This window comes from Buteo buteo, chromosome 10 (genome assembly GCF_964188355.1).
Source record: "Buteo buteo chromosome 10, bButBut1.hap1.1, whole genome shotgun sequence".
NCBI lineage: Eukaryota > Metazoa > Chordata > Aves > Accipitriformes > Accipitridae > Buteo > Buteo buteo.
Window position 1 is genome coordinate 441,014 of NC_134180.1, and position 541,776 is coordinate 982,789.

At 57.1% G+C, this 541,776-nt stretch overlaps 30 protein-coding genes, 1 long non-coding RNA gene and 2 other non-coding genes across 66 annotated transcripts; 19 read left to right on the forward strand and 14 right to left on the reverse strand.

The window, feature by feature from the left end:
• Positions 1 to 424: 424 nt before the first annotated feature.
• On the forward strand, positions 425 to 15,761 carry HCN2 (hyperpolarization activated cyclic nucleotide gated potassium and sodium channel 2). Its single transcript, XM_075037708.1, has 8 exons — positions 425 to 935; positions 7,418 to 7,841; positions 10,948 to 11,109; positions 12,109 to 12,327; positions 12,584 to 12,730; positions 13,028 to 13,268; positions 13,448 to 13,612; positions 13,755 to 15,761. Exons 1-8 carry the CDS (start codon positions 472 to 474, stop codon positions 14,684 to 14,686), a joined length of 2,754 nt encoding a protein of 917 aa, XP_074893809.1. The 5' UTR covers positions 425 to 471; the 3' UTR covers positions 14,687 to 15,761.
• A 720-nt stretch (positions 15,762 to 16,481) lies between these two features.
• POLRMT (RNA polymerase mitochondrial) lies at positions 16,482 to 35,237 on the reverse strand. Of its 2 annotated transcripts, none has more exons than XM_075037710.1 (21): positions 35,145 to 35,237; positions 34,329 to 34,424; positions 32,989 to 33,647; positions 32,507 to 32,637; positions 29,459 to 29,645; positions 28,878 to 29,027; positions 28,546 to 28,713; positions 28,079 to 28,198; positions 27,050 to 27,289; positions 26,023 to 26,802; positions 25,370 to 25,492; positions 23,249 to 23,371; positions 22,094 to 22,273; positions 21,222 to 21,308; positions 20,821 to 20,934; positions 20,071 to 20,120; positions 19,709 to 19,807; positions 19,307 to 19,379; positions 18,721 to 18,803; positions 18,068 to 18,138; positions 16,482 to 17,209 (listed from the first exon to the last, which is right to left on the reverse strand). In XM_075037710.1, exons 1-21 carry the CDS (start codon positions 35,200 to 35,202, stop codon positions 17,160 to 17,162), a joined length of 3,642 nt encoding a protein of 1,213 aa, XP_074893811.1. In that variant the 5' UTR covers positions 35,203 to 35,237; the 3' UTR covers positions 16,482 to 17,159. The 2 variants fall into 2 exon arrangements, with proteins under 2 accessions (XP_074893811.1, XP_074893810.1); XM_075037709.1 differs by having other exon boundaries at positions 28,028 to 28,198.
• Positions 35,238 to 35,783: 546 nt separating this feature from the next.
• FGF22 (fibroblast growth factor 22) lies at positions 35,784 to 40,986 on the forward strand. Of its 4 annotated transcripts, none has more exons than XM_075037438.1 (3): positions 35,784 to 36,155; positions 39,877 to 39,976; positions 40,284 to 40,986. In XM_075037438.1, the coding sequence occupies exons 1-3, from the start codon at positions 35,888 to 35,890 to the stop codon at positions 40,504 to 40,506; spliced, it is 591 nt and encodes a 196-aa protein (XP_074893539.1). In that variant the 5' UTR covers positions 35,784 to 35,887; the 3' UTR covers positions 40,507 to 40,986. The 4 variants fall into 4 exon arrangements, with proteins under 4 accessions (XP_074893539.1, XP_074893538.1, XP_074893541.1 ...); XM_075037437.1 differs by having other exon boundaries at positions 40,281 to 40,985; XM_075037440.1 differs by having other exon boundaries at positions 39,877 to 39,980; positions 40,284 to 40,984.
• A 2,497-nt stretch (positions 40,987 to 43,483) lies between these two features.
• Positions 43,484 to 53,178, reverse strand: RNF126 (ring finger protein 126). Its single transcript, XM_075037711.1, has 9 exons — positions 53,044 to 53,178; positions 49,705 to 49,763; positions 48,108 to 48,171; positions 47,331 to 47,572; positions 46,658 to 46,726; positions 46,503 to 46,572; positions 46,179 to 46,272; positions 45,033 to 45,148; positions 43,484 to 44,799 (listed from the first exon to the last, which is right to left on the reverse strand). Exons 1-9 carry the CDS (start codon positions 53,116 to 53,118, stop codon positions 44,650 to 44,652), a joined length of 939 nt encoding a protein of 312 aa, XP_074893812.1. The 5' UTR covers positions 53,119 to 53,178; the 3' UTR covers positions 43,484 to 44,649.
• Positions 53,179 to 59,953: 6,775 nt separating this feature from the next.
• LOC142035369 (uncharacterized) lies at positions 59,954 to 64,896 on the reverse strand. Its single transcript, XR_012651873.1, has 3 exons — positions 64,870 to 64,896; positions 60,939 to 61,095; positions 59,954 to 60,558 (listed from the first exon to the last, which is right to left on the reverse strand). It is a non-coding gene; the product is annotated as an uncharacterized LOC142035369 (long non-coding RNA).
• Positions 64,897 to 65,511: 615 nt separating this feature from the next.
• On the forward strand, positions 65,512 to 75,276 carry FSTL3 (follistatin like 3). The gene is made up of 5 exons (XM_075037712.1): positions 65,512 to 65,641; positions 68,552 to 68,737; positions 71,697 to 71,912; positions 73,616 to 73,843; positions 73,958 to 75,276. The coding sequence occupies exons 1-5, from the start codon at positions 65,584 to 65,586 to the stop codon at positions 74,008 to 74,010; spliced, it is 741 nt and encodes a 246-aa protein (XP_074893813.1). The 5' UTR covers positions 65,512 to 65,583; the 3' UTR covers positions 74,011 to 75,276.
• A 3,335-nt stretch (positions 75,277 to 78,611) lies between these two features.
• Positions 78,612 to 80,519, reverse strand: PRSS57 (serine protease 57). Its single transcript, XM_075037718.1, has 5 exons — positions 80,392 to 80,519; positions 79,963 to 80,116; positions 79,597 to 79,741; positions 78,877 to 79,137; positions 78,612 to 78,792 (listed from the first exon to the last, which is right to left on the reverse strand). Exons 1-5 carry the CDS (start codon positions 80,459 to 80,461, stop codon positions 78,613 to 78,615), a joined length of 810 nt encoding a protein of 269 aa, XP_074893819.1. The 5' UTR covers positions 80,462 to 80,519; the 3' UTR covers position 78,612.
• A 1,188-nt stretch (positions 80,520 to 81,707) lies between these two features.
• Positions 81,708 to 101,984, forward strand: PALM (paralemmin). Of its 4 annotated transcripts, none has more exons than XM_075037715.1 (9): positions 81,708 to 81,895; positions 91,809 to 91,857; positions 93,055 to 93,135; positions 93,239 to 93,369; positions 94,880 to 95,003; positions 95,447 to 95,468; positions 95,760 to 95,822; positions 96,885 to 97,016; positions 98,584 to 101,984. In XM_075037715.1, the coding sequence occupies exons 1-9, from the start codon at positions 81,891 to 81,893 to the stop codon at positions 99,168 to 99,170; spliced, it is 1,194 nt and encodes a 397-aa protein (XP_074893816.1). In that variant the 5' UTR covers positions 81,708 to 81,890; the 3' UTR covers positions 99,171 to 101,984. The 4 variants fall into 4 exon arrangements, with proteins under 4 accessions (XP_074893816.1, XP_074893818.1, XP_074893815.1 ...); XM_075037714.1 differs by lacking the exon at positions 81,708 to 81,895 and adding an exon at positions 86,288 to 86,997; XM_075037716.1 differs by lacking the exon at positions 81,708 to 81,895 and adding an exon at positions 86,883 to 87,297.
• A 2,501-nt stretch (positions 101,985 to 104,485) lies between these two features.
• Positions 104,486 to 111,636, forward strand: MISP (mitotic spindle positioning). 2 transcript variants are annotated; one of them, XM_075037719.1, is made up of 5 exons: positions 104,486 to 104,600; positions 106,925 to 109,099; positions 109,998 to 110,209; positions 110,652 to 110,690; positions 110,973 to 111,636. In XM_075037719.1, the coding sequence occupies exons 2-5, from the start codon at positions 107,050 to 107,052 to the stop codon at positions 111,060 to 111,062; spliced, it is 2,391 nt and encodes a 796-aa protein (XP_074893820.1). In that variant the 5' UTR covers positions 104,486 to 104,600; positions 106,925 to 107,049; the 3' UTR covers positions 111,063 to 111,636. The 2 variants fall into 2 exon arrangements, with proteins under 2 accessions (XP_074893820.1, XP_074893821.1); XM_075037720.1 differs by lacking the exon at positions 110,652 to 110,690.
• A 436-nt stretch (positions 111,637 to 112,072) lies between these two features.
• On the reverse strand, positions 112,073 to 140,088 carry LOC142035566 (uncharacterized protein KIAA1958-like). 7 transcript variants are annotated; one of them, XM_075037724.1, is made up of 5 exons: positions 139,879 to 140,088; positions 129,159 to 129,268; positions 121,575 to 121,663; positions 119,570 to 120,770; positions 112,073 to 116,326 (listed from the first exon to the last, which is right to left on the reverse strand). In XM_075037724.1, the coding sequence occupies exons 3-5, from the start codon at positions 121,575 to 121,577 to the stop codon at positions 115,479 to 115,481; spliced, it is 2,052 nt and encodes a 683-aa protein (XP_074893825.1). In that variant the 5' UTR covers positions 121,578 to 121,663; positions 129,159 to 129,268; positions 139,879 to 140,088; the 3' UTR covers positions 112,073 to 115,478. The 7 variants fall into 7 exon arrangements, with proteins under 7 accessions (XP_074893825.1, XP_074893827.1, XP_074893829.1 ...); XM_075037726.1 differs by lacking the exon at positions 139,879 to 140,088 and adding an exon at positions 132,433 to 132,464; XM_075037728.1 differs by lacking the exon at positions 121,575 to 121,663.
• Positions 140,089 to 140,473: 385 nt separating this feature from the next.
• On the forward strand, positions 140,474 to 172,176 carry PTBP1 (polypyrimidine tract binding protein 1). Of its 5 annotated transcripts, none has more exons than XM_075037730.1 (15): positions 140,474 to 140,613; positions 144,968 to 144,998; positions 156,905 to 156,980; positions 157,958 to 158,130; positions 159,178 to 159,324; positions 160,590 to 160,760; positions 161,553 to 161,663; positions 162,049 to 162,223; positions 162,836 to 162,913; positions 164,223 to 164,371; positions 167,084 to 167,117; positions 167,619 to 167,711; positions 168,073 to 168,289; positions 168,542 to 168,619; positions 169,019 to 172,176. In XM_075037730.1, exons 1-15 carry the CDS (start codon positions 140,606 to 140,608, stop codon positions 169,149 to 169,151), a joined length of 1,674 nt encoding a protein of 557 aa, XP_074893831.1. In that variant the 5' UTR covers positions 140,474 to 140,605; the 3' UTR covers positions 169,152 to 172,176. The 5 variants fall into 5 exon arrangements, with proteins under 5 accessions (XP_074893831.1, XP_074893832.1, XP_074893835.1 ...); XM_075037734.1 differs by lacking the exon at positions 140,474 to 140,613 and adding an exon at positions 143,479 to 143,495; XM_075037731.1 differs by lacking the exon at positions 144,968 to 144,998 and having other exon boundaries at positions 140,476 to 140,613.
• Positions 172,177 to 178,587: 6,411 nt separating this feature from the next.
• PLPPR3 (phospholipid phosphatase related 3) lies at positions 178,588 to 189,001 on the reverse strand. Its single transcript, XM_075037737.1, has 9 exons — positions 188,896 to 189,001; positions 186,185 to 186,402; positions 181,770 to 181,892; positions 181,417 to 181,602; positions 181,058 to 181,187; positions 180,659 to 180,854; positions 180,521 to 180,578; positions 179,995 to 180,168; positions 178,588 to 179,880 (listed from the first exon to the last, which is right to left on the reverse strand). Exons 2-9 carry the CDS (start codon positions 186,254 to 186,256, stop codon positions 178,618 to 178,620), a joined length of 2,202 nt encoding a protein of 733 aa, XP_074893838.1. The 5' UTR covers positions 186,257 to 186,402; positions 188,896 to 189,001; the 3' UTR covers positions 178,588 to 178,617.
• On the forward strand, positions 184,989 to 187,771 carry LOC142035570 (complement factor D-like). The gene is made up of 5 exons (XM_075037739.1): positions 184,989 to 185,138; positions 185,379 to 185,532; positions 185,826 to 185,970; positions 186,403 to 186,660; positions 187,250 to 187,771. The coding sequence occupies exons 1-5, from the start codon at positions 185,075 to 185,077 to the stop codon at positions 187,421 to 187,423; spliced, it is 795 nt and encodes a 264-aa protein (XP_074893840.1). The 5' UTR covers positions 184,989 to 185,074; the 3' UTR covers positions 187,424 to 187,771.
• Positions 189,002 to 189,192: 191 nt separating the features above from the next.
• Positions 189,193 to 200,391, reverse strand: MED16 (mediator complex subunit 16). Of its 2 annotated transcripts, XM_075037735.1 has the most exons (15): positions 200,352 to 200,391; positions 199,708 to 199,900; positions 199,183 to 199,290; positions 198,808 to 198,977; positions 197,470 to 197,901; positions 196,454 to 196,559; positions 195,629 to 195,784; positions 195,053 to 195,264; positions 194,582 to 194,788; positions 193,928 to 194,138; positions 193,592 to 193,725; positions 192,999 to 193,191; positions 192,532 to 192,748; positions 192,045 to 192,128; positions 189,193 to 190,923 (listed from the first exon to the last, which is right to left on the reverse strand). In XM_075037735.1, exons 2-15 carry the CDS (start codon positions 199,841 to 199,843, stop codon positions 190,797 to 190,799), a joined length of 2,493 nt encoding a protein of 830 aa, XP_074893836.1. In that variant the 5' UTR covers positions 199,844 to 199,900; positions 200,352 to 200,391; the 3' UTR covers positions 189,193 to 190,796. The 2 variants fall into 2 exon arrangements, with proteins under 2 accessions (XP_074893836.1, XP_074893837.1); XM_075037736.1 differs by lacking the exon at positions 200,352 to 200,391 and having other exon boundaries at positions 199,650 to 199,737.
• A 349-nt stretch (positions 200,392 to 200,740) lies between these two features.
• LOC142036164 (U6 spliceosomal RNA) lies at positions 200,741 to 200,847 on the forward strand. The gene has a single exon (XR_012652095.1). It is a non-coding gene; the product is annotated as a U6 spliceosomal RNA (small nuclear RNA).
• A 612-nt stretch (positions 200,848 to 201,459) lies between these two features.
• Positions 201,460 to 210,927, reverse strand: R3HDM4 (R3H domain containing 4). The gene is made up of 8 exons (XM_075037740.1): positions 210,780 to 210,927; positions 207,173 to 207,327; positions 206,877 to 206,995; positions 205,712 to 205,835; positions 205,121 to 205,206; positions 203,724 to 203,809; positions 203,222 to 203,277; positions 201,460 to 202,447 (listed from the first exon to the last, which is right to left on the reverse strand). The coding sequence occupies exons 1-8, from the start codon at positions 210,821 to 210,823 to the stop codon at positions 202,344 to 202,346; spliced, it is 774 nt and encodes a 257-aa protein (XP_074893841.1). The 5' UTR covers positions 210,824 to 210,927; the 3' UTR covers positions 201,460 to 202,343.
• Positions 210,928 to 211,314: 387 nt separating this feature from the next.
• ARID3A (AT-rich interaction domain 3A) lies at positions 211,315 to 236,682 on the forward strand. The gene is made up of 9 exons (XM_075037741.1): positions 211,315 to 211,438; positions 214,342 to 215,338; positions 216,162 to 216,483; positions 231,218 to 231,290; positions 232,349 to 232,532; positions 232,733 to 232,980; positions 233,313 to 233,609; positions 233,698 to 233,787; positions 233,997 to 236,682. Exons 2-9 carry the CDS (start codon positions 214,914 to 214,916, stop codon positions 234,221 to 234,223), a joined length of 1,866 nt encoding a protein of 621 aa, XP_074893842.1. The 5' UTR covers positions 211,315 to 211,438; positions 214,342 to 214,913; the 3' UTR covers positions 234,224 to 236,682.
• A 949-nt stretch (positions 236,683 to 237,631) lies between these two features.
• On the forward strand, positions 237,632 to 250,207 carry WDR18 (WD repeat domain 18). The gene is made up of 10 exons (XM_075037441.1): positions 237,632 to 237,865; positions 239,333 to 239,443; positions 241,050 to 241,183; positions 241,748 to 241,889; positions 243,593 to 243,736; positions 243,959 to 244,023; positions 244,137 to 244,261; positions 247,757 to 247,923; positions 249,280 to 249,348; positions 249,638 to 250,207. Exons 1-10 carry the CDS (start codon positions 237,656 to 237,658, stop codon positions 249,767 to 249,769), a joined length of 1,299 nt encoding a protein of 432 aa, XP_074893542.1. The 5' UTR covers positions 237,632 to 237,655; the 3' UTR covers positions 249,770 to 250,207.
• A 2,439-nt stretch (positions 250,208 to 252,646) lies between these two features.
• Positions 252,647 to 260,036, forward strand: GRIN3B (glutamate ionotropic receptor NMDA type subunit 3B). The gene is made up of 10 exons (XM_075037442.1): positions 252,647 to 253,108; positions 254,584 to 255,182; positions 255,657 to 256,707; positions 257,116 to 257,261; positions 257,465 to 257,580; positions 257,802 to 257,953; positions 258,052 to 258,216; positions 258,387 to 258,454; positions 258,573 to 258,896; positions 259,454 to 260,036. Exons 1-10 carry the CDS (start codon positions 252,647 to 252,649, stop codon positions 259,503 to 259,505), a joined length of 3,135 nt encoding a protein of 1,044 aa, XP_074893543.1. The 3' UTR covers positions 259,506 to 260,036.
• A 656-nt stretch (positions 260,037 to 260,692) lies between these two features.
• On the reverse strand, positions 260,693 to 274,297 carry TMEM259 (transmembrane protein 259). Of its 2 annotated transcripts, none has more exons than XM_075037744.1 (11): positions 273,594 to 274,297; positions 271,067 to 271,333; positions 270,634 to 270,748; positions 268,253 to 268,363; positions 266,783 to 266,905; positions 266,329 to 266,429; positions 265,386 to 265,443; positions 264,994 to 265,077; positions 264,299 to 264,431; positions 263,786 to 263,885; positions 260,693 to 262,901 (listed from the first exon to the last, which is right to left on the reverse strand). In XM_075037744.1, exons 1-11 carry the CDS (start codon positions 273,825 to 273,827, stop codon positions 262,053 to 262,055), a joined length of 2,175 nt encoding a protein of 724 aa, XP_074893845.1. In that variant the 5' UTR covers positions 273,828 to 274,297; the 3' UTR covers positions 260,693 to 262,052. The 2 variants fall into 2 exon arrangements, with proteins under 2 accessions (XP_074893845.1, XP_074893844.1); XM_075037743.1 differs by having other exon boundaries at positions 270,580 to 270,748.
• A 328-nt stretch (positions 274,298 to 274,625) lies between these two features.
• LOC142036163 (U6 spliceosomal RNA) lies at positions 274,626 to 274,732 on the forward strand. Its single transcript, XR_012652094.1, has one exon. It is a non-coding gene; the product is annotated as a U6 spliceosomal RNA (small nuclear RNA).
• An 831-nt stretch (positions 274,733 to 275,563) lies between these two features.
• Positions 275,564 to 291,420, reverse strand: ABCA7 (ATP binding cassette subfamily A member 7). Its single transcript, XM_075037444.1, has 50 exons — positions 291,354 to 291,420; positions 289,438 to 289,549; positions 289,223 to 289,316; positions 288,848 to 288,989; positions 288,637 to 288,764; positions 288,450 to 288,571; positions 288,179 to 288,373; positions 287,980 to 288,069; positions 287,618 to 287,852; positions 287,350 to 287,489; positions 287,161 to 287,277; positions 286,839 to 287,018; positions 286,557 to 286,765; positions 286,283 to 286,459; positions 285,859 to 286,081; positions 285,534 to 285,755; positions 285,201 to 285,405; positions 284,999 to 285,115; positions 284,625 to 284,796; positions 284,291 to 284,422; positions 284,064 to 284,203; positions 283,841 to 283,978; positions 283,465 to 283,676; positions 283,253 to 283,325; positions 282,770 to 282,972; positions 282,562 to 282,610; positions 282,265 to 282,327; positions 281,416 to 281,570; positions 281,187 to 281,311; positions 281,019 to 281,117; positions 280,589 to 280,784; positions 280,377 to 280,471; positions 280,103 to 280,135; positions 279,755 to 279,860; positions 279,579 to 279,653; positions 279,180 to 279,349; positions 278,931 to 279,108; positions 278,727 to 278,842; positions 278,376 to 278,520; positions 278,165 to 278,288; positions 277,930 to 278,059; positions 277,728 to 277,848; positions 277,540 to 277,602; positions 277,356 to 277,462; positions 276,903 to 277,044; positions 276,694 to 276,828; positions 276,511 to 276,614; positions 276,331 to 276,423; positions 275,986 to 276,223; positions 275,564 to 275,907 (listed from the first exon to the last, which is right to left on the reverse strand). Exons 2-50 carry the CDS (start codon positions 289,501 to 289,503, stop codon positions 275,758 to 275,760), a joined length of 6,744 nt encoding a protein of 2,247 aa, XP_074893545.1. The 5' UTR covers positions 289,504 to 289,549; positions 291,354 to 291,420; the 3' UTR covers positions 275,564 to 275,757.
• A 1,158-nt stretch (positions 291,421 to 292,578) lies between these two features.
• Positions 292,579 to 298,661, reverse strand: CNN2 (calponin 2). Its single transcript, XM_075037745.1, has 7 exons — positions 298,504 to 298,661; positions 295,360 to 295,481; positions 294,916 to 294,982; positions 294,676 to 294,813; positions 294,392 to 294,508; positions 293,928 to 294,074; positions 292,579 to 293,847 (listed from the first exon to the last, which is right to left on the reverse strand). Exons 1-7 carry the CDS (start codon positions 298,564 to 298,566, stop codon positions 293,581 to 293,583), a joined length of 921 nt encoding a protein of 306 aa, XP_074893846.1. The 5' UTR covers positions 298,567 to 298,661; the 3' UTR covers positions 292,579 to 293,580.
• A 580-nt stretch (positions 298,662 to 299,241) lies between these two features.
• Positions 299,242 to 319,792, forward strand: ARHGAP45 (Rho GTPase activating protein 45). 3 transcript variants are annotated; one of them, XM_075037748.1, is made up of 24 exons: positions 299,242 to 299,401; positions 299,948 to 300,202; positions 302,441 to 302,771; positions 304,500 to 304,643; positions 305,788 to 305,872; positions 306,359 to 306,431; positions 306,943 to 307,021; positions 307,418 to 307,555; positions 307,791 to 307,855; positions 308,400 to 308,510; positions 309,157 to 309,237; positions 309,490 to 309,669; positions 309,904 to 310,041; positions 310,341 to 310,531; positions 310,853 to 311,013; positions 311,460 to 311,537; positions 311,946 to 312,047; positions 312,428 to 312,591; positions 313,118 to 313,306; positions 313,686 to 313,823; positions 315,447 to 315,685; positions 316,009 to 316,270; positions 316,756 to 316,846; positions 317,038 to 319,792. In XM_075037748.1, exons 2-24 carry the CDS (start codon positions 300,113 to 300,115, stop codon positions 317,439 to 317,441), a joined length of 3,534 nt encoding a protein of 1,177 aa, XP_074893849.1. In that variant the 5' UTR covers positions 299,242 to 299,401; positions 299,948 to 300,112; the 3' UTR covers positions 317,442 to 319,792. The 3 variants fall into 3 exon arrangements, with proteins under 3 accessions (XP_074893849.1, XP_074893848.1, XP_074893847.1); XM_075037747.1 differs by lacking the exons at positions 299,242 to 299,401; positions 299,948 to 300,202 and adding an exon at positions 300,886 to 301,054 and having other exon boundaries at positions 310,341 to 310,495; XM_075037746.1 differs by lacking the exons at positions 299,242 to 299,401; positions 299,948 to 300,202 and adding an exon at positions 300,887 to 301,054.
• A 523-nt stretch (positions 319,793 to 320,315) lies between these two features.
• On the reverse strand, positions 320,316 to 323,428 carry POLR2E (RNA polymerase II, I and III subunit E). Of its 2 annotated transcripts, none has more exons than XM_075037750.1 (8): positions 323,151 to 323,428; positions 322,754 to 322,928; positions 322,513 to 322,628; positions 322,004 to 322,084; positions 321,721 to 321,779; positions 321,463 to 321,541; positions 320,935 to 321,014; positions 320,316 to 320,472 (listed from the first exon to the last, which is right to left on the reverse strand). In XM_075037750.1, the coding sequence occupies exons 1-7, from the start codon at positions 323,205 to 323,207 to the stop codon at positions 320,949 to 320,951; spliced, it is 633 nt and encodes a 210-aa protein (XP_074893851.1). In that variant the 5' UTR covers positions 323,208 to 323,428; the 3' UTR covers positions 320,316 to 320,472; positions 320,935 to 320,948. The 2 variants fall into 2 exon arrangements, with proteins under 2 accessions (XP_074893851.1, XP_074893850.1); XM_075037749.1 differs by having other exon boundaries at positions 320,316 to 320,629.
• Positions 323,429 to 323,702: 274 nt separating this feature from the next.
• GPX4 (glutathione peroxidase 4) lies at positions 323,703 to 326,259 on the forward strand. The gene is made up of 7 exons (XM_075037755.1): positions 323,703 to 323,829; positions 324,169 to 324,263; positions 324,564 to 324,708; positions 324,829 to 324,980; positions 325,122 to 325,146; positions 325,550 to 325,609; positions 325,977 to 326,259. The coding sequence occupies exons 1-7, from the start codon at positions 323,749 to 323,751 to the stop codon at positions 326,007 to 326,009; spliced, it is 591 nt and encodes a 196-aa protein (XP_074893856.1). The 5' UTR covers positions 323,703 to 323,748; the 3' UTR covers positions 326,010 to 326,259.
• Positions 326,260 to 327,720: 1,461 nt separating this feature from the next.
• On the reverse strand, positions 327,721 to 395,020 carry SBNO2 (strawberry notch homolog 2). 3 transcript variants are annotated; one of them, XM_075037753.1, is made up of 33 exons: positions 394,891 to 395,007; positions 391,986 to 392,047; positions 381,594 to 381,817; positions 380,402 to 380,481; positions 373,304 to 373,427; positions 354,398 to 354,562; positions 348,445 to 348,537; positions 347,756 to 347,852; positions 347,187 to 347,347; positions 346,597 to 346,730; positions 345,980 to 346,070; positions 344,477 to 344,620; positions 343,845 to 343,962; positions 343,307 to 343,412; positions 342,960 to 343,113; positions 342,386 to 342,562; positions 341,628 to 341,725; positions 339,067 to 339,149; positions 337,841 to 338,041; positions 337,073 to 337,248; positions 336,750 to 336,881; positions 336,327 to 336,462; positions 335,543 to 335,655; positions 334,954 to 335,025; positions 334,340 to 334,448; positions 333,957 to 334,031; positions 333,457 to 333,600; positions 333,156 to 333,250; positions 332,707 to 332,799; positions 332,358 to 332,489; positions 332,046 to 332,122; positions 331,675 to 331,865; positions 327,721 to 331,222 (listed from the first exon to the last, which is right to left on the reverse strand). In XM_075037753.1, the coding sequence occupies exons 3-33, from the start codon at positions 381,717 to 381,719 to the stop codon at positions 330,642 to 330,644; spliced, it is 4,278 nt and encodes a 1,425-aa protein (XP_074893854.1). In that variant the 5' UTR covers positions 381,720 to 381,817; positions 391,986 to 392,047; positions 394,891 to 395,007; the 3' UTR covers positions 327,721 to 330,641. The 3 variants fall into 3 exon arrangements, with proteins under 3 accessions (XP_074893854.1, XP_074893853.1, XP_074893855.1); XM_075037752.1 differs by lacking the exon at positions 391,986 to 392,047 and having other exon boundaries at positions 394,891 to 395,020; XM_075037754.1 differs by lacking the exons at positions 373,304 to 373,427; positions 380,402 to 380,481; positions 381,594 to 381,817; positions 391,986 to 392,047; positions 394,891 to 395,007 and adding an exon at positions 361,024 to 361,282.
• A 9,345-nt stretch (positions 395,021 to 404,365) lies between these two features.
• Positions 404,366 to 450,430, forward strand: STK11 (serine/threonine kinase 11). Its single transcript, XM_075037757.1, has 10 exons — positions 404,366 to 405,908; positions 416,022 to 416,105; positions 419,961 to 420,050; positions 421,288 to 421,420; positions 421,904 to 422,040; positions 422,562 to 422,689; positions 430,541 to 430,598; positions 439,192 to 439,385; positions 447,869 to 448,103; positions 449,666 to 450,430. Exons 1-9 carry the CDS (start codon positions 405,619 to 405,621, stop codon positions 448,075 to 448,077), a joined length of 1,323 nt encoding a protein of 440 aa, XP_074893858.1. The 5' UTR covers positions 404,366 to 405,618; the 3' UTR covers positions 448,078 to 448,103; positions 449,666 to 450,430.
• A 170-nt stretch (positions 450,431 to 450,600) lies between these two features.
• Positions 450,601 to 458,827, reverse strand: CBARP (CACN subunit beta associated regulatory protein). Its single transcript, XM_075037756.1, has 10 exons — positions 458,720 to 458,827; positions 456,396 to 456,467; positions 455,598 to 455,743; positions 455,424 to 455,485; positions 454,895 to 455,060; positions 454,648 to 454,822; positions 454,278 to 454,430; positions 453,705 to 453,912; positions 453,411 to 453,594; positions 450,601 to 453,116 (listed from the first exon to the last, which is right to left on the reverse strand). The coding sequence occupies exons 2-10, from the start codon at positions 456,441 to 456,443 to the stop codon at positions 451,928 to 451,930; spliced, it is 2,331 nt and encodes a 776-aa protein (XP_074893857.1). The 5' UTR covers positions 456,444 to 456,467; positions 458,720 to 458,827; the 3' UTR covers positions 450,601 to 451,927.
• A 635-nt stretch (positions 458,828 to 459,462) lies between these two features.
• Positions 459,463 to 462,679, forward strand: ATP5F1D (ATP synthase F1 subunit delta). Its single transcript, XM_075037445.1, has 5 exons — positions 459,463 to 459,642; positions 460,335 to 460,488; positions 460,969 to 461,057; positions 461,508 to 461,635; positions 462,550 to 462,679. Exons 1-4 carry the CDS (start codon positions 459,511 to 459,513, stop codon positions 461,628 to 461,630), a joined length of 498 nt encoding a protein of 165 aa, XP_074893546.1. The 5' UTR covers positions 459,463 to 459,510; the 3' UTR covers positions 461,631 to 461,635; positions 462,550 to 462,679.
• Positions 462,680 to 478,685: 16,006 nt separating this feature from the next.
• On the forward strand, positions 478,686 to 494,094 carry MIDN (midnolin). Of its 3 annotated transcripts, none has more exons than XM_075037758.1 (8): positions 478,686 to 478,889; positions 481,067 to 481,292; positions 482,451 to 482,538; positions 482,844 to 482,906; positions 488,778 to 489,164; positions 489,732 to 489,864; positions 489,988 to 490,284; positions 492,815 to 494,094. In XM_075037758.1, exons 2-8 carry the CDS (start codon positions 481,075 to 481,077, stop codon positions 493,075 to 493,077), a joined length of 1,449 nt encoding a protein of 482 aa, XP_074893859.1. In that variant the 5' UTR covers positions 478,686 to 478,889; positions 481,067 to 481,074; the 3' UTR covers positions 493,078 to 494,094. The 3 variants fall into 3 exon arrangements, with proteins under 3 accessions (XP_074893859.1, XP_074893862.1, XP_074893860.1); XM_075037761.1 differs by having other exon boundaries at positions 478,690 to 478,889; positions 481,064 to 481,292; XM_075037759.1 differs by lacking the exon at positions 478,686 to 478,889 and adding an exon at positions 480,072 to 480,942.
• A 29,378-nt stretch (positions 494,095 to 523,472) lies between these two features.
• CIRBP (cold inducible RNA binding protein) lies at positions 523,473 to 528,951 on the forward strand. 6 transcript variants are annotated; one of them, XM_075037767.1, is made up of 8 exons: positions 523,473 to 523,617; positions 524,475 to 524,583; positions 524,676 to 524,782; positions 525,175 to 525,313; positions 525,406 to 525,490; positions 525,620 to 525,684; positions 528,044 to 528,148; positions 528,327 to 528,951. In XM_075037767.1, the coding sequence occupies exons 2-7, from the start codon at positions 524,481 to 524,483 to the stop codon at positions 528,046 to 528,048; spliced, it is 504 nt and encodes a 167-aa protein (XP_074893868.1). In that variant the 5' UTR covers positions 523,473 to 523,617; positions 524,475 to 524,480; the 3' UTR covers positions 528,049 to 528,148; positions 528,327 to 528,951. The 6 variants fall into 6 exon arrangements, with proteins under 6 accessions (XP_074893868.1, XP_074893867.1, XP_074893866.1 ...); XM_075037766.1 differs by having other exon boundaries at positions 525,617 to 525,684; positions 528,327 to 528,946; XM_075037765.1 differs by lacking the exons at positions 528,044 to 528,148; positions 528,327 to 528,951 and adding an exon at positions 526,109 to 526,851.
• A 3,417-nt stretch (positions 528,952 to 532,368) lies between these two features.
• FAM174C (family with sequence similarity 174 member C) lies at positions 532,369 to 537,882 on the forward strand. 2 transcript variants are annotated; one of them, XM_075037768.1, is made up of 3 exons: positions 532,369 to 532,696; positions 533,060 to 533,221; positions 533,816 to 537,882. In XM_075037768.1, exons 1-3 carry the CDS (start codon positions 532,416 to 532,418, stop codon positions 533,817 to 533,819), a joined length of 447 nt encoding a protein of 148 aa, XP_074893869.1. In that variant the 5' UTR covers positions 532,369 to 532,415; the 3' UTR covers positions 533,820 to 537,882. The 2 variants fall into 2 exon arrangements, with proteins under 2 accessions (XP_074893869.1, XP_074893870.1); XM_075037769.1 differs by having other exon boundaries at positions 533,105 to 533,221.
• The last annotated feature ends 3,894 nt before the right edge of the window (positions 537,883 to 541,776 follow it).

Genomic DNA, 541,776 nt, shown 5'->3' on the forward strand with positions numbered 1-541,776 from the left:
GCGAGGCGGGCGGCGGGTCCCCGGGGCTGCGGGAGGGCGAAGCCCCCCGTGCCTGGCGGGGGCTGCGGGGTCCGGCCCCGGCCCCGGGGGCGGGCTCGGGCCGCCTGAGCCGCGCCGGCAGCGGGGCCCGGGGCGGGGACGCGAATGGGCTGTCGACGGGGCAGCGCCCGAAGCGCTCCCTCCCCGGCGGGGCGGACGGGCCGTCGGGCCCCGGAGCCCCGCGGAGGGGAGCGCCCGGCCCCGCACCGGGGGCCGCGCCGCCGAGGGCCGGGGGCCGTCGGGCGGAGCGGAGCGGGGCGGCCCCGGTCGCCGGTCCCGCCGGCGAGGGCTGTGCCGGCGGGGGGAGCTGCGGAGCCGCCCGGCCCCCGGCCCGGCCCCGCCGCCCGCCCCCGGCCCGCCCCGGTCCGCCCCCGCCGCGGCGGCGGGCGCCACTCGGCCGCCGGTGGCCTCGGCGGCGGCGGCAGCGGCAGGATGCGGGCGGGCCGCGGCGCGGCGGGCGGGGAGGCGGCGGCCGAGGAGGAGGCGGCCGAGGCGGCCAAGCGCGGCGGGGCGGGGGCGGCGGCGGCGGCGGCGGCGGGGCGGGCGCGGGGCCGCGGCGGGAAGGGGTCCCCGAACGGCGAGTGCCGGCGCGGGGATCCGCCGCGCAGCCCCGGCCCGGAGCCGCCCCGAGAGCCCAAGGTCTCCTTCTCCTGCGGCGGCGGCGGCGCGTCCCCCGGCGGGGCCAAGGCGGCCGAGGAGGGCGCGGGCGAGGATGCGGGCGAGGAGGCCCGCGGGAGCCAGGCCAGCTTCATGCAGCGGCAGTTCGGGGCGATGCTCCAGCCCGGCGTCAACAAGTTCTCGCTGCGGATGTTCGGCTCCCAGAAGGCGGTGGAGCGGGAGCAGGAGCGCGTCAAGTCGGCGGGGGCCTGGATCATCCATCCCTACAGCGACTTCAGGTGCGCCCCCGGCCGGGCGGGGGGGGCGAAGGGGCGAGCGGGGCCCGGGGGCGGCCCCGCCGGCGGGGGAAGGGGAGGCCGGGCCGAGCCCTGGGAGAGGGCACCTTGAGCTGCGCCGGGGGTGGCAGCGCGGACGCAGCCGGTGTGCAGGGAGGGGCTGGCGGCCGGGCATCCCCCTCCCCAGCGGAGCGGCGGTCGGCCCGGGGACGCCGAGAGCCCCCGGCTTTGGCGGGGGGGTGGGGGGTGGCGGGGCGGTCCGGGCAAGGGCATCCCCGCGTCCTTCCCGGGGCCTCGGACGGCGCGGCCCGGCGCGGACCCTCTGGAGCCCCACCGGGCTTCGGCTCTGCCCCCGAACCACCCCGGGGGAAGGTGTCACCCTCCCCTTGCGGGGCCGGGGGTCTGGGCTGGGGGACACGGGGCTAGTTCCGCTGCCAAGCAGAGCTTTGTGAAGGTTCCCCCTCCCCCAAGGAGGCCTGATCCTGTCCTGAGGTTCAGGGAGTTTGAGGAGGGATTCCTCTCGCTCCCAAGAGGACCCCAAGATCCAGCCTGTGCGGCTTCCAGCCGAGGAATGGCAAACCAGGGGAAAAAGACTCTGCAGCTCCATCTCCTTTCCGCCCCCCGAGCCCTGGGGGAGCTCAGAAGTGGCAAATGCTTCCCGGGTCGTGTGAAAGCTGCCGGGAGGGATGCGTGGCTCCACCGGCTGGGGCAGGCGGCACGGCATCTTGCGGGGATGAGTGGCTGAGACCCCGCTGGCATCGCTGGTGAGCCAGCCGTGGCCGGCCCTGGTCCAGCGACCTCGAAGGGACTGGGGGGCCTTTGGCCAGAGGCTGGGGGAGCAGGGGGGCCTGGCTCCGAGTCGTTCTGCTGCTGTTCTGGCATGCGGTTTGGGGAGGCTCGAGGGAGGGTTTGCTGGGTGCCAGTGTGGGGGTCGCCGCTGAGCCAGACCCCAGGATCTGGTCACCGCTGGCGCTGATGGGTCGCCACCAGCATGGGGGTCCCCACTGGCACGGGGGTCCTCAGGGCAGGTGGAGGTGGCCATGGGTGGTGCGGTCTGCGCTGGCCGGGCGGGCTCAGAGCAGGGACCAGCGCCTGCAGCTCCTGCTCCTGCCCTCGTGCGCTGTTCCTGGGCTGATCTGGCATCTTCCAGAGGAGCAGCCGGAGGCCCTCAGCCTTCTCTCGGGGCTGACCTCCCACACAGGGGTCTTGCGCCCTTGTGGCAGATGTTCCCATTGGGAACCCGCCGTGGGTATCCGTTGGAGCCCCCTCTTTGGCTCGCCGGCTGGGGACGAGCTTCTGCTGGAGAGCCAGGGTGAGGGGCAGCTGCACCATGTGGCCATCACCAGTCCCGTAGCGGAGGGAGCTCTGTGCCGTCCCTGCCGTGACTGGGCAGATGTGCCGGTACCAGATGGATCGCCGGCATCCGGGGGCTGGTGAGCCAGGGGACTGTGCCTCTCTGCGCCGTCCGTGCTCCACTTCTCCCTCAGCAGCTGTGGGCTGTTGGAGGAGGCTGGGAGAGGGGTGATGGCCTGGCCCCACCATCCCGCCCACAACTGCACTGGGGCCAGAGCCTGCCCTGCTTCTCTGAGCCGGCAGAGCCGCGGTCCCGGTGGCAGAGCCCACGGTGCTGCTGAGAGCAGGGTATCCCTGCGGTGAGCCTGTGATGGGAGCGAGGCCTCGGAGGCTTCCCTGGAGCAGAGCAGCGTTGCTCCCTGGACTGGTGCTTGCGGTGGGCGGGCAGGCACTCGTCCGCGCTGGGGTGACCTTGGGGAGTCACCCTGGCCGGCGTGCCCCATGCTGGCTCCATCCATCCCGGAATCGCTGTCAAGACTTGAAACCCATTGGGGAAGAGGCGCTGCCTGTGTTTTGATGCTGCAAGTGGCGTAGGAGAGTTCCCTGCCCAGCGGGGAGGAGCTGCAGGCAGAGCCACAGCATCGTCTGGGTCTACAAACGTGCACATAAACAGGATGGGCTCAACGTGGGGCTGAAAGCCCAGGCGTGGGGAGCCCCCTCTGCTTGTGCATGTTGAGGACATGTCTATCTATTCCACGTTGGTCCTGCCTTAAAAAGAAGTATTATGTTTATCTAGTAATGATAATGGAGCACGAACCCAGCCGTGTTTGCCCGGCAAAACTCATTTTCCCGTCTTAAGATAAAATCATTACCCATCTGCATATGTGACATCATTTCATAATCGGAGTCATTTAGAGATCCTGTCCCCTCATGGACACGGCGCTGCAATTATTCATGCAAAATTCAGGGGCAGACTTGCTCTGGGAACGAAAGTTGCTCTTTACATAAATATTGAATTATTAGGAAGCAGCCTGGGTGGCTGGTTGAGATCCCGAGCTGCAAATCTGATAAAAGAGACCTTGTAAATTGTGCACTGAAGTAGAGTGTCGAGCAGAGCCACATCCTTGCCCATGCTGTGCTCAGTTGTCTTCTCAGTCTTCGCCGCTTCTGGTCTTTATCAATGAAAGGGAAAAACCCAGCTAGCATCGACTTTTTCGTTATTTCTGTTGGTGTTTCTGCACCTGCAGTATCGCTCTTGGATTGGGAATGGGAGCTGAGGGCTGCGTGCAGCCCTTGTTTCGCAGTGACCTGGGGCACATTGCTGGTCTGTCTCCCATCTTTACACCCCGTACGCACCTGGGACCCAGGCAGGGGCATGTGCGGGGCCGGGGTGCTGCGAGGCCTCGGGGGCAGAGATGTGCGCGGGGCCAGGGCCGAGGAGGAGGCCGGTGGCATTCCCAGGAGGAGCGGGTGCTTCCCGGGGGTGCAGGAGCCCAGGCACGGGGGAGCGGGTTCTCCTGCTCCATGGTCGATCCCTTCCCCTGCTCGCACGGTGAGAGACTTGCATAAGCCCAGGAGGAGGATTCAGCCCAGGCGCCTTGCTGGATGCATCAGTAATGCGGAGAGCTGCGCGCAGCCGGTGATTCAGTGGTGGCGGTGCCTGTCTCCCCGTGACCACCACGGGGCTGCCTGATACGGCTACGCTGGCATCCCCTCCCGCCAGCCCGGCACTCGCAGCCTTCCAGGAGGCACGGGGCTGGGGCTGAGCTGTGGGTTTTCGCTGCTTGTGGATTTCTGTTGCGAGAGCCGGTCCCGCACCTGCCTCGGGGGTAAAGCCGCATCCAGCGCATGTGTCCCTGGTGCTGCTTGGCCGGAGCCTTCCTCTTCTGGGCTTAAAATGGTTTCTGGGGCTTTGCTGCTGCCTGGATGGTGCCACAGACCTGTTGGTGCCACCGTTGGGGGTCCTGAGCGGAGGGACCGGGCTCGGCAGCTGCTGCCGCTCCCGATGTGATTGCCAGCGCTGCTGCTGGTCCCGGCGTTACCGTTCCCTCTGGTGAGGGTGCTGGGAGCTGCTCTCTGCCTCTGTAGCATCAGTGTGGGGCAGTTGGACCTGGCGGGTGCTGAAAGCCACCGCTCGGTCATCAGGGAAGAAAGGCTGTGACTGACTGGGGCGATTGTGAAGGTTTGGGTCCTCGAGCAGTTTGCAAAGCCCTTTATCCCCTCTCCTCTCCCCAGGGACCCCCTGCGGTAAAAGGCTTTTCCAGGGGAGAGCAGCACCAGTTGTTCGTCACAACTGGCCATACTGGGACACGGGGGGTACGGATGCCGCCTTGGGCACCACACCTCGCTGCTTGCTCGGCTCAGGCAAACTTCTGCCGTTGGCTTCTTAACCCACTTCTAAGAGCGACCTCGTTTTTAGAATATAAGTATTTAGTGCAAGTTGACGAAGCACTGATCCCGCACTGATCCCGCACTGATCCCCCTGGCCATTTGCAGCTGGGGCCCTGGTCCGAGCCGAGGGGCTCAGCCCTTGGGGGCACCTTCTGCAGAGCGAGGTCTCAGGGGGCTTCGTCTGCCCGGGCAGGCTGGTGAGTGGGCAGCTCAGTGCCCGGTCGATAGGATCACCATAGAGGGGAGCGATGCGTCGCACCGAGCATGCAGAGGCAGCTGGATCATCCCCAGCAGCCCCCTGGAACTCTGTGTGCTGGCGGTGGAGCTGAGCGGGTATGACCCCGGTGTCTTGCGGCCGTGCCCCCCTGGACAGTGCAGGGGTTTCTCCTGGACCCCTCCCAGGCAGTAACAGCAGGCAGACAGGGAGGCTTTGCTGGTGCGGCATCAGGATTGCCCCACGCCTCTCTGGCCTCGGGGTCTCCGTCGCAGTTTTGGAGGTGCTGGAGAGGTGGCAGCTTTGCGGAGGGATGTGGTCCAGGATCTCACGGGCAGGAGCGTGGCGGGGCCCCTGGAACTTGGTGGTGGGGCTTGGCCCTGACTCGGCTCCTGCCCAGGACCTGTGGGGCAGCACAGCTGTGCCAGGCTTTGGGCAGGCGGTGGAGCAGGAACGCAGCAGCCCCCGCTCGCAGAGGCTTTTGGCATCTTCTGTCGTCATCGCTGTCGTTCAATTGGGTCAGAAGCAAGGGAGGGGGTGCCAAGGATCCTAATTAATTTGTTTTCAGATATTTTTAGTAGCCTGGATTGGATCTTTTTTTCTATGCCCACACTGCCCTCCAAGGAAGAAAGCGTTGGCATTGCACCCAGGTCCCCGAAGAGATCGCACAGAGGCAGTCGTGTGCGTTGGGGGCGATCAGGAGCAGTTTATCTTTCTCAGCAGACCAAATTCCGCCCTGGCTCCGCCAGATTGCAAAGGGATTTGAGCCAGTGGCGAGTTTTGCCCAGCTGGCGTGGTTATTTAATCTTTGTTCTTCACAGCTTTGCATGGCTAATGCCCCCATGGGACTCGCTTTGTGCAGCAGGGTCAGTCTGCAGCGAGAGCTGCCAGGGGGTTTGCGGGACAGATCCAGCCCGGTGCTGCTGGCGTGGGCTGCCCCAGCCCCAGCAGTGCCGATCCCAGCATCTTCTGGGGGTCGTGCTGTGTGGCTGGAACCCTGGGGCTCCGGCAGAGCCCACCACGGCTGCGGCCTCGCTGCCTGCGGGGGGTCACAGGGCACTGGAGCCGCTCGGTGCCGGTGGCCAGAGCTCGCCTGTGGGGGAGCGGGGGGGAGCACAACCTGCTCCTTCTGGCTGGCAGCTGGTGAGGGTACCCTGGAGACAGCCCTGGGTGTGAAGTCATCGTTGTGCAGCAGTGACATCACTCACAGTTGCCACGGCAACGTCTCACATGGGGAAGGTGTCATTGGAGAAAGGTCAGAAGCTGGGATGCTCAGCTCCTTCTGGTCCTGCGCTAATCTGCACAGGGGGAGGTGGGGAGCGGGATGGATCTGGCCCATCTCCCATTCCTGTGTGCAGGAGGTCTCCCCCTCCTCCCCCCGTCCCCCCGGCACCATGGCCAGGGCACCCCCTGCCCGGCAGCTCCTGCCTCGGGCGGGCAGCGTGGCAGGGTGGGCTGAGCGGAGGAGCGTGGGTAAGGGTCCTGCGTGTCTGTGCGCGTGGCACCGAGGAGCATCCTCCCCTCCTGTCCCCCCGAGACCAGTGCCGGGGCGTGGGGCAGGCAGGGAGCCGGGGGCTGGGGTCCCCTCTGCACGGTCCTGCCAGGATGGGGCTGCCGTGACCTTGCAGATGCTCGGAAAGGTCATCGGTGGCCTGGAAGACGGGGACAAGGAGAAAGGAGAGAAGGACGGGGGTGAGGCAGGAGAGGATGGAGGAGCCGTGCAGCCCAGGCAGAGGCGAAGGCAAAGGCGGCTGCCCGCCCTCCCCGCCATCTGACCGGGGCTGCGGGCGATGCCGGCTCCAGCTGCAGCCGTACGTGATCTGCTGCACCGGGAGCCGCGGCAGCTCCTTCCACCACGGCAGCTCCTTCCACCGCGGCCGCGCTGCTGGGTCCAACATGCAGCTGCCGCCCTGTGCACCCCCGAAACTGGGACCGCAGCCTGGTCCAGGGAGGTGCCGGGGTGGGGTGGCCCTGGCTGTCCCTGGGGACTCCGTGAGCAGGGTGGGGGGAGCGGGGGGGTGCTCCCAGGGGAGCGGTGGGGGAGGCCGGGCTCTCCTGTCCTGCCTCCACCCACGACCTTAAGCGCCGCTTGCGGAGAGCGCGATGGCCCCGCCGCAGTGGGCAGTTTGGGGATGAGGGTGGTCCCCAGCCCACGGGCTGCTCCAGGCGGGCTCGGCAGGGGGGTCTCCCCCACCAGTGCCTGGTGGCATCTTTCTCCCCTCGTTCTGGGATCTGCCTGGGTTTGGGTGCTCAGGGCAGACCTCTGGTGAAACCGGCACAGCAGGAAGAGCCCCCGGCAGCAGAGAGCCCCGTGCCTCATCCTGCACACCCCTCTGCACTTGCACAGTCCTACCTCAACCAGGGACTGTGCTGGCCTGCAGGATCAGGCCTGGGGGCAGTTTGGAGAGGGGGGAGCAGGATGTGGTCCCTGGGGAGAGGAGGGGGTGCCTGGGGCCGAGGTGGCATCAGAGTGACAGCACCTGGTAACACAGGTCCCCTAGGGCAGGGCGCAGTGGCCAGGTCCCTTCCACACAGGGGGCGGCTGCAGGGCACTGGTGACACCTTCCTCCATCTTCACGCTCCCCAGGTTTTACTGGGACTTCACAATGCTGCTCTTTATGGTGGGCAACCTGATCATCATTCCCGTGGGCATCACCTTCTTCAAGGAGGAGACCACGGCGCCCTGGATCGTGTTCAACGTGGTCTCCGACACCTTCTTCCTGATGGACCTGGTGCTGAACTTCCGGACGGGGATTGTCATTGAGGACAATACAGAAATCATCCTGGACCCCGAGAGGATCAAGAAGAAGTACCTCAAGACCTGGTTTGTGGTGGACTTTGTCTCCTCCATCCCTGTGGACTACGTCTTCCTCATTGTGGAGAAGGGCATAGACTCGGAGGTGTACAAGACGGCCCGTGCCCTCCGCATCGTCCGCTTCACCAAGATCCTCAGCCTCCTGCGGCTCCTCCGCCTCTCCCGGCTCATCCGCTACATCCACCAGTGGGAGGAGGTAAGGGTCACACAGGACACAGCCCGGCCGTGGGTCCCTCCTCTGGCAGCGGCGGGACAGGCTAGAGAGAGCGGGATCCAGGAGGGGTCCCTGTGAGGGCAGCGGGGCTCGGGGCTGCCCAAGGAGCTGGTGGGTTGGATGGGGTCTGCAGGGCTGTGGGTAGGGCCGGTGTGGAGGCAGTTTCTGGGCATCCCCCACCTTCTCTCTGCTCTGTCCCCAGTGGGACAGATGTGGCATGAGAGCACTCCTGGTCTGCTTCAGCGCAAAGGCAGTCCCTCTGGCTCCTCAGGGCCCGCTGAGCTGCAGCCAAGCTGTGCCCTGTCTATGCGTGCGTGTGTGTGCACGCGTGTGTGCATGCACACGTGTGCCTGGGTGCTGGGGTTTGCACAGCTGGTCCCAGTGCCGTGGTACAGCACTACCCACGGGTGATAGCATGGCCGGCACAAGCAGGCGTGCCGTACCGTGTTCCGCCGGCAGCTCAGCCGCATCCCCCTGCTCAGGTTGATGCTCCTTGCCTCCGGTCCCCTCTGGCTCCCTGCACCACCGGGACCTCAGGGAGCACCGGCGGGGGGGCTGCGGGAGCCCCAGCCCCTCGGGGACAGCGGGACCCCTGGGTCCCCAGGGCAGGAGGCAGGGTGCTGCCTGGGCTTGGCGCGCCCGGGGCCGCGTGGGCTGCGAGGGGACGTGCCTTTGTGTCGAGATGTGGCGTGCTCGGCTTTGCTGCGTGGCTCTGGCGCGTGGGCAGGTGCCTCACGGCAGCTCCGCTGGTTGGGGCTGTGCAGGTTCTCGCTGCAGCACACAGCCGGATGCGCACCCGCGGGCTGGAGGGGCGGCGAGTGCCTTCGCTCCCTCCTCCTCCTCCTCCTCTGCCACCGCGTGTCCCCAGGCCTGGCAAGGGCAGGTGTGACTCTTGGCCAGGCATCCCCCCGTGCAGGCTCCGGCAGGCGAGAGCCGCCCGGTAGCGCGGCAGGGACCCGCAGTGCAGCCCGGGCACGGTGACATCGGCTCCAGGGACGGCACGGGACCCTCCCGCGCCTCCGCCTTGCAAAGCCATGGGGCTGCTCTGCGAGCTGGGGTGGGCGCTGGGGGCTTGTGCCTGGCAGCCCTGCCAGGAGGGAGCAGCCCCGCCATGGCCCGGCCCCATTGTGTCAGGGGTCTGACTCTGTCCTGGCCTGACCCTGCGATGGGAAATCCTCCAGCCCCTGGCACGCTGCTCTTCCCGCAGCTCCATGGGGGTTCGGCCTTCCCGCACACGCGGGGCCGAGCTCGGCTGTCCTGGCCGGTGCCCGGCAGAGCCCTTGAGCCTCGCAGTGCTGCTGGGGGCTGCCCCCGGTTCCTGGGGCAGAGGAGAGAGGGGAACGGCTGCAGCTCCAGTCAGTCTGCCCGCATCTCCCTGCCTGCATCCCACTCTGCCCTTGCGCCCTTCTCCAGCTCCTTCCCCTGGGGCTGGGCTCTGCTGTGGGAGCATCCCAGACCTCCTGCAAACTCCCCATCCCAAAGCGTGTCTGTCCCTCCCCGCCAGGGCTCTGGCTCTGCGCCCTTTTTGCTTTCAGGTGGGACATAGCAGGGAGAGCCCCGGGGATGAGTTAAACCTGTGTGTGGCTGCGCAGAGGATCCCGGTAATCACATACGCTTACAGGGGACAGGAGGGGAGCGTGGCCCCAGTCCCCACCGGGGCCTCCCCTGCTCTCGGAGGTGCTGTGGTCAGGGCTGGTGGTCGCAGCAGGAGTGTCTCGGAGGGGCCGCATGTGCCTGGTTTTGCCCCCAGCAGCCTCGGCGGCAGCTGGGAGAGGGACAGCGAGGGGCTGCCCCAGGGGGGCAATCGCCAGAGTGGGGAAGGGATGTGCCTGAGGCTGGCAGAGATGGGGCTGGGGCTGCTCCTGCCTGTCCTCGCCCCAGGCTGCCCCTTCCCCAGCCCCTCGCACTCCACCTTGTTCCCTCCCCAGCACATCGCACCAGCTCTGGCTCATCCTGCCCACACCGCGTGCCCTGCCTGGTCAGGCAGCCTCAGAGCCCGGGGCTGGGCACAGAGGAAGGGGAGGCCATGCCCGTGCCCATGCCCTTGCCCGTGCCTGTGCCTGTGCCCTTGCCCTTGCCCTGCCTTCACCGTGCCCTTGCTGTGCAGTTGCTCCATGCGACACTGCAGGGCTCCAGCCTTGGATCTGCAGCGGTGGGAGAGACGGAGGATTTCACTGCCAGGGGGTTAATTTCTTATTGTCTCTTTTTTCCTCCTTGACTTCACCTTTTCTGGACCCTAAAAATATTAAGGAAAAGGAACAAGTCCTCAGCCTGTGGCTCAGTTTGCAACCAGGAGGACATGTCTCTACCCCCTGGGTTTGCCTGTGTGGGTGCCGTGGGGCAATGGGAGCTAAGGGCAGGCTGGGACCAAGGATGGGGCTGGGGGGAAGCCTTGCTCTCACAGGAGCTGCAGGCTGATGCTGGGAGCGAGGGGTGTGCTTGGAGCACAGAGCAGCTGCTCCTGAAGGCATGCTCCTGCCCACATGCCCCTCTGTGGCCAGGGCTCTGGTCCCAGACCCACCGTGGCAGGTCCTGGCAGCCGTGGGACCCAGCCAGGGGCTCTCCCGGGGTGTTGTTGATGGGTCTCCGCATTTGATGCTCTTGTAGCCACCAGCTCTGGGGCCGACGCAGCCCCATCCCTGTCAGGGTGGGATCTCTGGCAGAGCAGACTGTGCGGAGCAGCCCTGGCCACTTTCCCCAGATCGGGGTCTCTCTTCCGCCCCACCCTGACGTAGGTACCTTGGACCCTCTTTACCAAAAGCCGTCCCATGCCTGCTGCCTCGGGGGCTCCCTGCTCCCTCCCCGGTGCCTGGAGCATTTGGCTCTCCCTGAGTATCTGCCAGCACTGGCTTATCCTCATCAAAGCTCGCAGCCATTAGCGCTTTCCGGGGCGGCAGCGTGGCGGCATCCCGCTGGCTATAAATAGGCAGGCGGAATGGAGCCACTGTGGGGAGGGCTGGGGCCAGGCCAGCCGCGAGTGCCTCTTTTGGCCGAGGCCACGTGGGTCAGTGCCCGGAGTGGGGCAGGGTGGGGGGGACAGTCCCTGCGCTCACCCTCTGACATCCCACCCCGGCCCTTCCATCCGCAGATCTTCCACATGACCTACGACCTGGCCAGTGCGGTGATGAGGATCATCAACCTCATCGGCATGATGCTGCTGCTCTGCCACTGGGACGGCTGCCTCCAGTTCCTCGTGCCCATGCTGCAGGATTTCCCCCAGAACTGCTGGGTCTCCATCAACGGGATGGTGGTGAGTGCTGGCCCCAACCCCGCTCCCTGCCTGCTCCCTCGGGCCCCCGTCCATCCCCATGTTGTCTGGCCTCTCTCCACCGACCCGAGGAGATGCCATCCCTGCGCCGGCCGGTGCTGTGGTGCCCCGATGGTGCGAGCGCGGAAGGTGCGCAGGGCACCCCGCGCCTGCTGCGGATGGTCTCCCTGGTGAGGTCTCCCAGGACCTGGGGCAGCAGATCACTCTGGGTGGGAGGAGGATGCTGATACAGTGCTCTGCCCCGTCCCCTGCAGCCTCCTCCTGCTCATTAGCAGCAAAGCTGCTATTAATAAGTAATGGACCATGTTTCTAATTGCTCCCTCTCAGCCCTGCAGCCTGCTACAAATGGCTCTTCTCCCTCCATCCGTCTCGTCCCGTTCTGCCAGTGTTTCCATCTCTGCTGCGTTCCCCCGCCTGGCTTCCTCCCCTTCTTCTCCTTCCCCAGCTGCTTCGCTCCTGGGGGGAGCCTGGGGCTTCACAGGAGCCCGTCCCTGCCTGCAGCTGCCTGCTGTCCCAGCCACAGCCCCAGGCTCCCGAGCGCAAGTGCTGCAATAACAACTCAGTGGCTTCCACAAACTCAGAGCTTGTTCCTGTCGCAGCATTTCACAGGCGCTCACTGCACTTTCATATATCAGCTTAAAAAAAGATAAAATGACTGACTACCTAAAGCGAAGCCAGGCGTGAGGTGCAGAAACCTGCTGGGAAGGAGCAGAGCACTGCGGGATCCCTGCAGCACCAGCCGTGCCTGGCGCTTGGGTTTGTTTGGCTCTCACCTGTGTGGTGAGACACTCACAAACAAATCCTATTGCCAAGTGCTGTTGGGGGATGCAGGCAGAGAACCTGGCTTGTCCGCCAGGCCTGAGTCAGGGCGTCGTACCCATGGGTGCCTGTGCACACGCATACACACACGCATGCACACGTGCATGCGAGCAGCCGTGCACCAGCCAGGGCTGAGCACTGCCACCATCCCTGTCGCTGCAGAACGACTCCTGGAGCGAGCTGTACTCCTTTGCCCTCTTCAAGTCGATGAGCCACATGCTCTGCATCGGCTATGGGAAGCAGGCACCCGAGAGCATGACGGACATCTGGCTGACGATGCTGAGCATGATCGTGGGGGCCACCTGCTACGCCATGTTCATCGGCCACGCCACTGCCCTCATCCAGTCGCTGGACTCTTCCCGGCGCCAGTACCAGGAGAAGGTAGGACCGGGCTGGACAGGGACCATAGTTCCAGCTGTCGCATTCCCTCCTGGAGCCGCACTGGCGCCTGTGGGTGCAGCCAGGCAGGGCAAGACCTCCGTATCGATGCCATTGGTGGGGCAGGGACGTGGCAGTGGAGTGGGACCCGCCAGCCAGGAGGGGCCTGGGACCCACCCCAGGGAGCGGGGATGTGGGTGGGGGGTCCCGGCCTTGTAGCCCCAGCCCGGCTGGGTGCTGATGCTGCCTCTCCCCGCAGTACAAGCAAGTGGAGCAGTACATGTCCTTCCACAAGCTGCCCGCTGACTTCCGCCAGAAGATTCACGACTACTACGAGCACCGCTACCAGGGCAAGATGTTCGATGAGGACAGCATCCTGGGGGAGCTCAATGAGCCCCTGCGCGAGGTAAGGACGCTGGGGGCTGCAGAGCCGGGCGTGGGATGCTGCAGAGAGGATGGGGAATGCCCCCCTCCCGCAGTGAGGGTCCCCCCCGCTCCCTGCCGTGGTGGGAGGCTGTGGGTCCCACCAGCTCCTGCAGTGCATGTACTTGGGGTCGAACACCTCTTGCTCCAGCTTTGCGGCTCCGAGTGCGAGCGTGTCCATGCACAAATCTGTGCGCTGGGTTGTCTGTGTGTGTGCTGACACCTCTGTGCTCGTGAGCCTGCCCTGGGGAAGCCATGTCCCTGCCTCCTTCCCCTGCAGGAAATTGTGAACTTCAATTGCCGCAAGCTGGTGGCCTCAATGCCGCTGTTCGCCAACGCGGACCCCAACTTTGTCACGGCGATGCTCACCAAGTTGAAGTTTGAAGTGTTTCAACCGGGCGACTACATCATCCGCGAGGGCACCATTGGCAAGAAGATGTACTTCATCCAGCATGGGGTTGTCAGCATCCTCACCAAGGGCAACAAGGAGATGAAACTCTCTGATGGCTCCTACTTCGGAGGTGAGCACTGCTGGGGCTGAGCCACGTCCCCCTCCCAGGCTCTGTGAGAGGCACAGGGACCCCCACGCTGTCCTGGGGCACACACCCCTCAGTGGTTCTCGCCCCTTGCTCCTGGCCTGTCCCCGTTTCCAGTTCTTGCTGGTGGTGTTTTGACTTTGGCACCGGCGTATCCTCCGCAGAAATCTGCCTGCTGACCCGCGGCCGGCGCACGGCGAGCGTCCGGGCGGACACCTACTGCCGCCTCTACTCGCTCTCAGTGGACAACTTCAACGAGGTGCTGGAGGAGTACCCCATGATGAGACGGGCCTTTGAGACCGTGGCCATCGACCGCCTCGACCGCATCGGTAGGGCACAGGGACCACTGGGGAGGGTTGGGGGGGGGGCGCGAGGGGGCTGTCCAGCCCAGCTGTGGCTGGGGTGGGGGGGCCCAGCATAGCCCCAGCGCAGGGTCTCACGGCACTCCCCATCCCGGCACCCTCCCTGCAGGGAAGAAGAACTCGATCCTGCTCCACAAAGTGCAGCACGACCTCAACTCGGGCGTCTTCAACAACCAGGAGAACGAGATCATCCAGGAGATCGTCAAGTACGACCGGGAGATGGTGCAGCAGGCGGAGCTGCAGCAGCACACGGCCATGTACAGCCCCGTCCAGCCCCAGGTCACCTCTGCCATCGCCACCCTCCAGCAAGCCGTCGCCATGAGCTTCTGCCCGCAGATGGCCAGCCCGCTGGTGGGCTCCATGGCCCTGGGCTCACCCCGCGTGATGCGCCGCTTGCAGTACGCCCAGGCCGTGCCCAGCCCCTTCGCCGTCTCCCCCGTCTTGCTGCCGCAGAGCCCCCCGCAGCAGCCGCAGCCCCCCGCGCCCCACGCCAACCCTTCGCCCTCGCAGGACCAGGCCCGGCCCGCGGCCCTGCCCGCCTCCACCAGCGCCTTCGCCGCCGCCGCGGCCAGCCCGCCGTCCCAAAGCCCCCTGGCCAGCCGGACGTTCGCCTACGGAGGTGCCCCGGGGCAGCTGGGCTCCCAGCTCTCCCTCAGCCAGCAGCAGGCGCCCGGGTCGCCCCAGCGCCTGGCCGCCCACAAAAGCACACAGGCGCTGCACACCAGCAGCCTCAGCCAGGATTCGCGGCCCTTGTCAGCCTCGCAGCCCTCCCTGCCCCACGGGCTGGCAGCCGGCGGCACCCAGAGCCCCCCGGCCTCGGCCCGCGAGTCCTGCGCCTCCATCGGCGGGGGCCCCGGCCCCTCGGCCGGGTTGCGGGGCCAGGCGTCCTCGCGGGGGACCCCGGCTCACCCGGCGTCCACGGGCTCGGCGCACGTGGGGCCACCCGCCCTGCCGCAGGACTCGGCGGCGGCCCGCAAGGATTCGGCGGCCGGCACGCCCGACACGGACCCGGCCAAGTCCAGGCTGTCTTCCAACTTGTGACCTCCGGGCCGGGCGCGGGGGCGAGCGCGCCGGAGGGGGCCGCGGCAGCGCGTCCCGCCTCGTCCCGTGCCCGTCCCGCGCCGCCGTGTCGAGGAGCGTCGGGCGAGGGCCACGGCCGCCCCGCCGGCTGCCTCCCCCCGCCGCGGGGCCAGCCCCGCTCCCCGGCTTCCTCCCTCCACACGCTGCAGAGCGGGGCGACAGTGGGGGCGGGGAGTGGATACGGGGCCTCTGCGGCCCCCCCACCCACCATGGGGGCACGGTGGGGAGCCGGGCTGAGCCCCCGGCTGCGTCGCCGCCGACCAAAGTCTGGGCCCATCTCCCGCTCCCCGTGGCAAAGCCCTGCTGCCCCCAGCCTCCCCGGCTGCCCCATAGAAGCCACAGCTGCATCATACCCCCGTGATCAACTCTGTATATGATATATATGACCTGAATACGTACCTGTATGTGTGCATCCGCAGGACACCTCCCCGGGGCTTTAGGCACGCCCGCGCGTGTCCCAGCCTCCCCTCTCACAGGCCCAAGGCGAGGGGCGACGGTCCAGGACTGGAGGTAAGTTGGGGGGGGTCTGAGGGACAGTCACCCTGAGGCTTGTGAGCGCCCCACACACATGCTGTCCCCCAACCTGACCCCCCCCCCCCCCGAAGTGTGGGGGGGGTGGTAAATGCAGCCCAACCTCCCCCTAGTCAGTGTTAGGACGGAGATAAGACGCTGGAGCCTGGGGACCTGAGCCCTGGGGCTGCCCCACAGGCATGCGCTGCCCCACGGGCAGTCCCAGCTTTAAGGCTGGGGAAGGCACACAGTGTGTGTACCAGCGTGCTTGTGTGTGTGCACTGACGGACGCGTGTGCGTACAGGTGTGTGGGTGCAGGGGTGCGTGTGTGCGTGCGCACATATGCCCCTCTGCCTAGCGCTCCGCAGCCTTCCACGTTGAATGTATGCAGTGACTGCGAGCGAGGGGCCACACGCCAGCCCGGCGCCCTGTAGCCACGCATCCGGCGGGACAGGGCCCCGCTCCAAGCGTCCACCTTTCCATCCAGCCCATGCTGTGCAATAAACGTCAGCAGCTGACAGAGCTACGCACGACTCCGTCTCTGCTTCTTCGCCACCGTTCCTCCCTGCCGCGGCTCCGGCTGCTCCTGATCCCCTTGCTCAGCCCTGGGAGCCCTGCCACTGGGCACAGCCCCAGGCTGGGCTGCAGGAGGCAGCTTTGTCCTTTGAAGAGCTGCTTCCCTGCCAGAAAAATGACAAGGTGAAAAGCCTCCTCCCAGAACCTTTTCCCTTGCTGGCAGTGCCATGTCCCTGCTCCAGCATCAGCAAGAAAGGAACTAGGAGCAGGCTGCAACCTGGAGCCAGTGGGTACAAGGCTCTGCCAAGAGCTGGGCCAAACACAGCTCCAGCTGCAAGATCACCAGACATCAGCTGCTGCAGGAGCAGCACACAAACACGCAGCTCTGAGGAGAGGAGGGCTGGAAGGCCACAGTCTTGGTGAGACAGGAGGCTCCTGGCTAGAAATGCAAGAGCTGGGTAGCTGCAGTTAGCCCCTGCGAGAACCCTGCTCTCACTGCAGCTGCAGCAGCCAGGCTGCACTGCATGGAGGTTTTGTCTCCATTTCTGTTACGAAAGCATTTCTAGAGTGTGACACCTCTGTGAATAACTGAAGCCCAACCAGTCAGCAAAACACAGTCTGGGGAGGCATCAGTCCCACCTCCCAAGCAGCCCCAGGAAGATGAGGCAAGAGCCCAAGCACCCTGCAAACTTCAGGCAAAGGTGCCAAGAAGGACAGAGTTCCCATCTAGTATTTCAAAAAAACCATTTTATTTACAGTATCATACACCTTCACCCCCGTGTTAGTGGTTTTCCCTGCCTGAGACCCAGTGAGCAGAAGTGAAACTGATCCCTGGAAATGAAAATCAGGAGCCACAGAGGCTGCACTACGGGAGAGCGGTGATAGTGCCCAGCAGCCAGAGCAGGGCATGGAGAGCAGCACCCACCCCACGGCCAAGAGTGGGGCAGGAGGCTCCTGCTGGAGCCACGGCCCGCTGCCAGCCCCTCCAGGCAGGGGCCTAACACTCCAGGAGGTCTGACTCCGCTGGCGGAGAGGGATGGCACCCCAGGACAGGTGCTAGCCAGGCAAGCTCTGGAGCTCACAGCAGGGGCAGGCACAGTGTACAGTACCATTACCCCTTTGACCCCACACCAGAGAGATGCAGACCTCCCCCCTTGCCTGGGATGCAGGCGGTAACAGCAAACAGTGCGGACACCCTGTCCCCCACCGGCCCCTCGTGGCTGCTCCTGTGCTCCTTACATGGTTGCAGTTTGCCCCAGCATCTATGTTGGGCAGGTATCTTTTGCTGGGCTGGTAGCCATTCCCCATGAGACGCAGGACAGAGGAGCTTCGTGGGCCAGTGCCTACTGCAGCCTCCGAGGCAGCTGGCAGTCCAGAGGTAGTCAGGGGCCCTGCTGGCTGCTAGGGCTCAGCTGAAGAAATAGGTGGAATCCATTACCTTCTTCAGGTTGAATTTGCCTGGCGGAAGTGAGGGAGAGGAGAGGTCAGAGGAGAGCAGGGTCAGGGCAGGGTAGAGATGGGACAACTGGGAAAGAAGCTGCTCCAAGCCCTGCTTCAGCTTCCTGCAGAAAACTACTTCAGCTCAGGCCATGATGCAGGATGGGTCAAGACAGCAGGGATCTTAGAGCTCCTCCAGGAACTGATGTCCCTCCAAATTTATCTGGGACAGCGGTAGGAAGAGTAAGACAGAAGAGCATAACAGCAGCAAGGCAGGGGAGGAAGAGAGGAGCACACAGCCTCAGGGTATGAAGCACCCCTACCACTGGATTGTGCTGCCTCTGGGGCTGACCACAGCGGCTGCTCAGCAGCAGCGGAGCACTGGCCTGTTCAGCTTTGCAGAACAAAGGTTTGCCAGATGGTCTGGCAGAGGCAGGGCCGAGAGATTAGGAGGAGTTAAACTAATTGCCTTAATCCCATTGCATGTATATCATCTAGATCCTGGCAATTACCATGCTGAGTGCCTCACTCCCATCTCCAGGCAAATGCCTCGTGGTTGGAAACAGATGGGAGAGGAACAACAAGATTGGAGACAGGATGAGCTGGGTCAACCTGGGGAAAATCCCAGGGGCTCAGCTCTGGGGAAGGCAGGGACTGCTTGCAGGGGAATGTCTTAAGGCACTGCCCCATAGGTCTACAGTCCAGCACAGGCAGGAAAACCTGATCTTAGGGGATAGCTTTAGCACAGCTGGCCAGACCCTCACTATGTCCAACTTCAGACACCACATGAGCTTGGTGATTTTGGGGGCCACTCCCCATCTCACTCCCCTTGTCTCCAAACTGCTCCTTAGCTTTGCAGTTCCTGTCCTGTGCTCCTACCTGTCTTGGGGACATTTGACAGCTGCTCCATCAGTTTCTTCTGCCAGGGGGCTCTAGTCTCTCTGCCGGACCTGGATGAACAAGAAGGAAAGCAAATCAGCATGGGAGCTCTGGAAGAAGGTGCACCCTCCTCTGCTCGCCAGTGCAAGCCCCTGACAACAGGATTCAGCTCTTCCAAAACAGACTGCACACCCTGCAGCAGGAGCAGGAGCTCAGCCCTTACCCACAGCAGCCCTAGGCAGGTGCTGAGGCATCTACAGACCCTGCCCACGATTGGGTTGGTCTGTGCTGTCTGGCTCTGCGGTGGTAACTGAGGGCCACTCACTGGGCCAACCCAACACATGTCTTCACTGCTCCTGACTGTGAGGAGCCCAAGGCACAGACATTACGACCCACCCCAGGCCCACCGAACAATTCAAGCACCAAATCCTACTCCAGTTCTTCAGTAGCAAAAGGATGCAGACACCTTGTTTTTCACACCGAGATCTAAGGCAATTTGGGCATCAGTCAAGAAGGAAGCAGAACTTCCCTCCAGAGCAACCCCCAGGCAGATGACACAACCTGTGAGCATCTGGGCACAACCACCCCCGGGAGAGGGAATCAGTGCAGGTAGGAAGGAGCATGGTGGGGGTTTGCCAACAGGTGAGGAATACCTGCAGTACTTCTCCAGCATGAAGTTGGACAGATCCTGCAGGATCTTCTCGCTGTGCAGAGCCACAAATTGCTGCCGACAGATCTGATCCAGAGAGCAATGGTGAGTTGCAGCTTAACAGGTGTTTTCCCCCCCTTCCCCTCAGTGCTTTCTCAACCAAGACAGGTCAGAGTGAGGGAGAGGAAAAGCAGCAGGCAAGAGTGGGAAGGGGGGGCTGCCAGACAAGGGTGAAGGGAATCAGCCTGGGGAGGTGGGAAGCAGAGGCTCCATTTATCAATCCACTGTACAACAGCCCTTGCAGCACTCCAGGGGAAAGAGCCCAGGGGCACCGACTCTGCTAGGCACTGTGTTTAGTGCTGCTTTACAGGCACAGACTCTCACAGACACACTCTGTGAAGGGTGGAAGGAGATGGGGCTATGGCACCAGGAAATCAGCTGCAACCACCAGCAAGCACCCCAGGTTCACCTTGCCTAGGTGAATAAATCAGCCTGTGGAGCAAAGCCCAGGGGAGGCAAGGGCTGGCAAGTGCCCAGAGGACAGATCAGCAAGATCCCTGCTCACATGGGACCCAGGAGGACATTTTTACCTGGTTCATAATGTCCACGGTGAGCGCGTGAGTCCAGTAGCAATCGTGGACTGAGACGAAGGTCATACCTTGCCTGGGAGGCAGCAGAAGGTGCCATGAGAGAGTGCCGAGAGTCCCCTCTGCGACATTCCCTACCCCATGTTGACCCTCTTGCTGGGACATAAGCAGGGACCATGCAAGGAAGGGGACTCCCTGCAGATCTTCAGAGAGACGTGGTTAACCTCATGATCTCCCTTGTCCCTGCCCTGCTGCCTCCTCTCCATCCCTTCTCTGCCAGAAGGCCCCAACACCCACGCACCAGGGAAACCTCTTTCCCACATTGCATGCTTTGCTCTGGTGACACTTTCCCAGCAGAGACTGAGTCCCGGAGCCAGGGAAGAGCCCTGGCTGCCCGCTCCTTACCTGAGGCAGTGCAGAGCTGTGAGCATCATGTGTGTGGAGTCCAGGGAGTGGATGAAGTTGGGTGGGAAGGCATTCTTCTGCTTCACTGTATCAGGCTTCCTGCAGCACAGAGTGGGAGACAGGAGGAGGTGGGGCACTTCCAGGGCCAAAGATGAGAAAGCCAGCATAGAGCCAGTGCCAGCTGAGACCTGGGGTTGACAGGGGCAGCCCTGGAAGGGCTCCTCCAGCTGGCTTTCTGCAGCTCAGGGAAATACCAGGAGCTTTAGCACTCATTGGCAGGTTCCACTGATGGGAAGGCTTTGTCCCCAAAGCACAGGCTGGGGACAGCAGGGGCTCAGTAAAGACCATGGTTTTATACTTACTGGTTGCTGTTGGAGCTTTTCACACTCAAGTGCTGCATGCTGCAATTCAGCTGCAGGGAGAGAGAAAGGGGATCAGCTGTCACCCTGCACTGCCCAGCCAGCACAAGGCGCTCAGCACTGGCCTATAATTCTGGAGAGGTGATTGCGCTGACCAAGAGCTACTCTGCTCTGCAGGAAACGTCCCCGGTTGCAACAAGGAGCCTGGGCAGGGACCTTTCCAGGGCATCCCAGTCACCATGGCAGCTGCAGCTTCTCAGTGACACCTTGCCTGCTTCCCCTCCCAAGGATGCTGGCAGGCATCCTTCACCCCTTCCCAGTGACATGCTGATTCACCCCTGTAAGGGCTAAGAGAAGGGCTCCTGGAGGTGAGTGGCTGTGAGGACGAGACAGGCTGGGGAGATGTGAGTCAGTGCAGCAGCACGTAGGAGGCGAGAGCAGCGAGACTGAATCACGCGAGCCCTGAGGAAGGCTCCTCGGTGCAGGGAATGGGCCCGTGCCCCAGCTGCCTGTGTGGGATGGGAGCAGCAGAGCTTCCTCACCAGCCCACCCACACGCTCCAGTCTCTGCAGGGAGCAACGAGGCTGGAGAATGTGCCTGTATGCACAAATCCTACCTGCTCTGCAGGCTCCCCTGCAGGTGATGCCAACCTGCCAGGCTTTTAGCTTGCTGCCTCAAAGCCTGGTTGTCCTTTCCCTGCTTCCCACCATGGCGGAGGGAAGGGTAGATGAGTCCTGCACACCAGATACTTACCACAGTGGACTTGGACCGATAGTAGGGCTGCACGATGGGGAGACCCAGCGGTGTGACCCACTCCACCGTCTGTCCTGACTGGGCAATGAGCTTGGCGCTTTCTGTCAACCAGTTCTTTAGCAGAGGGAAGCAGGGAAGAAAGTGGCTGGAGTTAGTATGGGCAGCTGGGAGACCCCATCCCCTCCCAGCACAGGCGACCCTGACTCCTGCCGCTGACTGTGACAGTCCAGCACTTAAGGGGAGTTTGGCCCTCTACCAGGCACACTCCCACACCTCTGGGCTGGGACAGGAGGATCTTCTCTGGGTCAGGACCCAGAAGAACCATTTCTCCCCATGTCTATATATGGGTGGGCCAGCAAGAAGAAAAGGCAGAGAGAGATAAAAGGCAACAGACACCTTACCTGGATATCTCGAGTCGCTGAGAACATCTCCTTGATGCCATTGAACACCTGCTTTACGAGGTAGTGAGATGCTTCCCACAAGTATTCCTGCACAGAACAGAGGCAGAGCAAGAGGTCAGGCAAAGGGGCAGCAAAAGATATGGAGCAAAGTGATGGGACCTACGGTAAGCTAGAAGACCATCTCCCTGCTCCCTGGCCTCAAAATTGCCTCCATCACAGACTGTGTTAAGTCTTGTGCTGTTGCAGACAGCTGGCTGTGAGTTGTGATGGAGAGAGGCTGAGATCAGCACTTCAGATGGCTCCTTGTCCAAGAACAGGCTGATCTCCGTGCAATGTCCCTGGGCGAACAGGAGGCTCTCGCTGCCTCATCTGCCCCAGGAACATAACACACAGCAGAAACGCTCCCCACACCACCTGCTGTGGCAAATCATCCACTCAGCAAGAAGTGTCTTACAGTGGGGTCACAGAACAAGAAACGGGCATCAGGAGGAACAAGCCTCCAAGAACTCTGCTAGAGACAAGGGTCACTTCCAGAGGGAAGAGCACAGCCACAAGCCTTGTTTTGCATCTGAAACACCAGCTGAGGCTGTCATGCCACCAAACTGGGTCCAGGAAGGATGAGGAGAGCTCCACCCGAAGAATCCCTTCCCACCCACAAGTGCTGGCGGACAGCTCTTCTGCAGGCTGGACAAGCCTGGCACAGGCATGGGGGGCTCAGTTCTGCACATCCCTCTGCTAGCTGAGATTTGGGGGGTTAAGGAGAGAGCAAGGCAGGAAGGAAACCCACAGGAAGTGCAGTGCAAGTACTTCTCCCAGGAGGGACTGAGAGCTGAGGAAAACACTGCTGGGGGAGACTGGGGCAGGCACGCTACCTCAGGGAACTCATCAATCTCCTTGAGACGCTTCTCCATCTGCAGCCGCCCGCCGTAGCGTGTGACACCGTACACCACTGTCATCACCGTCTGTTTCACCACCTTGCGGCTGATGAAGCCTTGCAGCACCTGGGCAATCTTCACCCCCTGTTCAGCATCCTTCTTCCGAAACTCCTCAACCTGAGGAGGAGAGCACCCCAGGAGGTCAGCTTCACTGTGAGCAATGCTGGCCCAAGCCCCTTCCATGGCTGGGGGAGAGTCAGGGGGGTCACATGAGACCCTCCCAGCTGTGCACTGCCTGGCCTGAACTCCCATCAGAAACCCTGCAGCGCACCTTCACCAGCCTGGTTAACAGAGATCATCTCCTGAAGGAACCAAGAGGCATCCGCATCTCACAGATAACCATGCCTGCAGAGCCTTCCACTGCTGCCTCAGCAGAGCAGTGTCACTTGGCAGCTGGGCGGTGCCAGACATCACAAGGACACGGCACTAGGACTGTGGCTCAGGACTCAGGTTCTCCTGCCTCTGCCATCCCCAATGATAACTCTGAGCAAACCACACGCCTTCTGTGTGCTCCTCCCACCCTCTGGCGTGGTGCTGCCTGGACAAAACATGCTGAGACCTACAAGGCAAAAAGCCAGGGGTTCAATGCCAGTTGAGTGAGCCTGGTAGATCTCAGCACACTTCACAGTAGGCTCATTTCACATCATGTCTTGCCAAGAAAACCGAGGACTTGGCAGCAGGGTCAAAGGCTGAATCTGCCCCCCACTCTCCTACCCTGCTCAAATGAAGAAAATCCCATAACCTGCAGGCCAGCCAGCTGTGACCAAGAGATGAGGAACACTCTCTGCTCTCTTCCACCTCTCTACCTTACTTCTCCCAGACTTCATTCAGAAGTGAGGACAGCAGAAATCCCAGTGGATTTTGCATAGCTACCTCTGTCAGGACAGATCTCCACTGCAGCTGCTGCAGTGGTTTCCATTTGGGGAGGGAGAGACTCTCTGCCTCTAACCAGCTCATGCTTTCCCAGCCCTCTGTACACTGGTCTTATCTCGACCTTTCTCCTTGGGAGCTGAAGTGACCCTGTGCAACACAGTGGCAAGAGGTGGAGGTAGGTCCAAGAGGACACCTCCCTGTGTCTCTGCTGTGCCTTACCTGCTGGGCCACTGCACTGTAGACATCCTGGGGGACATCGCAAGGCATCAGATTGACGGAGATGGCGCCAATAAGGTCCCGGCCAAGAGCCGCGTAGTGCTGCAGACCATTGCAAGAGCCATCCTGCGTGTGGGAAGACAGCAGGGTGGAAACAAGGTGTTAGTGTGTGGATGGAGCCCTGCTCATCCGCCCCCACTCAACACCACAGATACACTTGGCTCAGAAGGTTATTGACATTTTTCCCCCCTCTCTTAAGACAGGTTTGCAGTTGATATTCCAGCAGTGGCCAGGGCCACACTGGTTTCCATTTTCTTTCTGGACAGTTTTCCTATCTGGGTCTCATCATTAACTACTGCTGCCTATGAGGTTTAAAAAAAGAAAGCCTCACATCACACTGCCCCCTCCATGAATTTTCAAAGACATCAGAGCTCTGTGGAAACACTGAGAACCAGAAAATTTGGAAAACAACAAATCTGTTTAGGATGCTAAAAGAAGCCCCAAGAGCCGGCAGTCAAAACAACCTCAGAAAACCCAGGAGCGGGATCAGAGGCAGGAAGAGGCAGGCCAAGCTGAAGATCACTCAGCAAGCCACAGCTGACTCCAAGGCTCCAGCTAGCTGTGCTGCCTCTGCTCTGTGGCTGATGAAAACATCCTTCTGACAGAAACCAGCTCCGACCCAGCCTTTCCCAAAGCTGCAGTTACAGACGCACACTGACCGATCTGTCACAACAGCTGCCCTGACAGCCCTCCTGGGACCAAGATCAGCTTGGATGAGACAGGCAGGACCTGAATGATGGTGTGGGAAGGTCCTGCTGTTCCCCAAACAGCACCAGCGGAAACGCTTCTCACAGAAGATGCGCTGCTGCTTTGGACCATCCCTGTGCTTGGGCTCTGCCTGGTCAAAGGGAGCCTGCAGCTGCCGGCAGGATCAAGACACCTCTCTTCTCCCCCTCTTCTCCACACCCTGCAGTGCAGCAAGTTGCAGAGCCGAAAACTGACAGCGCTCTGGCAGCCCTGCCACGGCAGAAGAGTTGCCTCTATTAACCAAACACTGATGACTCAGGTGGAAAGAGACTCGGGTGCCCTCCAGAAGATGTCCTTGCTTGAATTTCATTAATGGCACCCTCCACACACCCCCAACAGCTCTCTTGATCCTTTGTTGTCATAACAATATCAGTTTAGACTGTCTCATACATATTCCAGACCAGAATACACTCCTGTTCTCCCCTCTCCCCCCGACTTCGTTATGGCCATCTGATCTTCTAATGAGATAAATGAGCAAACCCCTCTCACCAGGAAAACAATTAATCATTGTCTTCTATGCAGCAAGGGTATTTATCAGTGCAGACAGATAGTTGGCTGGGCAGCGGCTGCAGAGAGAGCTGCAGATCTGCTGGGACGCAGCAGGGAGAAAGGGCTGAGCACTAGCTAACAGGAGCAGCTGCCTGCCTCATCTCTCTGGCCGGGAAGGACAGATGCCTTCAGAGAGCTGAGCAGCATGTGAGCAACTGCACTTGTCCCATTCAGAGTGTGGGCATGTTTGGGACCAAGCAGGGACAGGGTACATGGTGACAGCCACATCACTGAGCGCAGGGGACAGATCAGCTCTGTCCCCCTGCCCTTCTTCAGAGGTCCAGACCTCCCATCTTTTGCTCCTGCAGAGCTCCTTGGCTTCAGCCTCAGAATGGGAGTGGAGCAAAGGCCCCCAAAGCCTCAGCACAGCCCTGAGCACTTGAGACAGGCACGTGCTGTCGTGCACCACACCGCATCCCAGCCAGTCGGGGTCAGGCTGACTTCCAGTCCTGATCCCACAGCTGGAGAAGGCAAGACTGGCCCAGCTCTTACCGTGCAGGCAGCTGACAGCGCTCTCCCAGACAGGCTCTGCTCCAGCCAAAGGAAGCAAAGCAGCACTTGACTGTACTGGCTTATTAATGCCTGCATGCAGCAGCAAATTACTGTAGTTCTCAAGCCAAGATGCCTGTAGTCTGCACTCCCATTCTTAAGAAAGCCTAGCCACATGGTGTGGTAAATGAAGTGTTGGAGACCTGGATGCTTCTGCCCTGCCTGTTTTCCGCCCTGCCACTCAGCTACATGGGCCACGCGGATCTGTTGGGCTCCTACCTGGTGAACTGGGAAATGAGAGATGTAGGCTGCTGGATCCGGGGACCTTGAGGCTTTGGCGATTTCCATACAGCATGCCAAGGCTTGCCAGGGCTCATCAGTGTTCATCCACCACTTCCTGCCCTGGGAACAGGAAAGCACATGCTGGTAGGAGCAGGCAGTGCTCTTATGGCACCCCAAAACAAAGGCAGGAGCCCCTGCTCTCCTAGGGTATACTGGGCAAGGCACCTCCTCCCACCGTGCCTCCACTTCCCTAATATTTATTGTGTTTTCAGATAGAAATGTGTTATTTAGGAAACTCTGCAATGCTTTGTTTCCCTTTTTCCTCTCAAAGTGTTTTCCTTCAAAATTGATCTGATTTTCTTTTTATTTTACCTTCTAGAAGCTATGGTAAATGAGAGGAATGGTTAAGTGTCCTCTGAAATTAAAGATGGCACTGATCCCTTTTTTCCTTAGCATGTTTGAACAATTCCTGCTTGGATGCCCACACAGGTGAACTTCACCGCTTTCCAGTTTGGTCATTGAAGGGGAACCTCCCAACTTGCCTGGGGCTAGCTGCAGGCTCCCGGAGCCCACGCTATTCCCCTGTCGTTCAGGGTCCCACCACTTCATCCCAAGAGTGAGCGGAGCCCTGCCAGCTCTTCACCACATACCGTGAGTGGGTGGTCAGCTGAGTCCAGGATCTCCTCCATGATTTCATTGGCGTACTCCAGCCGCTCCTGCAAGGCGTTTCTCTTCTTCAGCCCCGTAAGGTTAATGAGGTGGATCTTCAGCCAGTCAAGGCCCTTGGGCCCCAGTGGCTTTCCCTCTGCGAAAAGCAGGATGGCCCGGGTGACATCATTACCGAGGTGGTTGAAATAAGGTGGGCAAGGGTAAGTCCTGCCTCGGAAGTCCATGTTGTGAGGAAACCAGAACACCTTGTCCCTGACATAGTTGGCGATGGAGAGCTTATAGAGTGCATCCATGCGCAAGCTGTGCATTTCAGCTGTCTTCTTCTTGTACAGCAACAACTCATGCTTCTGGGACTTGTTCATGGTAGAGTAATTGCTGGGAATGGCAGGAGGCCTGGGGGCCTCGGAGATGGGCGGTGGGATGTCCAGCTTCTCATTGCCTTTGTCATTGAAGATTGAGATGATGATATCCAGCACTGGCTGGTTGATCTTCCAGGCACAGTTGCCCAGCTGGTTCAGGGCATCCAGCACGGGGTGAAGGTTCACCGGAGGACACTGGTCCAGGAGCAGCTGGTGCTGGATGGCCCCATCCACAAAGCGCATCAACTTGGTGTCATTCAGAACAAAGGCACCAAAGTGGGGGGAGGTCCATGGTACTGGGGGGCACAGCATAGGCATGGCAGAGGAGTTAAAGGTCAGCAAGGTCTCTGCAGCGTCTGACACAATCTGGGAGAAGATGGGATGGGGCTTTATCAGCCCAATCTGGAGAGGAGAATCAGAGAGGTGAAGGTCAGCAGTAGATTAGGGCTGGAGTCTGGAAGAGCATGTGGTCAGTCAGCCATTACATAACGGTCATGCCAAGTAAGGACACTGTCTGCACAGAATCAGATGCTCCTCAAAGTGTCCCTGAGCAGGAAAGGCAGCAGGGAGGGGAAAAGGGCCTTGCAAAGGCCCAGTTCCAATGAAGAGGTGACCTGCACAGTCCCAGAGCCCCAAGGACAAGGCTCACCTGCCAGCTGCTGCGGAAGGAGTAGACGTGGTAGAGGACGGGGATAAGCTTGTGCTCCAGGTGAGGATTGAGGGCATTCCTGGGCACCTTGACAGCATGCACCAGGAGTTCCAGCATATGCATGCCCAGGCGCATGATGAGCATGTATGGCCAGCTGCAGTCCTTCAAGTTCAGGGAAGGCCCAAAGCCTGCTTCTGCCACCAGCTTCTCCCAATATTCCCGTGGCAAATACTCGTCAGGCTGGGAGGTGGAAGGAGAAAATCGGGTCAGCTGGAGGGGCCACCCATGCTGCTCCCAGGGGTTTTGCTGGAGGGGATCTATGTACCTGGAACATGGCTCTCAGAAGGACCCTCCTGTATCTGTGTCTCTGTGAGGTCCTCCCTGACAGGGGTATTTCAGGAAGGACTGCTGACGTGGCTGGGGCAAGCCCACAGCAAAAACCTGCTTCTGCTGCAGGCCAGGACAGTAGTGCCGCAAAGCCCTTCCTCTCGCCACATCCCTGTGCTGACACCCTGTCCACACACCACCCCGACCCTCCTTCCCAGACTGCCGATCTGCCTCCCCCACCATGCCATGTGCACACAGCTGTGGGAACGACCTGCTCATCCAGCCCTCAAGCTGCCCAGTTCGGTGGCCTTGGCTCCTTCCTCCCCTCCCATCCTGCCCTGCAGAGCACACCCTCTCAAGCCCCAGAGCTCTCCTGCATGGGATGTCTGGCTCCCAAGGATCAACTCTGCCAATTTAAAACCTTCTAGCTCAGAAATACCCATGGCTATGCCAGAATTGACCTGCCTGTTGCCATGGGGCAGGGGGCTCGCCAAGGGGCCTTACTGGTTCTGATGGCCTCTGCAGCAGCAGGTTTCCAGAACCCAGACCTTGTGCTTGCGAGGTGGACAAACTGCCTTGCCCCATCTCCAGCAGCTCTGCTGCTCTGTAACCTTCAGGCCCCAGGACCCCCCCTCTCCCAGGCATATCTACCTGGCTGTCCTTTGCCAGCAGGTGGATGTAGTCCTCATAGACCTCCTGTACCTTCTCCAGCTGGCGGCTGCGCAGCTTTCTCTGGGTGATGTATCTGTTGTAGACTTTCGAGCCCAGCTCCCTGGCCAACACAGCCAGGGATTCTCCTTGTGGAGAGAGGGTGTTGAGGATCTGAGAAAGGAAAAGGCAAAGTGGGTCTTAAGGAGGGAGGAACAGAAAGACGGAGCAGAGAGACAAAGTGGGACTTAAAGCCCCTGTGCGGGGAGCATAAAAAGATGCCGATTCCCATGATGCTGAGCAGATGATGAGGATGGAAACATGGCCAGGACAGAAAAGGGGCTTCTCTGGCTGCTCAGCACAGGAAGCAGACAGAGCCTGCACCTAACAACCTGGGCCAACTTTGAGGCTCATGTTCTGATTCGGCTGGCCCAAGTGAGACATCAGTGCCTTGTGGCAGCCCTATGGCCGTCCAGGAGGCCCTGTTCCTGTAGCTCTGCAAAGGCAGGGCAGGGTCCTACCTGCAGCATGATGCCCACATACTCCTCATCCGGCAGCAGGCACAGATAGGGGTAGAGAATGTTGTACCCCGACACTGTCTTGAGCTTGGACATGCTGTGCTTTGACTTCTGAAGGGCCTGGAGGATGGAGTCATGCCACCGGGAACGAAGGGTGGTCAGCAGTTTGCGCTACACAGAAATGGAAGCAAGACAGTAATGCTGTGGTGAGACTGTGTCACCAGGGAGCTGCCCTCCTTTTTAGGCCCCCGATCCCTGCCTCTCTCCCACTGGTCCTGAGAGTTGAACTGCCCGCCTTCCCTCCAGACATGCAGCCCCCAGACTCCAAGCTTTACCGCTTTAATGGCTTGCGGGGTCAGAGGTTTGGTTGACTCCACTGACTCAATGGTTATGGTGTTGTTCAGCTCCATCTCCAGCTGCTGCTGAAAGCGCTCCTGCAACTCCTGCACAGAGAAATCCAGCTTGGGGTATGACACCATCTTCTCCTGCAACAAGAGTGAGGCAATAAGTGCCAAAAGCCAGAGGAAGAGAAGACATGCTTGTTCTCCCAGCTTCCCTGCAAGAAGCATGTGTATGAGTCTCTGGCTGGCAAACCCCAAGGAGTCTGGAGTAAGAGGCCTCTCCAGAGGCTGCTCTGTTCCTGTATCATGGTCAAGCATCCCCCCAAGCACCTCCTCCAGTGCATGAAGGTCATCTCCAGCCCCCCTGCCAGCCCTCAACTTCTCTGTTCCTCTGTAAGGCTGCTGGTAAGGCTATTCATTTGATTTATTTGCATGGGCTACTGAGCAGATATAGGGCTAAAGAGTTCTTCCCATATTACAGTCCTGGGCTGGACCTGAGGACACCTGTGAACACAATTTGGCCGGCTCCAACACCTCCCCAAGCTGCAGAGACATCCCTGAGCTCTGGAGCTTACTTTGGAGTAGAAGTCCTGGAGCAGATAAGACTTGCAGGTCTGTGGGCTAGGTGGAGGGGGCAGCTGGTAGTTGGGCTGGACAATCCTGATGGCCCTCAGCACCTTCTCCTTCTCATCTTCCTCAAACAAGCACTTTTGGAAGAGCTCATCCACATGGAAGCCATCATTCTTCAGCTGCTGCATACATCTGAAGAGGGGTAGATAAGACAGGCTTAACCTTTCACAGGGGACTATGTAAGTTGTACAGAAATCAGCACATAATGAGACACGGAACAAAGTTTTTAAACAGAAGACTAAGCACGGAGGAGACAGATGAGGGTGCCCCCTTTTGAGGATCCAAGAGCCTTGACTGTATCAGGCTTTTCCTTCCTCACTTGTGCCCTCAACAGCATCACCCGGACCCACATGAGACACACCACAGGACAAAGAGCCATCCCTCCCCATTTCCTGGCATCCACAAGAGCAAAACTCTCTCCCAAAGCAGGTCTTGGGGGCTGGCACCCACCAAGAATTAGCTCTGAGCACAGAGCAGGAGACTCATACATGGCTCCAGGCCATTCCAGGAGGACTGGTAGGGCTTCCCCATGCCTGGTGGTTCCCAGCAGCTTTCCTCTGTACCACACTTCATGCCAGGACAGCTGCAGGCAGGTGCAACCTCTCATGCTTGTTGGAAAGGCTCTGACAGGCCTGGGGAGAGGGATGCGCCCCATGCACTTGCTCTGGGATGCCTCTTCCCTTCTCCTGCATGCTCCTCAAAGCATGCTCCATGCAGCAACTGCTGAAAGCCTTGCAGCAACTTGTGCCTGACAGAGCTGATGTCTGCCCAGCCCCAGATGGCAGAAGAACGGCGCAGAAATGGGCATAACTGGGAAACCCACAGAAGGCAGGCAGATGCCTCAGTCCACCAAAAGCATGACTGTCAGGCAGCCTGGCAGCAAGACACTGTCCTGCGGGAACAAGGGAGCTCCCCCTGCCCTCTGCATACAGCCAGGAGCCAGCTTGGGGCTGCAGGAGCTGCTGGGGTGGGAGTTGCCTCCAGATCACAGCCTGTCCTGACAAGGTCATCCGCCTCAGGTTACAGCGATCAATTATCCACCCTCCAGCCCACACCTCTGCTGAGCAGGCGACTTTCACCTTCACACCCGGGTGGGGAGACTGAGCTCCGCTGCCATTGTGAGACTGAGCAAAAAGACGCAGGTTCCTTCACCCACAAATAACCCTGCTTTCCCCTCCAGCCCGAGCCAGCAGAAAGGAACCCATGGGACTGGTCACAGCTTGGGCAAAGGGGCAGGGGACTGCAGTTCATGCACCAAGCCTGGGGGCAGCTGCAGGAGAAACAGCCTGAGCAGCAGGAGTAGCCACAGTGCCTGGGAGGCAGCTCTCTTCCCTGCAGCTCCCATCACTGCCAGAGACCTGAATCCCCTGCACACAGCACCATCTCCCACTCCTCAGCCCCACAGAGGATGCTGCGGGACTCCATCCTCCTGGCTCTGCTGGGTTGGAGCCAGGATCCGGTGCACAGTGGAGCCCGGAGCCCAGAGCCCCCCCTGCCAACTGGCCTGGCCTGCACCAGGTGACACTGGAGGGAGGACAAGCAGACCCGGGTGACAGCAGCACCAGCCAGGCCCTAGCCCAGGCCCCCATCAGCCACAGAAAGCTTAACAGGCAGGAGGGAGCCCCTCGCAGCTTTGGGAAAGCATCAAGAGCCCACGAGGTGACAAACAATGCCCTGAGCCACAATGGCAACACACCGTGAATCCTGCTGCTGCGTGCACCCCAGCTGCATTTTGGTACATCGGGAAGCAGGCAGGAGCTTCGGCGAGGAACAGCTCTACATCTCTGCAGAGCCACGCTCCCCAAAAACCACCCCACAGCAGCCCAGTTAAAACATGCAACTCCCACCTTACGCCCCCAAAGCAACCCCACAGTCTGTGAGCAGAGCGAAAAACAACCTCCATCTCGCATGCTCCCAGCACAGGCTCAGCACTGCTGTGTCCAACTGGGAGAGCACGTTTAGGAGCAGAAGGGAAATGAGAGCTTGTACCCACACATACAGCACCAGCAAACAGGAACAGTTGTGGGGAAACACACACACCCTGGCGAGGCTTGGGGGTGACAAATCTGTGCAGGTGTGCTATGAACATCTGACTATAGACAGCCCTACAGGTGTACTGCTGTAATGATGCAACACCCACACACCCAGGCAGGAAAGTCAATGCCAGTCACTTCTGAATCAGCTGACTGGAAGACGTTCACTCAGAGGCATCTAGAACTTGTTAACCCACCAAGAGACACAGGAGGCCAGTGATAAAACGCTGAACCACCCAAGGGTGTTTGTGCAGCATTAACAGATCACCAGAAAGCTCTCTCCATCATCTGGCAAGGCAGCAGGTTGTGCTACCAACCCAAACACTGCCCTAGACCCAGCCTGCCGGGATCTCACAGGGCTTCTTCAGCTCCTCGCTTTGGGTCTGACACTTATTCTGCCCATTATGCTCCATGAAATCCACCTGAATCTCCTGTCCACACTCCTCCAGAGCTGGCACCCTGTAAAAAACAGCTGTTTGGCTGAGGCTACCAGGAAGGGCAAACGCCATGGAGGTGTTATAAAAACAAATGGAGGAGCCATTCCTACTGGGCAGTGATGGAGGGGCCAGCGGGAGAGAGATGCCCAGGATAGGTGCAGAACCAAGAGGCTGCTCCTAGCCCAGGGAGCTGCTCTGTGGGAAGCAGACGCAGCTCTGTCCAGAAGCAAGGTTGTTCTCACCTCCTACATCTCCTTTCCCTGCAAGATCTTGGACAAACTCCCTAGCAGCTGGGGGTGGCAAGGAGGGACCACTGTGGGAGCACTGCCTGCCCCTAAATCTGACCACGAGAAGTGGGTCAGAGCATCTAGATGTGCACGCAGCAGCGACAGGTCTTCCCAAACCCGGGCGAGCACATCTCTTCCCCAGAGAGAGCTCCCAATTCTCCCAGCACAGCAAATCGGCAGGCTGCGGAGATGCTGGCCGGGGTCAGCGGCACCCTGTGGACAGCAAAGTGCGTTACCTCTGGATGGCTTTGGTGCACGACTGGTTCCGGCCCATACACTCCAGCACTGCCGCATAGGAGTCCAGGCTGGGCTGGAGGCCGACGGACTCCATCATGGAAAACAGCCGGTTGACGCGCTGCAAGCAGCCCTGCGGATGAGAAGGGAAGGGGGCTGCGGACACAGACATGAGCAGCCCCAAATTACAGCTTCACACCCCTCTGCTCCCGTTCAGCTTTAGCCACATCTATCCTGCCCCATCCCTTTCTTCCCCTCAAAGCCACCTCACAGGGATCAGTGGCCTCATATCAGCTCCATCCCTCTCAGCAGAAGCCAAGCCCTCCTTGAACACTTGCTGAAGGCAGATGTGACAAACACAGATAAAACAGCGACCACTGCTTCTACAAGCATGAGGATCTTCCTCCTGAGCCAGCCCCCCTCTCCCCCTCGGCCACCAGAAAACCTGATAGCCAGAGCAGGGCAGCAGCCCACAGCTTGGTACCTTTCTTGCCCAGATACGCATCACGATGTTGTACGCATTGGCATTCAAGAGCCTTCTCTTCACAGGGGACCTGTGGTACAAGAGAAGGAACCTCTCGGCCTCCTCTGGCTGCTGCAAGAACAAGAAGCATTCAAGGTTGGACTGGATGGTCTGCTGCAGGACCTTGTGCTGGCTGCTGTCCTTGTTCTTCAGCACCCCCTGAGGCCTCTGTGCCTTTGCAGCCTCCTTCACTGCTACCACCTTGGGCTTGCTGTGGGCATAGACGTTGTGGGAGCCAGCGTGGCTCTGGGCAGCAGCTACTTTAGCCTCTGGCTTCTTCAGTCTCTTCTTGGCTTTAGCTTTGGCCTTCGCCTTATCCTTTCGTTTGGCCTTGGCCTGGCCCTCCAGAGCCAGCCGGGAGGCAGCAATGGATAATTTCCGCTCCACCTTCAGCTGCCGAATGTACATCTCCTCCTTCGACTTCTCAACCCAGTTTCTGGGCCTGGCTGGGCTCTCACCCCTTCCCCTGGGAGTGAGCTGCTCCTCTGCAGGGCCAGGAGCCACCACTTTCTCCAGCAGGTCCTGGTACTTGTCATTCCCCAGCGGGGCCAGATCCACTTTGTTGACCATCATCTCTGGGACATTACTGGCTTGGAGCTGCTTCACCCGAGCTTTCAGCACTGCCAGGAAACACACAGCCAGGGAGAGGTGAAGGGATGTAAGGCACAGCAGAAGGTTGTATCCTACCCCAGGGTCTCACCTCTGGGAGTGCCCGGGAACACACTCAGGAAAAGAGGGTCCGCACAAGGACTTCTTCCCTCCTTGGCCAGCCTTCCTCGGCCAGCCCTCCCCCCAGCAATCAGCTGTTTTGACCGCTGTCTTTCTGGGATCCACCCTGTCATCCCAAGGAACCCAACAATGTCACTGCAATGGAAAAAGCACCAGCTCACGCTTGTCTAACCTGCTGCCTGGTCACTTCACTGGGCCTCTCTCCAAGGACCTCACGCCCCCAGCTCACCTGGGCAGAAAGCCCAAAGCCAGAGCATGTTCCAGGTCAGTCCGCAGGGCCCTCGCATGCCCTGGAGGGACTCCTCTACAGTCCCTGAGGACCACCCTGTGTTTTACAGCAACTCAACGCTCCCTGTGGGTAGGGTGGGCCTCCAGGTCGTTAAAACAGGACAGAACTTGCTCAGGGAGGCCAGCAAGTCCATGGGAAGCCCCACATCCTTCCCCAGTCTACAGGTATTTCCAATCCCAAATAACTTCTTTATGGCTACATAGAATGGGAAGACTCCTAGAAAAACTCCCAGGATACCAAACAAGGGAAACCCCTGCAGCTCTCCCAGTCCTCCCCGACTCACCTTCCAGCAGCTCCGTCCTCTCGCAGATGGCATTTCTCCTCGCCTTCTCCTTGGCGCTGGCAGAGGAGTAGGTCCGGAGAACACTCCATGGGATCCCTGCAGCAGACAGACACAAAGACTGGAAGGTGAGAGGAAGCTTCACCCCTTACGCTGCTCACTGCTGCACAGCCCTGCCCCAGGCCACAGCTGGGCCCCAGTTCGGCAGAGGCGAGGGATCGAGCGGCTTTCTCAGCTCAGCTTGCAGGTCCCAGCAGCCTCAGCAGCAGTGCCACAGGAGGACTGGGGGGGGGGGGCGGGCAGCTCTGGGACAGGGACACCCCCCCACACCCCTTGGCTCTAATCTCTTGGAGGGAACACGACCCCAGGGATGCCACAAACCCCAGCGCTGTTGCACGGGATGACGGGACCCCCACAACCCCCAGAGCAGGCAGAGTCTACCCCATAGCAGGGACAGGGCCACAGAGACCCCCATTTCTACCCTCACAGAATGCCAATGCCCCAGGACACCCACAGTCCCCATCTCTATCCCTGGGCAGGGCTCATGACCCAAAACGACCCTCCTAGCCCCCAGCTCTGCCCCAGCGAAGGGTTCAGGACACCAGGAACCCCCACGGTCCCCAGCTCCAGTCCTGGGGGGGGGGGGATGCTCGGGACCACAGGAACCCCACAGCCCCAGCTCCCTCCCCACGATCGCCGTCAGGCCTCCGGGACCCCACAGCCCCAGCTCCGGCCCGGCGGCTGAAAGGCAGGGCCCTCCCCGCTCCGGCTCCGGCCCCCTCCCCGGCCCCGGTCCCGGCCCCGGTCCCGGTCCCTCACCGGCGCCCCGCAGCCGGGCCGGGCCCAGCAGCGCCGCCCGCAGCCGCAGCAGCGACATGCCCCCCGCGTTACGCCGCCATGCCGCGCCGCGCTCCCCCCCATCCAGGGCGCATGCGCGGCGCGGTGCACGCCGGGAGCGGTAGTTCCGCCGCGCCGGACTACAACTCCCATGGTACAGCGCGGGCGCGCCCTGCGCGCCGCCTGGCGGCCGCGCCGGCCCCGACGGGACGGGAGGGGACGGGACGGGAGCGGAGCGGGCGAGCACGGTGGGGAGCACGGCGCTGCCCCGCGCCCCTCCCGAGCCCGGCACGCCTTGGGCCAGACCGCAGACGGACACCACCCCCGGGCCCGGGGACCACGGCAGTCCCGCACCCCCCCAAGCCTCTCCCCCCCTACCCTGCCCTGCCCTGCCCGAGGGCCCCGGTCCGGTCCGTGCCCCTGACCGCCCGCCCGACGCGGGAGCCGGTGGGGACCGGAGCGTGCGGCCCCCCCCAACCGGGCGCCCTGCCAACGACGAGGGCCGGGAATCCGGGGCAGCCGTCGGGGCGCCGATTTATGAATGGGAGGCCCCGCCCCGCCCCGCCCATTGGCCGCCGCGGCCCCCGCCCCGCCCCGCCCCTCCCGCCGGCTCGCCCCGCGCTCGGGCCGCCCGCGCCGTCGGGGCCGGTCGCCGCCGCCGCCGCGGCCATGGCCCGTCGCCCGCCGCCCCGCCGCGCCCCGCCGCCCGCCCGCCGCCCGCCGCCATGAGGCGCGGGGGCCCCGCCGCCCTCGCCGCCTGCCTCGCCGGGGCGCTCGCCGTGCTGGCGGGGACGGGGCCGGGACCGGGACCGGGACCGGGACAGGGGGCGGGGGCGGGCAGCACCGCCTGGGGCGGCCGGCGGCCCCCCCGCAGCTACGGCCACCTGGAAGGCGACGTGCGCTGGCGGCGGCTCTTCTCCGCCACCCGCTTCTTCCTCCGCATCGACGGCGGCGGCGGCGTGGAGGGGACGCGCTGGAGGGAGCGGCCGGGCAGTGAGTGGGGCCGGGGCCGGGGCCGGGGCCGGGGAGAGCCGGGGCCCGGAGCCGCTCCCCGCGGCCGCGCGGTGTCCCGCCGCCCTCCCACCCACGGGGGGCGAGAGCCCGATCCCGCCGGGGCTGCGGCGGAGGCGGGCGCTGCCGGGGCCGGGCACGGGGAAGAGGGCAGGGCGGGGGGCGGGGGGGGCCGAAGGCTGGACGGAGGCGCCCCGGGAGGGCGGCGGGACCCCCGGGACCCCGCTGTGCCCGGTCCGGGGAGCGCCCGCAGCTCCTCCCGCCCAGCAAAAATCTCTGCCAAAGCCTTTCCTCCGGCCGTGCGGGACCGCAGGTCCCCGCTGTCCCCTCTTGTCCCCGCTGCCCTGCTGCCCCCGCTGCCCTGCTGCCCCTGCTGTCCCCTCTGTCCCCACTGTCCCGCAGACGGCTGGCCGGTGCACGCAGCTCACTCGAGCACGAACGGTTCCTGCTGCCCTTGCCCCCGGGAGCCCCTTTCCCGAGGTTTGTCTGCCCACCGCACTGAGGAAGCGATGAGAGGTGTGCAGACACTAGTGTGCTCTGTCTAGGGACCCCGTGTCACTTTGCCAGCTCTGCCCAGTGCCTGGGGTGACCTGGGGGGGTCCCTCATCCCATTTCGTCCTGCCAGTGCAGACAGGGGGGCTGCCTCCCCTGCCCTGGGTTTTGGGTTATCTTCATTCAGCACTGGAGGGGATCTGATCGTTCCCTTTAAACATGCTGGGGAGGATAAAGGCTGAGGAGGAGGAGGAGGAGGGATGGAGGGACTGAGGAAGCTTTGGGATGATGCTGGTCTCAGAACCGAGCATCGGTGAGGCTGGCACAGGAGACCGGAGCAGCCCTGTCGGAGGGGACCGCAGAGCATCCACTGCCTGCAGAGCAGGTTGGGGCTCAGCACAGTCTGAGGGCACGTGTGGACTGCAGGGACACCCGTTGCGCGGGGACCTGGGTGGGCACAGCTGGCAGCCCCTGCCACAGCATGCAGAGGGGGGGACTCCTTGCAGCCTCCCCACGGGCTGCTCCTGCAGAGGGGCCCGGGGGGCTCACGGGACCGGGCAGCGCATCCTGGGGGGGGGGGGGAACAGAGAGGGCGAACGCTGCAGGATGTTGGTGCTGCCCAGGCTGTGCTGTGATCTGGAGCTTGGGAACAAGGAGGCAGGATTAGGCCTTCCCCTGGGGCTGGGGCTGCGTCTGCTCCACCCTGCAGCCCTCAGGAGCGGCCGCGTGCGGTGGTGGGAAGAGGCAGCTGCGGAGGCCAGCACCAGGGTCCCCGCGCCAGCGGAGAGGCTGCTCCTGGCACCGGGATCCTGCCTCGGCTCCAGGGCCGCCTGCTCCCACCCAGGCCCCCTCCAGGTGATGGTGCCGTGAGTCCTGAGGGGACACGGCACCCACAGTACAGCTGCAGGAAGGGTCAGGGCTGCGAGCCCAGCCCCGGCACCTGTGGTATCGGCCCATTTCAAGTGCTGGGTCCCTGCACCCTGGGAGTGGGAGGGGGGCACCAGGCTGGCAGGACAGTGGCTGGACAGGGCGGGGATGCTGGGGGCCTTGGGAAGGGGGAATGCCTGAACATCCCTGGGGGGCCCTGGCAGGGCACTGGGGCTTGGGATGGGAAGGATGCTGCGGACGGGAGCAGCATCCCCCAGCCCGTGTCCTGGTGGCAGCGGGGGCTGTCCTGTCTCCTGGCCAGCGCAGGAGGATGTCACCCAGCCAGCCACAGGACAAAGGAGCCCAGCCCAGCCCAGGGAACCCTCTTGCGGTGTCGGAGGCTGTCAGGAGTCCTGACCGGGCACGCTGCCAGTGCCAAGCACCCCAACACGCGTTCCCTCGGCCGTGGGGCCTGGCAGGTGGAGTGGCTCCAGGCTGTCGCACGGGGCTCGCTCTGGTTATCGGTGCGGCAGATAACCTGCGCTTGGGCTGGGCTCGGGCTCTGCTCCTCAGCCTTCACAGCAGCTGCCGGACCAGCCCTGCCAGCGGCTGCGGGGTGGCAGGGGCTGTCCCAGGGCTTCCCCTGCCTCGAGCCCTGCACCTGCCCCAGCCTCCCTGGGACCCCGCTGGGGCAGAGGGTGTGAGACTGGGAGCACTGGGAGCTGCCTCCTGGCTGCTGCACGGCCCTGGGCTGCTGCCCCACGCCTGCAGGGACCCATCCCCCTGCAGAGCCAGGCACTGGCCGGGCACCTGTGAGCAAAGCAGGGCAGAGCCGGCCGGGGCGCCGGGAACAGCAACAGGGGGGTTATTTTTAGAAAAGCAGAAGTTTTATGTTATAAATAGCAGCAGCTCCAGACGGTGATCAAGTGGGATGGATTCGCAGGCATTTGCTCAGCCCTTCCCCATGGCTGCCGCTTGTCAACGGCTTCGCTGGGCCGGGCCCTGGGTGCCGCGGCCGGGTGCTGGCGGTAGCACAGAGGCAATTGGGCTGAAAATCCCCTCTTACACATGGCCCCCAAGGAGCCGAATGCTCGGGAGCCCTCACGCTGCCCCGGTGCCGTATCCACCCTGTCCGCTTCTGGCAAAGGCACGAGTGCCCCCATGCAGGTGACGCCCAGGGAATGCCGGCTCAGCCGGGGTGTGGATGCCTGGTGAAAGCCCCTGCCCAGGGGCTGCAGCCCCCCGCACCATGTGTGCTGCTGCCAGCCAAAGCCTCCGCACATCCTCCTACCCCGGCTGGCCAGGGCAGCTCCTGCTGTGGCTCACACCCTGCCCGCTGCCCTGCCTGCATCTCTGCCCATTGGAGATTCCTTCTCCCCTTCCCCCAGCACCATGTGTGCGCCCGGCGGGCAGCAGGGCTGGCCTCGGCACTCCGGGCTGGCCGGGCATTGGCAGGTGCGAGGCAGTGCAGGAATCCAGAGGCCCTGATGATGCTCTGGGTGTTTCCCCTGTCAGAGCTGCTGGTCTGACCGCATGCCTTTCCCATTAGCGGCTGTGCTGGGAGCTCGGTGGCCGGGCACACGCACGTCAGCCCAGCCATGGCCGGGCCCCGCTGCGGCTTCCCAGCCCGGCTGCAGCCGCCTCCTGGGCTCGTCCCCACGTCCTGCAGTGCTGCCGCATCCCTCCTGCCCACGGTGCCCGGCACAGAGCTGCGCGTCCGTGCTCCTGCCAGCTGGGCTATTGATACCAATGTCTGTCGGCAGTACCGTCCATACCGTGTTGCTGCCCCTGCAGCCCTCTGCCCAGGTGCCTCCATCCACCGTAACGCAGCTGTGCGCTGTCACTGCCGCCCCCCCCGCGCACACTCTGCCCCTCCAAGGGCCACGCCGGCCTCGGTGCCCCGAGCGCGCAGGGGGCCGGGTGCTGCGAGAGGCAGGTCGGGTCGCCAGGGCGCCACCGCAGGTGCGTTCGGGACAGATGCACGGGCAGAGCTGCCCATGAGGGGAGGATAAACCCGGTCAGCACCGGGCAGAGATTTGTTCCAGGCAAATGGATGTTGTGCTTGGCATCGCTCCCACGCAGCCCGGCTTCTGGGAAGCAGCTGGGGACTGGGGAGGAGAGGAGTAAAGATCAAATCCTCCCCTGATTCCCCCCTCCCGCTCCCGGGTCAGGCTGCAGCCCTCGTTCCCGCCGTCCCTCCCGCTGCTTCGGCGCCGGGCGAGGGTCAGCGGCGCTGTCCCTGCGGGGCGGCACTTTGTGGCCACAGACCCGTCGTCAGGGCAGGACCCCTTGGGGAGGTCACCCGTCCCTCCCCGGCTCACCGCCGCGCTTCCCTGTCCCGTAGGCATCGTCGAGATCCGATCGGTGCGTGTCGGCGTCGTGGCCATCCGGGCGGTGCACACCGGCTTCTACCTGGCCATGAACAAGCAGGGGAGGCTCTACGGGTCGGTAGGTCGGACGCTGCCTCCCGGGAGGGACCGGACCGGGGTCAGAGGCACAGGGCAGAGCTGGAACGGGGGGTCCCAAACCTGCCGGGACCGGTGCCCAGGAGCGGGCTCCTGGTTTCCCGTGCCCTGACCGGCTCCCCAGCGGGGGACGGCACCCACAGAGCCCCTCTGCCCTCCAGGGACCGGGGAGGAGCTGGGGTCCTGGCCTGCCCCGCTCTCGGGCTCCGACCCCACCGGAGCAGGGCGACGATGGGCCCCGGCCGAGCGCAGCCGCCCCTCACCCCCTTCCCTCTCCTGCCAGAAGGAGTTCAGCCCCAACTGCAAGTTCACGGAGCGCATCGAGGAGAACGGCTACAACACCTACGCATCGCTGCGCTGGCGGCACCGGGGCCGCCCCATGTTCCTCTCGCTCAATAGCAAGGGCAGGCCGCAGCGAGGGGGCAAGACGCGCCGGCAGCACCTCTCTACCCACTTCCTCCCCATGCTCGTCAGCTGAGCCCCGCGGGCGGCTCTGGACCATCCTGTAGGAAAAAATGGAGAAGAGGGTTATTTTATTTATGTACATACCTTTTTTTTTTGCTATTTATTGTTTTATTTTTAAATGTATGGCGCACGATGGATGTGGAAGGCAGATACTCCAGACACAGCCTGCAGCCGTGCAGGGACGTGGCTCTCCCCACCGTCCTGCCGAGGCAGAGCCGGCCCGGTGCAGCCTGGGGAGCGCAGCCGCCACGTGCTGCCGGCGTCGTGCCCCTGCCTGCGTAGCCCGAACCAGGTGGCCATCGCTCTGCTAATGGCATCTCTGCAGGGGCTAGGGCTGGGACGGAGGCTGCAGGGCTGGGACGTACCGGCAGGCTGTGTTTGTCTTGTGTCCAAGCACTCGTGGCAATTAAAGCTGTGTTCACGGTACGGAAAGGGGAGTGAGTCTTGGAGCTTTGATGGTGGGCTTGGCTCGGGCCAGGTGGGGTTGGCTCTCCCGGGGTCGTGGCTGCAGCCACCAGCATCGTCCCTGCTGCTGCCGGTGGGGAGCCTGGCTGGTCCCCGCCACGTCCAGCTCCTCATTGACCCACACCCTCACCCGAGTGTGCGGGCAGAGACACATCCAGCCCAAAACCTCACCCACAGGAAAACAGAGCAACGGCTGTTCAGCGGCACAAAGGAGGGAGCAGGAAAAAGCAGCTGCCGGCGGCGGAGAGCCTGGACCCTGCGCTAGCACCACAGGAAAGCGCTCGCACGCGTGACCCACAGCCAGAGCAGCGCAGCTGCTCTGAGGGGGAGCATCCCCCGGGAGGTGCCAGGCTCTGTGCAAGGGGATGTGGCCCTGGAGTCCCAAAGGGACAAGGCAGAGGGGGATGAGGGCTCGAGAGGGTCCCTGGTGCCAGAGCAAGAGCCCGGTCACAGCCGAGTGTCCTGCTGCAGCATTGCAGTGGGCTCTGCAGGACGAGGAGGTGGGCAGCACCGCAGGAGCCAGCCCGGACCCTCAGGCAGATGCAGCCCTGGGGCTGCCCCTGGCTGGGAGGAGCTGGGACACTGTTCCCCACTCATGTGCAGACCCTGAGCCAGGACATCATGAGCAGAAAGAACCAGACCCGCTCTGGGGACCCATCCCCAGCGGTAGTACTTGGGCCACAGATGCCCACTCAAGTGGCTGGTGCCTGATCCCTGCCCTGGATCAAGACCTGAAGCATGGTGGGGCATCCATCCCCCAGCCTCCCCAGGCTGCAGCCAGTGCCCCCAGCCTGGTGCTGCCCCCCCCCAAGCCCAGCTCCACTCCATCCTCCCCAGCAGAGATGGAGCCAGGAAGGAACCAGCTGGGAGGACCAGTCCCTTGCCTGGAGGGGAGCACGGCCAGAAATAGCATCCGCGCCTTGGCCTCCCAGCCAGGGCACGTTCCTGCGCCGCCCTCCGCACCCGCTGCAGCGAGGCATCGCAGCCTGGTCACTTTGTCACGTCAGACATGAGCGATGGCCCCAGTGAAAACCACCAAACTTGTTCCATTTCTTACCCAACCAGCTCCAAACGAGTCTGTGAGAGGGAACAGCCACCGTATTAACTGTGTGGTGGCTGCGGTGGGCATGGGCACGGGCACCAGCACGGGCCGGGAGCAGCCACGTACCCACCACAGGCTTTGCTTCGCCCACTCAAAACCCACCCCGAGCACTGCTCACATGTGAGAAATCACCCCCCAAGCTCTGGAGGAGCTGGGAACCTCGTGCCGCAGCCAGCAGCTGAAACGCAGCAGGAGAAGGAAGGTTTTTCCAGGTCTCCCGGGCTGCGTTTCAGTGACTAAACAGCAAAGCCTTCCCTCCGTGCCAGCCCAGCTGATGGGCACATGCAGGCTCAGCCGGGGACCTTCCTGCTGCCACCCACCTCCTAAGCCCAGGATCCTGGTGGCAGAAGCTTCTGGCTCAACCTCTGGCGGAGGATGAGCTATTAACCCTGATATACCAGTCCTGAGATAAACCCTCGTCCCGCAGGCATCCACCCGCCGAGATGAAAGGCGCCGCTGGGCTGCCCTGGCTGTGCTGGCAAAGCCAAGGAGGAAAAACATTCCAGGAGAGTTGCTCAGCGCTGGCCGCGTGGCCTCGACAGGCTTGGCAAAGGCTGTTGCCATCCACGCTGGGGATGTTTTCTCCAACAAACATTCTCTTCTTATATTCCAAAATGGCTCAAGAATAGCCAAACAAGGCGCCTGCTTTCCTCCTCCATGGGAGGCACGTCCCTTCCCAGAAAGGTCTCGGGAGGAAGGGCCAGGTCCTCAGGTGAGGCTGCTTTGAAAGACACCAAAAGTCTACTGGTACCAGGACCTTGAGTGCCCAGGGAGGAAGGCCAGCACCTTCCTCAGCCACTCCCAGCCCCCTCGCAGAGCCCCAAAAGCCAGAGAAGACACAGGGAGACTCCCAAGCTGCTGAACCCTCCGTCCATCCCCCCCCCCGGGCAGCCCCCACGGGGGCAGGCTCCCCACCTACTGCTCTGGCATCTGCCACAGCAAGGTCCCGGCCCACAGCCTCTGGAGCGCACAGTGCCATCACTGACACCCGGTCAGCGGGTCCGGGAGATGCCCTGACTGCCCAAAGTCCCTGCAACAGAAAGGGGCATCAGTTGACATCTGTCCCGAGCCACCAGGGCCAGCCATTCAGAGCCACGTGCCACCACCTTGCTCTGCCTGCCGGCTCTGCACCAGGCTGTGTCCCAAAAGCCCAAGCAGAGCAGAAACCTCACCCACTGCTGCCCACGCACACTCCTCCAAGGACATCTCCTACCCCAGCGCGCAGCCCTGCCCTGTGCTCCTGTCCCAGGCTCCTCTTGGAGCTGGCAGGGCTGTGCCAGAGATTCAGCATCACAAGACCAAAACCAAAGGCCCTCGTCGAGAACACCAAGCAAAGCCAGGTTTTTGTTCCTCTCGCGCCTCCCAGCCCAGGTGAGCGCAGACACAGGCAGCAGGTCAGTTATTGCCTGCTCCAGTCACATTCTTTTCACTTCCCAAGCTCCAGCTCTGTCGCAGAAACTGAGTCACAAACACACCTGGATATTTGTCTCTCTCTTCTTTTTTAATCAGCTGTATTTTAAGTAGCTTTGAAATACATTTTTCTCCAAACTGTATTTCCTGTATATTATTTGATCACAATGATATCTGGCTGGTCCTTGCTCTGATGCACACCCAGTCCTGATGTCAACACAGTGGAAAAGTCCGCTCAGGCTGAGAAAAGGGCAGGACTGCAACAGGGAGGTGTAAAAAATACAAAAGACCAGGCAAGGATGCTTTCAGTTGCAATCCTGTAGCCAACCACTCAACGACCTGCAGGCTGGCAACACATGTACAGGTGCTGGTCATGTCGGAGTCTGGTACCCAGGGCTCACAGCATGCCTGTGCTCAGCATGCAGGAGGGCTCGGACAAGCCCAGCCTGCCCTGGGGTGAAATGGGATGGCTCAGCACAGCAGTCTCCGGAGAGCTTACCCTGTAGTTTTTCCTCAAATCATGCATAACATCTCATTGAGCTGAAACGTCCATTTATTTAACAGCAGTAATAATTTAAAATTATAAAAACCCCTTTCAGTGTTGAGTATCAGAAGGGTGAGGTTACAAAGAAAAATAAATGGGACTTGAGATGGAGAAGGGAAGGATAATGGGGTCTATTTCAAGAGTTCATGTTTTCAGTGACAACTATTGGCCCTCTCCAGCTGGAGATCCTGGGAGGGAGGCAGTATCATTACGCTTTCATTTTAAAGACTTCAATCTCCAAAGCAGAAGAGATAGTATCCAAGGGGAGGAGGAGGAGCAAAAGAAATAAAGAAAGGAATCTCAAATTCAAAACCATACAAACAACCTTTCCGTTCAGAATTGCAACCGCTAGCTCAGCACCTTGGGTTTCCCATCTGTGGAGCGCAGCAGCCTTTCACTGCAATGGTTAAAAGTCCACGCGGCAAAGGGATGTTTTTATTAATAGACAGAGCTCTTTCCCCCCCATCACAGAACTTGAGGCTTCTCATCTCTGAAGGACCCAGAGTCTCCGTGTCTTCAGAACGCAAAAGGGAATTCTGGGGGCACTGCTTCCCCCTTGCTACCCTCCCCTCGCTCTGCTCTGGAAGCCCCTTTTGTTGTTACCTTGGCTGGGGAGGGAGGGAGGACAATGGACAGGGCCCCAGGGACAGAGGGTTGGATTAAGATTCATGAGTTGTTCGATGAGTTTTCGTTACTTGGTGAGCTGGAGGAAGAGGAGGAGGAGGATGATGAGAAGTTCATCCCCGTGAGTCCTGGGGGGTTTGTGGCAGTGTTTTGTCCACTTAAGCTTTTCCGGCACACAGGACACGTGTCATGCTTTGGAGAGCAGACAAAAACAAAATAAGAAATATGGGAAACAGGATTAGAAACACGATACAGGAGCTGCACTCAAGGAAAAGGCTAGGATGACACTCCTTCCTCTGATCAAAGGCTGCTCGTGCTTAGGCCTCATCATGGAGGTATGAAAATATTTACAGAGGACAATAGTACCACCAGAAAACACACCCAAGTGCAACAAAACCCAAGTCACCCACTCAGACAGCACTAACCTGTTCCAGCCAAGGGACTATACAGCTGTTGTGGAATAGGTGATTGCAAGGTAACTGTCGGACATTTTCACCGACTGTATAGTCTTCTTTACACACAGGACACTCTAACCCAGAATCTGTACCATAAAGGGAAAGCAAAACACAGCTAAACAATTGTCCTGGTTTTGGCTGGGACAGAGTTCATTTTCTTTCTAGTAGCTGGTATAGTGTTATGTTTTGGATTTAGTATGAGAATAATGTTGGTAACACACTGATGTTTTCAGCTGTTGCCAAGTGATGTTTATATGAACTCAAGGATTTTCCAGCTTCTCTTGCCCAGCCAGCAAGAAGGCTGGAGGGGCACAAGAAGTTGGGAGGGGACACAGCCAGGACAGCTGACCCAAACTGGCCAAAGGAATATTCTGTACCATCGTGCCTAGTATATAAACTGGGGGCAGGGGGCAGATCACTGCTAGGGAACTAACTGGGCATCAGTCGGTGAGTGGTGAGCAATTGCACTGTGCATCACTTGTTTTGTATATTCCAATTCTTTTATTATTATTATTGTAATTTTATTATTGTTATTATCATTATTATTTTCTTCCTTTCTGTTCTATTAAACTGTTCTTATCTCAACCCACGAGTTTTACTTTTTTTCCCTTATTCTCTCCCCCATCCCACTGGGTCAGGGGAAGGGAGCAAGTGGCTGCATGGTGCTTCATTGCTGGCTGGGGTTAAACCAAGACAGCAATAAAGGAGAGAAGGACGCTCAAAGCACCCGACTTGGGATCCCATCACCTTTTCCCCTTGCCCCCATGGCTGCTTCATCCCTGCAGAGAGGAAAGCTTGTGACTCTGCAGTTCCTACCACCATCACTCCACCTCTCATTGCCCTGGGTTTGCTTCATTGTTCCCTTCCGCTTTTTCATCTATATCCACACTGAACTTTTCAGAACAGTTTGCCTCCCCAGGGCAAATCCATCCAGTCTACACTGCTCTTTTTTTTTGTGTGTGCAAGTATAACAGAGCAGTACTTCAGCTTTCTCCCCTCTTTGAAACGTCTTAGGCCTTGAAGGTACCAGCAGACAAAATTAAAATCCCAAGAAAACGTTAAACAGAACTTTCACAGAGCTCTTTGTGATTGATTCCCTGGAGGATATATACATACCTACGTGTTCCTGTGCGATTTGTATAGTGGGGAGGGCCTGGATCTTTTCTTTGTCTGCTGGCGGCGGTCCAGTGTTTTCAAACTGATTTAGTAACTGAAAAAACAATAGGCCACAGAAGGCAGAAGGAAGATGTGAGCTCAGCAGCACACAGAATCTGTTCATTTATTGAACCAGGGCACTTGAACCCTGCACCACCTGCACTGCGGACCTTGTCTCCCATTTCTGCACCTTCAGTGGTTTGCCCCCCCACATCACAACAGGTCCTGGCAATTTTGCAGCACTGCACACAAGGACAGGAGACCCCATTGTAACACCAATTTTACCTGTGTAATAATTGCATCCAAGCCGTTGGCACCCCATGCGTAGTCCATTGGATTTGAATGCAAGACTCCCCTTTAAGAACAAGGACAACAATTAAATTTGGCTGGGAGTACTAACACCACCACTGTCAGAAGGAACAGTACATCTTCCAACTCACCAAGGACCTAGTCCTAGGTTTGGTATTGTTGTAGGTGCAATAATTCCGTTGACCAGCTGCTGAATAATTCTGAAAGACAAGAAAACCAGGATTATGTAAGAATTAGTGTCTGCTAGCTCCCAGTCCAGAAACCTGACATAGAATGAGCGGCTAAATACTGTCACATCATCAGGGGGAAAAGAAAAAATATCCTGTAGCAATTGCATCTTATGAACTGATTATTCATTGATAAAGAGAAGTTTCAATATTTTATTTGTAAGGGGATAATTTCCGAGATGATGGCAAGTGGTTCTCCAGGGTGCAGCTAAAGAGACATTAGTCATGCTGTCCAGTGTTTTCTCTCATTTCCCCTCACACCAAGTACAACATTTTGGCAATAGCTGGTAACAACCAGGGAATGCGTTCTCATTGCAGGTTTAACAGTCAAAACTCCCAGCTGCAGCTTGCCAACAGCTGCAGGCCCAGCTGAAGCCTGAGCATCCAGCAGTGTGAGTTCTCAGGGGCAAAGCCAGGCACCTACGGAAGAGTCACACTGGAGAGCTGTGCTCAGGAGCGGTCTTTAAGAGACTGCTCCTCAAACTGACGAGAACAAGGGACAGGCTGATTTTCAGCTAACTCTCATCAGTGAAAAATAACAGGACTTCCTCCACAAGAACCTGGCAGTTGTTCTCACCCTTCTAGTGTGGGAACTCCCTCGTGCCTGCCAGCGGCACGGCGTGTGGCGAGACGGGCTCGGGGCTGCCTTGCACCGTATCGATGCCGAGACTGATGCTCTCGCTCCCTCCGGTTCTCAGAGTCCCTGTTGTCTTCTGACTGCACATTGGGCCCGAACGGAAACTCAAAGCTGTCATCAAAGATCCCAAAGGCAAATTGGCCATAGCCCTGTGGCAAGGTGAATAAGTGCTGATCCACATTCTGCGAGGGAGAGAATTCAGAGAACAGATTGTAATGAGGAGAGAAACAGCTCTTAGCTTTCACGCCTGGTATTTCACCAGCCTTCCAACAAAGACTAGTCTTTTCAGATTCCCAGCAACTTGGCCAACACAGGTGGATCAGTGCACTCTCAGAAGCAGCTTAGTGAGGAACAGACACAGACTGAAACTATATATGAAAGTAAGAAATAACTACAGCTTTCCCTGGTTTCTTTAGCTGCTGCATGGAACTGCTGCCTTTTAAGCTAAGGCTACTGCATAGCAACACACCCAGACAGCTCACTAAATCCCAGCTTAGCCCCCTCACAACAAGAATAAGCTACAAGTGATGGTCCTATTAAAAACAAGCAGTAAAAATACAACATGCAGAGATTTCAGGAGCAGCATGCAGATGATATTAATACCTCCTTTCGCAAATTTTATCATAATCCAGGGAACATTTAAACAACGTACTAATGGAAAAATACTTTAATTCAATGTCAAAGCAGAAATTGTTGGGAAAGAGAGAGAGGACTTACCTCAAAAGGATGCCTGCTCTGATCGCTGGCTGATATAGAGGAGCTGGTCTCATTGTCAGCATTCCTGTGAAGAATGAAGAGCACTGGTAAGCCTCGGAAGCGTGCTACAAAAAGATTTTCCCAGCTGAGGGGAGCAAGGGACGTAAGTCTAACAGGAAAAGTAGACACCACAGCTGCTTGGTAACAGCACAGAGAAAGCGACCGATTCATTTTTGTGCAGAGGTAGAGGTCGAAGGGATCTCGGAGGTCTGCTCACCTTCCCTTCCCTTCTGCCCCAGGGTAGGGTCAGCTCCCTAGAGCAACTAGTATGCCCTCAGCTGCTGAGTTTCTAATTGTCCTTATCAATTTTCATTTTTCCCTCCCTGCAACCTTCATTTTCTCACATCTTCACCCATCTCTCCCTACCCTTTTAGATTCTGATTTCATGAAGCTACACAGAAGTGACTGAACCATGATGTCAAGCAAGGATTCCCTACACAATTCACCTCAAACAAAGCAGCTAATCCTCTGGAGCACCAGGAAGAGAAGACTTAAGGTACAAACCCTGGTCACTATGACCCAAACATGCTTAAGTCTAATCTTGAATCAAAGGAACTTCTCTATTGCAGAGGCATGTGACCAAACAGGACAGATTATTAGGAAAACTCTTAATGCTGTTAGGCTTCTGCTTTTAGAGAGCTGCAGGAACATTTTCTGCTCACTATCCAGGTCTACGCTGTGACATTCACAGTACCAAAAAACTGAGGTTCAGCGATTACACGACTGTCCCAAGGTCACAGCAAATCACCAATACAGTTAGGATTAGTCAGGATTGATTTTCAGCCTCTAAGGTTGGTGTAGTCAGACCAAACGTCACCTTGTCAGTATACAAAGCTCAGTCTGTAAAGACCACCTCTCTCAGTGGGCAGCAACACACATCTGGCACACCCCCTGCGCAGCTCAGTGTGCCCTTGCACTGAACGCCTGCCAACCTGCCTGCACACTGCCTGTCCCAAAGCCAGTCACAGCCAAGGTCCAGCAAGTGTATCTGAAACATTTTAAGACATTTCTCCTACTCTTGCTTGTTCTGAGACTGCCAGAGAGCAGTCCCACTACTGAGTCAGCAGTAAAGCACGTGAATGCAGATCTCAGCTGCTCCAGTGCAGAGTCCAAAGTCTCAGTCAAAATGTTTCATTGTTCGTACTCTAAACTAAGTTATTAAATTATACACTGAAGCATACGTACGCTCTCCATTCTGCAGATTCCTCTCTCAGAGGGTTATCTCTACCCTGATGACTCAAACCAGTTCAGAGCTACCACATCCCATATGGAAAGACTCTCTACCACGTTTTTTCGTTTGTTTTAAATCAACCCATTCCTCCCCCGCCCTTTACCAGCAACATATGACACTCAGCATTCCCATGGCTGATTTACCTGTAGATGCAAACTATGCAAATTAAGCACTCTCTACCCATAGTGAGGAAAGATGAGCCAAATACTGGGCAGAAGTAGTAAAAATTGTATATTCGGTATCCAGTCTTGCCTTTTAACTAGAAAAAGGAAAAGAGCAAAGCAGACTGCGTTCATTCCAGCAACAGCCTTTGGGGCAGCACATTACCTTGGCTCTTCAGGAAGTTCTTCAATAAAACCAGATTCACACCGTGGGCAAATATAGTCCTATGGGAGAAGAAATACTGAATGAGAATATAAGTGGTACATAAAAGCTGCAAAGAGTGCCTTCAGTGTGATGGGGTGGAAGAGTCCTGCAGCCCATCGTCCCAAACGCATGCCACGATGATAGAGTCAAAAAGACCCCAAACCACCGATAACTGCCTTCGCCAGACTAGTGAGGCAAATTGTTAAGCTTGAGTCTGTTTGGAACTTGGCTTTAGAAAAGATTTGGATAACACTAACTAATCCCCAGTAGAGACAAAGCATTAGATAACATCTGATGTAGTTCTGGGTGAAGTGAAAGCAAAACCACTGGCCTTCCCAGAAGAGCAGCACTCAAACACTAGTTTTTAAATAGCTGTGTGTTTTGGAGGCCTTCCCCTGCCCCCTCAACGGACCAAACTGTCCTAATGAAAGAAACAAGGAGGGAATTGCAGCACAGGCTAATCACAGTGTCACTGTCACTTAGGAAGGACCGAATGGAAAGCTGTTACTAATGTAGTCTGGGGTTCACACCACACAGAGGTCAAGGAGACACAAGAGGGTCATTCTACAACACACAATACCAGAATTTTACACTCCCACGCTCAACACTCATTACAGAAAGCTACTGCCACCCTAGTAGCCTTTAACACTGAAGACTGAATATGCTGGAACAAACAGCCTGTGCATGAAGAAGCAGGACTCCTCAGGAGTTTGCGACGGTCACTTTTCCTCACAATTCCTGGTGTTAGCGAAGAATTTATACTCCACAACCATACAGTTGTAGTGAGCAGCAGCCCAGCACGCTTAAGATCCTGAAAGGAAATTACTTCACTCTTCAGCACTCGAGAAGAAGCAGTGCCACGCAGCACCGCCAAGTCAGAAGAGGAAGTGACAGACCCCATACCTAACCCCAACCACGGCCGAGGCGGAACAGCCACTGTGGGCAAACACAACTGCTCAAAACCCCGCGCTGGCAAAGCCATGCTCACCATGGAAGAAATTTAAGAGTTTCTAAAAATAATGCTGCTTCCCTTTACTACTGCTACATTTGAATTGGCACAGGCCCTTACACAAAGTCAAGGGACTCCCCAAAAAAGAGGATGCCAGCCACGTGGGTTTGCTCTGATAAGACATCTGGGATCGCTCCTCCAGCCACCGCAGAAAAACCCGATAAGGTCCAAGCACAAGGCAGCAACGCCAGCGATCCACTCAACGCTGCCCCTGCCTGCCCAGCAAGATAAGGAAGCAGCAAACACCAAGACCTAGAAACAGACTCAAGAGAAGTTGCTGCTCCCTCTTCTGTGCAGGACTCTTTAGATTTGAGATTGTGAAACAACTAGGTCTACGCAATTTACACAATGTTTGATTTCAAGAACATTTCTACACCATCCAAATTCTTCTCAAAGTTGGTTACCAGCACACGGGCACTCCCATGTCCATCATGGAAAATCAGATCAATTGCCTCTGCCTTTGAAATACCCCCTCCCTGTTTTACTTTCCATCAATATGGCAGTGGGGTAAATTATCACGGTAGCCACACTCAAGAGCAGTGAGCAACTTACTCCTCGCAACTCTCCTTATTTCAGGGAGGCTTTTTTGCGTGTGTGCTTACAGACAACTTTGAACACAGGAATCAGCAAATTCCTCTGCAGCTGGAACAGCACAAACATCAAAGTTAGTTGTTTCTCAGGCTGTTTGAATCGCTCCTTTTGCAGCATATGCTACGGTATCTCCAGTAGCTCGGTCTGCAAACAGTAAGTGAAACCAAATGAACTTGGACCCCCCAAACAAGTTCATTAACTAGCAATTAACTAGACCTGAATCAACAAAAGCCGTTGTCCACTCCCTACCACAGTTCAGTGCGTTCACTGCCAGATGTGCTCTGCTGGCACATGCCCAACATGGGGTGTTTAAACAAAAAATAAACAACTGATATTTCTAGGTTACAACCTTCAGCTCCTGAGCCACTTTCTCCAGCCTGTCTACATATTTACCAGGAGCATTATCAAGAGTTTTGTCCTCACACTTAAATACAACCTGGGAGCTTTACCGACAGGGCCAACGGAGAGGGCAAAAGGACAAACAGCGCGCCACAAAACCAAACTGACAGCTAAGTCTAATCAACCATGGCAGAGAGACACCAATGCTCATAATCGGGTGACTTTTAAAATGCAATAAACGCTAACAAAAAGCAATGCGTTATTCTGACAAGATGCTGTGAAAAGTTTCAGGACAAAGAGAGACTGGCAGGATCCCCCAAATCGAATTTAACGTCTTGCAACATTTGGCAGGTGACCAACAGAAAATCTAGCTGTGACCCACCACAATGTTTTAGCCAATTCCTTTCCAACAGCCAACACTCCTTTTCTACCCACACCAGGAAAATATGACTCCTCACAAGCAGGGGTTTTACTCGACGACTAAAGCACGTCTGCTCCTGCGCTGCACCTAGTCTACAAAGCACTTCTGCGTTAGTGAGTGGAAACGATGCGTGCGTATCGTTCCTGTGCTTGCCTACGCCTTAGATATTATAACCCGTGAAGCTTTTCTCATTTAAATCCTACTGAAAAAGAAAAAAAACCCAACAACACAAGAGCCCCCCCCACCCCCGTTACCCCAGGGAGCTTCTGTTCTCTCGGGACAAAGCAGCGGGGGGGTATCGCTGCCCCAGCCCAGGGGTGTCTCACTCCTTCAGCCGGCTGGAGACGGGGAGTCGGCGAGGAGACCCCGGGAAGGGCTGCTGCAGGCCGGGACCACCGCCCCCACCCCCGCCCGGAGGCAGGGCCGCTCGGGGGGCTCCCTCCTCTCCTCCCTACCCGACTGGAGCACCCCAAGGGCCGCGGCCCCGCAGACAGCCGCGCTGGGACCCCCCCCCCCGCCCGCGCAGACAGCCCCCCTCCCGCCGCGCCGCCCCCACCACACCCGGCGCTGGCTCCGCCGGCTGCTTCCCCTCGACCCGGGGTCGCACCGTTTCGCCCCCCACCCACGAGCCCCCATTCCCTCGCACCGGAGCCCCCCCAGCCCCTCCTAACGCCCACCCCAAGCCCCAACGGCCACAGGCAGGACCGTCCGCCCGCCCGAACGCCCCCCCGCCGCATCCCGCTCCCCACCCCGACCCCTCCCTCGACTCTCCCCGCCCTGACGGCCCGACCCCCCCCTCATTCCCCAACCCGCCCCCGGGCCCCCCCAGGCCTCACCCCCACGTGCCCGACCCGCCGGGGACTCCCCCACCCGCCCTGGCCCACGCCCCCGACTCCCCCACCCCGCACCGGACAGCGGCCGGACCCCCACCCCCGCTCACGGGCAGGCGCGGGGCGATCTCGGCCGAGCAGCAGTGGCAGAAGAACCGTCCCGGCTGCGGTGAAGCCTCCGCCATCTTCCCACCATCCTTTCCCCCCCGCCCCTTCCCTACCCCGCCTCACCCCGCCCCGCCCAGCGACGCGCGGCGGAGGACGACGGCGGCCAAATGCGGACAAAAAAAACAAAAACGCGGGTGAGGCGGTAAGGGGTGGGGAGAAAACGCTCCGGGAGGCGGGGCAGGGGGCGGGGCTTGGGGAGGGGGCGGGGCCGCCGTTGAGTCTCGGGGGGACGGGGGTGAAGGACGGGGGACCCGGGGCCCCGAAATCGGGGGCCGTCCCCCTTCTATTCCCTTAGGGCTGTGGGGCTGGGGACATGGGGAGGGAGCAGCACTGCGGGAGGAGGAAGAGGAGGAGGAGGGAGTTCCTGGTGAGGAAGAGCTGCAGCTGAGACCTGCCTAGTCTGTCCCTGCATTTGTTCCCATTCCCGTGCCTTTTTTTTTTTTTTCCCCCTTCTTATTTTTTAATAAAGTCGTGGGAAGAGGGCTTTAAAATTTCAGCGCAAAAGTTGAATGTTTTATTTTCTTTTTTTTAAAGGGGGGGGGCGAAGAGATGGGGAGAGATTGAGCCCCCTCCAAAATGAAGAAAAAGTGGTTTTACAGTCAAAATCCCCAGATTTGCTTAAAGTTGCAACAGCCACAAAGGAACGTGAGTGTTCCATTTTAGCAAAAACCTCTCAAGCGGGGGGTTTCCCCTCAGTTCTCCCCGTGGATGTTGACAGGTGCCAGAGAGATTTTGGGGCCGGGGGGGGATATGAAGTCTTTATTTCTCAAGGTTGTTCCTTCCCTGGCTGAGTCCCTTGGGGCAACTCAGAAATGAGCCGGGGGCCCAGGCTTGGAAGTGTGCTGAAAATCCCATGCAGGGCTCGGTTCAAGCCTGGCCTGTTCCCCAGGCTGCGGCTTTTGGGGGAGCAGGGGGTCCCCCTGGTCCTCGCAGGGTCCCTGGCACCGGGGGCCAACGCTGCGACACTGCAGAGCTGGGCTTTTGGGGTTGCAAGGCTGCGGGGTTTTGGGGTTTCAGGGTGGCAGGGCTGTAGGGTGGTGGGGTTTGAGGGTTGTGGGGCTGCAGGGGTTTGGGGTCTCTGCATGGTGAGGTTGTGGGGTTTGGGGGTTTCTGGGTGATGAGGCGGAGAGGTTTGGGGGTGGTGGGGTTGTGGGGCTGTGGGGTTTTGGGGTCTCTGCATGGTGAGGTTGTGGGGTTTGGGGGTTTCTGGGTGGTGGGACTGCAGGGTTTGGGGGTTTGAAGGTGGTGGGGCTGCAGGGTTGTGAGGCTGCAGGGTTTTGGGGTCTCTGCACAGTGAGGTTGTGGGGTTTGGGGGTTTGAGGGTTTCTGGGTGGTGGGGCGGTGAGGTTGCGGGGTTTGGGGGTGGCGGGGCTGCAGGGTGCCCACCGGGCCGTGGCACCAGCCCCGCTTCCAGCAGGTGGCATCTCTGGGCCGGGTTTTGCTGCTCCGGCTGTTTCTGGCAATGGATCCGGCTGGGGAGAGGTTTGTGAAGCAGCTGAGGAGCCCTGGAAAGCCAAGGTCAGGGATGCTCCCTCGAGGGTCTCCGCTCCCTCGAGGGTCTTCCCTCCCCGTGCCTGCTGGTGGACGGAGCGTGGGGACAGGGGACGGGGGACAGGGGACGGGGCTGAGATGCCGTAAACCAAGCGCCGGTGGGAAACGGTCGGGTAACGGCTCGGTAACTGGTCTGCAGCTTCTGGAAGGGCTTGGTCATAGTGTGGAAATTGCAACTGTGGGACAAATTTGCAGTCGTTTAGTCGCTGATTGATGATCCCAGATGTTGATAAGACATGTTAGCAATTATTTACAACCGGTGAGGAAAGTGCTACTGAGTCCTGCAACTCCTTTCTTCAGGAGGTGGGTCTAGACAACCTGGCGTGGGCCAGCCCCGGAGCCAGACAGAGCCCAGCTGCCTGCAGAGCAGAGCCTGCGGCTCTGGATGGGGCATTTCACACCCCGGGGGGAAGTTCCCTTCCACGCTGAGGACGTGGATGCGTTTCTCCTTGCCCTGTTTCATGGTCGGAGAACAAGTTGCCACTTGATCAAGTGGGTGCCGGGTGCCTGTGGGATGGGGAGGGATGGATTCGGCTCCACTGACTTTGTCCCTCTGGAATTCCCTGACGCAGGAACTGCGGAAGCTGAACGTGGCAACACTCGTCGGGATGCAAATGGCAACGGATATTAATGCACGTGGAGATAAGGGCGGGCAGGGCGGCCCGCGGCCTGCCGCCCCAACACCTCCAGCGCACAGCAGTCAAGAAGAGCCCCCCCACCCCGCCCTCCCAAGCCCCTCGGCTGATTGGGATGTGTTTGTGTAGGGAGAGGTGGCCCAGAGTGAGGACCCTCCATTGCAGGACCACCTTGCCCCTGGGCTCGGGGAGCACGGGCAGGTAGAAAGCTCCTTGTTAGAGCTGCGGCTCTTCCAGCACTCAGTCCATGCCCCACAACCTGTAGCCTCTGGGCTCACGCAGTCCCCTGCCCAGACCTCGACCCTCTGCATCACTGATGCTGAGCATGGAGAGGGGATTCCACGTGAGAGCCCTTCTCCAGGGCTTGAGGTTCCCGCTGCCCCCAGGCAGCCCCGTGCCCTGCCTTTGGTCCCGGCCACAATCCCTCCCCGCAGGGGACATGAGGGTGCCTGGGCAGACGCACCCCGTCTTTGCCGTCGCTCTGGCAGGGGCTGTGGACCCCGGGAATTGGGTTTCTGGACTTGGCTGTCCCCTGCCTGCCTGCTGCCTCCGAGGGAGCTGGGTCTGGTCAGGAGCAAATTTGAGTCACCCTGGGAAGCCAGCGGCTGGGAGGATTTTCCCACGGTGCTGCAGAAAGAAGCAAACTGCACCCTCTTCCGAGAGGACTGACGAAGAGGTGACACCTCCCGAATGAGTATCGATTCATCGTTAGACAGAGCCTGTTCCCCAAGCAGCCAGGCGGGCAAAGCAGCCATCCCCACTCAGGGAAAGCGGAAGAGAAAGAGGGAGGGGTTTGGCCAAGGGCAGCGGAAAATATCCTGGGCCTGTCATTGTTTGAGGGGACGGGATGGGCTGGGAGGCTCCTCCGGCAGCTCTGAGTCGTGATCCCACCTGGGCTGTGCTGTGGATGGGGGGACATGCCCCTCTGCAATCCTTGACCGGGGCTCACACCAACCTAGCCTCTGTCACAAAATCAGCGGGTGTTTGGGAGCAGAGGCGGCGCGGAGCTGGTGGTCCCTGCTGGCAGCTGGGGCTTCACAGGAAAGGCGAAAAAACCCCGGTGCTGCTCTGCACCATGCCGGTGTCAGGAGGAGGGGAGCAGCGGGTGCCACGTGGGAGCCATCCGAGGCCGCGGTGCCCCGTGCTGTGGTGCCCGCTGGCCCCGGAGCAGGGAGCATTCCTGGCAGCCCGTGTGGATGCGGCTGATGTTAGTCAAGGCCCGCTCCCGCGGCACCCGGTGCTGCCACTCGCATCGCCCGGGCCATGGGTGTTGGCGATGAGCTCACGTCCCGAGACATTACTTAATTCAGACAGTGCCACCGTGCCAGGTGCTGGTGGGGGGCGGCCGCAGGCCGCGGCGGTGCAGCCGCCGGCGGGCTCCGGCACGGGCGTGTGCGTGTGCGTGCACGCGCCCTGAGCGCGCGGTCTCGGCGGGTGCCAACGTGCCATACGGCCAGACTCGCCCCGTGGCACCAGCCGGGTGTGCGGGCACTGCGCCAGCTGCGCAGGGTCCGGTTCCCATCGCGCTCCCGTGGTCAGCACCGGGCAGAGGAGCCCATTGCCGGGGCCAGCCCCACGCCGGCGTGTCCTGCAGGGAGCACTGAGGGCTCCAGGTAAATCCTGCCGGTTTGCTGGCACCAGATCTGCAGCGTGCAGATAAACCCCAGACATGCAGGTGTTGCTGCCCGCAGCCGTGGCACTGCACGGGCGTGTTGCCGATGGCGCTCCCCCTCCGTCGGCACCGTGCTCATCGTGCTCTGCCGAAGCCTAGGGTCTCTGGCTTGTCGTGTTTCCTTTTGATGAGCGCGGAGGGATGGACGGCGACACTTAAAAAAGGACCTGGCTTGCCCCTCTAGCCCCACATGTTCCTGCCTCCCCGGGGCTGGGGGCAGCCAGGGCTTTTGGCAGATGCTGGCGACATCGGGTGCAGCTTCCATCTCTGCTGCCAACTCCCTGGTGACTCGGGCAAGTCATTTTCTAAAAGGTCTTAGCCTCCGGGCCCTGTGCTCTCAAATAAAGCGGTTGCTGTAGCTAAAGCCCACTCACTGCCTCCTCTCCAGCCCTGGCCGTGCCAGGCGGGGGATCCGGGGGCAGCTCTGAGCCCGGACTCCGTCCCAGGCTCTGCCTCAAGCCCTTGAAAGCACAAGCACCTCCTGGAGCCGGAGCAGCTTTCCAGCACGGTTCCTGCCAAGTGAGAATAACTGGTGCAGCTGGTCTCCCCGCTCCCCTCCACCCCACATTATATATAATTGCCTATTTTAATTAATAAATTGGAGGCCACTCAAAGGAAAGCGGCAAGATTTGTTACAAACACTGCAGGGATTGTCTGCCAGCCCCGAGCCAGTCATGTCACGGCGGATTTGAATCGGTCTCCCTTTGAATTCACTCACAGACAGATCAGGAGATTTACACCCCCCACCTCGTCTCCCTGAGCCTTGCACCTCCAGGCTGCAGGTCCGGATCCCGCCCCAGCAGTTATCCGGCAGCTCCTGATAACCTGCGAGCAGCGGGCGCGGGCTGAGCCCCGTCCTCGCCACCGCCATGCCAACCGGCTGCGAGGTCTAAGGGATGCTGGCAGCGTGCGGTGTGCGGCTCTGATCTCCTGGATCCGGGATTTCACCAGCAGGCAGGGGCTGGCAGCTGCTGAGGCAGGGCAGCGGTGTGGCGGCGTAGTGCCCGTATCTCGTAGCACGAGCTGTCCCCGCTGTGCCGTCCCGGCGGGGAGCCCACCTGCCTCCAGCAGCAGCGATGGCACGGAGGCTCGGGGGAAGTTCAGAGTCTCAGGGGACTGTTTTCGGGCTCCACCAAAAATTTCCCTTTTCTTTTGCTTTTTTCTTTTTGGATTCTTTGCTTTTCTTACGCTTGATTTAAACCATTGTTTTTCAAGGGAAATTTTAATGTGAAAAACATGTTTTATTTTTTTACTAACTGCAAGCCTGGGCTATGTAAGCAGTCAAGCTCCTCATCTGACGGGGGCTGGGGGGTGGACGGGGGCTCCGCGGGGGGACGTGCCCTGCGGCGGCTCTGCCCTTCACTGGCTGAACCTCCGGCTGCTGAGAGCCAGGGACCGGGGTCCCGCAGGGCTGCCAGGCTGGCGGGGCCGGGATGCCCCAGCCCAGCTCAGCTCAGCCTCGGCCACAGCGGCTGTCGTCATCGCAGCTCGTAGCAGAAACCTCCTCCTCTCAGCGAGGGCTGGTGCTGTGAGGTCAGACTGCGGGAACGGCGTCAGCCCGCTGGCATCCGTGGACCTGTGCAGGATCAGCCCCCCCAGTGGCTCTGTTGGATCGCTTCTCCCGCGACTCAGAGGGGCCAGGCTGGGCCCTCGGCGGGAGGGTTACCATCAGCCCTTGCTTACCCCACAGCCTGCGCCCCGCTGTGCAGGATAGCTGCTTGCCTTTGCTTTCCCAAACACGCTGCCCTCATCCTGGGCAGTGCTGCCCCAGCCGCCGGTGGGAGCCCCGGGCCCGTGGTGCTCTGGAGTCCTGCACCTGCATCGTCGTCCGACGGACTGACGGCAGGATGCGGCTGCAGGTGCTGCGTCTGGTGATGCAGTCAATGGGCAGAACGAGGCCGGCGTGTCCCACCCCTTCCCGAGCCGAGCTCTGTCCATGATGAGTGCTGGGTTATGGTGGCATGCTGCTCCAGGAGCACTCTGGAGAAGACCCCCTGAGCAAGAAGGTGGAAGAAATATGCTTAGGTGCCATGGGACTCTGCATCCTCTGTCTGGCCGGTATCAGAGGAGGGCGGCCAGCAGCCTGGCTGTCCCGTCCGGCTAACCAGCACGTTGCTCCCGGACCAAAGATCAGCAGAGCAGACGCTGCCCTTCCCGGTGCCGCTCTGCCTCCTCCAGCAGCACCTCTCCGCAGCCTCTCCGAGGAGCCAGAGAGGCTTTAATGACCCAGGAGGTTTTACCGACTCTCAGCTCCTCTGGACCCAGTTCAGCCCCACACGATTTCATTACATTTTACGGCGCTGCCAGCTCTTCCCTCAAGGCTCGGTTTGGCCCTTCCTTCCACCGTGGCAGAGGAAGCATTTACACTGGGGAAACCGCACGGCCGGCACAGCCGCTGACTCACGGCTTGTTTACACGGTGTGCCCGTGAAAGTTACTCAGAGAAGTGTCACGCGTGGCAGAGCCCAGCCACGCGAGCCCGGAGACACGGCAGCCGCCACAGCTCCTGCGGGGACAGTCACAGAAAGCACGGCTGAGCCGGTGCTCCCAAGGAGGTCCTGGGCACAGAGGCGATTCCTGCTGCTGTAGCTTCCCCACGGATGCTTGGAGCATCCTCCTCCTCTGCCCCTGTGGGATGAAGGACCTGATTTGCTCACGGCATTGTCCTCACACCTGCCCCAGCACCTTCCTGGGGGATGGATGTGCACCACTGCTGTTCCCTCTGCATGCACGTACACTGGTGGTTTTCCTGCATCATCTTCCTCGTGAAAGTGTTCCCTGCTTGGAGTAGGAGGTGGAAGCACTTGGTGCTGTGGGGAGCAACCCTGGCAGCAGCGTGGGGCTGTGTGGGGCTGCGCGGCAGTGGGGAGCCCCACTCTCCTTCCTCCCCGGCCAGAGCCGTGTCCTGGGCACAGCCGGTGCCTTCCCACTCTGCTTGTGGTGCGCCCGGGTCGGCCTGGACCCTGGCAGGTGACCCGTGGCTTGTGCAGGCATTCGGGGCTGCCCAGATGCAGCCTTGCTGGCCATGGTGGAGCCCTGCCGCCCCCTCACCCCTGCTCCCCCCCTGCGCCCACCCCCTGCGAGGCTCAGCCAGCCATGTGGGCAACAAGATCGTTTTGTAAGGAACTCATTAAGGCGGCTATAAATCTGTGTGTGCACAGACAGGAGAGATGGAAACCAGAGCCAACTGCAGGCCATAGAAAAGAGACATCTGTTCTTTCACTGAGAGGGGAAACACGCTTCGTCAGACACGGCTCCTTCTCCTGGGCTGGGCAGCAGGGTCCTGTGGGACAGGATGGGATGGGATGGGATGGGATGGGATGGGATGGGATGGGATGGGATGGGATGGGATGGGATGGGACAGGACATCCCTGCTGCCTCCTGGCTCTGGCCGCTGCCTTCCTGCGTCCCAGCCTTCCCGATTCCCACTCCACACTGCTTGCACCTCCTGGCTCCACGCTCCGGCATTTTCCTGGCAAGGGCAGAACCCAGAGCGCCTTCCATCCAACACGGGGCAGAGCTGGGGATGCCAGAACCAAAGATGCTTGGAAGAGAAGAGGTGTTGGGCGAGTGCGGCTCTTGCTGAGGGCAGCCAAAGCCCTGGAGAGCGGGAGGATGGCACTGAGGAGGGGAGACGGAGCAAACCCACCCTGGGATGATGCTTCCTGCCGCTCTGGGCCCTGCAGAGCACAGGGCGATGCCAGGTGCCAGCAGCAGGATGGGGGTCTGGGTCTCCCCCCCAGGTCCCCCCCAAAGGCCCAGCTGGGACCGACCACCCCAAGGGAGAGATGTGGAGAGGGAGAGGGCCCCGAGCAGCAGCAGCAGCAGCAAGGTCAGGGAGCAGCTCACACTCAGCTGAAACCAGAGAGCTGAGCGCCATCCTGATGGACTCACTGGCTGGGCGTGTGGAGGGGGTGCGGGCAGCAGAACAGATCCGGGCTTTAATTAAGCCTTTGACACAGTGCCTGGCGAAATCTTACCCGAGTAATGAAATCCAATTGCCTGAGATATGAGCACTTTTACAATACACTGAAAACTGGCAGGGAGATCATCAGCAAATGGCAGGGAGTCAGGCTGGGGGGGCTGCAGGAAGGGGCAGTGGGCGCCGCATCATTTAACCTCTTTCCTGCTGGCAGCCTGGAAGACAAGGTAAAGGTTAAGGTAAAGGTGCATTAATTAACTGCCCGGTTGATGCTGCATTAGGAGTCAGAGCCACGAGCCCAGCGGGGAGGGGAAAGACATGCTGCAAGAAGCTGTCTCGCGAGTCCGGGCGTTTGCAGGGTGCAGTCGGGGTGGCAGAAAGGCATTAGCAGGAGGGATCTGAGTTTGATCAGGAGTAAAACAGGCCGGGTGATCAGATTTGGAGGGGCAGGTCTTGGGAAGATATGCAAGCCACCCGCCCCCCTGCCCTCCCCACACGCAAACTCTCCCGCCCTGCCCTCCTTCATCTGCAGAAGTGGAAGTGTCCCAGGAACATGAAACGATTACTCGGCGAGGAGAATCCAGCTCAGCACTTCTTGGCATTTGTTCACGGCTTTTCATCTTCAAAGCTCCTTGCAAACATTAGCTAACTAATCCCTGCAACCCTCCTGTGAGATAGTGCAGGATCAAGCAGAGGAGCATTATCTCGCCACAGCAGATGGGGAAACTGAGGCACGGAGCGGTGACGCTGCTGCCCCGGGGCGCGGGGCGAAGCTACGTGTCAGCGCTGGGGGTGGAGTGTGGCCAGCCAGGCCATCGAGGTGCGGATCGCACCGCTCCGCCACTCTCTCCCCAACGCCGGTGATGCAGCCGTGAGCCATAAGCATCTCTCCGATTTACCCGGCTGGAGCCGTACGGACACGGTGGAGAAAATCCAGCCCCAGGGTCAGAGCTGCTGGCAGCAGCCCCGCACCTTGAAGGGCAGCTCCCCACCACTGCAGAGGGGCCCTGTGCTGAGGGGCTGCAGAGCCACTGCCATCCACAGCACCGGGGCCGTGCCTTCAGCTCACGTCTCGCACCAGCAACTCGCCACGTGCTCCGAGGGATGCTCGTGCAGGGGGAGACCGAGGCTCGGGTCGAGCTTTGCCTGGTTCCCGCTTGCTGGGTTCACTCTGTGCTCTAGTGCTGACCCTCGGCAGATCTCGAGCTGGCCCTGCCGCACCGAGCGCAGGTCCCGTCCCCGGGGGTTTCTGGGATCCTGCAGCCCCACAGCTACGCCTGAGCTCGGGGAGCGCCTCGGGCTGCGGAGCCCCCGGCCAGCAGCCCTGCTCCTCCCCACGGGTGCTGCTGGGGTGTTTGGCAGCATGTCTGCTTGCATGGGAGTAACTCGTGCATCCCGCTGCGACGGGGAGCGTACCGGGGCCGGGATTGCTTCGCTCCGAGGGGGAAGCGGCGACCAAAAGACATCCAAGGACCCGCCCAACGTCTGCCAGCGGATCCAGGCCATCAGTATGAAATCTCTGCTCTTTTGCCTGTGCCCTGACCCTGGGCTCTGTGAGAAACACTTCTCAGTTGAATGTCTTGTTGCAAATTGCAGCTCTAATTGGTTTAGCAGAGTTTAATTAGCCTGAACTGATGAGAGAGGCGAGATTCCCTCCTTAAAGGAGCCCAGCAGCTCAGGAGGAGAATGAAGTAGCCAGGGTTTTGGGCGGGAGGATGGTTGGCTCTTGAACCTCAGCCTGAAATCTTGCTGCAGCCCGAACCCTAGCGGGACGCTGCCTGACCCAGCACAATGCCAGCACCCAGACGGAAAGGTCAGATGTGAGGCTGCCATTCACCACGGCTGCAAAGAGCTCCTTTGTCCCCGCTCCAGCTCCTCCCGCCGCCCCCAGCCCCCTGCCCATGGGCTCCTTTGATTCTCCTCGGGTGCCGCTGCTGCGGCAGGGCTGGTTTCCCCGTGGTTCCCGGCCTGGCTCCTCTCCCCCCTCGCTGCGCGGGTGCTGCTGGGGCTCAGTTCCCGCCCGGGCCGTTCGTGGGAGCGGGGAAGCAGCATCACCCCACGTGCGGCAGACTGGTTGGTGGAGTTTTGCTCCCAGCTTTGCTTGAGAACCAGCCTTGGCCCCTGCCTCAGGCGTGACCGTGGGCACGTCGCTTCCCCGCCCCGCAGCAGGACGGCGCTTCCCAGGGCTGCCGGAGCCCCGGCCCGGGCAGGGGGCGAGCGGACCCCCCGGCACAGCTTTGCAGGGCGGCCTCGGCAGGGCTCCGAGCCCCCGGGCACCAGCAGGCCTTTGCGAGGCAGCGCCGAGTTACGCCGGCTCGGGGGAAGGAGCCCGACCCGCTTCCCTCCCGGCCTCCAGGCTCCTCCTGCCCCACGTCAGGCGGAGCGGGAGCCCGGCTGCTCCCTTCCAGATGCTGCTCCAGAGCGAGGTCCGACTCCTTCCCTGCCAGAGCCGGCCGGTTGTGCAACCCTGCTCGCAGCCAGGGAAAATCCCTTCCTGGCCTCCGCAAGCTCCTCTTGCATCCTGGAGCATGTGAGTGAGTGCATCACCACCCGCTCGCTCATTGAAATCCAGCTCGGGGATTTGGCTCCCCAGCCCTCTGCCCTTACATGGGCAATGGCTCCGAGACCGGCAGTGCGAGCCAGGGGTCACGCTGGCCCCGAACAGGGACGGGGGCAGAAGCAGCACTGGCCAGCACAGGGCCAGCACCACGCCAGGAGCCTACACAGCCGGGGGCTGCCGGCTCTGTCCTTCCCCCCGGCAGAGCAGAGCCTTCACCGTCCCTGGTGGCAGGGCTTCCCGCTCCGCACGCAACGCTGTCCAGAGGTGTCGTGGCACTGCAGGGCCCGAGGGCTGCTCCACTGAACCCCTGCGGTTTACACCAATGCCACCTGGAGTAAACCCAGCCCTCCCCATTCCCGTCCCTTCCCTGGGGGTGCAGGGGGCTGTGTGCGGAGAAGGGGAGGAAGATCCACCTTGGTGGACGGCCAGCCCGTTGCTCTTCCCTGGGACCCATCCTTAGGACAGAGGGAGGGATGGGGACGTGGTGGTGCCAGCGGACGCAACCGCTCTGCCTGCACTGGCTGCTGGCATCACGCCCTGCTCCCCCCCAGCCGTGGGACCGGGGCTGCTCCGTGTCTCACTGGACCAAAGCTGCATCCAGCCCCATCCCGCGCCAAAGCGAGCTGCTCATGCTGTGCTGGCACCAGCTTGAAGCGAGTAGGCTGCTGTCGGGCCGGAGGGGTGGTGTAAGGTCCCTGGCCGGGGCCGGGGCCCCTCTCCTGAAAGAGCCCGGCTCAGTTCTGCTGAAAACATGACCTCAGCTGAGGCCAGTGCAAAGGGTAAAATGTTCCTCAGCTGCACGGCTGGGAGATGGACACAGTTCACGGGGCTGGAGAAGGCCCCTGGGCGGCAGCAGGAGGAGTGGGCACAGGCAGAGCCAGTGTCCCCAGTGGTCTGCCCGGGGAGGGGGGTGACAGATGGGGGGCCCTGACTGCACCCCGACCCTCCTTGCAGACAGTGGGTGATCTCTTTGCAGTGGCATCAAGCAGGGAGCGAGGCCAAGCAAAGTCATGGAGCCTGACCTGCCTTGCCCTGGCCTCCCTGCAGCCCCGCTGCCTACCCCAGTCCTGCCGGGAACCCCCCAAAGCCTTGCAGCGCTGGCAGAGCCGTGGTTCCCCAGCCCAGGCCTGGCTGTGCGGGGTCCAGCACATGTTCGGGAGCCAGGACAGAGCAGCCCTCGCGGCGATGGGGACGTGCGGGAGGGCGGTGACGGTGTATGCTGCGGGGGGTACGTCCCCCCAGCTCTTCTCCTTCCCCTCCTCACCTCGCACGGCTCGCCCAGGCAAGGGCTCGCGTGGCTCGAGGCAGCGGGACCCAGCGATGCCTCAGTTTCCCTGCTGGTGCAGCGTGGGTGATGCCGGGCTGCCGGCGGTGCTGCGCTGGTGTGTAGGGGGCAAAGATGAAAGGGGCCGCATGACACAGACCTTACCGTAACTCTGCTGCCAGACGGGGCTGCTGCGGGGAGGAGGAGGAGGGTGGCGGGAGGAAGCAGACAGAGGGTTCACGCGAGGATGGGTGGGTAGGGAAGGAGCCGCGTGCGGGAGGGGCAGGATCGGGCAGGGGGGCTGCTCTGGGCAGCACCCAGGCCCCAGCGGTCCCCCACGCCTCGGGGTCTGCCGGGACACATCCCTGCTCTCTCTACCCCGGCCCCCGCTCCGCTGCTGGGCTCTGCCGCCTCTGCGCCCCGAGCACGGGGGGGCACCCCTAAACCTTCCCCTCCCCACCTCCATCCCAGTGCGGTCCAGCTGCGGGGTGCCGGCCCCTGCCCGCCCCGGGGGAACGCACGGACACATCCCCACCGCGACCCCCCCCCACCCTCGCCCACGCGGCACCCGCAGGCGGTGACGAGCAGACCCTCGCCGCCCCCCCCCGCTCTCACCGACGCCCCCGCACCCCCCGCTTGCCCCCCAACTCACAGCCCCCCCATCCCCTCGCCCCCCCCCCACTTTGCCCCCCAACTTCCACCCCCGCCCCGCTGCCCCCGCCCCCGGCCGCGGCCCCCCCCCGCCGCCGCCGCCCCGCCCGGTGATTCACGCCGCCCCGCCGCTTTATAGCGCCGCCGGCCCCGCCGCCGCCTCACAGGCAACAGGTCGCCGGAGCGTCCCGGCCCCGTCCCGGCCCGTCCCGCCGCCCCGGCCCGGCCATGCCGCTGCGGCTGGCGCTCTGCCTGCTCGCCCTCTGCAGCCCCGCCGCCGCGCACGGTAAGTGCCGCCCGGGGCGGTGGGGGGGGTGTCCCGGCGGCGTGGGGTTTTGGGGGGGGGGGGCCGCACCGGGGCAGCCGCTCCCGCCGGGGCCGCTCCGCCCGCCGCCCCGGGCCGTCGGTGCCGCCGCTCCCCGCCGCGCCCGGCCCGGCCCCGCCGGCAGGTGCTTGGGGCGGCCCGGCCCGGGGTCCCGGCGCCGTTACCGCGCTCCGCCCCCCCCCACCGGACACCGCTGACCCCCCCTCCCCGTCCCTCCCGGCAGCCGCCGCCCCGGCCGGGGGTGGGGGGGTGTGCGCGTGTGTGTGTGTGTGTCCGCGGGGCCGGGCTGTCGGTGGCAGAAACCCGTTTTACCGGGAGGCGCGCGGGTGCCGGGCGCTGGCGGAGCAGCGGCTGCTGCCCGGTGCCCCGGTGCCCGGCAGTGCCGCTCGGGTGGCCCCCGGTGCCCGGCTGTCCCTCCAGCAGGCTCGGTCCCGGGGCCGCCGCGGCGGGAGCCAGCGCCCGGGGTCCCGCACGGCCCCGCTGCCACGTCCCGTATCGTGGCAGTGCCGGTGCCCGACCCCCGCACCCCGGCGTGCCCTGGGGTGGGGGCGACCGGCGCAACAGCCCGGCCGGCCCCGCCAGCCCCCCGCAGAGCTGCCGGGACGGCTGCCCGGGAGGTGACGGGGGGGGGGTCCCTCTTTCTCCCCGGGCTGCGAGGGGGGAGCGGGAGAGCCGCGCCGGGGAGCTTTGCGAGCCGGGTGGGAAGAGCTGGGAACGGCGGCCGGTTCGTGATCTGGGTGTGGAGTTTGCAGCTTGAACCCCTCCCGGTTCAGCTGACCGTGCTGGCAGCTCTTGCGGGCGCTTGGGAGGCATCCGGGCTTTTTGGTAGCTGTTCCCTCGCAGGGGAGCCGTCCTGGCACCCAGGCTGTCCGGGACCCCGGTCCGGGGCTCCAGCAGCCCTTCCCAGCGCTGCCGAGCCGTGGCTCCCGGTGTCGGTTCTCCCGCAGCAGTGCTGGCGTTTCCGTCTTCCCCATCACGCGATGCCCTGTGTCCCCATCGCTCTCCGCCAAGCGTGGGCAGGAGCCGTCCGTGCTCCCTGGGTAGCAGCAGGTCAGGATGCCCCGAAGCCGGGGGAGGCTCCCACGAGGCCCCTCGTGCTGCTGTGGACACCAGGATTGTGTTTGGCATCGCCCCAGCCTGCGGGATTTCTGCTTGCTGCTTCGCAGGGTCGAGTACAAGTGCTGCAAGGCCCCGGGCAGGGACATGCCGTGTCCCCCTGGCCAGAGTCCGGGTCCTCCGGCTGCGCTGAGCGTGGGAGCGCCGCACCCTTGTGGCTGAAGCACCAGGGAAACCCTGAGGATGGGGCACCCCAAGAACCCCACGCTGGCCCCTGTGGCCCACAACCACCTTGCTCCACTTGCAGGGTGGGTGGGCTCCGTCCCCCTGCCCAGGGTGTGTTGCTTGTCAGCATTCCTGCACCCCAGCATGGCTTGGGAGGTGGTGGGTGCCCCGCTGCTGCCGGCCAGGGGTGCACCCCAGAGACCAGACGTGTGGACAGGTTGTGCGTGGATCTGTCCCACTGCAGGTGGGATCACCCTGCACGTGGCTGTACCCACGGGCAACAGTTGTGGGGCAAGCACGGTACAAAGCCAGGACACAGCTCCCAGGGAGCTTGGTACTGTGGAGGAATTGGGGCCACGGGGTGTTGTAAAGGAAAAATGGGCTTGAAAAAGCAATTGGACAAATCCATGGAGTATAAACCCACCGTTGGCAGAGGTGTATTGGCCTGGCTGATGCTTCCAGAGGAGTCCAGGCCCCTGGTTCCTGCAGCCTGAAGGTTTGCTCCATCCATGGCTGCCCTGCAGAGCTGCTGCTGGCTGCAGCTGGGCTGGGAGCCCCACATGCTTTTGGCTGAACCAAAATCGGGTGCATGGGAGGGAGTGGGAGGACACCTGGGGTCCGAGGCAGGTGCTGACTCTGCTTTGGGGCAGGGTGAATCTCTACTTTGGAGGGGAGCCACTCCAGCCTGGTACCAGCAGGATCCGTCCCTTCCCCCATCCCTCCCTCACATCTTTAGCCGTTTAACAAACCTCAAACGCAGCTAATGAGAGCATAAACCCAAATAAGCGTCAGAAGAGGCTGGTTTGCAGAGGCGGAAATTGCAAAGGAATCACTCACAAAAAAAAAATAACTGATTCGCTCGTGGGGTTAAGGAACAAACAGGCTTTTGACTCAGAAAGATCCGATGCCGCTGGGCTGGCCCCATCCCAAGGGCTGTGTCAAGTGCCCTGTTCTCCAGCCGGTGGCTCAGATGCTCCTCGCAGAGGCCGTGGGTGTCAGGCCCTGACGCCACGGGGATGGTCCCTGTCCATCTGTGGGGCTGCTGGTGCACACAGGAGGATCCAGCCCTCGCAGCGTGGGCGCCCACCGGCCCCACCCTGCCCGTCCTCCCTGGGCTGAAGCCTCCCCTCTGTGGGGTCAGGCGGAAATTAGGCAGGGAGAGCAGGGCAAGGGGGTAAGCTGCAAGCCCAGACCCTGCCCTGACGCCTGGGCATCTTCCAGAGCATCGCTTGTGAGTGCTGAGATAACTGGTACGTCCCTGTGGTCCCAGTGCTGGGTTTGGAGCCTGTCGGCCAGGGAGCTGGGCTGCCAGCAGCCCAGGGCGTTGGGGCAGCAGCGTGGGCACAGAGCTGCTGCGCTGTGTCAGGAACTCATGGGGACGCCCGCTCTGGGACAGTGCTTGTGCCACGGGAGAGGTGGGAGCCGGCACAGAGCATCTTTAGGTTCCCCAACTCACCCCATGCTGGCCCTTCCCGGGCACCGGTGCAGTCCCCGTGCCTCTGCCCCGTGGGTAGCCCAGCCGGGGTTTCGCTGCCCTTCGCGCGGTGGCCCAGTGCAGTGGGGAACCCTCACCCTCTGCCCTCTCTGCAGGTGGGATCTGCTGGCTGCAGCAGGGGAAGGAGGCCAAGTGCACCATGATCCTGAAGACGGGAGTGACGTGGGAGGAATGCTGTGCCAATGGCAACGTGGACGTGGCCTGGTCTAATTACACCTACCCGGGCAACAAGATCAGCCTGCTGGGCTTCCTGGGGCTGGTGACCTGCCACCCCTGCAAAGGTAAGCGTGGCTGTGGGGCAAGTGGGCAGCTGTGGGGCTGAGCTCTGCTCGGGGAGGGTGCTCGGAGCCCGCAGCTCCAGGTGAAGCAGCAGCGATGGGGCTGGGCTGCCCCTCACCAGGCAGGGCTCTCCAGTGCCCTCCTGGGCTGTCCCAGACAGCCCAGGGACCCCAGAGACCGCTGACCCCATGCTCCTGCTGCTGCGGCTCCAGGATGGATGCTGCCATGGGGCCAGGGCTTGCGGGACACCTTCCATCCCCCGGCAGCTCGTGTTTTGTGTGTATTTTTGTTCCCCCTGTGGAGTGGGGTGTGTGACCTGGGTCTTGGCTGGGCAGCCCAAGTGCAAGGAGCCGAGCTGGGGCTCCCTGTTTCCAGGTTAACTCTGCTGTGGCTGGGGCCTCCTGCCCCTGCCCTCGCCAGGTCTGCTCAGAGGAAAACTTCTTAAGTTTGGTTTTGTTTTTTTTTTTTTTTTTAAGGAAAAAAGATCTATTTCTTTCCCTCTGCTCCCCCTTCCTCCTCCCAGCCTGTGTGTGAAATGGCTTTATGTAACGGGCAGTTCCAGAAGTGGAAACTCTCCAGCTGTGAGTTCCAGCCCCACCAGATGTTTTGGCGTGCGCCAGAGGCGCGGATCCCCCAGTCGCACTTGCGTGGCTGTGTGAGAACATGCTCGAGGACCTGCTGACCGCAGTAGGCAGGAGCAGGTCTTTGAAAGGTCATGTCGTTATTTGCTTAAAGGGGGAAAAAATGGTTCTTAACAAGACAGCTTCTTCCAGCCCCTCTGCACCCCCTGGCACTGCCACCCTGGTTGCTCCTCAGCCCTGTCCTGGCATGGCTGGGGGTTGCACCCTCTGCCAGCTGAAACCTGAGTGAGGTTCTGGCCCTGACTTTCTGCCCCATCTCTCACCATGGGCCCAGCCCTGCGGTGGCTGGGCAGGCTGGCCCCACTCAGCGGGTGCCAGTAGCGCCGGGACCCTCTCCAGGGGCTGGCTGGGGGGCGCAGCTCCCCCGTGGCTCATCCCAGGGGTCTGCCCTCTCCTCTGCGGGGAGACTGGTGGACATGGGGGGCTGTCGGTGGCCACAGACTGCAGTGGAGGCTGTGGCTTCTGGAGATCGTTGGGGTCTGGGAGCAGGACCTTTACTGAAACCACTGGAGAGCCCGGCCGGCACGTAGACCACAACTCCCCACCCTTCAGAAAGCCCCTGCCTGTCCCATCCAGATGGAGCTGGTGCTGCTCCCCACCGGGCTCCAGTGAGCCGGAGGCCTTGGAAAAGGGAGGATGAGACGAGCTGCGCTCCCGCTCCCTGGGCTCGCGGGGCTGGGAGAGGTTACTCCAGGATAAAGTGGGCTGCAGCCACCAGCCCTGCGCCAGCAGCCGGGGCGGCCGAGCCCCGCGGGAAGGTGCTGGCCAGACCCCGGGGGCTCTGCAATGGGTCTCCAGTGAGGAGGCGAAATTCCTGGCTCCAGCTGCTGGGGACACGGTGTCCCCCCCAGGGACCCAGTGCAGGGCGGGAGAGCCAGGCTGCAGGGTCGGGGTCACGGGCAGATGGTCCAACTACCTCCCTCCCTTGCTGAGACAGTCTGGACATGGCTGGACCCTGCTGTGCCGGCGGCAGCATCCCAGAGTGGAGGGTGACGAGGGTCGCACTTGCTCCGGCAGCCCTGGGTCACGGGGCCATGCCCCTCTGTCCTGGGGTCTCGTTCCTGTGGCTCTCTGCAAAGATGCTGCTGGAGCTCAGCCTGCCGCTCTCCCCTTCCCTTGGACAGGCCCCAGCTATGGAAATCACGGAGCAAACTGGGAAACTATCTCCCACCAGGGAATTTCCCCTGGGGAGAACCGGGCCAAGCAGACAGGGAATTTCCCCCTCCTCCTCCTCCTCACCCCCGCTGTCTCCCAAAGTGACCCGTCTCCCGCAGGGAAATCCCCATCTGTACTTCCCAAGAGCTCCCAGCACACACCCTGTCTGCGGGGATCCCTCCTGCCTGGGGGTGAATCCCTGTCTTGGGATGTTTCTCAGTCCTGCCCACCCTTCCTCCCTGCAGGTGCTGAGGGGTCCCTGCATCCACAGGCAGCCCCGCACCCCCCAACTCCCAGCATCGCCCGCATCCCAGGGGGTGAAGGGTCCCTTTGGGTTGAGGGCTATGTGCGTGCTTTGTGGGGGCAAGGGGCTTCCCACCGCCCCAGCCAGAGCCCCCATCCCTGCCTTGGGCTAGGTGCTGACCCTTTTGCCTCTCCCCGCGGAGGCAGCAGCGTCCGGGACAGGCCCCTTCTCGGAGCCGGCGGCCCCTCTCTGTCCCCGCCGGCACGGGCACAGCCCCGGAGCAGCTCCGGGCACTGGCGGGACCCTCTGAACCCAGCCCCTGTGCTGGCCGGGAGGCGACCCGGGGGACAAAGCAGGCAGCTGTCTGGGGATCTGCGCTCGCTGCTGCGTCCCGCTCTTGTGTTCAAGTCACGGAGGCCCGGAGCAAAACAGGGCTGGGTATTGTCTGGTGGAAGCGGCGTTCTTGATTGCCCAGACAACTCGCGAAGCCCAGTTCCTTCTGGAGGAGCTGGGGCCTTGCAGAGATAGATTTTCCATTGCACAAGAAAAAGAAATGTCTCCTTCCCAAAAAAAAAAAAAACAAAAAAAACCATAGAAATGAGTTAGCTGGTGCTGAGTGGAGGGCCGGGGCTCTGGCTGGGGCGAGTGCTGGATGATCGTGCTGAGCTCCAGCCAAGGACCTGCTCCTTGGCGGAGCTGAGCAGATCCAGATGCTGCTCAGGGCAGCTCGGCATCGAGCGTGCGTGTTGTGACTCCGGGAGGGATTCTGGACCCCGAGGGCTGATGCTGGCCCCGTCCTGGTCGGTGTCACCCTGCGTGGCCGTGGGGCCAGGGTGCCAGCCAGGCTGGGCAGGATGGATCCTTCCCTCGTGGTGGGCAGCCGGTGCCGCATCCTCACGTGCCGCTCCCCTCTGTCCCCAGAGAGCTGCGAGGGGGTGGTGTGCGGCCCCGACAAGGTCTGCAAGATGAAGCATGGGCGTCCCCAGTGCGCCTGTGCCCCCGACTGCTCCAGCCTGCCCCGCAAGCTGCAGGTCTGCGGCTCCGACGGCTACACCTACCGAGACGAGTGCGACCTGCTGACGGCCAAGTGCAGAGACCACCCCGACCTCGAAGTGATGTACCAGGGCAAATGCAAAAGTAGGTCTGGTCGTGCCCCCCCACCCCTTTTCGTCCCGTCCCCTGTGGCTCTCGTGTTCCCAGCTCCGCGTGGGACCGGTCCAAGCTGCGCCCGTGTGGAAAGAGGTGAACGGCAGCGCGGCTGCCCGGACCGAGGTGCTCTCCAGCTCTCATGGCGCACCGCAAGCCGCTCTGGTGCGGAGAAGGGTCACCCTGCTGTGTTGTACTAGTGTGTCCGGGCGCATCCTCCCCTCTCCTTCCCGGGAAGCCGGATCTCCCCCATTCTCCCTGCCACAGGCAGCGTGTCCCAGGGAGGAGCCGTCCACGCAGCCGGCTGCACCAGCACGGCGTGGAGGGTTTGTAACCGGTGCCTGGCCCTGGCTGTGCCCAGGGAGGGAAGGTCTGTCCCAGCTCAGGGCTTCGCCTGCGGCACGCGGGGCTCCGTGCACGGTGAGGGGGCATTGCTCCTCAGCCAGCCTGGTGCTGATGGGTGCCAGCGGCCCCTGGCCTGTGGGGGAGTCGCATCCCCTCAGCATTGCCCTCACTGCGCTCCGAGCTGGCACCCACCCGGCTGGCAGCCCAGGGCCCTGGCCTGGCCACCCCGGCGGGGATGCAGCGGCGAAGCCGCCTGTGATGCCGACACAGCCTGTCAGTGCAATGGGGGTTTAGCCTCGCCGCGGGCTGAGGAATAGCAGTCCGTAAAATGTCAGTTACAAACATCAAGCCCCGTTTTTTGTTTTGTTAAAGAGAGCAGCAATCCTCCTTGCCCTGCCAAGAACTGTCAGAATTATTATGATTATTTTTGCCAGCCCTCCTCTCTGAAATGCTTTGCCTGTCAAGCTCTGGACTGCACAGGGAAATGTGGGGCAAGAAATGTGAGTTGCGAGCTGGGAGTTGCAGATGCCAAATCTCCTTCCAATCCGGCAGGGAAAGAGAGGAAGGCGGAGGGACGGCGTTGCAAAGTGTTTACGGCGTCCGGGGAGTGCCGCGGGTCCTGCCGTGCCCCCGCTGCTGCTGCGGGGTTATGCTGGGACGGGGCGGGGGGGGTGCTACGGGGCCGGCAGGCTATGCAGACCCTGGGGTTTTGCTGGCAGATGGGGGGTGCCCAAGCCCCCCCTGCTCTGCGCCAGCCCGGCAGAGCTCTGCGCAGGGCCTGATCCCATCCCCGCAGGCTCCCGCCGCCCCCGTGCACCCTCGCTCGCAGGGCTGGGCCGGGTCCAGGGTGACCCTGCCCTTCCCCTCTTGCCGGGGCGTGCGCGGCGTGGCGGCTGCCAGCCTGGCCAGAGTGGACGCCGCTCCCCCTGCCAAGGCACCTGCGTGGGGCCGCTCACAGCGGCCAGGTCCCACCGCGCCAAGCCGGGCTCAGCCCCACGCGCTCGGGCTCTCCAGCTGGACGTCAGCTTCCCCCCCCGTGCGGCGAGGCTCCGGCCGGGGCCGTGCCCAAGGGCTGCGGGGCCACGCGGTCCCTCGCACCCGGGACGTTGGCCCCTGCCGGCTCCCGTCCTCGGGAGCGGTGGTGATGGGGGAGCTTGGGACCCTCCAGCCCCCAGCTCCACTCCGACCCCCGGTAGCTGAAGGTGGGAGGGGGCCTGAGCTGCCTGGGTTTCTCTGGGAGGGGACGCCCGCTGCCCGCCTGGGTCGGAGGAGCCACGGGAGGAGGACGGGCATCCCTGGCTCACCCTGGCCGGGGAGGCTCAGCCGTGGCTGCGTGTGCTTCCCCGCAGAGTCCTGCTCCAGCGTGGTGTGCCCTGGCACCCACACCTGCGTGGTGGACCAGACGGGCAGCGCCCACTGCGTGATGTGCCGGACGGCTCCCTGCCCCGAGCCCACCAGCCTGGACCATGCCCTCTGCGGCAACAACAACGTCACCTACCCCTCGGCGTGCCACCTCCGGCGGGCCACCTGCCACCGCGGCCGCTCCATCGGCGTGCGTCACTACGGGAGCTGCTCGGGTGAGCGGGGCGATCCGGGCGCGGGCGGTGGGGGGAGCGGGCTCGGACCCCCAGCGCCTGGCCCTCCCTCGCACCCCCCTCACCGCTTCTCCCCCTGTCCCGCTCCGTTTCCAGCTGTGGCCAAATTCTCCCCGGAGACGGACAACGCGGAAGAGAACTACGTGTGAATCCTCCCTCGCCGCGAGGCCGGACCCAGGAGACAGGGGCATTATGTGTATATTGTACAAACCATATACCTGATATTTATTAAGATAAAAAGATCCTTATTTATACCTGTGTATGTTATGCAGTCGCAGGGGGCCCGATTCTCGGTCCTGCCAGCCGGGAAGCAGGGGAGGGGGCTCCCAGCCCGCGCGGTGGAGTGATGCTGAGCCGTGCCGGGGATGCTCCGGTGCACGCCCGGTGTCCGGCAGAGCTCTGCGCTGGCCAGCGCCCGCTCCCGGTGCTCGTACAGCCCTTCCTCGCGGCCGGCGCAGCGCTGAGGGGGTGTCCGTGCTGCAGCGCGTTGGGCCCCCCCACGTGTCCTTGGCCAGCAGCCCTGGGCCTATTTATTTTTGGATTGAATTCTCGGTACTCTGCTGACGTTTCTGGCCGGGACCTTGAGGTCTAGAGGGAATCTGCGCTTTCGCTTTCCCCGGAGGGGCTCAGCCCCAGCTGCCAGCGGCAGGAAAGGCAGCACGGCGCTGCATCAGATTGGAGATAGATAGATATATATTTTTATATATATATAAAAAATATATATATGTATGTTATTTTCTCCTAAAGTTTTAGCATGTGTATGTTAAAACGGATTTTAGTTTAGGTTTTCCTGGGCCCGTTCAGACCAGGCTGCCGCCCATCTTTGGAGGCAACGCCGGTGCCCAGAGGGCTGGTGCGATGGCGGCCAGGCAGCGCTGCCCACCATGGGCCATGGCAGCCCTGACCGGGGGGCACGACCGACCCCCCCAGGCCCACCCAGCCCACCGCTGCTGTAGGTGCCCCTGCCCGGGGGCCAGCCTGCCCAGAGCCCTCTTCATCCCTCCCTGCCAAAACCGCTTTGAAAGCAGCCGTGACTGCCGGGGGATCTGGGGGGCCGTGGCTCCCGGAGGCATTTCCAGGGCTGGTGCTGGGTGAAGCGGCCACGCGGTGCCCCGGGACGGTGCTTGGCTCCCGATCCCACTGCAGAGCTGCCGTGGGGGTGTGGGGCTGGGGTGGCCGTAGGGAGCACAGCTTGGCGGAGGGGGACAGGAGAGAGGCGATGGTCCTGCCTGCCCCACCCCGGGGACCCCCAGCCCAGCTCCCCCTCTGCTGCGCAGCCCTGGCCCCCGCCTGCCCCCGCCCCCTGCTCTGTTGACACCGTCTGTATTTATTTTTACTTCTCTCATTTTGTGTGTTGTCACCTGTGTAAATACCATCTCATCTCTGACACCAAGAAGCTATTGCCTTTATATAAATATCATATATATATATATAAAAATACCCTATTTTCTATTTTTGTATGATTGCATTCTGATTCCTGAGGCAGATGCTATGGGAACATATACATTTCCTATTCGGTATTGTTAGGGACATTTTATGGCTGTGTTACAATTTGGATTATTATTAAAAAAAAATAAACAGTGCTGCGGGTCCAACTTTGTTCAGGAGGTTCTGGGGCCACAGGAGGCGGCTGTGTCCCCTGGGGCTGTTTCACACGGGGCTGTGCTACCCGCAGCATTGCTGCTTGCCCCCTCACAGGGGGTCTGGGGGTCAAGGCAGGCGTGGGCAAAGGGATGTGGGGGCACCTGGGGTGGGAGAGCCCCTGGAAGCAGGTAAGAAGCTTGGCCCTGGTCCTGGGCTGCGTCTGCTTCAGCTTTGGCACTGGGGTTTTTCCAGCCCAGCTGAGGCCGCTCTCTGCAGCGGGAGGAAAGGGGAGAGCGAGGAAGAGCAAACAGCAACCAGCAACGCAGATAAATCTGTTCCCAATATCAGGCTGTGCCATGAGGGTTTGGTATTTCACAAAACAATTCCTGCCATTAATTGGGTCCTGATGTGCGATGCTTCCCTGGCGGTGGGAGCCCGGGCGGCAGCCTGCGGCTTGGCGCTCTGAGCTCAACAGGAGCCGCTGCCGGTTCCCCCTCGGCCGTGTCCCCTGTGCCAGGGTCCGGCATGGCACAGCCCCCAGACCCTGCTGAGCCTCGTGTGGGTCAAGTGCTTCCCAGCCTGGGCCTGGCTCAGGACCTGCCCCGTGGACGGGCTCCGGCACAGCCCCGACAGCAGCGGGGGGCTCCTGGGACCAGGAGACCCCCCCGGACCTGGGTGGGGGGTTTCCACAGGGGAAACTGAGGCACCGTGAAGCGAGGAGGGGGAAACGAGACCTTTGCTCCTGGCCGGTACCCAGCACCCTCAGCCCTCCCTGTGGTCCGGAAGGGAGCTGAGCATCGTGTGGGATCTGGCCCAGGCTGCAGACTGGTTTGAGCCTGGGCGTCTCGTGCACCCCGGAGTTGCGCTGAGCCCGGCCGGGCACCGCTGCCAGGCAGTGGCATCTCAACCCAGGGTGGGCACGGCGGGCGCTCTCCTGCAGCCCCTCTCTCCCCGCCCAGCTCAGCGATGCACCCCCCCTTTTGGGGATGGGTGTAAAGAAGTTGCCAAAACACTGCCCAGGACTTTCCCTGGTGCCAGCGTTTGCCGCATGTGGTGGTGTGTGGCCTGGGTTTCTCCACAGCCCGCCCGCAGCACCTTCCTCCCCGAGGCAGCTCGCCATCCTGCGCCTGCCCCAGCCAGAGGGTTTGGCCCCCGAAGCGCCTGGCGCGCTGCTCCGTGCCAAGTCCACGGGCACAGGCTGCGGCAGCGACGTCAGCTCCTGCCGATGAGCGGGAGATTTCGGCTTCCAAAACACGGCTGTGAGTCAGGCGCCTCCTTCCCGCCGGTTTTTGGGTGGTCTGGGACAAGCCGGGACAGGCGCCGGCTCTCCAGGCTTCCCAGCAGCACGCAGAAGCCCCAGGGCTGGCAGCCCTGCCCCAGCATCCTGGGGGGGTCTGCCCCACGCTGCCACTGCAGGGAGCCCATGGGGATTTGGGGCTTCCTTGGAGGCTGGCAGCCTGGCAGGGGTCTGTTCTCTGCTGGGTGTCCCCCGGTGTCCCCAAGGCCACCAATGCCCACGGCTGTGTCCCCCTCACCCCACGCAAAGCCCCGCAGCAGGGAGCTGGGATTGCGACAGGAGGGGATGGGGCAGCGCGCTGCAGCGGGGCGCAGCCAAAGCCCCTGGGCTCCCCAGCACGGGGACCACGGGGACCGCAGAGGTGAGGGTGCTTTCCGGGGACCTCTCGGCACACTGACCTAGCCCTGGCCTTCATCCTCTCCGGCCGAGCCCCCAAGGGCGCTGAGATGGCCTGTGCCAGACGCTGCGGTCGGCTGCAGCCTCCTGCGGAATCCCCCGGGCGCTGTGGCAGCGGCGTGCCAGCAATTTGCAGATAAAACAAACAACCAGGAGCAGGGAATGTCTGGGTCTGGCCCCGGAGACGGCCGCGATGCTGGGCAAAGCCGCATGCTGTGTTGCATGTCTCAGCTGAGACCCAGCAGCACGTGTCCCCCCGGCCGGCGTGGGCAGCTCCCGACCCCTGCGCCCGCAGCCACCCAGCTCCCTCTGGGACGAGCATCCATCTGCGCGCCCGAGCGTGCCGGGGAGGCGGGTGAGGCTCTCGACAGGATCCCCGCGGGCTCTGCCAGCGCAGCCGGGCGGCTGGGAGCCCATCTGCCCCCGGGAGGTGTCTGTGGTTCCCCTGTTTGGGGGGTCCCGTAGCATGGTGGGGAGGGTGCGGTGTGGGACGGGATGGGACAAGACGAGACGGAATGGGATGAGACAGGGTGGGATGGGATGGGATGGGATGCGATGGGATGGGATGCGATGGGATGGGGAGCCCCACCCCAGTGGGAAGACAGCTCCAGCGCTGCTGGGATGCTCCGTGGGATGGCAGCACCTGGGTGAGGGTCCTGGCTCCTCTGGGGCAGGGCCTAGTCATGAGCAGGGGCTGGTGCTTCCCTCCTTCCTCCTGCAACCCCTGCTCCATCCACCCCAGCCCAGGACAAGCCCGGGGGGTCTGGCTGAGGACCGGAGTGCAATGGGGAGCAGTGACAGAGCCAGAGAGGGCATCCTGGTGGGGCAGGGGAAGGAGAGGGGAAAGCTGGGGAAAACCACCCCCCGTTGAGATGGGCAGCAGCCGCCTGGGCAGTGCGGGGTTAAGGATCAGTCAGCCCTCCTGGACTCAGCTGCCCACCGGGACATTAAAGGGGGCTAAAAGACTGGCCCAGGCTCTGCTGGCTCCCAGGGCAGGTGGGTCTCGATCTCGGTCTCGGTCTCCCCATCATGTCCCTGGGGCCGGATCGGGGTGGGCCGGGGCTGATGGGGGGCAAGGGTCCCTGGAGCTCCTGCCTGCCCCAGAGCCAGGGCTGTGGCCCCTCTGTAAGGTGGGGGGCAGTAGGGTGGGTGGAGGGAAGGTGAATGGATGGAGGGCTGGGACCAGGTTTTATTGAGGAAGGCAAATGTTGCTGCTTGCAAGAGGCAGAGCGAGGTGCTGGGGCTTCTTGTACAGCTTGGGGGGATGAGTCTCCCCTCGCCAATAGGCAGAGTCAGTCTCCTGCCCTGCCCTGGGTTGAGGAGCCCTGAGCATCAGCTCCCAAACCCCCTCCGAGCTGGGAGGACCTGGGACTCCTGGCCCTCTTCGCCCCTCCTGGGAGCTGCCAGACAGCCAAGACACCTCAGACCCTCTCCCCGCAGCCCGTCTGCCCCCGAGACCCCCTTCCAGGCCTGGCTAGGGCTTCGGCTGCCCCTTCTGATGGTGTTGCCTTTGCACGATGCGATGCACCCAGTCGATGTAGTTGGAGATCTTGGTGTAGATATCAGGGTACCGGCGGTCCCCACATCTCTTCCCAGAGAAGGAGACGATGCCATAAACCTTTTTGTTGAAGATCAGGGGTCCCCCAGAGTCACCCTGCAAAGCAAGGGGGTGGGAGGGAGACTAGCGGATCTCCTGGAGGGGGATGGCTGGGGGGCACGGGGCCGGGAGTGCACTCACCGAGCAGACGCCCTGCAGCGTGGTGTTGCGGCTGGCCGCGCACAGCATGTTGGTCGAGACCCTGCCCCTCCACAGCGTTCGGCAGAGGCTCCGCTTGGCGATAGTGGTGCTGGTCTCCATCAGCTCAGTGGGCTGGCTGCCGGAGCTGGAGATGTCCCCCCAGCCCGCCACGTAGCAGACGGTGCCGGGATTCAGGTCGACGTGCGGTGAGGGCAGGTGGGCCAACTTCACGTACTCGTTCAGCGTGGCCGGCCTGTTCAGCTGGGCGGCGAGCCAGGGGCGCAGGTGGCTTCGCTGCTGGGGCAGAGCCCCCCAGCTGCTCCTGCCTGGGGACCCCGACCCCCCCTGCACCCCACCACACGCCCGCCCCCACCCTGCCCTTCCCTCTTCAGGGGCTGAGCCCCCCGCACCGGTCCCAGCCCGCTCTAGAGACTGGCTGCCCGGGAGCGGAGGGGGCTGCCGTCCCAGCCGGGGTCGGTGTGCCCCCGGCCACCTCCATCGCACCCCGCGGCGCGGTCCCGCTTCTCCGGAGAAGCACTGACACCTAGTGTCGGCTCGGGCCCGCGTGGGCCTCTCCCTCCCGCGCCTCGCGGGGCGTGGGGCACCCCATCTCCCTCCTGCGCCCCACGGGGCACGGGCCACCTCACCTCCCGGCCGGCGGGAGCCCCCGAGCCCCCGGTGGGCAGGTCCGCGGCGGCCAGCGACGCGTGCGGGACTCACCTTGAGCAGGCGGATGTCGTTGTCCCCCGAGTAGGGGTCGTAGTACAGGTGGGCGATGGACTCGTCGACGCCGAAGATCTGCTGGGACGCCTCGGGCTCTTCCAGCCTGTGGGCGCCCAGCACCACGCGCACCGAGGGGCTGTGCCTGCGACAGAGGGGCCCTGAGCGGGCGCTGCCGCGGCTGGGGGCGATCGGGAACGGGGAGAAGGGGGCTGGCAAGGTGGGCTCCCCGGGAGCACAGGCGGGCGGGAGGGGGGTTGCTCCAGGACTGCGTAACCCCCGGGATGGGAATATCTGTTTGAAGGGGGCCGCGCCGTGTCCCGGGGTGGACGGGAGGTGCGTGCGCTGCGTGGGAGCGTGGCTTACCTGGGAACGAGGCAGTGGGCTGCTGTCAACACCCACATGGGCCACACCAGGAAGCCCCCACAGACGTGCTCCCCATTTATCTGGATGGAGGCAATGAAGGGCCAGGAGTGGGGTGCCGCCACCTTTCCCCCGATGATCCGGCTCCCCTGGGTGCCTGGTGGGTCGGTGGGTGCAAGCGGTCACCGGCTGCCAGGGAGTCCCGGCACGGCTCTCGCCCGTGTCTGTCCTGCTCCTGGCTGTGTGTCCCAAGCACCCGAGCACTACCCGCAGGTACCAGGGAGCGGCCAAGCATCAGCTCTGGCCGAGGAGGGCTGAGTGTGGCAGGGCAAAGGCTCCCCTGCACCATGGTGCTCCAGCTCGGGGTCTCCATCTCCCACCCTGGCTGTGGGACCAGCCCTGCAGCCCTCTCAGCTCCAGCTCTCCCATTACCTGCTGAGGCCAGTGCTGGGAGCAGGACGGTGCCTCCCAGGCTGAGGATGAACATTCCAGCCGTGACCATGCTGGTGCAGAGCGGACCACTGCCACCTCCTCTGGGGCCACTCAGGGGTGGGGGTGCTTGAATAACTCTGGAGGCTGAGCCTCCGCCTGGGTGCCGGCAGATATCTCCCTCCTGCTTCCTCCTCTCTGGGTGCTGCTGCCTTGTGCAATTGCTGTGGGGTGGGGGGCACTGGCAGCGCAATGCTGTGTCGGGGGTAGATGCAGCGTTGCAGCTTCCCCCAGAGCGATGGCTTGCTGGGAGAAGAGCAGATTGGGGCAGGAAGAGAGAAAGCAGAGCGGCTTCCCAACCCTGTCCTGACTCCTCCTGTGCCTTGAGCTAATTAGGAGGAAACCCCTCTCCTCTTGGCAGAGAGGTGGGAGCAGCAGGGCCCCACCACATCCCAGGACACCTCCCAGGATGTGGCAGTGTCCCCGGGGCTGGCTGGCAGCCTGGCTGCTGTGGGTCGCACAGGGACTGTGCTGTGCTCCGACCCGACGCATCTTTCGGCCCCTCCAGAGACTGCCTGGCTCTGGGATGGTGCTGCGGGCAGAGGGGCAGTTTGCCCCCCACCTTGGTCTGCATCCCCTCTGGGGTGCAAGAAAGGCTGCGCGCAGGGTGTTCCGGGGTGGGGGTGTAGCGCGGTGGGGGGACGGGGGCCCCACTGCCAGGGCGACCCTCGCTGCAGAGCCAGGCTTGCCCCAGGCCCGATCGCGGAGCTCTCGCCCCAGCAGCGGGCAGATTTTGTAACGGCGCCGCGGTCAGAGGTTGGCTCTGGGCTTCCTGTGTCAGCTTGCCACCGTTTGCCCAACGCCAACCGTTGCGTCGGGAAACGGAGGACCGGCGAGGGGGGACTCGCAGCCCGGGCTGCCCCCTTCTCCGTCCTCTCCCCCGCCGCCCTTTGCACCGTCAGGGGCGCGTGCCGGGCACGCGGAGGCCCTGGCGCGGCGGGAGCGACGAGCGTGGCCTTCGTCCGGGGCATCGCCCGGCCTGGGGACCCTCCTGGGGCGGCACGAGTTTGGGGACGACGACGGCTCGTCCCGCCCGCGCTACCCGCGGCAAGGAGCCGGCGGCGCCCGCAGCCCCCTCCAGCCCGCCCCGCTCCGGGCCGCGTCCCCCCCCGCGCCCCAGCGGCAGCCGCAGCCCCGGGGACGCCGGCAGCGGCGGGCGGGGAGCGCCGCGCCCCGAGGCCGGGTGAGGGGCGGCGGCAGTGGCGGGCCGCGCCCGGCAGACGGAGCTGTGCGGGCGGCGCGGGAGGCGGGAGCACCGGCGCGGCCCCGACATCCCTGCGCATCCCGCAGCCCCGCCGGGGATGCCGCCGCCCGCCGGGCCCTGAGCGCCGGGACGCCGGCGGCCGCCGGCCCCGCTCCGCCGCGCCTCGACCGGCCCGACCCCGCCGGAGCCGCCGCCGCCGCCGCCGCCTCCTCCGCCGGCCGCCCGGCCCGCCTGGAAAATGGAGTGAGTACCGGATCCGGCCGCGCCGCCGCCGCCGTGGGGCGCGGGACCCCGGCACCGGGCCGCGGCCCCCCCCCCGCCGTGCCGCCGGTTGAACGCCGCAGTACCGGGGGGGTGGTGGTCCTCCGGGCACCGAGGCGCGGGACCCCCGCGCCGGCGCTGCGGGAGCCCCACACCGCGGCCTCACGGAGCCCGTACCGGGGGGCTCATATCCTCTCCCCGCCCCGGTGCCGGGGCTTGGGACCCCAAAACCCGGGGCTCGCATCCCCCTGATCCCGGGGACTCAGGACCCCAGTACCGGGGGCTCGCATCCCCCCGATGCCGAGGCTTGGGACCCCAAAACCGGGGACTCGCATCCCCCGGATGCCAGAACTCGTGACCCCAAAACAGGGGGCTCACATCCCCCCCAGATGCTGGGGCTCAGGACCCCCATACCGGGGGCTTGCATCCCCCCAATGCTGGGGCTCGGGGCCCCGATACCGGGGCCTCCCGTCCCCCCGATGCTGCTCAGCAGGTGCTGCCCCTCCCCGGGTCCCTGCCCTGCTGTGGGGTGCCGAGGCGCCAGCTCGGGGTGCAGCGGCGGAGGCCCGGGAGCGGGCACGGGGGCTGCGGGGGGCGAGTCTCCGCTGTCAGCGGTGCGGGAAGAGGGGGGGTGGGAAGGGCGTTTATTTTTGTGTTTTGAACCTGTTGTTGCTGCTGCGTGTGGCTGGGGTGAGTGGGTGGCTGTGAGCCGTGGACCCCTCCCTGCGCACGCACCCCCAGCTCTCTGCTGAGGGACCCGGCTGTGACGGGGGGATCCTCGTGTGCCGGGTCCCGCTGGAGGGACGTGCTCCGGCCCCGGCCTTATCCTTTGTGTGCTGCGGTGGGGCCCTGCCCGGTCCGTCGGTGCCTGCAGGCGGGCTCAGAGCCGGGCATGGGGCTTTGCGGGAGGATGGGGGAAGGAGGGAGCGGGTGGAGGCCGGTAGCTGGGGACCATCACACTGGTTTTACCCCTTGGTGACACCGGCAGCTCCCACCTACAGCGTGCTGGTGCTGGGAGGACGTGAGGCTGGTCGGCTGCTCGATGTGCCAGGTACCAGTGACAGCAGCCGCCCCGGCTGGCCCTGTCTCACCCAGCCCTTTCCTTCCCTCCTGTGGCTCTGGTCCCCACCATGGCAAACAAGGGTCCCCCCCAGCATCTCCAAGGTTTAGCACTGGGGGCTTCCCGGGGCCATCCAGCCAAGCCCGGGGTCAGCTCTGCTACCCTCCGCTCCTCACGGGCGCCTCGCCTTGCACCGACTGACTGGCCGTCTGCTAGCGAGATGCTGGGTGCTCAACAGGTCCCGCTCGCTGCTGTCTGCCTCCCACCTGCGGACCCCCGTGGAGCTGTGGGGCGCTGGCGAGGAACAGGGTGGTGGTTTCCTGGGGTCGGGGTGGGCTCTGGCTGGCTCAGGGCTGAGAGCAGCATGGGAGGCCTGGGGACGTTTCGGAGGCTGGGGCGCAGCGTCTGTGGGGTGGGGGAAGCAGAGCGGCTCCCCTTGTTGCTGGGGGGGCCGGAGGCTTTGTGGTGCGAGAGCTTGCCAAGGCAGGTCTGCGGCTTTGGGCAGCTCCTTGGTGCGTCGGTCCCTTCAGAAAAGTGCCTCTTTGGGGAGGACAACATGTGCGTGGTTTGCCAAAAGGCAGTGAGGGAAAGGGCAGAACCGAGAGGCACGATGTGCCCTGGGGAGCGGGATGAGGAGCTGCAGGGACCAGGCGTGGGGTCTCCCGGGGCAGAGGCATCAAGGGCTGGGGTTGAACCAGGGGTGTCAGGCAGGATGGCGGCTCCTGCCCCCGGGCTCCGCACGCTGACTTTCACCCCACTCTGCTCTCCCTCGAGCTCCTCCAGCAGCTGAGGCTTTGGACAGACCCTCCCAGCAAGGGCCGAGGAGCCCGTGGAGGGGTGCGGGGGCTTCCCTCCCACCAGCTCTGTATGCTGGACCTGCCGATGGCTCCTCCTTTTGAGTGAAGCCCTACAAGTGACCTGCGACAGGGGCTCACCCCACTGGCGCTGTGGGAGCAGCATCTTCCCTGCAGTCCTGTCTGCGGGTGCGGGGTGCAGCCAAAAAGCAAAACAGGGGCACGCATGGCTTCTGCATGGGCAGCCCCTCTGGCCACTCAGCTGGCTACAGCTCTTTGGGTGGAGGCTCCTGAGCTTTTGGGCTGGAATAAATGTGCAAAAGCCGGTGGTTAAAATGCCCAGTCGTGCTCTGCTGGGTGGGTCCAGGTTTACAGGGGGATCTGCAGCTCTGGTGCCCCTGCCCCGGGTCTCACCGGGTCAGTCCTGCTCCTTCAAATCCAGAGCCTGGTCGTGGGGCTGGAGGTTTAGGAGAGTCCCAGGGTGGGTGGGCACAGAGCAAGGTGCTCCCTTTACGTCGGCCTGGCTCTGCGGCAGATAATGGGTGCTGGGGAGCATGCTGCTGGCCTTGGTTTGGCTCCTGCTCTGCCTTGGCACTGGCAGCGGCTGGAGGAGGGTCCTGGCTGCCGTGAGCCACTGGTGCCCAGGGAGGTTTGGCTGAAAGCTTCCAGCTCTTGTAAAGGCTGTGCTGGTCCCGTCAGGGCTGCTCATCGGTCCTCTGCTCCCACTGCCGTTGATGCTCTTGAGCAGCTGGAGATTTTGCGTGTCCACATCTGGCTGCTCCAGTAGTTTGTCTCAGCAGGTCGCTGCTCTCCCCTCTGGGTCTGGGGTCTCCTCGGAGCAGGGGCTCTCCTGGTCCTGCCCTCCCGACCCTGCCCATCCCTGATCCAAAGCCGACAGTCGCACCCAGGGGAAAGAGGGAGATTTCTGCCTGAGGAATAACCTGGGAGCCCTTTGGGAAGGGACTTCGGACCCTGCTCTCCGCCTGCCTCTGGGGCGAAGCAAAACCCAGCTGATGCCCCCCAGGCTGGACCCTCGCTGCCTCCCGGCCAGCTGCAGGGAGCCAGAGGGAGTTGGGTCTGTCCCTGTCCCTGTGTGCAGCCAAGGGGACGGCACCGTCACCCTTCCCAGCTCTCCCGAAGGAGGCCATAAAGCTCCGCCGCAGATGGCCGCACAATGGCACCCCAGCCCTGCTCAGGGCTGGCGGATCTCAGGGTTCAGAGTTTGGCCACCGCCGTGGGACGGGGCCTCTTGGCTGGACCTGTGTGGCTGGGTAGGAACCGAGCGGGTTTCCTGGGAAGCTGTCCGTGTTGGTGTTCCCACTTCCTGGCCAGAAACAGCCCCTTTCCCCATGCAGGGTTGGTGGTTTGTGCGGTCTGCTCCGTGCCGGGGCTCGGCCGGGCTGTGGCGTGGGCTCGTCTCCAGCGGTGGAGGTGACGGCGTCAAGGAAGGGCCGGGAGGAAAGCTGGAGAGGCGACGTGCACTGGGGCCGGGTTGGGTGGAGGCACGGAGCTCGGGGCTGGAGGCAGAGGCGTGCGCAGGAGCCCTGTTTCCGAGTCTGTCTTTACTCCATCCAGAGGCGAGCGAGCCCCTGGGGCCCCAGACAGAAGCTGCTCTCGGGGTTGAGGATGAGCCCTGCAGCAGCCTGGGAGGAGAGAGAGGAGCCAGGGCGGATCCTGCCCCAGCCAGGTGTTTCCTGGTGGAGCATGGCTGGACGTGGGCTGAGCCCAGCCCCTCGGCTCGGCGCCGAGGACCGAGCTCCCCACGGGTGCCTGGGGCTCACGGGGTGCCCCTGCCAGGAGTCCGGTCGGGAGCCATGTTCCTGCCGGCTCCTTGGAGCTTCATGTGTGCCTGTGTTCATGGGGTTGGTGTGGGAAAGCCGCGCTGCCTCGTGTGAATGGGAACCCGGGGACCAAGTGACGTGGCCGGGGCCACCCTGAGGCGGTGGGGAGTCAGGCGCCGTGTCCCGGACTGGCGCTGGGCCTGCCTGTCCCAACCGGTCAGTGCTCCCAGGCATGGGGAAAGGCCAGCTCCACTCTCATTCATAAATCGTGGGGGAGTTTCCTGGTGGAAACCTTGCTCCTCCAACTGGAAGGGAGCTGGAAACCCAAGTGTTTGGAGGGCACTTGAACCATTGTTTGAAAGATCTGTAATTTTCCAATCAAACTCCCTCCCCAAGCCTCTGTTCATCAAATATTCATGGGATCCATTTTCTCCTGGCACTCCCAGCCCACGTCTCAGCCCGAAGAATCAATCAGGCAGCTCTGCTTGCTCTAATGCATCCTGCGTTTTCGGGAGCCTGAGGCTGCCATCTCCTCCTCCCGCCTCCCCCCATCTCCCCCCCGTCCCTGTCTCCTCCCAGGGCAGCAGCGTTGGATGGGGCTGCGCAGGCAGCGTGGGGAAGGCATGGCTCACGGAGAGGGAAGGAGCGGGACTGAGCACTGGGGCGATGTAGCCGGCTGCGGGGTGGAGGCAGCCAGCTCCGTGGGGCAGGGCAGGAGTAGCTCCTGTGTCACCAGGACCTGAGCAGGCGGGTCGGACCCTGTGCCGAGCCGCCCCGGCACTCGGCTCCTCGGCAGCACAGCTTTCTGGCCATCCTCGTCCGAGCCACTGGCCGCCGATTTATTTGCCGTTGCGGTCGATGAGTGCTGGCCCCCGGGCTGCTGTGGCCCCCTCCCCTCCACTCCCGCTGCCAACGAGGGCGTTCGATAGCGGCCCCGCTGCTAATGGCTTCGTGATGGAGGCTTTGCAGAATCCCCGCAGGCGTTGCTCCCCATGGCAGCCTCACTCCGGACCCGGCCGAGGGGCCCAGCTCTTGGCATGGGAATGGTGGTGTAAATCAGTGCCGGGCCCTCAGTTGCCACCGGTGCTGCCGTTTACACAGGCTCTGAACCCCGCAACCCCCCCCATCTCCCCCGGGTTGTGGCCGGCCAGCGTCGGTACGGGGGCCTGGGCGACGGTGTTCCTGTGCAGGGCTCTCTCCCTGCCTTCCCCCGGGCTTGGAGCTGAGCGAGTGGAAAGGGAGCGGAGGTCAGGGGAGCGGAGGAGCAGCTTGAAACGGCTCTTCGCACATTTGGATGAGCTAATGGGAAAAAACAGAGGAAGGCAAATAAACATTATTGTTTCATGTCAGGCGGGGAGGAGACAAAAGGTCACGGGCTTCCCTTGTGATGGTAGGAAACGGCAGCATCAGCAGGGCTGGAAAGAGCTGGAGAGCCAAGGGAGAGCGCGGGTACGTGCACGGGGCGCGTGCGTGCTCCCACGTGTGCGTGGATCCGTCCGTGGGTCCCGGGACCGCTGCCTTCGCAGGTGGGAGTTCCCGAGGCACCATCCCCAGGCGCCGCCCGCGTCCCCGCTCCTTTCGACCTCGTCTCCTGCACCACGGCCCGTGGCTCTCCCTGCCACGCGGCGCATCCGGAAACGGCTCGAGGAGCGGCCCCGGCACGGGCTGAGCTGGGACACGCGCGCAGCGGACACCGGGCGGCAAAGCATGAGCCTGTTCACCGGCGCTCGTGAGACCGGGTGAAATGAGGTGCGGAGGAAGGGCTCACCCCGGGTTTCCTTGCCGGGCTGGCGGTGCCTGAGGGCCTCGGTGGCCGGGGGCTCGGTGGCCCCGGGCTCGCCTCGCCGCCCCTCCCCGGCACCCAGGACGGACCCGGAGCTCTGGCTGGCGCGGCCGAAACCCGCGGCGAGGCTCTGGCGACGCCGAGGCCTCGGCCCGCCGGGGCTGCCGGCCCCGGGGAGCTGCCGCAGACCGCGGAGCGGCGCTCCGAGCCCCGGGGGCCGCCCGGGCCCGGGGGGGGCCCCTCGGTTCCCCGTCCGCCGCCCCCCCCCGCGCCCGCTCCGCGCATCCCCCCCTCCCGGCGGCTCGCCCCGTTGCCATGGCGCCGTTGCCATGGCGCCGTCGCCAGCGAACCGCCTCCCGGCGCGGCGGAGCCGTCGGTCACCGGGGCCGGAGGCTGCGGGGCCCCATCGGTACCGGCCCGGGGCTGCCGGCCTCGCCCCCGCGGGGAACGGCGGCGGAGGAGGAGGGCGGCGGCGGGGAGCGGCTGCTCTGGGTTGCGCCGCGGCGTGGGGAGGGGCTGGGGCCTCCCCCCCCCCCCGCGGATCCGGATCCGGCCCCGGGGCGCTGATTCCCTGGTCCCCGTCGAGCCTGCCGACCCCCAGGGACAGGGCACGGCGGGAGCCGGGAGGGGCTGGCTGGGGGGCTGGGACCCCTCCACAGGCCTTCCATCTCGGCGCCCTGTCCCAGCGGGCAGGGAGCGGGGGGGACCAGGGTGGTCCCCGCTCTGCCCCCCCCGCCTCTCGCCAGGGTCTGGAGGCCGTGGGGGTGTGGGTGTGGGTGTGGGTGTGGGTGTGTCCCAGGGCTGTAGCTCGGGTCGGGCCCCACAGTGGGGCTGGGGTGCGCAGGCTGCTGGGGCGGGGGGGGGCAAAGCTGGGGCCGGGAGGGTGCAGCGAGGGGCATCCAGCCTGTGTTGCGTCTCTCCCTGGGCCAGGAAGATTCCTGGCGTCCAACCCGGGAATGCGGAGACTGTAGCAAATAATGGAAAATAAAGAGGATGGAGGAGGGAGGAAAAGCAGAACAGAACGTTTCAGGAATGCTGTAAAAGTTTGGATCCATCGAACGGGGCAAGATCCAGGGGAGAAACAGGCCCTGGCCCAAAGCCTTCCGAGCTTGGGGTGCCGAGAGCTGGACTCGGGGGGACCCCTGGCCCCAGAGCAGGGAGGTGCCCATGGCGAAGGGCAGCCCCGGCACCGTGGGGCTGGTGCCAGCCTGGCCCCGCCGCCGCTCGGGCAGCCCTGGCTCGGGGCAGGGCGCGGGGGCGGCGGGCGGCCGGTTCTTCCCTTCAACTTTTGCACATAATCTGTCTCTGCAGAGAGCCGTCCCAGCTGCCCCAAATTCCAGGGGGTTCCTCGCTGGTTTGGAGAGGGAAGGGGAGGTTTCACCCCTTGGGCTGGAGCCCGGGGCAGGGCGTAGGGCCGTGATGTGGATGCTGCTCCCGACGCCGGCTCCGTGCTCCCCCCATCAGGGCCCTGCGTCCCCACAGCCCCCGCACTCGTGTGCCGGGGGTGTCTCGTGGGGGCCTGCCAGGTCCATCGCCGCCTTTGTCACAGCTCCACCTCCGAGTTGTGCAACTGCTTTCAGTCTGTCTTTCCTGAGAAAAAAAGTTCCCCCGTGTCCAGGGCCGAGGCGAGAGCCTGGGCACGGGGCTGGGGAAAGGGCAGACCCCACTCGCAGCCCCGGCAGGTTGGCAGAGGAGGTTTCCCTCGGGAAACCCACTGTCCCCAGCCACTCTCCCTGCGAGGGAACGGCTCCCGCTGTGGGGGGGTTGTGGGGTGCAGCTGGTGTTTGGGACAGCCGGGGAGGGAGTGGGGTTGTCCCCTCGCCCCCCCCAATTGTCCCTGTGCCGGGTGCTGCTGCTCTCAGACCCCGCACAGCCGGACAGGGAGCGGCAGCAGAGAGAGCAGGGACAGCAAAGGGACTCGCAGACTCTCTGACTCCTTTGGGTTTGTAATTATTTAATTCCCGTTCGGGGCGCGGCATCGGGCTGCCAGGCGTGACACACGGGAGGCCGCGAGCGGCGGGTGTGCGCCTGCGCGTGCAAAACAGTCACAGCGTCGCCACAAACAGCACAAAAATAACCGCTACAAAAGCGACACCTTCCCTGCTTTGTTTTTCTGGCCTGGATTTCACGCGCTGCGGGGATCCCGGGGTGCGGGGAGGACGGGCGGCTCTGAGCAGCTTTTGGTTAATCGCCGTCTTCGAGGAGGCGGCAGGCGGAGGCGGGGGGTCCTTTCGCCCCGGCAGAGCCCATGCGATTTCCTGCAAAGCCCGGCTCTTGCACAGGCGTGTGCTGTCCCCGCCGGTGGGGGACTCGTGCGAGGGCACACACATGTGCAAGGGCACACGTGCTGGCACGTGTGGCCAGGGACGTACTGTGTGTGGGGCGCAGCAGCCTGTGCCCACCCTGTGTGTAAAACCATCTTTGGAAAAAGCCCTTAATGGGAGCATGGGGAAGATCTCCCACCCACGCCGCCCCCAGCCCTGGGCCATCTGCAGAGCCCAGCCTGCATCCCCAGGGGAGCAGACGATGCAGCGGCGGGGGGAGAGGAGGGATGGGGCGAAACCTGGGGAGGGGGGGTCGGTGCCCCCCACCCCGGCATGCTGGGTAGCACCATAGAGTGCGTGTTGTCTTCCAAAATGGGCACCCCGAGCTGGGCTGGGGCTGCCCTCCCTGGGCCTCGGCTCGCCTCCTGTGGTGGTTGGTGCTGTAGGAAGCCAGGGATGGCTTCAGCCTGTGTCAGCAGGTCTGTGGCCCCCCAGATGCTGGGTGCCCCCCGAGCACGCAGCCGCGGTGAGAGCAGGGTGGGTCCGGGCTTCTGGCGCTCGCTCCTTGCTAATGGCTTTTCCCGCTGTGCTGGGGACACGGCGCTGCCCGCTCCTCCCTGTCCCCCCCTCGCCCCGAGCCACCCCGCATGGGCTGGGACTGCCAGTGGCCCTGCGGCCGCTCCTCTCCCTCCCTCCTGCCCGCTGGGAAGGGACTGTCTGCGTCTCGTTTTAATTGCACTTGCAAAGCCCCCGGGCCCAGCCGGGCGTGCAGGGATGGACCCGGAGAGAGGCAGGTGCAGGGGCATCCCACTGGCCCCCCGCGCATCAGCCATCCCGGTTCCATGCGCTCAGCCAGGGCAGGAGCTCCTGGGAGCTGCAGAAATGGATGTGCACTTAACTACCTGCATAAATTAAGTCCAAGACCTCTCCCCCTCCGCTGCCTCGACCCCGGCATCTACCAGCTGCAGGAACAGCCACGGGCAGGGGCCAGAGCCGGACCCCACTCCGGGCTGGGGCGTACAGACCCCCCGCCCGGGTTTCCTCCCTCCTGCTCGCCCAGGGCAGCAGCACGGATGGCCCCGGGTGCCAGGGAGCGGGGACCGGAGCCTGGACCAGTGTCTCCATGCTGGTGTCTCCTCCAGAGCGGCTGCCTGCGCAGCTGCCCCCTCGCAGGCTCTCCTGTCCCATGCTCTGGGAAGCAAGTGGCAATGATCCATCGCCTGATGATACCTCCGTTCCTCCCACCCTAATTACTGTCACAGCTAAGCACTTCGTTAGCATCATCTGGCAAGCAGCCAGCCGGCTCCCTGCGGCACTGGAGCATCCCCCGTCACAGCTGGGCCCCGGGCAGCCGCCCTCAGCTCCGCTCTGCGACTCCCGGCTGCTGAACCTGCACCTGATGCTTTGCGGCGTGGGGGCTCTCGCCGGGCCCCGTGGGGCTGCGCTGCCGGTCGGGCTGGTCCAGGGCACTCATGCTGCCTCGACGTGGAAGGTGGGTGCATGAGCACATGGCTGCGGGGGGGGGGCCAAGGCACCTCTGCCTCGCAGCACCCCGGGGCCCGGCTGCACCCAGGAGAGCCGCGTTGGGGCCAGTGAGGTGGCCGCCGCCGGCAGCATCCCCGGGCACGGCCACGGCAGTTTGCGTTGTGGAGCTGGGTGCTGGGCCCGGGAGCATGAACCCCAGCTGGAGCGGAGCCTGTTGCAATGTGTGCGTCTGTGCGCGTCCGTGTGTGCACGTGCGTCTGTGTGCGTCCGTGTGTCTGTGCACGTACGTGTGCGTGTGCCTGTGCGCGCAGCCACGAAAGGTCACTGTCCAGGAAAGGTGTCAGCAGCCAAGAAATGGGCTTGGAATGGAAAGTGTGAGCCAGGTTGAACCGCAGGGGTGGCCAGAAACGTCCCACTCCAGCCCCTCCGTGGTCACCATTTCCATCTGTGCCGTGGCCACGGGAGGAGCGGGTCCGGCCACACCAGGTCACCCCCAGGTGCCTCTCGCGGGGGATTTGGGCAGGGCAGGGGGGCCACGGGGTGCCTGGAGGAGCTGTGTGGGCGAGGGGTGCTTGGCTCCGGGGGGGGCAAGGGGAAGGGGAGACAGCAGCCGGCGGAAGGGAAGAGTTCAGCCTTTGTCCATGCGCTGTGTCCGGTTCGCCGGTGGCACAATGTCCCCATTCACCCGCCGCCCGCACTCTTCACTGCTTCTCTCTGCTCTCTTGCAGGGTTGTGGAGGCCAGCACCCTTCAGCAGGAGAGGCTGCAGGCCATTGCGGTGAGTCCCTTGTGCGCCGCGAGCGCACGACGAGCGCGCTGGACCTTGAGCTGGCATCCCCACCTCCCCGCGCCATCGCTTGCAGCACGTGGGGCAGATGCTAGCGGGGAGGAGAGCGCCGGCGCTGGGGCTGTGCCGGCGCTGGGGCTGTGCAGCCACTTTCCCAGCTGCTGCCTCTGGCCTGGAAAGCTGCTCCGGGGCTGCAGGCAGGGGCAAGAGCCAGAGAGCCTGCGTGGGTGCCCCCCGGGCAGGGGGTCTCTAGCAGCCAAACACAGACCCGCGGGAGCCCGTGCCAGGGCATCCTGCCCTGCGGCGGCTCTTCCCAGGGACAGGCCACAGTCGGGGTGCAGGATCCGGCAGGGCTTGGCTGCGTTGCTGAAACAAGGACAGAGCGAGCAATGGGCAGCCGGGAGGTTTAATTAATGAAGCAGCGCCTTGATGAGCCCCGAGTGAGAGGGAAATGAGTGATGATTCCCCCCTCGTCCTTTCCCAGGGAAGGGCTGAGGATGGTGCACGATCCAGCCCTGCCTGCTATGGGCCCTAGTAATTATAATAATTAGCGAGCGGTCAGGGGCCGCGCTGGGCAGCCCCTCCCCGGCACAGAGCAGGGCAGTAGGTTGATTTTAAACCCCATCGCTGCCCCACAGCAGCTCCCCTGCCCGCCGTGGGCTGCCAGCGTCCCCGGCCCGGCCCGCTGCTGGCCGATCTCCGCTACACAAAGGGCAAATTGTTCTGGGCCAGAGGAAAAAGAAAGCGGGTGACGCTTCCCGGGCTGGGACTGACTCTGCTGAAACGATCTGGACCGGCCCCAGGATGTGCAGCGAGGGGGGGGCGGGGGAGAGGCCGTGGGGGCTGGTTCCCCCCCCCGCGCTGGCAGCTCGCTCAGTGGGGCCGGGCGAGGGGAAGGTGACGTTCTGAGACGGTGAACAGGCTCCAGGCTCTGCCCTGATTTCTCTGCACCCTCCGTGCCTCAGTTTCCCCCGGTGAGGGCAGGGACATGACGCAGGGCGGGGGAGTTCCCGGTGGGCTGTCCCCAAGGCCGGTCTTGCAGCCCCAGGCATGGCTTGTGTCCCCATGTCAGACCCCCCGGGAGCCCCTCGCCCGCTGCTCCTCCCTGTTCTGGGGATGCTGCCCCGGCCGGGGGGGAGGTGCCCCCTCCCCACGCCGACCCCGGCTCTGCCGCTCTCGTCCCTCCAGGAGAAGCGGAAACGTCAGACGGAGATCGAGAACAAAAGGCGGCAGCTCGAGGACGACAGGCGGCAGCTGCAGCATCTCAAGGTGAGGATCCCGCGGGACCCCCCGGCTGCCTCTGTGCCGGGGATGTGCCGGGACCCCCCCCGCTGTGGGGGTGGCAGGACCGTGACCCCCCTCTGCTCCCCAGTCCAAGGCTCTGCGGGAGAGATGGCTGCTGGAGGGGGCCCCGGCTTCAGCCTCCGAGGAGGACGAGGCCATGAAGAAGCAGATGCAGGAGGATGAGGTGAAGACCAAGGAGCTGGAGGAAGCCATCCAGAGGTAACGGGGATGGCGTGGGGCCGGGGTGTGCTTGCAGGGTGCCCGAGTCTCTCCAGAGACCCCCCCGAGCAGACGGGAGGCCGAGATGCCGCTCAGTCCCACGTGCTGGGAACGAGGCACGTGGCACGAGACACGCTGCCGTGTGGCCGCGCTCGCTCGAGTTCAGCCGGGGCCCCGCTCGGAGGAGAGCATCCGCTCCGGAGCTCGGAGCTGCCGGGAGTGGAGGTGCCTCCGTGGCGCTGCCAGGGCTCAGCCGTTCTTGCCGGCATTTGTCCACGGGCTGCAGCTGGTCCCAGCGCCCATCCAGCCCCACGGCCCCTCTGAGCATGGACGCCCCCAGCTCTGCTCTGCCCGGGGCTGCGGCAGCCACAAGCTGTGTAGGGCATCGGTGGGAGCCACGGGGCTAGGGACCAGGGCTGGGCTGGGGGCTGGACCCCCCCTGGGGGGGCTGTTCAGTGCCCAGCACCCCTGATTGCAGGGGCAGGGAAACACGGGGCTGGTTCCCCGTGGGTGTCCGTCCCCATTGCGGTGGCTCGGCCCCTGGGAAAGGGGCAGGGTGGGAGGTGAGGGAGGAGAAGCCTCGGCCCCTGCCCAACCCCCTCCTGCCTGGGCTGCCAAAGGCGGGGCGGGGGGGCCGGGACCCCCGGCACGGAGGTGTCCCAGCAGCCCAGCTGGCCTTCAAGAATGCAATCAGTCATGGCTGTGCCGTTAATTACCAAGCATCGGTGCAGAGAGGGGTCAGGCACGAAGGGGCCTTTGTGTCCGTCTAATGGCGCGGTGCATTCCTCCACCGGCGCCTCGTGGGGAGACGGGAGTTAAGGGGGGGCTGTGCCGGGGGGTGCTGCCACCGCACTGACAGAGGGGCCCTAATTTACACGGAGATGAATCCGTGGGGACTCCCCAAACCTCCTCCGTGTCCCGGTGGGGCCCTGCTGCCGGCACAGCTCTTGGCCAGGCTCGCTGGCTGGGAGCGGGCGGTTATCCTTGTGGGAAGCTCAAACAGGCTTTGGGCGACACACGTGGGAGCAGAACGGTGATGGATCGACGTTGCTCCGTGCCACCAAAGCGAGGGCACTGGCAAGTGCGTGGTGGGCTCAGTTGTCACTGCATGGGGACAGTGAACAACCCTGTGGGGTCAGTCCCCCTGCTCGGTGCCCACAGGGGGGGTTTCTTCCATCCACTTGCGCCAAGCCCATCAGCCGAGCGGCCGCCCCAGTCGCTCAGTGGCTGCGGAGCTGCAAGTGTCCTGAGCATCGGTCGCCCCGTGGAGACGGGTGGAGGTGTGCGGCCGACGGGTGCCTGGGTTAAGGACGAGGGCAGCACCCGCTGGTGAAGCCCCTGGGTTTGTTCCAGCAAACACACGCTTTTCCCCTGCAAAGAGCTGGTGACAGCCGTGCCGGAGGTCGGTCGGTCTGTCCCTGTGCCACGTTGCTGGCCCGCATTCGCAGGTCTGCTGCGGCTGCCTGCACCACGGCTCCCCATGGCCTCTCAGCCCTGACTCTCTCCGCAGGCTGGAGAAGGAGCTGGAGACGCTGGAGAACGGCAGCTCGGCGGCTTCCACCAAGGAGAACCTGGCGGCAGTGGCGTCGCCAGCCAAGGAGGAGAAGGCAGAGGCCGTCCCCAACATGCAGAAGGTGGGCACAGCCGCTCTCTGCAGGCAGGGCTGCCCGCTGCGGGAGGGGCGGATGGGGAGAGGGGTTGCCTGGGGGTTCGGCGCTTGCTCAGCCCCCACCAGACCAGAGCTGGTTCTTGCTGCCAGCGCGGAGCAGGGAGCTGCCGGGGTGATGGCACGGCGGCGGGCAGGTTGCACTGGCGGAGGGGCCGAGCGCGGGGAACCGCTGCCGATCGGCTGCAGGGTTGCACTGGCGTGCTGGCGCGGCTGCGGTGGGCCCGGTCCCAGCCAAGCTGGGTGGATTGGCCACCCCACGTGTCCCTGTCACCCTTGGAGCCCCTGCCCTGCTGATCCTGTGCCAGCAGGGACGGGGGTCCCTTGCCCCAGTGGGGATGGGTGCGTGGGTGGTGGGTGTGCGGGCAGCGGGTGTGCAGCAGCTCCTAACCTCTCCCTTCTGTTTTGCAGAGTCCCCTGGGCACAGTCAAGGGTAGGTGATCCCTGTCTCGGCCGTGGTTCCTGCTCTCGGGAGGCAGCACCTGCTGCCCCCTCGTGCTGCCCCGGCACTGGGTCCGGATGGGTGGGGGGAGCTGGGGCAGCCCCATCCCCATGTCCCATGTCCCTGTCCCCTCCCGGGCAGCGGTGCCCTGCGGCAGCAGAGCCCAAACCAGGTGCCAGCCATGGGAAGACACGTCGCCCTCCCTGGGGCCCATCCCACGGGCGCCTGGACGACCGGGCGACTATTTTGGCTCAGGTGGTCGCCTCTCCTCTCTGTCCCCAGCCGAGAAGAAGGTCTCCAGCAGCCCCATGAAGGCGGTGGAAGGCACTGACATGATGAAGGCAGGTAGGTGCCCGCTTCCCCGGGAGGAGCGCTCCTTCCCGGTCGCTTCCCCCTCCCCTTCCACGCCGCCCCTCGGCTCGCTGCCCACCTCGCAGCCCTGCCACCGCTGCTCCCCACCGCTCGATGGCTTTCCAAGCCCAAGGCAGAGAACATCAGTTATTTGCAATCGGAGGGTTTGTTTTCGCTTCCACCCCGCGGCTGGTTTGTGGGTCAGGGCCCCCCCCTCCCGCCCCGTTCCATGTCTCTGCTCTGGTTTCATCCTTCGCCTCCCGCTCTGTTTGTGGCTTCTCAGAGCGCGGGCAAGGGAGAGGAACGTCGGCTGCCGGCATGGCTGACCCCGCACCAGTGCTCACGGCACCGTGGCTGGCTGCCGGTGGGGAGCTTGCAGGGGTGCGCCGGGCTGAGCTGCCCGCACTGGGGGGGCTGTGGCCAGCTCTGCTGCTGGAGGGGTTTGCTCTGATTCGGGGGGATGGCTCAGACCGGGCTGCAGCACCGGTGCTGGGCAGACCCCGTCTTGGGGTCCTCAGAGCAAAGTGTCGCCGGGCCGAGGCAACGCCGGTGCCGGCAGGGACTGGCCGGCAGCCGAAGGAGAGGTGCCAAGGATCGCCCGTCCCACGGGAGCGGAGGGGCTGTCCCAGGGCCAGCACCCTCAACGGGGGGTGCCACCTCCCGCAAGCATGAGCCTGGCTCCCAGCCCATGCCCCGTGGCTGGCACCGCTCACCGGCCGGACAGACGGACGCGGCACCGCCTGCCCCGGTGCCTCCAGCGCCTGGCTGGGCCCCAACCCCGGGGGACTCAGAAGCCGTGGAGGTAAGGCGACGCCGGCAGCGCCAGGACGGCGACGGCCCCGCGGGTCCCGGTAGGAGGGCTGTGCCCAGGATGTCGCGCCCGCCTCTGCTGTTCACTCCTCCTCGCTGCCGCCTGCTGCCTTGCTAACGCCGCTGAGCACCGCGCCGCACCGCACCGCACCGCTGCCGCCATGCGCCTGCCCGCTGCTGGCCGCTGAGCAGGGGCTAGGGAGGGCCGGGGCCACCGTAATGTGCGCTGTCCTCTTTGTGTCCCAGCCATGTACTCAGTGGAGATCACGGTGGAGAAGGACAGAGTGACTGGGGAGACCAAGGTCCTGTCCAGCACCACCATGCTCCCCCAGAACCACTGTCTGCAGGGGGTCAAAGTGTACGAGGATGAGCTGAAAGGTACGGCCCGTCCCACACCGCTCAGAGGCATCAGGAGCAAAGGGCAGGGGACGAGGGAGCAGACACCCGAGCATCCCGCAGGGCGCCGGGGCTAGGAAGGGCTGGGGCCGCTCCCGGCCATCCTCGCCAGCTCTGTAGGGGAGATGGCTCTGGGCAACCCCTCGCCGGCCCCAATCCTGCGCCCTGGCCAGCCCAGCGTGGGATCTGTCCCGGCAGCATGGTGTAGACAGTCCTGATGGGCCAGCCCTGGTTTGCACATCATGGTGACCCTGCGCTGCTGCAGAGCAGAGAAGAGGATGTGCCGCGTCCAAGACTCGGGAACCCGTCCCGCAGGCAAGGAACATGGCACCAGCACCACGTCGGCCCGACGTGCCCAGGCTGGCAGAGGAGAGACTGGCCCCTGGGTGCAGAGAAGGCACAGCAATATGGACCGGTCCCTGCCTGTGGCCCCTGCTTTTGGGAACCTCCGGCAACCTGCTTCGAAGGGCCTGGTGACACCCGAGGGGTGGTTGTCGGTGGCACGAACCAGCCACAGAGCTGGGGCACGTTACTGGGGACTGTGGTGGCCAAGTGGACCGACCGCCTCTCCAAAGAAGCTGCGCTGCACCGGCAGTCGGTCCCGTTCAACACCCTCCCTGTGGCCGTGGCCGTGCTGGGCCACGCTGCCCTTCACCTCCACCAGCCACCTGGCTCAGCCCCCCGGCTGCTCTGGGACCCTCAGCTCCAGGGATGGGCCGAGGAGCCGCCTCGGCAGCGGTCGGCCGGGGGCAGCCGTGCGTTGGTCCCGGCTGAGCCGGCCCTGCCTGGGCCAGTTGTCGTCCGTCGCTCCATCAACTGGCTGCTGAGGCTGTTGCACTGATCGTCGCATGATGCCCCAGGTCAAGTGGAAAATGCGATGAGCCGGAGGCTGCTCTCGCCGTGACGCACGTCTGTTGCCTCCAGCGCCGCAAGCAGCCGTGCAAAGTGCGCCGGTGGCAGAGGAGCCCCGTCGCCTCCCGGGCACCGGGTGCCACAGGCAGCGGAACGCGGCGGGACGCGTCAGGACGTGGTGGGACGTGGTGGGGCGGCACCTGCCGAGCCCTCGCTGGGGTCTTACAGGTGGCAGCGGCGACCTGCCGCAGAGCATCGTGTCGGCCCCGGCCGAGCCAGGCGCCAGCCGGATGCCATCCCGCCACGGCACGCTTGGCAGGCTGTCGGCGACCTGGCAGACGGCCGTGGCTCCTGCGGGGCTCGCCGCGTCTGAGGTTTCTGAGGTGCCAAGGGCCAGGAATGGCTCCTTGCGTCGTGCTTTTGTTTCGGCCTCCCCGTCTGGTGTTGGGCAGGGGCCAGGCAATGCTGGGGGGGGGTCTGGCAGCAGCTCCGGCCAAAGGGGGGTGTCGGGGTGCTGCCGGGGGGTCCTGGCCTTGGTGCCAGGGCCTTTGGGGAGGGGAAGGTGCCGCTCCCCAGCCACATGGGAGCCGGGTCCGAGCGGGTTGTGCCAGCAGGAGCTTTTCCAGGTCGGCTCGTGCCCCCGGCCCGAGCCCCCCGGCCTGAGCCCCCCTCACCCTCCCTCCTCTTGTCCCCGCAGTGGTGCACGCAGTGAGCGCCGAGGACGGAGCCCTGCAGAACGGGGCTCACCCCCTCAGCTCCTCCGAGGTTGACGAGCTCCTGCACAAGGCGGACGAGGCCACCCTGAGCGAAGCCGCCGGGCGGGAGGCACCGGCCAAGGTGGGCAAGGAGGCCGGCAGCGCCCCGGCCAGCCAGAAGCCAACGCCGCGGCGGGAGATCACGGGGCTGCAGGCCAAGCCGCGGGAAAGCACCGTGGTGCTGCCGCCGGGCGAGGGGATGGAGCCGAGCCGGGAGCAGCCCGTCACCATGATCTTCATGGGCTACCAGAACGTGGAGGACGAGGACGAGACCAAGAAGGTGCTGGGGCTGGAGGGCACCATCAAGGCCGAGCTGGTGGTGATCGAGGACGCCGAGAGCAAGCCGGAGCCGGCGCGCAAGGACCACGCGCCGCCCAACGGCACCGCGCTGGAGCCCGTGGCCGCCCAGCCGCTGGGAGAGGAGGGTGCGGGCGGGCAGAAGCCGGGCGCCAACGCCACAGACGCCAAGGAGGCCGAGCAGGAGACGGACGCGAAGAAGCAGCGCTGCAAGTGCTGCACGGTGATGTGAGCCGCGCCGCCGCCGGAGCAGGCTGCCCCCGCCGAGCCCCCTCCACCCCGGCCCCCGCTAGCCAGGCCCGCCGCCCCGGCCCGCCGGGCTCCCTCCCCCACCGGACACAGACCCTCTTTCTGCAGAACCGGGGAGATCCAACACGGCGCCTGCAAAGCCGCAGCAGGCAGCGGCGAACCGCGGCCGCGGCACCGCTCGCCCCGTCTGCCTGACATCCGCCCCGCGCCGCCCCCCACCAGCGCTGCCTGTGATATTTATTAGAGACCCCCTCGTCCCACGGCACGCCCGCCCCCACCCACGGCCCGGCCTCACCCTGCGCCGGAGCCCTCCCGCTGACGACGCCGGAGCCTTTCCCTCCTCTCACCGGCAACTTCCCACCTGCTGTCGGAGGATGGAGCTGGCCGGGCTGGGGGATCGGAGGACGCCGCTGCGTCTGTAGATGACTCCCGGGGAGCCGGTGGCCAGTGGGACCCACGCTTGGCCCAGCCCGTGGCGGGCACGGAGCCAGCCCCGTGCCAGCCCCTCTCTCCGCACCTCCGTCGTCCCCTTCTCCTGCAGGGAAAGGCCCTGGGCTGTCCCCCCCCAGCTGCCCACGGATGTCCCTGCTCCATCCTGCGTCCTCGTCCCCACGCCCCTGGGCTCCCCCAGCCGTGAGCCCCTCCGGGATGGAGCGTGTCCAGGCGAGGGAAGGGCGTTGAGGGCAGCGTCCCCTCCGCAATGCTCGACTGCGGTCGGGAGCTCGCAGTGGGCTCCTCACCCTGGTGCTCGCGGTGACTGCTGCCACTGTCCAGGTACCAATGCTGCAGGCTGCCACAGGGCCGTTCCCCATTTCGGCTGCCGTGCTGGTGTCGCTGGGCTCTACTGGTGGAGAAGTGCTGTGGCCGGCTGCCTGTGTCCTCTTGGGGCGACGTGGGTAGCGATGGCAGCGAGGGAAGGGGAGCTGGGGGGCCCCAGTCCCGTGGGGATGAGGATGGGGTGGGAGCTCCCATGCCCCCTTGCAGCAGTGGGAGGATGGCCCTGCACCGCGTCCCCCTCCTGCCTCTGCTGCCCGGCGGCAGCAGCTTTGCAGAGCTGCTTTCTGGGGCCCCAGGCTGCAGTGGGGCAGCCCAGTTCACCCCAGGCACCGGGACTGGGAGCTGCCAGGGGTCTGGTGTCCCGCGGAGGGTGTTCCTGGGACACCGTGTCCGTGCCGGGACTGCGAGCAGCCTTCCCCGCTCCCCCCACCCTGCGCCCCAGCCCTTCAGCGGGGATTTCACCACCAGCACCAGCGTTTCCTCCCCACTGAGACCCGCTGGGGCAGGCAGGGAGGGCGGGGAGGGTGGGGGGGGGGCGCCCACGACGGCACCCGTGGGTGCTGAGCCCTGCCCAAACCCTGGGTTCTTCTGCCGCAGCAGCTGACACATCTCACGGGTGTCGGGCACGTGGCTCCAGCTGCGCCCACCTCACCACCTTGCGGGTCCAGCATCCTGGGGGCACGGTCCTGCCCTGCCCCACCCCAGCACGGGGGCTGCCATCGGGGGGGGGGTGCCATCTCCCACCAGCCCTGTCCCAAACATGCTGGGGCTCGGACCCCCATGTGCCAGCCCTGGGCCGGGGTTGCTTTCGGTGCCCGGTGCCCCACGTCGGCTGCCCCTGAGCTGGCTGCAGCCGGGCTGGCAGTGCCCGGTCCCCACGCCCCGGGGACACGGGAGCTTTGGGCAGGGCGCAGCTGGACGGAGCGTGGCCCAGCTGCCAGCCAGCCAGCACAGTGGGTCCTCGTCCGAGCGGGTCCCTGCTGCCGAGCGCGGCCAGGCAAGTCCCCAGGGATCCCCGAGCCCCTGGCGAAGCGTGTGCAGAGCAGCCCTTGCGCTGCCCAGCCCACCGGGACGCGGGTGGTAGAGCAGCCACGGATGGGGCTCGGCCCCCCAACGCCTTCCCTCCCCCCCCCCACCTTCCCTCCCCCTCCCCCTTCTTGTGTGAGCAGTGGTCCCCCCCATGACATCCCAGTTGCCCCCCAGTTACCACTCAGGCTGCAGTTTTCCCCCCAACGGAGTCACTGCAGGGATAGGGGAGGGGGCAGGGGCCGAGGTCAGGGGCTGTTGGGGGCTGCGGGGGGCTGGCGGTGCTGCCATGCCAGTCCTCCCCCGGGGAGCCCAGCCCCGAGCCCTGGCCGGGCGCTGAAAGCCTCTGGGAGAGGCAGAGCTGGGCAAGGGAGGAGAGGGGGTCGGGGCTGGCACCCCCGGGGGGGAGAAGGGGGAGCCTCTCCCACCTCTCCCACAGACCGGCATCACTGGAGCCCCCTCGCTGCAGAGCGGGGGGCTGGGGCTGGATGCTGCGGGGCATCTGCCCCATTGATCCTGGGGGGCTGGGTTAGGGCTAGGTCCCCAACGGGGACGCACGTCACCTCCCGCCACCCCCTCGCTGGGGGCCAGCACCGCTCGTCCCATCCCGCCCCAGGTCCTTTAACACCCCCCACCCGACCCCAAGCCAGGGCCCCCTCCCACCCTCAGCACCCGCTGCCCCTCGGTTGGCTTCGGACCCATCGCTGGCCCCTGGCCCCATCCGGCCCCTGCAGCGGCAGCGAGCGGGATCAGGGCCCCGCGGGGCCGGGGCCGGCTGGGGCTGAGCATCAGCAGGCGGAGGAGCCCGGCCGCGCACCCCAGCCCTGTCCCGGCCAGCCCCCGCCACCCCCTGCCTGGCTCCGCTGAAGTGCACTTCCCGCGCTCCCGTGCTTTTCACTTGTGCCGAAGCCGTTTGAAGTTTTTCCCCCTCCCCGGCCCTCCCCGTTGTTTGTAAGACACCCGAACCGAGCAAATAAACTGTGTGAACAACCAGCCTGGCGCCTCTGCCCTCTGCATGGGGACCGGGGCCGGCACCCCGACGCTTGGCACCTGCGCTCGACACCCCGACGGGTGGGAAGGGGCCGGGATGGGGATGCTGGGGACGGGGATGCTGGGGATGGGCCCCATTGCCCCCTCACTGCCTGGGCTGTGGCTCCTCTCATCCCTGCCCAGAGGTTTCCCGCACCCTCTCGCCTCCGGCTGTTTCATGGGTGCAAGAGCCACGTCTGGGGGCATTCATGCTGTCGCTGGCAGTGACAGAGCCCTCCCTCTGCTCGGCCGCCCTCCTGTGCTGCCCTGGCTGTCTGGTGCTCCGGCCTCAGATCCATCACCTATCAGCCCCGGCAAAGCCGATGCTGGCACGGCAGGCAGCAACATGGGGGATCCCCGCCTCCTCCCCACGCTGCCCACACTCACCCACTGCTGCCGGCATGGAGCACCCCATTCTGCCCCCCCCAGCAGCACCAGAGCCAACCGGCATGGGGCAGAGGCAGGAGCTGCCTGGCTGGCTGTGATCCAGCCCGGACAGGTCTCTGCCAGAATAAATCCCCTTGGTTCCTCCCTCCTGTGGCTAGTGGGTCCTGGCTACGGTGACAGCCAGCCGAGCAGGGGCATGGCGCTTTCACACGCCTGCCACCGATGCTGCCCCAGAGGTGTCTGTCCCCAGACCGACAGTGACACCAGGCAAGGGAGATGTTCAGGTGCACTCCGCCGTGGCAGGTCCTCTGTGCCACCCTGGAGCCCAGGGCACAGGTAAGGGCGGCGTGCTTGGAATGCCATCCCAGCACTGCCACATTGCCAGCCCTGGCGCTGGGGTGATGGACACGTGGCCACGCCAGAAGAGTAGGGAGGAAGAGGTGGGTGGGAACTGGGATGCTGGGAGGAAAGGGATGCAGGTGTGATGCTGGCTGGCGTGCCCAGGTGAAGGGGACGTGGCAACCTGATTTCCTGCTTGTCCCAAGGGGCAGCGCTGGGGTCAGGGCCCCCCAGGTCCCGTCACCACGCGGCTGCGGGTCTCTGCCCACCCCCAGGCTGGTGCGGGTCCTGCTTCTGCCCAGGGCCGGGATGCCAGGTCTCGTTCCTGGGACAGTGGGGCCCCGGCTGTGCCCGGTGCCAGCCCAGGGAGCCGAGCACACACCCTGCTGCAGGCGTGGTGTGCTCCCTGGCTCCCCAGCCATCGCCTGTGGACTTTGTCTCAACCCCGTGGTAAAACAGGCTCCACTCTCCCGCCTGGAAACGCAGAGCCGCCTGGCAGCCGCACAGAAGCCACCGTCCCTGGGCCAGCCAGTGCCAGAGCCAGCAGCCCAGAGAGCAGGGCCAGGGGCACCAAGGGGCCGGGCAGGGGGTAAGTGGGACCCTCCGGGCACCCCGCAGCCGGGCAGAGGCAGCTGGGGTGAGCCGGGGTCTGACACCATCCCCGTGCTCCGGCCATCGCAGGCAGCGGCGAGACTGGGAGGGGTTTTCAGGCACGGGTGGGCTCCGGTGGGATGCAGAGCTGTCGTGGTGGGGCAGAGAAGACGAGGACAGGGACCTCCTGCCCCAGACACAGGCGCAGCGAAGGGCTGAGCATCCCGGCACAGCATCGCCCGCTCGGCTGCGACACCCTGTGCCAGGAGGGAGGGTGGCTCCGAGCGCTGTGTGCTGGCGATGCCGCCCGCTCTGCCGGGGTCCAGCAGCTGTGGTCATGAGCATCACAGCCACTGTGCCATGGTCCCGCCCTTGGCCTGGCAGGTACAGGGCGCCCGAGGTTTCCGGATCAGGCGCGGGGGCTTGTCCCTCCTGCGAGGGGCCGGCAGGGACCGGGGGGCCGGGGAGGGCAGCACCAGGTGGGTGCCCATGGCTGCCGGGGTGGTGAGGTTGGCAAAGCCAGGGCTGCCAAGGCAGCGAGGGCACCCACCCCAGCCATGCCTGCGCAAACACGGGGTTATCAGGCGGACAGGCCGGGGGAGGCCCCGCGGTGTAAACAGGAGAGTGCAGGCTCCCACCACGGCTGCTGCCGGCGCGGCTGCCGCCGCCGCGTTCGCTCAGGCCCACGGGCTCCTCCGCACGCTCCCCAGCAGAAACCGCTGCGTCCCCCGGGGCTGGGGACCCTGCCCTGCCCTGGGCTGCCCAGCGTGGACTCGGGGGGGGGCCTGCAAGGTTGGCAGACTTGGCTGTGCACCCCCGGGCTGCCTCCCTGCCCCGACGCTGCCTGTCCCGGGGCGGCAGCTCGAGCTCTTCCCAGGGCTGGCCGAGCCCACGCTGGTGCACGCTGGTGCACACTCGTGCGTTAGCACATTGGCGCGTCGGTGCGTGCCGCAGGCTGGGGGCCAAGGGCAGCCCTCCGGGCGTGGGAGTCAGCTGCAGCCGGGGTGACGGTGGCGCGGGGCGTGGGGGGGTGTTGGGAAAAGGGTCATTGAACCGCAGCCAGAACTGAGCCCAGCACGGTTCTTGGAATTCCCCACGGGCTCCGGCTGAGCTTATCAGGGCCCCGCAGCCCTGCCAGCCCCGTGGCCCCCACGCCCCACTGCCGCCCACCCCAGACACTCCCTGGCAAGACACGGCTCAGCTGGGCGTCCCGTGCGGCTTCCCCGGGGCATGGGGACCCCCGCCCCGACGGCTCCCCCGGACAGTAAGTGCAGTGTGGTCGGGGCGGGGGCGAGGGCAGCGCCGGGGTGCTCGGGGTGGCCGTTCCACCCCCCCGGCCTCAGAGGGTCGGTTCCCCATGCAGGGTCTGGCCACAGCGAGGGCGTGCGTATGCACGCTGGCTCTATCTGCGGTGGGCAGGCGGAGGGGCTGCTCGGCACACTCGCGCACGTCTCGCCCGTCGGCAGGTCTGGGAGTGCATGCGGCTGGTTGCACGGGGGGGTGGGCGCGCTGCAGGTCTGCAGCCCATTGCAGGACCCCCAGGGTGGGGGGACCCTGGAAAACTCCCTAGATGTCACTTTATGGTGGGGGGGGCCCAAGCCAGGCTGGCAGGTGCTGCAATGCCACCTGCTCTGCCCAGCAGCTCCCCGTGGTGCTTGGCTGGGCTGAGGGCAGGCTGGCACAGGGGGGGACGAGCCCGGGACCCCCACAACCCCATGCTCTTGCAGCACCGGGCAGCTGGGGGCCAAGCTGAGGCAGTCGGATAGTTGTGGGTGCTGCTTTGGGAGGGGCTGTGCCAGCCAGGAGCCCTGATTAACAGCCCTGCTGGTTTCCCCCTCCTCGCTCCCCTCCTGTGCTGGCCACCAGCGCTCCCCGGAGAGGAGTCCCCTCCCAGCAGGGACCTCTGACCCCTCCAAACATGATAAGAGATGTGGGCAGATAGTTTTCACTATCCAGGTCATCAGGGGCCATAAAAGAGCAATAGTGAATTCCAGGTAGGAACATGAAGAGGTTACGGAAATTCAGCTGGGCACGGCGCATCGGGACCGGCGGTTGCAGCAGCTCCCAGCCCTGGTTCCTGCTGCAGGCGGCAACGCTGAACCCCCCGGGCTGGGCACGGAGCTGGGCTGCAGCACCATGGTGATGGGCATCACCCTGGGGCTGGCCCAGTTTGCCCCAGCTGCCCCTGACGAGACCCAGGTGCTCCTGCGCCAGGAAAGGCTTAAATGGTTCCTCAGCCACAGGGCCAGCCCTGTTTGGCCCCCCCCCGGGAGGAAGGGTGCAGCCCGGGCAAGCTGGGAGGTGAGCAGAGGGAGCAATGTCGCTAGTGCTGCTGCAGGGAAGGAGGCACATCCAGGGCACAGTGCATCTCCCCTGGGGATGAGCCGGGCTGCTCCGGGTGCAGGGACCCGTGGTTGCCTGTCTCCATCCAGGGGAGCCTGACTCCGAGCTGTGCTCACCAGTACCGCAGCACCCGGGCTCTGGGCTGCCGTCATCAACGCAGCCTTGCTCTCGGCTTCGCCGTGTGCTCCCAGGAGGCTGCGAGCAGCTGGGGAGTGGTGCCCGGCACTGATGTACCCCTGACCTGCCGGGGCTCACGCGATCCCAGCCAGGAGCAGCAACAGCAGGGTTGCGGCTATGCCTGGGCAAACAGGGAGAGGATGCGCTGCTTGCCAGCGGGCACACCCGGCTCGCCCCGGGGTTACATGTGTCTTGCTGGCACAGGGACTGGGATGGGGATGGCGCTTGCAATGTGGCGAGAGCTGCTGTCTCGCAGGACCCACCTGCGCCGCTCCTCCCTTCCCCGGCACCCGCTGTCCCATCCAGCTCTGGCCCCGTTAGCACAGGAGGATCAACACAAAGGTCAGGGCAGTTTACTCTCGCTTTGCGTGATACGGGGGTTAAAGTCCTCTCCTTTTTATGAGCCATGAAATCATTTTTATGATCCCCGTTGTTTCAATAGCTTGGCTATTTGGAGCCTCCTTCCTGTAAATGCGCAAGGGGAAAGTCCAGGCAGAGGTGGACCTGGCACAGCCGACACCTCTCCCTGTCGCAAGCTGATGCTCCCGGTGCCGCCGGTGGCTGGTGGTCCCTCCCCGCCCGGTGTGCGCGGTAAGGCACCACGGCAGCCGTGCTGGAGCGGGCAAGAGCTGCCCGGGGCGGTGGTGGAGGCTGGCGCAGCCACGGTCTCGCAGCACCGCTGCCCTCTTGGTGGTGCGGGCGACGCTGGCTGCCCGCAGAAGGTTTGGCTTTGCTCGCTTGCGGCTGTGGTGCGGCTCGTCTCAGGATGCGGCCAGACTGGGGGACAGAGGCAGGAGGGGGACGTCAGCTTCGGGGCAGTTCCCGTCAGGAATGGTGCTTTGTGCTCTGGCTGCTTCTGTCCAAGACCTGGTGTTTCTGGGTAAATGGAGCGAATGACTGCTGGGATATGGCTGGTTTGTGTTAGCGGTGTCTGCCCGCTGGGTGCAGGTATCTCTTTGACGCTGCCCAAGCAAGGACAGCAGTACCAGGCTGGGAGAGGGAGCTGCACGCTCCCAACCTCTGTTCCTTCTGCTGCTCTTAACGGCTGCTCTCCCCTCCTGCTTGCAGGGCCAGCCAGGTCCTGCCCCTCGTCCTCAGGTGAGCCGGGAGCCCGAGGGCGACCTTGAAGCTGAGCAGCATCCCCGGTCCAGGGTGAGGTTGGCAGAGGGTTGAATGCTGACTCTTCCCAAGAGATGGACAGAGTCACCAGGCATCTGGTCTTCCAGCTCCCGCAGACCTCACACAAGCATGACCATAATGATGCTCACCAAGCTGGCTCGTTTGCGGAGCAGAGGGCCAACAGCGATGACGACGTGTTTGATTCCGTTCAACACAGCAGCCAGAGGGTGGAAAACGGCTATGGCTGGAAAACGAGGTCAAAGTCATCCTTGTATTTCCTGGAAGGTGGAAAGGATGTCTGGACCCCATCCCCGGACAGGGAGTCCAAGCTGGAGGTGGTGAGGTCGGGAAGCCTGTACGACGTCAGGGCTTACAAAGGCGAGAGGAAACCCTCGAAGCTTTATGATGAGGATGAGCAGGAGCAGTACAGGGTCCCTCCACCAAGCGTCTCACCCGAGAAAGCCAGGGAGCTTGAGGATGAGAGGAGGGAGGTCATCCGGGGCCAGGTGGTGAGGAAGAGCTCCACCGTGGCCGAGAGGTGGAGTTCCATGGATGAGCTGAGCTCCATAAACACTGGCACGGGCAGCCAGGGTGAAGGCAGGCACAGGGACAACTTCACCACCAGCTTTGCCATTTGCTTTGACAAGCCTTCCTCGAGGAGGGCAGCGACGCCTGTTGACCCTGAAAATATCGACACGGAGCAGATCAACTTCTCTGCTGCTCGGCAGCAGTTCCTGTTGCTGGAGCAGACCAACCCAGGCTCTTTTTTCAGCCCAGGGCAACAGGCCATGTCTCCAAAGCCAGAGTCAATGACAAAAGTCTCTACACAAGAGTGGCACAGTCCTGAGATGGCCACAAAGGCTGCGAGAGGTTACGGTAATGCCAGTGCGTCCAGCCAGAGCAGGACGGACAAGACTGTTTATCAGGTTTATAATTTGTCCTACAAGACACCTGTGAAGGAGGAGGTTCATGCTCCCAGAAGGGCTGAAACTGAAAGGTCATATCCCACCAGGAAAACGTCCAGCTTGACTAAAGAATCTTCCAGAGAGGACCTGGACTCTGGCTTGGGTGAGATGTATAATGAAGCCAACACAGGCTATGCCAGCGACGGAAGCGCATCCAACGAGACCTTCAATGGCCCTGTGGATCTGAGAGCCAGCAGCAATGGTCTGGACAAGGAGACAAAGATCAGCAACGAGACGCCCATCGAGCGGGAGATCCGCATGGCGATGGAGAGGGAGGAGAACCTCTGGAAGGAGAGGGGGATCCAGCGGCTGACCACCAGCAGCGAGCTGGTGGAGATCCAGACCAAGCCTCTCCTCTCCATGCATGCCTCTCCCGGCCCAGGCAGGAAAGGGAAGGACAAAGGCCGTGCTTCCCTTTACGTCCAGAGGGAAATCGAGCAGGAAACCAAGCGCGAGGAAGATCTGAAGAAGCAAGGGAGGCTGCTGGGGATGTATGACAGGGGGACGCAGCAGGAGCTGGATGAGCGCAGGAGGGTGTTCGAGCAGGAGGAAGCCCCCCCGCAGAAGCCCACCCCCATGAAGAAGGCAGATGAGTGGAGGACCTCGATTAATGAGTTTGCGGCAGAGCAGCCCACAAGCCATGGCCCCTGCCCCACAGAAGCCACCAGGGGTGGGAGAAGACTTCCCAGCTACGCAGCGAGCATCACGCACTTCCAGGCGTCCCAGCCGCGCTTTGCTGCCAGGGAGAAGAGCCAGGACCAGCCCTTGGTGTCCCAGCACGTTTCCGCCAGCGCCAGCAAATGGGGGAGCGAGGATTCCTGGGGAGGAAGGCTTCCCGGCTCCACCCTGAGCCCCGCCGGCACAGCTGTCCTGCCCAGAGAGTACTTCTCCTTCTCCTTCTGGAAGCCCAAGGTCTCCTTTGTGGACGACATGGGGACGCAGAACCCGCTAAGGAGGGATGATGGCCGGGAGGAGCAGTACAAGCTGCGGACCTGGAAGCCCCAGACGTCAGCGCTGATCGAGAAGGAGATTCGGAGTGACTTGCAGAGGGAAGAGGAGCTGCAGGAGCAGCGGCGGCAGCGGCAGCTGATAGACGGCTACTCCCTGGTCAGCGGCGACGGCGTTCCCCAGGAGGGCTCCCGCTCACGGCACAGCTCCGGTAAGGGGAGGAGAGGAACGGTGGGCCGGGATGGGACAGGGCTCAGTCCCAGGGGCAGGGCTACCACGGGCATCGCTCCTGCCCTCCGGTTCCTTGTGGCTCTGAGTTTCAGCAGGAGCCATCAGAGGGGGCAGGAGTGGCACCGTGGAGTGCTCTTCCCAAGGGACCTTCCCGTGCAGACAGGCAGGTGCCTCTCGCAGGCACGGGAAGCCTTTACGGCCGGTGTCCACGCTCTGCGTGAGATGTCTCTCGTGGCCGGCAGCCAGAGGTGACCTGGGCTCTCCATGAGAGCAAGAGTGGCCACAGCAGGGACCGAGGGGGACAGAGTTACGGGTGGAAAGCATCAAGTCCCCGCCTGGGAGAGTCTGGCTGCAGGTGGGGGGTCCAAGTTCCTCCCTGCAATGATTTGCTGAGATGCCCATAAGGACTCCTGTGTGTTGGTAGCAAGTTGTCTGGGGAGAAATAATTCTCCTTGGACAGGGATTCTGTGGTCAGCAAGCAGAAGTGCTTGATGTGAAGTCTCTGGAGCCAGCTCGACCAGCCCAGCCTGCCGGGGGGAGCAGATGTGGGGGAACTGCTGATGTAGATAAGGGATAGGCTCCGCCAGAGCAGCACGGTTTTTGATTCCAGAGCTGCTCAGGTTTTGATGACTTTGTGTCATGCTACCGCAGAAAACAGTGCTGGAAGGGCCCAGAAGTGCCCAGCTCATGCATTTCTCCTCCCTTGCTCCTGACAATCCCTGGCTGGCACCCGGACACAGGGTCCTGGCCATGACCGAACCTGCTGGACCTGCCGAGGAGGCCGGTCTGGGGCAGGAGCCTTGCTCTCCTGCGAGTGCCCCGGCCCCCAGGAGCAGTCCTGGTGTCCTTCACCCTCCTGATGGCCCTTTCTTTTGAAGCTGCCTCAGGTGTCAGCGGCACCTACTCAGTGTCCGGGTCTCCCACCTCCACTCCTGCCTCGCACCAGGCGGGGGTCCTGGGGCTGGTGTCGTCCTTCACCCCACTGAGAGTGGCCGGTCCCTCCCAGGGCAGCACGGAGACCCTCACCCCCGACTCGGCTCATTCCAGCCCCTTCGAGGAGCGGAGGAGGAGGGTGAAGGAGGATGGAAAGGTAAATGCGCCCACCCTGCCTGTGCCGGGCAGCACGCGGTCGGGGGGCTGGAGCCTGGGAGAAGGCTGGTGGCTCTGGGGCCGGAGACGGCTGTGCCTGGCTCCCACCCGGAGCTGGAGGGCCAGCTACTTGGCTTGATGGGAGATCTGGTGGTGGTGGGACTGGCGAGGGGCTGTGCCGAGCCCCCAGGGCAGTGCCCCGCTGCTCAGGGGTGCCAGCGCTGGGTGGGACTGGAGAGGAGCAGGAGCTTCCTCCGGGGGGGGTGTCCTGGCCCGAACTGTCCCCCTGCTCTGGGGAGGGCACAACTGCACGTGCTGTCTCACCTCCCCTCTCCCATGCCCAGCACCTGACACCCCCACCCCCCCCTGTGGGCCGTATCCAGCTGCCTCTGGATATTTCCCTGCTAGGTTGCTGTTATCTGAACGTTTTTTCCCCTCTTCAGTATGCAGGCATTGAACCCGTTGACAAGATCAACACAGAGGTAAAGTCCTTTACACACTCAAGGGCTCTGCGTGTGCTGCCCAGACTCCTCTCCCCGCTGGGCTCCCCTTGCTCCCCACTCCTGGAGGCTGACGGGATGGTCGGGGGTCTCGGCTCCCGCATGGCCACGGGCACCGCTCGGGTGGGCGTTGTGTTGGGCAGGAGGTGTCGTGGCCGCTGTCAGGCATATTCAACCCAAAGGTGGGGGGGCTTCTGGCTGGGAGGGCAAGCCATGCAAAAAAGATTGTTTATAAAAAGATACTGTGCCTTCTGGTTTCTTTAGGTTGTGGAAAGCACCAGAGTGATTCGTCACAAGAGTGCCATGGCCCAGCGCTGGGAGGCCGGGCAGTACGTCAGGGACAACGACGACTGAGGGAGCCCTCGGGGCCAGGGCTACCGGACTTTGCCGCGTACTTGCCCTGTTTGGGATCAACTGACGCACGATCGAAATACCTGATCAGTTCAGCTCCAGGTTATCACAAGAATCAGAGACTTGTACACTGCAAATCACATCCGTTTTTAATATCACAGATGATCCTTCCAATGCATTAGATCTGCTCATTTGTTTCCCCTTCCCTTTGAGGTGAGGTAATTTTTTTTTTTCTTAAGAGGGGAAAAATTGGATGACTTTCTTTTAATCAGTTCTGCAAGGAGACAGCCAGATGAAATCATACGGTAATTTAACTTGTTTCTCATTAGAAGCTGTGTCTCTGGCTTGCAAAAAAGCTGTTTTATTTCTCAGTGGTTTTAGGTTTTTAAGCACCCCACCATCAGGCCTCACGTAGGAGGGTACCTAGGCTGATGGGTACCTTCGGATCAATACCGGCGCTGAACCGGGACATCAACGTTTCTGCTTAACTCGTGATCGGCTGAGATGCAGTAATAGGACATGCGTATTTCCATATCAATGCTGTTTACTTCGCTAACTTATTAAAGAGTCCTCGCTCGCCCGCGTCCTGCCTGCCCCGCGTGGTTCGGCTGCCTCCGCAGGAGCCCCGCGCTCGGGCAGCCGGGGCCGTGCCCTTCTGCGGGGGGACGCGGCTCCTGGGGGGGTCCCCACGGCTTTGGGGGGGGAACGCCGGGGTCCTGCCCGGGGGCAGCGATTCCCCCCCCGCCGCTGCCCGCCCCCCCCGCTGTCGCTAGGGGGCTCCCGGCGAGCGCGCAGGCAGCGCGAGCCCCCAGTGCCCACGGGCGAGCGTGGGGCCGGGCAGCGCCGGGTCTGATGGCGCCCGGCCAGGGAAGGCTGGGTTCTGGGGGGCACAGGCTGGGTTCTGGGGGTCACAGGCTGGCCCTGGGGGTCACAGGCTGGGTTCTGGGGGGTACAGGCTGGGTTCTGGGGGGGTCACAGGCTGGGTTCTGGGGAGCACAGGCTGGGTTCTGGGGAGCACAGGCTGGCCCTGGGGGGTACAGGCTGGGCTGGGGGGGTCACAGGCTGGGTTCTGGGGAGCACAGGCTGGTGCTGGGGGTCACAGGCTGGCTCTGGGGGGCGGGGGGAGCTGTCGCCCCTCTGCCCTGCCCATGGCGGTGCCCCTCAGCTCTGCCCACAGCAGAGGTCCCGGCATTACCACCAGGCACAGCGGGTTCCCTTCTGCTGCTTCCTCTCTGGGTGGAGGAGGCTTCAAAACCCTCCGTGCAAAAAGAGGAAAAGAAACTGGTTTTGCGGAAGGCTCCGGGCATTCCCTTCTCTCGCCCAGCACAGAGTAGCTGGTCCCACTCCGCCGACGGGTACTGGGGTGCAAACCCCGCACGGGGCTCGCTCCATCGCTGAGCAGCTCCCGCAGCGCAGCTGGAAGAGTCCTGGTTCCCCATCGGGGTGGGAGTTGGGCAACAGCCACGGCCCTTCTCCACCGAACCACTGGGCCACGCAGCCACCGCAGCACTGCTCCCTGCCCGGGGAGCGGGCTGGGAAGGAGGAGACGGGCCTGGAGTCTCTGCCCTTCATCTCGTCCACGACCTTGAGCAAATTACTTCGTGTCGTATCTTGGTGTCCACCCTAATTAATCATTTTTTCTCGTGATGCAAAGATGAAAATCATGTGTGTAACCCTCAGATGGTCCCCAGCATTTCTCCCTTCCCCTTGAGCCCTGCAATGAAGCGCAGGGACGGGTGAAGAGCAAGGGCTGGAGCAGGAACACGACAGCCCCTGTCCCCCCCTGCTGCGGGGGGGCTCTCTGGCCACCCAGGCTGCCCAGGCGCAGGAGGACGCTGTCCTGGCCGGCAGTTCTGCTGGCCCCAAGGGCTGAAGGGCATCCCGCCGGCCAGCTGAGAGCATTCGGTCTCACTTCTCACAGAAAAAGATGTTCCTAGAAATCCTTTTCCACCAAATACATAGACAAATGCATTCAATTAAAAAAGAAACTTTTACAAGTATTTTCATCCTGACTTCAGTCATAAACGTTCAACTCTTAGATCACTCATGCAGTCGTTTCCATAGGAGGTTAACAAGGCATCTTCTAGCTGGTAAACTAAGTTTTAATTGGACATCGTTAACACGCAACAGAAATGGAGGCTGGGATACCGTTTTCCTCGTGGCCCTTTTTCAAAGTAAAAGCGTACTCAAAGTCCTTCAACTCCAATCTTTGAAAAGCCTTTTTTGCCGCAGACGTTGCTCCTAGCAGCAGCCTGCTATGGGTAATTTCCTAATTATTGGAAATGAGGTTTACAGTTTGAGCTGCTAAGACACGCCGTGGGACAGTTACTCAGAATTTCTGATAATACCACGTCCTTGTTTTTACGAAATGAAACAGTTCTCTGGCTGATTTTCTCTTTCGTAAGTGGCAGTTAAACCGTCAATGAGGTCTGCTTTAGCATATTGCCCAGGATGCTACTCATTTGTATGAAGTGCAATTAGCTCGAAATCTAGCTTAAAACCACTGTAGGACACAACCAAATGGGACCCACAGATATCCTATGCGTAAAGAGGCAAGTTGCTTTCCCTGACCAGCAGCGTGTGGCCGTAGGGATCGCAGGGTTTATTAGTGGCGGGAGGGCTGCTCTCCCTCCTCAGGCTCTTCAGGGCAGGACCGCTCCACGCACACCTTCAGCACACACAGCGCTCCTGAATTCTGTTCTTTTTTACCGTGCTCACTTGGCAAAGCCTCTGAGCCTGTCTGTAATCCCAGCCCAAGGTCTGGGGCTGGGGAAGGATGCAGGTGTGCGGGCACGCCGGCTGGCAGCGATGAACCTGGTGTCACTGGATGATCCATTATTTCTGGGAGTTTTGCTTTCTATTGCCCGTCACGGCGCATTGGGGGCAGCCGTTTGCCTATCCCCCCTGTTCACTCTGTTCTCTCTTGCAGCCGCCTGGAGAACCAGGAGGTGCCCATGTGCTTGTGACAGGATTAAGTGAATGCTGTCAGCTAATTGTGCCACCTGATTTTTAAGGCAGCAGTCTTTCATTAATGAGCTTTGGGGTGTGGACTAAATAGATCAGCAGAGAGGAGAGAAAAAGCCTGATCTGGCCCTCACCCTTAGGTAGGGTGAGTAAAGCCCAGCCCCGTAGGAAAGGATTTGCTCTGGCTCTCAGCTGTCAGGCACGGAGCTGCACGTGTGGCTGGGCTTGACCTGGGCACTGACGGGTCCTTCAGCGATGGCTGCGGCTGTCCTAATGCCATCTGCGCTCAACAGCATGAGGAAAGCTGGAAGACATCCTCTGAGCACGTGATTAAGTGAGTTTGTCTTTTTTATGGCACTTTAAACTTCTGTAAGTTATTTGGTGATATTAAACGTTGCTTGAACAAGACCAATTCTGGCAAAGGGTTTGGCCACAAAGACCTTGTTAAGAAACCACAAACATGGGCTCTGTGGGATTTCAAATGGTCCAAATCCTCCTTGGGGTCAGCTCCGCAATGCTGAATAGTGACAGGCTCAGAGCAGGAGAAACCCAAGCGTAAGAAGTGAATATGCTGGCGTTTCAGAAAACCGTTACCTGCTAGTCTGGGGTTACTGGCTTCATCTCTGCAGAACAGACAAACAGACCAGACAAACAGGATTGAGTAATTCTTCTTTTATTAGGTTATGTCAACAATGCAACCCAATAACTTGACTGGACCATAAGACAACATATTGACTGAATAGTACTTGAACAGCTGAAAAAAGTTGACTACATCTACCAAAGTGTATTTATGTAGCTATATTTAGTACTCTGGGGAAAACACTTACCATAAAACCTTTCAACGCTGTCAGCCATTTTACATAACTTTTTAAAACCCAATCACAACTTCTTAAATCTACAAATCTTTCACTAAGAAAAACGACATAAACCTTGTTGAAAGTATTCCCATGAGATATGGATTAGCAGTTGGCAAACACAGCATTTCACCATTCTCCTTCCATCCCAGAACTAACTTGTGTTACTTTTTTCAATAGGCTTATACTATAGACTAAACACTGTGTGCGTGTCAGCTCCCCTAAACATGAGTGCAGCTTAAACTCCTAGACAAGCTATTCAGCTACCGAGCCCTCTCTGTGTCAACACTGGCTATTTTATCATGTCATTAATAATACAGTAGAATATTAACTTGTTTTACAAATGTGAAACCTAAGATTCTCATATTTATTTAACTTACTGAACTATCAATTCCATTAATACAAAGAATAATAGAAGTTTTTCACTTAACCTGAACACTAAGGTGATGCAAATTTGTGGATTACTTATGTTCTAAGGTGAAACCAAAGAGAAGGATGTTCTCCTCAACCTATACTAAATATTGCCACTTAAACCTTTCAAAGACTACTTTGAAACGTGCTCCTACCAAAAAGTGGCACAGCAGAAACTAAATGGATACCTTTATTTCTTGGACTTCTTTACAGGTCCTTTGACTTGCTGGATAATAACTTTCAAGATCTTTTCCATTTTGGCTTTTGTCAGTGACTTTCTACAGTACCATGTTTGGTCCCATATGGAGCACAGAGGCTTGGGCGTCAGATAAAGTGGATCGTAGTCATGAAGCATATCCAGCGGCCTCCTCTTAGCATACTCCTTATAATCTGCGACTGGACAGTTATCTGGATTGTCAGGCTTGGCAAAGAGACGTGGACCCGATTCCCTTGTATTTACCTCTGTGTTCAGATCATCCTTCCACTCCAAGTACTCCAGCTCTCCCTCGTTCTTTTTGAGCACGAGCTGTCCCCAGTACAGATTATGGCTCTGACTGTGTGTACTTGCCCCAAACCCCCTAATGATATTTGTGAACATGAGGTGCAAAAAGCCCTGAGGGTGCATCTTACTTAAAAGTCCCTTCTTACAAAGACTTTCCACATCTTCATCTGTCAGATTCTCCAAAATACTCCACTCTCCTTCTCTCTCTTTTTGAGACAGGTGCTGATGCTTTAGTTTCAAGGCTTCCTGAGATGCTCTGAATTCCAACCCTTTAACTATGCTGTACTTGTAGTTGTGATCCTTGAGGTACCTCTCTATGCTGCTCTGAAAGAAGTGCAAAGAACTGGCAGAAAAATCTGTGCCATTCTGTTTCTTTGCAGAAGAGTAGAATGAGGCCAGGTAATTATTGAGGTCTTCCGGTGGCAGCTCATAGATCTCGCGTGTTTCGGAAGGGCAATGTAAAAGCAGCCAGTCTCTGAAGACTTTTGTATCACCAGTATTACGGTTTTTCTTCTTCTCCCACTTCTTCAACGCACCTAAAAGATAAGGAACAGCTTTGTGGACAGCAAGAACTTACAAGGAGATCAGTGAAATATAAGGAGATGCAGAATAACGTTCACCTTCCTTCTAAAAGTAATTCAGAGGTTGTGGGACTTTTACAAACCCCTTCCTTTAAAGCTTTGGTTTAGGTCTGTGCTCTCAACAAGCCAGCCACCACCACCTGACAGCACCACCCTAGATAGGGAAAGGCCTGTCCCCTTTCTTGCTCATTCTCGCTTGGCTGGTGAATCTGCCTACTACCATGTAGGTAAATCTAAGATATTCTTTCTTTTTTAATTATGTTTAAATGGGAGAGAATGCATTCCTAATGAGATTTAATCACTGAATGTCACTGTGGGGTGCACATGTGGAAAGCATTGGTGCAAGTTCTGTGGGCCTTCTCAGACAGCAGTACGGGACTGGAGACAGGGCCTGTCACTGGTGGTTTGGTTTGACATTGAATTTCCCCCTGGCCGATTTTGGAGATGACTCTGAGCATGCTTGTAGGACCAGACTTGGGGACGGCCATGTAACCAGTGGCTGCAGTCCTGAGCCTGCAGTGCTGGCTATGAAGCCCAAGCAACCCTGAATGGACTTGATATACTTTCACCAACTTGCAGCTACTCTGGCGTGTATTTTATGGTGACTGCAGAGGCCAGACTCTGCTCCGTTAAAATAGATGGGAGCTGGCCTGTACATGGATCTTGTGATCTGCCTCAGGACTAAGTAGCTTCCACTTCGTATGTTCAAAGTGTTGCACAAGGCATTATGCAAAATGCATTTCAAAGTGTTTGTCTTTACAAAAATCTCTTCAGAGCAAAAGAGCTCTCACTATGGAATAAAAACATTAACCAAAAGTTAGGGGTGGATAGTAAGGAAGAACAAAAAAAATGAGTAAAAGTGGTTGGATTTTTTGTTTTGTTTTGGGGTGGGGTTTTTTGTTTGGTTGGGTTTTGTTTTTTTTATAAAAACGATTGCCAGGATTCCAGTTGGGTTCTCTCTCAAGTTGCTATGGCAATACCACATCTACCTAGTTCGATGTAGCATGAGAAATTAATTCTTTGGATTGCTGAAAAGCTCCATCTGCTCGCCTGTGACTTTTCCAGGACTGAAGAGGGGTAGACTGAAAAGGGTTCTAGAGCCAACATCTAGAGATTCCCCTTCTTGCACCAAGTTATTTTGTACACGCTTAGTTATCATCTTAAAATGCTATGGCTGCGCTGAGGCGGAGTCTACTGATTCCTGTGCCACTGGTTTTGGTTTTTTGCTTGCTTTGTTACTGACTGCTCTATGTGAAGAGCTGAATGGCTTGTAAATCAATACACGCAGAGGCCTCGCTTGAGCCATAAGCCATTTATCTTGGCAGAAACGGCTACTACACAGACATTCCCAGTTGAATTCCCAGTCCCTTCTGATGATATATGTTGTCAGTTACAAAAATAGTCAAATAATGTTCACAAAAACCAACTGTGCCAGTTTGACCAGTTGTGGCTACATAAGGAATACAAATGTCTGTAACCCCAAGTCTATTCGGGAATACTAGTAGTGCTTTAAGCATACACCCTTGAGTTACAGACAAACCCCAGAATACTGTTTCAGTAACCTCTTTTCTTCTGAAGGACACTGTCCAGTGCCTTGCACTGCAGAAACCTGCAGTAGGCTGCTGCTCTTTAATGCTACAGCTAGTTGAGATGGGTCATTATTTCAGCAGAGAAACAGGTATAAGCATCTGGTGCAGTGGGACAGGTATTGGGGGTGGGATGGGAAGCAGGGTAGTTACAGCCCTGTCCTGCAGCTCAGGAGGAGTTCTGGAGATGCGGTCAGTCGGGAAGCATCCTGCATGGCCGCAGGGCAGTGTCACAGCAGCTCTGCCAGGCTGGATGCCTGGCCTGCCATGGACAAGGCCATGGGGCTGGACTGGGACAGGTTTTGGGGAACATGCAATGGGATCCTCGTACTAGGTGTGCAGAAGTGAAACACATGCTGTTGGGGGCTGCTTCTCAGTTAGATGGAGCCAAGGCATTAAGCCACTGGATGGAAAAGAATTAAATTTTTAAAATTTGCCTCGATGTTTACACCTAGATACTAGCAGACAAAAACATAGAACTGACTAGACAGCAGCTTACTTGGAATTAATGTGAAAAAGCACCTGCAGGCACTCAAATCATTATAGATGCAAATTTTGTGGCTTTAGTATAACATCTTTGAAAACCTGGCCATTTACATTTTATTTGAGGTGTTTAATCATTGGATTAAATAATATATATGTACCTAGCATTAAGGCTCCAGAGTATTACACACATCTATCCTAAAATATGATCATTTATTAAATTAATTAAATCTATTTCATTGATTGCTTCCCCACTACTTGTAGAAGACTAGCATAATTTTGATGATATCCACACACTGTATGTTAGCTGTTGTTCTTGTGCAGATGGTGTCTGTTTTACAGTAGGAGTAAGACAGCTGCAAGCTAGGCTTCTAAAATCTTTGTCAAACAGCATATTCTTGCGATATGGAATAATTTAAAATTGCCATGCTTTGCGTGTGGTTTAACCTTGGTATTGAAAGTTCCCTAGTAAGCAGTGTATCTTGCAAGTTAATGTTTGAGCAATTATAACTCTCCCTACTCCAGTAGGATTCTAAGGACATTGTGTATGAAAATGTTAAAATTCTTAAAAGTACTAAAGCAATTTGTTTAGCTCATGTAATTTAATATGTAGGATTGAAACTTTGCTCCCATTGCAATCTCTGGGATTTTTGCCATTGACTTTGGTGCGGCCAGAGTTTCAGCCACAATTTCTCTGTTTCACTGCTTTAAAAGTTACTTCCTCTTGTTTTCTTCTCTTGAGACCTGAGTTCCCATCTCTGGCTCCAGTTTCTCACAGGCACTCTCTCTTAAGTACAGCCAACATACTACGTGGTGATACTAAGTAAAATGAAAGACCAAAGTATTCAAACTGGGTAGTTAAGGTAGTTGGGCCATAGCCAAGTACACGGTTGGGTACCTCAGTGAACAGCATTATCTATTGAAGTGCTGATTGCTAAGGTAAGAACCTTTTTAGTCCCTTTTAGCAGAAACAAGAGTGCCCCAAATCAGAGGCACTTACTTAGATGTTACAGTACCGATTTTGGCAGCTATATGAACTCACCCCCCTTTAATATTTTGGGAAAGTGATTAATAGAATGCACCCACACACCCACAAACCCCTCCAGAATAAAACTGCAGACTCTCTTACTTTTGCTTGAAGATGCGGGTGGATGGTCTGCATTCTTGCTCTCTGGACTCAATGAGGCTGAAAGATGAGGTGCATGCCCAGATCCTGATGGTTCACTCCCCTCAACAGAGTTTTCAGTAATGTTCCCACTTAAGTGTATTTCTCGTGTGCCATGCTCAGGAGGGCTCAGCTGGAGTTGCTGCTGGACATCTACAGTGGCTTCAAACTCAAAGAATGTCACAGAGGCAGGTGACTCAAGTTGGGCCTTTGCCTCAATGTTGGAGACAGGAACAGATTTTAAATATTCTTTTGGTATTGCTGACCCAGAGGAGTTTCTTGCTCTAGAAGTTTCAGTTGTGGACCCTGCAGGATTAAGAGGACCTAACCTCAAGAAACTGCTGTCTAGGCTCTCTTGATTGCTGACGGGGGATTTTAGAATGCAGGCAAGAGTTAAGGGTGGCTCTCCTGTGGGGGCAAAGCCAGATGTTTGGGCAGCCCTCAGCCTGTTAAATGCCATCTTTTGATCATGATACATTTGCAAATCTACCTCAGCAGTTACACCTTTATTTGGTGATTCTGACAGAATATTCTGGTTGATTCTGTCTCCTTGGTTGTCTTCATTTGATATACACTGTTCTTCATCAGAGATGATCTGTAGATCTTCATTGCTTTCTAGCTTCACCTTATGTCTGTCAGTTTTGACTTCACCACCAGATATTGACAAATGCTGCTCTGCTGCAAAGCCTGATTTTATGGATTTGCTATTTTTTCGATTTTCTCTGGGTGATGGTTCATTATGTATTATGTAGACTGTGTTGTCTTTCTGCTGAGTGACCCCTGGAGATCTGCTACAAGACCCTGTGCTAACAGCATCTCCTTTAACCCTCTCAAAAGATGGGGTCGTCCTGAGCCTCTTTTCATCTAAACTAGCTTCCCTTGATGAAGCCTCAAAAGATACTAGCCTCTTTCTCTTTTCTCCAGCTTCATTCTCTTCTGTGCTTCTGATGTATAATTTTCCACACTGCCAGTGATACGCATGTCCAAGTCCACATATCCACAGAACAGAATTGTCCTTGCTAGGATGACCCATGTTCTGCACAATTTCCAAGGCTGGGATTGAACTGCATATGGTCCCATGAGTGTGTGCCCAGGTCACAAGATTGGAGAGATCCATGCGAAGTGAAATGGCATCACTGCACCTTCCATCACCGATGCTCTCATTCTGTAAAAACATGTTGGAGATAACTTAAGTGAAAGAGGATGTGCACAAAATAGCAGTTCTGGGGACTGTTTCTAGCCCCATCTCAATGGAGCAATAATTTATTTAATTTTTTTTTAAGAATCATGAGAGGAATCACTGTTCTACAATTTGTTCATTCTTTAAAATAAATGAATTTGTCCACTTTGAAGACCTAGAAGGTAGTTTGTGGGCATGGTCCGAGAATGATGAACTTATTCTAGATATAATTCATGCATACCTATGAGCTCTGAGTCCTGATCAAGTAGCTCAGCTTAAGAATTTATCGTACTTCAGCTGAGCCACAGCAGCTGCTCACGTGAGTGTTCTAAATCCACAGCATAACTGAGATTAACACTCTCACTGAACCACCCAAGCAGCAATCACAGCTCTGCTATGGGAAGAGTAACTTGCTGAAGTGTAGTGCTCTGTTTACAAGTTGGAGTCCTGTGATCTCAGCACGCTTGTACCCATGGACAATTCTGTACTCACATATGGAAAATAACAAGGGAAAGTGTTGGGAATCAGCTTCTCAGTCTCCCACTTCCCCATGGCCAACAGCGCTCATACTTCTTTCATCTGTCAAAATGGCAGCACTACTTGCCTCAAAGGGAAATTGGATATATGAAGAAGTTGTTTGTGGGATGCTTTTCAGAAACTAAAAAACAGACCTTGCATCCACATATCTAAAACTTGTTTTTTAAAAAAATTTACAATTTCTAATGCTATAATTGATTATGTTAGAAACAATTGTCTACGGTATCATTTAAGCTATTAAAGAATACTCACCATGCTGCTGTTTTCTGTCTCACTGAGCCTTCTCTCATGTGGAGATCGGTAAGTGACTGTTTGAGTATTCTTTCCTTCTCTCTCAGAACCTAAAATAATCATCATATGTCTGTGTGTCTATATCTCTGTGTGTGTGTGTGTGTATATTTTTTTTAATATATCTGGCTAGCAGATGAAACTAAATTTTTCAATGCTCAGTCGAAAATAAATGCTCCTGCAGAACATGTGCCTTCATTAAGGTAAGCTCCCATTGAGCTTGAATGACCTATATATATATAGAAAGCTTGACTTGTGTAAATATTTGCAGGATTAGCCTCTACAGTGTACCAAAGTTGAAACACAATATAAATATTGAAAACAGAATTTTAAAAACCAGACTCTGCAAGATGTTTCCTTTAGCACTGGCCCTTCGAACACAGGCTGTGGTTAGCAGTCGTTACTTCTCCAAATGGAGTGAACTGCAGAAACAGAAGTACCAGAAATAAGTGAAGCTAGTTCAGATTCTGACATTATCTGACTTTTCAAATAGTAAAAAGAAGAGGTAGTTTCCTAACTAAAGAATTATCTGCATATGTAACTTATATTTACTGGAGACTAAATCTGAAATTCTCCCATCTGTTCTGAAATGTTCCATGTAGTAGTCTAGAAAGTCATCATCATTTCTGTGTAACAAGTTAGAGAACAATTGGTCACATAATTTACCATCAACATACATATTGCAAGAGAGCCAAGAAGCCTTATGATGCTATGTGACTGATACCGCATGCATTTACAGTTCAGAATGGCAGTCTTTGCTCCAGGCATCTTAGTCTATTATTAATTAAAAGCTCTGCATTTAGTGGTGGTAAAAGATGCCAGACTGAACACACTGGATGCAGGAATCTTGTCTAAACTGGTTCTTTGAGTAGCTCTGGCCTAAATGTGACGCAGCTTCCCAGTGAGAACAAGCCCTTGTTGGCTTTGAAGGTGAGCACACACGTGTGGACAGCCCAGCACACCGCGAGCACACGTCCTCGCTGGGTGCGTGAGCTCAAGCCTCCAGGTCTCCTGCTCCACACGCTCCTATTCTCCGTGCAAGCTGCAGAAGACAAGAGAAGCCCATCCTGGCTGACAGATGTAGGGCTGCTCTGTAATCTGTGAATGCGGCATTTGTCTGCAGGGATTTATTTCATGAGTATGCTAGTTAAACTGAGGGAAAGCCTGACAGTGCACAGCCAGGAAACTGCCGTACTGCAGAAGCCCTGTTGTGCACCAACATCTGAGGCAGAGGCTATGCCTGGTGCCTTTAGTGCCCTACCTCCACCGGCCGTGCTTACCGGCTCTGTGCGATGCAGCAGGGCGATGAGGGACCCTGGTGAGGCTGAGGAGCCCTGCCTGGAGGAAGAGCAGTGAGAGTGTGACTGGCTAGGCTGCCCAGGGGTGGCTGCCAGCCCCATGTGCAGGGTGAAGTGTGGTGGCTGCCGCAGGGCTTGGCCAGTGTCTCTGACATGAGGTGGGGATGTGGAAATGGTGCGGTGGAAGGCCCTTACCCTCTCCCACCTGGCGCCAGGACAGGGTCACCTGGGGTTCCCTGAGGCCGCCTGCCCTAACCCAAACCCCCTCGCTGCCAGCAGAGCCAGCCTGAGGCCTACGGGCACCCAAAGGAACCTGGCTGGCTGTGGGTGGGGACTGCTGCCTTCCCCTTCCTGTACCCCCCCCATCCTCACCATCCAGCAGCAGGGACCCCCAGAGCAGGGTTGAGACCAACCAAACCCAAACAAAAGCCAGTGATCATGAAATGCCTCTTGGCCAAGCTCCTGCACTGAGGAGGAGCCCTCTGGAAGTGTGTTTACAGGTGCCCTGCTCTGTCAATTCCAAACTTGCGGACACTGAGGGCTGGCAGTCGCAGGCGGCCGAGCTCTGAGGCTGCAGCTGGCTGGGTGCTTACCCACCTGCTTAATTTTAAGTGAATGCTTTGATCCGCTGATGCTAAAGCTAAACATGGTTTGCTGGATGCAAAGCCTAAACGAGTAAGCATGCAAAATCTTCAGGCAAAAGTTTAGCTGTTCCAAGCAGGAAGGGGTGGGGTGGGGAGGAGCCATGGAAGTGGTGTGGGCTTCCACACTGGCCAGCACAAGGGAGCCTGTCCACTGCCTGAGCGAGGCAGGGGCAATGACTACAATGCAAACACCAGTAGAACAATGACCAAGTGTTTGGTAGTTAGGCAAAGCACAACCCAAAGAGGAAAGGAAACAAACAAAAGTGAAGCATACAAGAAGAGCCCTCTCTAACTTCAGGACATAGGTCAGGGAACTAAATGTCCTTTTCAAAGAGAAAAGCACAGGTCAGATCTATCGCAGTGTGTCAGTTGTGCTTCCCAATGGTGAATAAACAGTAGGCATCGGAACCGTTCCTGTTTGGGGGTGAAACTGCTGCACGGCAGTACAGCTCTGATATGCTAGTATTAATCCATATGTTCCTTATGGCTTTCTAATGATAGTAAGGATAATTTTAGCCTAGAATGCTTTGCTGTTTGTGTATGCTAGCTTGTGAAACATGCAAAGCTAGGATTTTCAAAGAGTTTTTTACTGAAATCCACTGCTTGCTTTAAACAAAAAACAGACCCAAACCCCCTGTTTTAAAGCAGCAAATGCACTTTGAGCTCTTGACCTCTGTTAATCTAGGCATTTCATAGGATCTACTGTCACTGTGATCTCACTCCTAATGAATCATAGAAAACAGGGTTGGAAGTCACCTCAAATGGCCATTTCAGCTGTCCTGATTCCTCACAGAAAAATGAGCTCTTCCCAAACTTCTCCTGAGAGGTGTTTGTCTAACCTGTCTTCAAACCTTCCAAGGACAGGGAATTCGCAGCCTATTCTAGGGCTCCGCTGTGCCTCAGAAAGCTGATTGTAAACTTATGGGAGAACCGTTTTTCCCTTCTGAAGTCAGAGAGTTTTATGTTCAGCCTGTGTAATTCCTCCCTAAAGGGCTGAGCTGCTTGGACAAGCCAAAAGGAACTTTCATGCCAATAATTTGGTGCTTACAGTTAGTGTGGGAAAAGGTAACAGAAACGGAAGCTCTGCATGGTCATAAGGCCATGAAATTACTGACTTGGCAGATGAACATCTTGATTTCTATCACTGGTGACTTTAAATGGAGTGCTTTTATCTTTCCTTATCTCCAAGCACATGTCTTCCTTTTCCTGATCTCTTTGGGGAAAAAAAAAAAAAAAAAAAAAAAAAGGTGCCTTTTTTCTCTTGATATTTAGTTCCAAATAAAGGCTCTGGTAATCAACTAAGGATCCTTCTTCAGCCCACTCCTGCTCTCATATTTACATCAGTTGAGAGTACCTCCAAAGAAACTGTCAAGTGGAATGAGTCTGAATTTACAGTTACAACTGATGGGAAAAAAAATGAAATATGTATTTACCCACAAAGGCTGAACTGACAGGCTTCTCATCTCTTCAATTAATAAAAAACCATCTTGATCATTGCCACAATTTTTATGTTTCCAGCAAAACCAGGATCCCTACAAGGGAGGGTTCTGGGGTTAGAGTTTGGGGGTTGAGTTTTGTTTTGAAACCTTGTGTCTGGTTCAGCATCTGCATGGCTGTGAGTGATACAGTGTTTTAATTATCTTTCCAGGAGAGGCTCCCATCTGATAATGGACACTGTGTATGCAGGACCCACACCTTTGTGCAGAAAAACAGGACATTCCACAGCTGTATGGTAAATGTTTTCTTTTAATTTTTTTAACCCATAGGGAATTTAGTGCACTAATATAACTATAGTTAAGTGAATTCATGCTCACTAGAGGAAAAAAGTTTAAAAAAAAAAAATCTACAAGATTTTGCTTTCTCATGTGCCTGGTCTACATAGTAAGCTTTCAAGACATCAGCACTGTATATGCTTATTTTACCTCTGTATTCAAGAAAATGTGGCCAAGTAATTTCAAAGAAGTCTACAGCATTTCAGTGGAGCTCTTAAAACTCAAGGCTGACTAAAAGCATGGAAATGCTTATTCTGAGACTTTCGCATGTCTAGTTCGAGCCCTTGGGGGGATAAAACCATACTCAGCACTTTCTGAAAATTATTCTCTTGTAAGGTCTGTCAAACACAGGTACCTGGAATCACCTGAGAATGTAAACATCTGAATCCTACTCTCTTTACATTTCAGTGGACTCTGTGCAGCATTTATGGTATGCTGATGGTTCTCTGATGTTCTCTGTGACATATGCAGGCTTGTGCAAGCAGGATAACTAAATAAAGAAACTAATTGTATAGGCATTGAAAGCCCTTTAACCACTTTGTTCCTGTCCCTCCACCCTGTAATAGTCCTAGCTATGTTTCTCTTAAGTCTTATAACGCCTATTTCGCAGATTAGAAACCTGAGGCACACACAAAGCAAGTAAATATGAGAGGTTTGGCTTTTCGGCTCCAGATAAGACAGTGCAGGAAACTGGAACAATCCCGGTAGGAAAACAACAGGATACAGAACAGCAGTTCTTAAACTTGACTCCCACTCCCCTCCCCCAGCACGGGTTGTGTGCTCCCGCTCACTTGAGAAACACTTACTGGGGGTGGAGGGACACGGAACAGCCGTAAAATACACATATAGGAGGGGGTGTATTGTCAGAGAGCTGCCAGGAATGGAGTGAAGGACACTGGTGGGGGGATGTGGTGTCTGGCACAGAAGTGGGATGAAATTGTACTTAAACACATCTGGTTGCAAGACGGGAGTTGAGAGCGGAGCAGAAGGAGCTCATGGCTGCCAAAAATCATTGAGCTTGTCCCACCACTTCTTAGCAAAGGCCTTTGGGGTGGATTAATCATTTCCCAGCACATCGTTCTTCCTGTTCTCCACAATGTTTGTTTCTCTCATCCCCCACCCCTGTACAAGAGCCTTCTCAGCACCTCTTCGGCTCTTTTTCTGCTTCACCATGTCCTTCCACCAGTACCTCCTGCCCTACTTGCAGAAATACAATCCCCAAGATACATTCTGTACTTGCTACAGGGTGGCATTCCTCCATTTTGAGAGATGCTCCCAGAAAATAATATCCAGTATATCTGATGGAGGGCAGGGTCTAATTGCATGCACCAGCTCTGAGCAAGAGAAGAGAGACTGCTGTTAAATATTAGCCTACAGCACCACATTCCTTAAACAAGGGCGTTTTTGTTCAAAGAATCGGACGCAATTTTTTTCATGAGTCCTAATTATCTCTTTTCTTGAGGGTCTGCATTACAGAGCTGCTGTCCTTGTAACGTAACTGTGAGCTCTAAATCAAGTCTTCTTAAAAGACCTAATAAAAGCCGCAGCCAGCTGGCAAAGAATTGCCTAGTCCAACAAACAGTAATCAACCACTGAAAACAGCTGTAGTAAAGGAAAAAATTAATTTAAACCCATGAACTTCTATAAATAGGACCTAATATTGTATTTCCCCAGGAAGAAGTGGGAAAGCTGAAATTAGTGAAGGGCAAATCTGTTACTTGGGCAGAAAATGCTACATCGTCAATAATAATTGTGTTAGTTACCCTGTTAACACTGCCATTTGTGAGCAGCTTCACACTTAGGATTAGTGCCGCCAGGGGAGAGCAGCCCACTATTTTCCCTAATAATTCTATATGCAGGCTGTTTTACTTTTCCTGGGATTTTTTATTTTCAGTCCCACGCTATGGATGAGTATGTATTGTATTGGCATGGAATTGACTGTGGGAACTTACTTTGCTCCCCAGCAGCCATTTGTATTAAAATGATCTTCTTTCACTTAATTAATGGAAGAAGATGTCTGTTGGCAAGCGGGCACTTGCAGGAGCGTTTGCTACTCTTTAATTGCTTCTCTCGCCGTTTGCGGTATTTCTCATAAAGCACAAGCTTCGCCAGTCATGGGACAGCATCATCATCTCCTCCGATAAAAACCCCTTTTAGCCCTCGCAGTTTCGTGGGGTTTGACTGCAACAGGCTCAAAAATAAACCGGGAACGACGCAAAACCTGGGTTCTGTTCCCGTTTCTCTTTCCTACGGCTGTCGCCGCCCGCTCCCCGGCAGAGGGTGCTCGGCCGCCAGCCACGCGTGCCCGCCCCGCCCCGGGCCCCGCCCCACCCCTGGGCCCCGCCCTGGGCCCCGCCCCGGCCCCGCCCCGCCGCGGGGGCTCGCCCTTCCCACCCCGGCGTTCCTTGGCGGGGCCGTAAGAATTAGTGCTGGTGCAGGGGTCGAGGTCCTTTAAGTTGGCGCGGAGGGTGAAGGCAGCATCCCCACGCAACCCCTTATTCCTGCCACAGAACTTCGCACCTGGAGCTCCAGCGAAAAAGAACAGCAAAATTTAGCACAAAGCTGCCGAAGTAGACGTACTGACCTCTCAATGTGCCAACTCTAGGGGAAACTTGCTATCTTACTGCTAAAAATACAACCTAAAAATGCTGACCGGTAATGTCGCCTCAGCCAAGTACAGAAACTTCTCCATTTGCAGTCCTCACAGCGGGGATAAGGGCGTTCCTGTGTCTTTGGTTCTTTCGATTTCTGTTCTGTCGATGGAATTCTTTGTATATCAAATAGCAAAAATTAATGTCCCATTTGGGAGTTTGCTAAGGGGAAGCTGCAAATCTCACTTGTTTAAGTTTATTGTCAAAGTGTTTATTGCAGTTTTATGTATTTCTGAGCAGCCTTTTAAAGTTTAACTAAAATCATAATGTGACACGCACCATTTTTTCCACCATTGGCTAAACTAAACTAAAATAACCAGTGCTGTAAGCTGGAGGACACATCATCCAAAGTTTCAACCACTGAACTGTGAGTCGGGGCCTAGCATCCATTCCTCTTTGTTTGATCTGAGCCAAAACACTCTTTCCTTCTGTTCTGCATCACGCGTTACCTATCCACAAACCAGAGGTAATGTGTTAACTTCATAACACGCTCTGGATGAAGTGTGGTAGAAATTTGTTATTAAATAGTATTTGTGGTGAATCTGTGACTTGTAATTAGCTGTAATTGTTCACAATGAGATGTAGTAACCTACTTTTTTACAATACAGAACAATTTTAACAACTGACACCTCAACTCATTCCCAGGCTTGAGGATTTCACCTTTTTAGAGGCACTTTAAATCTGTGGTGACTCAGTCTGGGGGTGTATGTAGAAGTCAGTCGCGCTAGCAACAGGCAAAGAGCTAGCTCACATTTTTACATCTCAAGTGTTTATGAAGGTTTGCTGAGAATGATGGGAAATGGCTCCTGGAGGTAGAAGAAATAACTTCGCTGGTAAACAAGGAACTTCCAGAGAAGGGCAAGTTCCCTCTCTGTGGGATTACTTTTTACAGTCTCTGCTGGGATCACTCAGGCCAATGCAGATGTCCACAGCTGGCACGGGGAGAGCGCAGGAAAACCCAGGGTGCGGTGCCCATGTAAAGGAAAGGTGCTTCTCCCTCACAAAACAACTCTTACCAAGCAGCACCCAAGGTTTTTGGCCACAGAAAAACTCATTAGCTCATGATATCTGGCGATGCTGACAGGACATTTGGGAGCCTTGCAGGCTTCCCACCTTTGGAGCCTTTGCTCCTATGTAATTTTCTACTATTGTCCCTGTTTTGAAGTGCCACTCTCTTCCTTACCTCCTCCAAGGTCACACAAGATACTTTGGGAAGCCGCCCACGGAGCACAGCAGTCTGCAGAAGGACAAGAATCTCACTGAATCTCACTAGCACCTAAAGGATAGGGAAGCCTAGGAAAGAAGGGAAAGAGAAGGTATTAGTTATTTAGAAAAGTTAGAAAAGTGATCTTAAAGCAACCTGAAGATCCCTTGCGTGGGATGGAAGCAATAAGCAAAAGTTCTCTGCCCTGAGAGCTGAGTCTGCACTCAATTTTTATAAGTTCTGAAGGGCATGCTTGAGGCAGTAGCTGGGATCGGCAGTGTCTGCAGAGGCACCAGTAAGAGGCAGTGGCTCCCAGTTTCTGTCGCCCACTTCTTGAGTGCTGCATTCAGCAGGAGCTGAGAGCCTCACAGATGAAAAATAGCACAGATGGATGGCATCTTGCCTCGTGGAGAGGCAGCAAAGCCCAGCATTGGCACACCTATCTGCTAATTTGGAAAAGAAAAATACACTCTGGCATAGTATCTGTAAGAGGTTGCCAACCCTCGTCCTACAGCAGTGATAACACACTTTCCGAAGTGTGAGCAAGAGCAAACAATTAAGCCCACTCTAGATTCAAGCAAAACTTGAGCCAATGGGTGGGTTTGGATCTGGAGTTCTCAGCTGAAATTGCCCCACGTGCACAAAAAGCACTTCTGAAAATACACTTTGGAAACTTTCTCCAAGCCTGCACTGCAAACCCAGCTGCCTCTTACTGGATCTTCCAGCAGATGCTCTCAGATGAATGAGGCATCAGTGAATGCTTTAGAAAATCACCTAGGCTGCTGGCTCCCTGAAGCCTAAACGGGTACCTCAAAATAGCTAGCTGTGCATGGCCAAGCTTTTTGGAACGCAGGCCTGGCTATTAGAGGACTGGGTCACAGCCACAGCCCTGCTGCTCTGTTTACATAAAATCCTTTTTGTTCCTTTGGTGACCACATGTGTACTTAAGTCCTCATGACAAAGCTGAAGACGGAAGAATCTTGCTAGCGGACTTCTAGTTGTTGCAGAAGTAACTGGTCAACTCGCAGTATGAAATGAAGTATCTTGTCAATAAATGAAGTATCAGTTACATATTTTTGTTAAGCCCTGACCTTAAAGAAAGAAAATTTAGCTAAAGATGCCCCTCTGAATTAAACTTAGCTCTGTAAGAAGACTCTTTCGGTTCCTGAAAATCATCCTGTTGGCTGTCAGTGCTTGCAGAACATGAATAGCAGGGAGTCAGTCAGCAGCAGATCTTCAGTGTTTAAGATGTGCCTGCCACTGGTTCTTCCCTTTCCAACTAGCCCAATCATTAGGAGTTTCTTTTGTACGATGTTGATGCTGTGTTCTTAACAAGAACACATATGAATTAAATGGTATTTAGCAAATGCATGGTGTGTGTGCAGACCAGGTAGCTGTGCATAAAACTGGCAGTTCTGCAAACAAGGAGCCTTTTGTGCCTGTGTGTTTTGGTGCACCCATTAAGGCCCCATGGCTGACATAAAGCACCCCTCGCACAGTGCTCTCTGTCATCGCCCTCTGCATTTGCTGCCCTAGTATCTGAGCATCTTACCAATTAAATATTAAACATTCTAAAGGATATGGTGTTTCTTTTGTTCCTTTGGCAACTGAGACCTCAAGTGCTCTCAATTCACCCTGACTTCAAATTTTGCAGGTTCATGTCTTAATGTTCTTTTAATGCTTAATTTAATACTCTGGAGTTCTTAATACACACTCATGTCTGTTACACAGAAAATTTGGTGTATAGTCTACTAGACAAGGAGATAGCTATTTAATGAGCAGACATTTCTCATCAGCATCCAGACCCTAACCTACAGATATGAGAAGTGCTGTGGGGAAGAGGTGGATGCAGCAGTGGCTGGCTGGACAGGAAGCCACGTTTATTCTTAGCACCAAGGGTCACACCAAACCCTGCTACCGATCACACTGACAGCTCCTTATGTTAGCCGAGGGGTGCACTCACTTTCAGAGGCCAGCTGTAACTATATAAATAATATTTAAAAGTGGCCAGTCTCAGTATTAAAACACCAGTTCTAGCATACTGGATGTAGGCCACTGTTTCTTCTCATACACTGCCATCTAGTTTGATAAAAAAAGAGCAACTCCGGTTTTAAGTCTGAAATCAGAACGTGAGATTTCTTAACGTTTTCACCATCTGAAACATAAGCAAGTCTTCATACGACAAAAGCAAAAGCCCCTTAACTTTGGGAGCAAGGCTTCCCTGCACTGTTTCCATTGCATAACATCCTTCAGGAACATATGGGCCAGCAAACAGAAGACGTCCGCTGCATAATTATGGCACTGACAAACCAATTGAACCTCAGCAGCTGCCGCTGGGGAGATTTCATTCATTCCCAGTATTGCCTTTTAAACTTAAGTGGCACTGGAACAAACACATCTTTGATCCAAGTAGGAAATCATTTGGAGCTTTGTGTTTAATAGAGCTGAAGCCCTGGGAAAATGATGTCTTTATTAGCCTGTATGACAATGCGCGCCTCATGGCAGGCACACAGTGGTTTGGTGTGTCAGTCCTCTTACTTTTTCAGATGTATTTGGACATATTTGTTCTTGAATCAATGCGGAAACAAGGACTTTAATTCAGCTGCGCTGCTGAAGTGCCTATAAGCTGCATGCATAACATCAAACAGAAGTATTCTGGAAGGGGGAGAGGGAGCACAATTTTGCCAGTTCCAAAATAGAGCTGGTACGCCTCTGTGTTTCTGTCCTTGTGCTACTTCATGCCATTTTGGGGTCACTTGTTTCTCCCATATCGCCAGAGGAATTAGTGCACTAATCAGGGTGTTGCATACTCAAATACAGAGGAATATACATGGCCAATATTGTGCTATATACACATATGTACTTATATATGTCTCCGTGTGTGCATATATACCTTTAGAACATAGGACACCTCTTAAAATGTTGCTGAAATTTCTACCAGTACACTTGCTGATATAATTTAATGAAAAATACTTTCAAAAAAGACATGTGAAGAATCCATTAAGCATACATTTTGGTGTGCTCCAGGCATGCATACTTTAACCTGTGAGATTAGAATAAATCCTGCTCTGAATGGAAGCCTAGTGAGGAGGAGGTAGTGGTATGTTGCCAGCTGCGTGCTCAATATGAGGTTTTTCTCTCCTGCTGTATATTAGTTGTAATGATACTGTACGAGCTAATCAGCACAAGGCCTAATTGTAATTATGCTCCTCTTCCAGAACATGGCAATATCTATTTAGACCCGAGTACATACCTGGGCATGTTACGGGGATATTCTTAAAGGATATCAGCCCTTCATCGTGCATCACAGTAAAGAAGAAAAAGATTGACACCTTATACTGAGGCAAAAGTAAATATATCTTTGCAAACTTTGCAACAGTAAGCTTACTAAGAAAGCAGTAAGATCCATAAAATACTCAGTAATGATTCATGGAAAGTAGTCCATAGAAATTCCTAATTCATTAATTTGCAGTAGTTCATTGAGTTTGGTTTGGCAATATAGCTAAAGAAGCTGTTTGTGTTTTCTTCCTAAAAAGATAGCGTTGGGACTATATTTTAAACACCATCTTGCTGTGATTTTTTAAAAAAGCATTGCCCTGGATCCTTCAGAAACTACTTAAATGCTTCGATTCTTAGAAGGTTGCTTTAGAAATGCAAGTAAGAGTGTTTAGAACAAACCCACTTTATCTTATTTGCTGGTGGAGGCAATTGTAAATGTTACCAATCTAAATATTACTCTTAGCTACAAACAATTATATCAACTGAGAAATGGAAACTGGCTCGCACACAGCAAAATCGGACGTGCTTACAGTAAGAGAGCAAGCAGCATGCAGACATACACATCTAATGGAGCTCTCTAGATGCCCTGCATGTGTATCTCTATCTCTTTTAGGGCCCCTTTTTTCATTTAAATGAACTGTGCTCAGACTATGAAATTCCCCTGTCTGGAGTCATCTAGCATCTGTGCAATATCCATTTAGATGGCAGATGCAATGGGAGACAACCTGAGGACAGAGGACATAGGTGATGAGCTAGCATTTCAGTGAACAATACCTCAGCCTGACAGGTGAGTGATGGAGAAGCTTTAGAAATAATGCATGAACTTCAAGGCTCCCCATCCACATTAGTCTGCTACAGTGCTGCTCACCTGGTAGCTGCTGTTTCATTTACCATTGATCTCTCTTACAATGTCAGCTGCGGGGCTCAAAGAATTAGTATAACACAGCAGACTGATAACGGACTTGGGAAAACCAGGTTACTGGTGTGCTTTTGAGGGAAACGGGCATCAGGGTTTCTGTGAGTTATGCACAGCCCTCGAGGTTCTAGTGTGAGTGAGACCTCTTTGAAAACCTGCTGCTGAGCCATCAAGACCCCCTAAGTGGTTTATCAGGAAACTGGCACCATTATTAGAGGGTAATAAAATAAAATCATTGTAAGGAAATGAAAGAGCATTCCAGTCCATTTCTGAGCAGATTTGTAGCACAGGAAAGCGACTGAACTGCACTAATCTTTCATTGCAAAAAATGCTCCTGAATAAAGAAAAAAGAAATGTAGAACTGCAGCTACAGAAGAGAACAGAAATTATGTTTATTTCCCTGCCCTAGGATAGCACCAGGAGATGTGCTTGTAAGGATGGTTGTTTGTATAAATAACTGTTCATTCTTGGCAGTGGAATGCAAACTATGCTGAAGGGCTGGAAACAGACCACTTTGTAAAGCTGAGGCCAGAGTAAGGGAAAGATGAAGAGAGGCTGCGGGAAGGAAATTCACATTCATTTTTAGCAACTTGGAGAGTTTCTCAAGCATGTTTGACATTTTTAATTATGCTGATGTAGAGCCTATTCCAAGGACAAAAGAAGTCAGGATTACAGGATAAACAATTAGGAAATTTCATACCAGCCAGCTAGGGGTAGTGTTGCCTGTGGGTCTGGAGACTTTGCTGAAACACAGAATCATCTTTCATACTTTCTAGACAGATGGAATTTGAATGTCTTGCAAAATCTTTACCTAGGTCAGGAGACTCAGGTCGTGGTCTTACAAACCTTTACCAAAGGTGTATTTTTTGATAACCCACATTAGACAGGAAAGAGATTAGTCTGAACTGCTGCTATTTGTCCAGGCTTTCCTGCAAGGTTTCCTGACAGGGTAGGAAACAATCTTGCTATGTTTGTATGTCTTAGAATCTGTAACTTTTCAATGGAAAATAAAACTGAAATTTCTTGTGGAGAATAAGATCAGCTCTACGGTATCAAATCACGGAGTCATGGCCTGTTTGTCTGTTTTCCATGTTCAGAACATCCTGCACCGTGACCGCAGCATCTCACTTTACGTGTCTACCAGTGGAAAAGAGCTTAATGTACTTGCTCGCCCACCTTCCTTTCTCAAGAATTTGCAAAAGAAAAAAGAACTACATTTTAGTTTCTGTGTCAAGGGTGATATATATGGCATTGGAATGGCAAGTTTCCCATTTGTTGTTGTGCAGAAATGTTTCAGAAACATCATACAGGAGGGGTTTCTAATGCACACCTGCTCTATTTGCCTCAGACAGCCTGCTTCGTGTGCCAATACAGGGGCTGCTACTGGCACTCCTAAGATGAGTATAGTTGAATAGGAACTTGCATTCTCTTTGAGATAATGGAAAGTCACAGAGGAGGTATCCAGCTTTTGGGCATGAATAAATCATTAAGGATATGAATTATTCAGTGATCATCCCTACAACATGTGCTACATTCAGACTCAAGAAGCAGTATCCCTATTGTGTGGGTTTTCTTCCCAAACATTACAGATGTATGACAGGGTAATGAAAATCTAAATATTCTAATGAAGTGATGGGAAATAAATTAAAAGAATAATTTTTAAAAAAGCAGTGAAAAGCTGCTCAAAAGAGTTGTGATACCTCAGGCTGGCATTACAATGGCCAGACAACCTTTTAACTTCGTGGCATTGTTGAAGCAAGCTGTCCACAACAGTTAGAATCATCATGTGAAGTATGAATAAATAGTAGCTCAGGAAACTGGAAATGTAGTTGGAGGAAAAAGCTGGAATTATGGGCACAGAATCAATACAGAAACTGGCCCAGTCTTCTAGTAACCTGTGTCTAACACAAAAAAACCAACGTGGGTATTACCTGGATTTCTCAAATGCCAATATGCAATCTTGGTAGTACTTATTAGTTAATTCAAAATATCTGGGCTTAGATATATGTTGTAAGATCAGTATCTTTGCCCTATGGTGCTTTTTTAACATTCTCTTTATTATGAGCTGAAATGGGTTGAATTAAGAGAAGAACTAGGCTGCAGTGACTGGAAGGATGGCACTGTTAAATTTGTTTTGCTGTAATTATTTTAATTCCACAGCCCAAAATCACAGAGCCTATGGCCCAGGTAAGCAGGGGCAAGCCACAATCCCTAAGCAACACATGCTGACATTTTTATTATCTTAGAAGGCTGCAGTGAAGAGTTGCAGTTCTGGTGTAAGTTGCAGGGGGTATAATCAAACCATAGATTAATCCACATCACTCCAACACAGACTGGAAGAGAAAAAAAAAAGTCCTGTGTTGAATAGCCAGGAAATGACTGGTTCATCCTTCACAGGAAATGAGTCACCCAAAAGCATCCCGGAGGAGCAGCGAAGACAGGGAAGTTCTGAGATAACATGGACTGATAACAGAACAAGGCATACAGATATATCTCTCATTTTGACACAGATTAGAAAGAAGGAAAGAAATATAAAATATGAGCTGTTGTGATTACACTTAAAATTTTAAGTTGATATAACTGCTTGCACCACGAAAAATAGCTGTAGATACAGTTTGGCAGTCCTGTTAAAAGGTGAAATCAGAATGTGCAATGGCAACACTAATAAAAGTTCCAAGTGCAGATACATTTGCCTGCAAAGTGTTTTTCATCTTGTCCCTGGAAGGGGAGGCCTCAAATTGCTGTGGTGGCACAGCTGTCATAAAAATCCAGCTTAGGGAATTTGTAAATTGGCTTGAAGCATTTACTGCTATTTAATACTAAAGGTATATTAAGCTTGATTCCAAACTAATTTATTTATCAATTACCAATTGGTGTACTTTTTGATAATATTTTATGCGGCCAAACTCTTATGGACTGGTGGAAAAAATACTCCCCTTGCTAACGATGTATACTGCTTGTAAAACCATACACCTGCAGTTAAGAAATGAACATAGCCAGCTCTCCAGCAATCCTCCATGTACCCACACCTCTTCCTCCAGTAACCCCAGCTGTGTAGCTTGTGACTTCTACCTGTGACACTTCTGCTCCCTCTCCTTTCGCGTTCCCTTAGGTATGAGCTGAGTGAGAAGGTATCTGTGCTCTCAGAGTCATGTGTGAACTGAGTGGCTGATCAGAAGCCATATGTGTCTTTTTGTTGGACTGATAAATGCAGCAGTGGATTTGCTCCTTCTCTGCTAGCTCTAGACTAACCATTTCCAGAGCTGTGATGTGGCATCATGAATGATGCACAAAAGAATGTTCTGGCATCCTAAGATGTTGCTAAAGCTGCAAATACTCTTTTAAACAAAACAGCCATGTTAATTGAAAGGGGTTTAAAATAAATAAAAGCAACAAAAAGAAGGAAAAGTATTTGAAACACCCCCTGCCCCCAAAGTTTCTTTGGGACTATACTGGTAGCAAAGTTTTATATGAAAGAGTTTCCTGGTTTAGGACCTTGCAGGGTACTGTGAATAACGGGGGAGGAGGGGGAACTTGCAGGAAAACATTTGTCATTGAAAACCTTATCTAGGATATATCCTTATGCACAGTAGTTTGGGTTCCTGAACACAGACCATATCGCAGGAGGGTTCTTGTTTTCAAGTCACTGGTAGAAACGATGGGTGGAAGAGGAAAGAGAAGGGGAAAAAAACTTTGCTAGTTTGCAAAGGAACATAGTTATATAGAGAAGTGTCCTGTGAATGTAGTACAGGCTTCAGAGCTATTTTAAAAATACAAAGGAAAAAAGGCAGGAAAAGGGTCTTTTTTTTGTTTCAGAGGGTTTTTCTTCCCTGCACGGTAATTTAAATTCACAGAGATAACATAGGCAGGAAGGGCTTAAAAAGAGAAAAACCTGGGTGTGCCCCAACAAGGCCTTTCTAGCAAGTGAGTAACCAGAGCCCAGGGGAGGGTGGGACCATTTTGCTGGGTTGTACAAAAGAAGCTGATTCATATTTTTTTCCCCTTCTCCATCCTCTTTTTTTTCACATGACCATTTTCATGTGGGTTTCTTTTTCAAAACAAACAAAAAGATATACAGAGGCAGGTCCTGCTCCAGCTGTTTTTTTTTATAAAGTATTATTTTGTTCTTAAATGCATTTTCCTGTTTGGTCCAGAGAAAGACTGTGTATTACCCAACAGTATCGCTAGTCAGTTTGCTACCATATTATCTGAAAAGATGCTGTCTAACAAATTCTGTTAATATTACAGGAAAAGGTCTGATAAAATGTTGCATAATCAGCATTTCTGGTGGAACTATGGAAAATGTGAGCGAGCTTGCACGAACCCTAAGAGTCTTTCAAGTTAGACCACAATTGCACAGGAGAGGTCTTTGAAAAGTAATAATTCTTTGATGGCATCCACCTGTGTTTGTTTTTCCAAAGATATCTGAAAAGCAGATGGGATATCTGCACATGCAATAAACTAATGTCAATAGCCACTAGAAAATCAGATATTGTTCTTACTAGTGATCAGTATCTAGCATTAATGATTTTTTTCGAAGTCTCTGCATCATGTTCAGGGTATGTTTCTTTAGGGTACACGTCTTTACAAGTCAAGTGGAATATCCAATATTAAAAAAAAAAAAAAAAAAAAGGAGTGATTCTGTCTCCATACCATCCTCTAATATGAAGGGATTTCTTACTTAGAGTATAGAAACCAGATTATTCTGAAGGGAAAATGAAGTGAAACACCTCCATGGGAAACAGAGCTTAAAACAGGCATAGTTCAAGAAAATGCATTGTGGCGTGTGAGATGGGAGTTAAATTCCTGCTCTGCTTTGATCAAATCACTTTATCTCTCTGGCTCTCAGCTCAGCAACTCTAAAGTGGATCGCATAATCCCATCATTTTCCCATTCTTTGCCTCATCTAAGTTGTAAATCTCTTATCTATGGCAAAAGCTGAGCCTTTCATATGCAGTACCTAGTAAAATAACTTTGATTTCAGATGGGGCCTTTAGTCGCCTGTAGCAATAGGTAAGTACATACTTCTTCTCCATTTTAAACCTCACTGCTGGAACAAGAGCCAAAGCCGGTGAGCCCAATAAATCAAAGATACGGACATTAGAGCTACCAGCTCTTGGTGAGATCCAAGGTCAATGAAAGCTCCTGCATTTCACAAATGGTGACAAGAGTGAGGCAGTAAGTTGATGTCTGGTCCTGGCCACCAAAATACCTGAGCATTGCCCCATGCTCTGAGAAAATAAAGCATCTGGCCATAGGAACTCACCCAGTAATACATGTGTAGGAGAAAATAATAGACGGTTTCACTTTTAACTTTTTTTTTCCATATTCATGTGTCTAGTGCATGCTTCAGAAAGAAATGAGAAATGCATGTCTGTACATGTCAAAGCTACCTGACATTAAGCAGAAACACTGCCCAAGGATATGACTCTGAATTTCATTTGCACAGTATTTTAAAAATCTTTCTCTAAACCTTCACATACGTACCCCTGACACGGCTGTGTTACAGCTCAGGTGCTTCCATCGGTGGCACTTACCTATATTAGTGTTTTACTGTTTATCACTGACAATAGAGACGGATTGACAGAATTGTACAAATGTTTTCACAAAATCTCAAAAGTGGGTGGGCTGGTGTGGTACGAAGGATCCTTTCCACTGTAAGACCAGTATTATGTTGCCTAGAAACTCTCAAAACAGGGTTGCAGCTAATGAAGCCAAGATCAATGTGGACTGGACATTTGATATTTGATTTAATGCTACACAAGGGACTTGTAGCGAGGTCTGGGACAATTAATTCTTGTGCTGCAGTCAACGGATAGGGTTATGACAAGTGAGGCAAAGAAAATGACTAATTGCTAGTAGAATTCCCAGTGAGCAAATATTGTCTATATTTAAACAGAGACACACAGTATTTCATCTATGGAAGCAAACTGCTTTGTAGAGTGATGTTAGTGGAGAGGAACCAGCAATGTCCTGGTAGACAGGAGGATGACTGAAAGATCTGCTTGGCCTCCACCAGGATCCTGGTCCTCATGTGCCTGTTCCTGCACAGGAACAAACTAAATGCACTGGCACCATTTGCAGCAGGAACCAGACAGACGCACACTTCTCCCTTATATTTTTTTAGGGGCCTTCATCTTGTGGCTCACGAACAAGCTTGAAAATCATTTTGAAGGGAGCCACAGAAAGTATGTAACACAATTAAGTCCACTGCAGTAGGTTTAAATTTACTAAATTAGATGGCCCAGCACCTGAAAAGAGAATCTTCTAGAGGTTTGAAAATCCCCAAAGATAGAAAATCTGTGGGTTTTACCTGTATCTCTGCAGAAGTTAGACCTACAGGCAATGACACACATTAAAAGTGAAATAAGCTTATCTAATTAACCACTGAGGTCCACCTGACTGGAAGAAGAGCTGTTTTGGCCAGCAAACGGTGTCAGGACTGTAACTTAGGAAAAATATTATCCTGATGCCTGAGCAGAGCAGGTAGGTGTTATGCCTTACCTCACAAGTTCTCTCTTTCTCTCTCTCTCACCCACTGGGTAATCTTTATCCTTAAGACATTAACTGCAACTAAACAGACTTTATCCTGTATCTTAAATAAAACTTTTAAGTGCTGTCTAGCGCCATTAAAAGTCCCCAGACTGGCAGTGCTAAATCATTAACCTAATTTCGGCGAGGCGCCCGCTCTCCCTTACTCGAGATGGCAACGGAAAGGAGTGCGCGGCTTCCCTGCCCTTAGCCAACATGGCGGCGTCGGCTGGGCCGCTCCCGCAGGCCCCGGCCCGCGCTGCGGGTGACAACACAATGTGCACGCTGGGGCCCTTGCCCATATTAAAGATGGCGCCCGGCACGGTCCTCCCATGCCCTGCCCCCAATCAAGATGGTGGATCCGTGTGGCATTTCGGCATCCTTCCCGCTCTCAAGATGGCTCCTCCCAGCCCTCTCCCTTCGCCTACCGAATCGCGCCGCGCACCGCCGCTTTGCACCGCCCCTCACCTGCCTACAGCCAATAGGCTTCGCGAGGGGCGCCAGGGCGCCAACCCTCGGAGGCGGGCGATCCCCGCCCCTGCTATCAAGATGACATCTCCGATAGCCAATGGGGCGTTGGCGCGGGTGAGGCGGGCCGGGCGGCGCCGCCATTTTGTGAGTCTATAACACGGAGCGGTTGGGTTCGTTCCTGCTATTCCGGCGCCTCCACTCCGTTCCCGACGGGTCTCCTCCGTGTGCAATGGACGGGTGAGTCCCCGCCGGCCCGGGCCTCGGCACGGGCGGCGTCGTGCCGGGGGCCGGGGCGCAGCGTTCCCGGACCCTTCCCGGGGTGCGGAGAAGGGGGAGAAGGCGGCCGAGGTCCGGGACCCGCGCCGGGGGCTGGGGCGTTACCTGAGGGGGGGCGCCGAGGGGGCGGCCGGGCCGCTCGGCGGAGGCGAGGCGGGAAGGGGGGGGGGCGGCGGTCGCCGGCGGTGCGGCAGCGGGGGGGAGGGGGGGTGTCTGCTGTGTGGGCCGCGCTCCCGGAGCCCCTCGCCGCGGCGGGGGGGGGGGGGGGGGGGAAGTGGGGGTGGCCCCTGCTCCGCGGCCGCCGCCCCGACGCGGCGCCTCGTGCGGACCGTCCCCCGCGCGCGCTCCCGCCGCCCCCGCCTCGTGCTCGCGCTCCCCCCCGGGGGGAGCCGCCGCCTGCCGGGGGTGTGTGTGTGGGGGTGTCCGCCTCGTCCCCGCGGGGTTTGGGCGCGGGGGGCGGAACGTCCCTCGCGGGGGGCCCGGTCGGCTGCGAGCGCCGCGTGGGCGTGCGGCTGGGGCGGGGGGGTGGGGGGGGAAGAGGACGACGCGCCTCCGTGGCGGCCCAGCCCTGCGCGGGAGTGGGGAAACGGCGTACCGGGAGCGGGCGCACCTGGCGGGGGGGGGCGCAGCCGGGTCTGGCAGCTGATTCACGCCGGGGCCTTGCTCCTATTGTCTGGCGCTTTCGCAAGCGGGGTTGGGGGGGTGGGGTGCGGGGGTGGGGGGGGGGTGTGTGTTTCTGGCTGGATTTTCTTTTGTGAGCAGTTTTTCGGTCAGCGCAAGTTTTGCCTCAGTTTCCAAGGAGCTGTAACGCTCCCGGGCACGGCGGGAGGCTCGCTCGAAGGCCGGTTTCCATTGCAGTGTTACCTGAGAGGCATAGGTAAAGCTGCAGCGGCGGAGCAGAGCTGTTCTCGTGCTCCCTCCTCTTTCTTTTGTCCACTTCTGAACTCCTTCGAGATAAAACTTCCCTCCGCGGCTGTTTGACTCGTCTCGTTTTTCTGGAGCGTGACTCTTTTATCTTGGGCAGCACTGATTTCTCTTTGATCGCCACCTTGTCTTGTGTCTCGCTTCAGAAGTGTTTGCCTTAAAACTGATGTTTTATCAAGGCAGCTCTGTCAGAAGTGAGGTCTTCATAATTCTCTTGTCTTGTGTGGCCTATTTTTTTTAGTGATCTGATTTTTGTTTCATCTAGAGCGCAGTTGTTAAAATATTTCTAAAGGCCTCCGAGTAAGCAGTTTGTTTTCCCAGAGCCTTAAGTACGGGAAGCCCAAATTAGTGCCTCCTCGCTTCTTGCCTCGGAACACTAGTCTGGTGAGAATTAGGCGTAGTCACATGTCTGGTTTTTTTTACACACTGAAGAAGTGGCGTCTCAGTGTTGTTTTCATCTAAAACCCCCATAAAAATCGTGTATCTTACAATTAATTTTTACAGTCCAGGATGCAGTTCAGATTGCTCTGCTTCTTTTAACAAGTTGCTCATCATGCTGAGTGATATTTTAAAAAAATAATCTTCAGCATATAAGATCATACATTCTAATGGCAAAAATCAGTTTATCAGCTGTCTTCACCATAGTTCCTAGGAAAGCTGATTTACTGTGTATATTAAAATAGTTACTTGAATGTAGGAATTTTAGTATAACATGAGTCTTAGTTATCCATTATCTTTTGAAGATCTTGGTGCATGGTCTGTTTATCCTGTGAAAGCTGTCTCCTGTTGAAACTTGGAAAGCTGCTTCTGAAAATGGTTTTACGTTTTTGCCTAGCTGGCAGTGAGTGGCCTCTGGCTACAGGCTGCTTCTGTCTGCTTCTACCTAAAATGATATGTAGCTGTGCTTTTCAAATGATCCCGTTTGAATAAGTTGCTTTGTTAAAGCATGTGAGGAGTTCATATGGGAAATGCTGCTTTGGAAAATGACCTAGAGGTTTACTGGTGCTTCTTAATTTTTCCCCTTATTGAGTAGGAATTATCCCATTCCATGTAAAAAGTAATTTTTATGAAAGGCTTTATTGCCTGCTCTTTCAGAAATGAGGAAAGTTTTAATCTCGTACTTAAGATTGACAGAGGAGAAGAGAAGGAAGCTTAAGAGACGATAATTTGTTGAGGGTGTGTGTGAAGTATATTGCACATTTCTTGAATAAAAATTCTTAAATACTGTTGGTGCTTGTTTCATGTGCCATTTGTTATCAAATGGGTTACAACAATATTCCAGGAATCAATAATTCTTGGCAAATAAGAAAGCTCCTCCTGTTGGATAATTTTAAATACTATCCGCTGTTAAGGCTACTTTATGTAAAACATTTCCTGTGTGTGAGGCCCACAAGAGGAACAGGAAGTAAGAGAAATTGCTCTGGGGTAAGTTCAAGAATTTTGGAAACATGGGAGATTCCCTGTTCTTATGCTTTGCTGACAATAATTTTAAGGTTATGAAAATCACTGGGTTTATGTATGAAATTTAACTGGAGAAATGTGTAGAAATGCATACTCATAGAATATTTAGTAATTCTAATAGGATGATTATGATTCTTTAGACTGATATGTGCAGATGGGTTTCATTAGTTCATTACTGCTGGCCTTCAAAGTGCAGCAAAACCCATCTGTCTTCATTGGTGACCAGACACCAGGGGATCGCGAAGCCCGGCATTCTCATACAGAGTGTTCTTGAAGTAGTTCACTTGAAAAAAAGAAACTATCGCGTGGCTTCCTGGCAGCAGCCATTGGATCAGACTGTAACTCCAGCTGTAAAGTGCTGGGTTATGATGACATGGCAGGTTGGTTTTGAAGAGGAAGTATGAGGAGCTGAGCTGGCTCATACTTGTGTTATGGCTTATTTGTGGAGCTGGTGAAATGTGAGTGACTTAGTAAGGTTGAACAGTATTTAATACCCTGAAAACTTAGGAGTTGTTGCAGGATCATAGGGAAGGAACAACTACTAATGCGAGTTCTCTAGCATTAAATCTCTTTGTAGAATTGTTCTTGAGTACTTCAGATTTCATGTTACTGTTCTAAGAATGACTGCCCTGCCTTCTGCTTCTCTGCCATGTTTCCTTGAAGTTGCTGCAGGTCTGTTAGCCAGCCACTTTTGGATCCTTTACTCGAATTATGGTCATCTATTTGAAAGATAGGAGTTGAAAAAGGCAGTGCTGCATATATGTCAATCTAAAATGATCATTTCTGCTCTCAGTTTTATGTTGCTGCTTTACAGTGGTTTGGAGTTACAAAAAGAAGATATAATCTTCAATGCAAGGGTGTAACTGAAATCCTTAGACTGTCTTGAGCACTCCCACAAAAGAGAGTAACGTATAGGTACTGTACTACTATGGAAGATTGCCCAGGTACAACATGCCAAGCTGTAGAGAAGTCATTCTGATTCCGTCAGTTAAAGAAGTTGCTCTAAGTAGATGTGTGTCGTGGTATATGATGCTTGCTGCTTACGAGAGCTAGCACAAGTTGCTTGAGGTACAGCTAACGCTATTTTTCATGCTAGTTAATCAGGAAGTCTCATTTTAGGACGTTTAAGCATATATGGTAGAGTTTAATAACTGCTTTTTCCTTCAGGTCTGTGTTAGGGAAAAATACTATTTGTTTTCCTAAGTAGAAGAGAATTAATAGAGGAATCTTGTGTACAGGCATACCCCAATCTGGGAGCTGCCTGGACCTCTTCCCTGCTCTTTCTAATTGTGCTCTGTTAGTCTGGCACTGGTCTGGCTCCAGTGGTGTTAGCGTGGCTGGAGGGCTGCTGTAAGCCTGGCACAGACTCTTAGCTTGGCTGAGAAAACAGCCCAAACTCGGCATGGTGTGTGCTGTCTGTCTGTGGTACCACTGGAACTGTAGCATTAGTAATCTTCAGTATTGACTCGATAATTTTGCTAGAGATAGCCTCTTTGCAGCCTAGCAGAGGTTACTCCTTTGAGTATAAGGTTGTTAAGAATTGCAGAAGTGAATATTGGTGATGGAGTGGAGTCTTGACACTTTTGCTCTTGGTTTAGTCTGAGGTGGTGGTTGACTCGCATCACATTTCTGTGAAGAATGCTAGGCTGTGTTAACTGTGGGTTTCTTGGTCTTAGCCCCCCGTGGTACCCTTGCAAAAAGAGCAAGCTCCACTATAGGAAGTGGAAGAGCTGCAGTTTTCTAGCACTGCTGGGTCTTGGGTCTCCACCATCACCATCTAATAATTTTTCTTTGTATAAACTGTCCTTGGCTCACTTGCAAAGACAACTGTGCACTTTGACTTGCTTTTTTTCTTACTACTGTAAACTATGCTGGATATTTGTGGCAAACCTATCTAACTTTATAATCCTTTTCTTTCTTTTTTCTACAGCATTGTCCAAGATATAACAGTTGGTACAAAGGTAGGCACTTCTCACTTTTTCTCTCTTTTTACACTGCTCAGCATCTGACCTAGTTTTAGCCTCACCAAATGTAGATCTTCAGCTTTAAAGGTTTTTTTTTTCTGGTACCATGTAAATTGGTTTTAACCAGAAGGTAATTTAGTTTCATGTGCATTTAAAACTTGTATTATGGCTCAGCATTTAGCTCTTGGCGTTTGGACATTGATTATCAACTCTCAGAAAAGAACTTTACTGCATTTAGAAACAGCCCTTTCCCCTACTAAAATGTCAAGCCATGCTTGTTATTTTTGTGCTAGACAATGCTTCTCAATGGAGAAATTGGTCTTTTTTCTTTTGAGAACTCTATTCCCTTTGTTTATGTGAATTCCTATTCAGTTATATGTCAAAAATCCTTCTGCCACGAAAAATTGAGTGTTTAGCTGTTGATTTTTATCTCTTGAGTACAGTAAATATGACCTTTACCCTTCTAGTCTCAGGTTTTGAAAGTGCAGACTTAGCCCTGAAACTCAAAGTGCTGACAGGAGCCTCCTTATCTGCTGTGCGTGGTAATAGGCTGTTGTGTTCACAGGATAAAAGCTCATTCCTGTGAAATGTTAAACTGGAATGTGCAGGATAGACTGGCACTCCTTCATGTATTAAAGGTTTTTCATTTCACTTTGTGAACATTGTAGCTAATGCTCTGGGATCAGGATTACAGTAAGTTCAGCCCTGTGAGTTCTTTTTATTAGATAGTATGTGTGTGAATGTTGGCCCTCAAAGTAGTAATCTGCCAGCTTTTTTTAATGGCCCAAATTGTGTGTTGTTAGCATCTTCATTATTGACTGAGAGAGTTGCATGTGGCAACTTGAATAGACTGGTGAAGTGATGCAGTGTGTGATAGAACTCATTTGAGGTAGAGCTGAGCTTGTATAGTGTGAGCTCTGTCAGGTCTACATAAGTGAAGTAGAAGCATTAGAGAGAATTTGCTCCTAGACAGCAAATAGTTTTTTGTATTGGAAGTACAAAATTAGATGTGACTGCTGTTAAGCATAGGCATGTTTGTTAGTGCTTTAGGGTTTGAGAAGTGTTAAATGCATGAAGGGGCTCTATTTAATAGCAGTAGGGGAAAGGTTATTCCAACTTTATCTCATGAGAATCTGAAATTTGAATTAACTGTAGTGCCATGATAGTGTCTGGTTCTGGTTGAGAATGCTGTCTGCTACAAGGAGTTCAGTTTGCCATCAGAGGAGGAGGAAGGGCTTGAGCCTGGACAATAAGGTTGGCTAATAGTTCATAGCCATTATAAAAGGTGGATTATGTCATCTTGACTGCTGTAGAGCAGTTTGATATAACATCTTCTAGTAAACTCATTAATCTAGGTAAAAGTCCCCTTGGTTTTAACAATGTGTAATTTGCAGCTTTAGGTTTCTGCAGCTTTAAGAAGTGGTTTTACATAACTAAACTTGACCAGGAAGCTTCTAAAACTGTAATTGTAGTACTCTCAGTGAATCCTGAAAAGCTTCAGGATGTGGTATTGTGTGCCTCATCACTCCCATCTGTGGGGTGATTTCAGTCCCTAGTGCAGTACAGTCAGATGTCTAAGATGAGGACTGGGAGAAATCCCATCCAAGTGCTTTCATTCCTAGCACAGGACAGGACCATGATTGTGCCAGTTGTACAGTGGGGTGGGGAGTGGTGAGACAAAGCATCCATCAAAAATGAGGTTTCTTGTCAAGTCAGACAAGGCAGGTTTTGAGAAAGTTGAATCAAAATTTAAAGAGTGGCAGAAGCAAAAAGGGAAGTTGAATCATCTTGATAAAGGTAAGTTTTAAAATTATTTTTGGCATAGCCGTGTTACCTGATTTTGTTTAAATAAGTCATTGAATATGCTAGTGCAGATCATGTAGTAGAAGTACATTCTTTAATGTTATGGTGTAACATGTTACTCATGTCATGGATTTGCTTAGGTGAGTTAGGATCCTGTTTGCGCACAGCCAGTAACAAAGCGAAGGCTTCTCTTACGCCTGCGTCCTCTACGTGGCTGTGTGCAGGTCAGCTATGTCCAGACAGTTTCCCCATACTCTGCTTGTTCTGTAGTACTAAAGATCCTCTGACTGCAGGACTCTTGCATGGAGAGAGGTACAGGCATCTCTGTTTGAAAAAGCTGTGTAATCAAATCATGTATCAGTTGCTTCTTAAAATAGTTATCTCTGTGGTAAGTGTAAAACCTCATTGGCTACAGGTCTTCTGAAATTTTGCTGTTGCTTTTGTGTTGCTTTCACTTCAATCTACCCTCCTTTGGTTTGCCAGTAAGTAGTTTGAAGAGACTGCAGAAGAAGGTTTCTGTAATATCATAGAAGCATTTCAGTGTTGCCTTTGCTGAAATAACTACAGTGATAGAGCTCTGTTCATCCATCAGCATTTGTTTGATCCCTGGGGCATCACTGAAATCACTTCAAGGACTAACTGATGCCCCCCCTTCAGAAGCAGATGTTCTTTATAATTGCTTGATAACTTAAAATAATGCTGTGGAAGTGTAGTTTTGTCATCTGCTGACTTTATAAAACTTATACATAGAAATGACATTCAGGTGGAGATAGGACTACTTTGCTAGTGTCTATTCGGAAAGCTGTGCTCACAAGAGCTTGCTGGCTGAGCTTCTAAATTAGACATGAAAATTTGAGCTGGAAAACTGTTTCTAATCTGCGCTGTAAACTTATTCATTCTTGCCATGTACGTACAACGAAGGTAGGAATGGTATGCCATCGAGTTTAAGGTATTGGAAACAGTCCCCAAAAGCTGTCAGCTATTGTCATACTTGAGGTGATATGTTACTGAGACACCAGTAGACCTTTTTGATGTTCTGTTCTTGTGACTGGAATGATGCAAAGTTGGAGAATTTTCAGACAAGTAGGAAAAGTGCCTGTGATTTAAAACATGGCTGAGCAAATTGTCAAAGATAACTTACAGTGGCCTCTTGGTTGTCTTCCTGCTGTTAAGTGTTCCCAGTTGTTAAGTTGAACTTCCAAATTGAGGACTTTCTGAAAGTATGTATCAGTTTGCTCTACTTTATTGTTTTAAAAGGGAGGGTGCTGGCACCTTTTTTTAGGATTTTCTCACATACTTAATTTACATATTAAGGGTACTCACATGTACTTCTATTAATCATTCTGAGGTCTTCGTTGTATTTAGGTTCTGTAACTTAAGTAGTCCCCAGATGTTCTTATGGCTTACTACTTGAGCACTGTACTGCCTGATGGTCTTGTTTTTAATCAGGATGGTAATAGTAGTAGGCATTCCTGGGCTTCACATCTAGCCTAGTCCACAGGCTCTTCAGTTTAAAGTGTGTGAATTTGTTTAGGAAGCTCATTACAATTCTGGTTGGGGCTCTTGATTCACAGCCTTCTGGAATGTCCTGCAGATTAGAAACATATGATTTAAGACTTAGTTCTTCCATAATTTCATTGCTGTCTGAAAAGGAAGTGTATGGCCTTAAGATGGAGGCACTGTATTTGAACTCTAAGGTACTGGGTCTGACCCCTGCAGTTGCCTCTTCCAAGTAATTTGATCAAGATCACTCTATCTCCTTTCCCTTCCTTTTAATTTGCCTAGATATCACTATCTCTTTAAGCTGCAACGGTCTCTGAGCAGGACTGACTTACTAGAAAGAGTATGAACTATGATGCCATTATTCTTTAAGTGAAATTGTGTTTCAGTGATTGGAAAAAGTCTCAGAATAGTTTAGGTGCTGAATAATCTCGTAGTTTCTTGGTTAAGTTGAACTCTTTTTGAAAGATTATGCTTCCAGAAACAAAAAGTACACTTCTGTGGCATTTGAGAAGTTAATTTTTAAAACAGGGTTTGCTACAGTGTGATACAGGCTGACTGCATAGAAGTGATTTGTGATCAAGCCAGGATCTTTGCCATGGGAACAGTAATTATGGCTTCAGGCAGCAGGCCAAGAATGTTGTGAGGAAATTCCAGTCCCCTCCTATGGCTTTAGTTAGAGGCTGCAACAAGCTGGCTCTTGTGGCCTCTCCAACAGGCATGATCACACATGTAAGCCACATGTTGGTAGCAAGGTACATGGATGGTAGTGTCTTTTGCCAAGCATGGTGTCAGATGGATTTGGTAAATAGCTTGGTCTAATCTGTGTTAGTGTTGCATGCAGTTTTTATGCACCTGCGTCTTCAATTTATAGATAACTGTCTTTTGCAGGGCAATTGGTAAACCCTCTGGTTGGGTTATGAAAACTGTTTAAATCTGTATTAACAGGAGTTTAAGCTATTGGTTGAAGCACAGGTGCTAAGCAAGATTGCTACCACAGGCTTATCAGCTATCAGATCTGTTTAAAGCTGTTTCTCTATCACATCTAAACCATTTTTTTGTGTGGAAGCTAGCTCAACTTATTTGCACTTGGAATGGCAACCAGCTGTGACTCCTGTTGTAGATGAAAATGAAATTGTGTGAGACTTTCTAGAAAATGATCAGTTAATAAAATGGTTGTAGAAAATATTCTATTTTAACCTCAGGCCTACTTTGTCCTCAACCTGTGATTTAAAAAAAACAGCAAAATATTTAACACACATTAATTTATTGAACTTCTATCTTTTTAATCACACAAGTGTAGGGATAGACTTTGGTCTCTGAGTCACATCTGTTTCAAGTATTGTCCAACTAGAAAATGTAGATGTGCTGGTGCCATGTTTGTTGTCATCTCACACTAGCAAGAACAGTAACCATTATTTAATTTCGAGTTCTATGTGGTTCTGGTATAGCTGTCTTCCAAGCTTCATATGAAAACTTGTTGAATACTGTGCTTAGTTCAGCAAGTGTGTTTTGGTAATCCCAATGTAATGATTGCTCAGTGTTTGCCAAAGCAGATTGTAATTATTACACAACCGCAATTTAGATGAGATTGAATTAGTGTGGAGTTCCTTCTAAACCTGCATGTTCAATTTGCCCTTTACAGATTTGGGCACAAAATGTTCTTTCATAGGTTCCAATTTCCCAAAGTGACTCATCCAGCAGTACTTCTTTCTGATAGTATTTGTATTAAGCTTTACCAAGGACCTGTCTGTTCCACTGCAATGATTTAAAAAGCTCAAGATTGACTACTAGTTAAGTTTCAACTTGGGAACAGTATATCATAAAGCCTGGGTGTGTGCTACCCTACAAAGCCAGAATGACTGCATTACTGCAGTACTTGAAGTTTAGGAATTTTGGGCTATTTAAAATGGCCACACCTTTTATTTGCTCAAAGGGCAGGTTTGTTTCACAGAGTGTCTCCATAGTAGCAAAGACTGAGAAAGTCAGGGAGGGGCTGATGTGATGAGTGGGTTGAGGATCCGGCTTCCTGCTAAATGGTGTGTGCTTGAGCTCATAATGCATCTTATTGCAAAATCTTGTGTCGGGTTGTATGAGCAATTGCTTTAGTGTAATACTTAAGTTTCCAGTGTCTTTTAGGAACTCAAAAAATCTGTGTACTATAGAAATGGTAGCAGCTATTGTGGCAGTACATATGGTAGGAAAATTTTCCTAAGGACTAAATTCTTTGCAATGCTTTGACCAACTAACCTAGTTTCAAAGATACTGAAAATGTGTGCGTACCCAGTATGCTATTGTGAATCTTAGTGGGAAGTTTACTGTGCTGGCTCTTTTGTGAAGGTATTAGACTAAATCTTGTCCAGACAAGAGTGAGGTTATAACAATTTAAAAAGCCTTAAGTGGTAGGTGACAGGTGTTTGCTGGCCCCAGCTGAACAGAGCATGGTTTAAAAAATGCACTCTGAGCCTGCCAGGTAGGCTAATGCCTCCACCACAGATTCACTGTATCAATGTAATATGCTGACTAGAGGGTTGGATTTAATTTGATAAATGATACAGGGGTGCAATGAGCGATTTAGTGAACTAAATTGATTTTTGCTCCCCCATATCTCGCTTTTGGTTCCAGTCAGATGATAAACTGTGTGTCAGAGGGGCAGTGGAGGGATGAGTGACACACTGAGCTTGTTAACTGCTGCTTACAGACTGGTGGGACAGCAGTATCACACTTCACTTAGCAGTCTTCAGGATCTTGTAAGTTATTTTGTGTTGATCTTAACTTTCCAACTTTACTAGGACTGAAGGAGGATGCATTTGTATGGTGTGTTCTGCAGAGGTGCTTTCACAAAAAAGTTGACTCATGCTTTCTGTCACCCAAATTGGACTGTTTCTTTTCACACTGCTCTACCTTTAAATGACTAAAGAGTGCTTGAGGTGGGGGGCAGGAGGAGGGGCACATGGGGGTAACATAAGCGAACCTCACTGGAATTGAGTCTTCTATGGAAGACAAGGAAAACTGGCATCCTTCTCCCGAGTGGTTTAAATTTAGGTCCATTCCTAGCTCTTGAATCTCTTGGCAAAAAATGTAGGAATGTAACATGAGTGAGTGATGATGTCATCAGGCTGGATTGCTCGTATTAGTTTCTTTGCAAAGTGATTTGAGCTTTCCATTCCTCTGGGATTGACCTCATACAGAGCCCTTGAAGCATACTTCAGAGGCCCTTCATTCTTTCTGTGCTCAAAGAAATTTTTTTGCTGCTTTGATCAGAGCAAAGGGTTTCCGTGAGCTTCTCAATGATTTGTGTGTCATTTTCTGTGTAAAATACTGTGGTCGTCTCTTACTGGGTCCAAAATCTTTTTACAAACATAGGGAAAGTGAAGTAGAAGAACAATGCTTGCATGCTCTGGTTGGGAAGAGTTGCAAAACTTCTGTCAGAGGGTTTTTTTATCTGAAGTTAAGAAAAGCAGACCAAGGACTTCTAACAGTACAGATTTTTGTTAGTTTTTGTTTTCTGAGGTGGGGGAGTTCCAGGTGCAGCTTTGTTGCCTGCTTTGCTTTTTGTAAGTGCATGTTAGCTGATGGCCTGTATGCCTCCTAAATCTATCCTGTCCCTCACAAGAATACTACTGATACTGGTATCCTTAGTCTGTTAAAAAATTGTTAGAGCAATGTAAGGTGTTTCATATCCAAAGGCAGAGAATGCTGCTGCAATGAAGGATTACCTCAGTGAGCCAGGGAAAGAAGTAGTTTTTTCATAGATCTTAAGCTTGGCTAGCCTGTAGGTTGCTGGCTGCTCTAGTCATTGTCCTCTTCCTTCCCATATGCCCTGTCTTCTTGCTGTTGCTTTAATTTTGCTTTCTGCCTGTAACTTGTAGCTTTCTGAAAGTTGATTAATATCACCTGTTTGTCTTGAAATTACTGTTTTTATGGTTGTTTAATTTGTATTTGTTTCTAGCCTTTTGCACAGGCAGAATGCAGTTGATCTATTGTAATCCAATTAAAATAAGTGACTGGATCTTAAGTAGATAAAGGATTATATAGGGCAGCTGAATTTCTGTAGTGCTTCTAGGTGTGCTGGTAGAAGCTGAGACAATCTCTGGCTTCACTCCAAACTGGTAAAGTTCAGGTAAAATCTTAGTGACAGTGAGACAATTTGTAGTTTTCACATGAATTAGCAGTTGCTTTTTAAGCTGTGAAAGCCTAGACAAATTAAAAATTCTTAGAAGTTAATTGTTAACACTTTAAAGCAAAAAAAAAAAGCTTACAGGCTTGGGGGGTGGTCAGAAAAGATAACTTGGAAAAATATGAAATAGCAGAATTCTACCTTGCAGCAGACTGTCCTTCTCCAATTCAGAAAAGGGAACTAAAGAAGAATTGATAGCAAGACTACACGGAGCATGGGTGTTTTATTAAATTAATGCAGCTTGAGCAATAGACCTTTTGTAGCTGCTAGTGTTGCAGACAAAAGGAGGCTGCTGTCATAGAAACGCTCCCAGGCAGTGTTTTACCTGGTAGTAGTATGCGTGCTGACTGGTGATTTTGGTGGTAGAAACAGCCTTGCCCTGGTCTAGGTAAGGTCTGGCAGTGTAATTTCAGAAGTGGTATTTGCTTCCTATGAACAGGAAGAGGAGATTTGTTAGTTCAAATGAAGAATTTTATGTAAAGCAGTGTTACTGCTAGCACACTGTTGCTTCTGTTAATCTTGTCATAAAAATACCAGCTGCAAAAGAATTAGCTAAATGGAAATGTCAACATAAATTAATGCCTCTTGTGAGCAGGGATACGAACTTCAGAATCTGAAGAACTGTGTCTTGAATGAAGCACTGCACAGCTGGGCCTCACCATGGTAGTCAGAGAATAAAAAAAAGGTAGAAAAGTAGTGTTGTGGGTTGATGCTGGTGAGCAGCTGAGCACCCATACAGCTGTTTGGGTTTGCATAGTTTTAGACTTAAAGTAATACTTAAGGATCAATAGCTTTTCCAATATAATTCAAAACACCTAGTGGATATGTTGTTGGTGAGAAACTCTTCTAAACCTTTTAAAACAACCCGGCTTCCTTTGGTTCCTCTGGCTCTACTCAATTAGGATACTTGGTATGGAGCATTTGAATTTATAACATGGTTTTAAAGCTTATTCATAGCTCCTGACAGGTACAGGAAAAAAAAAAAGATATTAGAGTCTGGAAAGAGATTATGGCAGTCACTGCAAGTGTAAAGACAACTGATACAGGTTCCTGCTGAAGTTCCTGAGTGCAGATTAACAGAGTGCTTGGTTTTTATTTGCCTCAGGTTGGGTCATTAAAAAAAAAAGTGTCAATAGAGATTTCTTGTGGTTATCTGAGATCAGCTCCAACAGTGATGGAGGAAGAACAAATGCTGATGAAAAGTCATAGTTGGTGCAACTTCCTTCTGCTGTGGGAAGCTTGGCAGCATGGGTCTGTACCCTTGTGGGGATGGCAGCACTGTGTAACCAGTGTAACTTCTTCGTGCACTTTGCACTTTAAAAGCCATTCTTTTAAAGGGAGTCTCTGTGGAATAATTTTTGTATAACTGCACAATACAATGTATTTACTGCCTGTGTTTCCTCGTGTAGAAAAAAAGACCTTGGAATAATTGTAGTTTTCCAACTGCTGCAGTGTTCCCTCTTCGTTTGCATGTACTTCCAGCTGGGAAGCTTACAAATTGACTGCTGCTTCTTTTGATGTCGAACAATCATCCCCCTCTGCCTCCTGGCTCTGGTCACAGCGGGCAGTGTAGACTGTCTCCAAGATAAGAGGGGAGTGGATTTGAAATTGCTCTTTCATTAAAGAAACATTGACATGTGGAAACCAGCAGCAATAAGCATTCCTTGTCAAAGTGCCCTGCAAGTAAATTTTCAAATATGTGAGAAAATGTTTATTTTAAACAAGCCATTAGGAAAGTTAAATTTGGGGAATTTAAATTCTTTCCATAATAGTATAAATGTTTGTTTTTCCAGTTTATAGTTTCCTAGTGTTGCCTCCACGAGAGCCAAATATGTGGCTCGTTCTCCTGGTGTTTCCATGATGGATTGCAAGGGCTGCCCGAGTATGCTTGCACAGATGGATTGATTCATACTGGGACTGCTGGAGTTCTGTATGTTCAGAAATTTACGAGTTATTTAAGAACATTTTTTTTAAGAAGTTCAAGGTCCATTAGGGCTGATGCAAGGGGTTTCCTGAGGCCAGTAAACACTTGTCTGTGTTGGTAGGGCTTTTGTTTGCTGGTGGGTAGTTCTTGTAAATAGCTGCCAGTTGTATCCTGGGCCACAGAAAGTAAAGCTGTACCTGTAGTGTTTGCAGCAGTTAAGGCACAAGAGTGTTTTTACAGTAAACTGGTGGATTTTTTTTAGCCTTGGAATTATGCATTAGAATCATCAAAAGAATGGAATCACAGTCTAATAGCCTCCCAGACTAGCTTGCCTCTTGCTGTACCCAGGAATCCAAGTGCTAATTAGAACAGCTGTTAAAAGACCTATTCCTAATTACTATACCATGTTAGAAGAAGATGACCTTGCTGGGTGCCCATAGCCTTTGTGGAAGTTGGTCAGTGCTTGCAGGTGACCAGCAGCAGCACATGAACCGTGGTTTTGGAACCTGGCCTAATTTCTTGTATTCAGGACATCAAAGTCCCCGAGCTTGTCTTTGAAGAGCTAGCAGTGAGTAGTCAAACAAGAAATTCAAGATTTGAGGGGGAAAGAAAAAACCCAAACCTGTGTCTGTAATGTGGTGTTCTGGGGCTTCTGTGTGACCTACTTTTCCAACCTGTTTGCTGGGGAAGCGAGCGGAGAGCTTTTGTTGTCACACAGATACTGTTTCTGCAGGTGCCACCAGATATAGGGCATGGTGGAAGGTAGAGTGTCTGGTGGCCACAGTGTGAAGCGGGGTATGTTTCCATCAAGATGGGTGGGAGTTAGCCAAGGCAGGGATGAGCTCTGTTCTTTTTTTTCTGTTGGTGAAAGCTTTTTAGTGTGGCATTTGTGTTAGAGTGATGTAGAAAATTATGAGAGTGCTTTTGTGTGTTAGATTTATATTATCGTGTTTGCTCACAGTTTACAATGGGATTTGAAGTCTTCTATGTAACTGATTTGAAATTAAGCCATACTGATTTTAAGCTGTATTATGTATATAAGTATAGATTGTGCTAAGGAGCAATTTGTAGTCTTGTTTGCTTTTGTCTTAGTAGTGTTTTTCATACCTCCTACTTAGGTTAGACTACTCTTGGTCAGTTGAGGTAATTTGGGTGACTTTACAGGGAATGCTGTAATCAATTGAAACACATACATGGTGTACAGTAATCTGTTCCATAGGTCTGTTTAGCTTTATTTGCAGGGAATGGAGGAAAAGTGCCAGGTGCCTGCAATTCAATAACTTTGTGCAAGTAGATGGAATTACACCTACAGCTACTAAAAGCCTAGAATAAATGCATTTCTGTAATTCTGCAATACCAGTTTGTTTAGGTAGTCAAGTTCTAGTAGAAACAGCTCATTTTAGATTTTTTTGTCAAATGCTTTCTTCCTCCATAGAATTGAAATGCACAATGCTGCAGTAAAAAAAAAAATAATCAAAGAATCGAGGTGTTGGGATATGCTGTGCTACTCACAGCTTTTTGTTTTGCAAGTAGCCATGTTGACTTTTAATGTAGAACAACTCGTAGTATGAGAGGCAACAGAGGATGGGTTTACTAAGATTTTGTACCTGTGGTACTTTGGTTTCTCTGCTTCAGAATGCTAGCCTGTCTTTTGACTTAAATGTGCTTGCTGAGACTTTATGGTACTGTAGTCCTAGAAGCTGTTGCTGCTGTTCTGGGGATTGTGGCTAGAAGACAACAAAGCAGTGATCAGACTAGTTTGCACTAGAATCCAAATTACTAAATGTAGACCTATTTCTGCTGTAAAATTTGAAGAGTAGCTTTTTGCTAGTAGCTTTGCTTTACTGATCTGCCCTTTTTTGGAGTAGGAGGGGGAGGAGATCCGTTTCAGGTCTCAATTTCTGAAAGTTGCATCTTCTGCTTGTAACTGGAAAATACACATCTTGGGTTCATAATTGCCAAGTCGTACACTAACAGTTTTGGCCAGCTTCTGGTAACTTGTCTTTTCCTTAAGGCTTCCTTATTCCTGGTAACCCCCAGTAAAATAATATCTGTCCTCTTGATGAATGCCAGGAGGCCTATCTGTTTTGCTATTCCTGATCAACTACAGTATTGTTCTAGCTTAACCTAAAAGAATGAAAATCTTGTCTGATATGAGTAGTCAGAAATCTGTTTTGTTAGATAGACTAGGAGAATGTGAATATCAAGGCAGAACGCTGCATTTAGTGGCTTCAGACAATTCCACAGTGCTTCAACTTCTAAGATTCCTAATGCTTAGCTGAAAAGAGAGATTGGATGGTGCTACTCAATTACTAAATTGGATCTTACTTATACTTAATTTATGGAGGTGAGGTTCACAGCCCACTGTCAGTATATTTTCACTTATGCTTCTGTTCAGCTCCTCTACAGCTTAATCTCAATTGTTCTGCTTTAGGAGTACCTGAATAGAATTTAGTAAAAATGCTGTCAGTTTACCTTTCATCTTTTCTTTTCCAGCGGGGATCTGACGAGCTTTTCTCTACTTGTGTTACTAACGGACCCTTTATCATGAGCAGCAACTCTTCTTCTGCAGGTAATATTGCCTATAAAAAAGAATAACAATTTATATTGCAAATACTGTGAGAATGTCTGGTTTTCCCCCCACTTAGTCTTGATTTTAAAATCTCTTTATTTTTAGTACTTAGTAGGCCTTTTGTAGGACAGTGCTGAATAATAATAGACTTCTGCCCTATACCCTTGAAAGGTTAGTAGACTGAATAAAATTGTTGCAGGACAGTTGCTAAAATGATTTTACAGAATTAAAATGTGCGGGTTTTGCTGTAAATTGTTACACTTAAAGCACAATTGAATTTCATGTAGTGTTATTTTGGCTGTATGTAGTAGTTTGCTGCTATTTGTGAGTCTTAAACCATCTAGAGGTTAGTAATCCCACCCAAGGCAGTATCCTTAGGTGCTCAGGCCAGATTTTGCCCTCTGCTTGTCAGTGTCTTGAATTGTCTTTCTTTGGGCTACCATTGTCTTTTGAGGCCCTTCATGGTCTGCCAGTGGCCTCCCTGCCAGACTGTGTCAGCTCATGTCTTTGGTGGTGTGCTGCTGACAGTCTTTGCCATATGTATAATCCATCTGGTCTAAAATTATGCTTTGGTTCATATTTGTTTTAATATCACTTTCTTTAAGATGTCCCCTTCAAACCACTTCATTGCCAAGAACACCAGTCAAAGTGAAAAGGAATAAAGCAGCAGTCTAGAATTAGTGGCTCAGACCTACACAAAGTAGAAGTGTGGGTGGGTGTGTACTGTAAACAGGCTGTAAAATGGTCACTGGAGAGTTGATTCCATTGCAGTGGCATTCAGCTATGTCACTTGCATCATGTAATTGGGGGGGGGGGGGAAGCCATGTGTCTTCAGACTCTAGTTAAATTAGACTTTGGAATTTCTCTGTAATATAGAGTAATAACTGGATGGAGAGCACAAACTGTATGTCAAAAGTTGTAAGTGTGCATATTCTTTCAAACCCACTCTAATAAGCAGTAACTCTTGCTTTTTACAGCTAATGGAAACGACAGCAAAAAATTCAAAGGCGATAGTAGAAGTGCTGGGGTCCCATCCCGAGTAATCCACGTCCGTAAACTCCCCAGTGACGTCACAGAGGCAGAAGTAATTTCTTTGGGCTTACCTTTTGGCAAGGTCACCAATCTTCTAATGTTGAAAGGAAAAAATCAGGTATTGTCTCCATAATTGAAAACAGGGGTTATGTCAAAGGCTTGATGAGTTTGTCATCAGTAAACCAGATCTGAGTTGTTTAAACAACTGTCATGTATTAGGAGTCAATAACTTCTGCATACTATTATTTTACTTTTCCATGATTATCCCATGAGCTGTAGAAAATACTGTTTTCAGGCTGTACAAGGAGGCAAGTCCATAATTATAGGTTGTCACTTAAAACCAGGCATAATGCTAATTATAAAATTACAGATCAGGTAAATTATTTGGACAGCAGTGACATGAGTTGGCCTTTTTCACGCAAGCTGGCTTGACAGTTGAGTAACCACCAGTGTAACTTTGCATATTAAGGACACCTTTACAGATACAATAAATTAGCTGAGTAAAACTAAAACACTCTTGGGTAATGCAGAAGGTGTGCACTAATTTGGTAACTAAAATTGTCTTGCAAATTAAGGAGTAAGAAAGCAAGCCAACTTTTAATCATTGCTTAAAAGACTATGCCTTTAATCTTAATTATGAAAATGTGCCTCTCATATATTGCATGGTGTGATTATGTGTAAGTACTTAATGTAATGATTTGCTATGATCCCTTACATTTTTGTTTTGAAGTAGAGAAGACCATAAAGGTATGGAACAGTGAGTGAGCTTACTACTCTGTAGAGAAGTATGGGAAGTTGCTTAATATCATAAGTGTTAAGAGTCTGGGTTATTGCTGTATTTTTGTGTTCTTGCAGACACTTCTGTCATTGCCAGTTTCCTAAACATATGTAGCAAGGAGATCTTAGGATGAGACTGAAACATAACATTAAATCAGTCTGGACAGTGTAGATCCTCTTTTGTTCTATGTACAGTTGGTTCTTAAACAATTCTGTGTACAAAAACTTGCATGTAAATGCAGCTGTGAAAATCAAATACAGTTACAGTTCAGCTGGAAGGTCCTCCTAAAGTTATCAGTTGCCTTATGCTGTTGTGTACTCTTAAATGTTGTCTCCTAGTGTGAGCTGCTTTGATAATATGTCACTGTTGGGTTTGACTTCTGCACAGGCTTTCATAGAAATGAATACAGAGGAGGCAGCCAACACCATGGTAAACTACTACACCACAGTCACTCCAGTCCTTCGAAGCCAGCCCATCTATATTCAGTTCTCCAACCACAAGGAGCTTAAGACAGACAACTCTCCAAACCAAGCAGTTAGTTTTTGTTCTTTACATTGTCATACTGGTGGGAGGGACCGACAGTTCTCCACTACTGTTTTGATTTGTGCTGCTGGTGTAGGCCTGGGAGGGTTTTGAGATTTGGTTTAACTATCAAAGTGCTAAACAGAGCATACTAGCTTCTAGCTTGTGGAATAAAGTCTCCCATAATAGCTTTTACCCAAAGTCTCAGTGGACTGTTAAATGAGCTGCTAAAACTGCCTTAATGTTGGGGGAAGAAAATGCATAGTGAATGTGAGATCATGAGAAGTGGTGTTTTTAGCATTCTTCAGTTAGAAACAGTAACTGAATACCTGTCTAAAGACTTAATTAAATGTCTTGTGCTTTGGGACCTTTGTTTCTAATATTTGAAAGTTTTATATAAAATGAAGCTTTGGGGCAAAACTTGTGTCTGCAGTAGAGCACAATCTGTTGCTGGTAAGTGCTAGCTTTGAGGCAGACAGCACTTGAACACAGCAGTTCTTAAGGCTTTGTCTGGGCTGTCTGGAGTTTCTGTGCAAGATAGGCTCTGCATAGGGTAAAAAGTTCCCTTTTTTGGCTCAACTGCTCTTGGCAATCTTTCAGGACAGGAACACTGGAAAGAAGTTCAAGTTACTTGTGCCTCCTTATCAGGGGTGGCTGCTGAGTACATCCAGTTTGCCTCCTCTCACTTTTCAGGCTGACGTTCATCAGGATCAGAGCATCTAATGCTGTGCAGATGAAATGCTACTATTCGGTGCATCTAACAAAGCCAGAATCTGATGCACAACAGTGAGCGCATCATAATGTTATATGTGTGAGGGGGAGTTTACAGGAAAACTCCAAGTCAGTTTTCATTCCTGGATCCCTATAGCAGATGTGCATTAATCTTTCAGCCTTGTCAGCTTCTGTAGTGTTCTGGGGGTGGTATTTTACCCCAGAAGAGCCTAGTTTTTCTTTTTCTTTTTTTTTTTTAAACAGTGGAGTAATTTTGCTGCATCAGTAGATACTGAGCAAGGTTCTAGCAGTAGCATAAGTACTTCATATTTTATTTAGTTTGTATTTTTGCATTGCTCTTACTGATTGAGGTGGTCTGTCTTGTCCATGTTTAAAACGGGCTCTAAAGTCATTGCATCCCCAGCCTTAGGAACAGTAAATTGCTTTCTGTTGTTCTGCTAACTGTTGAGTTCTGCTAGTAGTTTGCAGATAGGAAGCTCGAGAATAGCTGAATGTGTATTTTTGCAAGCAGAAGTGTTGGTCTAACAGAATGTTTGGTTCTGCAGCGTGCCCAAGCAGCTCTGCAAGCAGTGAATTCTGTTCAGTCTGGAAACCTAGCGCTGTCAGCCTCAGCTGCAGCAGTAGATGCAGGAATGGCAATGGCTGGCCAGAGCCCTGTCCTGAGGATCATTGTTGAGAACCTCTTCTATCCTGTCACTCTAGATGTTCTGCATCAGGTAAAATATGTTGCTACAACTTCTTGAAGATTGTCCTGGAGGAGGAGGTAGCAACAAACAGTGAATTGTTGTATTTGCAATGTCTGTGTTCTAACAGCATGTGGTTTTTATCTGTATAATTCAAGTTCTGAACATAGCTGTCAAATTTCTACTTTCTGGAGACCCTGACACCTACACAAGATTCTTCTATTTTTGGTCCCAATCTAGCCAGACTTTAATTTCCAGGGATTTGATTGCTGGTCCATTTTAATTGGATTACAGTCTGGTACAGTGCAAGGGACAAATATTTATGTTTTCGAAACAGCTCTTCAAATTCTGTTTAGGGTTTAGCAGAAGTAGCTACTACTACATGTCCTGTGTGAGGGTAGGGGGAAACAAATACTGTGTCCAGGAGTCATTTAGGCAGTAGCCTATATGGAAAGTTCCTGCTGACTGCTGTGGTTGCTTAACTTAATCTTCATGTTTAAAATGCAAGCTTGACTGCATTTAAGTATCCCTGAAATTCTTGGAAAAGTTCCAGTTTGTGAAGGTGTATGTGAATCTTCCTGTGTAAGAATTCATAACAAACAAATTTAATTAAGGGGGCAGTTCAGTCACCCTGATGTTTTTCTAATCTGATGCCATGATGCAAGTTAAACAATGCCCATGGTGTAGTTTAAAACCTTAAATTTTTAAGTTGGAAAGCTAAGAAGGTGAAAGGATAACTTTTGTTTCTGCTTCTAATAATGGAGATCAATATGAAATTAACTTACTGGAAATGAGATAATGAGATATGCAAATATTATCTTGCAGATTTTTTCCAAATTTGGTACAGTCTTGAAAATAATTACATTCACGAAGAACAACCAATTTCAGGCCCTCTTACAATATGCTGACCCTGTGAGTGCTCAGCATGCCAAACTGGTGAGTAGTATGCTTGCAGTGGTAAACACCTAAATTATTTTAACTTTTAGGCTTGCTTTTATTAACCAAGGATCAATGTTAGAAGCTAGCATTTTGGAGTATTTGGTGATCTCACTAGGTTTACCTGAGCATTGCCCTAATGGCAGATGACATGTGTGAGTGGGAGGGAATTTCCCCACTGAGAGCAGTATGGCTAACTTGGGCGAATATTGGAGGGGATGAAGTGAAGCAGTGTTTTCTCCACACAAAGCAGGATACCTGCTCCATCTGAAGATACACACTGGTACCTGGGATGATGTGACTAACACCTTCTCTCTTCAGAGGTTTATTGCTGTGATCTTAGTACAAATGCATCTTGCATGAAGAATGGTTTGTTTCCTTGCAGTCTTTAGATGGACAGAATATCTACAATGCCTGTTGTACGCTGCGCATAGATTTCTCAAAGCTCACAAGTCTCAATGTAAAATACAATAATGATAAGAGCAGAGATTATACAAGACCAGACCTACCTTCTGGGGATAACCAGCCTTCTCTTGATCAGACCATGGCAGCTGCTTTTGGTGAGCATTCTTGAAGTGGGAGCAGGACAAATATAACTGATCATGTGTGTCAGGTGGGGAAGGTGAGGGGATGTAATCCTAGTGTATTTGGCCACAAAATTTTGGGATACAGTGTGACTAATGAGGAAAAATTGGGAACCACTGAATTGGACTAGGGTAAAATACTAGTAGGAGCATATGGATGTGGGTGCTTGCTACTGCTTTGAAAGCTCTCCATTTGGGTGCAGACTATTTAAGGTTTTCCAGCTGTCTGTGCTTCTAGTGCCATCTGCTGTTTTGCCTACAGTATGGACTCGGGCATAATTAGGGGTTTTGTAATCTATACTTTGAAAACTATGTTGTGGTTAAACAGTTACAGGAGCTACTAGCTTGTACTCTGGTCAACAGCTATATTCTAAGAGCTGTTTCAGTACAGCAGAGTTAGAGGAGGAATAGTTTTTGTAATTTCTTGAAGTTCAGTGTTACATTAGAGGCATTCTTGAATTACTGTTTATGTTTTAGGGTTTAGCTTTCAACTAAATGCTTATGTTGAAGGACAGATCAAGATGTTCCAGCTAAGTCTAGAGTTTTGTTGCTATGGGTGTCTTTGTATAATGTGTATATCTTTCCCAGGTGCCCCAGGAATAATCTCTGCTTCTCCATATGCAGGAGCTGGCTTTCCTCCTACCTTTGCAATTCCTCAGGCTGCAGGTACTGTATTTCGTAAGTTGAAATTTTATATAGGTTTTCTGTTGCTGAAGCATCTTGATGTTTTAAAGCTAAGTAGAGATTATTTGGGGGGGGGGCTAGTCACGTAAATTCTAAATGCTGGCACTTAAGCATAGAAGGAAATGGTGTTTCAGTACATAATCTTATGTGAGTGTGCAGCTGTAGCACCTCTGGCTAGGCAATATCCCAGTGACAAGAGGAAAAGTGGGTAGTAGGATGGGAGAGACCGTAAAGGCAGTATTTTAATAATTAGGGGAGATGGGGAGGAGATAAAATTTCTTGAATTTTGCCTTTCCTCGTGTGGTTGCAGAGGTTGGGAACTCACTTTGACAGCTGTAAATGTGGTCAAAAGCAAGGAATCTTTGTTTTTTCCTAAATATTTTGAGTAAAGCTAGTATTTGAACATGCAGCTAATTACACAGTTACAGTTGCACTGTGAAGTTTACAGTTCATATTGCAGGTAACAAATTATTGCTACTTACAGAAGTAGCCAAGTCTCTGAGAGTAAAGACTTTGGTTCTAAATACATTCATTGGAGTGCAAGACTAAACAATTTTTGCTTTGTTTTTCATAGCAGACCAAGCTAAGTTGACTTTCTTGTAATGATGGAATTTCCTTGCTTATGACAAACAAGCTAAGATCAAACTGTTAAACCATTAATATTTTGTTAATATCCTGTCCTGTTGGGGAAATACACAATGCTACTTTGAAAAGTAATTTCATTTAATTGATTACTAGCAATTGTTTCTTGAACTCCAAAGCTCTTCTCTTTGGAGGGCTTATACACTGAGGTGCCAGCTGTTACTGTGAGCAACCTAGAAATGCCTATAAATAGAACTTCAATGTTTCTCCATTCAAGAAGAGATTAGCTGATGGTAGCATGCAATATCTGTTATATGCATGGTTAAAAAACAAAGCATTTTTGGCATGCACTGGTTGGAAAGACCCTTACAAATGCACTGTTTGCGATACCTTTCCTGCACCAACAGAGCTGAGGCTTTGTGCTCATTCTGCTTCTTGTGAAACATGCAGAATATTGTAGTCAACAAGGTAGTGCTGAGAGGCACCTGTTAAGCACCAGGCACTGCAAGAGCAAAAACTATTAGAAATTATAACATTTCCTGCAGCACCAGAATTGGAGGCTCCTGTTACTCTTAGAATATATGGTCACTGTGTTTTGAATGATTACTTGCATGTTATAGAAGGTGTGCTGTTCTCCCTTCTGGTGCAGCAAATACACTAGAGTACGTGCTGTTAATTTCTTTACTGGTTAATATTCTTTAATTTCCAGGCCTATCAGTTCCAAATGTTCATGGAGCACTAGCTCCTTTGGCTATCCCATCAGCAGCAGCTGCAGCGGCTGCAGCAGGACGGATTACCATTCCCGGCCTCACTGGGGCAGGGAACTCTGTTCTGCTGGTTAGCAATCTGAACCCTGAGGTTAGTGGAGTCCTAACTTTACTTTTTTCTCCTTCCTGTTACCTCTGCTTTCACTTTCTGAACACAGATTGTGCTGAAACTCATTGAAAGTGAAATCCTACTGTATCCTAAAGGAAACGGCAAAACTAGAAAAGCAGATGTGCTCTGCCAGCTCTAAAACTCAAAGCAGATCAGTACTCTAGTTGCTGAAGGGAAATGAAAGTCCATCTCAAATTAAAATCTTGCTCTTCCTTGGTTCAAAGCCAAGGATGTTGCCTGCCTGCTCTTGTCCCATAAAGACTACAATGCCTGTCCCTTCCTCCTTCTTCTATTTGGAGTCTCCCTGCCATTCCCATGGAATAGTGTCATTTGGGTCACAGAATAGTCATGTCCATTCTTTCTTTTCCTTAGCATGTTCTAGTTTTTAATACATTAATTCAGAACTACAGAGAGAGTTCATTCTGACCTTTGCTCTTTCTGTGTAGTGTCTGGACCCCTGCCAGCTTGACCTTGTACCTGTGCAGTATTTCCTCTGCCATGTGCTTGCACATTTTCCCTTTCCAAGATTCCTGGACGTTTTTCCTTAGCTAAATCCCTTAACAGCTCACAGTTTACATTTTCAATTCTATTTAACTCAGTGAGTTGAAATATATTTGGGTTTCTTAAAAAAATAAAGCAAGTGATATTTGAACAAAAATCTTTCATTAAAGACAGCATCATAAGAGAATTTGATACGGGTATCTTGGATTTTTCTTCAGTCAGCTTTTGTTGGCTCTTTGTTGGATTGAAAGTGTAGAATCTTCTGGTGTGTGCAGTAGAGTATGATGAGTCTCTGCTGAAAAACACTTTAACTGGTGGAACTGTGCACACAAGTTAATACTACTTGGCAAAGCTATAAAACTTACCAATGATGTCAGAGTAACCACAAAACCTCTTTTGCATCAAAGGGGAAGCCTGGATGTGATGAATGATCAAAATGCTTAACTCTTGATGAGATGAACCAATTGAATCAGTATTTCAGACTACTCTTTTTATCTGTCATGACTATTTTCTCCAGGGCATGAAATAATGGCAGGGACTGTGATACAGCTTTGGTTTGGATGAGTTGCTCTTTCTACCTAGGAACTCCTCTGCCATTCCAGGAACTGTCATCTCTGGCTTGGTCCCATGACTTGCTGTTCAAACAAAAGTCTTAAATGTTAAGAGCTGGCATCATTATTCTTGACCAGTGTGATATTGTCAAGTGTGTGTTTCTTGGGATGATTTTGCATTGTCTGGATGGCAGTGACAGGACAAAGGACTGTGCTGTACCTCTGTTTAATTTGCACGTGTTCACAGCTCTGAGCAGTGTCTGAACGGTGTGCACAGTTCTTGTTTAAGTAGGAGCAACCAGTTATTTCATGCCTTGTATTTTTTTTTTGAGCTCTTCACTATCCATCCAGCTTATCTTTGGGCTAGAGAGACTTTGATACTTGTACTGAAGCTGTGAACTAACAGACCTGAAACTTTTTTCATTGCCTGTATAATCAGTGTTGTAGAAACTTACCTGTGCCACAACCAGTTAGTTAAGAGACAGTATTTCTCTGGAGTGACTACTCTACAATAATGAATAAGGTTTTTTCTGAACTGGAATCATGGAAACTGAAATTACTCCATTTTTCCTTTCCTTGATGAGTGGAAGAAGCTATGTGTCTCAGCTTGCATTGACTCTTACTTTGAATGCAGACTCTTGTCTGCATGCAAAGTTATTGTTGTCACTGGGAGCAGAGATGCTTTTCTTGCCTTTCTGGCCGAGTAGCAGCAGTTTTGGGTTTCTGTGTGGTGAGGTCAAGCCACGGAGATGGAAGGGAATAGACCTTTGTTGCAAATGAGGTACTAAGTTCCTTCATAGCAAGCGCTTCTAGCAGACCTTTGAGTTTTTTTTGTAGTGGTACAGCTGCTCATCTGGATAATCTTTCTCTTTAAAGGCAGTGATTGGTATCTAAATTGGACTTTCCTTGGTTTGTTACAGCTAAGTATTGCAATATGGATTGCTTCCTGCAGTCACTGGTCCTAAAGCAGCAAATACAGCTGTGCTTTTGACTTGGCCCATGAATTCATTTCTTTTAAGAAGTTCTTGTAGTCAGAGAAAGTATTTTCAGTCAAATTTTAGGGAATACCATTGCAATTTAATTCAATATTAAAGCCTGTAGAAGTCACTCTGTTGTGATACTGTCTCTTACTTCTTTGTATATCTTAAGTAAAAATGCCTTTTCTTTATCATTGTGTTCCACTAGGTAAAACCTATTAACTGTTTCTGTAAACAAGTTATTGTATGTAGAATTCTATAAATCTGACTGATGGAACACTACATATTTCCTTATGTATTTACTGACCTGTGTTTTTTGCTACTTTTTTCTTTTCTCCCCATCCCTGAATTTTTTTTCTTCCCCTGATCCGGAATTTCTTTGCCAACTGACTGCACGGTACTTCTGCTTCCTGTTGTTGCTTGAAACAAAAAATAAAAACATTCCCCTTCCAAAAAAAAAAAAAACCAAACCCTGCTCTTCGGAAACCAACCTGCCCTTCAATATTAACCATCTTGAAAACTTCATCATCCATCAACCAATTTCGCCATTTCCTGCGGGGACTCTGCCCTTCCTCGTTGTGGACGATTTGTGCAACCTCGCTCTCCCCTTCGATTCCTTACCTCTTCCCTGTCCCTCCGCTGCCTTGCTCTGCTGTTCTCTAAAGAGAGTTACACCCCAATGCCTCTTTATTCTTTTCGGTATGTTATTATTCACACTTTTTATTACCTTGTTTTTCATTTATTTGAGATTACTTTTTTGATACTTCAAAAATGTACAGTTTGCAGTTTGCCATTTTTTGAATGCATAATTTCATTTTTACATTGTTTACTTAGTTTGCTATTTAATTTAGTTTGCCTTTATTTTATGTTCAGTTATGCATGGTTTATTGCTTTGCATGTCTTTTGTAAGAGTTTTAAATTGTGATAGCATGCTAAATTGTCCAGTCTTCTGGCAGTAAGATTTTTTTGCTTTTTTGCTGAAACCCAGTGTCTTTTCTTTAATGTATTGTTCCATTATTATTCTGCTATATAAGAATTTTCCTTAATTAGAGCAGAATAAGTAACCATGGTTGGAATGAGATCAGTTCTGGTTGTGAATGAATGTTTTTGCTGTTGGATTGATTAGCTAATATTAAGTTGAATGAGACTTCATTTTTTTTCCCCTACCTAAGACTATTCTTGTTTCCTCACTTTTTGAAGGAGTCTATGGTGATGTGCAGAGGGTGAAGATTTTATTTAATAAGAAAGAGAATGCCCTAGTTCAGATGGCTGATGGAAACCAGGCCCAGCTTGGTAAGCAAGCTTAAAAGTATCAGACTGTTAGCATTGAGAGACCTAATGAGTAATTAAAGCTTTAATACCAGTACTTCTTTTCCAAAAAAAGACCCAAAACCTGAATGTGTCTGTGCATCTAATTGCTTGCCTGCATATGGTTTGGGGCAGCTCTGGAAAAGGTATGGTTTGTTTGTACAAGATAATCTAGAGGGGAAAATAGAATAAAAAATAAGGCAGAGTAACAATGCTTGTCATGCAGTTCCTGGAGGATGTGGTATCTGCATAGGGAAGAACTAGAATGAAATTCTAGCTTTGATTTAAATGTCTGAACAAAACTGTGAAATACCATTGTAGTCAGTGCTGTCTTTAACTGTTGCAGCCATGAGCCATTTAAATGGTCAGAAGCTTCATGGGAAGCCAATCCGTATAACATTGTCCAAGCATCAGACAGTACAACTTCCCCGCGAGGGACAGGAAGACCAGGGTCTGACTAAGGACTATGGAAATTCTCCTCTACATCGTTTCAAGAAACCAGGCTCCAAAAATTTCCAAAACATCTTTCCCCCTTCTGCCACTCTTCATCTGTCCAATATCCCGTAAGTATCTGCATGGAGGGTTCCTATATGGCTGAGTATAAAAATGTTTGCAAATTTAGTGTGAGAGTAAATATGGTCAGCTTTTTGCTGCTAACAGGAGGAAATCTTGCACATCTTCCTGTTGTTCTCATAGCCTTTCCAGTCGGTCCAAGAAGCTACTGGCAGAGAATTTAGAAAAGGCTCTAATGAGAATTGGTTTTTAGAGATTTAATCTGTCAACATACATTTGACTGGAAAAACTATTTGTTTCAGACCTTCAATAACTGAAGAAGACCTTAAGATGTTATTTTCAAGCAATGGTGGGATGGTCAAAGGATTCAAATTCTTCCAGTAAGTGTTTTCTCTTATGTCCTGTCCTTACACTGGGCTTTTCAGTATGAGAAGGGTAGAAGTACTTCGTTCTGATAGAATTCCAACTCAGGCTGAGTTAAAGGTGAGCAGAATCATCACTAATGTAGTATTTGACTCTCTGGAATAAAGAATTTCAGAGTAACCCTGGATTGAGTGCATCATGGGTATGAGTTGAATAAAACTAAGGTAGCTGAGTGAGAAGTTTGGACATGCATGTTTATCATATACATACACTCTTCCATATAAAAAGAAAGTATATTGCAATTACCCAGGTAGTCAATTTTCTTCTGGCCTTGTTGAGTGCTAGGTAAGAACACTTGCATTGAGTTGGGGAAACTCCGCATACAGTAGTACTGAATGTGACTTCTGTCTTGTCAGGAAGGACCGTAAAATGGCTCTGATCCAGATGGGCTCTGTGGAAGAAGCCATTCAATCACTCATTGACCTCCATAATCATGACCTGGGTGAGAATCATCACCTGCGTGTGTCCTTCTCGAAGTCCACCATTTAAAGCTTTGGAAGGCGTGAGACAAAATGGACTTGACTTAAAACCTCTTGGGTTCAGCCTTGACCTTAAAAGACTGAACACTAGGGTTTCAACTTCCATCATTCCAGAAAAAAAGCCACTTTAAAAATGCAGCTGAAGTGACCTTAAAAGACCAGAGATTTTATTTTTTTAAAGAGAAATCAGTTTACCGGTTTTTAAAAAAAAAAAATTTAAATCTAATTCATATTGCTAACATTGCGGTGATGGGTAACAATCTTGACTGTTCAAATAAAAATCACAAGTTAAAGTTTACACTTTGGAACCTGCTCTGGGAAATTCCCCTCCCTTCCTGCTCCTTCTCCCCCAAAAAGCAGATCCTAACAAGTTTATCAGGTTTCACATTGATGCCTTTTTTATTTTCTTTACCCATCCATGCCTTGAAAGACCTAAAACCACTGTGTAAATTCACTTTAGCGCCTTTGAGTCAGGATTTTGCAAAATGCATGGTGTATAGGAGCTCCCAACTCACCCAGCACAAAAATAAGTTGCATTGATCCTACCTTAACTGTGCATCTGCTATCCTGTGCCTTAAACCTTTTACTTCTTTGGGGAAAACATCTGAACTGCAGGGAGTGGATTGGGAGAGTTGAGGGGAATGAGTGAGCTCTGGCTTACTGGATCAGCTTGTCATAGTGAAGGACAAGTGAAGCTGGCAAAGTGGATAAAGAAAATATTGGGCTTTGACTCTTCAGGCAGTTGTATCTCACTGTCCGTGAAATGTCTCAATCTGCATAGTATCATGTGTCTTCATGCCACTTTCCAATCTGCTTGTGGTTTATCGCCATCTGCAAACCGTCAAATGGGAGTTACTTAAGATCCTTTGTCCGTAATATTCAGGCTAAGCAGAAAGGTCTGGGTGGGGAAGCATTCCCAAGACCAAATTACATTCCATTGTCAATAGCAAGTCAACAGGCTCTGCCCTTCACAAGAGCATTGATCAAGATGCAAAATTAACCACTGTTGGACACTTGTGAAGACGAATCATTAAGAGTTTGTCAAAATTTTGTGTGTATATATATATCTAAATACTTGGCTAGGATTTGAAGAATTATTGGATATCCCACGTTTAGAAAGGTGTTCATGTGAGTCACCTTCGTGCCCCTAATTTGAGATTAACAAGACCAATGTAGCTCTGCCATCATTCTTATAGCATGTCTTCAGCATTTGAGCTTTTTGTTTTAATTCTTGTATTATACTTTTGATGCCGTTGCTGTCATCTGTGCCTAGCAATATTTCCAGTTGACCAAATATTCTAATCTCTTTATATGCAAAAGAAATAGTTTAAGTACCTTTTTATAGAATGATAAGATGGTATAAACGTAATCTAAATTTACTCCTTTGTGGTATTACCCTTGTATACTGTACTTTCTTATTTTATTTTTTTTTGTAATTGAAACTGTAGGGCAGGAATTTAGTTATCAGGCTGAGGTCATGACTGAGGATGAGTAATGTGATTAAATCGATAAAACATGTTAAGCAAAGCAGACTTTTAAAGCAAAGTGTTTGAGATAACAAGCACAAATAGCTTGTGAATTTAAATAAAAGGACCCAGGCTAAAGTTTTTACCTTTTTAACCTATAAGCCCAGATCTTTTAAGTTATAGGAAGGGAATTTGTTAAAAGTAGAATGCAGCAGATCATTTTTTTTCCCAAGGATACAACCATTTTTTTTTCTGGCTTACAACTCTTTCTGGGGCCATTCTGCCTTCTATTTTGTGTAATCCGATGTTGCCTTACATTTCCCTCTAACCTGCAACCTGTTTGGATGCAAAATAACAAGAGTCTTGTACTTTTTTTCAGGGTTTTTCTGCAAATTGTGGACCAAAGTTTGTTTTTTAACTGTCTTAGTGTTGCAAGTTATGATTTCCTTGCTTAGTGTGGGAGCTCTTGACTTGCGTAGCACTGAGTGTTTGGAAAAGTCTTAACTTTTCTTAGTTCCTCCCTGAACTCTTGAGGATGTGAATTATGCTGGAAAAGTGTGTGAAGCCTGAGTGAGGGTTCAGCTTGGGTTGCTGGCATGAGATTGGTAATCCTTGTCTGCCTTAGTCTTTGGTTTGTGGCTGAGGAGTGTGGAACTATCTTCAATGAAAGTGTTGCCCCAGTTGAGCTGAGAAAGTTCAGCTGACGAGTAGACGCTGGTTTCAGTTACCTCTAAATCTGGGTAAGCCTGTTAATAAGGCCTTGTGATCTGCCGCTCTGGAAAGCTTCATGTTTCCTTGCCAGCATCTTACGTTCAGGAGGGCAAATTCAGGTGTCTTGGTAGCTGTTGTCAGCTAGAGTTAGTTTGCTCATCTCCCTCCCCAAGTGAAAGATCCGTTCCTCCTGCAGCCAGGGAGCGCTGGCTGTTGGGCTGGTGCTCCTGAGCATGCCCCAGGCAGCACTCTACTGTGTGAGGATCCATGCGCAACCCAAGTGGAACAGCTGTGGTTTAACCTTTAAATGCATTCAATCAACCTCACCCAAGACACTGGGAAGAGGCTTATTGGAATGAAACCTGTCTGGTGGCCTTTAACATTGATTTGGTCAACCCACAGGCTATATATATTTTGCAAAATGCAAGCAAATTAATTGAGGTAACCCTGGAACCCAGGCAATTGTGGGTTTTTCCTTTGGATCCCTGTGTTTGCATGTAAAGAATGTGAGTAACAAAAGGGTGTACATATTTATAATTTTTTTATACCTGTTGTAAGACATGAGGGGGCAGCAAAACCCAGTTTTTTATGGTGAACAGATGTATTGTATATTTTGATAACAGCTATTACAGGTTCAGTATTGTGGAAGGTGGGGTGGGGAGGGTAAGCATACACAACATCAGAATTCCATTGCCTCTTTCAAAGAATGTTTGTAATGCAAAAAGAAATGAAATTAAAACTATTTTATAACAACCTTTGTACCTTTCTGTAGCTCCATTATTTACTGTTCAGATTGTAGAAAGCAGTTATTGGCCAGTCTGTACTTGTGCTTTCAATAAATTTCTTCTGTATTCTTTGCTTCTGATTTTCCTATCTTTTTATTGTGCCTGTTTTGCTTCTGATTTTTCCTTCTAATGTAATTTCAGCTGCCTCATTTTATATAACTTTGACTCTTCACATACCTCTGGGCTGGCAGAGTGTTTGTCCCTGTTAGCATCTCTGTGCAGAGTTGAGGGGTGATGAGCCAAGGCTGAGCCTGGAAGGCGTGGCTGTGACACAGATATGTTCCAGCTGCTCAAGCTCCAGCCCTTTGGTGCTTGAATGAAGTTCAGAGGTATGAGGTTGTAGGGCCTTAACTGATGCTCTGCCTTTGTCACACTCCAACACTTTTTTACTTCATGTTCCTAAACTTTCCATATATTCTAGCTAATTCCATGAAATAACCCACTTCCAAGTCAAATATGTAATACTCTCTGTAGTTTTGTGCTTTAGATGTGTCAAAACTTTCTGGCTAGCTGGATGTAGTGCAGTGTCACATCCAGTGTGAGCAGGTGAGATTCCTGTTTTAACTCCTGTAGAAGTATTATTTTGGTTCTTGTGGGTTACTCTGATGTGCAGATACCCCAGCTGTCTTGGGCATGCCAGGGTGATCAGCTCCCTGAGGAGTAGCTCTTTTCATCAGAGGTTTGGTTTCTTACCTATGTGCTCAAACTGTTAAAACTCTGTTCCAAAAGTTAATGTTCCTGATGTGGACCCAGAGGCCTCAAGAGTGCGCTCGGATACCACAGAGACCTGAAGTTGCAGGTATGGGACTCCCAAAGCTTGATCTTGAAGGGTAGCAGCGGGAGCAGGTGCTTACAGGGCAATGAAAGAGTACAGGGCAATGAAAGAACTCTCCTGGGGAGTGGGAAAGGTCCCTTGGTAGGGAAAGACGGGGTATGCTCTCCCAGAGCCCATCCTGACACTACAGTGTGCAGCTGAGCCCCTCGGAGGCTGGCAGCCAGCATGCTGTGTCGCTCACTTCCCGCAGGCTCGCTGTTGAGAGCTGCTGGCTTTGCTGCTGATATCTTAACCAGAAAGAGGGGTTCAGCACTGCAGTGCTGTGCCTTGTCCCAGTGCTGTGGCTGGCAGCTGCAAGCTGGGAATACTGGTGCGGATGGGTAGGCACCCCATGTTTTCAGGCATAGAAAGAATAAATGTACTGAGCTGTTGCTTCTGTGGCCCTGCTGTTTTCTGTCCTTTGGCCACATTCCCTTTGTGTTGAGCACGTTAGGGTTAAACTTGAGCTCATTTCACAGGCTGGGTACAGACTTCAGCCTCCAAGGTTACCAAGCAGGGTCCTGCAGGATCCTCGGGCTGCTGAAAGAGATCACTGTTGTTCCTTGAAAGTGTAATAGGATTTGTAACAGCTGCCTCTTCCCTCGCCTGTTTGGATGCTTGTGTGAAAGTAAGGCTGAGCCACATGCATCGAGCTGTATGCATCGCTGCCCTGCAGGAATGAGCAAGTTAATGCTCCTGGTTTGGTTCAGCAGGTTCTCTGGTTACAAGGTGCGTAGCCTGCTCCTGAATGTCGAAGGCTTGGGCACTCAAACCAGCAGCTGCTGTTCCTGTTTGGTTTTCTAGATAAGGTTGGTGGTTGTTAGTGCTGGGATGGTTGTTGCAGCCTGATCTTCCAGAGGGGCAGAGCAGCGCCAGGTTCATGGCATCCCCTGCCCTACCCTGGGCTTGATCCGGAGCCTGCTGCTGTCCTGGGCCAGGCAGCTCTCGGGGCTCCAGGAGATCCATGGAAATGTGGTAAAGCTGCCAGCAGTGACTTCTGTGTTTATTTCTCCTTTCGGTGAAGACCAGACACTGTGGCAGGAAAAGCAGGCGATGGTGCCCTGTGAAAGGCGTGAGGCAGGCAGCAACTGTCCTCTACCCAATGAGGCAGGATCCTGGTGCCCATCCCTGTCCCTCTTGGACAAGTAATGAATTGCTAATTAGCTGCCTGGTGCAGTAATTATGGCCTCCCAGCTCTGGCTGCAGGCAAAGCAAATATCAATTGCGGGGTGGGCGCATGTGATGGGCTGGGTCACCATGGAAACGGTGGCAGCTGCCTGGTGGGAGGATGGATCCTGCCTGTGGCTCCGCTCTCCCATCCCTTCCCTTGGCTTTGCCCTGTGGGGCCCAGCGTGGCTGGGCTGGGGCAGGGTGACTTCTGAGGAGGGGGGGGCTGGCTCAGGGATGGGGATGTTCTCCCAACCTGCTGTGTCCTCCCGGAGCCCCTGTGGGAGCAGAGGGATGCAGGGATGGGGCAGAGTCTGTGTCCAGGTGGCGACTTGGCCATGTGTGCTCCTGCACCGCAGAGCCAGCTCCTGCCTGTGCCTGGAACGAGACCGTCTCGTCTGACCATGGAGGGAACTTCTCTGAAGATGTCTCTAACAGGAAAACACTGACTTAGGGAAACCTGGATTCTTTTCAGTGGGAAGATGCTGGTCTCACTAGCTCTCTGGGTCAAACAGCTCTTCCACACAAGGAAGCAAGGAGGGAGAAGTCCGTTACGGAATGAACACCCCATGAAAGGTCAGTCCTTCCGACCGTCCTCAGCTGCTCCCTCTGGAAAGTGAATTTGGCAAACCTGGCTCAAGGGCCAGCGCTGCGACTGCTGCTGCTCCTCCAAGGGTGCTCCTGTGGAGGAGCCTGAGGGTTCCTGCTGGGGTGCGAGGGGTGCTGGCCCCAAACCACTGTTTGCTCAAGCCAGGCTTCCCCTGGTGCCAGAGATCGCTAGTGCAGTCAGTGTCTTGTGTCTGAGCCATCTTAATGGTGCAGTGGGGAGGGGGAGGCCCTGGGCTCAGCACCCTGGCTGGGCACTGAAGCTCTCTCCAGTGAAGTTGCGGCTTTTCACATAAAGCGGCTGTGGGACAGCTGTCAAGCAGCGGTGTCACGCTGAAGCGTGCAATTTAGGAAAGCGGATCCCTTGGTCCCTAATCCTGACCCGTGACCAGTGCTGGTGCCTTCCCTTCACTCTGATGCCAGTATGTTGCAGGTCGTGTGGGAATCTGTATTTATGCCCAGCGCTCCAGGAGCAATTAGCAACTGGAGTTTGGTTAATGAGGGAGACTTCTCTCCCCTCCTTCCTCCCTGGAGTGGGTACCCCTGTCTGGGGGGCAAGTCCAGCACAGGGGCAGGGAGGGGGGTGAGTGGTGCCCGGGGGGTAGCAGGGCTGAGCCCTTCCCCTGGTTCCTGCCTGGGGGGTCACAGGGATGTGCCAGGGGGCTCCTGGCAGAGGGTGGAAGAGGTCGGGTCGCTGTTCACCGGACCCTCACTGTCCCAAGGCAGGGTCCTGGCTGAAGCCTGTGCCTGGGGAGCTGGGTGCAGGCAGCATGGGGTGTCCCTGCCTTCTCTCCGAGAGCCTGGGAGCACCGGCCCCTTACAGAGCCGGGGGGGCGGGCAGAGCCCCTGCTGCTGCTTCCAGCCGTGCCTGGGCCCCTGCCCATGGTGGGGGGGCTGGGAGCTGATGTGATGGGGTCTGGCACCCCCCGTGGGACCCTGTCTCTGCTTCCTCCTGCCTGCGGCCCCCCGTGGGGTCTGAGGGGAGGAGGAGGAGGAAGATGCTCCTGCTCCCTCCTGGGCCCCGTGGGTCCCCAAGTGATGCAGCAGCGGCTGCTGGGGGGGGGCTGCCGGGGGGGCCCGGGGCTGCGGGAGCGGTGCGGGGCTGGCAGTTGCTATGGAAACCGCTGGGTCAGAGGCAGCGTGAAGCGGCGTGTGACGCCATCGCTCACCGCAATGAGCCGTGAGAGCGGCGGCGGCCGGGGGGGATGCGAGCCCCCCGCATCTCCCCTTCCCCCAGCCGGCCTCGGCCGCCGCTCACGGCCCCGCTTCACCTCCCCGGGTCACCCGCGCCGCGGCTGGAGCGACCCGCAGCCCCACGGCCCTCGTGCCGCTGCCGGATGGCGCCGGATCCCCGGCTCGCCCGTTAACCGGGCAGGCGCAGCCCACCGGTGCCCCCGCCGCAGCCCCCCACGCCTCGAGCTGCTGCCAGCAATCCTCTCGCTAATCCCCGGGCGGCTTTTCTAGCACCGAGTCGGGGTTACGCTGGATAATCCATATGTTTGCAAGCGGAGGCTTTGGGATATCCACTGTTAATCCAATTGGCAGTGGCAGTTTGGTGCCATCGGCACATCGCCCTGGTTCTGGGGGGACGTGGGCCGCCCCTGCCACCGCACCCTGGGCTGGGGCCGCTCCAGCGACGGCACCGGCTCGGTGGCAGCTCCCGTGGGCCGTGGAGCAAAACCAGCCTCGACTCCGCGGTGCTCTGGAGCTGCTGTAAACCGGGATGGCTTTGGGGCTGCTCCAGCCCCTTCTCTGCGGGTGTCGGGCAAGCCGGAGCGCAGGGCTGCCAGCCCAGCTGCCCTCTGCCAGTGTGTCCTTGCCACGCGTCCCTCCAAGCAGCCGTGACTGCCTGCTGGACACGAACAGCCTGGCGTCGTTCCTGCTTTGCTCCTTTGTGCTTCGGCTGCTTCTCCACCTCTTCTGCCTGGCGCTGCCCGCTCTCCCGGCTGTCCCCATCCCCGCCTGCGGTTCTCCCCTGGGAAGGCTGCGTGCAGTGGGCGGCCGCCGCTCCTGGAGGTGATTTACAAGCCACGACAAATGGGAGCAGATGCTCCTCCGTGCCGGGGCCGGGTCGCGTGGGGTTTCGCCGCCACCATACGGGGATGGGTCTGGGGGAGGTGGCAGCACGAGAGGACACCGAATGAGGTCCCTGAGTGTCTGCACCGCTGCCGCCGCCTTCGCTGCTGGTCCTTGCCCTCGGGTTGGCATCGTCCCTGCCAGGGCTCCACTGGCCGCTGTGCCGCTCTCGCGGGAGGACGGGGCACCGGCCGAGGGTCGCGTGGCGTCGTGGCTGTGCCGCTGCCGGCGGTGACACGCGGGAGCCCAGCGCCACGCCGGATCCCACGTTGCCACAGCAACGTGGCGGGAAACTGCAGCGGCGGCACTTTTCCTCCCGCAGCAGGAGGACGGCGGAGGGGGGGGTCTCGGCATGCTGGGCCCCTCTGTCCCTGGGGCTTTGGAGGACGATTCACGTGGCAGTGATGCCCTGAGGCCACGCAGCCTCCCCAGCTCCCCGGGGTGTTTGGCACAGCTGGCACCCCCCTCCTCGCCCCGGGGGCAGCCGATGGGTGGTCACGCATCATGCTGTAGTACCAGAATTGCTTGTGCTTGCCTGATGGTTAATGGGTTGGGGAGCCTGGAAGGGCTTTAACCTCGTCTGTGGAGGGGGGAGAAGGCTCCTGACCCCACTTCAGAGGGGTGGGGGCCCCGGGAGGCCACCTCTCCAGAGGAAAGGGGGGGGTGTCACACAGTGCATCAGCAGCATCATACCATCCCTCACTGCTGGGCTGCTTGGCCAGGACTCAGGCTCAGGAAGGCCCCCCCGCTCACACTGCTGCCCAAATCCCCTGTGCTGAGCCCTGCCTTTGGCAGCGCTGGGGTTCTCCTGGCCCTCAGACCACGGCACTTACCTGCCCAGAGCAGCCCCCCAGATACTGGCGAGCCCCAGTCCTGCCCTCCAGCAGCCGCGGGACCAGCAGCACCCCCCTGGCAAAGGAGCCCAGCTGGGGAACTTCTACATGTTTATTTGCTCTTCAAATCACAGCAGTTCTAGCCATTGCCCGACAAACGCTTTTGCAGCCTGAAGACCCCCCCCGCCCCACCAAAACCTGTCCCCAGCTCAGGGCTGCTGCTCCTGGGGACAGAGCTCAGCCCCAACTCCCCGCGTTCCCTGTGCCAGCCCTGGCAGCACCCAGACTCTGTGCCCCCATCCCAATGCCCACCCTCGACTTCATCCGTGCAGTATTTACAGCCTCTGCATGCCCAGAGCCCCAGCCCTGGGCACCCCCCACCCCCACCCCCCCCCAAGCACTGTCCCCCAACAGAGACCAGTGGCACAGGATGGGGGTCTGTGACGACCCCCTCCTGCACGGCTCCTGCAGGACCCCCAGCATCCACAAATCCCTGCGCAAGCCAGGACCTGATGCCCCACAGCAAACCCTCCCCCAACCCCCCCTCCAAAGACCCCTCAATCCAGCCCCTCTGAAGCCCTTCAGCACCATTTGCTCCCCCACCCCCCACCTCTGCCAACAGACATATACTTCCAAAGCTGGAATAAATTAACCCCTCAGAAATGTCAGCACCTGTGTTAGAGAGAAAAAGAAAGTCAAAAGTGCTTGGATCTGCCCAGCCCTGTGGGCCAGCGGGGGCAGAGCCCCCTGAGCCCCCCACAGCTGCGCGGGCAGGAGCGGGGTCCCGCGTCGCGGGGGTTCCTGCCCATGTCTTGGTTGGCTCAGGGTCCGGCGTGACCGCGCTCTGCCGCGTCCTCATGCCGCTCAGTCGCCCTGATGCCAAAGCCAGCCCCATCCTGATGCCCCCCCCCCCCCCCGGCAGAGAGGAACCCCAGTGTTACAGACCCCCCACACCAGCCCCCCCCGAGCTGGGACAGGGGAGGGGGTGGGGAGCGGGTGCAGGGAAGGCAACGGGAGCTCAGTCCTTAAACCTCCGGCTGGCTTGCATTTTCTTGTAGTAGTGGTCCACCTCGCTGTCCACCTGCCCGTCCCTCTCGGCCGGCTTCCTCCGCAGCGTGGACTCCCGGCTGGCCGTGCCCAGCAGCCCCTCGGGGGGGGCGTCCGCCCGCTCCCCGCTGCCCCCCACCGCCCCCGGGATGGCGGCCAGGCTGCCGTAGCGTGGCTCATCCTGCTCCATGTCGCTGACGGACGAGCCGGGGGAGACGCCGGCGCTCTTGGCCGGGCGGAAGCCGCGGAAATCCTTCCCCATCTCGCCCAGCTCGTAGGCGTCCGGCCCCTCCGGCCCCTTCGGCCCCGACTTCCACTCCCAGGGCCCGTTGCCAGCGGAGAGGTGGACGACGGGATGGTGGGGAGCGTGGGCGTCGATGGTGATGATGCTGGAGCTGTCCCGCTCGGAGGGCGAGCGGTACTGCGAGGAGTCGGAGCTGGTGGAGGAGGAGGAGGTCTCCGAGTGCTTGGGGGTGACGGAGACGATGCTCTGCTGCTTGGACATGGCGATGACCTGCATCAGGCGCGGGGGGTTGGCCACCCGCTGTGCCCCCCCCTTCTCCGCCACCATCACCCACTTGGCCCGCACAGCCGCCCCGCTGCCGGCCGGGACGCCGGCACCCGCCTGGCTCTCCTCGGGGATGTGCACCAGCTGCGAGGCGCCCGGCCGGGGCTGGATGAGGACGCGGGGCCCCATGGCCGCCCGCTCGGCCGAGCGTGCTTGCACCGTGGGGTAGAGGGAGGGGGGGACGTCCTCGCCGGTGTCCCCAGCACCCCGGCCGTGCGCCGCCTCCTCCGCCAGCGTCATGCTCCGGCCCTCCAGCGACTTCTGCTTCCACTCGGTGATGAGCTGCTTGGAGCGGGAGGCGTCCACGGGGACGTGGATGGTCATGTGGCGCCGCGCGGGGTCGTCCATGGAGGGGGTGTTGACGCGGGGCAGGGTGTTGCTGAAGGTCACCATGTTCTCCTTGCCCATGGGGCTGCGGGGGGCCAGCAGGTCCACGTCCACGCTGGCCCTCTTCAGGCTGCCCAGGGAGTTCTTCTCTCGCGGCACCGGCCGCGCCGCCTCCTCCAGCCGCGTCTGTGGGTTCAGCTCATCGGTGCTCACTGACTTGTTCTGGTGGTAGACAGAGTCGTGGCCCCGCTGCGTCAGCGCCCGCAGCGCGTCCTTGGCCGGTGCCGGTGCCGCGACCCTCTCCGTCGGGGCGCGGAAGTTGCCGACGGCGTGGTAAGCCTGCGGGAGGGGGAAGCGCGCGGTCAGCCCAGCCCCAGGGACCACGGCCCGCGCCGAGCGTCCTTCCCCTCCCGAGGCACCGTGGCTGCCCCCAGGGTGGGGACCGGCACCCACCAGGTAGGCGGCAATGCCAGAGCCGATCAGGAAGCCCACATAGACGTCGGCGGGGTGGCTGCGGTACTGGGTGATCTGGGTCAGGCCGCAGATGCCGGCAGCAATGGCAAAGGCGAAGACCAGGATGGGCTTGAGGAGTTTGGTGCTGTCCGAGATGATGGAATTGAAATACATCTGGTGGCAGCGGAGGCAGGGCAGGAACAGGCTGTTAGTCGCGGGTCATGGCACCGGCACCCGCTGCCATCACAGCACCGCAGCTTTCTCCCTCCCCAGCCCCCAGCCATGCAGAGAGCTCTTGGGTGCACATGGAACTGCAAGTGCCTGCACGTGCATAGGTGAGAAACTGTGCACATGGGTGTGAACGTGCCCTCACCCCAACATGGCACACGTGTCGGGCAGAGCTTGGCTGTGCATGGGAGGGTGTATGCCGACGGGAGGGGGATGCCGCTGCCTGGTGGCACGGAGCTTGCGCTGCCCCCGAGCCGGCACGTGTGGGGCCGAGAGCCGGGCAGTGCCGGGAACTCACCGACACGTAGACGGCAGCGAAAGCCGAGAGCGTCGCATGCTGGGACGGGAAAGTCTTCCTGTGGGGAGACGGGAGGGTGCAGTTGGGATGGGGCAGGATGGTTGGCATCGCAGTGCGGGTCTCCCCCCTGGCACATACCTGGCGGAGAGGATGGCGTGCTTGTCCACGCCCGAGCAGATGTCCTGGGTGATGTAGGGGTTGGCATCGCAGGGGGTGCCCAGCAGCGTGTAGTTGGGCTTGCAGACGGTCAGGAAGAAGGGCGCGTGGTAGCCGGTGGCCAGCTGGATAACGTCCGTCACCAGGGCCGTGGCACAGAGCCCAAACACGTGGACACCTGGGGATGGCAGGAGCAGGATGGCAGGTCACCCCTGTCCCACACAGGGCACCCAGGGACCACCCAGCCCTGGGGCACCCACAAGCACTGGGACGGGTCCAGTGCAGTCTGGGGTCTGGATGAGGCCGTGCGTTCCTGCTATCGCACCCGGGGTGACCCCCTGCGGCAGGCAGGGCTCCTGCCCGGGCTGCAGCACAACGTACCCACAAACCTTACAGTCCGGCGCAGGAAGGAGTTGAAGTTGCAGCCGCCGGCGTTAATGCTGCCCTCGGCACCGGCGCGTCCCTTCAGCCTGGACTGCAGGCAGTACACGATGCCCTCCCCGACCATGATCTGGGGAAGAACCGATGGCTCAGGGGGTGCCGCCCTAGGGCAATCGGGGGGTCCGGGCTGTCGGCAGTGCCGCCCCACGGATGCAGGGTGCTGGCAGGCTGCCCACACTGGTCCCCTAGTGCTGCTGGCACCAGGACCCCAAGCCCTGGTCCCCAGCCCTGGCTCTGCCTCTGGGCAGGCTCCATCCTCACACCCCGCCCCCCCCAGCAGGATGAGCCCTGGGACGCACTGAGGCAGCGGGCGCAGCGAAGGCCAGGCTGAGCAGCATGAGCAGCGGGATGAGCTCCTCGTTGGTCTCCACGTAGGGCATGGAGAGTGCCCGGTCGTAGCACTGGAAGCCCACCTTAGCCGGCTTGAAGAGGTCCGTCAGCTCCAGGAAATAGAGCGTCACGATGGAGGAGGCCACGATGGGCAGCTGGGGGGGGTGAGAGCGTCGGGACCACCGCACCGCCCGGCGCGACGGGCACCGGCATCGCGCGACCCTGCCAGGAAGGGGCAAAGCCCCCATCCCCTCTGTGCCAGGGCAGGACCAGGCCCTGGGGAAGGAGCCCCCCCCCCTACTCCCACCCACCCCACACCCACCTCCACGAAGTAGAAGCAGGGCAGGAGTGTCATGCTGTCCTTGGGAGCCCTGGCCTTCTCCTTGGGGGGGATCATGGTCCTGGGGCAGGTGCCGGGGTCCCGCTGGGCTGCGCCTCTGCCCTCCTGCGGGGCAGCAGCGTCACCTCCAGTTCTCAGCCCCCACGGGGGGGGGGCCGGGCAGCCCCTGGGCTCACCCCGCTGCCCCCCACAGCCGCTCACCGGGGAGAAGCTGCCGGTACCCGGGGGCTGCCCCCGCTGGAACCCCCCCCCGGTCGTCACCGCAGGGCGAGCCGGACAAGGGCTTCCCCGCTCGCCCCAGGGGACCCCCAGCACCCCGGGGGGGGGGGTCCGGCGAGGCAGGGGGCTGTGACAACAGGTGGGGCGGAGGGTCGGCTGTCGCGACAGGCGGCCACTACCGCGACAGGCGGCGAGGCTGCTGCGGAAGGCGTGGGGAGGGGGTGTGCCGCCCGCAGAGCCGAGTCGAGGATGGGGGTCCGGGGGCACCCCCTGGCCCCAGCCCCCCGAAAGTGACACCCAGCCCTGGCTGCAAAAAGGCGGGGGGGGGGCGCGGATAACGGGGATGGAGCCACGGGGGGCAATAGCGGGGGGGAGCAATAACGGGGAGGAATTAACGGGCGGGTATTAACGGGGGGGGGCTGCAAGGGGCTCACCCCGCGGCGGGGGCCGGAGGGGCGGGCGCTCCCGGCGGTGCCGCAGCCGCGGGCGGGGGTCGGGGCGGGGTGGGGGGGGGGTCGGGGGGGGGCGGGGAGCGGCCCTTTGTGCAGCCCGCGGCCGCCCGCCCCCCACTCACCTCTGCTGCGGCCGCCCCGGGACGAAGCGGGGCCGGGGGGGGGCGGCGGGGGCGGCGGCCGCGGGGGTCCCCGGGAGCCGGGATGCTCCTGCCTCGGCGGAGCGCGGGGAGCGGCCGCTTCCTCCGCCCCCGCCGCCTCCTCCTCCTCCTCCTCCTCCTCCTTCTCCACCGCCGCCGCCCCCCGCCCCGCCCCGCCGCTCCCGGCCCCTCCCGGGGCGCTGAGACCCCGCAGGGCCGGGGATGGGGGCCTGGGGGGGGCGTCGGGGACGAGACAAAGAGCCGGGCGGGGTCGGGGGCAGCGAGCGGGACCGACCCCCCCTCCCCGCGCCGCCCTGCACCCCGAAAGCTGCTCTGCACCCCCGGGTCTGCAGCCGGCACCGGGGGGGTCCCGGGGCCCCTCCCAACGCCCCCGCAGGGCTCCCTCCTCCCCCGGATCAGCCCTTTCCCCCCATATGCTGCGGGGAGTGGGGGTCGCGCTCCCCCCCCGGGTCCCCCCTGCTCTGCAGAGCCCCCTCCCTGGCCGAGCTCCCCCGCCCCGGGAGCTGCCAAGCCGCAGCTCCTGCAGCATCGGGGTGTGTGACCCCCCCCTCAGCCCCCCCCCCGCCCCGAGCTCCACCAGACCCCGGCACCCACCTGGGCTCCGCTGGCCGGGGGGGGCACCTGCCCTCCCCACGGGCACTGCTGCGTCCTGGGGGCGAGGTCGGTGCTGGCAGAGGAGTAGCGGGAATGGCACCTGAGGCCAACCTCAGCCGGAGCCTCGAGTCTCCCCGAATTCGGGGCTGGGGAAGCGGCTGCAACTCCCTTTGCCCCCCAGGGACTTCCAGCACTTTTCGGAGGAGGATGAGGCACCCCTGCCCTGTCCTCCCCGGCCTTTGCTGCCCCACGCTTGCAGGGGATCCCGGTCCTGACCAAACCCTTCCCCGTACCCCATTCCCCGTGCTCCACACCCCTCGCTCGGCCCGCCACCTTCCCCCCACCCACCCACTCCTGGTCCCATCCAGGCTCTGCGTGGCCCCACGCCGCGGCACCGGCCACTGCACGTTGCCCTTGTTCCATTTTTGGCCCTAAGTGGGCAGAAATCTCCCAGCGTATTTAACGTCTAAATCCCGAATCCCTGGAAGCTGCGATTAAGCCTCCCTCCCTGCGGAAAATCCTCAGTTTGAGCCAGACTTGGCCAGCTCCGGAGCCATCCGCGCCGCACCGCTCTCTGCCCGCCCGCATGGTCCGACCCCTCCGGCCATGTGCTGCCCAACACATGGGGGAGAGCGGGAAGCCAAAGTTGCCTCCCCCGCAGAGGGACCCCCTCAGCCCTGGGGCATCCTGGCCCCCCGCACCCCAGCACCCTCCTTGCCGGTGTCCCCGTCCGGCTGGGGACGGGGGGCTCTGTTGGTGCTGGGGGTCCGATGGCTCAGGGTGGTGGGGTGTCTGCGTAGCTGGACGAAGGGAACCCGGTAATTTTGAGCCATAAAGGCTCGTAGTGCGTGAGGAGGAGGAGGAGGAGGAGGGTGGGCTCCGGCCCTTTGCCCCGTTTCCCCCCTCCGTCCCGGCTCCACCGGTGGAAGCAGGGCAGAGCCCACGGGCTCAGCCGTGGGAAATGGTGGCCACGCCAGCCAGGGGCGAAGGCAGGGCGACCCCGGCCCCAAAGGGGCGAGCAGCGGTGCCCGGCCCCCAGCCCCAGCCCGGCCGCTGGGTTTCGCCGCCGAGAGACCCGAGGCGCGGTGAGGGGCTCGGGGGCCGAGCCCGGGCGGGGGCGACGGGCGGCTCCGCAGCTCGGGGACGCGCCGGGGCCGTCGGCCGGGAGCCGAGGCGGTGGCTCCGCTTAGTGGCACCGGGGAGAAAGGCAGAGGGGACGGGGGCTCACCGCCACCCCCGTCCCTGCACCCCAGCCCCCGCAGGAGCTCCCTTCGGGGCAGGGGCCTCCCCCCTGGCGACCCCCCCCCCAGGCGCTGGTGGTCCCGACCCCGCCGTCCTCGTCCTCGCCAGCCCCAAGGGCAAACCCTGGGGGGGTGCTCGGCTCTGCCCCACGGCCACGGACGCCCACCGAGCCGGCACCCAGCACCCACCGCCTCACCCCCGGCCATCCTCCCCGGGCGGAGCGGGGGGTCCCTGGTGCGGGGGAGGCCGGGGCCAAGCCAGGACACTGCCACATGGGCCGGAGCCTTCCCGTGCCAAGAGCGGGATTCGGTTTCGGCTTTGAAAACAACGGTGCAAGAAATCCCCGGCGGCGGGTGCCAGCTCCGGCAGCTGGGACAGGCTGTTTCCTCCCTCCCGTGCTGTTTATGCCGGGAACTCTTGACCCCTTTTATAAGCTGAATATTTAAAAACACTCAGCCCACGCTGCGGAAACCCCCCCCTGCTCCCCTGCACTGCCCCTTCCTGGCCCCCCCGCAGCCCCAAAGCTGGACATAAAAGCAAGCCCCAGCCCCGGCCGAGCAGTGTCTGCCCCACGGACCCCACAGCCAGGGCAGAGGCACCACTGGGCTCCACTGCAGCCATGGGGCCGAGTCCCACTCCCATCCTCATCCTCGCTCTGCTGCTGCTAGGGGCCATGGTGAATGGTGAGTGCACCCCCCCACACCCCAGGACAGGGACAGGCTGGGGCAGCAATGTCCCCAGCACAGGGGGTCGCACCCGACCCCCCAATTCCTGCCTCCGTCTGCAGCCAGGTGCTGCCGTGGCCCACGAGGAGGGGTCCAGGGATGTCGGGGGGGAACCACCGGGGTAACCCTGCCCCACGCTCTATCTGGGCGGGCTGGGGCGATGCCCGGCTAACCCAGCCTCTCTCCTGCCTGCAACAGGGCAGCCCCGGGGCCGGATCCTGGGGGGCTACGAGGCCAAGCCCCACCTGAGGCCGTACATGGCCTCTCTACAGCTGGACGGGCAGCACATCTGCGGGGGCTTCCTCATCGCCGAGGAGTGGGTGCTGAGCGCTGCGCACTGCACTGAGGAGACGTGAGTGCGGGGGGGGGTCAGTGTGGGGGCTGCTCCATGCTGGGGGGTGGCTGCTGGCCTCAGGCCAAATCCTGCTCCATAGCCCCGACCCCAGCGTTGGAGCACCAGGGCTCTGCTCCCGCCTGCTGTGAGGGTTGGGCAGGGGCTGCAGGACCCTTGGGAGCTTGTGGCACCCTGGGGGGGGGGGCTCTCTGGCACCCCATTGCCATGGCTGGGTGCAGCAACAACCCCTGCTCCGTGTGCCCCACGGGGTGGGCAGAGCCCCCACACCTCACATGCTGCCTCTCTTCCAGGGACGGCAAAGTCTTCCAGGTCCTCCTGGGCGCCCACTCGCTCACAGAGCCGGAGCCGCACAAACGCCTGTACCGGGTGCGCGCCCAGATCCCCCACCCCGGCAGCAACATCCACAACAACAAGGACGACCTCCTCCTCCTCCAGGTGGGCTCGGGGCTGCCAGGACCCTGGCTGGGACTCTCCTTCCCACTACCCGACAGGCACAGCCCCGCTCCTGCAAATCCTTCTGCCCCTCGGGACCCCGCGGGGTCACTGACCGCAGTGGGAGGAAACCCTTGAGGCCACCCTGGGACTGCTCGGTTCCCCTACCCCTCCTTCCCCATCCCATGGGACCATCCCCGCTTCCCCCCCCAAAGACCTTTGGGCTGTGTCCAAACGCCTCCGTCTTCCCCATGGTCCTCACGGCTGCAGCTCTGGTCTCCAGCTGCATCCCGGGGGCTGCAGGCAGAAGGTGAAGCCCTGAGCGTGGCCGAGGCTGGGGCAGTGCCGGCGTCAGGGCTGGGCTCGCTGTGCCCTGCTGGGTCCCGGGCTGTTGTTGGCCCCCGCTGAGCCGGTTCCCCTCTTCCTTCACGGCAGCTGGAAGAGAAAGCGGAGCTGAACACGCACGTGCAGGTGCTGCCGTTCCAGCGGGAGGACAGGGACGTGGCGGCCGACACGGTGTGCGAGGTGGCGGGCTGGGGCACCATCAGCCACAGCGGCCACCGGCCGGACAAGCTCTACCAGGTGGAGCGGCCGGTGATCAGCCGCGACGTCTGCAACCACCGCACCCGCCACGACCACACCATCACCGAGAAGATGATGTGCACGGACTCCCGCAGGAAGGACACCTGCAAGGTACCGCTCGCCCCGGCCTCCCGCCCCCTCCTTGCTGGGACACAGAACCACGGCCGGACCCAGGGGCTGGGGCTGCCGACCCCCTCGGGGGTCTGGGAGTCGTGGTGGGGGGAAGGATACTTGCAACCTGGAAAAGGCGAGGGTGTGGGGCAGGATGGGGCTGCAATCCCCATCGCGCTTGACAAGGTGATGGGGGCTCCTTGCCCTGTGCTGGCTGCTGCAAAGCAGCTCTTATGAGCCTGGAGACAGGGACGAGGCCACAGGCACGACCCGGTGCGCCCCGAGGGGACCCACTGACGGGTAAACTGAAAGCCCCCTTGCCTGCCCCACCACGTCCTGGCAGAGCTGGGGGTCTGGGCTGTCAGCAGAGCAAGGGGGACGAACGAGGGCTGGCGAGGGGGGACGGGACTGACCCAAACCCACAGCTCCTGCAGGTGAAACCTGTGGCTGAGAGCACCCAGGGGCCGAAGCTCTGCCCCTCGCAGAGGCTTGGGTCAGGCAGGGACCCCCAGCCCCGCTGTCAGGGTGGGAGATGGGCTGGGACGGGCCAGCAAACCCACAGCAGCGCTGATGGGCCTTGGTCCTGCAGGGAGACTCCGGCGGCCCCCTGGTCTGCAACGGGGTGGCCGAGGGGGTGGTCACGGCCGGCTCCCGCGTCTGCGGCAACTACAAGAAACCCGCCATCTACACCCGCATCGCCCCGTACGTGGCCTGGATCGACAGCGTTATGGCCTCTGCGGCTGTGGAGGGAGACACACGCTGAGCCCTCCCCAGGGACCCGGCTTCACGCCACGGCTTGCTGCTGCCGGCACGGCCAGAGCACCCACGCTGCTGCTTGGGGAAAGCCGCGCTGAAGAGCGCCGGGGGCTCCCACCGCTGCCCCGACCTGTTCCCGGAGCATCCCCCCACGCCAGGAGGAGGGCTGGGCCAGGGAACCGGCAAGAAACCAGGGGAAGGGCGTCCCTGGCCCCCCGCTCACAAAGCACGGGGCCCAGCTGGGGAGGGCGGGGGGTCCCAGCCCCCCAGGCTGGCACAAGCCACAGGCTTTGCTGAACGTGCCCGTAACGCTGACCGTGACCTGCTGCAATAAAGCAATGACGATTCCTGCAAAGCTGCCAAGGCTGGGGGGAGGTTGCACCGGAGCCCCGTGCCCAGGTGGTGTGTGCAGCACTGGAAGGAGCTGGACAGAAGGTGGGGAGATGCTGAAGCTGAGCCCATGGGGACAGTGTGACCAGGGTCCCCCCCTCCACTTCCCACCACCCCTCCCTGCCACCCACGCCTTTGGAGTGAGCCCCATCTCCTCCTTTACCTTGGCCATGTGCTGAGACCCCCCAAAACTCACTGCTGTGAGTGCTTGACCCCAGCTCTGCCCCAGAGCAGGCTCTCCTCAAGGGGCACGTGGACTCTGCCAACCCCCCAGCACCCCTCCTGGCCCCGCTCCCATCCCTGTACCCCACAGATGAGCACCTCCAGCCCATCGCCCCTGACCGGCGCCTGCACCTCAGGGGGAGCAGGGGACACATCCTGCAGCACGGCCGCGGGGCGATAAGGTCCGAAGCTGGGACCTCCCGCAGGGTCATTGTGCAACTATTTGTTAAAGCAGAATCTGCAAATTGCTGATAAGGTGGAGGGTGGCACCGGCTCCCACGGGTGTGGTGGGGTAGGGGGCAACAAGGCTGGACAGGATCCATGCTGGGAGCCCCGCTCCCCATCCCAGGGACCCCTGGAAAGGCAAAGGGGGCTGGGCCAGGAGACGCCTGCGTTCAGCTCTTGGCCCGCGCTGGTTTTCAAGAGGGGCAGGGGTGAGGCAGAGCCCCCTGCTCCTGCCACAGACCAGCTCGCAAGAGACTCCTTCCAGCCCCAGGAGCAGCTGGCACCACTGCTGCCCCGGCCAGGCCCTGGCAGGACCCTGGTCCTCGTCCCAGACCCCCACATGCGTCCCCCATCGTGACAGGGCCAGTGACAGACCTCGGCGCAGAGGAGCCCCTCACCCTCCCGTAGTTGGGGATCACTCAGTCCTTAGAGAGAGGGGAGCCGGGGCAGGTAGGCCAGGGCGAAGGCACAAGGGAGCATTGTGGCAGGGAATTGCGAGTCCCTTCCAGCATCCCCATCCTGGGAGCGGGGCAGTTGGACAAGGAACGATGGACACACGGCTGGAGGAGGGGGAGGTACAGGCAGAAGGCCCTCGTATCATGGATGGAGGAGAAGAAAGCAGGTCTGGATTTTAAAACCTACCTTCTGTCCCTACCGGAGCTCAGCCAGCACCTCGGGGAGCTGCTCCCAGCTGCGAGGCTCCATCTCGGGTGGGAGGCGAAGTGGAGAAGCGAGCGTCCACCCTCCCACAGAGCGGCCGTACGCTCCCACCTCCGTACAAACAGCAAGCAACAGAAGTCTAACGTTAAATAACCCCAAACCTGTTCTCTGAGAAAAAGGAGATTAACGAAGGCCCAGGTCGATTACAGGTTTACTTACAGGGGAAAAGAGCTTTAATGAGAAGTTGTAGTTTCCTAATTAGCCATTTGATTTTCCTTAATTACCAGAATAGCGAGGCAGCGACCAGCTCCATACAACAAAACATTAAGTAGAGCTGAGACACAAGCTCTTTGCCATCAGCTCAATTTTTCACTAATAAATGAGAATGCAGTTCCAGAGGGAAAGGAGGCTTGTTCCCTCCCTTGAATGGTCCCTGGGGACACGCAGTTGTTGGCCAAATTCCTGCCCAGCCAGACAAGCCACAGCTCAGCTCTAACCATCTCACTGTGCTTTGTCAAAGTGTGCAGATGTTTAGGTCCAATTCCGGAAAGGTGCTGAGCACCCTCAGCCTGGTTTGATCTCAGCAGAAGCACAAGGCAGGTCTTCCCTAGCAGCTCCCCTGTGAGCAGGCAGCTGCCTGCTCAGACAACTTCCGAGTGGCCACACACCACCGAGCACCTAGGTCCTTCCCATCTGACCATCAAACGGCCAGGGCTACTGCATTCAGCAGATGCAATGAGGTTAGAACCATTAGTTTGCAATTTCTAGCAAGTAAGAGCACCCAGTGAAGTGGTAGCGGAGCACCGTCAAATGAGGGCAAAAGGTTGACGCAACTTTTCACCTAACCTTGGGAGCAGAACAGAGTTGTACAGCACGAACGCTCTTCCTCAAACACGCTGAAGTGTCCGGCTTCGTCTGAAGCTGGAGACTTACAACAATCCTAATGACTTGATGTTTTCTCCTCTTGTGTCCATAATAACCTGACAGAAGCCTGAAAACATTAATTTCCCCTTCCAATTTTGCAAATGATAGCAGCCCCTTTCCTAATAGAGAAGCAATTAACTGGGCTTTCCCGCTTCTCTTCTGTTCGTGCATCAACTGTCCTGGCCACGTGCTGTGCAACCAAAGTCACATGAAAGACCACTGAAGTTTTGAAAACAAATCAAATATTCTGTACAAAATTAAGGGAACTTTTATTTACAAATGAGCTCCTGGTTCAGTGAGAGCCAGAGGGGTTTGCTCCAGGCAGCAACACTCTCGTGTTCCCGCTCCTCCGCAGGGGGAAGAAATTGCTCCGTTAAAACACAAATAGCCACGATGGCAAAGTCTCTCATCAGAGGGGCAAGTTTACTCAAAGGATGGAGAAGTGCAGGGCAACAGGGAGTAACCAGCCCATGCTGCACTTCCCAAGCAGCCTGTAGCAAAGGATGAGCATGAGGTATCGTGTATTTGCTCCCCTTTCCCTGGGGACTTTGCCTGTTTACGCTCACCCACCACCCGTGACCACTCTGCCCAGGCAAAGGCTTACGCTGAGGCCCAGCCGCTCCGCCTGCTCAGCCCAGAGACACAAAGGCAGCAGGGCTCTCCCCTCCCAGGCCCCTGGCCCCAGCTGACACTGACAGGGAAACCTCTGGCATTCCCTTCTAGCTCTTCCCTGCAAAAGAAGCAGAGCTCCCTCCCCTCTTTTTTAGGGCAGAAAGATCAACGCAAGAAAAGCGGCAGCTGCTCGGCACGGTCTCACAGGCAGCATCAGGGTGATGCTTTCGGAGAGCTCAGGAGAAGAGCTGCCATCCCTTTGTCCCAAACACCTCCAAGGAAGGAAGCCCCGAGCGGCTCTTCTGCTTGGCGCCTGCTGTTCCCTCTGTGCCCCACAGAAGGTGCACTCAGGAATAGCTGAGGGGCATCCTCCTCCACAGACCCCCACACAAACAGTTTTTGATCCAGCGCTGCTCCCACTGTTTCACCGCTGTGACTTTGTTTGGCGATTTCAGCATCGTAACACAGCCACACCTGGAAAGAAACAGAGAGGTGCAGCCAGGCCCAGGAGAGACAGAAGCCCAGGAAAAAAGCCAGCACTACTGGGGCATCTGTACAGAACAGGCAGGGAGCAAGGCATCTGAGGAGGAAACCAGCTTTTGTCATTTGCAGGTGATGTTTGTGAGCACTAAAAACCAGCTGAAACCATGTGAGCAATTATCTTAAATGAAGAGAGGTTATCTTGGAACAGAAGGCTGTCTTCAAGACAACAGCTCCCAGCTGCTATTTATACATAAAACAGCAGACAGTCATCTTGTAAAAATGATCTGCTACAGAGACTTTCTATTAAAACCAGTAATTAAAGCTAATTCAATCACATCATTAGATGGATGTTTGCTCCCCACACCATTATTTTGAAATCCAGGCTCTTTTGTGAGGGTGGATGAAGAGGACAGTGCAAAGGGACTTAAAATGCAAGCTTAGTTTGAAAGATGACCCAAAAATGGCACCGCAGTTACTGTGATTATTTCCTCTCACCAGCTCCTCTCCAAGAACACAGGTAGTTTTATTTAAAGACCAGACCTGCAAAACAAGCTGGGGATCTCTCATCACTAATAAAGACTCCTACAGGCCAAATTCTGGTCTCCGTTTACCTATGCAGCCTGACTGCTCTCAGATTTTTCTGTTAAGGCAGTATCATATTTATTCTGTGACGCACAACTCAGCCCTTGGATGAAACACAGCTCAATCACTGGCAATGACAGATGTAGCTAATTCTTACAGAGTTGGGGTTACTTTGCGCCAGGCAAAGTAATCAGATTTTTAATCTAACAGCCATGCAGCAGTGATGCAGCAGCAGCTATTTCGAGTCAGCAAGGCTGCTCTTCAACAAGCATTTTAAGGATCTCAGTCTCCCAGGTTAGGGATGCCTTAAACACAAACACAAATGCTTTCTTCCAATGCAGGGGGTAGTGCCATACACCAAAAGCCTTATTATAGAAGCAGCATTTCCTCCTGCAGACACAATTAACATGAAATGTTACTGGGATACCAGCTAGGATCGTAAACAGAGACTGAAAGAGCTTTTGAATGACAAGAGCAGTTTGAGTTTCTGCCAGGACCTCCTCTGCACTGATTACGCTTGCATCGCTTACCTGGTACACGACTTGCATTCCTCTGTTGGGTATGCTCCTAAATGAAGCCGCCTCAGATGATCAATTTTGGGCTGACCAGGTGCCCTGGGGAAGAAAGAGAATGGCAACTTTTCTAGAATGTCACTTTCTAAAAGCTGTTTCCAGGACAGTGAGCTGCATTTCAGTGGCCAACATGATGCAGGCTTTGGCTACCTAGTCCATCGAGTGCCATGGGATTCAAGGCCATGCTGACATGAATCTAATCACAAACTAATGTTTTTTTCCCCTCCATTTGCCATCTCTTTTCAATATGATCCCTGGCCCATTGCAAGTTAAGAAATGAATTCAAGCAGAGAGGACAAACTGCTCTTGGGTCACACCGGCAAGTGGACGAGCCAAAAAATGCAGGTGTCCCAAACCCACTGACCTCTCAGAGCTGGAAAGAGATCCCAAAGCCTCCCGACACCCTCTTCTCACCACACCACCTATAGGTTTTGGGTCTCTGTACCTGACAAAGGCATCAAACTGGGAAGAGACAGTGTGACCAACGAGCCCAGGAGCTTTCCCAAACTGCAGCCGGACAAGCTGTTTGTTCTGCAGCTTGCTGATAATACCATCGTTGATAGGCAACCAGTCAATATTGGGAATGAGCAACTGGCTGGGCAGGAGGCAACATTCATCTATCAGGGTATCATCTGGCTCAGTTATGTGATTTTCCTCACGACCTGCATGGAAAATGAAGCAGAGAGAGAACCAGTGTGATCCTTAGATTTCTCATTTAGAGACCAAGAGAACTGCATGCAGTTTCCTCCTCCATCCGCCAACACAGCACAGAAAACAATAAACTTGGCAGCTGTACTTGCCCTTTCTACACACTATGGACCCACTCAGAAGTTACTCCCAGCAATTATTCCTTTCATGACAATCCACATTAAGGAAGAATTCTTTTGTTCAGGGAAACTGGCAAACACTTACAGCACAGCCAGAGTTTAGTTAGGAGCCTGAAGAGGAGGGACATGCTGTCCTGGGTGTCAGAGGTTGCTGTGTAGACAGGGAGGCAGCTTGGCTTCAACAGTCCCCAAATACGGATCACCACCATCAGCTCCCTGAACATGCCCAAGGATGCTCCATCTCGCAGAAAGCTGTGTCCTGGCCGCACAGGGGAGCCCTGCAGAGGGAAAACCAGCTGAGATTGGGACTTACACACAGCCTGCTGGAGCCACTGCTCCATTTTCAGACAACACCTTTTTTCAAGCACTACACAGCCTGCGGCACTCACTGCCAGAGGATGCTGTGGAGGTCAGAGGCATACAGAGATTCATCAAAAGTGGAAACAAGTCATGCAGCTACTGAGCCTGCTTCTCTGAATGCAGCTGCCAGTCGCTACACCACCGATGCCCCGATGGGCACAGAAAGGACCATTTTGTATTTCTGCTCTTTCTTATACTCTTCTCCGAAGTGCCTGTTTCAATAGGAACACCGGGGTTGCGTGCCACTTGGCTAAAGCTACTTGAACACTGCAGACGGTTGGTTTTTTTTTTTCTCCTCTCAGGACCCCAGGCTCTCACCTGGTTAGGAAGACTGGCCAGCAGATAGAGCACAAAATCTCCCACCCACTGGATAAGCTGCTGCAGGGACTGCAACGTGGTCATGTCCAGGACAAATTCTTCTGTCTTCAGGTTAATCATCACCTTGTCAATGTCTGAAACAGAAGCAAGACATCTGCTGGCTCAGGAAGATGATAGATCTGAACTTCATCCCCTGTCCCTGCGGTGACAAGAGGGGTCACCTTCCTCTTCCTCAAACCCAGGGAGTTACTGTGAGACTGTGACACTTTATATCAAACCTAAAAGGGGATACAAAACACTCAGAATGCAGTGCCAGATGCTACAAGCAATCACTACCTATATCCGTGATCTTGGAGCAGATCTCGGTGAGTCGGTCCCCAGGACTCTTGTCCGGGGTGTTCAGGAAGTGTGGGCGTAGCAGTGATTTTAAGGTGCAGCTAATGGCGATCAGGAACAGCTTTGCATGGTAGTCACACACACGGGCTATTGTGCTGGAGGAGAGCTTGCAGAGAGATGCCTTCATAGCAACAATGCGCGTGGAGAGGACCTGATTGACAGAAAGACACCATGAAAAATACATAAGTAAAAGCAGAATTAGAATAAGCTCATTAAAGCAAGCTGCTTTATTCTCTACTCTCCGTTTCTGCCACACGAATGACAGGAATAGTGAATACTGTTCTGTGCACGTGAATACTGTTCTGTGCATATACAAACAGTGCTACTGTTCCCAGAATCTCTGCCAAAAATAGACATTACCATCGCACCAGAAGTTTCCAACAGGTAGAGACCCATAAGTGAAAACGAACACTGCTGAAATGGAGGTTCTTCACACCTCAAGTACTGCTTGAGCATTCAGAGCCAGCACAGACAGGTAGTTAGTGCTGTCTGTCTTCTGAGCACTGGCAATTACTACTCCCTCCTCCCAGTCACTGAGACCCCTCCACATGGCCACCCTCTGCAGAAAGCCAGGGAGCTTCCGCTCCCGCTGACCTGCTGCAGGGCTGCATTCTGGCGCATATACTCTTCATGCAGCTTCTCCACCAGGTTCTGGACCATGTTAGGTTGGACATGGAGCAGAATGTCCCACCAGTCGTAGCCAGTCACCATGCAATACTCCAACAGGAACAGCAAGTGACGAAGGGACATGTTCATGTCCAGCACGTGGCCCATGGAGGGGGAGATGCGAAGCATGCTCAGCTGAAGAGAGAAGGCAAAGGAAAACCTGTGTCAAGAACTTGCTTGAAAACATTCCACAAAGCTACAATACAACACAGGCCAACTGCAGCTCATTCCTGACCCAGCGATAGAAGTTCTGCAGTAACAGGATGCATCCCTTCTTGCTTAACATGGATCACGCAGCTGGATGTAACATTCCCAGCATTTTCCTGAGTGATCCATTGCCACTTAGAGAGAGCCTGGATGAGAACAGCTCACCCACGCCCCTATAACAGAGCACAATACCTTCCCATGACTATCAATGCCAGCCAAGGCCAGAGACGTCCAGGAGAGCTGCATGGCTTTGAAGTGAACCAGGGGTCCAGCAGTTCGCTGCCTTTTGATAGTCTGCTCGTCCACTGGGCGCTGGGAGGAAGAGCCATAGAAGACGGCCATCATTTGCAAGGACAGACGATGAACAATGTGAACACTGCCATCATGAAAAGCCAAAGCCAGACCTGGGGAGAGAAGGCAACCAAGGGCTGAGCAAGCGACTCCTCCCAGTATAACCCAGACGTTGCCCAGAGAAGCAGCCACCACTGAAAGCCCACGTGGCAACAAGACAGCACCCAAAAGGCTGTGGGCTCGCAGGCATGTTTGTGTCTTGAGGCCATGTCAGCATTTCACAGAGATATGCTTCTTTCCATGGAAATGAAATGAAACAGGATGGCCAGGAAGATAGCATGTCTTTGACAGTTTTCCTATCAGCATTTCATATGGTTTGCTCCACATTCTTACTTCAGCTACAGTTCAGAAGATGAGGAAGGTAAAGTTTCAGGTAAAAACTACATATTTAGGAGAAAGACAATAGAAACTCCTTACCCAATCCAGGGAAGAATTTGGTGTCATTCGCCACCTTCAGATCAGTATTGGTCAGGGAGATTGGCAACTTCGGCAGAGCCACAGCTGAAACCCGATCCAAGTCATTGGTGGCAGAAAGAATCCGCCATTTCAGTATCATGGGTTGCTTGTCTCCAACTGTGAAAGATAGGTAAGTAAGACATCTCTCCCCAAAGAGATCAGCAAATACACCCCCCCAATTTCTGCCCACACTCCCCAACTAAGTGGGATTACAGATCAGAAACTGACTATTTGTTCATTCTACCAGACCAGTATATTTCCCTCATATTTCCCTATTTTTTTTCTGAATTCTACAAACAAAACTTGTTTTGCTAAATCTCTTTTGACGGAAGGCTCTGCTGGTGGTGATTAAAAAAATCCTTATGTACAATAATCCTTTATATTTCACTGGAACAAACTGCATGGATTTGATTTTTTTTAAATATCTGAAATGAGGTGGAAAAAACATGCAGACTGGATAGCTTAATTAAACTAGCTTTGCTGCGCAGTCTTTCTCCTTTAGGAGGCTTGGCTCGCTCGGTTCTCAGCGGGAAGAGCAGTTGCACAGCATAACACAGAAAATGTCTTTTATTGAGTGAAAGTAACAATCAAACCACTTCCTGGAAACCAGCAATTTGTTGCCTAAGATGCAAACAGATGGAATAAAGCATATGACTGAGAACACCTGAAAAATAAATATGGGACTCTGGATAATCCCATATATGTGATAACAGATTTGAGAACCTGTCTTGCATTTTTACTTAGACCATGCTCCTATTTTTAAGAGTATCTGGTGCAGAAACTCACCCACAGGAGAGATTTGCTGAAAAATATTATTGACTGGCAAACCCTCTTTCCGCAGAGACCAGCACTCCACGATGCTGCTGTTCTGGTTGGAAGCACAAAGCAACACCTGCAAACAGAAACCCATACTACAACCACATGCACAAACTTTACACTAGGGAAAGACACTATCCCATTGCATTTTCCACCTCTCCCTCTCCCCTGTATTTTGAGGCTCCTTCTCCTAATAGTTTATACAATCCTCTGCTTTTCGCTAGTGGAATGTCAGCAATACATAACAGTGAAGTCCCCAGCTCCAGCTAGAAGGAAAGAGAGGCAGAACTGCCATGTGTCATCACAGCCTCTCTGCATCACAAACGATCTCTCGCAAGCCTGTGACCTGCCAATGCCATTCATACACACCACAAACTAAACGTAAAGAAAAGGGCAGGAACTGAACTGACTTTGAAGCCAGAGCAGACATTGTGCTCTCCAACAAGGTACTCTGTCCTAACCAGAGGAGAGAGAAGAGAGGTTAGGCTTCATTGAGTCACTTAGCTTCCCAGAATCGTATTATCAATCCCCTGGCAAATAGAGTTAAGCTACTAAATTAAGTCACGCAGATCAAGAGCTCTAAGTGTTCTGGAGAGGGGCTGCTTTGAAGCTGAGACCTAAAGATTAAAGACTTCACATCCCAGAACCTCCCGGACAGCCCAGCAGAGCTCCCCAAACAATCAGCACCAGATCCGGAAAATGAACAAAGCAAAGCATAATCAGGCCAACGAAGGACAGGGCTTTTCAGACTGCTTTTTCACAAACTGGAGGGCTCAGCCATTACACTCCCAGACCTTTTAAGTGCAGCCTGCTTGACAGTGAAGCTGAACTAGCGGCACTTCCAGAAAGAGCAGCTAGAAACACAAAGGGCATTGCAGGACACGATCCTTCACCTCCAGGGCCATGTGGGGAAGCCAAAGGTGGAGCAAATAGCTATTTCCTGGCTATTCATGTAACTACTACTTGCTTTAACAGCAGATGCTCACCTGCTCTGACATGTCCCGAGCAAGGAATTTCAGGTGAGTGATTGCTGGGTATTTGTCTTTGCGAGCAGGGTCCGTGGTACAGCGCATGAAGAGGGAAGGCAGGATTTCAGTGTCTATTTTGCACTTCTCATTCACCACACTGACACAGACTTTGTAGAACTGGACAGGGGAGGTGCTGCTGCCATCCGACGTGGCCACCACAATGTTCCCCCCACCGGTGAAGGCGACATCTGCCAAGGCAACGCGGCAGCGGAGGCGGCACAGGCTCTCTGTGGACGTCAGCACCTGCCCATTGGGCTTGAGGAGAGAGACCGTCACCAGCCCACTGATGGTCACAGCAATCCAGCCCTCCATGGGCTTCCCACCAAACAACGTCAGCGATGGAGAGAACTTGACCCTGGAAAACTTCTCACCAAAGTTCGATGCTCCGGACTGTGAACAAAGGTCAACAACACAACAACATTTGCACCCCATACCCACAGTGCGCTCACAACTGCAGAGCAATCCTTGTTAAGTCACTGTAGCACGGTCTGCAGAGTTGAACAGAGTCCGATGAGGGCACCGAGCTCACACACCCAACTCAGCTACGTGACCCTGGAGAGGCCCCTTTGCCCCTGCACCAGTGTCAGCCGTGCGGGTGGCAGCAGGAACACACCAGCCCCTCAGCAAAGCTCTCCGAGCACCCCAGACCCAGAGCTCCAACCTTACTTATGTGGACTGAACCTGAAAGACCGACACCCCCTCTCCCTTTCTGTGGCCAAATCCAGCTCCGACACCAACCCGCTGCACAAGCCTTTACATCCCTGTGTCTCAGGTTCTCCAGTACTAAAGAGAGGGAAAGGCTTTTCTCTGTGGGAGACCCCAAGAGTTAATGTTTAAAAAAACATAAGTAGGTAACTTCTACTTGGCAGACTTGCTCTTTTTGAGTCTGACAGAATTAGACGCGTTTCTAAACAAGCAGCTTATCTCCATATGCATACGGTTCCCTTCCCAAATCCCTGGATCAAACCTCAGGACCTCGAACGCGTTTCTTCTGAATTACTAGTGGTAGGCAAAGAAATGCTTTTATCTCTATTTTACAGCCAAGGAAACTGAAGCACCAGACTAAAGAAGACATGTTTAAAGCACCAAGAGAAACAAGGCATCCAACCCCTGTTGAAATTCAGCAGGAACTAGGAATCTGACTTTTTTTTTTTACTGGAAAAATACCCTACTCGACTTGCCCAAGGCCACAGAGGAAGCCCAGAGCAGAGAAACACAGACAGGGGTTTCCAAAGTCCTTTGCTAATGACCTGAGCCAGTCTTCCTGACCGGATCTCCTGCAGAGCTGGGACAAACCTTTTCCACGTGCAGAGCCAGCTTCACACCATTGTGCAGCCAGGACAGGGCCACGACCGGGTCCCCTTCCACCATACTGCCCACGGTGTTCTCCCAGCTGTTGGCCAAGTGATCGGTCATGCTCCAGCACTTGATGTGGCCGTCTGCGTCTGCTGAGAGCAGCCTGGAGCCTACAACAATGGCACCTTGTAAGAACCAGGGGGTACAGCCAAAAAATCAGCTGAGAAATCAAACCACCCCAGCGCAGTTCGAATGGAGACAACCAAGGCTGTGAAGTGATGGACAAACTCACGACGAATCCTATCCCATTGTTTTAGGTAGCACACACGCATTAGCGGTGGGACACAGGCTTAACGAGAAGGGATCCAAGCTCACCTGACTGATCCCACTCCAAACAAGTGATGACTTCAGTGTGGCCAGAGTTAATGGAATACACGTCCCACGGATGCTCAGTGTCAATGATATGGACCATATGGGTGAGATCTACACAAAAAGAGAAGTGAATCACTGTCCCTTGTTACCAGCTACGCAGCCAGCATTTCTAAACCCACAGAGCCTCAGCTGATGCAGGGAAAGACAAAGTATTTTCCATCAAGCAATTTTGGGAAGGGTAATAATTGTGCTTGGCAACTCAGGTGAGGTACCAGATCCCAACACAGAGCTTGCCCTGGTTTAGCAGAGTGAGAACCGCTCCCCAGCGAACAAAACAGCCATTAAATTTAAGGAATGCAAGGAAAAGAAAGAGCCCAAGTTTCTTGTGTTGATTAGTGCAGGTGAGAGATTTCAGGGTCAGAGCAGAGCACAGGCCACACGGCCCAGTGGTTCCTGACGACCAGACTTGCCTAAACACATTGTGAGTTTCCAGGAGACGTTACCCAACCTTCCACCAGCGTGCTGTACCTTTCTCCTCCTCATTTTTGAGGTCTGTGGTGAAAGCGATGAGGTTCCGGCAGGACCACGCGCACACTAAGGGAATGGAAGGGCAGTGGTTGCTTTTCGGCTTTTTCTCCCACTCGCAGACATACGCCAAGTCCATCGCGCCGCTGGCCAAGCCCCGGGACCCCACAGAGAGGGGAAAGGCGCTCACTCGTCCCTGGAAGCAAGAAACAGCCAACTCCACAAGTCACAGGCCGCAGGGGGAGACCCCGTTACACCGGCCCTGGCACGGAGACCCCCAGCACCCGGGCGGGGAAAGGGCATCAGCCCCCCGCTCCCGAGGGGCAAGCGGGGACTCCCGCCCCCGGGTGTGTTTGTGCGTGTGTAGGGGAGCCCCGGGGGGGGGGGGGGGGAGGGGGACACGACACACGACAAACCCCGCACCGGGAGAGGCCCGGGGGCGGGAGCGCGGCCTACCCCTCACGGCGGGGGGGGGAAACCGGGCCTGCCGCAGGGAGGAGACCCCGCCGGCCGGCCGAGGGGGGGGAAGCAGAGGGGTGCTGCCCGCCGGGGTACCGGCCCCACAGCGGGCGGCGGAGCGGGGAACACCGCGGCCGGCCCCTCACGGGGGGGGGGGATCACACCGGGGCGGGAGCGGCCGCACTCACCGGCCCGCACCGCCTCCCGCCGCGCACGAGGACCCCGCCCCGCCCCTGCGGGCTGCCCGCCGCACGCCTGCGCCCCGCCCCGCGCACTCAGGCACCGCTGCGGACACCCCGCGCAGGAGGCCCTCAGCTCGAGGGGGGCGGGTGCGCGCCAGTCAGTGGCTGTAATTTGCATGTAGGACTACCCAGAAGACAGCGGGGCAGCGAGAGGGGGAAAAAAAAGCCTGGGGATTTGGGAGATTTTGGTGAAGCTGAGGGAAGTGAGTGTTCGAAGGTCAGACAGTCGGGGGGAGGGCACAACGTGTGTATCCCTGAGGAGAACAGCAGTCACCCTATACTTTCTATATCTGCATTCTGGAACGTTAAATACTGTCGGGGGGTGAGGAAATACCGTGCTCGCTTCGGCAGCACATATACTAAAATTGGAACGATACAGAGAAGATTAGCATGGCCCCTGCGCAAGGATGACACGCAAATTCGTGAAGCGTTCCATATTTTCGCCACCAGCCCGCACCCGCCTTTTGCGGGCGGTACCAGAGGGCTCCCCCCCAATGCGACCTCCCCCCCACCCGCGTCCCCTTCCCCACGCAGAGACAGAGCCGGAGTGTGGGAGCACCGTGGTTTATTGTTCCTGAAAGCCACCCATGCCCCAGCCACGCAAGCAAATGAGGTGCAAGGGGGTGCTGGGGGCTCCCCCCTGCCCTGCAGGGACAGCCCTGGGGGTCCCCTTGGTAAATGGCAGCCAGTGTCTTCAGGGCAGGGAGCCCAGAGCCAGAAGAACCAGCAAACACCCCCAGCAGGCAACGAGGGGCTGGGGGTGCTGCCACGACAGGCAGAGACAGTCCCAGAGGGGGGGGGGTCCAACACCTCTGGGGGTCCCCTGCACAGCATCAGGGGCCAAGCCAGAGCAGGACCCCCACCCACAGGGCATCTCAGCTGCGATGAACCCCTGCGAGCAGCCCTTGACACATGGGGGACACAGGGAGACCTACAAACTGCCCCATCTGCCCCCATGGCAGCTGTGGGTAAGCAGCAAGAGCACAGCGCCCCGGTAGGCCAGGCTGCACGCCTCCAGCACACACACAAGTAAATATATACACACACACACACACACAATAAAAAACACAGGCTATATTACATTTAAAAACAGCCCGGAGCCCTGTGGTGCAGGCAGGTCCGCATGCCGCAGGCTGGTGCGCGAGGTAGGGAACAGGGCGCTGCCGAAACACCAGTGGGATGAGAGCACCCAGGAGCTCAGAGTGGAGAACCCCCCACTCCACACCCTGCCCAAGGGGGCTGGCAGGGGCTGAGCCCCCCCCCAAAATTCCCCATCAGGGGCGGCAGGGCTGCGGGTGCTGGACAAAGCGCCGTCCCTCCAGGAACACGACGGCCCCGAGGCTCTTCCGCTCACTCAATGTTTGCTCAGCAGCCGCGAGGAGCTGTTTCACCACAGAAGAATCTGGACCAAAATCACCCCACGAGCGTCAGTGCCAGAGGTGGGTTTGGCCCAGCCTGATTATTTTTAAAAGCACCTGGGCTATAAATAGACACACAAACAGTTCCAGGGAGAGCAGCTCCGGCCAGGAAGCAGCACTGCAAACTCAGGGAACAGGGCGAGCACGGCAGATAGGCACCTGCTGCACCCACGCCTCGAGCCCAGCGATATCTGGCAGGGCCACGCTGCCAGCTGCCCCGCAGGAGCGAGTCCTGGCATCCTGAGGGGAGCGTGGCGCTGCCCCGCGAGCCAGCTGGGCGCAGCCGTGAGCCCCCCGGCTCCGTACCATCAAACGCCTGCCCCTGGAGAAGGGGAAGGGACGAGCCCCCCAAGGAGGGCACAGAGCGGGGCGAGCTGGTCTGCGCTGCAGCCCGCTCGGGCAAGGGGAGAGGTGGGCAGCAGGCCAGACCTGAGGGGACGGCGGGGCTGGGAGAGGTCAGGAGCAGATGAAGGAAGCCTTCAGCGAACCAAGCGAGGGGCAGGGGCGTCCCTCGGGGGTATCAGCTCATCTGCCCCAGGTAGTCTGAGAGCAGGAGCTCGGGGGGCAGGAAGACACGGTGCTTGTTGCTCACTTTCATTTGACGTTTCCCTTCGATGTCTGAACCTGGGGGTGAGAGGGACCAGTTAGCACACCCCTGTCCCCCCCGCTGTGGGTCCCAAACATCATGTTCCCAGCCCAGCTGCCTCCCCTCCTCCCTGCAGCTCGTAGCGAGCACCAGTTCCCCCGTGCTGTGCAAAGGCGGCAACTGTTCCCCCCATCCCCAGCCCCCTCCACACGTCCCTGCCGGCATGGGCTCCACTTCGCATCATTAGCGCTCTCATGCTGTTTTCCACAAGCAGCTCCTAATGAAACGCTCAGCAGCAGAGACTCCTCCATGGGGACAGAGCCTGGTGCCTCTCCTCCCCTGCCTTGGCAACAAGACCTTCTAGGGAAACCCACGGGCAGGGTGCGGGCACAGCCGCGCTCTGCGGGAGGAGGCAGCAGCCACAGGAGAGGGAGCCCCACGAGCAGCCTCTTGCTTTGGGCCATCCAAACCCAGAACCAAGAGGAGAAGTGGCAGCACTGCTGCGAATGAGAGATCCTCAGGCAGAGCTGGGCCTGGCCATCAGCCTGGCTGCTGGGCTTCAGCCCCTGGCAGCAGCTGATGCTGCCCACCCGCCACCAGTGCTGGCAAAGCGGTATGACCACAGCCGAGGCTCCCGAGAGAGCTTTGGGCAGCAGAGGCTGGAGAGCAGGGTTATCTGTGAGCTGCAGCACAAGGTGGGGCCAGGAGGAGGAAGGGAGGAAGAGGCTGAGCTGGAGGGGAGAGATAGCGATGAAGAGAAGGGAAAAACAAAAACAAAAGCAAAAACAAACAGGGAAACACGAGGCTCTTACTGGCAGAGACGAGGTCCATGTACTGGCAGAGCGCGTGGAGCAGGAGTCGCTCGAAGCTGGGGGAGATGGGGGACAGGGTTAGAGCCGACGTGTCTCAGACCAGCATCTCCCGAGTATCGCCCTGCCCTCGTTCCTCCCATGGACCCACGGATCAGAGACAGGGAGCACAAAGTGCTACAAGCCCCTGTGCAGGGATTCCCCAGTGCAACCCTCCCCTGGGGGCTCCGCAGGGGCCAGGCCAGGCAAGTGTCCCCAGAAGGACACCCGAGCCTGCCCGAGGGGTCTCCTTCGCTCCCAGAGCCCCTCTGCAGCCTGGGGCAGCTCTGGGGCACAGGGAACCCAGGTGGAGCAGCATGCATGCACGGCAGCTGGCTCAGGCTGCGGTGAACTGGGAACCCCCGCACGCAGGGTGAGCATGGCTCGGGACCCCGGCCCCCACCAGCCCCTGCTCTGTGGGGCAGGAGCAGTGACAACCCGCAGAGCCCGAGGAGGGGGGAAATACCTGTTGTCCATCAGCGCTGTGTAGACGGAGTGAGGGGTGACGGAGAAGAAGGCCAGCAGCTCCTCCTCCAGGCCCTCCAGCGTCCCCTGCAAGGAGAAGCAGGGGCTGTCAGCAAGGAGGGTAGCAGTGGCCGGACCCTGCTCAGACCCTGCAGCAACAGGCAAGGGGAGCTGGCGCTCACCCTGTGTGACACAATGTGGGCAAAGCCACCTGCCCCATACAGCTCTGTGCCCCTCGCAGTGCCCACGTTTTGCCTTTGAGGAGCTGCTGCCCCAGCCGGGGCCAGGCAGAGCCACAGGCACTTTGTGACCACAACCGTCTTTTCCCTGCCACGTCTGCACAGCCCCAGCACGACGGGGCCCCCCCAAGTCCCGAGGAGTTATCGCCAGCAGCTCCCAGGCAAGTCATCTGGATACGAGACAGCAGGAAGGCACAAGGAAAGGAGACAGCTCCCCTCTCCAGCCCCCGAGGCGGGGAAGAATCCAGACCCTGCCAACTTCATACTTTGTGTGCCAAGGGCTGGCATCGTCCCTTATGTTCAGAGCGGCGGCAGCCAGGAAAGCCTCATGCCTCACATCTCCCTTTCTCCTGACAGGCAAAGATCAGCTCGATGCAGCTCTCCAGAGCACCATGACCCCAGAGACAAGCTGCAGAAGCAAGTCTCATTTGAGAACAAATTGAGCAGAAGCCAGCGGGCAGGAGGAGCTGAGGCTGCTTTTAGAGACTCTAATTAGAGCAAGGAAAACAAACAGAGCAGGAAAACAGCACCATTGAGAAGAGGGAGCAGGGAGCCAGGCGCCCCCGGGGCCCAGGAGAGCAAGTGTCTGGGCAGGCAGCACGGCACCAGCACCGGGGCCACACGTGGCAGCTCAGCTCCCCAAGCCAGGCGGCACAAGGCCACGCTTGCCTCTCCATTCAGGCTTAATTGTCTGCTCAGCAGTTTATGCAGTTTTACTCCCTTCAAAATGCATTTGAGTTTCTCCAAACAGCCTTGTATGGACTGCTCTGAAGACCCCAAAGGCTCCACTGCTGCCCCTGTGGGCAAACATGCCGGGTTTCCCCTGTCACCTGCTGCTCATCAAGCAGAGACTGGGAAACAACCACAGAAAAGTGTCCTGTAACTACCAGAAAAATCTGAACTGAGCCAGGAAAACCTATCTGCACAGGGAGCTGAATGTCTGTTTGCAATCAGCCACCGCTGCAGAGGTCATACGAGAACTGGAGCATGTTCCTCAGGAGCCCATCTGAAATTCGGCACTTGTCTGGCTCAGCACCCGCACACGAGGTCAGGGGACAGCCCTTAGGATGCAGCTCCAGATGAAACTGCACGTGGGGCACTGGCAGCTGGAGCCCTGCCTGCCCCAGCCCCGCCACCCCCCCAGTAGCCCCCAGCTCACCATGGGGATCCGGCCCCGCTTCAGGGTGGAGCGCAGGCGGCGGCTGATGCGCTGGAAGCACTCCTTGGGCGTGTAGGCGGGGTGCTCTGGAGCCGACAGAGAGAAGACAGAAGGGACTTGGACACAGCTCACATCCCCAGCACACGCGGGACGGCTCTGGCTGCAGCCGCACGGCATCACCTCTTGGAAGGAGCCCAACGTCCCCCTAACCACCCTGGAGGACCCCCGCTGGCCACTTCCTTCGCTCCTGGACCTGCGCAAAGCAAGCCCCAGACCAGCAAAACTGTCCCCAGCCAAGGAGCGTTTGGAGGGTGCTGAGATGTAGGGGTTTGCAATCGGGGGACAGCTGCTTTGCCTGCTGCCCCAGCCACTCCTGACTCCCTTGAACCCTCCTGGGTCCATGGGGGGTCTGCTGGGCAAAAACCCTCCCCACTGCAGCACCCAAAGGGTCGGCTTTGTCATCCCCTGGCCCCACCACGAGCGGACAGGGCAGGGAGCAGGATACAGCCCTTGGGGAAGAGCACCCTTCCCAAAACACATGCAAGGGAGGAAAGGGAGAGGTTCTCCCCACCCAGCATCCCCTCCCAGCACCTTTCCACTTGTCTTCATTCTTGATGGGCAGCTTCCTCTTGTGCTTCTTCCTGGCCTCCTCCTCCAGGTAGAGCAGGACTCGCTCTTGCTCTTCTCCCGACCGGTTCATGAAGTCGTTCCAGATCTGACAACACAAGCCACCGGGCCCCACTGCAGAGGTCTCCAGGGAGCAGCCGGCAGTGCGCAGCCACCCTCGGAGCCTCCTCCTCACCCACCCATCCCCAGGCAGAGCAGGAACAGCAGCTCGGAGAGGGGAACGAACGGGGCTGGGCTGCGACACTGCCCCAGCCAGCATGGAGGCAGACCATGGCAGACACAAGCTGCAGCAATGATGACCTTTCTCCCTGTCTCTCCAGCTCCTGATCATCCACTACAGCTTGTAACAACCACTTTGGGAGGAGGTGCAGATTTAACACTCGGAGCCAACAGACAAAGGTGGTTTTTTAATGGTTACTGGAGTCCAAGTGCTGACACAAGAGCCCATGCGTGCAACCCAGTCTCAAACCCAGGTCTACATCAGGCTTCCTAAGCCTGGCTTGAATGAGTGAGAGAAGAGCTCTGCAGAGCCAAGAGCGCACACACAGACCATGCAGGTCGCTCTGCAGCCAAAGCCCTGAGCATCAAACAGGAGAGAAATCGAGTTTCAAAACACCCAGTTACAGGCCAGTATCGCAACACCGGCTGGGCAGCGTGAAGCAACAGAGGGGGTTTGGCAAGGGGCCTGTTTCGGAGGAAGTGCTGCAGCTCACCCGGCGTTAGTCACTCCGCAGGTACAACACTGTGTGTTGGAGCACTTGGCAGCGCTCTGGGCGCTGCCGGGGGCAGCAGCAGCCTCCATTAATCTGTCCTGGCCAGGCTCTGAGCAGAACCTAGCCCCTACACCGCACATTTGTGTGGATCCTCCGCAAGAGGATCTGCCTGGAGATCCCCCACCCCACAGGCTGAAAGACCAGGGGCCCTGGGACCTGACCTGCCCCCAGCACACATGGCAGCAGCCAGGCACCAGGCACACTCCAACACCAGGCAGGAGCTAGGGCACAGCAGCCCAGGCTGGGGAGGCAGAGGGTCAGAGGAATGAGGTATGGACACCACATATGGCCAGAACTGCACGTGCCGTGCCAGGGCCTCCCCAGTGAGCCCCGAGCAGGCGGGCAGCTGCGCCTACCTCCACATAGGTCTCGTTGTTACAAGCCTCAGTGAAGATGCTCGGAGTGGCGGAGTGGGCGAGCTCTCCCTCGTCGCTCCCACATTCGTCTCGCTCGAGAAGTGTCATCAGGTAGCGAGCTGAGGGGGAAGAGCAAAGCCCCTGAGAGGGGAGGCAGCGCCTTCAGAGAAGCCCTGCACCCCCCGCAACCCCCCGCTTGCCACACATCAGAGAGTTGAGGGGCAGCGGCTCCCTGCCCTGGGGAAGAGACCCAGCCGGGGAGGAGTCAGCACTCGGAGCCTGCCCCGGATCCTTACTGTTCTCCAGCCTCTGCAGGCTCTTGCGCCCCTTGGCCCTGGGTGTGAGGTCTGAGTTGCGGATGGCCTTGTTGATATAATACTGCTTTCGCTTGGAGGGGGAGAACCTCTTGGACGGGGAGTCCTCCAGTGGGGGCAGGCAGTCCTCAATCCTCCTGCAGGGACACACGGCAGAAGGGACTGAGCTCACCCAAGACCCCCAGGGCCTGAGGCAGCCGCAGCAGCGCGAGGACGGGGAGCTGCACGGGGAGAGCCCATGGCGGCGACGATGGGGAAGGCAGAGCATCAGCCATCAGCATTAGTGCAATAGGCACCGCATCCTCCTCCACGGGGCCCTGTGCCACTCCGGTCACAGCTAACAGCCTCATGGCATGCTATGCTGCTGAACCAAGGACTTGGTCTGTTTAAAGCAGCTGCATGTTAGCAACTAGACATTCTGGGTAATTAACTCCACCAGCATGCAAGGCAAAATGAAGGGATTCATTTCTGTGGAGACAGAGGCTGGGGAGGGACCCCAAGGTGCCCCATGCAGCCGGACACCCACTGCACCTTGTGTTTGCCATCGCCTAGCCAGAGTGTGCCGCTGGAGCCGCCGGCACCGTCCTGTCACGCAGACTCCGCAGTGATCGGCAATGGGCTCTATCATCCGATCCCCGAAGGCAGCGGTAACACCTGCCCTGGCCATATCATTACTGGCTGGGCCAGTTCTTCCCTCCAGACCATTATGCAGCTGTGGCTGCTCCCCACCACTCCCCCCAGAGCTGGACGCTCCCCCACCCCAGCAAGGGCTGGTCTTGCTGGTTCTCCATCCTCCGGAGATGTGGCCAGCATGCAGCACCTGCACGGCATGAGCCAGTGGGGTCCAGAGCAGACACTGGCCGCCCCAGCACCACCCAGAGCAGGCAACGGGCAGCGAGCCAGCCAGCCCCAGCAGCAGGACACTTCACTGCCATAAAGCTACAGCCCCTGGGAGAAAGACTGCACCACTGCCAGGTACACCCAAGGGTGTTTGGCTTCTGTTAATAACAATTCTATGGTCAGGACATTACTTAGACACATGCACAATATAGAAACAACGATAGAACTTAAGACGATTTCATGTGAAAATTAAACCAAATGATGAGCGAGAAGCTCACTGGGCACTTAACGCAACCACTTTGGTTTCAAAGTTCACTAAAACTCCACCAAAGACAGGAAGTTTCACTATCTTTTCGCTTGTTCTTTGCCCACTTGCTGAGGTCTCTGCATTGCAGCTTCCCCTCCGGTTTGTGTGGGTTTCCTTTAGCACAGCAGAAGGTGGGCGAGAAAACCAACACCACCAAAACAAACTCCCCACACACAACCGTAGGGGCAGGGCTGGAAGGGGAGCAGCAAGGCTGACTGCTGCTCTCCCCGCCATGGCAGCAGCACCACGGTCTCGCCCCTTCTGCGGGCCTGTGCTCCCACCAGACACAGCTGTCCCCACTGTGTCCCCTCCTTTCCACTGCCCTGGGGCTCAGGGGACACCCGGCACCGCAATCAGGTGCTGGCACAGCCGTCCTCAGCAGCCAAGGCAGAGCGGGCTGCACCATCTGATTACGGCCCACCAGGCTGGGAAGGCAGCCAGCTGCTTACCCATGCCAAAGCCTTGATTTTTTTTTTTCCCTTCCCCTAGATGGAGGCAGTGATGGAGCCTCTGCTGCTGGGGGTGGGGGGACAGACAACCTCTCCCCCTTCCAGCTGGAGAGAAAACATCAGCAGAGGTGGCCTTGGAAGAAATAAAAGGGATGCACGTATCCCTGGTGATGACTAACAGGCAGGGTGGGGAACTGTAACCTAAGCTGCAAACACAGAGCGACCAGGGCTCATGGATCAAGTTTTGATACAAAGGTGGTTCAAAAAAAAAAAAAATAATAGAGGGAGTCACCTTACCGCCAGCCCCAGTTCAGAGGTTTGAGTACACAGAGCTTGGCAGCTGCGAGCCTGGCACTGCCAGGAGCCATCAGGGCTCACTGGCACAGCCCCAGGGTGGCTGCACCATAGAAAAAGCCCTTCAAAGAGAAAGAGACCAAGGCAACACACAGTAAATATTTACCCTGTTTTCACAGATGGAGGGAACCCTAACTCAGGGTAGTGGGACAAAGAGGAGCGCTCATCCTCCAGCCTCCATTGGAGGGGAGGAAAAAAAGATGTTAAAAACAGCTATGCAAGTGTCACCAGGGTGGGAGCGGGGTGCTGCCAGGACCCCCTGCTCCCAGCACAGGGACCCCCTGCCCAGCACCAAGGCTCGGGCCTCGGGATAGGCGCAGCCCCAGCTCCTCGGCAGCAGAACGGGCTGCCGAGCCGCACGGGCCTCTTGCTCCCCGAATCCTCCAGGGCCGTTTGCGGCAGTGCCGAAGCTGCCCGGCATGTGCTCGCGGGTCTGGCACCCCGCCTCGACGCCCTGCGCTGCCACGTCCGCCGTTCAGCCCCACCGCCTCTGCCCGCCGGCCCTCAGCAGAGCTGCAGCATTCATTTCCAACCGGGGAGACTCACAGGTGACGGTGACCTTAGGCCTGTGCCAGCAGAGCCAGGCTTTACAGCGTCGGGCACCCAGCCAGCAGTGAGCAGCTGGTCTTGGACGAGCTCTGCTTTCAGTCCTTTATCGGTAACTTCAGCGTCGGGATCCCTTCCCGTGCAAGCCGCAGCTCAAGGTCCCGGCAGAGCTCGTTCCCCGGGGACCGGAGCAAACACCGACCCCACAGAGATGAACTCCACAGCTCCCCAAGCTTCTCATTTCCAGGCAAGAAACAAGAAGCCCCTTGTTCCCTACCAGGAGATTTTTAACCAGTTCCTCTTATTTACCGTTTAGCAAGTGGGACACAGCACCGACACTCGAAGCAAAGCCACCGCAGCAGGACAGGACTGCTGCATTGGTGAACAGAAGATCCCCCTCCTCGGCCAGAGCCGGCCTGCAGGCTGCCCGGCTGCCGTGGCACGGTTCCCGGCAGCTTGGTCCCGGTCCCTCCGTTATCCCAGGCTGGGAGCGGTGGTCTCAGGGCTCCGCTCGCAGGGCCAGCGGCCCCCAGCCCACTCGGGGCTCCCCCCGTGGCGGGGGACGAGGAGCAGCCCCGGCCCACGGGCCGAGCGGGAAGCCCACCGGGCCCAGCAAACCCCACGGCACATCGCCTCTCCGGTCCCGGTGTCCCCGGGGAGCACCCGTGACCTTCCACGGGGTAAACATTAATTAGCCCATTAACCTAATCACGGCCTCCTGCCTCTGACACAGCCGCCTCCGGGTCCAGGCGCTTTCCTGCTCCAGGTCGGTGGGGCAAAAGCTCTCCCGGGACAGCGCACCCGCCTCCTCCCGCCACCCCCACCGGCCCCGCTTTTTGGGGGTCCCCACCGGAGGCGCGGAGCACCCCCCCCCCCCGCCGGAGGGGCGAGGAGCCCACGGCGGGGCGGGAAACCGGTGGGTCCTGGGGTCGGGAGGGGGAGACAGGGACGGAGCCGCGGCCACACTGACGGCCCGGAGGGAGGACGGAGGCCGCAACGGGGCCCACGGGAGACCCCTCACGGCCCCGCGGCAAGGGCCCGACAGGCCCACAGCCGCCCCACGGCCCGCCCAGGCCCCGGGCCCCGCACTCACGGGTAGGGCTCCTCAGGGCCCGCGCCGCCCCGCAGCACCACCATGGCCCCCGCTCGGCCCAGCACGGGCGGCGGCACCGGGACCGCCGCGTCCCCCGTAGGAAGTGGCGTCAGAGGGGCGGGGCCGGGGGAGCCCCGCCCCCGTGGTGACAAGGGAGGCGGGGTTACGGGGGAGGGTGGGGTGGGTGGAAAAGCCCCCGGTACCGGGGCTCCGGCAACCGCCGAGCCCCGGGTCGCGGCCCCTTTAAATCCCCCCCCCCCCGCGCCGCCGCCGCGGGGCTCTTAAAGGGGCCGCCCCCTGCGGGCCGGCGTTCCCCCGCCCGGCCGCGAGGCGGCGCTGCGGCTGCGCTCCCGGCCGGCCCCGCGGCCCCCGCCGTGCGCTTCATTTGCATGCGGCGGCGGCGGCGGGCCAATGGAGAGGCGGGGCGGGGCGCGGCGGGCGCGGCGGGCCAATGGCGACGCGGGGCGGGGCCGGCGTTGGGCGTGGAGGGTGCGGTGAGCCAATGGGGAGAAGGGGCGGGGCGGCGCCGGGCCCCCCGCCGCCCGCCCGCGGGGAGAGCAGCCGCCGTGCGGGTACCGAGCGCACCCCGGCCCCGCCGCAGCCCGAGCCCCGGGCGGCCGCGGCTGCTATGCGGCTTCGCGGCGCACGGCCTCCACCGGGTAAGCGGGGACGCGCCGCCACACCGGCCCCGTGGCCGTTACCGGGACTCTCCCCCTCCCCACGCCCCCGCTCCCGCGGCCGTTACCGGGGGTCGCGTTCTTCCCCCCTCCCCCCCTCCCTGCGCTCGGGAGGGGGCTGGGCGGGACCGGGACCGGGTACCGGCCGCGTCCCCCGGGCGGGTTGGGACTCCCGCGGCCGGTTGCTGGGCGGGACCGGGGCGCCCCCTCCCCCCGCGGCCGGTTACCGGTCGCTTCCCCCACGCGGGGCCGGGGCTTCCCCCCGCCGCCGCGGCCGCTCCCGGCTCGGCCGGCACGCCCCCGCGCCCGGCCCGGCCCCTCCGTCCCCTGCGGGCGTTACTGTCCCGGCCGGTTAGAGCCCCCCGCCCCACCCGGCGGCCTCCAGCGGGGTGACGGGACGGGGCCGCCGCCCTGTGCCCCCGCCCGGGGCAGCCCCGGGCCCGCGGCCTCCCGCGGCTCCGGTGGGAGGAGGGGGCCGGGGCCGGGCGGGAGCTGCTGGCCCAAGCCGGGCCTTGTTCCTCTGTGTCGGGGGCGGCCGTTCCCCCCCGGTTCGCGGGTCTGCTACCCCCCCCCCCCCCGAGCCCCGGGGGCCGCCGGCCCCGACGCCAGGCGAGGCGCAGCCGGTGCCACGTGCCGCCGGGAGTAGGGGCCGGGACCGGGCTCAGCCCCGGGGATGAGCCCCCAGCCCGGCCCGGGGCTCCTTCCCGCGGCCCCCCCCAGTCCTGTCCGTCCCTAGGGATGAGCACCCACCGGTCCCGGGCTCCCCGTCCTCCTCCTCCTCCCTTCAACCTCGGTGCTGCCCTCGGAGCCCCCTCCCAGGCAGTGGTGTGAGCCCGCCCGGGGGTCCGGGGGCAGAGGGCGGGGGTGTCCGGCCGTGGCCAGGCCCAGTGTCGGTGGCACAAAGGCCCCGTCCGTCCATCACACACCCGCCCGCCGCTGCGTATTTTTAGCCCGGCATAGCCGCTGTCGCTCTCGAGCACCTGCCCCGCGGGACACGGGTGCTGCCGCTGCCGCCGCCCGAAATCCCCCGCGCGCCACCCGCACGGCGGGGAGGCACCGAGCCCCCGCGGCCGGGAGGGACAAAGGGGCACGGCTCAAGGTCACTGTGGCCGCCAGGCCAGGGTGCCACAGTCCTCTGGCTCTTGCTTGGCCGTGCCGGCAGGCTCCGGCTGCGCTTGGGCTTCGGTTCTCCGCAGGGACGTGGCAGCGTGGTCCCGGCACGGCCATGGCCCAGGGTGCTTGAGGAGGCAGCTCTGTTCCCGGCTCCCGGCACCACCGGTGCCGGCACCGAGTAATTTGGCAACTCGTGGCAAGGTAGAGCCACAGTGGCACGGGGCCGGAGGAGCACATGCCTGGGACAAATCTCGCTCCGGTTTTGCTCATGGCTCTCGCAGGCGTGGGGGACGGAGTTCAGATGTGGCGCAGGATGTCTGCGTGCCGGGAAGCGCGGCCATGGCCGGCGAGTGGCCGCTGCTCCGGGGCAGCCCCGTGTGGGCAGCCCTGCCTGTGCAGAGAGGGGAGGGTCCCAACACCTCCCCTCCGCGCAGGCAAGATGGAGATGGCTGGGGTAGAGGAGGGGGAGCTGAGGCACGGGCAGAGGCTGGGCAGTGCTCAAGTGGCTGACCAGCTCCTGCCGCCCCGGCGCTGGCTCCCCTCGGAGGCAGCAGCGGCGGCTGAGGCGCAGCCAGCAGCCCGGGGCCGTCGCGGTGACGGCACGTTCATAGCGTGAGCTGAGCGCAGCAGGGCTGTGAGCGGATGCGGCCGCCGCCACAGCGAAGCGCGGGGGAAGCGGCTCCGACCTGGCCGCCCAATCGGCAGCGGCACCGGCCCGTGATGGAAGCGGGTTCCCCTTTCCAGAATTCGCGGGATCGTGCCGTAGCTGCCGGCTCCCGCGTGCTGCCAGCTGTCCTGCCCCCGCGGCGGGGGCTGCCCACGTCCACAGCCGGCCCTGGATCCAGCCCCGGGTCGGTCCCTTTGAGGGCCCTGTGGCAGCAGAAGCAGGGTGACTGCCTGTACGTGGCACTACCGTGGCGGTGGTGCGGCGAGCGAGCTCCCTGACTTCGGCGCAGGTGAGGTCACGCTGAAGTTGTTGCTGGTGGAGCCCTGTCCGTCTGGGGGCCGGCTGCTGGTTGCACTGGGCCTCGAGGGGGGGCGGCTCGGTGCTGCCGGGGGGGATCCAGGCCGGTGTGCCAGGGCGGTGGGGGTGTTGCGGGGCCTGGCCGTAATGTGCCGCTTTTTCTGGTGCTTGCCGGCGGGGTGAAGCAGAGTTGAGCTGCTCGCAGCCCTGCATCGCCCCAGAGGACCTGCAGCCCCTGGGGAAGGGGAGAAGTGTGGGAGCTCGCAGGGGCAGACGGCAGAGCCTGTTTGCCAGCGTTTCGAGGAGCGAGGCTCTGCCTGCCAGTCCCGCGGGAGGCTGCCCTGGAGTGCTGGGGACACGCGGGTCCCCTCTGCACCTGGGGACCCTGTTGGGCGAGGGGCCCCTCTGCCGTGCAGTGTGGACCCCGGTGCTGCTCGTGCCCCGGCACTGGCCTGGTGGCTGCCTGCTCCTGCCATCCCGAGGAGCCCGGCACTCCCCTTGCCCACGTCTCTGGTGTCCCCGGGTGGGGACATGCCCTGGCCCCCCGCGGGGGACGCACCGGGTGTCTCTCCCAGTGCCCTCCCTGTGGGTCTCTTATCTGTGGGTGCTGGTATCCTGATATCCGCTGCCTGCAGGGCCAGGCTGGGCTATCGGGTCCGGCAGGCCCCTTCCCCCTCCAGCAGCAGGGCCCAGCCTCCCTATCTCATTAGCTCGAGATTAATGAGGCTCCTGCGCTGTCTTTAACTCCTTCCTGCTCATCAGCTCCTGCCGCAGCTCCGCTGACCCTCTCCTCCACTTCTCCCGGCAGGTTTGCGCCAACGCCTGCCAGAAGCTGAGGCGGCCGAGGACTAGGGACGCCTGGCCCCGAGCGGGGGGACGCCACATTGACCCTGAGACTGCCGCCCCCCGGAAGGTGCCTGGTCGGCGAGGGAGGGGGCGATGCGCCGGGCTGCCGCCACTGCCCATTGAGCCTGCGGAGGTTTCAGCACCTGCCCGGGACACGTTCACCGACGGCAGCAGCACCCTGATCCTGACCAGCGGCCCTGTGCCCGCGGCTCCCACCGGAGCCCTTGAGCAAAGGAGACGTCGGGCCAAGACTGACGGGGGTCGGGGGGCACGTCCTTCTGCCCTGACCCGGCGGCGGCGATTCCTGCCCTGACACCCCGACGGCGCTGCGGACCCTCCGCTGCCCTCGCCGCCCCCCCGGGCCCCGGCAGCCCCCTCGCAGGGCTGTCCCCCCCCGGCACTGCCCAGCCTTGGCCTCCAGCCCCGCTGGAGCGCGGCAGCCTGCCGGGCGCTGCCCCCCGCGCCTCCCGGGCGTTGCCCCCCGGGTGCATCGCCCCCCGCCCCCCCGGGGACCCCCCGCCTGCCGGCAGAGCCATGAAGCTGCAGGCGGTGATGGAGAACCTGCAGCGGCAGCAGCGCGCGCGGCTGCAGCAGGCTCTGGAAGCGCGGCAGCAGGAGCAGCAGCAGCGCTCCACGCCGCCCCCCGCGCAGCCCCCGCCGGCCCCGGGGCAGACCCCCGCCAGCACCCCAGCCCGGGGCCGCAGCCAGGATCCGGCCCCGGCACCCTCGGAGGAAGGAGCGGAGCCTGAGAGCGCGCACATCCAGCGGGCGCAGATGGCTGCCCTGGCTGCCATGCGGGCAGCGGCCGCCGGCCTCAGCCACTCGTCCAGCCCGGGGCTGTCAGACGAGAGCCAGGCCTCCGAGGAGGAGGAGGAGGAGGAGGAGGAGCGCGGCGAGGAGGAGGAGGAGGATGGCGGGTACCAGCAGGAGATGGGCTCTGAGGAGGAGGAGGAGGATCTGTGAGTATATGCTAGCCCAGACTACCAGCTCTTATGGGTTCGGGAAAGAGGCAGGGATGTGTTCCGGCCCCGGCAGGTTTTGGCACGGCTGGTCGGGGACGCAGGCTTCCCTTTGGAGCTGGGGAGCGGTGGTGGAGGCTGTGCCGAGCAGCAGGGTTCGTGCAGCTCGGGGCAGGGAGGCGGGTTAGCACCGTCGGGACGTCCCGGAGCGGGAGTTGCTGAGAGCAGCAGCTCGGCTCGGCAGCCGTGATTCCTCGTGCTGGGCTGGCATGGGGCGACATTTCGTCTCTGCGCAGGGAGCCACGTGGGGCCGTGACAGAGGATCCTGCTCTGGCTTTAAATTATGCAGGGCCCTCGCGGCTGCCTTCTCCCAGCCCACGTCCTTGCCGGGGCAGGGAACAGGCTGGGAGCCATCTGGCAGAGCCCTGTTCACCGTCGGAGCTGCTGTCTTGGGATGCCAGTGGCCGGCGGTGCCCTGTGGGGCTGCCACTCGCTGACGGGGTGCACTGGGGCTTTGCTGCGTTCCCCATGTCCCGGGTGGGTGGTCCCAGCCCACGTGGCTGTGGGGCTCCTGTGGGGCAGGCAGGCTTAGTGCTCTGCCCATGCAGCACCGGGTGCTGCTCAGACACAGGGAGAGAGTGCCTAGAGGTAGGGGGGGTTCATTAAAAGGTTCTCCCACCTGGAGGGATGGGATCTGGCCTGTGGGGCAGGGGGAGAGCTGGGCCACCGCAGGAGAGCATCCCGCAGGGGATAGGGATCGGGTCGGGGGGGCCAGACCCCCCACCTAGTGCGGGAGCAAATCTCTGCTCTCCCCCTGCTCTAGGAAGGGCAAGTGGGATGAAGATGACTTTGAAGAGGACCTGGGTGAGGAGGAGGAGGAAGAGGAAGAGGAGGAGGAGGAGGAAGAGGAAGACTATGAGGAAGAGGAAGACATGGGAGAGGAAGGGCTCAGCTCGGCAGAGGCAGTGCGAGCGGGCGCGGGATCCCTGCTGCTCCGCAAACCCCCGGCACCCCAGCACTACCGGGGCGAGCCGCAGCGGCTGCCGGGTGGTCAGGAGCGGCTCCCCTCCGGACTGGGCCACGCTCAGCCCCCGCCGCCGGCACCCGACCACGGCGACTGGACCTACGAGGAGCAGTTCAAGCAAGTAGGTGCCCGCCGAGACGCGCGTGCCACCCCCCCTGCCCTGTGCCTGTCCCTCCCCTGCTCCTCGGCTCTGCCACGCGTCCCTGCGTCCTCGCCGCGGTGAGATGCCTCTGGCGGTGCCACCTCCGGCAGCGTTCTTGTATCGAGCTGCCGTCATTGCCGCTAAGAAAGTGCGGGATTTCTCTGGAGTTTTAGTGCTTGGGCTCAGCCTCACCCCCTCCCCTGTCACTTTGGTCTGTGGCTCCAGTGGGATCCTGTGTCCCAGTTGGCACTGTGGCACTGGCCCCAGTGCAGGTGGGTGGTGTGATGGGTTTCACCACAGGGACCTGGGAGAATTCTTGATGAAAATGATGGGAAAAAAACTTGCAAATCTGAAGGGACTCTTCGGTTTCCTCTTCCCCACCCTCCAAGCTGTTTTCGGTTGGGACCTGGCTTGCTTCCCATCACTGCAGGCGTGATGCCTGGTGGAACAGCTCTGACCCCGTCAATGTTTGGGGACAGAGCTGCCCCCCTGCCACTGCCGAAATGCCATTGAAGAGTGAAACCGGGGTGAAAGCGCCCCAGCTGCCCCCTCTGCCGCCTTCTCCATGCTGGCTGAGCCGGGCTGGCAGGAGGCAGGCACGCTCCCGCTTTCTCCCAGTGCTGGAGCTCGCTGCGCCCCGCTTTCGGCTAATAGAAGGAAATGTGCTGCAAGCCGGAGCTCCCCGGGGGCTGCCCAGCTCCTTTGATGTGTGTGTTTAAATACATCTGAGTTTAGGGCTGGGGGAAGGGACGGGAGCTAACAGCAGCAGATGGGACCCAGATGGAGCGGCCGGGACACAGTGGCCTTTCGGGAGGGATGCGACGGCCCTGCCCCTGCCCCTTTGGGGCAGGGGCTGTCGCATCCTTCCCAAAAGGGGGAAGGGACTGCCAGGATCTGCCGGCACATTTGGATGCAGGCAGCTTTATGATGGGGCTGGCAGAGAAAGCGCAAGCAAGCGCGGAGCGTGCAGCTGCCCTCCCTGGTGCGCTCTTGCCCGGCTGCGGGGAAGGAGGGATGCTTCTGCCCCGCACATCCCTCGTGCCGCTGCACCCACGCCGCCTCCTCTTCTTGTGGTTTCTCTCTTTTTGTGCTTCCTGCCATCGGGGAGCGAGGGGCTGGGGACGTGATCTCATATCTGTGAAAAGGCTTTTTCGATACCGCAGCCGTGATCTTCCTGTTTGTCACCGTTTTGGTGCCGTACCGGACACGTGCGCCAGCTCCGGGGACTCGGCACTCGCTCGCAGCCCTCAGGATCCAACGGGAAAACCCGGGGCTGGGTGGTTGGCAGTGCCTGCACCATGCCGCGCTGGTGCAGCGGTCTGTAGATGTACCATGGACCACGGCGTAGACTCTCCCGGCTTCGCTGCCGCAGCCACAGCACTTAGGAACACCAGCCCGAGTCCCAGCGCATCCTTTTCCCCCTCCCCATCTCTTGCCAGCAAAAGGGGATGAGCCCCCTCTCCCTCCCTTTTGCTTCCTAGTGGAAAGCTCCCCCGGGGTCTGCAGGGAGAGCCTGGCACAGTGGTTAATCGTGGAAGCAGCCGGAGAGGGGAGGAAAGCGGCTGTTGCCGCTGCGCCGTGGGCGGAGGAGAGGAGACGAAGCGCCCGGCCAGGAGAGGCTTTCCCCGGCACGTCAGCCCGCCAGCGCGCCGGCGCTTGGATCGCGGCCGCTGGACCCAGGCCAAGGGGTTGCTCGGCGCGGCGCTGGCCGGGAGCTCCTCCTGGCCGCCCTCCAGCGCGTGCCGCCGAGCGCTCCGGCTCCAGCCCCAGCCCAGCTGGCGCAGCCGGGCCGGCGCAGCCTGGGAAGGAGCAGCAGGAATGTAAACAGCGAGTGCCGGCGTGGGGCGGCCGCCGTGGCCCCGGCGCTGCTTGGCAGGGGATGCGTTACCCCTGCCCCTGCTCCCGCCGCTGCCGCCCCTTTGCCGGGGTAGAGGCGCGTTAGGGGAAACCCCGGCAGCACCGGGGTGCTGGTGCACCATGGCCAGGTCCCCCTGTGTGGGAGAGCCGGTGGGGACGTGTGTGTGGCCGTGCCGGTGCTGTGCCTTCCCACCACGGTGGAGAAACACTGCTCGAGGAAGGGGCTATTTCGGGGTTCCGCTTTTTTTTTTGCAAAGGAGCTCCTCGCCGCTCGGCACTGGAAGCTCCTCTGCTCTCCCACAAGCTTGCGGGGAGCGTGCAGCCTCCTGCGTGTGTCGGCTGAGCCGGGCCCCCTGGCACTTTCTGGGGCCGAGCTGTGGCTGCGTGTGCTTGGTTTGGGGGAGGCTGGTGACTGATTTCTTTCTCCCTGCCTCCAAGTGGGCTCGGGGCCCCCCCAGGCAGCGCAGGGCTGGTGGTCCGGCCCCCGCTGCCTCTGGGGCTCTCTGGGTCTCCCTGTGGCTGCAGTTTGGGTTCAGTTCTGGATGTGCTGGTGCTGGTGAATGGCCCAGCCTGGTGTTGGTCCCCTGGTGTCCCCGGTCCGGCTCTCTCTGTGCTCGAGGACGCGATCCTCACCGGGCAGTGCTGCCGTCTGAGTCCCCGTGCCCCATGCCTGCCGGGGGGCTGTCCCCGTCCTCCACCGCGGGGTTTTATTGACCCATCTGGGACAGATTCCTGCAAACCGGGGGCTCGGCTGGGTTGAGCTGCGGGGGGCCGGGAGGAGGAGGGGGCCCAGTTCAAGGGGGGAGGAAGGGGAGGGCGCGAGGAAGAGTTATGGAGGTTAGGGAGGTTAGGGAGCTGGCGCGTGGCACCTCCCCATCCCCGGGGACGGCTACCGCGCAGGCAGAGGTCAGCTCGGCGGCTGACCCGGGGCGCTGCCGGCGCGGGCAGCAGAACAAAGGAGCCCCCGGCATGGTGGGGGGCTTGGGGGGCAGCGGCTGCCGAGGGCACGGTGGCTCCTCGGAGAGGGCGGACAGGGGCGTTTTTGGGGCGGGAGGAAGCTCTCCGTGGGGAATGGCTGCCGTGTCCTCCTTGGCTGGCCGGCGGTGAGGGCAGTCTCGCTTTAGTTTTGATCTTGTGCCTGTTACAGCCCCACCGGCAGCGGCACAGGAGTGGAGGGGTCCGGCGGAACGTCGCCCCATGCTGCCACCATGCTGGGCTGGGGGTCGTGTTTGCTCTTGTTTGGGTTTGGGATCATCTCTAACCTCACCCCAAAAGGCACAACGGGTTCCCGGGGGGCCAGGGCAAAGCCGGCGTGTCCGGGCTGCCGGCCTGGAGCTGGGCTCGGCCACGGGGGTCTCAGCTGCTTGTGGGCAGCCGGGGGGCTGGGTGTGAGCCCTGGCACCCGCCCCCCAGGGCACCATGGCTGGGTGCTGGGACTTGTTCCACGGGCATTTGCCATCGTGCCGTCGCTCTGGAGGGCGATGTTCGCGGGGGGAACTGCGCTTTGACAAGCCGCCGGAGCACGAGTGGCTCAGCCAACCCCGGCCAAAAATCCGGCGCTGCTGCGTGCCGCCACAAACTGCTGCGTAATGCCTGGCTGGTGAGCTCCTGCTGTCGTGGGGCTGTCGGGGAAAAACCTGCTTTGATGTCCGCGCCCCAGCCCTGGCGAGTGCGTGGGGGGGGTTCTGCTGCTGCCCTGCAGAGAGCCCCCCTCCTGACCTTTCTGTTTCGGTACCGCTATTACTGCACCCGACTAATACCGGGAGCGTGAGCCCTGGGTGCGTCAGCAGCCCACGAGGCTGGAGTTTCCTGCTTCTGCCCCTTTTGGAGTTTCCTCTGCTGCCTGCGACAGGCAGCGGCTGCCTGCGCTCCCTCGGGCACGTGCACCCCGGCACCGTGTCCCGCGGGAGGGCAGCTGGGGGGGTTCCATCTCCCGGTGCTCCTCCTGGCTGCAGCAGCCACTGGGCCCCCTTTGGGGTGTCCCTTTTGGGGTGCCACAGGCTGATGTTTAACCCTCCGTCTCTGCTGCCGTTCGCAGGAAGTGTCGGAGGCTAAAGTCGATGCGGTGCTGGGGGGCAGCTGTGCCGGCGGTGGGGTGCCGGCAGGGTTCTGGTGCTTTTGTGGGGGTGAGAGGTTTCTTAAGCTGTCCCAAGTGGGGACGTCTGAACCACACCGGTGGCCATGTGGGGGGCGAAAACCTCAGCCCTTATCTTGCGCTGAGCAGCGCTCCCCCGAGATATGGCGTTTCAAAGTGCAACGGTTGGGGGAAAAAGAAATAATAAACCGAAAGCAACTCTGCAACCTCGGCAGGCAGCACGGCGGGGGCGAAACTGGACCCCCCCACACCCTGCCTGATCCCAGGCCTGGAGACGAGCCAGGGCCACGCACGGGGCAGGGCCGCGGCAGTTGCCAGCAAGATGAAGCTGGGATTTTCCTGGGGGAGCTGCGGGAGGAGCTGGAGGAGCCAAGGAAAAGCCCATTTCTCCTCCGAAGCCCCACGGCTTGGAGCCCTGTGCAGAAATCCCGGGCTCCGGTTAAGGTGTGGGGGGGATTCCCTCTGCCCCCGCGGGCAGCAGAGCCCCCGGCGCAGGGCCCTGAACCCCTTTCTCCCGTGGATTATTTTCCTTTAAAAAGCCCGAAGCTGGCCGGGGAAGCGGGAGCCCCGCAGCCTCTTAACGAGGGCCCATTTACTTTCTTTAAAATATTGATTAGAGCTTTATTGCATTAGCCAGCCGAGCGGATGAGCTGCCCCCGGGGAGGGTGAGGGGGCCCCTGCGTGGGGAAAGGGGCACCCGAGTGTCATCGCCCGGCCGGGGGCCACCGTCCCCCCACCCCAAAGGCGGTTCAGCTCTGACGGGTGCTGCGGCGTGGCAGGGGCACAGATAAAGGCCAGCGCCCTGGGGCCCCCCCGGCCGGGCGATTCTGTGCCGGGAGGAGGTGATTGCGGCGCCTGGCCCGGCCGGTGGCAGATAACGGGGGCGAGGAGGGGACCAGAGCGGGACAGGGCACCGGGAGCTGTGGTTCAGTCGCAGGTGGACCCCTCCAGGGAGAAGGGCCACATCCTCCTCCGTGACCCCGGTGCAGCCATTGCCCATCTCGCCCCGCACCACCGTCCAGCTTGCTGAAAGGTGCTCCTGGCCAGCGATCCAGCCTGGTAATCGGCTCACAGCGCTCAGGGAGCATTCCCGGAGCCGTAATCCCGCCAGATCCCTGGCCAGGGGTCAGGGACTTCTCGGCGAGAGCGGCTTAGCTGCCGAGTGCCTCCCCCAGCCTGACGCCTGGGTGCCCGTGCAGCCTGCGGGGTGCCGGTCCTGCTGTCCGGGCACCATGTGAAGTCGTTTCTCCCAACGAGACCTGGGATAATTAACAAGGTGGGGGACATGGGACAGGTCCCCCCTGCCCCGGGTGCCCAGCTAGCGCCTTTGCCCAGCTAATTTTGTTTGCTCCCAGGTGGACTGTCCCCCCTGGCACCCCTCGACTCGGGAGCTGGGTCGGCTCACCCCAGCCTGGGCATTGCCTGCTAGTGTGCCCCCCAGAGCCCCAGCCCCCTGGGCTGATTCAAGGGCTGCAGAGGAGGCAGCCGCCTCCCAGCTCCAGCACAGCTGAACTAACAGGAATGAGGATTTATTTAAAAGAAGAAGGGAAAAAAAAAAAAAAAAAAAAGAGCAGAGACGAGAGCAGGTCCTTTGTCAGCAAAGCAAACAGCCGCCCGGCAGTGGAGCGGTTGGGCAAGGGCGCAGCATTGCTCCATCGCCCTATTTCTGGCCCAAACCGCAGGAGAAATGGCAGCCGGTCCTGGGACCTGGCCGGACGTGCTGCAATCGGGGGCCGGGGCGGGTGGCAGTTCGGGGACGGGGGGGAGCCCCCCGCTCTTCCCTCAGCACGTCCCTGATGGCGCACTTGCCTGCGCTGGCTCTGGCGCTCACTGGGTTCTGAGCCCCCTGGGGCAGCTGGATTGGGGGCTCGGGGTGCAGCTCCCAGCTCAGCTCCTGACCCGCTCCTTGACCCTTCTAGTCGGTCACTTAATCTGCCTGTGCCTGGGTCCCGGCTCCGGATGGAGCTCACGATAATCCGCCCTGCGCTGGGGCTGCTCGGCAGCTGGGGTACTCCTCCCCGGGGAGGGGTCCCAGCTCCCCACGTGTATTGCGGGGAGGGGGTGTCCCTGTCCCTGCTGTGGTGATGGCTCTTTGGGAAAGGGCTTCCCTGTCCCCCCACAGCAGCCAGCTCAGGGGTCTCTCCCTGGTACAGATGGCAGCCAGGAGCATGCAGGCAAGCGCCGGCCCTAAATCCCTTCAGCAAAAGGCTTAACCTCCTGCCTCGGTTTCCCCACCTGCCCACGCACCCCTCTGCCCACGGCTGCCGCACAGCCCCGGCTCAGGCAGCGGCACCTGGCTTTCGGAGACTCAAACACCTGCAACGTGCTACCGCCTGCTCTGGTGCCACAGTGGGATGGGGTCGGGCAGCAACTTTGCCGGAGCTGGCATCACTCTAGTGCTGTGGCAGTGCCCCCCGCCGCTCCCCTCCTGTCTGCGGGTCGCCAGTGGCGCGAGGAAGCAGCGAGGTTTCGGCGCTGCCGGAGCAGCTCTCTGGTGATGGTTCCCAGGGCTGACGGCCCACAGCTGGCTGCCTGTCAAAACCATCTGTGGCCGCTGGACCTCTTCCAGCTCCTGCGGGCAGGGCCAGGGCGTGCGGGGCTGGCGGGACCCCCCCGGGACCCCCACCGCAGCGGGGAGTGCTGGTGGGGTTGGCGGAGTGGCTGTCCTGCGGATGGACGGAGGTGTGGGACCTCGCATTTCAGGAACAGATTTGCAATTAGACAAATCCCCGGCCGGGCGGTGGAAGCCCCGGGTGACTCATCTGCTCTGGCTTACAGCGATCCCCTTTCTAAGACGATCATTTACATATGGTGGAATTTAAACCCCAGCTTGCCTGCAAGGGCCAACGCAGCCACCGCTCCTGCCCGCACGGCTGCCCCTGCACCCGGGTCGGGTCCTCACCCCGGGGGTCTCGACCTGCCGGCCCTGTGGGGCTTCACCCCGGAGAGGTCTGGGGGCAGACGGGGAGGGACAGCCCGAGGTGGGAGCTCGCTCAGTGCCCCAAGGGTTTGCACTGGTTTTCCATAAGGAAAAGCTTTGCTGCTCTGGCTGCGGTTTCCCCAGATTCGTGCCGTGTGGCTCCAGCTCGGCCGACAACCCGGGGTCTGCCATGCCGGCGGCGGGGAGCTGCGCCAGCGGTGTGCGAACCAGGCCCTGGGTGCTACTCCCTGGGACGAGCTTTCTCAACACTGCCTGACTCCACTGAATTAATATTTGCACAAGGTCCAGTGCGATAGCGAGCATGTGTCAAGGGCATGCACCGGCACGCACGCGGTGAGGGCCAGGAGAGCCACCGCTGCCGGGCTGGCCCCCATCCGCCTGCCCGACCGGCGGCTCCCGGCTTGGTGGGGAGCGGCAGCTCCCCCATCCCACTGCCACTCGGCGGTGACCTCTTGGCAGCCTGTGCCACGCGTTGGCGTTCAGACACTGAACTGGTTTTTATTTTAGCCTGAGCCCGGCATGCTGCCACCCAGCAGGTCCCACTGAAACCGTCGTCTGGAATGCAACTGCAGCAGGATTCGCTTCCTCCTCTGCGAGAAGGGGAGAAACAGCAACAGCGCAGCCGTCCTGGGAGCTGGCGTCAGTCCGGGCCTGGCGGCACCCTGCACCGGGATGGCTCCAGTGCGTGGACATAGATCCACGCGGAGCATCCCGGCGGCTGCTGGCTGGCCGGGCAGGAGCGGCCCCGCAGTGTGGAGGGGAGGGCGGCCGACGGCGCACGGACAATGGGGGGTCAGGGAGGTTAAATGGCGACTAATTCGCCCATTCAACGTCCCCCTCCGCGGCGCGGTGACACCCGCCGTGTCGGCGCTGACACCGGCCCGCGTCCCCCAGGGTCGTCTGTACGGCTGCTCCCCCCAGCCTGGCCGGGGAGGCGGCAGGGCTGGGCGCAGCAGCCGCGTGGGACCCCCCTTCCGCCAGGGGGGCTCAGTTTGGGGTGGGATGCTGCCCGTGATGCCGTGGGCTCCTGCTCGTCCCGGTCCCCTTCCCCACATCTGTCGGGGTGGCCCCCACGGGTCCGTGGCCAGGCTGCGGCCACAGCATCACTCGGGGGGCGGTTGCGGTTCCTGGGGGAAGCCCGGGTGGCGTCAGGATCCCCAGCCCTTTGGGACAGTGGCTGGGGATCGGGAGCGGGCTTATCCCTGTGCCACAGCAGCGCTGATGGATCTGCCGCCCGCCGAGTCCCGCAACCCCCAGCCCGAGGAGGGGGCACCGGTGGGGAGAGGCACCTGCGGTGGGGCCGTATCCCGGCCCAAGTGGGGCCAACCCGCAGAGGGGACAATGCTGGGAACCGGCAGGAACAATAGTACCGACGGAAGCGCGGCGGCGAGAGCCCAGCGCTCCCCAGCCCCCTCCCCGGCTGCCCCCACGGAAGCGGCCCCCCGCCCCGGGCGGCCCCGGCCATGCTCAGGCGGCAGGAATCCCGCCAGGCCGGTCAGTGGACTCGGCCGCCGGCGGCAGGAGCCGGCTCCGTCCCGCGCGGGCGAGGCTCCCGGCAGCACCGTCCCGCTCCTGGCTGGCCTCGGAGTTGGCGAGAGAAGCGGCGGGGGGGGCCGCCCCTGGGGATTTTGGGGAAGGAGCGCACATCCCAGCGCCCTGGCAGCCCCTTCCCAAGGGAGGGGGCTGTGCTTTGGGGGGCTCGCAGGGGATTAGGGATGGGGACAGAGAGGTGACCCGTCCCTAAGCCGAGCGCTTTATCTGCAGTGGGATCTACGCCGATGCTGGACTCTCCCTTTGCCCTTCACTGGGAGGGATCGGCCCCAGCAAACCCGATACCCCCGTGCTCGGGGGGGGCTGTGCCGGTGCTGCCCCTCGCTCACCGCGACAGCCGTGCCTGGAGAAGGGGCTGCGTGGCCTTGGGCACCCCCAGCCCTGACTCAGCCACCATCTTACGGGAAACCACCTCACCAGCACCACCCGAAACACTTCATTTCAGGGCTCGTCACCAGCCCTTCACTCTAGTTTTTACAAATTACTTTCTTTTTCTGAATAAGTGACCCCTCTGGCCCCAACTGCGGGTCCTGGCGTGCGATCGGCGCGGGACTGGTGCCCCAGCATGCCAGGGGCCGTGGGGCCGTATGCGCCGGCCGGGAGCAGGACGGGAAACACAGCCCGCGTGTTTATTCTTCATTAAATAACTCGTTAGCGTGCGCGGTCTCTCCCCCCCGCCTCCTGGCGTCGCCCCTTGGCTGTCAGCGGGACAAAGGGACGCGTCCCTGGGGGCCGCTCGGAGGAAGGAAGGAAGAAAAGAGAGAGAGAAGGAGCCCCCCAACCCCGTCACGCCGCCCCGGTGGGAATCAATCAGAGAGGACGTTTGCCCTGGTACCTGCCGTGGGTGCCTCACCGGGATGGGCTCTCCCCTGCAGCTGCCTTTGTTGTATTTTTTCCCTAAATACAGAAGTTCAGGCTTTTTTAGCCCCTGGAATGTGGTTGGCCCCGCTGGAGGGGCTGCCACCAGCACCCCTGTCTCTGCTACAGTGGCCCTTGGGGGTCTGCCCCCTAGCCCGGCTCACGGCACACACGTCCCAAACCGGTTTTGAAGAGAAGGGAGGAAAGCTGAGAGTGTTGAGACTTCCTGGCGATGGAAAAGAAACTTGAAAATTAATCCCCGAGGCTTGAAAACCCGGAACCAAGCTGGTGGGGGGGGTTGTTTTTAGCTCGGGCATGGGACGCTGGCTCGGGGCACTGGGACACAGGCTCCTCTGCGGCATCAGCTGTGCAGACCCCTGCTCTCTGGTCGGGGGGTCCCTGTGACGCCTGACGGGGCGGGCATGGAGGCTCCTGCTGATGGAAGGACTCGCGTGACTCAGGCATAAGCCCCGGCATTACCGGGACTGCGCTCTTGGAGCCTCATTAAATGGCGCTTCCCCTCCGTGCTTTAATTGCCCTCCTTGCCCGCAGTCAGGGGGGGCTGTTAGCAGGGGAGCGGTGGGCTGCTGGTGGGGGGGGCGGTTATCTTGGTCCCTCCCGGCAGACCCCAGGCACGCACCGCTCCCGTGCCGAGGGCTCTCTCCTGCATTCCTGGCATTGCCGAGGGGCCGCCTCCTCGCCAGTCCTTTGAAAGCCAACGGGTTGGGATTTTCCCGTAATCTGGTTTGAAACGTTAATCCGGTCATCCACACCAAACGCCGGGCCGGCATCCTGCCGGGGCGCTGGGGTGCAGGGTCAGTGCCGCCCGCTCACCACCTTCCTAATTCCTCCTCCACTTAATTATATATCTGCTGGCAACGGCCATCTGGCACCTTGTCCTCAGCCGGCCGCAAGGTCGGAGGGCTGGGGCCGATGGGGGCTTGCACCGGCGTCGAGGTGGGTCGGGCACCGTGGCACAGAGACAGCTGTGCTGGCAGCGCCGGGTGTTTGCCCTGTGCTGGGTGAGCACTGGGAGCATTGGGTGTGCGGGGCTGGATCCCCCAGCCCGGGGGGCTCTCGGGGCGGTGGGCGGCATCTCCTATCCCCCTGGCCGGGCTGGGGTCGGCCGTGCTGCGGCATACCCTGGCACAACGCTCTCGCCGTGGGGACCCATCGGCAGGGCGGCACGGCCGGGTGGCCTCCCCATGGTAAGAGGATATTCTTGGGGCAGCTGCGTTACAGATTAAGTCGTTTCCACCTCCCTGCGGCCTCCCTAATTACGAAATGTAAATCTATTGACTCAGCGGCGGCAGGGCGGCCTCTCCCCGCGGCTCGCTGCCCGGCGGCTGGCGTTACCTTTGCACTGAGCCTCGCCGCCTCCGCCCGCGCTTCCCCAACGAGGAACCATGCTTTGTGCCGAGCAGAAGCCGTGCTCGAGCGCCGCAGGCAGGGCACCGGCACCAGCCAGGGATCAGCACCTGCTGATTTCGGTCCGGTGGTGCCAGCGGCAGCCGGTCTGTGCCGAGCCCGGCTGCGCGCTCAGTTTCGCACGCTGCTGAAACCGGAACATGTTTCTGTTCCTCAATTTTTATTTTGAGACCCGATATCTAAGCTTTCCTATGATGCCCGCGCTGCCTCTCGGTGTTCGTGGGGCGCGCGGCTCCTCTGCTGCGTCCTCGGCGGCGCAGGAGTGCTGCGGGCTGCCAGCGAGGTGTCTCGGCAGAGCCGGGATGCTGTCAATGCAAGGAAATCCTGCGAGGGGCTGCTGGAAGTCGCTCATCTCTGCCCCCTTCCACGTCTCTGCCTGTGCCCGGGCAGCGAGGGGGGACAGGGGCAGCTCGGCGGGTGCCGCTCGGTCACGCAGTGCCCACCGCGGTGCAGGCAGGGCACGTCCCGGCCACGGTGGGGCACGTCCTCGCCTCGCGGCACTGCTGGCCAAGCTCCCTGGGAAGCTGCCCTTGCACCAGGCGGTTCTGCTGGCGGCGGCAGAGCCGGATGAGGGTGTGGGGGGACCTTCGGGGCTGCAGCTGGGGAAGCGCCCGGCACAGGGGAACCCTGGCCCGGCCGAGCCCCTCTCCCTGCTCCAGGGTGGCAGCAGCCAGCGAGCAGCAGTGGAGCGTGGTGGAGCTGTCGAAATCGCGCTGGTAACCACGAGCGGCAGTTTGCGAAACGTCCTTTGCCCGGCAGCTGCGGCTGGGTGTGCCGGCAGGGCCTTGAGGGCACTGGGCAGGAACGGGGCTCCCTCTGCTCGCCGGCCCCGGTGACCCGCCGTGGCTTTGTCCCGGCTGGGGATGGGGGGGAGAGTGGCTGCAGCCGGTGGAGTTTGGCGTGGGACCACCGCGGCCGGCGGGCGGTGGGGGGCATGTGGAAGGACGGCACACGGGACAGCCGCCCGCCTGCTGCTGCTAATCCCCGCGACCCGGCCGGCACACGCTTTCCTCAGCTGACGGTTAATTTTCTTTCATCCTCTTAAACGCGTCCGTTCCCCTCGGGACTGAGCCCGGGGGGGGCCCATGGCTGGGGGGGGTCGCGGCAGTAAATGAACCGGTACCTTTCTCCCTTCCAAAGTGCAGCCACAGCTCCCACCTGCAGCTGGGGGAGAGCGGCTTTATTTAAGAGCTGTCTTTATAAAAATTGAATGAACCAGTGTTTTCATAAACGGCTGATCGATTTTTAGAGCTCTGCAGGTTAATAGGTTGCTCATGACCCCCTTGCGATGCGCCAGGATGGCTCCACGGTTGGTGCTGGCCGGTCATGCTCGTGCCCTGCCGTGATTCGGGACCCCAGGCCCCAGGGACGGCACGGGGGCTGAGGCCAATGCCGCTGCCAGCTCTCCCTGGGGACGGGCGAAACCCTGCCAGTGCCGGGGGCATGGTCCCATGCTGCCAGCACTTCTGTTTTTTCACGTTTCCCTTTCTCCCAAGCAGGAGGGCAATGGTTTTCCAGCCCCCCGTCCCCTCCACTGCACCACAGCACTTCTCCCCCCCAGGTTTGTATTTAATCCCCCGGGTGGGCTGAGCGTGCCCCAGCTGCCCGGCACACCGCCTGCTGCTCCTGTGTCTGACACGCAGGAGCCGCGGCAGCACTGGTGCCGCCCTGCAGGTTGGGGGTCCCCGTGGTGCTGGGGTGCAGCATCTCTGCCGCGGTGCTGGGAGGCTGCAGCCTCTGCCCCAGCTCCTGCTGCGTAAGCAGGGCTGTCGCCCCATTAGCGGGGTTAATGGGGCGCAGGGGGGGTTTAGGCTTGGGGTTAACCATGGGGGGCAGCAGGGATGCTGCGGGTGGTGGAGCTGCAGGCGGGAGGCTCAGCACCCCTCAGGATCGTGCCGCTACGGCGGGTGCAGGGGAAGCCCTTTCTCTGCATGCGGCTTTCGGAGCCACTCAAGGAAACGGGGGGAGGCCGGATTGGCGCCGGCCCAACATCCCTCGGGCGGTCGGGAGCAGCCTGCATGGCTCAGTCCGAAAAACCACGGTGGTGCCCCCTGTGCCGTGTCCCACCCCTGCCCTGCCGGGGGGCACCGCTCCGCTTCCCCTGTGCCGTGGTCCTTCCGGGCTCCCCCTGCACACCGGACCCCTTGGCAGGGTGCTGGGGTGGGAGAGGGGCTTTGAGGGGTCTCAGCCAGCAGTGATGGCGATTCCTGCCCCTTCCCTGGGGTTTGCTGGGGGCCAGGCGAGCCTTGCGAGGTTTCCAGGGAAACTGGGGGTTTATGGCTTTCCTGCAGCGCCCTGCCCCTCTTATCGCGCGGCCCCATTGATCCTTTTGATCGGTGCCGGCCGGCGAGTTGTTCAGCCCTGCGGGATCCGGATCCTCCCTGGGGGGCGGTGGGAGGATGGGGCTCGCACCCCTTGCTCACAGCCGGGGCGACGGCTGCCCACCCGCGGGTCCCACTGCCGCCGGGGTGCCATGCCGAGCATGCCCACGGGACCAGCCGGGGTATCGGTGACCCGGTTAACGTGCTGATCTGCTGCCGTGCGGTTGGCGGCCCTGCGGTGCGTGCCTGGTGGGTTACGTGGTAATATTTATAGCCCCCCTCCCGGCCGCCGCGGCACTGCTGGCAGTTGTTCAAAGTTGTCATTGAGAAAAACGGGAGCCGCTCAGCATCGAGGGGCCAGGGGTGGCGGAGCCGGGGCGAGGGCTGCGACATCCATCCCCGCAGCGTCCGGGCAGCACCTGCCCCGCGTAGCCCTAGCTCTGAAACCCCTCCTGCAGGGGAGGATTATCCACCAGCCATCACCTCCGGGCAGAAACCATGCTGGACTTCGGCTACCAGCATCGGGGAGAGGCAGAGCCGGCGTGGCGTGCCTGCCTGCGTGCCGGGACGCTCAGGCCAGCAGATCCTGCCGCCATAAATCAGGCAGGAATGTGCCGGGCTGTCGGGCGCGGGGTGGGGTCCTGACAAAAGCTGCCCCAGCAGAAACGGGTGCTCGAGGCGCAGCCGTGCCACAAGCCTTGCCCGGGTCTGCCTGCCCCAGCTCAGAAAGACACATCCCGGCTGCGTAGCGCGGTGTGGCGTGGTGGGGTTCATCCTGCCGGGTTTGCTCCGGCAGCTGTGCCTTGGGCAGCATGGAAGCCTTGGGGGAGACGCTGTAGCAGGAGGAGAGGGGGCCAGCCCCATGGCCACTGTCCGATGGGCACAAAGCCTCACCGGGGCAGCCCACGCTCAGTGCCAGCCTCACCAGGCAGAGGGGAGCAGGCTCTGCCAGGCGGCATGGCAGCCAGTGGCATGCCACAGCTGGGAGGGTGTCCTGCAACCGGGTACAGCTCAGCACCCTCCTTGCCTCGTTACGGCCCTCGTTTGCTGGGTCTGTACCCCCAGGGACCCCCTTTCAGCACACCGCAGGAGGCACGAGCGTGCACCGTGGCACACGAGCGTGCACCATGGCACGTGATTGTGCACCGTGGCCCACAAGCTCGCTGGCTCCTGACGCTGGCTCCCGGCACTGGCTCCCTCCAGCACTGCAGGTGCAGAGGATGGATCATGCCGAAGCGTTGCTCCACTCTGTGCCGAGCGCACGGCAGATGCTAAAAATAACCGGGATCGGTGTTCCCGGGAGGAGCTGGGGGCCGATCACGGCACTTGCAGTGTGGGAGCCGCTCCGGCCTGCGGGTGAGGCGTGGGGCAATGCTGCAATTTCAGCACCGGTGTTTCGGGGCCGAGCTCTGAGCAGGGCAGGCAGGGGATGGCATTGCCGTCCCGGGGCTCCTGCCGGGGTGCGGGCACAGGTCAGCCCCAAGCTGACCCCATGGCTCTGTGCAGGGACGCCCCTGAGGCATTTGGCGTCTTGCGAGCTGAACGGCTCAGGCTGGCGGGCTCAGGCCCCAGGGATGCAGTTTCGGGAGGGTCGGGGCTCTCCGGGCAGCGGGGGGCACGGGTAGGGTTTTTTCTGAGCGTTTGTCTTCTCTCGTTGCGCAGCTGTACGAGCTGGACGGTGACCCCAGGAGGAAGGAGTTCCTGGACGACCTCTTCAGCTTCATGCAGAAGCGAGGTGAGCCCCCCCCCCACGCCCACCCAGCTCCCTCCCCACGCCCTCCCGGGGCCGGGGGCTCATTTCCTCGCCCCTCGTTACAACCCCGAGGTCACAGCTCCGGCTGGCCCGCTGGTTAATTTTTAACCTCTTTGCACAGCGGGGTCAAACCTGCTGGGCTGGATCCGGCGCCTGCGGCCCCCCCTTGCCCGGCCCCACTCCCCGCGCCCGTCGCATCCGGGACCTGCGGCCCCTTCCCCACAGGGTCTGGCCCCTCCTGGACACGTTGCCCCTGGCTTTGCCTCCCCCCACCGTCCTTTCCCTGGGTTATTGCAGAGGATGAAGCCCCTCGCTGCCTTCTCGCTCTGCCCTGGCTGGCAGGGGCTGGGCGCAGGGCTGAGGGGGGGGCCGGGAGGGTGGAAAGGGCTGAACGCGAAGCGTTTGCCTGGTCGAGGGTCTGGTTCCTGCGTGGAAAACAGCGCTGGAAATGCTGACGCATCGCTGCCTTCAGCCTTTTGTCAGGCAGGCGTTGGGGGAAGCACGTGTGCGTGCGCGGGGGGGCCGGGGAGCTACTGGCCCGGTGCTGGCTGCGTCCCACCGGGGCCCTCCCTGAGCCCCCTCACCCACCGGTGCCGGGAGGGCAGAGACCCCCGGGAGGGAGGAGACGCTGCAGCCCCTTCCCCGTCACTGGAGGGATGAACCCCCGCCATGTACGTGCGGCCCCCGGCTCGGCGGGACCCTCGCGGCCGGGAAGCGCTGCCACCGTTATAAATAACTTGTGTTGCCGGGTGCCGCCGACCTCAGCCTGAGAAACCGCGCTCGGCCCCATTTTGGGGGCTGTGGCTGAAAACTGCGAGTTTCTGTTTCCTTTGTGCGTGGGGCTGATGCTCAGCGAGATGGCAGCGGGGGGGGGGAGGTCCCAAGGGGGAAAGAAGGTGATGGTGGAAGGGAAGGGAGGAGCGGGAGCCCCCTGACCCCTGCGCTGCCTCACGGGGGGGTCTCGCCAGCTTCCCCCCCTCTTTGCCCGGGGGTGAGAAAGCAGCAGCCCAGACCCGCTCTCTCCTCCCCCCGCTCCCCAGGGACCCCCGTCAACCGGATCCCCATCATGGCCAAGCAGGTGCTGGACCTGTACATGCTGTACACACTGGTGACGGAGAAGGGCGGCCTGGTGGAGGTCATCAACAAGAAGCTGTGGCGGGAGATCACCAAGGGGCTGAACCTGCCCACCTCCATCACCAGCGCTGCCTTCACCCTGCGCACCCAGTGAGCGGCGGGGGCTCAGCGCGGTGGGCTGGGGCGGGGGGGAATCCTCCGGCAGGATCGGCGCTGCCCATGCTCCCTCTGCCCTGCGTGGGATGCTGGGCACGGGGACGGTGGGGAGGGAGGGGGCAGCACACGGGCAGGGGGTGCCCAGCCGCCATGTCACCATCACCATCCCCATCCCCGTCCCTTTCCGCCGGCAGGTACATGAAGTACCTGTACCCCTACGAATGTGAGAAGCGAGGGCTGAGCAACCCCAACGAGCTGCAGGCAGCCATCGACAGCAACCGGCGGGAGGGCCGCCGGCAGGGCTTCGGCAGCTCCCTCTTCACCTACTCGCCCGGCGGCACCCATGGCCTCCTCTCCTCCCCCAAGCTGCCAGTGCCGGCGCTGGGGCTGGCCTCCGCCACCAACGGCGGGTCCATCGCTCCCGTCCAGAAGATCAAGAAAGGTAAAGGCCGCCGTGGGGTCTGGGCTGTGGGCTGAGCCCCGTCCTGGCACCAGGGACGCAGCCCCAAAAGGGGCAGAGCTGGGCGCCGCGGGCGGGGGGTCACACTCCCGTCCCTACCCGGGCCCTGGACACCGGGGCTGGTTTCGGGGACCCTGACTCCGGTCACCCTGCTCTGGCTCTTGGAGGGGCAGGAGGTGCCAGGCAGCCCCCGGCACGGAGACAAGGTGCAGAGGGGCCCTGAGCCATTGTGCCAGGGCCGGGGACACCCCGGGGTGATGGCACCCACCTGTCCCCGTGCCCCGCATCCCTGACCGCCCGCTCTGCCCCTGCAGAGGAGGACTCCCCCATCCCCATCTCCATGCCCAGCCGGCTCCCCGTCTCGCTGGCCGGCCACCCCGTGGTGGCAGCCCAGGCGGCCGCGGTGCAGGTGGCGGCGGCCGCCCAAGCCGCGGCACTGGAGCAGCTGCGGGAGAAGCTGGAGTCGGGGGAGCCCCCGGAGAAGAAGATGGCTCTGGTGACGGATGAGCAGCAGCGGCTGATGCAGCGGGCGCTGCAGCAGAACCTCCTGGCCATGACGGCCCAGCTGCCCATGAGCATCCGCATCAACAGCCAGGGCACCCGCTCGCCAGGTCAGTGCCAGCCCTGGCCCCCCGCCCCGGCAGAGCTGCCGCGGCCCCTGGTCCCGGCGGGGTCCGTAACCCGGCTCTCCCCCGGCAGAGAACCGCCAGGACTCCGCCACCAGCCTGAGCAGCAACGGCACCAACAGCATCAGCATGTCGGTTGAGATCAACGGTATCGTCTACACAGGTGAGGGGCTCTGCCCGCCGCCGGCGCCGGCCGGGGGCTGCTTGACCTCTGCCGTCCCCAGCGGCCCCCGCTGCTGCTGCCACCACCGCGCACCACCTGGCCTTGCTCCTGCTGGCATTCGCCCCGTTTTCGGCTGCGGGCGCGGTGCGGGTAGGCAGCATTGGCACAGCCGTGCCGTACCCCGGCTCAGCCCCTTGCTCTCTCCCCAGGTGTGCTGTTCGCCCAGACGCCCGGCCCTTCCTCCTCCTCTTCCTCCTCCTCCTCGCTCCCCTCCTCTGCCTACAGCAAAGGCAACGGCGGCAGCAGCGGCAGCCGGAGCAGCGGCACTGGTGGCGGCAGCGGGGTGGGGAGCGGCGGCGGCGGCAGTGTCCCCCCCGCGGCCCCGGCCAGCCTGGCCGTGCCCCCCAGCTCTACCTCCAACAACGCTTCGCCTTAATGCCCCCGGCTCCCCGGCCCCTTCCCCTTCGCCAGAGCCAGCAGCTGTGGCGGGGGGGGGCAGAGCTCGCCCCGCCAGCCCTTGCCTGGCAGCCGTCGGGGTGCGGGGGGCCGGGGTCTCACCGGGATCTGGCCGGGCTCTGCCCTTGTTCTCGTGTTGTTGGGTTTTCCTTTGCGAGGCAGAAAAGCTTTAGCCCGGGGGTTTTGCCAGAGGCGCCGGCTGTCCCGCTGCGCCGCGCCAGTCCGGGACCGTTTACCTCACTCACATCACACTTTGCACTGTACATTTATTATTATTATTATTATTATTATTTTTTAACTCGTGTTACCTCCAGACAGACGCACGGACGCCTGCCGACGCGAGCTTTAGTGAAACCCCCCGGCACTCTCTAAAGGAAAAAAAGATAAAAAAAAAAAAAAATTGGAAATCGGGAGATATTTTATTCATTTAGATCCTTTTCCCTCCCCCTTTATTTTGAGAACTACACTCACTATATGGGATTTTAAGAGGTTGTTGTTTGATTGTTTTGTTGTAAATAGCTTCTATTTTATTCTCTAAAAAGAAAAGAAAAGAATCGAACTTTAACATGCAAATGATATATATTAGCGTTCATCAGGGAAACGGGAGCTTGGAAACCGCGTAACCTCCTTTCTCCTCTCCTCTCGTTGTCGGTGGCCGGGTCCAGCTCTGCTCCTTCGCCTGGGAACCCCATGGGCGCCCCGGGACCCCGGGGCTTTGTACGGGGCCAGGGGTCCCATCCCGGCCGGGCTGTGCCGGCAGCGGGCAGAGCTGGCAGCCCCCGGCACGGGCAGCTTGCCTGCACGCCCCAGCCTCCAGTTTCCCCAGTCTCTGTGCAGGGGCTGGGGGTCTTTGCCCACCTTTGGGGGCAGGGGGCACGCTGCCAGTCCCACTGCCTGTCCTGCTGCCCTTCCTGCCTGGCCGGCACCTCCCTGGGAACCCGCTGCTTTCAGGCTGTTGCTTTATTTTCTCAGCAGAGAAAATCGAGCTGAAAGCCATTGCCCCCCCCCCCCCAAACCCCCAACCCATGCCAGGGAGGGGGGCTGTCATTAAACTGCAGCGGCAGCGGCAATCCGGGCTTTACCGCGGGGCCGATTTGCTCAGCGAAGGCAGGATGCTCCCCCCTGCATCCCACCCACCATCCCCACGGGGTTGGGGGGGGAAAGCGGGGCCAGGAGCTGGGCTGCACCAGCAACTCTTTATTTCCCCCCCCCAATACTACTGTGCAAAGCCAACTTGGGCATATTTTCCTCCAAAAATAAGCAGCTTGGTAAAAGCAGGATCCGAGTGATGTATGGGTGAGGGTGTTTCTAGAGGGGACCGGCATAAAATACCCAATTTAGCAACGGGATGCAGGAGCTCATATCCAGGATGAGGATGCTTGGGGGGGGCTGTGGGATGCTCTGGAGGTCCTGAATGACACGGGAGCGTCCTTCGGAACCTCCGGCACATCCCTCAGCTCCAGCCCTGAGGATTTATTTGAAGCATCGTTATCTCTCCAGCCGGCCAGGTTTCAATTTTTTGCAATTTTTTTAGACCTTTTTTTGCCTGCTCCCCCCCCCCCCAAACATTCGCCCACATCTGCGTGAGACACAATCGCGACCCGATACCGAAACCCACTCCCCCACACAACTCGGTATCTCAATTCCTCAGGTTTCAACCTCGAGCACAGGGTTTTTTTCCCCCGTTCCCCAGCTGCCTGGGGGGGGCGTCCCACGCTGGTGGATGCCCCCCCCCCTTTTTTTTGCTTGGGGAAGCGGTGATCTCAGGGGATTTGGGTTTTTTCCAGCCTTTTTTTTTTCCCCCCAGCCTTTTTTCCCCCCGTCTCCAGAGCTGGAAATGCCCCTTGGTGGCTCCGTGAACCCCATCCCTTGGGGGGGGGCCGGGGGGGGGTTCCGTCCGGCTCCTGCTGCTGTTAGGATCCAGCCCAGCTCCCCACAAGGAGAAATCCCAGGGGGTGTTTCTCATGCCCAGGGTGGGCATTAGATTTTCTTAGTGAGTTTTTGCATTTGTACAGTCACTGTTTTGGGTTGGTTGTTTTTTTTTTTTAATTATTTTTATTCCCCCCCCTTCCCTCCCCCTCTTCTTTTTTTTTTTTTTTGAGAGCGTATTACCTTCCACTTTATTTTTCTTTTTGCATATCGATTTAAAAAAGAAAAAAAAAAAGCCTAAATCAGTTTCTCTGGGGTTTGGAAAGAAAAAAAGGAACGGACACAGCTGCAGACGCATTTACCCAGCGTGCATATCTTAACTCAGGTAAAAAATGAAAAAGAAAAAAAACCACAAAAGACAAAAAAAAGAAAAAGAATAAAAACCACATTCTACCTCTGAGAGCGGTGGCCTTGGGCGCACCCAGGCCCCCGGTGAAATATTTCAGTTTTGCAAACATTCAGGTATTGAAACTTTTGATTATTAAAAAAAAAAGATAAAATAAAATAAAAACACTGAAAGTTTACATTTTATAATAACATTATTATACAGATTGTATTTAAACTTCAGAATATTTAAGACAATTGTAACCCTGTAAAGTTGAAGAAATATTAAAAAAAAAAAAAAAAAGTTGTGTTGTCTGGGGTTTCTGTCCTTGGGGGTGTCCAGGGGGTGCCCGTCCAGGGTCCACAGGGCTATGGGATACCCATAGAGCTGTGGGGTGTCCGTGGTTCTATATGGTCCCCACAGGGTGCCCATAGGGTTATGGTGTCCCTACAGAGTGCCTATAGGACTACAGGGTGCCATGGGGTCCCTGTGGGGTGCTTTTAGGGCTGTGGGGTGTCCGTGGGGTCCCTACAGAGTGCCTGTAGGACTACAGGGTGCCATGGGGTCCCTGTGGGATCTCCACAGGGAGCTTTTAGGGCTGTGGGGTGTCTGTGGGGTCCCTACAGAGTGCCTGTAGGACTACAGGGTGCCATGGGGTCCCTATGGGATCTCCACAGGGAGATTTTAGGGCTGCGGGGTGTCTGTGGGGTCCCTCCAGAGTGCCTATAGGACTATAAGGTGCCGCGAAGTCCCTGTGGGGTCCCCCCAGGGTGCCCACGGGGCTGTGGGGTGTCCATGGGCTCCCCACGGGGTGCCCTTAGGGCCGTGCAGTACCTACGAAGACACGGGGCGCCTACAGGACGCTCTCGGGGTGCTCAGGGGGTTATGGGGTGCCCGTAGGGCGCTCACAGAGCTGTGGGGTGCCCACGGGGCGCCCACAACGCCGCGGGGCGCCCGCGGTCCCGGTGCCGCGGTCCCCCATCCCAGGGCGGGCCGGGGCGGACCCTGCTGAGCTTCCTGCCGCGTGCCGGCGCCGCAGCACCCCCCCGCCCCGCGCGGCCGCCGCTCTTGATTGGTCCGCCGCCACGCCGTCGGGAGGAGGGAGGGCGGCGCTCTAGGCGGCGGCCGCCCTCTCTCTGGCCCTGGCGGACCGCGAAGATGGCGGCGCCCATGGAGGTGGCGCTGGTGTCGGACGCCGCCGGGCCGCTCTGCAACTGCTCCGTCTGGGAGCTGCACTCGGGCTCTGCCCTGCCCGGCTACCGCGGCGGCAACAGCGGGCCCCGCGGGCTGGCGCTGCTGGGCGGCGAGCACCTGCTGGGGGCCCAGCTCGGCAAGAGCTACATCAACGTCTGGGAGCTCCAGAGGAAGGTACCGGCGCGGCGGGCGGGACCGGGAGGCCCCGGCTCGAGGGGCGCTCCCGGGCCCCGCGGAGGGATCCCCCGTCCCTGTGGGGATGCGCCAGGGGCCCCCCCTCCCTGGAGACCTCCCGTCTCTGTAGCGAGGGCCCCTCTCTCTGTAGAGACCCCCAGTCTCTATGGTTGGACCCCCCCCCACCATGGCCCCTCTCTCCGTAGAGACCCCCGGTCTCTCTGTGTTCAGACGGCCAGCTTTCCCCCCCCCCCCCCGCCTTCATAACGACCCCCGTCACTACAGGCAGATGCCCGACATCCCTGTAGCCGCAGAGACCCCCCAGGGACGCCCCTGAGCCCCCCCGTCTCTTGCCAGCAGCCCCCTCCCTGCCTTGGCCTCCCACACGTGGTGATGGATCCCATAAGGCCCGGCTCCCTCCCTGGGGGTCTCGGCCGATCGGGAACCACCAGGAAAGATGTTTTCTGCAGGAGGAATCTGCTGTTGGGCTCCTCTCCGGACTGGTGTCTCCACAGCCATGCCCCTCGCACCTCCCCTTCCCAAGGCTGGAAAGGAGCCTCACAGCTCTCAGGGCTGCCCAGGAACCCCACCATCCCCATTGAGGGGGAGCCCGGGGGGATGCGGGCACCCCGAGGGCTGGGCCCCCTTTGCCTGAAGCCTCCCACCACCTCAGTCTGTTCTCTATTCCTTCCAGCCTAAAGGCAGCTGGACAAACATCACCTGTCCCTAGGTGGCCGTAGCCCATCCTCGTCCTGCTAGCTGCATCCCACTTGTACTTAAACTAGGGCAGGACGGTGGCAAATACAGCCGTAATCTCTCCGTTCCCTGTTGTTCCCCTCTGCAGAAAGCAGCAGCAGCAGCCCGTCAGTTTCAGCACATGCAGCCCCTTCGCTGCCACAGCTCAGGGTCTGTTTTTTCCAGTTCCCCTGAGCTGCGAGGAGCTGCTCTCAGACCCACTGCTTGCTCTCCCAGGCTGTGAGCTCGCATCATCTTTATTTTTTATCAATGTTATTTTGCTGTAATCTTCTGAGCCTGTTCTCTGCTGAATCTCCAGGGTTCACCAGTTTTGGAGCATAACTGCATCCAGATCCCTTGCGTTTCAGTACCCCTCCTCCTGCGTGTTGCTGGAGCTTGGAAGAGGGTGGAGGGGAATTTAGCTTTTCCCTGTGGGGCTAAACATGAAGCAACTGCAACAAAACCAGCAAAATGCAGAGCAATGCGATGCGATTTGCACAGATGGACTGTGCTCCTCCATCATCTTCCTCTTTGGCATTGAATCTCCAAAGCACAGCAGTGTTGTTGTGGGTTGAGGGCATGGCTCAAACACAGGCAGCCACAGTACATCGGACACTGCCTGAGCTGCCTCTTCTGCCACAGGCTGATCTCAACTGAACCAGTGTCTTGTTTCTCTCTCCCTCCCATGCTCCAGCCCGTAGTCAACAGCCACTCTGTTCTTTCTGCCCCCAGGACCAGCTCCAGCAGAAGATCATATGCCCTGGGCCAGTGACCTGCCTGACGGCTTCTCCCAACGGGCTCTACATCTTGGCTGGGGTTGCTGAGAGCATCTACCTGTGGGAGGTAAGGGGGCTGCAAGCTGGCACGGGGAATGGGGATGTAGAGATTCGCGTCCTGTACAGTTAGCAAGTGGCCCCATCCCATCAGGTGTCAGTAAATCCACATTATCTGGGCTCCACAGTATCTGGGCTCCACAGTGGGGCGAAGGCTGTGCTGGGTCATGTATGTTACAGCTGTCCTGGTGCGGTCTGAGCTCCCCGTTGCCCTGAGGGGCTGGGGCCGGCTGCTCGGCGGCTTCCACGGGCCTGGAGACTGTGGGGCAGCTCATCAAAGCAGGGGTGAAGAAATTGTGGTGGGAGGTGCTGAGTGAGGCTTAGGTCTGTTCTTTCCTTCTCTTTCCAAGCTGCTACAGATGCCTTAGGGGTCAGGCATTGCTCCCTCGAAGCAGAAACACAGGACCTAGTTTTCCTTTAGCACTTCTTCCATGTTTTAGCCTAGTATTTGCGTGTGACTTGTGATCTGGGTGTCTGCAGACACTGCTGTGCTCTGGTCATCATTCTTCTGTTTTTAATTAGTGGTGTATTTACATGGGGATTACACTGCATTCTAAGCACTCCACCAAGCAAATAAAAGAACAAGCTTGTTGTGAACCCCAGGATTAAACACTGAGATGTCTAAACTGGAAAGCTCTCCATCCTGGGGGATGTTTCTGAGCCTTGTTATGTGGGCGGCTCTATCTTAATTCATCAGATTTTTCTTTTAAAAATGTGACTGTGGCAACTTTGGAAAAAAAGCCCTCACAAGGAATGCTGGGCTGAGACTGCAGTGAGTGGGAGTTACTCACTCGTGATGCTCTGAGCTGGTCCCTGCTCTGCTTCGTCTGCAGAATGTGGCCCTTTCTGTCTGTCCCCAGCTAGCCTTGCCTTGCAAATGCTTCCGAGCATCTGCCTGGAGTGGGTGACAGCACTCTCCTTCTGGCAGAGGGAACAGACATGTTAGAGAGGCTGCGTGGAAACCATCATAGAGCTGGAAATGGGCCCAAGAGACCTAGTTTTGTGCCTTCTCTGTGAAACCGCTTGTTCTCCATTGAACTGCAGTTTGGTTTTATTTTTAGGTGTAATTCAGGCAATGAGAGGGAGTTGATTCTGTTCTTTTATGCAGGACTCCCTTGCTGCCTCCTTAGTTCCCTCCCCATCTGCAGTGTTGCCTTTTAACAAGAAAAGCTCCGGGTTTAGGGAACTCCTTGTCCACCCTAAAGCCTCTGCTGGCCCGAGACCATGCAGCTGTGCTGAAGTACAGCAACCCCTGGGGTGGCATGCAGCCTTCTGTGGCTTTTGTGGCACCCGCAGCCATTCCATTAGGTGTTGTGGGAGGTTGGAAGAAGCCATCAAACTCATATTAACAGTAAACAGGAAATCTTTACTTCACGTTTGTGTCTTGACCAGAGAAACGGCACTGGCTTCACTAGGTTCCAGAGTTAACATGGGCACAACCTCTTCAAACTGTCTTCTGCTGTATTTACCTTTTTGTAAATACACAGCAACACCCACCTGGTGATGGAGCTGCAGGTGCTGCTGCACCCACAACCACTGAGGGCAGAGTGCTATCTTATTCCAGGGCATCTCAGTGCTTCTTTCTTAATATTCTCCTGCCCTTTGCCTTGCTCTAGGTCTCCAACGGGAACCTCCTAGCCATCCTGAATCGACACTACCAGGACCTCACATGCCTTTGCTTTACTGACGACAGCAGCCACTTTCTCTCCGGGGCAAAGGACTGTCTGGCCCTGGTGTGGAACCTTTACAGGTAATGGTGGCCCGTGGGGAGGTCTTGACCCATTTGTATGGGGAACAGGGAGCATCTGGGTGAGGAATATTAGAATAAGAGATCAGCCACCACTTCCCAGAGGCGGAATCAACTCTAACTAAGCTCGTGTGTCTAAGCTGTTTGTAAAGCCTGCTGGTGATGACGAGTCTGTGCCCTCCTTAGGCGGCTGTTCCGCTGCTGTCACCCTCGCTGCCGGAGAGGTTTTTCCTAGTGTCTCCTCTGGGTTTCCCAAGCTGTGGCATATGGCTCTGACTTCTTTTCCCTGCTTGACACGGAGTGGATTGTGCCCTTTCCCTGCTAATGGCAGTGGAGTTCTCTGTCCCCTGTGGGATGGGGAGCTCAGTAGCAGCCCTTGTCCTCGATATCACAGATGCTGTGGCTGTTGATGGCTTCTGTGTCCTGCTTGGTCTTTGCAGCCAGGAGAACCATCCTGGAGGAAGAAGAGCCTTGGCCAGCTGTCCTCAGAGCTGCTTTGCTCTGGCATCCTCAGCATTGCTCTGGCTGACCTGCTGTGCCAACTCGTCTCTCTGTTCTCCCCTACAGCGTGCTGCAGGCAGAGCCCTCCCAGATCCCTGACCCTCGCCATGTGTGGTCCCGACACAGCCTCCCTATCACGGACTTGTGCTGTGGCTTTGGAGGGCCCTTGGCCCGAGCTGCCACAGCCTCCCTTGACCAGACAGCGAAGGTAAGGCTTGGGTCTGTCCTGCTAAACGAGAGTCCCAGAGGTGCGCTGGCCCCACAGCGTTAAAGCAGAGTTTCTGCTGGGCTGCAGCAAAGCTGTCCATGAGGGTTGCAGTAGCTGAATTTCTTGGCTGTCTCTGTGATGAGTCAGAGCTGCCAGACCTAATGGGCTTTGCCTCTCCAAACACCAGCAGTTTCTCTGCACCTGCCCTCAGGCTGGACCTCTGCACGGTTTGCAGTCCCTCTTCTCCTGGGGAATGTTGGGGTCAGCTCCTCTGATTCCCCTTGCTGATGTCCTTTAGTCTCAAAGGACAGGGAGCAGAGCAGGCTGGAAGCTGCAGCCTGCTCCTCCTGCCCTGCGTGGAGGGGTCTGCCCTGGGGGCAGGACAGGCACTGGAGGGGGTTGAGGGCTGTTTTGGAGCTGCCTGGGAAACTTGTCTCATGGTCACAAAGAGGCTGATCCTGGGTTCTGCCGTGGTTATGCCTTGGACTCGGTTTCCCCAACCGTAGCAAGGAGCCCAGCTTGCTGCTGGGCAGGTGCTGATAAGCAGCAGTGTGTTCTTCCAATCCTTCCAATTTAGGCCCCTAATTCTCCTTGTGGTGGGTTGACCCTGGTTGGACGCCAGGTGCCCACCAGAGCTGCTCTATCACTCCCCCCCTCAGCTGGACAGGGGAGAGAAAATATAAGGAAGGACTCATGAGTTGAGATAAGGACAGGGAGAGATCACTCACTAATTAGCATCACGGGCAAAACAGACTTGACTTGGGGAAATTTAACTTAGTTTATTATCAATCGACCAGAGTAGGGTAATGAGAAATAAAACCGAATCTTAAAGCACCTTCCCCCACCCCTCCCTTCTTCCTGGGCACAGATTCACTCCTGGTTTTCTACACCTCCTCCCCACCAGCGGCGCAGGGGGACGGGGAATAGGGGTTGGGGTTAGTTCATCAAATGTCTCTGCCACTCCTTCCTCCTCAGGGGCAGGATTCCGCACTCTTCCCCTGCTCCGGCATGGGGTCCCTCCCATGGGAGACAGTTCTCCACAAACTGCTCCATCGTGGGTCCATTCCACGGGGTGCAGTCCTTCAGGAGCACACTGCCCCAGCATGGGTCCCCCATGGAGTCACAAGTCCTGCCGGAAAACCTGCTCCAGCGTGGGCTCCTCTCTCCATGGGTCCTGCCAGGAGCCTGCTCCAGTGCAGGCTTCCCTCAGGGTCACAGCCTCCTTTGGGCATCCACCTGCTTTGGCATGGGGTCCTCCCTGGGCTACAGGTGGATATCTGCTCCTCTGTGGACCTCCATGGGCTGCAGGGGGATAGCCTGCCTCACCATGGTCTTCCTCATGGGCTGCAGGGGAATCTCTGCTCCAGTGCCTCAAGCACCTCCTCCCCCTCCTTCTTCACTGACCTTGGTGTCTGCAGGGTTGTTTCTCTCACGTATTCTCACTCCTCTCTCTGGCTGCAGTTTCTGTGCTGCAGCAACATTTTTTCCCTTCTTAAATATGTTATCTCAGAGGCGATACCACTGTCGCTGATGGGCTCAGCCTTGACCAGCAGCGGGTCCATCTTGGAGCCTGCTGGCATTGTCTCTGTTGGACATAGGGGAAGCTTCTAGCAGCTTCTCACAGAAGCCACCCCTGTAGCACACCCCCCCGCCCCCAACCTTGCCATGCAAACCCAATACACTCCTGTACCCTCTCACTCCAGCTCTGGGAAATCTCATCTGGGGAGCTCCTGCTTTCTGTCCTCTTCGATGTGGGGATCATGGCTGTGACTCTTGACCTCTCCGAGTATCACATGTTCTGCGGCGGCATGGATGGATCCATCTTCCAGGTTGACCTCTGTGCTTGGGTGAGTGTGTGGGGCTGCAGATCTGCTCGATGTTGCCCTTGATGTAGCACCCTGAGCCACTGTCACCTCCCTGCGTATGTGACTGGTGTGACCTGCCAGGGCATGGGAGGGCCTGGGTTCCCCTGTATCTCCTCTGCCCCCTCCAGACACAGTGATGAACCTGCTGGCTTCAGTCTTCCTGAATTTAAACCACTCTCTCCCTTCCTTCCTTCATTTCTGCAGCCGGTCCAGAGAGACCGGACCTTCCAGACAGAGCGGGAGAACGGGAAGGTCTTCAAAGGGCACAGGTAAGGGACCAGACATACCTGGCAAACACTTCATTGGCCCTGTCTGCCCACCTCACCACTTTCTGGCACTCCTTGGGTCATCCTGAGTTTAAACATCTTCTTCCTCATTCCAGGAACCAGGTGACATGTCTGTCAGTCTCCACGGATGGTAGCCTGCTGCTTTCCGGCTCACACGACGAAACTGTCCGGCTGTGGGACATCCAAAGCAAGCAGTGCCTGAAGACGATGAATCACAAAGGTAGGCATGCCCTTATCTCTGGGATCCTTTCCTCCTCAACTGCCAAAGGCCGCTGCTGTCTCACTTCTGCTGCTCTGACGCCACCCTGGGCACTTCAGGCATTTCTCTGCTACTTGCTTCACACCTCCAGGAAGGGTAGAGGCATTAGAGGGATGCCTCAGCTGTCTGGAGTAATGTTTTGACCTTGCCGATGTCTGTTAACAACCCCCCTGTGCACTGTCAGGGAGTGAGTCATAGATTTCACCTTGTCACTGAGGACATCCAGGATCTTCTTCCTTGTTTTCCAAAGGGAGCAGTTGCCCCACACACACCCTGACGCCTGGGGAGGCTGTGAGAGGGGGAGGATGTGTCTGGAGAAGAGGCTGTCTCTGTGACCCCAGCAACGAGCACCTGTGAGCTCATTAGGCCTGAAGTGAATCCGATATAAGCAGTCGTCTGGGATTTCAGTCTAATGGCTCTGATAAACCATGCAAACAAATCTTTACAGGCTCAGATTGGCAATTAGGTGCCTCAGAGCAGTGGACGATTTAGCCCTCCTGTTGCATTTGAGCTGTTGCTAACAGTGGATTTCTTATATGATTGTGGTGGTCTCCAGACTCTTAACACCACTCTTGCTGGTGGGGCTGGCAGCGCTACACTCCAGGCACTACCTAAACCCTCCCAGAAGGTGACAGTGGTGAAACTGAGACCCTGTTCCTCTGTGATGCTGCCTCTGGACAAAGGTGGGCAAGCTGCTGCCTCGGGGCAGTTGCTGAAAGCCAGGCTGCCTGCAGACCTTTTCCTTCTTTCCTTTTGCTGCCAAGGACCGTTTCTAATGGGGACCTACTGCAGCGCCCATCCAGCCTTGCTCCACTAGCATTAGAAGTGTGAAAGCAGACAAAATTGGAGCTGTGTGAGTCATCAGAGGAGGGGGGGCAAGTTTTCACTGTGAGCCAGGCATTAAAACCCTCCTTGAGGCTGTAGGGGAGTGCAGATGGACACAAGCTCTTCCCATGTGGGGTAGGACCAGGCTGACCATGCTGCTGGGTGCTGGGGCCATGAGGTGCGGGTGCTTTCTGCAGCCTCTGCTGGCTTGCTGTTTCTTGTGGGCAGGTATTTGGCTTCCCTGGCAGTCCTGGCACCAGTACCACCCTGCTGCTGCTGTGTGCTTCATCTGAGCCCAGAAGCGAGGTGGGAGCTGTATTGTGAATCAGGAGCTGCCATCCAGGGGAGCCCACCACCAGAGACCTGTGCTGTAGGTGGAGGGTCCCCACACAGAGCGCAGGCTCCCCGCAGCCTCCCTGCATAGGGAGCTCTGTGGCTCTTCTGTCCCAGCACTGCCTCTCTTGGGCAGCCCTGCCACCCTGTCTTAGTGAGGCAACGAGTTCCCTGCAGTGCTGCTTTCCAGCATGTCCCCATCTCCCCTTGGCCTTTCCCGCTGCCTCTCCGAGCAGTGACATGAGCCTCCCAGCAAGGTCTGTTCCCTGCTGCTGCCCTGCTCACCCCTCCAGCGCGTTCCCTGAGCCTTTCCCTTTCCAAGGCAGAGATGACACGGGCTTTTCTGCCACAGCTGACATGACAGTAACCTCCGGCCTGGTGTGCTTGGGAGAGTGAGGTCCCTCTGCTCATAGGGCAGAGTGAGTAGCTGGGGGCAAGGCAGAAACCACTGCCCTCCCCACATGATGATGCTGCAAATAGATTGGAGGGGTTGGAGCATGGCTCAGGGCTCAAGAGGAGCCTGGCTGTGCAGGCAGGACAGATGCAGGGGGCTTTTCCAGCAAGGTTTGCTTGTCCTTGACAGGGGCGGGCAGTGGGGGCAGAGTATGGGCAGGCAGATGGACTTTGAGAAATTGGGCTGCTGCTCTTGGGTAATGAGCTGTGACTGGGCTGGGCAAGGCAGGGCTGCTCCTGGTCAACCAGCATGGCTGGCACTGCTCCAAGGGGAAGCAGGACACCTCTGGGATGAGCCTGTGAGCCAACGCTCCCTGATTCTCTTGCCAACATTGCCCCCAAATCCCTCCGGGCCTCAGTTCCCATCCTGTCACACAAGCTCCATCTTTCTCTCTGCAAACACTGTGTGGCACAGAGCATGCCCGAGGGCTCATCTGCGCAAGGCCACCCTGGGGATGCTCCAGCTGATCCGTCCTGCCAGCAGCTGCCGGTGTTGGAAGGCAGATTATTTATTCTCCCCCAGTTGAGTCCAGTCCCTCTGCCCACACTGGCAGGGTGTCACCCACTGCCTGGTGCCCAAGCTGTCATGACAAGGTGGGCTTGGATGGGACTTGCATCGGCACTGGGGCCTGAGAGCAGCTGGGGGAGTCTGCGCCTGGACGGTGACCAGATTTGGCGATCTGTGCGCTAGTGCATGAGATTTTCTTCTCTCCGCCTTTCTTGTCCCTTCCTTTCAAATTGCCAGTGAACCAACAGCAATAATCTCACTAATGGATACTTTCATAAGCAGCAGCAAATGTCTTTAAGGAGGAAGAGTAAAACAAATGGTTTGTTACAGCAAAGTGTTGGCAAAGAGCAGCTTCGGGGCCAGCCTGGGACTGCTGGCAGAGCAGCTTATGGGCCGAGTATTCGGCAGAGTCTTTTGTTTGCCAGTGGGATCCAGCCTTGGATCCTGGGAGGGTCAGGCTTTGGAGCAGGCTCTGGTCAAGCTGGAGGGGGAGATGATGGCGAGGGGAGCCCTCATCCTCATCAGAGGTGCTTTTGTCCGTCTCTTCTGCAGAGACCGAAAGCCTCAGGCGGCTCTGATCCCTCCCCGGGGCTCTCTCCCTTATCCTGCACCTTTCCCCACTGCCTTTGGTGGGGACTCTGGGCGGGCACTGCGGCAGCCTGCCTCCGCTCAGGTGCATCTGGATCCCTTTAACCTTTCCCTTCGTGCTGTCAAGTTCGGCCAGGGGAAGATGTATGGTTGGGGATTTATTAGCAGTGACCGAGCTGCTCTGCTTGCATACAAGCCCGCTGACTGCTGGAGGTGTGCTGCAGGCAGTGCGGGGGGCTTTGGGGGGCTGGGGGGTCGCTGTGTCTGATGGGGAAAGGTTTGGGGTGTGGGGGGCAGCGGTGGGAGTTTGCCAGCGAGCATGAGTTCAGAAGGGGGAGCAAAGGGGGCTGCTGACAGAAAGCAGCAGCCTGTGTGGGTAAATGCAGTAATTAAAGCGTTCATTAGCTCTGCCAAACGAGAGTGTGTGATAGATCATTGCAGGAGACAGCTGCGAGAGCGGCAGCTGCTGATGGATGGCTGGCTCTGCGGAGGATGGCCAGGCCGCCCCGCTCCTCCCCGTGCTGCCTGCCGGGCCCGGTGTGCAGAGCCGCGTCCCCATTCCCCACTGCCAAGGATGGGGAGAGGGGCTCTGCCTCTTCCCAGGTGCCGGGGAGGAAGGCAGGAGTCCTGGCAGCTGCCTGCACTGCAGGTCGTACTGTCTGTTCTTGGGGCTGCCAGCGGCACCAGGCAAGAGGCAAACCCACCAGAGGGGAAAGTCCGACCCGTCCCCTCCTCTTGTCCCATCCCAGGTCCGGTTACAAACGCCTTCATAGTGCTGGCCCCAGCCAACATGTTCAACCCGGACGGGAAACCCAGCGTGCCTCTCCCCAAATTCAGCAAACACCTCCATGGCACCGAAAGCAACGACGAACAGGGGAGCGAGGGAGTGACGCTGCGCCTCGGGCTCCACCAGCAGGTACGGGGATGAGCACGCTGCTGGGGAGGGGGAGACGGAGGTCGGGTCGGGGGGTTTGTGCTGGAGGATGCAAAATTGCTCCTCCAGCCAGAGCAGCATTGGTGGCCAGTCCACGCTGATCCACTGCTGATGGGCAGCATCTCCATGGCCTGTTCAGATCTTCCCCCTTGCTGCTAAATTTCCCCAAGTGTCGTTTTTTTAAAGCAGTGGGATTGCCCAATTAACTGGCTTGCGGTGGGAGCCTTGCAGGCAGGCCAGGCAGGGAGCAGGCAGGCTCTTCCCTTGCTCTCAGCTGTGTCTGGGGAAGAGGAACCCCTGGACCGAGGTCTCCAAATGGAGGAGGGTCCTGGCTGGGGTGCAGGGTGGTGTCCCTTTGAAATCACCCCAGTGTCAGCCATGGCGGGTGGGGGGGTCTGGAGATCGTTGGAGCTCTGCAGCTCTGCCCTGCCCAGTCAGGAGCCCCCCACGCAGCGTCTTTGCCTCTTTCTGCCAGAGGCTGTTCCCCCTCCACCAACGCCCTTCTCCAGCCTGGTGAAACCTGTTCCTCCTCCCTCGCACTGCCCTCACTGTCCTGGCTGGTGCAGTCATTTGTCCTCCCAGCCTTGTGCCACGGCATGGACTGGCTCTGCCGTCCCACCACTGCTGTCCCTCAGTCCCGGCGCGGCTGTCCCCAGGCAGGGGGGGTATCCTGCACCATCAACGATCACAGGCTCGCCGTGTGCCGTGCCGGTTCGTCCCCTGGTCTCTCTGCTGGCAGTCCCAGAGCTCCTCTCCTCTGTCAGCATCTGTCCCCAGGCGAGTGACAGTCCTGCCACGGCTGATGGATGAGCTCCATGTCGGGGAGGTGGCAGCTGGTCCAAGAGGTGCTGTTTGCCCGCTGCTCGGCAGAGGGGACGGCACGCCGGCGATGCAGGGCCAGCTCAGGTGCTGCTCTGCAGATGTCAGTCCCGCAGTCAGTCAGGCTCCTCCGCTCGCAGCACGGTGCTGGGGAGAGCAGCCTGCGGTGCGGCGAGCCCAGTGCTTCCCCCTGCCCGGGCAAAGCACTCTGTCCCTGCTGGGAGAGGAGCTTGGCAGACCCCTGCACAAGGCACTCTCTTGAGGGGACTGTTCTGGGACCCCCATCCCTGCCCAGACCTGTGCACAGGCCTTCCATTTTGGAAAGGGGCCGCAGCTCCAGCCAGGCTCTGCTGATGCCGCAGAGTTGGCCGTACCCCACTGGAGTCTCTGCTCAGTTTCTGCTTTGTCTTGTGGGGCCGGGGAGGGTTTCTTCGCCTTCTCCAGTGGGGAACCCTGCCCAGGGGCGTTGGGAGAGGGCCCAGGTCTTCTGTATCGATCACTCCTGTCTGGTCCCTGCAGGAGTCTGGGGAGAGCTACCTGGAGAAGGCTGAGAAGATGTACTCCCAGATGTACTCGACAAGGGAAAAGGTGAGAGCTACTCCGAGACGAGGGAATCGTGTCCTTCTGGTATGGAGCCCTTGGGAGGGTTCTCTGTTCAGCTGAACCGGTTCTTAGGGCCCTGTGCAAGTTGGGGAGGAATGAGCCCTGGAATTTGCTGATGGTGGAGGCAGGAGGGGCTGCGGTTTGAGTAGGAGATGGAGGAGGGAGAGGACAAAAGGGTTGGGGATTTGCTGCTGTTGAGGGGAGCACCAGCCTCCACTCGCCAGAAGTGAGACTCGGGTGCCTGATGCTTTTCTGTTGCATTTTTCTGTCACAGAACCTGGTAGGAGACCAGGAGCATCTGACGATCCAGGTGAGCGAGCTGGAAGAGGAGGTGAGCACCCTCCGGAAAATCAACAAGAACCTCTTTGACTTCTCTGCTCGCATCATCACCAAACCAGCCAAATGAAGAGGCACCCCCTGCCCTCACACCCCTCTGCCTCTCCCTGCCCAGCTCCTGGGGAAGAACCAGCCCGCCCTCGGGCACCTGCACACGCAGACGTGCAAGCACGCCTGGCTCGCGTCCTCGCCAGCACCTGTCACGCGGCGCACGCCGGAGCATTTGCCTGCTCGGTCTGGCGTCCGATGACACGGGACTGAGACAAGCGCGGGGGCTGCAGGGCTGCTGCGTGCGGGACAACACAGGGACCGTTTTCACCCCGATTTGCTGCTCGGTGCCGGCAGGGGCAGACTCGGAGCGGCCGGCTGCGGGAGGAGCGTCGCCGGCTCCGAGAGGGGGGTTCAGGACGCAGCTCCTGCTCTTTCCCCTTCTCTTCCCCTGGCCCTCTTTTGTTTCTTTTCGTTACTTGACCCTGCAGTGCAGACAGAAAAGTGTTTTTTCTCTTAATACCGGTTTGAGATTGGATTTTGGAGACCCCTTCTGCTCATCCCGCCCTGGGAAATGCTGCTCGCTATTGCCGGACCCCTCACAGCCGGGATCCTGCTGTGGGCTTGTTCTGCTCTCGTGACAGCGGGGCCTGAGCAGCTCCTGCTCCTGGGGGGTGCCCAGGGGCAGCGTAGGTGCTGTGGGGGACAGATGGGGGGGGTCCCTGGGGTACCAAGCCTGAAGATGGGACTCCCGCACTGCCCCATCCATCCTCCTGGTCTGGCGGGCAGGGGGCTGTGGGGGGTGTCCCTGAGCTCAGAGTGCGGGTGGTGGTTTCGGGGTGCAGGGCTGACTCCTTCGGGGAGAGGCGGGGGGGCCAGCAAGGTGCTATTTCCAGTCTCGTAAGTTGACAATTTATATATATTTGGATCCAGCTACTTTGTTTTCACGGTGTTCTGGGGAATCGGCCTTTTGTATTGTCACGAGCATGGCAGCGGGGGTTGTGGGTTTTGTTTAGGTTTATTTTTTACATAAAAGATTTGTTTTTTATAGTGAAAGATGCCTGAGGTTTTTCTTTAACGCCCTGCTGCTGGCCACAGATCTCGATAACCCACCACCGCTTCCCCAGCAGCGCTGTCAGCAGGGAGGCGATTCCTTGTCCGAGGGAAGCCGTGCTGCTGCTCGGTCGTCTTTGCCCCGTGGGTCCCTCCCCCTCCCCACGAGGTTTTGCCTCCTGGCCCATGGGGATGGAGGGGGGTGCCCTGGATCTTGGGGACCATGGCCATCCCCATGTGCACCCACCAGACCGGCCTGCTTAATACACCAGAAGTAAGCACAGTTGATTTAAAGTGCACTTTAATAACAGAAGCATCGGTGCAGACCACGCTCCTGCCAGCGTGCTCAGATAATGCTTTTAGCTTAATAAGTGGCGATTCTCTTGTCTTTTGCTCCCCACCTCCCTCCTGACAGTTTGGATCAACATTAATCGGCTGCATCAGGGAGCGTCAGCCCGAGCCAGGCAGGAGCTGCTCTGGGGGCTGCCGGTGGCGGGGGCTGCAGTGGGAGCGTGTCCCTGCTGCAGGGAGCCCCGAGGCCCCCCCCAGGAGGGCAGCAGCCTGTGCCCTGCCAAGCCCAGACTGGAGCCTTCCCTCCCAGTTGTCCCACGCTCTCTCCCAGTTCCCCCAGTTGGGATTCGGGTTGGGGTGCTGTGCTTGGGCAGAGCTGGAGGGAGGATGGGGCTTCCCTGTGAGCCCCCTCCTGCGCTGCACCCAGGGAGAGGCTGGGGCTTGCGTGGTCTATTTCATGCCAAGAGCCTGTTGGACCCCCCCCTCCCCGGCTCCTGCCTGCGGCAGTGGGTGCTGCTCCACTTTTATCCCTGGGGAAAGGAGCTGCTGGGGAGCCCCGTGGTTGGGACCCTGCTTCGGGGGGGACCAGTGCCCCTGGACAAGGGGCCACCAGCGCTGCCCGTGCCCTGGCAGGATTTGCTCTGACAGCCTACCCCCTCAGGGCCCATCTCCGCAAGGGGAATTCATTAGCTGTGACTCATTAAATTTGTCTGGTGATCGATTATTTTTTGCCAGCTGGTATTTGGCTCCATGGCTTGCTTGCTTTTTCTTATTAATTTAGTAGAGGCTCTCTGTCTCCCTGGCAGCTGATGTTTGTGGTCCTGGGAGTGAGGAGCCCCTGGGCTGGGCTGGGCCCCCGTTTCCTTGGTGTGGATGAGGAGGGCGACCCTGCTTTCCCTCCCCACAGAGGAAGGCTGCAAAGCTGCTGCGTGTCGGCCGTTCGCCCCTTCCCCACGCAGCGGGACGCGCCCTGCAGCCCCAGGACCCCTCGAATTATTCGGGGCTGCGTCTCTGATTGCGGAGGGATGGAGGGGTCTGGTGGTGGCCTTTACCGGGGGCGGGGGGGGGTGTTTATGGCTCCGAGCCCGGCTCTGCAGCCGCCCTGAGGGGCTTTATCCCAGCCCGGGCGGTGGCGGGGAGCGCTGGCACTGCCGTCCGTGAGCGCCCGGCCGGAGGAGGAGGAGGAGGAGGAAGGTCCCGGTGGTCCAACGGCAGCCGGGACCCCCCGGGGAAGCGCGGGGGGTTCCTGTGCCGGGGCACCCCGCGGTCGCAGCGTCTCGCACGGCAGCACCGGGCGGGCGGGGAGGGGGGTGTGGGGTGCGGGTGGGCTGCGGGCGGCCCTGCCGCTGCGGGGGCCGTTCCCGGCGGGGCCCACCGCGCACCGGGGCCGGGCGGGGGCCGCCCCGGACCCTCCCGCTCGGTTCCGTGGACGGGCGCTGCCCGCGGGGCCCCCGCCGGTTCTCCGCCCGCACGGGCGGACCGCGGAGCCGGGCGGGGTCCGCGCCCCGCCCGCCGGGAGCCGCCCCCCTCCTCCCTTTTCTCCCCCCCCCCCCCCGCCCGCCCCCGGCCCGCCCCGGCGGGGCTCAGAGCGGCGGGGCCGGCGGCGGGGCCGGGGATGGCGGGGCTGCGGGCGTTCTGGCTGCTGCTGGCGGCGGCGGCGGGGCTGGGGGGCGCGGGGGGGCACCCGCAGCCCTGCCGCGTCCTGGCCCGCACCGGCCCCGCCGTGCGCCTCGGGGCGCTGCTGCCGCCCCCCGCCCCCGGCCGCGCCCGGCTCCGCGCCGCGCTGCTGAGAGCCGCCGGTACCGGCCCCGGTCCCGGTCCGGGTCCCGGCCCCGGGGGGGCGAGGCTGCCCTACAACCTCAGCCTGGAGGTGGTGGCGGGGGCCCCGGCGGCGCGGGACCCGGGGTCGCTGGCGCGGTGGCTCTGCGGGGCGCTGGTGGTGCGCGGCGTGGCCGCCGTCCTGGCTCTGCCCCGCTCCCGGCGGGAGCTGCTCCAGCTCGACTTCCTCGCCGCCGCCCTCCAGATCCCCTTCGTCAGCCTCCTGGACAGCCGCGGGCCGCTGCCCTTCCGAGCGCAGGTAGGACCCGCACACCCCCGCTCCCCCCCCCCCGCCGCCGGGACGCTCGGATGCGGCTGCGGGGACCGGGGCCGCCGGGCGGCAGCGCTCCGTCCCTGCTCCCCTTCCCTGCTTGCCCGCCCGGCCCCGGCCCTTCTCCGTCCTTGCTGCCGTCCCGGCTCCATCCCTGCTCCCGTCCCGACCCTCCTCCCGGCTCTGTTCCGGGGACCCTCTCCGCCTCCGTCCCGACTCCTATCCCGATCCCCATCCCGGCTCTATTCCAGCCCCTCGTCCTCGCTGCATCCCGGCTCTGTCCTGGCTCCATCCCGGCTCCCACCTCGGCCCCATCCCACCCCCATTCCCATCTCCATCCCGGCTCTATCCTGACCCCCAACCTGGGTCTATCCCAGCCTCGTCCCGGGCCCCATCCTGACCGCATCCTAGCTCTCTCCTAGCCCCCATCGTAGCTCTATCCCAGCCTCCATACCAGCTCTATCCTGGCTCCATCCCAGCCCCATCCCAGCTCTATCCTGGCTCCATTCCAGCTCCATCCCAGCCCCCATCTCATCTCTCTCCTGGCCCCCTGCCTGGCTCTATCCCAGCTCCCGCTCCAAAGGCGACTTCCCCGGCTCCTCTGCCAGCCCCGCGCCCCCTCCAGCCCCAGTCCTGACCCTGGGCTGGCCCCAGAAGGGCTCCAGGGATGTGCCTGGTGCTGATGCTGGATCCCCACAGTCCCCTCTGCCGCCTGGTTCAGCCCTGCTGTCCCAGCAGCAACATCCATACGTGCTGGTGCCACTTTTTGCAGCCCAATCTTTGCCAAGCTGAGACCTGTCCCAGCCCTGTGTCCTTGGGCTGAATTTGTCCCTCTCCCTTCCCTCAGCCAGTCCCTTCTGGGGACAGACCACCTCCACACAGGGCCGTATCGCGTTTGGGCCCCTCCACCCTGAACCCGGGCTGCGTCTGGGCAGAGGTGACTCCTCTCCTGGCACGCGTCAGGACCGTGGTCACCCCTGTCCCCCAGCGATGTCCAGGCAGGCAGCGAACACCCGCAGGCTGCGCTCCCCTCCATGCGTGCTTGTCTGCTGCCTGGCAAGCGGTGTGTCCTTGGAGTGCACCGGTGGCGGGGAGCTGGGGCAATGCCTGGCTGGGAGCGTGAGACCCTTGTGCGTGTGGGCAGGGGGATGCAGAAGCCGCTGCTTGGGTGGCGATGAACCCTCGTGCCCATCCAGCCGGGTGTCCCATGGGGGTCTCCTCCCTGGGCTCTCCCCTCTGGTCCCTGGGCATCCCTCTGGCTCATGGGTGGGTGCGTGGCCAGCGCTGGGTGGGGGGAACCATCTCCTTCAGCCACGATGGAGCTGGGAACGGGCAGGGAGCAGGCAGGGAGCGCCGGGTGGCTCCAGGGCGGGATGGACTGCATCTGTCTGGTGCTGCCTCTGGGCTATTCCCATGGGCAGGAGCAGGGCGGGGGGACAGCCACAACCACTATGTGTTGGCAGAGCCCCTTCCACTTCCACATGGACCGACAGAGCTCGCTGGAGACGCTGGTGGATGTGCTGGTGAGCGTCCTGCAGGCCAACGACTGGAAGGAGACCAACCTCATGCTTTGCCACCCCTGGGATGTCTCCAGCTTCCTCGGCCTCTGGGCCCGCCGTTCCCAACTCTTCCTCCGCACTGTCCTGGACCTCGGCTACCTGGACGAGCCTGGGGCCACCCGCTACCTCCGGCAGCATGAGGAGCGCTTCAGGGCCCTCTCCAGCCCCGTGCTGGTGCTCGGCTGCGACCTGCGACGCGCTCAGCTCATCTTCCAGGCAGCTGAAGAACTGGGCTTGCTGCCGCAGGAGTTTCACTGGATGCTGGGCTCTCCGCTCAGCGCTGGTGAGCTGCAGACTGAGGGGCTGCCCCTGGGGCTGCTGGCCTACGGGGAGGTCAACCAGCCACCGCTGGAGCTCTTCATCCAAGATGCAGTGGAGCTGGTGTCCCGGGCCATCACCAGTGCCGCCCATGTCCGCCCCGACCTGGCTCTCCTGCAGACGATGGTGAACTGCAACGACAGACGCCGGGTGGGCAGCGAGTCCTCAGGGCTCTTCCTTTCCCGGTAAGGGAGGTGCCGTGGGTGCCCCTTTCCCTCGCCCCAGCTCCATCGTATTGGGGTGCCGGGGTGGGTCTGTGCCCCAGCCCCAGGATGGGGTGACGGTAGAGCGGGGAGAACCCGGGGCTCAGAGCCTGGTGTGGTCCCTGGTGTGTGCAGCCGCTGCCGTGGGGCTCAGCTCCCCCCCCGGTCCCTGATGTCCTCCCTGGGACGCGATTTGTGCCAGCTGCACGGGGGGGACGTGTCATTTCAGATCTGCCCAAGCGCGGTTGCTCTATAAATATTAATAACGCTTGGCCCTGCCAACACAGCGAGCTGCAGGGCAGCGGGGCTGATCCTGCTGCTCCTCCCTGCCCTTGTCTGTGCCCGAGTCGGTCATGTCCTGCTCCAGGCCACAAGCCCCATCCCTCAGTCTCTCGCTCTTCCTGGCTGTGGCCCTGGAGCCGGTGATACCGGAGCTGACACCCTCCTCCCCACCAGGTTCCTGGCCAACACGTCCTTCCATGGCCGGACGGGGCCCGTGCGCGTGGAGAACGCGACGCTGGTGCGCTTGGAGCAGCAGTACCGCGTCTGGAGCCTGCGGCGGGACTCACGGGGGGAGCCCACCTGGGTGACGGTGGGCACCTGGCAGCACGGCAAACTGGACCTGGAGGAGGGCGCGTGGCAGAGCCACCGCCAGCGCAAGAGCCCCGGCGAGGGGGCCGGGGGGGCTCGTGTGAGGCTGCGGGTGGTGACGCTGGTGGAGCACCCCTTCGTCTTCACCAGGGAGGCGGACGAGGACGGGAGCTGCCCAGCCGGGCAGCTCTGCCTGGACCCCGGCACCAATGACTCGGTGGTGTTGGACTCCCTCTTCGAGGAGCTTGGCGCCGACAACGGCTCGGTGCCACGGGCGTACAAGAAGTGCTGCTACGGGTACTGCATCGACCTGCTAGAGAAGCTGGCAGAGGACGTGCCCTTCGACTTTGAGCTCTACATTGTGGGTGACGGGAAATATGGGGCCTGGAAGAATGGGCGCTGGACGGGGCTGGTGGGGGACCTGCTCAGCGGCACAGCCCACATGGCCGTTACCTCCTTCAGCATCAACTCGGCGCGGAGCAAAGTCATTGACTTCACCAGCCCCTTCTTCTCTACCAGCCTGGGCATCCTGGTGAGGACCAAGGACACGGCGTCGCCTATCGGGGCCTTCATGTGGCCCTTGCACTGGACCATGTGGGTGGGCATCTTCGTGGCCCTGCACATGACGGCACTCTTCCTCACCCTGTACGAGTGGAAGAGCCCCTACGGCATGACCCCCCACGGCCGCAACCGCATGAAGATCTTCTCCTACTCCTCAGCCCTCAACCTCTGCTATGCCATCCTCTTTGGGCGCACTGTGTCCAGCAAGACACCCAAGTGCTGCACTGGTCGCTTCCTCATGAACCTCTGGGCCATCTTCTGCCTCCTGGTGCTCTCCAGCTACACGGCCAACCTTGCGGCCGTCATGGTGGGGGACAAGACCTTCGAGGAGCTCTCGGGCATCCACGACCCAAAGGTGGGAGACTGTCTGGGCTGCTTCAGATGGGGTGAGACAGGGCTGAGGTCCGGGGAAGGGGTGGGCTGGTGTCTGTGCTTCTTGCTGCATCTTCCCTGCTGGGATGAGCATGAAAGGTCTCTCCAGCCCCAGTCCTGCAGCACAGCCTCTCCTGAGGCTGTGTGGGGGGGTCTTCTCAGGTCCCAGGAAGGTGAGGGGGTGTGTGGGGGGATGTGTGTTCATGCTGAGGCTGCCCTTGGGGGGGCTCTTTGCCAGACACCCCGCAAGAGCTGCTGGATCTCCACGGGATGCCCAGACACCCCCCCACCTGGGACTGCGTGTGCTCAGGACTTGGGGCCGTGTCCCCAGGGAGCCGGGGGCTGCTCCCGCCTGGGTTGGGGGTACTGACACGCTGGTCCCTCCTTCCAGCTGCATCACCCCTCGCAGGGCTTCCGCTTCGGCACCGTGTGGGAGAGCAGCGCCGAGGAATACATCAAGAAGAGCTTCCCGGAGATGCACGAGTACATGCGGCGATACAACGTCCCCACCACCCCTGCCGGCGTCACCATGCTCAAGTGAGGGGTGGGAAGGGCATGGGGGGGTTACTGCCCCCCTTTTACCCCTCCCAGGGCAGGTTTTGCACCATCCCTGCAGCCTGTGCACCCCCACCCTGCGCATACACAACCCCCCCAACCCCAGGGAGGGATGTCAGGTTGGAGGGACCCTGGGGAAGGGGGGAGCAGCCCCCTCCCTGAGGGCCCCCCCTGTGTTGGTGCAGGACGGAGCCCCCCAAGCTCAACGCCTTCATCATGGACAAGTCGCTGCTGGACTACGAGGTCTCCATCGACTCTGACTGCAAACTGCTCACCGTGGGCAAGCCCTTCGCTATTGAAGGTTTGAGGGGGGGGTCTGCAGCAGGGAGGGGAGGCTCTGTGTGTGTGTGTGTGTGCGTGTGTGTGCACATGTGCCTTGTACACATGTGTGTCTGGCTGCAGCTTGGATGGGGCCATGCAGGGCAGGGAGGGTGCCCGCTCCAGGGTGGGTGCTGGGGGCTTTAACCCCCCCCCACACCCCAGCACTGCTGCTCTCTCCCCCCACCCCCCCACCATGGCCAGGCTACGGCATCGGCCTCCCCCAGAACTCGCCGCTGACCTCCAACATCTCCGAGTTCATCAGCCGCTACAAGTCGGCCGGATTCATCGACCTCCTGCATGACAAGTGGTACAAGATGGTGCCCTGCGGCAAGCGCGTCTTTGCTGTCACGGAGGTGCGGGCGGCCGGGTTCTCGGCTCGGGGGGGGCAGGCTCTGGGGGTCTGACACCCCCCCCCCAGCCCAGCCAACACCACCACCCCCTTTCCCCACAGACCCTGCAGATGGGCATCTACCATTTCTCAGGACTCTTCGTGCTGCTCTGCATCGGGCTCAGCGGCTCCCTGCTCACCTCGCTGGGCGAGCATGTCTTCTACCGCCTCGTCCTGCCCCGCATCAAGCGCAAGAAGAAATTCAACTACTGGCTGCACACGAGTCAGGTGGGGCTGGTGGGAACGGGCTCACCCAGCGCCCAAAAGACCCCCCACCCTGTGCCGCTGCTCCCTCTTCCCTTGAACAACCTCTGCCCTCCTCCGGCCCTGGACCATCACCCCCCAGTTGACCCCCAGACCATCGCCCGTCCATCTCACACTTCGGGTGTGCCCCACAGAAAATCCACCGGGCTCTGAACATGGGCACGGAGGAGCGGAAAAGCCAGCAGCTGAGCTTGGAGCAGAGGTACGGGCTGCGCGCCTGCCCCGCTCTGCTCCTGCTCCCCCTGGGCACCCGCTGTCCTGGGGGGGCCACAGCAGGACCTCCAGCTCCCAGCTCAATTCTTCTCCCCCTTCCCAAAAAGGTGCAACCGGCAGGCACCGGCGGCAGGACAGCACTGGAGCACCCTGCGGAAGGAGGCACGACGGGTGCGCTTCCAGGTGGACAAAGCCCCCTCCAAGGGTGAGGGGTCCCTGCAGCACCCCAGGAATGGGCAGGCACTGCAGCCCCCGGACAGGGCAGCCAGCGAGAGCGAGCTCCGGGAGCTGGAGGAGAAGATCCAGGAGATGCGGGACCAGCTGCGCGCAGCCCTGGTGAGGAAGAGCGAGCTGGTGGCCGTGCTGGGCACGGTGAAGAGCAGCCGGGCATTGCCCGCTCCGCCGGCCACAGAGGAGCCCCGGGAGGAGAGGTGACGTGGGGTGGGGGGCCGGGGCAGTGCTCAGCCCACTCCATGGGCAGGGAGGAGGCAGGCAGTCCCCCCCAAGAAACACCCCAGGTCAGGCTGCTCTGCAGTGAGCCGGGCAGGGCAGACCACCACCCACTCCCTTGGTCGGAGCAGGAGCAAAGAGATGAGGGATGGAAGGAAAAAAGCCCTTGGGGTGACAGGATTGGGGGGGGGGGGGGAATGTCCTGGGGCTGCCTCCGTCCCCCAGCTCTGGGCCATTCGTCTCTTCCTCACCTCCCTCCTGCTGGCCTAGCGACAGGGGTTTGAACAGCAGCCAGCAGCCTTCTGTGAGGGGGGGTTAGTTTTGGGGAAGGCACTGGGTTGAGATGAGATGAGAGGCCCCTGCAGAGCCAGGACACAGTGCAGCACTTCTGCTGGAAGACACTTCAGCAACGCTGTGTTTTCAAACCATGTAAATAAGGATGATGTAGAAAAATAAAGTCTGCTTTTTCTCTTCCAGCTGCATCCTAAATGCAGCAAGGCTTGGGGCGAGGGTAACCCTTCCCTTTCCTCTTCCACAGGCACTCACCGGCCTGGCCCAGCTCAGCCCCACCGCAGGACAGCAGCGATTAGGAGGAGGAGGAAGGTGAGTAGCCCGCATCCCACAGGGCACTGATGTGGCAGCAGGACAGGCCGAGACCCCAACCTCCCCTCCGTGAGAGCCAGCTCCAGGGCGGCAAAGCCAGGCTGATCTCCAGAGCCACCTCAAACCAGAAATGGAGTCTTCCTCGGGCAGATGGTGAGAGATGGATGGCACTGGCCAACGGGAGAAATTAACTCACAGTCCAACTGTGGGTGACTACAGGCAGCCGTAAAAGGACTAAGGCGAGAGCACAGCAAAAGATCTTCCCTCCCCGCAGCCTTTCCACTCGCACAAAGAGGCTGCCAAACACCAGTGAGCACAGCCGTGACTGGGACTTGTGCTCAGCCCCCCCTGCTCTGCCACCACCCCTCTGAGCCGTAACGGGGCAAGGGGGGCCCTCCCCAAGGGCAGCAGCAGCCTCTGAAATATGGAGTGTTCGGCTTGCTGCGCCCGCACCCACGCCACAGAACCCTCACACCTCGACTTGCAGCAGGAACCCAGCACAACTGCTAGCAGGACACCCCAGGAGCTGTTAGATATAATATTTATTATTATATACAAACACATTTTGTACATTAATTAAATAGAATGAACTCTACTCTTCATTCATCAAATCATTTGGTTTGTTGCCCCCCCTTCCCTTCCCACCCACCCACCTCTTGAAAGCCTACGATTATTCCTTGCCCTCTGGCACACCCACACAGGAGGCAGGAAGCCAGTCGCCCTTCCCAGGAAGGCTGGCTGCAGAAGAATCTGACATGCTGGTCACAAGCAGGCTCCCTCCTTCCCCAGAGCAACACCCAGGGCTTCTTGAAATAGAAAGAAAAAAAAAGGGGAGGGGGGGGCACCTGGGTGGGAAATGCAGAGAAAGTGAAGCCAGGGGCTTTGAGCCCACGCGGTGCTGACATGGAAACCCTTTCCTGGTGAAAGACACCAAAACACACACAAGAACCCTCCAAGGGAGATGGACTCCACAGGTGCTGCTCAGCTGTGGGGAGACGAGGCTGGACATGGGGACACTTCTGCAGCAACCCAGCTACCCCCTCCAAAGAGCAGAGTGCCCCACACGTCACCTCCCAGCGCTGCCCTTTTCCACCATGTTTCTCCCCGAGTTGCTCTCTCCTCTGAGCCCTACAGACATGTCACACTCTTGCATCGCTCCGCTCTACCTACAGGCATAAACCTTCCTTCCAGCCATACCCTCTTGTGGGTCCAGCTGGTATCTGTCCCAGCTGGTCCCTGTCCCAGCCCCACAGTACCAAGTCAGCCAGCTGCATGGCAGAGGGGTCAAGCGCAGCCAGCTTCACCTCCCCTGCCAAGGAAATGAGGGAAAATAAGCTGAAATGTCTTGGCTTTAGTGTTTTGGTTCTTTGCGAAACCATCTCATGCAACAGTTCAGCCAGTGAAAAGCCGATCTCTCCTCTGGGATGGGGCTGATCTTAAATGCAAACGTGTCCCATTGAAGAGACAAGGCACTAAAAAAGCAAACTACATCACCCACAGAGGCAGGTACCCAAAGCAGAGTTGTACAGACAGAGCTGCTGTCCTCATCCCAAATGTCTCTAGACACTGACACTACCGGTCAGTTCCCAGCAGATATTACCTGAGACTATTTGCCTGTGCCAGGACCTCCAGCCACCAGCTCCCAGCTCAATCCTTCTCCCCCTTCCCATATGCTGGCCCCATGCACCTAAGAGAGGCCAAATTCCCAAAGCCCTCGCAGAGGTCAGCAGCAGCAGAACGAACAGCACTTCTCCAGGGCTGACAGGCACAGGAATAGACCCCGCTGCTTCCATGCCCAGCCAAATGCATCTGTCCTGGGATGGAAGCCCTAACCTGGACACGGCAGCTTCTATCCACCAAACCCACTGACTGAGGGGAGTTCAAGGACAGAAAAAATGGGGCTGAACTGCAGCTTCTGCTTCGGTTATTGCCCAGCTTTGCCCTGGCATGAGAAGATCTAGTGTTTGGGGAAGGTCTTAAACTCCTGCTCCCCTTAAGGGGAAGGAAAGTTTACCAGGCTTCTCCTCTGCTTTCTGTGGCTCTCCCAAGAGGATCTGAAAACACTCCCTGTCCATACACAGCTGCTATTCTAACCAGAATGTTGCCACACACACGCCTGGTCTGTCCTAAATCAGCTCACTCTTGTGAACAGCACCTGGACTGCAAAGGGGACAGCAGGGGGCAAAGCTGGGGCAGCTGGGGGCAAGGAAAAGCTGGGGCACAGAGCCAACTGCAGGGCTTGAGCAGGCAGCCTGCTCCCCTGCAGCCTCAGCACTGAACCCCTGAGTCTTGCAGGCAGTGGGAGCGAACGCGTCCTCCCTCCCTCCCAGCTGTCCCACACACACCAGCCTCTCTTGTACACAAGCGCACACGTGCTTTTCCCAGGGGAGTTCACCACAGCACCTTTTCTCTGTCCCAGCTGCTCTGCCTCTGCTAAGAGGAATTCATGGGTTAAGGATGATGGTGAAGTGAGAAATAGTAACAAACGAAATCCAAATGCCTTCCTGGCAGTCCAGAATTACAGTGACAGGGACTCAAGACAGGCTCCTCAAGTCTGGCTCCAAGCAAGGTTTGGAGCTAGGTGTACTATCCGCTGGTGCTGGGCAAGGGCTGCTTTCCCCCTGGTCCCCAAGAGCATGCCCCAAACGTCTGTCCTGATCAGTCTCCTCAACAAAGGCTGGAGGGGTCTCTGCCACGCTGCTGTTTGCAACGCAGTTCTTGCCACTAGATTTTGCTTGACTGTCTGAGCCCTCGACAGCCTCAGTCTGCTCAGGAAGGGAAGGGCTGGGGACTGAGGCCCCCTCCTCCTGCAGCGGGACAAGGGGCACAGCTGGTGCCACCTCTGCAGTGGGGGGAACATCTGCTGCAGCCACCACAGATGTTGAAGTGACTTCAATGGTGATGGAGCCCATGGCTGCCTCCGGGTGGTCGCTGCTGACCCTGATGCGGGCAACCAGACTGGAGGCAGCGGCAGCATCCTGAGGGTTCCCGTTGGCCATGGCTTCATGCACCACATTTGGCTCCAGGAGGGTAGTGCTCAGGTCGGAGAGGAACGAGGCTTCTGTAACAATAGCGGCTGTCTCAGCTACCCAGTTCAGATCACTCCCAACAGAAGCCGCCGTGGCGGCAGCGATGACGCTGGAGGCCTCGCTGGGAGTCAGGGCAGCCGAGCTGCTGCTCTCCCCAGAGGGTCCGGCGGCCAGGTGGGGTCGGCGGCTCCCCACATCAACAGGGGCAGCTGTAGTGTTGTTGTTGAGGTTGTCTTGGAGTGTTGTCTGAGTCCCCTGGCCCACTTGCTGGTTCTGCAACAGCATCTCCTGGATCCTGATCTGTTGGAGAATGGCTGGCAGCTCATAGTGATGGAAGAAGTAAATCATTGAATGCTAGAGGAAGCAAAGGGAAAGGCGTCACTCATTGGGCCAGGGCTGCAAGCCCAGACATACCTTAGAAAACCATGCTTTCCTCTCGCTGTAAAGACAGTGACTGGAGAATTCGGCTGCTCTGATAGCCAAGAGGTTATCTGAAATTTTGGGAAGATTTATCCCTTCTACTATGATTCCTGAAAGCTGCTTTTATAGTTTCTCTCTGAAGACAGGCAATGGAGTACAACTGTGCATCCCTTTTAACAGCCGAGAACAAGAAGGGTAAAAGCATTTCTCTGTCCCATCCTCAGTTCCCTGTCTCCATCCTGCAGCAGAGAAAAGGGGGCAGGTCAACAGCCAGAGACACACAAAAGGTTTGCTTGAACCAGGATATTGGAGACATCGATTTGGAGCTGGTCTTGCCAGCATCTTCACTGCACAGACCTGACTGCCTCCTCAGCCTCTGCATGGGAGATCCTCAGTAGGATTTCTTCCAGAAAGAAGGGATAGAAATCCTTCCCTAACACTTTCCAAAACTCACTTGACATCAGCCTATTGAGAGTCATGCGGCTGGATTTGAGCCAGTGACCAAAAAGTCCTGCTGTTCTATAGCCTCCTTCTGCTGTTCCATTTCCAGACCAGGGATTATTTCAATCTCTTTTATAAATAAAGATTGCTACTCAAACTCAGCTTGACAAGAAGTTTGATAAAGCCCAAACTGCGGTTGACTTCCTTCACTTTTTAACAGCACAGCCAGTGTGAGCAATCAGCAATGTAACAGTTTAAACTGCAGGCAGCCAGACCCCTCTGGGACATGTGGAGCAACGAGGACCGAATTCACACAATGGCACTTGCCTTCATGCGGCTGGTTGCACAAACATGCAGCCAAAGTGGCAGCTACTCACCTGGATGAAGAGCCACGAGGTGACGAGAGCCAGGCTGCTGTACTGCCCATTGAATCGATAGTGGTAAGCATAGAAAGCGAAGTGGTACAGATAGAAGAACCTGGACAGAAAAGCAACAAATATCAGGATACGTCAATGGACAGGACAAACGTGAGTTTCTTTCTACTCCTAAGTCTGTTGTGAGCTGAGGCACTTTGCACAGGGTGGTGCAGACTCCCATTAACAGGTAATTAGAATTGCCTCCCTAAGAACAGATCTTCAACAGGGCAAAGGGCGGGCAGAGGATTGAGGTGATTCTTGAGATCCAGGCACAAAACCCAGAGTGGAAGAGATTGCACATTGGACCCTATGACACGCAGGGCAGCTCCCAAGGAGACATAAAGAAGCTCTCAAGAGCTGAAGCCCTCCTGCCTGGGAAGGCCAGAAGGGATCTGAAGCACCCTTCTCCCACCAGAGAACAGGACATGCAGTGAGAACGCACAATATGGGAACGCGGTCCCAGTCAGCTCCTACCTGAGCCAATGCCTCTTGCTTGTATTGGTGTGGCAACAGATAGCATCGTATTGGTCAGCCAGCCATACAATAAGGATGATGTAAAACGCAGTTGTGGTGTCATTGAAGAACTCTGACATAATGGCCTCCATACCTACAGGACAGAGGGTGTCTGACATCAGCATGCTGCAGGGCACAGACAACAGTTCAGCAAAGGGCTTCCCAAAGGGGCACATGAAGGAATCCTCTGTCATTTCAGAGCTGGGGCTGTATGACTGTACAGCAAAGACCACAGCAGGATAAATTAGCTCTGTTTAAAGCAGCAGCTAAAGGCAAACATGTTTCGCTGCTGACTGCAGTCACTGCACGGGGCAAAGGATCAGCTGGCTCTGGACAGTGCAGAGTTTGGGTTGGGTTGCTTGTTTTTTTAAATTCAAATTGTGCTAATGCAACATGGTCACAGGAAATATGAATCTGAAATGAACTAAAGTGACAGACAAAGCTTCAGTTTATGTGATTTCCAAATGAACTGCTTTTCCAGGGGACCCAGAAGGACAATGCAGCTCACTATGCCATCAAATTCCAGAGCCTTCCACCTTGTGATGAGCAGACACACTAACCACCTGCCATGGCCAGGTCAGAACAGGGAATTATACTTTCTACAGATCCCAAAGGGACTTGCTGCACATACACAAGAACTGAGCTAACATCCTTACCGACTAGAGCCAGTATGACAGTGAGAAGGGGAGCTGCAGGGAACGCAATTGTCATGTTCATTTCCAGCATCTGTAACAGGTCAACTGCAAGAAGGAAAACATACTATAACAGAAAGTGAATGTGGGGCCACAGAACCCTCCAGCCCCACATTACTCCCCATTCAGAGCTCTGCAACATGAAGTCCACTGTCCCAAGTCCACCATCCCTGATACTTGTCAAGAGACGGAACAGCTCTCCCAAGCACGGCGACGGGGGCACAGGGGGACGTACTCCCTGTGCAGTTACATGCAGGACCCTTCTAAACAACAATAGTCAAGAGTATATATACGATACACTGTGCTGGAGCAGGCAGAGTGTCCATTACACCCTAAATCCCTTAGAAAATCCTTACCAATGAAGACAAAGATCTGATGGTGTGAGTAGCGCAACAGCATCGAAACGGACAGAGTCTGAAATATGAGAACAGAAGCCAGCATTAGAGCCACACAGGTCCAGGGAGTCACTTTCAGCATCACACTACGGCAGAGGCCCAGACAGGCAAGCTTGGACTTGCAATGTTGCACAGTGTGCTGTGCATATCCCACATTTGTTAGCTTGAACTCTGCAGACCGATTTCCCAAAGAGTAATTAGGACTTCACAGACATCAATTAATCTTTGTATTACTGCAGTGAAATAGACAGTAATTTGTTTGTAAAGAGACCGATTCTGAATATTTGAGCAGGGGCCAAACCAAACCACAGAGGCAGAGCTGGAACTCGGGTTTCTTCCCATCCCATCCCAGCAACTCATAATGCCTCTCTGACACCAGTCACCCAGCACTTATTTCCTCCTCACTGGCCACAATATGATTGTACAAGGAGCTGCATCAGTGGATGGTCAGACACAAAGTGAAATAGTCACCCAAGACTATGAACCCAGGCTTAGTTATCACTTGGGATCTTGTCTTGCTTATCTGTAATCACCTCATCTCACACAATCACAGGAGACTCAATTCTATCTTGGTCGCTCCTGGCAAGTTAGTTAGGCCTGTTCTTAAAAGTCTCAAAGGACAAACTTCTGCACCCTGTGCCTTGGCAGCCTGAGTATTTTAACTACAGTTACAGATTCTCTAACATGAATCTCCCCTTTAACAACAAAACCATTACTTCATTCTATTTCAGCTCCTCTGTTTCACTGTTAGGACTTTAAGAACCCACATTAAGAAAAATAAAAGAGTAGAACCTCGCACTCCATAAGCTTAGCTTTAAAAGCAGATGAGAGCTCTTACATCAAACACATGCTGACCAGTGCCAGGCTCAAGAGTCCAGGCAATGCCCAGCTCCTATCAACTTACAAATATGACCATGATGACAAATGCTGCCAGATACGAAGTTCTAGCCATCCACATGCTGACAAAGCGATAGTGCTCCCCAGACACCACATTGCGAAGGAAACCTGGAGGAAAAAAAGCAAACACACAAGCTCAGTGCGATTAACCCACAAACTAAGAACAAACTTCCAGTGCCTTCTAAAGGAATAGGATTTAAAGCAAATCTATGGCAACACCACCTCACAGCAGCACTCTTATTGTTATGCAGTGCAATAAGGCAGTAGGAAATCACGTTTGCAGACACCTCTCCCCTCCTGCTTCTTTCATTTTGTCCTTGACAATAACATCTCTACATAACACAGGGAACTGTTCCCTGCATTAGAGATTAATCAATAGTCAGAAGATGATATTCATGCATCCACAGAAAAAACATCGACTGCTCTGCACAGCTGCTGAAAGCAATTCTTCCAAGCCTTACCTTTGTTTTCTTCATTTTCAGCTAAAGCTTTGACGCTTGACATCAGGATGTCATCATAACCCAGGAACTCATCCAGCAATAGGCGACTGAACCTGTCCCCAAAGCACTGATCCCTGGTAGGATCTAGAGAGAAGACAAAAAAACCCATTGGGACTGTTGATACCTTAAGCCACAGAGGTGGCAAGGCAAGCACACAATCTTCTCATCACTCGAAAGGACACATTTGCCAGCAGACCTGCATCTGCACTCGAGATTAAATTGGACAGGACTAGGAGGGAAAATGTCACACCCTGACAAATATAGCCATGCTGTCAAAATGCTAATGTCAATCAGGCCTTAAGAATAACATCAGGGCTGTCATACTCTCTGCTGGCACAGACACAAAGGGAATTTGTGTTCTAGGCTTGGACTATCTCCCCAGGCTCATCCCAACTAATGGTCCAGAGAAACAAGTTCTGGTAAGACTCAGAGGGCCAGGCCGAGACTCTTTAGCTATCAGCTGGCCTCAGCATGACACTGCTGGGGTCCACCATCTCCATCCATCCTCCTCCAGCAGAGGACACGCCAATACCTCCCTATAGCTCTGGGCACTAATGAAGGCTGTTCAATTCCATCTCAGGAAGCTGGTGCTGCATTCTACTCTACAATCACTGATCAGCTTGTAAAAATGGCCCAAATCTAAACAAAACAGGAAGCATGAACACAAATAATTTTGCAGTAAATTACTATGATACTTATGAAGGAATTTGCCTAGCTGAATTGGAAAACCCAAGTCAGTAAATAGATACTTAGCATGGAAACTGCCTATACCTATACTGGACAGGTACCGGACAATTACCTATACAGGACAACTGCTTAATACTCCAGTCCAGCTGTACTTCAGTTTGATTAGGAGTAAGTAATAAAATCTAGTCTGATTGCCGCACTAACAGCTTGTTACAGATCAATTAACTTCACAGGCATAAGAAGGTTTGAGACCATATTCCTGACTCGGACAGGTTTTAATGGAGCAAATGCCAGGAGAAGAGAACGCTGTTCCAGGAAAACAGACTGCTGGTGCTAAGAGGCACAGAAGTACGCTGAAACAGCGCTAAGCAGATCTGCTCAGTATCGTCCCTGACATATGCACAATTGCTCTCGCCGCTGGGCTCTAACATTGCACTGCTGCTGCTCCACACTGAGCCTAGATCTTCAGTACCATGAGGCTCTTCCTTCCTCAGTGAGAAAACTGTGCAGGACGTAACATCAAGGCTCACTGAAACAGGCTCCACCATTTCAGACTACTCCTCTTGGAAAGGTATGACCTACTAAAGCAATAAAGACTCCATAAAGAAGCTCTCCTACGTGGAAAATGAGCGCCATCCACTGTCATAAATAGTTTCCACAAGACTAAAGAGGAAACAACGCGTAGGTGTCTCTGCAGAGCACTTACCCACCCCTGCACCAGAGTGGGCTGGCTCCCTCACTCACCCAAAGTCACCACCATGACCGGGATGCTGAGTCGCTGCCGAGTGCTCTGGGACAGGCGCAAAAACCCGTACTCCAACGAGTACTCCACAATGTACTCTTCCTGCGGCCACACTGCAAAAGAGGGTGGGAAGGGAGACTCAACAGCAGGGTTTGCAAACAACTGCCAAAAAGAAATAGCACCTCTGGATTCCCTCCCTCCCTCCCACCATATTCTTGAAAAGAGAATCAGTTGCAAACACAGTCTCCAAGCTTCCTTCAACCAATTAAAAACAAATCAATACAAATTCTTTGAAATTGCAGCCCATTCCCTTGACATCAGTCCTTAATGTGAAACTTCTGGGCAAGCTTCAGGGCAGCAGTTCCCAGGTCTGTCAAGCATTGTCCAGAATCTGCCCACATCTTTGCCTGGCAAGCCCTAGACCACTCATTCTTGCTCTGTTCAATTTCTGCTTTTTATGTTGTTTAGGAAACAGAAGGAAAATATACTTTACACCTGCTGAACACCAAGTAAACACTCCATAGGGCACCAACACTGCACTTCTCAGGAGACAGAGGCCACTGCTGCAATTACAAATCTCGAAAATAAAAGGCAAGAGCAATTACGGCTTCCTAAAAAAAATGGTGGTGCCTGAAGTTGCCTTGATTTATTTTCTTTTTAAAGAAAGGTTCAAAATAGATGCTTTTTGCTACATCACCTCTGAAAGGACAAAACCTCCTGCTAAGTTGAAGCCAAGCAATTTAATCCCTGATCTTTCAAACTGTCACAGCATATCTTGCAAGAGGCGAGGGAAGGTAGCTGTCAGGCATCGCACAACGCCACAGCAAAAAAGTTAAAAGGATACAATAACTTAAAAGAAATGTACCTGCCTCTTCTGACTTACAATGACACATCACTGACAGAAATGCCCACTTTACTTCCCCACCTCTGATCCCCCTTCTTGGACAGCAAACACAGGCTGGTGTGTTTGTTTCATCTTTTGTTTCCATTATAAAACAGTTTTAAGCTCAAATGGAAATAAAGTGTTTAAATAACAATAAAAGAATTACTTCCTCTGTATCGTAAAATATTTTTCCATGGTAAAATGGAATAAAAAATGGTAAAAAAAAATTTCTGTCTAAACATCAAATTTGGTGTACTTATAGCACAAGAAACCTGGAAGAAAAAAAACCAAACAAACAAACAGGTATTTTGGGGATTTGGGACCCATCTGAATAGATGAATTTTTTAACTACCTTGGGAAGCAGCACAATTCTGTCTCCTACCACATTGCTGGATCATTTCCAACCAGGCGTTCAGCAAATCAAGGCACAGCCCATCAGTGCACACAGCACTGTACAACGTGACTCTCTTACAGAACTTAGGCAACTAATAATAAAGGTATTGCACCAAAAGTATTTACTGCTCTCTAGTCTTAGGCGACTTAATGATCTTAAATTCAGCACTAATGAGTTCTGGATCAGCACCAAGCAAGACCACTGCAAGACGAATGGAACAGTGCCATTGCAATGTCCAGTCTCACAATCCTCCACAGCCACAACATCCAGTACTTCTGAGGAGCAAAGAATTCCAGTCTTTCCAGGGACAAAAGCATAGGTGAAAAAGACAAATGAAATAAGAACTCAATTGCCATGTTTCTATTTTAACATAAATGTATTTTAATAGCTTTCCTCCCCTAACCTCTAGAAACAGAAGTCTTCCAACACCGGAATTCTGTTTTAAATAATACAAAGCCACTAAATCTCCCTCTAGAGTTTATGAGACATTAGCAGCTTAAGTTGTGCTGGAACAAGGGGAGGGATAAAGCAGGATGATATCCTGAACTATGCAGAACAGCAATGCTGTATCTCGCAATCCACTAAAACTTGCTCGGTGGCTTTCAGGATTAATTAGCTGTTCCAAGTACTGGTGTTGACTCAGGGACCCAAAATACAGCCCAAACCCTGGTAATACAAGGAGGAACATGTGCTGTCAGTGGGATCCCTGTGGATCTCAAGAGGATGGTGAACTGCTCAGAAGAGGGAGGTTCACATTCATCTGCAATATCTGGCACTGATCACTGCAGAAATACAATGCCAGACCAAGAGGCTTCAGCAAATTTTATAGCCCAGATGACCCCCGACTCCCAGCCTCCCTCCAGCCAAAGGAAAAATCTTGTTGTGGATCTACCGTTAGTATGGACAAGATCAACCACAGGTGAATGCATCAGGGAAGACATTTAAGGTTACTATGCATGTGCCCAGAGAAGCCAGAAGGAATGAGATGTGCAGGGAAGATTCACAGGGCAGGGGAAGGAGAGAGCACAGATAGCAGCGTAAGTTGTCTTTACCTGCTCTGGCTAGCATCTCAAACTCGGACACAGTCTCTCTCAGAGGCTGCATACCTTTAGTGGCTGCTTCACTAAACGAGAACTCCTGGCTTTCGTTGTGGGTCAGTGCCTCGGTGCTGCTCACCCGGGATGGCTTGAGGAACACCTTGGGCTCGATATCCAGCTCAAACTGTTGGAAAACCATGGCAGGGAAAGTCACGTTAGTGGTCACTTCAGCTCCCAAACTCTGTGCTCCCTCTGTGCCCCCAGCAAAGGCCTCTACCACCAAAAGGAGGACAAAAGAGGCCACTTTCTCAGGCTTTACTTTCTATCTTAAACCATCAGAGGCTAACGTGGAGATTCAGGAAAAGCCAAGGAACACGCTGTTTCCAGGTGACCGAGAGATCACAAAGGGACTGTGGCATACTTAAGATGACTGCACTAACAAACTATTTCTCCCCAAACCAACAACCAATTCTTTCTGTGTACACAGGGAATGCATCTTTACCTTGATAGAGCTGTTTTCAAACATATCCACAGTCATTTCCTCCTCTTCCTCCTCCTCTTCCTCAGCTGTGGATTCAACTACCATTCCTGGGAACTTCTCAACACCACAGAATTGCAGGAAGATGGGGGCTCGGCTCGAGTTGCGCTGTATTTCCACCCGCAAGATGCCATCGCGTGGCCATTTATCTCGCACGTGCTCCAAGCAGTTAATAGGCGAGCGGGAGAAGGCGATGTGAATGTAAGCCAGGATGAAGAGCACAAAGAGGGCCTACACACAGCAAGAAACACAGCAGAGACCATCAGCCCAACCAACCTTGGCCTGTTTACAGGACCCCCAGTTTTAACCATCTCTACTTTGCCCATAAAGACACCAGATTAATTTGGACAAATGGATTTGCAAGTGGCCAAGAGCTTGCTTTCCAACCCCTGTGGTCTCTGCATCAACAACAAAGCAGCCCAGAATCAGGCAATTTCAGCACTAGTGTTTCAACAGGGGAACACACCAAAGACAGCAGCAAGAACAATGTCCTTGTGTTCACAAGACCAGCGCTGCCACCGATACCTGTGCAGTACACGTGTCCTGCTGAAAGCACAGGTCACCTGCACAGGCCCCAGTGTCGTGTAAGGTCCTGCAAAAGTCCCCCAAATGACTGCACTGCAGGCAAACTGACCAAACACAGCACCAACATGTGATGAGGCTCCAAAGCATATTGAAAGAAACAGAAACGCGTCTGTGGCTTTCAACCATTCCCTCCTCAGCACAAAATGTTTCCTGTTGAAGCCCGGAAAAGACTGCCCAACTTTACGAAGGCAGAATAAAGCAAACCTCAACAAAAGATAACCCACCACAAGAGCAGGACAACCCAAACCCACAGCAGAACTGCCAGCTCCACATTCAGATCCACCGCTCGCTGCTGCGAGGTACAGACTCTGCCATGGCAGAGGTCGAGCTGGCCTGCCGGGACTGGGCTTGTGAAGCATCACCACACCCCAGCCCTGGCTCACTCCAAGAACAGCTATAAAGCCACAGCAAAACAAAGTGGACTAATAAAATTTGTTCCCTATAGCAAAGATAGTAAATCTAGCAGGATGTTACCCAACACTGTTCACAGCTGAAAGCTCCGAGAAACGATGGTACAGTAAGCGGTACAACTGTGTTTCAAAGGCTCACTTTCCAACTGCATTAAGATGCTCATTCCTAATTAAACTAGCTGTCCTTGCTACGTATCGTTCTTGACCTATTTGCTATGAATAAACAGACTGGTAAACATCACATCTGCAGAGGAGCTGCATAGGAAGACGCTAGAGAAGGTAAATCAGCAATACCTCCTTCGTCACAGAAGGAGTCACAACGAAGCCAGCAGAACCACAAGCAGTTTCAGGGCTCTGTGAACAGCGGTGCGCAGGACCATGGTCTGTGGCTTCACCTCCTACCAGTACCCTGCGCACAGAGCCAAGACCAGGCTGTAGTCTGGCTGACTCCTAACCCTGCTGGCGGGAGCAGGCTGTTCTCTGCAGATGCCCTGTGAATAGTCTTACTTCCTCAGGAGTGCTTTGATCAAAAGCAGACAGCAGCAAGAACTGCTACCAGACAGACTGCTCGCTCTGCCTGACAGCCTCACCGTTAGCACCATCCCCATTGCAGTCTCCCTCTCTGCCTGAATCCAGTTATACAACCAGGGAAAAAAGGAGAGAGATGTTAAAACCTTGAACATTTCTTGGGAGGGGAGAAAATGTATCTGTGCAGTATGAGACAAGCTGTCCTAAATGTTTTCTTGCTTTATGCGGCTGAGTTTGAGAAACTCAGAGCAGAAGCATGCTGTTGACACCTGGCAAGCTCCTCTCCCCACTTCCCCTTGCTCTAATTTCCCAGACTGGTGCTGGCGAGAAGTGTCAGTGTGTGCTCTGGAAACCACGGTGCAGGATTAAACCTACGGGCAACTGACAGGCCCCTCTGTGGGTCTCCAGTCCTGCACCCGCATCAACAAGAAAGTGAGCAGTTTTTACCCTGTTACGCAGAGATGTGATACTGCAGCAGCACAGCTGAGGGTGCTGACTGCTAAAAAGTAGTAAGGTTAAAATGGGGTTATGCATTAATTGCTTCTAGAAAAGACAAGGCTCCAACAAAACACTAACAACCAAATATCTCACATATGCAATACATCCAAAAAGAGTGATTGCTTGGAAAGAGAAATAGAAATCTTTCATGCCCGCATCCCTGGACCTGACCCACACCAGCCTCGCTGCCCATCAAGCTGGCTCAGCGATTTCTTTTTTATTTCCAGATGTGGTACCAGAGCTCTGGTGGTGTGGGGACCTCCACAGATCATTACGACTATTCACATCTTTCTCACAGAAGAGCGGCCCACGGGAGCTCAGTGGGCAGCTTGGGGTAGGTGGCCCAAACACAGGCTGTAACCTCTAGCAGAGCCAAGCTTTTTTACGTTTATAAGCAAATTTATGCCTTAGTGCCCGACTGCAGGCTAGCAAGAGGAATGTCCACTCCTCCCCGTAAAGCCGCCCCTCACCTTGAGGAGGACAAAGAACTCGAAGACGCGTCGGAAGGAGGGTGGGAAGAGGCGAGCGTAGGTCACTGCCATCTTGAAGAAGAGCGCGTGGAAGAGGCGATCGCGCACATTGATCAAGGGGTTCTGGTTGAGGTTGGGGTTGCGGACGCCCCGGTTGTTCCCCCCGGCAGCCCCGCCGCCCCCGTTGTTGTTGGCCGGGTGGTGGTTGTTGGCGTTCGGCTGGTTCTCGGACATCCTGACGCCTGCGGCCGGGAGCCAAAAGGCGCTGGCGGCGCTGACCTGGGCCGGAGGGGACCTCGGGGTGAGAGTCAAGCGTTGCCTCGGCGGGGCCGGGAGCCGCTCGGTGCGGAGCGCCGGGCGGGCGCTGCCCCTGTCCCGCTCGCCTCAGGGGTCGCCGGCCCGGCCCGGTCCGACCTCCTGCGCGCAGACGCCTCCCGAGCGGAGGCCGGCTCAGGCCTGGCGGGGCCCAGGCCAGGCTCCGGGTCTCAGCGGGCCGCTGCCTCGGCGGGGCCCGGGAGCGGCGCGGCCCGAGCAGGCCCAGCGGGGACGCGGCTCCTGGGCCGGCCCCGAGGCCATGGGGGGAGTTCCGTCACCGGCGCGGCGCGGCCCGGAGCGCGGCGGGCGCCTCGGCTCTCCTGGCGCAGTGCGGTGCGGAGCGGCCCGGTCCCCTCTTCTCAGCGCCCAGCCGCCATCTTCCTCCACCGGCACCGAGGACGGCAGCAACGCGCCTGCGCGAACGCCACCGGGGAACTCTGGGACGGTGGAGGACAAGGGCTAGTCCCCGCCCCGCGATGCAAAGTAGGCGCTCTCCCGCCATGCACCGCGCGCGGCCGGCGGATCCGCACGGCAGCTAGCGATGGAAAAGCCAAAATTTCTGACAAAAAGGAGGATTTCGATGTAGAAAGCGACGGGTATCTATCGGGGAAGTGACGCCGTAAGAAAAGACAGGAGTCTAAGAATAAAGTCCTCACCATGCCTTAAAAGTTATCAATTGTGAGAGGTTCAAATAGCACTGCGGGGATACCGAAATTCGTGCTCGCTTCGGCAGCACATATACTAAAATTGGAACGATACAGAGAAGATTAGCATGGCCCCTGCGCAAGGATGACACGCAAATTCGTGAAGCGTTCCATATTTTTGGGACGATCGCAACGCTCCCCGCCCGAGGGGGGACCCTTTTGGACCCGCGCTCCGTGCGGGGGGTACCCCGGACAGGGGCCGCTGAGGTGCGGGGGACAACGGGCCCCCGTGCCGGCTCAGGGGGAGCCCCAGGTGCAGCCCACCAGCGCTGTGGGGAAGGTCTGTGCACCCCCTGCAGTGGGAGAGGGGTCTCAGGGGTGAAGGAGGAGGTGGGCACCCCAAAAGCTTCACGGCCCCCAGCCCCGGGGGCTCAGCGCAGCCCTGCGAGGGCCCCTGTGTGCTGCAGGCCCCAAGGGGACACCCAGCTGAGAGGGCGAGACCCCTGCCCCACTCTGGGGCACCCCGGTGGGGGAGAAGGTGGAGAGGACGAGCCCCGGGGGGGTGGCCGGCAGGGACCCCTGCCCAGCCCGCTGCCCACCCAGCCCCTGCCCAGGGACCATCCAGGGTGAGGAAGACCCTGGCTGACCTTTGGCTGCTTGGGGAGCCATGGGGAAGGGGCTGCAGGGCAGGGGGCTGTGCTGGCTGCTCTGTGCCCCCCGTGCAAAGGCCATCCTGCTGCCACCTGTCCCGCTGTGCCCCCTGCCCCGTGTCCCCAAGTGTGGCAGCAGTGGTGCGAGAGCGATCCAAGCCCCCGGGGAAGGACCACGGGTCTTTATTTAATTGCTCTTTCACAGCAGATTCTGCTCTGGCAGAGAGCAGTTGGGGTCCCAGGGCCAGCCCCAGCACCCAGCCCTGTCCTGGGGTGGGGGGAGGCCCAGGGCAGACACCCCCCCAAAAAAACTCAGCCCCCCCAGAGAGTACAACCCCACCAAGGGGGAGCTGGGGCCAGCCCTGCCCTGGCGCTTTGACCCTCCCCAGCACCCAGACGGTCCCACAGGGATGGTGGCCCTGTGCTGGTGGGCATGATGTGGCCAGGCCCCCCCCCCTGCAGCTCTGGGGGTCCGGGATGGCCAGAAGACCCAGGACCCCAGGTCATGCTGCGGTGATGGCTGGGGAGGTGGTCCATGGGGCACCATGACCTCGCTCAGACAGCACTCTCCTGGTAGCTGTCATCCTCCAGGAATGGTGTCAGCCTCCTCCCAGGGCTGGGGGCCACTGGGGCCACATCCTGCCCTGGGGCTGCGGCCCCTCCGGGGTCCTCGTCGCTCTGCTCCCTGGCAAAGTGCACGAAGACCTGTGGGGAGGGCAGGGTGAGGGGCAGTGCCGGCAGGACCCTGGCCCCCATGCCCTCGTGCCCCACGTCACTCGTCACCTGGTCGAGGGTGGTCTGGGACACGGAGTAGTCCTCGATGTGGCAGGGGCCACGGTGGGCTGCCAGAACGCTGAAGACACTGGCCAGGGAGCCGGCGCGGGAGGGCAGCTGGTACTGCAGCAGCCCCCCGTGTCGCTCCTTCAGCACGATGCCGGGGAAGCGGTGCTGCATCAGGCTCTCCACCGGTGCCGGACCGGGGCCGCCCACCCGCACCACCACCGTGTAGCCATCCCCAAACCTGCGCGGGAGAGGGGAACATCGCTGCAGGGACCAGCCGTGTCCCCGACCCCACAGGGCGGCTGCCCTCACTGCCGGAGCCCTCCCCGAGTCCCCAGCCCCCATTACCTGTTCTTGAGGTGCTGGACGCTGCCCAGGCAGCGGAACCGGCCGTTGACCATGATGGCCATCCTGGTGCACAGCGCCTCGCACTCCTCCATGCTGCCGGGGGGGAGGCGTGAGACCCCGCAGGGAGAGACGGGTGCTCCCCTCCTGCAGTGCCGCAGACCCTGGGACTGGGGGGCTCACCTGTGGGACGTGAGCACCACGGACCTGCCTTCCCGGATGACGCTGAGGATGCAGTCCCACAGGAACCGCCGGGCTCGCGGGTCCATCCCCGTCGTGGGCTCATCCTGCAACGGCCCCAGCGGTGCTGCCAGCCCGGGCAGGGGGCAGGTGCTGCCATGGGACCCCCCCACTGTCCCCACTCACCAGGAAGACGACTGGGGGGGAGCCGAGGAGTGCTATAGCCGTGGAGAGCTTGCGCTTGTTGCCCCCGCTGTACTTGCCCGCCGGCCGGTCCGCGTGTGGCTCCAGCCCCAGCTTGGTGATACCCCACTGAGCTACCTGCAAAAGACATGGAGGGGGTGAGGACGGGGTCCCTCAGGGCTGGGGAGGGGGGGCTGGGGCGCGGGCCCTACCCTGGGGGTCTCCTCCTCTGGGATGCCGCGCAGGCGGCTGTAAAACTCCAGATGCTCCCGCCCCGTCAGCAGGTCTGTGATGGCGTCGAACTGGGGGCAGTAACCCATGTGCTGGTGGACGGACTGCAGGTCGGTGAGCACGCTGCGGGGACGGGGACACGGCTGAGCACGCGGCAGGGTCGGGGACATGACCGAGCACGCAGTGGGGACACAGCTGAGCACGCGGCGGGGACAGCGGCAGTCTCCAGGGACAGAGAAAAGGCTGAGCACACCGCGGGAACAGGGACGAACACGTGCAGGGATGAGGATGAGGATGAAGCCGAGTGCAAGCACGCTGCGGGGACGAGGGCGAGGAGGAGCACAGGGTGGGGATGGGGATGACGGCGTGCATGCTGTGGGGACAAGGAGAGGGGGAGCAGTGGGTTGGCCACGGGGCCCCTCCGTCTCGCCCACCTGTGCCCTTTCAGCCAGGCCTCCCCCAGCGTCACCTCCGTGTCCCCCGTCAGCATCTTGAAGGTGGAAGTCTTCCCGGCGCCGTTCACACCCAGGAGGCCGAAGCACTGCGGGGCGCAAACCGGGGTTAGCGGCAGCCCCGTCGCTGCCCGCAGCGCCATTTGTCCGTCTGTCCGGCACTCACCTCCCCGGGGGGGATGGCAACGCAGAGCCGGTCCACCGCCGGAGCCTTCCTGCGCCGGTACACCTGCGTGGCAGAGCCCGGCGCTGGGTGCTCCCCACCCGTCACCCACCAGCGGGACTGGGGGCTACGGGAGAGGCTGGAGCCCCCGCAGCGAGGGACGGGGCAGGGTCCGGCCCCACGGCACGCACCTTGGTCAGGTCCTTCAGCAGCAGGAGGTGGCCGTGCGGGGGGGTGCTGCCCACCCTCGCCCGCTCCCTGGCCACGTCCCCGTCCTCTTCCCCCAGCGAGGGCAGCTGCAGAGCCCGTGGCCTGGGGGCAACAGCGGCAGGGGCACTTCCAGGGCTGCCCACCCCACGGCCGCCCCACGGCCGCCCCACGGCCGGTCCTCACCCGAGCCGCAGGAAGAAGCGATATTGCAGCAGGAGGGTGAAGAGGAAGAAGATGACGCCCTCAACGGCCATGGCGAACATGTTCTTCCCTGCCAGATCCCAGGACAAGGGAGACACAAAGTGCCTGTCCCCTGGAAGCGGCAAGAGGGGCTGTAGGAGGGGGGGGACACCGGGGAGGGCCCCCGCGCTGGCCAGGCTTTGGGGAGGGGGAGCAGCCCTGATACCCCTGGACTCACCGAACCTCTCGAAGGCATCGGCCATTGCCTGGTTCTTCACCATGTCGATGAGGCCTCGGCCCAGGCAGAAGTGGGGGAAGACGAGGAAAACTTTCTTCAGGATGCGGTTGATGTTGTTGAGGTTCTGTCGGGGCAGTGAGGAGAAGGATAGGGGAGCTGGGACCAGTCCCGCAGGGATGGAAGGGGGGTCCAGGGCAGCCTGGGGGCTCACCTGGTCCACGAAGAGCTCCAGCACGAAGGTGGCCACGCTGCCGTTGATGCCAATGAAGAGGTTGATGCACGTCAGGGCCACGTAGGCGGTGCTGGGGATGCTGAAGAGGAAGGAGGCTGGGTACATCAGGGGGGTGATGGACCAGCTGGGGGGCAGAGAGGCAGAGGCTGGCCGAGGCGCACCTCCCGTTCTGGGGGGCACAGCAGGGCAAGCCAACACCCCCCCTCCCTTTACCAAGACCCCCAAGCCAGGGCTGCCCCCAGCCCTGCTCTGAGCCCCCTGCACCCCCCCTCCCTGGGGTCCAGCCCCGGCGGGGGGCTGAGCCCCAGCTGGGCTCCACCGGCCCTTCACCCGTAGAGCAGCAGCAGCAGCACCAGGGAGGGCAGGTTGGCAGAGGACACGTAGGACTCCTGCTGGAAGCAGAGGAAGATGAGGATAACCAGCAGCGCAGGGACCAAGTAGTTGCACTGCAGGCACAGAAAAGCCAGGAGGGGGGGTCACAAGTGGGACCTGGCCCCCTGGGACCTGTACCGCATCCCCATCCCCGTCCCGCACCATGTCCCAGGTGAAGTTGCCCAGCCAGTAGGTGACAGGCTTCATCCCGCTGACAAACTGCAGATGCTTGGCCTTGCTGACCCGCTCCTCGATGAGGAAGAGCACGAAGCTGGCCGGGACGAAGGACATGGCGAAGATCACGCAGATGGACACCAGCACGTCCACTGAGGTGGCCATCCTGTCGGGGAGGGGAGAGCTCAGCCAGGGATGGGGGGGGGGGGCCTGTGGACCCCTGTCCCTGGTACTCACAGGGCAGCCTCCGAGAGCTGCTCCTTGGTGAGGTTGAGGGGGTGGTTGGTGGCCGTGATGCCGTAGAGTGCGGGGTCGGTCCCGGCGGGCAGCCGAGCACGCAGCAGCCCGTTGCTGGCCACGTTGACGAAGGAAACCATGGCGTGCCAGCCCTTGTTGTTGAACCAGACCTGCAGCCCAGAGGAGCTTGGCGGCTCAGAGCCCCCTCCTGCTCCGGCACCGCCACCGGCTGTGCCCACAGCACCCCGCTCCCCACCAGGCTCCCGCTCCCCTCCAGCCCCAGGCAGGCTCAGTCCTTCTCCAGCTGCTCCAACCCCAGATGGGGACCCGGGTGCCACATCCCCTGCTGACTCCCAGGTCTCATCCCCGTGGGACCCCCAGTCCCCGGGTCGGGCGTACCTTGATGTTCCTGCGAGCGTCCAAGCCCTCAATGAAGTGGCTGAGGTTGCCCAGGAGCCGGTCTGAGGGGCTGCCCTGGGTGTGGGAACACGGGGTGAGGAGCAGGCTTGGGCCAGAGCCCTCCCAGCACAGGGATGCTGGAGCCAAGCCGGGGGGGGGCAGAGCCCTGGCCATACCGGGGTGATGTTGAACAGTGCCCGGAGCTCCAGCACCGCCTCATCCACCTCTGCCGCCGACGGCAGGGCCTGGGAGCTGCCGGCACCCAGAGAAAAGCCACCGTACCTGCGGGGAGAGACGGGCACTTCCAAACCTGCCACCCATTTTCAGCTGCCACCCCTGCCCAAATGCAACCCTCCCCCTGCACCCGCCCAGACACCACGGTGAGGGGCACACAGCGAAGGGCTGAGGCTGCCCAGATGATGGCTCTGCCTGGAGATTGCGCTGGCTCTGCCCAAGCCCGCAGGCGAGCTCCTGCCTCTCCCCTGCCCCATCTGCGTGAGACCCCAGCCCCTCCCCGGGCTCACCTCTGCTCATTCACCCACTTCTTGTTCCTCAGCCTGAAAGAAATGGGAGCGGGGGAGAAATACCCCCCGGGAGATGTTACGGCAGCGCCTGCCCACCCAGCCACGAGTCCCCCAGCAGTTCCCCCTTACCCTGCAGTGCCCTCGCTGTCCCCAGCCCTGGCTGGGTTTGGTCTGCAGCATCCCTCCCTGCTTCCACCGCGCTGGCAGCCTGTGCCAAAGACTCGCCCCATCTTCCCTGCGGTGTCCCCAGGGTGTCCCCAGCCCCAGCACTCACCCCCAGCGGATGATCTGGGGGTAGGTCTTCACCAGGTAGTCAGAGATGTTCCTGCCCGTCAGGTTCTGCAGGATGTCACCTGTGCCCCTTCGCACCTGGGGGGACAGACAGGCAGGCTGGACGGACACACGGCTGCATTCGCCTCCCCAGAGCATTGCCTGCACCAGTACCAGACAGCGCTGGTGCTGGCCCCGCTGCGGGCTGGGGGTTACCTGGGGTGGTGGGAGCCCCCCGGCCCCCTCGGGGCAGTCGGGCAGCATCCTTTGAGCCCCCGGTCCGCTGCACCGGCAGCGGGGGGACGGCTCGGCTCGCGTCCAGTTCCCGTGCCGCAACGCTTCCAGCAGGGCTGGGGGAGCCGGGGGGACCAAGAAGCCATCGGGGTGGGAAGCTGGTGGGCATGGTGCCGTCCTGGGCACCCGGCACCATGGGGGAGAGAGACCCCCTGTTACCAGCCTGGTGTGAGCCAGAGGCATTGGGACCTGCCCCTGCCTGTGGCTGCCACCGCCCCCCTCCCATGGCTGGTTGAGGGGGTCCCATGGCATCGCACCAGCTGGCAGGGCTGCTCCTGGGGGAGATGCAGGCACCGAGGCGGGGGCTGAGCCCCAGCCACCCCCTCCGGCCCCGCGGGTCGCAGGCACTCACGCCTCCTCAGCATCCTTCATGCACTTGGTGCCGAAGCCCGGCTCGGCCAGGAGCGCGGCCAGGAGCCGAGTCGTGTCGGGGTCCCCCGGGGCGTCGTTGCTGCCAGGAGATGCAGGAGTGAGCTGGCATCAGTGGGGGACATGGGGGGACAGAGGGATGGGGACGCACCTGAAGAAGGTGAACTGCTGCCCGTACATCCAGGGCTGGAGGCGCAGCGGTGGGTACTTCCCGAAGGGCGGCACGATGAGGCTGAAGAGCAGGGCGATGCAGACGAAGACGGCGGGCAGGACGATCTGCCGGGGGCTGGGGGTCAGGGCCGGCTCCGCACCCTCCTGCCCCATCCCCTCCCCACCCTCCGCACCACGGCCCCGTCCCATCCCCTTCCCCCATGCCGTACCTGCGCGAAGAAGCCCCGGGTGCTGCGTCGGGCATGGAGCATCCTCTTGATGAAGAGGGCACGGAGCTGCTGGCGGGTCAGTGCCCAGCCCCTCACCCTGCGGCTGGCCTGCCCGGCCGCCCCGCGCAGCAGGTCCGTCTCCCGGGGCTCCTCTGCTGCGGGGGCAGAGACGGGTCTGGGTCTGGCCCCGGCACAGCCGGTGGTGAGGGGCAGGGGTTCATGTCGGGCAACGTGCCGGGGGGACGGTGTGCTGGCAGGGTTGTGTCCCCCACCCTGGTGGGGATGGGGTGCTGCATGCAGGGATGCAATGGGAGCCCCCCAGACCCTCCCAGCCCCCAGCTCCTACCTCGACGGGGTCCTTGGACTCAGTGTAAAGGAGAGGAAAGAAGGGTTATAGCCACGCCGATGTCTGCCCAGCCGGGGTTAGCGCTGACCCAGGGCAGAGCCGGGTCCCCAAACAATCACAGCCCCCCCACACACTGCCATGGCTGCCCCCACACCAGCTCTATCTCCAGAAGGGGCCTGAGTACGTTCCCTGGGATTTCATGTCCCATCCCAAGCCCTGCCCAGAGCCAGGCTCCCCCAAACCAGCCACTGTCCCCACTCCTCGCCCTGCCCGACACCGAGGCCAAGCGGGAGCGATGCCGCACGAGCATCCCTGAGCCTCCCCCTGCCCGCTACCTGCCCAAAGGGATGCGTGTCCGAAGGGATGCCTCCTTGGATGGACACGTGCCCGGATGGACACATGCCAAGGCCCCAGCCCCAGCCCACGGGGTGGAGGTGGGGGGCACCAGCGGCAGGGGCTGGCCAGCTCAGGGGGTCCTAGGTCTCAGCTCCCCCCCTCCTTACCCAGCTCCCCGTCGGCCACTTCTGCATCTCCTCCCTCGCCGGGGGCTGCTCCTCTCCTGGTGCCTGACAAAACGGGGGTGAGAGCACCAGGGTGGGACTGAGGCCACAGCCTGTGACACCTCCCTGCACCCATGGGTGCTCCCAGCAGGGAACCCAGCCCTGGGAAGGGTGAGGGCCACACGGGGTGCTGGGGACACCCGCACCCCTCTGCTCCAGGCTGCTGAGCATCTCCCCTCAGACCCCCCCTGCACCCTAGCACCCTGAAGCTGAGCTCCAGCCAGCCCCGAGGTGTTTTACCTGCAGAGTCAGCGTCCACCCCAGTGTCCTGCGCCACCTTCAGAAAGATCTGAGGGCAGGAGGGGGCTGGCATTAAACATGGCCATCAGCGCCCACCACCCCGGCAAGGCAAATCCCCCAGGTCACGGGCAACCCCCAGCAGAGCTCCAGGGAGGGTGGGCACCCCAGGAGCCACAGGCAGCCCCCTGGCCGCAGCTCCTCTGGGTACCTCTTCCAGCGTGGTGTCGGAGATGCCGTAGCTGGAGATGCCCAGTTCCCCCAGGCGGGTGTCCAGCTCGTGGAAGAGGTCCCCAAACGCCCCGTCCTTGGCCCCACTGTAGGGCAGGACAAAGAGCACCTCGTGCCCAATGTCCTCCACTAGCCGGGAGCCCGGCACCAGCTTCTGGATCAGCGCCGACAGCTGGGGCACATCTGGGGGGGACGGGGAGGGCTGGAAACCTGGGGCAGGAGCCAGTGGACAGCACAGTGCCCTGGACCCCAGTCTGGGGGTCCCTGGGAGGGCTTGCAGGGGGCAGGAGGGCAGGGAGCCCCTTCTGCCCCACCAGTGCAGGGGGGCCAAGAGCCGGTGGCAGGGCAGGGCGTGGGGCTGAATATGCCCACGGCCCCCCACCCCCGGCTGATGGGGGCTACATGGGGAGCACCCAGGAGCGTGATGCTGCACCGAGGGCACAGGGAGGGACGGGACCCTCACCCACGGTGCTGGTCTCGCTGCCCCGCTCGCTGCCCAGGCCCGTGTCGCTGCTGCGCTCCGAGTCACTGCCGTCCTGTGGGAAAGGGTAGCCAGAGCCTGGCACCCTGTAGCAGGATCCAACCCCAAGCCTGGGGCTCAGCACCCCCCTGATACCTGGGACGGAGGCACCAGGCACCCTTTTGGCTGATGCTCAGCAGGGCCAAGGGACCCACCTTTTTGGTGGTGCCGGGGACAGTGCCGGTGCTGCCGCCCGTCCCGACCCGCTCCCGCTTCACCAGGGTGAGGTGGTAGCCGGTGCCCAGCCTGGCCTTGAGGAAGAGCGGGGACCCGCAGCAGCAGAGCCGCCCCTGCGAGATGATGGCGGTGCGGTCCCCCAGCAGCTCCGCCTCATCCATGTAGTGGGTGGAGAGGATGATGGTGCGGCCTGGGGGCAGGCAGCGGGCTGGACCCCAGACCCCCTTGCTGGATCCCCCCTTTCTGGGCATCTCCCCACTTGGCACGTCTCCCCGCTCGCCCCTGCTGCCAGTTCTCCACGGCTGGAGGGGCTCAGATGCACAGAGGGCGAAGCGGGGTCCCCCCAGCCCTGACCTTTGCGGTATTTGAGCAGCAGCTCCCAGATGCTGCGGCGGGAGTAGGGGTCGATGCCAGCCGTGGGCTCGTCCAGGATGACCACCCGGGAGCCGCCCACGAAGGCGATGGCCACCGAGAGCTTCCGCTGCATTCCGCCTGCGGGGCGGCAGGGACAGCGTTGGAAGGGGGGGCCGGGGCAGCGGACCCCTGCTCGGGTGCCGGTCCTGCCCCCCGCACGCACCCGAGAGGTTCCTGGTCTGCTCCCGGCGCTTGTGGGGCAGCCCCGTGTCCTGGATCAACTGCTCCATCTCCGCCTTCACCTGCTTCTCCGACAGCCCCTTCAGCCGCCCGTAGAACCAGACGTGCTCCTCCACCGTCAGGCTGGGGCGGGCAGGGGTGAGATGGGGGGGCCCTGCCTGTGCCAGCCCCTGGCGCTGCTCCCCCCCTGCCTGCCCTGCCCCTGCCTACATGTCGAAGAGCACGTTGTGCTGGGGACACATCCCCATGGTTTTGCGGATGCTGTCGATATCGGAGCGGATGTCCCAGCCCAGGATATAGGCAGTGCCGGAGGTGGGGGGCAGGAGGCCAGTCAGGATGGACCTGGATGGGGGAACCAGCGGGGAAAACGGGTCAGGGAGCACAGGACCAGCGGGGCTCGGGGCTGGGGTGACCTGTTCTGTGTGGGGTGCTCAGAGCCCAGCCTCACGGGGACCCAGGTCGGGACAGCACCAGGGCAGAGCGAGGCGAGGCTCCTGTCCCGACCGTGGCCGCACAGCTCCCCTGGTCAGACCCCCAGTCTCACATGGTGGTGGTCTTGCCGGCCCCGTTGTGGCCCAGGAAGGAGGTGATTTGCCCCTCGTAGAAGTCCAGGCTCAGCCCGTTGACAGCCACGCGGCTGCTGTTGCGGTAAATCTTCACCAGGTTGCGGATGGAGACGCCGGGCTGGAGCTGGGCAGGCGGCTCCTCCACCAGCACTGGAAGCCACCGGAGGGTCATGTCCCGGGCAGGACTCCTCGCCGGGGGCAGGACCCCTTGTCACGGGGGGCAGGACCCCCTGCCATGGGGCAGGACACCCCGCTGGGAGGGCAAAGCCCAGAAGGAAGGGCTCGAGCCCAGTTCTGTGGCTGCCGCCCTTCAGCCGTGCAGCTCTGGGGGGGGGCAGGGGCAGGGGCTCACCTTGGGGTGCAGCGAAGGGGCTGGTGGGGTACGGGGGGTGCCCAGCTGAGGATGGCTCTCCAAGCCAGTAGCTCTTCAGGAAGGGGAAATTCCAGGGCTTGGGGATCCCATACTGACCTGCAGCAGGCAAGGGGCTGAGTGGGGCCGGGGGGCTGCCAAGGGACCGGAGGGGCTGCCGAGAGCCGGGGGGGGCCACGCTCACCTGGGAAGACGCCCTCGAGGTACCAGGTGGCCAGGCCGTAGAGGCCAGCATCCAGCAGCAGCAACCCCATGGCCATGGCAAAGTTGTAGGGGTCTCCCGGCACGGGGCTGGTGCCCAGGTTGTGCCACTGGATGCCCACCCCCTGCTCCTCATAAAGGGAGAAGTACTCGCAGCCGAAGCCGAAGGCCACCGGTGACAGCAGGCTCTGGCGGTGGCAAGAACAGCGGTGTGGGCAGAAAGACCACCCCAGGGGGGTTCATCCCCAAAGCCCCCCACCTGGCATGCCTGGGGCGCCCAAGGGACATTGGGGAGGGGGCTGCCACGGCCGCTCACCACGAGGACGCGGAGCGAGAAGGTGATGTGGTCGCGCCAGGCGACGCACAGCACATAGGGCAGGTAGAGGGAGAAGTAGATGATGCCGCCGCAAGCCGAGGCCAGGTTGGCGCGGGGGAAGAAGGTGCTGATGAGGAAGCACTGGCTGATGGTGGCCACCGAGAAGGTGCCGAGGAAGAGGAAGATGACGGCTGGGTCACTGTAGGGCAGGATGTTTCCCAGCTGCAGATGGAGGCAGGTTGGAGCCTGCGGAGCCCCCCATGCTGGCTCCCAGCCCCAACACTCTCCGTGTCACCCACACTGTCCCCTCTGCCCTGCAACCTGCCTTGAGGATGAGAACAAGGAGGGCAGAGCTGAGGAGGAAGGGGATGAAGCTGCTGAGGAACCAGCTGAGCCAGAGGATCCCGTTGCTCAGCCCCATAGTCTTCATGGTCTCCTTGAGACGCGTCTCCTTCTCGTGCACCACCCCCTTGATGATCATGGCCACCGAGTAGATCCAGGCCAGCGTCATGAAGAGGGGCAGCGAGCGGTTCAGGACCCGCAGAAACCTGGGGGAGATGGCACCAGCCCTTCCACCTCCAGCCTGACACCCCGGGGCCACTGCCGGGCAGGGGACACCTGGGGCATGGATCAGCCCCGTGCCACCTCCTCAGGGCACCGATGCTGCAGGGTGCTCGGCCCCGTCCCCCACAGCAGTGGGTCACTTGAGGGTCCTGGGGCGCTGGGGCTGCCCCCCACCACCCACTCACACATCATCCACGTAGCAGGGGTAGGGCATTTGCTGGACGTAGACCCCCGTCCGTGGGGCAGCCCCGGTCTGCACCCGCACCACCGCCTGCTCCACCAGGTCCTGCACGTAGACGAAGCCCCCCCACACGTAGCGCAGGTCGCTGAAGGGGTCGGCTGCAGGGCCCGGGTCCCAAAACCTGGGGGCAGAGCACGGTGCTGGGAGGGGGGCTCCCCCCGCCACGGGCGCAGGATGCTTGGGGGTCGTGGAGACCGAAGGGGCGGGCGTCCCCCGACCTGTCCTTGATCTTGTTGGTCCTCGTGACATCGTCGATGTCCATGCGGATCTTGTAGCGGACGTGGGGGGGCAGCGCGGGGGCTGTGGCGTTGGTGGGGGGCTGGAAGACCACGGCTGCCCAGAACTGCTGCTCCTCCAGCAGCTCCAGGGCCCGGGCCACCAGCTGGTCCTCGGTGGCCACCGCCTCGATCTTGTCCAGGCAGACACACTGCGGGCAGGGCAGGCAGGGCTCAGCGGGGCTCAGGGAGCCAGCCCGCCCGGGCGGCCGGGGCGACACGCACCTCCATGAACTGCGACAGCGTGCTCAGGACCACGTCGGCGTCGGCGTACACCTGCTGCCAGGTGAGCCCCGGCCCCGCCGCCGGCCCCGCCAGGAACCCCGCCAGCGCCGGCAGATTCCAGGAGGTGCCGTTGAGGAACCCGTCCAGGAGCTGGGCCGTCCCCGGGGCCAGCAGCAGATCCTGCAAAGCACCAGGGTACCACAGGACGATGCAGCCCACCCCGCTCCTGGCCAGGAGCCCGGGCTGCACCCCACCACACCCCCCAACCCGCGCCCCACCGCAGCCCTGTCCCCACCGGGGAGAGGGTCTGGGGGCCACGCACCCGGAGGACCTGCATCTCCAGGCTGCCGTTGAGGAAGGTGTAGATGCGGGGTCCCAGCTCTCGCCAGGCACCCCCCGCCTCCCCCAGCACCGCCAGCTCCCGGAAGGTCCGGTTCACCTGCGTGGGGCAGGGGGTGAGGCAGGGCTGGGGTGAGACCCCCCCTCAGCCCCCCCCCAGCCCCCCGCTCACCTCGGCCATGACGCTGTCGGGGCCGGGGCCGGGCGGCGTGTACAGGATCTTCCCCATGAAGAGGGGCTTGATCCCCCGCCAGAAGATCTGCGAAAGGGGGCTGGACTCCAGGCTGCGGACCAGCTCTCGGCAGAAGGGACCTGGTGGGGGGCAGAGCCGAGCCCTTGCCACAAGCCCCCCGCCGCCTCCCGGGCAGCCTTGGGGGGGCCGTGTCCAGCAAGCCCCTGGCTGAGCTCCCCCCGCCACCGCAGCCCAGCCCGCTCACTGCTGGCGCTGTCCGGGGCGGTGGCTCTCCGCTCCGAGCTGTTGCGGTCCAGGAAGGCTTTGACGTCGTTGTCCTCGTACCAGTTGAGGGAGGGGATCCTAAGCCCCCCGCCCTCGGGGTGCCCACAGGCGATGCGCGACAGGGCCCCGAAGGCGCCCGAGCCGGCGGCGCTGGCGTTGGGGGCCATCAGCGCCCCGAGCTCCCGCCGCAGCTCGGCGAGGCTGGTCATGGAGGAGACCTGGGGAGAGCGGGATGGGGAGTGGGGCTACAGGGGACAGGGACGCCCAGGGACACCGCGGGAAGCGGGGCACTGCTCCAGTGCGGGGGGGTGGGAGGGGGCACTTGAGCAGGGAGCAGGGTGCTACCTCCTCCATCAGGGATGCTGCATCCCGCAGGAAGGTGCCCAAGGCTTCCACGGTGCCAGCAATGCCACCCACCTCTGAGCTCAGCTGTTCCTACAAGGGGGGGCATGGGAAGAGGGGTCACAGCCCCTCTGGGGGGAAGCCGGGGGTCTCTGGCCCGGCACTTGCCAGCACCCAGTGTCTGGCCAGGCTGGGGGCTCACCGCCAGGAGCCGGGGGAGGTCGAGCTGGGAGAGGAAGGAGCCCTCCATGGCGCGGAGCTGGGGGCCAGGCAGGTCGCAGAGCCCTCGCTGGAGGCGCCGGGTGGAAGCGGCGTCGCCCCCCGCCAGGAAGCCCCCCAGCTCCGAGGCGTTGCAGACCACGGCCTTCAGCGGGAGGCGGGTGCTCGCCAGGGAGAACTGGTGGGAGAGGGCCCGTCATGCCGCAGCCCCCAGCACCACGGGTACCAGGAGCGGGCGCTGCACCGACACTCACGATGCGGGGGTTGAGCCGAGCCCCCATCAGCTCGTCCACCAGCTCCGGGGGCAGAGACGTGTTGGTCCGGAGGAACCACGAGAAGGTCTCATCCTCTCTCAGGTAGTCCCTCACCGGCAGGGCTGGGGGGGCAGGGGTCAGCTGGGGGAGTCTCGCTCCCCCTGCACCCCCCATCCCCGGTGCTCACCCCTCCGCTGAGTCCCGCTCCCCCCGAGCCGGCGCAGGGTGGGCAGGAGTTGGGCAAAGCCGCGCAGGAGCCGGTGCCCGTCGGTGCGGACCAGGACCCGCCGGGCTTCGGCCAGCAGGCGGGAGAGGCTGTTGGGGGCACAGGGCGGGTGGTGAGACCCCAGTCCCACTGCTCAGTCCGGCCCCACAGCCCCCCGACCCCCGTTGCTCACATGGAGCCGTCGAAGTTGCCCACCACGCCGGGGGCCTCTCCCGCCGTCGGGTGCCGAAAGCAGGGGTTGTTCATGTTGCAGATGATGCCCTGGAGCCAGGGCAGGGTCCCGGCCGAGGGAAGGGCCTTGTTGGGGAAGTGGCCTGTGGGAGAGGGAGAGACAGGTCCGGGGGGGGCAATGCGGGACCCCCGAGGCCACGCACACACTCCATCAGGGAGATGCCAGCGAGCCCCCAGCTTGTGTCCACCTCCCATATTTGTCTCCCCCGCTGCCACCCTGGGACCCCACAGGGCTCCCATGTCCCCAGCAGGCACGGGGAGGGGGCATTGCCAACCCAGGGGGTGGCCCCGGTGGGGGCTGGCATGGGACACTCACACTCATGCTGCTTGAAGGGCGGGTGGGATTGCCGCACTGAGATCAAGATGAAGAAGAGGAAGAGGGGCCACAGGAGCTCAATGGCCAGCTGGATCTGGGGGACACCCATGGTTGGGGCGGGGGGTCCCTGTCCCCATCGGCACCCAGGGCTCTGCCTGCCCCTGCGCCAGGACCCAGCAGCTCCGGGCGCTCTCCCACCCCGGTTGCCCGCTCACCCGCTGCCGCCGGCGGTAGGTGAAGTTCTTCCAGAGCAGCAGCCCCAGCTGGGTGCCCACGGCCATGGCGGGGATGCGGGGGACACGTGCCCTGTGCCCCACTCGGCTCCAGCTGCAGGCGAAAGCAGGAGGGTCAGCGCTGAGCTGGGGGTGACAGTCAGGGCTCTCGTGTCCCTCTGGCTCAGGGCTTATCGCACACTGGGCAAAGCGCTGGGCACATGGCTGAGCTCCGGGGGCTGGCAGGAGCCAGCCTGGCATTCCCACAGCAAAGCTCCTTGCTGGAGCAAAGCTCTCAAATCTCATTCTTTTCTAAATCAAAAGCAGCAAAATAGGGCACAAGCTCTGCAAAGTCCCTCCAGGTCAGCGCTGCATTAGGAGCAATGAACCTGATTCACACGCCAAGCACGAGGGGCAGCCCTGGAGAGCTGGGCAGCCCGGGGGAGGCCTGGGACCTGCCCGTGCCTCAGTTTCCCCATGTGAGTGATATGGCCGGGCCAGCAGCGAGGTCAGGTGTTGCTGGTGAGACCCTCAGCACCCCAGGAGGGGAAACTGCCCTGATGCAAGGGGCTCAAGGCATGAGCTCGGGCACCCAGGTCCCCGCAGGTGCCCCCCAAGCTGAGCTGGGGCCCCAGCAGCTCTGGCCCCGTTCCTTCCCCAGCCCCGTCCCAGCGAGACCCCACGCCCGGCCAGCTCCGGGGACTTCACCCACCCCCGGACAGGGGCCAGCAGGTCGGCAGCCCCCAGTACCTGGCAGCAAAGCATCAGCCTCCCCTTCCAGCCACACAGGCCAGCTTCGTGCCGAGCCCCGGCAGGCAGCGGTGGCACGACCGAACTCGCATCTTCCCGCCCGGCAAACACCCGTGCCTGGGGGAAGCTGAGCTCCGGAGCTGCTCCCCGGCCACCGTGAGCTCAGGGCACCCCCGGGCCACCCACGCTGCCCGTTCCACCACCGCAGGGTTGGTGGCCGAAGCTGCAGACTCACTTGCCCACCCTCTCGCCTCCCGTGGCCTCACGCCTCCGCCACCCCCGGCCGGACCTTGGGCAAGAGGGCAGGCAGGCGATGGCTCTGCCCGCTGCCGGGGCTAAGCCGGGTCCCCGGGCGCAGCGGGGATAAGCCGGTACCGGCCAGCGGGATTAGGATCCCGGCTGGGAAATCCGGCTAATCAGCCTGCGGGGCTGGACACGAGCAGGGCCGGACACGAGCGGCACCGGAGCAGGGTCCTGGGGGGGGAGGAGGGATTCCTCCGAGGGGGCACCGGGGCTTGGGGAGGGCTGTGCCGCCCCCTCCCGCCGCAGCGGGAGCGAGGGGGGACCCAGCGGTGGGGAGGGGGGGGCAGAGGCGGCCGGCGCCGGGACCGGGGGATGCTGCGGGGCCGCCGGGCCGGGAGCAGCCTCAGCCCGGCCGGGGGCTGCGGCTCTTTTCGGGACAAAAGAAACACGAAACACCGGGGACCCTCCAGGAGCCGCCTCCCGGCAAGGGACTCGCGTGGGGACCTGCTCCCTCACCCCACGGGGGACAAACACGCCCCATCGCTGCAACGGGCAGCACGGCCGCCCCCGACCCGCCCCGGTCCCGGTCCCGGTCCCGCCGCACCGAGCTCCCCGCTGGGCGGGGTGCGGAGCCACGGGGAGGCGGACGGACCGGGGGGACGATGGGGACAGCTCGGGGGGATGATGGGGACAACCCGGGGGGGGACACGGACAGCCCGGGGGGGTGATGGAGACAGCCCGAGGGGGACACGGACAGCCTCGGGGGGGGATGATGGGGACATGGGGACAGCCCCGGGGGGAGGGAGGGGAGATGCGGACAGCCCCGGCGGGACGCTGCGAAGCCGAAGCCCGGCCGAGGCAGCAGCCGGCGGCACAGCCCGCCCCCCCCCCGCCCGCAGCAGCCCCCGGCCCGGGACCCCCGTTACCTGCTCCCGCCGCCACCGAGCGGCCCCTTTAAGAGACCCCGCGGGCTCCGCCGGCCGGCTCCGCCGGGCTCGCGCGCAGGCCCCGCCCTCCAAAGTAGCCGCGCAGTGACGTCATGGGAAGCGGATTTTTAAAGGGGCCGGGGGCGGGTCACGGGAGCGCGCGAGGGGCAGGAGCCCTTCCCCTGCCGAGCTCTGGCCCCGCCCCACCCATGCCACACCCCTGCCCCGCCCCATCCCCTGGGAGCCCCACGGGGCAGCAGAGCCCCCACCGTGGGTGCTGCAACCCGGCCTGGGGTCATCTGAGACCCCCCCCGGGGGGACAGGCCATCCCACTGCCCGCGGACCACCCGGCTGCCCGCCGAGGCGGTGGGCAGGGAGACCACCCACCCACCCGGCGTCCCCCCTCGCCGGGCTCCCGAGGGACAGACCCTTCCCCATCAGGGTCCCCCAGCCCCCGGGGCTGTGGCAGCCTCGAGATGGGGGGGGGGGCACCGGGGTGACATTGGGGTGGTGGGTGGCAGCGGTGGCCCCGGGAGGGTCCGGAAGGCAAAGGCCGCTGAGTCACGCCGCAGCGGGCAGCGCAACCGGCGGCGCCGCGCTGGCGTCGGCCAACCTCGGCGGCTCGATGCTGCGGGCAGGGCCCCCCCGGGAGCGAAGCTGAGCTGCTCTTGTTGCAGCAGGCGGTAACGCCTGGCTGGCGGCTGCGGCCCGAGCGGGGGGAGCGCGGTGGTCTGAAACGCAGCGTTTCACCCCAAGAGGGGGGTCCCTGCCCGGAGAGGGCCCGTGCAGGCACAGCCGGGACAACATGGCTCTCAGGGCTCCCGGGGGGCACCACTCGGGTTTGGGTCCCGCAGGCCCCTCGGCTGCGCTCAGGGCGATGCTGAGTCCCGGGAGCAGCCAGTGCCGGCAGGATCTGGCCGCCCCGCGTCTAACCGCAGCGCCCAGCTCTGCTTCGCTGCCTGGCGCCGGACAGCATGGCACAGCGTGTCCCTTCGGGACAGTTTTTATTGCCCACGTTGGCACCGGTAACCCCACAGCCGGTTCCCCGCTCGGCACACCGGATCCCGGGGACACGCAGCAGCTCGGCCCCCCGGAGTGCAGCCTCCCACCCCATGGCCCCAGCGCTCCGGGGCCTTGCCCAGGTCAGCAGCAGCTCCCACCCTCCCCAGGTTTGCAGGGGACTCGGCCTGAGCACTGAGACAAGGAGCCTGCACCAGGAACTGGCTCCTGCTTAAGTTAAAAGGGTTTTTTCTTTTTATAGAAAAAAAAAGGTTTCAATATAAGAGCATCTACATTAGAAAACCCACAGGAGGCGAAGAAGCCGATGGGCACAGCAAGGGACTGCGCTGTGCACCAGCATCCCCAGCCACATGCGCTGCCCTGGCAGCTGCCCGCACTCGGGCATCGCCCTGCGGTGCAGGATGTGGCCGTCGGAGTCAGCCTTGGCTCCAGTGCGCCAGGCGATCGGATTACTGCGGCTTTCAGAGCTGCAGCCGGGTGCTGGGTGTGCCGGCTCCCAGCCCAGCCCTGCGGCCACGACCGGGGCCTCGGAAACTTGGTCCCTACAAGTTCTACAAAAAAGGCATTTCCAGCTTCGCTTCCAGAGATCACACGAGTGTGCGAGGTCGCTGGCAGCGTGCACACACACACACTCACACACATGCACACACGCAGCATCCCCGTCCCTGGGCCGAGGCCCCGCAGCGCCCTGGGCTCCCCCACGCCCGGGGGTCTCTCCCAGCCGTGCTCCCACCGACCCGAGCCCCTCTCCTTTGCGGGGCCGAGCCGGGTCCTGCCAGCACAAGGATGAGAAGCGGCACCGGGAGCAGCGTGGGCGGCTGCCCCCCGCCCCTTGCCGAGGGATCCGGGTTCTGCCGCGGCAGAGCATCGCAGGGGCGGCGTGGTGGGCAGCGGGTGGGAACACGTCTTCTTGGCTGCGTGAGAGGAGACGCTGTCCGCTCCTCAGCGCTGGAGCATCTGCTGCCTTCCTGCTGCAAATGCCGGGGCTGTGCTGGGGCCTCGGGACACCCGTGGGCTGCGGGAACCGGCCGATCTCTAGAAACAGGGTCTTTATTTCCTTGCTCAGAAAAATAGATTCATTTCAAAATTAAAAAAAAAAAAATAGAAGAGTTTAAAAAGAGGGAATGACGAAAGTAGAGGCTGGAATGTCGCTGGCAGCGGGGTCTGTACAAGAGACGGTGCGAGATGGGGCTGGGTGATGTCCCACTCAGTAGCTCTCCTCCTCCTCGCGGTAGTAGTGATACCCGGGGGGGTCCCCGCTCTGGTCACAGGCGGCGTTGGCCACCTCGCCCTGGCTGCCCTGCGGGCAGTACTTGGGGTCGTAGATCTGGCGGCCGAGGCCGAAGACCTGGCCGCTCTGGTTGGCGCCCTGGTTGGAGCCCATCTGCAGTGACATGGAGGAGTTGTCGCACTTCTCCGTCCCCATCTTGGCATCGTAGATGTGTCTCCTGGTGCCGGGAGCCGTCATGCCCACCTGGAAGGACAGGAGGGAGCAGGGCTCAGCCGTGGTCCCCCGCACCGTCGTGCCTCCCCACCGTGGCCGCGGTGGCTCACCTGGCTGGCACACTTGTTGGTGCCCATCTGGAGGCTGATGGTGGAGTGGTCCATGGGTGGCAGGATCTGGTTCTTGGGGTCGTAGAGGTGCCTCCTGGTGCCGTAGGCCGTCATGCCGGACTGGCTGGCACACTTGTTCGTGCCCATCTGACAAGGGGGTCCGGTGAGGACCGAGTGCTGCCCCACGCGTGCCCCTTCTCCTCCCCGCCCCCTGTACCCCTGCAGCCTGGGGGACACAGCCAGCGCTCCCCAACCCAGCCCAGGCGCAGCCTCTCCAGGCTCCTGGGCATTGAGTGCTGGACACGGAGCCGAGATGGTCCCAGATCCCGAGGACACTTGAGGCACCTTGAGCCTCGGGTCCCCCCAGCCATGCTTGGAGCTGTGACGGTGCTGAGGGTTAGATAAAACTGCCCCCCCCCCCCCCCAGCACCCCGGCCCTCGGGAGCATGCGCGGGGCAGCCCACCTGCAGCCCGATCACGCACTGCCCAGCTTTCATCTTGGCCTCATCGAAGTTCCTCTGCTGCTTCTCCGAGTACTTCACGCCGATGTCCACGCCGCTCTGCATCCCCTTCGTCTTGGCCTGCCGGGGAGGGGTGTCAGGAAGGATGGGGGTCCCAGACCTCCCACCCGCACCCTGGGCAGGGGGAGCCGCAGGGTCCCGCGGGCATCACCCTGAGCTGGGGGTTCACCCAGCTGGTCCCCCTGGGGCTGTGCCCCCTCCCAAGCCGCTCGTCCCCATGCACTCACCATGCCCGCCAGCGCCAGCAGCGACACCTGCACCTGCGTCAGGTTCCCACTCTCAAAGAGGTCGTTGGCTTCAAAGAGATCCACGGGGTTCATGCCGTAGCTGGCCATGGCCTTGATGAAGTTGGAGAGGTTCTCGAGCTGGGGAGAGAGGCATAGGACCCCGGTGAGTGACGGCAGAGGGGCCGGGGTGGAGCCGGGGCTAAGCGGCGGTGGGTCGCAGGCAGGGCTGCCCGCACCTACCTGGTGCCAGTTCTGAGCCGAGCGGTTGATCTTCCTCACTGAGTTGGGCTGCAGCTTGTTCATGAGCCTGGAGGGAGGCAGGGGGAGCGGGGGCTGCGGTGGGGCAGAGACCCCCGCCCCCGGCAGTGGGGCACAGGCCCCTTTCAGGAAGGTCCAGCCCAGGTCTCCCCTCCAAGTGTGAGGCGATTCCCCCCTCCATGTCCCTGCTGGTCCCCAAGGCTCCCCCCAGACACAGGTGCGCTGGGGACAACTCCAGGCAAGCAGTGCTGCAGAGAAAAATCTCCGGCTGCCGTTAGCTCGTGGGTCCCACCAGCACGGGCATAGCTGGATCCAGCCCACCCTTCCCACCCCAAGGGCTGGCGGGGGTCCCCTGGGGGGCAGGTGTCCCCAGTCCCCATCCAAACGGAGCAGGGGCCAAGGGGCTGTGCTCGGCGCAGGACTCACTCGCAGAGGATCACCCCATCCTTCAGCCCCTTCTGGAAATCGGGCCCGATCTGCTGCCCCGTGACGCTCTCGATCCATGTCCGCAGCTCAGCCTCCTTCTGCGGGTCGTACTTCTGGGCGAGCTGGGAGGGGACAGCAAGGGGGCAGCTCAGGCACGGCCCTGGTGTGCACCCCAAACCCCTCACGGGGGACGGCTCCCCCACCCCAGGCACAGACCCGTGGCGAGGTCTGGGGACAGCAGCCCCGTCCCAAGCACGGTCCCCGAGAAGCCTTGGGGACGCTGGCAGTGCCAGGCTGGTCACCAGCCTCTGCAGGGCGGTGGAGCGACCCCCCCCAGCCCGGCTGCCCCCAGCCCCAGAGAGCCGGGCAGCGAGGTGGGTGCAGTGGGCGGCTTGGACGGCACCGGGATTTTTGTTCAGCCACGATTTCCTGGCAAGCAGGAACCCCCAGGGGGTGGCAGGCGGCAAAGATCCACGGGTGGGAGTAAAGCCACAGTGTGACCCCATCACAGGGGAGGACATGTCCCCCCGCCTCCAGCCTCCCACATCCCCGTCCATCGGGGAATGCACGGGAATAGGAGTGGGAGCACGAGCACGATGCTGCCGTCAGACGCAGGCGTTGGTGCAGCCGGATCTGGCACGAGCCTGCAGACCGCGGTGCCCCTCACACACGGCAACTTCTGAACTTTTCCCGGAGGATGAGGAGAAGCTACCTGTGGGGGCTGGGGGGAAACGTGTCCCCCCAAGGCCCTGTTCTTCCCTGTCCCCTAGAGCCCACGGGAGCCCAGCACCAAGCCCCGGGGGTCCCTGGCCGCGTGATGCTCTCCCCTCCGGCAGGGCCGAACGCGCCGCCGCAGATTCCTCGGTCACCACGGCTATGCCAGGAATGCGGACGCCTCCTTCCAAATGGAGACCAGCTGCCCGGGCCGGCAGCATCACCGGCAGCGTCGCCTCGGCCCTGGCCCACGACGGAAGGAAAAGGCGCCCTGGCCTGGGGCGGGAAGGAAGGGGCTGCGCAGGAAGAGCCTGGAAGCCCCAAGTGCCATCGTTGTCCCAGCCTGGACCCTCCTGTGCTCAGCCGGCACCCGGAGATGGCCACAAGGCAGCCACCAACCTCTCGTCCATCCTGTCCCCTCCTGGTCCCAGTACACACCGGGCCCTGAGTCCCCAGGGATTCCAGACACGGAGGGGCCCCAGGATGGGCACGGTCTGGCCCTGCTGTGGGGGGGGGGGACACGCCAGCCGTGCCTGTAGGCTGTGCAGAGCTGCGGCCCCACAGTCCCGGCCCCAAAGGGAAAGCTCGACCGGTGCGGGATGGAGGGACAGTCCAGCCGAGCAGGGACACACTCATGGCACCATGTGCATCCCGGCCAGGAGATCCCACTGTCCTACCAGCTGATTTTCTGGAGCGTGGGCAGCCGCTGCCGGTTCCTCTTCCCACGCCACGGCCAGCGTGGGGGTTTCTCAGGGCATGGGAGGGGGCAGAGGGGACCAGCCCCAGAGCAGATCCCACCACAGCCCAGTTTGCAAAGGCTTGCACAGACTGGGAGAGTGCCACTGGTTTAACTGGTTCCCAGTCGGTGATGTCAGCCTCCAGCAGACACACCAGGGCAGTTAAACTTGCTTAAGTCTTGCTGAATCAAGCTGAAGCGCCCAAGAGCACGCAGCGACGAGGCTCCAGCGCGTGTCCACCCGCTCAGCGCTGGTGCAGCCCAGCCCAGATGCAAGCAAGGACCCGTCTTCGCTCGGTGATGAAATGCAAATCCCCTGCGAGGCCAGGCAAGGAGAGCCCGGCCCCAGCTGCGGCCACGGCCGCCACATCCCCACAGCCACGCACGGCCGAGCCCCGGCAGTGGCGCAGGCAGCGACCCAGTGTCCCTTCTCCTGCCTGCCCCTGTCCCGTTCGGGCAGCTCCCGTGTCCCCAGGCAGGGCACGGCCACGCAGGGCCACCGGCCGGCTGCCCCAGGGACAGGGGTGACCACGGCTCACCTTCTGCTTGCCCAGGGCCGGGCACAGCCCAGCAGGGCGGCCACTGCCTCTGCCACTGCCCAGGGCGGCAGCGGTTCCCAGAGCCCAGCCCCGGGCTGTGCAGGGAGCACAGCCAAGGGAAGGGGTTGCTGCATCCCCCCACTCCCCCCGGCCCGGCAGGACCCCTGCGCCTGCGGTGCCGGACGCCCCTGCCCCAGCAGCGGAGCCCCCTGCAAGGGGCACAGCGATGGCAGGGATGGTGGCACCTACAGCCATGGGGTGCATCCAGGCATCCAGCGCTGCCTACCAGCACCCCAGCCCCGTCCTCAGCGTTTCGGTGGAGGGGAGATTTCACCTGCCCGGGCAAGGGGGGGCACCCTGCGGTGCGTGGCTCCTTCCCCGGGGTGTAAACAGCCCGGCCGGAGGCACCGGTTCCCCTTTCCCCTTCCGGCCCCGTGGCGGCTCGGTGGCAACTCTGCAGGAGAGTGGCTGGGGCGCGCGAGGCCTGGGTGGCCAAAGTTGCCCCAGGTGCACCTGGCCGGGGGTCCCGGGCTCTGAGGGGCAGGCGTGGGCCGGGGGCTGCTCCTGCCCACGTCCCGCCTGGGCCACCAGCCCCGTCCCCAGCGAGGAACACGGGGACACGGGTCAGAGCATCCCAGTGCCCTGGGGTTTGCTGGGGGCAATAGCAGCCACCGTACGGGCCTGGGCAGGGGTGGTAGAGGTGGCCGGTGCCCGTGACCCCTCCCAACCCCGGTCCCCCTGAAACAGCTCCCCGGGACCCCGTGGGCAGGGCCAGCGCACCCCAAGACGGGGAGCCCAGCCCCGGCACCCCCCGCCCCTCAGAGCTCCGGCGCACCGGGACCCCCAGGTCCCCATCCTCCCGGGACCCCCCGGCTCTCCGCCCTCCCGGGACTCCGCGGCTCTCCACCCACCGGCGGCGCCGGGAACCCCAAATCTCCACCCCCGGGACTTCTCCACTCTCCGCCCCCAGTGGCACCGGGCCCCCTCCGGCTCCACATGTCCGGGACACACCGGGACCTCCCGGCTCTCCAGGACCTCGGCCTGCAAGCGGGACCCCCTAACGGCACCGGGATGCCCGGCTCTCCAGAGTGCCCAGGAGTACCGGGAGCCGCCGCGGTACCCCCCGGCCCCCGACTCGCCCCCGCCGCGACTCACCCGGTTCTTGACCTCGGCGGAGAGGCCGTAGGACGGGCCCTTGTTGAACTGGGAGCTGCTCATGGCGGGGAGCGGCGAGCGGAGCCGGCACCGGAGCGGGGAGCGGGGAGCGGCGGCGGGGCCGGGCGGGGCCGGGCGGGGCGGGGCGGGGGGGGCGGGACCGGCCCCCCCGGCGCTGATTGGACGGGGCCGAAATGCCCAAATAAGGGCAGGAGCGGCCGGAGCGCGGGGGGGTCCCGAACCCCGACACCGGGAGCCGGAGCGGGGGGAGCGGGGGGCACCGGGAGCCCGCGGGGGTCGGGGCCGGAGCCGGCCCGGACACGCGTGGGCACAGCCCGGCGCGCGCCCACGCACGGGCACACGCGCAGAGCCCGACAGAGGGGCACACGCGTGTGCGTCGCCCCGCGCGCCTGCACACACACACGGATGCGCGCGCGCGCGCCCCGACCCACGGCCACGCGCACACGCGGGGCACACGTACGAGCACACACTCCCCCCCGCACGTCCCGTCCCGCTCCCCTCGCCCCGACCCCCGACAGCCGCCGGCTCCGTGTCCGTGTTCGTGTCCGTGTCCCGCCCCGGCCGCTCCCCGCCCCGCGGCCGGCAGATGGCCCACGAGAGGCGGCCCCGGCCCGGCCGGCAGCGCGGCCCCGCGGGGGGGTCCCGGGAACGAAGTGGGTTGTTCCCCCCCCCCTGCCCCGGGCCGCCCGCGGGGGCCGGCAGCCGCCGCCCCAGCAGCCGGGGCAGGAGCCGGCCGGGGGGTCCCCACGCTGCGGGAGCGGCACCCTGGGAGGGGGAACCCGGCCCGGCCCGGCCCCTCCCGGGGTTTATCTGCCACCACGCTGGGTGCTCCCGTCGGTGAACAGACCATTGCGGGGCTGCGTTACCCCGCGGGTGGGTGAGTCGCGGGTGGGTGAGTCACGGGTGGGGGGACCGTGGGTGCACAGAGGCTGCAGGCTGGTGGGGACAGGGCAGTGACCCCGGGGGGGGCAGCTGGGGTCGGGCCGTCCCAGCACTGCCACCGAGCCCATGGGGGAGGCAGAGCCAGGAGCATCCTGCGGGTGGGAGCCCAGAGCCTGGCACCCCACTAACCCAGGGCCTCCAGCAATGCCCCGCAGGACGGGGCTTGTCCTCCCTGGACTGAGGGACACCCCCAGACAGGGGTAAACCCCACAGAGGCCTGGGGTCCTGTGGGCGTCAGCCCCAGTCCCGCAGCGTGGGGCTCTCTGCCCCCCGGACCCCTCCTGGGGTGCAGCACTGAACCACCCCCCCTACAAATGGCCCCCGAGATCCCACCACCCTCAAGAGCACCAGCGTCTTCTCAGCCACCTCTTGCAAGGCTAGAGACAGGCCCGAGCCCCCCATGGCCCCCGAGGGGCAGCCGGGGTCCCCCTTCCCCCCCGGCCTCGCGCCCTGGGTGCACATTTGGCTTTTCCTGTTTCAGGTTGGCCTGCGAAGCCGATGAGGAAATAAGGCGGCGTCACACGCGCCCTCCTGACAGTTCGCCCCGACGAATGTGGCCGGCGCGGTGAGGAGCTGGCAGTCAGGCACAGCGGCCACGCCGAGCGAGAGGTCGCCAAGGGCAGGGGCTCGGCCGCCCCCGGGAACCATGTTCTCCCGGAAGAAGCGGGAGTTGATGAAAACCCCCTCCATCTCCAAGAAGAGCCGGGCAGGAAGCCCCATCCCACAGACCCTGCCGGTGAGTGTCCTGCATCCCCCCCGGCAGGGTGGGAGCCGTGGGGCCACGGGGACCACTTGGGCCACGGCACCCACGGAGCTGCCGGGAAGAGCTACGGGGTGGGAAGGGGGTCCTGGGTACGGCCAGGGGGTCTGTGAGGAGGAGGAGGAGGGAGCCGAGGAAGGACACTGCTCACTGTGCCTGGGGGGGGGAATTCTGCCCCAGATGAAGGCAACGGAGCAGTCGCCTGGGGAGGCGGGAGGGCGAGCGGGGCCAGGGAGGAAACCGGGGGTCTGCGGCAAAGGGAAGGGGAGCCCGGCAGTGGGGGCTGCAGCCGAGGATTTGGGGAGGGCAGAGAAACCCCCAAACCTCCCAGGGGACAGCGGTGGGAGCAGGGGGACGCCTAGGCTCAGGCAGCCCCGGTCCCTCGGCTCTGCCATATATTTATTTACTTGTGGGCACCCCCCTGGCGCTGGAGGGGTGCGGGAGGAAGCGCCTCGCCTCCGCGGGGCTGGCCGGCAGCCGGGGCTCCTCTGCGCACCCCGGCACTGCCCTCCCCGCGCCTGCGCTGGCAGAGCGTGGGGCGAGACGGGACTGGCGAGACGGGGCCTGAGATGGGGCCCGAGAGCCCACCCGTGGCTCCTTAGCAAGAAGGGGCACCCGTCCCCATCCCCGTCCCCCCCCTCCTCCCCGACACCTCCCCCCTACCCTCCGGAGAGGAGCCTATGGGTGGCGGACGGAGGGATGCTCGGCCGGGCGGCTGGGAGGAACAGCTACAGCCCCTACACGGCGGGGCGCCGCAGGACGGGTAAAGCCGACTCCCCCAAACGCTCCCTGGACTCGCTGCCCCACTCGCCCACCGTGTGGCTGACGGTACGGCCGGGTGCGCCCCACGGATGCTGGCGGGGAGGGACCGGGGTCTCCGGGGCTGCTGCACCCCGGGGGGGGAGGAACCGAGGCAGGTTTTCAAGGGTTGGGCTGGCCCCAGCCGTTTTGGGGTAGGGGCCTTTGGGCAGTCCCGCGGTGGTCCGGCCGGCCCCGGCGGCAGCGCGGGGCTGAGCTGTCCCGGTTTGCTCTTGCCCACGGCAACCTCATGCTCTCGGCCGGCTGGGTGTCTGCCCTGTCAGTACCAAAGTCGGCTTCCGGCCCCCCCCGAGCTGGCAGCGCCCAGCCAGGGATGCTGAGACCCAGCACACTCGTGTCACACCTGGGTGCCTGAAGGTGGCCGACGGGAGCTGCTGGAGGGGCGAGGGTGGGCCCCCCCTCCCTGTGCCGCAAGGACCCTCGCTGGGCGTGCGGCCCCCCCGCGCGGTGCACGGCCCCAGAAGGTGCCAGTACCAGCCCCTCCCTCGGTGCAATTTTACCCCTAGAAACTGGGGGCTCCCTCCATCTGTAAAATATCTGCAAAGCCTCCAGAGAGTGGCCTGGGAGGTGTCCTCGTCCCTGCCCCCATCCCTGGGGCTGTGCCCGACCTGGGGACGGGACAGCCTGAAAAGAGGAAGGGATGTGTGGGGCCGGATCCTGCTGTTGTTTGGCCACGCCAGGGTCCCCAAGCACCCCGGGGATGGGGAGCTCCAGCACGGTGGGTGCCGGTGCGGACAAGGCAGTGTCACCCACACAGTCATTGTGTGCCCCCCAGGACAAACCCAGACCCACAGGGGCTGGCGGGGGCCAGTGGGGGCCACGGGGAGAGCGGGTAGACGGGGTGGCTGAGCCAGCTCCTGGCCTGTGGTTTTGGAGCCCACGCTGCTTGCGAAACCCCTGTGCTGGGGGCGGTTTATCTGCCGGGAGCCCGGGACCCTTGGGCAATGCCAGCTGCCGGGGCTGTCTGTGGTGTGGCGGGGACAGTGGGGATGGCGGAGCCGGCCAGGCGAGCGCCCAAACCCTGCCAGCCGCTGCTCCACTGTTGCTTTCTCGCTGGCAGAGGCGCTGCCTTCACCCTACGGGGTCCTGAGAGTGTCCCCACCAGCCCCCACCCCAAGATCCCCAAAGGGCTGGAAATGCCGGGAAGGGCTACGCCTTGTCCCTGCGCCGCAGCTGGGCAGGATCGCCCTCAGGCTCTGCCAGGATACCTAACTGGGGAAACTGAGGCACGGCACAGCTGTGGCACCAGCCCCTCAGGCACCAGCCCGTCCCTCCAGGCTGGTGGCATGGGGGGTCCCGGGGTCCTGCCTTCTCCCTGCCCAAGCTGGGGTCCCGGCCGTGCCCCGCAGCACCGGCCATGCCTGCCGGGACCTGACACTCGTCCCTGCTCCCCAGGACCTCTCCCGCAAGGATTGCCTGGAGGCGCCCGTCTCCAGCCTGGGGGAGCTGCCCCCCGCCAGCTCCAAGCTCAGCACCAGCCCCAGCGCCGTGGGTACCCTCAAGCGCCCCACCAGCCTCAGCCGCCATGCCAGCGCTGCCGGCTTCCCCCTCACCGCGGCGGGCCCCAGGGCCGTGCCCAAGGGCCACAAGACCCCCACGTCCTACAGCCCCATGGACGGCGGGGAGGGCCCCTTCATCGACACGGAGGACATCTCCCAGCTGCTGACGGACGTGGCCCGCTTCGCCGACGCTCTGGAGAACCTGCGGGATGTGGTGCTGCGGGACGGTGAGTGCCTGGATTGCCCCCGGCTCCCGCCAGCCCCGGTGCTGCCCACGCAGCACCGAACCATTCGCCACATCGGCACTGTGGGGCACCGGGATGAGCGCGGGAGCATCCCCTCCGTGGGGACAGACCGGACCCATGGGTGGGGGTCTCTGCCCGGGCCAGGAGCGTACCGGGACCCCCGGGGGGGGCTGTGCCGAACCGAGCCACGGCAGCCACGGGCTGACGGTGGCGGGTGGCTGCTGGGAGCTCAGAGCCAGGATAACGCGGCTTCCTGCCTGCAAGCTATTTTCATCCGCCCGTTTTCCTGTTTACAGTGCAGCGGTGCCAGCTGCCTGCCAGGGCCCCCAGAGCCCCACAGGGCTCTGGGCACGGCCCCCCGACCCGCCAGACCAGCCTCACCAGGGTGGCTGGTGGGATGGGGTCGATGCCCCAGCCTGGGGCCGGGTGGGCTGCAGGGTCACGGGTGGGTGTCCCTGCCCACGGAGGCAAAGGGAACGGCGGCGATCTCGTGGTCCCCGTGGCGAGGTGGGGCTGCGGGGAGGGGGGGGTCACATGATGCCGTGTTTTCGGTGCTGGCTTTGCAAACATGTTGACGCATCCCCACTCACCGTGGAAAACGGCAGCGCCCAGCCTGCGGCACCGCTGCTGACAGCCCCAGCGACAAGACCCACAGCTGGGCCAGTGGGAATGTGGCTGGGGTCTGCGCTACCAGAGGGGGTTGTGGGATGGCAGACGGGGGCAATGCCTCGAGGTCCCTGAGAAGGTTTGGGCATTGCTGGGCAGGGAGGAAACAGCCCTGAGCCGGATGGTGACCATCCTGCTGCTGTCTCTGCTCAGGGTCTGTGGTTATTGCTGGACCCAGTTTGGAACAGCTGGGACGGTGCCGTCCCCAAGCCAGCAAAAAGATGGGGGGAGGTTGGGGCCAATCTGTGGGACGCAGCCATGATTTTGGAGAGTCTGGCTCTCCTCTGCACCCATCCAGCCCCATTCCCAGTCCCGTTCCCAGTCCTGCTGGTGTCCCAACTTCCAACTCCAGAAGGGGCCGGGAAATGGGAGAGGAAATAGAGGAAACCCCTTCCCAACCCTGAGCCAGGGGCCAGGAGGGGGGTTTGCCCAACCAGGTGGTGGGTGCCAGGCTCCCATCCCAGTGCTTCCCTACGGGAGACCCCTCACCTCCTGACAAGGCTGCCAGCACCCAGCCCCAAGCCCCAGCCCCAGCACTGGGCTGGTGGGGAGACGTGTCGGACCCCTGGGCTCGCAGCTGGAGCCCACGGAGGGGACAGTTCCCGGGAAAGGACCCTGCGGGACGTGGCGAGCCCGGCTGGATGGGGCACGGCAGCGGACAGACCTGCCACATGCCTGCTGGCGGCTGGGAGTGCCTGTTGATGGGGAGGAAGGGAAGGAAATGAGGAGGAAATTCCCAAACTGCTTTCAAGGGAAAAAGTTACTACTGAGGAAAAAATGCCTAAAAGGTCGGGCTGCCCCAGGCCCGCTGCTGCGCCGGGTGAGGGACACACCGGCTGGTTTAGCCATGGCAGGGATGGAAGGGGAGGGCTGGGGAGGTGCCGGACAAGCGGGACGTGGCCGTGCCAGTCCCGGGGAGCCCCAAACCCAAGGGGATGGGCTGCATGATCTGGGAGCCTGGCGGGACCCTGGCTGGCAGAGGGTGGGTGGGAGGCTCCGGAGGGCAGAGACACGGGGCAGCATTGCAGCCCCCCTCTTTTGCAGACCCCAGGGAGCCCCAGCGGCCACTGGCCCACGAGTGCCTGGGCGAAACCCTGCGCATCCTACGCCAGGTCATCAACAAGTACCCGCTGCTCAACACCCTGGAGACCCTGACGGCTGCCGGGACCCTCATCTCCAAAGTCAAGGGTGAGATGATGGGGCTGGGAGCTCGGTCCCGCTCCCCTCCTGCCCCAGGCTGGGATGCGTGCAGCCTGGGGAGTCCTTGGGGATGCTGCCGGGAGCGGAGCTGCCCCACGGACAGGCGGAGAGGGCGAAGGCATCAGCTGCCTGCTTGCTGTGTTTTAGTTTTAAGGATGATGTAGTGTCAGAAATGACAGAGCCTAGATCCCTGCCTGGGGCTTTCCAAGCATGGCCGCAGGAAAAACACTTAAATAATCGGATCCCGCTCCCGGCAGCACCTCGTGTTTATAGGAGCGGGGTCTGTGGAGCCCAGATCCTGGCCGGGGCACCACCTCCTGCCTGCAGTTACACCAGCGGGGAGGGGGACGGCTGCACTAACCGCAGGCAGAGCACATTTTGCGTCACCGTGCCGCTTCCTGGACACCGAACAGCAACCGCGAAGGGACAGGAAGCCTCGTGGCTGGTGGCAGGAGGTTTGCCGCGGGGCTGGCCCCACGCAGGACCGGGACGGAGCGAGTTCAGGCTGCCCCCGTTCCTGGGCAGAGGGGTGGGAGCAGATCCCAGCCCCTCAAAGCAAGGGGGGGTGTTGGGGCTCGGCTCGCCGGCCCTGGCGCCCCAGAGGAGCTGACCCAAAAGGCGTCGGGGTTTGCTCAGAAGCCCCAGCCGCCAGCAAAGGCACCACAAGCATCCCCTTGGCCTGGGTGTCTGCCAAGTGCCGTCTGCGCCGGTTCCCGCTGCCGCTGGCGGTTCCTCTTTCGGCCGTGGGTGAGAGCCCTCCTGGAGGAAGCCATCCCGCCTCGGGGCAGGGGGCTCTGGAGGTGCCGTCAGACAGTGGAGGCAGTGGAACAGGTTCACAGTCAGCAGCACTTTTCCGGCAGCCCTGGGTAACGGGAGTAAACAGAAACGTGAGCCAAGTGCTGCTGGCAGGGAAGTCAGTCCCGGGAGAAATGGCGGGGTGCGGGGACCCTGCGCCGCACTAGAGCAAGTCCATCATCCATAGGGATGATGTTCTCCTCCCTGCTGCTCCTTGAGCCTGACGCAGCCCCAGCCACAGAGCAGGGCTGAGACCCGCAGGAGCCAGCAGGTCCTTCTCCCTGAGACGGGGACAGGCACCCACGGCAACAGGGCTTCTGCATTTCCTCATTTCCAGGTTTCCATTACGAATCCAACAATGAGACGGACAAACGGGAGTTCGAGAAGGCTGTGGAGACCATCGCGGTGTCCTTCAGCAGCACGTAAGGGACTTTTGGCCAGCTGTCGCCCGGAGAAGGTTCCCTGATGGACCCCATCACCCCCACCAGCCAGGACACATCTCCACCCCTTGCCCCATCCCCTCGCCCACACATGGCCCCACATGTGGCAGCTGGTTTGGGGGTGGTTTGGGGACCGGAGAGACCCCGTGGGGAGGGCAGATTCACTCCTGCTGCTCGCACCAGCAATTCCTCCAGCACTGAGGAGGGACCCCAAAGCCTGCTCAAGCCCACAGGCTCCATCTCCCAGCCCCTCTTCAATGCTGGGCCAAGCTCTGGTCCTCCACCTGAATTACCAAGACCTCATCATGGGAAGCTGAGATGATACCTACTGAAACCAGTACTGCAGCTCCAGCTGCCCTAGCCCTCACCCGGTCTCTTGGCCGTTGGTCGGGTGCTGCTGGGTGACAGCCCTGCTTGTCACTGCCCGTTCTCCCTTTGCTGAGTGCAGCCTTATTCCTCTCGTCACAGCGTGTCCGAGTTCCTCATGGGGGAGGTGGACAGCAGCACCATCCTCTCCATCCCACCCAGCGACCAGAACCAGGTGAGTGATGCCCACTCCCATCACACGAGTCTTGGGATGTGCTGGGGTGCTCAGACCCGGCTCGGGAAGGGGCTGAGCCCCCAGCCTGAGATGTGAGATTCCCAGCTCACCTCCAAGCCCGGCAGAGCTGCGTGTGGGCTTTGCCTGCTTGCTCCTGTCCTCACCACCATCCCAAAGAGGGGAAAAGCCACCTGGCAGCTCGATCCAAAGGGCAAAGTGGCTCAGGAAGGGATAGAGCAGCTCTATCAACAGAGGCAGAAAACAGGGCTCTGGTTGCTCCCCGTAGCTCTGCCCTGGTCTGGTGTGAGCACAGAGCAAGGCATTTCTCCAGCAACATTCCCATTAGCTCCCAGCCTTCCTGCAGGGCCATGGGCTGGGCACAGCAGACTTCCAGCAACAGCAGAAAGCCTCCAGCAGCTCCGGGTTTCTGCCTCCCCTCCATCCACCAGCCCCTCCAGCTACTCCTCTTCCTCTTGTCTGATCAGTCCCTTTTCTTTCTCAATTCCCAAAGACTATGGAGAGCCTCTACGGGGGGATCCCTGGGCCTGGAGGAGACGGCATGCCTTCAGGCATGGAAAACTATGACACGGGTAAGCAGGCGGCTCGCTGGGCGCAGGGTTTGGGGTGGCGGGGTACCCGGCTGACAGACCGGCCGGCAGGAACTGGCGTCTTCCCCATTGCTGCCGCGGTCCTGAGCCACACACGGCTCCTCGGCTGAGAAAAGGCAGCCGAGCTGCTGCTGGCACTGGGGGCCAGCAGGACACCAGCACAGCACAGTGCCGGCACAGGTATGGGGAGGTTTGCACTGAAAGCTCATAAAGTTTGCAGGGGTGAGCCAGGCTGTCCTGGGGTTTTCCCAGCTGTTCTGGTACTCCCGGGAGCTCGAAGGCATTTGGAGGGAGCAGGTCAGTGAACACAGCGCCAGTAGCACAGTTCGGTGTCTCTCTCTTCTTCTCTCCTCCACCTTCCCCCTCGTCCCATCACAGGCCGCCCTCCTGCCGAAGAAGTGGACGTGATGCTGCAGCGCTGCGAGGGGGGGGTAGACGCTGCTCTCCAGTACGCCAAAAACATCTCCAAGTACATGAAGGACCTCATTGGATACCTGGAGAAAAGGACCACGCTGGGTGAGATGGGGAGGATGGTGGGTGGGTCCTCTCCAGAGTGGGGCTGAGCCCTTCACAGCAGCATCAGAAGAGGTCAAGGTCCCCTACGATCAACAAGGCTGAGGGAGTCAGACATTGCAAGGGCAGTGGGGAACTTAATTCCTGAAGTTCTTGATTTATTTTTCAAAAGGAACCCAATCTCCAGGGAAATCCTGGTGTTTTGTATGTCTTTTCACTTCCAACCTTTTTCTTCCAGAGATGGAGTTTGCCAAAGGGCTTCAGAAGATGGCAAACAGCTGCAAGCAAACCATCAGTCAGGAGGTAAGTCCACATGTCCCTAAAACCACCCAGCATCCAGGCTGTTGGGCTGTACTGGGAGAAAGCAGCCCTAGAGAGCTCGTTCTGCATGACCTGGTTTCAGAGCCCAGGAGAATGAGTGTGCAGTTCTCCAAAGCTCTTTGTTTGGCAAAATTCACGTGTCCAAATCAAAGCAAAGGATAATGCTGAGACCCTGCAAAACCTCCTCCATCGGTAGCTGATGTTTCTGCCCCGGTCCTGCTGGGTGTGCCGGCGGGGAGAGCCCGGGCAGGCTCACACACCAGACATGCCCTGTCCCCTGCTCTCCAGCCCAGGACCGGGCAGGCGACACCACGGGGCCCTTCCAGCCTCCTCCAGCCTCCCTCCAAGCAGTCTCTTGGCAGCCTGTGACCACACTGTCTCGGTCCAGGATGGGGCTTTTACCGGTAGCCGGCAGCCAAGCCGAGACTCTGGCTCTTCTTCCCCAAACACGGCACTGGAGAACATGTCTCCTTTGGTTCACGCCGCAGTGCTGGGGCTCAGGGTGGTGCGTTTTCTCGTTTCTCAGACCAACATGCCTTTCCTGTCCATCTACCTGCTGGCCCTGGAGCAGGATATGGAGCACGGGACATCGGTTCTGCAGGCTGCCAACACCCTGCAGCACCAGACATTCCTCCAGGTGAGAGATGAAAGGCCGTCTCAGAAGGGTCTTCCCCGGTAGCTGGGCAGCAAGGGAGGCTGGTGGTGTCCTTAGTCCTTCTGCCACAGGCAGCTCTTCCAGAAACTGGAATCCAGTTGCCGCTCGGCTCAGCCACTGCTCAGGCTCGGCATTCCTCGGCTTTGCTCTGGCCTCAGCGGATCAATGAGCCCAAACTCTCAGCCAGATGCCACGTCCTTCGAGGGGTTAGATACAGGGTCTAGGAGAAACCCCCAAGTCTGGCATATCAAAGAGCACCTCCTTACTGATCTCCTCCTCATCTGAGGCCTCTCTGCATTCCCACGCTCCCCTCCAGCCCGGACCAAGCTGCACCCATCTCCCAGTGACCACCACTCTCTGGGGCTGTTTGCCAGGGGGGAATTGGTGTCCTGTCATTGCAGAAGGTGGCTCTTGCTTAGCTCAGTCGGGAGGGAAACTGCATCTGGCACTTCCCAGGCTGCAGATTTTCATCCATGACACAAACCCTCCCTGTAACCGAGCCCAGATGTGCTGGGGAATGATAACAACCGCCACAGGGAACTTCTCTTTGCAAAGCCTTTTGCAAAGGAAAGAGCAGCGAGCGTTTAGCTCAGACCACCACGGGGGTTGTTTCTCCCTCCTGATTCAGCCACTAACAGTGAGACGCCTTGAACATGAAAAACGGAGGAAGGAGATCAAGGAGCAGTGGCACCGGGCGCAGAGGAAACTGGTGAGTAACAGCCACGCAGCGCGGGCTGGGTTTGCAGTCCCTAAGCCCAGTCTGGAGTACGCCCGTGACACGTACCCCTCCGAGGACACTGGACTCCTTGCCCCTCTCCAGCAGCGTTAGGTGCTTTGTCCTAGGGTGCCTCTGCTGTGCTGGGGGACACCGGAGAAACATGGGACCCCAGGGAGCTTGCAGGAGATAACGATCCCCTTGCAGAGTTCAGTCCTCACCCTGGGTCACTGTTTTCACTGGCAGCAAGAGGCAGAGGTGAACCTGCGCAAGGCCAAGCAGATATACATGCAGCGCAGCGAGGAGCACGACAAGGCCAAGTACATGGCAGTGAAAGCAGAAGAGGAGCAGCAGAACACCACCAGCAGCATCACCACCAAAACCCTGGACAAGAAGAGGCGGCTGGAAGAGGAAGCCAAGAACAAGGTAGGGACATGACAGCTCTGGACTCGGGCTGAGCATCTGGCTGGCAAGAACCTTCTCACTCCTTGCTGCCCTAGCACAGGAGCAACCCTGAGCTAAGTGGACTGAACTGAGCTCCCCAAGGATCCTCGGACACAGGCGCAGGAATGCCTGGAGGAACAGGGTCCAAGTGCAGAGAGCTGTTCTTGTTCTCCTTACCTATGAGCTGTTTCCATCTCTTGCTCTCCCAACTCTCAGGCAGAAGAGGCGATGGCCACGTATCGGACCTGTGTTGCGGATGCAAATACCCAGAAGCAGGAGTTGGAGGATACCAAGGTGAACTCCTTGCGGCAGATCCACGAAGTGATCAAACAGAGCGACCAGGTCATCAAGACGGTGAGTGGGGCTTGCTTGGGATGGCCCCTAGGGCAGGGGGGTGGCCGTACCCTGCTCAGGAGAGGTTCAGAGCTGCCTCCCCAGCAGACCTGGCTTAGCTGCTCCTATTTCAGATGAAGTCCAGGTGGATGTAGAGCTCTTTTCACTCCCTAGTGCTCTGAAAAGCCAAGGCTCAAGGCTGCAGACGAAGCACCACTCTGTGCTCCTGATTTCTCATCTAGCCTGGAGCTCCTTGTCTCTCTCTTCCTTGTATGTCAGCTCACAAAGCTCACGTCTGATTTCCTCTACCTTATTTTTAGGCCACAATCTCCTTCTACCAGATCATGCACATGCAGACGGCTCCACTGCCCGTCAACTTCCAGACACTGTGTGAGAGCAGCAAGCTCTACGACCCTGGGCAGCAATACGCCTCTCATGTCAAGCAGCTGCAGCGAGGAGACGAACCCGACATCCAGTACGACTTTGAGCCCTACGTGTCACACAACGCCTGGTAGGAGAGGAGAGGGGGAAATCACTGCTGGTTTACATTCATCTTCTCTGTCACTGGCAACCTCCCCCTGGGCCGGCACTACGCTCTCCTGCAGAAACCAGCACGCTTTCAGCGTGCCTGAAGGCAGCTCCTGCTGGGAAAGCTGGAGCTGGACCAGCTGGGAATTCCTCTCACATCCTCCAGTGGATGAGACAGGCTGTCTAGTATTTACGAGAGGACCGTAAATCCCAAGACAGGTGGATAGCAGCCATGAATAAGGTTTTCAAGTGTCCTTCCTTCTCATCCACTCAGACATTCCCTTTTCTCCTTTCTGCCCACCAGGTCCCCCTTCACTCGGACACGGAAAGGCAGCTTCAATGCCAATGACTTCTCAACGAATGCCAGCTCTGACGGGGCCGGGCTGCCCAAGGACGGGACCGTCTCGGAAGGAGGGACAGGACCCAAGGAGCAGCAAAGTGGGGCTGTGGCGGCTGAGCGGAGAGGTGAGCCCAGAGCAGAGAGGAGCCTCTGCATCGCTGTCCCCACGGCACCACTTGCACCAGGCTGCGTCGTCCTCCCCCTGGGTCAGAAGCAAAGCAGGACCTCCATGGGTACCAAGGGGGGGGCTTCTGATCACAGCAGTAGGACAGGCTGGAATCCTTGCAAGCTGAATTTCCTGAAGGACACAAAATCAGATCTATGGGGTTTTTTTGCTTTAGCTGCCTCGTGCTGCCTAACAGACCATTCTCCAGAATCCCATCTCTTCTTTCCCTTGCTGGAGTGTTACTGAAGGTGTCACAACCCCACCAGCCCCTTCACCAGCCTGTCAACAGGAAGCCAAGCAGCTTCCTTCAGTAATTTAAGTGTCCCCCAGACTCTAGGCTCTTCTCCCTTGTTTCTCTCCTGAACACAGAAAGCAATCTCAAATGAACTCTGTTTTCCTCTACAGGTGGGAGAGGACACCAGGTCCATAAATCCTGGCCAACTTCCATTACTGAAGCTGACAGCAGCCTGGATTCAAGCGCAGGTAGATACCGAAAACAGCCCAGGGCAGGCAGTGCTCCCCCTTCTAATACAGTCAGCCTAAAACCAGCATTGGAGTTAGGTGGGACCTGGCACTTTTTTATCTGCCTTGTAATAACACTGTGTTGTGAAAAACTGCTCTGATGCCAATCTCCAGCAGGCTGGGCTGGGCTGGGCTGGGAGACCACTGAACCTTTACACTGCCCTGGCTGCAGCCTGCTCCCCTGCAGGGCACTGCACGGGCACGCACAGCCCCTGCTAGATCCCAGTTCCTCATTTTCTCTGGAGAGAGCTGCCCCGGCTGCCCAAGGCACGCGACTGCTTGCTGTGGGAGTCCACATGCATCAGAGTGCACTCAGAAGAGAAACAATTTTGCCAGTAATCTCACTGCTTGTGGGTTTTCTTTTGACAGGCGAATTCAGCCATAAACTCCAGCGGCTGTCTTCCAACGGCACCATGTCCTCCAGCGAAGAGCTGGAGGAGAAGGATGAGAACGCTACACCCTTTGAGCAGAGTACGTGACAGCGTGGGAGGTGACGCAGTGCTCCTGCTGTGCACCCACACACCATGACAAAGCTAACTGCAGGTTGACTGTTCCCAAATTCAGTAGTTCTAGAGGTAAACCGAATGATTGCTGGGAGGATACCTGATGGTGACCTCACGAGGAGCCCGATAGCATTGTCTTTACCAGGGATGAGCTCTGCTCAAACCAGTGCGAACAGATGAGCTAGGGCTGCACGCCTCAGAGTACAGGTTGTTTGTAATGTTGCTGAAGAACTAGTGCTTCCAGCTGGTTGTCTGATCTGTGACAGTCACCCTTCTGCTTGAGCTTTGCTTAACCTTACCTCCTCAGGAGCCAGGATGCAGACACATTTATTTTTGTTCTGCTCACAGGCATCAATGGGATCACCCCAGAGATGACAGCTCCGACAGGGCCCTTCCGAAACGTTGGCTTATCCAAGGCTGCCCAGACTCATCGGCTGAGGAAGCTCCGTACCCCTTCCAAGTGTCGGGAGTGCAACAGCTACGTTTACTTCCAGGGAGCAGAATGCGAGGAGGTAAAGTTGGGAGAAGTGGGAAGAGAGCCCGGTGGGTGGAACGGATGGAGGATGTGTCCCATGAACGGGGTGGCCCCACCAGTACCTGCGTACAGCCCTCTGATTCACTCTGTCCCCAAATGAGAGCCACACGTTCTCCAGCGGCATATTGCGGCGCAGCTTGTCGCTTGGGTGTCACAGGTTTGCTGTAGAAACCCAGCCAGGAGCTCCGACACACGTGGTCAAAACCCCGGGTGTAACCACAGCCAGGAGCTCTAAGTTCTCTGTGGAAGCAGAGGTGCCCGCGTGAACTTCAGGGCAGGACTACCTTAGCCCAGCTCTAACCGGTGTTTAGGAAGATGTTCCTCCTTTGGGGACCTTTGCATTGGTCCTGCAGTGTCTCCAAGAAAGGCACTTTTCCTGTCCGCCATCGTGCTCAACGAGCTCCTCGTTTCTCTGAGTGATGCCTGGTGTCTCTCAGCAGCCGCCCTTCCACCCGACCCACAGAGCTCTCTCCCACCCCCACGCATTTCCCTGTGTTTTCCAGTGCTACCTGGCCTGCCACAAGAAGTGTCTGGAAACTTTGGCCATCCAGTGTGGGCACAAGAAGCTCCAAGGAAAGCTGCAGCTTTTCGGGCAAGACTTCACAAAAGCTTCTCAGAGTAGCTCAGATGGCATCCCCTTCATCATCAAGAAGTGCATTTCTGAGATCGAGAAGCGGGCACTGAAAACCAAGGTGATGCACTCTCTCTTCCCTCTCCTTCAGCTAAGCTGGCTCAGCTGTCTTCTCTTGAAATGGTTTTCATGCAAAGGCAGAAGATCAACAGCCTTGTTTTTCAGATTACTAGGAGGCAGGAGGCCAGAAAGTCCCAGGTGATAAACTTGGCCCTGATACCCCAAACTCTGACCTTGGAAACACTTCTCTTGCCTCCCTCTTTCCTATGAAACGGGAACAGCAGTAACGTCAGAGCTGGAAGGGGATGTCCCAGAATGACTTCTGAGAGGGATTTCCAACCCCCAAAAGGAGAGGGTGGGAGCTGGAAGGTCACTGTCTCACGCAAACTTGAAGAGAAACATTTCTCCTCACTTCAACTCCACTTTTCTCTCTTTTACAGGGCATCTACCGAGTTAATGGTGTCAAGACCCGCGTGGAGAAGCTTTGCCAGGCATTTGAGAATGGGAAAGAGCTGGTGGAGCTGTCCCAGGCCTCCCCTCATGATATCAGCAATGTCTTGAAGCTCTACCTGAGACAGGTAAGGTGCTGGTGATACCTTCTCCTGGGGGGCAAGGCAGGGGAGAGGTGACCAGAGGAATGAACTTCCCAAAACTAAACCCCCCTTCACCGAGTCATCTCTAGCAGGAGTAATTCTGCACAAACTGGGCTTAATAACTGTATGACTGTGGGCGGTGAGAGGGGTCCCTCCCAACTAGGAGGGGATCAGCGGTGGAGATGGGACGACGTGCATGAGTGGGGACGAGTGCGCACGCTGCGCCTCCTCCGAGCCGACGGCGGGTTTCCTGCTCTCGGCGAGCCCTCGCCGCCGCTTCGCATGGCTCCTCCACCGCTGCAGCAGCGGCGTTCATAGCCGCAGAAAAACAACGTGCAGAAGCACCAAATCCTCCCTCCCCTTTGCAATTGGGGAACCAGGTACACGAAAAGGGAAGTGATCCAGCAAAGGTCGCTCCGCAGGGCAGAGCTGGGGCTGAGCTCGCGTCTCCCCGAGCAGGGCTCTGCCCTGCGGTGGGCTCAGCTGGGTGCTGTGCCCCTCGTCTCGCCCTGCGGTGGGCTCAGCCGGGTGCTCTGCCTCAGCCACCCTCTGCCCCCAGCAGACACCAGTGCCCAAACTGGCAGTGCAAACAGCATCACCCACATCCTCCAAAGAGTCACCACAAGGCAGGAGGAGAGGAAGCAGCTTCTCCTTCACACTGCAGCCTTGCCGTTTAACTCCTAACTGCTGCCTTTTCTCTGAGGGCTGGTGTAACTCTGCAGAAGGGCTCCTGTGTGTTAACTTGGGAACCGGGCTCAGGGCTCAGCTCAAGGAGGGAGCTTTGTCCCTGGGTTCCCTGCACAGAGAGGAGAGAAGGGCTCTAAATTGCCTCCGGGGTTTCTCCAGAGAAAAGCAGAGTGGAAAGAGGGGAAGAAATCAGTCCTGAGCCAGGATCCAGCCTCTCACTGTGGAGAAATGGGTTTAAAGTCCCTCTGCAAAGTGCTGGATGGGAGAGGAACTTGCTCTGCTGTGAGAGGCAGCCTGTCCCCAAAAACATCTGTTTAAGCCACTCTGAAAACATTACCAGCCATGCAAAACCACCAATTAGTTAACATGCTGCTCTGGCTGCTTTATACAAACTTCAAAGCAAGAGTTTCCACCTAACCACAACCCCACCTTTGCTGCAGGCTATGCCGATTACATCCTGCGTTCTCCACCCCAGAACAATCCATTCCTGTCCTCTTTCACTGCTCTCCTCTTTCTAACCGCCTTCGTCCGCTGGGGAACCTGCTGCCATGCCCACCCGGGGCCAGGGCTTTTCTAGGGGAGAAAGAGAATCCCTTAACCTTGACCAGAGGGACCTGTCTGGCAGAGAGCACCCACGGGTTGATCAAAGGCTGCTTTTTGCTTGAACTTCCCAGGTACTAATTGGCTAGGACAAACGAGGCTGGATTTACACGCTTCAGGAGATGGATAAATAAACATTGCCTTCTGGCTAGCATGTTTTGCAAGCACCGGGGATGTTTCCTTGCTGTAGAAAGGCCCCAGGTTTCCTCAGCTCGACAACACTGGGCAGGTTTAGGTCTCGGGCAGGGGGTTGAGGCTCTCCCCACCCCGGGCTGGGAGACTCGGCTCTCCAGCACCCACCTCTCCTGTTCTTGCTTGCAGCTGCCGGAGCCCATTATGCCCTTCCGCATGTACAACGAGCTGATGGGCTTGGCCAAGGAGAGCTTACAGGGCGGCGAGGCCAAGGGCAAGAGCGGGAAGGGGGGCCCTGAGCTGGTGGACAGAGGAGCCGACACAGACAAGGTGGTGGTGAACCTGGTGCTGAAGCTGAAGGAGCTGCTGAAGGAGCTTCCCTGGGAGAACATGGCCACGCTCCAGTACCTCCTGCAGCACCTGAGAAGGTGAGAAGGGCAGGTCCAGAGCCCATGCGGGTGCTGGGGCACCTTCCCCTTCTTCCCTAGGGTGGGAAGGTAAGTGCAGCCTCCCCACCGGACCCATGCTGGCCGTGGGGACAGCCCAGTCCTTCCCAGGAGCACGGAGGTCGATCCGTGGCTGCAGCTACTTCTCTGCCACTCACGAAGCCCGTGTGTACCACGAGAGGGGACTCCTGTGCTGCCAGCCCAGCATCTCCTCCAGCCTCGATGTACCAGGCTGGGCGAGTCCTGCTGGTCCACCCATCCCTTCTCCTTGCTTGCTCTCACGAGTTCCTCCTCCTCCTCCCCAGGATTGTGGAAGTGGAACAGGACAACAAGATGACCTCAAGCAACCTGGGCATCGTCTTTGGGCCAACACTGATGCGCCCAAGGCCCACGGACGCCACTATTTCCTTGTCCTCGCTGGTTGACTATCCCCACCAAGCTCGCATCATTGAGGCACTCATCATCTTCTATTCGACCATCTTTGAGAACAAGGAGACCACGGTGCTGGCCGACTCCAGCAAGTACGCCACAGACAGCAAGGAGGAGGGAGCCAGCTCCTCTGACCTGGTAAGAGTCTCTGGGGAAGGGAGCACCCTTAGGGGACGCGGAGCCGACCAGGACAGCCTGTTTGTGCTTGCAACCTGGCGCAGATCAGCTGGGGCAGACCCTCCCGCAGCCCTAACACCCCCCAGCCCTCTCCTGAACGGTGCCCCAGCCTCGTGCTCTGCCCTGCAGATCGCAGCAGTGACATTCCCCATCCCTGCTGTGCCATACGGTGGTACGGGTCCGGCCAACGCTGTTGCCCTTCTCTTACAAAACTCGCCTTGCTTCATCATGTCCCCATGTGCATCCCCACTCCACTTGCAAGTGATTTTCTGCCCCAAAAGAACAGTCTCAGTAGGTGAGACAGGCAGGGGGTGGGAGAGTGGAGCCTACACACCTTTACACCCAGACAACAAGTTGGTAGTTCTCCACTTTCTGGAACCATTTCTCAGTGAATGAGAAAGTTTTCTTCTCCTCCATGCCCTCACCACTGCATCTCTTCCTTCCAGTCCCACACAGGCTCCCAGCCCGGCAGCATCCCCTACCTAGAGCTGCCTTCGGAGAAGGGCAATTTGGATTACAGCGCCGACTCATTCACAGGTAAGTGAAAGGCACCTGGTGGCTCCTCCCCAGCGGGCACAGGTCTCTCGGGAGGTCCGAGGTATGTCACCCGCAGCAATAACACAAAGCCCTTCCCCTGTACCTGAACACCACAAGTTTGGTGAACAAAGCTCCTGCAGATGCCATGGTGCCGGGCGAGAGCATAGCACAGGGCTCCCTCTGTCCCGCAGAGTCTGGCGACCGCTCCGTTGACTCCGACTCTGAGCTGGAGGACGGCGGGGAGCTGCTGGCCGCCACGGACGGGGGCCCACGAACCCAGCTAATGAAACAGGGGAGCGAGACCAGCACAGACGAAGCTCAGTTCTGCGATGATGGGAGCGAGGGACAGCGGAGCCGGAGCTGCAGCATGGGCCAGTCGGATGCGGAGGGCACCGCTCCCCGCTGCTGCAGCCCCCCACGAGAAGAGCAAAGCGATGCAGAAGACTACCCCGAGCGCCGCTTCCCCGCTGCTGACACGGACTACAACAAAAACCAGTCCAACAACACAGCCATGCCTGCCACTGCCCGGCATCTGGCAGCCAGGTGCCAAGGCGGCTGCGAGCCAGGCAGCGAGCAGCAGCCCCGGTTTATCTAAGCCACTGAACAAAAATACTGCGGACGCTGGGACGGGGCAAAGGGACAAAATCCAGATGCTACCCAGGCGTAGCGATGTGGAAAGCTGTGATGTTGAGGGGTGGGGAGGGACAGCACAGAGCCGTGGGCAGCTAAGTGGGGGTTTGGTGTGTCAGCTGCAGGCAAGTCCTGGCTGTTTCATGGCTGGAGCTTTCACACAAAACCCCCGAGACCCTCGGCTCCCGATGGGGAACATCGGGTCAGTCTGCCTCAACTGCTGGGAGCCCCCGCTCGGTCCAGCAGCCCACGAAGCACGTTTCTTGGGAAGGAGCTGAGGCAGGGAAGCCCCTTCGCTTGTTGTTAGGGACTAGGAAGGAATCCAGGGTTTTGCCATGTCCAGGTCACAAGTTTAACTTTTTGCCACGCTCCTTAATCCCACGCCTCTACTGCAGAAATCAAGATGGGGGAGTCAAAGGATCTGATCATCCCTGCTGGCTGCAGCTGGAAGGCGAGGTGAGGCTGCCGGGAGGTGATGTGGGGAGAATTCCCCAACAGTGGGCAGGAGAAGGGCACTGCAGCCAGGCACGGGCACTGCATGGACAGACGGACAATGCCAAGCACTGTGTGCATGGGCTGGCTCTGCCGGCCTGGGGAACAGCTCGCCAGGAAGGGGGCACAGCCAGAGGAGCGCTGGGTTCGGTGTAGCTGGGTAAAAGCAACTCGGACCGTCTCACGCAGAGCTGGCCTCGGCTTTAGGGCTGTGCCTGCATTGCTTGCCAGGCCCTGCAAGGTACATTTATCATTTATAACTGACTGTACCAGGCATCCAAAGTCCAGCAATAAATTTACTGCCTCAGCACTTCTAAGCAACACAGGACTCAACCAGCAACATGCCTTTCCTGGCTCAGCTGACAAGGTTTGCATTGCTGCTTGTATTTATGGGCATTTTTCTACTTGGCAGGAGCCACGCAAAGAGCAATCCGCAAGCTGTGAGCAAGCTCAGGGGACAGGTTTTCCTGGCTGCACGGTCCTGAGCATTGCCTAATCTCTCAGGGTTTTTTTTGATAGACATTTGGTCTCCAAAAACCTAAGCTGCAAATCCAGGACTACACCCCTGCTCTTCCAGCTGGCCCCGAGATGGAGCTGAGCAGAGAGCAGGTCACCAAGAGGAGAAGCCTCCTCCTCAGGACTGCCACAGCCTGAATCAAGTCACAGCCCCTGCCAGTGTAAGAGGCTTTTAAAAATTTTTTTTTCTAAAGAGATAACCCTTCAACATGAAACCACTACCTCTGTTGGCAAAGGAACTTAAAGGGTTAAAGAAGACCAGCCAAAGTCTTTTTTTTTAAAGCTGCGAGACTTTTCTGCACTGAAGCATAGAGAAACAAGTAGATTTTTAGCTTAAAAAGAGATGAAAGCTGTTTTTTTCTATTACCCTGCTTGTACCTGGGCTGCATTCCTGCCGTCACTGCTGAGCGTGCCACTAGACCCTCGACATGGGAGGCCACATGACGAGCAAAGACCCAGAGCTCCCGGCCGGGGACAGATGCACAAGGACTTGTGCAGGTACCTCGCACACAAGCAAGTCACAGTCCACGGTTCCTAAGAAATTGCACAGATCCAAAGCTGTTTTCTAACGATTAGCCAGACCCTTCCTCCGTGAGATGCTGGACACCAGATCATCTCTCGCTCTGCCTGCTCACGCGTCAGGCCTCGCCACTCCAGGTCTGAAGAGCATCCACCCCAACGGGACAGCGAGGGGGGAGGCAGAGGCGGACCTCTGGCCAAGGAAGCAGAGTGAGCAAAGCAGGAGCGATGTTCCAGCTGAAGATACACTGAACGGTGTTTGGGGGGGTTATATGCACTTCGTTACTGTAGAAATGGGCGATCAACCAGACGTTTGACCCCTTTGAGGATCAGTCTCCAGCACAGGGGAGAGCCTGGGCTTTATAGCTCCCAGAGCTCTCCGAGACTAATCGGAAATGCATCTCAGCATAGCAGGTCAAAGGTACACAAAACCAAAGTTAATTTACAGCTAAATGGTTCATAACTGAGCCAAAGAAGAGCTAGAGATACCTGTGAGACATTCTGCTCTGCAGCTCTTCAACAAGGCGGTTGGATTTTTCCAGCAGGTCATTTCCATGGTAGCAAGAGAAACAAGGCCGACTGCCCTCTCTTGCTACCAGCACTGCTACCACAGGCGGTACCACGTGTGTTTGTGAGGATGGATGACGGGTGAGTGCAAGTGAGGGAAGGGACAAAAGCTACGCTTGAGCTTCACATGGCAACAGGCACCCTTCTATCTGTATAGTAATTCAGCGTGCAAAAAGTAAAGCGTGTTTGTTACGACATGCCTGTACTGCTGTAAGAAGCTGCATTACATGTTTTGCTGTGTTCAGATTGACATGCTTCAAAAAAAAAATAAAATAAAATCAGTGTGTTCCAACCTGTGTTTATCCTGGAGATCAGTCTTCCAGCCTCCTGTGCCCATGGCTGCAGGAAGCTAAGCACTGTAAAGAAGTACTCCACATATTTCTAGCAAGTAAACTGAAGTTTAAAAACCCTCAAGAGACCTGGAACAGATTAAAATGAAAGTGACGGGGGGGTGATAAGCAACTCTCCATTGCAATACCTGAACACCATGGTTTCAAAACAAGGGCCAGAGGGTAGAACAGGTAAGGTAAGCAACGAGCTAAGTCTGAACTGCAGCATCAAAACTGCACACGACAGCTGGATCCAAGTTCTGCAGGGTGAGCTCTCAGTTCAGCCATGATGGAGAGTCCATCAGAGCTTCAGCAGCAAGACATTCTAAACAGAATGAAAAATACAGGAACTCACTAAGTCTAAAAGGCTTTGCTACAGGGCGAGGCTGAGAAATACAAGGCCAGCAAGGAACAGCCAGAGTACAAGTCTTTATTAAAAATAAGATCCTATAAAATTAAATAGGAAAGCAAAGGCCTTTTCCCACTTGCTTCTGCCCTGCACGCTTCTGTTGCTTCAGGTGACTTCCACGCTTGAGTCCTGAATGAAGACTAAGGAGTTACAGCAAATCCGTGCTGGAAAACAAGGAATTAGGCCAAGTAACACAAATTGCATAGAGGCAACACAGAAAGAGCATTTTCTTGGCTGTCTATGAAAAGGCAGACATCTCAGAGTGTCTGTAAATTGCCGGTGGATGGGAAGATTGGGAGGTGTCACACAACTCTTCCGTGCCTGGAAGAAAGAGAACTCGGGATGTGAATCACCTCATACCTCCCTCAGCAGACTGCTCTTGAGACCAAGCCCCACTGCCCTGAACACTGACAGGCACATCCCAAGCGGTAGATACTGACGCACAAGACCAGGCAAGCCTTGCTCTGGTCTGTCCTCTCACTGACAGTTCCCTCCACAAACAATTTAAAGTTTTGAGATAATCTTTTCCTGGAGGCAGCTCACTTCAAGTCAATCCCAGACAGCCCCAGCACTGCCCAAAGCCCTCCGCTAGCCAGGGAGTTTCATGGTTTCGTACTCTGCCTTACCTGACAGCTCCAGATTACTGCACCAGTCTGTAGGTGATGTAGCGGCCCGCAGTCTCACTCGGTCTTATGATCTTCACTACCTAGAAGGGCGACAGAAGGAACTCAAGAGGGAGAGAAGCTGGTGGTGAGCTTCCCTGCCCAACACAGGTGCACACTCAGACCCAGACAGCGTGGCTGTAAAGCTGTGGCACTCAGCAGCCACAGAGATGGCCGGCGCTGAGCTCCCTGCTTCGGCTGGGGCCATAGCATGGAAGTGCCACCCCTGGTGCAAGAGGAGGGGGAGATCACAGAGCATGGGGCTGGGTCGTATCTGCTTCCTGTCACCAGCCGATTCAGCAGGCAGCCAAGACTGCGGTGTCCCTGCTAAGAAGCCTGCTCAGGTCACATACATCCGTACCCAACCTACAACAGCTTTTACGTTCAAAAGAGATACTTTCCCTGCCTCCAAGAGTTCTGAAGTGCTGTAGAGCAACTCCCCTCCTTGCCCTGCCCACAGGAAACTGTCGGCTGAGTCAATTTCTCTCTTACCTGACCACGCTTTATTCCAAAGTACCGGGCCACAGGATCCCCAGCCTGTATCCTTGGGAGCTGGTTCTCTCTCAGCTTACTGTGCAGGGAGTCAAGGAGAAGCTCCCCTGGCGGAACACACCACTGGCCCAGGTGCCTGTTCGTTAGCACAGCTCACGGAACAAAGTAATAAACCATCGCACGCAGATGTATTCACTGTCAGCCCAAAGCAAGCCTGCATCACACCCAGGCAGGAAGGGGAGAACAAACAAAGGATACTATCTGGCCAGTAGCTCAGTTACTTCTTCCTTTGTCATGACAACGTGCTCCGGGACCAACTGTAAACAACAGGGGAGAGAGATTGTAAGATTAGAAAACCAGAGAAAGCGACTGGCTCCTCACTGCGGCGGGAGAAGCAACACGTTTGTCAGGAAGAAAAGTATGTCTGCCTCACTCAGCCCGGCCTTCCAACCGAAAGAAAGTCTCCGGGAGCAGCTCGAGCTGCAGCTCAGCACAAAAGACTGATCATCCCGCCTTCGCTCCACTGCCCGACAATGCTCACCTCATGCTCTGTGATGTTGATCAGAAGCTCTTGCTGCAGAAACTGCTCCAGGATGTATTTGGGAGCCATATCTACCAGGGACTGGAAAGGGAAAGCTCTGTCAGACAGCAGCGCTGCTCTGGGACAGCCCTGCCTGTGCTCAGACACCAGTCACTACAAGCGTGGGATCACTACACGTGCGCTTACACAGACACAGCTACGTGGGCAAAGAGCACACAGATGTCCTGACTGCTGGCAAACATCCCCTGTTCGCTCACCCACCTCCTGGCTACTCACAGGCCCCCAGCTGTTCTTCTGGAACCAGAAACGGCTGTTCTGGTTAAATACACTTGCACGTTAAGCAACAGCCTGTATTAAGGTGCAACAGGCTTTAGTGGAAGACTTCATCTGGAATAAAATTCCAGGCTTTTATTTGCCTAAAGAAGCACTGAAAAACAGACAGGCAAAACACCCGCGGCCCACAACAACCCTCTGCCTCGGAGACAGCTTTCTTTCACCGTACCTCGTACCTGCTTTGCCGAAGGGGTCATGCCTTGCTGTACCACGATCAGCGCTCTGGTGATGTTCTCCTCCTGCATCCTCTGGCAGTACATCTTGATCGTCTTTATTCCAACCTTGGGCTCCTCTGGGAAAGGAGCCAGCCCCAGGGTTACATGCAGCCCTCCCTCATTCCGCTGACAACCCCCCGCCCCAGCAACCGAAGCCGTCCCTTCCCGTGCAGCCCCGGGAGCCGGAGGAGACTCTTCTCACCCGGGAAGAAGACGAACATCTGGTCGGTGGGATCGTCGTTGTGAGCCACCAGCACCGTCAGGTCGGTGCGCCGGGGCCGGCCCTCGCTGGGTTTGTCACCGAACTGCCCCTTGAACTCCTCCAGCGTCTGATCCAGCTCGTCTTGGGTCACCAGGTAGCCCCGGTCGTGGCAGAGCTACCGAGAACACCCTGCGGTCAGGCGGACCAGCCCTCACCGCCCCGAGGACAGGGGGGAGTAGGCCGGGGCCTGGGCCTGGGCCTGGGCCTGGGCCTGGGCCCGGACCAGGGCCAGGCCGCCGTGGTACCGCCGGGCCACCGCGCAGCCCCCGCTGCCCCGACAACGCCCCCCCCCGCAAGTCTCCAGCCCTCGCCGGGTCTTATCCCCGCCCGCCCGCACCTGCATGATGGTCTTACGGATCTTCCACAGCCGGTACGTCTCCTCCTCGTCGTCCATGGCTGCCGCCACCTCCCGCACCGCCCGAGGTCCCCCCCGCGGGCTGCCCGCGCTAATGCCTGCTCGCGCGGAGACAGGCGGCGCCGGGGCGGCCGCGGGGGCCTCGGCCGCGGGGGCTCCTGGGAGCTGTAGTCCGCCTCCGGCTGCGGCTACGGGGGGTGGCGGGGGTCCCTGTCCCGCAGCCGGGGCCGTTCCCCGCTGTCCGAGCCTCAGTCCCGGACAGGCCGCGGACCCATGTTCCGGTCAGGAGGGAAACCGTCACCGCGCGGGGGGGGGGGGCGGGGCCGGCCTGCAGCGCCTGACCCCGCCCCATGGTCTGTCCATGACCCCCCCCCCCGCCCACATGGTCTCGCCCGCCCCGCCGATAAACATCCCCGCGGCCACCCCGCCCCCCTTTTGCTCTTCCATTGGTCAGGTTCCCATCCATCATCCCGGTCGGACACGCCTCTTTGCGCGCTGACTGGCTGAGCGACCGAAACGGGCGGTGCCTCCGAGCGTCCTAGCCGTCGATTGGCTGAGAGGCCGGAGGCGGTGAGGCGCGATGGGATGGGGTCGGGCGGTGCGGCGGGCGCTGCAGTGCGGGGTGGCGGTGGCGGTGGCGCGGGGCCCGGCCCGCAGCATGGTGAGTGCAGCCACGGCGGGGCCCGCTCCGCACCGCACTGGGGCCGGCCCGGGGCTGTGGGTCACGGCTCTGCCGGGCTGCCGTGAGGTGCCCAGGGCGGGCGGTGGGGGCTGAGGCCTGGCCCCGGGGGGCGGACGAGCCTTCCCCCCCCCCCCCCCCCATCGTGTGTCGCCCGGGGAAAGCGAAGGGCGCGGAGCCGCCGGCTCCGGTTTTGGGGGGGGACGACGGGGACGGAGGCACCGAACCGCCGGTGCGGAGCCGGTCGCTGCTGGGGTCCCCCTCCCCGGGACCGGCGGGGGGGTGGCGGTCGCTGACAGCGTCCCCCGTTGCCCCCCGCAGTGTGCCCAGGCGGAGGACTGGCGCTCGGCCAAGGCCATCTATGATTTCCACGCCCGAGACATCGATGGCAACGACGTCTCTCTGGAGAAGTACCGGTAGGAGGGAAGGGGTTAGCGCCGCTCGGGCGTGGGGCCGGGACGGACACGGTCCTGGGTGGGAGGAGGAACGGAGCTCGAAGGACCTGGGGGGGGGGGGGAGGGAGGAAGGAACGAGGCTCAAAGGACCTGGGTGGGAGGAACGGGGCTCAAAGGGCCTCGGCGTGGCGCCGGGCAGTGATTAAGCCGCATTGGGACAATCTATTGTGTAACCCGGGAGAGCGGCTTGTTTACGGGCACCTTCCCGCCTCGCCCCGCTCCGGCCGAGGGGAACGGCTGCTGATTCACCCCCCTTTCCAGAGGCTACGTCTGCATCATCACCAACGTGGCTTCAAAATGAGGAAAAACCGCTGTAAACTACACTCAGCTTGTTGACTTGCACGCCAGATACGCTGAGAGGGGTTTACGCATCTTGGGCTTTCCCTGCAACCAGTTTGGAAAACAGGTATGTTGGGGGAGTAGGGCGAGGGCTCCCCTGGAGCACAAGGACGGCCCTTGGCTGGCCGGGCTCCCTGCGCGGCCCCTGGACACTCGGAGTGCCCCTTCCCTCTGTCAACTTCCTCAGGAGCCTGGGGACAACGCTCAGATTAAGGCATTTGCTGAAAACTACGGTGTGAAGTTTGACATGTACAGTAAGATCGACGTCAATGGGGACGATGCCCACCCACTGTGGAAGTGGATGAAAGAGCAGCCCAAAGGAAGAGGCACCCTGGGCAAGTGAGTGTGGGAAGGGGAAGCTGCGGAAAGTGCCACGGGCAGGGAGAGGCAGCTCTGGGCTGCTCCATCCGAGCAGCTGGCCTGGCTGCAGCAAGGTTTTTTTCTGCCACAGTCTCACTCCTGTTTTTTTTCTTCTCCTAGCGCAATAAAATGGAACTTCACTAAGGTAGGATACAGCTGCCTTCTCCAGGGCTTGCCTGGGTTGCACTCTCACCCTTTGGGGGACTGTGGGGAGTCCCTGAAGCGTTGCAGGGAGGAGGGATCCTCACACGTAGGCTCTGCTGTGTGCAGTTACCCTGGATGTCAGGGTAGGAGCGTCCCAAGGGGCTCCTGCGCTGTCCTGGTCCCTGTGCTTAGAGACCCTTATAAGCCCCTAGCCCTGTCCCAGAGTGGCAGTAACCAGCTGAGGGGGGAGCAGGTCTGCCAGGGGCTACAGCTCTGCAGGCAGGATCTGCTGCAGCCCAACCCCACCATAAACAGCTCCCTGGGCTGCTCTGCTGCTCTCCAAGGGCTGCAGAGCCCGTGTTACAGCTGTACTTGCTCACCTGGGTGCTGCTTCACTTCCACAGTTCCTCATTAACCGGGAGGGCCAAGTTGTGAAGAGGTACAGTCCCATGGAGGATCCCTACGTAAGTCTGCTGCTGGCACGGTTGGTGTTACAGCTCTGCCTGACCCATGGGAGAAGGGGAAGTGCAACAGTGCTGCCAGCTCTCCGCAGATCACATCTGCGGAGAAACAGGGCAGTTCTGGCACTGAGCACTGCTCCAGGGCAGGCTCCGCTGCTATGTCTCAGCTCTCTCCTTCTTTTGGCTGGGGGTGGGAGGGGAGAAAAGGCACCCCGGTGCTCTGGGAGTGGTGGCTGTGGCACCAGGGGAAGTGGGTGCCCAGCACAGGGTAGTTCCAAGCAGTCCCTCTGGGGTGGGATGGAGGGGACTTCAGGCATGTTTTTCAAGCAATTGATGTTCTCATAGCACAGTGCTCCCTTCTTTCTCGTAGATCATCGAGAAGGACCTGCCTGCCTATCTGTAGACCTGTTCATCTCGCCCCTGCACTGTCCCTTTACCCCAGCATCGGCCCTCCTGCTGCCTGTGGAGTCTTCTCATCCAGCCCCAATGACGGTCTGTCTTCAAGCCAGCTTGCTGGTGAGGCAGACCTGAAGATCTGGCGTGCACCTGCTGGAAGAAGGCTTCAGAGAGCCGGTGGCCACTGCTGGGCAACTCTTTTCTCTGGGCATAGGGCAGGATCTAGTGCCCCCTTGCAATAAATATATTAGAAATGACCTGTTGTGGCTGGGTGTGGAATTGAGTAGTGGATGGGGCTGGATCTGCTGCACTGCTCCTGGGGAGAACGTGGAGCTTTGCAGGGGAGCCAAGACCTTATGCAACTCCTGAGCTCAGCAGGGATAATCCTCATTAGTGCTGAGGGGGGAATTGCACACAAATCCTGGGTCAGCTGGTGCTCCCAAGGGGCTCCCACAGGAAAAGCCAGAGCAGGGGGAAGGCGTGTCCCCCCTCTGGGACTGCAGCTCAGATCCTTCCTCACTCTAAACCCAACAGGCATCTGCCCCGATGAGGCAACTGGGTTGTTTTTCTCTGAGCACAGAGTACAGGCAAAGTCTGGGTGACCAGCAGCACACCCCTGACCCCAATACCCCTCCTGGCCCTGGCAGGGCAGCAAAGGGGACAGTTCCAGCAGTGGCGCAAGCAATTACTGCAAAACAAAACCGAGTTGTGTTGGGACACAGTGAAATACCTCACATCACCAGAGATGTGTCAGACCACAGGGTGCAGGCCCACAGGTGCATCCATCCTCCTCAGGAAATCTCAGCTGCAGCTTGTTGGTGCTTGCAAAGGCACCACTTTGGCCAAGCCTGCAGATGGCCAGTGTCTCCTGTGGGCAGGGAGAGCTCGCATTTTACAGGTGATTTGCCATGTGGGAGTGCTGTTTTGCCTCTTTTCCCCGGGCTCTGGCAGAGGTGCTGGGTCTCCCCTTAAGATCCACAGCCCCCTACCACCCCGGGAGCCCTGTCTTCAATGTGGGGCCAAGGGTGGAGTGGGGAAGAGCCCCATGGTCTTTGCTGGGGTCCCCCCAGTCTGATCCCCCCCACATAAGTGCAGACCAGCACATCAAGGATGCCAGGAGGATCCTGCTCCAGCCTGCCTGACCACTCAGGCCGCCCCCAGGGTAGGCCAGCTGGTTTCAGGAGTTGCCTCACAGCCTGGCTCAGTCTCGCCATGAACTCTTGTCAGCAGCACTGCAATGCCCAGCTGCAGTTGCACAAGGCAAGGTACGAATTGCTCCACTACAATCATCCATGGCTCACCCCTATCCCACCTCCTGTGGGGATAGAGCGGGGCCAGCAGTGCCTGGGTGAGATGTCCCGGCACTGCAGCGGCAACTGCTCGTGCTGGAGGAACACGCCTGAACAGTGGCTCCTTTATCTGTGTTTTCCCCAACAAAGCTGGGAGGGAGCAGCCTCACCGAAGGCCAGTGCCCAGGCTGGCTCCACGGAGGATCCTCCTCTGCACAGCCCCTGCCCGGCTCGTCCCAGGGAGAAGGGGGTGGCTTGGGACAGCAGTCCTCAACTGCCACCAGGCTGGTGGCACTGGAGGTAAACTCCGGCTGCTGGTAGGACCCTGGCCCTCAGATTCCCTATCCTGATCTGAATCCCAGATGGGATCCTGGGGCAGGTCTATACCTCTAGACAGACGGACAGACAGACAGAGAGCTGGGACTTACAGAAATCTTATATGTGGCTTCCTTTCCATTTTTACTGAGCAGAATGAAAAATTATCCTTCTGAGGCAAGTAGAAAATTCAGGAATTATTAGTCAAAGGCACATATTCTAAAAAAATCTCTTTACATATATATACATCTCAATTAATTATAAATACACATAGAAAAACAAAGGCAAACAACAAGCAGATTAAAAAGTGCTAACAAAAAGGTGTAAGGGAAGAAAAAAAGGGACTCATTTAAAAATACATACAATCAGTAGGACAACTGCATAATAATTTAGTTAAAAGATATCGTTACATATTATTAACCCTGACAAAAACACAGGATTGGGGCAGAGAAGGGCTTCCTTGAAGGTGCTCTCTGTCTTTCCAGAGATCAGGGAGGGAGAATTGCATATATTTTAAAATTAATATCAAAGCCAGCAGCTAAGGCTCCAGGTGACAGTGGAGAAGTGGCTGGCGGAGGGTGCCTAGCAGGAGAATTCCTCCTCGTTATTCCTGAGTTTAAACCTCTCTGAAATGGGTTTTCCCGGTGTCCTTTTCTCTCCTCACTGAGAATTCAGCAAGCACTGAGCAAACAAACCAGGACATGGGTGAAGGCAGGGCCTCTCCACGAGTGGTGTGGACTAGGACGTATTTTAAATAAGAGGAGGGTCTGGGGAAGGGGAGAGCCTTGCTCTGTTCAGGACTACAAAAGGCTGTTGTGGCACCCGGAGAAAGCGGCACTCCCCAGGCGGCCCCGCGGCGAGAGGCGAGCATGGCTGCCACGAGCAAAGCTGGGGGAAAAGCACAAACTTCTCAGGGCAGCAGCGGGGTGGGGGCACACAGGGGCTCCCTGTCTTTGGTGTTTACTTTGAGGTAAGGAGGTTTCCTTGAATGCAGTAAAATGCAGCCCCAAGCAGCCCCGACTGCAGGGCTGATCTCGGCCAGGCAGGCTGGCAGGAGGCAGATGCCAGCTGGGGAAGGTGGGAGGTAAGGACAAGCCCCCAAAACAAAGGGCAGGGACCAGAGCAACCTCAAAAACAAGCCCACACGTGCATCGCATGGGGCAGGTCCATGGTCTTAATGTGTCAGGGAAGGCAGCTCCCGTCTAAGCAGGAGCACAAACACTGCGGACACTGACCCAAAGCACTTCCCAACAACAAACAGAGCACTCGGCCAGACCCTGAGCCCTGGGGGAAACATGGGGAGTGGGGGGGGTCAAGGCTCTCTGCCTGGAGGAGAGGACTCCACCAGGCACTGTAAAGTTCCAGCCCCCTCAAGACGGACCTGTCAGGGCATGGGGGATCCCAGCAGAGGCCTCTCCAGGCTGGACCTCCTTCCCCAGGTCCTCTCTGAGGAAGGGCCGGGCCAGCCAGGGAAGGTCTTTCATCCTTCCCCTTAAAACATCCTGGTGCCACTTCTAGGAAATACCTCGATGACTCAAGGCAGAGAAAAGAAACAGCAGAGGGGAGGCTTGCGGAGGAGCTGCCAGGCCTGGAGCATTCCTGCCAGCAGGCAACTTCCTGCCAGACTCCTTAGATTAAAGAGAGAAAACAAAAGAGAGTTTCCTCGGGACCTGCCGAGGTGAGATGCTGCTGGAACAGGGATGGTGGCAGAAGTGGCTGGAGGCTACCTCTGTCCTGGGGAGAAGGCAGCTTGCCCAGCCGCTCCTGGCCGAGGGGCAGTGGGTTGTCTGGGGCAGTGCTTTGCAAAAAAGCAGCCCTTTGCTCTTTGGTATTGGAGGTTGAATTTGCAGCATGAGCAGTGATACTGCACATCCTCGGTGCTCACCAGGGAATTCTTCCCTTCTGGGGCCTGAAAGCAGCTCTCACCAAGGTCAGTGGTGGGCAGGGCTGGGGATCCAGATCCAGACACCCAGGCCTGTGTCCATGGCCCAGCCAAGGACAAGCCCTACGGAACAGGAGCGGTGAGACAGCCAGGTGAAAGGCCACCATGCGATAGCAAGAAGTTGGACAAAGCACGGCCAGCCACAGCGACCTTCCGAGGCTAAAGTGCAGGACAGGCTGATGGGACGTGTGGCCCTTTTGCTCCAGGGAATCCCCCCATGGTCCCAGTGTGGCTGAGCTCTGACAAACTCACAAGCTTTGCCACTATACTGACAAACAAGGTGTGGGAGCAAGCAGCTCCTGCCCTCTGCTGCAGAGCTCAGGCAGCCCCAGAGGTGTCAGTGTCCCTTCACAGGGAGGGCAGAGCAGGCACAGACAGTTTTGCTTCTCTCAGCTACACCTGCTCAGAGGGACACTTGAGCTCAGTGGTTCCCAACTCCTCTGGGACAGCATTCCCTTCCCCTTCACGCCTGCCTTCAGATCCAGCCCTCCAGAGCAGCCTCAAGGTCCACAGCAGGGCTGGGGCAGCCCAAGAGGAAAGCTGGCAGCAGCCAATGCAGATACGGTTTGGTCAGCCAGCTCTCAGGGGGGACTGGGCTCTCACCCTTCAGTAACACACCAGCACTCTGGTCACCGGGTTGTTTTGGAGACCAGACATGCCCCTGCCCAGCTCAGGGGGTAGCAGCCGCATAGCTCTGGGCTGGAGGGCTGGGGAAGGCACAACCCAGCTCGGAAACTCAGTAGTCTGCAGGGGGACGGGCACAGAGGAGGGGGCATCTCTCCTCAGTCCTACATGGGCACTGACCTTTGAGCAGGACTTGAACACAGCAGAGGCCATCAGTCCAGATCAGCTGAACTTGGCAGCACTCAACTCCCCCCAAGCGCATGTTATATACAAATCTATACATGCCTGACTGTATATTATATATAAATAAACTTTGCTTTAAGGAACTATAGGTTTCTTTTCTTCCCTCAGAAACAGAAAAGGGTTAGTCCAAACCAGTAGAAAAGCTGGGGCTCCCCAGCTCTCACCTCTGCACCAAAGGATATGGATCCACAGTGGCCGAGCATCGCCTGGCATGCCCAGATGGCTTTCAGAAGTCTGAGAAAGGCCCACTGAACTGGATCACACTCTGGCGCTCCTGGGGGACCATGTTCTCCTGGGGGGCCCCATTAAACGTCCTTAGCATGTCCTCCAGGATCTCTCTGAAATTGATATTCCCATCCTGTTGGACAAAATCTTCCTGCTGCTGCTGCAGTGTCTGCAAGGGTCCTGGGTGAGGCAGAGGCAGGATGGGGGCCGGGCTCTCGAAGGCAGAAGGGTGGCTGAAGCTAAAGGGTAATCTGTGCTGCTGGTGTGGCTGGAGAATGGACTCCGAGGCGAAGCACAACACACTGGGCTCTGGGTTCATTACCACATCGGGAATGCTGCTGCTAGGAGGGCTGCAGGTCAAGTCCAGGATTTCATCCTGGTGCAGGGAATGCCTGGGCAGGGGGACCCCAGGCCTCATCTGCGTGAGGTCCGGGGGCTGTGGCAGGATGGGCAGCGTCAGGGAGAACTGAGGGCTCTGCTCTTGGGCCTGGAGGAGTTGGTTGTGCTTTCGCTTCACGTTCTCATCCATCTGCTTCAGCTCCTCCAGCACCTTATGGACACAGCTCTCCGGGATCTTTATCCCTAGGGGAGGAACATGCATCAGTCCCCAAAGCACTTTCAGAAGGGACGGCACACTGTGGGGACAGAGGGATGGGCAGCAGCACTGGGGCCCATTTATCAAGCACACTCCCAGCCTGCTTCGCCTCTTGGCCAGGCTGCAGAGCAGGGAGACGGGACTGCAACCAGAGCAAAAGCAGCTCCACAGCAGGCTTGTAGCAGGCAGCAACAGCACCGCTTCACATGGGCATGGAAGGGACAGCTCAGGTCTGGCTCACACTCTTTGCCCAGTGCCCAAACACACGTCAGGGTAGCCCCAGCTCCCCTCCTTCCCATGGGGTCACCTAAGCAGTGGCTGCTTCCAGGCTGGAACATGTCCTGTTTTAGGAAGGGAATCTTGGCATTGGGCAACTGGACCCCTTCTTCCTTCTCCTAAAATGTCCTGCTCCCCTTCCCCTTCCCAGTACTTCACCCACCGACTTGTTTCTTCTTCTCCTTGGTCTTTAGGCGGACGATCTGCAGGTAGCTGGTGTTGGTAATGTCTGCCATGATCCTGGCGATCTTGCTCCAGACCCGCAGCAGGGCCCCACATAGCATGTAGTAGTGACGCAGGCGCATGCCCTGGAAGCACTCCTTCCCCTCCTGGATCAGCTTGCAGCTCCTGTTCCTGTAGTTCAAATGGGAGAATACCACCTGCATCAGCACAGGCTCCCACAGCAGAGCAGGATCCCCCCACCCACAGCCTCCCTGGCGTGGCCCTTCCCCACTGCCACAGACAGGGACCCTCTCCCCAACATCAGCTCTGCCTTGGGGAGGGCAGGACAGGTCAGGGCTGCAGATGCATTACCAGACGGCATGGTTACACTTCTTCAAGGAGAAGCGGTAACTGCTCTCCCAGTGCTCCTTGGCTTCCTCAGGCGACACCTGCAGAAGAAACACACAGCATTGGAGATTTTCCACTGTCCAATATGCAGCTGAGACTTGAAATCCAGGGCTGGGAGTCAGGATACCCGGCTGCTACCACCATCTCTGGCCAATCCACAACAGGGCTACAAGGATCTGTGAAGTGGTTACAGTAAATGTCCTTTCAAAGCCACCCCTGCCCAGAGAAAGAGGCTCTTCACTCTCCCCACACTGGAGGGCAGCAGCTCCCACCTACCCGGTGGTATTTCTTCTGCAGACTGTCCAGGCTTTCAGGCTGGCTTTGCTTCCCAATATTTGGCTTGTAGAGGATGAAATTCTTTCCACGGCTCTGCTCTGCCAGCAGACAGGTATGTTTGGAGCCTCGCATCTGTCAGGGTAGAGCTGATGGTTAGAGTCACAGCCTCTCTCCCCAAGCCCATATTTCTCTAAACTAACCCCCTTCCTGCCAGGATGGAGGTTCTTGAAGGCATCTCCTAGCCCCCAGCAAGAGGTCAGACATAGACCTCTTATAGCCATGGCAGACCTCCTCCTGTTGGAGTCATCTTCCAAGCTGAGGTCCCACCCTGGCAGACCCCAGGACCTACCTTGTAGGAGAGGTAGAACCCATCAAAGGATCCTGTCAGTTTGAGTGACTTCTCATAAGCTTCCTCCCACTTTAAGCCTCTGTCGACACTGATCTAAACAGGGACAAACAGAGGGATTCTGTAACTTCAGAGTGCAGGACAAGTGCACCAGTGTCTGTCTCACAAATCCCACCCTCAACATAAACTTGGTGCTGCTGCAGCTTAGAAACAGGCACTGCCAGACTGCCCTCCCGGGTATGGCAGTCCCCAGCTCCTGGGGCAGGGCAGGGCCTCTCCTTGCCTCCTCTGTGTAACTCCCTGCATCAGTCACATGCTCATGACCAAGGCAGATATGACAAAAACATGACACAAAGCAACGCAGCAGGGGAAGGGACCCAGTAGCTCACAGCCCCAGACTGGGAAGCACTGGAGAAGACTGGACTGCCGAGATAGCTGTGCAGGCTGCCTACCTTATAAAACACGACCTGCCCATCCTGTGGGTGCCCAGGGGTCAGGAAGACCTCCTTGCTCTCCTCATAGATCTCATCCACTCCTGGGGCTAAATCTGTAGAAGGAAAAAATACTACTGTAAGATACATCTTCCCGTACCACCTCTCTCTGCAAGATTCTCAAGATCTGCACTGTGTGGGGATACCGCACTGACCGAGATGGGCATGGCCATGGAACCGCCAACACCGGTCAGCACAGGGAGGAACAGGGAACCTCAGGGCGGCAGTAGGAAGAGATCTGGCCACCCCTCTTTCTCCGTACCTAGGATGCCCATGTCATATTTGCCCTCCTTCTTGTCCTTTTCAATCAGATAGTCAAAGGTGTCAGAAAAATACTGGAAGAGCATGTTCTGCTTGTCCACCTCCAGACCCAGGATGCGGTTCAGGAACTTGGTGATAGAGCAGTCTGCAAGAGCATGGTGGGTCAGGGAACATGGCGCAGCTGGGCATGGGACCCACCAGCACAGTCACAAAAAGAGCCACCCAACATTCCTTCCCGATGGCAGCACAGCACTAATATACAAGAGAGCAGCCCAAGGGCTGTTCTTCCAGGCTGTGGTCAACTGCCAGGCTGCTGCAGGGAAATGTGATCTGCAGTGCCAGCTAATTCCCACAAGACCTTCCCATCAAAGCAAGCACCCTGCCCAGCTGCACAACAATCCTCTCAAGGCCGTGGCCCCATGCAGATGGACTGGGTGGGCCATGACATCACCGCCTCTTTCATTTCTCCCCTATTTTGGGCAGGAAAAGCTTGACACATACCCTTCTCCACTGAGACAGTGCCATACTTCATCTGATTGCAGCAGATCCCCACAGAGATGAGACCTTGCTTCATTTCTGGAATGGCAGAAGACAGCTTGTGCATTTTAGGGTCAAGCCTCCCCTCAGCAGTCCTGCAGGGCTGCTGCCCCTCCAGCTGTGCCCATTATTTTGCAGCTAAGCCTCTCCCAGACTCTTTTTCCCCCCATGCCTGGTAGGCTGACATGCATCTGGGTAGCCAATCACCCCACTCACTAGTGAGCTGCTAAGCCAGTGGTACTGTTCCCTCCTTCTGACCTTCTGCTCGGTTCTTCAGGCATCCCAAACCTGAGACCAACCCGGCCGGCAAGATGCAGAAGAAATCCCAGAGCTGGTAATGATCTTACCACGGAAAAACGCAGCCTCCCCTCTATCATAGCTCTTGGGCACAGGAACTCTGTTCTCCGTGTGGTTGAGGATAGTGGAGAGAACTCTGTCTAGTGCTTTAGCCCCGTACTGTGAAAGGAGACAAGAGTCACACACGGGACAAACCTACACTGGCAGCCCAGGAGTGGACTGAGTGTGTCACAACACTTCTGCTGGCACTGTGGAGAAAGCCATCGCCTCCAGGAAGGCCACCAACCTGGTGGCTGTGCCAAGAGGGAAGCTGTGTGTCAGGGGCCTCCTCTGTCTCTGGGGACCAGAGTACAGAACCTGCATGTCTGCACCCCGGTGCCGGCACCAGCTTGGGGGGAGAGGCCCAAGCACCCTTCCCAGCTCCCCCGTGGGAGAACAACCCTCCCACCAGCGTGGTGCTCAGATGCACGACACTGATCATTAACTCAGTTCTGTGTGCTGTACATGGGGCTACAGGCGGGGAGCTGGGCGCTGAAGCTGCTAGGCCAGATTCTGCCTGTAGATGCCAGCAATGATCTTTCTGGCTCTGGCTCCCACTGAAGGCAGCTGCTAACTACTTCAACTCATCCTTGGCTGAACTAGCCCAAGCACAGCCGCAAGTTACCTTATTCTCAAAGTTGTACTTGCTGAGGTCTCGGGATTCGGTGGCCCGGCGGTCTCCATGAGTTAAGGCACCCTAGGAAGACAAACCAAACAAAAAGTTCTTACTTTTAGCTGTTGCAAAACACCAGAGAAGGATGGCCAAAGTCAAGTCTCGGAAGAGGCCAGGATAAGAACGTGCTGTGGGGAGGCAGTGTTCCTCTGGAATATTGAGACTTCACCAACGTATTTGGGGATTTATCAGAAGTGAATAAAAATGAAACAGAAACAAATTAATTATTCCATTAGTTATTTCATCAGCTTTCTGGAAACTGATGGGTGTATGCTCCTGTAACAGTGGGGGAATTCCAGCATCTGGAATTGGGTTCTGCTTCCCTGAAATTCCTCCTGATGCTTTGGTTACATATTCTTCACTTCCTTTCCCAAATCCCAGGATGCTAAAAGCCTTCTGCATTCCACAGCTGCAATGCCTTCAGTTGGGGGTGATGCAATCCCCTGTACTAGTTACACTGGCCATGCCAGTGGGAACAGCAATGGAAGCTCTTCAGAGAGAATTGGAACTGACATGTTAATCTCTGCTGCAGGGCACTTACTAGGCTCTCCAGACGTTTTGCCACGATGGATGCAAACCTCCTCTCCCCTGCCAGCTCAGAGATAAGGAAGACGTACTCTGGAGCAGAAACCTGGTTTGATCGGTGCGTTCGACCTACAGGGACATGAGAGCAGAGGTGAAAGGAGAGGTTGGTATAGCCTGTCTGGTATCGGAAGGGAAGCTGAGCAGAGGTGAGAGCACCAAAACAACTTTCCATGTCATGGCTGGTTTTCAAAGGAGGGAAAAGGACAGAGGCACAGTTGCATTCATCACCCTGGTGCTCCTGACACCTTGGCAGAGTTGAGTTTATAGCCCTGACCCTCTCAGGTTGAGGAGTGACTCCCCAGCTTCAGCTAGAATGTGCATTATTTCTTTTGTGCTCATGTATTGAGGAACTGTCCCTCCCTATCCTACAGAGCCTCCCCAGGGTGGAACAGAAATCCCCAGGCATCCCTAGCATGTTTCATGGGGACACACTGCTAACATGTACAGGAGAGTTCCCCCTTCCCACGCTGCAAATCACTCATTAAGTCAACACAAACCTTCCCCACAAGAGAAGTCAGTCACAATTGCTGTGTGTCTGCACTCCCATCCTGGCAAAACAGAGGAGCACTGGGCTCTGCAAGGTGCTGTATCTCAGAAAGCTAAATACACCTGTCCCAGCAGCAGCACCAGCCTGGCTCAGGCAGCCATGCATGCCTTTCCTTCCCAGGACTGCCTGGGGCTTCATGGTCTGAACAACATTCAGGGGAAGGGGACAGTGACCAAGAACACTCAGCCCTCACCAAACTGCTGTATGGCCCGGTCTGCACTCCACGGCAACTCCAATGTCATGTGGACCCGGCGCTTCTGGTTTTTCACCCGTCTGTCTGCTTGGAGAGAGATACCCGAGCTGGAGGCCTCGGAGATTATTGCTACAAGCTAAGGGAGAGAGACAAGAAGTGAGAAAGGATAGAGGTTCCTGGACATCTGCAAAACTGCTTCAAGAAACAGCCCAAAGCACAGCAGTAGCCCCAGCCCATGAAGGGACCCAGGACTCCTTGTCACCTTCCAGCAGGTCAAACAGATGGACAGAAAGCTGCAGAGCCTTGTTGGCCCGAGGCTGGAAAGGCACAAGCATGCAAAGGCACCCTCCCTTTCCTTCCCCTGTCAGTGTACTCGCTACTGTGCAGATGTTTGGAAGTTTCCTTAGCTCAAACCTGACTCACCTTTTCCCCTTTCATAAAACGCTCCTTCTCCTTCAGGTTGACGTGATCTATAGAGAGGCCTTGCTCTGCACGAGACTCAAACATGACGGAGCCATCCGGTCTGCAAACCACCCGGCCCTTCCGCCCCGTCATCTGCACAAACGACGCAGAAGAGAGAGAGGCTGTTAGCAGAGGGGAGAGACCTGCACAGTGCAGCAAGTCAATTTACAAAGTCAATTCTCAACAGCTTTTTCAGATCGCAAGCAAGGAGAGGAACCCCCTTTGCTGGCCCCTTTTCCTGTCACCCAGTGCCATCAACATATACTCTTGATTGTGAGGTGTACCTCAGCCACATGCTCCGGGCCCCCAAAGTGATTGATCAATTCATCCAAGGTATTGAGAGGTAGCTCTTTGCCCAGTGCTTTTACTTTTGCTAGGAGGTCCTGCTTCATCTTTTCCACATGTTCTAGCTCCCTCAGGCCATGTATCTCTTTCTGGGAAGGCAGCATGTGAAAGTTACCTGCAATGTAAAATGCAAAAGTCTAGAGTCACCTGGTAATTGCAAATTGAAAAAAAAAAAAAAAAAAAAAAGGCGGGGGGGTTGTGGGAGGAAGTTTGAAAGGGCTTCTGGGTGGACTATCTGATGAGCAGGCAAAGATGCCTTGACTTGCAATAAATGCTGCTGAGCATGCAGTGAGTTCCCTCTATGCTTCCCCATGTTTTGGTGGGGGGAGGAACATGCAGGGCAAATTCCTCCTGCTCACTGATCACAGCAGGTTAATGTGAATCAACCTCACAAGCCCAAGTTTGACCATCACAGGATAAAATCTAGCGAAGACTGTAAAGCTGTCGCAAGCACAGAAGGAGCTTCACCATTCCAGGAAGACACCAAGAGAGTCTCCTCACATCAGCTCGTTGACTCTGCAATCCCCTTAGCCAGCAAAAGGGTCACATCTGATCTGCCGCTGTCTGTGCTTGCAGGGTACTGGGGTGGGTGGCTGCCTCCAGCTGCACACCTGTGCACTGGGTGCCATGCACTAGAATGAAATGACTCTGGTTCCCAGTTCCCCCCAGCGAGGAAGGAGCTAACCCTGTGCTGCTGCTCTACTTACTTCTGTCCTCCGTTGTGTAGCCATTGTAGGTGTGCTCAACGAAGATGACATCATCTGTCTCAAACACAGACTCCGGGGAGGAGTTGAAGTCACTGTCGAGCCCCATGTCAGAGTCAGTGCTGCTGTCATCACTGATCTTGATCACACCCACAGGGTCACACATGCCTTTCAGAGCCTTGGCGCAGCGGCCCCTCTGCTTCCCTGCAAGGGAGAGCGAGCAGTGTCAAGGGAGAGTCCCCAGCCTCGTGCATCAATGCAGAACAGCAAGTGCCAGCTCAGAAAGAGGAGGAGGAGAAATCACAAAAAAGCTGAGATTGCCCCAAATGAACAGCTGATCTTGGAAAGACAGAGCTTTTTGGGTGGGTTGGGAGGCAGTTAGGAAGGGAGGGAGAGGCGGGGGGAGAGAGAGAAAGAGAAAGGAAGAGAGAGAAAGGAAGAACAAGGCAATCTTTATCAGGGCTGAAGCTAGTTGCACACGTCAGGATGAACACACAGCCAGCTCTAAGCAGTGCTAACTCCTCAGGGGAAGGAGTCCGCAGGTTTGACTGCCTCCAGAGGAATGTGCAGGACACGGGAAGGTGCCAGCGTTTCGGGACGTTGTTTAATTCCAAGCACAGTAAGACACGCCCCTGCTACGTGAGAGGTTCACAAACCAGCTTGCACAGGCTGCTCCACAACAGCAGCCAGTCAGGGTAACCTCCACAATCTGCCACTGCTGCTGTCCCCTCTTCCCCCTTTCCCACATCCCACTGGAGGAGAAATCCAAAACTCTTCTTACCTGCAGCCGCAGCCAATAATTTGGCAGGAAAGTGATTTTTTTTTCCCCCCAGGACACCTGCCATGCTATAAGTAAGGGGTAGTGGAAAACCCCCCTCTTGCTGCAAGAGGGCTTCAGACATGCAGCCAGGACTCTTGTGCAATCTGCTCACCAGTCTAGGCAAGGAAGTGGCTGAGGTAAAGGGGCATAGCTACTGGGTGGTGGAGGCGAGGACCTACGCTGTGACAGGGAAGTGGGTTAGAGGGAGGAAAGGGTGAATGACCTATAGCTGCTGTCCTCCAGATGAGAGGGAGTGATGGGAGATGTGCGGGATGGCAAACTGAAACCAGGGCAGAGTAGCAAAAAGCATGAAGTAGGGAAAAGGGAAAAAGGAAAAGAAAAAGCTGAGTGGCTGGGGTGAAGCAGCAAGGCAGGAGGTCAGATGCTGGGCAGTGGAGTGTGCTCTTACGTTTTCTTTTAATGCCAGTTCCTTTTTCTCTCTTTCTTTTGGTTGAAGGAAAGTGCTTCTGAATTAGTGATAGAAAGACGCCTCTGAAAGTAAGATGCAAAATTTATTCTAGCTACCAGGAATAGGAACATCTGCCGGTTATCATGTAGCAATGTGTATTTGAGATAGCACCACATTTCATGAAAGAGGGGTAAATCCTGCACAACTACCAGCACGTGATCAGCCAGCCACTGGTACAGCATGGCTCTCCAGAACAGCAGCAACTCAGACTGAGCGCATTTCACCAAAGGGTTCTACCATGGGAGCGTGGGCTGCACCAGCAGATCCTCAGCTGTGAAACAGGCGTGCTGCGGGAAAGCAAAACACTGTAATGCCGGGAAAAACGCTCCCTGCTGTGGCCTCCCTGCTGGTGGAGGGAGTGGGGCCGTTCGAGGGAGACACTGCAACAAAAGCAGAGCAGACCCTGGGCTCTGCGCTACCATGTGGCATGCCAAAGTTGCAAGACCTTTATATAGCAACTAAGAGGGAGTTTTAAATGGGAAACACTATACTGGGAAGCTGTTACATCACTACTGAAAAATTCAGTCAGTCCCAGTGTCCCACCCCTCTCCATGCTCTGACAGCAGAGACCACCGTCAGGCTGTCCAACAAATGTGCTCCACCAAGTCCTCTGATTAACTGGACGTGGGCCTGCTTGCCCACGAAACGGAGTAAAGTAACAAAACACGGATACGTAGTGGTTTCAGGTGAATGGAAAAAATTGGAAGAGGTGGAAAACAAATGTTTCTGTGGACTGTTCTGCAAATTAAAGAGCAAATGCTTAAATGCTGATCATGTTGGGTGGGGATGAACCCCCAGTGCAATGAGAAGGCAGCACTGAATGAGCTCTGATTGGAAAAAAAAAAACCAAACAAACAACACGTTGAAAGCGACAGCTGAGAGATATGGATATGACACCTTGCCCATGTGAGAAAAAGGGAGTCTTGGGAACCAGGGAGGAAGCTCTAAGACCCTTGGTGTGAGGGGCTGAAGGAGACAGAGGCAGCACCACTCCCTGAAGGGGCAGAGCCCTGTGCTGGCTATTAAATGATTGCGATTACACAGCACCACGTAGGGCCCTTTTGTCCTGTGTGCTGGGGTGACCCTGGGCTCAAAATGCAAAAACTCACTCTCAGGTCTGGAGCCTCCCTGCCATGAAACTTTGGTCATTTTCCCGACAGTTGCACTCCCTGTCTTCCCTGCAAACAAAGGGCTGGGCTGGTATTCACTCACTGAACAATCTGTTTATTTTTAACCCTGTTTCTCGGCATCTTTTAAAAAACTGCCTCTTCCCAGCACACTCCCCTCAAGAAATCCCCTGAAGTGCTGTAAAATGAGGACGCCACATTTGGAGGCTCAGCAGATGCCAGAAGACACTCAGTTATCTGGCCAATGCTGCTGAACAAAGAGCTCTTGCCTCTAGAACTGGGGACAGAGTCAAGCGTGATCACCAACAGACCCTCCTTTGACAACTGAGCAAGGCCCAAAGGCACCGCATAGTCCTCTAGACCGAGTTCCTCTGAATTCTGTGACATGAAAACCAAACCAAGAGACCAAATCAATCCAAGCAGTTGTTAGACCTGCCTTGCACACTGTCACCAAACTGGTATCTGTTTTTGAGGAATGGACCGGAGACAGCAGAGTGACACAGACCAACACAACCCCCTTATCAATGAGGGAGGAAAGCTTGGCCTAAACCAGACACATACTGTCTCTGGCATCTCTCATTGCTTTCACCTGCATTAAAAGTCACTTCAAAAGAAAACAGTAACAGCCCTGCTACCTGCAGAACAGAGGAAACAGATCAACCCAATGTCCCAGGTTTTCGTCACCCATCATGCAGGAACAGCCACGTTTGTGGGACTGGCTGGTTATTTTGAAAGCTGCAAAAATGAGGAGGAGCATAAGCCTCATTCTCTGCTGAAAGGGTAGCATGAGCCCTGCTGCTGGCTTCACTTCAGACACAACCAACTCTCCTTTTAGCTAGGAACAAAGGCAACACAACCAGGACACTGGTCCTGCCTTGTACACGTGCTGAAAGCCAACACTGGCAAATCTAAACTCCTTGGACAACTCCTTCCTCTCACTGCTCCAGCAATGCCACGTCACATTATCATCCCAGCCTCTGTCATTACAGGAGATTCTCTTGCTCATTTCTTCAGTGTCAACAGCCTGGTTTTCCAGAGTCACACCCACACGAACTACATCTGAGCTCACATTTCTGGCTCTCCTACACCTGCCAATTCTTTTACACATGTAGAATCGGATCAGGCTGTTCGTGCAAGTTTAGACCACGGGAGACTTCAGAATCCAGGATCTAGCTCATAAAGTCACACTGAAGAAATAGTGCCTCAAGGATCCAGCTATGTGTCCTCTCCATTTACTGCTTGTATAGGACGAGGCATTATGAAACTGCATTTCAAGAACTGCAGTGATAAGCAGCCCCAGGGCAGGGCTTTCCCTAGCACACCTCCAGCCTCCCATGCATACCCCCAGAAGAAAAACAGGGATTTTTAACTCACTCTGCAGCAGAAACAAAACAATTTAGATGCCCATCGTTCTCATCCAGGACTTCTCTGGTGCGAGCCTCCCCCGTAGACTGCAGGCCGATGACAATACACTGCAGGGAAACATAAGGGACGGCACAGCAAGGTGTCATGGAGGGTGTAGCAGCCGGTATCAGGGAAAACAGCTACAGCCTCAAGAGATTGTATTTCACAGTCCCAGGTACCCTGGATCCTGTCCCAAATACGTGTTGGACCTGTAGCCAGGCTCCTGATGAAGAACCATCTTTCAAATCTTTCAGCATCCAAAACCGTACCTCTGTTCACACAACAGAGAGGATGAGTCTGATTACAGAAGTTAACTTACTTCGCTAGGTAGTTTCTGCCTAAAATTTCCCAGTGGCATCCAGATGGATGAAAGGACAGAGCTATGCTTGAGGTGAAGGACCTGGTACCTCTTCTAGCTTGAACATGACCCAAAATACCCTTTCAGATCAGCTTGCCCACATCTACCATGAACCAACAGTGGGTAATGCCTTGGAAGACGAGGCCATGTCAACTCCCCAGTATAATTTACTGTGAATGTTCTCAGGAACCCGGACACTGCACTTCATTCTGGTTAATCTGGAGAGCAATTCAGCCTTAAAGAGGTTTGAAATTGCTTTCAAGTCAAGCTGAACAATAATGAACTCCCTTTGGTAGCAGACTACAAAAAAAATCACTTGTAACAGAAGATCGATGGCTGCTGCCACTGCAGCGAGGCTCTGATACCACACCTTATCCTTCGCCAGCTCTTCCTTGGCAAGCTCAACGAGTCGCCGGACTTTAGCAGCAATGCAGAGATACTTGAAGAAGCGCTGGTGAGCGGACCAGAACTGACCCCACAAAGATTTCCGAGACTCCAGGCCGATCCAGTCGGCTGCCTGCTGGAACACCATCAAGGCCTCTGCCCACTGCAGACAATACCGAGAAAGGCTGAGTTAATATCCTAGTTTTCATTTTCATTACTGCTGTGCAGGAGGTTAATAGAACAGTCTGGGGTTTGATAATCTGATTTAACATCAGTATTTATGTTACTGTGTTAGGCTGAATGAACAGTCTGGTCATTCTCTCCTCTCTGCATTAGCATGATGTTGCAAGCTCTGGTTTGCAAATATGGGACTTTTAAATAGAAGCAGAAAAGTATAAGATTATTTTTTTACATAAGCTGAGTGTGTGTACCCCTTTTCTTTCTTATAAACATACTAAGTTTGTGATCATGGCCACATTTAGGGTCCTCCAATGTAACAAGTGGCCATGCCCAAAGCACAATTAAACATCAGCCTCCCCGCTGCAGTGGGACCAGCTCACCAACTTCGCTGCCTTGTCGTAGACAATCTTGTACTGCTGATCCAGTGGGATCTCCTCTATTCTGAAGGTCACTCCAGTGAAACTGAGCTGCCTGGCAATGTACATTCCACTGACCTTCATATCCATTGCCACGATCTCCATTGCACCAACTCCCCTGGGAGAGGAAGACAGCTGTGAAACCCCTTCCTCTGCTACAGGGCAGCACCAGGTAGGTGCCTCTGCAGAACCACCACCTCTCCTGGCTCAAGCTGCCCTCAGACACTGTTCTCAGGCATTGCACCCACCTCCCAAACAAAGGCTGCCACAAAATGCAAGCCATGTGAAAAGGGATGCCGGACATGACTTACCTCTTTTCAATTGCATGCAGGAACTCATCAAATGCTCTGAAAGGGGTGCCCTCCCCCCAGATCCCCAGGCGGCTCATGTAAATCATGTTTTTTGGCTCAGAGGCACCTGTTTGAACAGAACTTACTGTTAGCAAAACCACAGCAGTTGTGAATAGTTTTAATGCAAGTAAAGTGAACTCTTAAGAGGATGGTCATTTGCCATTGTGCCTTAGGAGACCCAAGGACCTTTCCAAACATTGTCCTCCATACACTAAGTGGGCAAGCATCACCATACAGCTGAACAGCTGGCTGGGAATAAGTTAAACTGGAGAGAAATTAGTCTGACTTGCCAAAAAGGCACGAGTAATGACAGTGATGGGGCTTGGGGCAGGTTTTAGCACCCTAGGCTGCCCTCTAGCACTGCAGCACCATTCACCTCTTCTTGCATGAATGTGCACTCTCAGCATATGCACTCACATCTCAAGGGCATCCTTCAGACCAGAGAGGTGACTGGCGACTGTTTACACATAGCACCCACACAGTGCCGAGAGAAGCTTACCTGTGGCACTGGCATAAACAACCCTTGCTCGAGGCAGCTTGTTCTGAAGGTCCAGCACTGCTTTGCCCATTTTAGTAGAGCTGGCATTTTTGGCTTTGTGGCATTCATCAAACACAATCTGGAGGGGAATGTCAGTTAAGGAGAAAGGATCTATTTTCATCCTGAGGACGGGAGCAGACAGAAAATACAACCCAGCCTCCTCCAACCAATTGGACAACCAGCCCCATATCAACAGGACTGACTCGTTCCCCACACAGCATGAAATCTGTTGGTTTTGCCTAGTCTTGTGCTCCTCAGAGCCCCACGTCATTTTGCCCTCCCTCTCCCTTCACTTCCAAGGTCTGTCTTGTCTTGTAACGCTGAGGGAGAAGAACACTCAAAAGGTTAATCCCAGCTGCGTTCTTCCCCTCCTCCCATTAACATTGCAGCCCAGGAGGAGAGAGGAGCGTGGGAGGATGCATGTGCTTACAGCATTTAAATGTCTACCACAGGCACCAGGCTGCTCTGCATAGCTGCTCCCAGTGACTTCAGATGGCCCCAAGCTCTTTGTTCCTTGGTGAAGTACAATCACAAGCATGCAATTCTTCTCTATCTAGTTTTCTGGTTGGTTGGTTGTTTTTTTAAAAGGATACAACTCCATCAAAGTTTTCCCTGCACCACTCCAAAATCTGTTTTAAGCGTGTCCTGTGCTGTCCGCCTGCCTGGCTTTCACCAATCAGCGCAGAATAAGTGGCAAAGAGGACTCCTTCTGAGGTAGCTGTGTCACCATATTTAATCTGCAGAAGGAGGAAGAACAAGAGTATACACACTCATGATGCTTGTCCCCAGCATGTCGCGCCCATCCTTTGCCCACAATCAATACTGCCGATTGTGCTGTGACTGTGCAGGACACATGCTCCTGCCTCCAAGAACAAAACTCAATCTGAGAGAAGAACAGACAAAAGACTGTTGGTAGCTGACGTCTTTAGCACTTCTATTTGGCACTGAGATATGGTGATGACAGGGACTTTAAATGTCTGGATAAGTTCCACTAGCCAATATGTCAGCACATCTGGATGCATGCAGTAAAATGTGGAGACCACGCTAGGACTTCAATTTTCTGGCCAACTGAAGTCACTTCATTTTTTTAAGCAACAGTTTAGAATGTTTAATTGTTTTGAACACTCCCATCCGCTTTAATTACTTCCAGAAAATAATTTTGTCTCTGACCAGGTGAGATTGTTGCCTTACTGTCAAGGGTCCCACCTGTAACAAAATGAAAGGTAGGGGAAAAAAAACATGGTCCCAATTTGAAGAAAGTTCCATTTAAAGCCTTTTTGGTCTGAAAACAAACATCCCTTTCAGTCTTTTAATGGAGTGCATTCAGAGGTGTCAAACGCATGTAGTTTCCATTGACTTTGTATGAGCTGGTTGTTCAATACCATTAAAAACCAGAGCAGAGTGTTTCAGTGAACTGGCCAGCAGTGTAGCAGGCACATGCCTAGACAAGGCTGATGTGCTGGACAAGAGACTGAAGCACAGGCTACGAAGAACCCTGTGAACAGCCACTACACAGCTGCTGGTTGCTTCTTTTGAGAAATACTTCATCCTCATCACTGAATAACTGGAAGAAAGTCTGAAAATTCTCCGATTTGCTCAGCTGCAGGGTGCTCAGCCATGGCACCATGTGTCTGCAGACCCCTCATAGGCACCAATCTGTGCATTTATATGTGCTCCCTTACTTGCATGGTCTGAAAAGCGGTTCCATGAAACCAGCGCTGGGAAATGTTAGCCCACGAGAGCAGAGCACGACCACATCTAACAGGAGCTGTTGCCTCTGCAGGACTCTTCAGGAATGGGGAAAAAGGTTCAAGTCCTGCTGTACTTTGCACTTGCCTGGAGACATATCTCATTCCCTGCAGGGAACAGCTCTGTGCTTACAGTGCAGCTCTGCAGAGTGTATAAAAATAGCAAGAGTCCAGAGTGGGAAGAGCACGCTGAGAGAAGGGAACAGCAAGCAGCTTGCTGTCTGCTACTGCCTGTGCCACCAGCCACACGGAGGCAGAATCGACTGCTGCTTTACATGCTAAGGCAGATCCATCTAACTGCTACTGTAGGTTCATTTTCCAGAACAACATTACAACTTCTCTCCCTACCTTATTTAAAGCATGCACAGGAATGTGGGAGGCTTCAATGTCCTTCAGGTCTCTCTCAGCATCATACTTGAGATCATTGGAGACGCTGAACCTGCAAAGCAAGACGTAGGTCTGGTTATCTCCTAAAGAGATAGTCAGGGCATACACAGTGATTAATAGCTCTGACTAAAGCAACAGTAGGTGTACAAAACTGTCACATTTCCAACTGCCCACACACCTCAACACAAGATCCTACAGCAGACTCCAGTCTGCCACTTATGACAAGCTGTGTGTATTCTGCAGTAAAACCCCATACTCCAGGGGCTTGAGTCTGCACCCAGGAAGTCCACAAATACTCCTCTGCCGACTTCAAAGAGAGCGGGGATAGGCTTGACAGTGCACTCCAAGTAGTACGTAATCTGCTATTTCATAGTGACTCATTCTCCATCACCACTGCAGGGGAAATATTCCCATTTCACAGACAGCAAACAGGCACAAAGAGGTGGAAACGACTTACCCAAGGCCACAGCATGAGTCAACTATAAAGCCAACATCAGCACTAAGGAATTCCTTACTCCCAGATCCAAACTAACTCCAAGGTCTTACGGGAAAAGGAGGGGGAGAACCCAACAACTTACCACAGAGCTTTTTTCCTCCCTTTAAGATAATTTTCAAAGATGATGCCCGCAACTGTCCTGCCCTTTCCAACTCCAGCGCCATCTCCAATGAGGAACCCAGCTCGCTGGCCATTGGGTAATAAAACTTCATGTTGCTGCAACATCAAGAACAAAACTGGAAATTAAACTAGATTTGCCTTTGCTAACAGCTTTGATGTGAGCTTATAAGAGCACCACTTAACTCTTTCACATATACCATCAATGCAAGTGCATTTCCTGCTCAGATAAATGACAGCAGGAACGGTCAAGTGTCACAGCCAAGCTCACAAGTTCCAGTTCTCGGAAAAGGCCCCCAGGCCCCCAAAACGTAAAGCACTCCCCTCTGCAACAAAAGTCAAGGGTTCTTGCCTCTTTGGGAAACAGACCCCACAGAAGTCCCTGGCTTCAAATAATCCTTTCAGAAGGCATTTAAAATGCCATATGCCAAAGCTTCCAAGGTTTCATCACCTATATTACAGGTTATTTTAAAACGCAACTGAACACCTGTCCATCCAAAAGGCAGTTTCTTTCTAGTGTAAGACATGCAAGCTGGGCAAGGTGGAGCCACATACCTGGCAGGCATAAATGATTGCTTCCAGCTGTAGTGCAGAGAGTGACCCTTTGTCAGCAACGGAGCGTGGCAGGGAAAGGCTATAGGTGATGTCAGGTGGGGGGACACTGGATAGAGTGCTCGTTTCAACCACGAGGTCAGGGTGGTGCTTCCCAATCTTGGCTAAATGACAACACAGAAAACAGATAACTCAAGTTCTTCACTCCCATGCAGCACCTCAAAAAGGACTGCAGACCTCATATTAATAGCCTGTAGCCCTCTGCTCAGGAACAGAAGAGACAAGCCCGACCCCTGCTATTCACTCTTTCTGTTCCATTGAAATTTCAGATTGCCAAAACCAAGTCATGCCCCTCCCCAAAGCAAGCAACAGAAAAGTGTTCTGTTAAAGTATCGTAGCACCAACAAAGGATCAGTACATTCGTAAAGTTTTTTCTAGAAAATCACAAGCTTGGGATGTGCCACAGCAAACACCATATATTGCTTGCAAGAAAATAAGGGAGCAGTTAATCAGGTTGGTCCACAGTGGAATTAACAGAACTTCCCATACTCATATGGTAGCAAGACACTCACACTTTGAAGGTACATATTCTGCATAAGTCTCCGTTTGCCCCAACTCTTCTGTTTCTTCCTCCTCACCTTCATCATCCTCCTCTGCAGGAGCCTGAGACTAAAAAGAAACACAGCATTGACCAAATGTTAATGGTCACATTGAACTATGGATGCACGCAGTGCTACACAGTGCCAGAAACTACCATTTAAACCATCCCTATGCAAATTCACAAACCGTTCCAATACAATTAATCTCATTTATAGACTACAGCAACACAAGGAAAACTATCTGCAAGAGCCCACCCCAGGGGCCCAGCAAGTGCTTTAAAAGCTACTTTCAACGCCTAGTCCACACCAAATTAGGGAAAGATGTTTACATCACTTTTCAGATGGGCTGTGGGCTAGCATGAATTCTGTCCAGCTGTGGGCTAATCTGGCCATGAGTAAGGGACCTAGACCAGCTTTAAACTCAGCATGGTACTCCGCAGCATAAAGCAGTCATGAAAGCCCAATCATTCTTTAACATAGCAAGGTTCCACCAAGGGAAATATAAGACACTTCTGGGAAAGGCCAGTGACTTGTAACTGTCTGATTTTCTTGTCTCACTCCCTCTGAGGGGAAAACAGTCAGAACTGCTCCCCTCCATGCTGTGATGTTACCAAGTTAAGAGCCTGGTGTCCAACCCTAGTAAAGCCAACCATTATTCTCACCTGGTAGCTTATGAGGAGTGGTGTGTTGGGGACAGCAGGAACATGGTCATTTGAACTGTTTAAGCCAGTGAATGATCTGCTGGGTGAGAACAGCTGGAACAGAAAGAGTGCAGGTGAGAACGCAGCCTTAACCCTCAGCCCTCCAACCCCAATAAGTATGAAAATACAACAGTAAAGATACTTGTGCTCTGTACTCAGATCTTACACTCTGATATTGTCAGCGGACTTTAATACTTTGTGTGAATGAAAAGCCCTGGACAGTAATTCTGGAAATTAATAAATCTTGCAAGTGCCGTACAACATACACACAGGGAATAACTGACCAAGGTAAATACATTCTTGCAAGAAGTGTGAAAATTTTGTGCATGTGCCCATAGGTGATGAAAGCCTGCAGGGACGCATGTCCTCCCACACCTGTGGACAGGAGTGTTTCTGCCGTAGTTGTAATAACTACACGGCATTAAGATGGGTCATCCTGAAATGCCACATTTTGCCTTGAAACCCGAGATCTCAGGCATAAACCCACCTTTCATACACCTCCCATTAGCACTAACAGATTACCTGTGCAAACGTTGCCACTTACGAGCCAGCAATCCCTGTCAAGACCTGATCAAAGATTATTATGGGAATATTGGACTTGCTCTGCACTGGAGCAGTTAACGTTAGTCACTGTTTCCCCATTTGCTTCAAAGGGAGCTCTGTACAAAACTGCTCTGCCATTCCTGACAAGACAGGTCCTCGTTAAAAGGAGCCATGCAGATTCTCATTGTGGGGTCATGTGTTTTATTCTGAACTGGTGACTCCAACTGAGAGCTCTGGTTGGATTTGCTAATGGAAGAGAAACAGCAACACTTTGGGGACAAGAAGAGGAGACTGGAGTACAGCCAAGGAGATCCAAACAGGGGGAATGGGAAAGACTGAAAAAACCTGCAACCAAAAGCCATCACTGGGAAAGGACCAAGCGTTAAATCAGAACACCAACACTTTACATCTTCTTACAAACTGCCCTTGAAGCAAGTGTTTACTTAATGATTTTGCAGTTTTGTTTTTAACATTAAAACCACTGTTCAAAGTAATTACCTAACTGCACCAGAGCACAACCTGTGGGTCAGCACCAATTAACAGCTGCCCAGAGGTTAAGGACTGCTACCCTTTGCCTGAGACCACCAAAGCCTGCACGCTTCCAGCTGCCCTTCAGGCTCACCTCACTCTTGCAGAGATCAGGACCACTGGTGAGGACCTCCACCACAGACACCAGCCACGAGGCCCAGGAGCTCAAACTGCACCAAGACCCCCATCAGGCCAGCAACGGTGGTGGTCAGGCTGCCATATGGGCTGGCCAGGTCTCTCCACGCACCAACTGCTCTGACAGAGTTAATGATGGCTTTGGACCATCCAGCCCACTGCACCGCAGCCAGCTAGGAGAGCTCCCAAGACACTCCTAGCTGGGAAGGCACAATCGAGGAGATCCTTTGTCTGCCCCCACACAAACAAAATCACACTGGAATTTCCCAAAAGCGAGCAAGGTCAAGCCAGCAGTTCATGGCATCCAAAGCAATCAGCAGTTCCAGAAGCAGCGCTACTTGAAGTTTACAGCCTGCAAAGACTGCCAGACTTAGAGACCCATGCTCCACCAGCAGAAGAGAAAGATGGGAAGTTCTTAAGCATAAACACTCCGATTATTTCCTTTTTTTTTTTTTTTAAATTAAAAAAAAAAAAAAAAAAGAAAGAAAAAAACCACCCTCCATTACTGGAAGCCTGAGTCAGAATTACCAGAAGGAAGCTGGATGGAAGAGCTATTTTCAGTGCCAGCAAATCTGGAGAGCAGGTGAAACATCTCCACCTACAAATCTGAGCTCAGTATAAGTTTCTTCTTAGGCAAGCGAAAGGCCAAGATGTGCTGGAATGGCAGGACCTGCTTTGCTTCTCTCAGCTCTAGCAGTGGAAGGTTAATGCAGGTCTGGTTTTGCATCACACAATCTTCAAAGTACAAATCCCTGCTATCCCAATTCAGCAACGGGGTTCTGGCACACAGCATTTCATCTCAGGTATTGCAAAGGAAGCGACAGAAACCTTGGTTGTTTGGAGCACTGGAAAAACTAACCATGTAGCTGAGAATATGCTGTGAGGGCCAGTCCAGGTGGGACCAGGAGCTATAGTAGGTGATACATCGTTTTGCCCCAGACTGAACTTGTACAATTCCTTCCCTTCTCTGCTCTCACTCACCTCCCAGTTTGATTTTCTCCTTCCTCTATGCTACATGTCTGAAAACATGAACAGAAGAGGTATACACAGCACACGTGAGAACACTGGGATGTAGGCAGGACAGAGACTCATTCAGTAAAGCCACTGACAATTGCACAATCAAAGACCCGGTCTTACTCCATTTTTCTCCTCTTTGCATTATTCTCCGTTTTGCCCCATCTTGCCTTGACTTCCATGGAAAAAAAACCCAGTCACATCTGGCTGACAAGCCAACTCCCCTCCACATAAATTCATTCCCTATGTACTGAGCTAGGAGAAGGGTGTTCGTGTTTTTAAAGCACTGTGAATGAGTTAGAAAAAACTACATCAGCAGCTCAAAAAAATTCTAGCTACAAGCTTCAGAGGTTGCTTCTCCAATCTTAAAAACACTGTAAACTTGTGAGATGGTTGTGAGAAAACACAATGGATTACGTGAACTATCTTTAAAAGGTATTTCACAACTTAATTACAAATGAAGCAAGTGTGTTTTGTCTGCTAACTTCTGCAAATATTTAACAGCGTAATAGCTCTTCCCTCCATGCCCATTCCTGAAATGATAAACAGAGACAACACGTTATATACATCTCCTTTCTTTATGGGTAACAGCTCTCCCCACACAGGCACATGAAGGGAGCCCCACATTCAGCCACTTCCTCTTCAATCACAAACACTCCACCTAAAGCTTCAGCACTGGGCACTTGAGATAAGGGTTTCTCACTGAGCTTGAAATGTTCAGCATTGCACAGTCTCACTGTGATGCTTTTCTCCAATTTTGCTCTGTCCCCCTTTCTGTAAACCCACCTCCCTAGTGCTAGTGACAGCTGATGGAAAGAAGCGGGAAAGCTAAAATATGGATATAGTCTTTTCCATGCCGTATCTTCAAATTGTTACATGACAGAAGACAGTCCATTATTTTTTTTTTTTTTTTTTTAAAGAGGACAAAGTATAAGGCTGTTCTCATACCTGGAATCTACATGTGGGTCTCGCAGGCAGGATGCATCCAGCTTCACACATGAGAAGTCCCATTATCAGAGCTGTTTAGAGACTGCCATTTCTGCTCCACCTAAATCTCCGAGACTGAAATTCTGGAAAAACTACTATCCTGACAACACAGTGCAAGGCTAGCCATTGCTCCTGGGTAAAAGCTGATTACACAGCTACAACTGATTGAATGCACTGTATCAAAATAGATTAGGACTGCATCTGCCTGGGTTACATATGGTGTAATGTGACCGACATCCAGTTTTGTACAATGGCTACTCAAAAGCCAAAATTCCTGCGATTTTAGGGAAAATTATGGTGGTGTAATGATGTGGGGAGGGACAGGGAAAGATCATCTAAATTGCTTGTATATTGGTGCAGGATATCAGCAAAGTCTCTGTCCTGTACTGAATGTTACAGTAAGGAACCTTTTCTTCCACACTGCCTCGAGATTTTGCAACAGATCACTTGTTTCCCTCCTTTTACGACAACAAAAAAACCATATTTGAAATTCAGGTGATAAAACAGCTGCCAATCATGAGTCAATCTGACAATCCATTTACCTAGCATCCTGTGAGTTACCACCTCCCATGCAAAAATGAAACTGAAATCTCCTGACTAGGATGTATTTAACTGACACCTCGTCAGGAAATGTCAAACTCAGTAAAAAAAAACAAAAACAAACCCCAACCAAAAAAGCAACCAAAGAAATCCCCCAACCACCTCTGTATTCAAAAACACAGATAAGACAATGTTTAAAATAGCTAGAGATTCTTTTCAGAAGGAAGTTGTTTATAAATGGAATTCCAAGGAGTTAATTGGCCTTATCTGAACCTAAGCGCTCTGCAGGACAACAAGGGGCGAGGGGAGGACAACAGAAGAACAGCATGCACAAGACTGGGTTGCTCTGCTGCAGGCAGACAAGTTTGTCTCATCCTTATGTGACACATACTTGTTTCTCACTTGCATTCTTTACACTGGATTTAGAACAGCATTTCCCAGTAAGTTTTTTGCTGTATACTCCACAGATACAAAACTACAAGCTTTTTTTAGGCATCGAGTATCTTGACCAGAGTTCACATGTTTAGAAACAGGACATCACAGAACTATTTCTGTAGTGATTTAGGCTACTACATAAAAACCCAATAATAATAGGAGACTAGGAGTAGTAAAGCACAAGCCTTCTCTGTCTTGGGAGATGTATCTGTTTTCTAGCTTTTTTTAACCATCCAGTTTACAAGCCTGTGATGTCTTCAGCCATTTCTTTGGCTCAAATAGCTCAGCTCTCTTCCTGCTGTCTCAAACTTCAAGTTCAAACTGGTCCAAAGTTACCAGACTGCGTGTGGATTGCCTGTGGAACCCTTGCTGCCAATGCAGCGGCATGGCCCTTGATCTCTAACACATTTATCCACAGGAGCGAGAGCTGTGGTATTCTCTGCCTCCAATTACAGAGACGCTGAGGGCCAAGCAGACGCTGCAAAGGTCTATAAATGTGATCAAATCTCAGTGATTTCAGCAAGAGCTCAGGTGTCTGATTTAAGGATCTGCATGAATGGCCTAAGATCTCACAGAAAGTCTAAGGCAGACAGGAGCTTCGACTGCCCAAGTCCCAGGCTAGGACTCTTGCCACCAAGCCACACTCCTTCAATGCCCAACCTGCCACTGAGCCACACAGCAGCAGCATTTCAAAGTGGAACCGCTGCCAAGGCTCTTACTTCCAAGTTGTGACAAAAAGCCAGCTTTCTTCATGGAAATATAGTCAGACACACTACTAACTGCAAAGTGCAGCCTCTAAACACAACAGAACCTGAAAATACAACAGTAACTAAAGCACGGGCATGCCAGATTGCCTTCTGGGGTATTCACGTTGAATGTTTTTCCCCCACAGTTTTCATAAGAGAATGACCTACAAAGGAAACCTACTGCACGGCTGGGCATTTACTGTGAGAGCCGAGATCGAGAGATTCAACAGATGTGTACAATATCGATTCCACCAACAACCAAAGCTGGTGGCTACCCGTAGTGACTGATACCAGGTTGTGCAACAGTGAGTAATCGGTCCCAACAGATGAGGGAAAACAGATGGCAGAAGGCTGGTAAAAATGCACAGAACCACATGTTGCTGTGGGACTGCCGGGAGATCACACGCCCAGAAAAACTCAGAGATGTAAAAGCTTGCAGGGACTTGAACTCACAAAGTAAACACAAATGGTTAGCCTTAAGTTGAGACAGAGTTTGTTTTTTAGTCATTGTTACTAAAATATTTGCCATGGAGAGTAAACAAATGGTTGCTGCTGCTGCTGGGGACAGTTCATGATCTATGTCACGGTTTTTCCTGGAGTCCATCTCTTCAGCACTCCTGAGTGCCATGTCGCAGGCCACTCTGGACCTGCTGAATGTTTTAGGGATACATCTTCCTCATGATGCACCTACCTGCCACAGCTGTCAGAAGAAAGAACTAGTGCCTGCACCACACTGTGAAAGAGTGCACATATCCCTTTGAGGATGTCCAGATTCTCTCCTGCTTCCAGGAGACTAATTATGTGTAATCACTTCACCCCTTCCCTCCTCATGTGAAATCGGTAATAGTGAAATAACATCATCATACTGCAACTTCACCCCTGTAGGGAATTGGGTTGGTTTCTTAATTCCTTGGTGAAAACACCACGGGATGAAGCCTGAGGTATTTGTTGTCTGATGGGGAAGATGGAAGAGGAGCGGCCCATACCTCTATTTGGTTCTGCTGTGGCGTGTTTACATCCCATAGTGTTGGCACATGGTTCAGACTATCTGCAGGCAAGAAGTCCTTAGGATCTGCAATGTCAGAGAGGGAATCGGCAGGAGACGAGAACAGGGAGTTGTTGTTGGAGAGCTCATCGAGGTATGAAGAATCCTGAAATGGAGAAATGACCACAGTTAGAGGAGGCAGGACGAGAAGACCAGAGAGCTTCTCACACCTACTCATCCAGGAAGTTTTAATTTCTTGCTATTAAATGAGCAGCTCTGTTACTTCATGCTCCACAAAACTTAGAAATTAACTTGTAAATGAGGACATGCTCTAAGCAGCTGTTTTAAAATCTGAGTTTCTTGAAAAAGTAGGAAAAACGCTGACTGGATAGAAGTGCCAGTACACATTCAAGACTAACTTGGACTGTGAGCATCCCTACATACAGAAGAGTGGAAGAAAGAGGAGCATTCAACAAGATGTCAGTCACCTCAACTTTGTGTTTGATTGACAAGACTGTTGAGGGGTAAAAAGTCCTCAGCCTAACACCCAAAGGACTCAAGTATTTCATTCATGCACAGAAGCCCACAGAGTACCAGCTAAACCTGATAAAGACACAGCTGTTTAATTGCAATTTATAACACAGCAATACCTGGAGGCTTCAAAAAAATCAGTCTCATCATGCCAGGTTCTGTACAAACAAAGCTGCCATGAGCAGGGGGGGAAGAAGCGCTAGTGTCACCTGGATTTGCATCTAGATAAATCCTGGCAAATCTACCAATCCTTTTCCCAAGGGCATGCCTCAGTCCAGACAAGAAGAGAATGTGCTTCAGTGACGAGGATCAGGCTCTGCCCTTGCTCTTTTCCTGGTGCCTGTGTTGAGACAGTTTACAATTGGTTTATTTTGTGCCAACCCAGTGATGATGTTGGGTTGAGTCACACGGACTCTAGCTCAGAAAGAGCCTTCAATCCCCTCCCTACCATCAATTCCTTGTCTGGTTTTTCAAATTTCAGGTGGCAAGAGCCAACAGCCAAAAAGCACTTCTTACTCTACATCCTTAGCTCTGGCACCGATCACTGCACCTTCCCTGACTCCATCACATCACCTCAGCTCTCCTTCCACATCAAATACCACTTTCAAAGCAGAAAAATTTTGTCTGCTCTTTACTGAAGAGCAACATACTTCCAAACACCAAGCTCCAGCGCACAGGTCCTGTTGGAGACAAGCCTCTGTCCCAGAGGGATAGGTAGACAGACCAACAGGTCTTTCTTGGTGCCCCATAGAATTCTGCCACCACAAATCAGTTTTGTGGTTCTTCACAAGCGGTGGGTTTGTCAGCGCACAGCCAGCTCAAGCTCTCCACTAAGCCAGATAACCAAATGAGTGCGATAATACCACAGCACAGCTGCCAGGAGAGCCACAGTGTCTGATATGAGGAGAAATCGCTGTTCATTTCCAGTTAAGGGCCAATTTCCTACTACAAGGCAGAAAGGCAGCCAAAGATTTTTAAAAGTCACTTAGCCCTGCCTGACATAAAATCATGAACAGCTGAGCCTGCTTGTGCTATTCCTAAGGGCTTCAGGCCAAGAGCAGGGTCAGACTCCCCCCGACTGCTATCAAAAGTTACAGGTTTGCAGTGTTTAAAATCATCAGGACAGGTTCCCTTCTTCCCAGATGTCTTGTTTGGCACCCGAGCAGACAGTCTCTACTCCAGAGCCATAGGTGCAGGCGCTGGCAGCCATGCGAGAGCACCAATCCACTAAAGCAAAGGCAAGCAGTAACAGAGATCGCAGGCGCGATGCGTAGTTTGTATTCTTCAAATACCAACCAGGGGGACCCAAAGGCCTAATGAGAAAGGGCAGTTCGTTAGGCTGTGCTACCAGGGTGGTACGGCTACACAGGACACCCTCCTGGTAGCACCGGGCACTTGTGCTGATGTGTGACACCGCTGCTGCCTGCCCAACAGCAGACAGGCAGCGTTTCCTGTGCAGCTCTTACTCTTGATATTTCTGTGGCTATTTTAGGATTACCCAGAAACAAAGGCTTTTCAGAGACTGAAGCAGACAGCTAGATTTATCATCTCAGACTTAAGTGATCTCTGGAAATGGGACTCTATTTCACACTCCAGTAAGTAGGAAAACACTTGGGTAAATATGGCCTTTCCTTGCCAGAGCAAGTGCCTTGAGCATCCTGCAGCAACCTGCCTGTCTACCTCCCACAGCCTTAAGCTCCTGACCTAGAGTACTGTATGGGCAGTATATGTGGGAATCAAGCTAACATTTGCTTGTTCACGCTACAGAGATTTTTCTTCCATTAACTCCCACCTCCCAAGGTCTGTAGCCTCTCCCAACCTTCCAGTCCTCTGCAGAGACACTTACTGATTACCTCGAACCACTGTGCTGCTGAAACAAGCCATCATCTCCCCTTGCTGTCCTCCCCACCCTTCTGCTTCTTCCTCTGGACTCATGATCCCGAGAACAAGCGCTGCAGCAGTTCAACAGCCTCCGGACTGTCACCACAATCTACGCTCCTGTGCTACCACACCTCTTCAGATCCAACCAGCATATGGGTAGAGACCATTGACATCTGGGCTTGCTGTGGCTTAGGAAGAGAGTTTAGCAATCACCTAATACTATTCTTTCATATTACACCTGTTATAAAACAGTTCAGATCAATTTTGTAGCAACTCTTCTGGCCATTCCCAGAAAGGAGGAAGAGAGAGATGGACAGGCAGATGGACTGCCCCTTCACCCATCTGCTCTGGTACCTGATACACTGGACTGATGCAGCAGCCAGAGGACCCGAAACAGCGGGAAACTCCACTTATGGTGTCTGACAGTCCAGATACTACACAGAGGATAAATACAGACTGATATCAAGAGGCTCATAAGAATTCCTTCGAAGGAGTTACTTTCAAAGCACAGCACTAGAAACAACTATTATCTACTTTGAGCACCCACCACAATGTGGTGACACAAACAGCTCCTGAGGTGGACCCGGAACTACAACTCTCCCACTTGAAATCTGTGACAGTACAAGTGCTTTGTCCATACGCAGTGAACAACGGCTGGTTAAGCAGCAGGTCCCGAGACACAGGCATGCTGCTTTTCACAGGTGCCTGGAGAGATCTTGAGTGCAAACCTAAAAGAAAGCACACCTCGGGCCTGGCCATCTCACACACATCACACGGTGTTCAGCAGGCAGGAGGAAGAGCAGAGGCTTGCTCCCAACAAGCCCTCAGAGCTCAGCTTACATGTGGAGATGCAAGAACTAGTTCCTATTCATAACAAGCAAGAGGAGACATCACCATTGTTGATTTTAAATCTAAAAGATGAAAGGCATTTATTATAATCTGCATGCTGAGGGGAGAAGCACGTTATTCCTCTCTCAAGGACAAGCAGGCCTGGGAGATACTGTGCTCCAGACAAGAAAGAACTAAACCAAAAGGCTGGACTTGCAAGGCAAACCCAGCTTTGTTTAGCCAGGGTTTTTTTGGTTTTTCTTTTCATTATGAAAAACTTTGTTACACAGAGCCATTTCAGCATTTAACTGACAGCATTTCACTGGAGGGCTTCACCACCCAGGGACAGCAGCAGCATCTCAAGGAGTTGGATGGTCTCAGATCCCCACCCGGTCTCATCGCTTCTGCGTAAGTTCTATTCATTTGCAAATACCGCTGACAGAAGTCAGTCAGGAGGAAACATCTGCAAACACATGGGCATGGCAGCAAAAAGGCTGTAGAGCAGACTAGAGTAGCCATTGCTGATTAGGGCCCTGAAGACGGGAAAGCACTGGGCTAGAAGAGCAATGGGATGTGTGAAAGCACTGTAACGCAACTGAGATACCCCGGCAAGCGCCCCCCCCTTCCTGAGCCCAGCCGCTTCAATCCCCCAGCGAAGGCTCCAGCCCCACCACCTCCACCACCGCTCCCTCTGCTCTGGGCACCAGACTGAAATAGGAAAGAAGAAATCAGCCTCCAAGTCAGAGAGAGGATAATAGTGGTCCTGGAAATTACTTCAGTGATCCCATCTTCATGCAGTATTAAGAGTCATTAGTCACAAACTCTCAGAGTCTCCTATTTGTCTTACCTAATTACATTATCTAAAGAGCACTAAACCTAGTAACATGCTAGATCCCTGCCTTGAAAAGCTTACAGTGCACCCCAGTATATTAGTCTTGCTTACATACAAAATGCAGTGTAATTGTTTAATACAAGGTCATACTGATAACTACAACCTGTGTCATTATAAACCATGTCTTGACTAATTACTCCACTAGTTTAAATGGAGCAAACAGGAGAGTCTCCTCAAGGGAAAGGAAGGATCACCACCTAAACCATCAGCTCATGAAATAACAGAGTGAGCAAAAAGACTCCCTTCCTCAACAGGATAAAGCCACTGTCAGACCCACAGATACTCTGATACTGGTTACAGCTGATCCCAGCCAGAAGAGATCCTCAGCCAAAAGGTGCCGAGCCCCAACGCACAGACAGAAGCAGCTGAAAACAAGATGACGACATTAGGGGTAGAAGAGATGGCCCAAGAAACCACAAAGACTGAGGACATCACAGGTGCAGCAAGTGCTGGAAAGGGGTGATGAGCAGAGCAGAGGGACTGCAAAGCCAGCTCCCAGATCTGGAAAGCGCTACTTCTGCTTTTCAGATGGTCTGATGTGCTTGAGAAGCTGCTCAGTGAAATCACTCCAGAGAGGTCAACCATCTCAGTTGTCAGGACTTGAAGCAAGTTATTTTGTGCCTGTTTAAGACTGATTAATAAGAGTTTTAAAATTTTCTCACTGGAAATAAGAGGTTTTTACAGTAATAGTGTTTATTTTATGTTTCAGTGGAAGTTGAATTTCTGCAACAGATGGAAGTTATCCTGCAAGGCAGGATCTTTATTTCAAATGCTATTCTGCAACCATTTTCCATGTAACTTATTTCTCCAATTAGGCTTTTTGATTTTGGGGGGTTTGGTGGGTTTTTTGGATTTTGGGTGGTTTTTTCCCCCCCTACAATTGAGCATAGCCTGCAACCAAAATCCAGACAGCACACTGCAGATCATCATTGTAGGAGAGTTTTACCACAGGGGGCTGGCAGACCTGCTTTGCCTCCATCTCTCCAGCCTGCTTCGTTAAACGCTCCTCGGCACCAGGCCAGCGAACACCTCGGTGAAACACTAGCTTGAAGATCTCAACCCCGAGCGCTGCAGCTCAGAGCACAGACTCTTGCCAGTTTCTCCCATTACAGAAGGATGGACACAAACAGAGACTTTGAAGTCTGCTATGAAAACACAGTTCAGAACTAACTGCTCAAGGCAGAGATGTAGTTTACAGAAGCCCACTACAAGGTGGCGAAAGGGTGATTCCCTTACAACAGGGTGACCACCTAATGGAGAATTTTATAAGGGATCAACGGCCAGCCGATGCAGAGGCTATGCACCGCTGCTGGCTGTGGGTCTCACTGGCGTGTTTGGGTTTTTTTTACATTGAAGTTGAAATAATATCAGCATGCTAGAACAGGAGATAGAGGATCACAAATCATTGTCTGGTCTTCATATCAGAAGATGCTCTAGTGAGTAACTTGATAAATCAACGATAGTCATTTGCTGGACTTCTAAACTGTGAGTGCAAATGAATCGCCAGTCAATGCTACTATGGCACATGGTATTTCTGTCATCCCAAAACAGAAAAGTTATCAAAACCAAAAATTAACTCCCTAGAAAAGATCAGAAAAAAAATCAGGGTAAAAAAAACCAAACACTTAACCTCTTTCTCCCAGCCACTGGGAACAGCTCAGTTCCTTTAGTCAAAACAAAGTCTTTGTTAAAAATAATGAAAGAACAGTTGAAGTCTAAATACAGGAGTATGCATCCTAAAAATATTTTTGGCCATCAATATAAATGGTTTATTTGCTCACAATCCAGACGCAGAGGGAACAACTACTCCTTCTGCACAGCAACTACGGATTACTCCCCTACATAGCACTCAGCTGATACAGAGGTTTAGAACACCAAATGTATATATACACAAGCATACACAAATACACATACACAAACAAAGCTACACTGCCAAGACAAGTGAGATTTGATATCTCGAAAAACACAGATTAAGCAAATTATGTTCAGGAAAGACAGAATCAAGAATTCACAGCTGCAATGTAAGCAGTCGATCACTAAAAGAAAATCTTTTAGCTGCCAAAACTCAGTCTTTCTAAATATGGGGCAATAAACTTGCAGTCTTAAGGGTTCAGTGCTCTGGCCGGCAAGCATTTCCATTGCTTTTCTGTACCCAGTGTCTGGTTTAAAAATAAAACTCCTGAAAGCCATTACAACTACATAAACACACCGATCAATTCTCCACACAGCTCCTTTTCCTCCAAGTTTCGCAGTTAGTGACCAAGTTCTAACCGACAGGAACAGTCTCCAAGTAACACATGTTTCAGCAAAATACAAATCACATCTTCAGCACAGTAAATCTGCTCCCACTGCCTTGCGTCAAGTCATCACCCCTAAACCTCTATTGCCATTGCAAAAATTACAGGGGGGACACAAGCCCAGGGGAGCAGCTGGAGCTGGCTGCCCTCGCAAGCAAAACACACGAGGAAGAAAAAAAAAGAAAAATCAGGAATTACCTTGTAGAGAGATGGGAACTTTAGCCAGAACTGCATTTGGGACATTTTAAAACAGCATTCAGTTTGCTGTCGGCAGAGCAGGACGTGGATGAAGCAGTAAGGTGAGATTTTTCAGTATATAACGGAGAAAGGTCTTCATTCATGACTGCAACAGCAGCAAACAGCCAGGAAGAGAGCTCATCAAGGGTTTTTAAAAATTAACATGCAGAAGAAAGGAGTGAAAATGGAGGAAAAAAGGACAGCCATACAGTGTGTCTGTCCTAAGCCTGTGGAAATTTGCATATAGTGTTTAGTCATGAAGGAGAGTGCTCTTACTTCCTCTAAGTACAAGGGCTGACTTTCAGGAAATGATGCCTGCTTGGTAAGTCAGTGAAATTACTGGCAATGCGATGAGAATTACTGTATGTGGTGTAATTCAACCACAGATACACTGTAAACAAAGCTGTGCTCCGTGGCGGTGCGGCCAGACGTGGGGCAGGAGAGGTCCGGGCAGGAGCCTGGCTCCCGCTGGCCGATTGCCCCCCCCCGGTCACCAAAGAAAACACCAGCATTTGCCCCACAGCAGCCCCTGCTTTGGGGCTGGGGGTTCCTGCCCTCCTGATTTCAGGGGCTCAGATGAGGTAATCAAACTGAAAAATATTATGAAAAGTATTCACAAGTTGTTTCTTTCGCCCTCCCAAGACCCATGTGCTTTCTTTTGTCTTCAGTATCTGCCCCACCCCAAATATTGCAATTAGAACATAAAAAGGAGTAGCCATTTTCTTAACTTTCTTTTCTAGATCACTGTTATTTCTCCATGTCCAGGAACTTTGCCTTTTTTTCTAAGGCCTTCCCTTTTAACTTTAACAGTTTTGGTAACAAAAATAAGTAAAATTTCTGGTGGGAAATGGAAAAAGGCACAAAAAGGGGACATCTGAAAGGGAATTGGTCGTCACAAGCTTAAGGAAAGTCTGCTCCGACACAGTCTGAGGCTCAAGAAGAAGTGAATTTGCCAGAGTACCCACAGCCCTCCAGAAAAAACATGAGAACTTTTCTGTTTGCTTTGTGTGCAAGAGGTTCCTGTTTGCTTCTCCCTAGCACAGCCGGCAGCAGCATCGGTGCCGGGCTCTGGCCGTGGGGTTAGTGCCCCCGAGCTCCCCAGGCAGTGCCCAGGGGCTGCTTCGGCACAGACCCGGGCTGGACGCTGCCCCACGCCATGTCCAGGAGCACAGCTACGCTGCTGAACACTCTCAGGCAGCCATGCTGCCAGAGGGCAGGGAGAAGGACTCAACCTGACCGGCAAACCCGGCAGAGCACGAACCCAGCAGTGCAGATGCATGTGCTGAGGACGGGGAGAAGAGCGCTGGCTACCGATCTCTCCGTTCTTGCTCCGAGTCTTTCCACGCAACCATGGCGTGGCCTCAAGTGAAACGCAGCTCGTCACTGTTCTGCGCTTGGTGCCTGCTGTCATTGCTGATACAAGAGCTCTTGGGACTTTATGCCAAGAACTGCTGGAAAATCCCACATTGCAAGGCACTTCTGTCACTCCATAGTTCTGTTTTTTGAGAAGACAGCAAAGGCCCTACCAGGCTGCAAGAGATGAGAGTGGAAAATGAGGTGCTCTCCAACCCCTCTGAGAATCAGGGGAGACAAAGCGGAAGAGGATAGTTTTGCTTTACGACGTCGGATGAGCACAGAGGACTGGCCCCTGCAAGGAAGACACGCTGAGTCCTGGGGCTGAAAAACCACCTGCAGGACACAAACCCACAACGGGGCTCATTTCCAAGGGCAGCTGGGTACACAGCCCAACCCACTGCAGCACAGCAGTTCCACAGGGATTAATACATTAATAGCCCTTAATAATGAGGATCCACGTTCCATCGTGCAAAACACCTAGTACAGAAGAGTTTTTTCAATAAGCAAATGGGAAAGAAGAATGCCTTTCCCCAGGCACTCGGACTGCAGCCAGGGATGCTGGTGCCGCGGTCGGAGAAAGTGAGGAAAGGGCAGCCCCAGCAGCCCTCGTCCCGGGAGGAGCCGGAGCATCGCTGCTGGGCTCTTCCTGTTATTAGAGCACATTTCACCTCTCGGTGAAGGCTGTGAGCAACAGTTACACGAGTGCTGCTACGGAAGAGGCATTCTGCAGGAACTGTGGTGAAAATGAAGGCTTTGGTTTCTGTGGGCAGCTGGTTTGGGGTGGAGAAAGGCAGTGGGTTTTCACTGCTGCTTTTATCTGAATTTGATTGTATTTAATTAGCTGGTAGTGCCCTGGAGCTTGGGATAGGTGCTTTAATGATACATTTGAAGTAAAGAGACCAAATACATTTTTTTATATGTCTTAATTAATGACCTGCTGGTGACTGCCTTGCTGTGTGACCTTGATTAAACCACCAACTCTTGCCTAAGACTACCAAGGTCTTGCTATTTATGCAACCTTTAAAAAGCAGGTGATTTATTTCCTCTTCCTTTTCTGTTAGACAAATAGGACAAAATGTAGGCAACAAAACTGGACCGCCAAAAGGAAGCAAGATGTAGGACATTGTTATAGATAACCAGGACTGCTAAATTGATTTTGCAAGACCACAGTAATATAATCCCAGAAGATAAGATAACCTGTGAGAAACCGCCACCCAGAATTTTAACAACCTGTCCTAGGGGAGAAGACATGCCACAGCATTTCTGCTCTCCACAATTAATTCGTGAACACGCATGCTGACAGACAGGGACAGGAAAGCAGAATTATTCCAGCATTCATATGAATTTGACTTACTGTCTTCCAGCAAAATCTGAAATGTACAACTGTCCTGCTTTCGGCTGGGATAGAGTTAATTTTATTTCTAGTAGCTGGTATAGTGTTATGTTTTGGATTTAGTAGGAGAATAATGCTGATAACACACTGATGTTTTCAGTTGTTGCTAAGTAGTGTTTATACCAAGTCAAAGGTTTTTCAGCTTCTTATGCCTGGCCAGCAAGAAGGCTGGAGGGGCACAAGAAGTTTGGAGGGGACACAGCCACGGCAGCTGACCCAAACTGGCCAAAGGAATATTCTGTACCATCGTGCCTAGTATATAAACTGGGGGGAGGGGAGAGGGGGGGGTAGATCACTGCTTGGGAACTAATTGGGCATCGTTTGGCAAGTGGTGAGCAATTGCATTGTGCATCACTTGTTTTGTATATTCCAATTCTTTTATTATTGTCATTTTATTATTGTTATTATTATCATTATTATTCTCTTCCTTTTTGTCCTATGAAGCTGTTCTTATCTCAATCCACGAGTTTAACTTTTTCCCCCCCCGACTCTCTCCTCCATCCCACTGCGGCGGGGGGGGGGGGGGGGGGGGGGGGGGGGGGGGCGGAATGAGCAAGCAGCTGTGTGGTGCTTAAGTTGCTAGTTGGGGTTAAAGCACAACAACAACCCAATTAGTTACTTTGTTGGGTAACCTTCACAGCATCCTCTACCACCTCCTAATCACTGACCTACCGGACAGCTTCCTGAACATGCTGATGGTTTCTTGAAAGCATTTGCTGAACTTCTAGGAAAGCACAAATACAAATCAATATAGACTAACACACCTGCACAGGAGAAGACCTGGCAGCTCATCACCCTCACATAACCAAAGAGCCCAGGACCAAATTTCCTAAAACACTTCGCTGCCAAAAGACAGGGTTTTCAGACATGTCCAAGCACACTCCAGGCTCAGCTTCCTGACTCAGTGAGACACTTGTGAAAAAAGCCATCGGGCCCCTGAATGTGTCTGCAAGCCAAGCTGCTGGGTACCCATCCCACGCAAACAGGCAGCTGCAGGGATACCTGAGCAATGCCTAGGACACATAATCAGATCGCAGCAATGTGTCTTGGAAAAATAAGTCTAAGAGTAGCTAAAGGGTAGAAGAGTACTAAATACCTGCACGCTACAGTTTGTCCTAACAAGGTTGGGTTTTTTTCAGAGGGATGAAAGATGGGAGAGTACGTATTGTACAGCCCATGCCTTGCTTTTCCTGTTCCCACGACACGACTGGTTTCACTCAGCTGGGTGCAAGGCTTTGCTTTGCATTTTGGCTGTTTTGAGAACCAAGAGCCATTCCTGCCACGCACAGGGCAGCCTCTGCTCTAGTTTCAAAAGCGAGCGAGAGGAAGCAAGGTGCATGGTGAGTGACTGCACTGAGAGGCTTTGACGAGTTGAGACCACAAATGGCTTATTTTTAAAACAGATGCTAAGAACAAGGATAACGAAGCAGCTGGTAGGTATTTTATAACCAGAGATGAAATTCAGTGTGTGCGAGGGGGGTGTTCAGATCTGCAAGCCCTGCCAGCACACGGCTCCCTTGAGGACTGGAAATTTGGAAGGCAATTGCTGCTTGTCAGGAATGGGGAGAGGACCAGGAGACAGCCTGCCACTGAGCAAGCGCAGAGGGGAACTCCCAGGCTGGCGTCCCTCCTTAAAATAAGGAGAAAGCAGGAAAACTCAGGAAGCATAAAGGAAAGCCAGCGAAAGAGTAAACTCTTGCAGGTGATCCTGAAAGCTGGAGGAAACTAGTGCATGGCAGCAGGCAGTGAGATGCTGTGACTCAGGGAATAACATACATATGAGGCCGGGGAAAGAAAAATGACTGAAGAAGGTGTTCATGTCGGAGGCAGTATTTCTTGTGGTGACTGCTGTGGTAGGACCACTGGTGTTTTGAGCGCATTATGGATCAGGACACACAGTGACCGCCAGCGGAACTGGAGACAGGGAAACTCACTCAGACTGACTCAGACCCATTCTGCTTTGAATTAAAGCATCTATTTTAAAACATCTCCCAGTGGTCTGCTATTAAATTATATTACCAGCATTTTTTAAGAGCACTCTGTGTTTCAGACCAGTACTTTTCCCGCTTTTGTTAGCTTTACAAAGGGGAGGAGGCAGAGAATAGTGCTTGCCAAGAACTTCAGAATGCATTTCTCCATCACCTCCTGTGCTTTTTCTCCTGCCTAGAGGTGGACATCACTGTCTGAAGGCAGCAATACAGATGAAAACTAACAAGTCTGGAATAGGGGAGATGCCAGAGCCCTCCAGGCCCTCATAGCCCCTCCCTAGGGCATCCCAGCCAGCTCCTGCAATCCACAGTCAAGCACGACTGACAACAAGTTATGCCTCAAAAGGAGAATTACTCTCACTTAACCACAGGTATCTCCACCTGAGATAGTCCCAAGAGCTCCGCTTATATATGGAAGGGAAAGATTTACTCCTGAAATACAGTTCATCCAACCAAAAGGAGATATTGCTTTAGAATAACATAAGCTGCATCCCAGATGTGTCCCCTCCTCCTCGGTAGCCAGCTCAGGGTGGCTAAATCAGACGATCAGAGCAAACCAAGCACTGAGTCGGTGAATCCTGCACTGATGCCTGAGCCCTTGAAGGAAAGGGTTGCAGCACCCGCACATACCTGCCTGCTCTGGCCCTTCACCGTGAACCCAGTGCATGGGCACCGACCAGCTACTGGCATGCCTGTCTCCAGCACTGCTGACCTTCACACAGCTCACAACCGAAGCAGCCAAACCCTTTACACATGCCAACAGCCCAGGCTGATGCCACTGTCTCCTCGTACACCGATGGCAATACTCACTCAGCTCCAAGTTGGGAGCTCAGGTGGGTGTGTGGCCATGTTATCTGGTGGATCATCCCAAAATGCATTATCTGGCAGATCATCACCCAGGCATCCTACACGCGGTGAGCCACAGCGATGCAGGAGCCCACACCGACAGCAGGGCAGTAGCAGACACACAAGTACCATACTCACGGCCATCCTGCTGAGGAGTCCACACTGTCATCACCAACACAATTTCACCATACTTACTGTAACTAGGTCACATCAGCCATTATAATCACAGCCTTCATTTCTCTAAACAAAGGCCTGAAGTAACTGTTAGGCATCTCACCGAAAGTGTTTATAAAGTGTAATTAAATCAGCCAAAACCCCAACCCTGGAGTGCAAAAACAGAGACATGAGCATGTAAAGCAACTTGTTCATAAAATGCTTCAAAGGCACCAGAGCCAGTTAACTGTCTTCAAATTGATTTTAATATCTGTATTCCCTGTAGACATAACTCCAGGACAGCAATAGGTAGGAAGTTCCAGGACGTTTCTTATTCCAGGAAACTCTTCATTTCAGTCAGAACCAAGTCTTTCATATAATATAATTTAATAACTGTTATATTGATTTCTCTTAAATCACTACAGCTCTGTGCACTGAAGCACTTTTAAAAATTAATACTTTTTTTTTAAGAGTAGGTTAATTTCTCCCCCTCCCCCCCCTTTAACAAGAAAGATTAATAGGAGATTGCAAGGGTCTGGTAGTGAAAAAAGGGCTGGTTTATGATTAACACATGTGGTCAAGAGCCCCCATACACCACAAGCAGATCAAACAAGGCTGTAACTGCATCTTTACGGCATTACTGCAAATGACCCTACGCAAGAGCAGCCAATTCCTCCCTGCCCCCACAAGCTAAATCAATCTGGACTGACCTCCTTCCTCCAGTCCAAGCACAACTCAAATTTTAAAAAGGGTACCCCAGTTTCCTGCCAAAGCATTTATACGTGGAGTTGCTTCACTGAGGAGAAAAGGAAGGAGCTTCTGCAGAGTCCCCTTGCACACCTGCTGTGTCCACACCTTCCATGCTCAACAGGAGCTGCTCACCCTCGCTCCAAAAAGATAGGTTTTATTTTTCAGTGTAACCTATGGCAGATGAAGTCAGAAGAGGTGGCTTCTGTGTGTTCAGAAAAGTTCTGTTCTGGATAGTCACAAGGAGCCAGTCAAATAAAGTTAAGCAAAGGGAAATACAGATTGACTATCAGAAACAGGCAGGTTCATTTTAGATAACAAAAGGCTCAGAGGAAATGGGCAGAGTCGTGTGTTTTAAGTAATTCTAAACAGGATAGAACAGTGAAGTTTAAAGAAAAATCTGTGGTGGCTAAGAGCAGCAAGTATTTACATGAGAGGTATGCTTTTCTAGAACAAGCTGCTCTGCTTTTTATGATACGGCTCTGGGGACAGACTACAGCTCAAAACACACACCTGCCAAGGGACAGCAGGTGCCAAATCCTCCTGGATTTAGTGTTTTGTTGTGGCAATTAACAGCTCTTACCACCAGTGACACAAGATAGCATTGATATGATAAAAATGCCTTTGCAGCAGAATTACTGCACACAAGCACTAGACTCCAACTCACCAGCACCTGAGACTGAAGAAATAAACAGCAGAAAGTGAGGGAAGCAATAGAAATCAAAACCTGCTTCTCCTCAGAACTTTGATTTCTAAGGACATGTGTGCAGTCAGTAGACTTTTTCCATAAGGAGATGACACCACAGGGCCGGGGCAAGACTTTGGCTTAAAACAACAGTTCCCAAGATCAAGAAATGCTATCAGACCCCAATATGGCCTCATATAATTTTTTTCTAAACCTCAGTTTAAGCCACTTGTTTATATAAAGAATGCCAATAGACCGGCAAGGATGAATCACCCAAGAGCAAGCCAAAAAGCAAAAATATTGGGGAGGAAACAAGTTCAAGTTCACATTAGGCTGTTCTGACCATGGAAATGAAGCACCTTTTCCAATATGCAGAAATCCATTCAGCAAGGCTGCTGCAGTGCACATAGAAATCGCTCTTCACCAGACCCAAGCAGCAGCAGCAGCAAATGATTCAACTAAAAAGAAGTTCCCAGAGCAATTAACAAACATGGCAACACCCATTCATGGCACTCTCAGGCCAGCAAAGCCTTTACACTCTGAAGGGCCAGTTGAGGGCCTCCATAACAAAATACAGAGAGAAGATAGAGGGAAAGCAAATGACAGTGCTGGAGGAAAACACGTCAGCCTTTCCACTCTCTGAACCCTCAAGTCCCCCAAACCATAGGGCACGTGAACAATCCTCCAATCATTGCCACCAACAGAAAGTGTTTACTACACAAATGCCTCAGAATCATTAGTCATTTGCTCTTTAGACCTTTTATACCCTTTTTCAGTATTCCTTGAAAACTCTTTAAGGAGACAAGCTGCCTACAGGCTACGCAGTCTGAGGCCAGGCTGGAGTCCTGCTGCAGCCTAGAACGGCCACAGGTACATTTTGGGGAGGCAGCATCCATCGGCTCGCTGTCAGATCACACACAGGGATTACAAAGCATCACTCCAGATCAGAGATGACACTTCCACCTCCTTCCTCTGCACCCCTCAGGACAGCATGCAGAAGTCAAGCACTGGCAGGCTGCTGAGTTACACAAAGGGCTGTAACCCAAGGGGGTAGCAAGCTCTCCTGTGCTGATAAACTATCACAGACCACATTTTGGCATCTGAGCAAAGGCAAGAGAATAGTCTGTATTCATGTATGAAGGCAGCACAAGTTCTCACGTAAACATCCAATCTACCTTGTCTGCCCAGTGACCACAGATTTAATCAAGAATCTCTTACCAAAGCATGCAGCAGACTCCTCATGTTCTCTCTCTGGTTTCACTCCTCTGTTTGCCATGGTCGTAACAGCACAAAGTTTAATGGGACTTGCCACTCCTACCACTGCACTAGGCAAGCGTGGAAAAGATAGGTACTTTCCTATACAGTCACCTGGAAAGAGGTAACCACCCAAGCTGCTCGCACACCTTCTGAATGGCATGTTTCAGCTTTCCAGACAGATAGTTAATATTTAACAGTGTGGCATCTGGGACAGCAAGAAATCAGTAAAGTGGAAAATACTGCTGAAGCAAGGGATGGAAAAGCTCCAGGACGCTCCTGGATGACTCCATACTGATGCCACTGCCTCCAGTTAAGTGCCTGCTGCTCTACCAGATCCAAGCTCTAATTTTAGCTCCTGTGAAAAAATCATCAGCTTTTCTTTAGATGAGCAATAACTAGTTGTTCAGAAAGTTCTAGGTTTTATCAATGGATTTCCAGGTTAGTGCTTATTGCATTCTAATACGTGAGAGCAATAGAAGCAAACTATGTAGAAAGCTCAAAAGTCAAAAGCAAAGCATTCAGAAAGGCTCATCTGGCTCTGTACTTCAGCAGGACAAGCCATTTGAACTGGAGGATGACTATAAAGACTGAAATGCCTCTTAGAGAGACAGAGCACACCACTAGCATTATTTCACATTAATGGGCACTGTCACACCAGACACCTGGCGAGCATTCATGTCCACCTGCCCTGTGTCAGCTCTAGACAGACACCATCCTTCTGAGGTACGAACTCAATCAGATCAGTTTCAGACTGGAAAACAAAGCTCTAACAAAGGTCATACTCACTGTTTCTCAGTTTCAGAGCACACAGGGTGACACATCACTGCCTTGGGTTCTCTGTGGGAATCTCCAGAAAGCCCCAAGCAGTAACGCTCAGTGCAAAGGCTTACAGACAACCACCAAACAGGACAGAAAAGCACCTATAAAAATGCTCTGTTCCTCATGGGAACATACATGGCACTACCTGCTATTACTTGGTACAATAACCGAGCAAAACAACTGGCTTGGCTGTGTTAGATTCAGAGACAGAGACTCTATTGGAAAGAAAGAGTCCAAGCACAAGAGTAACTGCCTACAACGACTTCACTCCCATCCATCACTTCCTCTCCAAAAGGATGAGTGGCACAAGAATTATTTCTTGTTCTGGAAATCATCTGAGGTCACTTATGCCTGGTTTGTCTTAGAGGCCTCCTGCTCTTTTATGACCTAGCCAACACAAAGAAGCATCTCCTTCTCACAAAGAATCTCCAAAAATCTGTTCTTCCAAGCTGGCCGAGATCAATTTCCATGATGCAGCAGGGGAAGGAAGCTGATCGACCACTTAGATACTAGAAAATACGTAAGTTAAAGAAATAATTAAGCCCTTTTCCCGTTAAACCCATCAGCCAGATTACACCAGACCTGCAAGCTGAGACCTATGGAGAGGACCCCTCTCCTCCTTCCCATCGCAGACTGTTAAATGCCTTCCACAAGTTGATGAGATCACATTTCTGTCTCATTTCTCCCGCAATTAATTCTGCAAGGAGCAAAGATCAATGCTATTATGATTCATTTACTTATCTGGTTTTATCCAGTTAGAAGACTCTGGTCAACAGCTACTGGTGACTGACCAGACCCGCTGCGTCAGGCAAGTCACTAACATGAGGCACTCCCAGCAGGTTTCCTCAGGGAGTTGAATTGGGACTACCACACCAGTGGCTCACCTCAGAAGGCACAAATCCCCAGCATATGTAAATCCAAACCTGCAAAAATCAGAGCCCCAAGGAGGTTCAAAACCTCTCTTTAGCCATGCCAAGAAAATAAAAGCACAATGGGGGGGAATTAACACATCCCCCTCAAGAAGAGGGGAAATGCATCAATTTGCTGCTGCATCAATTAATGAACCATGCAGGAAGAAGAGACAGATTACAAAGAAGAAAGTTTCTGTTTATACATGTGTCTTGACATTCAGCAGTTACTGAAAATAAAATACATTCAAAAGTGCACAGCAGCTTAACGGGGCCTACTGAAGTATTTCTTGGTGTGTCAAAGCACGATGTTAGCACAAAGTACATCCGTACTGCCCCAGTTTATCCTTGTGTCTCCCTTGTGCTGTTTTCAGCAGTTTAGGGCTACGTTGTAAGGCATGCTTAGAATTAATAGTGAAACATCTAGAAAGGTCAGTCTTCACCTGAACACAGAAGAGGGGAAAGAAACCCCAAACTCTGCTCCATCTCACTCAACACTCAAACAGTGCCCCAGTGCTTATATCTCACACCAAGTCACAAACCTGAAGCAGACAACTGTGATGTTCAGATTAGCTAGTTCCCACACTCAAAGGAAGCTTGGCTCTGCTGGTAAGCTTCTTTGTGAACAGAAAAAAACCAAAACTTTTAGTGAAACAAGTTTGACTTATAGATGACATAAATGAAGATTTTGAAGAGAGCCCATGATTTTGCACACCTTAAAGGTTCCTTTGAGACCCTTCAAGCACCCCTGAGGCTTGAAGGTCCAATCTGTCACCAACTGATGAGCCCCCAACCAACCTGTTTATCAGGTCTCATTAGAAGACCTTAAGCATACTAAAACAAACAAACAAAAACATCACTAATTTCTAATATAAGCTCCCTGTAACATTGTTTGACCACAAAAGCTATTCTGGACATGGCTTGAAGCATGTGTCCATCCCAGAACACTGCCACTGCCCTGCTCCTTCTCATGTTTCTTGTCTGATGGGAGAGTCATGCTCAAGTGGCAGTTCAGGACACAAGTCAGGGGCTGAAAGTAAAGGGGTGCCCTGTAACTCTGCCTGTACTCCTCCTCCTTGGCTACTTCCCACAGGGTTTTGAAGCATGGCAGGCTGTGCCCTTTGCCTGCCTGAGGCAGGATGCTGGACTGCATCTGGCACCTGCATGCTTCCCAGATAACCAGAACAGAGACTTACTGAGATAGGAGAGCTGAGACTAGGGAGTTCATTCAGTTTGGCTGTTGCCTTGATAGGTCAGAGCAGGGTAACATTCTGCAGTTTTACTCACTATGTATCTTCAGATGCTGAGGGAAACCCTAACACAAAGAACTTACACAGCCAGACACTGATAATATCTGTATTAACTCCTAGAAAGGATATAGCTAGTCTGTTCTTCATGCCAAGTCAGCTCTGTCAGATCAGCTGCTTTCCAGTCTTTACTGACCAATTTTATCATGAGATGATGCCAAAAGCCAGTGCAACATTTCAAAAACTCCATGGAAAGAGCTCCTTCCCACCCAGAGAGATCCCTGAGGTGAGGATGCCTCTTGGTCCCTAGAGATGCCAAATGAACCAAGCTGACTATTCATTCCTCCCACACTTCAGCCCTGCAAAAAATAAACTGGCTCCAATCTCAATTTGCTAGGCACTGAGTTGATGTAATCCCTAAATATTCACTATTCAGGAATCCGCCACTTGTAATCACTGAGAACGCACATGCAACATACGCAAGTGAAGAGTGTTTCTGGAGGCAAATGACTTAATTGTCTGAAGCATGTTCAAATTCATACTTACCAAAACCCTCCTGCAAACAGGATTCTCCCATGCACTTTCAGTGTTTGTGTTAAACATCACTTTAAAAGACAGAAGCAATTTTACCACAGAGAAGCTCCTACCAAGCCAACAGATAGCTTCTGAATTGCTGTTGTCAGAGAATCTATCCCAATTGCACACAATTCCTATCAGGTTCTGGACAAATTTAAGATATTGCTCATCTCTTCCTTTCCCCTCAATAAGGCAAGACTGAAAAATAAAACCCATCACCATAAAGTACCATTCTCCCCCAAAGCCATCACTATCTATGTACTTACCTGAGGAAAATCACCATTTTTTGGTAAGAAGTCAGTGGGGTCCACAGATGCATAGTTTGTATCCAAGAAATGTGGTCTGCTGATGGAATTCATATAAAAATCGTGAGGGGAATTAAAATATTGCCTGTAAGGAAATGGGAAAAGCAGTTATTTCCTGTCAGTCCTGAGCATTTCTCAGGTTGCTTCAGACTCCATCATCAGCAGTGAAGCTGCAAATGTGGGATGACACATACAGGAGACTGATATTAAAAAAAGCTGTGTTTATCCAAAAGAGAAAGCTAGGCAAAATTATACATCTACCAGTTATATCCTACTTCCCAAACTCAGTAGTGCAAGAGTCCGGAAAGCTGTATTAAGAATTCAATTCTCGGCAGTTTGTGTAAACCGGGAAGGATTTAATAGATAAAAACGTTCTGCAGGACTAAATAATATTTCAGTCCTGACAACAAAGCAAAATTAAGCCTCTGAGATGTCCCAGTGCCAAGCGTTTGATGGGTGTGATGGAACCTGACAATCACACTACATAAGGACAAGCATCAAGTTTCTCAGAAATATCACACCCAAACGCTAGTTCAGGCCATAAAACTGAAACAGCCCTGCAAACTAGCACAGGCAGGGAAAGAAAACACCACCCTTTGCACACCCTCAACAGGGAGGTTTACCGCTCACAGATCTTAACTTAAAGACAGATAAAAATGGAAGGGTTAGGGACATGCAACCCTAGACAGAACTATGAGCCCAGGCAGAGATGAATTATGGATTTAACTGATCATACCTAGTTACAAAGCAAGTTCTCTGCTGAACTAACAAGTGAAAAAAGCAAAGGTCTTCCAACTGCTCCCTCCTGGGTAGGGCACATGCCAGTGCTTCCTCCTGCCTCCCTGCCCCCAGCTTCGGCTTCCTCTGAGCAGAAAGGAGGTAAGAATTGCAAAAAAGCAGTCAATTCCCCTCCTCCTTCCCAGGAGTAGCCTCTGGCCTGTATCGATTGTCTTCTGGTTTTGCTATTACACAGGCAAGCCCTTTCCCTCTCCTCCAGGAGCAAGGAATGTGCTTCGTAATCTTTCCCGTAAGGGCTATGCACTCACTGCTTGGGCAATCACCACCCAACACGTTTGCATGCTGGAACCACTAAAACGTTTCACCCGATCTGACTGGTTTCCTCTTGTGGCAAGTTGTATGTTCTTCATATGCCAGAGTTACAGAACCCACAGCAATAAACTTTAACAAGGCACTGGAGGGGGAGGGAGAAACAAAATTTAAAAAGAAATACTACCCAGGAGCCGAGCTAGGGAATGACTGCACTGCCAAAGCACTATTAAGCAATTAAAATGCCATGTGTGGCTAGCAGCTCATTAATACACCATGCTTAACATCTACATATGTATTTATGTGCAAACACAGTTATCTTGCTCTGCTAAATATATTTTCCTGCTCTTTTTTCATCATTAAAGATAATACACTCAAAAAGGAACAGCTCCCTCCTCCTCTTTTCCTTTTTTCCTTCTATTCAGTGCTGCCACTGTTTTACCTACTGCAGAGATACACCAAAACAGCGACCTAACCCTGTGCGAATGCAGAGGTGGATTTAGCACACCTGCACCTAATAGCTCTGACAACCCAGCACTGACTCTTGGCTCCTCCTAATCCATTCAGGCAAATTAAAATCTGTGCATAGATTCTGGGAATGAATGTATTTACACACAGGGAAAGGCTTGTTTAAATTGCTTTCAAGTTGAAACTGCTGTGGTCTCACTGTCTCTCTTGCATGAGGCCAGAGCTTGGCCAGCGCTAACGAACTAACCAGGGAAGGGGAAAACTATTTTTACTGGAAAAGTGAACATCGCCTCCTACTTCACCAGCACCTCGTGGTCCAGACAAGAGTCAGTTAAGGTAACAGGAAGGAGACCAAGACAGCCCCAACCTCCCTGGCCTGAACTGCTGTGGAATGACCAGCTCTGGTATGTTATTTTGCTTCCCTTAATCTTGGTTTTCAAATCTGTGAATGTGAGATGCACTTTCTTCTTGCAGTCTGAAACAAGAGCCAACAGCAACTCAGTGCACTGCTTTGAGATCCTCTTAGGAAAGCCAGCAAGTACGCAGTGTTTGCTGAAGTCCTTTTAGTACCTTTGGTGCTGTGCTTCACCTTTCTTTGAATAAGAACTTAAAGATATTCAACCTCATTTGAAGAGCTGGCATAAAGCCAGTGACAAGTTAGCTTGAATTAAACTGGGGGGAAAAAAAAAACACATTAACTGAAAGAATCAAATATGTGAACCTTGCTATATTGCCAAAGCAAAGATGTGAAAACAGCCTCATAGCAAGATTGCCCTCTATGCACCTGCTCACCCTCTCCAGGATTTAGTTACTGGTAAACTGCTCCATGGAAGCTACTCTGGGTCAACAGCTTCCCCTCAGAGGCCAAGGGTGTTCACTGGATAACTAAAAATCATTTTAGAAAGGAAATTTATACTGGGTTTAATCACACTGGATTGACAAAAGACTGCCCATTTGCACTCAAATCCTAAGATCTGACTTCAAGCTGCAGCACTGAATAAGGAACTGGGTGTCCTGGAGAATAGAAAATTCCACCTGAGTTCATCAGCTCCAACACTGCAAGCCATGTCCTGTCATGGAGACGCTCAGCTTGCTCATGAAGAGCGAGGCTCCAGCTAACCTGGCCCATCCCCAAGCCAAAAGCCCTCTGATCAAACTGGGAAGACTGCCAGGGACACGCACAACTGAGGTCCATCCAACGGTTGTGGGCAAGTGCTACACCAGTCCCTTTCAGGACACTGATTCACTTTAACCATTAAGGTTGGCTCTTGAAGCAATCAAGGCCCTACATCAATTACTAACCTCATAATAATTAAATACATATGCTTATTACTTAGTCAGTGAAACTCATCTCTTCTGTGCTGAGATCAGAGTTTAATGAGTTAATGCTAGGGAGTTTGGAGTCATCTTATTTTACTTCTTTCAGCTGCAGAAAACCAAGTGCTGATCTTGCTGAATAAAACCAGACTTTAACCCAAATGACTAAACGCATTTAGTCGTAAGTTCTTAGAGAAACTATTCTGCACTAAGGTAAAGTTTAGTCCAGAGAAGCGCTGTGCTCTTCAGACAGAAGAGGCTGCACTGGCTCCAATCAGCCCCCCAGAAGAAGAATGCTCCATTGCAACTCAGCCAACATCAACACCACTTTGCTTTGTGGAAAGGTAGCCACTCCAATGAAACCACACAGACAAAAAGGAAGGAATGCTGGTCTCCCACTTCTGTTTGAACTCTCTTTCACAAAAGAGGGAATCTAGCTGAAGAGCTCAGTTTGAAGAAACCAGCATTTCGTTCTGTGAAGAGGAGGTTCTGTGTGCTGACCCAGTACACATCCTCCAACAGGTACTGGGTAAGAAAAATAAGCATCTGCTGCCTGCCACACAAGCAAAACAAGCCACTAAAACCAAGCCCAAAAATTCAACTGTAAGAAAAAAAACTTTAGAAATCTAACTAGAGGGACATTTCCCTGCAGGAAAACATGAAGGAAAGCACATGAAGGTATGCAATGTTCAGAATCCAACGAGCACCAACAGTCTTACTGCAGAGATGTTTCCGACCCTTCTTTATGTAATAAAGCAGATAGCCCAGAGAAATTCTTTCATCCCTGAGTCCTGGGATGTTATGAGCTGGGTGAGGAGCATCTTTGGATTATATCAAGTTCAGACAATTGCTCTGAAGAGCAAGATTGCGTTTTTTGCTGCCATCCACTCTAAACATAGCAGCAATGGAACAGCTTGGTACAAGGCAAATCTGAGCTGACATCTGACTGACTCAAATCATTTGATGTCAATCCAGCCAGTGGATCTCAGGGTAAGGCTATTTCACATACTCCAGAAGAAGGTTATTGGGTAGAATGGTTTTGTTGGGTTGTTTTGGTTTGTTTTTTTTCTTTTGTAAAGAAATTGATAATTTTCTTCCATTTTCCTGAAGCCCAAGACTTTCAACAACAGGAACACACTGTGGACAGGCTCTTACAGGAATCCACATCTCAGAGGTGAGCAATGCAATGCATATCCCTCCCAGAAGATGGGTCTCCATACTTTGACAGCTTAAGCTTGCTAGAACAACACTTGTTTAGACTACTGTGATATTGTGCCTGCCTCGTATGCTTCATACTAGCTGCTCATCCACACATCTGATGCATCTGAAGCCCTTCTAGGGCCATGCTGCAACTTCACTGGAGAACTCCTACATGTATTTTGGCCAGACTTTATGCTCTGATGTTATAGCCCTCCATTCAGAGATGGAAACTGCACATCTCAGGCCAGCAGAAGATCAGAGACAAGCTGGCAAGGTCAGAGGCTGCCTCAGCATTGGTTTGGCAGTCTTCTTCCCCATCATTAGACCAATTCATGTTTTTCAAAGCCTACTTTACTATTTTAGCAAGGAATACTCCATACGTAGGTGGCAAAGTGGAAAAGGGCATGAAAATGGCAAGAAAAGGGGGTTGTGTGTTTTGGAAACTGAGGAAGAAAGCTTTGCTCCAAGTTTTGAGAAATACATTTTTGCACATGTGTGACACTTCCAACAGCACAAGTGGACTGACCCAGATTTCCCTGAAGCAAGGAATGTATTGAGCCTACAGCTGCAAAGGAAGCCCAGCTCTTCAGGGATAATTGCCTTAGAAATGAACTGAGCTACAGCTCTTCCCTGCAGGGGACCCAAACCTCATTTGTTCCTTCAGCAAGGTTTAATACACTGTTTACATTTTTCAGGTTAAGAAAATCTGAAACAAAGAGACAAGCTTTGGTATCTTTTAAAGAAATTCTCTAGCATGAAAGTTAACTACTGAAAAGAAACAGGAAAAACCTGCTTCAGGATAAAGCTGTTGCTATGAGAATAAGCCACGTCCAAACACAGACATTTGCAAATGAGATTTCTTCTGCAAGAATTTTGAAGAGAAACTTGTACTAACTCTAATGCCATCTGCATTTTTCTATTTTACAACACAGGCTATAATTACAACTCCCTTTAAAAATCCCATTTTTCAATGTTTCCATCCCTTTCAGGATTACTACCTGTAACACCCTAACCCTAAAATCCACCTAAAAAAATATTCAGCTGCAGTTTTCAAATACAGAAGGACAGACTTTTCTTGTGAAATACAGATATGGAAAATTTCACCTGAAAGGTAATTTTTTACAGTTACCAGGATATGAAAAACAGGAAGCTAAAGGTGCAGCCTTGGCTAAATAATTCTCTAGCAAATAATCACTACAATAAGCCTCATTTCCAAAAGTAACTATAGCAAAGTCAACAAGTTTACATTTGCGTTAAATGCACAGGCATGTCTTTGCAGGATGAAGGCTATAACATTTCCAGCAGAGTTGACATGAGCAGCAGGGCAGCACTAAACAGGAAGAAAGTGAGGGGCAAAACCAGAACAAATGGTCAAAGAAGAAAACCCAACACAATAGATGAACACAATCTAATCTTGTGGTTCAATACAGCAAAACAGAAAATCTGTTATAGCTCTCTTGAGGACTCACAAAGTGTAATTTACAGGAATCATGCTTAAAAAGTACACCCTCTTCCAATCAGAAACAGGCTAGCTAAGAGCAAACTGGTAACTCCTCTCAAATTCTCACTTTGGGAGTAACTAGCAAGACACAGCTCCGTTCAGCACCTGTGGGACAGCTTCTTGGTAATCTTACATCAGGAACTGCCCTATTCTACCCACCCGATCATTGCTGGCTAGCTCACTCTGCAGACTGAGGTGGACCAGGCACACGAGAAGCAAGTAGAACTAACAGAGAGACAAAACACGTCTCATCCCTCTGAACAGAGGAGCTGATTCTCACTGCTGCCAGCCAGGCTGGAACTCTAGACGCTCACGAGGATAGATCTCTGCTTTTCCACAAAGATGCTAAAATCCCTTCAGGAAGGAGGTTAAACTAAATCCTCGAGCACCTGGAACACAGTTATTAGCTCACGATATCAAGTTCTTTCTTTTATTTTTCCTTCCTCCCACCTCTGACCTAAATAAAAACACATCCTGTACATCTGTGCCACTCCCTGTATTCACAAAGAGATCAAAGCAGCCGTCAATCAGCCTTCAAACCTTCTTCCCAACAATCAGCATCTCCCAGTCCAAACAGAGTTCCACCCAAGTGGCACAAGGCCACTTTATGTTGTCCCAAACATCTCCTGTCATATCCTACCTCCTGATCCAGGATGGAGGTTCATCACAAAGGGGGGAAAGGAAGAACAATGTTTATTGTTATGCAAAGATTCCCCAAAAATGCTATTTAGGGTATGTAATCTAGAAAAGTTTTTGCACTGAATCTAAAAAGCACATAGCTGATGCCTTTCCCATCAGACAGGGCCACTGTTACTGTGCAAAGGTTACTGAAACCCATCACAACCCTGCTTTACAGCACTAAACTGTGCTGTATACTAGGCAGCTTTACTTAGAAGTCAGTCACAATTTCTCACACAAGCACATACTCATCACCTCACACCTTGTGGGATGAGGTTATCGGTGAAGAACATCCGTTACAACCAGAGGAAGAAGTCATGACTCTTGATGAACTCTGGGTTGTGCAGTTAGGGGCTGTGCACGTTTTTTTAACATAGACATGAGATGGTAGCATTTAGTCAGCTTCCAGTCACCTACACAGCAAAAGATTTTAACTTCACCAGTAAGTCTGCCACCTGGTACCGGTAATACCTTCTTCCTTGTCTGCACCATTTGTATAAAGCTAGAGATAGCATGATGTATTTGCTCAGCTAGATGCTGCTAATGGGGTGTTTTTAAGAACTCCATTAGTGGAACAAATCCAGGCTAAAACAAGGCTGTTCCTCCCTTACAGCAGTCTCCAGGTTTACGAGAAATCAAAATTTTTAGCTTTTTTTTTTTTTAAAAAGCTGTTTGCTGCTTTTCCTCAAGATGTAGCAGTTTATGAAATGCCACAAGATCACTGTGTGATGCAATTATTTCCCCATCAGTTAGTGAAAAAAAGTAAACAAGAAAAGCAGTAAAGAAACAGTTGAATCATGGGGTGTGCAAGAGCAGAGGGGAATTATAAAAAGGAGAACAGCACTCACTGGTTTTCACTTGGGAAAGATGAGGTTGGGAAAGAGGCAGGGTAGCAGCTACTCCATGAGTCGGCAGCCAGCATGGAATTCTGAAAAGAGAAATCAGAACAGTTACAGCAGCAGAAGTCTGGCATGATTACCTGCAGCTGCAGATCTGAGGCCAGGCTCATGACTTCTCTTCCTCAGTGCTTTCTATAAGCAGAGGTGGCTCTTCATCTCTCATAGTAGGAGAAATTGAGTGCTACACTCCTGTTTCAGCTTTTGAACCTACTTTCCTATTACTGTCCCCAGAAGGACAATAGGGTCAGTCCCCTTTCCTAGCCCTTTAACCTCAGTCTCTGCAGAAAGCAAGCACCAACCCATTAACTTGAAATTGGCTTGCATAGGTAAACACCCAAAAACATCGTTCTTTTCTTTTTGCCTCCCCACCTCCCTAAACAGTCTCCAACATTAACGGGAAGCTTTTAGCTCAGCATGCACCACCAATACAATCATGGAAAGAATACAGTATCTTATTACTCAGCTACAGATCAGTCTTTCATCTGTCCTTTTTTGTGTCCAAAGCAATGATACCTCATGCTTGAAGAAACATGCACTTGGTGAAGTGGGCCTCTTTTTTTAACCTCTATATTCCTATATGTGACAAAACTCAAACAAGAGTTATGAACAAACAGAAAACTGCAGGAACATGTAAGCTATTTTGGGATAGAGGTTTGCTTTTTGCCCTGTTGAGAACAAATGCATCAGGGACCTGGTCTTGTTTTAGCAGCTGTATCAGGACAAATACACCCCTATTCATCTCTGCCACTCTCAAAAAAGGCACAGCTGGACCCAGCAATAGATTTAGTGTGTCTCAGAGAGACCAGTTGGGATAGAAACAAAGTTTGCAATTCTGCATAGTCCTTTCCTGAGGTGCCTGGCACCTACCAGCTTTTAGAGAGGAATTGTTTTAGTCACAGCCCTGTTTTCCTCCTCCCAATTCAAAGGCAGTAGACAGTCATCACCTCAACCCTCCTGAATTCCCAATCAATACTTCATGTCCCTGGACAGCTGCCTAGAAAGTCTGGTAAATGGCTCCTGTAAACATGCACAAGGACTCCCAGGATTTGACAGGCTGGAGTGCTCTGCTCAGACCCCTTCTGGTGACACCCTCCAAACAGCTTCTCCCTACCCCTCCCCGAGAAGCTGCTGGGGCCCTTACCTCCATGGCTGGCACAGCAAGCTGCGAGCGGAGGCCGGGGATGCTGTAGAGTGTATTGCCTGACTGCTGGTGCTCGTGCTGCGGATAGTTCTTCCCCCCGTCCATGGCAGGGTGTGCTGAGGGCATCAGCCTGCGTCCTGCCGCATGAAGTCCTCAGGGCAGGTGGAACAGGCTATGGAGTGGTGGAAGGTTCTTTATCTGTGCTTTTCACCCTGCACCATGTCCTAGGGTGGAAAAGAAATGCTCATTTAAATTTTAAGAAAGGGGAGGAAAAAAACCCCGCTTCTAAGACCAAATGTAGCTAAGAGATCGGTAAACAGACATCAGTCTGTGAAATGCCTGCTGCCTCTTTATAAAAGAGAGGTTTTTACTGGGAAACAGAGTTCTCAAATATCACCACACCTGGAATTCACCCAGACCTGCAAACTTACATTAAACACACCTCTCTGCCTTACTGCAAACACACTGCGGAAGTCTGGTAGATCATCACAATCATCTGTGATTTTTGCAGTAGACACACAGCTGGTTTTTAGCTTGAGGAATTTTCTTGTCTAATATACAAAAAGATTCTGCCCTTCTGTGCAAACTCATGACAATCGGTTCCCCCAAATCGCTTGTTTTCATGAAAACATGCTACGTAGGTGGAACATCGTTCCACAGAGTACCAATGACTGTGCTGAGCAACGAGTGAATCACCTCGCACGGTCAGAGCGTGCTCACATCTATCTCGCTGTACTTTGATGTCTCCCTAATTTCATAGCAGATGTTCAGTGTGCACTAATACTTTTCGCCACTGCTATGCACAAAGGTCAAACTAGATAGTATACTTTTAGCATTAATACTATTAATCTAACAAATACAAGAATTTATCAGCTGTCTTGCATTTTCCCTGTTGCTAGCAAGATGATATTTCAGAATCATGCTTGCTAAAGCAAGAGTACTGCTCTGGCAGGGATTAACGTCACGATAAGACATTGCCTTCAGTGCAACTTCTCAGTCAAAACCTCCAAAGTAAGTTCTGATTTTTTTTTCCCCTCGCTAAATTCTCCATAACCCCAAAGGACACCAATTTCCAATTTGATTTAATGGATTTAAAAAGAGATGGTAAAAGCAACCTATACAACCAGAGGAGCAAGCAAAAACCATCTGTGACATCTCTACTTCCTCTGCACTTTCTTGGCCCCTCTTCTGCCTCCCATGACCCTGTCTGCCACCAGAAGCCCACAGCATGACAGCCAAGTAAAAGAAACTTGCCAATATGTTCTCATCGAGCAAGCTAGCCAAGCAGAAAAACTAAGTAGCACAAACTGAAGTTGCAATTTAAAACACACCAGCTTTGATCATTTAGAAGATACTATTTGCTAGAAGTAGTATTTTTGAAAAGTCATTTCTGAGTCAGAGTCCCTTTAAAAATAAGTGACCTTTCACCAGACAAAATTATTTCTGCATTTGTAATGGAAAGCGAAATTAAAGTGACTCTTTCTTTCTCTGGTGGCAGTAGCCATGCCAGGATTGCCCTCCAAGCAGGGCTCACATGTGCATGCTGCAGAACCCACACTAACGACATCTCCGCCAAGGCCAGGGTCGAGAGGCTGACACGGATCCCTCGATGAAAAGTTACCAGGCAAAGCCCTCGCATTCGGGGGACTTTCTGGGTGAAGAGCAGAGACCGACGATCCTGCTGCCTCTGCTCCTCTAACAAATTGCAGGCACACAAATGCCTTCACAAGATGCGGGTTTCCAGACTGAATTAAATCATTTGCCAGAGGCTAAGCACTTTGCGGTCTAAAAAAGTATTCCCCCTTTTATTTTAGCTAAAGAGGTAGTCACACTGGGATGCACATGGTTTATGTAAGCTCACAAGACCGTGCTGGATGAAAGCTGTGGCTCATCAGGGTGGGGCTGCAGAGCAGAAGGCAACTTCCCCAGGAGCAGACTAGCCAGCAGTGGCTTTAAACAGACTGCAGAGTTTGCCAATCCAATCTTTGCCTCTTCCCACAGCCTGACAAATTGTAAAACACCAAAAAGGGGAGGGGAAAAAAAAAAGAAAGAAACTAAGTGACCAAGACGCCTTTAGGTGCAAGCTTTTTCCCTAGGAAAGCACAATGAAACATCACCTCCAGAGGATAAAGTTTATACACCAGCAGAAGTAACACCAGGCTACCTGAAAAGATCATTAAGCTACAAAAATCTCAGACCATTTTAATTAATCGCTAACAGAATAAATACTCTTCACAAAGGCCTGGGATCACCTAGATCCTTTTCACTGGCTTTATTTCACCAGAGATTTACTGCAGTCTCATTCTTTTACAAGCAGAGGGTTTCTTTTTACTACACCATAAAATCCACACTCAGGCTTTATAGTCCATAAGCCCAGGAGCAAAAAATAGCTAAAAACACTTAGCTAGCACCCCAGCATCCTAATTAATATTGTTATACTGGCCTCAGGCCTCTTGATTTATTAGCCAAACGTTAGCACCAGAGTTCCCCAAATGCAGCTTGTCGACCACTTGTAGTCTTGAAGCCTCATTAGAAGCTGCTTAATCACGGCTTTCCTTGACAAAAGTCAGCTCACCAGCAGGGCTGCAGAAGCAGCAGCATTACTAGCGGGTGCTCTGGCCCCACTCACACACGAATTAAGAGCTGATGCTGAAGTCCTATTATTTAAGGAAAACCTGCTTTACATTACATCTGAAGACAAAGGGCTGCAGATTAATTTCCTCAGGCAGCCCAACATTCACCTCCCACCTATCAAGTGGCTCTGCATACAAAAGACTGTGAAGACATTAAAATATTCAAGCACTTCTTCCTCCCAAGCCACATGATTTATTGCAACAGAACTCAGGAACAGGGATGCATAAATGCACACTTTGACCCCAAGCCCATTGTGAAGAGATGCAGTAAAAAGCTTCACCAGCGAGAAATGAAACAACCTCTGTTTCAGCATGATAGCTACATAATCGTCCCAGGGGATGCTTTCCTCTCCGGGTTTTAGGGCTGCTTTCTTCTCTTCCTTTAAATTGTTCTCTAATGTCACTGGTGGTCCACAAGAGATCCTATGAAATTTTAAGTTATATCTAAGGAAGAAAGTAATAACAGGCAAGACAAACTTTTATCATGACTCCACTTATCTCCAGTGCACAAAACAGATGAAATTGAAGGGTTTGCTTAAAAAATAGCCCTGCTTCATTCCTTCTTCCAATCATAAAATCCACAGCTTTTCTTCTTGTCTTAGTGTATTTGACAAGAGGACCTAGATTATAAATTAAGCCTGTGCTACAACATCCCGATCCCCAAATGAAGCAGTGGGGAGCAGAGACCCGCAATGAGGTTTGTTTTCCACTTCCATCAACCTGCTCTAAGATCCTCCAGCCTTCCAGCTCAAGAGAGACAGTGGTGGTACAAGGCTGTAAGGGAGACAAAAGTAACAGGAAAAACTTCACGAGGTTTTCTTCAAATGCTATACAGAGCTACAAATGGCATAGTTTTGGTTTTTGGGGGGAGGGTCTTTTTTTTTTTTTTAAAGTTTACCTTTAAATACTGCTCAGCTGTTCCTCAACAGAGCTGGTGAGGTTTGCTGATCTAAGGGTCAACATCACTGACTGCTTTAGAGATACCAATATCTTCTGGTGCCTTTAACATATTGCATCTGTTCTTTTCACCAGAGACTTTAGGGGTCTTGCTGCCTTTTTTTTTTTCCCTATTTATAACAGCTTTCGATAGGAAATTAGAAGCAGTTATTCCCGTAACAGCTGTAGCAAATATACAGCTTTACTTACAGAACCAAAGTAACTTATGAAGGGTAAAATCAATAGCAGAATTTCTCCCTGCCTGCTCTACATTATGTTGTGCCTTGACAACACCAGATTTCACTAGCCAGATTCTCTGCAGAACAGTGCCTTTCTCTAAAACAGCATTAGATCCTTAGGAAAATTCTTGCATGATAGATCATACCCAATTAGTAAAACGAAGGAAAACTGCTTAAGGAACTGTAAACTTCTACGCTTGAGCAATGTTCAGATGGTAGAAGGCAACACATTGAATTTGCATGACATAATTCCTCCGAAGAGATCAAAGTGAACAGCAGTCCAGCCTTATAGATGGGCAACCCAAAAACTAGAGATCTTTTGTTCGGAGATGCCAAGAAAATCAGTAACGCAGTTAATGATGAAACCCAGATGTTGTGGACTCCCAGTCTTGTCCTTTAGGCCACGCCAAGAGGATGAATCCCCTCAACATTTTCTAGTTAACCCAAAACAAAACAGTGCACTGCTGGAGAAACATTACCTTAATGCACAAATATCACACAACAGCTCTAATAACCATCCCAAGGCTGCTATGAACTGTCCACCCACATGAGCTCCTTGCTAGTTCCAACAAATTCAATCATGCCCTGTCACCATTTACTTATACAGAATGAACCACTAAAAAAGTCTTGAGTACAAACATGGAAATAAGAAAGCTGGAATACTCTATCGCCGTGGTTTATGGTGGGGGGTATATCCCAAAATACATCGAAGCACCAGTAACAGCGGGAAGGGAAGCAAGAAGCATCAAGAATTCACTCTACACCTTGCACCCTTCCATCCGTTGCCTCGATGCCAGAGGATGCTGAAGGCACTTCTTGGCCAACCAGGAGAACAGCACCAGCAACACAGCAGCAGAGCACACGCTGGACGTCACCAAACCCAACCTTCTCCACCCCATCAAAACTTCGGTACTGCAAAAGAATCTTCTATTCTCTGTGCAGGAAGGCAGCGGTTACATCAGGTTCCTGGGATGATTAACATGGAGTTTGTAATAGCTCTCACTTTAAGCTCGTGCTCTAATAAGAGGGCTGCTGTCCGGCTTACAGACTCAAATTCTGAGAAAAAAATAAAGAAAAAACTGACTAAAGCCAGTTTCAGATATCTATGTGAGCCCGGGGACAGCAGGACAATACCCATCACGGGGACAGGAGAAGTGGAAACAGCCTTCAGTATGCGCTTGTCTTACCATCCTCCAGGCAGACTTGTCACGGAAAACCGTGAAAATCAGCAAGTTCCTTGCAAGCCAAAGCACTCTCATTTCCACATCCCATCCTGTTGTAACAATAAAAACTGATAAACACAGAGGCCCACAGTTTACAAGTGAACCGTTACAGCAAACTTTTTCTTAAGCATTCTTCCACTTCTTCTCTTACCAAATATACTCCAACAAACTGACAGTTCCGACCATTAATGCAAATCAGAGCTCTCTAGCTTAAGATCATTTCTAGTACAGAAGCATGCAAGTGGCCCACCAGGATTTTTTTTTTTTATATATATATATATACACTAGGGTGCTATCAGCAACTAATTTGACTTGGAAATATTAGAAACTCCAAGACCAACAGTGAACAAAAATTTAGTTCTTAACTAAATCAAAAATTTCTTAAATCAAAAATTTTTGATCTTAACAGTCAAAAACGCTTCTAGTTACATAGAATAATACTCATTTTTTCTAAAGTTTGAGAGTAACCTCTAGTACCATCTAAGATTCAAACCATAGAGTTAAAACTCTTTCATGAGTCACAGATGAAAAAAACTTTTGAAAAACTCTCCCCTGCCCTGTTAGTCTTTGACAACCAGACTTGGGATGTCTGCTGATTATTCACTTATAAAATTTCTACTCAGGGAAAAAAAAACCAAAAAAACAAGCAGAGTGCTACTACCAAATTCAAGAATTGACTCAAGTTTTTCATAGCACTAGAAAATAAAGAATGCAGAATCATGGAAAACAGCAACCTTGAACTCAATGACATAAGTCATGTTAGGACCTCATACCGAAACGAACGACGGTGTGTGGCATACGTCATGTCCCTGTGAGCGCAGGAAGTGGTCATCAGTACCAAGATGTACCAAACACTAACAAGAAATTCCAAAAAGCTTCCGAAGTGGATTATGCTTCAAAATATAACTGCAAAGTAATTAGACTAATTTTACAGATGGGCTATTTGTCATATAGAATTAAAGCACTCCAGTGCCATGATAACTATCCAGGGAGCAATATGACCAAAGAAACAGAACCCACATCAAAAAACAAACAAAACCACTACACACCCCAAACAGTGCAAGGATAAATCCACTTTACAAAAAAAAAAAAAAAAATCACTGGAATGGATTTTTTTCACTCCTTGCCACAAAACCAATATAATTACAAAAAATTATCTCAAAGCATAATCTGTAAAGCTGCTTGCTTACAACCAAGCAGAGAAGTTTTCTAGAATCACCAAAGAGGAAGCTCCCGTTACCAGCAGCTGTGTTAAAGAAGGCATAAAGGGTAAAGGCTGGGAGAGGAGAACACCAGCTCTACAGACCAGCACCTGGTACAAGTGGTAGTTGAGACAGAAAGTAAGGGAACCCCAACAACACAAGGATAAGGTGCCCAACTTCAAGACTGTCAGTAATTTTTTTCTGGAAGCATTGCTAACAAACAGCAAAGTGATCTCCCAGATTCAGAGTGATGGCACTCAAGCAATAATTACATGACCCTGAAAAAAAACATTGGACTTGCTCCTTTACGGCTGAGCAGACTATGTTTAATAATGAAACTGGTTCCCTGCATAGCGTGATAAAGCCCCGTGAGCAATTTGATTATATCACGAGTTCTTCTGATTAAGCTATAGGAACAGTTTCAATATTAATAACAGTTTGCTTAAAGGTTTGCTATTCAGCCCAGGCAGTAAGGGGCCACTTCAGTCCAGAATTCCTGTGGAATTCTTTGTGCCTAGAGGTTACAGAGCACAAATTTATATTTTTAACAGCTTGAGCTTTTTAGGAATTTGTGGGACCAGCACTGCAGCAGACAATTTCCAATTTTAAAAACATAATGAACTCCTCTGCAATAATCAGGATCAATAGAGCTGTGGGTAAGGGCTCAGTTCATGGTTATCTGCAATCAAGAGAGGTGAAAACAACCCATTGTACACCCAGTAAATGCAAGCACTTCCTCCTGTTCTGTTTCAGTCTTTGTTAGAGTTATTTTAAATTGTCTCCATTAAAGAAAGATAGCTAGGAAACCACAGGAACAGTCAAAGTTAACCTGCTGATCGTGAATTACCACGCACTCGATAATGACAAAAAGACCTCAGAAATTTGATCTAGTTCCTTCTCCTGCTTGCAGATTAATTCTCCTCCCACCTGCCTACCCACACACAGGGAGCAGAAAGGGAGCCCCAAACCTCGTGCCCCTACCCCACTCCATCCACTCCTTCCACCAACGCGCTGCCGCTGGTGAACCATCAACATGGGCACCCACAGGAGCTGCAGCTGGAAGGAATTCTTCAGAATACAATTAGTATATAACTGCCCAAAGAAATGGGAACTTAACACTACGGAACTCTCAAAAGCCATTTTTATGTCTCAAGCGCCAAGCTAGCTTCAAGTTCCTCTTTAATGCTTCTCTTTGCCATATTTTTGGACAGTTTAGACCAAAGAGCATTTTTGCCTTGAAGGATGAGAAAGGAAGGCTTCAAATCAGAGCCCCCATCACTGCCATTGGCAGCAACTCACTCCAAGAAACAAGAAAACCAGGGGAGAGAAGCTAGGATCTACCCTTCAGATAGAGCCATGGTCTCTTTGCAGAGCTACCATGAGGCTCCATCACATTTAGACTAGGGACTAGCAGACAAAAGATAGTATCTGAGTACAGAAGTTCAACACAAACAGAAGTATCAGATCTTTTCCCTGCAGGTAAGTCAAAATACGAATGGAAATACCATTTTTTCATTCTCTCCACTATTTGCAACTTAGCTTTTTTTAATGCGGTAAATCCAGTTCTTTGCAGAGCTACGTTGAATACAGTACTGCTTAAGTATCTGAAACACTGTTGGAAAGGGAATTTCAAGTTGATTCACAAAGAAGGCAGAAGTTAATGCAGAAACAGAAAATAATGTGGGTGACTCACTCCAGCTCTCTACTATTCTTAAGCAAAAGACTAGTGAATTTATATTTGAAAGCCAAAGAATGCAATGTTTGTTCCTTACCAGGACCTATCTTAGAGGAGAGACTTATATCGATTGCATGCATTTACCTCAATGAAAACACAGAAAGGAAGAATATGTCTCCAACCTTGCAAATTAGAAAACATGAAAAAAAGTGAGCCCGATGCACAGAACGTCAAAGTAATATCAGAAAGTTACAGAAAAGAAAGGAGAAAAATCTAACCTTAGGCAGATGAGGAATACGACTCAGTCCATTACAAACACACAGGATAACATCAATCTAAAAGATACTTCTTACCTGTGATGAAAACAGAATCACTTTAGGGCATCCTAACCCAAGCACTTTAAGCCACCTTGATCTCCTGAACACTTTCAGCAAGGAAGAATGCACTTCGGAGGATTTGTTCTGTACAGACTTAGAGCTATAAGCATGTAGGCATAGCACTGCCAGGCTCATGAGAAACACTGAGGAGGAAACAAGGCAAACCTTGCTACTTACCTGGGCTATGCAACTCAATACAGAATTGCAGTGTGAAACAATCTATTTGACAGATTAACTGCTGGAATTAGATAGTCTGTAAATAAAGGGAAGAAGAATTGACATAATTCCAAAGCTTCTTGCCAGATCTATGCAAGATATATGGTGGGGCAGGCAAAAGAACGAAAAGGGCGGGCTTTACCCTTCTAGCAGTGCTAGCTCCTCCTCATTTGAAGCTTAGACCATACAGGCCGGGGGGGGGGTGGGGTGGGGATAATAAAAAACAGCTTTTTGGAGGGAAAAGTCCACTTTACAAGAAAATACTAACTGTCCCACACAGGTAGACTTCAAGTAAGTCAGACAGGTTTAAATTAGCACATAACAGACTTAAATAATTTAAGTGCCAGGAAAAACAGAAGTTGAAAAACAACACACTCTGAGACAGGTCAGGTTGCAAGGACTGTAAGAGAAAGAGGCAAGAACAAGGAACAGAACAAGGAACTGCAGTTGACAAAGTCAGGGCAAAATCTGATTTACTGGGGAAGAGCACAGTGGCCATATTTATATTATGCAGGTCTGCCATGGAAACAGCCATACCATTAGCAAGGAAAAGCCATACAGCATGGCCAAGTGCATCCACGTAAGGAGACGGACTGCACAGACAGTGACTGCCACCTCATCACACAGGAACAAGCACAGGCCCCAAAGCAAGCACAGCTAGTAGGGAAAGGAGGCTCACCTCCCCATCAGCCTCCCACCCCTCCCAAACACCAACAGGGTCATTCTTCTCCCCATCATGAGGGGGATCAACACTGGCATAAAGCACCTTTACACCAACCAAGGCCTGTGCTGCACCCAGAATCACGCTGCCTGTCACTGGGACACTCCTTGGTGCTGTCTGGATACTTGTGAGAGTCACAGTGGCCTTAATTCTTGCACAGAAATGCAAGGCTAAATAATGAGAGGGAAAAAGCTTAATCTGGAGTCTTGTTGCTGGCATCTGCCCCAATGTGCCATTCCCTAAATTTTCAAGGATTAATATTAGGCAATTAAGTGGCACAGCAGCTTTAGCAACAACAGAAACGTTTGTTAATCTATCCACTGACATAAATTGTCTTAAATCTTCCACAGATACTTTTGTTTCAAGGCTGCACAATTGAAGTTAATTGCTGATGCTACCTGCAATGCTGACCTCACTTTTCATTCATTCAGCTCACGATGACTCCAGAACATTCTCTCTCCTGCTTCCCTGGACTCTCAGTTTCTCCACCAGCAGAGCTGTCAGGTCCTCACTTCACCGTTCCAAGTTTCGCATTACCTCCTCACAATGAAGCGGCTGTAAAGCAGACAGCCGCTCCCTCTGCTCGCAGGCTGCTCTCACTCTAACGGTCTGTCTCCAGATTCAAATGTTCTTCTCTTAGCAACAAAATATTGGTCCACGAGGGACCCAGACAGACTCGAAGTAAAGCTTGCTTGCAGGGCAGTGACAGATTCCATCTGTCCCTGCTCTTCCACCTGTAAGAACAGATATGACTATTTCTGGACAGAGCAAAAATGCCTCCCCATACACTACACACGCTTCTGCCAAGAAACACTCAGCACATTTTTGTGTAGATCTACACAGGATTACCCTCACACAACCGTGCACTTTCCAAAGCGTAAACACGCAAGCCCCGTAAGGCAGAGCTCAGGCTGAAGTAGTCCAGCAGCTCAGACAGCAAATGCACAAAATGGCTCTCAAAAGCAGGGGCTTGAACAACCCCCCCACCAGCAGGGCAGACCCCGAGCAAGGCACCTGGGATCACTGGGGCCACTCCCCTTCTCACACCTGTCACTAATATGGTCCTGGAAGAAAGCAAACCATGGCAAGAGCATGATGGGTGCTGGCTGCCAGCTAACACAGCAGCCACGGCACTCAGCACAGCCAAGGTCTGGCAGCAGTGAAGCACACCTGGACAGAGCTGTAACACAAGCCCAATACAAGCGGTAATGAAGTCAGTCTCAGGAGCACACCTGCAAGGTAGAAACACAATATTACACTACTTAATTAAAGGGGAAGGGAAAAGCACAAAGAACTTAGCTGGCTAAGGTCAGAAGCCACGAAAACACAGGTCCCCGATTCTCTACACTGTGCTCAACCCCCAGTTTCAGTCACAGGAGATGTTGGAAGAAACACCCTCCACTGGAGCTGAGCAGGTCTCAAGGTTCTGTTTCACATGCAGCTACTCACAGCGGAAGAAATACTCCAGGACATCAAAGCCTGCTTCCCTATTGATCATAAGCACATAAACACCCTTTCAAACCCACCAACCTTCAGGAGTGCTCAACATATACTTTCTCTGTGAAAGGCATGTATTTGCCTCTTTCATAGCTATATGTTTACAGACCTTGATTGTGTTACCAAAAAAGACTGACGAGTTTTAAGTTTTAAGCTGAAAAAATGTTTCAGGAGAATGTAAAACTCCTAATTAAGCCTAGAAGGCTTTCCTGAGAGATCTAGACTCTCACAATCAAAAATCACAGCACAGTATTCAGTGACTACACAGTTAGTTCTTTATTACAGTGTCACTATTCAAAAAGCTTTAAACCTGTGTCAGCATTTTTATTATAGACCCTCCATTTCAGGGATCTATAACTTAACCGCTGAAAAGGCCTATTCAGTCAGTAAACACAACCCTCAAACACACCACATGCCCACTATTTTAAACAAAAAACTTAAAAAATATTCCTGTCCATGTATACTTTAGTGTTAAAAAAATAAACGCGATGAAGTAGCTGTAGTTTTTCAATGAACGTCCAGTCTGGCAGACATAGCCTGTCCCATGTCTGGCACATGACGAAACATGACGCTTGGTCCTGCTGTTTTTGTTCCAAAGTCAGCAGGGATTAGTGGGGGGATCCACTATGTGGAGAGCTCAGCAAGCACAAAACAAAACATCAACACTCAACAGCAAGCAACCAGGCAGCTAAAGGGAGGGACAAATGGTTTTCCAGGAGAAGCCTATTCGAGGATGAGGATGCAAGATTCTGAAAAAGGTAAAGTATGGGGGGAAACAGCATTTAGCAAAACATTAAGAATTTCTAGGTTTTTTTTTAAAAGGTACAAGTTCATACATGAGAAAAATCCACACATGGGACTCAGCAAAATCTTTCAGAACACTTTTTAAAGAATCAGACTTGAGATCTAACCATTAAAGAAAAAAAAAGTTGCAAAATGCACTGGCCATGCCATCTCCTGTCAAGTTCTGTGGGTTTACTGTTACAATTTCCTTTATAAAGAAAAAATATCTTCTCTTTCAGCTGGCCTCAAAGCCCAGCAAAAGCATGAGTATGACTCCAAGAACAGGCAAAACACTATTGAAGCAAGCAGGTGGGGGAAGCTACTACATGAAACAGCCCCAGATCAAAAATGCCACTGTTTAATTAGACAAAGACCCTCTAATGCCCATCACAGTTCTGTTAACTTCATCATCTGATACTGGGCAAGCTGGCAGGCAGAATGCAGCGATTTCAGGCACTCCAGGATAATGCCAGCTTTGCACTACACCAGTGCTAAGCACCATGATTTCAGATGTTTTTAGGCTGCTGCTTTGGCAACAATTGAAAATGTACTTTAGGCAATTCAAGCATTCTTCCTTTAAGGAGTACTCACGCTGGTGTTTGAATGAGACTTCATTCAGTTTTGCAGCTACAGGTATAGGCTTATTTTAGGAAAATGAGGGGGTAAACATCAAGCAAATAGACCTCTGTCAAAAAAAGAGCAAGCGGCAGAGATAAGAACAAAATTCAGGCTTCCAAAGCCTCCAGCTGGCATCTTACCTAATGAACTCTGCAAAAAAATCTTTACTGCTTTATGGGATGCACAACATTCCCTGAACTAAAAGCAAAAGTATCAGCACATAATTTTCCACTTAGAGGCGTTCCCATCACCAGCTGCTCTCAGTTCAGACATACTCACACAGGTCAGAGCGAGCTCAGCATTTCAGATGACATATAGATAATCCACAGAAGACAACCGCACAGGTATGGCCGGTATCTTTCTGCCCGCTAAATTTACAACACTAGTAGCGCACAGGCCAGAAAAAACCCTTACAGGCACTGAACCCGCAGAACTTGCCCTTCAAAAGACCATCTTAATTGTAAAGAGAGCATGCTAACTTGAAGTCACAGTTCTTATGCTGATATTTATGATTACTTTGGAGAAGGGAGCTCTTTTTGAAGACTTGCGTTAGTATTTAATTATGTTAAGAACCGAGTACGCCGGTGACCGCTAACAGCACTAGAGTTAAGAGCCTGTTAGCACCAGCTCTATTTTTCAGAGGCTCTTAATTGGGCCATTAAGAGCTACACCACAACAGGCAAACTTGGCAAGCGAGGCCTTGCCCCGACACCCGTTTCTATTTTCACAATACCCGGTTAAAAGGCAGCAGAAGTGCGGGAAAAACGCGAGCGCGATGGCTTTTGCCACCTCGGCGGCTACTTGGGCGGCAGTTCCCTTTCCAGGATCAGGCCTGAGCCAAGAGACAGATCTTTCCTCGGGAACCGGCACCGGGAGAAGCGGCGGCACGTCCCCTCTCTCCCCGCGGGGCAGGAGCGGGCCAAGCAGCCCCGGAGCAGCCCAGGGGGGAGCCGCGGTCCCCACCACCCCAGGACCCCTCAGCCTGGCCCGGCCGCACGGAGCGGGCCCCGGGGCTCTCCGCCCGCTGAAGGGACCGGGCCGGGGCGCGGCCGGTGGCGGCCCGGGGAGACGGAGACCGAGCCCTCAGCCCCGCCGGCCCCGGGGCAGGCCCCGCGACCCAGCCTCCGGGGAGAGCCGGCCCGCAGCGAGGGGAAAGCGGAACGCGGGCGGCCCTTACCTGTGTCCCGGGGCGGGGCGGGGCGGGGGGGAGACTCAGGCTCCCGCCCGGCGGCTACGGCCTCTCTCCGCTGTCGTTATTGACTGCGGTCGCCATCTTGGGCGGCAAGCACTTTCCGGCGGAAGTGGGCGGGACCGGGTGGCGGAAGCGGGACCGGGTGGCGGAAGCGGGGCCGGGACCGGGCCGGGGGGAAGCAGGTAAGGAAGGGCCCGGTCCCCCCGGCCGGGGAAGGGGCTGCGGGGCCCGGTCCCCCGGCGCTTATCCCCGCAGACAGTGCCTGAGCCGCCATCCCGCCCTACCGAGCGTTCTCCTGTCCCGCACGTCGCTCTGCTGGCGGCGGCGGGGAGCCGGCCCGGCGACGGGGTGGATCTCGGTAGGCCCGGCCCAGCCCCGCAGGCCCTTTGCTGCGACAGGGGCCTCCCAGCTGGAGCCGTCGATTCCAGGAGGAAAACCGGAGTCTCGGAGGGGGCCGGGCCGCTCACGCCTGACCGCAGATAGAGTGGACGCTGGGCTAGTCGTTTTCCTCGCCAAAGGAAAGGAAATTCCTGCCCGTTCTTACCTGCAGGACAGGGGCAGCAGCTCCCCGCCCGCAGAGGAAGCGGGAGAGCTGAAAAGGGAAACACTTAAATCCCGACCAGCTCCCAGGGAATGCCTGCACGCTGCTACCCCACAAGAGCCACGCTCTAGGAATTAACTGCAAGTCGGACGAAGTGCTGAATCACAGAGCTGAAAAATAAACTGTTCTGGCAAATCACCCCCCGCTCTTTGCTTCCTTCTCCCTCCCACCCATTCTTGTAATTTTTAATTTTAATTTCCCATTGCTTATGTTGGATCTCTGCCCCTTTTAAGTCCCAGGATAAGAACAAAAATCCCGACGGGGTCATATAAAAAAGCCTGCCAGACAGGTCTATTTTTACATTGGCATCTCTAACACGGCAGTGGCAGGAGAATACCTCGGGTGTGATTTATCCCCGAGAAGGAAAGCGCCGGCAGACCAGAACCACCGCTATCTGCTCGGCCTTTTGAAACATCAGGCTCTTGCCAAAGGCACCGGCGGGAGGGAAGGGGGGACCTTGACCGGGGAGGTCTGTGACACCACGGCTGGAGCAGGGATGGGGCGAACTCACTGCTCTGGCGCATCGAGAAGCTTTGCCGGCACATGGGCTTGGCGCTCCGGTTTAACCTCCAGACTCTGGGTTCCAGTATGGGGACGATCCTGTTGATAATGGGGAACCCAGCTGGGTAACGGGAAACACCCCAGGCTCTGCACTCACAGTGAGGCGCAGGCTGGCATGGTGTGGGCAGCCCGGATTTAGGGACATGTAGGAGTCCTCATCTAATGAGGCCAGGGGGAAGAAAAGACCCTTTTTGGGAGCTGGGTGGACCCGAACCCCGCTCCCACTGGAGCAGTCACCGCAGGACCCTCTGAAGGGGTTCAAGGAGTCAGGGACCCTGGCTTTGCTGGAGTTTGCATGGGAACCCCAGCAGCATGAGCCTGCCCAGTGGCTGGCTACCGGCTGAGACAGCGTTGCACCCATCAAAGGAGCTGTCTTCAAAGGAGACGGTGAGAACAAAACGTTTGGGGTTTCTCACAGCAGCTCTGGAGGAAGGCAGCCCGCCTCCGGCTCAGCGCTGCCAGGGAGTCTTGTGCATGTGCTTGGTTGGGCACAGGAACGATTGGCCAGTCCCATTCCCTCTTCCAGGAGCTGATCACCTCATCTCGGGGAGCTTTAGAGCCGACAGCAGCAAAACTTCAGCCTCCCGGGCTCCTTCCCACAACCTGCTGCCATTAGCAGACAACTTGCCTGAACCTGAACCCCAGCCCCCTCAATCAGCCGGGAAACGCAGACCCCCCTCTCCCAACGGCCATGACACGTATGGCACGGCCAGAGCACCTCAAACCCAGACCCCCACCCCACAGGCTCTGCCCTGGGGAAAGGCAGTGCTGCCTCTGGTGACATCCCCTCCCCAGCCCCAAGGGGAAGGTTCCCTTTCTCCTGCTCAGTTTGTCACATTTGGGCTTTTAATCCCATCATTGAGCAGCCCTGCTCTCAGAAGACTTCATTCATTTGCACACATTAATTAATCAAAGCAATTGTGTCATACTTCCTGAAATATCCTTTCTCCAGGGCTTAACACCAAAGGCTCTGGCTCTGTTAAATCACGTCCCTGTAATAAATCACCCTGCTCTGACTCTTGCCCCACACAGCAGCTGCAGCCCTGGGCACACTGGAGGTGTGAACAGCATCCCTGCGGGCCAGGCAGGGCTGTCCTCGTCCCCTCCAGGCTACCAGCCATCTTATCTGAGAGCAGTTGCTGGAGTCTAGGGAGCCACACATTTCAAGGGTCTAAAATCCCCTAGAGCTATTTATTTAGCACAATACAAATATGAATAAGTAGATACGCTGGAAGAACACATACTGATCCATTCAGCAATGAACCAGTCTCCTCCCGTAACCACCAACGCCTCTGCAGCTGGTACCACAACCACTTATTTCACTTACTGCAATCGCCGCCTCCCCCTCCCTGTCCCAGCCTGGTTCCCACTTTAGACATGAACTCGCTGGCCCTGGTCCCCAGCCCACAGTCCCTGGGGGCCACCACCGAGGAAGCCCTGCCAAGCCAACGGCCCCGAGGTGCAGGCTCTGCCCTGGTGTGCTCCCCCCATGGGGGGGCACAGCCTGCGAGGTGCTGCCACGCTTCAGATGCGTGGGATGCCCGTGCCCCACAGAGCTGCCTTGCCCCACGGAACCACCAGTGCCCCCCACGCTCTGGCTGCAGGCAGCTGCTGCTGCACCATGAGATGGTTTCAGGGAGCTGCCCCAAAGGCAGCTGGTGCCTTGCCTGCTCCTGGGCATGCCCCAACCCACCCTGCAGCCCTCCCTCTCTTTCTGCAACAGCATGGCTCCCTGGGCAGGGGTGCAGATAAAGCCTCTGCCCTAATTGCCACATCTTAATAAGGGAGGGCAAGGCTGTACTGGTGGTGGGGCTCTGGTAGGGTAAGTGCAGGGGTGGGGAGGCTCAGTTTGAGGGAGAGCAGGGGGTGGGTGCTGATGGGGAATGTCTTCTCCTGAGCATGATGCTGCTGTTCCAGCAGCATAAGGAGGAGGCAGCATCTTGGAGGGGACCCCAGTGTGAGTTTTTTTTGTTGAACCTCTTGCTGCTGTGACACAAGGCAGGTGTTTCCCAAACACTCAAAGCCACTAGCCTGCAGCATAGCCCCTGCTGCAGGCAGCAATGAGCTGTGGTTTGGTTGCCTTCAGCTGCAGCCCCCAGAGCTGGGGAGCAGGCAGGGATGCTCTGCCTTCCCTGGCACCCCCCTGTGTGGGGTGTCACTTCCATGGTGGCTCTGTCTGCCCTGCACCTCCCTGCTGGGCAGAGCTGTGATGGGCTGGAGAAGAAACCCCTGAGGAGGGGATGAAGTAGAAGTGAGGCTGGTCTGGGGTGGTGGGACTGGGGGCACTGGGGCTGCCCTCTGCCTGTGCTGCTGGGATGTGAGGAGGGGGAGGAACATGATGTGCTGGGGATATGGCTGAGCTGCTGCATGCTGATGCTTTGGCCCTTGCAAGGGAGGGATGTCCCTGGGAAAGGGTCTGGCTTCTCCAGAAAAAGCCCTTCCCGGGCAGCTGGGTCCCTGGGGGCACCCAGTCCCAGGGAAACAGGGTCAAAAATGGGACTTTTAGGGCCCTAATCTTGCAGACTTTGCTCTTGTGCACGCTGTGGAGCAGCTCTGGCAGTGTTGGGGTGAGCCTGGCTGCTGTTGCACACAGCCGGTTCCTGTTTTTTCCCACAGCCTGGAAATCCCCTGACTTTCCGCCGGGGTGAGGAGAGAGGAGCCCTGCACCCAGCTGGTCTCACGCCTTGCTGCAGCTTCGGGAAGAGGTGGGCACGGAGACAGACCAGCAGCCCCAGTGCCAGGGTCCCATCTGTGCTGGTTGTGGGGCTGGACCCGTGCAGGGAGGCAGGGACTGGGCCCGGCAGGGACCACCCCAGGGTGGGAGAGTCCTGCAAAACCATCTTGTGTTTGGGCAGACCCTTCCTTGTCCCCCAGGCTGGGAAGCGGGGCTGTGGCCGAGGGCTCTGGGCTTTGCCCTGTCCAGTGGAGGGGATGAGGGGACAGCAGTGGCTGCGCACCATGCAGCGGCCCGCATGCGATGAGTGTTGTAGGTCTCAGCCTGATTCCCCTTGGCTCCTGGGCAGGCTGACCTCCCAGTTGGAGGTGAAGATGCTGGTGCAGCCACCAGCCCCTGATGGGGGCAGTGCTGGGGCATCTGGGGACGCCCCATGTGTGCTGGGGGCAGCCCTGCAGTGAGACCCTGGCTTGCCCCACACACCAGCTGCCCATTCCTGGAGGGTCGGGTGGGATTTCACCTCTGGGGGAGCCTGTTTTCCTGCCACCCCAGCGGGGCAGGCAGCAGGACTGGCAGGGACCAGAGTGCGGCTGACGCAACGCAGATACGGAGCTGCAGCCGAAGCGATGGGAGCTGCCTCCCGCCTGGGTTTCTCTGCGGTAGACGGTTTCCAATCAATCCTGCCCTCCTGCTGCTGGGAACCCGTCCCTCTTGGGAAGGGGAAGCACGGCACTTACCAGAATTTGGGGGATCGCTTTCCAGCACTCTGGACTCGGTGCCGAGATCGAAGTAAATCACATGTGGCCAGGCGCTATCATGAGAAAAGCCTGCGAGGGAGCAGGAGGGAAATGCAGTGCTGGCAGGAGCCTAGGGGGGCTCGGTGGGGCAGTCTGCTCCCGTGCACCCCCTCTTCTGCGCTCTGGAGATGCTCAGCAGCCCTTGGAGCCTCCCCTAGCTCCTCCTGCAGTTATGGGGCTGGGACACCCCAAACAAACCAGCAGCAGAGCTGGGGTGAGACCCAGAGCATCGCTGTGCTCTGACCCCCCGTCCCTGGGGACCTGCTGAGCCTTCGGTGATCCCGGGGTGGAGGGATGTGCTGTGACACAGCTCAGGCCCCTGAAAATGGGCTCGCGCCACTCCTGCCTGTGCTTTGTGATCCCATGTGGTGCCAGTAGCTCTTGTGAAAAGGCAGAACTCATGGATTTGTCCTTTCCTGCCTCAAAATATCTGCTCAGCTCTTGGAGCTGGCACCCTGTGTGCGATTCCCAGCCGAGCCTGGCTCAATCCCTTTGCTAAAGGGTTTTTTAACCTCTAGCGCAGTGGGGCCTGGGAGGAAGCTGCGGCTGCAAACTTCTTGGTTCCTCTGCGTGTTTGGAAGCGGGTGTGCGGCTGGTAAATGCATGAACCAAGTGTGCCGGCACCTGCGACCAGCTGTTCCCCGGTGGGAGCTGGCACGGCACGGGCTGTGCCGGCAGCCTCTACCTACGCTGGAGCCGGCTGTCGTAATGCAAACCCTCGCCCCGGTGGTTTGGCACGGCACGTGCCCTCGTGCCGGCTGGGCTGGGGAGGAGGCTGCAGCGTGCTCTGATGTGTCCAGTGAAACCCTTCCTCTTGGGAGACCCTTCTAATGGCCCTATGCGGTGGGGGGAACAGTGGTGTGAGGCCCAAACCTTATTAGACAGTGGAGAATCCCCACGGGAGAAGCACCTCTGCCGTTGCCAAGGCTGTCCGGGGCAGGCGGCCGCGCCAGCGCCCAGGCTGAGAATGGCCCGTCCCCCTCGGGATGTGCCAGGGTTTCTGGCTGGGGCGGTGGAGCCAGGCGCTGGGCTGTTATTTTGGAGGACACCCTCGCAGCTGTTTGGCCTCATCTGACCCCCCTGCTGGCTTCCCGGGTGTCACCCCACCAGTGCTGGGTGTCCCCTCGCTCAGGGCAAGGAGGAGGTGGAAGTCCTCCCGCTGCCCGAAACCGGAGAGGGGCTCAAGGAAACCATGGACCTCTCCAAAACTACTGCGCTGGGGATTTATTTCATTGCCCTCTCTTGTATTTTTTGGTTTTTTTTCCCTCTTCTTCCTCCCTAGCCTTCTCCAAGCTCTTGCGCATGGCCACAGGGGCTAGCAGGCTGTTTCTTAATGAAGGTAGAGGTTCCTATGGAACCACATCCCTTCCAGGAGAAGGGCTTAAAATATCACTGTCCTGGTTTTGGCTGGGATAGAGTTAATTTTCTTCTTAGCAGCTGGTACAGTGTGTTTTGGATTTAGTGTGAGACTAATGTTGATAACACACTGATGTTTTTAGTTGTTGCTAAGCAGCACTTATCTAGAGTTAAGGATTTTTCAGTTTCCCCTGCTCTGCCAGCAAGCAGGTGAACAAGGAGCTGGGACGGAGCATGGCCAGGACAGCTGACCTGAACCAGCCGGAGGGTTATTCTGTGCCACAGGATGTCGTGCTCGGTATATAAACTGGGGGGAGTTGGCCAGGAGGGGCCGATCGCTGCTCAGGCATCGGTCAGCGGGTGGTGAGCAACTGCATTGTGCATCACTTGTCTTGGGTTTAATTTTTTCCTTTTTTTTGTTATATTCCTTTTCATTACAGTTGTTATTATAATATTTTATTAATAATATATTTTATTTTGCTTTAGTTATTAAATCATCCTTATCTCAACCCACAACTTTTACTACTTTTTTTTTTTTTCCCCAATTCTCTCCATCCCACTGGCACAGGAGGAGCAAGCAGCTGTGTGGTGCCTAGTTGCTGGCTGGGGTTCAATCATGATGATCCCTTAATGCAAAATTCAAAATAAAGTAAATTGCAACTCACACAAAGGGAACTGTCAGGGATGTTTTCTCCGATGTTTTCTTCTCTTTTTGTAACACACTGACCAAAAGCAAATGGCAACAGCTGGAAACTGTGTCAAACAAATAACAGAGCCTCTAAAAAAAACAAACAAGCCCAGGCAGCTGCTTGCTCCCTCACTGCTCGGGGCTGCTGCAGAGCTGCCCCTGGGGCTGGTGGTGGGGGATGGTGTGCAAACCCACCAGCCACCCTGCCTGGAGAGGGAAGGTCCCAACTCCCCATTTCTCTCGGGTGTGAACTTTCCTGTAGAAATAAAAGGGGAGAAGAACAAGTTTTACACAGATTTCAGCAGACTGTCTGGCTCACAGGGTGTTTTGAGGAATCCCTGCCTTTAATTGCCCTTAAACACGCACTGCTGGATGCATGGGACTGCTGACGTGGGCTGGGAGAGCCGCAGGAGCAGCTTTCCAAGGCGAGTGAGTGAGTACGGAGCCAGAGATGCTGGACTGGACATGGTATGGCATTGAGCGCTGGCAGAGAGGGTGAGAAACCTGTGGAAATGGGGGATCTATGGCACCGAGAAGATTTGCGTTGCGTATCAGGAAAAAATCTCCCTCAGGAGATGCAGTTCAGCACTGATGTGCTTGGGTGGGAAGCTTTCTAAAGGCTGGATGACTGCGTGCCAGAGGTGAGCCGTGCTGGAGGCTGTCTCGAGGGGACCGGAGGGCTCCTGGCAGTGTGTTTCAGCCCTGTGTTTCCAGGCCTGGCTGTGCTATGACGAGCATCCCTGCCTGTCTGCTTCCTTTCCTGCCTGCTGGGGAGATAAGCTGTGTGGGCAGGATTATCTTTGACATGCACTGTGTGCCTCCTGGGGCCTGGGGTGATCCCTGGGTGCTGCTGCTGCTGACATGCAGTGAAAGGCAAATGAATCCTTGTGAGATGAGAAAAGGGCGAGGGAGGTGGGAATGTACTTGAGTGAGTGAAAAACACAAGCAATGTTGGTAAATTCCCCAGTAAAGGCACCTCCTGCAGCCAGAGCAATGTCCCCGGCTGTTCTCCAGGTGGGGAAGGGTCAGGATGCACCTGGTATCAGCTGGGGTTTTGGGATCACAGGGTGGCCTTTCCCCAACAGCTGAGCCCGCAGCCAGAGGAGGCTGTTGTGCTGATGAAGACGAGCGGCACGGATTGCCTTCGGGTTTGAGGATCAGTAGGAGCACAAATGCTGCTTGCCATGCTTGACTCAATGGAAACCCTTCCCCAGCCGTGTTTTTTATCAGAAACAGAAGTCTTCAGTGCCCGTGTTGACATCGCACAGCAGAGAGAAAACAGATGCCGCCTCCCAGCCCAGCACTGGCTTCACTTCAGAGGCCTTTGCAGCTTCCCCGGTGCCTCTATCGCCTCTGAGGGTTACAGATAAAAACCTGTTCTATTTACCATCCATTATTTATTATTATCCTGGAGCATGAAAACACGCTTTGGGACTGAATGTCCTCACCAAAATACCCAAGTGTGCTGGATGCATCGGGAGCCTTCAGCAGTGGGGGGGGGGGGGAGAAGCCAGTGAAGCGTGGTCTAATGAGGGGAGGACGGGGGAAAAGGGACCTGAGTGGGCAGCAATGGTGGGACAGGCCAGCAGCTGTTGAGGAGGGAAAAAGCTCGCCTCAGGAGAGCTGTTGTAAGAGAATTCCCTGCCTAGCGCTGCAGAGGTTTAACGCGTGTTAAATTTCGCACGAAGCGCTGGCAGCAGAAGATGTTCCCGAGAAAGACGCGGTTTGTCTCAAGGGCGTTTGTGCCCTGCTTAAAAACGGGCGGTGCCGAATTACCGGCTGTTCCTCAAAGGTGGGCAGTGAAGCAGCAGCTTCTCGGCCCTGCTCCACACCCACGGGTCTGCGGGACCTGCCAGAAGGGCCGTACCTGGCAGGGAAGACACCCGGCAGCAGGAACCACCCAGCCCGGCCTGGACCGGCACGGCTGCCCTAGGCAGAGCCGTCTGGGACACACCAGGAGCTGCGCTGAGCTCGGCGGGCCCGGGGAACCGGCGCAGGGGGAGAGTAGGGAGGCCCCGGCTTCACCCCCAACCTCGCAGCTGCTGCAGGGCAGCCTGCGAGGACGGCGGCAGCGGGGCTGGCTGCCGGCAGGGCAGGGCTCCGCGGCCCGGCAGGCCCCGGCTACCGGCAGGGCAGGCCCCGATCGCAGAGGCGGCGGGGACAGGCCCCGCGCCCCGTCGCCATGGCACCCGCTTCCCCTCCGCCCTTTGCCCTTTGCCCTCCGCCGCCCCGCCGCCGCCGCCGTCAGCCCCGCCCCTGCCGGTGACGGGCAGCTCCCGCGGTCTATCACAGCGCCCCGCCGCCCGCCAGGGTAGGTAGGCGGGTCGGTAAGGCAGCGAACCAACCGGAAGCGAAAGCCGTACCGCCGGCTCCGCCCCCTCGTGGCGCCGCCGCAGCCAACCGGCGGCCGAGCGGGTGGGGCGGGGCCGGCGCCGCGGCCAATGGGAGAGCACGTCGGTCGCCAGGGAGGTGCTGAGGCCCGGAGGGGGCAGCGGCGGGAGCGCGGCGGGGCCGGGCCGGGCGGGGGCGGGAGGTAAACAAAATGGCGGCGGCCTGCGCGCTGCGGCGGGGGTAAAGGGGCGGCGGCGGGACCCGGTGGGGCGGTTGTGAGCGGGCCCCTGGGCAGGGCCGCGGTGGCAGAGCCGGGGGGGGGGGGTAGCGGCTGGCGGGGCTCCCCCTGAGGCGGGTGGGGGGGGTGGCGGGAGCGCGGCGCCGAGACCCGGCCCGGTTCCCGAGCCTGGCGGCGGGGAGCGGGGTGTGGGGTGGGGGGGGGGGGACAGTACACACACAGGAGGCTGCCCGCCCCCTTCCCTCCCCCGACTCGGCAGTGGAGCGCGGAGGGCCCGGGCTGAGGGAGCGGCCGGAGCCGCCTGCGGGGCTCGTCCCCGGCCCGTGGAGGAAAGGCCCCGTCTCGGGCGGGCTCCCCCCGCCCCGCTGTGGAAGCGAGGGGCTTGGCTGAGGCGGGGGAGGAACCGGAGGTCATCTCCCTCCCGGGGAGGGGGGGACGACCCTTCCCTCCTGGCTCCATCGCTAATTTGGTTGCACTTGAGGTGTTTTATCCCCTTTTCACTCCCTCCCTGCTGCCCCCGGGGGTGGCAGCGGGGTGTGTGTGTGTGTGTGTGTGCCCCCCGACACTTGTGGGGCGGGGGGAGAGCCCAGGAGGGGCTGACATCTCCTTACTGACCTTCCCTTGCTGGAAAGGGAATGGGGTGTTTTGGTTACTGGGCAAAGAGAATTACTTCCTCTTGGTTGTTCCCGTTTTAAGGTGGGTCGGTAAAGCTGTAGTAGGTTTTGCGTTGTCTGACACCGGCTGACACCAGGACCAGTGGTGGTGACACATCATGTGCCAGGCGGAATCCAAGTGGTTGAAGGATGCCCCTGGGAGATCTTGATAGGCACCGAAGGCCTCAAACTTTTGTAGGCGTGAAAAGCGGAGACGTTAGAATTGTTTCTGAAAACTCCTTCAAAGAAACTTGGTTCCAGCTTCCAAACGGCTGAAGAAAAAAAACCCATCTGTGCTCATAGCTGGACGGTGAGGACAGCAGGGCTGAAACGCTTCCCCTGCCATCCAGTTTGGAGTTGGTGACTATGATCTGCTAGGAATGGAAAGTCACGAAAGAGACTCAGTAATTGTCTGTTTTTATGTGGCGGCCTAAAGTCCCAGAGGATGACCTAGCACTTAAGAATCAAACTGGGCCAAGTTAAAGGCCAAGTTGACTTGAAAGAACCCCAGTAGTGGGACCAGGTCAGAAGCAAAGCAAGTCCCAAACTGAGTGTATCTGGTCAAAGATATATATTCTTTTTAAAAGACATTGTGTTACTGGAGCCAGGCCTGGATCTTTTAGCATCCAGTTGAGCTGGAAGCAGCTCATAGGTTTGTTTTGGTTTTGTTTTGTTTTTGTTTTTTTTTATTCATGTTTGTACAATCTTCTGGATTTTTTTTTTCAAGAAGGAGTAAAAGGGAGTGTTGGAAACTAACAAACAGGATTAAAACCCTGAGCGCTTAAGGAAAACAGGTTAAGGAACTTAATCCAGGATGGATATGCAGGAGCCGCAGCAGCTGGGTATGTTTGCAGAGAGCGAGCTGATGTCTGTGGGGATGGACACTTTTATCCATCGCATTGACTCTACGGAGGTCATCTACCAGCCCCGGCGGAAAAGGGCAAAGCTTATTGGCAAATACCTGATGGGAGACTTACTTGGAGAAGGGTCTTATGGCAAAGTCAAGGAGATGTTGGACTCTGAAACCCTCTGTAGGAGAGCTGTGAAAATACTGAAGAAGAAGAAGTTACGCAGAATTCCCAATGGGGAGGCAAATGTGAAAAAGTGAGTAAATATTTCCAGTAACTGGGAACTGGGGGGTTAAACTTTGTCATTATTTTCCAGCTGAAGTTCTGTATCATTTTAACTCACAACATGGCTTTCTGCTGTGGAAGTGCTTCCTAAACCATAGGTATTCAGGAATCTCTTTACCATTGAACTGCAGCCAGTGCTCAGTTGATGTTAGGAACAGGGAAAGGAACTGATTCTCAAGGGCCGGGGAGGCAGGTCTGTCTGTACCAACAGGCAGCCTGTAACACTCGCCATTTTTTGAATAATATTACTTAAAGAATAAAATAGTATTTCTTGAAAAAATTCCTCTTTAACATTTAACCTTGAAGAGGTAAACTGTGGTGCTGTCAGCTAGGAAAGGTGAGAGGTGGTGTAGCTGAGAGTGCAGAAATGCACTTTGTGTGGTTCCATTCTGTGTTCTTTGTGTACCCGTCTAGGCACGTGTGGCTCTTGAGCTCTTTGGGTTGGCAATTACTGTTCCCACCCGTGTAGTAGGTGCCTGGAACGTGATCCAATGGCTTGTGCATCCAATGGGCATAGGAAGTCCTGGGTTTTTTTCTCCATTTCATTTCTGACTAATGAGTTTGGGATGTAATTCAAGGCTCTTTTGAGTTGATTTCTGCAGCTGTAAAATGGGGTCAAGGGTTGTCAACCTCTTTTATTTCAGTGACTCAAGATCTGTGCTTGGAAGCTTTCAAAGTGCCAGTTACATACTGATTAGTAAGGGCACAAGTAACTAATTAAAATTAACTGTGGGAGAAGCCTGGTGTTACACTGACTCTGTAGGGCCTGGTGTATGAAACTTTCCCTTTTCTTGGGGCTGTGCTCGGCTTGCAGGGACCTTGCAGCCAGCTGTGTTTTCTGCAGCAAGCAGTTTGTCACAGCCCTGCGAGATAGTTGTTTATCTGCTATGGAGGGGAGCCTTCTGCAGCCAAAACAAACTATTTGCAAGGGTTTATCTCGTAGTGGGAGGGAAAACCTGTGAGATGTTTAGAAGACTCTTGTATTGCGTCTTTAGCTGTGGTGTGCTGAGTGTAGAGCCCTGACCTAGCAGAGTCTTGTTTCTGTTTCTCAGTTTGGTTTGAGTTTCTAAGCTCAGCTGTGAGATATTTCACATCCTGTACTGGGACTTCTGTCAGTGAGCTGTTTAAGTTTGCCTTCTAACCTTCGGTGACAGGCTTAGCTATGGAATAGTCACAAATCCTAATGCTGGGACCTCCCTTTCCCTCCTTTGCTGGCTCAAGTTCAGAATCAGAGTAAACTGTTGGTTAATATGTAATAATGTTTCTTGTTTTTCTGGTAAAGGCATGAGTGCCCCTTTCTACCCTTGCCCCCTCCTTCAGTTACATCAAGAGCTTCTACTGAAGAAGGGGGAGATTGTTTCCTCCTTAGTGAAACTTTTAAGTTTAAATTTTTCACTGCTGTAGTGAAAAAAGACTAGCCAGATACTGGGAGAGTTTCCTGATATCAGAACCATGGTAATGGTCCTCTGTCCTGAAGTGAACTCTGTAGAAGTTTTATTCATGCACAGAGGCTGTCTGTGAATGTCTTGGTTTCATCAAGGTTAGTTATTAAAGCAGACTAGCCAAGCACCACTCTATTTTGCTGTGGATGTTTTTCTGGCTCAGCCACACCTGCTTCAAAACACTGAGGCAGATTTTAGATGTTGTCTTGTAATGAAGGTTTACTTTAGTTCAAGTTCCTATTTTTGTCACCTTGTCCTTTTCTCTTTGTCTACCTATTTGTTTGCTGTGCCTACTTCTTCAGTGGTGAATTTTTTTAAGGCAAAATGTCGTATTTTTGTGGTACCCTAGTACTGTGGCACTCTGACCTTATCAATACCCTTTTGCACTACTGTGACAGGCAGCGAAAGCTGTCTCCACTCTGAATAAACCTGTTGTTGTGAGATACAGCATCAAACCCATATGGTTTGACCAGTTGGTATGGGGGGGGGGGGGGGAGCAAACTGTTGCTGGTAGTCCAGGTAGTGGTGGACTGCTAACATTATTTTTTTCAATGTCACATTGCTTGGCCAGACTCCATTAAAATTTCACTTTTTACAACTGCATTTGAGCAGCTTTGCTGAGCAGTTTGTACCTAGCAAACTACCCACATGTAATAGAACAGCAGAAAATCAGATTGTGGACTGAGTCATATCATTAGGTTGTCCTTTCTTTCTTGAAAGCTATTAATAAGTGCAGTAATAAGTAAATATGTAATTCCTGTGTTACAGTGAGGCCTGCTTCCAGTCCCACTTGCATCCTTATCTATACAAGGATGTCCGCAGCTCAGTACATGTGAGAGATGAGTGTGATTAGTTGTCTAATCTTCGTAAACATCCCGACTTCAGTTAGTGCCCTTTGAGATTAAAAATCTCTTCATCTGCCACCAGAACTAGACCACTGCTTGGTGCTCTCTCTCCCTGCCAGTGCTATGTGCAAGCAGAAGGCTCTTCCAAAGTATTTGCATTCATGGTAAATGAAATGGTCAGGAGCAAGAGTCTTCTGAATCCTTAATGAATTGTTTTCTCTGCTGTACCGCATAATCAGAATCACTGCATAATGTCTTAACTATTAGTCTGCTCTCTGGGGGTTAATGTCTTCATATAGGGCTGCAAATGTGCTAAAAGTGCACTGGCAGAGGGTCTAAGCAATTAGGACACGTGTTCAGGCTTGGTTTAAAAGTCCTTATCTCTTGGAAGTGACCATTTACTATTTCAGTCTCAAAGTACCTTGTTGTACGGTTTTCTCTTAACTGCAAAGACAGTGCCTGTTCCTACTAAAGTGATCTCCAGCATTTCTTACCATACAGGAAAAAGCTACCTTTGTGACTTGGTTACAAAGATGTAATTGAATTATTATAATGGGCTTGTGCCTCTGCCGTTATCACGGGATGCCTCAGTATTGCTGCTACTGTAGCGAAGATGAAACTTGCATTGACAGTGTGTCATCAAAGAAATTCCCTAGAAAATGGTTCCTAGACTGTTGGCCCTTGGGTAATTACATGAGCAAATAATATACAGGGATTAATGACAGCAAGGGAGAGCACAATAACGATGAGCTGCAGAGGATCATACAGGTCTGTGCTGCGCGTTGGGGACCCTGGATATGTGGGACTGGTGTTATAGCTCGGGGAGCTCTAACTGTTAATGCCATTTTTGTATTACTCCTTACTTATGTTTGAAACTGCAGCCTTGTCCTGCATGTGCAGGCTGGTTGTCCCACCCCTGTCTCTTGGTGCAGTAACAGAGTTCTGGGGACCTAGAAATTATGACTGAAATATGTTTGAGACTTACGTAAAATTGAATTATTATTCTCTACCCTAAAATACTCCAGTTCTGCCACAGAAAAATGAGCTGTTTAGGGATCTGTGAGTCCTGGTGAGGATGTTGAGAGTTTAAATGCATAAGACACATTTCCCTAAATCCATCTAGAGAACCTTCATTTCTCTTCAGTTACTTTAGAGAAAGGTTGGGGTGCCTTAGTCAACCAGACAGTACTATGGCTAATTACTGCTTCCAGTTAATACAAAAAAAATGAGTTTAGTAGGATTGCCAAAAAGATGAAAGAAAATTTGGAAGACTATTTGTCTCGAGCAGCACAAGTTTAATAAAACTGTGTGCTAATAGCCTCACATTTTAATTAAGTGTTTGGGACTTTCTGCGCGTATCCCAAGTGTCTTGTACTGTACTTACCATGCTCAGTGATTACTTAGATTTGAATATATGCTCATTAGAATTCCTTGGAGGTTTAAAATGTGTAGCAGGCCTGTACTTCGACAGTTTGCTCCTTGGGTCTGCAAATGAAGAGTCTTGCACCTCAAAACATGGACAATTCTGCTGAAGGAAGGACTTGTTGCAAGCCACAGAGGCGTGTGCTTTAGACGGAGATGGGCTAAAGCTGACTCATCTGATTTCCTGTCCCTCCTAACTATAAAGGTCTGCTGTATGTAACCGGGTGGCTCTTAGTTTCTTTGCTAAGCTGGATATTTGCTTGGGTTCAGTGGCAAAATGTTAGAAACTGTAATCCATAGAAGAGCGTGGGTAGCTGTGCTGTGGTGGATATAGGGCTTGTAATGTCAGACATCCCTGCTAGGAGTGTGATGTGGATGGAGGCCTGGAACTAGTAAAGAGAGGTAACACTGTGATCTTCACCTCCCTTAGCAGCCTCTTGGTTTTACAAACATGGTTCTGGAAGTAGGTGCTGGCCTGCCTGTTGCTCTCAGCTTCTGCAAGGTGAGAGCTGTCAGGGTTCAGGTTGCTGTGTTTGGTGGCAGAGGGTATGCTCTGATCTGTGTCCGCAGCATTTAACCTCTCAGCAGCTTCTGGGTTGCACATAAAGGAAGAAGTGTGGTGACCACTGTGGATGTTTCTGTATCTTGACATGTTGCGTCCTTAGGGGAGGGAGAGGTAGTGGGAGTGTGGTGGAGATGCTATAATGTTCACAACATAATTTGGGGTAATGGCTGGAGAAGAACCGTTTGGATACTGAAACTTGAAAGGTGTAGATCAACACATGATGTCAACCCCTCCCTGTGTCAGATGTACATTCAGATGTGTGAAGCTTAGTTTGCAGAAGGAAATAGTGAAGTGCTCTGCTGAGTCTCTTATCTGAAATATCACTCATGCTTGTAAGAGTGAAGAGGTGCAGCTTCTCATGTGGATGAAAATGACAAGTTGCATGCTTGCAAGTGGAGGCTAATTTTTAGGTGAAATAAACAGGAAAAAGCTGTTCTCAAGCTAGACCTTAAATAAGTTAATCTGCTTTGTGGCATATTGGGGATACTAACTTGTAATTAAAATTTGTTTTGGCTATACAGGATTACAAAATCAATCTAAATAAATGCATCATGTAGTTGTTCAGTTGTGTAAAGACCAAATGAGTCCTTTGTAGCAATTGGCAAGAATGGTGTTAGTGGATTTATGGTACGTGCCAGAACTGGCATATGGAGCTGTTCTTTGTGTGCATCTCCTAGCCCTTCACTGTGGCACCCGTGCTATGGTGGAGGTGTACCAGTTCCTTGTGCCTGGTTCCTCAGTACCACGTGCTGTATGTAGAGAGCTTGAGATGGGCCATGGTTGTGTGCTGAAGAATAAAGGAGTGGGTGAGGCTAAGCTTCTCCCAGGCTGAAGACTCTCACTGCAGACCTGCTGCAAACCCTCATTTCTGACATACGATCTGACCTGGTAGGTAACATGGAAAAGATTCACCATCACACGTCTCCAGTAAAATCCTATAAGCTTAGACCTGTGGAGGAACCTTGTCAACCAAAGGAAGGGAACGAATCTTTTGGCTGTATTGTTCATTTTTATTTAAACAAGAATGGCTTTGATGAAACTGAGGCTTGAAACAAACCGTAGAAAGAATGCTAAATCTTACATTGCAGATGTGCTCCAGGAAAGAATGTCGTCTTTCCAGGCTGTCCTTGGCATCTTCCAAAGTCGTGTAGCACATGGTACAAGTAGGCAGCTTTGCTATATACAGTTCTGAGCAACACCACCACCATCCTGTTATTTGCCAAAGCAAGGTACCTTGCTAGGGATAAGTCTTCATCTGGCAGGATGAGCTTAATGGGTCTGACAGAACCACACAGAAACTTATCAGTTAGAAGATCTTTTCTTCTCTCTTTTTCCTCCAAGATGGTTGTACTTTGAAGCAAGCCCCATACTCTGGCAGTCTGTCTTGTCACACACTTGAGGGCTTTCTAGTCTGGAAAGCTAGGAACAATTCCATAATGGAGACTACTCTGGCCACATAATAGTGGTGTTAAGGAGCATGGGTATGGAGGCGATTACCGCATTGCAGAAAGCACAGCCTAGCCCCCTTACTGGTGTTCTCCCTTTCCCTCTGTGTTGGAGAGGGGTCTGATCTCAAAAGCAACTGTTGTGATTTAAATTTCATGTTAAATTTTAGAGGTAGCAAGGAAAGGAGGCAAAGTTGCCGCAGCTCAAAAGGTATCCTGAAAATCTGAGCAGATTCACTAGGCTAGTATAGGAAAGGCAGGAAGCTGCCTTGCCTTGGTTGAGAGGAAAGGCAACAAACTGTAGGCATGCAAATCTCTCTTTCCCAGTACTGTCAGTTGAAATGCTGTTCTGCAGGCAAATTGCAAAGCAAGCAGTGGGCTGGGGTGGTTTTTTTGTTGTTAATTCTGAAAAAAGTAAATGTAGGCACCTTCTGATGAGGTGAGCACCTATGTTCACTTACTTGGTGAGGTTTGAAAACTGAAATGGAATCAGAGGTGACTGTGGTCTGGCTGTCTCTGTTCCTCAGTTGTTCTAGAATGCAAGAGTAGCTAAAAATAGAAGTAATCTTTCCTCTGGGAAATGGGCTGCTTGGCCTCTGCCCCAGAGGTGGGTGCACTTCACTGGCATTTTAGATTGGTTCACAGAGTTCTTCTGGAAAAAGAAATCATTACAGAAATATGAAATATTTATTAGTCCATTGAAGGTGGAAGGAATTAGTATTTGTGCTTTCAAGCTGTATTACAGGGAATGAGCTGTTGGGATCAGGATTTTAAACATGTTCCTAATATTGGAAGCTTGCTTTGCCTTCACAGCAAAGTAGTCTTATTTTAAAAAGTATGTGTGTTCACTCCCTCTCTTGCCGGCTTGGTCTGAGCACTCAGCCTGTCTCCCTTCATTATGCAGGAACTTCTTAGACCTACACTAATGCTGGCTGCAGTTTCTATGCTAATTTAATCCACTTCAGCCTTTTGGTCATTACTATAATTAGAGCAGCTGCATCACTTTGCAAATCTGTCTGCCATTTAAAATAAACACTCTTCTGAGCTTTGCCTTATCCTAGGTTTCTGTTTAGCTATCATAATGTTGGGTTTTTTTAAAGCCATATATGATAAAGGAAGAGTGTCTGGCCCAAACTTTGGTAGTGAAGTAATTAATACTACTGCTTGGGGATCCTTAAAAGATCTTTAAAAAAAAACCTGCTTGCATTCCTGCATCTTACGAGCCTTTTGAACGAGCAGTTACTGGTTTGTTAATCAGATGTGATGCATCAACAAGCCTTTGTACTGGCCACAGCTTGTTATTAGAGGCTGGCTAATTGTGCAGGCAAGGGGTGAGTGCCTTTCTGAGCTTGGTGTGTCATGTGTTTGGGCAGAGGCTCTTGCTTCCGAAGCTGTGCTCTGAATTCCTTGTAATGCTGCTTTCAAGAGTCCTAACTGTTGAAATGTAACCCTGCTTCTTAAAGCAACTTACTAAATAGCAAGAGAAAGAAACTGGAAAGAAGAGTTTATGTACAGTTTAGCACAAGCCCAGAATTGAGCAGCAGAAGAACAAAGTGAAGAGCAGTATCTGTGCTTCCAGACACTGACAGAACCACCCTGACCTGACTGTCCTGATCCTCCTGTTTCTCATCTTCATAGCTGGCATCCAGTGGGATTCTGCAGGCTGAGTTTAATGCAAAAGATACTAAAATGTGGTTTGGGGCACAGTACAAAATCCCAAGAGACAAAGATCAAAACAGCTGATAGGAGATGACATACAAGGGTCCATTTTCATAGCTAAGGGAAGATGTCTCCTCACTCAGTTTTATATTCTTTATTCCCCACAAACAGAGGATTCAATTCAGATCTCTGAACTGTTCAGTCAAGTTAAGTTAGGACTAAAGTTTGGAAGAAATGGAGTTATTATCTGGAATTCCTGTTTCTGACTCATTCTTGAGAGTAATGTTGCAATTCTTGTATTGGTTGCTTCATTTCTGAACTCTCCTGGAAGTTATAGCTTTATTAAAGGGCACTATGAAACTGCCTCAATAGTTGGCTACTGCACATGAGGAATTTGATGTGTCTTCAGGATGATTTCTGTACTAGCTCTACTGTAAAGATACTTAAACTGATCGCCCAAATGGACTAGTGGACTGGCCGGGTCAGGGGTCTTTGGCCTGCAACCCCGATGCTGAACAGCTTGTTGTATGTTGGTTTTGATGGTGCTCAGGGGTGGGCAGCCTGTAGCTGTTAAACTGTGCATGACTTCCCAGCAGCTCTCAGTGTGGTTTGTGTGGCAGGGAGCAGGGCTGTGTTGGGGTAGGAGGTCTCCAGACAGCTCACGTCGGGAGTGAGGAGGTGAGCTGGAGGGGTGCTGAGGTAGAGTTTGGAGTTTCTGGGACCCAGCCAAGGCCAGCTCCACGGGGGCTGGTGGGACTGCTGGGAGGCTGTTGTCATCTCCCACCCATGAACTTCTCTGGAGTTCTTGCATCCCTCAGCTCTGACAGCCATCACGCTCATCTCCTGGCTGCGGGAAGCTTTTGGTGCAGGGCTTCTCGGGTCGGGAACACTGGAGACTCGCTGCCCCTTTGGCAGCCTTGGCAGGTTGGCTGTCTTCCCCTTTATGGCTGCGGACCACGTGCGTTGTGCAAGATGCAGTGCTGCTGGAGATGTACTTGTCTCTTTTTGCTAGTGAGGTACCTCTCGTGGTTTTTCTGCAGCTTATGTGTTCTGTAGAAAATCATGTTCTGCTGAACAGCCCCTCTTCAGATGAATTTCATGTGGTATAATAAAAAAATCAATTTGGTTTTGTTTGTTCATGTCTTTAGTAGGTTAGCCAGTTTCTGATGGTTTTATATTTATGTTTAAATTACTTCTATCTGTTCATAATCCAAGAGCTATCAGAAGGAATTCCTTGTTAGGTGCAGAAACTTTTTATTTCTTTTTGTGGCAAGTAACTAATATTCAAGTTGCTTCCCAGCTAAATAACAGAATTTTTGCTGAAATGGGCTATGTAGTGTTAACTGCTCTGCCACATTTGGCACCGGGCACTGCCTGCGACAACAGGAGCACACCTAACTGCACGACGCTGCCTTGCACTGACATCTGTGGGGGTTGTTCCTGGTCACGATGCTGATTAAAAATGTACCCTGAAGTACAAAGACTGGAAGCCCAAGCAAATTTATTTCTGCTCTTGTAGCTACAGATGACATGTATAAAGAAGCACGAAGTGCAAACATAAAAGGTTTGTCTTGGAAGTGACTGTCCTAGATATTATGGTAAACACTAATGTAGTGCATCTTTAGGGGTTTAACTGAAGAGACTGATAGTGAGCTAAGCTTCCAACAGTCAGCATTGTTTGAAAAGCTTTAATTGGAAGGAAGCTGATAAAGCTGCATCTTTGACATGCAGAGCAAATCAGGGTAGGCTTTGACTTGCCTGAGCAGTTGATAGGGCAGTGTTTCAGTTCCAGTTATACCTTTCCTTTAGTCAGCACTAGCTTTAACTGGGAATGGTGAGGCATTTGCCCAGGGCCATAGGGAAGGGTGTGAGCTGAGAAGGGGACCGCAGGGGACATGGTAAACCCGTCTTAAATGGGTGGGAGGAGGAGGCTTGGCTTGCTGCACCAGGCCCTTGCAAGCCCAGTGCCAGTGCTGCTTGTGGAGGCGGGGGGGTTTGCAGAGTGTGTCCTGTGGTTGATTTCTCTTTCCACACAGCCTGGTGTCTGAGGGTCCAGCAGGATCTCACCAGGTGTTTTCTGTGGGCTGGCTCAGCACGATGCACTTCTGATCAATCTTGCCGTTGTCTTTTTCCTGCTCACTTTGAATGGAGCTGTTCGGCTGTCAACGTCCTACTGTTGACCAGTCGAACAGCTAAAGGGGAGCACTGCACAGATTTTTGTGGGGAAAACCAGAATAATGTTTACATTGGCGTGCAGAATAAAACTTTCTATTAGCAGAAGTAACACAGCCTGCATTGAGTGGCACCAAAGCATTGGCACAGGGCATTCTTACAACCAATTTCATGTCCAGCACAAAGGTAGGTTGCTCCTTGAGCATAGTTCTCCTGCTCTTGTTTACCAATGTACTAAAATTCCTGCCCAGAGAAAACTGACTGGCTGTGTAATGTTAACTGAAAGGGTGCTTGTTTATAGTCCTAGTCAGTGACCAGTAAGTATTTTCATGGTCTAACCTTGGAGTAATGAATTCAAGAACACACAAGACCTTCTGCCAAACAGCATGCATAGGTAGTCTTAGGTGAAGCAGCTGGGACTAATACAGTTTGAAGTGTCTTTAAAATCTATGTGATTTAGAAAATGTTAATTTCATTCCATAGTAAGGAAATAAGCTTTTTAAACATAACTTTTTTCCTTTTCTCTTCCTGCAGGGAAATTCAGCTCCTGCGACGATTACGGCACAAAAATGTTATCCAGTTGGTAGATGTCTTATACAATGAAGAGAAGCAGAAAATATATCCTTTTTTCACACAGTTGTTAATAAGGTTTGAATTCCCATTGTTCTCTGCTATAGTGCTGAATCATTATACTTCTACTTTTGTTAAGGCCCTTTTGAGTGTTTCTTAAGCTTAAAATTGCTTTCCCTGGTATTAAACATACTGTGTGTCTGGAATACTTTCCACACAAGTACATTTTCTTAAGTTTCTCAGCTTCGCAGTTAGCAGATGAAATATTGTCCCCAGGTTACTGATGCAGGGCTGGGGTAGGGGACAGCTGACCCGCAAATACGGTGTTTTATTTTGTGACCTTCAGCAATTTGGAGATGAAAACACAGCTGTGGATCTGTCATTTCTAACCTCCTGTCCTAGCTGTGGTACATGTTAGTGCTTCTTTTTCCCTGAAGATGGACCTTTTATTGTCTATGCTATGTGAAATCAATTTTTTTAATGCTTCTTCCTTTAAGTCCTTGGCAGGTGTTTAGGTTTTGGTTTCTTTTTTTTTTTTTCTTTCACTCAAAAGAAGAAAGAAATCTACTTGTTTGCTTGCATCCGGATGCCTGCAACTCTCTCCTTCCCTTTGGAGGGTCTGGACTGCTGCAGTGTTGCCTTTTCTGTGGGCAGTTGGCATGCTTTGCTGCTGGTTATCCTTAACAAGATAAGATGAACTCCCAAGCCTACTCAAGCCTCCTTTGTTTTGTTGTTTGTGTGAAACTCCCTTGTGATACCGCTTTAAGTGACCTAAAGCTTGTAACAGGCGTGAGAGATTGAAAGCATATTGCTCCTGTGAGATCTACAGCCCAGCTTTTTGAGACTTAACTGCTCAGTTCTTGAATCAAAGCTGTGGCTTGTGATCTCGGTGCATCTTTCAGACTTTAATATGTTATTCTAGTGCACTGTGTCCCCCAAGTGTGCATAGACACGGACCAATGTAATTATATGCCTTTAACTTGCGAGTAGCTGGTTTTCTAATGAGTCTGCCACACTTAGATTTAAACCAGTTTGTAAGCTTATTGAGCTCATCTGTTGTAGTACATGTTATAAGTGGTTGCTTTTATTTTTGACAGTGTCTTGTAAATACTATCTTCCAATTACAGTACTTCAGAAAATGGGTAATTTGTGTGCTTTAATTAGATCAAATACTCTGCCACCAAATCATTAGGATAAAAAAAGCGTGACAATTTTTGCTTGTGTTTTGTAGCCTTAGCAGACCAAAGGGACTGCAATTCAGTTACTGTCTATAGAAAGATACCTTTTAATTAATAAAGAATCTGGGCTGCTAAAGGAGAAGCATGAGGAAAAAGAGCCCGAGAGAGACCTCATGTGTCGGTAACAGGTGATGACAACCCAAAATGGTCATTCAGAAATGTGACCTCTAAGCCAGGAAGGATGTTCCTTGCTTTGGTTTCTGAACAGTAGTGTTTGAAAAAGAATAAATTGTTTTTCAGTACTTTTCCCTTGCAAGTGTCGGTTGGCTTCACTATTTTTATCTTTATCTGCTTCTACACTCTTAGAAAGTTTGTTTCTGTAAGTGCTTATTCTGTGCATATGAGTGGCAATAATTAGAGAAATTTGTTGTTTTCAGTGGGGCTGGGAGCGCAAATTAAGCCATGATCATGTTCTTGCTTAACCTTTCTCCAGCTTTTCATTGACACTGCTGGTGCCTGTGCAGCATGGCTGAGGATGTGGCAGTACAAATGCTTGTGCAGCCACATGGTAAAGAGGTTTGGGAACAGATCCAGCTTGAAAGTAACTTTCTTTTTTAGGCTGGCTTCTCTGTAGGTCAGTTCCCTTGCTCATTTCACTGTATAGTCATGCACATGCCTGTATTAGTGCCTTGCAGGAAGCAATGAAAGTTGAGTGAGGTATAGGGGAGTGTTGTCAACTTCACCCTTACTAATAAAGTCCTCATTTCCAGAATGACCATCGTAGCATTTGAAATTGGGCCTGTAGAAGAAGGAAGGATTCTGTTCTCACCTGAGTTTTCTGTTGCCTGATAGAAGTGAACTGCAGGCTTCAGCCATGTTTATACTTGGGAAGATAGTGTTTTAACAACTTGCCTGCCTAGTCAAAGCCTTCAATGATTTTATTTGCTAAAGAGAAAGCTGTGATGACTGGATTAAAAATATCAACTACATTTAGTATTTAATGGGCTGCTTTGATGACCTGCTGTGGCTGGGAATGCAGAGCTGGTGATGAATGGAGAACTAATCCAGGCAGAAAATAAACCCCGTTCAATAAGCAGGATCCCAGCTGGCACCCTCTCTGACAGCTTCTGTTACCAGTATGTGCAGTTGTGCGTGGGAGCAGAACCCTATTGATTAGCAGAATTGAGAGCCTCAGTCTTCTTGGGGCACCTGTAATAGATCTGTTCCAGCCTGAAAGTTTGTACTCTAATCTGGTTGATCAACCAGAGATGGATCAGTTACAAAAGAAGGGGTGAAAAACAGCCTGGCAGCTAGTGAAACCAAAATCAGGCTGTCCTTTGTAGACGAGAACGAGAGCTGGGGTTTGCTTCCTGGGAGCTAGTCTATATAATCTACTGTTAGTATTATTGTCTTGAAGGTGGGACAGTTGATGTCTTCCACGTCACTGTGATATAAGTAGTTCACAGATTTCTTCCAGAGTAACAAATGGTAGGAAAGAATTTTGGGAGCTTTTTCTGCTATTCTTGCTTCTACTGATTTACTGGGTGGCATTGTGCCCATCATAAAATCTTACAGTACTTTAGCATCCCTCTGAAGAGCAGCTCATATGGGGAGTGTAGCACAAATTCAGTGAGTTTGCAAGGTGTTTTGAGCTTCTGGATAGAGTGTGCTTCAAAAGGGCAACACAATCTTTAGCACAGATCCCACTTAAAAGTGCAGGTCATCTCTTTAGCCTCTCCTGCTGCAAGAGTTAAGATGGCACCCTGGGACATAAGCAACTTATTTTAGGTTTAGGTTAAGAAGGCATCTGCCAGGAATAATTAGAGTGAGTGGAGAACACAGGCTGCTTGTCTCTGCTCTTTATCTTGAAGGTGCACTCCCTTGGCAAAGCCACCAGATGTCTCAGGGTCTGTTCTTGCAAGCCCCTCTCAGCACACACTCTGCATTTAAAAGCCTGGGGAGGGGAAGAAAACAGAGGCAATTATTGCTTTAGGTAGTTGTGTAGTTTCCATTTTTTGGCCCCAACATTAAAGCTTAAGGAGCTGAAAACTAGAAGGTACTGCAAGGGAGCAAATGCTAAAAAGTGCCACCAGTTCTTGGCATTCTGTTGTAACTTTTTTTTATCCATGCAGTTTCAAAAAAAGCTTCCCAGCTCTCTAGGGATCCTTTCTCCTGCTACTGAAATACTACCATGGGGATGGGGCTAAGCAGCAGCTGTTAAATAGCGCATACAGCTGTATCAGTTTGAAACAGGACATGAATAACAAAATTTGGGGAAGGTGATGGGAGCTCACTGTTATGTCAAGTGCAGAACAGTGAGGATATTGGGAGAATATGCTACAGTCTGCAGCTCTTCTGCCAGGGTTACCTAACTTTTTGTAGCCACTTCAGAGTATTATCCTATTTCTGTCAGGCTTGTGAGATCTCCAACTTAATTTGTGGACTTTGCATCCTGTTTCAGGTCAGGTCACAGAGTTGCAGCTGGTCGTTAAGCAGAAGAATTTTCTCATGGGTTCTTTGCCTCCTCCTGTTAGACAGTTGGAGGAAGGTAGCCACCTGAGGAGGTGCAGCACAGCTGGGGCTCTACCTCTCTGGTGTGTGTACACCAGGTGACAGGACTGCCTGTGCAGCAGCTCTCCAGTTGCACTGGAATGGGGCTGCAGTCCTCATACAGCATTTGTCTGAGAAGTGTTTAACCTTGAAGCTTCCTTAACTCTGCCTTCACGTATATGGTGATGGAGTACTGTGTGTGTGGGATGCAGGAAATGCTGGACAGTGTCCCAGAAAAGAGGTTTCCAGTTTTTCAGGCGCACGGGTAAGTACAGTTTTGTTCCTTAGGCTGCGTTAGCCTCTCACCACTGTGCTCTCTTGAATTCAAGACCACATTTTACTCTGTTGCTTAGACTGCTGGCTGCACTTTAAAGTAAAACTGGGTTTGTGTAATAACTGCATCTTTTACATCCATTGAAAAAATGAAAAACTAATGAAGTAGTGACAGGGGCAGCCCTTAAATTCTTTAAGATAAACCATCTTTCTATTGAATTTTCTATTACTTTTGTTTTGCTTCACGAGATACATGACAACCCTTCCTGGCCCCTTTCCTACAGCTCTGCCGTTCAGCAAAGATGGATGCAGTGGTGGAATCTGTAAGGACTTGCCCTGCCTAAATGGAGGCAAGCCATACAGTTCAGTGTCAGAAAAGAGATTAAAGGTCTTTGGATGGATTAAGGATTGGCAATATCCAGCATGATCTGTTGGCTTGTTTAGTTAGTAGACAGGATAAGCTGAAGCCCCTTTCACTCTGCAAGTAAAGGAACCTTAGAATTCTGGAAATAGATGTGAGATTGTCATGTGTATCAAATCAGTGCAGACCAGCAAATCTGTGGTAACTATGTAATTTTACGGTCATATTTTAATTTTGCTTAAAAAAGGTGACTGAGATTATGGATAGTGTAAGTGAAACACAGGCACATTAAGTCAAGTATTATTTCTTGATACTGTGAGATAAAAAACTCGTACGCACAATTGTTGCCAGGCTGTCAATGCACAATGCTTGTTACATTATAGTAATGGCCTGCCCATAGTCTCTGACAGTAAGTGCAGCAAAACACTCCTTTCTGCTGGCTAAAGGAAACTCCCCCCCCACACCACCCCATTAGAGCAACCTATGCCACTGAAAGAGCATCTTTTGCTAGCTTAACTTAGCCTAGACTAAAGCAGGTGTCAGAATTAACTACCAGGCCTGTGCCAGCATGGTGCTCAGCACTTACAAAATACCCAGACCTGTGAAGAGGGCTTTGGTGTGGAGCAGCCCAGAGTCTGAAGTGGTTAGCACACTGCTGCAGAGCTCTGGCAGATAACTTCTGGCTTTGTCGGAAGATTAAGTGCTGTTTCTTACACGCCACAGTTCAATCTCAAGTTCCTCATCAGATGTGAATACATTTCCGGCTTGTTTCCAATAACAGCACTCTTTGCTTTATTTATTATCAGTAGTTCATATAGTCTTAGTCTATGGAAGTGCTTGACTTTTTTTCCTCTAACTCTTTCTGCAGGTACTTTTGTCAGCTTATAGACGGCTTAGAATACTTGCACAGCCAAGGGATTGTCCACAAGGATATAAAACCGGGGAACCTCCTGCTAACAACCAATGGGACACTAAAAATATCTGATTTAGGCGTAGCAGAGGTATGTGAGGAGTGCAGCAAAGTCAGGAATGGGGGAAGCATGACATTCTAGATTTAGGTCACCTTTGTGGTGTCAATCGATTTATTGTGCATTTCAGCTTCTGTTCTGTTCAACTTGCAGAGTGCTGTAGAGTGACTCTGAATATTTATTGTAATTGGCAAAACACTTTTGTTGATAACAGCACAAAACTTCCATCCAGGAAGCATATAGAGGAAGACCTCAATCTTAGACAAACCCAAATGTGTGATCAAATGGCAAGCTACATAACCTTACCCTTATTATATGAAGACTCTCTTAGCTAGGTAGGAGAGGTGCAAGAATTATCACTGTTGGCATGTAGTTGCTGTAGTGGCATGTTCTCATGATATGTAAGTAGATGTTCAGTAGCAGAGTTTTCCCCTTTTGTTTCCCAGGGGAAACTTTCTAACAGTTACAATTTGTTTGCTGTGGAAGTTTGAAACTAATCAGTCTCATCTGCTGCAGGCATTGCATCCATTTGCAGAGGATGACACGTGCAGAACGAGCCAAGGGTCGCCAGCATTCCAGCCACCAGAAATTGCCAATGGCCTTGACACCTTTTCAGGCTTTAAAGTAGACATCTGGTCCGCAGGGGTCACACTGTAAGTGCCCATGCAGCATCCAGGAATTGCAATAAAAAATTACGAGTGCCCAAATAGCTTGGTCTTGAGCTATCTGCTGTCATCACTGCTCTTCTGTATGTTGCTGGGGGGAGCAGGGAGGGTGTATGTGTGTTGGTCCCTTCTTTGGTTGGGTTTATGTTCCCCAAAGTACTTGTAATTCTGAAGAAAGTAATCTTTACTCTCAGTGAGTAACTCTGCCAGCCATTTCTCAGCATCCGAGATGCACAGCTACTGTAATAATAGAAACCACAAAGATCTCTAGTATTTATTTTTAAGTTTCTTCCATCCCAGCCTGTCAGGGAGATGTCTTGGTGGTTTTGACTCGTGTGAATGAAGAGGCTGTGATAAAGGAAGGCTAAGTTTAAAGAGGCATTCCAAATACTGTCAAATACTCATCTTTTAGTTTCATCTTGGCTTCTTTTGGTTTATGTAGTCACATAAGAACTGAACACATGTTCTGTATGCTTTTTCTCATACAGCTTCTCCTTCTGCCTTTACAGATACAACATTACAACGGGTCTATACCCCTTTGAAGGGGATAATATCTATAAATTATTTGAAAACATCGGGAAAGGTGACTACACAATTCCAGAGGATTGTGGTCCTCCACTCTCAGACTTATTGAGAGGTGAGTCTCCCAGCTGACTCTAAAAGGGTAAAATTTATAGATGCAACAAATGCTCAGCTTGCATAGCACCAGGGTAGAGCTTCATTCCAAATATCCTGTGAAGATATAGGATCCTGTTAGAAAAGGAGGTTATGCTTATGAACTTGTAAGACTTTGAAAGATCTTTAACACTGGTATTTTCTTGAGATAACTAAACCGTGCATGGGTTGGTGTCACTACGCTTTATAGAGTTGGTTCTTGCATTATGTTTCTTGTGCTCTGAGAAGCTTTTAAATCTGAGGACAAAGCCTACAAGAGGCTAAATTTAAAATGGCATCATAGCATTGATGGAGGTTTTGCAAGCGAGAACATGGAATTAAATTCCTTGCCCAAGCTTTCTATAATGTAAAATACTGAGTACTCGGGTTCTGCTGTCCTTCCTCATTAGCCTCTGCTCTGAATTTTTGCTTCAGTCCCAGTTGTCATCTCCCTCCCCCCAAATTTAGAGTTGCAAGGATATTGGAGCAAAGTGACTGCTGCCCACTTTCACAACAGGGCTGTGGTAGAAACAGGAGCAGCACTTTGTGGGTAGGAGGAGAGGGTTGTGGCTTTTGTTTGCTGGGTTTTTTTTGTTGTTTTTCCTGTCACTTTTTGCAATAGTTTGATGTTTACTGTTGAACAGTCTCTACTTTTGAAAGCTGAATAGTCAGGGCAGCAGTTATGCTGTGCGTAGCAGCCAACTTGGTGATGCCCATTTGGGAGCAGGTAGGATGTGATTCTAGCACGTGGGAGATCCTGACCCCAGTTCCTGCTGCCTCTTTGGCAGTGAAGTAGCCGGGTACGGCAGTGCTCCCCAGCCCTCAGCACAGGCTTGTGCTCTCCTCCTTTGACTTCAGCTGTTTGTGAAACATCAGACCTCAGATATGAAATGATGCTGTCTTGTTTCAAGTTTATTTTTCTGGTTCTTGTGCTACGTGGGGTTAGGAGGTCAGTGCGGGTGAAGGGCTGTGCAGCACTGTGAGCAAACTGAGTCTGCTTCCCTTCCTCTGTCAGAAGCGTTATCAGGTCTGCTCGTAACACGGGTGTTATCACTGAACTGGGGGGTTGTGTACCGTGCTGTGTCCTCTACGTGGTCACAGTGCTGTTGCAGTTTGTGGCTAGCCAAAAGGTTAACAATTTCAAAGCAGTTTACGGCTGCACTTCATGCTACAAACGGCAGCAGTCATGCCTCCACAGGAAAGGCTGCGCTGCCTGTGGGCTCCCGGCTCCTGTGTGGATGGCTGCGAGGAGCTGCAGCTCCAGCCTGGACTCACTTCCCTGCCCCGCAGGGTCACCTCCGCTGCGGTCCGTGGCCCAGTGGGGTGCTGGTGACGCTGGGGTGCTGGGGACGCGGGCGTCCTCGCCGGGTGCTGGCCGCATGCCGGGTGCGGCGGCAGGTGGTGCTGTCTGTCCGGGCTCTGCCCGCTGCTGCGCCGGCGGGGCTCCTCTCGGCCCCCCGCCACCGAGGAGGTGGCAGACCCCCTGCAATCCCACTCCTGGGAGACTCTTTTAGCTTATCTGTCGCCCCGTGCTGATTATGAAATAAGTTATTTGCATGTGTTTCAAAAAGCGTTAACTAGCTTTAACGGCTTTCAGAAACATGACATAAGGCATAGCTTCAAATTGCACTTCAGCACAGCTGGTATCTTGGCCATTCTGCTGAGACTAATGTGGCTACTGCTTATGGCCCAGCACTTCTGACTGATGCGTGTTTCATGTTGTATCCCCCTGCCCCAGGGAATGATGTCCTGATCTACATGTGGTGTTTGATTTGTGAATGCTGACTCAAAACACAGCCTTTTTTATGAGCCCAAACGGAGTAAATCCAGTGGTCCATTTAGACTGGCAGCCAGTCTTCTAAAGCATCCAGCAGAAATCATTTGAGGTTTGTGATAAGCCTCTCAGCTGCACTTAGTGTTGTCCCCCAGGGAAAATGAGTGTGGCAATTGTTTCTCTTTTCTTATCCTGAGGATATTGATAGCTTAAAATCTTACGCTTCATTAGCAGAATAACTCCCTTTGCTGTTCCCTTTCCATCCCCTGTATGACACCTGGAGTCAGAATTTCCTACTTTCCCTTCTGCCTCATTTTAAACAGAGGAGCCTTGCACCTGATACCCTTTGTCCATCTCTTACAGCCCGAGTTGCCTCCTTCATCCTAGCTGCTGTCTGTCTTCATCCCTTCTGTGTTTGCGCACTACAGAGATGCAAGTCGAGTGTGTTTGGTAGGCAGAGGAGCTTCCCCGGGGGGAGATGTCTGTGTCTTTCTATCAACTTGACCCTGTCTTCCAGTGTGGTAGGAAGGGCTAAGGATTCCTTTTACAATCCTCCCTCCATCCCACCTGAGAACACTCCCACTCCTCATCTTGTCATATCCACCTGTTACACAGTAAAAGCTGGCAAAACCTCCTGATATTCTCCTTGTTTGGTTTGACATGCTTTACTTTTTCTAGTGGTTAGAGTACCCAGTGGAGCCGAGGTGAGCGAATTATGGAGTGGGATTGCCCTGGCTTCCTCTACTCTCTGGAGGCCTGAGCATCTCTGCAGCCCAGCAGATAGCAAAGCATCTGCTGAAGACAAGGGCTGAGCCTTGCAGTGGTGATACTACGTAGCTATGGTGACAAAACCCAAATGCTTTATTTAGTTCATGCTTTTCCTCCAGAACATCTGCATTTCCTGGTAGGTGCCTGCTACTTCTGCAGCAGGTTGAAACTGAATCAAAAGCCTGCAGATCAGATATTGTCAATGGCTGTCTGATGCTTTTATATGAGCAGCACAGACACCCACAGCTCAGCTCTATCTCACTAGAGACTTTGTTTCGCCTTTGCATTGCTTTTAAAAGACTCTTAAAGCACTCTGCAGTGCTGCAAGCATTTGTTCTGGTTTTATTGTAAGGAAGAATTCAGTATGCTGCAAAGTGCTTATTTCCTCTCTGGCTATAAGTGCTGTGTTGTCCACAGTACCAGTCTGGCTGTGAAGCAAACACTAGAATACACTTTTTAAGGTTTTTCTGTTCTTCTGTTGACTACTTTTTTTTTTTTACTTATTCTCCCCCTTGAGCTTGTTTTTATTTCTTTGTTCCTCTTTCCAGAAGAAGCAGAGTTTAGAGGACTTAAAGCTTCTGTGGTATTTGACTTGTAAAGAGACTTGCACGACAGTGTATTTCAACAGATTAGTTGGGATGCTGCTCCTCTTTGTCTCCCTAATCAGGGATGAAGCTTTATTTATAATTTTTACTGATGGAAAAGAGAAGGGCTAGTACTGTTCTGGCTTCTGTGTGTACAGTCAGTAAAGATGTGTCAGAGTAGAAGCATTTATAAATAGCCTTAAGGTTCTTCTGTCACCACAGACTGCATATGACTTATCAACTTGTATGCAGTTTGCTTCTGGAAAAGCAAAATGCACAAGGTCAGCTTTTCTTCCTCCTTTTCTAATATACTTTTACTGAAAGAGAAAGCTCTGAGACTGCAGTCTCTGCATTAAGCATCTGGATTGATTTCCAGGCTCTGCTACAGACTTTGTGGCTGGGGACAAGTTGGTTAGTTTCTCAGCATTTTGTTTTCTCACTTCTGTGTAACTGCCATGACCTTTATTACAGGGATGGTGAGAGGATGTGCATTCTGATGACAGTGGGATGCTTTAATTCTGTGGTAGCAGGGAGTCCCTGGAGCCAACAGTCAGGCAGGCTGGTGTCTATAACCCATCCAGTGGCAAGTCTTCCACATGTGTTTGATCAAAGACTCAAGATTTGCCTGCAGAGGGAGTTTCTGGTCAGAATGCCTGGCTATGCTTGTGGAGGATGAAGGAGAGGGGAAAAAGTCCCATCTCATTTTACAAATTGGACTTATACTGCTTTTATATTGGTTGTTTTAAATGTTGATCCAAGTTGGAGACTGAAGTGAAATCCAGGTTGAGTTTAACTCTTGCTGTTAGATTTCTTCCTGCTTCTCAAACAACATACCTAAGATTGTGCTGTCTGCTAAAAACTAGATATTCTACCACATGATGTAATGCTATGCTTGTTCGGGATTATTGAAGTGTGTGGGCTGGAGTCTGTAAGGAGCTCAAGACAGGTTTGTGGTCTCCAGTTTCTGGATTGCCACTTGATGTAATTTGAAAGGTGTTTGAGACTGCTGGCATGCTGTAATGGGCACAATATCCCATGTATGGGCAGAGTGAATCCTTCTAAAATACCACAGGAGCAGAGGTTTGTGAGTTAGGCGTCCTCCTGAAGAATCGCCCTGTTACAGTGTGTCTCATCTTTACTCGCAGATAAACTGCATGGAAATCTTTACCGTAAATGGTAGAGAGTATGTGTGGTTACTGTGGGCAGATGCTCTTAGATGACTTGACTGGTGAATAGTACATGATGTTTTGTCCTGAAGTTTCTTTTCAGTACAGGACTTCAGCCATAGAGCTGCCATGAGTGAGTCACAGAGCTGAATGCATGAGTGCACATTTTCAGAGATTGGACTTTACATTTTCTTTCAAACATTGCCCAAAATACAGTCCTTTTTCATTAAAGTAAATACTCTTTTTGGTCAATTATCTTCTTTATGCCTTTTTAATTGCTTGAGAACAATGCAGCTTTCTGCACCATAGCTATTTGTAACTGGTTGTGTTAGGCCTCTCCTAATAATTTACTTTAGAATTTTATCCTCTGCTTGTACCAGTTTAATCTGGTAAATGCCTTAAATTTCTTTGTTAGCCCTGTCATTCCTTAAACAGTATTTGACCAAAGGGAAAAAATAAATGTGCAGCAATTCAAAGTGAGCTGCTTATGAGGGTGCTCCAACTCCTCTTCTGCAGCACCCTAGTGAAATTAATCCCAAACTGAAAGTGCAAGAACCTTGGAACAGTCCCACTGTACTTCAGATTTCTATGAAGAGTTTCTAGTTGTATCTGCTTGGATGTGCAGAAGTTTATCCCGAACTTGATAATAACAAGCTGGATTCCAAAAATGCCTTGAAATGTGGTCTTTAAAGAAATAAATTGGGGGGGATGGGGTACAGTCCTGACTTACCTGTTTCTGATTGCTTTAATAAGATAACCTAGCCAATATATGCTTTGGTGACCCCTAGACTTCATGTAAGATCTCTTTGCAGTCCTATTTTGTTTTTAAAAAAAAAAAAAAGCAACAGATCGGGGCAGCTCAGCTGTGAAACTACTGTCTAATAATCTTATTAATAGGTTATTTAATTAGGTGGGGGATTTTTTTTCTCTGAACCACCTTCCCATCTTGTTTTCCAATTATTATTTCTTTTCTTGTAAGGTGAGGAGAAATTCCATCTGAATGTGAGAACTCCTTTACTGTAAGGCTGGGTGAGCACTGGAACAGGTTGCATAGGGAGTTGTGGAGTTTCCACCCTCAGATGTTCAGAACCCAGCTGGACACAGTCCTGGGCAAGCTGACCCTGCTTTGAGCAAGAGGTTTGCACTAAGTGATCTCCAGAGGTCCCTTCCAACCTCAGCTGTTCTGTGGTTCTGAGAAGGCTGCAGGGACTGCTAGGGACGTGTGCTGGAGTACAGAAGAAAGGAGGAATGCACATTGCAAGGACCCTTGTTGTGGAGAAAGTCCCTGATAAAGGCTGCGTTCGGTGTTAAACTGATAATTATCTTTTTTTAACTGTAAGGGAGTTTGTTGCATAGTACTCAGTGGAAAAAAGGAGGGCCTTCTCCAGCACCAGTTCATTAACAACAGCTAAGGTGAGGAAACAGCTTGGAATTAGCCCTGCAAAAGCACCTAAATGTTGTATTACAGGTGTTGCAGCACTTTGCAGGACAGCAAGATTTGGGATCAAATCCCTTTTCTGCTGAAGATGGTTCAACCATAACTTCCCTTCTCTCACCGTTACTGTGAGACCATCTCAAAATATGCTTTCAGTGGTGTTCCTCGGTAGCAGACCTAGCAGCTGAGCTGTTCAGCTTTTGGCACTGTCGCTGGCATTAATCACCTCCTGCCACATATGGTTTTGGTCTGTAGCTGCAGCCTGGACTGCTGGTTGCTTGTTTATAGGACTTTAGCCTATTCGGGGGAGAAGATACCAGAGATAAGGAACTACTATCAAGGTTTAGAGCTCTTGAGCAGGGAGCTCTTGCTGTAGCTCCAGTCGAGCTCAGCCATGTACCTCTAGTATATGTATGGTGGTTTGTATGGTTTCGGCAAGGCAAGTATAAATTTCCGGTGTGCTCTGTCTAAAGTGCTCTGAAGAGTTGGGCTCTGAAGACTCTAGTGCCTTCAGTTCATGAGGCCAGATGCCTGTGATGCACTTGACCCTCTCAAACCTGGAGAGGTCTTCCTGTGATTCTTTAACCTACTTCACAGTGATGTAATGTGCATCAGTAGTGACCCCATCTGCCTTAAAGCTATTAGTGCTGTCATCAGAACTGATAAACCTTTACAAATTGCCATGGCAAACTGTATTTTGGTTTCTGAGGGGAAAATAACTTTAGTCCTTCCAAACTATACCTTTTTTTGCCCATATTCATTACTGTTAGTATGTGATACAAACTGAACTGACAAGGAAGATGTTCTGGATGAGCTTTTGTTATCACACAGTGCTGTTGGTGATTTATCTCTTCTATTACCTTTGTTCAACAGTATTGCAGAAACTCATCTGCAAGGCACTTGCAACTTCTTACTTGAACTCCAATGTCTCTTTCCAGCCCTCCCTTCCTAAGTGTCCATCCAAATGTATCTCCCGTCCTTGTGTTTTCACTGTCCTTGTACTGGCTCTCCCCAGCACTCTGCACTGTTTGCTCCTTGTCCTGACTTTCTTAACTCCTGTTTGACAGTCTGTTCTGCTTCCTAGCCTTTCTTTTCTTCGGGTTGCTGGAGATGGGATCCTCCTGTTCTCTTACCTCTTTCCAAAACCTTACTCTTCGTGCTACCTGTGCAAGACTCAACAGTGCTAGTGCTTCAAGAGCAACAAGGGGGTATCATCGAGTAAAAGCAAAACTCCTTGTAATGTACAGCAGTGAGACTTTGTTAACATTCGTTAGATTAATATATTCTTGGAACCTTCATTGGATAATATCTTGGATGCTGCTGTTTGAGACTTGTTAGGTCCCATTGGCTAGTTTCTGAAGAATATGGCAAAATTTGCTACTTCCCTTCTGTTAAGTTGTGAAGCTTTTTGAAGACAGTGGAGCAGAGTGGGCATCTCATGAGTCTGTTTAAGGTATCCACCTCCCTCTTTCCTAGAGAGGATACAGATAAGCTACTCTTCCTCTCCCACCCCTCTTCTCACCCCCACCCCAGCTATCTTAGCAGATGATGCCAGAAATCAAACTCCTGGCTAGGGCAAAAGGATGGACAGTAGGATTATTTTTTTTGTCGGTTCTCCCCAGATGTACTTCCAGAATAGAATTTCACTAGACTAGACTTTCTGGGATGCTGAATAACTGCATATATGCTATGCCTAAGGCTTTGACTCTTCCATGGAGAAAGTTCAATAGCATTATCTGTGAAATGCGAAGTCTTGATGCTCTTTGCCTGGAGACATGCTTGGACATATGATCCAGGGCTGTACAAGCCTCTGTCCCTGCAGTGTGAAGGAGGGAAAGGTCATATCCACTTTGCAGGTGGGGAAACTGAGGAGCAGACTTGATCAGGTAGTCAGCAATGGAGTTGGGATTTTGTGCTGAGCTTCCTGTGACCAATGCAGCAGATTCTTCCTGGAGGTAAAGGCTCCCTAAGCTGCCAGGAGGACTGGACACACCAGTCACTGTTGGGGGAGGGAGGTGGGAGGGAAGGGTAGAGCTTTATGCTTCCTGTCTTCAACTTGGCTGAGAGCATCTGTGATCACACCTGGACTTTTTTTCCTTCTTTTCAGGGATGCTTGAATACGACCCAGCCAAGAGATTTTCAATACAGCAGATAAGGCAGCACAAGTGAGTGTTCAGCTTCTTCCTATTAGTCATTCTCTTTCTGCTTCTTATGCTAATGTACCTGTGCTATTGCTCTCAACTCATTTTTCCTTTTGACAGCAGACACATGGAAGTCACTAGATATCCTTCCTCCAGCTCTGCTGGAGCTCTGGCAACCTCTACTTGGCTTTTTTCCTCCTATTAGAGCATCCGGTTAAAGCATTTGAATTGCTAACCAGTAAATAATGAATATGTTGAAAATATGTTTCTAGCGTGACTGGTTCTTGAGAATTAAGGGTTCTGGATAATTTTTTTCAGAGGTCAGCTAGTACTAATGGAGCAGAAGAACAGGAGTTCCTTAAGGCTGGGTTATTGAACTAGGACTGTTTAGTAATGTGTGTTAGTTCTGGTTTTCTGGACAGTCTGGTGACAGAAATATTCCTTGGTATTTGCTCCATATGGAATCAGTATGTGGAGAAGTGTTCCAGGACAATAGGAAATTTTTTTCTTTCTCTTTAATGTCATATTCCTCCCTCATCCATATCCTCCCCCTTTATCCTTGCTATTGTCTGAGGGGGGGAAAGGCCCCGTTATCTCTGAGGGGGTTTTTTGGGTTTGTTTTTTTGTTTGTTTTTTTTTTTTTTTTAAAGGGCCTGTTTGAACATGCTGCCTCTGAGCAGAGATTTCCTGGGCGGATAAAAGTACAAGAACAAAAAGCATCATAAGGATGCTTCATCGCGGAGGCTGCATTAGCTTATCTCCTATTTGAATAGGAAGTGCTTCTGAGGACACGCAGAGCTGCCTGCTGGACTGCAGCTGCTCAGCAGAGGTCCTGCCTACAAGCTTGCCCAGAAAGCTTTTGGGAACCTTGTAAAAACAAAGCTCTGATCCTGGAAGGTGATGGGCCTGTTTTGTGCTGCCTGCAGGCAGGAAGAGCGCTATTTTCTTGTTTTCTCTGGAAAAAAACCAGCAATGGTAGCCATGTGCTGTCAGATGATGATCCCTGGTAGATGTTGTGGCATGGAAGGCATCTGCAGGAGCCACAGAACAAAACCTGACAGGCTTGAACTGCACTGGTGTTCTGCAGAGGAGCAACTGCGACCTACCCCTGATGAAGATCAAAGAGGCTGGGGAGGCAGGTCTTATGTAGCTGCCTGATCAATTAATTAAGCAGTCAGGCTGGCGCTTTTAATAGTAGCCAAGCACTGTGCATTGGTTCTTTCACTGGGTCTGGGAGATGATAGGAGCAGGCATTTGCTTTTCAAGACTGCCTTTCCCCATGCACATGGCTCCCAATAATACTGGGCCATAAAAGAGACTGCTTGGGGCTGGCCTGTTAAATGCTGTGTGGCATTTAAAGCACCATATAGAGCTGGTCTTCAAAACAATAGCTCCTGCTGTTACTGACTGTCCTCCCCTCTACCACTGAGGACTAGAGCATTTCAAGGCAGCTAGTTCCAGGGTAGTGATCAGCTTGCCACACAGTCAAACCGATGCTTGGTCAGTAAGCGCTGTAAAGAGTACATTAGTAGGTGTTGAGAAAAGCACTGAAAGCACTTTCTCTGCTATCAGTGTTGTGGATCCAAAGGCTGCAGTGAACTGCCCCTAAGCTTTGGGGCAGTGTAGTTGGTTCTCATGTGTCACTATCTGCTAGGTATTTGAGCTAGTTATCCAACTCTATATACTTGATTTTATACTTCTCCCATGTGGCAGTGAGTTTTTGTGTCAGCTTTGCCCAGCTGGAAGCAAAGAGGTTTCTCTAGAGACCCTGCCTGTAGTTAGAAAGCAGGAGAAACTAGAGCATGCTTCTGGCATGGAGGGCAGTTGCAAATCTCCCATGCACTATAGGCATAGCCTGCCCTCTAATTGGGCACAGCTGCTGGTGGTGAGGCTTTTCATCTCATAGCACTGAGAGTGCTGGAAGAAAGACTCTACCTGCAAACACAGGAGCGTTTCCAAGGCTTAGTCTCTTATTAGTTTTCTGTGAGCTTAGCCAGTGCTTCTTAACAGGCTTTTCTCCCCTATTAGTAATTGCCTCCTTCCTCCTGCTGTGGCATCCTAATAATTACATCAAGCACAGCAGAGCTTGCAGCCTTGGGCTTTGGATGTGTCTGTCCATCTCCTTTTTGTAGAGTAGCATTGTGCTAAAGAATCCAGTGTTTGGTTCTCTTGGCTTTTCTTTAAATAGAAGAGAAGCTTAGTCCTTATGCTTAACCTGACCCTGATTTTATTTTAAAATTGAACAAAGCAATTGGAAGGACAGCAGGTAGCCATTCAGATATTGTTGAAGGGTTTTTTGGAAAGCATTTTAGTAAGAAAAGACTTGATTTCTAGAATCCTTGAATTTCTAGTGTGTGGGGGAGTAATAGTCATTAATGATTTTGGGTTTCTCTACACTCCTCCCACAAAAGCATGTGTTAAGGCACAGGAACTAGACTATAGAAACATCAAGCGACTTACCCGGGCTGCCCTGCTGAGATGGATACTGGCTCAAACCAGAATTACCCAGTGCCTTTCTGTGCTGCTGGAAGTCTCCTTTTATGTCTTTGAGCTGATGTTACTGGTGACTTGCTCATATGGACAGTTGAGATTATCAAAGTGCACTGAAAATCAAGAGGAATAGCCCCCATGTCCTGGGCAGTGTTTTTTTGCATTGGAGCCAAACACTGCTAGACCAGGCTCGTGTCAGCGCGATGGGAAGGGGCTGTGTTCCTCTGTCCTGTGGGGAAGGGTGACCCCAAGGGAAACATCACAGAGCAGGTGTCCTGTGGCCGTGGAGCTGAGTGCTCAGGATCCACCCAGAACTGGATAAACAGTCTGCATTTCACCTTCCATAAAGTGATGTTTCTTGCTCTTGTAGTGGGATCAAGGATAAAAGGCTTAATCAGTGGGTCAGGGGAAACACTGAGGAAATATTGAGTGTTGCTCCATGCAGCAAATAGAGCTGCAGGAGGCAGAGAAGGCAGCCAGGCACATGTTTATTGCCCAGCAATGGTAATTCTGCCATTCCTCCCTTTATTCTTGTCAGCTACTCCAAATGCTTTCCCCCCCTGTAGCGGCAGCCCTGTCTGAAGAATGCTGTAGGAAGAGTCTGCTTAGTTTTATACCTGCCAGCTGCCTTCTTCCTCTCCTCACTTCTGTAGGTAAACTCTTGTATCAAACTCATGTTTCTGCACTTCGTTTTGATTCAGCAGGAAAAAGTTAAATTCTTTTCTTCTTTGCTTTCAGAGGCTTTTCAAACCTAGTCAATCTGTGCAGTGCAGACCTATGAGTTGTAAATTGAAATGAATTAAAACTCTCTCAGCCTATCATCTAAGAGTTTATGAACTGCCAGAAGCCCACCCCTGAATAACAATGAAAGAGCCTTGAAACCTGCTCTTCCCAGAAGGGTCTGGATAGGATGATGTTCAATGGAAAACTGACACTTTTAGTTCACCTCTGAATATTTTGTACTCATGGGGCGGGGGCGTGGGGCAGTGAAGAAAAGCTGCCAAGAGCCAGGGAGTTAGCAGCCTGCTCCCCATAGATTAGTCACCATCTCCTCTCTACCCTGTGCTTTTGCTGAAGGGCTTAATGCTTGTACACTGCATTTTGTAACTAATTCACTGACCCTGCTGCAGCACTTAAAGTGATGAAGTGGATGCAGAATTCTACCTCTGTCCCTTGTTTCCAAGGCAACCATCTTGCCTGCCTTCTCCAGAAGTGTCACACTTAATTTGTTCAGTCATAGATACCATTGCAAGAGTTTATGCAAGAAAGGGAAGGCACTTCCACCTTTTATTAGTGGAGGTGCAAATTAACCTGCTGGCCTAGTGTCTTCCACTGACCTCCTGGAGGCTGCCGTGCCACCTTCCCAGGTGCTTTTGCTCACCCCAGAGTCTTCCCTGAGAGGCTTGGAGGGTAGCTGTTGGATGCTGTGCCATGCTGTGCAAACCCTGGGTACGAAAGCCAGGGAAGTCTGTGTGTGTTGCCACTGTAGATTCCTTTGCAGGTGCTGAGCATGCTCCTTGACTTCTGTGCCTGAATCTGAGGGAGTGAGAGGGGTTTCCCTTTACCTCTGCTGCGGCATGTATACTCATGGGCTTTTACCATCCCTTCTTTGTGGTGTTAGGCAGTAATCTGCCCTTGGTGGGACACACACACAAAAGCTCTCCTCCTCTCCTTTCTTGCCGAGGTACCTGGGTCTGCCTTCCTTTCCTGTGGCAGGCACATGGAAGGAATCTTTGGTGGTTCTACCCACATTCTGCAAATCAGTTTCATAATGCAACTGCGTATGGGGTGTTAAATGAATGTGAGTCTCCATCTGCATAGAACACCTCTCCTCATAGGAGTCTGAACTATCACCTTTGGTCCTAGCATCAGCTAGAGGAAAACTGCTTCTCTTTCTTACGCGTTTCTATTTTTTTATGAACCTGACTTAACTTAGACATCTCTTGACACTACAGGAGTTGGAGCAGTGATTGTGGGGATGCTGCTATATATTTATTGCTAGCCTGTGTTGCCTTTCCCCAGGGCATACTGTTGTGTGCCTTCCACGTTTGTCTGCGAGAGGACTGAATTAAACTGGAATGCTGTTAGTTGCTTCTCGTGGTGACGGTGACCTTCCAGTAAGCTTGAAGCCCTTACATGGTATCATGGGAGGTGGAGAATCATTCATAACCAATCCTTGTTGGCAGGGTGGTGATCTGCAGCTTGGCATCTGGTTTCAAAGAAAATTGCCCATATACAAAACAAGCAAACTAAAATATTTGTGACCTAGAATGGGAAGTGAATTAGCTGTAAGTATTTGGAAGCTGCAGCTGTGCTTACTGATTCCTATTTTAACCTTGCTTATACCAGAACTTGAAAAGAGCAGAGTGATCACTTCTGATGTAAAATTCAAGCTTGGAAGCTGCAAATTAGATGGGCTTATCAAGCATTGGTCAACCCAGATTCCTTTTTTCATTCAGTCCTTGGCCCTTGCTGTCTTATCTCCCTGTAGATTATAGAAACCCGTCTGGACACCAATTCGTAACTGGCAGGATCACAATTAATACTTGTGCCGCTGCTGTCTGGAGTTTCATTGCTTTGCAGGCATGCTCAACAACCTTGTAAAGTAGAAAGAAACAATCTCTTCCTACTGCTCCCTCCACTCTGTTTCAAAGGGCTGGGAGTGGCCAAGAAACATTTCACAGACAAGAGAGGAATCTGTCTCTCCCAGGGGATTTTCTGGACAAGGGGCACTTTTGAGATCTGCAAAAGCTTTTCTTTTCCCTTAAAGCAGCAGTCTGTGAGCACCAGGTAAATGGCTATGTTTGTGCCAGTGTAGTTGGCTCAGAAAACATCAGTGAAACTGGGAATAAATGGTGAAATAGGGCACTCTGTCAGCAGTACTCTAATCCAGCCTGTGTTTTAGGGTCAGTGGTGAAGGCAGAGTGAGGAGGGACTTTATCTCATCTGCATCACTGACTGATGGGAGAGTTGTGCTGTGGGAGAGTAGCTGCTTTCTGGCTTAGTCAGTGGCTAGTAGCTTCTTGAGCCAGATCAGGGCATTTGGTGGAGCCAGTGGTCCTCAGCTGAAGAGCAAATCTTCACTAATAACATTTAGCACCAGTGCAGAGAGCAGAATATCTGTCCCTGCTAGAAAATTGCTTGCCAGGAAATACTCTGCTACTCCATACAGAATTGCTTGAGGCTCCTTCTAAGAGGTCTTTGATTTTTCTTAGAACTTCAATGAATTTCTCTCCTCAGTCTATATCCTCATTACCATATCTGCATATGCAAGTATTTGAAATCACCTCCCAGAGGATGGAATCATTATGACTAGAGTACAGTGATTCAGGTTTCTGCTGTTAATAAAAACCTATTTTTACTCTCTTGGTAAGTAGGACAGAAGGAAAGAAAGAGACAGAGCTGAAATACAGCAAAATAAAAACACGAGTTGCTATAGACTTCTAGGCTTTCTCCCTTTAAAATACTCCTTTTGATAGCAATCATTCTGATCTCATTTGCCCTGTATATTCCATTCTCCTTAGGTCCCTGGTGTTTAGTTTGGATCCCTCTAGCTCCAGTGCCCCTGGCAAAAATAGCTGGTGGCTGTGTTGGCTCTTCTGTTCCTGTGCTAGATGATCCTGCCAGGCTGGATCAGCCTGGGCTGAATTTGCTATTTTGGCAGTCACTTTCTTGATGAAAGCAGTCTCCCAAGGAAGGGAAATCAAATGATCAGATTAGGAGTGCTGTGTGTCATGCACATCACCAAGGAAGCCATCTACAGGATTTGCTAAAACTATTGGCCAAAATCTAGTTGTGCTGGACCTGCTCATGTCCTGCTAGTCCAGTAGCTGGGATGACCTTTTACTTAACTCTTGTAATGCCACTTCATGAACCGGGGGTCATACTTGACAAATTAGATCTGCATTTAGTTCTCTGTCACTTTTCTCCAGAGCAGGAGACTGACTTTAAAAGTTAGTCACTACAGAGAAAACAGTTCAAAGGTGCTAATTGTGAAGCAGGGTTTCTGGATAACGGTTCACTCCTCCTTTGAATCCTAGCTGATTTGTCCCAATAGCTACATTTTCATTTGTTTACCTCCTAGCTCCTTGCTTTTGCTGGATAGTTTTGCTAGAATGCCACTTTTTTTTTTTTTCCAGGCCTACTGTCAAAGCAATGTAAGACTAGAACAAAATTATAATTACAGTTCTGTGCAGGAGGTGCATCCAACCCTCACTTCCTAAAATGAATTTGGAACTGGAGTGATAAAAAACAGATGGCTTAGGTTTATAAGAGCTCTTTGGTGACTGGCTTTGGGCCCTCCTCAATGGTTATTAGCCAGAAGTTACTGGATGCCTGGGCAAACTATGGAGGGGGAAGCACTCATGTCACATGAGGCTTGTCTAGGGCAGCAATCGCCAGGCCAAGAAGTATGTCATGAGGGCATAATTTTAGATCTTGCTCTGCTTTTGAGAGGTGTGTTTTCAGAGAGCCCTTAAGTTGCTTCCTAAAGCAGCACCCTTTTGTAGCCTAAAGTAAACTTTGAAAGTGTGGGGGGAGCTTAGATTTTATAGGCTGCCTCCTGCTGTGAAAGACTCTGAATGTCCCTTTGTGCAGGTAAGTGGCATCTACATAATATTTAGCAAGATGAGCACAAGAGTGCAGTTGATCTGGTGAGGTTTTTCTTTCCTTTGTTACTGTGCAAAGACCAGGAAGAATAGGTTCCAGTGGCTTAACTGACATCCAGCCCACAGCATAAAAATAGGGGGGTTGATATCAGTGCCAATTCAAAAGTTTATCAGGAAAGAAGGCTGCAGTTCACAAGATTGTCCTACATGTGGGAGGTTTTGATGCTTTCTGACCCTTCCTTTGTGTAGAATGACCCTCCAGGGTATGGTGTAAGTAACAGCCTGATGAAGTGCCTCTGTAGGACAGCCTTTCTGCTAGCAGGGACAGCCAGCTGCTCAGCACACCACCTTCAAAAGTAGCAGAACACTACCATTTATCCAGGAGGGAGCAATGGATGGCCATCGCCTGACCTTTTCATTTGCTAGCCACAGGCAGCTGATTCTCCCTGCTGCAGGACATGTTGCAGGGGGAACAAGGAGTAGCAGGAGGTGTGTGGAGGCTGGAAAAGCATGTTAGAAGTACCTGGGTCTGGAGGAACTTCTGTTCCCATCTGCATTCAGGAGACGATCCCTAGGAGTGCAGAGGCTCCAGCAGTACTTCTAGGAAACTTTCGGTGCCCACATGCAGTGGTGATAGATGTCCCAGAGACTGTCTGGTGTTGGAACCATGCTATGAAAGTGTGATAAAAATGTAAGAGGCCATCCATGTGGCTTCTGAGATGCTGATGTGATGCAAACCTGTTGGATTTTTGATCTGATTAAGAACAGCTTTCAGAGCTGATACCCTTTACTGGGCAGGTGGTAGCACTATGGCTACTGTCTCTCATGGTAATAGAAGTCCCTTGAGGCAGAGGTGGGATAAAAAGATAGAGTATAAGCATTTTTGCTGTGGTCTTGTTGAAAACTGCCTGTTAAAGGAGCTTACGAGTAAATACCACTCCCCTTGGACCAACATTCTGCAAACTTTCTTTTCTCTTGTGTTTGATTAGCCTCAACTTTAGGCTAGAAGTTTCTCCTTTGCTGCTTGCTTTGACAATAAAACTCGAGAGCTCTAGCAGCTCTGCTAATGTAGGTAGTTTTGGCTTGAGTTGGTGATGGAGAAAATGTTCCTGCACTCTCTTTCCAGACCCTGAGCTGCCCTTCTGTAGGTGTCTTGCACTCCAGTGTGTCTTGCAGCAGACTTCAGTATGCTAACAGCTGGGCAGACTGTTAGTTTCTCCTTAGCTGACAAAGCACCCAGTGGATGGAGCGTCTTGTGGAGTAGCATACATGGCTGTTGGTGTCCCTGCAGTGTGATCAGCAAGACAGAGTTGCCTTTCTTGACACTTGCCTCTCTTTGTTATTACGCATTAAAAAACCTGCAGTGGCATAAAACTGGCCAGGAAGTTTTCCATAAACAAACTGCAGATACCTTTGAATATTGGGGTGGAATGGGGCCATCTCATAGTGCCAGGGATTTCTCCATGCCTTCTGAAAAGCGAAGCTGTACTGATGAAACTCTGCTCTTGGACTCTTTGCAGTTGGTTTCGTAAGAAACATGCTCAGGCAGAGGCTCTGGTGCCCATACCTCCCAGCCCAGAAACAAAGGACAGGTGGAGAAGTATGACGGCGGTGCCTTATCTGGAAGATCTGCATGGCTACAATGAGGAAGAAGATGATGACTTGTATGACATTGAAGATGATATCATCTACACTCAGGACTTCACAGTACCAGGTAGGAGAGAATGATGCTGGGTTGGGTAGGGCAGAAGTGGCTTTTTTTTTTTTGTCTGTTTAAAGCTTTTTAGGAAAGGCCTCGAGGTCTGAATAATCCTTTCAGCAGTGGAGGAGATTATTGATTATTAAGTGGTGTGAGTGACGCATAGTGAGTGAGCTATGATGCTCCGGATGCCTTGGTCCTTTATTTGATCAACCAGGATGCCCCTTCCTGTGTGTTACCCATATGCCAGTTTCCTTCCTTCATCCAGTAATAGCTTGCTCCTTGTGGACTCTGTTGTTTAGCACATTTAATTCTTTTGGCCAGTTTTGCTAGACTGAGTTATCTTGTAGCAGAGCCCTAAAATGACTCAGTGTTCAGAGTAGATGGCACATCTGGGGAAGAAGCGTGCTTGTAGCCTTATACTGAGACCTTTTTTCTGCTCCAGTCTTGGTAACTATCTGGTTACAGAACTGCTTCTTTCTTTATTAGGGATTTCCTGTTGTTTTAAGGTAAGCCAACTAGTAAGTACAGGGGCGTGTGTGGTTTTAACCATGCAGTTCTTACAAAGTGGTGGTAATCAAGTAGCTTTCCTTCTTTGGCCTCTCTGTACCTGTAAGCAATGTAGCTTGTGAGCAGAAGGCCGAAGGGCATGTCTGTGGTAAGACTAAAGACAAAGACTGCTCAGCTTTACAGTCATTGCAGCAGCGGTACTGCATGATCAAGGCAGCAGTTTCTTTGTCTTTCTGCCTGTGTTCTCACTGCCTACATCAACAGAACATGAGTTTCTAGGTTAATTGCTCCAGCCTAGTTTGTTTTGGAGGGAAGGTTTCAAGTGCTGTTTGTAAGGATGCTGATTTACTTTACCACAGTGTAATTAGAGGTACCTGTGACTGACCTTTCCTTGTGATAAAGAAAGCCTTAGTTTCTGTAGTTCAAGACTAACCAAACTGCTTTAGTGTTTCCTTAATGATGGCCTGGTGGGCTTCTGTGGACCCGAGTAAAAGCAAGGTCTGGTTTTACCAAACCCTGCACCTGAAGACCTTGTTTTTCTTTTGGTTTCCTGGTTAGGCAGAAGTTGCTTTTCTGAAGCACTATCATGGAAGAATAAAATGTCAGGCCTTGAATTGTAACAAGCCTCAAATTGTGTAACCAATGCTCAAAATTTCTTTGGGCAGCAACTTGAAATAAGGTTGGCTTCCCAGGCAGTGCCTTCCAAGGGGAGAAGGAGAGAGGCTGCTTTGAGCCCAACTCGCTAGGCCAGCACTTTGCTCTGTGCTGTATGACATCCTTGAGTAACAGTCCCCAACAGGGTGGCTGTTCAGATGTTCAGCCAAAAGGATATGTAGGTGGGTCGGAGGTGGAGCCTGCCAAGATGAAGGGAGCCTCATCAAAGTGAAATAGATCTATTTCCAAGTGCTGATTCACTGGTGACAGTCGGGTAATTTATAACCTTTTCTAATAGAACTAATGTCCCAGTGCCAGCTGGGTGACCTGCAGAGCTCTGTCCTTTGCTCTCTTCTTACATCCTGCAGGCTTTTGTGCTAGAATCTGACCAAGGCCAGGCCTTTCCCTCACAGCTTAGTGGAGGCTTTTTGAAAGGAGGGATCCTCTTAAAAATGCGATAGACTCACTGAAGCACATACTTGATTGCTAGGTCCTTTCGAAGTGCAGAAGCAGGAGAGAAGAGGACTTGCCAGATGCGTTCCCTGTTGTCAGAGGTTAGCCATTTTCCTCTGCAAGAGCTCTCACTGGGAACAGCCCATGCATAAGTGCCCAAGATGTAATTCTGCACAAGTGTTGGGGCTGGAAGCCCCATCACAGACAGTGGGGCCTGAGCGCACTGATGAGGCTGCCAGACTTGAAAATCCGTAACCAGCATCACTTATATCCCTTTCTAATTTTACATTTTCCTTTCTGAACTGGCTTCAAGAGGCAGAAGGAAGGTGCAGTTGGTCTGTGCGTGCCTGTAACTTCCCTTGGAGGGCTAGCCTTCCAAGTTGATAACCTCTGTGAGAGTAGATCTGTTGCTCTTAGTACTTGACTATCTCGCAGCCAACCCAAGAGCCTACAGGACAGTCTGTTACTGCTTTTTTTGGCGTCAGTCTAGAGAATAAGCATGTGCATGTCTCTAACAGTGCTCTGTTGCTTCCCTGTGCATTCCCAGCTGCAGAGGAGGAAGCTGAGGCAGGGCTTAGAGGACAGAGCGGAGCACTGAGCAGTCATGACAAGCTGTTTGGAGAGGAAACCATGCTCCCATCGGCCATGGGTGCAGAAGAGGAGCATGAAGCTTAGCCTAGGCCCCAAAGCCACTGCCCTCTTGGGCTTCCCAGGGCCTGAGCTAAAGGCAGTGGCTGGAGAGTGCAGGATCATCTCCTTGCTTCCCCCAAGCTTCACCAGGATCCTACTGATCTCCAGGACAGTTGTTTTATTTCCAAAGCAGATAACTTTGTTCTGCGAGGGAATAATTCTTTAGTTTTTGGCTTTGTATTTTTAAGCAAAGGGTAGCTGTAGGGGTTCAGCATGCTGCAGAGGAAGATGGTTTGTGACCCCTTTCAGAGTGGGTTACTTGGCTTGTGAAATCCAGCCCATTCCTGCAGACCTGCCCCACAAATGATTTTGTACAGAAGATGTGTTCCTGTCTGTTCTCACTCTAGTTAAAAATGTTTTGTTTCTTTTTAACTTTTCCAGTGGTGATTAGCCTGCATTGCTGTCTGGTTTACACACTTCAATGTGATTAAAAAGTGGAAGCTTAGGCAGGCTTTCAACATCAGAGAGTGGTTGTGTGTCCAGCAGGCCCAGGACAGAGCCATCTGTCCTGTTTGCTGTTGAGGGTCTCTGGCCCGTGGCGCTGCAGCTGGGTGTTGCAGGTTATCATCTGCATTTGGAAAAAACACCATGTTCTGCCCTTCCTTTGAAGAAGAACAGCAGAGCATGCAAGATCCTCTTCTCGGTTGGGTGAGGGTTGGTGCTGAGTCCTCCGCACTGAGTGGGCGAAGCATCGTGCCCACATGTGCACACCTTTTGCTGTTCGACTGTTGGTGTCTGCTCCCAGGCCTCCTCCCACCGTGGGTGGCTGCGACTATGTCCCATGGGCAGTGTTACTTGCCCCATGCATGCCCAGGATCCTGGCCAGAGCCTGGCCCGTGCTGGCGCAGGTGCTCTTCCAGCAGCCATGTCTATCTGCCAGCTGATCTGGATGTGCCCACACACACAGGCAGGTGACTGTGGTAGTGGGAGATCATCTCCAGAGCGGTAATATCAGCTATTATACACTTCTAATGCAAACAGCAGTATTTAAACCCAAATAAGAGCTGTCATTTCAGAAGATGACAGGCAAATTACTGGAAGTTTTTTTAAGTTCTCGTGTGTAACTTGTGCTGTTTCAGAGGGATTAGAGACCTAAAGATTAATTGTGGCCCCATAGACCAACACTTCCCATGTTAGAGTTAGCCAGGGTGGGTGGGCTGGACATGATTTTGGTTTAACTTAACTGGTGAATAGTGACAGCTTTTAATCTTTCAGTTATTTCAAGAGTTGTTGCTTAATTGTTTAAGTAGATAGTAAAATAAAGCATTGTTTCCAGCCAGCCTGAATGTCCTCTTCCCAGCACTTGGGTGTTATGCTTTTGTAGTGTTGGTGACTGTGTTGCATGCATCTATGAAGGGTGGGTTCTTTGGGGGCTATCAAACTCAGCAGTCCAGATGTGCGCTAGAGCTCAGGAAGTCCCCAGGGAACCATCCGGAGCAGGAGCAGAATTTCTCTATACTGGATGTTCCTGAGCAGCCGTTGCTGTCAGGCAGAGCCCTGGCTTAGGTAGGTCATTGAGTCTGAATACGTGTGGCTCTATCACCGTTGATTTGGAAGCATACTTGAGCATGGAACAAATTCTTTTCCCTCAGATAAATCACCTCTGGCTTGGCTGGCCCTAGAAGGGACAGAAAGCATAGTACAGCGTGCCCCCAAACCCAGCAGTAACAGATTGATTTGGACTTAAGCACTGAACAGCTGGGAACTGGTCCACTGAGATGGATCATTCTCTCTACTTTACTCTACAACTTCTGATCAGGCTGTGACAGAGATCAAGCTGTTCACAGGACTTGTAGAGATCTCTTAAAATAAGGCTGTTCTCCCTTTTGTTGTTGTTGTTAAGAGGGGCTGGTGAGATGGGATATGAAGGTGCAGTTTACAGGTTCAATGTTTGTGATGGACGGACATCCCCTCACCAGAAGCGCAACACTCATAACAAGCTCCTGGGGGTGAGGAAGGAGCCTAGTGTGGATACAGTATGCTCTGGTAGGCTTGCATGGCATTTGCAAAGGCAGGGGGGCAGCTTGCATAGAGAATAAATGTGGTTTTGGTTTTTTTTGCATTTTTTTGTGTTTTTTTTTAACTGGGTCTTCCTGCAGGATCCTTTTGAACTTGCTCAGCTCCATGAGAATGTTACATTTCTAACAGTGACGCCATATTAAAATAAAAATTTTAAAAAACTTGTAAATGACTGATCAATTCAGTTGTGGTTCTTCTGCTGGGCAGCAAGAGCAGGAGTACAAGTGACTCATAGGTGGGAGTGGGTGTTCAGTTTGGGAGGGGAAAAGAGGGAACCTCATTAAATCTTGTGTTCTTCAGAGGAAGAAGGGGCTTTGAGAATGTGCTTTTATTTTTAAAGGGTTATTTAAAGATTTATGCAGCTCTGTAGAGAGCTTTAAATGTTACATGCCCCTGGTTCAATCGGTGTTAAACATCTCGTCCGAGGGAAGTGCTGAGGAGAGAATAACTGTGGCATTGAGCACGTGACAAAGCATCCTCTCCAGAAGTGGCTGCCCCCTCTTATTTGGAGAGAGGCAGCATATGCAATAAATGGATGTAAGCATCTTGCTCGTTGCTTTTGTGCTGCGTTTCAGATTTAGAAGGCTGTGCTCTGCTTTTTTTCTCCCCTGCCATTAACCCCTTCCTCTGCTGCAGCCCAGTCCTCCTGCAGAGGCAAATGGCTGCATAGCTTGATTCTGGGGTTTTTGTTTTGCTCCCTTAGCATTCAGACTGAGGCTGGAAAATAAAGCCAGGACTGGAGTCTTTAAGTGAAGCCTGGTGCTTGAAAAGGTGCGTTTCTAGCTGCAAATCATGTATGTGTGTTTGTATCTGACAAACACAGCAATTCAAAAGCTCTTCATGGTTTTATTTTGAAGCCTTTTTTGTGCCTGAATGAGTTGGATGGAGCCATTAAGAAATGTGAGAGGTGGCAAGGACGAACATGCACGTTCTCAATGCCTCTCTCAGCCCTCCTTTTATTTATTTTATTTTTAGCACTGTTCAGCTGGTAATGGTAAGGTAGGATATAGCTGTTCGAACAGACACAGCACTGGGTCACTGGCTTCCGTGTGGGCAGACAGTTGCCAAGACTTCATCCCATGTTGAATTTTTATTTTCATTAATTTGAACGTCAGCAACTGTCATTGGTGAAGGAGGTAAAATTAGCTTGCAATTCACCCTCCCTCCTTGGTATCCATAATAGACTCCTGGGACTGTGCTTTTGAAGCAGGGTGGGAGGGGGAGGAGGGAAGAGTCACACAAAAGACAAATGAACTGTTTGGATTTTTTTTTTTCCCTCCCCAGTCAGAAATGTTAATTGACTTGGCCTGAGTTCAGCTGAGGGAGGGGAAGGATAAGTGTTCAGCTTTGCTCTGAATGGGGTTATTTGAGGCTCTGCAGACATGCAGTTGGGATGTAGGGAGAAGAGGAAAAACCCTGAACTGGGAGGGGTGGGGGTGGCCAGGCTGCGCTGCTCTCGGGCTGCAGCCTGACCCACGGTGAGCTGCTCTGCTCCAAGTCCCTGGGCAGAGCCCCGTCCCTGGAGGAGCTCTGGGGCCAGCGTGTCCCTCTTTTCTGGAGGAGGTCCTAGAGCTTGGATGCCTCAGCCCTTCCTAGCGAGTCACCCCCTCTTAAGGGGTCAGAAGCTGGAAGCTGATCAGATCAGTAGCAGGTCCGTAAGTGCACAGCTGGGTAGAGCTAGCATTTCTGCTTCATGTTCCTGAGCCTCTCACCTTGCCAGTCATTTTCAGAAAGAATTTGAGGTAATGACAGATGTCCAAGGTACCTCCATCCTTTGTGGTGAGCTGTGCAAAGGTGTTTCTCAGGAGGTGCAGGGCTGGATGGCTCCCCCACGGAGCACAGTGGGTGCCATCGCTATGGCAGTGATAGGCTCTGGTGCACAAAGGCAGCAGCCGTTGCTGGCGAGTCAATCCTTGGCTCTTCTCGGGGCAAGGCAGAAGTGCTCAGGTAAGCAGCAGCAAGCCAATAACGGGGAGCTGTGTCAAGACTTGGTGGAGCTGTCAGGGAGGGATACAAGGAGCAGCTCACCAGCAGGTCTATGGGGGAATCGATTGCACTTGTAATGCAGAATTTCTCTACAAAAGGCAGATCTATCCCACCATCCTTCTCTGGTTTTGAGCCCCTGTCCTGAGCCTCTGGTGGACCAGCAGTACCTCACCCTGTTTTGCATGGCCAGAGGCCCAGCTCTGGCATGCTGGAGTGTCCAAACCACAGCACTGGGAAGGGGCTCCCGAGCTCTTAGCAAGCCGGGAGTGCAGCTGACTAGCTTGAAGAACTGACTGCTTTGATCTGTAGATCAATCAGCAGGGTAATTTCTCAAGGTAATTCCTGCCTGGGCCCAGCTCTGCAGCTAAGCCTGCTTTTAGGGGGAGAAATCCACTCCCTGGTGAGCACCCTTGTTCTCTGGTGCTCGCAGCCTGTGCCAGGCCAGGCTGGCCATGGCAGTGCTCAATCTGCTGCCTGATTTCCAAGGATGTGTTTTTACTCTAGCCTGCTGGGTATTGCCCTGCTGCAGCCTGCACTTTGCTCACGGTCTCTGCACTGGTGAGGCTTTACCAAAGCCGGTCCCCACCAAGCAGAGGGGCCGTGGTCTGTGCTGGGTCCAGGCTCCTGCTGCCTTTGCTGCTTCAGGTTTCAGCAAGGCTGATCCCTCTTCCTAGCATGAGCCCTCCAGGGAGAGGAAGGTGGGTGCTGAAGGTGACTTTGTCTGAACAAGGTGACCTCTGTGTCCCCTTGCAGCTTGTTTCCCAAATGAGTCTTCACCCGTGGAGGACACGCTGCGCGTAGCTGCTGGGCTCCCTGTAAGAGCCATGTGGGGTTGGAGCAGAGCAGACAGGAACCCATGTAGCCCTGCTGCCGCAGCGGTACCTAGGATTGATGTGGTGAGGTGGAGGAGTGCAGGGGTCTGAGGTGGACCCCCGCTGTTCTCCTCCAGAGGAAAAGCGGCTCTCCCATCACCCCCATCCCCACCTGTGTCCCCTTCCTCCCTGAGCTCAGCGGCGGTGGGGTGATCATTGGCGCAAGTACAGAGAGATGACGTGCCGTTCGGCCTTGGCAGAGAAAGGATTGAGCATCCTTTAAAGAAAATTATACATAATCGTCTTACAGCCTTCGCTTCCACTCAAACCTCTGAGTCATAACTGAAGTGCCCTGGAGCATGACGTTCCTGCTGGAAGGAAATTGCCTCGGCTGGATCCGGTGCGGGGGGAGCTGGGAACCTGACGAATCCTCTCATCAGCCCTGCGTCTGACCAGGGGATGTGCCGCGTTACTGATGGGAGCACGCTGGGCTGCCTGTGCGGCGGCGTCCCGTCCTGCTCCGGGCCGGGGCTGTGCCGGGGGGGGCCCTTCGTCACTCGCTCCCTGGGTGAATGGATGTGACCTGAGCCCCGGTCCAGCCGTGGCAGCGGGGGCAGATGCCTCTAGAAATGGCTCTTGATCTGCTCTGCTGAGTCACGCTGAGCTGGCCCACAGAGGAGGGGAGAGGGGCTGATTTGAAGCCATTCTCCCATCTGGGTGTCCCCTCCAGGGGACAGTGGCATGCCTGAGCTGCTGCATCGCTGCCTAAACAGGCAGTGCCCCCGGCCCCTGCCAGACGTGGCCGTGCTGCTGCAGGTGAAGCAGACCTTCCCCTCCGCTGCGAAAGCACATCGAGGCCCTGGGTACTCCGAAGGTCGGTGGATGGGGCTGGGACCTGCACTCTCCTCCAGAGAAGGGTGGAGGAAGAGGAGTGACTTCCTCCATTGCTGCCCCTCTGCTCCCCGGCCAGGAGCCAGGCTGCTGCCTGGGGGTTCAGGGTGGGCACGGCAGCTGCCCGGGAGGAGGAAGGGAGCATGCCGTTCTCGAGGTCTGGACCGGCCCTGCCCGTGGTTCTTGCTCACTGCCTCAGGTTTTCTTTTCTCTTGTCTGCTGGGGGACCACCAGCTGCCGTGTGCTGGAGAAAGAAGTCCTCGGTGGGAGCAGGGAGGGAGATGCAGTCTCGGGCTCCCTGCCTTATGCGTCCACTGTTGGGGCTACCTCTCCTGTGGTCCTCGAAGGCGTAGAAACAAATGGGCTCTGATTTCCCTGAGGACCAGCCTGTGTTCCAGGCGATGGGAAGGGTTGCTCTTTGGTGGAGGTGATGCTCCAGGGTCACTGCCCTCCCTCTGCCTCACCATCTCTCTTCCCTTGCAGGACAGGTGCCTGAGGAGGAGGCAGGGCAGAACGGGCAGAGCCGTGGCAAAGGGCTGCCCAAGGCCGTGTGCATGAACGGGACAGAGACGGGACAGCTGAGCACCAAATCGAAGGCGGAGCGGCGGGCGAGCGCCTCTTCCAACCCCTCCCGCAAGGCCTGCTCTGCCAGCAGCAAGATCCGCAAGCTCTCCACCTGCAAGCAGCAGTGAGGCGGGAGCCCCCACTCTCTGCACAGGTACGTGGGCAGCCCGGTCCCCACGGGGAGGGGGTGGCCAGCCTGGGTGACTGCCCAGAGAGGGGCACAGGGGAGACATCAGAGCCTGCCCCAACTGGGCAGCAGGAGGGAGCTAGAAAGGGTGTTTTGTAGTTCTGGGTGTAGAGAGGGGAGAGGTCTGGGTCCTGAGCACCCCTCTGCAAACATTCCTGGCGGCCAGAGTCTGGATCCCCTGCGGTGTTGGGGGGGTGCAGAGCCCAGTGGGGACCCCCCCTGTGCTCCCTCTTCCCTGCTCTGTTGCCTGCCTGGCTCTGCTCTACCGCCTCCTTGCAAGCTGCTGCCACGTTAGGTGAGAGCTGCTGTTGTAATTGTTTCTCCCCTCCTGGGCTGCAGTCAGGCTGTGTGATGACAATCCCTTTCCCTGACACCGGAGTCCCCTGCTTTTTCCCCTGCTCTGCTCCCTGCTGCTCCCAACTGGGGGGAGCACAAAGCCTCCGGCGTGCGGAGGAGCTGGGATGCTGAGCACCAGGATGTTTCCAGAGGTGTCCCTGAGAGAGGCCCCTGTGGGACCTCCCCGCGGTCCAGGAGGTGGCTGTGTCACCCGTGGCCAAGCCACTGCCGTGCCCAAGCCCCTTCCTCTCCTTGGGGAAGCTGAGCATCCTCCCTGCTTTCCCCTCCTCCTTCCGGCTCTTTCCTCCTCGGCTCCGCAGCCCTGTCCCCTTCTTCCCACCCCTCATTCATAAGTGAGCCAGCAATGACTCATGTTCAGCGCTCATCCACCCCCGGCCTCACGCTTGTGCTCGTCACCGGTGCTCTGTGGGGCTGAGGCTCTGTTATCTGTTTGGATCACGATCAGCTTTGTGGTGTGAAAAAAGCCAGAAATAAAAGCCTGTTCCTCCCCCTGCAGCTGTCAGACCCGCGCGCTCAGCCCCTGTAGCAGCTTTCATCTTTAATTCATGGCTGGGAGTGAGTCACCTGCATGGGGAGTTACTGTATTGGCAAGCAAATGCCTTGGATCTGGGTCTCCCTGGGGATCTGCTGCTCCTCTCGCCCCTTCCCACCCGGGTACCTGGCGTGGGGGCTGTGCAGCAGCTGCCCAGCGGTTTTGGGAAGGAGAAGGTCCGTGCAGGCTGCCTAAGCCTGATTTGGTCCCTGCCTTCACTCTTCTCTTGGCCCTCCCACGCGCACTGCAGGGACAGCCGGGCTGGAAATCACCCGCTCTTGCACTGCCCCCCGCTTTAGCGCCTTAAAACCTTTGAAAGAAAAAAAAAAGCACTCTCCTCTCCTTGACATAGATGAAGTTCCTTGACTGCATTTTTCCCCTTGGGTTTTTGCTTCCCGGTTTTGGGGCAGCTCTGGGTTACCTAGCCGAAGGGTTGTGCAAGCACGCCCACCTCTCCCAGGGACAGAGCAGGGACCCCAGGCCCCCTCGCTCCCATCCGCACGGTGCTGTCGGGAGAGGGAGACCTGGAACGGGGTGCGACCTGCCTGTGGGCCAGGAGCAGAGCAGGGGCTTGCACCTCCAGTTTGGCACCAGCCCTGCCCTCCCTAACCCTCCCTCCCCTCTGTTCTCCCAAAAACAGCATCCCAGGGCCCGGGCCAGCCTGCGTCCCCCATCCTCGCCCCATCTCTGCCTCTCTCCTGGGAGTGGACTGTGCTTGCGATCCAAAAAGAAACCAGAGGAAACCAACCAAGGAAACCGCCCCCCACCTTCCCTGCGGCCCCCCCTGCACCGGACAGCGCCAGGAATCAGAAGCTGACGGTGGCCAGACCCCATTTACCACCTCGGAAGATGAAATCTCCGGCTACGAAGATGCTGCCCCTCCTCCCCAATCACTCTTTGCCAATCAAGACACTGATTCTGTTTTTAATTTTGCGATGGGAAGGGTGGGATGAGCGGGGCCGGGGTGCGGTGGGACCCGTGCCCCTCTCCCTGCCGGGCCTGGCCATGCCCACCCTGGCTGTGTAGAAGTCGTGCAAAGCCATTGCCGTGCACTTTATGTTTTAGACTACTGTTATATATTATATATTTTCCTCTTTTTTTTTTTGTTTTGTTTATATTTGCGGTATATTTAGAGATTCCTACACATCGTGATGTGTTTAAAATAAACCAGATGAGGAAAAAAAACAGGTATTAAGACAAAGCAAAACTCTATTAAACCTGCATGCTGTAAAAGGGCTCGGAAAAGGGAATGGGTGCGTTCGTCGTCTTTTTTCTTTTCTTTTTTTTTCTTTTTTTTTTTTTTTTTTAAAGAAAATAAAGTGAAAACAGCGAGGTGGGTTTCATGTCCTTCCTCCTGCAGCAAGTGGGGTGGGGGGTGTGGGCTGGGTCTTGGCCAGCCCCTCTTCCCAGGGGCTCTGCTGCTTTTGGGTGGGTGCAGCCCCCCCACCCTGCAAACCCTGCTCTTCTGGGAGCAGCTGTGGGAGTGATGCTGGGGTGGGAGCGGGTCCCTGCCCTCCCCAGCAGCTCCCGGGCAGGGGAGGACACTGTCCCTGGGGGGGGGGGGTGGAAGGTAAGAAGCAAGCTCAGAAAAGTCACAGTTGTTTGGGTTTTTTTTCTCCTTTGTTTATAGACTTAAAAATGCTGAGTTGTAGTTAGTGCTTTGGACAGAGACTTTGCAGACGGAAGGAACAACCCGGCCTCTTTACTCGCATGCAATTGGGGTGCTATGGAGGGGCGCGGGGGGCCCCCAGCTGTGCCCTGCCTGCCCCTCCTGCCTGCCCCGCTGCCGAGTCTCCCAGGTACCATGTCTTGGGCTTTTTTTTTATCCCCCCCCCTCCTTTTTTTCACCCATCATTTGAAACACAAATAAAAACCCAATAAAAAGCTAACCCCTCCTCTGGAGCAGCAGCATCCACCTCTGTAAAAATCAATAAATATCCTCTGAACGCCTCCAGCCCGGCGCTGAGCTTCCGGGGAGGGCAGGGGGGTGCAGAGCACTTGGGGGTCACCCACGGCACATGCTGGCCCAGCCCCACGCTCTGCTGTCACCCTGCGTGCCCAGGCAGAGGGGACAGCACCGGGGCAGGTGATGCGCAGCCCCCACCCCTACTACTGGGGGGTATTTACAGGGGGGTCCCAGGGCTGGTCCTGCCTCCCCAGCCCTTGGGATGCTGCTGCAGGACTCAGAGCTCACCCGTGCCCCCCGGGGGGGGTGTGCACAAGCCCCTCGTGCATCTTCCTGCCCCAGCACGATGGCCCCAGACCCCCCGGCTTCCAGTTTAGATCCCAGGCTCCCTGCAGAACTGGGGGGTTCGTGGGCACAAAGAGGAGACTCCCCCCCTCCCCAAATAATTGCCCCCCCCCGCCAGGGCGGCACTGCGGCATCCCTCAGCCAGCTGCAGGGAGGGCCAGCTCCGGCCCCTTCCTCGTGGGGACATTTCCCGGCCGGACAGGAGGCATTATTGCTTGTAAAAAAACTGGAGAAAGAGAGGGGAGAGAGCGTATCTGCTACACAGCTCTGCCGTGAGGTAAGGATTGGGCCTCAGCTGGGTTTGGGGGTTTATTCGCAAAGTCCCTCATCGCTGACCTCCCGGCCAACGCTCCGCTCCACCTCTGTGCCCCAGCCCTCCCGCTCCGGGCACCCCCAGCCCGGACCCTCCGCTGCCGCCTGGCACCTCGCTCCCGGGAGCGAGGGGGCTCGGCCACCCCACGCTGCAGGACCTCTGCGGTGGGGAGGGGGGGGGATATACAGCCAGGGGACCCCACGCGCCCTCCTGGCCTTCCCCTGCCAGGGCCACCCTTCCCGCCGGGCACCGGGCACCGGACCGGTCCCCACGCCGGCAGCAGGAGGGGATGGAGCCCCCGAATCCCTGTGCCGGGGTCTCTCCCCCTCGCGCTGGGCCTAGACAGGGCTGTGGTCGGGGGGGGCATCGCTGGCCGCCACGGCCACCGCGCGCTCCGTGCTCTCTCCCGTTTTCCTCAAGTGCCCGTAGAGCCGCTCCTCGAGGCCGCCGGCAATCTTGTCCATCAGCTCCGAACCGGAGCCCAGCCCCAGGCACCTCCCGGGGCCGGGGCAGGCATCGTCCCCGGGGGGCTCGGAGCCAGCCTTGGGCTCAGGGGCCGCTTCTCCGGGCTCCTCCACGATCACCTGGATCTCGGGGTCGGGAAGTGCCGGGGCGGGGGGGACCCCGTCGGCCGCCTCCGCCGCCTCCTCGTCGCCGGCGCTGACGATGCGGGGCAGGGGGCTGTGGAAGCGGGCGTCCAGGGGGTAATTGGCACTGTCCCCCCGGCGCAGGGGCGTGCGGTGCCGCTCCAGCGCCGGGTAGCGCACGCCGGGGTCGCTGTACTGCTTGGCGTGCTGCCACTGCTTGCGGAGGTGGGTGCGGGAGCGGTGCTTCCCCCGCAGCGGCGACTCGTCGAACTGGGGGTCGTGGCGCACGAAGGCGTTGAACAGGGCGTCCGTCTTCTCGTCGATGCTGTAGTCCCGCCGGGGCGGCGCGTCCCGCCCCGGGAACATTTGCCCGTACGGGGACCAGGCCAGGGGGCTGTGGGGACGAGGGGGACCCCCACCCGCTGCGCCCCGGGCCATGCTCCCCTCTTCTTCCTCCTCCTCCTCCTCTTCTTCTTCCTCCTCCTCCTCTTCCTCCGGCTCCCGGCCCTCGAAGCTTTCGAAGATGGTACCTTTCCGCCCCGCGCTGGTGAAGCAAATGCGCTTCTCGGAGGCCGTCTGGTCCTTGGGGGGTCCCTCCTCGCCCCCCCGGCTGGGCGCCTCGATGGAGGCGTAGCCGCTGTCCATCTGCAGCAGCTTGCGCGTGCCGGACTCCGACTCCTCCGGCTTGGGGCGACCCCAGAGCTTCTCCTCGGGGCCTTCGGCCTCGTCCAGGGAGGAGGAAGGGCAGGGGGGCACGCCGCCGGCGGAGGAGACGCTGTCCCCGCCGTCGCTGCGCACCGAGTCCTGGTCGTTGCTCCGCTCGGAGGAGGCGTACAGCTCCAGCGAGGCGCGCAGGCTCCAGATGTCGTGGTAGGCGCTGGGCTGCTCCGGGACGCCGGCTTCGCCGGGGCTGCCCGCGCCCCCCTCGCCCGGCTCTAGCCTGCGGGCACCACCCCGGCGTCACGGCGGGGACGGGGATGGACCCGGCGAGCAGCAGGCTTTGCAGCGGCGTCGGGGTGCCGCGCGGTCCCCCGTGCTGTCCCCACCAGCCTGCCCGTACCCCGATCCACCCTCCCCCTCGCCGGCTCCCCCCGGACCCTGCCGCCCCCCGGCCACCCCACCAAAGCCACGTGAAGGCGGAAGCCCCCCCGTGCATGGGGCAGCGCGCGGTCCCTCGGTGCCTTCCCGGTGCCCGGCTCGCCCGTCCCCATCCCCTCTATCTACTGAAAAATACCTGCCGAGAGAGGGTGGGGGGCTGGCGGGGGAGGGCAGGAAGGGGCCGCCCGCGGGGTGGAAGGCCACGTCGTCCGTGCGGGCGATGTACTGGATGATGTCGGTCTGGTGGGGGTCCCGGTCCTCCTGGTCCATGCTCTCGCTGGCCGCCCGCTGACGCTGGAACTGCCGCCGCTTGGGGGACCCTGGGAGGGGGCACAGGGCAGGGCTGGGGGGTCAGTCCCATCCCGGCACGGCGAGCCCCCCCTGCCCACGCGTCTCCACGTGCCCAGCACATCCCCGCAGTGGCTCCCACCTCTCGTGTCCAGGCTGGACGCCCGCTGGGTGCTCTCCAGCTTCCACTTCTTGATCTTGAAGTAGGGGCTGGCCCCGTCCAGGCTGGCATGGCGGCGCAGGCGGGTGAAGAACTGCAGGACCGTGCCCTGCGCGGGGGCCGGGGGGGGCTCCCCAGGGCCGGCGCTGCCCACCCCAGCCGCCTTCCCGCTCCTGGGCGCTGCTGCAAACTGGAGGCGTGGGGGGGCCGTGAGAGCCTGCTCGGCTCCAGGCACGGCCCCCCAGCCCCAGCTCGGCTCCTTTGTCCCGCTCCTGCCAAGCTCAGCTGCAGCAGATGCACAAATGTCCCTTGGGGCAGGGGACGGAGCGGGGGGGGGCAGAGCCCGTTTCTAGCTGGATGCCCACATCTCTTCCCAGAGCCCTGGCATGGAGCAGGGGGGCAGGCAGCCCCCCCAGGGCATGGGGCTGTCCCTGTGCTGGGGAATGAGGGTGGGAGCAGGATGGCTCCCCGGAGCTGCGCAGGCTGCCAAGGCTGGAGAGACCCTTCCCCTGCCCGGTCCTGGCCCTGCGGCCCCCCCCCCAGCCCGGCACTCACCGAGGGGCCCTCCCCAGAGTCGGAGGAGGTGGACGGGCTGGCCTCGGTGAAGCTGGTGTCCACGGTGGAGTTGTAGGTGTCCCCGGGCAGGGCAGAGCTGGGGCACACGGCATGGCTGGGGATCGCCGGCTGGGGCAGGGCCCCCGCGGGGGGCTGCAAGGCAGAGCGCGCTCAGGGGGCTTTGCATAAGGGTCGGGGAGCAGGAGAGGACCCCCTCCCTGCCCCAAGACCCCCCATCCCCGCGTCCAGCCATGCCCTGAGACTCCCACCCCAGGTCCAGCGGTGGCTCCTTGGGGAGCTGCAGGATGCCTGGACGCCATCCCGCCGTGTCCCGCTGGTCCCCCGTCCCCGCGGGGCGCTGGGGGCTCACCTGGAAGATGGCGAGGCCGGGCTTGGGCGGGGGCAGGCGGGGGGTCATGGCCAGGCTGTTCTCGCTGGACTCGCACTCGTGGATGGTGACAATCTTGAGGGCGGGCGGCGGGAGGTGCAGGTGGGTCAGGCGGGCGTTCTTCAAGTGGTGGAAGTCCCCCTCTGTCAGCGTGTACCTGCAGGGCATGCCGGGTTAGGAGGGGTGGCCCTGGCCCCCCCCGGCTGCCCCCCCCAGCCCAGAGCTTCACCTCCTCCCCTTCTCCTGGGTCTTTTTGCCCTGGTCGAAGAGCGCGGCCTCGTTGAAGGAGACGCGGCGGGCGGTGGAGGAGCTGGAGGAAAGGAACCGCTCGTTCTCCACATCCCGGTAGCTGGAGGACGACAGGCAGTCAGGGTCCTCCACTTTGATGGTGATATCTGTGGAGAAGGGGGGGCTCAGCAACCAGGGTCCCCCCTGCCGTAGTGCATGCCAGCTTCCCCAGCTGAGGTCTGGCAAACTCGCTGCACCCGCGGTCTTGATGCCCGCTTGGCGGTCTTTGCTCCCGGCCGCCAGTCCTGCTCGCACAGCTGGGACGCCACTGGGGTGGGTGATGGAAGGCACAGGGGGTCTCTGGCCATCCCTGCCCCAGGCCTGGGGGCTGCACCCAGGAGCGGGGAGGGCCCAGGAGCTGCTTTAACCCACCGGGGAGCTGGGGGTGCTGCTGGGGGCGCAGCTGGTCTTACTGGTGGGTGATCGCTGGCAGGCCACGGCGGCGCCTCTGGCCCCACCGTGGCACTCACCCTGGGCTGGCTGCGAGTCATCCAGGTAGGTGGTGTTGGTTTTCTCGGGGTCATCGCTGGCTCTGCGGGGAGAGGAGGGTCAGCGGTGACCCGTGCTGGCCCCCCCCGGCCCCGTTCAAGGTGCCACACACCCCGCGGACAGCAGCATCGCCTGTCCCCGTGGCCCGTCCCCACCTGGAGTGCCGGCGGTCGGCCTCGCAGCACCGGCGGCAGACGATCAGGATGCCGGAGAGCAGGACCAGGGTGCCCCCGATGAAGATGGAGAGCAAGGCGAGGAGCAGCACGTAGCCATCCTGGGGGGACACCTCGCCGGGCACCGCCTGCACAGGGTGGCAGGGGCTGAGCCGCGGGGGGGGACACGGTCCAGCCCCAAACCCTGCCTCACCGGGGTGGGTGCCGGGGCAGCCCCCTCCCGCACCGAGGCTGACGCCGAGCGCTGCTCCCCAGAGACGCTCGCGCTCCCCCGCCACCCCCGGGCCTGCTGCCGGCTCCGGGGACCTGCCTTCACCAAGGCAACCGCAGCCGGGGCGGTAGAGCCGGCAGCGGCCCCCGCGCCGAGCGGGAGCGGGGATGGGACCCCGGCCCTGCCCCGGCCTGGGGGTCGCTGCTTGCACCCCTCCCCGGGCCGGCAGCCCCAGCTGTAGGAGAGGGGCTGATCCGGCAGCAGCACCCGGGCCCCCTTGGACCCCCAGCACCCGGAGCACGTCAGTGGGCTGCTGAGCACGGCGGGGGGGCTGCACAGGGCACAGAGAGGTGTCACCCACCCCCAGGACTGGCAGAGCAGGGTGGGCGACAGCGGGGCTGGGTGGCTGCTGCCGTCCCCACCCGGGCGCAGACCCCAGCCCCACGGCAGCCACGCAGACCCCGCACCTCCCGGGCGCGCATCCCCACCCTCCCCCGGGACCCCGAGGACGGCAGCGTGGGCAGGGGCAGGCAGGAGCAGGCAGGGACGGGCAGGGTGGCCCCGCTCACCGTGGCGCTCTCCGTCGCGTTGTCCCAGGGTGTCGGGTCATCGCTCATGGTCCGTCCCGGCCGGAGCGCGTCCTGGGGCGGGGGGAGACAGACGGGGGGGTGCCGGGGCCGGGCCGGGGACGGCGGCGGTGGGTCCTGCCCGGCCCCGGGCCCTGCCCGGCACCGCGGTGCGGAGCTGCCGGGAGGGACCGGGAGGGAGGGACCGGGATGGAGAGATGGAGGGAGGGATGGAGGGAGGGACCGGGATGAAGGGATGGAGGGAGGGTGTGGTCAGGAGGGAGGAGGGAGGGAAGGACGGAGGGTGTGGTGAGGAGGGATGGAGGGAAGGTGGCTCCGGAGGGATGGAGGGATGGAGGCAGGACCGCTGCCCCTCGCAGGGGAGCCCCCTCGCCCCCGGCTGGGCGCAGCCCCTGGGGTGGGACAGGCACTGCCCCCCCTCTCCGCGCCCAGCTCCTGGATTCGTGTGGGGCACAGACCCCGTCCCTGCACCCGTGGGGCCCACGCCGGCAGCCGGTGGCGCGAGGCCACGCTGCCCACACCAGCCTGGCAGCCGGAGGTCCCGAGTGGTGGCCGGGCTCAGTGGCCAGAGCTGGCCCGGGGGGGCTCGACCCTGCCCCAGGGTCCCACCCGGGATGGTGCACAGGGACAGGGTGCTGCCCCAGCGCCACCATCCCCAAGGAGCTGCGGGGCCAAAATGCTGCCCCTGACACTCAGGCACCGCTGCTGGGGGTCCGGGCTGCCCGGCCCCTGCCCGCGGAAGCTCAGGGGGGTAGGGAGCAGCGCCTGGGGCCCCTCGGCAGGGAAGGGAGGCAGATGGTCACCCCACACCCTGCGTGAGTGGAGCCGGCGTGGGTGTCGCTGGAGCGCAACGGGTGACACTTCTGAGTCAGCCTGACAGCAGCTTCGTCACCGGACTGTCCCCACGCGGGAGGGGACGGGGCTACCGAGGGGCCCACGGGTGATGGAGAAGGACTGAGCCCCTGAGGAGCGAGAGCCGATGGGGCCAGCGGACAGCCACCTCCACCCCCCCTCCGTGGCATAAAACCCATGGCCTTTGGCCACCCAGCTGAGACCTCCTCGCCCTCCCGTCCCACCCAGCACGGCCCCAGCAGGGCTCTTCCCGGGGACCACCGAGCTCCAGCTCCCACTGCGGGTCTGTGTGTCCCAGGCTGCTGGGGCTGAGCTGGGGTGGGGGATGCTGGTGTCAGGGGAGCCCCCAGGGTGGCGAGCAGGGATGGGCGTTGCGCCGGCCAGGGTGCTTGGAAACCGCTCAAAATCAGGTCAGCAAAAAATGTGAATGGAGCCCGTGGCCGGGTGGGAAAAGCTGCTCGCGGGGACAGCGCAGGGGGTGACCATGTCACGGCCGGTGGCGAGAGCCGGCGACGGCTGCGCTGCGCAGGGCTGGTGGGCGGCCCTGCCACGGTCCGGGGTACAGACCCCTTGGGGGGATATCGGGGTGCTGGGGGCCACCCGGGGCAGAGACACACCCCCCCGCCCGCACGCACCCTCGGGCATCTCCGAGCTGCTGGGGTGAGCGCGGCAGCACAGGGTGTTGTGACCCCCAGGAGCAGGAGAAGGGGGGGGCCCAGCTATGGTGGGGGCCCGGCGGGACCCCGGGCCTGGCACGGGGCGGGGGGGGGGCCCGGGGGACCAGGCTCGGGGCTGCGGCTCCACGCGGGACGGGATCCCGGCGGGGCAGCCCCTGGCACGAGGCCGGGGGGGGGGCGGCGGGGGGGCTGGGGTGAGCGGGAAGAATGTCCCTCCTGTTCCCCATCATGGAGGAATCCCGTCTCCATGGCGACCCGGCGGGAACAGGAGGGCCATTGTCTGGAGGAGGGGGCCGGTCCCCGCGGTCCCCGGGCTGTCCCCCCCCCCGGGCGGGGCCGGGACGCGGGGCCGCTGCCCAGGGCCGGAGTGGGGGGGTCGGGGCCGGGGGACCCCGGTGCTGCCGCGCTCCCGCAGGTGGGAGCGGCGTGGGGGGGGGGTACCCGCTCTGCTGCCCCTGCCTGCAACGGCCCCCCCGGCCCCTGCCCGGCGGTGGGGGGGGTGGTGTGCAGGCAGGGATGCAGGCAGGGATGCGGGAGGTAGGCAGGGATGCAGGCTGGGCTGTGGGGCAGGGCTGGGAGGTGTGGGATGCAGGCAGGGCTGTGGGGCGGGGATGCAGGCAGGGATGCAGGCAAGGATGCAGGCAGGGATGGAGACGGCGAGGCAGGAGCCCCCGGGACCTCCACGCTCCGCTGGGGCGTGATGGGCTCGCCCTCGGCCGGGCCGGCTCGGGCTGTCGCGATAGGGGCTGTCGCGAGGCGGCGGGGCCAGACACTCACCTACAACCGGGACCGGGGCTCCATCGCCGCCGCCGCTGCGCTCGGTGCGGCGGGGCGGCCCCGGGATTTATGAATGAACCGGAGCCGCCCCCGCGCGGCGCGGGCGTCACGTGGGGACAGGGGCTGCCCCGAGCCCTGCCTGCACCAGCCCTGCCTGCACCAGCCCTGCCTGCACCTAGACCTGCCTGCCTGTCCCCCAGCCAGCCCTGCCTGCCCCCCAGCTCCCCCCCGCCCCACAGCCCCCCCCCCGCCCGCCCCCGAGCCGGCGCAGCCCCCAGCCCCTCCTGCCCCAGGTGCCCCCGGCACCGCGGCCCCGGGGGTGGCGGCAGGTCGTGCCCCCCCACAACTCCCCGCAGCCCCCCGCGGTGGGGCGGGTCGCGCCCCCCCCCCCCCCCCGAGCCGGCGGGGCACGGTCGGAGCTGGGGGGGGGGGGTTGCGGAGGAGGAGGAGGAGGGGGCTGCCCCTCGGGCCCCATCGCCCCGCAGCGGCGCCCGGGCGCGGAGCGGGGTGGGGGGGGCCGGGGCTCTGCGGGGTCCCGTCCCGTCCGTGTGTGTGTGTTGCCCCCCCCTCCCCGCACCGATCAGCGGGACAAACAGCGGGAGGGCGGCGGGAACTACAACTCCCATGCGCCCCCGCGGTCCCGCCCCCACCGTGGCGTTGCTTCCGCCCGCCGGCCGGCGCCCCAGGGGCCGCGCAGTGCGTGTGCGCGGGGCACGCTGGGAGTTGTAGTCCCGCCGCCGTCCCGCCCTGCCCCGCGCCGCCCGCTCGTCCTTGCCGCCGCCGCCGCCGCCATGTTCCGTGCCCGCCGCCTCCTCCTGCGCCTCGCCGTCCGCCCGCCGCTGCCGCCGCCCCGCGCCCGCGGCTATGCCGACCCCGCCGCCGGGCCCGTCCCCATGGCCTTTACCTTCGCCTCACCCACGCAGGTAGGCCGCGGGCCCGGGCCCGGCCCGCCGAACCGACCCCCCCTACCCCCGCCGCTCCGCCATCCCTCCCGTCCCTGCGGGCGCCCGGGACCCGCCGCAGCACCCGCGGGGTGACCTTCACGTTCTTCCAGCCCCCGGCCCTTCTGCTGGAGCCCACGAGGGGCCCACACCCCCCCCCACCCCCCGTCACGAATGCTGGTGGGGGGACACGACGGCCGGGGCTCGGCGCTGTCCCCGGGGCAGAGGCGCTGGGGACGCGGCTGCGGTGCCGGGAGGTTTGGCGCTGCCTGGGCAGAGCCGAGCGGGATGCCGGCACGGCATCGGTGACGGCGTCGAAGTCTTCCCCACGTTCTCCTCCGGCTTCTCCCGGCTGCGCCCGTCGCCTCTCGCCTGCTCCCGGCTTCGTGTCTCGGCGTGCCGCCTTCCCACCACCACCCCTGCCCCTCGGGAGGCTCTGGGCGCTTTCCCGCTCCGTTTGCCAGGACCCTTCCTCCAGAGCCCGGCCCCGCTCCCACCCTGCGAAGGTCCAGGCTGTCCTGGTCGCATCTGGCTGTGCCTTAAACCTGCCGGCTGCCGGGAGCAGGGTGCCCGCCGCATCCCTCGCTTCTCCAGAGTCGGGGGGAGCCAGCTCTCTCCTTCCCCTCTGATCCTGGTGACAGACTGTTCCCATCCACTCTGCCCTCCCCGGACAGGTCTTTTACAACGGTGCCAACGTGAAGCAGGTGGACGTGCCCACGCTGACCGGCTCCTTCGGTATCCTGGCCTCTCACGTCCCTACCCTGCAGGTCCTCAAACCAGGAGTCGTGACGGTCTATGCTGAGGATGGCACGGCCACCAAGTATTTTGGTAAGTAAAGCAGGCGGAGCTGGGGAGGAAGGAAAGCCTGCGGCAGGGGGGGTGAGGGGGAGCGTTCTCAGGGCTTTCAGAAGGGAGACTCTGCCAACCAAGGTGTGCCCTGATGCACTTCCAGGGATTTCTGCTTTCCCAGCCACCCAGGGGCTGCTGGAGGCTGCCCTGCAGGCCGGGGATCTGCCCTGGAAGATGGGGCTCTGTGTGAGGCTGTGGTCTGGGGTCATGTTTGCTTGGTTCTGCTCAGACTCTCTGGGCGCATCCCCTGCTGTAGCTTCCCTTTTGATAGGAAATGAGTCCCTGTGGGACTCGGGAAGTGTTATGGGAGGGCGTCAAGGTTTTGTTTTGGCAAAGGGATCATGGAGGTTCCGGGGATGAGCTTGCCCATGCCGTCCTGTGTGTGGACCCCCAAACGAGACCCATCTGGCAGCCCTGCCTGCGCTGCCTGACTCGGCCCCTGCTGTTGTACCTTTGCAGTGAGCAGCGGCTCTGTCACGGTCCACGCGGACTCCACCGTGCAGGTGCTGGCAGAGGAAGCGGTGACAATGGACATGCTGGATCTGGCTGTGAGTACCCAGCCCCTCATGCAGGGGAATTTGCTCCCTGCTTCTCTCATGTGGGGTGGTTGTCTCGGGAGCTTCCTGTGGCTGCGGAAAGCATGCTCCGACCAAGGGCTGTGCCTTCACCCCGAGCTTCCCCATCTCCCACTGATCGGGATCAAAGGCTTGGAGCTCCTTCTCAGTGAACTCTCTACAGGCTGTGGGGAGTAGAAGCCGCACAGTCATTAATCCTTCTCCGGGCTGTTTCCCTCCCCTTGGACAGATGCTGGTCTTGCCTCTCCCCACCCCTCTTAGTCTTGGGAACAGCTTTTCTGCGGCAGGGCCTGTTGATAAGGTGTCTGCTGCCAGCCCTGTGTTGTGGGGCTGACGACTGCAGTGAAGGGAGCGGGCTGCAGGACAAGTCACCCATCCTGCGGTGGTGTCTCGATGACACATTTCTTGTGCTCTCGTGTTCAGGCTGCAAAATCAAACCTGGAGAAGGCTGTTTCAGAGATGGCTGCAGCATCTGATGAAGCAGCTAAAGCAGAAGCTCAGATTAAAGTAGAAGCTAATGAAGCCCTTGTAAAAGCCCTGGAGTAGTTAAGGTGAGTGTCACCTGTATCCCGGCTGAGATTTCCAGACCTGCTCTGGAGACGTGTCCCTGCTCGGTGCTGCCCATAGGGAGCTTCCTCTCCCAGCAGCCAGGCCTGCTGGGGAGCGCGGGGGTGGACGAGGGTTTGTGCCTGGGTTTCAGGGAGCGGTGACATGAGAGCTGTCCTTTCCCATGGTCGGGTGTCAGCTCGGGGTGGGGGGAGGTCGTGGAAGGCCCCTGCCTAGAGCCAAGCAGGAGCCGCTAGATGGCAGCAGGGCCCGGTGCTGTGCCGTTCCGTGCCGTGCCATGGTGCTGTGCCGTGCCACGGTGACGCGGGGTTCAGCCCGACACCGGGACATGCTGGGAGACCGAAGCCACTGGTGGGCCCTCGCTGCTGCCTCCAGGTCCCCGCTGGGACAGGCCACACCAGCGGGCAGCTCAGGAGCGGTCTGGATGCTTGGGGCCCCGGAGGGAGAGCGATGTGTGGCCTCTGCTCCTTGTACACTCCCTGCCACTAAAAACAAACAGCTTCTGCCTCAGGGGAGGCAAGGCTGGGCTGCTTACCTCGTGGCCCCTTTTCCCTCTACCCTGCTAAGCCTGTGCCTCATCCCTCTTCTTCCCACGTGCTGGCAGTTGGGAGACTTACTCTGCGGCAGCGTGTGTGCTGTGCCTGGCAGGTGAGTCACGAAAAGCCTCTCCGATGGCCTGCCTGGAGCAGGTACAGCAGGGCAGCGGCTCCCCCGCTGTCTCCCTGATCTCTGGTCCCTGTGCTCTTTGGCCCGTGAGGTCAGGCCTGAGAGAGCCAGTGGCTCTTGTTTACTCGCTGCGGTTTAACAGCCTGAGCCAGTGCCAAGCCCTCGGATCAGAATCCACCACTCTGCCGACCCCACCCTGCGTTAAAACCGACTCCACTTCTGTGTGTTGCAGGAATTCCACTGTCGATGTAGAGAAACCCCAGACTGTCCTACTTGTCCTGGCTTCCCCGATTGTACAGATGGTGCGGGACAAATGGAGGCGGAGAAAACGCTCTGATCAATTAAAAAGAAATGTAATCCTGTCTCGTAGCATGTCACCTTCTTCGGAGGCAGCAAATTGCAGCTTGTGGTGCGCCGGTGGCTGGGTGCCTGGGGGCAGCCTCCTGCCCCCATGCCGGGGTCTGCTGGGGTGCAGTCGCTTGGGGAAGGTGTCCCTCCAGCACTGCCCTGGGGTTCGGCTGGGGATTCCCGTGGGAGATTCACCTACGGGAGGCTTATCAGGCAGATTTTATAACCCCCTCCCTGTGCTGTCAGCCACCTCCACCTCCAATAATCCACCTGGACAGCAGGATTACAGCAGCACAGGAGGCGGCATCCACAGGGTAGCGCAGGTCTGTACCAGAGGCTTCCTGTCCTGACTCCCCTGCCCCATCCAACACTGGCTTTTGCTCAGCCTCCCGGCTCCCTCGCCACAGGAATTCCCGTCGGCTGGGCTGTTTCTTCACGGTACTTCTTGCAGCTGGACAGCAGCTGCCCAGGCTTTGACCCGTTCCCCTGCTGCTGCGTTTTCCACTGCGCATGTGGCACACAGAGCAGGGGAAATCTCCCCCTGCTCCTTGGAGACGGGCTTGGTGCGGAGAGGGAAGCAGATGCCGTACGTGGTGGGAGTCTTTCCTGAATCCGTGTGTGGTGGGGGTGGCTGATGATGGTGCTCTGCTGAAGTTGCTGCTTGCCTGGGAGCTTGCTAGCCAGCAGCCCCGTCCGAGGAGGTTGCCCCGGGCTCCTCGCAGCCCGGAGGAAGCGGGAGGCACTCGCGTGTCTGCGGTGAGCTCGCCGGTCCCCACGCACCTCGAGCAACGGCAGCACCGTTGGGAAGGAGTGGGTTCGAGCGAGGGGCCGGTTCTGCCTGTGCCAGACGCTGGAGGATGCGTGTCTTGCCAACGGCACCATCTGCTGCCAGGCTCCTCGCTCCGTGCCGTCCTCCCCACGCCTCCCCAGAGGGATTTCAGGTTCCCTCTGCTGTTCAACCACCCCCCGGCGCCGGCTCGCCAGCCGGGGGAGACCGAGGCAGCCGCTGGCCCCTGGACGCGTGGGGCCGCGGTCCCTCTGCCTCGCTCTAATCCCCTTTTCCCTGCAGTCTTCCAGCGCCTGCCTGGGAACGCGAGTTGGCTTGCCTGTGTGGGCAGCTGCTCTAGCAAAGGTCAGCGGGCAGCAGGTTCGGCCTCCTGCCTGTCCTCCCCGCGGGCTGCGAGCTCGGCTCCCCGCGGCTCCGCAGTCGGAGCGGGGCACGGCTATTTTCGGCGCTGCCACCCAGGATGTAATCTTGGCTGCCTCCTCTTCTCACCACCGCCTCCTCCCCCTCCTCTCGCTTGCTCTGTCTTTCTCTCCCCCCCTTCACAAGTGATCAAAAATAGTGCCTGTGGTGTTAAATTTCTCACTCTGTAGCTTATTAAAAGCCTCTGAGTGCCTGACGCTGAGCCTATTTGAAGCTCAGCCGACTTCCCAGTTTCTGAGCTGCTCCAGTGCCTTTTTCTTCCCTTCCCCTCTCTTCCCTTTTTTTTTTTTTTTTAAAGGTCATACGTTGCGCTGTGCATAAGCAAAGCCTCAAAGTCAGAGCGAGTGCTAATTAAAACGTCTTGGGAATAACTGGGGACGGACGGCTTTGCTCCTTCTTCCGCTCCCTCTTGCTCTCCTCTGTCCCCAGTTTCTATTTGTGGCGTGCGTGTGCCTCTCTCGACACACGCAGCCGCTCTTTTTCCGACGGAAGGTGGCTGCAATTTTTTTTTTTTTTCATCTAATGGAAGAGCGTTGGCGAGGCCGGGAAGCTGGGGAAATGGCCAGCTGCTATTTTTAGGATGGGAAAAAAGTGTCTCCGTCAGCGTCCTCTCACCGGCTCTTCCCACTGCCTCCCGCCAGCTTGGGGGGGGGGGACGGAGGGCCAGCCGGGATCCGGCCCTGCCCCCTCGCAGGGTGCCCTTGGCCGGGCTCTCCGTGTCGTGACGCCTGCTGGGACTTGTAGTCTGCATTTGGGGGGAGCAGCAAGGGCACCTCCGGTTCGCCCCGCATCTGCGGTGGCCGAGGGACCCCTGGGGACGGCCGTGCTCCCCACTGTGCAGCGGGAGGCAGCTCTCGCCCCGGGCAGGGGCTCTCCTGCCCTCGTGGGTGTGGGGAAAGGGCTTTTTTCCTAAACTCTGCTCTGCCAGCCCCCTGACATTGCCAGGCAGGACCGGAGCGGTGCTGGGCAGGGACTGCCTGCACCCTGGCTGATGGCACTGCAGCCCCGCTCGCCCTGCCCTGCAGTTTGGGGTGCAGGGCGGTGGGTGGGGGTGGTCCCGGGCTCTCCCTGCTCCCCCTTGCAGCCCAGGCGGGTTCCCGCAGGGTTCCCCCGCTGCGGCCTCGGCTCTGAGCCCCTCACCTGCCTCTGTCCTTTCCCATCACTGCTAATTATCTGGTTCTGCCGAGAGCAGCGTTATCCTCCTCCCCTGGCTCGCCGCGCTGAGCTCTCGGCTCCCTCTGCCCACGCCGGGAGCCGCGATCAGTCACGTCCCGCTGGATGCCACGAAAATGGTCTCCGACTCCCTGCTTGGCGCAGGAGACGCGCGGCTGCGGCTGAACCGGAGGCGAAACCCTTCACCGCTCCCGGCTCGGCGTGCCGCCGCGATCTGGTGTCGGTGCTGTGGAGACGGACCGAGCCGGGGGGGCAGGCGGGGAGGTGGGGGTCAAGCCCCAGCGTGGATCATGCCTGTACCACTGATGTGATTCAGCGGGTGAATCCTCCCTCCTCTCCTCCCCAAACCGGCCTGGCTGGCGGCGGCACCAGCGCGGCACTCGGCTGTCCCCGGAGCCCTGGCACGTGCCCTCGGGTGCCGCGGCCTCCATCTGTGGCTGGGGCAAAAGGTCTTTTCCCGACGCTTTTTGGGGCGGTGGGTGCTGGGGCAGCGCCTCGTCTCTGCACTTGGGTCCCCGCTCCGGGCAGGGGGACGCGGGGTCGTGGCGGCCGGGAGAATCGGCACAGCGCGGCGGAGTTATTGCGGGGAGCCTGGGATCTGTTTGTCTCCGGGTTTCGGCTGCCGCGGGGTGGGGTGGGCGTGAGAGGGAAACGTTAATGCGCAGGAGGGAAGGGCTGCCTGGAAAATGGCGTGAGCGGGGCGGGGGGCCGGCGCGTCGCCCTCCTCCTTCCTTTCCACCGAGGGCTTTCGCCCATGACTTGCATCTTCTGCTGCCAGATGGAGGGTGGGGAGCCGGGCCGGGAGTGCTCGGAAAGTGAAGCATCACCGTTTCTGCCGGCGTCGCCGGCGGCCTTTCTTCTCTTGGGGGATGATTTCCGAGAGGGGCCGGGCTCTGCCGGGCCAAATCTCCCGGTGCTGGCGTCCCATCGCCGTGCTTGGCCACATGGCATTTCCACTGTCCCACCCAGATCCCGAATGCAGGGGAAAGGTTCGAACTCTCCTCTCTCTGCAGGAAAAAAACCAAAACCCCAAACCCCGCCGCAGCCCCAGGATTCCCCCGGCTCCCAGCTGGACTGACTCATCCGGCAGAGCCGCCCCTTTCCCTGCCCAAACCCGCGGTGCTCGGGATCCTGCCCGGCCTCTCGCAGCCGCCCTGCTATTGCCCCGCGTCCTCGGTGCCCACGTCGCGGCATCGCGGCGGGGGCTGCGGGGGCTGCCCCCCCATCCCTCATCCCTGCCGGGGGCACCCGCTGCTCGGGGTGCTGCGGGAGGGTGGAAGGCAGCCCCCGCTCACAGCCCCCCTGGGAGTTTGGGGACCCTCGGTGCCGGGCAGCACCCTGCCTGTCCCTGCCAAGGTTTCGCGGCACCCGGGTGCGGACGTGGCTCCGGCCAGGACCCCTCCCCGGCCCCCGTGGCCGTGGGCTGCTGCCTGCGGCCCTGGTGCCGGCGTGGGAAGGTCGGCAGAGGCTCCGTACGCTGCCAGCACCAGCCCGGCCGTGTCCTTGGGCCACGTTGCCCTTGGGTGGCTGGAAGGCCGTATCCTCGCAACTTCCTTCTCTGGAGGGGGGGAGAGCTGCTGTAATGATTAACCCGCGCTGCGTTAATCGTTCCATCCTGCAACCTTTTTCCTCTTGGTTTCCAGCACTGGAAAATGCCTCTCTTCCGCTGACCTCCCACACATGTGGCCCCCGTGGTGGGAGCGTGGCAGAGCTCGGGGAAAATCCCTGTGGGCAGGGCAGGCAGGAGCAGGGAACCTGGGCTCGGGGCACGGCGGCAGGCAGGATCTGGCCCGGCCGTGGCTTCTCGGTCCCAGCCCATTTCTGGGGTGATTTGCCGGCAGATGGCAGTGGAGCCGTGGGGAGACGTCACCCCACCAGCCTCCCCGGCCTCACCCCCCAAAATCCAGGCGCAGGAGCCAGCGCCGACGGGTGTTGCGGAGGGCGGGTGTTGTAGCCAGCACGACGGTGCTTGTCATGCAGCTCCCGGGCCAACAGCCTCGGAGCGCCGTGCTGGCGAGCGCGGCAAACCCTTGGCCCGGGGCGGGTTCTCTCTTGGGGAAACTGAGGCACAGATGGGGAAAGCCACTTTTCAGCTGGGGAGGGCGGGGATGGGACATGGGCATCCCAGACCCTGCCGCCGCACTGTGCTGCAGTGCCCCCCCTCCCCGGGAAGTTGCTGGGGGTCAGGCGAGGGGCAGTGGGGGCGGCGCGTTGCCCTGGGGTCCCAGGTGCTTTGGCAGGGGCTCGGCGGCCCCGGGGGCTGCGGGCGCAGCCCTCGCTCGGGGCAGCCTCGGCGGCCGCTCACGCTTGGCTTCGCTGGAGCCGGCCCAAAGCCGCGGGGAGCGCGGAGGGGAGCGCACGGCCCCGTGCCGGGGGTCCGAGAAAAATCCTCTCCCACCGCTTCCCCCCCCCAGCCGGGGCCACGACCCTTGTGGGGCAGGGGGGGTCTGGGGAGGAAGCGGCTGCCAGCTGGGCTCGATGCCGGCTACAAAGGCGGCCCAGAGAGCCCGAGCGGAATGAGGTGGCTCCCGTCCAGGTTCCCACGGCGGCCCCGGTGCAGAAAATACACCCGGAGCTGGTGGCGGTTGCCACAGCGATGGGCTGGGTGCCATGCCGTGGGAAAGGGAGGGGGGCACAGCCCCAGACCCAGGTGTGCCAGCACGGGACCCCGGCGCGGGGCGGTGGGAGCACCGTGGGGCGATGGAGCTGGGCGCTGGCGGGGACCAAAGGCTCCTGCCCTGGTTCCCGCTGCCCCCGCCTGCCTTTGATGTTCCGGGACTTCGCCCTTGGTAAAGCTGGGAGGTTCCCAAGGAGTTCCCGGCTGGAGCCCAACATCCAGCACCCGGGCGTCCTGGCGTGAGCCCCCGCGAGCCCCGGGGCTTCATCCGCCGCTCGGTTCCCCTCGCCTCGCCGCAGCCAGGGGCTCGGAGCTGCAGCCGGGGGCTCGGAGCCCCCACGGGCTCCCCGGTTCCCGGCCGAGCTGGCCCGGAGGAAGCGGCTGCAGCTGGCCCCGGTGGTGGGGCTCTTCCTGGCGGGGCTGGCGCCGGGCTGGGGGCTGGGGTGGGGAGGGGAAGCCGGGGGGGGGGTGCCGGAGCCGGCTGCCCTCGGGGATGCCCCGGCGTGCGGCAGGGAGGAGGGGATGGCAGCGCTTTCATCCCCGCTCCCTCAAAGGCCGCCTGTGTGCCGAACGGCCACCCTCCGCCGGGTATAAATAGCAGGGATTGAAGCCTGGCGTGACACTGGAGTCGCTTCTGCCACCGCCACCTTGGGTACCCCCCCCCGCCGCCCCGCGGGACCTCAATGGGGTCATTGTGTGCTGCGGCCCCCGCGGGCCACGTCCCAAGCAGCTGCTGAGCCCGACCCCGTCTGCTTCCCCCCCCCCGCCAGCGTGCCGGGGCGACCGCAGGGCTCAGTGTGCCCCTGCGGGGGTCCCACGCGGGGAAAGGACACGTGCCCCCCCGCTCACCCTCCTCTCCCCGACGGGCGAGGGCCACGCACGGGGTTGGCGATGGCTTCCCGCCATCCCCGTCCCCACTTGGCCGTGCCGGCCGGCTTTGCCGCGGCCCTGCCACCCCCTCCTCGCCCGGGCAGCGCCGGCAGCTGCTGTGGGGTGTAATGATGGGGTGTGCCTGCCCGCCCCGGGGTGGAGAGCGGCGCGGGGAGGCTGCTGCCACCCAGCAAGACGGGGCCAGCCGGGCGCGGAGCTTCCCAGCCTGCAGCCGGCACGGCCACACCTGCGTGGGCAGAGCGGACCCCGGCTCCCACCCCGACGCCCGGCCCAACCAGCTCCTTCGCGTCCCGGCTGCCCGCGGACAGGCTGCTGCAGGCAGGGCTTTCCCCCCCCCTCCCCGGGGGCCAGGCAGGTGCAGGGTGCCGGGGAGCGCCCGGCGTGGTGGGGGGACGCGGGGGACCGGGAGGATCCGGAGCCGCCTTCGTCCCCGCCGCACCCGCCGGGGCACGGCCGCGGCGCCCGGGAGAGCCGGGGGGCCGGAGGGGCCGTGACCCCGCTCGTTCCCGGCCGAGAGCTTTCCGGGTGTGCTGGGACCAGCCTGCCCGCGCCGCTGCGGGACGTCCCTGTCCCCGCTCGCCCCTCGTCGCTTCCCCGCATTGTGTCCCCCGTCCGGCCCCGCATCCTGTCTCGGCAGATGGGCTCCGGCCCCGACCCCGGCCGGCTGCGGCCCCCACGCCTCGTGTCCCAGCCGGGGCACCCCAAGGGCACAGCCTGCCGCCGGGATGGGTTGTGAAACGGCCCCGCCGGATCATGCGGGTTCCTGGCGTGGCGTGGGAAAAGCCAGCGTCTCCCGCAGCGAGCCGGGCGGGCAGGGCCCCCCCCGACGGGAACGGGTGTGGGCGCAGAATGTGCACAAGCGCGTGTTGCACCGTCAGCGGGGTGGGTGCCGTGCACCCCACGTCCCCCCATCTGCTCCGACCGTGGTCAGCCAGTCCCCAGGGCTGCCTTACCCCCCATCCCAGTTTGGGGAGCGAGGACCGGCCATGCTGCAGCCTCCTGGCTCCCAGTCCCATGGGATGCAGGAGGACAGGCGTCCCGCACCCCAGGGGCAGCTCTGCAGCATGGGGGTCCTGGGCAGGGAGGGGCCGTGAGCCAGATGAGCTGCGGTGCCGCAGCCCCCGACGGGCCGCAGGAGGAGCGGCACAAAGCTGGATGGCTCGTGCTAAGGCCGTCCCATGAGCAAAGAGTCGGATAAGCAGGGCCGGGCCATGACGGCCATCGCACGGGGCCCTGGCTGGGAGCTTTCTGAATTCATCGTGGATTCAGCAAATGGCTGTGGCTGGAGGAAAAGGGAAGGAACTGGGCCGGGGGCTTCACCGGCAGCGTTTTCCTTTGGAAATGCATCTCCTGTAAAACATGAGCTGATGCTTTTTGCTTTGAAGGCTGCCAGGAGCATCTGAGAAGGGCAGGCGGCGCTGGGGCTGCTGTGAGGCGAGTTTCTCTTTTGCTTTTGTTTGGCTCTTGTTTGGCCAAGCATCCGCTCAACGCCACGCACAAGCGGGCTCCCGAATTTCTCGGTTTCCATCAAAGCAGTATCGACGTCACCGCATTTTTGGCTGATCGGTGATGAGGGGCTCTGTGGGGTGGGGAGCCTGCGGGGGCCAGCGGGGGCCGTGCTGCCTGGGGAGGGCGGCTGGAGGCAGGCGCTGCGCTGCAGAGGTTACACAAGAGCCCCGCTCTGCTGATGCTCCCAAAACCACAGATGATCTAATCTCCTGCAGCCTAACCTATCGCTGCCATATCACATTTCCCCTCAAAACCTAATCCTGCAGAGAGCACCCAACGCCGACCCGGCCCTGCCGGCAGCACCCTCGCGGGAGGACCGACGGGCAACTGCCCGGTCACACCGGCAGCCCCCCAGGCAGCCGGCCGGCAGGGCTGGGACCACAGGCACCGGGTGAGCGGGACCTGCTTCCCCGCCTCGGGAGGGCTTTTTCAGCCTGGGCAGCTCCAGGGCTGCCGCAGCCAGCAGAGCCCTTGCTCCTTCGGACCCCAGCCCCACGCGGCGCCAAGCAGGATGGTGGCCTGGGAGCCGCTCTGTGCCCACCCCCTGGAGATGCCGGCCTTGTCCGGTGGACTATTGCAGCCTTGGTGTGAATCTCACTACAGCAAACCCCCCTCCCTGGGGCCGGGTTCTGGGTGCTAATTGACTAATTGCACTCTGCGAGAGAGGGGAGAAAGAAGAGAAAGGCAGAAGGAGAGCCCCGGCACGGCGCTTCCTTCCCCCTCCCCATCACAAGTGGCTCGAGCTCTGCCACCGCGTGTGCCTCTTTCATCACCACGGCTAACGCAGGCAGGGAGCTCCGGTTCCTGCCCGCCAGCCCCTCCAAGCCCGGCGGGTGCTGGAGCGCCGTGGTCTGTGCCTGCCAGAGGGGCTGCCACCAGGTAGCATCCCGGGATGCTCTCAGCATCACCCGGGCACGCGGCTGGAGAAGCACCCGGCTTCGGCTCTGGGCTGTCCAGGCAGCGGGGTCCGGCAGGACTCGGGTACATCCCCCGTGGCCCCGCTGGTGGCCGGGACGGCGCCTGGCTTCGCCAGCACGTGGGGTGCCAGGGCGTGCTCCAGCCTGCGCACTGCCACGCCGCCGACCGCCCGGCGCACGGGGGCCTCGCGGCGGATGTGAGCAGGCGTGTTTCGGGGCAGGGCTGCCTCCGCGCCAGGCCAGCACCGGCCGGTGTGGCCGAGGTCTCCGTTGGGAGCTGAAGGCACTATGGGGAGATAAAGGTTTAATGAGGGGTTGTTCGGCTCTCTCTGATCCTTCCGCCCATTATCTAATCAGAGCAGGGCATTTAAAAGGCCACAGTGCAGGGTGAGTCACTTCCCCGGTCGGTGCCTCAGTTTCCCCACAGGTAGCACGCCGGGGATGAGCTGAGCCTGTCTCCCTGCAGCGTGTCTCGGCGCTGGGGAATGCGGCACAGTGGGTCCGGCCCAGGGCTGGACTCCTCCGGCTGCTCTTCGCTCCGCACTGGCTCACCCCGACCCTGGGCACAGCATCTCCCTCCATCCCCCCAGCTGGGGAAGGGGCGCAGGGCGGCACCGCTCCGGCCGGCATCCCTGAGCAGCCAGGGAGGGTCTGGCAGGAGGGAGGGCGAGAGCCAGCCCTGCCCAGGGGTGCTGGGACATCCCGAAGCCCAAGCGCCCAGCAGCACGGGACACGGGTCAGGAGCACCCGCACCTCCACAGGCGGCAGCTTCGCCTCCACCCGGCCGCTGCAGCCCGTCCCCGTGGCAGTGCCGGTGCTGGTAGCACGCGGGGTCCGGCTCTCCTCGCCAGGATTTCCTGCCGCTGTTCCCAGAATAGGCTGTGGCCCCACATCCGTGGGGGAGCGGGTGACCCCACGCAGCCGTCGGAAGGGAACCAACCCCGCAGTCCCGAGCAGCGCCGGGACGCAGGGTCAGCCACGGGGTGAGGTGACAGCACCGGCATCCCACATCCAGGGCCATGTGGCGGGACTCATGGCGGTGGCCCCTGCCCCGGCCGGCCCTCGCCGGTGCAGGGAGGGCCGGGCAGGCGGCTCCATCACCGTAAACAGGAACTGCAGCCGGGGGGAGAGCGCAGCCCGGCCGGGAAGTGAGGGGGTGCGTGCGCCCATGACGGGATGTGTGTGAACGACGCGAGCCAGCATCTGGCCCGGCCGGGGGAGAGCGTGGGTGGGGGTGCAGCACCCACCTGGGCGAGCGTGCAAGGGTGTGAGCGTGCGCACACGCACGAGAGCGTGTGCGCCGGCGTCTGTGTGCAGAGCGAGCACGCGCGTGCGTGCGCAAGTGTGCGTGTGCCCGTTTGGGGCGGTGGTGCCTGAGAGGTTGCACGCGCGTGTGCAGGGACGAGGCCAGGAGGAAGCATCTCCTCCCCAGCCCACCCTGGGTCGGGGTTTCCTGTGGCACAACCCACCCGTGGGGATCCTTTTCCTCCTCCTTCCACCAGCTTCGGCTGCTTCGGTGGGTGCCAGCCCCCGCAGAGGGGCAGGGGCGGCGCTGGGCAGTGGGGCCATGTGCGAGCATGCCCACACGCCTGTTTCTGCACCGTCCCGCGTCCCACGCTGTGCCAGAGGTGCCGTGGGGCCGCCAGCTGCCCTGCTGACCCCCGTCCCCCTCTGGCAGCAGCCCCGAGCCCCCCCAAGGCAGTGATGGGGAGGCCGAGCAGAGGGGTGCCCGCGGCTCCGGGCTGGCACCGTGCCCCCCAGCCGGGTGAGTCTCCCGCATTCCTGACACGGCTCCAAGTGGAGCAGTGGGCAGGCGCGGGGCGGGGATGCCGCCACGCTGAGTGTGCGCCCGTGTGTCAGCGCGTGGGGCAGTCTGGCGGGACACGCTGCCCCACGCCCCCCCCGTCGGCCACCCCATGCTGGGCCCCCGGGCCCCGCGCCGGCATCGCCCCCGGCCCTTGGCACAGGTTTGGGCTCAGCAGGATCCGTCCTACACGGAGCCCCAGCTCTGCCTCTGCCCTTTGTACAGGCAGGATTTGGCAGATGCCCCGTGGGCAGCAGGGTCAGGCCCCTGTGGGTGGACTCGCTGCCTGTCGGTGCCCCCCGTCAGCCAGCCGTGCCCTGTGGGACCCCCTGGGTGGGGGCACCGAGCTCTCCCCAGCCACGGGGCAGGGTTAAGGGTCGGGTGCTGAGGATGCTGCACCCCAACTCTGCACCCCAAAGTGGGGCAGCCAGACTACACCCTCCACAATGCATTGCGGGACACACTGGTCCCACCCACTGTGGGGTGGCCACGGTGCATTATGGGGTGGGTAGTCCCGGGGGTGCCCAGGCTGTGGGGCCACCTGGGGCAGGGGTCTGATGGGGTCCCAGGGTCTGTGGCGATGGCGCCGCTGCCTCTGCTCGGCTCCTGCGGAGACCTTGCCCATGGCGGCAATGCTCCCCTTCTCCGGGCGATGCCGGTGGGGCAGCCCCTGCTCCTGCGCCCGGGGTGCAGATGGGGTGAGGCGAGGGCAGGGGCAGCTTTTGGGTGAGGGGGAAGCCGTGGCTGCAGGGCCGAGGGGATCAGACCCCAGGACGGTGGCAGAGGCACGGCGCGGTGCGGGCGGTGCTGGCTGACTCACAGCCGGGGCAGCCTCAGCTCCGCTCTCGCCCAGGCTGGACCACAAACCACCCCAGCCAGCCCCCGTGGTGGGAACCAAGGGATGGGATGGGATGGGATGGGATGGGATGGGATGGGGGGGATTTAATTCCCCCTGATTTATGAGCCTGGGTCACCCCAGGAGTGAGGTTCATCATGTACCTGAGCAGACTACTGAAATCCCAGGTCCTTCCCCTCCCCAGGGCTGGCAACTTGCTTAAGCATTTATAATAATAATAATGGTAATAACAATAATAATAACAACAACAACAACAAGCTGAGTTGTCATCTGACTCCTGGAGCTGGTGATTTAAAGCAAAGCAAGAAAAGTCATGGCGTCTGAGAAACAACTGCGCAGTGCTGAGCTGAGACCAGGGCTGGGTCCAGCTGGAGCCCCAGCCTGGCTGGGAAGGGATTTTCCGTGGGAAGGAGAGGTGCAGGGTATCAGGGCTCTGGTTCCTCTTGGCCACAGCGGGTGGGGGTCCATGCCCCAGGTGCCCCTTCCCACCCCGGCAGGGGCCGGACACCCATGTTTCCAGGGCTCTCCAGGAGGAGGAGCCAGGTCCTGCCCCGCCGGGGGGGTCTCAGCCCCTGGCCCATGCCCAGGGGAGGGTCTGTCTGTGGGCATGAGCTGACAGCATGTGCCCGCCGTGCTGATGCAACCGCCAGGACCTCTCCTGACCCGCGATTTCTGCGATTGCCACATCGCGTCCGGCACTCGGCGTGGGGCCGGCGCTGGGCTCCTGCACGGGCCGGGGCGCAGGAGGGGGCTTGGGGGGGGGACAGGGGCTGCGGTGGCAGAAGGGCAGCGGTGGAGCCGGTGCCCGGGGCACAATTGGACGCGGCCGGTGCCGGGATCTGGGGTTCCCTGTGCCTGTCCCAGCGTGGCTCTGGGCTGAAGCCTGGGCAGGGAGCGAGGCAGGGGAGATGCCCCCAGCCCCGCAGGGGCTTCAGCCGCTGCCAGAGCTCTGGCTGCGTGCTGGCCCAGGGACGCCAAGCAGGGCTGGGGCCAGCTGGCTGCCCGTGCCCGGCCCTGGGCACAGCCGCGCCAACCTGCCCGTGTGCTGCTCTGGCTGGCGAGGGGGGAGAGTCAAATCTCCGCTCCCGCCCGGCTGGGGGCTGCTGGCCACGGGCCAGCAGCGTCAGGGGCTGGCAGGGAGGCAGCGGAGCCGAGGGCAGGGAGCCGCTCGCCCTGCGTCAGCGGGGACGGAGAGCTCAACGTCCCGAAGGGGACCGTGAGCTCAGGGAGCCGAGAATAGCCCTGGCCTCACCGTGGGCAGCGGGGTTGCGGCCCGGCACAGCCAAGTATGGCCCCACACCTGGGCCTGTGGTGCTGCTATATCCAGAGGGATTCGCCATCCTTCCCGGGGCCGGGGCCAGGCTGCGGGTGGAAGCCTCTGCGGTGACTCCTCCTGCCCCAGCCCCGCACGTCACGGCCGGGAACTGCCTCATCCCGGGGTCCGGCGAGAGCCATCCAGCCCTGTGCTCTGCTGGGATCCCGACTGCCCACGGGGCTTGGCTGGGGTGCCCGGCCCCCCGACGTCTGGGTGGCTGCCTGAGTCACTCCAGGGGTGACTTCATCTCTGGGGTTTGCCTGGCCTCAGCCAGGCCCGAGGCCACAGTGATGGGCAGAGCCCCCGGGGGGTGTGGGGTGCCCCAGAGCCAGGGCACGGCAGGCGAGGCCAGGCTGGGCCATCGGCTCCGACTGCATTGGGCCGGCAGCCGGGGTGTCCCCAGGCCGCGACGCCCGGACGCGCTGCCAAGGACCAGCAGGACACGTCCCCGAGAGCCGCAAAACACACGGAGCCGATTGTGTGTCTCTAAGGACACGCCTGGGTGTTTACAGCCCCGCCAGCGTCACCGGCACAAGGCACCGCCGTTCTGCCCAAGGACACCCCGCGCCCGCCACGAGTCAGCCCTGAGCCTGGCGGGATGGGGGGGCTCCGGCCGCGGGGGTTCATGCCTGGCTTTGTGCCGGGAGGTTGGGGATTGCCGGCTCCTTACTCACGGCAGCAAGCGATGGCTCACCTGAGCGCGCCGGGGCAACGTGAGTCACCGCTCGCCACCGTGACTAAGGCTGAGCCGCTCGGCCCCGCGGGGCTCGAGGGAAGAGGAGGGGGAGCCGGGACCCCCACCCGGCGGCCCTGTGCCTCCCTCACCACGGCGGTGCCGGCGGTGCCAGGCGGGCGGAGGTGAAGCGGTTCGGCTGCACCCTCCTGCCGGGGTGTGCCCCGTGCAAGCCCTGCCGCTGGCCCCGCGCCCGTGGGAACGCTCCCACTCGCTGCCGGCAGCTCCGTGGCGAGGCCCCGGCCGGGCACCGCGCAGCTGGGACCCGCTGCCTGTGCCGTGCCCACCGGCATCGGCCCCTTCGCGGCTGCGCCAGCTCTGCTCCCCGTGGGAAGGGGATCGCTCCCCTCCCTGGGCTGGGGATCGGGAGAAGTCGTGGAGGAAAAGGGCCCCCCAGGCTGCAGCCCGGCGCCTTCTGCAGCCACGGGAGCGAGAAACCCAAACCTCCTTCTTGTCTCCTCTCCCCTCTCCCCATCTCTGCCCGAGCCCGGCAGCAGCTCTGCCCTAATCCCATGACCTTGCGCCTGCGAGGGGAATGCAGAGACTTGCGATAAAATCCCCCTTTGCCAAAGCTGTGAAATCAGCCAGGAATTCAGTCCAAAAGGAAAGAAATAAAGAGAGAAAAGAGAAAAGCTGCTGCCCCGGGGCTGGTGGGGGATTTCCCCAAAGGAGGGCTGGGAATTCCCTTCCTTCGAGGGACAGGACTTCCAAGAACCAGCCCCTGAAAGATTCAGGGCTCCCAGCTGAAGCCAGGGCCGGCGGGACGGGGCAGCACCGAGGAAGGCGGAGGAGCCGACACCACGGTCCTGCCCCGAGCCTGCCCTTACACCAGGACGTGCACACCGGCCAGGCCCCGTGGGAAGCGTCCCCACTGGACCCCGGGTAAGCCCCTCTCCTCCGCCCCGGCGCCCGCGCTGTCCGCCCTGGTGCGTGTGAGCTGCCGCGGGGGCTAATCCGCAGGGCCCAGGTTAGCTAAGCGGATTGCGGGAGCTGCGTGTGGCCTGCAGCGGGATTTGTGTAGGTATTTGCTTGTCGGATCGTCTCTCCCCAAGCTGCTCAGCCGTGCGGGGTTTGGAGAACGCTCCCTCTGGAGACGGCAGGAGCCTCTGATGCCGCACAGCAATTATGCCCAAGTCTGAGTGTAATCTTTAACGATTTATTCCCAGGGCAACACAATAAACTAAACACACAAAACCTGGGCTGCTGGGAATCCTGGGATCTCCCAGCTCGTGTCTCTGGAGGCTCTGGATACCTTCAACCATACTGAAATCCGCACATGCTTCCTAAAGCACCAGCTCCCGGAGTCATGGGGCTGCCGGAGGAGACGAGCTTCCTCCCAGGAAGGAGATGGAGCCGTGCAGGGAGGGTGGCGAGCAGGAACGGGGCTCCTCGGGGCTGCAAGGACGTGGGGAGATGCCCTGCCCTTGGGGCACGCCACGCTTTGCCAATGGACCCGAGCGGGCCACACTCCCAGCCAGCGCCGGAGCAGCTGCCCCATGACCGTGACATCCCCTTGTCCCTCCCCGCTGATCCGGGCTGCGAGCGAGGGGCTGGCAGCCGGGCCCTGCTCCCCGAGGAGGTGGCTCTGGGCTGACGCCTCATTCGCCACCGCAGCTCCTCCCGGTGCACAAGCCCGAAACGTGGCAGGGCCAAACACAGCAAGTTGGGGACGTGGCCCCCGGAGGGGCGGCTTCGCAGGCCCGGGGCTCCGCAGCTCCCGGGGAGAACAATGGCGCGTCCCTGCCCCGGCTCCTCTCCCAGGGACAACAATGGCAGGAGCCGGAGCCGGAGCTGCCTGAGCTCATCTCCCCCCTGAGAGCCCGGAGGGGGCCGGGGCAGGCGGGGGGCCACGGGCTGCGCCACAAAGGCTCCCTCCCAGCCCGGCTCTGCTCCTTGCGCATGGAGGGGCCTCGCTCCCACCCCAGCGCGGCTCCGCAGCGATCTCCGCCAAGCCCAGGGGAGGCCATTCGGGAAGGAAAACAGCGGCAGGGTTTTGGGACTACAGAGAGCTCCCCCGGCTCCCCCCAGGCCTCATTCGTTGCTGCCCCGTGGGTCGGGGATGTGCAACCCCTTCCTCGCTGCAGACTGGCCGCCAGATCCCCCCTCCAGCTGCTTTGTCTCTCGGTGTGCCAGGGCATTGTCTGCGAGGGAGAGATCCGGCCGAGTCAGCCTGAGGTCAAGCAGCATCTCCCCAGCACCCTCCCTGCGGCAGGCTGGGGTGGCCACCGGCCCCACGGACCCTGTCCTGGGGGGAAACTGGCCTGTGGCTTCTGCTCCAGGGCACCGGGGCATCACCCCCCAGCACCAGTGATACGACAGCCTGCTTCTCCTCTGCTCCAAAAAAATTCTGAGGGGTTGAATCCTCGTCCTGGCTGTGAAGTAGGTGGTGGGGCAGAGGGAATCCCTGGGGCAGGGATGGCCCAACCTCACTATTAGACATCAGAGAGTCTCCACCGGGAGCTGCTTTGAAGCTCGGCTTCCCAGGAGAGCTCAGCCCATCGGTTCCCTGCGCACGGGCTGACTTTGACCCCGGTGACGGGGCACCGGGACGGGGAGAAGTGTCCGGACCGTCCCCTCCCCACCGCCCGCGGGGGCGGGTCCCCCCTGCCCTGCCCACCCGCGGATGCCGCGGCCCCGTGTGCAGGGCCGAGCGCTTGTGGGCAGCGGGGACAGAGCCGAGACCGGGACCCCCGGAGGGGGCAGAGCCGGGATACCAGGAGTGGGCCGAGACCCCCCAGGAGGGGCCGAGACCGGGAGCAAGGGGACTCCGAGCCGGGACCCCGGGAGGAGGACCCGGGGCGGGGGGAGGCAGAGGCCGGGACCGGGGAGGGGGGCAAGGGCCGGGACCCCCCCCGGGAGCAGGTGCGGCCGCGTCACCTGCGGGTCCCGCTGAGGCCGAGGCCGAGGCCGAGGCCGGGGCCGGGGCCGGGGCCAGGCCGGTCCCTGCCCCCGCCAGGCTCCACCCCGGGCGGTGCGGGATAAAACTTGGGGCACCTCCCCGGCAGCTCCGCGTCAGGGCTGCGCTCGGACCGGCTCCAGCGCTCGGGAGGGGGCACGGCACCGCACCGCACAGCGACCCCCCCCCCTCCTTCCCAACCCCCCCCCGGGGAAGTTTCTGGGGGTCTCTTTCTTCCTTCCTGCCGCCGGAGGCAGCGGAGCTCCAGCCGCGCCGGGGAACCGCGGGGGCAGCGCTCCGGGCTCGGTGAGTGGGGCCGGCGCTGGCTGCGGGGGGGGCCGGGCCGGCGGGGGACCCCGGGCCGGGCTGGGACGGGGCGGGGGGGGTGGGATACACGGACCGGGGCTGCGCTCGCTCGCTGTTCCCGGAGCGGCTCCGGAACGGGCGCGGTGGTCCCGCTTCCCCGGGGGGGACACAAGGCAGAGCCCACCCAGTCGCGGGGTCCGGGAGCGCTTCCCACCCGTCAGGACCCTCCGTGTCCCCGGACACTCGGGGCTTTCCCAGCCTTCAGGGCACGGACTCCCCTCGCTCCGGCTGCCGGGGACCCCGAGCGCGGCCTCCGGGTGGGGGGGCACCCCACTCAGCTCCCACCGCGTCCCGAGGAGCGGTCCCTCGCCTCCAGCCCCGGCGTCCCGGGGCGGGGGGGGGCTGCCCGGCCGGTTCGATTCGTACCGGCGGCGGTCCCGGGGCGCACCGCGGCCGGGCTCCCCGGTGTCTCGGCGAGGGCTCCCCGTCGTCGTCCCCCCGCGGCCCCCCCCGGGCGCAGGAGGCGCGGCGGGGCCGGCAGAGGGCGCCCGCGCTTTGCTGACTCATAGCCCCCCCCCCCCCCCGGGCCCCCCTGGCGAGGGTGCCGGGCCGCGGCCCCGGAGCTGCCGGGTGTCCGTTCCATTTCCCGCCCCCCCCCGGGCCGGGGCCGCTGGGTCGGGGGTCCCCGCTGGGGGATTTTGCGGGGGGGGGGGGGGGGCGGCAGGAGCAGGAGAGTGCTGGGTGGAGGGGCGCGGGGGGATCTCAACCCCGCGTCCGGGCAGTTCCCTGTAGCTGTAACGGCGTCACCGGGAGGGTCACCGGGCGGACGCGTGTGACCGGGCGGGTGTGACCGGCCGCGGGTGACTGTGCGTGTCCTCCACCCCCCCAACCACCCCCCCGCCCTTTCCGCCTCGGTGTCCCCGCGTCACTCGGCTCCAGGGGCTCCGGCTCCCGCCCGGCCCCGCGGGCAGTGCCCTCCCGCCGCGGCCTCCTCCGGTGCGGGGGCCGCTCGCCGCCCCCGCCGCAGCGCTCCGGGCCGCCGCGTCCCGCGTTCACCCCTCCGCGGCACCCGACCCTCCTCCCCCGGGCCTCACACCCCAACCCCGGCCCCGGCGGCTCCCCGGACAGGAGCAGCCCCGCGCCCCGCCGGGTGCTCGGCGCTGCCGGCCGGGCCCGGAGCCCCCCGGAGCCCCCCGCCGCTGCCCCGGGGCCCCTTTGTTGTGCGGCCCGGGATTATGAATGGCTCCCAGGCGCGGCGCGAGGGCGCGCGGGGGGCGGTGGAGGGGGCGGGGCCGCGCGGCCGCGTGGGCGGGAGGAATCCGGCCGGGCCGCCCTCCCACCGGGCCACGTGGGGACCCTCCGCCCGGTTCCTATTGGCTACCGCCGCGGATGTCTGGGCGCTCGGCGCGCTTCCATTGGCTACGACCGCCGGAGGAGCCGGAGTGAATGAGGGCGAGGCCCCGCCCGCGGGACGTTGCTACATTGTAACTCCCCCTCCCCTCCGCCTCCCCCCCTCCCTTCCCGCCCCCCCGGTCGGCGCTTCCACGGCAGAGCGCGGCGGCGGCTGCCGGTTCGGCGGGTCCGGCCCCAAAGAAAGGGGGGAGCGAAGCGTCCTCCGCGCCTCCCCGCCCCTCGCCGTGGCCTCCGGGCCCGCACCCCGCCCCCAGAAACCCCGCACAGAAAGAGAGAGCGGCGGAGAGGAGAAAGAAAGGAGGCGGCAGGCAGCAGGCAGGCAGGCAGCAGGCAGGGCAGGCAGCGCCGCTTCCACCGCCCCCCCCTCCCGCAGGCAGCCAGCGCCGCCTCCCCTCGCCCCGCGGCCCCGCCAGCAGCTGGCGGAGCGAGAGAGGAGAACGGGAGATTTTTTTTTTTTCAATTTTCTTTGTTTTTTTTTTAAAATATTTTATTTATTTTGTCTGGGCCGCGGAGGGCCCGGCCGGTGCCAGCCCGGCCCGGGGAATCGCCGCCCCGGTCGGTGTCTCCCCCCACCCGCCTCCCTCGCCCCGGGCTCCTCCCGGACCCCGCGCGGAGGACTCGAAGCGGAGCCGGAGTTCCCGTGGGTACCGCCGGGGCGTGCGGCGGAGCGGGCCCCGCTCCCTCCTTTGTCCGCTCCCCGCCCCCCCCCCCTCCGCGTTCCTGCGTCGCCCCCCGGCACCGACCGCCGCTCCCCCCCCCAGCAGGTCGGCGGATGGACCCGCAGCCCGGCGCCAGGAGCTGCAGCCGCGGGGCTCCCGCCTGCGAGGTGGTCCCGAACGAGCCCCCCATGAACCTCTACATCAACACCACCACCGGGACCCGCTATGAGCTCTCCGTGCCCGCCGAGGAGACGGTGGAGGGGCTGAAGCGGCGGCTGTCCCAGCGGCTCAAGGTGCCCAAGGAGCGGCTGGCTCTGCTGCACAAAGAGAGGTAGGGCTCGGGGAGGGGGGGGTCCGCCGGGGTCCCCATCCCCCCCCCCGCCCCGGCAGCGGGGCTGGGCGCGGGGGCGGCCCCCTCGCACCGGGCTCGGCACCGCACAAAGGCTCCCGCCCCCCTTCCCCCTGCCTGGCCCCATTCCTCCGCGGGTCGGGGCGGGCAGAGCCGGGGGGGGGGGGGAGCAGCCCGGGGGGCCGCGGGCGGGGGCGAGCCGGGGCGGAGGGAGGAGGAGGGGGGGGGGCTCCGGGCCGTGCCGGGGACCGGAGCACGGCCGCCGCCCCCTCGCTCGGCCCTTGCCGGGGCTCCTTTGTGGGCGGCGGGTCCCGGCCGTGCCCCGCGGGGGCCCTGCCCTTTGTTCTGGGCTCAACTTCGGCGGCGGCGCGGCCCGGCCCCCCCCCCCTCCCGCGAGCCCCCAGCGCTGGGAGGGCCGGGGGCGGCTGAGGGGGGTGGGGGGGTGGTCCTTTGTCTGCCAAAGGCCCGGCCCGCGGGGGGGGGGCGGCTGCGCACCCACCACCCCCGAGCGGGGCCGGGCTGCCCCGTGCTGGGCTCGGCCCCGGCCTGCAGGAACTTGGAGAGTCTCGCCCGTGGGGGGGGGGGGGGCAATGGGACACCGTGTACATCTGCCGGCACCTATGGGTCCGGGGGGGGCAGACGTCCCCCTGTGCCGCCTTCCCCACTCCACGCTGGTCCCAGCTTTTCTCCCACACACCCTCCCCGTGGGCAGGTTTCCTGTGCCACGAAGCCCCACGACCCCCCCCCCCCCCCCCCCCCCAGCCCCTGACCGGCTCCTCGCTGGCTCCCTCGCCCCGGCAGCACCGGCGTGACCGATGGCTGCAGCACCCCATGGCCCCGTTTGCACGGTGCACAGAGCAGGGGGTACCCCGGCACCCTGTGCGGCCCCCCCTGGGGTGCAGGGGGCAGATGGGGAAGAGGCAACTGAGCAGCAGGATAGTGGGTCCCCCTCCTGCCTGTCAGGTGTTGGAAACACTTGGGGTAGGGGTGCTTGAGGGGGCTCGGGCCCCTGGGAGCAGTCAGGCTTGCAGCTGGTATCCCCCCTCTCACGCGTCCCCCCCCCTCCGTCGGTACGTGTGGCCGGGGCCTGCTGAGGCTGCGCTGACCTCGCTTTGGCATCTGTCTCCTCTCCCCCCACAGTCGACTCAGTTCTGGAAAACTGCAGGACCTGGGGGTCGTGGAAGGAAGCAAGCTGACGCTGGTGCCCACCGTGGAGGCCGGCTTGATGGTAAGCGGCCTTTTTCTGCTGCTCCCTCCCTCCCACTCGTCCCCATCTATTATTAAAGCCCCGGGCGAGGATGTGCTGGCAGCCCTGCGGCTCCGCTGCCCCAGCCCTCGCTGAGGAGGCAGCGCTGGGCTGGGCACGGCAGCAGGTTTAATATTTCACTGCTTTCTCAGGGCTTGTGTAGAAATAGTGGAAGTGACATGTCATCCCTCCCCTCCTGCCGCACAGACGCCCCCTCCTTCTCTGCATTTGTAATGTTAATCCCCCCCCTCCTCCTTTTTTTTCTTTTTCTTTTTTTTTTTTCCCAGTCCCAGGCATCCAGGCCAGAACAGTCGGTGATGCAAGCTCTGGAAAGCTTAACTGAAACTCAGGTGAGAGGCTTGATGCCGGGGCACTGATAGAGACAAAGGAGACTCTGTGGGGTGGTGGTGGAGGGGGGAAGGGACTGCTGCGACCCGACTCTTCTTCCCCTCTCAGAAGACTCTTGGTGTTTAGTGCCTCGTTGAGGTTTCACCTTCAGAAGGGGTTGGGAGCGCTGAGGGTGGTGCCCGGGGCGGGCACCGTCATCCTGTGCAGCACCGAGCGCAGGGAGGTCCCACGCTGCAGCGCTCCCAGCCCAAACAAGCCGGGAGCCGGGGAGGGCAGAGGCGCTGGGAGGTGAAGTGACTCACTCAAGGTCACGCAGCAGGTCGGCGGCGGAGCCGGGCGGCCCAGGGCCCTGCCCGGGGGGTGCAGGGCTGCAGCCCCCCCACCGCAGCCACCCACCCCGTGGTATGGAGGCAGGGCTGCCTGCCTCCCCTGCGGCCGGTGGCGTGCGTCGAGGGGGGCCGGCAGGGCTGTGCCGAGGGCTCGTGAGGCCACCGGGCCGTGCTGGGGGCTTGTGGGGCTGCAGAGCCCGGCTTCTCCTCGCAGTGCCCGGAGGACTCTTCCCCCTTTCCTTGGAGCCGTCCTTGGGGGGGGGGGTAGCGGGGGAATTGGCCATGCCTGGGTGTTCTGGCACTCTCCGTGTGCCTGCTTGGTGGCCTTGGGCTGGGGCGCCGGGTGCCGAGGAGGGGGCGTGGGGGGTGGCGCTGGTGGGGGCCGTGTTTAGAATAACTGTGAAGTTTCTTGGTGGCTGGCGGGGCGGCCTCCAGCACGGGAGGTGTCATGGGCGGGGGGGTCCTCCGCCTGCGGCGCGCTGGGAGGAAGCGTTCCCAGGGCTGGGTGAGCTGCTGCGGTGCGCGCGCAGCCGCCGGCTGCCTGCCGCGAAGGTGGAATTTACCCCCAGCCGCGCAGGCCCTGGCTTCTTTGTTTTCAGTCTCTTTATTATTGCTGTTAAAGTCTTTCCTTCCTTTCTGGCCAATGCTGCAGCTTATTTTTTTTTAAAGGGTGGGGGTTTTTTTCTTTGGTTTTTGTTTTTTTTTTTTTTAACCTGCCTCCCTGAATTTGGAGAAGGGGGCTGAGCCCTGTGCTGTTCTGCAGCTTGCCTGGGGCTGGCCGGGGGGCTCAGCGGGGGCACAGCCATGCCCCCCATGGGGATGTGGCAAGGGCCAGGGCTGCCCTGCGCGTGGGGACCTTTGCTGACCCGCGGTGCCCTTGGCTGCCCGGGGTGACCTTGACTTTCAGCAGCTGGTTTAACCCTGTGTGGGCCAAGGGGGTGAGCTTGGAGCGGGAGTCCCGTGCCAGAGGCTGGCTCCTGCCGCTGCCTTCCCCTGCCAGGGTCCCCGTGGAGCCCGGTTTGCTCCCAGGGTGCTGCCCATCCCAGCTGGGCTGCAGAGCTGTGGGAGGGAGCTGGTTCTGGCAGCCCAACCTGGGGGGTCCTGGTGCACATCCCGGCCTCAGGGCTGCAGCCCTTTCTGGTGGGGCTGTGCAGCTTCCCACCGGGGTGGGCGGCAAGGTGGGATGTACTGGGGAGCAGCAGGGCCAGGGAACCTACGGAGCTGCCCAGAGCAGGGGGGCTTGGGGTACCCCCTGCATCTGAGGGGGCCTGTAATACCCAGCACGGCTCCCATCGGGCAGGCGGCCGCGGTCTTTCCCAGGCAAGCACGGCAGAGGCAGAGGAGAGGAGTGTGGGCTACGGTCTGGTGGCCCACCGGGGCCGGCGGCTGCAACTGTGCCGCCTGGTTTTCCCCCTCCAGGCTCTGCCAGGCGGGCAGGGGGCCCGGCAGCCCGGGCGTGCCGCGGCGGGCAGGCAGCGCTGGCTGCGGGAAGCGGCTCCGTGCCTCCCTGCCCGCTGCAGGTTCCTCCCCGGGTCGGTGATTCAGGAAGCCGGGGCTGTGCAGGAGGAACCGCCAGCACCTGGGGGGCGGAGGGGTGTGGGGGGGCAGGAAACCACTCCTCTCATTCATGCTTTGCTCGGCTCTGCCTGCGTCACGCATCCTCCGGCAGCGCAGGGAGAGCTGCGCAGACTTCCTCTGGGGGCGGCGAGGGGGGGGGCCGGGGTGCTGCCGCCCCCAACCCGCCCAGGTGCCTTTGGGGAAGCGGCTGCCAGGCAGGAGGTGACGCTTTTCGCCCCGGCCGAGCGGCACGGGGTCTTCCTGGAAGGGCTCGCTGCGCTTCCTTCCGCCGGGCGCGCTCGGCGGCTGCCCCCGCTTTCCAGGGAGCCGTGCCCACGGCCCCGGCACGGCAGCACCCGAGCGGGCAGCTGGCGTTCGATCCTGCAGCCTCAGCTCTTCCTTCCCCCGGTCCCTCTGCCTGATTGCAGAGTGCTGGGGGGGGGACACAACGAAAGACGCAGGCATGGGGATGCGTTCTGCCAGGGCTGCGGGGGCCGCGGCCGGAGGAATGTGGCCGAGGGGCTCTGGCCCTCTGCCCTCCTTGGCATGGAAAAACCCGCAGGCAGCAGCGCGAGCGTCTGGGCGGTGGGACCCAGCTGTCGGCCGCAGCTGCGCCCGGCTGGAGAGCATGTTGGGAGCCTGCAGGGGCTGGGGGGGCATTTCCTGCTCCCCCCCCCCCCCCCCCCCCGTCCTCGTCCGGGCTTGCCTTTCCCCTCCAGATCTGCCAGGAACCGAAGCAGGACAGTTTGCCTGCGTTTTTGTGGGGGTGCTTCCCGCCCCACTCGGGGCAGGGGCTGGCTGGGGGCAGCTCCTGCTCCCTGCCAGCCCGGGGGGGCCGGGGGTGTCTGGGGCTGGGGGCCGGGGTGACGCGGGGCCAGGCGTTGGAGCGAGGCGGGAATGCGGCGTTCTCTGAGTCATCGGCGTTTCTGAGAAGCAGTCGGGAGACACTTGCCCCATCCCTGCGGGCCCCGAGCCCGGCACGGTGCAGCCGGATCCCCTCCCAGGGCTTGGCAGGGTCCCGGGGGACCACTGGGCACGGGGGATTTGGGGGGTCCCGGTGGCCCCAGACCCCTCAGCGGGGCTGTCCCGGCCCCTGCGGCAGAGCTGGCTGGGAGGGACGGGGTCCTCCCCGGCGGGCCGTGGGCGGCCGAGCAGGCGGCTGGGTGGGACGTGTTTGCATTGGAGCGGCCTGGTTTCGCCGGGGGGGTTGGCAGCGGCGTGGGGGCGGGTGCTGGGAGCCCCGGAGCTGCGCTCCCGCCGGGCCGGCCGCCCTGCCTGGGGCACCGCAGGGACCGAGCCGAGCTGGCTCAGCGCCGCGGCCAAGTCCCCCGCTGCCTGGGGAGGGGGGGAGGCCGTGGGACCCCCGCGCCTGAGGAGGAAGGAGTTATGTTTTTCTTTAGCGCTGCTGGGAAGCGCCCAGCAGCATGGGCTTGGCGTGGGTTTGGGGTGCTCTGGTTTCTCCCAACGCTGGCGAGGGGTCAGGCAGGACGCAGGCAGGGCGCAGGCAGGTGTGAGTCAGATGGAGTGGGGAGGCGGTCTCGGGTGCCGGCTGACGTCAGGGGGCCCCGGGGAGGTGTGTGGGGCTCCCCCGGGCAGACCTGGGTACAGAGCGAGGGCAGCCGGGATGCCAGCCTTGGTGGAGGATGGTGGCAGGGGCCGGGGTGGGTGCTCCTGCCCCGGCCGCTTCCCCCCCGCCATGTGGGATGGGGCCGGGAAGGCTGTGAAAAGACCCCGCTCCCCACTCAGGATCTCAGTGGGGGGAGGAATGGGAACTGCCCTGCCCACCCTGGGCACGGGGCTGGGCTCCGCTGGGTGACAGGAGCGGGCCGGTCCCCTTCCTCAAGCATGGTCTTTGCACCCCAGCTGGGAGAGTGGCCTGCCGACCTGGTTTGAGGGGTCCGTGGGGTCCCTGTGTTTGTCCCTTGGGAAACGTCCCACCTATGCTGGCTCCGAGAGCAGCGGCGGGGCTGGGGTGGTCCAGCAGCCGTGTGGGGCCGTGGGCGGCCGCTGCCTGCTGCTGCCTGCCCTGGCACTGCTGCCCGCGGCGGGGATCTGCGCAGGAGTCGTGACGGCTGCGCCGGTGATGCCGGAGAGGCTGTTGTGGCTGGAGCTGGGGTGGTCGTGACCGAGCGGTTGGGATGAGGCGCCGCATTCACGGGGGGACGGAGCTGCCGGCCGGGGACGTGTCCATCCCCGGCTGCTGCGGGCAGGGGAACCGAGGCAGAGTCTGAGCCGTGGGGCAGGACGGGGGCTGGGGTGACGCTTTTCTGTGGCCAGGTGCTATGTGCATGCACACGCGTGTGCGCATACATGCCCGTGCGCACGCCCGCCGTCCTCTCCCGCCCCCTCGCCCCGTAACCTCCGTGTCCAGAGCTGCAGTGTCTCCTTCACGCCCACCTCTTCCTCTGCAGCCTCCGCCTGACATGCTCGGGGCTTTGCTGCTGGTATTTTTAAAGCTGCTTTTCCCACGGCTTCTCAGAACCGGCCTCCGCTGGAACGGGGCGCGGGGGAGCCGGGATGGGGCTGCGGGGGGGGGGGGGGAGCCGTGCTCTGCAGAGGTGCTGGCCCTTGGCTGGGAAGGGGGTGGGCGCGAGGGGGGTGATGGGGGAACGCGGCTCTGCGGGTCCGCTCGGGACCCCTCGCCTCGTCCTGCCGCGGGCGACGGCTGCGCCCCGAAGGTGCCGGTGGGGGTGTGGGTGGGTGACGTCTGCCGGGAGCCGTGCACGGTGCTGCACGTGACGGGCTGGGAAAGCCAGTCCTTGCTGTGCCCTAGAATAGCTCGGCTGGGGGGGGCGGTGGTGGCGTCATCCCCATTAGCTGTGACCCGGTGTCCTGCCCACAGCCCTGCCTGTGCGTGAGCCCGCGCCCTTCAGCCGGCAGGGCTGGCGGGGGCGAGAGGCACAAACCCCCCCCCTCCCGGCACCACACGCAAAGGCATGGGGGGAGCATCATGGTGGGGGGGGCTTGCGGCTGCCCCAGCCCCCCCCGGAACGTGGGGGGATGCTCGGTGGAGCTGGGGGGGCTCCCCTGTTCCCTGGCACAGATGTCGAGTGATTTATGGATCCTGGGGGGGCTGAGTGGTGTGCTGGGGGAGGGGGGCAGCAGGTGTTGGTGAGTGGGGGGGCCCCCCCCTCCCCTCCCCTCCCCTCCCCTCCCCTCCCCTCCCCAGCCCCAACCTGGGCAGGGTCAGGCCCCTGCTCTTGTCTCCGCGCTGCAGCTGCTCCATCACCTGCCTGCGACGGAGGCCTCCGGGGTGGGCAGGGGCAAATCCTGCCCGTGCAGCCGCTCCGCCGGGCCTGTCCCCCCTTCCCAGGCTGTGTTTGGAGAGGGAAGGAGCGGGGAGGTGGGCTGCCCTTTCCTGCCTGATAGCCCCAAGTCACGGCGGTGGGCATGGCAGGGACCCGGCATGTCCTCACGTGCCCCCTCCCCATCCTCCTGCCAAGGGAGTTTGTTCCCTGTGCTGGTGGGGGGGAGACCCCCCCGCACCCCCTCCGTGCTGGCGCTGGGCTGGCCGCGGGGGTGGGTGTGCGGTTACGCGGCAGCCCCGGCTGCGGCCCCTGCCTGGCCCTGCCTGTCCCTGCCCGCCGGGCGCTGGCGGGAGCACCCTGGCTGCGGCGGGTTCACCGCCGGGGAGGGAGGGCGGGCGGGCACGGCCACTTCGTGCTGGGTGATAAAGGGCGGGAAGGGCAGGAGGGAGGAAAATAACCCCCCCCGGCGCTGTCAGCTGATGGAGCTGGCACCGGGCTGGGGTCGCGCGGGGACGATGGCCGGGCTCGCCTGCCTGCCGGGCTGGCGCGGCCGAGGGCCTGGGGAAGGGCTGCGGGGACGGGGTCACCCCTTTGCTGCCCTAATGACCCATCCCGATGGCTGTGTGGCCCTGGTGAGACCTGCGGGGGCAACAGCTGTCCCCCTGTTGGGCATCGGGGGGACTCCGTGCGGTGGGCTTGCTGCGTGCCGGGGCTGACCGGGGTCCTTCTCTCCCCCCAGGTCAACGACTTCTTGTCAGGACGGTCCCCGCTGACCCTGGCCCTGCGCGTGGGCGACCATATGATGTTCGTGCAGCTCCAGCTGGCGGCTCAGCAGAGCAGCGGGCAGCTCCAGCACCGCCACGTCATCGCCAGCCGGGGCGAAGCTGGTGCCACCGCCAGCCCCCACTGCCGGACACTGCACGGCAGCGCCGGCTCCGGCTTTGCCCGCATCCCCGTGGTGCCCGCGTGCCAGCAGAACCCGGCCCCCAGCCCTGCGCCCTCCGCGCCGGCACCCCCCATGTACTGTAATGCCCCCCACCCCGCTCCCGTCACCGCTGGGATGTTCCGGTCGCACGGGGCCAGCACGCAGACGGTGAACAGCAGCGTGGTCTCCTCCTGCTCAGAGGTGAGTTGGGCCTGGGGGCAAGGGGAGCGAAGCCGTGCGATTCCTAGCCCTGCTGTGGCGATGCCCTTCCCCGCCTCAGTTTCCCCATGCATGGAACGAGGGTGTTTCCCTGCCTGCTTTGCAAAGTGCCCCCAGGTCCCGGGGAGGGACTCGGGGACAGGCTGTAATCCAGGCTCTTACTGTGCTCGTCTTCAGACCCCGCCTGTCTCCACAGCTGGGCAGGAGCTGCCTGCCAGCCCTCTCTGCTGCTGCTTCCCTTTCTCCCTTGTGCAGCACAGCTGGCCCGGGGTAGGGGGGGTGACTTCCAGGACCCCCAGGGCTGGGGACACCAATGCACAGAGGGGTGGGACAGCCCTACCTAGTCTCTTGTGTCCCAGTAAAACTGGGGCTGGTGGTGCCTGCTGGACCCTGCTCCCTGCCTGGGGCTGTCGCGGGGGTCTCCTGGCCTGACCCAGCCATTTGTGGGGGGCAAAAGGGCTGGAGCAGGGCGGTTTGCGGGGGGAGATGCCCCATCACACTTGGGTCCCCTGCCCAGAGGCTGATCCCGTCTCTCTCCCACCCACCCAGGTGGACTGCGGCACCCGCAGCAGCAGCTCCCCCGGCAGCAGTCCTGCCCCCACGGCCCGATCCCGCAAACCCGGTGCGGTCATCGAGAGCTTCGTCAACCACGCGCCTGGGGTCTTCTCAGGGACCTTCTCCGGTACGTGATGCTGAACTTCCCTGAGGGCTGCGGTGAAGGGGCCGGCGGGGGGGGGCGGGTGTGGGGTGTGTGGATCTGGGGGAGCCGCTCATCTCACACCTGCCTCTCCCCCCCCCGCCACAGGCACTTTGCACCCCAACTGCCAGGACAGCAGCGGGCGGCCGCGGCGGGACATCGGCACCATCCTGCAGATCCTGAACGACCTCCTCAGCGCCACGCGACACTACCAGGGCATGCCCCAGTCCCTGACGCAGCTCCGCTGCCAGACGCAGTTCTCCTCCTCCTCCTCCTCCTCGCCCCCCGCCTCCCCGGACCTCGCCACCAAAACTACCTCAGAGCCGCTGCCGGCGGCCACGGCCTCCCCGCCCCTGCACCCCGTCGTCCAGTGCCAAAGCCAGATCCGGATGTGCAAGCCCAGCGGTAAGCCCGGCTGCCTCCGCGTCTCGCGTGGGAGGGGGCCGCTGCCGGCCCCCGGCGTCTGCCGCGTGCCGGGGTTGCCTCGACCAGCCGTGCCGCCCGAATGCTGTGGCGGCGCACGGTGCTGGGGCTCTGCGGTGGGAGCTTGCCGGGGTTCGGGTTTGGCACCTCTGTTCGGCATTCTCGGTCCGTCACGTCGCCCCTGGGTCTGTAGGTGTTTGTGGTCAGGATAGGCAGAGAGGGGCTGGGGAGCCCCGGCAGCCCCCTCAGCTAGAGCTGACCCCCCCCTTTTGCTCCCCACGACGGCCCCCGTGGAGCCCGATGCTGGAGTCACTTAAGCCTTTGGTTTTTATATAATTTTTTTCCCTGTAACGACCGGCCACTTGCTTCTCCTTGCACAGCTGAGCGTGCTGGAGCAGGTACCGGCATCCCAGGGCTCTGCCCTGCTCCTGCCTGCAGCAGAGGGAGCAGGCAGGGGGCTGGCAGGCAGGATGGGGCTGAGGCCCATGGCGAGGGGCTGTGGCAGAGCCCCCATCTTCCCCCTGGCTGGGAGGGGGCTGAATGATTGACAGCTGTCAGTCAGGGTGGTGGCCCTGCGGGTTTGCAGGGTCTCTGCAGCGGGGGAGAAGTTTGCTCCTGCCTGACCCTGCAGGGGTGGGGGACAGCCAGCACCCCTGGGGACCTGGGGGAGGTCCCCCCCACCCCTGCCCTGCTCCGGTCAGCCGCAAAACCCTGCAGAGACAGAGGGGCTGGCTGAGCGGGGGGGGGGTGCGGGGGGGTGCTGGCAGCGCACGGCCGGGGGCAGGCGGCTGCGGTGTGCCCAGCTCTGTCCCCGCTCCCCCGGGAGCTCTGGGCCTGTCCCTGCTGCGTGGGCAGAGGTTTTGTTGGGGGGGGACACGACACACACCCAGGCTCTGGCTCCTCGCCCACCTCCCTGTTTGCAAACCCACCGCCTTTGCTGGGGGCAAAGGTGGGTTTGGTTGGGGGGGGGGGGGTCCAGACCCAGCTCCCGCAGTCCCCCCAGGCGGTTGCGGGGTGCACACCTGCGTACCCCAAGGCCAGAAGGCACACAGAGGTGCCCGCCCCAGCCCCCCCGCCGCGATTTGCTTAGAGAAAAGAAGTGAAACTGCCAGTGCCAGCCAGGGTGGGGGGCTCGCCTTCCCCTCTGGGTTTTCTCTTCCTTCTCTCCCGGCCGAGGGGGGGTCCAGGCCCCCGCCGGGGGTGGCTCCGTGCTGGCTCCCAGCCCTCGGTGACGTGGTTGGGGCCCCGGCACGCTGACGCGGCCGACCCTATACCGGGGCTTCCCGGGGCCACCTGCACCTCTCGGCAGGGTGCGTTGGTGGGGGGAAACCTGCCCCCCCCACCACAGTGCAACAAGTCCTTCCAGGCACTGGCTGGGTTCACCCCGCTTGGCCTGAACCCCCCGAGCCCCCTTGGGCTCTTTGCTCACTTTTGTACCGGTGTGAAATTCCCGGCGAGGGGGAGAGACGCCCCCAAACCTCCCACCCGCGCCGGTGACCAACCCCGGTGGCACTTGTGCCAGGGCCACCTGTGTGGCTCTGCTCTGTGCCAGGACCCCTTCTCCCTGGTTTGCTTGGGGGGGGGCCTTGTTTGGGTTTACAGGGGGGTTGTCCCCCTGTGCTCTGCTCCGTCCCCCCCATTTCTGGCGTGCATTCCCCGTCACGGTCCAGAGGGTGATGCTGGAGCATCCACAGCGTTTGGGGGGGTCCCCGGTGAGGCTGTGCCAGGGGCTGCAGCTGAGCAGGGCTGCCCCGCTGCATTTGGGGTGGCCATGGGGGGTTCCGTCCCCGTCCCTCAGGATCAGCTCAGGGGAGCAGCGGGGACCGGTGGGGCACGCTGTGCCCTCAGGTCCGAGCTGCGTTTCTGACGCGGGGCCAGACCGGGGCTTTACCCGCTGGGTTCGCCGGGGGCCGTTGGAGCAGCGGTGTTCGGCGCTGATGGTGCAGCCGTGTCCCTGTCCTGGGGTGGCTGCGTGGGGGAAGCAGAGCCGCTCCGTCCCCTTCGCGTGGCTTTGCCGTGTCCCTGCGTGTCCCGAGACCCACCCCGCTCCCGGCCGCTGCGGATGGGGGTTCGGTGCTGCCAGCCCCCCGCCTTCTCCCACCGCAGCCGCTCTCCCGGCCAAGTTTGTTCTGGAGCGGGATCCCTTTTTTCCTCTTTCCCCAGCGCTGGAGCCCACGTCTGGAGCTTCAATTGTTCGTCCTCCCACGCGCCGCAGCAGGGCCAGGCCCGCACCGGCTGCTGTGCCGCGGCGGAGGGGGCGACCGGGCTGGCGCCGCTCCCCCTTTGCCGGGGAAATGCCCCCCCCCCTTTGGCCTAGCACCCCAGAAAGGGGCGACCAGCCCGGCGTTGGCGATCCCGCGGGCTGGCGGGGACCCTGCTTTGGGGGTGTCTGTGCATCCGTGCGCTGGCGCCGTGCCGTGGGGTGCTACTTGGGGGAGGGCTGCATCCCCCCCGCCGGATGCAGGGAAGGGCAGCCCCCCGTGACCTCCCACCCCCCCTTTTGCCGTTGCAGGGGACCGCTTGCGGCAGACGGAGAACCGGGCGACGCGCTGCAAGGTGGAGCGGCTGCAGCTGCTGATGCAGCAGAAGCGGCTGCGCCGGAAGGCTCGCCGGGACGCCCGGGCCCCCTACCACTGGCTGCCGAACCGCAAGTCCAGCCGGACCAACAGCAACAGCAGCGTCTCCAGCGAGGGCAGCCTGGACCTGGACTTCGAGGACTCGGTGTGGAAGCCGGAGGTCAAGGCGGACATGAAATCGGAGTTTGTCGTAGCATAGAGCCGTGCCCGGGGGGGGGGCCCCCGGGGCCGCGGACTCTGCCGGGGTTGGGGGGGGGCCCTGCTCCCGCCGCCCCGGCTGGCGGTGGTGTCATTTCTGTTGTCATGGGCCAGATCTCCTCTAGATTTGCCATCTCCTGCGACCGGACGCCTCGGGGCCCGACCCTGCCCATGCCAGGGGAAGCGTTTCACTGGGGGGGTGGGGGGGGTGGGGGCAGCGGCGGGGGGAGGTGGCTGGGACAGCCTCACCCCCCCAACCCGGCTTGGCAGGGTATTTGGGGAGATGGGGGGGGGGAGCAGGCAGGAGCCGCTGGCCCCTTCCCACATCCTCTCTGGCCAGGAGTGGGGGTCCTGGCACCAGGGGGGGCCCCTGGGGGGTATCGAAGCTGCTGCTTTGCTGTGAAGAGAGGGGTGCAGCAGGGTGGGCTCTGACCCCCCCAGCATCCCCCCCCCCGGTGCAGGCAGGAGGAGATGAAGTCTCTTTCGGAGGTGCTGGGGCCCCCCCGGGTTTGGGGGCCGTTCGTTTTCCTTCCCTTCTATATGTAGCATTGCTCGGCTGCGGGGCTGGGCCCCCCCCGGGCGGCTGGGGGGGACACGCGTGTGCCTGGGCGCCGCCGGCCCCGCTGCCGCAGCCGGGGAGTGGGGGGGGGCTTTGTTTTGGGGTGGGTTTTAATTTTGTTTTCGGAGGGAAAAGAAATGGCGCCTTCCCTCCATGGCTGAGACCAACTTCCGAGTCGCTGGACTCCTTCCCGCCCGCCTCTTGGTTGGTTGGATTTTTCTTTTTTAACTTAAAAAAGGAGAAGAGGAAAAAAAAAAAGATTAAAAAAATAATGAATAAACAAACCCAGTACTCGGTCATGGCTGTCCGCAAGCCGTGGGGCTAATATTTATAGACATTAATTACCCGACTGAGCCAATACTGACATAGTCTTGCATAGGCCGTAGAAATCCTTTTTCTTGTCCGACTTTGATTTTTTCGTCAGGAGATCTGTGCAAATAGAGAACCCATGTGATGTGTTTTTTGTCTGTAAAAGTCTTTTTTGTGTGTTTCGGGGAGGGGGGGCGGGGGGGAGAGCGAGGCTTTCGGTCTTTAATATTTTATTTTTTATTTTTGAAATAAATTTGGGCAGTCTGGATGCAACCGTGCCTGCCGTTGCTGTCAGTGTTGGGGTGGGGGGACAGCCGGGCACCCCCTCCTCCTGGGTGCAGCACCTTAAAGTCATTAACCTCTGTGCACATGCATGGCTGTGCGTGTGTTCAGCACTACACCCCTGCGTGCACACCCCCACGCATGGCCACGCGTGTACCCCCCGTACCTGTGCAAGCGCGTGGCCACGCACATACGCAGCTCTGCACATCCACGCGCGCACACCTGCAGCTGTGTACATCCATGCGTGCGCAGCCGTGCGGAGGTGCACATGCGTGTGCCCAGCTATGCAGGTGTGCTCATGTACGAGTGTGCATGCACGCACCTGGCCTTGCAGGAGGGAGGAAAACCCAAAAGCGCAGCGGAGAGGTGATGGAGTTGCCCCGTCCTCCCAGGAAAGGGGGAACAGGGCTGGGGTGCCCTGGGCACCCGGCTGGGCACCCGGCTGCGGAGACGTGCCGGGACTGACGTTTCCAGCCCTCGCCGGACCCCGACCCGCGGGGCTGCGTGGTGCTCACCCGACCGGGCGAACCCGGTCCCATCCCACCGGCCGCGCCGACACGCTCTGCCGCTGCCCTGAGGAGCCGGGCCGGTTCCACCAGCCGCGCCGGCACCCTCCCTTTCCGCGCCAGCCTCGCCAGCTCTCCTGCGTCACGGCGGGGCGGCCGCGGGCCGGGGCGGAGGAGTTGGCGGCCACGAACCCGCTGCCACCCCGACGCCCCGGTTCAATTCCTGGGGCCCGGCACGGCCGTGCCTCGGTTTCCCCACCTGCAGCTGGAGGTTTGTTTTCCCCGCGGCTTTCCCCCGCCCCAAGGAAGGTGACGGGGTGGGGATGGCCCTGGGGACGCACGTCACCATCCCACCCGCAGGGCCCCGTCGGCTCCTGAGGGGGGAGGCCCCCGGGGTTCCAGGGAGGAAAGCCGTGGGGGCCGGCGGGGCTGGGGGTATCGGTGGCCGCGTGGTGCCACGGCTGGGGGACGCAGTGGGCTGGAGCACCCCCCACGCTGCGCTCCTGTGCCCGACACGGGGACGCGGTGGGCACCAGCACCCCCAGCACCCTGGCACAGCCGGGGGGGGTGGGTGAAGCCCGGCCCCAGGGGAACGGGGGCTGAGCTGTGGGGCTGTTATTTGGGGAGGGGGCAGGAGTCCTGCGTCCCCTCTGCCGTGACCCTGTCCGGTCCTGTCCCCGCACCCCAGGGACTTGCCGGGGAGGGGAGATGATCCAGAGCCCCCTGGGGGACCCAGCACCCCATGGACAGGACAGGATTACCCAGCTGGGGCCGGTGGCTCTTCCCGTGGAGGAACACCCTGGGGGACCCAGCCACGGGGCTGGGGGGGCCTCGCTGGACCCCAAGCCCCCCCTGGGGCAGCTGAGCGCCGGAGGAAGCCGGGGCCGGGAGAGGAAGTGGCTCAGGTTCCTGCGGTGACATGTGCCGCACCGGGCGTCCCGCTGCCAGTGCCCTGCTTTGACGTCATTTCGGGTAGAGCGAGCCCCGGGCCGCCCCCCCCCCCCCCCCGACACCCCCGGCCCGCACCGCTCGAGCCAAATTTGGCAACGGGAAGAGGAGCCGCTCACCGCGCCGGGAGCAAACGGCAGAGGCCTTTTAAGGCAATCGCTGCCTGGCCTGGCACGCGTGGGACACGCACGCACACGTGTGCCCGCTCACACCCGCCTGTTTGCACGTGGGCACGCTCATGCCCGGCTGCTCGCGTGCACACGCGTGTGTGCAGAGCGACGCATGCGGGTAGCTGTGCGTGGGGACACACTCGTGAACAGCTATACTGCGGGAGGGTCCCGGGGGACCCTGACCCCCCCCCACCCCAGCCTGGGAGTCCTGACGTCTGCTCACATCCCGTGGCCTCAGCTCAGGGTTTGGGGGGCCCCGGGGAAACTGGGGGCGCAGTGGGGGTGGTGGGTGCTGCAGGGTCGGTGGCCTGGGGTGCAAGCTGTGCATGGAACAGGCCCGGCCCCAAAGCACGGCACGGCACGGCGTTGCACGGCACGGCACGGCCTGGCATGGCACGGCGTTGCACGGCACAGCACAGCATGGCACAGCATTGGACGGGACAGTACGGCACGGCGTGGCGTGGCACAGGCCGGCTCGGCACAGCGCACGGCGGCGCGGGCACCCGCAGGAGGTGTCTGCGGCGTGGCGGGAGGCAAGCTGGGACACGGGGTGCCGCATCGTGCCGCGCCACCGGGGTGACATCACCGCGCCCGGGGCCGGCAGATGCTGGTGATAAAGTGGGGGGGTCGCCGGCGGCGGGGCGAGGCCGGGCAGAGCCGCACTCGCTGCCCAGCCCAGGCATCCGGGCGCTTCATCCGCACCCCGACCTGCCTCCTCCTCCTCATTGCCCCCAGCCCGGCCAGCGCCCCGGCCCCCCGCCCTGCCCCGGCGCTGCTGCGGGCCCAGGCCCACGCCGGCGAGGCTGCGCTCGTCCCAGTCCTCCCAGTGTGGAGCAATCCGCCAGCGCCGGCGTCGCGCCTTTGGTGTGGTGCCCGCTGGGGGGGGGGGGCAGCATGGGTGTCACCCTGCGGGCGGGCGTCCGTGCAGGCGGGTGCGCGCTCGCGCAGGGCGGGGGCTGCGCCCGGGCGGGCGTTCGTGGAGGGGTGCGCGTGGGGCCGCGTGCACGGGGGGTCCTGGGGTTGGGGGGGTGCACGGTGGGTTGTGGTTGTGCACGCTGATGTGCACGCGTGTGAGCGAGCGCATGCTCCCGGCACCCCCCCGCCGTGTTTCAGCCCCCGGGGGAAGTGACCGTGCCCCGGCCTCGGACGCGCACGGCTGCAGCTCCTGGCAGGGGACGGGGTGCTCCCCCCCCCCCAGTGCCCCGGGGTCGGCCCCAGGGTGCAGCCCACGGCCCGCCGAGCACGGCAAACACCCGGCAAACACCCCGGCGGGGCCTCGGCCACGGGCCACCGGCAAATATTTGCCTTCAGCGGTGCGGACCTGCTGTGACGGGCTGACCCGAGCTGCGGTGGCTGCGGGTGCTGGCAGGATAGGGCTGGGGACCCCCAGGGGCCCCCTCCCCCCCGTACGTGGCCAGCGGGTGTGGGCGGGTTGGCGCGGGTGCCCCCCCCACCCCCCCATCCCTCCAGCCCAGCCCCCGCAGCGGAGGGTGCGCCAGGAAACACCCACGGCGGGCGAGCGCCTGGCGGCTCCCACGGCCCTCCCGGCACACCCGTGAGCCCCGGCGCACACCCACAGCGCCGGCCACAGCCGCGGCCCCGGCTGCTGCTGCACGGGGCACACGCCCGGCCCAGGCACGCGTGGGGGCTGCACATCAGCTCCTTGCACACCCGCCCACCGCACCCCTGCGAGCGCAGCCTGGCCTCGCCGCAGCTCGTGCACACGCGTGCATGCAACCCCCTGCCCGCAAACACGCGCGCGCGTGCCCGTGCAGATGCATGCACCCCACCGCCTAGCGCGGCAGCGTGTGCCCGGCTGCTCGGCGTGCCCAGTCCCGTGCCCCCACGCCACCGGGACCCCCGCGGTCGCCTCCCGCTCGCCACGCGTCTTCCCCGCTGACGTGTGGGGTTGATCGCTGCTCGGGATGGAGCCCCAGCCCCGCAGAACCCCGGTGCCACCCGCCACTCGCCAGGGCACCCGGCGGCTGCGCCCGACGCTGGCTGCTGGCGAGAGACGGCGCTGGCGCGGCTATGCCAGACGCCGGGTGGGCGATGAGCTGCCAGCGTGTCCCTGGCAGGAGTCGGGAACACGGCGTCTGCCGGCAGCGGGGTCCCGTCGCGGGGGTGAGCCCCGGCCCCTGCGCAGGGGCTGCAGACGGCCTCCCCGCCACCCGGCTTTGGGGTCATCTGCCAGGGCTGGGGCACCCATGGGTGCACCCTGGGCATCACCACAGGGTGCAGAGGCCCCCCCCCAAGGGTTGAGCCCCCACCCATGCCGGGCCTCGGTGCTGCCGTGGGGCTGGGCTGCAGGCAGGCGCGGAGGCGGCGAGGGGGGGGACGACCGGGGCGGGAGCTGCCGGCACAGGGACGGATCCTGGAATTAAAAACATTCCAGGAACTGACTTTGAACCAGATAAAATAACAAGAGCCGCAAGGAATGTCTCACCCCACCCCCTGGCCGGCCGCGGCCTCGGCCCGTCCCAGCCCCACACCGCTCCCTCCGGCCCCACAGCGCTGCCCGAAGCCGCCCTCCGCCCCACGCGTGTCCTCGGGCCCTTCCACACGCGTGTGCACGCAGAGCCCGCAGCCAGTGCGCACGCGTGCGTGTGCGGTTGCAGCTTGGCTGCGGGCGGGCAGCCCCCGTGCCCCGGCGTGCCCAGGCTGCGGTGCCGGCACGCGGCGGGGGCCGGGGGGTCTCCCCGGGGCGCGGGCTGAGCACCCCGTCTGCAGCGAGGGGCTGCGGCACCCCTGGTCCGGGCTGCGAGGGTGCACACGTGCAGCCTGCGCGCAAGCGGCGCACGCGCACGCGCGCGTGAACGCGGCCGTGCGCACGCGGGTGTTGCGCCTCGTGGGGTGTGCGCACGCCAGCCCCCCCACCCCGCGTTCCCCATCTCTCTCCCAGCCCGGTCGGGGTGCAGAGGGTCCCCCCCGTGCGCTGCCCGGCCCCCGCAGCCGCGGGGCCTCCCCGGCCCCCCCAGCCTGGCCCGCGGCCGCAGCCCGGCGTGCCTGGGCGGTGATATCACGGGGGCTGCGGAGCCAGGGGCACGCCGCCCAGCCTGCTCCCCGGGGACCCCCGTGGGGCTGGGCTGGGGTCGGAGCGGGGACGGAGCAGCGGCGGGAGCCCGTCCCACCGCTGCCGTCCTCACGGCGCCGCACTGGGAACCGGCACTGGTCGCACTGGGGGTCCCATTCTGGCTGCCTGCCCTTGCCAGCTGCCTTTGCCAGCAGCAAAGACCCCAAATCTCCCCCCGCCACGGGCACACTCCCCCCCAAAGCATCTCCCAGCTGGATGTGTTTTGGGAGGGGGCATGGGCTCAGCCCCCCCAGTAGGGTTCCACAGGGGACGGTGCTTAAATGCCCCTGGTGACACCAGCGTGGGTGAGGGGCGTCTCCCTGCATCACCCCGACCCTGCAGCCTGCGCTGTGGGGTCCCGGCTGGGCACCGGGCAGGGGGTGGTGGGCTGAGGGGCCGGCACACCATGGCCCCGGGCAGCGTGGCAGGGACACAGGGGCCGGAGGGCAGCACCGGTGCGTCACTGTGTTTACGAGGACCTCGAGGAGCCCTCGTGACGTCCGTGCTGGCCCTGCCAGCCGGGGCCCTGCCAGGTGGCACGGTGCCACCACCGCCGCACTCCCTCCGGCCACCGCTGAGATTTTCGGGGCTGGCGTGGGGCCACCTGGCCCCTGGGCCCCGGTGGCGCGGGGGGCACGGAGCCGGGTGTGTGTCGTCCCCCCCCCCCACTGCCACCAGCCGCCGCGCTGAGCGAGCAGATGGGGCGTGCGCGGGGCTATATATAGCGGCAGGACCCACAGGTAGCGATGCGTCAGCGCGCGGGTGACGCAGCCCCGGCGAGCAAGAGACGCTTGGCCGCACGCCCCCGCAGCCGGCTCCCCGGGGACCACGGTGGCCCCCCCCCAAACCCCTGTCCTCCAGGAGCACCCGGGAGCTGGGGACACGCAGCCTGCTTGGGGTCCCTACTGCGTGGGCTGGTCACGGCTGGAGGATGCTCAGCCCTCGGCTGCGCTGCACGATGGCATTTGCTGGGTGGCATGTGCCTGCATCCCCCCGCCATGTGCACGTGTGTGTGCATGTATGCGTGTGTGTGCATGCCTGTGTGCACATGGTCCCTGCATGGTCAGGGCTGCATGTGCCCACATGTGTCCACATGTGCACGACTGTGCCGTGTCTCGGCATGTGCGCTGCTGCATGCGAGTGTCCCCACATATGTGGCCACAGCCGTGCTCTGTGTGTGTCTATGAGTCCCTGCATCTATCGCTGTGCGGGTTCCCGTGTGCAGGGCCACGGCTGTGCTGCGTGGATCTGCACACGCATGTCGCTGCGTGTGCACGTACCCACACGTGTGGCCACGTTGCGTGTGCCCCTGCGTCTTTTGCTGCTCTGCGTGTGTGGCTGTGGCGTGTCTCTGCGTGTGTGCGTGGCCGCGGTGGCCGGGGGTGACTCAGCCCCCAGGCAGCCCAGGAATGCCCCCTCCCCGGCGCGGGAGCCAGCCCGCCTGTTGCAATGCGGTTTCCTCCACCGGCCTGTGCTGGGAACGGGCCGTTCTGGGGACGATGACAACCAGGGCTGACCCAGACCCTGCTGGGAAGATAAGGCGGTGCCACCCTGCCTCCATCCTGCCTTCTGGGAACCGCGTTACAGGGGCGGAGGGGGGGGAGGAGGGCGAGGGGGGGGTCTGGGCAGGCCTGGGCGCCTTGGCCCTGGGCCTAGCAGGGAGGGGGCCCGCAGGGGCCAGGGCTCACCCGGGGAACACCCCCCCTCCCCAGCTCTGACCGGTGTTCCCCACAGCCCGCCGGGCGGGAGGGCAGCCCGGGGATGGGGAGCCCCGGCAGCAGCCCCTACCCATGAAGAGGGTCAGCCCTGGGGGTGCCCAGGCCAGGGGTGCGTGAGGGGGAGCTCCAGCTTTGGAGCCCCCCCGGCAGCCAGCACTGGGGCTGCTGTAGTGCAGGCAGGACGGGGTGGCTCTCAGGGCCGGGGCGGGCGGCTCTGGCCCCTTTGTGTGTGCCCGGCTCGGGTGTAAAGGGGTCCCGTGAGGCTGTCCAGGGGCGCCGAGGTCTGGGCATTGGGGGGCTCCCCGCCGGCCCGTGCCCGGGGGGGGGGGTCACAGGCCCTGACCGGTGCCCGGCCGGAGCGGCGTGAGGGCCCCACACGGAGCACGGCCGGAGCAGGGCCCACACCGGGACGCTGCCGCGGGGCCGGGGCTGCCCCGGAGCTGGGGAGGGGGCCGCCGCGCAACCGGGCCGTGCCGGAGGGCGCAGCTCGGCTCCTGCCCCGGCCTCGCACCGGCGATTCCCCTCCGTCCGCGGGATCCAGGCCGGGCCTTCCTCCCCGCCGGCGAGCCGGACCCCTGCCCCGCTCCGGCGGAAAAGCCCGGCCCGGATCCGCGGCAGCGGCGGAGCGGGATGGCACCGGGCACCCACTGCTCTCCCCAGCCCCGGGTGCCCGATGCCGCTGCGGGCGGGGCGCAGCACGGGGGGCTCGGGGGGCTCAGGGTGCCCAGGGGCACCGGGCCCGGCCGGGCGGTGCGTGGGACGCTCCGCGCGGCGTCGTGGAGGAGCTGAGCTGCAGACCCCGCTCCGGGCTCGGTTCCGCTCCGCGCTCCGTACTCCGTTCCGGGCTTTCCGCGCCGCCACGGCCCCGCTCGGCGCCGCGCTCTCATTCATTCATAGATCGCGCCGCGCGCTCCCGGCCCATTCATTCACGGCGGCGCGAGGGAGGCCCGTTACCGTGGCAACCGCCCCGGCTCCCGCGGCCCCGGCAGCGCGTCCCCCCCCCCTTCGCCTCCGCACACACGGTGCTCCTGCAGCGCCGAGCACCGCGGGGGGGGGCCGGGCCGAGGGGACCCCCCCGGTGCTGAGCGGCAGCCGGGGGGGTGGGGGGAAGCCCGGGGGGGCTCCCAGTGCCGCCCCCTCCTCCGCCTTGCGCACAGCTGCGGGGGGGTGGGGACCACCCGGTGTGCCCGGCTGCAGGGCCCGGGGCGGGGGGAGCCCAGGCGCCTGCGGGGAGTGGCGGGGGGGGGGGGGGGGGGTGCTTTCCTGGCGGCAGGGCCCCCCCGGGGGGGGCTGTGCTGTGGCGGGGGGTCCCCTCGTTTGCACGGCTGCTGGGGGCTCCCCTGAGGCTCCTGCCGGCGCTGCGTCGTGTCGTGTCCCCCCCCCGATGCCCGGGCAGCTCGAGCCGTCCTGACCCCCACCCGGGGTGGCTGCCACGTCGGCGGGGGTGGCCCCCACCCAGGGCTGCGGCAGGAGCCCTGCCCTGCGCTCGCCAGGCACCGGCGGTTTCAACCATGGGCTGGGCTTGGTTCAGCCTTAACCTTCCCCCCCGCCCGGCTCTGTGGTTGTAGTGCGGAGCTCCAGCTCCGCAGAGGAGAGCGCAGAGCCCCCCCAGCATGGTGGGGAGCTTGGTGAGCCCCCCCCCAGGAAACCCCTGTGGGTACGTGGCCGTGTGGGCATCTGCCCTAGGCTGGGGGTGCAGCAAGTGCCAGCGGGGAGGGCGGTGACTGGGGGGGTGCCAGAGGTGCGAACCGCCTACACCCGCCCCGCAGGCAGCAGAGGGGGGTGCCCCGGTCCCATACGTAAGGGTGGGTGCAGGTCCTGCCTATGGGCATGCACGCGTGTGCACCCGCGGCTGCGTGTGCAGGGGGTTTTGTGCAGACCCTGCGTCTCCAGCTCTGCTGCAGCCGTCCGTGCATCCCAGGTCCAGCCACGCGGGCAGGACAGACGTTCACTGAGGCACCATGGGCACCGGTCGTGCAGGGGCCTGTGCGTGGTGGCAGAAAGCTCAGGGCTGCAGCATGGCCACGGGGTGAGCTGGAGCCGGACAAAGCTTCCTGACTGCCTCTTCTACCTTCCCAGGGCATCTGGAGCAAGGAGCCATGGCTGCGGGGTGCAGGAGAAGCTGCTGCTCCGGCCCAGGGTCCGAGGTCCAAACGTGATGGGTAAGTGCCACCAGGTTGGCGTGGGGCTGGGCGTGGATGCTTGCGCAGCTGCACTCGTGTGCATCTTGCACGGAGGGGTTCTCCTGCCGTTTGGGTTTGCACACGTTGAGGACGTGGGCAGGCGAGAGTGTGCATGCACACGCATGTGTCGGTGCTCGCTTGTGCTCCCGAGCACGTCTGCACACGGGGCCGCGTGTGTGCCCCCGCCGCCTGCCCGCGGTCGCTCACCGACGTCAGCGTGTGCGTGCACGCGCGGGCCGGGGCGGGGGGGTGCTGGGCCACGCGCACGCACATGTCGAGGGTTGCCCTCACATGCAGCCGTGCGCACTTCACCTCCCCGGCGGCCTCTGCACGCCGGGCCCCTGCGCCTCGGCGCTGCCGGGGAATGACTCACGGGCTCGCAGAGGAAGCGGTGACTCAGTCCTGGATTCCTGCCTCTCCCCACCCCCCCGGCCGGCCGGCCATCGCGGCCACGTGGAGCCTGCGGGACCCGAGCCGCGGCCGGCACGGCGGGACGCGGCCGGGTGCCGGGTGCCGGGGCTCCCCGTCGGGCTGCTGGGAGCGGGGCTGGGGGCAACGTGCCCCTGCGGGGGAACGCGGGGTCCCTGCGCGGCCGCGGGCGACCTTCAGGTGCGCGGGAGGAGGCAGCCCCGGGCGCTCGGGGTGGCGACGCGCACGCCCTGACTCCCGCCCAAGCTGGGCACTGGGTTCAGGCTCGGGCACGTTTCCCGGGGGCGTTTCGGGTGGTGCCAGCTGTGCGCAGCCCTGGCTGAACCCGAAGTGCCGTCCCTGGGCAGCGGTGCCAGGCGCTGTCCTGAGCTCCCGCCTGGGAGGGCTCCCCTCTGCGCGGGGGGCACCTGCGGAGCCGTTACCTCTGGGTGCGTGCCGTGGGCCTGGTGCTGGGCATTGCCCACCCCGATGCCCGGGCTCCTGCCACCCCCTCGGTGCTGCCGGGTGGCAGCTGCTCCCCATCCTGGCCCAGCCCCACGGTGGGGGATTTGCCTGCAGTTGACCCGCTCCTTCCCTGGAACAACATGCCGGTGCCCCTGGGGGGGCTGTAAGCCCCGGTATAGCACCGGCACCAAATGCGGCAGGGCTGGGGCCGCTCCACCTGCCGTGGGTTTGCCGCGGGTCTGGGGTGCGGCAGCGGCTCCACCTGCCCCTGGCGCTGAGCCACCGCTGGCACTGGGCTCTGCAGCTGCTCCGGCTGCCGGCCCTGCGGCTGCCGGGGGTCCGGGATGCCACGGTGTCCCGCAGGCAGCACCGGGGACCTGGGCAGGGATCAGGAACTGGTGGCTGTGGAGGGGAGCGGTGAGTGGTGCCATGCAGTGCCCAAGGAGCCTCTGTGAGTCAGAGCGAGGTGGAGCCGCTGCCCCCTCCCCGCTCGCCCCGTTCCCAGGCCCCGCTCACCAGAATCACTTTCGCAATGACTGGGGCAGCCACCCCGGCCCTTCCCTCCAGCGCCCGGCTCTGCTGAGCTCGCCCTGGCCCCGTGCCCCGCAGGTTGCCCCGGCCCACGCTGCCCGCAGCCTCCTGCCGCGCATCGCTGCCCGTGCCCCGACACGGCTGCTGCTGCTGGGTTTGGCCAAATCCCCTTAACTCTGCCCCGCACCAGCTCCTGCCCCAGGCGCTACCGAGCGCTGCGGCGTTCGCCCTCCCGAGCAGACCCCACGTGTCCCGTGGGGCCGCGGTCCCCTCTGCGGGGACGGGGTCTGGCAGGTGGCAGCGGGAGGGTCACGGTGAGCGGCCGCCGGGGCCGAAGCCGGCAGCGAGGGCCCGCGGAGCCGGGGTGAGTCAGCGGCAGGCAGGTGGGGAGGCGCGGGGACGCGCAGCGATCTGGGAATGACTCATCTGTTAAACAAACAAACAGGCGAGTCCGTGTGAAGCTGCGCTTCCTCCGCGCCCCGGCAGCACCGGGGGAGCCGCCGGTGCACCCCGGCCGCCGAGCCCCCCAGGGCGGCAGCGGCTTTGGGAGCAGCGGTGGAGCTGCAGCTGCACATGGTACCGCACACGCACACGTGCGAGGGGCACCCGTGCCCCTAGCTGCTCCCTGCGCCACTGGCAGCGTTGCGGTGGGGTGCACCGGAGGCTGCGGGTGGGAGCTGTGGGTGGGGGGCTGCAGCCTGAGCTGGAGCTGCTTCTGGTTCGGAGAGAGATGCATGGCACCGCGGGGTTATTTTGGGGAACGTTTCAGGAGTCTGGGCAGCAGCGCTCCAGAGGTGCAAGGCTCAGCTGGTGCCATTTGGGGAGTGGTGGGGGTGTGAGAGAGAAGCAGCAAATCCGCCCCCGGTATACGCAGGTAGCTCAGCCCCGAGGAAAAGCCTCGAGAGGCTCCGTGACACCCACCAGCGGTGCTGAGCTGGCGCCCAGGACGGGCACGGGGGGACCCCAGGCTGCTGCCGTGTAGTGGGGACCCTGCGGGACTGGGGTCGAGCCGGTGGGGCTGCGTCCCTGCTTGTGCAGGAGCCGATCCTGTCGCTCGGGGGTCCCAAGAGGCTCTGCAGGGGCGATGCTCGGGGCTGGCCCCTGCAGAGGCCGCTGGTAACCCCGATCCAGGAGGGAGCCAGGACGGAGCCAGGGCTGGGCTGGGCATCAGCAGCACCGAGCAGCAGCAGGGGTTGGTGCATTTGAGGGCATGTGCCTGGGAAAGGGGCAGCAGGGCTGGTGCCAGGCAGGTGGGGACGAGGGGGACCGAGGGCAGCGAGCAGCGGCCACTGGAGCCGGTTGGCCCCAAAGCAGCAGCGGCCGAGAAACTGCGTGGGACCCGGGGCAGAGCACCGCATGGAGCACCGCGCGCAGGCTTCCAGCCGCAGCACCGGGGACTTCCAGGACAGGGGAAAAAGCAGCGCTCGGCCAGGGGCTGTGAAGGGTAAACAGGCTGAGTCAGTTAATTATGGGGCGCCAGCCCAGCATCGATCCCGGCAAAATCATGGAATGGCTGATCCAGGCTGTGATTAATAAAGTGTTAGAGCGCAACAGCACGACTGCTGCTCGCGCCCGCCAGCCGCCCGCGCTCGGCACGGCCCTGCCGCCAGCCCGCTGTCCCCGGCACCTCGGGTGAGGTTTTATTTCCAAAACCCGTTTTTCAGAAGTCAGCAAGTTTCCGAGCACAACGGAGATCTTTCCCGGGCCGGCCGCCGGGCATCCTGGCTCCTGCCGGGAGGGGAAAGCACGGCTGGTCCCCGGCGGGCACTGCGCCCTGCCCTGCAGCCAGCAGGATGGTCCCAGGGGCCCACGGACGCTGGGTGGGGGTGACTGGGCGCTGTCGGGGTCGGGGATCCCCAAACACCTGCTTTTCACCCCGGGATGAAGGTGCCTTTGCAGGAGCCGTGGTGGCCGGTGCCGGGCGGGCGCCTGGCTCCAGCTGCTGGGGATTTCCCGGGTCCGGGCTCACCTGGGATGGGGCCGCGTGGCCTCTCCCTTGGCCGGCGGGTTGTAAAACCCAACTGTATGCAACCACCCTGACCCACGCCGCGGCCGGCCTGCCCGGGCACCCTGCGGCTCGGCTGTGCGCCCTGCCGGGCTGGGAACGAGCTGGGGGGGGTGATCAGGCTGTCCCGCGGGGCTGCCCACTGTCTGGCTCCGGCTGGTCCCAGTCCTGCACCTCTCAAGATGCAGCCCGAACCCCTGACCTGCAGGTCCCGTCTCTGCTCCGAGTTTTGTCTGTTCTCAGCCCAAAGGCGCTTCCTCCCAGCCCCGCTGCAGCTGGGGCAGAGCCAGCGTGTCGGCCAGCATTGGGTGGGGGCTGCGGGCGCTGCAGCGATGCTGCACCCCAGCATGGGATCCATCGCCCCAATCCTCAGCGGGACTGCACCGTCACTGCCAGCGAGTCCCAAGCGTGACCCAGGGCCCCGCGCACACACGCGCGCCCTTGCCGGCGCAGCCCAGAATGCCAGGAATGTTTTGTGGTGAGGCTGGAAAAAGGGTCATTCACTTACTGGATATTTCCCCCCACCGCTTCTTTTTGCTCTTTTCTTCGCCGTGTGTTGTGGGTTTGGCCGGGGGCCCGCAGCGGGCGCGGGTGCGCGCGCGCGCGTGTATGTGTGTGTGAGCAGGCATGTGATGAGCCGGGTGTGACGGGGCTGGTGAGGGCTGCGAAAGTGCTGAGCTGGTGTGAACCCGAGATCTCCATCTCCTCCTTTACAGCCCTTCCTGGAAGCCACCGCGGGGAACGTCCCCGCCGGGTGCGGTACGTGGGCAGCCGTGCCCATCCCCACGGCGTCTGGGCGCCTCGTACTGGAGGAAGAGCCCTTGCTGCTGCCCGGGGCTGCGAGGCCGAAGGCAGAAGGTGGCAGGGGGTGGGGGGGCTCAGTGCTGGTGCCCTGGGTGCTGGTGCCCTGGGTGCTGGTGCCCTGCTGCGGGGGGGACGGGGCAATTCCCACCCACGCTCCCCTATGTGAGGGGCCCACACCAATGGCGGGTGCCCGGCCGCTGTGCCGGGGCAGTGACCGTCACACGTGAGGCTCCGGGAGAGGTGCTGGTCTCTCGTGGCAGCTTGGGCTGTGCCGATGCCATCCTGGCAGCGGCTGGCACGGCCCTTTGAGGGTCCCCAGCCCGGCTCTGCCGTGGTGAGCGGGGCCGGGGCTGGCACCGAGGCGCGAGGGCACCAGGTGTTGCCAGCAAAGCCGTCTCGCCTTGAGAATTTTTGCTTAATTTAATTTATTGCGAATTAACTCAAACTTCTCATCGCTGATTTGGGTATTGAGGAAGAAGAAAACATAAACAATTTAACAAACACTTCAGTAAACACCTTCCCCCACCCAATCCCAGGCTTGGCTTGAGCCCCCCCAGCTCTCCCGCATCTCGGCTGCCCCGTTCTCGCCGGGGGCTGTGCTCACCCATCTCGGCTCCTTCGGTGGGCGACAGGGACAGGAGGTGGGTGCTGGCTGCGTGGTGGGTCCTGGCTGCCCCGGCTTTGCCCTGTGGGCCACAGCCTTACAGGTAGACGTACCCGCTCTGGCATGGATCACGTTAACTGGGTGTCATGTGTGAGCTAATTGCATGTTCATGCATGGCTTAATTGGGTGCTCATCTGCAAACCAAGTGTACAGTAGTGCATGTGCTGAGCGCGCGCTCGCATGGGAATTAATCATGTGCTTGTGCACAGACTGATGGTGCACTCATGCGTGCGGGAGCAGCGTGCTCATGCATGAACTGCTGGTGCCTTCGTGCAGGGATTAACGGGGTGCTCGTGCATGAATTAACGGTCGTTCTTGTGCGGAGGGACTGTGGCTCCTGCAAAGGCTGTTGGGCTGATGCAGGAAGGATTTGGGTGCCCACGTGTGCCATCGGTGTCTCCCGGGGCTTATGCCAGCGCAGCAGGGCCCTGTGCCAGGAAACCCTTTGGTCTCAACAGAGAAGGAGCAAGAGGGAAACTGAGGCACCAATGCATGGGGTCGCTGGTCACGAAGAGATCGAGATGCTCCCCAGGCGGGGAGGGACGGGCAGGGACCTGCCGGGGCCACCTGCCTTCGGCTGCTCGCCCTCCCCGCACCCAGCCCCGCCGGCACCCCCGGCCCCAGCCGGCAGCTTGCCCCTTACCGCTGCTTTGGGGCAAAACGGGCCGTGTTGGCGGGTGAGCAGCCCACCCACCCTGCGCGTGGCAGCCGGACCCCATGGCAGGTCCGGGACCCTCCCGATGCCCCAGCTCAGCAGTGCCGACCCCACTGCCCCGTCCCCCTCCTGGGTCGTGTCCCCAGCCGTGTCCCTGGACCAGCCCGGGAGCAGGGATGTGCCGCTGCCCCCGGCTCTGCCCTTTGCCCCTTTCCAGCCTGCCCGGGCTGCGACCCGTCCTGCAGCCGTGTGATGCCAACACGCCGATTGGCACCGATTCCCGTCCCGTCCCCCGAGGCCCAGCGGGAGCCTCCAAGTGGAGGCAGATGTCGGGTCAGAGCTGTGCCACGGCTTTGCCCGCGACGTTTCCCCTAGCCGGGTCCCTGGAGACCGTGCTGAGCCATGGTACCGGTGGCAAGCACAGCGCCGGGGCTGTGGCACCGAGCCCTGGGGCCGGTGGGAGCCGTTCACAGGTGCCCGGTCCGGTAGCACGACTGGGGATGTTGCTGCCCTGGGGGGGTCCCTGCGCCGCTTCCCCTTCTCCACGGTGGGAGCGTGGGGCTTGGCGTGTCCTGCCCAGGGCCACATGCTGAGTCAGGGACAGACCAAGAATAGAGTCGGACGCCCTGACTCACGGCCTGCGTGCGAAGCGACGGGCAGCACTTCCCCAGGCAAGGGGAACCCAGCACCCCTGGCCCCCCCCAGTCTGTGTCAGCCCCTTCCCACCCCCCCAGAGGGAGGGAGAGGACCCGGGAGCACGGGTCGCTGCTCTGGTGCAGTGGCCCTGGCCCCCTCCAGAGCTGGGGGCTGCCACTACCGCCGGCTCTGTCCCTTGCTGCTGTCACCAGCCACAGGGAAGGGAAATCTGCCCGTCTGCAGGCAGGGAGTGGGTGCCTTTCGCCACGGGACCCTCTCTCGGCCCTCTGTGGCACATCCCCTGCCCACGCAGGGCACGGAGCCCCCCGACAGCCCTCGGTGCCTGCCGGGATGCTGTGCCAAGGGGCTGGGAAAACCTTGGGGGAAGGTGTGCGGGGAAAAGCCGGCGTACCCAGCCCCCCTCTGATTGCAGCTCCCCTTGCACACGCGTGTGCACGCCGCACCCCCCGCCACATGCGCCTGTGCATCAGACTGCAAGCACACACAGCTCCCTCCTGCACCCCGGCTTCCCAGGGCCCCCCACGGCCGCCCGTCTGTCCCCCGCCAGCTCCCAGCCAACCCCCCCTCTTCCTCCCGCCTCTCCAGGAGCGTTTTCCCGCAGTGTCTCCATTGATAAATCCGGAGCGTTGCCACGGAGACGCTGCAGTGGGGCGCAGCGGGGCGCAGCAGGGGCGCAGAACCGCCGAGGGGCCCACACACACAGCGCCGGGCTGGGGGGGGGCTGACTGGGTGCACGTGTGTGATTGCACACGTGTGTGGTTGCACATGTGTGTGCACGGTTGGCGCCAGCCAGGCAGCGGGCATGCCTGTGTGTGCGACGGCTGAGATGTGGGTGTGAGCTGTCCCTGTGCAGAGCGTGCATGGGTGGCCGGCTGTGCACATGCATGCTAGAACTGGCATGTGTGCCTTGTGCACGCACACGCGTGCAAAACCGAGTGCATGGGCTGGATGCGCAGGGCTGCGGGGGCTCGGGGACCCCAGCCTGGGGCTGAGCAGGCAGACGGGGCCCCTGGCGCCGTCTGGTTCCTCTCCTGCAAAATTGCCCGGGGCCACCAGCTCCAGTGGGGAAACCGAGGCACAGGGACGGTGTGTGATTCATGCCGAAGCAGACAGTCACTTGGGGACAGGGAGGAGAGCTCACGCTGCCACCGCCTCTGACTGCTTGGTGCACAGCGGTGGGTCTGGCCGGCCCCATTGCACACACGCTTGCACACCCGTGTGCCCCTGGCGTGCCAGGGGCTGCGTGCGGCAGTTCTCGCCATCGCGTTGCAGCGTGGGTGCGCACACGCGTGGTTCTGCAGGTGGGCGACCCCGTCTGCCCTGCAGCAGCCTCCCCGCAGGGATGTGGGTGTGTTCCTCCGTGTGTGCATGTTCCCGTGCACATGTGTTCCTGTGCATGCGTGTCCACGTGTGCGCATGGTCCCACGCTGGGTGCTGGGGCCCTCCCGGCTGCCACGGGGTGCTCGGGGACCCATCACCGTTTTGTGACGGCACCGCGCCGGCAATGGGAACCCACTGGGGTGGCTGCAGGGGGTCTGGCGACATGGAGGGGCTCAGGCCGGGCTCTGGCATGCGAGGGGAGCTTGGGGGGGGCCGAAGCTGGGCTCCGCGCCAGGGAAGCCCCAAGACCACCCACCACCTCCAGCACGGCCGGGCGGCTGCAGACCCCCGGGCGCTCGCACTGCGACCACCCCCTGCGCGGGGCTGGGGTGGGCGAGGGGAGCAGCGGGGGCTCGCACGGGCAGTGCCTGTGCCCAGACAGCTCCTGCTGCTTCGCTGGCACCCTCTGCCATGCCACCCACGGACGCTGCACTCGGGGGGGTGGGGGTGTGCTCGTGGGGAGCCCACGTCTGCACTCTGCTGCGGCTGCATGTGTTTGACCCTGTGGACGTGGGCAAGGGCCCGACGCTGCTGGTGCTCAAAGCCCCGAGCCATCCTGCGGCAGGATCGTGGGGTGCTGAGGGTGGTGCTGGGCGCCAGGATCAGCCCCATTTGCAGTCAGGAACTGGGGGTGCCCTGGCCTGCCTCTCGCTGCAGAGTGGGGTCCCACCTGCAAGCCGGGGGGGACACACACACGTGGACAGGACCCCACGGCACGGCGTGGCACGGGGTTGCCGCTGAGCGCAGCCGGGGCGCCGCGGGGCACATGCGTGGGCTGCGAAGGCACACGCGTGTGGTGCCGGGTGGGCAGGATCGGTGCCGTGCGTGTAGCGTGGCTGCCCTCTGCTGCCACCGCCACGGCAGTGCTCAGCACCCTCCGGCACCGCACGCCGCAGGCACCCATGGGCGCAGGGCCCGGGGGGGGGGGAGGCAGGCGGCCGCCCCGAGGGACGCAGGGCAGGACAGGCTGTCTGGGGACAGGGATGGCCACGCAGGATGGGGACAACCTCAAAGAGCCACGGCCAGGGCACCAGAGAGGCTGATGGAGCATCGCTCTCCTCCCCGCCGGCTCTCCGGGGGCTGCGCGGCGGGGAGCCATGCCCAAGGGGACGCAGACGGGCGGTGGCGGAGCTGCACGCTGGCACCGGCGAGCCGGGGGCACGCTGCATCCCCCCCCCGCTGCCGTGAGCACCGGGTCCCCCTGGCCCGGCTGAGCCCGGCCGCCCCCGCTGCCACCCGTGAGGAGCTGGGCGCTGCCGGGGCGCAGGCGGGGGCGTCGGAAAGCAGCCGCAACCCGCGTTCCCACCGTGCCTCGCAGCTCCCGTCAGGGCTGCTCGGCCAGATGTGGCTCAGCCCCAGCTCTGCTGAGCCCCCCCCCCCCCCGCCCCGGCAGCTCGTGGCAACCCGCTGTGGGGCTGGGCACCGTGCCCGGGCACCGCACCCCGGCACAGCCTCACCCACCCGTGGCCCCACGCCGGACAGGGCAGGGGTCCGGGCTTGCAAAAGCACCAGGGTGGGACAGGTTGCCTGGAGCCTCCCCGGGTGGCATCGGGGTGCCCTGTCCACGCTGCAGCTCATGGGTGCCGTGGGGCAGGGCAGGGTGCAGACATGGGTGCCATCTGGGCAGCTGCGTGGTGAGGCTGCAGCGGGCTGTGCACAGTGCATGCAAACACACCCCCCCCCCCGCATGCCCACCCCGTGGGTGCCCTGGGATGGGGGCTTGGCAGGTCCCCAGGAGCTCTGCAGAGCCTGGCCGCAGGCCTGCACACCCCCCCCCGCTGCCAGGCCCCCCCCCCGGCAGCACCCTGCCCGCAGCGGTCCCTGCGCGGCGCTGGGGGGGCTGAGTGCAAGAGCCGTGGGTGTTAAAACAGGAACCGCGGCCCCCGCTTCCCGGATCTCGCTGCTTTTTTTTTTTTTTTCCAAAACACAAATGGGGGGCAGGGAGGGGGGGTTGAACAGAGGCCGGGCAGTGGCCAGTCCCCTCAGCCCCCAGGGCTGGCCCCAGCGGGGAGGGGGCCCAGCCGCAGCCCCCACCGCCTGCCTCACACTGAGCCCCATGGCCACAGATCCCCCCCCTCCATGGCTGGGCACAGAGCCTGGGCTGGACCCCCCCCGGTGCCCAGGGCCGGTGGGTCGGGGTGGCCCACGTGTCCTGGAGATGCTCGTTCCACATTTGGGCAAACCGTGACCTCCCTGGGCAGTGCCTGTCCTGGGGTGCTGCTGGGCATCTCCGGTGCCCAAGGGGTCCTCCTCTGCCTCCCTCGCCCCCAGCACCCTGCCCTCGCCTGGGCTGGGGAAGGGGGGTGCTACCAAAGCACCTTTGGGTGCATGAGCAAGCCGAAAGCCGGGGGGAGAGGGGCAGGGCTCCGCTTGCAGCACCGGCTGCGTCAGCACGTGCCATGCCAGCGGTCACCGGTGATGGGGCTGGGGCTGTGCCAGGCGTCCGGGGGTCAGCAAGGGGCTGGGGGCCAGCCCCACGCCAGCCCCACGCTTGCTCAAGCCGCGGTGACGACATACACGGGGGGCCAACGCTCCGGGCTCTGCCCCACGGTGCTGAGGCCAGGCATGACTCATCACACCGCTGCTTTCGCTGCCCGCTCTCCTGGCGCGAGGGCTGGCCGGGCAGGGCGAGGGCAGAGCCTCTGCCGACGGCAGGGCGCAGGTCGGGGGGGCACCAGCAGGGACCCCCGCTTTTCAACTTTGCCACGCACTGGAACGGGGCAGAGGGGCACTGGGAGAGGCGAGAGCCCCGCGGGCGTTCGCACCCCTGCTCCCGGCTGTACCGTACACCCCCCGTCCCAGCTGTACCCCCCCCATCCCAGCTGCACACTCCTGCCCGCAGCCCCCCCCAGCCCTTAGGAGGGGTCTGGTTTGGATCGGCCCCATCCTGCGGAGTTGGGTTGAATTCAGCGGGGCTGGCGGAGATGCCTCCACGTGTCCCCCCCAGACGCCAGCTCCCAGCAGCCCGTGTCCCCCCCTGCGCCAGCTCCCTGGCTGCGGTGCCCTGCTTTGTCCGTGGAGCTGCCTGCGCTGAACAATAGCGGTGTCCCCCCCCCCCCCTCGGCAGCCCCCACCCCACGCCAGCACCCTGCAAGGCTCCCTCCCAGCCACGTAGGAACAAGGGGCTGCGAGGGGCTGGGTAAGAGCAGGGGAGGAGGCTGCAGAAATGCTGTTAAAAATGAAATATCTCCCCCTTCCCCGCACCCCCGCCCCGTGCAGCTGGGACGAGATTACCCAGCAGCTGGGAGGGAATTAAGCAGCATCACTTGTGCTTGTTTGCTGGGCTTTTAGAGCAGCGGGGAGGGGGCTGCAGCCCTGGGAAGGGCTGGTTTCTGTCCTCAGTGATTCTTGGTGGTCCCTGCTGCTCTTGGGGGTGTTGGGGCTGGGGTGGTGCTGGCCCGCGGCTCGGTCCCATCCTCCATCTCGCTGCATTGGGAAGCAGGTCACGTCCAGCTCCCAGCACGGCAGCAATGCCAGGGGAGAGCTTGGCTTTCTGGGGCAGCACCGGGCTGTTTAATTAGCAGCTGGCTGTGGCTTTCCAGCGCTTTCAGGGCTCGTGGCAGCCTGAGGTTGGGGGGGGAGGATTTCCAGCACAGAGCGGGGTTATGTGCTGGTACCATCCCTGGGATGTGGTAGTGGGGAGCTCAGCGCAGGGGTGCTGCAGCCCCTTGCTCCCCTTCAACTCACTCTGACAAGAGGCCAATAGTGCCCGTCTCCTCCCTGGCTGCTCTTGGGGCAGCATGTGGGGAGGGCTGGGGGGGGCAGGAAGGGGGTCCTGTGCAGGAGGGAGCGGACTGGGGTGGCCCCGGGGGGTGGTGGGATGCTGGGATGGGCACGGTTGCTCCTTGCAGAAGCATGAGGCCGGTGGGACGCTGGGTGTCGTGGCTGCTCCGGCAAGGGCATCGCCGTGCCCCACGGAGGGGCTGGGGGCGAGCTCAGACCCACGCTGCGGTCCTGGGGCCCTATTGCGAGACCCCAGCCCCATTATCTGCCTGCGTGAGAAAGCCCCCACCTTGCCCCCGAGGAAGGCAGGGCGGGCAGGCCCTGGGGATGGAGCCCTGGAAAGAGCCTCCCCCCCGCCAGGCGCCAGCGGCGGGGAGCACGGCTGCACCAGGCGCTGGCTTTAGCACCAAGGTAATGGCTCAGCGGGGTGAGGGGACGCAGGCGGGCGAGGAGCACGCCAGGGCTGCGTATCGGTTCGCCCGCAGACCCCTCCGTCGTGCCTCGTGTGGGGCAGCCCCCTGCCCTGCTGCGGGGAGGGGAGAGGTTCCCCTCCTGCTCCGGGGCCGATTGGCAGCCCGCAGCGCTGGGCGATCCGACGGCACAAATTTAGGGTGAAGCAGGATGGGGCTGTAACTGCAAAGACAAAGGATGCTGGGGGCTGCTGAGCTCCCCCAAAAAGCTCCTTGCTCTTGAAATCGCTCCCCCAGCCTGGGGTGCCCGGGCTGGGCTGGCACCAGCCCGCGCGATGCCAGAATCCGACCTTTCCCTGCAAACACACGGCTCCCCAGGCAGGCGTGGTGCTGCTGGAGGCAGAGACGTTGCCTCTACCTGCCTTCATTCAGATCAGCTTGTGGGGGAGAGCGGGGGATCTTTCCCAACTCGTTTCCACACCTTAAGGGGGGGGGAAGAGAAGGAGTCGCATGACTCGGAGCTTCACGAGAGGCAGCGCGGGGAGAAAGTGACCCAGACGGCCAAGAATCTGCTCCGCTGTCGTTTCTCATTCCTCCTCTGCAGCGCAGAGGGCTCGGGGAGAGGTTGGGTTACAGCCTGGCTGCTGTTGCCGGCGGAGTGAGGAGGCACCGAAGGGGGACGGTGCAGGATGAGCTCATGCGAGGGCGCGGGAACCTTCTGGGCAGGCAGAAACGTTGATGCTGCAGTTCAGGGGTTTCTGCAATCGTGGCTGTTCCCGCAGAATCCCGGCTCGCTCCGCTGCACCGCTCCTTGTGTCGATAGCAATAAAGCCACCCAGGAGGGGCTTGCGCTTCTCTGCGGATCTCAAGGTGATTTACATTCCCTCGCCTTAGCAGGCAGGGGAATGGCAGCGCACGGTGACTTGCAGACGAGCAAAGAGGGAGGGAGGGGGGACACCAGTGTCCTGGGGAGCCCTGGGGCCCTTGTGCATGGAGCTGGACCAAAGGCCACCCTGCACGGGCTTGAGGGGCTATGAGATCACCAGCCCCACTGCAAATCGTGGCAGCAAACACCAGCGTGCTGGCAGTGCCACCCGGTCCCTGTGATGTGAGTGAGTGCGTGGAGGCGGCCAAGGAAAAGCTCCGATTTCCTCCGGCACCCAGGCTGGCTCACCTCGGTGTGTATTTCACCCCTTGTTGGGGAGAGATACTGTGTTCCTGGCAGTTTTTTCCCCTGCAGACTGTGGATAAAAATCTTCCTGCATCCCCAGCCCTCTGTCCTGCAAGGTCACTCGGTGTTTGCACAGTGGAAGTTTGTTTATTGTGTCCTTGGGTAGCATCTCCTGACCTTAAGAACTCCTATGCTGCAAATACTCTTAGATGATGATTAATGAGAGCTTATATAACCAAGATGAGTCCTTAATACAGCTGGTAGGTTGACAGGAGTGAAGGTGGGAGAAAGAAACACACGTCTCTGCTGCTGCTTTTTCCACACCAGAAGTAGCTGCGTTTTGCACAGGGGGACCCTGGCAGACACAGATGCACGGGAGGGGAGAACCCACCTACAGAGCCTGGCGGGGCCTTGCTAGAAGGGGCAGCAGCCGGGGCAGACCCCCACCAGGGTTTTCCGAGCAGACCGGGATCCCGTGGGTGCAAGCAGCCGGTGCTGCTGCACCAAACCAAGTCTCCCACAGCACAGCCGGGCTCTCCAGCACAGCAGAGCCAGGAGGTGAAAGGTTTTATGCCAGTAAAGCATCGCTACGTAACCAGCAGCTGTAACGTCAGCGCTGATGCCTGCAAGCTGGTAACGCTAGAAGAGAAGGGCACAAATCCCACGGCAAATGCCAGACCGTGGCCCGTGGGGGTTGACGAGGCTGTTGCCGGAGCCGCGGTTTGCCGCGGAGCAGCTGGCCTCTGGTGACGGCAGCCTGCAGAGGGGAGCGGGGCATGGCCACGGCACGAGAGGTGCGGGCTCTGCAGAAAGCCTGGCCTCTTCCAGATGTTCCTGAGCATCCTTAAGGGGAGCCGAAAGCTGCAGCCACCGCAGAAGCAAATGACAGGAGCTGGTGCACTTCAGCCCTCCAAAAGCCCAGGGATACAGTTAAAGGAGGCTGAGCTGTGCTCTTTGCAGGCCCCTGAGATGATGGCTGATCCCAGCATGGAGCTGTTAATAGCACGAGATTTGATCTGCCCTTCCAGCTAGGACAGCAAAACCAACCACTCGGACTGAAGTGTAAATCCCTGCCTCTGTGCTGGTGTCAGACCCCAAAGCCCGTTTGCTTTGCAGGGTGTGATGTGTCAGCCAAACGTCCCCAGTGTGCATCTCGGGACAGAGGCAGGGCTGGGGGTAGGTGGGCACCGTCTTGGCTGTGCGGGTGGTCACGCTGCGGACAGATCCTCGACACGGGTGAACGGCAGCACGACTTGGGGAGACAGGGCACAGCCCTTGCTACTGTGTGCCCTAAAAGAGGTCTTGCAATTTTTTAGGTGTGATAGCAGCACTTGTGTTCAGGTGTTTCTAAATTTCGGCTCTATTTGGGCAGGTGTTGATGGTTTGACAACAGAGGATTTAGTTTTCCGTAATCTGGCTGAGAAGCACAGCATCAGTCCCTGATAAAACTGCTTCTTAGAGCCAAGCCATTTACATTGTTGCCTTGGTTACCACATGCTATTTTCACCATCTTCCTAACCTCAGCCTGGGTGCACAGGCATCCCCAGCCCTGCATCCCCTCCCCGGAGGCACGGAGTGTTGTGCCGGGGCTCTGTCCCAAGAATGGGCTTTCGTGGTCCAGGGTTGCTGCCTTCTGGGCTTTGGTTCTCACCGTCCTTGCCAGGGTCAGGTCTCCCGAGCTGGTCAAGGTCCTGCTCTTGTCCCTTCCTCCTCCCGGGCCATCCGGACAGCCCAGCGCAATCGGAACAAGTTCTGCCCTTCGGGAGACCTTTCTGAAGGAGCTGCCGGGGCTGATCACTCCGAGCTGGGCTCTTCCTCCTCTCAACCCTGGCAGCTCTTGGAGGCGTAGCCCCTCCGCATGGGGTCTGCCTTCCCCATCACCGGCACCAAACTGGTGAGCTACAGATGAGCAGCAGCCAGGGCTGTACCTCTCGCAGGCGATGCTTTCTGCATCTCTGCAGTGCTGCTGCTTCCCGGCTCACGGATCCCTGTCTGCAGCCTGTCCTGCTGCTGCGTGCAGGTACCTACCCCCGTGTGAAGTGAGTGCTGCTCTAAAACAAGGTGGGACCACTCCGTACCCCGGTCTGGGTTCATTCTTTGCTGGTGTAAGCGACAGGGGTGGAGTGATGGAGAACCAGGGTCCTGGGGACGAGGTGGTCACTCATTGCAAGGGGATGGTCAGAGATGATGGGAAGATGCGCAAGATGGAGATAAAGCCGGGAACGGCAGAGGCTCAGCTCTCACTGGGGTGGATTGGGAACTGAACTCATTTCCACATACTCAGGTTTGGGTATCCCCACGCTGCCATACGCCCCCCTCCCCGCCACCGCCTTACGGCAATATGTGCCAACCCAGATTTCATGCAGCCTTTTGCGAGCCTTGCTGTGGATCTGATCCCTTCGCTCGCTGTGGCTTTGTCCTACAACTTGGTAAATCCTGGTCACAGTAACTCACAGAGGAAAATGCAGCAGCAACGCTTCTTGCCATGGCAACGGTATGATTGCGTCAGGGCTTTTTTTTTCAAACTGCAAAGCTGGATAAGCAACTCCCTTAGGGAAAGTAGTAAGAGAAAAGGGAATATTTTTTTTCCTGTGGGCTTTGGGACTGCCAGTTCTCAAATTCAGAACCAGCTCAGTATTTCACTTCTTGCTTCTGGCTCCAAGGCTGACAATGACACCGTGCATGGTCAAGCAGGGCAGACTCGCTGGAGACGGAGAGGGTCAGGGGAGAGAATGGCTCTGCGTGCTTTCCCCGTGCCGTGGAAGCCTCTCAGCTTCGTGGCGCAGGCTGACCTTGCAGGGAGATCAGGAAGGAGCAGTAGGTTTGGTGAGGGATGGGATGGAGGCCTGGGGGGACCCCTGGTTCAGTCCAGCCTCACATTCCCTCTTTCCCTGCAATCCCAGCAAAAACAAAGGGAGAGGAGGCGGCTCTTCCGCCGACGTGGTTTGTGCTGGCGGGTTCTGCGGCAGCAGCTGGGCAGCCGTGCTCGCCCCCGCCGCCCCTTCCAGCTGCGCCTCTGCTGCCGTGTTTGCAGGAAGGGTGGTCCCGGGCGCTTTGCTTAGGCTCGGGGGGGGAGGAACGCGATGCCGGAGCACAGAGCAAATGTGGACTACGTGGATGTTTTTGTTCCCTCTCCAGTCCCGCTGTCATGGAGCCTGTGTAAGCCACAGCCCCTGAGAGCAGACCACGGGACGACCAGCGCCGTTGCAAGGCACTTGGGTGCCCGTCCGCCCCTGCCCACTGCCCCCGTGCTCCTTCCCAGCCCCGCTCTTCCCTCAATCCCTCCTGGGAGCTCCTCTCCCCAGCCCTCGCCCCAGGCGGCAGCACCCGAAGGAGCGTGGGGCTGCTCTGGGGTTTGGAAACCTCATCAGAGCGGTGCTCGGGGCGGATGCCTCTGCTCGGCCCTTGGCTCCCAGCTCAGTCTCCCGAGCAGGTGCCAAGGCTGCCGAGCAGGTTTGGACTCAGCTGCTGCGTGGCTCTGGGCAAACGCCGAACTGCTCTGTGCCATGGAAAAGGGCCGTGAGCGCAGGAGACGGGAGAAAGGTCCCTACAAACACAGGCAGTAAGTGTTGCTCAGTGGGGACCCCCTGCCAAAGAAATCCACAGTGCTGTGGGAAGGGGCAGAATGCATCCGAGGCAAAACCCCCTTGGAGGCAGGAGAAGCTTGTATAGCTCTGGGAACCGTGATGAAGGCAAGGGCAGGAGGGCAGGCATTTATCACATCTCGCCGTATCGGTGCTCCCTGAACATATTTCGATGTGGCACTGAATGCTGATGTGCCGCTGGAAGGGGGACTCAGGAAATAAGTATTTTCACTTATATGATGTTTGGTACCATAGTCTCTGTCACTGGAGGTTTTAAAAAATGGGTGAGAAAAACATCTGTCAGGCATGGGGTTGCTTGATTCAGCAAGACGATCCCTGAGATACCTCCAGGCTCTTGTGATTTACAATTTAACAATGATTGCGCACTGCAGCCTACATGTATGAAGACACAGGCTCCGCCTTGAAGAGCGCGCAGTTCAAGATGGCTATTTGTGGTCCTTGACGAAGCGCCAGCGCTTTCACCATATTAGGTCACTGCAGCCACAGTCCCTGCTCACAGACAGCTACAGGTGATTGAAAATGGGCTTCGGCCAGAGAAAACAAACAGTGATGCTCACTCTAAAACTCGTGTGGGGGTATTCGGGCGTCTGGCAGGAACGGTGCAAAGTTAACTCTGCGTGCTCTTTCCTGGGCATCGAGTGCTTTGGGACCCTCCGGCCAGGGGCTGTGTTGGTGCCAGGCACTGCTGCAGGAAGGTTTGCTCTAGTGCCATAAATCACGCACATTATGTTTCATTGCTTAATTAACTGCCCTAACAACCTGTGAAATCTGCCAGGTGAGTTACCTGCTGGGCTACTCCCCAGCGCTGGAGTCAGCCACAGCCCCGTGGTACGTGTTGAGATGTCACCCTACTGAGTCCATCCCAGAGCCCCTCGGGCAGCGCAGGAACCCCCTGCCTGCGTCGGGCAGGCGGAGCGGGGCTGCTGCAGCTGCCTGCTTGCAGGCTGAAGGGACAGACGCAGCGTCTACTGCCCTGGATCGGGCAGGGAGGAACAAGCAGATCTGGAACGCGCAAAACCTCCTGAGAGCCGCAGAACTGGGACAGGAGCGGAGGCCGCACGGGCGATCTTGATTCAGCCTGGCTCTCACCTCGTTTCACAGGACGACTCCGTCAGTGTCAAAGGAAAGGCATAAACGCACACCCAAGTGAGACCGAAATCACACTTTTGGGGACAAGTCTGGGCAGAGCTGCAATTGCCATTCACTGTCACAGGAGCTACACTGGTCCTTTCATCCTGCTGGGACTAAAATTCCCCTGAAGCAGCAGGGGAAGGTTAACAGTGCTATTTTCAAAACACCCAACCTGCGCTAGCTTTGCATGAGGAGTTAAAAAAACAGTTAAAAACTGTTTGTCCCTTAACGATTGCAGTACCAAGGGTCTCTGGAACAGGCCGGCAGCATGGCACTGCTCCTCCCCTCCAGCATCCCAGGGCGACCGTCCTTGCTGTCGCTTGCACCGCTTGGAAAATGGCTCCGTGCATCAAGGTCACTTTATCCGCCCTCATCGTGGACCAGAAATGCTCACGTTAATGAGTCTCTAATTTAATCAAAATGCTGGGGACACAAGCTCAGGATTGGGCTTTTTCCCTCTTGAAGGGCAAAAATTGATTTGCAGTCTCCAACGGCAGACAAGCCTCCTCACTCCTCCGGGCCATGACCGGTGTGCACTGATGGACCATGCAGCCCCATGCAAAATTAGGTAGAATTAAAAAATAACCGAGGCTTATTCAATAATTCAAACCCAGAGTTTAAAATTGAAATATCCTCCTCAAATCAGGAAAGTTTTTTCATTTGCATAAAATATTGTACTACTTTATCCTTCTATTCACAGTTTCATCCTGTTTTTAACTATTGCTCTAACATTTTCTGTGCCGAACTTTTTCTTCTCCTTTTACTGCAAAACATATCAGATACACTTAATTTTATATATATAAAATGTATATTATTATTATTATTCAATATTGTTAATTTGCTCTCAGGACTGGAAAGTTAGTAAGTTTTTTCACAGTAAGAAAATAATAATCATATTAGATTGGTACCTCATCAATATTGGGTTTTTTACACGCTTCTGAGCACTTTGGTGGCAGCTGGCAGCGCGAGGCTGCAGTGTGCTGTCCCTGCCGGCCCCGTATGCTTTGCAAAACTGCTGCTGCTGTAGCACCCTAACACAAAACCCGCAGGCAGCATGCTGTTGTGAGAGCCACGCTGAGGAGTAACGAAACACCTATTTTTCTGTGTACAGCAGCTGAGATTCAGGCAGAGTGCAATACCGAGATTCCTCTGTATTTCATAATTACTATACACACTTGTGTACAAAACAAGCCTTTTCCTGTAGACCCCAAAAGGTATAACAACAAATCACAGAGGGAAAGCCCGACTTCCTTACTCTTCAAGGCAGAGAATGGGTACTCGCTGCTTTTTACAGAACAATAGTGGGCAGAAGACTTTGCATTTCACTGTCGTTTCTTCTTACTCTGTCTCAGCTCTCAGTTAGGAAATCAATCGCATTATCTGTGAACAAACAGCACTGATTTAAATAACTCCAGTGTTATTATTCTGCGCAACCCTGTTCTGACCAGGAATGCTCTGAGCACTGTAGAGGTGACTGGAGGGAAGGAGAGAGGGCAGGGTGCGTGTGTGTGTGCGCGCGGGTGTGCAGGTGTGTGCGCACACTCCTCCTGCTGCAAACTGCAAAGGAAATTACCAAGTAGTTTCTCTGAGGCAGAGCTGATGTGGCCCGGTCCTGCCTCCAGGCAGCGGGACAGATGAGGTGACCTCCAAAGACTTGTCCTTGCCTCCTTTTCTTCCACCCTTTCTTCAGCTCTTCTCTGCACACCACTGTTTTCCTTCTGTGCGCCTCTTCCTCGCAGATGTTTTAAAATACTGTTCTGCATTTTCTAGACAGGACTGTAGTTATTGTGTGAAAAACTGACAGATTTTATTTTTAGGGCTTTTTAAACCAACATAGTCCCTTGCAGAGGCATGTGTTTATCTTTGCCAGAGAGTTTCCTCTTTCAATAAGGAAGTTTTAAACACTGAAGACATTCTTACCTTAGAAAAACCCCAGGCTGGGCTTTTAAACATTTCAACAGAAAATGGGCTGAGCAAAGTCCTTTTATTATTATTTTTTAAACAAAACCATTTATGCTTTGGAACCAGCGATGGGGCTGCTTTTTGCATTCATTGTGCCGTGCTCTCCCAAGCATGTGTGGGGGTGTGGAGGCACCAGCACAACACTTCAAAGGAAGAGGCTGCCTCGCTGTCGGGATTATTCACCCTGCGCTGCCACAGGAGACGGGAAAGGCGGAACTGCTGCCTAACCCTGCGGGGCAGGGAGAGGAAGGCGGCCTCCCCGGGAGGCTGTGCCGGCTCTGGGGGCAGCGGGTTTGCCGGGGAGTCCCAAGGCTGTGCGTGCCTGGGGGTGACGAAGACGGGACTCTGGGTCTGCCAGGGACAAGAGGACCTACCGCCATGCCATCAAGCCACGCTCTGGTAGCGAATGCCGAGGCCTAGGGAGACGTGGGGACAGCCAGGGCCTCTGCAGGCTGCGGGGCTCCGGGCCCTGATGCGCCGGGGACAGGCCGCCCCTCACCGCCTCCCTCAGAGGCGGGGAGAGAGGAGGCGGCAGGGCCCTGACGGGCGGGCAGGCCGCACCTGGCGGGGGCTCGCAGGGCGACGGAGCGGGCCTGCCCGGTGCGGGTAGCATATGGCCGGAGGACGGCCTGGGAGGAACGGGGAAGCTGAGGCCCGGGGCCGGCGGCAGGCAGCGCTCGCCGCCCAAGATGGCGGCGGCCCCCTCAGGCGGCCCCTTTGTCTGCAGCAGCCGCCGCATTGCCGAGAAGGGCGCGAAACTGGGGCAGCGCGGCCACGCCCCCCCGGGCGGGCCGGTCGCCAGGGAGGGCGGGGCGAGGGGGACCCCGGCCAATCAGCTGCCTCCACTTCCTTTCTTCTCACAGGGGCTCTCCCGGCCAACGGTCTCCGCGCTCCCAACCAATCCGCGCCGCCCTCGGCGCCCCGCCCCCACGCGAGGGGAGGGAGCGGGGGGAGTAATGCAGCTTTTTTGTTTTCGCTCCCTCCTCCCCTCGCCCCCCGTCGTGGCTCATGAATATTAACACATCCAGCCCAATCAGGTGGTTCAGCGGCGGCGGCGCTTTGGTGACGCCAGTCGCCCCGCCTTGCACCGGGGTTAATCTGCATATTCATAAGGTGGGCGGGACACAGCGCGGGCGTTTATAAGCCGCCGCCCCGCCAGCCTCAGCGTACATCGCGCTGAAGCTTTGAAGTGCTGTGTGGACCCCGCACCTCCAGGGCACCGGTAAGGCGCCCGCCGCCGTGGGCGGGCTGCGGCCGGGCTGGGCCGGGCCGGGGAGGCTTGGAGCGCCAGAGCTCGAGGAAATGTGTCTTAGGAACGGAGGGCTTGCTACCTTGGGGAGTTCCGAACGGGACGCCCGTCCCGCGGCAGGGATTGCGGGGAGGCCGGCGGGTGCTGTCCCGGTTGTCTGCCGTGTGTGGGGGGGAAGGGTCCAGGGGAGGGGTGAAATGCGCCCTCGGAAACAAAATGGCGACGAGCCTCGACCGTGCAAAATGGCGGCGGGCGGGAGGAGGGGCGTCGGACTGCGCCTGCGCCAAGTGGGCGGGCCGTGAGGGAGGGGCGGGGGGTCCTTTGCCGGGCGGGGGTCGGAGCCGCGGGGCGCGCATGCGCCCTGCCCCCCCCCCCCCCCCCCCCCCGCGGTGTGTGTGTGTGTGTGAGGGGAACTGGGGCCGCGGCCCGGTGAGCCGGCGGTACCGTGAGTCCCCACCGGGGCCGTGAGTCCCCACCGGCCGGCGGGGCCTGCGGAGGGAGCGTGTCGGGGCTCGAGCGCCTGGGAGGCGGCCTCCAGAACCTGCCCGTGCCCCGGCGGCGTGTGTGGTCGGGGCCGCTCTGCTGGCGTCCCGCTGCGGGCCTGGGTCCCCGGCTCCCCGTCTGCGGCTCCGCTTCCCCCGCGAAGGCGCTTGGTCCGGAGCCAGCTTATAGGGTATTCTTCTGTAATACAAGGCACTAGTTCACTGGAGTTTGAGGGTATGCGTCGTGCAAGAACGTGAGATTATTGGTCAGGTTATAACCAGTTAATCTTTCAGACGTTGTGGGAGTATGTTTTTGAGAAACTGACTTGGGATATATTGACTTTGCAGGTCAGAATGGCATCAGATGAGGGGAAACTCTTTGTCGGTGGACTGAGTTTTGACACCAATGAGCAGTCATTGGAACAAGTCTTCTCTAAATATGGACAAATTTCTGAAGGTAAGATTGCAGTACCAAGCTGTGATGATTTCCCTAATTTTGTTAGATTGCACAGGTGCTGATGCAGTTGTTGTTTTTCCCCCTCTTTATAGTCGTTGTGGTGAAAGACAGAGAGACTCAGAGATCCAGAGGTTTTGGCTTTGTTACTTTTGAAAACATAGATGATGCTAAAGATGCAATGATGGCCATGAATGGAAAGGTAAGGAGGCTTTGGAGCAGCTTCTTTATTTTCTAAACCATAGTAAGAGAACTGTGAAAGATGTGTCTGTTCAATGTTATGTAGAAAAATGGATAAATACTAGTGTCTTTAAAACCTAGAAATTGCATAAATAATAAAGAATATAAATTGCTAAAGTTTTGTGACTTAACTTGCATGTCTGAAAAATAGTTACTGTTCATAAGAATACATGTATATACTGTTTGAATATCAATTTACTTCTGTAGTTGGCTTAGATCTGACATGAAATAAAACCTACCTGTAAAAACTAGCAAGTTCTGATACTGCCTAGCTGACAGTGAAGGTGTGTAACTCATTGTATATGTGCTTTGCTATTTAAATATCAAGTTGGTTTATTTCTTTCTGTTCATTAGTCTGTAGATGGACGTCAGATCAGAGTTGATCAGGCTGGAAAATCATCAGAGAATAGATCTCGTGGCTACAGAGGGGGGTCTTCTGGGGGCAGAGGCTTTTTCCGTGGCAGCAGAGGTCGGGGCCGTGGCTTCTCTAGAGGTAAGTGTGCATGAATGACTTGCAGTGCCTGAAGCGGTAATGGCATTTGTCAGAATGCTTAAAAAAACCCCATGATCTGGTGTCTGTTCAAGGAGGTGGAGACAGAGGCTATGGCGGAAGCAGATTTGATTCCAGAAGTGGAGGATATAATGGCTCCAGAGACTACTATAATAGCAGGTAAAGCCATTAAAACCACTGGTGGGTTGTTGCAAAGCTCCTTAAGCCCGTTGCCTGTTTGACAAAAATGTCAGTAGGCTCCAGAAACAGTTGAGCAAATATAAAGCACCTGAATGTTTTTAACAGCAGGAGTCAAGGTGGCTATGGTGACAGGTCTTCAGGAGGGTCCTACAGAGACAGCTATGACAGTTACGGTAAGTCTTGGTTCAAATGGGAATGATGAGTACGTATGCTGTAGGAACTCTCTAAACCTTCTGACCCTGTACTTGAGTCTGGAAATACTGTAAGGCTCAGTTGGACTGTACCACTATTTCTGTTCTTGCCCGTAAGAACCAATCTGCCAGGCTTTGGACGTGGTTGTGCCGTTTAAATTTCTAATTTGTAATGCATGTGTAGGAGTTGCTTGGATCTAAGGCAAAGCAAGTTTTTAAAATACATTCCTCGAGCTTGAGACTAAGACAAAACTCGGATGCCCTAACAAACTTTAATCAAGGGTGGGGGAGTTCTCTTACGGTGTAGCGAACTAGCACTAGCTTCTGAAATAATGCAAGGGAGTAAAATGCTGGAACTTGTCTATGCTTCAGTGCCTTTACAATTGTGCCTGCTTCTTGTCCTCAGCTACACACAACGAGTAAAAATCCTTCCTGACTCAAGATCGTCCTTCCAATGGCTGTATTTATAAAGATTTTTGGAGCTTCGCTGAAATCGTTATTGTGTAGTACATCTACTTGTATTTTCACTTTTGTAGTATTATCAGTTCTAATCTTGTCAAACACAGCCTGACAGCTTCTGATATAAGATGGTCTGATTAGACTTTTCTTTAAGAAAGCTCTGCTTTCAAGTGTTTTTAATCTTTTTTGAAAGCACTTCAGATTTTATTTTATCCTTCATGATGAGCCAAGGTGTTTTTTTTTAAAGTTGTGAAGTTGGGGCCCCAATTCAGTTTCTTTTGAGATAGAAAGGACCTTTAATTCAATGTTCACTGGAAGCTGAACAAGCTGTGGACTTTTTTTTTAAGTGCATTACCTTCGTCTTTTGTAACATTCCTTTAGTGTAGCAAGGTAGGAATGCAGCCTGGGTACAAATTGGAAGGCAAACCACCTTGATATATCTAAAGAGAAACTTGCTTGTATGTTCAACCTGCATAACGGTATTTTTACTGTTGTAATGATGTAAATTACCCAGAAATAGACTTGCAAACTTACCATAAAAGAGGTTCTTGAAAATGTTTATTTATATTGTCCTTTTTTACTGGAAGAAATATGCATATTCCATTGATATTGTATTTGAAGTGGTAAAGGATTCTTGTATACAGTTTTCTTTGGCTTTACGAAGCCTATTAAAAGACCGTCTGAAATGAACTCTGCTCCTGACATTTACATTTCATTGCACAACACAATCCTTGAAGATGAAGAACAGTTTAAGTAATAGAGGATGCCAGAGGAAAGGAGAAGACTAGTGATAGTGTAAGAGCAAGCCAGATTTATTGACCAGTTGCTAGAATTTAATCTTAATCAGTCTTGACATGTGAATTCGTCAGCATACTTTTCACATAAGAATAGTCAAACTTGTCTAGAGGCAGAGGACTGAAAGTACATACTTTAGGATGTTCTAATACTCAAAGCTGAAGTCAGAAGTCGAGGGAACGCTAGTGTTAGGTAGGATAATCGATGTTTCCTTAAAATACTGAAATAGCCTACATTGAAAAGCTGTAGTGAAGAATCAGTCAGTCCTTTAGTAACTGGACTAGTTACTAGCTTGACAAGAGTGTTCAATGGTAGGTAAATTGCCGTAATTAGCTAGCTTTGTCATTGCCTTACAAGTTCTAAGAATTCTTTGCTAGCATATGGAAACTGCAGTGTCCTTGGAGAAAAGAAGTGTTGTGCCTCCAACAGAAACCTCTGAGACGAAAGCTGCTCTCTTGGCTAGTTCATATGTGGAAATAGTCCTGTAATTCGAGGTAACTCCTTTTGCTCATGTCCGCATCCTTCCTCTTGTTGAGAGCTCATTTGAAAGTCTAATGTACCTGTGAAATATTCCTTTGACAATTTTGGTCAACTGATGGAAAAATTTTAACCCATGCCGTATGCAACCTTTGGCTTGTGGCACAACTTCAGTTCCACAGATCAGAGTTGGGCATGCAGTCATGTCTTGCTAGTAGGTATGGAAGCAAGATGGGAAACGAATTCCCTGACTTGATATGTGTTCATCTATTGAGAATCTTCCTAGACTTCATTAAGTTGCTCACTTTAATTGTAGCTTTCTTTGCCATCCTACTTGTTGCCATTAACTTTTTCCCATAGCCCACACTTCCTAAGCAGCCATGTCAAAGTGGTTAACTCTCTGCTTAGGGATCAAATGATACATTGGCTGGCATATCAAAGGCATCAGCCAGCCCTGGAACAGTTTTCCCAGACTGTGCTTCTGTGATGTGATGGGTTCAGCGAATGGCTTGTGAAACCCTCGTATATGATGTGACTTGTGTTGGGGGAGGTGGGTGGCAATGTAAAGTCTCTGTTTGATATTTTTATTAATGCATCTTTGCTTTGGCAGGCTGAAGAGAAGATGGACACTCGACGTGGAAGCTGAGTGGGGATTCTGAGGAAGGAGAGCACTCGTTCCAAGGAAGCAGGACCAAGACAGGAGTTTGCCAACCAGGTAACATCTCCTCAGTCTGCCTCCTACCCCCATAGCTTTTCCTGAACCAAAAGGTTTGGCTCTGTTACTGTTTCCCAGTACTATTCTCTTAAGTGGTAAAGTCTGACCAGTAGTTTCTAGGTCAAAATTCCCGTAGGCTTTCTCTGCCTTTAAATTCACTGTCTTAATTTTATTTCAGCAATGAAATGCATCAGAGAAGACCAAGAAGGACAGCCATTGACTGGAGTGGTGGAGATGAAGAGCTTTGAGCAGTGTTGTTACTGATTTTTATATAGGTCAATTGAACAAGGAAATAAGTCAAATTAAGCTAGAATAAAATACTGGAATGTGGAAAAAAAAATGAATCTCTGTAGTACTTTTGTGGGGAAACATGAGAATATTAGACTGTAGCCAAGGCATACAATAGAAATCTAGTTATCTGGTGTACAGCCCAGTGAAAAGTACAAAATAAACCAATGCAGTTCTGGTTAGGGAGGCAGGCAGAGAGGGTAACCTGACTTTAAGGGCAAGTCTGAGGAAGAAATTCAGTTGCATCATTGTAACCTTGAATTAAGTTGGCCTAATACATTAAGTTTGTACATCTGCAGAACTTCAGTAGTGAAGCAGCTACATCTGGAGGGAACTGTCAGATGAGCAATTACATAAGGACTTGGTGTTTGTGTAGCACAGAATCTGCTGCTGCCAGTTGAAATGGTAACAAAAAAGTCTAATTTGCACTTAAATGCTAAAGCTTTTATGAGCTTGGATAATGAATGATTTCCTGCCATACACACTAGAGTAATTAAAACTGTTTTGCTGATGAAAGTTGAGATGTGATGTTTCTGCTAGTTAGAGAAGTAGCTGCATGTTTGCAAAGTTTTTTTTTTTATGTCCTGGAATTTTCTAGTAGAGCAACTTCATCAGGTGAAAGCTGTTAGGTGCTTGGAGATGAGAAGTGGAACAAGGCAAGTGTTGAAGCAGTACTGAGCCAGCCACGCAGCTTTTGAGTACTGCAGTTGGAAGCTTCAGATGGATGGTGGGAGCATTCAGACTTTAAAAAGGCTGGTAAGATAGTACTAGTAGGATAGTAACTGGTTTCACCAATCTGATTAATGCCACGAAGGTGCCCTGTACAGATGGGGCGAAGTGTGAGCTGCTTGAATGAGTTAGAAAGTGCAGTCCTAACAGCTGGCAATTTTTTAAAACTTATAAAACATTTGCCCGTGACTAAAGAGGAGCTGCATAGTCAGAACAAACCCTGCTGGTATGTGTGAATGGGAAATTCAGCCCAAGATGAAAGGCGAAAAAGCCACCAATTGCAGAGGCTGCAATTTTGTATTGATTCCTTTGACTCTGTGGAATAGAATGGCTAATAAAAGACTTAGTGCCATCTTCCCTAATTAGCAGATGTTGCCTTTTATTTGCAATGTCTGTTGTATTCTGCAGAGAGTATTCTGTGCAGGAGTTAAAACACTTGGGTTGGGTTGTTTAACTAAGGATCTTGATTGCTGTTTTGTTAACTGCTGTAATTGTGGTTGCCCTGCCTTGCATCCAAACAACTGTGGCTCTTGTAGCTGACCTCCTGTGGGGCTTGTGCTGTCTGCAGTGGTGCTGGACACCAAAGATGGAGTTTTACTCGCTCTGTAGAAGGGCAGGTAAGGCACAGAGCAAGGGAATTTGGGTTTCCTTGCAGTAAGTTTGCGCTCTGGTATTGATGAAATACTTCACTTTTCTCTGGTCTATTAACCTTTACCTGCTTTCCAGTAAACTAAAGTTACTGGGAGAATTTTCAGCCGTCTGTGTTTAGTTGGGGTATGCTGTAGAGATCAAACTTCCTAACCCCAACTCTGTTGGATTGGCATTTTCTTGTGCCCAGTTTTGTCCCATCTTTAAAATGGACCATCAAGTTAAACTAGCCAGACAAACAGCACTTTCTTCTTCTTCTGTATGTGTAGAACATCTGTTCTTAATTTTTTATTCACTTGCTACCTAGTCCCTGGCTTGTAATGAAGTCAGAGGAGTGCCAGTTGTTGAATTCCTCCAGCTGGTGCTTGACTCCATCTCTTGCATGCCACAGATTATAAGAACTCTCCTGAGTAGTGGTGGATGTTTTCCAATACATCACACGAACTCAAACTGTCCTTAAAAGTCTTTGCCCTTCAGGCTGTTATCTTTGATATGTTATACCCATGTCTTGCCGTGTTACAGTGCAGAGCAGAAGCAGCTTAAATTACTTTATTTCCATTACCCCATTGGTCTGACTGATGGCTGGCACAGGGCTCCAAAATGAGCGCTGCCTTCCGGAGAGACCCAGTGTAACCTACTTGGCTCAAACTGAATCGATGCCTGTGCCTGATGCTCATGAAAAATGAGGTCTCGTTCTCAGTGAAATCCTGTAAATGTGGCAGCTCAGTAACAGGGAGGATTTATAGTCCTAGAGAGGCTGACGGGTGTGAATGTATTTTTGGCAGCTTTGAAGACAATGAGGCAGGAGACTGCAGTGTGATAGCGAAAGCAGTAAGAGGGTTTCTCATGGTCTCTGCTACTCTCCTGCCTACCCTTTTTGTGTTAAAATAATACATTTGATTGCTTTATCCTGCTTTTCCCCTGCATTTTTTTTACTGATACTTCTCTGGCTTTTGGTTATGCTATGCCCCACTTAAAGGACAGTCTTTTAAGAGCAGTGTATTATGCAAAATCTGCTCATGTAGTCTAAGCGCCTTTGAAGAAATTATGTGGGTATTGTCCCCGGTAACAATTACTGCTGCAGTGTGTGTGAAGGGCAGAATTGATTGCGTATTCTCTAGTCCACACTGTAGAGCCTGGTTATTAAGGAAGGCTGTGGTGGCTTGCCAACCTACCGAGGCGTAGCCACTGCTCATGTGCTCCTGCTGTGTTGTCCTTTGAATCGGCTCTCCAGATCAGACGGGTGTGATGGAGGCCAGACACTTAGCTGGTATAAGTGAGCTAAATTAATGGGTAAAGCCGGCTTTAAAAACTTGTGCTCTTATTAAGAAATGTTTTCTCTTGCTGGGGAGTCCCAGACACAAAGGAATTTAGTAAGGTAGCAAGCAGGGTGCTTGCTGCCCAAGAGCCATCACAATTTCCCTGTGCAGCGTTTAGTCCTCAAGAACCCTGGGGGCATTCCTGCATGCAGAATGGGAGTGATTATCAAGCTTATTTCCTGAAACCTACTCTTTATTCTTTTTTTAACCTTTTCCAAATTATCTAAGTGAATAGGGTTTAAAAAAAGAAATCAGCTGACACACTTTTGTATGTAGTAATTCACCAGTGAGGATGATATTAAATATAGGGGCATGAGAGTGAGAAACCTGCGGTAAAAATGCAGTTGGGTGACATTTAAATGAAGTCAAACTGTAAATACTTACAAAGCATTATTTGAGAGACCTTCCTAAATAGGATGCCTAGATGCTTAAACCCAGGCAGAAATAATTAATAGGTGCAAAAACAGAGGCCTAGTTGGAGGTGCTATTATTTTGGCATTGCTAATTACAGCACTGCATTACTGATTTGTTGTTGGGTTGGGTTGAGGGCAGAGCTAGCTGCGGGGGCTGGATGCAAAACCCAGTTGCATCTGTGGGAAAGGTGCTCGGGTGCTGTGGACCCGATGTGACATCTGCTGGGGGTGACCCATTTCCAGCCAAAATTCCCTTTTCTTCAAGTCCCTTTTCTTCAAGGAAAGCTCGCAGGGGGGAGTGGAGCTGTGCTTCGGGGTGGCTGACAGACACCCCGCCCCGGGTCAGTCCTGAGCTCCTGTGGAGAAATGAGGCGGTTGTTAAATGCTCAAAATGCTCAAAATGCTCGTGGTTCGAGCAGTGTTCGCCTCTGGCCGGGAAATTGCCGTCGTGGCAGGGGAAGGGCGGCCCTGAGGGGGAAATGATGGCCCTGAGGTGAGGGGAGTGACGACCCTGAGGGGGGAAAATGGCGGCCCTGAGGGAGGGAGTCTGGCTGTGAGGGGAGGAACGGCGGCCCTGAGCGGGAAATGGTGGCCCTGAGGAGGTTCTGGCAGCTGTGGGGGGAGAACGGCGGCCCCGAGGGGGAAACCGCCGCCCCGAGAGGCGGAGCGGCGGCGGCGGCGGGTCGAGGCCGGCCCGGGGGAGCGCGCCCTGGGCCGGCCCGGAACGGCGCTGCCCCGGAACGCTGCGTGCGGCTCCGCCGGGCCCGGCCGGTGCCTGCGCCGCGCGGCACCGTCCCGCCGCCTTCCTGCGTCCGCCCCGCCGAGGCGCCGCTCGCCGCTCCGCGCCACCGGGCCCCGTCCGGCCCGGCCATGCTGCGGCCGAGGCCCCTCTGCCTCCTCCTCCTCCTCCTGCACGTCGCCCGGGCCGCCACCCCCGCTCCTCCGGCCACCCCCAGCCCGCTCAACGCCACGGAGGCGCCGCGGGCGGCCGCGGGTAACGGGACGCGGTCGGGCCCACCGCCGACATCGCAACGACCGCCGGGGTCGGGGCTGTGGGCGGGATCGGGGCTGCCGGTGCTGAAGCGGGCGGTGTACGTGCTGAGCGCCCTCTCGTTGCTGGCCGCGCTCTATTTCCTCCTGCGGGCGTTCCGGTGAGTGCGGGCCGGCCCGGTGTCTCCCCCCCCCCCCCCCCCCGCCCCGGTCCGGGGCCGTGCCCCTGCTTGTCCCGGTCCCCGCGTGTCCCCCCCCCGGGCCCTGGGGTTGTGCCCCGTTTGCCCTGGATCCCCCCCTCCCTCCCTTTGCCAGGCCGGGGCTGTGCTTCCCTGTGCGTCCCTCTGGCAGCGTGTGGGAAATGCTGCTGTAAATTCACGTCGCTGTTAATTACCGAAGGTAATTAGCAGCGATAAAACGTCTCCCGGTCCCATTCGTTTTGCCTTTTGACTCATAAAGGCCCCGTCTCCCTGCAAACCGGTCGTGTGACAGCACACTCACCCTGCGCTCTCTGTGTCCCTCAGCCCTAGGTCAGAGGGACTCAGAAATGAGCGCAAAACTCATTTCAGGTTGAAGAAACCTCAGCGGAAGAAATACGGCCTTCTGTCGAATTACGACGAGAACATAGAGATGGCCTCGTTCGACAGCGACGAGGACACAGTGTTTGAAACAAGAAATCTGAGGCGGTAAGCGGGTATTTTGCGTGCTTCTCTTTTCCTCTTGAGGGGCTGAGAGACTCCTTTTCTAAAGACGTAGGAGCTTTGGCACAGATCCTATAACCAGATCTGCATAAATTAAACTTCTGTGTGTGGTCTCTCTATGTTGGCACACAGACTTTATCTTGCCTTTCTTCATTTGCTGACCAAGTGCACTGAAAGGGACGTACCCCGGTTTGTTTGGAGCACTGCTTTGTGCCTTGTGTTTAGCAGGCCCGTAGGAGGGAGAGACAGCCCTCCTGTCCAGTGTGAGCCTCCCTGCATTAGACAGGAAAACAAAAACTGCTGTTTTTTCAGTTTAGGAATTGCTCCCAAGTCACATTGCAGCTAAAAGTCACAGTCCCATTGGGGCATCCATTCCTGTTTTCACAGCGATGTGCTTTCATCCCGTGGGTCAAGCAAGTTTGATTTCTCTGGAGGATGTTTTTTTAAAGCTGAGGAGGAATGTTACCTCAGCGTAGCTCGCTGTCTGGCCTCTCAGCTCCCCCAGCTGTTTTGAGGTTGGTAGTGATCTGTCACGTTGTACAGGCTCACTCTGATGCCGAGTGTCTTCTTTTTTTCCAGATGATTTGGGACCAGTGGCACCAACTGCACAGACTGACCAAGGGGGTGCAAGTCCAGTGGAATCACCTTACCAGTGCTCGAGTTTTATTTTTTATATTTGCTTCTAATGACTATTAACAGTACAAACACTTCCATAGCTGGGGCAGGGGAAAGGGGACCAAACCTGTTTTCTTCACACACATTTTTGGGGAAAGGTGGAGCTGGAAGCTAAATGATGCTGCGTTGGGTGCTGTTAACTGCCCAGGGAGATGCTGAGGAAAACGTGACTCCTGGATGAATGCTCAGCATTTGAAATCTTACTGCTCTGGACTCAAGTGCTGCAGCTGTGTCTACTGGCCTATCAGTATTTTATAGGTGTTCATATCCCTCTCTACTGACTGTGGCAGTGAGCTTGAAGTATCGGGCGAGTGGATTCCTTTTGCAGGCTGATCCTCTTTCCTTCATGCAGTATCAGGTCACTTCTTTAGGAAGTGTCTCTGTAATCAACTCTGATCTGGTATGAGCTGGGAGAGCTCTTGTTGTCTGTTACACTAGTGGCAGGTGTGGATAGTGTTGTGTTAGTTCAGACAGAGAATAGTTTTGGGAATGAGTTAAATGCATCAATTTTCTTGTAGTTGCAGGGTTAGCAGTTACACATGATAATACAGGTCATTACATGGGTTTACAGAGCAAAGACATGTTTACAAATGAAAGGTGCCACTTAGCCTAAAGGAGCATTTCTCCAAAAGAGCAATCAGTTGTGTAGTCTTCAGGGCTGCGAGTGTTCAAACTGTTTTGCCCAGCTCCAATGGTGTGTTCACCAGAGAAATGTGTGACGTCTACCAAGCTTCTGGATTTTTTCCTGCTGGCTCTGTCAGAGATCACCTGAGGAAGAGCCAGAGTGCTGCGGTTTGAGTCGGAGAGCCTTAACTGCTAGTGTGATGAGTGACCTGTCTCTGAGCATCTGGTCACTGGAAGAAGACCCAAACCCTTATGAACTGTGATTTGTAAACTGAAAACAGCTCTGGCTCAGAAATAATCTCTTCTTGAAGGGTACTGGAGTTTCACTCCATTTGCTGGCACTCAGGCTATGTCTCACTGTCAGGCCAGCAAACTGGGATGTTTCTGTGCAGCCCATTGTGTTGGTATTCGGGTTCTTATTGTGTAGGACCAAACGTGAATGTGTTAGAAGGTCACTGTTGGGTGGATCTGTTGCTAAAATGGTGAAAACTGCTTGTAAAGTGCTCCTGTTCATGGCACATTTTGGCCTTGAAGGGAAGGCCCTTCCTTTGAAACTATGGGCAGTGCAGACCTGTATCCTTAAGTCCCACTTCCACCCAAAACTGGTAGTGCCTTTGTTAGGAGAACCCAAGGGAGTTACCCTGCAGGCCAGGGAGTTCCCTGCTTGACCTTACCTTTAAGATGAAGATTGAGAATGTCTTTGGAGTAATGGCTCCTTTCTTTTGGTTAGCAAATCCTCTGTAGATAAGGAGACAAAACTGACACTTAACAGAAAGAGTCGGGCAGAAGGGATATCCTTATCAAGTAGCAAGGACAAATGCTTTTGCTGCAGGTCACCTGGGAGCTTGGGGTCTAGCTGCTGCTCTGAAATCCCTCATGAGGCAGTTGAGGGAGTGGTGTGATCCTGGCGCTCACCTGTGCGAGCGGCAGTGTTTCTCAGTGCAGAGTGGGTGAGGTTTCCTGGAGAAATGTCACCCCAGGTGTTGGCAGCTCTGTCTTGCACACGTGCAAAAGATTTTTAAATATATATATATATATTTTTAGTAATGCTGTCATGTGAACACAGCACTTGGATGTGCCCTAATTTCATATCATTTGTATCCTTTCATGCCTCTTTTAGGTACTTTCTGCTTGTTTAGCTGATCCAGAGATGAAAGCGTTTGCTGTGTTCCTCTGTGAGGATAGCAGGAATGGCTAAATCTGGCCGTTGCTGCCCCTTGGGTGATCAGAGAGCTGATTTATTTGATTCATGGTAGTGTATCTTCCTTGATCCTGCACAGGCTGGCAGGTCTATGCACATGCTGATAACTTTCTCTGGCTCTTCAACTGTCTCTGCAAAGTTGTTTCTTCCATTGTGCCGAAGCCAGGTAAGCCTGACTGTATTTCAGTCCATGGATGTGCCCTGGCTCAGCGTTGTGACTGACATGTTCGTTGGCCTTTCTTTATCTGAGGCGATTAACTTGATCATTCTGCTCTTCATGGGACAGATGGGTTTTGCAATTTTGAAGTTTCCTTACCTTGCAGGAGTGGAGGATTTTTTTTAATGTTAACAGTTGAATGATTCTGATCAAAGAGGGGATCTCAAGCTGTAGGTCCTGCCTTGAAAATAATTTTGATAGAATTTGATTTTGCTGTAATAGGTATTTAGAATTTGAGCAGGGAAAGGTGTGGAGGGATACACCTGGAGCACATAACGAGTTCCCTATTTTGGTACTGTGTAGGCAAATGGTAATTAAGTTGAAGGCCTGGAGGGTGTGCCAGCCCAGTATCTATGCACCATGTACATGTTTTCCAGAGTCTTTCTGCTGGCTGTCTTTGAAGGGGAGGGTTTCATCGTGTGGAGAATAAAAATGTGATTGTGGGGCTGTAGTGTAGCATTGCTGTCACTTTTATTCTGATCCTGTTTTGGCTGGAGACAGGTTTGAGCTGTAATCAATGACCCTGTGTGGCTATTTCCATTTTCCCCTGAAGCATCCTGCATCTTGGAAGCAGTCGGTAGTCTGGATTTGCTCTTTGCAGGCCAAGACATTACATTCCTGCTCCATTCTAAGTCATTGTTAAAGGCATTTTCTGAGAGGAGAAAACAAAGATGCTGATTACAGATCTGAGACTCCTTTGAGGACAAATCTATTGCTCGGCACAGCTGTTACTGATCTCCATTTCTCCTGGAAGAATAAATTGGAGCTATCACAGCAGCTTCTCCTCACAGTGGTGGAACAGTGCACCCATGGGCAATAAGTGCAAGGCCAGTGCAGGCTTTTTGGGTGGGTGGATCTTGCTAATAATAGTGGCTTTTAAAGCCTTGCATAATAAGAGAGCAGTTCAGTAGTTACTGCAGTTATAGTTTTAGTTTATGCATATTTGATACCCATGTTGATAGCCTAGTAGGTCTCTTCGCAACAGTTAGATCTTCTGATAGTTTTTCAGAACAGATTTAGATACACGGATGCAAACAGACACGCATGTGCTCTGAGCCAGCTGCATGTGAGACAGCTCTGGCCTGGGAGCTGCACGGCTGCATCAGCGCAGGGCTGTGCTTGTATGAATACGCGCTGCTGCTCAAGAGGAACATGTGTCTGTCCCTGGGTAGGCTGATGCCTCACCAGCTACTGCTGCACTTTTCTTTCTCCAGAGTGAATCAGGGTGTTGGTATATAGTGGAAATAGTGGGAAGCGATGTGGACTCCGGCTGCCCTTTACTGTTAGCCTGTGCGGGGCTTCTGCCAGTCCTTGCCAAAAGGGTGTCGGAGCTGATGGGTGCAGGGTAATGAGGACCGAGAGTGGAGTGGGGTTCCCTGCGATGCTGTGCAGTCACCAGCCTGTGTGTGTCACAAGTGACTGCTACAGAGTTCGCTTGAAACAATCACTGTTGTTTAAGCCAAAGCCTAATTTCAAAAGTTTACATAATTGCCTCTCTGATCTTCTTGGAGGGCTGTATTGAATCCTCTACTGTTGATATTGAACTACTAGGCAAATCGACTGGACCGTCTGCTGAGGTTAATGAGATTGACTGAGAGCAATATGAGCATCAGCTCTCTATTGTTAATAACGTGCTTCTGTTTTGTTTCATTTGTACATGTGACTGGAATGGGATCTGCAGCGCTAAAGTGCTGGGAGATGGACCTGTGGTCTGAGCAGATTGCCAAGAAGTCAATAAAACAGCACTTGAGTGCATTGTGTTGTCTGTGCTCTCAGAAATGGAGGAGCTAGTCTTTCACCCTCCTGCTTGAATTGTTGATTTATTTTTAAATAGCAACCAGTCCTGTATTGATTGATTGTTTTACTTTCGTTTACAGCATCCCCCCTCCATTGTATCTTGAAACAAGTGAAATAAAGCATTCCGTTTCACCCGATTCCTCCATGGCAGTGTGCTTGGCCGCCCACATTCGGGGTTGTTCTGCCGGCCGCCTCACGTGGCTGGCTTGCTGCTGAGCCGATGGGATGGTGCTTTTATGGAGCTTTTCTCTGCTCAGCTGCCCTAGCTGAGCATGGCCTTGCTCTCTGCTTGGCAGCAGAGTTACACTATCAACGCTGTTTGTGTATTAGTTCCATACTTCTCTCTCATTGCCTACTGCTCACCTTCACTGATCATCTCGGGGTTTGTTTCAGTTTTCTAAAGTCTCCTCCCTTTCTCACTGTTCTTACATTAATCCCTTTTCTTGTACAGAAGACTAAGTAACATCCCTGCAAGGGTGATCCCAGCCTCTCTGCAACAGAAGAACCAAGTTACGTTTTGCTTATTTGGGAGTCAGGAAGCAGAGGCTGTCTCCCAGATGGGGATGTCCTGACTCCTCAGTGCAAAGAATTAAAGCCTGAACAAAATTAAGGGCGTTCCCTGGTACTAACATCTGCTTTTCATCCGTCTTGCAAAGGAGGGTGGTTGTGCAGATTTCAGCTGTGTAGATGGGCGGCACTGAAGAAAGAAGCCGCCAAGGTCCCCGTGTCCCACTCTGCCACCCTGCTCTCTGGTCGTGTCCCATGCACAGGAGGCTGGTGGCTGCCCGCTCCTCCTGGAGCATGGCACAGCTAAGAGGCTTTCATTTGCTCTGTGTTTAACCTTGTTTCTGGTAGGGCCTTCTGTTGTGCTGTGCAGAGAGGGCAGCTGGTGTTAGGAGCTGGCAGGAGAGGGGCTGGGGAGCAGGGGAACCCTGTAGATGGCACTCACAGACCAAACATGCCGGCTGATGGGGCACTGGCAACACCTGGTGAAGCTGAAAATAAATCCTGATGCCTTAAAAAGGCAAGACTTCCCTCAAGCAGCTCTGGGAAGGAGATGGAAGTGCCCTCTCAGGGGCTGTGTCTTGGCTTCGGGGTGGGGGAGCCGCAGGTTTTGGGGAGCTGTTTGCCTGGAGAAGGTTTCTCCCAGCTGCGGGTGGTGCTCTCGCCCCTGGCTTTACCTCAGCTGGATTTAACCTAGCCCTGTTAGTACTTGTTGGCGAGGGCTTTTTATGATTCTGGGACAGACAAACTTTCTAAGATACCCTAATTTGATTGAATTAAGCTGTAGGCTCCCTGCTCGCATGGGAGCTCCCTACTGCGAGGGAAAGGCTTGTCTGTGCAGAGCGCAGAGTTGTCTTGGGCTGATCCAAGGCTTGGCATAAACCGCAGCAGGACTAAAGCCCGGCCCCGAGTTTGCTCCCTTTTCCTTCAAGTTGTGTTTCCCAGTCCATGTGCCTCCGGTAAGTGCAGCACAGTGTTGCACAGACATGTGAAAACCCAACCCTACCGCAGCAGCACCCTTTGGGATGCACCTGGCTTTCCCTGGGGAGTGTGCTGTGCAAAATTAGCTGCAGTGCTTAATGAACTAATGGAGAGTGTTCACCGTGGCAGCAATATGGGCAAGACAGCATCATGCTTTCAAGCCTTGGTCCGTGTGAGGTGCTGGGAACTGCAACGGGATGCAAACCAAATGCATGTTCATTTTCAGGCTCAGGGGTTGGGTAGCCCCAATTAGCACTAATGGCCCTGGCCTGTGCGTGCTGGACTAGCTGCAGATGCGTTGTCCTCCACACCATTTTCCTGGCCCTGTTCTTTTCTGTGCTACAAGCTGGAGCTATCACCTCTGCCGAGGAGAGGCTCTCGTTGAGGTCTCTACCTGGGGAGAAGCTCAGGCTGGGGCTGGCTGGGATTCCAGTCACAAACACAAGCTGGCGGCATGGATCTGCTCTGAATTTATTTTAAACTCAAGTTAAAGTGCTCTTGATGCTTTGGATGCAAATTTCCTTCCTTGAAATGGGAACTGCAGGCCGTTTGCTGAGTGCTGGTAAGCTCTTTTGATTTCACTAGCCTGTTTGCTGCTGCAGCGTTGTACCTTGCCGCCGTGCTCTGTGGAGTGCAAAATAACCTCTGCGGCAGGGTTCTGGCGGAGGAACCACCTCTTGGCTTTCTGCTGGCGTAGAAGAGCACTTCTCTTGCTCTCTGTACCCAGACCTGTTTTTCAATGAGGGTTCATGTATAAAGTTGGGTTTTTTTGGGGGCGCATGTGGACAATAGTCTGTGTGTGAGTTTTCTGGTTGCTGTATGGAAGAAAGAGATATTCGAAGTACCTCCAGCCACCTGGGGAGGAAAAAAGAGAGAGACATAGCATTTCACTATGGTTAAAGGATGTTTCATTAATGGATTTCAGAGTTCTTTGCCAAGTAGGTAGATTCCTCTAGTACCCCAGAGAAGCTCGGTTTTAACAGGTGCCATTATCTGCATGGGCACATCTCCGTCCCCTGGCTTAGGGACCATCCAGCGCGCTCTCTGTTGCTGAAGTCACCGAAGGGCAGCGTCGTGGCTTAAGCTGTATTCTGCTTCTTGCTGTTCATCTGGCTTCGCGCAGGTCACCTGTGCTCTAGATCTCACATTTGTAAAATAAGGAGAAATGAGGAATCTTCTTCCTGGCTGGCTTGCAAACAGTGCTTGAAACCACGACCCGGGGTGGGACTGGGCAGACGCGGTGTTACGCAGCAAGAGGCAGCCCTCGATGAGTGAGGAAATGAGTGTAGTCGTGGTAAGATGTTGCAAGCGTTTTGTTCAATTTATTGCTAATGTGCTTGCCCTGCGGCTCTAGGGACTTCGGGGGTGACTGTGTCTCTTGGAAGTGGAATTTCCGCACACACACGTTTTTAGCTGCGCTCACAGTTTTGCTCCTGTGTTTCCGAAGGCACTGTCAGCATCCTTCCAGCCCCGGGGGCTCTTTGTGGGGAGCGCCTGGGGTAGTTTTCCTCGCCAAGTGCTGCAAACAAGATGGTAGACTTAATCCTGCAGTGCTCTGTGGGTACTAGAGCTGCTCTGAAATTGTGTCTCTGTGTTTATTGTGGAATACAGGCTGCACGTTGAGAAGGTAGCTGGAAATATTTGAAAACCTGCTGTAGAGTCTCCTCTGATGTCTTTTCTGTTCCACTCAACAAAGCTCCTCTACACAACTAGCTGGATTCTTCTGTATAAAAAATTAGCTTTACTTAGTTGGCTTTTTGTCTAAATCCTTCTTCTGATCTTTATTTTTTCCCTTACATGATGGAAAGGTGAATGGAAGTGGCACTTCAGCCACAAAAGCCTTTCCTTTAGAAACGTTGGTTGTTTTTGTTTTAAAAATTTTTAAAGGGGGCTTTGCAGGGGAGAATGGAGAAGCGTTTTCTTTTTAAGTTACACTGGGGAATAAAAGTATAAAGGAAAGAAATGATCATAACTGTACTGGCAACGGAACAATATTTTTTTTCGAGTACCAGAGCTAATTGAAGAAGGAATTCACACAACAATTTTTGCAATCTAAGGATGAGTAAACATTAAAGGGGATGCTGTACTTCTGATGCATGCTAATGTGTGACTGCATGCATGGAAGGGAGAAGATGTCCCTAAAATTAAATTTGAGATGAACGTCTCAGATGTTACACTTCAGTATTTTCTTCTTTACATTGCCAGATCAAAGATGTGAGCTAAAGCCCACGTCCAAGGATACCTGTTGAGAGGATGAAACTTCAATGCACCTACGAGATGAAATTGCTAGAAAACGGGGATGTCTGGTCCGATTCGGTGGAAGTGCTTCCATGGGTTGTGGGATTGCTGTGGATCTTGTTTGCTTCAGCAGGGTTTCTTATGGGTTCAGAGAGCCCCTTGCCCATGTAGCGGTGCTTGCAGACAATTACCAGCTGCTTTAATTAACATGAGTTTCTGGGATGTAGGTAAATGGGGGGGCTGACATGTTAGAGTACATCACCTGATTCCCAGTAACTGTGGCTTCTGGGCATGAAGAGGTTT

What these genes read in the sequence shown, in the direction of transcription:
- LOC142035570 (XM_075037739.1), top strand. Translation starts at nt 185,075, where the DNA reads ATGGGGCCGAGTCCCACTCCCATCCTCATCCTCGCTCTGCTGCTGCTA. An exon ending in GCGCACTGCACTGAGGAGAC is followed by an intron (nt 185,533 to 185,825) that starts GTGAGTGCGGGG and finishes CCTCTCTTCCAG; the next exon opens with GGACGGCAAAGTCTTCCAGG. An exon ending in ACGACCTCCTCCTCCTCCAG is followed by an intron (nt 185,971 to 186,402) that starts GTGGGCTCGGGG and finishes CCTTCACGGCAG; the next exon opens with CTGGAAGAGAAAGCGGAGCT.
- LOC142035566 (XM_075037721.1), bottom strand. Translation starts at nt 121,679, where the DNA reads ATGATGATTATTTTAGGTTCTGAGAGAGAAGGAAAGAATACTCAAACA. An exon ending in AGACAGAAAACAGCAGCATG is followed by an intron (nt 120,771 to 121,574) that starts GTGAGTATTCTT and finishes ATGTTTTTACAG; the next exon opens with AATGAGAGCATCGGTGATGG. An exon ending in ACCCGCATCTTCAAGCAAAA is followed by an intron (nt 116,327 to 119,569) that starts GTAAGAGAGTCT and finishes CTTATCTTTTAG; the next exon opens with GTGCGTTGAAGAAGTGGGAG.
- MIDN (XM_075037758.1), top strand. Translation starts at nt 481,075, where the DNA reads ATGGACCCGCAGCCCGGCGCCAGGAGCTGCAGCCGCGGGGCTCCCGCC. An exon ending in AAAGCTTAACTGAAACTCAG is followed by an intron (nt 482,907 to 488,777) that starts GTGAGAGGCTTG and finishes CTCTCCCCCCAG; the next exon opens with GTCAACGACTTCTTGTCAGG. An exon ending in CCGGATGTGCAAGCCCAGCG is followed by an intron (nt 490,285 to 492,814) that starts GTAAGCCCGGCT and finishes TTGCCGTTGCAG; the next exon opens with GGGACCGCTTGCGGCAGACG.
- WDR18 (XM_075037441.1), top strand. Translation starts at nt 237,656, where the DNA reads ATGGCGGCGCCCATGGAGGTGGCGCTGGTGTCGGACGCCGCCGGGCCG. An exon ending in CTGGTGTGGAACCTTTACAG is followed by an intron (nt 241,184 to 241,747) that starts GTAATGGTGGCC and finishes TCTCCCCTACAG; the next exon opens with CGTGCTGCAGGCAGAGCCCT. An exon ending in GCCTCGGGCTCCACCAGCAG is followed by an intron (nt 247,924 to 249,279) that starts GTACGGGGATGA and finishes TGGTCCCTGCAG; the next exon opens with GAGTCTGGGGAGAGCTACCT.
- TMEM259 (XM_075037743.1), bottom strand. Translation starts at nt 273,827, where the DNA reads ATGTCCGAGAACCAGCCGAACGCCAACAACCACCACCCGGCCAACAAC. An exon ending in AGTTCTTTGTCCTCCTCAAG is followed by an intron (nt 271,334 to 273,593) that starts GTGAGGGGCGGC and finishes TGCTGTGTGTAG; the next exon opens with GCCCTCTTTGTGCTCTTCAT. An exon ending in TTGTCATCATGGTCATATTT is followed by an intron (nt 265,444 to 266,328) that starts GTAAGTTGATAG and finishes CTCATATTTCAG; the next exon opens with ACTCTGTCCGTTTCGATGCT.
- R3HDM4 (XM_075037740.1), bottom strand. Translation starts at nt 210,823, where the DNA reads ATGGTGGTGCTGCGGGGCGGCGCGGGCCCTGAGGAGCCCTACCC. An exon ending in AGCGGGGCCGGATCCCCATG is followed by an intron (nt 203,810 to 205,120) that starts GTGAGCTGGGGG and finishes TTCTCCTTGCAG; the next exon opens with GGGACGCTGGAGGGCCTGGA. An exon ending in CATGGACCTCGTCTCTGCCA is followed by an intron (nt 202,448 to 203,221) that starts GTAAGAGCCTCG and finishes TCTCACCCCCAG; the next exon opens with GTTCAGACATCGAAGGGAAA.
- MISP (XM_075037719.1), top strand. Translation starts at nt 107,050, where the DNA reads ATGGACAGAGTCACCAGGCATCTGGTCTTCCAGCTCCCGCAGACCTCA. An exon ending in GGGTGAAGGAGGATGGAAAG is followed by an intron (nt 110,210 to 110,651) that starts GTAAATGCGCCC and finishes TCCCCTCTTCAG; the next exon opens with TATGCAGGCATTGAACCCGT. An exon ending in TTGACAAGATCAACACAGAG is followed by an intron (nt 110,691 to 110,972) that starts GTAAAGTCCTTT and finishes TGGTTTCTTTAG; the next exon opens with GTTGTGGAAAGCACCAGAGT.
- FSTL3 (XM_075037712.1), top strand. Translation starts at nt 65,584, where the DNA reads ATGCCGCTGCGGCTGGCGCTCTGCCTGCTCGCCCTCTGCAGCCCCGCC. An exon ending in CAGCCCCGCCGCCGCGCACG is followed by an intron (nt 65,642 to 68,551) that starts GTAAGTGCCGCC and finishes CCCTCTCTGCAG; the next exon opens with GTGGGATCTGCTGGCTGCAG. An exon ending in TCACTACGGGAGCTGCTCGG is followed by an intron (nt 73,844 to 73,957) that starts GTGAGCGGGGCG and finishes CTCCGTTTCCAG; the next exon opens with CTGTGGCCAAATTCTCCCCG.
- ABCA7 (XM_075037444.1), bottom strand. Translation starts at nt 289,503, where the DNA reads ATGGCCGTGGGCACCCAGCTGGGGCTGCTGCTCTGGAAGAACTTCACC. An exon ending in CCCTGCTACGTGGATGATGT is followed by an intron (nt 286,082 to 286,282) that starts GTGAGTGGGTGG and finishes CATCTCCCCCAG; the next exon opens with GTTTCTGCGGGTCCTGAACC. An exon ending in ACGCTCGCAGGAACATCAAG is followed by an intron (nt 279,350 to 279,578) that starts GTACGCCCGACC and finishes TCTGGGCTGCAG; the next exon opens with GTCTGGTTCAACAACAAGGG.
- GRIN3B (XM_075037442.1), top strand. Translation starts at nt 252,647, where the DNA reads ATGGCGGGGCTGCGGGCGTTCTGGCTGCTGCTGGCGGCGGCGGCGGGG. An exon ending in CGGGCATCCACGACCCAAAG is followed by an intron (nt 256,708 to 257,115) that starts GTGGGAGACTGT and finishes CCCTCCTTCCAG; the next exon opens with CTGCATCACCCCTCGCAGGG. An exon ending in GCCGGCGTCACCATGCTCAA is followed by an intron (nt 257,262 to 257,464) that starts GTGAGGGGTGGG and finishes GTGTTGGTGCAG; the next exon opens with GACGGAGCCCCCCAAGCTCA.
- PRSS57 (XM_075037718.1), bottom strand. Translation starts at nt 80,461, where the DNA reads ATGGTCACGGCTGGAATGTTCATCCTCAGCCTGGGAGGCACCGTCCTG. An exon ending in GCCCACTGCCTCGTTCCCAG is followed by an intron (nt 79,742 to 79,962) that starts GTAAGCCACGCT and finishes CCTCTGTCGCAG; the next exon opens with GCACAGCCCCTCGGTGCGCG. An exon ending in ACGACATCCGCCTGCTCAAG is followed by an intron (nt 79,138 to 79,596) that starts GTGAGTCCCGCA and finishes CTCGCCGCCCAG; the next exon opens with CTGAACAGGCCGGCCACGCT.
- SBNO2 (XM_075037752.1), bottom strand. Translation starts at nt 381,719, where the DNA reads ATGCCCTCAGCACACCCTGCCATGGACGGGGGGAAGAACTATCCGCAG. An exon ending in TGTTTTGTTTCTGCTGCAGA is followed by an intron (nt 339,150 to 341,627) that starts GTGAGTTAAAAA and finishes TCTTACTTTCAG; the next exon opens with AGGCGTCTTTCTATCACTAA. An exon ending in ATATGACATGGGCATCCTAG is followed by an intron (nt 333,251 to 333,456) that starts GTACGGAGAAAG and finishes TTCCTTCTACAG; the next exon opens with ATTTAGCCCCAGGAGTGGAT.
- CBARP (XM_075037756.1), bottom strand. Translation starts at nt 456,443, where the DNA reads ATGAGCGATGACCCGACACCCTGGGACAACGCGACGGAGAGCGCCACG. An exon ending in CCGGCCTCGCCATCTTCCAG is followed by an intron (nt 454,431 to 454,647) that starts GTGAGCCCCCAG and finishes TCTGCCTTGCAG; the next exon opens with CCCCCCGCGGGGGCCCTGCC. An exon ending in CCCCCACCCTCTCTCGGCAG is followed by an intron (nt 453,117 to 453,410) that starts GTATTTTTCAGT and finishes TGGTGCCCGCAG; the next exon opens with GCTAGAGCCGGGCGAGGGGG.
- PTBP1 (XM_075037730.1), top strand. An exon ending in CAGCAACTCTTCTTCTGCAG is followed by an intron (nt 156,981 to 157,957) that starts GTAATATTGCCT and finishes TGCTTTTTACAG; the next exon opens with CTAATGGAAACGACAGCAAA. An exon ending in CTTCATCTGTCCAATATCCC is followed by an intron (nt 168,290 to 168,541) that starts GTAAGTATCTGC and finishes TATTTGTTTCAG; the next exon opens with ACCTTCAATAACTGAAGAAG.
- POLR2E (XM_075037750.1), bottom strand. Translation starts at nt 323,207, where the DNA reads ATGGACGACGAGGAGGAGACGTACCGGCTGTGGAAGATCCGTAAGACC. An exon ending in GATGTTCGTCTTCTTCCCGG is followed by an intron (nt 322,629 to 322,753) that starts GTGAGAAGAGTC and finishes CTCCTTTCCCAG; the next exon opens with AGGAGCCCAAGGTTGGAATA. An exon ending in TGACCCCTTCGGCAAAGCAG is followed by an intron (nt 322,085 to 322,512) that starts GTACGAGGTACG and finishes TTCCCTTTCCAG; the next exon opens with TCCCTGGTAGATATGGCTCC.
- STK11 (XM_075037757.1), top strand. Translation starts at nt 405,619, where the DNA reads ATGGATATGCAGGAGCCGCAGCAGCTGGGTATGTTTGCAGAGAGCGAG. An exon ending in CAGCAGATAAGGCAGCACAA is followed by an intron (nt 430,599 to 439,191) that starts GTGAGTGTTCAG and finishes GACTCTTTGCAG; the next exon opens with TTGGTTTCGTAAGAAACATG. An exon ending in TCAGGACTTCACAGTACCAG is followed by an intron (nt 439,386 to 447,868) that starts GTAGGAGAGAAT and finishes CTTCCCTTGCAG; the next exon opens with GACAGGTGCCTGAGGAGGAG.
- PALM (XM_075037714.1), top strand. Translation starts at nt 86,936, where the DNA reads ATGGTAGGAAACGGCAGCATCAGCAGGGCTGGAAAGAGCTGGAGAGCC. An exon ending in AGAGCCAAGGGAGAGCGCGG is followed by an intron (nt 86,998 to 91,808) that starts GTACGTGCACGG and finishes GCTCTCTTGCAG; the next exon opens with GGTTGTGGAGGCCAGCACCC. An exon ending in TCCCCTGGGCACAGTCAAGG is followed by an intron (nt 95,469 to 95,759) that starts GTAGGTGATCCC and finishes CTCTGTCCCCAG; the next exon opens with CCGAGAAGAAGGTCTCCAGC.
- MED16 (XM_075037735.1), bottom strand. Translation starts at nt 199,843, where the DNA reads ATGGACTTGGCGTATGTCTGCGAGTGGGAGAAAAAGCCGAAAAGCAAC. An exon ending in TGGCTCTGCACGTGGAAAAG is followed by an intron (nt 197,902 to 198,807) that starts GTTTGTCCCAGC and finishes CTTTGTTCACAG; the next exon opens with TCCGGAGCATCGAACTTTGG. An exon ending in AACTAAACTCTGGCTGTGCT is followed by an intron (nt 192,749 to 192,998) that starts GTAAGTGTTTGC and finishes TTTTCCATGCAG; the next exon opens with GTCGTGAGGAAAATCACATA.
- RNF126 (XM_075037711.1), bottom strand. Translation starts at nt 53,118, where the DNA reads ATGGCGGAGGCTTCACCGCAGCCGGGACGGTTCTTCTGCCACTGCTGC. An exon ending in AACCTAGGACTAGGTCCTTG is followed by an intron (nt 46,573 to 46,657) that starts GTGAGTTGGAAG and finishes TTGTTCTTAAAG; the next exon opens with GGGAGTCTTGCATTCAAATC. An exon ending in AATCGCACAGGAACACGTAG is followed by an intron (nt 45,149 to 46,178) that starts GTATGTATATAT and finishes TTTATGGTACAG; the next exon opens with ATTCTGGGTTAGAGTGTCCT.
- HCN2 (XM_075037708.1), top strand. Translation starts at nt 472, where the DNA reads ATGCGGGCGGGCCGCGGCGCGGCGGGCGGGGAGGCGGCGGCCGAGGAG. An exon ending in TCTCCATCAACGGGATGGTG is followed by an intron (nt 11,110 to 12,108) that starts GTGAGTGCTGGC and finishes CTGTCGCTGCAG; the next exon opens with AACGACTCCTGGAGCGAGCT. An exon ending in TCAATGAGCCCCTGCGCGAG is followed by an intron (nt 12,731 to 13,027) that starts GTAAGGACGCTG and finishes CTTCCCCTGCAG; the next exon opens with GAAATTGTGAACTTCAATTG.
- ARHGAP45 (XM_075037746.1), top strand. Translation starts at nt 300,926, where the DNA reads ATGCTCGGCCGGGCGGCTGGGAGGAACAGCTACAGCCCCTACACGGCG. An exon ending in CGCCCACCGTGTGGCTGACG is followed by an intron (nt 301,055 to 302,440) that starts GTACGGCCGGGT and finishes CCTGCTCCCCAG; the next exon opens with GACCTCTCCCGCAAGGATTG. An exon ending in CCTCATCTCCAAAGTCAAGG is followed by an intron (nt 304,644 to 305,787) that starts GTGAGATGATGG and finishes CCTCATTTCCAG; the next exon opens with GTTTCCATTACGAATCCAAC.
- ARID3A (XM_075037741.1), top strand. Translation starts at nt 214,914, where the DNA reads ATGAAGCTGCAGGCGGTGATGGAGAACCTGCAGCGGCAGCAGCGCGCG. An exon ending in CGTCCAGAAGATCAAGAAAG is followed by an intron (nt 232,981 to 233,312) that starts GTAAAGGCCGCC and finishes CTGCCCCTGCAG; the next exon opens with AGGAGGACTCCCCCATCCCC. An exon ending in CCAGGGCACCCGCTCGCCAG is followed by an intron (nt 233,610 to 233,697) that starts GTCAGTGCCAGC and finishes CTCCCCCGGCAG; the next exon opens with AGAACCGCCAGGACTCCGCC.
- PLPPR3 (XM_075037737.1), bottom strand. Translation starts at nt 186,256, where the DNA reads ATGCAGCTGGAGACCAGAGCTGCAGCCGTGAGGACCATGGGGAAGACG. An exon ending in CGTTTGGACACAGCCCAAAG is followed by an intron (nt 181,893 to 186,184) that starts GTCTTTGGGGGG and finishes GCTGCCCCGCAG; the next exon opens with GAGGGCAGAGGCGCAGCCCA. An exon ending in CACGCCATCCTCTCCGCCAG is followed by an intron (nt 180,579 to 180,658) that starts GTATGTGCCAGG and finishes GTCTCCCCACAG; the next exon opens with GAAGACTTTCCCGTCCCAGC.
- FAM174C (XM_075037768.1), top strand. Translation starts at nt 532,416, where the DNA reads ATGCTGCGGCCGAGGCCCCTCTGCCTCCTCCTCCTCCTCCTGCACGTC. An exon ending in TTCCTCCTGCGGGCGTTCCG is followed by an intron (nt 532,697 to 533,059) that starts GTGAGTGCGGGC and finishes TGTGTCCCTCAG; the next exon opens with CCCTAGGTCAGAGGGACTCA.
- CNN2 (XM_075037745.1), bottom strand. Translation starts at nt 298,566, where the DNA reads ATGAGCAGCTCCCAGTTCAACAAGGGCCCGTCCTACGGCCTCTCCGCC. An exon ending in CCGCCGAGGTCAAGAACCGG is followed by an intron (nt 295,482 to 298,503) that starts GTGAGTCGCGGC and finishes GTCCCCTCCCAG; the next exon opens with CTCGCCCAGAAGTACGACCC. An exon ending in GATGGGGTGATCCTCTGCGA is followed by an intron (nt 294,983 to 295,359) that starts GTGAGTCCTGCG and finishes GCCTCCCTCCAG; the next exon opens with GCTCATGAACAAGCTGCAGC.
- FGF22 (XM_075037437.1), top strand. Translation starts at nt 35,888, where the DNA reads ATGAGGCGCGGGGGCCCCGCCGCCCTCGCCGCCTGCCTCGCCGGGGCG. An exon ending in CTGGAGGGAGCGGCCGGGCA is followed by an intron (nt 36,156 to 39,876) that starts GTGAGTGGGGCC and finishes CCTGTCCCGTAG; the next exon opens with GCATCGTCGAGATCCGATCG. An exon ending in AAGCAGGGGAGGCTCTACGG is followed by an intron (nt 39,977 to 40,280) that starts GTCGGTAGGTCG and finishes CTCTCCTGCCAG; the next exon opens with AAGGAGTTCAGCCCCAACTG.
- ATP5F1D (XM_075037445.1), top strand. Translation starts at nt 459,511, where the DNA reads ATGTTCCGTGCCCGCCGCCTCCTCCTGCGCCTCGCCGTCCGCCCGCCG. An exon ending in CACGGCCACCAAGTATTTTG is followed by an intron (nt 460,489 to 460,968) that starts GTAAGTAAAGCA and finishes GTACCTTTGCAG; the next exon opens with TGAGCAGCGGCTCTGTCACG. An exon ending in TGGACATGCTGGATCTGGCT is followed by an intron (nt 461,058 to 461,507) that starts GTGAGTACCCAG and finishes TCTCGTGTTCAG; the next exon opens with GCTGCAAAATCAAACCTGGA.
- POLRMT (XM_075037709.1), bottom strand. Translation starts at nt 35,202, where the DNA reads ATGTCGCTGCTGCGGCTGCGGGCGGCGCTGCTGGGCCCGGCCCGGCTG. An exon ending in AGATTGATGAGTTCCCTGAG is followed by an intron (nt 21,309 to 22,093) that starts GTAGCGTGCCTG and finishes TGTTCTGTGCAG; the next exon opens with GAATACTTGTGGGAAGCATC. An exon ending in AAAAGCTCCAACAGCAACCA is followed by an intron (nt 19,808 to 20,070) that starts GTAAGTATAAAA and finishes TCTGTGCTGCAG; the next exon opens with GAAGCCTGATACAGTGAAGC.
- CIRBP (XM_075037762.1), top strand. Translation starts at nt 524,481, where the DNA reads ATGGCATCAGATGAGGGGAAACTCTTTGTCGGTGGACTGAGTTTTGAC. An exon ending in GGGCCGTGGCTTCTCTAGAG is followed by an intron (nt 525,314 to 525,405) that starts GTAAGTGTGCAT and finishes TGTCTGTTCAAG; the next exon opens with GAGGTGGAGACAGAGGCTAT. An exon ending in AGAGACTACTATAATAGCAG is followed by an intron (nt 525,491 to 525,616) that starts GTAAAGCCATTA and finishes TGTTTTTAACAG; the next exon opens with CAGGAGTCAAGGTGGCTATG.